The following is a 576,716-nucleotide window of genomic DNA, read 5'->3' on the forward strand; positions in this document are numbered from 1 at the left end:
TACTCCAGCCTGGGTGACAGTGTGAGATCCTGTCTCATAAATAGATAAATAAAAGCTCAAAATGCTGCTAGTTAAGATAGAATTTCCTAAATGTTTTCTTCTGTCTTGGTATGAATACATCTACCTATGAATGTATACATATTTATGATTTCTGCCCAGGGTTTAAGATTCCAACACTAAGCCTCATTACTATTCTTATTTTCCCTAACAGTTATGAAAATTATGTTAGTACATTTCTGAGGAAAACTGGACTTTTAGACCTTAAAGGTGTTAAATTTTGTTTCTCAAACAACACCTCCCACAGTGGTAGACTTTATCACTGTATAAAAATGTACAGTGGTTTTATTGACATGTACATTCCAATATGTTTACAGCTGCAAGATAATGAGGCACACTCAGTATTGCACTTCATTAAAATTTCAGGCTCAAACTTAACCTAGAAGTTTAAATGAAATTGCATTTGTAATTTAGTAATTCTTATACAGGACAAACATTGATATCTTTATATACAGTGTGATACTTATTACATTTATATGCTGTCCTAACACTTTTTTTTTTAAATAACAGTCTAGGAAATAATCCAGAATATTCCTTTTTATCCCCACCTGTGATGCAATTGTACAGGATTACAAAAAGGCAGTATACAATAAACAATGATTATTTTTCTTTTTTTGCTTGAAAGCCAGCATCATTCTTAGTCCATGGGCATGGCGATTCTTTTATATCAATTATCTATAAATGTCCAACGCTTCACAGGCCAATGACAGTAATGGCCACATGCAAACACCTCACAAGTTTGATGTCATCTGTTCAAAAGAAGATAAACCAAAATAATGGGGAAACTTTTCATAGCAAGAATTATGTACATGGTATTTGGCATCCTTCTTGCACTGTGAATGGTTCATTTTCATGGATGTAAAAATGGTCCCGTCCTTATCCTGAGCACAGTTTAAACCTCACCACATCCTCTTGGGGGATGAAGACAACTTTTCTCTCTGTAGACAAAGGATCTGAGTGTTCTAAAAAGTGTGGGCATTTCTGCACACTCCACATCCCAGAGCAAACTCTTCCCCAGTGGGTGGATGAACGACATGGAGTGGACATTCAGTCCCTTCTAACTGCTTGCCTTTGGGACCTGTATAAATTTGAAGGAGGCAAAGAAAAATAATGTTTTAAGTATACACACATATGAACCTCATATAAATATAAATCACTATTCAAAAAAATAACATGACTGTGATTATACAAATATAACATTTAGAAATTTTTCTTCTGATCACAAAAGTAAAAATATTCACTATAAAAAAATTCAACATAACAGACATATGGAAGAAGTGATGGAGTCTCTTACTCACTATTATCCTGCCTAGGGAGAATCATTAGGAATTACAGATCTTTTTCTATCAACAAATGCATCAGATATATCATATTAAAAGAAAGAGCAATGAACAAAAAATGTCACAAAAAACCCTTAATTTAGTCTGGCAGAACATTATTTTTCTGAATAGAAAACGGGGATTTTTGTGTAGAATGTTTTTCTATAAGTAAAAACAAATTTAAGTTTAAAGAAGCTATGTTTCCCTTTTATCTTTACTGATGAAAAAGCACACACTGGTAAAATGGGAAGGCCGATTATTTGTGTAATTTTTAAAAGTACCTGAGGGAGATTAGCAGGAAAATGAAAATTGATCAGCTCAAAAATATGAACAATATTATAAAATACAATGTGGAAGAAACACTTTGGGAAAGATATAAATTTGTTAATAATCAAAGTAGGTCTATAAAATGTACTAAAAACAGCATTTAAAAAAAATGTGTTATATTAATGTGTTTCACATCATGGGTTTCCTATCACTTAAAAAAGATTTTTAGTTTCTTTAGAAACGAGGAGCCTTACTTGATAATATCAGGAAAACACACTAGGCTTATACTTGACAGCAGAGTGCCTATTTAAGGGTAGATGGAGGAATTGGAACTGTGCATTAGTTTTCTACAGCTAGTTTTCAAAATAATAATTTCTGATTTTGCTTGAGAGAAAAACATCATGAGATTGGATGGAATGAGCTTACACTGATCAGTGAGGAATGATGTCTCATTTACCTTACCTTTTCTAGGTTTAAAAATATCTCTGATATAATAGAAGGAAACCATAAGGGATAAAAGGCTAGTATTTGTAAAGCTCTTCACCTGCACATATAAATACCCAATAAATGACTATTACTACTATTACTGAACAACCACAAACTGAGGCCTGATCTAGAGGAATAAAAAGTAAGTTCCATGTAAGAGTAAGGCCAAGGCATAAGAGTAAGTATCAAACTGAAGACTGCTAATCTCAGACAGAAAAGTAAACTTCAGGTTAGAGCTAACAGGCATGAGAGTGGCAATGAGTGCCGCCTCAGGCAAACGCAGGCACAGACCCCAGGATGGGTCAGCACGGGAGGACACCAGAGGTTTCCTAGAAAGTTAATTATTCCTGTCAGAAAGTAGATCAGTAGCTCCCACTCCAAATCACACTGCACACTGCTGCCCACCCCACCAGTGGGTGGGGGAGAGTGGGATTCTGAAAAAAATGGCAGATCTAGTTCAGAAATGCAACATTTCAGTGGTGGTGATACAAACTGTAGTCCTTGGGTTTTTTCCAAGGAAAAAATGAGTCATTTACTCAACAAGTATTTACTGCATGCTTAATGTATGAATAGCATTGTTAGGTACTTGGGATTAAAGATGAAGAGTGCATGGCTCCCGTCTTCAAGGTGTTCGTAATCCAACACAATGGTGAGAAATAAAAATGGTGAAAACCAGACAAAACAAACACACCTGTAAACATCACGAGTGCTTATTACTGAGGCACTCACTGTTTTAGTATATCAACTACTTAATCGTTTAACGGTCATAGGAGGCAGAAACTGTTATCCTCATTTTGGATATACGAAACTGAAGTAAAATTAATTTTTCTGATTGCTAAATTCCTAATCTTTAAAATAGGCACAGCAATACCTAATTCATGGGGTGCTGTGAAGATTAAGTATTCTGGCATGAGAAGGTAGTCAATAAATATTTTAGAAATAAATGGACAGAGGGATTACACTATGGTCTGAATGTTTTTGTGCCCCTCCAAGTTTATACACTGTTGCGTTAATGAAAGGAGTTAGTCAGCTTGCCTTAGGTAGATAGCAAAGGAAGGGTCCCCAGAGAGCCCTGGAGGCCCACAGGTCAGTGCCTCATCCCCACATAATATAAAAAGCAGCCTGGGGAAAAAAAATCAAGCTGTAGGCGCCGATAAGGGAACCAGCCCAGGGTGCTGTGCCTAAAGACATGCCCGCTGCTGCACAGATAGAAAAACCTTCAATGAGATAAAGGACAAGACCTGGCATAGAAATGGCTTTGTCCTTTTTTTTTTTTAAACCAGAAATATGTAAACTTTATTATTACTATTATACTTTAAGTTCTGTGTCCTTTGTATAGTCAGTAGGCTCTCTCTTTTTGTGTGTATAGGCATAGTGGGCTCCACTGGGTTCCAGTGGATTCCTGGACCAAGCTGAGTCATGCTTTCTCCAAGACAGCCTACAGACTAAGCACATTCCATCCCTTTTCCAGTCCATAAAAACCCTGGACCCCAGCCTCATAGTGGGCATCCTGTTCGGGCCCCCCTTTCTGCTGGCAAGAGCTTTCCTCTTTTGCTTATTAAACTTTTGCTCTAACCCCACCTTGGTGTCTGTGCTCCTTAATCTTCTTGGAGGTAGGACAAAGAACTCCAGGAATTATCTCAGACAAAGAGAGACTGTTAACATCTTGGTGCACTGCTTAGACTACAACATTAACACCAATATTACGGTGTTAGGAGGTGAAGCTGTGGGAGGTGATGAGGTCACAGAGTGGAACCCATGAATGGGATACACGCTCTTGCTATCAATGAGACCCAGGAGAGGCCCCCTGCCCTTCCACAACAGCAAGAAGGCACCACCTATGAGCTTGAGAGCGCGCCCTCACCAGACACCTTATCTGCTAGTTCCTAGATTTTAAACTTCCTGGTCCCCAGAACTGTGAGAATAAATTTCCACTGTTTATACCAGTTTATAGTATTTTGTTATAGCAGTCTGACTGGATGAAGACTGATTATCTAAAACGATGAGAATTAGCGGGGTTGAGAGTAGTTACAGAATTGTTTCTTCTGTCCTTCTAAGTAAACTGTATATGGCCATCTTCTCTATTCATATCCCTGTGGGATCTCTTTTATTCTATTCCCATTCTCTAAATGAACAGAGGTTCAAAGGTTGTAGGTTGTAAAAATTGAGAAAATACGTGCAAAAATGCCCAGGACTGAGGTCCTTCCTTCCTTCTGCTGACTCTGACTCCCTCCTGTGATTCCTTTGTGTTGACTGCCTGGTACGTGACTGTACCAAGGGAAGCCTGACCCTCCTCTCTCAGCTACTACCCACCACCGTGTTCTCTGAATGTGGTTCATTGTTAACTTCCTTATTTTTAGCATTCTTGTTTCTTTTTTTTTTTTTTTTTAAACACAGAGGAAAGTTTAAGTAAAATCTAGATTTTCCCTGATGACACCGCTTGCCTTAAATCTTTCTCAACTGGAGGCTGGTTATCTCCCAAGCTCCTCTAGGTCATATGGCTACAACGTGTGACTGATTCTCTCTTGGTTCCTATTTATTTCCAGACAACAACCTACAACTTTCATTCAATAATTGCCCTTCCTCCAAGCTCAAGTCATCTAGAATCATCCAGAATACTGCCCTTTCCATACTCCCTTCACTTGCTGACCTCCAGCACATCACCTCCTCCCTCCAAGCAAGGCCCACATCTCTGTTCTGTCCATTATCCTACAAACCCTCGGCTCACATCATTCTGACCTTGCTTCTTTCAAAGCCTGCTACATCTACTTAAAAAAACAGTTATCGAGAAGAAACAGTAAAAAAAAATTTTATTTGATATGAGCAAATGGTAAAAAGTAGTCATACTTGAAAAAACTCTACTTATCTTTATTTTGAAATGGGTATGTTTCATATGGTTTAAAATCAAAATGTTAGAAATGATATACAATTGGAATCCATCTTCCCCAGTCTTTACCCCCATCTTCTCCTTGTTTTTCCCAATAGTTAATCAATATTATTAGTTTCTTATGTATCTTTCCAGGGGTTTCTTTACGTAAATACAAAGAAATATGACTAGATACTCTCATTTTCCCCCTTTCTTACAAAAGGCAACATACTACATACCCTGTTCTGCAATTTGCTGTTTTGTTTGTTTGTTTCTTTTTTTTTTTTGAAACAGAGTCTTACTCTGTCACCCAGGCTGGAGTGGAGTGCAGTGGTGCAATCTTGTCTTACTGCGACCTTTGTGCCTCCCAGGCTTAAGTGATTATACTACCTCAGCTTCCCGAGCAGCTGGGATTACAGGCACCCATCACCATCCCTGGCTAATTTTTGTACTTTTAGTAAAGATGGGGTTTCACCACGTTGGTCAGGCTGGTTTCGTACTCCTGACCTCAAGTGATCCATCTACCTTGGCCTCCCATAGTGCTGGGATTACAGGCGCCAGCCACCCCACCCGGCTTAATTTGCTTTATTCATCTGATACTATCTTCTAAAGATCTTTCCAAATTAGCACACAGAAACACCATCCTTATTCTTTTTTTTTTTTTTAAGCCTGGTATTCCACCCCACAGTTATTACCAGCCTCCTGTCTTCTTCCAGTATTTTCAGCTGCTTTTTGGTTTCATACTTGTTTTCCCTCAGCCTGATTTCCATAGACAATCATTTCTCCTGTATTCTGAGTGGCTTCTTTAATTTCCTTGGCTTCCTCATTCTCACTACACTGCTGATTCCCAGCCATTCTAGATTAAATCACTTGTTCATTTCATGGCAATGGTTCCAGGCTTCATTAAAAAAAAAAATCACAAAATCCTTTTAAATGGTTCTGTAATATTGAACTTCACATGACTTCTTAGTGCTGAATAGCCATCTTTTTACTAATCCTTAGTAGACTTCATTCTCACACCCCAAGAGATCTACTCCGTCACAGCTAACTCCTCACTCATGATGATGAGCTTGCTTCCTATTTCACCCAGAAAGTCATATTCTTACAAGGGTCAAGGAATTCCTCTTGCTTCGTTAGGCTAGTGTGAGTTGAGTTTCTGACACTTGAAACAAAGAGCTCTCATAGAATGTTTAAATAAAACTATACTATATAGATCAGAATTGTGATTTTAAAATATTAAAAGCATACCTGCAGGACAGTGTGGTAGTTCTTCCTTAGGAATGCTAGTCATTCTTTGAAAATCATCATGACAAGCATTACAAAAATGTGTTGTTCCAAAACAGAAAAAGACAGCCACTGAACAGCAGTAGCGACATTTATATTCCAAAAAGTCTGTGCCATGTTTGGGACACATCTACAGGAAAAGAGAAGAGACAGACACAAGATCATAGAGAGACTATGTTAATTACACTTAAGATAGGCATATACATAGATAGCTCCTTAATTCGTATTTTGAGGTCATACATAACTCCAAAAATTGATTGAAAAACTGATGATACACATGTTTAAAAACTAATGAATAAATATGTGGCTTTGCCCAAAAGGTCTGGACAAAGATCCAAGTTCTAATTCCACTTCCATCATAATCTATCTGACTTAATAAACAAGCTACTTAATTTCCTTATGAATGTTTTATGGCCTGTCAAACGGAAAATTAATAAAATGAACCTCTCTCATAATCTTACAGATGTACTGCGAACATTTCATTAAAGAGGGGAAAACCTAAAGGCTTCACTGCAGGTTTAAGAAACTAAGAAAATAAGTAAATTTATTACATGGTTTAAATATGGTGATCATTTCATGGAAGACGAAATTATATTACCCAAAGAAAATAATATATATGAAATGTGAAAACTTATACAACATTGAACAAATATCAGAAAACACTCAAGAGAAAAGCCTCATTAACATTCTCACCGTATTATTGTTTAAAAAATAATATGTTTCTATTAAAATGTTCTGCATACCTGAGCCCTGGACACATCAGAACAGGCACCACATATGAGCTCTCTAGGATCATAATCATCCCCCTGTCCAGCCTCAGCATCGCAGCGAGCTTCACCACCAAAATATGCCTGTGGTGAGAACACATCTAGATTACAGCAGGAAAAAAGAAAACTCTGGCATGGGAGATACAGTATGGGCATAGTGAAAGTAAGATCAAGGGGTCTCAGAAAATACTATTGTCTACTAGACCATCCCTTGAAATGCCAAGTGTACGTCCATATTGCTGACAGTGGGGTGGATCAGGGTAAGAAATAAAGCTATTTCTTCTTTCTTTTTCTTTCTTCCCCTCCTGTTTTCCTTTCTTCCTTCTTTCCTTTCCTTCCCTCTTTCCCTTCCTTCCCTCCTCTCCCTCCTCTCTCTCTCTCTGTTTCTTTGAGATGGGGTCTTGCTCTGTTGCCCAGGCTGGAGCACTGTGGCATAATCATGGCTAACTGCAGCCTTAACCTCTTGGGCTCAGGTGATCCACCCAACTCAGCCTCTGGAGTAGCTAAGATCGCAGGCACACGCCACCATGCCCGGCTAATTGTTTAATTATTTGTAGAGACAGGGTCTCCCTATGTTGCCCAGGCTGGTCTCAAACTTCTGGGCTCAGGTGATCCTCCTGCCTTGGCCTCTCAAAATGCTGGGATTATTGGCATGAGCCACCATGTCTGGCCTAAAGCTATTTTGATTTTCAAATGGATTCACACTTAAAGTAGGGATGATTTATTTGTATTTGCCCTGGGCAGAGAATAAGTGAGGCCAAGAAATTGGGACAATCTGCATGCACATCATGTCTCATAGTCAAAAAGCTATGTCCAGATTGGGAATAGACACAAACTGAGTCAGCACAAATCTGTTATCTATACTAGAAAAGCAGGTCCAAAGACAGGATCCGTTGATGCAGAGGTTATAAACGGTCGTTCACCAGCTAAACCTAATCCTGGACGTATTTCAGTTTGTCTTGGAGACTGTTTACTCCAGCTGTTTCACTTTTCTATATCCTCTGCTTGGCTTCCTAAATACTTTACTGCTACCCTGTAATAGTACAATATTCATTTATAATGTTTAGTACATGAAACACACAGAAATATTTTATTATTTGTAATTATACAATTTCATAAATGTACGCTATTGGGTGTGCATATATTTATCTGCCTTTCTGGCTATCATCTCTCTACTTAGATATCCATTCATCCTCTGCACCTTTCTCGGGTAGTCATTCTTTCACTCATTTATCCATTCTCCACTTAACTTAGTATCTAATAAGTGCTAAGTATTAGAGATGGAAAAATGAAAAAACATAGTCTTTGTCCTCATGGAACTTATCAAGTGGGGCAGAGAGGTAAGTGATCCAGTAGTCATGATGCAGAATAGGGAATACTATGCTAGATGCCTGCAAGATACTGAAATCATGTGGTGGTGGTACTGATGATGGTAGTGAGATGGGGGCATGTCAGACGAGGTGAAACGAGCTGAAGCCTGAGGTATGACAAGACAAATTAGGCTCTGCATGACAGCATGTGTGTATAGGGATGGGGGTGGCAGGTCAGAGTAAAATGTGCAGGAGGAGGCAGAAAGGAACATTCCTTGAACAGCAATGCCCTGTGCGATGGCATGGGGGTGTCAGTGGGTGAGCAGACATGGCTGAGTTTGGGGAATGCAAGTTATTTGGTATGTTGTAGCTAACGGAGAACAAATGGTAGCATCTTGGGAGATGAGACTGGAGAGGGAGACTGGGCTACAGTATTATAAGTAGATGAATGACACAAATAGATTTTACATCTAGAAGTATAAAAAAAAATTAGCAGCAGTTAAGTGTAAGGGATGCAATGTAGGAATTAGGGTTCTACATCTGTGCTCAGGAAGAAGGCTACTGTAATTACTAAGGAAAATGAGTAGGGTTGCTGGAGATGTAATGGAAAGAAAAAAAGGACTCCAGAAAGATCTGGAGACAGAATTGACAGTATTTTGTCAAAGATCAGAGATTGGTTGTCATTTTTTTTTGTTTTTGAGACAGGGTCTCACTATGTCACCCAGGCTGGACTGCAGTGGCACGAACACAGCTCATTGCAGCCTCAACCTCCTAGACTCAAGCCATTCCCCTGCCTCAGTGCCACCAAATAGCTGGGACTGTAGGCACACACCAACCTACCTGTCTAATTTTTGTATTTTTGGTAGACGGGGTTTCACCATCTTGCCCTGGATGGTCTCAAACTCCTGAGCTCAAGAAATCCACCCACCTTGGCCTCCCAAAGTGCTGGGATTACAGGTGTGAGCCACTGTGCCCAGCCAAGATTGATGAATACAATACCTGACATGTGAACTCTGAAGTATGTGTGGGAGATCCAAATGTCTGCTACACAGTTGGATATTTGTATCTGAATATCAAAAATTTTGGAAGGTCATAAAGGTATACGTGGTAGGTAAAGGTAGAGATGTAAAAGAGGTCACCCAAGGTAGAGATGTAAAAGAGGTCACCATTAGGCAAGAATGAAGCTCTGAGAAAACAAATATGTAAGGGGTAGGTTAAAAAAAAAAAGAGATAGAGAAATCCAATGAAGAAGTTAAAGATAAATGACCAGAAAGGAAGGAGGACAGAAAAAGAGGGTGTTGTCCTGGAAGCCAAGGAGTTAAGAGTTTTAAGGAAGAAATGGTTAGCAGAGTCAAGTAAGAGGAGATTATTCAAGAAGTAATTGCATTGGGCAAACAGCTTATTAAGTAGCTTGTATACAGAAATACTGCATGTTTCAGAAAGTTTGTTCAGGTTAAATAAAGAATCCCCAAACAAGTTAAGTAAACAAATTTTACTGGAAACACTGGGAAACACTGTACCAACCTATCTTATTTTTAACTTCAGGCTTAAGATGGAAGAATACTTAGCTATCATTGTAAATTCGAATTCTTAATCATACAGGTAAGCTCTAGTTTTTAAAACTTCTCAGTATAATTTATAGCATACCTTTCTGCACTTATAGCAGACATAATAGGCATATCTGTTCATTGCATAGCCAGCTGGGTCATTATAAAACCTCACACCAGGAGTTGTGATAGCTTCACTCTTATGTAGACCTTCATATTCCAATCTCATTAAGGCTTTTCTTCTGACATCCTCATAGAGTTCTTTTATTGGATCAAGTAGGTCTTTTAGTACTATGTGATTTATTTTGTTCTGCAATAAAAAATGAACATTCTTTAACAGAATCATTTATTAATCAACTCAAGAAACACTTAGTATGCACCTAAGTGCCAAGCTTTGTGCTAGAAGAAGATAACCAGACAGTACATATATTCTAAATCAAATGTCATTTGAAAAACATCCTGTAAAGTCTTTAGGAGTCCATATTTTCCCAAGAGCAGGGAAAATGGGGCAAATGGGGCACAGAGCATGAAAATTACATTTCATTAGCTTTACATTTCCTGAGTCTGAAATATATCTCCTGTTGCCCTAGCTGTTGTGGAAATAGAGTTACCTTGTTGCCACAAATAAGACATGCTCTGTGTGTGTGTGTGTGTGTGTGTGTGTGTGTGTGATGGTTCCTTGAGGGGAGGGTAGAATGACAGGTGACAGAAGTGAACAGGTAGTATTTGCTATAAAACCTTCATGTATCTATTAATATACGTGGCACCACATGATAGGGGAGAGTAAAATACTATGATCTTTTTGATTATTCCTCAGTCTATCTAGACAATGACTGTGCTAAGGCTTTCCATATTATACCCTTTCTATTAGTCTGCAAATATGAAGATAAGAAAATAGGGAGAGCTTAATAGAACAAAAAAGGAAAGACGAATTGATAGGGAAAGCACTGCCACATTCTTTAAAAAGAGCTTTTTGTCAATCGTTATTAGCTTGCCAAAACAAGTTCCTACAATCATTATTAGCTTGCCAAAACAAGTTCCTACTTGCTGACTACCTTTGTAGAGATGTATCAAAATGCCAAAAATTTTCTCCTTGTTTTAACTGAGCTCTAAAATAATCTGTTCTGGTGGTACTGAAGGTTCTGACTTCACTCTTTAATGGCAGGTATCAGTATCTACAAACACCAGAGGATCATTCTTCTTTTTGGTAGTCATTGCCATGTTATGTCAACTGAGCTCTCTGGTGGTCTGAAAGTAGAGATGCATGCCCTTTAATGCCTCAGGATGTTTAAATGAACTTTCTCATGAAATACGTTTAACAGAATGTAACCAGTTTTAAATTGACAATTACTGTTTTGAGATGCATTATAACAGAGAGATTGTATTCTCAGGTTCCACATGAATGAGAAGGGAAGAAACTGCTGGAGGCTGGTGTATAAAAAGTAAACTGTAGAGGAAACCAAGAGATATTGACACATGTTTATTTTGAAAGATGAAAAGAAAGACCAAAAGAAATAGTACATGATTTCAGATTATTTTCATACCTTGCAAATGGGACAAGATATAAATCCAAATGTTATCCTTGGGCCAAGCCATCGATTTTCTAAAACTCGCCGACAGCACTGTAAGTGGAATACGTGACTACAATCCAGCTTAAATAAACAAAAGAAAAGGATGTAAGCAAATATAATAATGATAAACACTTGAGTGACTGGGAGATTATTTACTGCAAGGTACTACTTAAAGCAGTGAAGAGAAAAATCATGGAATTTACTATAATGAAAATTCATTGGGACACTGAAATTGGGACACTATTACTTACTAAATTTCATTATAGTAAGTTGAGACACTATTAACTAGGCCTTCAGCTTCTACTTTTTACCATTCATGTATTAATGCCACCTATATAAAGTAAGCCAGGTCAGGAAAAATGTAAACTTATTCAATTTTGTATCTCAGGGAAAGAAGAATAAATTACTGATTTATGATCTTGTTTTGGAGAATATTATTATCTTGGAATCATGAGAACTGAAAATGTAAGCAACAGGTAAAGTTAAAAAAACTTATTTAGTGCACAATAACTTCTATTATGCATGTATCATTATGTATAAGTCAATTATATAATGTTATAAAAATATGATTCTGGATTTTGGAAATTAAGAAGAGCCTTAGCTATTGGGGGATAATCTAATTATTTCCCCCCCCTTTCTGAACATTTTATATGTTCTGTTGATTACAGAGGCTCACACAAATCACAAATTAAAGCTGAGCATACAAAATAGGAAGCAGAACATAAAGAGGCAGAATTTGCTCCTCATTAGCCTGGTAGATGCACAGATTAAAAGAACATTTTTGCCTAGTGATATAAAAAAAGATTTCAATCCACTGTTTATTTGACAAGTATATTCCTCATGTTAACATCTGGATACATTTAATACTTTAAAAGCTGAGGCAACCTGAATGGCTGGTGCTGCCGAGAGCGCTTCGGTGAAACATATCATGCACATGTCATCGGCATCTTGCTTCAGGGTTGTGGCACTTTTATCACAGCCATGTAGACAGGGCAGACAGTGCTCTTCGTTTTTAACACCCCCGCATGGATGGCCACAAGGATGCGTCTTACTACAGGCTATCTTAGCATATTCCTGTTAAAGGTGAATTACAATGTTACACAAGTATTTTTAAAAAAACATTTATTTATTGTACTTTAAGTTCTGGGGTACATGTGCAGATTGTGCAGGTTTGTTACATAGGTATACACGTGCCATGGTGGTGGTTTGCTGCATCCATCGCCCCGTCATTTGCATTAGGTAATTCTCCTAATGCTATCCCTTCCTAATCCCCCCACCCCCTGCTATTCCTCCCCTAGTTTCCCACACCCCAGGCCCCAGTGTGTGATGTTCCCCTCCCTGTGTCCATGTGCTCTCATTGTTCAACATCCACTTATGAGTGAGAACATGTGGGTTACAAATATTTAAAAAGACATACATTCTGGTAATTTTCCCTATTATATAAATTTCCAAAGATTATTTTCCCACAGAAAGTATCTATGCAGGCCAAGTAACAACAAAGTAAAGTTATTACTAATCTTTGTTTGAATATAAATTAGGCTTCTTAACAAAGTCTGTTTTTTTTTAAACAAGATTTTAAAGAATACCACTCTCTATAAAGGGAATGCTGGTAAGTGAATTATAATTTCATATTTGTCACCATGCACAGTTATGAAGCAAAAAGTTCCCCAATGTAAAATTTCCCAATTACCATTCCCCGCATCACACCAAAATGGGGATTAAAAAAAAAACAAAACCCAAAACAGGTACCTCTCACTCTCTGAGCATACCCACATTCTTACTAAATGAATTGAGAAACTAAAAACCTTTGGACAACATGGAATATGTTTATATATGTCCAGGACTAAAGAACTCTCAGATACTGAAAATTTATTTTAAGGAAATAAGTGAGTAACATGTGTAAGAGGTAAAGGAAATACAGTTAATAAATTTTTAACTGTTTCTAATACAAAAGTAGCCATTAAATATATATGATCATGGTAACCAAGAAACACTCAAAAAAATTGTGGTTTGGGCTTGCGAGCCTTATTTGACCCATTCTCCAACTTTGGTAAGGCATTTGATGCTTCACACAGGTAATACTCATTTAAAAGGCTGGAGTGACTCTGAGCTATAACTCTTATCTATATGAAGTAAAGGTGTCACAGGGGAATATGGACTATTGCTCAATGGGATGGCCTGACTGTCTCACTATATACTCACCTGGCAATCTGCATCAGAACAAACACTGCCAACAGCAGATAACTCTGTTCCACTCCTGGAACCACAGAAGCGACATGCTTCTGAGCTACTTGTGGTGGGTTTGCCTAGGTTCAAGCAGAAAAATAAAAATCCTTCTTATGGATATGTTTTCTACATATTTTAACAGAACTAAATTTTAAAAAGCAAACTAGGTTTGTATTAGCTGCTGCCTTTGGGAAATTCAGCTTGACAGTTTTAGAACTGAAAGTTTCTAAGTTGTCCTAACTATAAAGTAAATAATGATAAAAAAAAGGAAGAGGAAATTAAAGACCTATCTGAAGACAAATACATTATTGACTAATATATTTTTTCAGTAAAAAAAACCAGACTAGACTTCTAGTCAAGTTACCAGACTGAGCAGATGTGGCCAGCCCCCAACTCCAAATGCACACCACCATAAAAACATAACAACCAAAAATTAAATAAGAATACACAGAAGTTAGGGAAATCTGTAAGTATCTTTATATAACAAAATCATAAGGCTTAGTATAGAGCCTATCATCAGAGTTTGAAACTTGAAAAACAGAATTCCTACCTCAGGAACTCTGCAATTTGAAAAGGAATGTCAATATCTTTCAATATTTAAATTCAACTTAATGAAGAAACAGAATCCATAAAACAAGAACAGAGCAATAAGAAAAAGAACATGAAGATTTGAAAATTACAGACCAAGCTGATTTTTAAACACAGATAGAAAAATCTAACTATAATTAATATATTGAATTCAGCAATATGCATAGAAAAATCTATTTAAAAAGGATAGTTTATATCATGACTACAAGGATGGTCTGACATTAGAACATTTATTAATGTAATATACAGCATTGACAGATTATTGTAGGAAGAAATCAGCTATGAGAAAAAAAGGTCATGCTCTTGTAGCATGAAAAGTCACCCTAGAATTAAATTGATTCAGATTTATACCTAACTCCAACATTGGAAGTTTGTGTCAGTCAAATGGCAGACTGCAGATGTGCTGAAAATCGAGAATTTATAAGATTTAACATAACTTTGAACTAGGACTATACAAGATTTACTTTAGAAAAAAAGCAAAATGAAAACTGTAAAGAGATAAAAATACATTTAACAAACGTAAGTTACTTTTTTTTTCAAGTTATATCTATTCATTTTTGTTAATTATTTTATTGCTATCAATGGAAACAGTACCATTCACAAAACCTTTAGAAGCATTAGGTCTACAAAAGCCTCTAAAAATATCACAAAATCATACAATCTTATAAATAGAGATCTTAGTGATCATCTAATGCAGTAATGTAATTTTTTATTGTGGGGCAACGACTAACAGAACTAGAAGATAATTATCAGTATTAGTATATTTTATCTATGGAGCCCCATTAGTTGTGACCCTCTCACTTTATAAACGGAGTTAATGAGTTCCAGAGAGGTTAAGTGACTTGCTCAAGGCTACAAAGCTCGTTAGTGGAAATCAGGTTTCCTGACTTTTAGTCTGATGCTCTCTCCACTACGAAACACTGTATCTGTTTAGTAAATATAATAATGTAGGCAGTGATCAATGATGTCATAAACATCAGAACATCACTCAAAATTATTCACAGTTTATAGTTATAATGAATTGGCATGGCCGAATCTTTTTTGTCGGTTTTAAGGGCATGGCTCAATCTTTAATTCTTTTACCTGTATGTTCTCGGAATTCTACCATCGCCTTCATTGTCTTAGAATCTGCTAGTGCCATCAACCAGAACAATTTGGTTCTACCACAACCTTCATGTAGGTCAACTTTTATAGCTTCTTCTTCTTCTTTGAAGACCTATTATTTCATTAAAAATAGGAAAAAGTATGTTTATCACTCTGAAAGAGGAAGTATAAAATTTAATTATTCAATAATAATAATGACTTTCATTTAAGCACCCTAAGAACTTTCGAATATTTCCAATCTTCTCTTTAATCCTCCCAGCAGTCCTATTTTTGTAAATGGAGAAATTAAGTGTTTCTAAGGATAAAACAACTTGCTATTTGTAGTTGATGAGGGAGACAGCCGTGAACACAACCAAGGTCTTTGATTTCAAAGTCCACTTTTTTCCCCACGACTACAGCAAGCCTCTTTCACACATTTATTTCAAAATTCACTGAACATATTTTATGCTCCAGAGACAAAAACCTTCACCTGTCTTTGATGAGTTTTGGTTCTTCGATGAAGATGAAGGAATCTGTCACAGTCTGTACATAAATTTCCACAGACGTTGCATAAAATGATTGCTGCAGTTTCACCATCATCATGGTTATCACACATAGGCTAAAATAAGACATTTCCACGTTACATTAGATTAACAAGAACGTCTCAGACTCTCATACAAATTGAAAGTAATTTATTTACAAAAATAAACGGTTATTCTAAAGTCTATTAAGAATTTAGAATTTGAATGTTAAACAGAATTGTTGCACACGTACATAACTATAAAAATCTCTCAAAACTCCAAATCCAGTGATTAATGTGATATGTAGGTTCAATGATTAATACAATGAACAGGTATACTTTGTTACTTAGAGACTTAAGAAATGTCTTCCCCATTATATATCCAAACGTTCTGTATGCCACAGGAATAAACTGTTTATTTTTGAAATTTGAACATTAATAAGAAAATGCTGAAAGGGCCTATATAAAGTTTTCCCTTCTACTGAACTTAAAGATAACACAGGCAACATGACACACCACCTGTTCACATATATACTTAATTAAGTTTCGGAACAAATTTATACTTAATTAAGTTTATATGTGAACAGGTGGTGTGTCATGTTGCCTGTGTTACTGCTTTATTTCCTTCCTGCCATAAGACTGATTACATTTCAGTAAAATATCTAGTCACTGAATTAGACTCTGGCTAAAAATAAATTTTGGTATGATGCAAACATGACTCAGAGAAGAAGAAAGCTCTTTTATAAAAGAGCTTAAATAAAAGCCCCTGAAGTTTCCATATACTATAAGAAGGGACTCTCAGTGAAATAGACTTGGCCAATGGGACCCAATCTTTCAAGAGATCTGCTAACTGTGTATGTTGATATGTGTGTGTGTGTGTGTGTGTGTGTGTGTGTGTGTGTGTGTGTTTTAAGCTAAGCTAAAGCTTACTACAAAGGAAAGCAAGAGAAATGCTTAAAAATTCTGATCTTACCATTTGTTTTTGTTGTCCATCCTTTCCCATCCATCTCCCCGAGGAGAGACGATCTACGTGGTCCTGATCAAGAACACACAGGGATGCTAGAGCAAGCCAGAGCTGTTGAAAGGGAAGGGAAGGCTGTTACACTCCTGAATTTTTAGGAAAGACTTATGAAATGCTGACTGTGACACATCACAACAGCTCCATAAATGCTGGCTGATTTTGAAAATACATAGATACGCAGGGGCATTCAAGTTTTCCTGATGTGGTACCGGGCATACATGATCACTGCCATATGTGCCATGCACACCAGGAGGCACTCAGGTATCTACAGAACAAGTCACTATTTCTTTGATGAACCACCCTGTCTTCTATCTGACAAATAAAATTATCCTTTATTGGTCTATAATGTAAACAACATACGAATAAATGAATTGGCATATTTGATATTTACTGTACTAATGCCTTCTGCATATTTTTCCCTTTAGTATCATCTGACTGAAGTATTAAATGCCAAAGAAGGTGGTAGAGCAACTGCTAAATTGTGTACAGTCCCATGAGTAGTTAGGTACACATTAAATCCTTCTAGATAAAAGTTCCTCAGAAGTCTTTTGTTGTCTCAGAAGCCCTAACACTATACTTGGTGCACTTTGTCAGAAATACATAAATGTCTAACAAGTTTAGAAAACTGTTCACAAAAATAGGTCTGGGTGCAGTGGCGCACGCCTGTAATCCCAGCGCTTTGGGAGGCCGAGACAGGTGAATCACCTGAGGTCAGGAGTTCACAACCAGCCTGACTAACATGGTGAAATGCTGTCTCTACTAAATACAAAAAAAATTATACAGGCGTGGTGGTGCACGGCTGTAATCCGAGCTACTTGGGAGGCTGAGACAGGAGAATTGCTTGTACCTGGGAGGCGGAGGTTGCAGTGAGCTGAGATTGCCGGGCAATAAGAGCAAAAAAAGAAAAGAAAACTGTTTTCAAAAATAGTTAAAAATGTCTGAGGCTTAAAGGGTAAACTTCAGTTTTACATAGAATGATACAGTCCCTCATGAATGAAGAATAGAAAATGATTTAACTAGCTCAACTCTAAGAAGTGCATGTGAGTATCATTGGATACAGAGAGCAAGAGATGTTAAAAGAGGTACAGAAAAATAGAAAAAGACAAACAATGCATGCAAGGAGGAAGGGGAATGCAGACCAAAAGAAAGCAACGCATGAGTGGTGGGAAAGGATTACGGTCAAAAACACCTGCTGCAGGTGTCATGCTCAATAGCAAGATAGCATAAATTGACTTTTTCTGCCCTAGGGAAATATAGTTTACCTTCTTTTTCAGATTTCTGAGGACTAACCTAAGCAATTTTTACCAGCATTCATTTCTTCCTAATATTGTCAGACTGCGCTGCTTCAAGAAAATCTCAAATCTCTTCTGGAAATATATGGGACATGAAATCCAGTAGGTTAAAACTTACCATAAACGTGTCATCTGAAGAATGCAATCTCATTTTCTCAGAGATTTCCACCCTGACCCTTCCCTGGACAAGTACTTTTTGCTTTTTAAAAGTAAGGCCTATAAACCCTCTAAGTAAGTCATAGGGCTCCACATGAGGAACAACCAGGTGTAGGAGGGATGTTGTCTCCAATGGACCTTTGGTCTATCACAGAATAATGCCAGCACTAAACTTAGTGTGATAAGCTACAGGAAATAGATCATTAGAAAGACAACACACAATGTACAATGTAATTAGCTTTTTCTAACCAGTGTATCCTCAGCTTCCTAAACAATCACAAAAACAAGTGACACAGAACACATAACAGTGAGAAGTAATTAGTTCATAATATAAAAGCCCTTTACGCTTTTTCAATAAATACAGCATTTAGTTAAAAAATAATTACATTGACTTAGTGATTAAAATCTAAGTCTACTGCTGAAAACAGCATGCAATAATACAGACCAAATTTAAAACAAAAGAAAACAAAGCAAAACCTACTCTAGTTGTTGCAATACATCTCACTGGAGACCTAAATTCTTCTTCCATCTTGGTCAAGGCAATGATGGTTTCTGCAATAGCATTTTTTGTTACTCGGGACCAAGCTTCTGAGAGATGACCCTATTAGCAGAGCAGAATATTTTAATAAGTAACCAGAAATGTATTCCATAGTAAATTCTTTTTTCTTAAATAACACCTCTCATCAAAAGGAAATATTTATTTTTAGTGAGACATAGAATGTTAGATCATGGACACAGACTTTTAAACTAAAATGTCTTCACAATCCTATGGAAAATTCAACTTCTAATCATTACTTTGATATTTAAAAACAAATAAATAAAAAATTAAGTTCTCAGTACTCTTTTCCTGGAAAGTCAAGGGTAATTCCTCCTATATCTGATAAAAACATAACAGTAGTACTAAGGTTATCTATCTTTGAGAAATTTTGTTACTTAGCATACAATTTACATAGTGAAGCTAACTGCTTTAGATGAGTATTACTGGAACCTAAAATATAAACAGGTTCAAACTGCAACTACCTTTATTTGCTACCTTGATTTGTAAAGAACAAACATTTAACTATCATAGAATTTAGGTGTTCATAAATAATACTCCTAAATATTTTAATCCAGTGAACACCCTGAGAAAGTCTGTGTTTACCACAAAGGTTGAGAATATGTCCATGACGTTGGGAAAAGTGATAGAACTTCATCTTTCCCCCAGAAAATCCTCCCACTTCTCATATCCACGTGATTTAAGGGACAGCTCAATTCCTCCTCCTCTACCTCCTCCTCCTCCTCCTCCTCTAACATGCCTTCTATTCCCTCTGTGTCTCAGGGACCTACATTCCACACACTACCTTGTCCTTCTCAGGATGGCCTCCTAGAAATACAATAGAAGGTGTGGAAAATGACAAGGAGCAACTAATATGAGACAGGTATTCTGTGGAGTAACTCCCTGTTCTCTGCACTCCCAGATCTCCTCTGGAAGCCACCATCTTAAGACAGAGGATATAGGACATTAATAAAGAAGAATAAAAGCTTTAAAAACCATGAGGACTGAGGAGAATGAGAAACTTCAACTTTTGAGAGCTCTCTTCCCCTTTTTTCCCTTTAGGTTTTTGGAATCAGGCTCTTTCTTAGGGTCTGAAAGAGCATATTTTATTTTATTAGATTTTAAAGTCTTGAATGACTTAGGTAACAGTTCCCACACAAATTCACTGGAAAATTTGAAATGAACATGGTTTATATAAATGACAGATTTATCACTCACTGAAAAGACAAACAGCATGATAGTTAAATACTACAAAATAGTCTTTAAGTACAGGTACACTAATGTACATCTCCTATCAATTCAGCAGAGTAAGCTGTTCTGTCAATCAGATTCCTGCTGCATTTCACTGCCAAAACAGTCAGAAGAATGCGAACTTACTGCTGCCATATCCTTAATAAGTTTAATGATGATCTCTGAGATCTGGGTAGGAGTTGAGCCCTTCATCCACCAATGACTTTCACCTCGTCGGAGATAACTACAAAGAAAAATTAGCTCTTATAATAAAGCCAATAAATTATCAGTAGTAGTTACGAATGAAAAAGATGAAAATGTTATTTCAGAATGCAGCATTTTAGACTTTTAAGTGACTGAATCAACTTAAGCATTTAAAAAGAAAATTCATCAAGCTATCACCCCGAATCTAGCTCTTCAATCCCAAAACAGCAGTTAAGGTGATTTGCATTCCCTTTCAAATATTTCTCTCTTTGCACATTACTTGTGTGTGCATCTTTTAGAAGTACAGTCCAGGGACCACACACAACTTACTTCTAGTGCACATGCAGATAATACTGAGCTTGTGCCAGAATATAAATCCACTGTATCACTAAGCATACTACTATTTAGTTCAACTGATTTTTTTCCTAGCAAGATAATATACAGGAAAAAAGTGATACAGTGATTAACATTCTCATGTTATCTGCATATTGTCATGGATTGGCTCTACAAGTAGCACCATTTGAGCTGTCTCTAATTCTCTACTGTTACAATTATAGAACTTCCTTGCATATATATCTTGGTGCAAATGTATGAAAGTTTTAGAAGTAGAATTGATAGGTCAAAGGATATGCATATTTAAAATACAGATATTATTAAACAGATATCCAAAAATGATGCAGCAATTTGTATCAGATGAAAATGCCTATTTCCTCATAATGTTGCCAAAGCATCAAAGATATTTTGCAATGATTTTAATCTATATTTCTCTAATTAGTAGTGAGGTGTTTTCACTTGTTTACTGGCATTTATAAATTTTTTTCTGTGAACTGACTGTTCTTGTCATTTCTTATTCGTATCAGTTGTTTGCCTTTTTAAAACTGTAGTCATTCTAATATTATGCTAGTAAGTCATTGTCTATTATATAGATTTAAATATTTTTCTAAATTAGTTGCCTATATTTTAAAATATTTACATATTATCACCTATCAAGTAATTTTCATTTTTATACAGCCAAATCTATAAATATTTTCCTACATGATTTTGGGTTCTGTGTTTTGCTTAAGATCTTTCCAAATTGAAGATTACAAAAATATTCTTCTATAATTTGTCCTAGTACAGTTTTAAAAAGAAACGTACATAAAGCTTTAATTGACCTGAAGTTTACCTTATTCCCTCGTTTATTTTTTTTAATTGTGGAAAAAACGTATTACCTAAAACTGAAGTTTACTTTTGTATGTGATGAGAGGGAGGTATCTATAATTTTTTTCAACATGGATATCCAAATATTCTGACATCACATATTCAGCCTACTTTCTATTCCCCACAAATTGTAAATGGTACTTTTATAATATATATGACATTCTTTTTATATATGAGCCAACTGTTTATGGATTTTATTTGGTGAGTAAGCTAACAAGGTAAAATTTGAAATTATATCTTAAATTTCTTAACAGTAGCTCACTCTATTCTGTTTTAGTACTAAAATAGAGGTAACAACTAACCTGGAATTGAAAATCATTGGAAGAGTAACTGTTGTAACTCCTTTGCCCACAGTGGTACCAGCTGTTCCTGTGATGGTGGTTCCTTTGGCTTTAAGCTGTACAGTGAGTGCTTTGGCAATGCATCCTAGAAACATGTCCAAGATACCCAGCTTATTCCAGTCTCCTTTCTCTGTTGAGTGAATGATATCACTGATATCTGCTGGGGGAAGGGATTTCACTCCTATGATGCTGGCCAGACGACTAGGGGTTACTTCAGGCAAAACTCTTCTTAGTAAAGAGGTTACCTGGTAAGAATAAAATAAAAGAGTTTCATGTAAAGACTGACGTTCTAAGGTTTTCTTTTCTTTTCTTTTTTAGATAGGGTCTTGTTCTATTGTCCAGGTTGGAGTGCAGTGGAGCGACCACAGTTCACTGCAGCCTTGAACTCCTAGGCTCAAGGGATCCTCCCAGCTTGGCCTCCCAAAGTGCTGGGATTATAGGCATAAGTCCCTGCACCCAGTCCCAGGCTTTATTTTCTAATGTACCTAACTACCATTCTGTAACTTCAAAATCTTTGAGAAGAAAAGAAATATGATTAAAACACTATTTTAAATTTTGTGAAGGAAAGAAATATGATATACATACTATTCAAATGGTAACAGTAGTGGTAATTACTAACCCAAGACAGCAAGAAAAAACAATACTTTTTCTTTCTGGTCAGGACTAAACAACATTATATATTTCATGGTAATATGGTAATCAGTAGCCAGAATACTCTTTATCACAACACATTAATAAAATAAAACATATTTTGCTATTCTATACTCTCATAAACAGTAAAAACAAACAAACAAAAAAGGAGTAAAATATAGGCCCCAAAGAAAATATAACAAAATAAAAAATAAAATCTATACTTAGGGTCCTTAAATAATTCTCTATGCATTGCAATTTTTAACAATGTTTCAAGGAACAAGAGCAATGGAAAGGCTGTGGTGTGATCAGTCACCTGTCTCTGGACTCTAGGTGAGGCTGTGTGAAGCAGCGAGAAGAGATCCTGAAGCAGAGTTAGCTGTTGAGCTAGATACTGCCGGCCAACATTAGAGCCACTCAGAGCTAAAACCATAGAGAGCAGCTCAAAGCAGTAGGCATCAGAGGAGGCATCTTCATCATTTGGCTGAGAATTGGCATTTTCTTTGCTTGATATAGCATGCTCCCATTCTTCACGGACTCGGGTAGCTTCCATGCGAATAGCTTGGACAATATGAGCACACACCTATTTAAAGTTAACACAGGATATATATGTAAGTATAATTCACTACTCCTAGCAAGACAAGCAAACAAAAGAACAAGAATGTAAATTGATACTCAATTTAATACTATTCTCCCAGTTAATTCTCCATCACACATCATTCTCTTATCTGAGAAACAATTAAGTAAAGCTTGGGGAAACACAATAAAAGTGAAAATATTTAAATCAACTACTATGTACAAACTGATTATATGCAAGCTATTAATGCCTATGCCTACAGTTTAGCACATCTAAAACCAATTGCATATCAAAACCTTTTATCACTAAAGGCACTTTTATTCTCATGGTTGACCATTGTGTTCATAAGATGCTTTATAGATGGTAAGATTCACAATGTTATTATACATGACATCTTACAATTGAAAGCAGTTAAGATTCAAGGAAACACTGCTAGAAAGATAAAGCACAAATAAATTCATGTTGTAGTTTATTGAAAAGCATAATTAATAGTGTTGAAAGTCAAAACAATAGGTTAATTTAAAATCAATATTTTATTTGACTTTTGAGCTGCTATTTTTATGCTATCTAGCATCTCATTATATGAACAATATAGTGCTATTTCCTCACCTGATTATATTTAAAAATATTAACACTGGTATAGGTAGCACTGTTAATTGCTCAGCCAACAAACAAAAGAATAGGAGGAAAAGAAATATGGGAAATGCAAATCAAATCTGACATAGCTGGGTCTTTTTGCCACCGAATAATAAATCTACCCATCATAAACGGCAGCAAGGTAAGCAAGTTAACATTCATAAGCAAAATCTTTAAAATAGTTGAAGGTATGCCAAAATACTCATTCCTCTCTAGAAAATGGCAAGCAAATTCTGCAGGACCTATAAAAAAGCAAGCGTAGAAAAGCCTTCATAAATTTTTCAAAACACTTTATACCAAGCTTGTCCAACCTGCAGCCTGGGGACTGCATGTGGCCCAGGATGGCTTTGAATATGGCCCAACACAAATTCATAAACTTTCTTAAACTGTTAGGCGATTTTTTTCTTGCATTTTTTTTAAGTTCATCAGCTATCGTTAGTGTATTTTATGTGTAGCCTAAGACAATTCTTTTTTTCCAATGTGGTCCAGGGAAGCCAAAAGATTGGACACCCCTTCTTTATACCCTAAAAAAAAGCAAACAAGTAAATAAAGAAACACATACATTAAAAACTAATGAAGACAATGAAATGGCTATTAACCAACCTGTTTTTGTAAGTTAGTCAGCTTACTCCTGCTGAATATGATTCCAACCATATGTTCTTTCAGGTCAGCATCTGATGTTGCCTTTATATAGAAAAAGAAAAAAAATGAAGCTGTCTCTTTAAATAAAATTTGTATATTTGATATTTCAAAGTATCTTGAGAAATAATTTTGTGTATATATTTTTAAAGCAAATTTATTTTAAATGGAAGCTTATAATACTAAGACAAGGGATAAAGTTTGAAGAAATCACTATTGGCCCAAGTGACTATAAAAATAACAAAATCTCTGAGCTTAAGAAATCCAGAGAAGTATATTTTCTTTCCATAAATTTCTTTAATGTAGTCAATTTGAGTCACTGATTAAATCTATTTTAAATTGTAAACATTATTAGTTCACACCCCAGATTTAATTGTTTGAAGAACAATCCAGAAAAATCACACTTGTTTAAAAAGAAAGTGTCCTAGCAAAACTCTCTGATGATGGTGGTCTTAAATTAAGCTATGCAAACACCAACAGTCATCAAAGAAATGTATCATAAGAATAAAAATAAAGGCTAAAATTTTATAGGGCTTATTATGTGCATGGTACTCAAGTGCCAGACATGTATACATACATTAATATAATATAGACGTATATGCATGCGCGCACCAGACACACACACACACACACACACACACACACACACACACACACAAAATCTTATTTAATCTTCACAACAACCCCATAAGGTAAACTGTAATATTTTGCCAACTTTACAGGTAAGAAAACTGAGGTAAGAAACTCCTTTGTTTAAAAATCAAAAATGATTCTTGGTTTTACATTTCTTAGGATAGAGAACCACAAGAGAATGTCCCTTTCGCCCTAACAATGAAGAAAAAGTTGATCATCTACAAAACCAAAACTTTTTTTGGAGCCCATCAGAATGTTGAGATCAGCTACCAGGCATAATAAATTTCAAATAAACAAATCCATTTAATTGGATACTTCAAACCTCTTCTTTCAGTACTTAACAACAACAAAAAAACCAAACCAAAACAAAAACCCAAAAACCAGTAAGGCTCTTAATGACTTGAATATTATCGATCAACTTGAACTAACTGATATTTGTAGAACCCCTCAAAGAACAACAGCAGAGTTCACAATCTTTTGAAGTGCACATGGACATTCACTAAAACAGCTATAATAGGCCAGAATCCAAATGTTAACACTTTTAAAAGGACTGAAATTATATGAAGTATACAGTTTGACCACAATGAAATTAAACCATAAATTATTAATAGAAAGCAAACAGGAATACTCCCAAATATTTGGGAATTAAACAAGGTGCTTCTAAATTACCCAAAGGTCAAAGAAGAAATAAAAATGGGAATATGAAAACATTGTGAATTGAATGAAAATTTTAAAAAAACCCAAAATTTGTGAAACAAGCTAACGTAGTACTTAGAAGAAAGTAACAGCATTAAATACTTAGATTTTGAGAAAAGGAAGGTCTTGGAGTCTACGATCTAATCTTAGACCTTAAGGAACCAGAAAAAGATGAACAAATGAAATGAAAAGCAAACGTAGGGAAAGAAATAAAAATGTGAGCTGAAATCATTAAGAAGCAAAAATAGAGGAAAATCAATGAAACAAAAAGCTGGTTCTTTGAAGGGATTGAATTGATGAACCTTTAGCAAAACTATTCCAGAAAAAAAGAATGAAGACACAAATCACCAAGAGACATCACTACAGATTCTACAGATAATAAAAGGACATAAGTGTATGTTATGAACAAATCCAGCAGCTTAGATGAAATGAACAAATTACTTGAGAGTCAGAACCTCTCTGAGGTTGGGGGACTGCCTGCAAAGGAACATGAGAGAAATCTGAGAAGTGATGTGTTTTAAAACTTGGCTGTGGGCTGGGCATGGTGGCTCATGTAATATCAGCACTTTGGGAGGCCAATGCTGGAGGACTGCTTGAACCCAGAAGTTTGAGAATGGTCAACATAGCAAAACCATGTCTCTACAAATATATGAAAATTAGCTGGGCATGGTGACATGCACCTGTAGTCCCAGCTACTTGGGAGGCTGAGGCAGGAGGATCCATTTAGCCCAGGAGGTTGAGGCTGCAGTGAGCCGTGTTCACACCACTGCACTCCACCCAGGGCAACAGAGTGAGACCCTGCCTCAAACAAAACAAAACAAAACAAAACAAAATAAACCAAACCAAACCAAACCAAACCAAACCAAACTTGATTTTGATAATGATTTCACTAGTGTACATGAGTAAAAATTCATTGAATGATTCAGTTTAAAATGAGGAATTTTTGTATGTAAATTATGCTTCAATAATCTAACTTTAAAAAATTATTTTCTTAAAAATCATGTTATTTCATGGGCACCCAACTGATAGTATAACCTTTCCTATATAACCTTAACTCCTCAACATATACTCTCCTACTGTTAGGCCAGCCTCTCTGATCAGTCCTTGCTCCCATTCTCTCTACTAATCTCACTCTGATCCCTTCATTCTCTTTCAGATCTAACTCAAGTCCAATATCCCCTAAAAAGCCTTCTCTGACCACTCCAGGGCACAGTGATATCAATGTACTCTGAAAGTCTATGTCATTTGCAATTTTCCCATACATTTAGTAACTTGCTTATACGTTATTTGGTATCTTGTTGATTTCTTTTTCGGGGGTGAGGGGAATGCAGAGGGTTCATAACCAAGAACAGAATGCAAGTTTTTTGAGGGCTTGCCATTCTCACAATTGTTTAGTACAGAGTTGACATTTGCTAAAATTCAGTTGGTTTAATGGGTAGTTACAGTCTTGTAGTCATTCAAATGAAATCTCCAAAAGATGTTGAAAGAAGTTACCGGCATTTAAGAAATCTTATTTTTTCAGACTTCAAACAAAAATATGGCAATGATTTGGATACTACTGTATTAGGAAACACAGGGTTAGTCTAGGGAAATCCTTGAAATTTATCTTTGAAAGGGCTGCCAAGGTGATTATTTGCAGTATTTAAAGACACTAGAATATTGAGACTAGTCAGAGTTGACTTCTCTTTTTGGAAATGGATGAGGTACAAAACTCTTGGGTACAGTGTTTTAGTAAGGAATGAAAAAGTAAAGCAACTGTATTTTTAGAAGAAATTTCTAGAACAATAATAAAGAGTAGTTATTCTAACAAAAATTTACTGAACATGTATGTGATTATATCAGGATGGACACAAAGACCAATTAGACATGGCCTTGGTCTTTAAGAAGCTATGGTTCAGTAGAAGAGATAAAACATGTATGCAGATAAGCATAAGAGAAAAACAAAGAAGAGACACTTATAGATTTTATGAACTCCAGCAGACAAAACTGCTTTTTGTTTGGGGAAATCATAAATAAGTTTCATGAAGAAGATAAGTCATAAACAAGTTTCATGAAGAAGAGTACTTTTGAGCTGAACTGTGAAGGACAGGGAAAATGGAGGAGGGAAAAGATAAGTGATGGGGTATAGCACAGAAATGATTAAGTTAATTTTATAAATGCTAACAAATGAACATAAAAACCCAAGGTACAGAGCAAATTTTGCTGTTACTTAAAATACTAGCTAGATGATACATGAATAATGAATTTCTTTTAGATAGTTCCTTCATCCTCTAAGAAAAAATATGAACTGCACAAAACTATTATTACATATCCATTAAAATATACAGCAATACATCAATTATTTCACTGAAAAAAGAATAGAAAAGGGAAATAAATATCTTTAGAATACAAATAAATACATTGTATACTTTTTCTTCTCCTTCAGGTGATGACAATAGCGCTTTTTCCTCTTGTTCTGGTGTAGGTTCAGCATCTCCAGATATGAGCTTTCCAAATACCTGATGAGGAAGATATGCAGGTGAGAAGGAATTAATGACAGGCATTAACACTGTAATAGCCAGAGGACTTATTAGCTGATTCTGCAGGTGTTATAATATGCTACTCTTGCTAATATACATCATTACTCTTCTTAATTATAAATGCAACATGAAACTCAGGTGTTTAGGGCTATGAAATGAAAAAATGGGCAACATCTGTAGCCAGAAATTTCTATAACAAGTTTTACAAAATATTTTGTTACACTCTTAAAATATATGACATCAATTTCCCTGTGCTAGAATGAGTTGTACGGACACTCACTTGAGATGTAATAAGTCTGAATACTCGCAGAGTCTCAGCTTCACAGTTCCTCTGTTGGGCCACACTGGCTGAAATCTGGCCAGCTATTTTTGTGCTTTCACCATCTTTCCAGCCCAGGACTTTGACTTGTCGAACTCTCAGTGTATTTTCTGGGCCTTTTAATTCAATTTTGATGATGTGATTATCCCCTCCTGGAAGTTCACTTGTTACCCAGCCAATGTGCCTGGAATCTAGATCAACCTGGTTGAGTAGAAAAGAGGCAGGAACCTGATTCAGCTGGATCATTTTTATCACTGTGCTAGACTTAGCATTAACATCAGCAAGCTCAAATAACAAAGAATTGTACAGAGTAAAGGTTATGATGTCATTTCACACTGATTATCTTACTTCAACCCTGTGAAGATAAGTGACATTATTTATAGTAGCTATTATACAGATGAAGAAACTAAGGTTAACACAGGTTAAGAGATTTTCAGTAAATGGTGGAATTGAGAATTAAAATCGAGGCCTGATTACCATATGGCTTCCGAGCAAAGTTATATGAGTGAATGGATTACAAATAATTTATATGACTGTACTTTACCTATATCGACTGTAAGTAGAAACATCACAAGATCAGAAAAGGGTTCTTTGCTTGTGTATCCTCACAATAAAGCACCATTTAAAGATAATGTACTTTTAATGTATAGTTACTTAATGTTTTATTTTTGAACAAAAATTATGTAATATGTAACATTACACCTGTGATTCCTTATTTCACTAAATTTCATTGAGAATATGACTTTTTTTTTTTCAAGGATTAAATGTTAATACACTGTGGAGTAGTTTTTTGACACTATTCCGTTCATAAAATGAAAACTGTTCTTATTGCATTTAATAACCAAGAAATGGCCTGGGAATATTTATGTGATTTACACAGACATTAAATTGATATTGTTTTAATTAATGTCAATTTTCTAAATGGGGTATTAAGTATAAACAAACACAATTTCATTGAATAGGATTATTTTCCCAAATTCTTTAACAATTTAAAGAAAATTTATTATATGTTTAGTCCAAAATCTTAATTCATTCCCTCAATATGATTTGAAAACAAGCAAGCAAACAGGCAATTGGTCAACTTCTGTGAGATAAAGTAGCCAGTGAGAAACAGTTTTGACAAAGTTTCACTAACACAAGTAAGGGAGCCTGGGCACAGTCTCAGACACATGCCTAGATAAAACTTAACTTGTTTGTAGAGTTGGTTTAAACTGACTTGTAACCTGGATATAGCTGCAGTGTTATAGATTTTTCAGGCCAGAGTACAATAACCTATTTTAACTCAAAGTGTAGGTGAATTAAAGTTTTAAGTGTGAATGAGATCTGTGATAAATTTTAAGATACCCTGAGTCTTTGTTGGGGAATGGGGTACAGGAGACTGTAGGTGCAATATAATCACTCATGACTGGGGAGCATTTAGAACAGTAATAGATAAGATGTGTAGCACAGGGATGGTGGTTACTATTCCGACATATAGACCATTTGTCAACTTAATGTTTTATAAATAATTTCCTATAATACTTTGGTTGTGTGCCAAAGGTGGAACTCAACAGTGAAAGCTGAGAAGAAGAAATTTCTCTCTAGGTAGCAAAACATTTCATGACAAAATTTTAATTACCTGCTTTATTCTGCACAAATCTTCTACTGCTTTGCCAGTTAAGAAGGTCATTGAGGTAACTTTATTCTGAAATAGACAATTCACAATAGTTATAATGCTATATACTACTGCTTCAGAACTTACAGTGGTTTCTCACATTAAGTCTTCTGCCTGTCTCTTACCGTCCTTCCTGATTGACCCCACCGCATCCCTCCAACTAACCATGGTTCCTACAACTTCAGTCTTATTTTCACAAACTCTGTCTTAAATTGTACATTTCAGCCCCTCTCCATGTGCTCTCTCATAGCTTGACATTCCCTCTCCTTATTCAAAGTCTAAATATTCAGATTCCATCCTCATGAAACCTTTCAACAAATATGCTTGTCAGTTATGTCAGACCCTTGTTGTTATATTCTCATTACTTTTGAAGTATAAAAAGGAAAGGTAACTGAACAAATACTTATGAGTGTCACAATGTACCCAGATTCCTTATAGATTTGGAGTAGAATATGCAAGAAGAGGTTCTATCCCCCAAGATACTTGCCAAACTAGGGAAGGCAACATTAACACATTAAATGTCAAACAGCACAAGTTCAATACATGTCCATCCTAGTGCCAAAGACCTTAGGGTTGAGTACATTTTATGCAGAGCACATCAAGAAATAGATTAACATTAGTTCCTCAGAGAGCCACATATTATGAGTGCTGTAGGCGGATACAATTCAAATCAACAAATGCTGTGTACAGGCTCTGTGGTAGGCAGGTTGGGGGACACGGAGGTACATAACTCTAGGAAAACATATGTACAGGTTGAGTTTCCTTTATCAGAAGTATTTGGGACCAGAAGTGTTTGGGACTGGGGATTTTTTAGGATTTTGAAATACTGTACTTGCATTATACTTACTGGCTAGGCATCTGAAATCTGAATATCTAAAACCAGAAATGCTCCAATAAGCATTTCCTTTAAGTGTCACATCTGTGTTCAGCAAGTTTCAGATTCTGTAGCATTTTGGATGTTCAGATTTGGAACGCTCAAGCTATAACATAGAGGAAGCCGCTTAAAAAGGAAAGTAGATGTCAGCTTACATACTGGGAATTTTGAAAATGAATACTATCATGATTATTTCCTCTGAGAAAAGACAGATATGTCAAATTGATTGCAATCACTGTTCTGAGGGAAAGCATGTCCTGGCTTAAATGCACCATGAGCTAGAGGTAACTTTGCACTGAACAGTGAGTTCTAGCCACAGAATGTTTTGCTTTGTTACACCTGACTCTCTAGTAAGATAAAGTAGTTATACCAGTAGAAATTCTTGGGTCTGCGGAGTATAACCTTCCCAAAAGGTTTCTGTGGAGCTAATATCATATGATATTAGCTAAGCCTCTTTTACTTATTCAATATCAGGGAGGAATAGAACCTGCACTGATGTACAGGAGTTGCAGCTTGCTCTGATTGCAGACTGGCCTGCAACCAAATTATCAGAGACCCAACCCTACCACTGAGGCTCTTCTTCAGAAAGGAAATACGCAAATGGCACAGGAGGAGCCAGGCAATGGTTCAAGGGGAGCCATTAATACTGCCTCTGCTGGCCAACCACATCCATTCTGAGGAAAAAAAATTCTACATAGTATCCTTCTTCAAGAATGAGGTAGAAGAAAGGCAGTCTGGAGGTAGTGCTATTTCTTTCTTGGTTGTGAACACACAAATAAATAGGACTCTTTTTTCTTGTTTAGTGCCTTTTATAAAAGAATATTTAATTCAGTTGAAACGTGGGTGAACTAGGCTAGGGAGAATATAAATTATGATTATTTGGGACAGTATAGAAACTTATCTTTTAATTCCATGAGGATTGTGAGAAAGAAGTAGACATTTAAAGATAAGCCAGGTGCAGTGGCTCATGCCTGTTAATCCTAGCACTTTGGGAGGCCGAGGTGGGCAGATCACTTGAGGTCAGGAGTTCGAGACCAGCCTGGACAACATGGTGAAACTCCGTCTCTACTAAAAATACAAAAATTAGCCAGACGTGGTGGCATGTGCCTGTAATCCCAGCTACTTGGAAGGCTGAGGCAGGAGAAAAGCTTGAATCTGGAGGTGGAAGTTGCAGTGAACCGAGATTGAACCACTGCACTCCAGCCTGGGTGATGAAGGGGAGATTCCATTTCAAAAAAAAAAATAAAAAACTAATTACACTATAGATCAAAGATTATTATTAAGTGCCACCAGAGTAATACAAAGAAGTACCCAGCAGAGGGAAAGAATAATTTTTTAGAGGAGTTACTAAGAATTTCTCTGCTGAGTTTGAGAGACCTTAGAGAATCAATCATCAGAGTTTAAGGGGAGGACTTCCAGGTCAAGGGAAAATCTTAACCAAGGGCATGGAAGCAGAAAACTGTACAGCAGACTTTCATTTTGCTTAGCTGTAGCCACAGTGTATTTGTAATCAGACCTCTTTTCAGAACTGGAATTCCATAGTGTTTCCAATCATATTAATTTGTTTTTAGACTTACGGTTTATTTGGAGAATATAGCAATGATGTTTGGTTGGCAACATTCCAGGTGATAAAGCCTTTTGCTAAATTTAGAAATAAGGGTGCATGAATACTAACGGTCTGAAAACAGCTAAAGAGCCGCAAATCAAGTTTGCTTTCTTACCCCAAGATCTCGGGAATTGTCCACGTGAACAGACACATAGCGAGCATTGATTCCTTTTACACAGTTGATGGTGATGTTCTTAGTTTTGTTTTTATCTTCATCTCCAGATTCCCAAAAGGTTTCTGTGGAGCCATCTGTCAAACTGCCAATCATGGCAGGTCGGCTTGAAGTTTTTATGTCAACAATGCTGGTTAAGTCCTTTAAGCACATTACTATGCATAATTCCTATCAGAAACAAATGTAAGTGCTTATGACACTAAAAGGAAATCTTCCATGAAGATAAAACAAACAGATATAAGATAAAACATAATGGAAGATAGGATCAAACTGATCATGAATAACTCAAGAGTTTTTCCTTTGATGTACTAACAAACAGGACAGCCAGGATAATAAGGGTGAAATGACTGACCTGACTCATAGCTTCAAAGCCAGATTGTATACTGATGCTAAAACTCTCTTCACTATCGCCATCATCTGATTTTGACAAAATATTGTTAATGTGATGAAAGACATTGCTCTGATGAAGGAACTGGTGATCAGATTGCTTGAATTTGAGACTCCAGCACCTAAAAAGGTGATATATAAGCAGGATATGAAATAATTATTTTCCAGGAACATCTAAGGAACTCTTAAATGAGCACTCTGTAGCTAATATCTCAAGAAATCTTAATGCTCTAGTAGAATACAGAAATTTTAAAAATTCAGGGAAGAAAATCATTCTTATTTATTTAGTTTTTGAGATGGAGTCTTGCTCTGTCACCCAGGCTGGAGTGCAATGGCACGATCTCGGCTCACTGCAACCTCTGCCTCTAGGGTTTAAGTGATTCTCTTGCCTCAGCCTCCCAAGTAGATGGGATTATAGGCGCCCGTCATCCGCACCCAGCTAATTTTGTATTTTTATTAGAGACGGGGTTTCACCATCTTGGCCAGGCTGGTCTCAAACTCCTGACCTCATGATCCACCTGCCTTGGCCTCCCTAAGTGCTGGGATTACAGGCGTAAGCCACCACGCCTGGCCTGTTTCTGTTTTTGAGAAATAAAGATAACTTCTTCGGAACAAGGTAAGTTCTAAGGAAAGTTGACCCATTTTAAATATAAACAAATTAGACAGATGAAGATCAAAGCTACAGATGCAAAAAGGGTAATGAATCTGTTGTGTAAACAAGTGTTACACAACTGTAACAACCCTTCAAATTTGTTAATCTTACGATGCCATACTAATTCATCAGGGTGTGATGTATCTTGTATTTCAAAAATCTTGTGAGGAGGACAAAGAGAAATCTCTCTTCCACTGGTCTTATCATTAGGAATATGGGAAGCCCAATCATTCCACCAACTTATTTCTTGCATTAGAAATTAGGAGAATTTATTTGTAAGTGTGAGTCCAGTGTGTGAATCTAGTAACAAGGTTCACAGTGGAAAGGCAATGTGAAATTCTGAACACATTTCAAACTGAAATTGGAATCTGCTGAGCATCTGTGATGCTTCTTAAGGTGATTTTAGCCTGCATATAAACCAGGCTGTTTTTCCTAAGATTCTTTTCAAGTCAAAACTATTTTGGTTTTTGTATTTGAGATTTCATTTTCCCATTCTCTTCTTGGAATAGTTAGGTGATTTGAAATAGGCAAGAGGGGAAAGTGAGGGAGATTGTTACAGAGATAATTTAGAGCACTAAGAAGTACATGAGTCACATTTAACAGAAGGGCAAACAACCATTAACTAAGAGGAAGGACCATTCTAAAAATTATGACTGTAAGGAGGGAGGCACCATCTATATAATGTAGGGATTCTTTCTATCTTACTATGTAAAGAGGTTTTTGGAGCATTTCATACTTTGAATATTCTATAAACTCTCTTGTCCAATGTGCCTAGGACACGACGATACAAATTTACCTCAGGGCCATTTGCTGTAATGAGCTGCCGCTGGGGAGAGACATCATAAGGTCTGAGATGGTCTGAAGCAAGCGGTGAAAGGTGTGCGGTAAAGGGTGAGCAGCTTCCCCGGCAATCACTATGTCGGACAGTGGATGTTCACACACTCTTGTGTCTTTCTCCTAAGGCAGAAATCGAAACAAGTTTATTAGTGTATGTGCTAGAAGGGATCTTCTTCACAAAAGACTATTATGTATACTTTAAAATAGCTGTGTAACAGAAATATAAACAACAAAACCAAATTGTACTCAGAACATATGGTAATTTCAATTAATTGTGTATTATTTTAGGGAAAAGCTGTAAGTTTAGTCACAAATAAAATTGGCATGCAAATGAATCATCAATTCTAGTGTGCTCACAAATCTACCTGGAGGGTGAATCCATATGTATATGCATGTGTATGCGTAGCATGCATATACATGTATGTATATGTATATGTACACATATACATATAAGTGGGTATGTTTTGTGTGTATGTTTATGTATAAAAAATAACATATGTTTAGAAGTTGGGGTAGCCACTAACACATACAGCATTTTCCTGTGAATTAGAATAAAAAGCTCCTTTCTGGGCCGATGGATCACAGCTAGGAAAAAGAAGCAGGGATTGAATTTCATTTCTCATTCAAACCCTCAGATGTCTCCATTAAAAATATTATCTATGGAATAAATTTTACAACAGGAAACAGAGTAATCCATATTCCCAAAGAAAGGAGATTTCATAATATCAAGAAACTGATCAAAATCAACTGATAAAGCTGGACCCTCAGAGAGCACTAGGTAGGTATGTTGCAAGCATCGCACAGCTAAGCAGGCACCAGAAGGGGGTGGAGCAGGAGGGGAGGGGAGCAGTGCACAAGCAGGAGAGCAGGGGCCAATGTGCAGCCGCTCCAACAGGACAGCACCTGCCTGCTCAAGCCAAGTGTTCCCACATGGGAATTCCAGCCCCAAGTCGGCCAGATCTCTGTATCTACGACAAGGTATTCATATATTCATGTATCTTTCTAAGGTGGAAATTCAAAGCAAATTTATCAGTTAATTGCGGTGGCAGAAGTAAAATATCTTCATTTAAAAATACGGCCTTAAAAACAAAACAAAACAAAACAAAACAACTGTGCAGGTCAAAAATGTCTGAGGGCTAGAACTGGCTTATAAACTACCAGGTCTCTTCTTGTTTTAATAGGCGTTGGACTTTCTTTTTTGGGGATTTTGGGGAAAAAAATTACCATTCAATGGCTTTTTAAAAAAGTCTTGTTTATATATTGACATGAAATTTCAAGGTCCATTCAAGCAACTTAAAAAATATGCCTTTCTGGCCAGATGCAGTGGCTCACACCTGTAATCCCAGCACTTTGGGAGGCCGAGGCCGGAGGATCCCAAGGTCAAGGGGTCCAGACCATTCTGACCAATATGGTGAAACCCTGTCTCTACTAAAAATACAAAAATTAGCTGGGCATAGTGGCGCATGCCTGCTACTTGGAAGGCTGAGGCAGGAGAATTGCTTGAACCCAGGAGGCGGAGGTTGCAGTGAGCCGAGATTGCACCACTGCACTCCAGCCTGGTGCCTGGCAACGGAATGAGACTCTGTCTCAAAAAAAAAAAAGTCCTTCTTTCCATTAAACACATTTTCAATCAGATGATTTACCTTTCCAGAAGACATCAGTCATGGTGTTTCTTCTGTTTGGGGAATACTGTGTATATTGCAGTCAAAATCTATCCTGTAGTATGTGTTTAGAGTAACTTGCCTCACTCCACCTAATTGAAACTAATTTCTTCCTTCCTTTGTGATTCAAATAAATATTTCTACTAAAGCACTTACTTTTAGAAAGAAAAATATGATGTCATGGTTATATCATAATGCATCATAAAACACCCTTAGTAAGCAGTGACTGTTTTTAGTTATTTCCGATAATTTGCACATAGTATCTAGGACTTGATCTGTTTAATAACAAAAGTTACTACTATTACAGCCTACCTACCATGATCCAAATTTCACATCTGCTTTTTCATTTAATGTTTATTATTTCAAGTAGGTAACATACATCCTAATAAAATATTCAAGAGCTATTAAAAAAGTACCATAAAAACTCTCCTTGTCTCTACAGCCCTGCTACATAGGTGCTCTCCTACTGGCAATTTCTATTACCAGTTTCTTGGACTGTCTATAAATATTGTTCCTTTACACAAATGACATCACTCTAAACAAACTGATCTGTATTCTTCTTTTTAAAACAATTTATCTTTGAGATTATTACTTATTAGATATGTATGTAACGTATGTTATCCTACTGCATAGTATTCTGATGAATAAAAACACCATAGTTTATTTCATGAGTCCACTTCAGAACAGCCATTTTGGTTGCTTTCAATCTTTTGTTTTTATATAACATCTGCAATGAATCAACTTGTATATATTTTCCTTTTCATACATACATCTATGATAAGGAGAAATTCATAAAAGTAGAATTACAGAATTATTTTTAATGTGAATTTTGATAGATCTTACCAGACCATTCTCTAAGAAGCTGCTACTCCACAGCAAAGAATGTGTGTTCTTCCATCTTGCTACCAATGTAAGCCCATCAAACTTTTTAAACTATGTCACTGAGCTAAGTAAAAGATGGTTGCTTTTTGCCTCCTTCATTGTACATCTATTGATTACTGATATAGAAGTTCTGGTTTATTTTGTCTTCTAAAGAATGTAGTTTTGTTCTTACAGGGAGATAGCAGGCCATGTACATTCCATCAAGACTTGGCATTTGACACTGTTAGACTGGGGTTATTTCAGTTTTGCCCTTGATTTTAGGCATTGTCCTTACTCCTAAGGCACGGTCCACATTCCTCGGGTATGGCCTTTCTGGGACCATGGAGTATTCATGCCAGGAGTATTCATCATACTCACCCCACCTCTGGTTGTGCTAGAACTTCAGAACCCAGCTCTAAAGCTAAGACTCTGTTCAGTTCTTAGCTTACAATTCATTTCTACTGCTAGGTCTCCCAGAGAAATTGCATGCCCAGTCTAATAGTGGCCGGAACGCCAGGGGTATTTTTACGTAAAAATTTTAGACTTCTTTCTGCAGCTCTGCACCACTGGTGCCCTGCTTCTCGATCCCAAAGTTACAGTCCTACACTGATCTCTGACCAACACAACTGACGTTCTCTGATTGTGCGGTTTACCTCATGTACTTTCCTTCTCTCAAGGATTGTAGCTCTGTACTGGTCACTGCTCATAGCCTATGAACAATTGTTTTAAATATTTTGCTCAGCTTTTTGTGGTTTACTATGAGAACTAATCCTGACACTGGCTGTTTCATCATAGCTATAAATAGAACTCTGCCAAACAACACGTTTTGAGGTGTACTATTATTGCCATTCCATTTAAAATATTTTCTATTATAGTTCTTTGATGCAACTCATTTGGAAGTATTTCCTAATTCCCATATAAATATTTTTCTTGTTTTGTTATCTAATTCTTATATACTAGCAATAAAGACTGAGGACACGGTAGGAAGAAAACCAATTATTTAAAGTTTGTTGAAACTTGTCTTACATACCCAGTAAATAGTCAATTTTCATAGACATTTGGGTGTATCTGAAAAGAATGTGAACAACTACATGCAATGTTTTGTATATTCTATTATATCAAGACTGTCAATCATTCAAATCTGTGTACTTTCTGATTCTTTTTGTTTGCCTGACCTATCCAGTACTAAGAAGAGTGTTATGGTACTATGCACAAAACAGTCACAAATTCTCTGCTGCTCTTCCCATCAACGGGTGGAGTTTATTTCTCAGTCTTTGAATTTGACCGGTCTTGTGAATTACACTGGCTAACAGAAGGTGGCAGAAGCACGACGTAGGCCTTTAGTCTTGGTCATTTTGGTTTTGCAGCTTCTGTGCTCTCTTTCTTGGGTGCTGCTGGCATCTGAACAAACCCAGGCCAGCATCCTGGAGGATAAAAGAGCTCAGGGAGTACCACTTGAAGCACACTATGTAACTGAAACAGAAAAGAGCCATTCCCCTTAGTGGAGCCTTGCTGCAATTGCCAACCCAGAGACTGTGAGCAAACAAGCAACTGTTTTAGTCCAGTGAGTTTGGGGTGGTTATGCAGGAACAGATAGCTGTTACAGATGTATGACTCACATTGTAACTGCAGACTGTCCTATTTTTCCTTGCAGTCTGTCAATTGTTTCTTAATATTTTTAAGGTTACAGTATTAGGTAGATACATATATAGAATTGATCTTTTATCATTTTGTAGATCACCATGACATATCATTACTTTTTACATAGTCAATATTTTTTAAGATATGTCCTCATATTTACACTTTCTTTTCTCTTCATTCATACTCCATAGCTATTTCTCTCAGTTTTTATTCTGGAAATGTCTTTGGTCTTGTTCTTCAAAGACCCTTCAATTGAATTGACAGGTATTTTCTTTCAGTACATTGAAAAAAACCAACTGACAGCCTTTAAACAAATTCAGTCTTTTAACTTGTAATGTTGCTACTGAAAATTAAGCTATTATTCTCACTGTCCCTCTTTTGAAAGGTAGTATTTTTTCCTGTGGCTGCTTAAAAGATCTCTTTCTTTGTTCTTGGTGTTCAGCTAATTCACTATAATTTGCTCACCATGATTTGTATTTATTCTGGTTGGGGTTTACTGGGCCTCTTGACTCAATGGGTTGTTATCTGTAATCAATTCTGGGAAATTCTCAAGTATTAACTCTTAAATAGTGTCTCTCTTCCATTCCATCTTCTTTCATGACTCCAATTAGGTAAGTGTTATACATCATTTTACCCTTCATTATTCTTAGCAACTTGTATTTTTTTATTTGCTTGTTTTCTGTGCTGAATTCTAGATAATTTCTGCAGGTCTCTTATAATTAACCAATTTCTTCACTGACATGCTATAAAATCTCAAAACTGATTGTTTTTTAAAAAAATATTAATTTTTACATGTTTCTTTAGTTCTTTACCAAATCTGTCATTCTTTATATTTCTTCTTACAATTCTTCTCATAAAGTTTCTCACTTATTTCTTTAAGCATATTAAACACATTATTCTACATTTATATAGTTAATCACAACCACTGAAACTGTTGAGGGTCTATTTCTGCTGCCTATTGCTTTTGGTAGTTCTTGCTCATGGTATCTTGTTTCCTTGTGAGTTTTAAGAATTAGACTATGATATCCTTGGAAATTATCCTAAAATGCCATTCACATAATTTCAGAGTGCTTGGAAATATGATAAATGCCACCTAGATTACTCTTTCATTTTACAGACATGGAAACTGAGGCCTACAAGTCATACAACTACAACAGGGTAGAAATGAGGCTGAACTCAGGCTCCTAGTGCCTTAGTTCAATGCTCTGTCCATTATATAGGGCTGCTTTTTATAAAATCCAGGTCTCTTCAAGCTAAACAAGCATTTTTGAATTGCATGTTCCTAAAGAGTATCATTTTTGCCATCCAATTTTATAATAATGTTGAAAATGAGATTGAATCTCTAGGTAATAATGCAGCTGTTTATCATATATTACATGGTAATAGTATATATCTTCCAGTTGAAGATATATACTTTATGAATGATGTTTAATGAGAAATCAGATGTAACTGTCAGCATTTTTGCTAGAGATAAAACTTTCCCTAACTATTGTTAATACTTTACCCATAGCCCTAAAATATATTTTTTGCTTTCAAGTTAGTTAGATCTGCGAATGATTTCATGCAAATTATTAGACTATATGAAGATATAGTGCCAGTTTCTATAAAAAATATACAATCAAAACAAATCAAAAATCTCATTTACTTGTTCTGAATTTTCTTTGTTTGTTTTGTTTTCTTCATCTTCTTCTTCCTCTGGTTCCACTGGTGCAGGAGTCAATGATGCCACAAAATGCCACAGAATATCATGGAGAGAAGTGGTTTGGATGACATTACACAGAAGCCAGTTGAAAGCCTGAATAAGTAACAGTTAAATGAGTTCAAGATAAAAATAAAATACATGAATTTAAAAAGTACTCAGAAACAAAGTACCTCCATGGATAAAGGGTTCAAAGAAAGATACTAGAAAATTTCTTTTTTTTTAATTAAAAAAAGTAATACCTTAAGTTTTACTTTTTTTTTTTCTTTTTAAGAGAGTGTCTTGCTCTGTCCCCCAGGTTGGAGTACAGTGGTGTGATCATGGCTCACTGCAGCCTCAAATATTCAGGCGCAGTGATCCTCCTACCTCAGCCTCCCAAGTAGCTGGGTCTAAAGGCACATACCACCAAGCACGGCTGATTTTAAAACTTTTTTTTGCAGAAATGAGGTCTCATGATGTTGCCCAGGCTGGTCTCAAACTCTTGGTTTCAAGTGATCCTCCCTCCTTGGCCTCCCAAAGTGCTAGGATTATAAGCATGGGCTACTATGTTTGGCTCCTTAAAAATCTGACCTTTATTTCACTGAAAGCACACAGAACTTGAAAGAGTTAATACTTGGGTATTTTAATTTAAAAAAAAATAAAGAAAATAATTTATAAAATATATTACCAAAATACCTTTTCAAACCACTTTTTACTTCAAAAATTCTTTTTAATATTTATTTATTCAAGCACATTTTTTCCAACTTGCATCTGGATGAACACAAAGTGTATCCCAAGCTCTATATAAGTAAACATTTACTTACAGTAGGTTATTTATCATACTCAATAAAAATAAAGATTTACTATATATAGGCCTCTGATATACAGTAATTATACTATTTCCAGAGACTGAAGGCCCAGAGAAGTTATTACTGGTCAATTTATGATTACTCTGTCATTTCATTCTAATAAAATGAGATTCTGAGTGTAAAAAGCTTTTAAAAAAAGATAGCCTCAAAATTCAAATAGTAAAGCAATATAGAAATAAGAGTGCTTAAATATGAAATTCTAAATTTGTTTATATTCATAAACTTTAGAGTCTAATTTTATATGAACACTTGATGCTTTTAATTAGCTAATGGTTTTTAATTCCACACAATTTCTGTTGGTAAAAAAGTGGCATCATTAAATGAATGAATCAGTAATTTCATTAATGTACTCATACCTCCATAGCAAAAACTCGACAAGCAGATTTCCTTAGGGCCTGTTTCATTGCTATTTCAAGACCTTCTAGATCATGATGTTGTATAACAAAAGCTAAAACTGGCCACTGGAAATTTCGTTCTCCTTTAGAAAGAGAGCTGTGGGCTGAGATTAGCCGAGAAAGCTCAGGAGATGGATGTCTCAAGAGGGAAGAACCAACTTCTATTAAAGAAAAAGAAAATTATTTATTTCATATGCAGTGCATATATACTGAATAATAATATTTAGCATATTCACTTTAGAGCCTTTGTTGTTGCTTTTTGTTTTTTGCACATAACAATAATCATAACAATTTCAACTTCTACTGAGGAAGAAACCAAGGCTCAGAAAGATTAAGTATTTTACCCTCTGAAAATCATACAGCCATTAAGTTGTACAGGTGGGTTTTGAATTCAGAGCTAAATCTAAAGTTTACATTTCTAAAATACTCTAAAAGCTAAGTGATTTGTATTCTCTTTAAATGAAATCTATATCTTATGTGCATCACTTTCTAAAAGATGGCTTTGTAAGAAATATGTCTCAATAGGAAGTAAAAAATATTTATAGAATGAACCTACAAATTTTTGGGCAATTTTCAGTAATGTTTTTCTTAGAAGTCTGCAATAAGATACTTAATAATCTGACTATAATTTTTAGGCCAAAGCTTCCTTTTAGCAAGTGATCTATCTGATAATTTATCACTGTATTATCCTATTTTTCTTGGATTTCTTTAATTATTCTTGAGGTAGAATCCTCAGCCCCAATTTGGGGCTGTTGAAACCAACTGGTCCAGATTAGATTATGTAACTCTCTCTCTCTCTCTCTCTTTTTTCTTTCCTTTTTTTTTTTTTTTTTAACTAAGGGCTATTCATATCCCCAAAGTTTTATCTACTTAGAATTATGACAGCTACAAGAGTTATAAGCTTCTATTGGGGTGGAGAGGTAACAGTGAATGCATACGTCATTGGAACTCCTGGTCCACAAAAGTTTAGTGGAAGGGATGATGGTTGTAACATTTGGCTTAGATACCTAACAAGTAAGATGGTAAAGGTCAATTTATTCTTGAACAATCACTGAATGATCTCCAGATTTCCCTTCAACTGAGATGCAAAATTTAGAGATGTACATTCATAGCTGTGTCATACAAAAGGAATGTCAGTCACACATTAGAAATTATCCTATGCCTTTTCCTTCAAAAATTAAAATTTAAAAATTATCTGCAGATAAAACCATTTTCTTTTTTATCTGTAATAGATCACTCAATATTCTTTTTTGTCCTCAAACTTACCAGTGTCTCCACTGTTAACTCTTCTTCTAGGAATGGCTTTAACTCGTGCAGGTAAAATGGAGTGTTGTTTATCATATTCAGAAGCAACAACTGAGTATGATCTTTGGAAGACAGTTCTCTTTGCAAGATCAGTATCAGTTATGGGACTGGTTTCTAAACTGTAGATGGAACAAGACAACAGATACAAACTCAGAAGAACTGAATGAAATGTAACTATACTTATAATAATGTAGGCAAATATGTGAATCAATATTTCATGTGGAGAAACAAAATGAAAGCCAAATTGACAATCTCTCTTTAAATCATAATTTGATCTTTTCAAATGCAGTACCATTTTGACTGATTTCAGCATTGTATCTTAAAACTTGTGGTTTTCTTAAATTTACTTTGCATTTTAAATGAAAAAGAAGAAAAGGCTTCTAAGATCCTTTTAAAATCAAAAGCATTGGAGCGGAGTTCATGTGTCATAATATTCAGGAAAAACAGGCAAGTATGATCATAAGTGCATCAAATAGAAAGAAAAAGGATATATACACATGAAAACCTAATAAAATAGAAAGTAAAATTTGGTTCCAAAGTTTTCTTTAGGTACTTCAGTGTTCCGTTAGGTTTCCCACTCCTGGGAAATGCTGCCCAAAGCCCGCAGAGAATGGCTGCATCAAGGTGTAATGAGAAGTAATAAACTGATTTTTGGCACAAGTGTTGTATTATACTTACACTCTATAAAAGAACTTAATGGTTTTATTCAGGCTTAAGTAAACTAACAGCTTTTCTATTTATTAAAACAACATAAAAACATGTAAACAGTTATTGAGAGCTATATAATTTCCTTTATTAAGACATTTTATAAAATAGAGAAATCCCTTCACATTTCTCTAAAACAAATTTATAAACTATTCTTTTCATGAGCTCCTTTTTCTGTCACCTCAATTTAAATTGGAATATTTTTGCTCACCTTGGGTTCTGGAGTATTTTCCATTGTTCAAACCATGTCAGAAATTCTGTGTATCTTGGTAAAGTTGTCTATTTTCTAATAGGTGGCTAACTGCCTGGGTGTTTTCTTTGCTCACCACTTCTCTAAGCTTATGTATATTCTTGTTTGAATAGACTATAATACGGTACATAACTGATTGATAGTAAATGTCCCTGGATGTTAGTATAGGCTGTTTGGTTCCAGAATGACTAGAATACAGGGAGACATTAATTTAATTCACTTTATAGATGGTGTTACTATAAAGCACAGATACTGTTGTTTTCAGAGGAAGTTTTCTACTAACTTAAAAAAAAATCATTACACAAATTTAAAAAGTGACTGTTCTTACAAAAATAATAATGCCTGTGAAAGAATTCAAGCAACACGAGAAAATCCAAAGAAGAAAGCAAAAGATGACATCTTTAATTCAATGGCTACCCTGGGCCATTGCTGCGGAGGCTGTCTTGCCTCCTGTACGATGATTAGCAACATCCTTGGCCTCTACTCACTAGGATGTCCACTCAACTAGCCCAGCTGTGACAAACAAAGGTATTTCCAAACATTGCCAGGTGTCAAAAGGGAGGCAAACATCACCCCAAGTTGACAACCACAGATTTAATAAATTCATTTATTCATCAACTTTTTTTTTTTTTTTTTTTTAAACAGATGGGGTCTTGCTCTGTCACCGAGGCCAGAGTGCAGTGGCACAATCATAGCTCACTGTAACCTCAAAACCCTAGGCTGAAGCCATCCTCTTGCTTCAGCCTCCAGAGTAGGTAGGTCTGCAGTTATGTGTCACCACACCTGACTAATTTTTGAATTTTTTTTTTTTTTTGGTAGAGACAGGCTCTTGCTATGTTGCTCAGGCTCATCTCCAACTCCTTGCCTCAAGTAATCCTCCCACCTCAGCCTCCCAAAGAACTGGGATTTATAGGTATGAGGCAATGTGTCTGGTCCTCATCACCTTTTTAAATAACTTGAGTTTGTCAAGATGTTTTTTCAATAACTCAAAAATGCCATATTTCTTGGATTATTGTATGTTTCAGAATGTTTCAACCTAACCGAGTATAAAATCCTTAGGTCACAGTTTCTTTTCTTTAGGATTTTGTAAACACTGTACTTAAGGCTTTGGTTCCACTATATTTTCACTATATACTGCATAGTCTTTAAAACTATGCTTTCCATTAGTCATTTGATTCATCTGACTAACACACACTTAATCATGGATTTTGTGGTAGAGTTGTGCTTTTTAAGAAAATCATAATGTTTTCAAGAGCTTTTATATTTGAGTGTGTCTGACATTGGGTAAAACTTCAAAGGTAATGTTTTCTTTCTTTTGGAGCTCTGGAGACATTGTTTCATTTTTTCTTTAACTCAGAGTTGCTATATAGAAGCTTAAATTCACAACCTAACTGCTTTTGCAAGATGACTTGCTTATCTCTGCTCAGGTACTTGGAAATGCCTTTTTTATTTCTTGGAGTTTTGCTAACTCAAGGTATTTCTTATAGTCACTTATAAAAATTTCCTTCAAATCTGGAAATTCAGTACTTTTTTATTTTGAGGATTTAAAAAAACAGTATAGCTTAAGTAAGGTTTTAATTGTATTTGTTGGTTTTTTTGTTTCAAAGACAGTAGTTACTCTTACTGCCCTGTTTCTCATATCTGTCATCTTTGCTCTCATTGATATAATCTCTGTCCTTTTTTTTTTTGCTCATTGTGATGATCTCAAACCTGACATAAATCTCAAATTTATGTCAATAATTCAATTTGTTGTTTTAAACATTTCTAATTAATTTATTAGTTTTATGATGGTGTTGATTTGGTCTTCACTCTGTCCTTTTAGCTTTTTATGTATCTTACGTTTGAACTTTCATTTGATTAAATTTATACCATTATCAAATTTGCAAGTACTACAGAGTACTCAGGGAATTTTCTTCTCTTCCTTAAGGTGAGTTTTCTTTCATTTTGGGTTTTTTCTCTGACGCTTGCATTACATACTATTTATTTTTATTTTGCTAATACTTAAAGTGGGCAGCTCTGTTTCATTCTGTTGTTTGTTCTGATAAAGTAGGAGCAGATTTCCCTAGATTTCCTTTCTTATCATATTTGACAGGTTTTATTCCCCTCCCAGAGATGAATGGAAATTTATTTAATATTCTATACCAGGGATTATTCTATCTAGTTGGGTGTCATCTCATTTCTGTATTAGCACTCCCTGGAACCTCAGACTTGCTCTAATTCAGTACACAGTTGTAGAGAATAGAATTATCTATAAGATTTCCAATTTCTACTGGAAATAATAATCCAAGAAGTTTAAGATTTATTTTCGGTGCCACTGCTCCCATGAAAACTCAAAGTAACAATTCCCTACTCTGATTTACCACAGCATTAAGTCATATCATATAATGTAATCTTTAATTCCTTCATTAAGCTGATCTCTTCTCTCCAACTAGTCTGCCTTTCCCCTTAAGGACCTTACCTTAGTCATGAACATGTATGCTTTTCCTTACTGCTCCAACAGTTAGCAGAGCTGACTCACAGATGTATTAAAGAACTTCTACAGGCCTCTTTTCTAGTTCAAAGTCTTTCTTCCACCAAACACTAGCTATTCAACAGACAGGAGAGAACTAAAATACCTTGGTGGCATAGACTTCATATTGCTCTCTGGCTCCTCAAATACGTTAGGACTTGCATCAGGAGTTACTGATATATACGGGGCAGGTACAGATGTTGAACGTAGATATCTCATTTCATCCTGGAATAGGTTGTCATCTTGATAGCCCACAAAATTTTCATGATGATGCCTGCATTAAATCAAACCCAATAACTTAAAAGTATGATGGCCATACAGATTCTCTCCATTTTTAATCTCTTTCATGACAGGAAAAGCAGCACATGTAAATCATAATTAAAGGAAAAGTATTAAAATAATTGTAGATGTAGGTAGGTGAAAATAAAAGTCTGATAATTTTATTCATTGATATTCCAGGTACCACAAACATTTCAAATTCAAAATTGAACTAATTTTTCTTCTGAGAACCTTTCCATCTTCCAATGTTTTGGTGAATGATCCCACCAACTATCCAGGTGCTTAAGAAAATATTTCCAGTGCTGTCGTAGGCTTAGCCCTCGACCATCGCCATCATTCAAGCCCATGATATTAGGTCTACTCTCACAGTCATTCTCTCTTCTCATTCCCTATCACCACTGCCTTGGTTCATGCTTATTATTTCTTGCACAGATCACTGAAATATAGGCAGTTACTTTTTGGGTAGGAACACATATAAGATCATATTTGAAAAATATTAGATACATGAAGTCTGTGGTTCAGGGTGGAGTGGGTGACCATTCCCCAGAGAGCTAAAAAAAAAAAAATCTATAATTATGCTAAGTTAGCACTTTTCACATGTTTTACAGTTTGATTCTTTCCTTTTCAAAATGAACAAGTAGTTGCTAACCTAAGTCCACTGAGTGGTGTGACTCACACTAAAGATCTGTTGTATTTGGCACACCTGATGATTTCCACCTCAGTCTCATGTGTACTTAGTCTCATATTTTCATTTTTGTTGCTTATTCATTTTACTGCAACAGTAAGCATAAAATTTTAAAAACCACACAACTCTGCTACACAAAGAGGATACTTTCCAAAATGGAACTGTTGGTTGGCAAGCCATGTCAGCAGGCAATACCTAGATATCTTCATTTGTCAGCTGATGAAAAAAATCTGATTTTGGTATATGAAAGGCTGTTTTGGAGTGTCAGTGCACAATGTGTGAAAGTATAGGCTGCACCATTCAAGTCTAATATTCGAAAATAGAATATTAACAGGTTTCTCTTTATCTCCAGTAATATACTTTTATCTAGTCTCCACATTAGCTTCCATATTCCACAGTGATCTTTTAATTGCAAACCAGTTCATTTATTTCTCTGTTTAAAATCCTTCCACTGCTTCCTCTGCTCATGGGATAAAATGCAATCTTAATCTGGGCTACAGGGCCCAACATTACTTGGGTTAACCACTTTGAAAGGCCTTTCACATATTTCCTTCAGTAGCCAGTGCTTTAACAACCCCATGATTCCTCAAATGTGTAATGAGATTTGTGTCTTTGCTCACCTGGGTTATTCTTCCAAGAGTTGCTTTCTTCCTATCACCTGCCTGATACATTTCTATTTATCCTTTAAGATTCTACTAAAGGGTCAGACCCTCTGGGAAGGCTTTCCTGATTTCCTTGGGAAGATTCAGATACTCTCCATCTTTTATGCTCTAACAGCATCCTACATCATACTTTTTTTTTTCCTTTCCTTTTCTATTTTTTTTAAGAGATAAGTTATTTATTGGGAACATTTGACAGAGCTTTTGTATATCATGGGAAGATTGACCTAGACATGGAAAAAACTAACACATTTAAAAAGTAACACAGTTTGACTCCATGGAAAACAAAAAGTTATATAATACAAAATGTCATCATCAGATACTATTTGGTGTAAGAGTAACAATATTCACATAGTGCAAATAATAAGGAAAATATAAAATTCTGATCAACTGAAGGAAGGGTAAAGGGAAAGGATCCATCTTTCTGAAACTATATGGCTGTCAGATCAATGCCCAACATACACACATCTTCTTCTGTATGATAAACCCTGCCCGGGGTGCTGAGAAACCATGACCCTTAATCTTCCTTCCTTTGGAGTCAGGAATCTCAACTTTCTTCTCTAAGTCTTAGCTGCTGGGTCGTTTCATTAAAACTTTATCTGCATGTTTCTGAGAATGTCTTTACTTCTGTGCGAATGAGGGACTCCTCCTTCCCAGGTCCACGAGGGGCGTGGTTTCAAATGCTGGTATTTCCTTTGAGCACCTCCTCCACGCCTCCATCCGGGAACCAGAGGGGTTTCAAATATAAAGTTGTCTGATTTTCGGGCACCTGGGCCAGGTAGGGAAAGCCAGGAGGGGGTCTTTTGTCCCAAAATCCCGCCAAAAGCTCTGGCAGGAGGGGACTCTAACTCAGAGTTGTGGACCAAGTAGCCAATCTGATGTCAAAGATCCAGAGGAAGTTTGAAAGAACTTCTCTCATTGGACGAGAACATGAATGGGGCGGGAGTAACTCAAGGGTTAAAACTTCAGCTGCTCCTTACCTATAGGGATTTCCCTCTCTGGGGTTCCCTCCTATGACAGCTGGGAGCTGTCTTCTTTCTCTCTCTGTCTAATAAATCACTTTTCAACATAACTCTTTGGGTCCACGATATTTATTTGAAAGGCAAAGTCACTGCGCCTCCGGGCCCCCTTTCTCCATTCTTTGGGGTTAGAGAGGCCAAGAACCTCCCATCCCGGGGAGCTGGCTACGCTCCCCGTGTTACATGAACTTACTTGGAGAAGGGTAGCTACCCTCTATCTTACTTCTGGATGTTAATATATTGCACATTCAAAAAAATTGCTGTTAAATAGATTGACACAGAAACCAATTAAGCTTTTGCTGACCTTACAGGGCTTAGTATTTGTTGCCCAACAGACCTGGAAGGGCACCTCACCAATGTTTCAGAAATGTACCAACTCTCAAGGAGGAAATGGGACAATGGCAGGGAAGGGCAGAGATGCTAAAGGACTGTAAAGAGAAGGGGTTTAAGAAAACAGATCTGGAGGGATGTCACAGGACGCACCCCAAGACACCACAGAGTTAAGGATCCTGTGAACAGACCCTCTCAAAATCCTAACACCCTACATACATGCTTCTATTGTAGCACTCCTTACACGGCATTTCAAATGTTTCACTGACATGCCTGACTTGACATCGGAGTATGAGTACATAGAAGCCAGGATTTTGTTATATTTATTCATTCAGGACCTTTTTTTGTTATACTCATTCATTCATTAGCACAATGCTGGTAGGTACTCAGTTGGTACTCATTTAAATGCTAATAGAATGAATAATTAACAAAATAAAAGACTGCTACAGGAAACATCACTTTCTTTCTACTTCAGCATTTCCCACTAACAGATTGAAGTCAGCTTACCAAAGAGTAAAAGATAGCTACAGTCTTATTTTCTAAGACATATTTTTTATTAATAACAATGCAAATTGATGAAGCATTTTTACAGTTTTTAAAATACCTACTACCATAAAGTCATATGTCAGTCAAGGCAACTCAAAAAACAAATGCCTGGAAGTTTCTTTATAGTACAATATCTAATGAAGTGTAGGTCAAATACTGAAATACCCTAGATATCAGTAAATAATCACTGTTAATCCAAAGGAGATTTAAAAAAAACAAACAAAAAAACCACAAAATTTTATTACCTAGCTAATGTCTGCAGGTAGAGACAAGGCATTTTCACAGGCAGATCCTCAGAAATGCCTTCTTTCACGCTGGGCAACTGAGATTGGAATGGCTTTGCAGGATGGTAACACAGAATGCTTGGTTCTGCTGCACTGCTCAGGGACAGCAGGAAGAGTGCATTGGCTTTAATCACTTGGTGAGCTTCCATGGTGGGCAAGGCACGGGGGGTCTTGACTTGCATTGGTTTCCTCCTAGATTGTTTGACCTGGCAAAGAAAAAAATCAAAGTGATCTTTCCTGACTTACATTAAAATCCTTGGTTTCCTAAGCTAAGTATTTTGAGTTTCCTATTAAAAATTATTAAACACTTGTAAAACTATTTTAAAATAATAAGATTATAAAAGACAACATTTACTTCATATTCATCCTGGGCTGACTGAGACTATTTTGTGTCAAACACAAACTATACTTCCTTACTTTTTCAGAAAAATTTAATACCTAACTAGTTAAATCTAAAAATAATTCATTTTAAAATGAGTAAATCATCTTAGTGTGTTATTCAGCAAAATTTTTTAGTTAGGTGTGCCACTACAGTGAATAAGGAAAAGAGAGAATAGACATGAAATAGCAAATAAAGGAGCCAAAAAAAAGAGGAAGAGAAAAGAGAAGGAAGGTGAAAAGGAACGATCTGTATATGTAGAGAATAATAGACAATAATGAAGAGTTACACAACAAATATTTGTAAATAAGGCATATGTAGCAGACGTTAATTATCTAGTGTTATTCCAATATATAGCTATTTTTTAAACTTAAGAACAGCTGACTTAGTACAAATATTAAATTTGTATATGATTTCCACTGTAAAAGTTGATCTTTAATATCAACTGTGGAATTATCTGATGTAATAATAAGATCATAAAAAGGGATTTTTATAAAGTGTATCCATATCATTAAAAGTATAGCTCCAAATGGAATCAAATACCTTCTCCCTTGCAGCAGCCTGTTTTTCACGGAGGTATTTTTCTCTACAACGATCACATACCAGATACCACGTGCTTCCTCCTATGCCACCATCACCACAGTTACCAGCCCATCCTCCACAAAAATGACCAATGCTATTGTAACCTTGTCCACCAGCATACCGGCCACAACCTTGAAACAATAACAAAAATAAATATTTAACACTTGAAGTGGCCTTAATAGTTTGATCCTTACTATTCGTACATTAATGACAGATTGACCTTCTCAAAGAAAGCAAAATACTCAAGTAGATACCTGATTTTCAGGCTACTAACTATATCAGAAAAATAGGTTACTTGATCAAAAGCAATTGATTAAATGATGCCCAAAATATTAGAGATACTTAGTTTCTATTCAGAATGATTTAAAAAAAGATAGGATATAGGTACATTTAGATACACTTAATTATATCAATAAAATGAGACAAAACAAGTATAACAGTTCTATAACAATGATATATTTTCAGAAATCATATATTCATAAAACATTTGAGGTATAATATGTAGACAAAGAAAAAAATTAACCAAATTTGTACTAGGTGAATTTGGACTATCAGTCAATGTTACAGAAATCCTTACATTTACTGAAAATGCAGTCTTCTTATAAAACAATGTCACTTCCATAGGAAAAAGCCTACAAAAATCAATATAATCTAATTTAGTCTGCAATTCTGAACAGGAAAATACTAAAATCAAAGGAGATGGCCTGTAGGTATGGGCATGCCATTGTTTCTATTGTGTGAGACAGACACCTTAACGGCACCCTTTGTGTAACACGTAAAATTTTTTGAAACATGCTACAGGAAAGTGAAATAGCACTAAGTGACCTGGCCATCATACTATTAGAATTTCTTTATCTGTTTTTCACAAAATCCTGTATGGATAATGTACTTTAAAAATGACATTCTAAGACACTATAAATTTTCTATCCTTTGACATAATTGATAGAACAGCTCAAATGAAGTGATCCGGTTCATTAAAGAAAAAAGTACTTTTATGTACATTTTACAGTATCATTTACCTGGGTGAGCTTGTCTCATGTGATAGGTCACCGGGTATGGATGTGACTCCCCACACAGTTCACAGATGGTATCTTTCTCTGGTCCTCCTACTGCCAGCTGGGCCATCTCTCCAAACAAATTACCCCTGGGCCTAACTTCTGCCTTTTCTTTTTTCTTTTTTTCCTTTTTGGCCTTCTTATTCTCTTTCTCACACTCTTTCTTTTTAAGAACTGCACAGGAACCAGGACTTGGAAAAATCATATTCTGGGAAGCAGCTTTGATAGTAGCCAAAGAGATGTCTTCCCAAAAAGCCACTAAATGTTGCAAAGTTAAGGGAAGAGGAGATTTAGACTTCATTGTATGATGCATGGACATTTCAAAAGTGCTCTCGGTTTTCCCATCCTCACATTTTTCATGCAGAGGTGGTTCCTTAAGCATGGACAACACCTTGTTTTTGTTGATACTACCCATCTTAGATATATCTGGTCCGTGGGGTGCAATATTAAACATATTCAGTGCAGATGATATTTCTAATGAGTGTCTATTTTTTAACTTGGTTTCTTTTTCCTCTGTAGGCTGTTGGCTATTTAAACTACTCCTTATAGGAGCATGCTCTTTGGAAAGTTCAGGATGGAACTTCAGGAAAGAAGAACAAGCCATTGCATCATGTACTATACCTTCATGCCAGAGGAACGAAGCGAACACGGCTCTGGCACATTCGGCCACAGAAGGAGACATAGCTTGCTTCGCTGGTTCTAAAGGCTTGGATCCCTCTCCTTTGAAAAGAAAACTTGATTTTTCTTTTTTCGGTCTGGTGTGTCTATTCGCACATTTTCGACTTATTTTGGGGGATGCTCTCATTTCCTGTTCATCTTTCAGTGGTGCTTTTCCAATGCTAAAATGAACTTTATTTGAACCTTCATCCACACTCTTAAATTCACTGCTGTCATCGCAGGTGCTGTCCGTTAGACTATTTGTTTTTAACGTACTTGAGGTGCAGACTTCGACCACCTCACTGTGGAGGTTTTCCTGTACCACATGGGGAGAGGGAGCTCTATTTTCAGATCCAGGGGAATCTTTAGAATCCTTTGGTACTGATTTTGGTTTTGGTGACGTTGACCGTCCCCTCAAAGGTTCTGTGAGGGGCATTTTCTTCTTGCGGAGGGTATCTGGATCGAGTGTATAAGAGTCTGATTTGGAACGTTCCCGAGGAGGATCAAGTTTTGTCTTAACAGGAGCAGTGCTTTTCTGAGGTAGATTTTTATCATGTGGTGAGGAGGAGCGTGGAGAACTAGCACCCGATGGGCTAGACCTATTGGCTGGGAGAGTCTTTGGCTTAGGAGATGACAACCGAGAACCTGGTCCTGGGGATTCAGCTCTGGAGCTAGAAGACATCCTCCCATCAGATTTCAATGTCTGCAAGGTGTTATGGTTGGGGGACAGTGACCTACTATGGGAATCTGACCTCAACTTTGCAGCATCAGATTTTAAGATGAGGGATTCACTAGCAGATAAACCTTCTGTGCCCCTTGGCTTCTTCTGATCAGCAGTAGTCCGGCTCATACGTCCATCAGGTTTAAGTGATCTGCTGTGTTTAGAGGACAGCTCTGATTTTCCTGATGTAGAGGCTGGTCTAGAAGATGCTGAGATGTTTCCTCGATCACCTGCATGGTCCATTTTATAGTGAAACTTATTAATAAAATTATAACTTACTGATAGCCACTAAACACTGAAATCAAAAACAGAGCTACAAAATTTATATTGTTTGTCATACGTATTAAAATACTTGAAGAATAAAGAAGGGGAAATATTTCTCACAAAATTTCCACACATCATTACACAACTATTACCATCAAAAACTATTTTCATGGATGCAAAACAGACTGAACAAATCCAGTGTGAATTATCAGGGATATCCCAACCTCTGTCCTAGTGGAATAACTCAGGAGAATTTCAATTCAGTGAAGGACTAGAAAGAGATACAAAATAATTTTTTTTGAATAGGAAATTATTTAATATTAAAACTTGTATTTTAAATGTGAAGTAACGCTACATTTCCAGCAGAGTGATACCTTGCATCCTTAGGGCAATGGTATAGGTTTTGCTGAATTAGAGAACTGAATTTATGCATAGACACAATTACAATTTTCAAGTGTATGCATAAATACAATTAGGCTAATAAAGAGCTGCTTAAGAGGCACTCTGTTTTATGATCAGATTAGTTTATAATGAGCACATAAATGCCCTAGAGCAGTTATTTAATTATTTATAAACAGGTTATACTCCAAAAGTTCCGGAAGCTTAGCTGCTTAGAACTCAGAGTTTGTGTCCCTTTGGAAACCAGAGAAACAGTGGATCATCAAATGAGTGTACAAGTCTGAACTGTGGACCCTCAAAAGAAGGAGTCAGGAGATCAGGAGGATAACAGAAAAACAGGATGAAAGGAAGAATCACCTCCCTTTTGTAAGGTGAAGCATTAGATATTACTGCATGGACATTAATTGTTTTTAGCAACCTGTCTTTCATTCAGTGTCTCTCCTTCATTCTATTTTATGCCTTTCTTTGAGGCATTTAGAGTCAGGCTGTCTGTGCCCCAAATAAATAGTACCAACTTCAACATTACCTTTCCTCCTTAAAATAAAAACTTCTACTCTTAGTGTAAGTGATACCAGTTAGTTGTTAGGAGAAAAGCAATCTGACTGCAGGGTTTCAAGTGGCAGAAAAAACTGAAAATCCATAAACCTATCTGGAAGCATTTATATTTTTTAAAAGAGAGTTCCTAGGAAATTAAGATGGATTTGTTAACTGGTTATAACTGCAGGTTTTCATTTTATTATTTAAGAGAAAAGGATGTAAACAAATGCAGGTGACGTAGCAAAACGTTTTTATGCTTGCGTGCATGTGTGAATTGTGTATGGTCACGCTCTAGTTCTCTATGGCTCAGGACAGTAGTGCTGGAGAATCTGCCCCCATCTTTGCCAAGGACAAATTTTTGTCTGTTACTCTTCACTGATGTAATACTAAGAAGGAGTCCTGGAATACAGTAGGTATTCAATAAATATTTGTTGAATGAGTAATCATTCCAATTTTCTTAAATTTTTTCTTCTGCTACTCCCAAGTATTCAGATTCTCCAAGAGTCCACTTTTTACAATTAAGGCTCCCAAGGCCACAGGACAGAGCTGACAGTAGTTATTGATGTGTAAGGGTTAGACACTTGCAAGTTGAGTAATTCCATGGTGAAATAATAGTGTATGGCAAGTACCTTATGTAGAGAACACTGATAAACTAAATGCTTAATTGCAACATGCCAATATTTAGGATACTTATCCCTGTTCTTTGGATAAATAAAAGTGACTAAAACACGATGCTTTTTAGTTTCTTGCAAAACTTCATTATTCAATTATGAACCTCCTTTATCATCTATGTGCTTTTTAAAATAAATATAGTATTAACAGACAGCGCTAAATTTTGAAAAAAAACGGTTGAAAAAATATAGAATTCTAAATATCAATGCTATCTTCGGATAGCACAGATAAACAGATGTGATCTATGAGTAAGTACTCTCAAAATTGTTCAAAAAGTAGTTTAAAAAGTTGCTGCCCACATCTTATTGACCTAGTAATAATAGTATATGGCAAATTTGATAAACAAATTATATTTGGTAGATTAAACATCAGTAGTCAGAGCCATTAATTTTGAGTATGTGATGTTTGGAGTATTTGTTTTTTGTTATTGATCTAACAGCTGGACACATGTTTATCACCTTTATCATCACATTTATTTCAGAAACTGAACCACAAATAATGGGAATCTAGACAAACAGGTAGTAAGTCTTTTATATCTCTCTCGAAAAAAAAATCCATTGTGAACTGAAAGAGGTTTTCTCTCTGATTACTAAAAACAGGACAACTTGTGTAGGATTTCTAATATAATGGGAAGGGTTCATGACAAAGATTACCTATTCCCTGTGTCAGATGTGTCCTAGTGGCTGACCTGCACAACAGCTGCATGCAAAGGAAAGGTGGATACATGCTGATGCTGCCTGTATTCTAGGAAGGCATGCATTCATGATGGTAGGTATTCACTAATCATGAAAACAGCTGCTGTGGTTGCCTGAAAAATGGAATCTGCCAAATATCAAGAACATCACTTGTCATATGTGAGCAAAGAAGTTTATTACAAAGTATTAGAAGAAATAGGCATTTGTATACCTTATTATAGCTCTAATAGTGGTGAATATTTTCTTAAGATCTGTAAGTGGTGACAGCTAAATATCTGTTGAAGTTTAAGCACATAAATAATGGCAGAAATATTTCTTAGATATATTTTTCAAATGATAAATAAATCTTTTTGAAATATTTATTTTTCCAAAATATATGCTATATATTAAAAAAAGACTAAGCTTGTTAAGTGGAGTAAGCTCGTGTGCTAACTAATTTATGTTTATCTACTTCACTTGTGTTTCAAATGTTTTGCAGCATGTTATTAAATATTACTAAAAATTGTTATGGTGTGTCTGTTTAAAATATCAATAAATATAAATAAATAGTTTGCTAAAAAATCTTCAGACGATACATAATACTTTTACATTCATCTCCTAATTTATTTAATGACTGTATTTTTACATTTAAGTGATAATAGGTAAATATTTTTCTAACTTCAAAGGAATCCTAAAGAAATAATGACAGGATAGAAACTTAGGCCAAACAAATGAAATGTTATTAAACATGTTAAATGTATTCATTCACTAATGACTGACATTTTTTCATGCAAAAATCATAAATTATCAGGATCATATTATATCATAATACTATATGTATATATCACATGGCATGATATATAGCATATATCAGGTTACATGATACTATATGCTATTATACACAGTACTATATCCTATACACTATATAGCACAGGTTGTACAATACCATTCACTATATTTCTATATTTCCTATTTATACATTTGTAGTGTCAATTGCATAAATGAGAAACACATAGCTGTTTTATCTATTTCTAAGAAAAAAGAAAATCAGTAATTAGTGGAAAAACTTATACAATATGTTAGCCATTGCTGTACAACTTCATTTTGATAAATTTTTCTTTAAATACAAGATTTTGAAAGTTTAATTAAATAATACTTTAAGACAAAATATTTAAGTAGTCACTTGCAGTGTTTTAAAAGACCAAAAACATATTTTTAAATTGTCTGCGATTTTGTCCACAGTCAATAGTTTAAATATTTCTAAGTTTAAAATATTAAAACTTAGTCACTAAGAAAATAATATTAGAAAAATTCATGCCTCACAGGACAGGTAGGTTTACATATAGATATAAATAGACACGCAAATCCTAATAACTAATTTAAACTTAAAAACTTCAAGTTCATTATCAGTGCTTCTCATAAAGGACTAAAATAGCAAAATTATTTTTATATTACATAAGTTTAAGACTAAAAAATCTGTTCTATGCCTTGCACATACACCATCTTTTTTTTTTTGATAAAAATGATTTTAAAAATTCCCTCGTTAGGTAATTCTTTCTTTCTATATACCTATGATTTTTTTAAAGATCTCATAACCTTTTAAAATTAAATAAGAGTAATACTGTTTAACCTAGAGATGTAATAAACATGTATAGCAATTAGGATAATCTATATCATAATACTGAATAGGAACATCATAAATTACCCAAACATGTACAAATTTAAATAAAATGGTAAGCTTTAATTTAAAAAAATGGAATGGCATGAAAATGACTGAGATGAACGGAAACGCCTTTAATGAAACTCCCTTATATTCATTTAGAATGGCCCATCCATGAGCATGTATACCCACCCTTCAGTTTGTGAGACAGAGATGAGAGAGCAGAGGCAGGCCCAGCTACACCATAATTTTTGTAAATGCGCTCACGAGAAGCAAGGTTTCGAGATGGAGATTCTACAGTGGAAAACATTGGCAAAGAAGCAGCACAGATTCAACGGAAAAAAAATTTAGCAGAGAACACAAGCAAAAACAAAGCATTTCAAATGGTATGCAAGCATAAACTGTTATTTTAAATAGTTTATATTCTGCTAAATTTTTCAACAAGTACATTTCTCTAAAACTGAAACAAAGGTCACATCAATTAATTTAGATTAATATGTGTTAATGTCCAAATTTATTAACTTAAAACTTAGTAAAGCTCATATCTCTGATAAATCAAAACTGAGCATTTCATTTTAGACTTATATTTCTTTAGCTTGGTTTTCTTTAATTTGGTGCTCATTTAAATAAAGATTTATATATATTTTTAATAGTGAAAGATAAAGAAATGTTCATTTTATTACTTACAGCTTAACCTATTTTCTCCTGATTTCCTGAATGAACCCCTTACTATAATTTTCCAGTATGTATCTCAGAATGAACCCAAGGTGACATTGTGTTTGGCTACTTTTCTGGGTCCATCTTCAGTGAAAAAGTTAGTACTAACCCCAGTATTTAGTATTTGTTTTGTAGATCCTACTTCTGATACCAAATTTCATTTACACAATGTCTCACAACACAAACAAAGCAAAGAAAATGTATAGGTCACCGAAAAAATGTCAGGAACATCAATAATTTACTATGCAGGAAATGAAGTACTTAATTTAGCTTTTTTCAAAGAATTAATAAAACCTTTAAAGTGTAGTCTTTTAAAAGCAGTAAGCTAAAAAACAACTCTATCTGAATCTAAAAAAACTTACTGTATTTAAAATTTTTAACTCATAACAATTAAAACAAAATTAATCAGTTGAGCTGAATAAATTCAGGTAATGATATACTCGTCTTAGTATTAGTGAAATAAACTAGACACAACACACACTTTTGTTAAAATAATAGAAGTACTGTTTTTGACTGATTCATTATTATGGTCAAGATGAATGACTCATAAATTAAGAAGTCATTCACTGTAAAGTATTGAGTATGTATTATGTGTCAGATATTGTTCTAGGCATTGCAGACACAATGGTGAACAGAAACGAAGTCCCTGCTCTCATAGAGTTTATATTTAGGAGAAAGGGGATGAACGAATAAGTATACACCATATCAGGAGCTGATAAACTTGGGAGTCATATGTCACAGATGTGTCATTCTCCATGACTGCATAAGACCATTTAGGGAGTGATGCCTAGAAGAGGCCAAAGCCCTGGGACGTTTCTAGATGATGAAATAGATGAGGATATAGAAAGGATACTAGAAGTGAGCAGTAAGTAAGGCAGGAAATTTCCAGCAGGTAAATGAATATGCTTCTAGGAAGAAAGAGAGACCAACTCTGTTAAATACTGCCGACCGATTAAGTAAAATGACATCACTATACTGACAACTGAATTTGGCAACACAAAAATCAAAGAGTGACTATAGCAGCTTCTGAGGATAGGGCCTAAAGCTCGAATGTAGTGAGTTCAAGAGAGAATAGGAGTAGATAGCAACATACATGGCATAAAAACATCTTAATCTAAGTTTTAAAAAGTTAAATTTTTAATATTTTTGCACAACCTTCATTTTGAACAAATCTACAAGCCTCAAAATATGTCAGGTGCTGCAAAAGGAATTCTTATGCTATTTAAGCCTCATATAATAAAGAGTTTGCAGCTACTGCTAAAAGTATCAGTTAGGACGGTGATACAATTCTTCAAGACACAAAGTAGAATGGTGGCAGCCTCTGCATGGAAGAGTTAATTCAAAGGGAATTCAAACTGCCAACATAGGAAGGAATATAATCTCCTGGCCTGGCTGCTAAAAAATCTGTGGAGACCCCATATAGCAAGAAGACACAGGAATAGGAAATCAGAAGAATATCATCCTAATTGGAAGCACTTATAAACAGAAATGTGAAAAACTACAAGGAAACCTGTAAGATAAGATGTTAGAAGTTTAAGGACAAACTCCTGGAAAAAAGTTTGAGAGCAAAATGGCCTTCAAGTCTTTTCAATATATTACAAAGGCTAGAGACTGGATTCCTAGGTATGATTCAGAGTGAAAAAATATTTTCAAAGATGAAAGTCTAAAAAAGGTTAAGTGACTAAAGAAATTAAGCTGTTTCTAGAAACAACACATGTTCCACACATTAAATGTTTACAAAATCTGCTCAAGTTTAAACATACTTTCATAAAGTTATAGTTAATTTTTATAGAGATTTATACTTTTTAATTTCAAAAAGGGAAGCAATCTATAAGAGATACCATTGATATCTACACACAAAAGGAAAAAAGTTGATGTTTTAAAAATCATTTGATAGAAGTAATCATGCTATTAAAAAATCCTATTAATATAGATAAGACAACCAATTATTATACTCATCTTCACAAAATTTTGATTCTTTTTTTGGGTATCACTAAGTTAAAGAGAATAATATTAAAAATAATTTTAAAGAATGAGGATTTTTTTCTCCAGTGCTCATTTGAAGTTAATGTTTGTTTGTTCACTATAGTTTGCCCTTATAAACAACATGATTCTGTTTTTGGAGACAGAGTTTCACTCTTGTTGCCCACACTAGGGTACAGTGGCATGATCTCAGCTAACTGCAACCTCCGCCTCCTGGGTTCTAGCGATTCTTCTGCCTCAGCCTCCCTAGTAGCTGGGATTACAGGCACCCGCCACCACACCCAGTTAATTTTTTGTATTTTTACTAGAGATGGGGTTTCACTATGTTGGCTAGGCTGGTCTTGAACTCCTGACCTCAGGCAATCCACCCGCCTCAGCCTCCCAAAGTGCTGAGATTACATGCATGAGCCACCACGGTTCTTTATAGGTCATTTTGTTTTCTTTGTTTTAGATCCCAAATATCCAATTCCCTGAGTCATATCATTTCCTAGACATAGAAACTTCAAGTTCATTGTAAATTATACTTTTTAAGTCTTCTCTAAGTACTGATAACAATAATAAAGCAGTGTAAACTTTTCTAATAAGGAAAACATTCTCATTTCAGTTTAACAAAGACAAATTGTGGTTTTGCTGTATCAGGACACTGACCTTATCATTGGAACCATAAACTAGAAGAATCGTGGCACCTGTCATCATCTGATGGCAGTATACAAAGCTGGAGGTTTTGGGATTTTAAAAGTAGCATATATCATCTTTGAGTGTTGAGTCAACAATTAAGCAATGATTGGAAATGTTACATTTCACAAGTTAAAATCAGTAATACAATATTTTAAAAAAGGGTACGTTTTAGCATTAAATTCAGTTTGGTGTTCAATTTGTTGATTTCTTACTATGTTCTATAATCAAGCTGTGACATTCAATAACAATTTGTTAAATTACTGGCAGCCAATGTTAAAAGAATTATAAAGAGGCTATTTGCAAGGATAATGTAACGGAACCACATTATATTCAGGAGGCTAGGTGTTTAATCACAATGCACATATCACTGTCACCAATACTCACAGCAGGTGAGATAATATTGATAAAAATTTTTTTCAAAGACATTTGACTGAGATGCTACAAACAACAATAGGCAAAAATAATCTTTGGCATGTAATTGTGCTTCTCATGTTGTTTAGTTCTCAATCTTGAGGAGGAAGTGTAATAGTCATAAAGTTTATAGTCTTAGTAAAACGACTAGATGCAATCTTTTTTCTCCCTCAGTTTCCTTTTTTGTGTTCCAATTTTTTTCCTTCCAACTTTTATTTTAGGTTCAAGGGATAACATGTGTAGGTTTGTTACACGGGTAAATTGTGTGTCATGGGGGTTTGCTGTAAAGATAATTTTGTTACCTAGGTAATCAAGTATTCAATCCTCATCCTCCTCCCACCCTAGATGCAAGCAGTTTTTCAATCCTCATCCTCCTCCCACCTTAGTCGAGATGTAATCTAATAAGATATTAGGAAGAGCTTGAGGAAGTTTTATAAATAAGTCTTATGACAATGTTCAAATAGCACTGTATTCTGTTCATGCTATACATACCAACATTTATGTGTTTATTATTTTTAAATATAAGAAAATTTAATCCTATAGATCTGTCACAAACAGTAAGATTTTGCCACATTTATGGTAGAATGATGGGAACAATGTTGCTGACTTTCCTCACTCAATTTAAATCCCAGTAATTGTGCATTTCTATTTCTCCCTGAATAGAACTTCAGATATTTTTGACAGCAATAGGTACTATAAGAAGCAGTAAATAGCTAGGTCTAACTTTATAGCTAAGAATATTTGGGAAATTAATTTTTAAATTATTTATTTAAAACATATTTAAAAACTAGTTTATTGGTCCTTATAGAGACAATATATAAATTATGCCTTCAACTTGGCCAAAAGATGTGATTAATCAAACAATATGCAGATTAAAAATAAGCATAATTAAGTGTAATTATTATCCCCACTTCTATCAATGCTTCACAGGATTTTTTAGAAAGTGACAGGGGTAGGCACAGTGGCTCAAGGCTGTAATCCCAGCACTTTGGTATGCCAAAGTGACCAAATTGCTTGAGCCCAGGAGTTTGAGATGAGCTTGGACAACATGGTGAAACCCCGTCTCTACAAAAGATATAAAAATTAGGTAGGTGTGAAGACACTTGCCTCTAGTCCTACCTACTGGGGAGGCTGAGGTGGGAGGATTACTTGAGCCTGGGAAGTGGAGGTTGCAGTGAGTCAAAATCATGACACTGCACTCTAGCCTGGGCACCAGAGTGAAATTCTGTCTCAAATAAATACATAAATAAATAAAATTTAAAAAATAAAAATAAAATAAACATAAAATAAAGTGGCAGTGGTGATTAGTATATGCTCTTAGCTATGGCATCTGTTCTTGACTGGCAGCTTTAGATGTAGTATTGCATAATCAATACATCCAATATTATTCTTTGTAGTAAACTTATCAGAAGAAATATGGAATTATGTGAATGGTAAAGGAGCTTAGGACATGGAACGGAAACTAAGATTTATTAACATAAACGTTAATATACTAAAAGTATTAAAGATTTATTTACATAAAATGTTAGTATTTACATAAGATTTATTTACATAAATGTTAGTATACTATCAGAATTATACTAAAAGAATGAAAGAACAACATTTTAAACTTAAGGATAAACTAGAAACAAGCTTTTTACTAGACGATAACATTAATCCACATGATCTGAATGTGGAAAGGAAGATGGGATACATAAAGTGAATACCCCCCCAAAATATACTGTTTCTCTAAATGACATCTACACATAATCGAACTTGAAGAAAACATACTCAAAGCATATTACTGAATATATTCTAAATCTCTAGTAAATATGGTTAAGGAAAATAACACTTAGGAAAAGCATATCATCTCAGGGTTTGAGATAGATGAGACAAAAATTCTGAGCATAATTTGATGGGTATGTATCTTAAGCCTTAGAAAGAATAGCTTCAACATACAAGAAGAGACAGATACTGCTTCCCAAGCATTAACTTGAGACACAAGAAGACTGGATATGCTTTTAAAAGTAAAAATCTTACTTTTCACAAATTGCTTATTAGTTGCAAGGGAAAAAATATTAATTATACATCAAAGAAATTAGACATTTTGATAGCAAGTGATTAGCATTAACCATAACCTTTTTCCTGCCTCCAGAAGGGACATCCTGAGAAAGACACAATGCATACGTGGCACAAAGACAGCTAAAACCCTAAACCAAAAACATAAGTGCTGTTAGGATAAGATACTTTCAAAGTACTATTTGGAGAAAGAAGGAAAAAGCAGGTGCCAGCAACTCATTGCCTCAAAATGGGACTATGTGTTAACTACGGAAACAGAGGAACTGTTCCATTCTTTTCTTTATTCTTATGTGACAGGTGGAGGAGGGTTTCCTTAGTTCTCTAACACAATGGTCTCCAAACTTTTTGGCACCACGGTTTTTTGGAAGACAATTTTTCCACAAACAGTGGGGGTCTGGGGACATAGTTTCAGGATGAAACTTCCACGTCAGATCATCAGGCACTAGATTCGCATGAGGGGCTTGCAATCTAGATCCCTTGCATGCACAGTTCATACTAGGGTTTGCGCTCCTATGAGAATCTAATGCTGCTGCTGATCTGTCAGGAAGCAGAGCTCAGGCAGTAATGCTCTCCTCCTACTGTGCAGCTCAGTTCCTAACAGGTCATGGACCAGTATTGGTCTGCGGCTTGGAGGTTGGAGATCCCTGCTCTAACAAATACTGAGAAATACAAAAAATCAGAACAGCCTTGAGATATTGTTAATTACCCACCTGACAAAAGTTTATCAGGGATGTTGTTGAGGGATTTAAAGTATAAAATAACAAGACTGAATTAAATAACCTCTTGTCTTTCTCACTTCTTTCAGTCTATGTAAGATAACTGAGATGTAGTAGGGAAAAAAAAACCACTGGAATGAGTTAGCAGACTCTCATGTTCAAGTCCTAGATTTGCCAGCTATGACTTTGGGCAAGGCAGCAAGTTCTCTCATCTCAAAATGAGAGCTGGATAACTTCTTAGTCCCCTTGAACACTTGAAATTAATCATGCTATCAAAAGACATAATGGCTGCTGATGATGCAGATTTCGTAAATAAACCAAAGAAGGAAAGAAAATCTAATAATCAGGATAAGAAGCCTGGTTATAAAAAATGAACACTTCGTTTTGTTCAGCTTAAGTAATGAGATATACTTAAGGAAAACAGTACAGAAGTTTGAGAGAATAACAAAGGGCAAACCTAATCCTTTCTAAATTAAGTGCAAAATCACGAGAATGCTTCAATACATCTTTAATAAAAATGTATGTAATATATGAATAATTTTATATTTTCAACTTCTCAGTCAATAATGCCATCCTTAATTATGAGAATGTTAAATATGTTTCTCAATTTCAAGTAATATTACAGCCAACTGGAGCTAAGTTACCCAATTGAACTCATTTTTTCTTAAAAGCTGTTTTTGTTCTTCATTCTTGGTACTAGGTAAGATATGATCTTTCAAAACAGTGCATAAAAGTGGGTGTCATTTGAGACTGGCTCCTCACTTTAATCAGCATGTCATTTCCTTTTTTTTTTAATTTGAGATGGAGTTTTGCTATGTTGCTCAGGCTGGAGTGCAGTGGCGCGATCTCGGCTCAGCGCAACTTCCACTTCCCAGGTTCAAGCCACTGTAACCTCCACCTCCCAGGTTCAAGCAATTCTCCTGCCTCAGCCTCCCAAGTAGCTCGGACTACAGGCATGTGCCACCACACCCAACTAATTTTTTTTTTTTTTTTTTGTATTTTTAGTAAAGACAGGCTTTCACCATGTTAGCCAGGAGGGTCTCAATCTCCTGGCCTCATGATCTGCGACCTTGGCTTCCCAAAGTGCTGGGATTACAGGCGTGAGTCACTGTGCCCAGTTAGGGTCTTGTTCTGTTCACCCAGGATGGATTCTAGCTCACTGCAGCCTTGAACTCCTGGAGTTAATTTTTTGTTTTGTTTTGTTTTTAAGTAGAGACCGGGTCTTGCTTTGTTGTCCATGCTGGTGTTAAGCCTTTTATTGTCTAAATATTTCTTCTACATTCTCCCTGCAATTAATCTTAGCTTAAACCCTACTCAGCTCTTCTCTGCCTCCAACATTCTCCCTTTTTCATAATATTTTCAGTTATCTGTCACAAATGGAAAACCGACCATACTGCTCTTTTTATTTAAAATTCTGCAGAACTATTTCCTCCATGTGCTCCCTCCATTTATTCACTACACATAAAGTCTAAACTAGTATGGCTTACAAGACCCTTCATGATCCAGCCCCATCTTCTCTAGTCTGAGACACTGTCACTACGTCACTTAAAGCTGCACATGCATGAAGTTTCTCAAATGAACTATGTTCTTGGACAGGAATCAAAGTTTATTTGCATGAATGATGCCTGGCATGTGATAAATATTTGACATATGTTAGCTTTTACTATCTCCTATCTTCTCTTTCCTCAAACTATCAATGCAGATTCTCCATGGTAACTCTTAGTTGATAGTTCTTCCTATTTTACTTAGAAAAAAAGAGCTTCCAATAATATACATTTTTTTTCTTGCTTGTTATGATGGATAACTACTTGTGATCCTACTTAGCCAACCTTTCCACTTTGCACTGGACTGCATCCCCTCTTCTTTATCTTACATATATATATATATTTTAGAGACAAGGTGTCACTCTGTTGCTCAGGCTAGAGTACAGTGGCATGCAATTATGGCTCACTGCAGCCTCGAACTCCTGGGCTCAAGTGATTTGCCTGCCTCAGCCTCCCAAATAGCTAGGATTGCAGGTGTGCATCACCATGCCTGGCTATTTTTTTTTTTATTTTTACAGAAACGAGGACTTGCTATGTTGTCTTTGCTGGTCTCAAACTCCTGGCCTCAAGTCATCCTCCTTCTTTGGCCTCCCCAAATGCAGAGAATATAGGTGTGAGCCACTGTGCCTGGTCTGCATCCCCTCTTCTGTACAAGAATATTGTGCCAGTAATTCTCCTCACCCTCCTGCATCATTAATATTTCTACTGAATTATTCTTTTTAGAAAACCACCTTGATATATTTTTTTCTATTAACAAAACAGAAAAAAACCTCTTCAGATCTCATATCCTCTCTCCTAGTATCTTCTCTTTACAGCAAATCTTGATACATTTCTCTATACTCACTGTCTCCAATTTCTCTTTCCCCCTTTTCTCCTGAGCCTATTCTAATCAATCTTTGGAGTTTCATTATTCCAAACTGGCCCTCTGCATGACCAGCACTTAGTACACTGCCTGGCATGTAAGTGGACTCAATAAATACTTTTGTTTCAGTGGATCTCTGTAGTGTAGCTCATGCTATCCTTATAGTTGGAATGCTCCATTAACCGCCTTCCTCATCTCCATTCCTCCTTGCCTGATAAATTCTTACAAGTCCTTCAACACTCTGAGTAGAAGCTGTCTCTTTTTTGAATATTTCTCTTACTTCTCCTAGCTGAGCCAGCTTTCTCTCCTACGCTTCCATTGCATCCTGTGAATACTGCTTCTGTTGCACTTAAAACATGTCATCGTTTTTCTTTAACTAGGTTATCTCTTACAGTATTCTAGAAGCCTGCAAGATCAGTGATCATGTTTTTTTTTTTTTAACCTTGCTCATCACCATAACCTAGCAGAGTAGATACTTAATAAAAGCAGATGAATAAACGGAAGAATGAATAAGTCATCTAAAGAAAGATGGTAATGAAGGGTGAAATAAACGCAGTAGCCAATAAAGAGGTAGGGGAAGAGGAAGAGATAAAAGGTCAGATCAAGTCAGGAGAAAGCAAACAAATACACTAGGACACAATGTCTTGTAAGTAACATCAACGTTCTTTGTGGTTTGAATTCCTAGGATGACATAAAAGGTGGATGAATAAATCGCTGATGAAGCAGCAAAACAAAATACCTGGGTCAAGGCTTTTATGCCACTGAGAAGATGGCTCAGCTCAGTGAACATAAATTCAAGCCCATGCCTAAAATGATTCGTATTTGTATGGATGCTGGAGATGTTAGACCCAAAACTAAAATAAATATGTTGGTTGCTGTGACAGATGTTAAAGGGTCAAGAGGAAAAGCTTTGTTGAACTTCAAAATTTGAACCAACACTGACCCTAATTTCCTAAAACAGGAATTAAGTCCCACAGGTCCTCCTTCCTAAAGCGAGTGCTTCATCTACGTATCTTCAAAGCATGCAAACAACAAACTGACAAATACAGTGCTGAGATTATAATCCAGGGTAGAAATGACCCAGTCTAAGCTTTACAAACAAACCTGGCTTTAATACTAGCATTCACACTAACATCTGAGTGTAGTCTAAATACATTAAGAATTAATCTTAAAACAATAAATCAAATTATGTTGCAAAAATAGACCCAAAAGGAGCTAGGAAAGCTCATTTGTCCCTTTCTAAATTCCTTCCTGCAACTCAAATAAGCTGCTCTCTCTGAGAGAGGGACTTTTTCTATAGTTTCCTCGAAGCATGAGAGATATTAAGTATTTGCATCAAAAGGCAATAATAATATCAAAAGATAACATTTATTGGGGATCCCATTTTATGAAGAGCTGACAAAAATTCAGACCTGTCAAGTCACTTAAAGAGAGCTAGTAAGTAGCTGGAGGTGAAATCTGAGCTAAAAGTCTTTCCACCACTAGGTTTCTACAAGCTAAGTAAACATAGTACTTTAGTGTGTTCGTATTCTCAAATGTAAATAGTCACACAAATATCCAAATGGATTTTGGGGTCACATTTAACAACTTTTTTGTACCAAATAAGAATGTGACTTATCAGTATAATAGAAAAACTCTTTTTGCAAGGTAACCTAGAGCTATCATATCTGTGCTTAAAAGTACTGTGGATTCTGACATATATTGCATATTTCACATTTAAAATTGCTGGGAGATGTCTACTATGTACCCATCAAAATTAAAAATAAAACATTAAAAAATGAAAAAGAATATTAAAAAGTATCTGGGAGAAAAGTAAATTGTCTTCAGTTTTATTTGCCATTTTTCTACCACAAATAAATAAAGAAAAGTTAACTGGACTATTCAGCCTTTTGAGCAGTAGGTAGAAAGTGATAAAATGCTATATTAAATGAAGTCATTTGCAATACAGTTTTTCAGTTGGAGAATCTTGCTTAGAATTCAATCAGTATAAATCCACAATTATCATACATCATATCATCACAGTGTAGCTGGCTTTAATTACTAAGAGAAAGAAATAAATTTTCTTTGAAGATGTCCTCTGAGTAAACACTGGACTATCATAATAGAAAACACAAGATCTTAAATTGATCAACTGCTAATCTTAAATACCTATAGTCAATAAACACTCCTTGAATGCCTATGATGTGTAAGATACTGTCAGAAGGTACAGGACATAAAATGAATCTTTCAAAAGAAATGAGGATAATGAAAATAAGGAATGTAATATTCTTAAAGAAAGGAGCCACATATGTCATGTTTCACTTTGGTCCACTAAAATGTTATCACTAAATTGCTTACCAATTCTAAAACCTATATAACTAGTTTTAAAATAAAAAAGTAAATTAAAGAACGATAAAGAAAAATTCTATATATACACCTTTCATGTCTCAGTACACATACATGATAAATCAAGAGAAATTTGTTAACTTTTAATTCTGTAACATTCTACTTAATTAGAATAACAGTTGAAATAATTTCCATGTATATAAAATCAAATAATTTTGCTAATTTAAAAATTACCAAACATTCTATTTTATAGAATAAAGTGTTGCCTGATTCTAAAGAAAAGTTATCAAATTAACTTAATGAGCCAGATTATTTTTAAATTTCCAAAGATAAGTAAAAAAACTACGATTCAGAAAAAAAATCCCAAAGAATTACAGATAATAATGCTCACAGAAATGCTAGATGAAGTTAAACCATGGAACAGTTTATGTATGTCTTTGTAGAATTTTTCTAGTTAGCCAGGAACTTCAGTTATGACATTAAGGAAATCTTTTTTTTCCATTCAAACTAATGCTACATTAAAAAAAAATCAAACTACAAAAAGAAAAATAATCAATCTGAACAAAGCTAACACTCTAGATGCCAGACCTAGTTTAAATATAAATTGTATATATATGTATAATTATATATATGAGTAGATTTTGCATTATTTACAGAGGTAAGACTGAATATTTAAAACAGCCTTTGTACTCAGCAGAACTGACCTCAAGTTCTGGCTCTGCCATTTTACTATGTATGTTTCTGAGGCAAATCATTTATCCTCTCTAAGCCTCTGTTTCCTTCTCTGTAAAACACAGATAAGAATATCTCAAATGTGGATGTATTAAAGTGCTTAAGTACAGTGCTTAGTATACAGTGGTGACTATCAGTATAAACAAAATTTAGTAAACACTGTCTTCTACATAACAATTTATTTAGTATCACAAAAATATAAGACCAAAATGATTCTCATTTTACTAAATGGCATAGGAAGTTCACTATGAATAAGCCATCTTCTCAAGTATAGGTTGATATGCTAGTGGGATACGTGGCAGTGAGGTTCCGGGAAGAATTTCATGCTTGGGGAGTCTTAACAAATGTTGTCACTCTGCCACATTTACCTTTCCTAACATGATGTAAAAAATACAATTCTGAATTATTTTAAAAAGTTAAAACTATTTTCAGATTCTATACTTTTTGTTATGCTAAAGATTAAGACTTCCATTTTCTGGAATATGGAAGTTAAACTTTAGTGACATGTTGCAAATAAGTTTAAAACAAGACCTAAGTGATTTCCATTACTGGACTACAGGCAAGTAATGATTCTGAAAATTGCTAATTGAAACATAGCTAAGCCATGATTTCAAATTTGTTCCAGGATAGTGGTAAATAAAGTGGTGGTACTGATAACATGTATGCATAAAATTATATTGATACAATGTCACCTGAAAACGGTTATTCCCTGAAAGAGATGAATCAACTTTTATTAGTTTATTTTTTGAAATATTTTATTAAATTTGGTAAAATAAAAATAGCAATTACACTTGTTTTTGTAAAGACTTGCAATGACTCTTTAGATAGAACAAAAAGATTCTCCTTATGCCTTCATTCTTTTTTTTTTAAGACGGGGTTTCACCATGTTGGTCAGGCTGGTTTGTCTGCTACTGCTCTGACATAGGCAATTATTCTTTTAAAACTGAATTTGAATATGAATGAATTAAAATTTTCTAATATAAATTTTCTACCTGACTGATCCTTATGTTTTTCCTTTATGTTCTTTCCCTTGTCCTTACATTTAAAACTTCTTGCACTTTGGGAGGCCGAGGCGGGTGGATCACGAGGTCAAGAGATCGAGACCATCCTGGTCAACATGGTGAAACCCCGTCTCTACTAATACAAAAAAATTAGCTGGGCACGGTGGCGCGTGCCTGTAATCCCAGCTACTCAGGAGGCTGAGGCAGGAGAATTGCCTGAACCCAGGAGGCGGAGGTTGCGGTGAGCCGAGATCGCGCCATTGCACTCCAGCCTGGGTATCAAGAGCGAAACTCCGCCTCAAAAAAAAAAAACAAAAAAAACTTCTTGAAACCTAGGTAGTACATCTAAATGTAAGAAGTCTGATGTACCACAAAATTAATAAACTAACTTCTCACTTCTTTCATTCTTCTGAAATAATATTTATCGTGGAAGGAAAAAACTATCTCACACACAACACTATTTTGTTTCTTTGAAATTATTCTCTTAACAGATATTCAAATGAATATTATACATGAATGAAGATGATAAGCTAGAAATTGATAGTACTTATATTTCCAAACTAAGTAATTTCATTAATTAAACTTTCCTAATGGATAGTGGAAACCCAGAAAAGTTTATACTCAGGTATACCCTTTGCCTAAGGTGGATAAAGTAATGAATAATATCATTTGCTAGCTACATACTATCCTAGTTCTTAACAAAAACTAAACCAGCTAGCATTATTTTACATGACTCTAAAAACACTTATTAAAGTATTTTTGTAGAAAAATAACTTAGACCCAAGTGCAAATGTACTTTACCAAAGCAAGGGGGTTGTGCATTTGAATCTGAACAATGGTATACAAGCTGAGACTTCCATAAACTAGCTCATTCAATTAATGTGTTTATTGTATAGCCAACATGAGAACTGAATGCCAAGAAGAGTACATTGTTGTCATACTGGATAGAGCTTTGAAAAGTTCATGTGGAAGGTTCAGGAGGTTATAAGAAAAAAAGAACACTTGGTTATATATAATTCGATTGGGTCTCCTTTGCAAACCAATGTGAATTACTATCATGGATGAAGGACTAGAGCAATCCTAAAAGGCAGAACTGGAATCAAATGATCAAGTAAACATATTAGAAACAACAACAACAAAATAAAGACAGGAGACAACAATTTGAGAAAACTGGGAAACCTAATTTGCCATACATTTCATAGATATCAAATTCATGTAGAAAAAAACTAACAAACCTCTCCAAACAAGTACAGTCTCTCTTCTACCCAGTGATACAGTGAAATGGCTTTATCCTTTTGGGACATCTTGAAGTAACAAAAATCCAGTGAAAGTTGTCCCTCTAAGTGATGCTTACCATAGTCATGGATATGAACTTTAAATCAACTTTAAACTAAATATGTCTTTCTTGACGTGTCTTCTTGTAGTATGTAATTGCTTATACTGGAATTAAAATGGAACGTGTAATAGTCATATTTTAATAACTACTCAATTTAAAAATCTGTGACTAAAGCAAATGTCTTAGCTGCAGAATGTCTTAGCTCAGAATAGCTTAAATATTTCAAAAATGTGGGAGGGGATAACATCCTAATTAAAAAAACAGTCAGGTGAGTTGATAATTAGTAATTGATAAACAACTCAGAACAAAGCTTCAGAAATGCTTGATGAGGCAGGTAAGGCTGACAGACTTACTCTGAAGCTGAGGCTGCTGGAAGGAAAGGGGCTGTCCGAACACAAATGGGCTGTGTACTAGGGAAGAGGGAGGTTTTGCAGCTTGATCAAAGATGGAAGGAGCTGGGAGATTGGGTCGTGACTGAATGGAATTCAATATGGCACTCAGTTGGTCACCTGCAGTAGGTAAAACAGTCAAAACTACAACTCATTATTCATTAACATCCAAAATGGCAAAGTAAATGGTGCTTTATGACATTCACATCGAGTTAAACACTAAATAAAACCATGCCAATTCAGAAATGAGTGAAAATTGGTGCCTATTAATTGTCTCCAAATTAGGGACCAAAGTTTGCATGCCTTTTTTTTTAAATGGAAGCACCCCACCAAATCTTACATAAAAGCCCACCTACAAAAACAAATCCATTTAAATTCATATATAACATCTCTCATTATTTATGGGAGAACAAAGGCTCTATGAAGAATCTATGATAAATTGCTTCAATATTGTCCATATATAAATGAAGGTCTAAGTAAATGATGCCTTCTCCATAGCTCCCAACTATGACTAATACCACCCTGCCTCATCAGCAGTATATTTCATGCAAAAAATAAGCAAATAAACAGTTTTTCTTTTTTTTTTTTTTTTTTGAGACGGAGTTTCGCTCTTGTTACCCAGGCTGGAGTGCAATGGCGCGATCTCGGCTCACCGCAACCTCTGCCTCCTGGGTTCAGGCAATTCTCCTGCCTCAGCCTCCTGAGTAGCTGGGATTACAGGCATGCGCCACCGTGCCCAGCTAATTTTTGTATTTTTAGTAGAGACGGGGTTTCACCGTGTTGACCAGGATGGTCTTGATCTCTTGACCTCGTGATCCACCCGCCTCGGCCTCCCAAAGTGCTGGGATTACAGGCTTGAGCCACTGCGCCCGGCCCAGTTTTTCTTTAAAAAACAGAATTAAAGGGGCAAAGTATGTTATTAACATAGCAGTATGTTTACATTATAGTTACACATTAATACTTTCTTTTTTAAGTTGTTACTGCCAAAGAAATTCTACTTTAAAAGCATGAAATATTTTGCTTAGATGAATAATTAAAAAATCTATAAATCCTATAAGACAAAAAGGATTATGAGCTACATAATTTGAATAATATATAAAATATGAATTCTAACATTTTTCCTTGTACCAAAAGATTTTACAAAAAAATTTTTTTAAGATAACAAAGTAATTAGGTGGATGATAACTCCTTATTTGTGAGAATATATACATTAAATAGTTTAAATGATGCTGGAGGTCAGGGGAGGGAACTACATCCAGACTAGGCAATGCAGAAACTGGAAAGTAGTATCTTTCTACTCATATTTCCTAAATATAATAAAGTTCCATATGCAAAAATTTCAACTGAAGCACCTACAAGGGAAAGATTTACATGGAAAGAACTGTGTACATGAGTTATATAACTTTTTAAAAAATAATAAATAAATGCTGTGGATTATAGGAAAAAATTTAGAGTCATGAAGGATTTTCTAAAATACTGTTTTAAGGAAAAAAAACTATAAAAAGCAGTTCTTTGATCTTGGGCAATATTAAGAACTAAACTGCTACAGATAGGTTTTTAAATATTTCTCTGCTCCATCTAAATATTTGAAAAGCTTGTTAACAAGAGCATGGTCATTATTAATATTTTTTTTAAAGAAACAGGATCCTGTTCTGTTGGCCAGGCTGGAATGGGTGGTTATAACAGGAACAACTATAGCAGACTACATCCTTAGGCTTCTGACCTCAAGTGATCCTGCTGCCTCAGCCTCCCAAGTAGCTGGGACTATAGGCAGGCACCACAATGCCCAGCAAGGTGCATGCTATTTTTGAACGATATTCACAAAATCATAAGTTTAAAAAGTAATACTTTATTATGTCTACATAATAACAAATTTTCTCGGCAATGCTTGTGGCTCTTAAACATTCGTATTTAATGATATTTTAGTAAATTATATCTTAAAGTCTGATTTACTATGATGGCTATCAGTACAATGACAGACATTTCAAAGACTGAAAGCATACAACTTGTGTTAAACATGGCTTTAAAACATTACTATATAGAGATATAATAGTGGTAAGCAAATGCTGAGATTTTAAGAGTTGACAACAGTAAAGAGAAAGGGACATAAAGAAAACACCACCAAACATTTACACTATGTAAGTATGAAGATCTAGCTTAAATTAATGGAAATCAGATACCCAAAGTAAGTGAGCAGGTAATACCCAATCCTATGGGATAGGCCAATCTAAGGGAGTAAAAAGAAAAATCTTGTGGCTAGGTTTCCTTCATAAAAATACTTTGTGGAAAGTAATGAAGCTATTCAATAGGAAGAAGTTTTATTTTAAATGGAATATTTCTTATACATTGATGTAATTCTGTATTTTGTTCACTATTTTATTTGTTCACTTGTTCTGCAAGTCAAGAACAATGACACTGTATTTGTCCCTTGGAATCAAGTCCCGTGAATTAATTTAAATACAATTTAAAGTACAATTATTTTCACATAGGCTATCTGCTCCCTCTTACCCAGGACTCAGCTGTATGTTACCTGTGGACAATATGGTTGATTTTGAAGGAGTCTAGATCAGGTACACAGGAAAGAACAAGAGTGTGTGAATTCACATAAAAATGCAATTTCTGATGAACCTCCAGGATAAATTGTTCCAAAATTAACAATTGTTTGGATAGTTCATGATGCTGGTCTCTTCCATTAATGAAGTAAAAACAGTTGTATATATTTTATATTCATAGGCTTACAGCTTTTTTCTTTTTACAACTTTCTGGTTTTATTATAGATACTAAAACCAAATGTATCATTTTACATAATTCTAAATTAACTAAGATTATTGGGTTAGAAATTCAAAACCACATAAATTTTATAAAGCTCATGTGTAACATTACTTAATATTATTTAAAAGTAATATTCTGATTTTAAATGGATCATTTGAGAAAGTCCTTTGTTGCTCATTAACATTACCATCCTAATAAGTGGATGATAACACTTTACTAGATTTAGTGAAATAGAATCTTTAGGATAGGAATTCAAAATGAGTGTTTTTTAAATAGAAAAAAATAAGCAAGCACTCTCATAAACGTAAGCCAAAACTGGTTAAAAAAAATACTATGAAGAGAACACCTCTGTAACCATTTTGAGCATTAGCTTTCCAGGAACAAATTTTAATTTAATAAAGATTTCTGGGTGAACACAAATAAAAAGTGCATAAAAGAGAAGGTAACAAAAATAATGAAGTTAGGTAAGTAAAAGACTTACTTTTAAACACCTACCTTTGTTATTTCCGAGTCCATAATCAAATCCTTGGGCACTGCAACTTGCCCCTTTATTAAAAGCTTGCACTGAGAAAGGGCTTGGAGGAGGAGTTTGAGAATTTTGATCCAGAAGAACTTGTTCTACAACAAAAGCCACAGCTGTAACATTAGTTTCTTATAGGCTATTCCCTATTCATACAAGAAAGAAAGAAAATTGTAAAAGATTTTATGATGGTTAGATTTCAAAATAAGCTCATGTCTAGATTAGATAAATCTAAATACCAGTCAGGTCATCTTAACATTGACAAAGCACCTGACAAATCTTTGTTTTTATTTAGCAAATACACAGTGAAATTTAGAGATGTGATATGCTCTTACGAAGCCAATTTACTTTTATTGTGGTGGGACACATTATTGAATGGATACTAATATTTCTGGACCAGGAACTCTATATTTGTAATAAATTTATACAAGAGTATTTTGCAAAACAAAAATGGATAACCTATAAATGAGAAAAATATTTTGTATTAGTATTAGAATAAAGAAAAAAGCTATTTAAGTATCTAGTTCCCAAAGGAATTTTCATTTGTTAACTGTTCTAAATTATGAATGTGAAAATTATGAAAAACTTAACTTTTAACTTATTTTGATTTACTATATAAACATATTTTCCCTAAATAGAAGGACAATAATAAACCATATTACATAATCATAGTCTATAAAAGTATCAGAATTCTTATTTCAAGCAGAAAATGGCAAATGTTTTGCCACTAAGATATTAGAGGGGAACAAAAAGGAACATTATCTTATTAAGTGAGATCAATGTTGAAAAAGGTAAAATAAAATTTAAAGTTGAAAATTTAACAACAGGAAACCGTAAAGAGTCTACGCATTTACTCAATGCTCTTTCCCTAAGACAAAATGCAATCAAATGAAGTTGCCTGGGAGAAGTACTGCAATTGGTAGTTTGAATACTGAACTTTCATTTTATTATATAAGGATAAAATGTTCAGTCCTAGACTGGTACGGAAGGAAGAGGTTTACACATTTATATTAATGAAATAAAAAGGCTGTTTTATAAAGATGAACCTTTATGTTTCAAATTTTCCTCTTTAATGTGCATTAAGTATTCATGTATTTTACAAATCAATTTTAACAGTTGCAAGATTTTTTAACCTTTAGTTTTGCTTTTACATACACAAAAAACTCTTTAAAACAAAAGCAATACAATATGCATTAAACTTCAGTATTTCAAAGCTTAACTGGAATAAATCACAAATGTAAGCCAACTTGCCATCTTCATGTCGGAGGTACTGGTTTCCGCCTCTGTCTCTAGCTAAGGACCATGCCTCTCCTTCATCACTCTCACAGAACTCTACCATGCTGTTCTGATCCAGTTGCACCCATGTCCCTTCAGAATTGGTTACCTGGTACATAACAAAAAGCATGATTGATTGGCTTGATTCTTTCAGGGCACTCAATCTGAAAACCAGTAAAAAGCTTACGTGTCTGAATAGTGTAATCATTCCAATACATTTCTACCATGAAATTAGTTTCTGAAATTAAGGCCACAGCCTGAGGTAAGACAGAAGTCAATAAAAAGTTCTGTAACATACTGCTTATTTATGAATTTGGTTAAAATAATAACTTTGAAAGCAAAAGATAATCCCTAAATAATTTAAGGTGTTACCCAAAAACACACGGCTCATTTTCTTTTTTCTGCATCTAAAATGTCCTAACACAGCCTACGTGCTATTATTTAGGTTGAGAGTACCCATAGTGTAACTTGAAAATGACCCTTACTGAGAAACAGCATGACACACTACATCTTCAAGCTTATCAGCTGAGGCAAATGCCACAGTAGCCTAAAGAGTAATTTTATTTGCTCAGGACTTCAGTGAGACCTATGAATGGGAACAAAGAAGTGAAACCTTTTGCATATGATCACATCTCCAAACCAATCACATAGAATACTTTAAGTGCTGATAATCCATGATGGTATAGTACATTTGTAAAAATGAAAAAATATATGCAAATACCAAACATTTATATATACAATACAAATCATTTGGTAATATATTGTTTTTACAAGGATAATTATGCAAATTATTAGACAGAAGCACAGAAAAATTATGTTAGTATTTGCAATACAAGTAAAGATAAAATACATTAACATATAAAAACCTGAGGTAGAAATGGCAACCTTTAGAAGAGATGCTTTGGTGGTATTATATAAAAAATGAGTATCTTAGAAGTCATGAAGCTACAAGAATCCATACCTCTCCCACTGCTTTGACTTTGTTTCCCAGAACTAACATTCCAATTGGGATACCTCTAAGGTTAGGGCAGCTTCTGATGTTGTGACCTGAAGGTCCCGTCTTCACTACCTTGTACATGCCTGGCCCTCCTCGCAAAAATGGCATATCTTGTTCTTGCATTGTTGCTTCCTGTGGGCAGCAGGAGTTTATGTCTTTGAAAAAGTCATCAGTATTAGTTTTAGATTCCTGAAAATTTGAATAGGAAAAAAAAAATAAACAAAATACAATCTATTATCACTTTCAAAGCCTTCCTATTAATAGCTTTTATACCAAGTCAACAATACTGTCAACATAAAAAAACCCCACATAACTAAAGATAACTGAAGAATTAGTCAATACCGCTAATGAAAGAATCTCAGTTTTTCAACAATAAAAGATATTTAAAATAAAGCTAAAGACAAGAAAATATAGCAGGAAACCGAGCAAATCTCTGGCTTCTGCCCACAACGATTTGAGAAGTATAATCGTCTTTGATTTCACTTTCATCTTTAATGCAATATTTAAATTTAACAGGAGAAATAACAATACTATACTATGTGAACCACAAGGGAATAACTTTGAATCATTATTACTGCATTACTGTATGTTGTTATCAGTTTAAAAAAGTCTAAATATTCATTTATTCACATGTTGAAATAATTATTTATAAATAGAGAAAACAGGTATGAAGAATCTGAAAACTCATCCATAAGCAGAGGTAACGATGAAAAACATGTATTAAAAATATAGCTATAAAAAAATATATATATAGCTATATCTTGATATTTGCTAGTTATGAATGAAATGATGCTTACAAGATTTTAACAACTTATACTTTCTAATATTGTACAAATAAAAATGTCTTGCTAATTTGTTAAGCCATTACTATGCAGTGATGTGTTGATGCTAGTAACAGAAAAACAGACTATATTTTTAGTAGAAAGGAGAGATTAAAAATGCATTTAAATAAACATACTGTAAATTTATATTACTGAAAAGAGTCACTCCTAAAATGAAAGAACCTACTCTAAATTTTCTGGTTAAATTGTAATACTGTGATAAAATTGTTTCCTATGTTAATGTAATAAAGAGAAATAATAACCTTTCCTTTTTCCCAACTAAAGGTAAAGTGTCCACACTGGGTGTTTGCATTGCCATCATTACTCCTTTAAAAGAGATTTAAAACTGCATTTTTAAACATAGTAATATAAACTCTATAATTTATTTTATATTTAAATAGAGTAATAGATAACCATAATGAGACAGACATGCAAACATTAGGTTAAAACTGATATTTAATAATGTTATAAATAGAATAAAAATGTAAAAACTAACGTTACACAAGATAAAATTTTATTAAATAGTTCTATCCCTACCAGTAGCCTCACATGAAGAGATACATATACATGTTCATATAGATAGTAACACAGTAGAATATTAAGAATAAAATCCTCAGGTTTAAAAATGTGTGGATTCAAGAATTCTGTATACCTGTTAATTCCACACATGACTGGCCAGGGAAAATTTTAAAGTCACCATTAACTTTCACATAATATTTTGTGAATCTCACTGTAGTGATGAATAACCAGTTTTTACTTACACAAATATGTCCTATGAACAATTAATTTACATTTTCTATAATTATATTTTATTTACCAATATTCTCGTGTTACATATTGGCAATTTAATGGAAATTAGAATTTTAAACACTCAAAAAGCTTAGATTTGCAACCAAAAATAAACATAAAATACACATTTTACATACCATCACATATATTTATAAGAATTTATATATGTGTGCGCCTATATTAATACACAGAGAGCACTCAAGATAAATATTGAGAGTAAGACAGGGCTAAACTTTACATAGTACTTGCTATTACACTCACAAGATTTTCTGTAAACATTTTAAAAGTCAATTTGTGAATGGTCAATTTTAGTAAATACATCATGCCATTTCATAGCTGGAAGAGGCAAGTTTTAATCCTACTCACAACCGATGCTTAAAAATTACATGGCAACATAAAAAATATCCACGGATTTAGCAAAAAACCTCCAACTGTATTGGTGTTTAATAATATTCCTTGTGAACTTAATTACAACAATAATTCTAACTTTTGATCATTCAGGGTAACACTGGCAGTTAAGTCTTGGCAAAACTAATTATAATTGCAAAGTAGTTAACGAAAGGCAATTATGAAAACCTGTTAAAAATTTTAAATAATTAACATTTGATTGAAAAGGTAATAAAACTATAAGTATAAAACAAAGTGTATCCAATTTTTGTGCTGAACAGTACAAAAAACAGACATAAAGTCCTAGAACTGGCCTATCATTCTCAAGCAATAGGAATAAACATTTTATTCAATACAGAAATGTAAGATCCAGCTACCAGTATATTAAATTGGTGAATTTCAATATTACTTTTTTCTCCCTCCATTCCCATCACATTCTCAGATGAACATTCACAGAGGCAATGTGAAAGAGTTGGCAGTAGAAAAATAAAAGAGCCATAAAGCTAGGATACTGCCACCTAGTAAGTTGTGAAAACAGTAATCTTAGATATAATCATTGGAAAAGCTAGTCATAAAACTAAATATAGCAAATTTGAAGTCACACAGAAGTATCACTTAAACTAATATATTCTTTTTGGCAGGACGGAGGAGAAAACCTAATTGCAGCACTTCACTTAGATCTCTCTTTTGGTAAAAAGGTTTTATTAATCTTAAGCAAAGGTTTCAAAGACACAAAATTTGTTATACATGCTGAAATACCTGAATAAAATATGATTGTTCCTTACAGTTAACTCACCTGAGGGAAAAAAGCTTTGGAAGTCCATGAAAATACGTCCAAATCCCTGACTCCTTGGCTAGCATTAAAGATATTCTGAGCAACAAAGTTTAAGAAAGAAAAATATCAACAAAGAAAGGGAACAGGATATCATCTGCAGAAGATGTGTTCACAGTAACAACATTTTTCTGTACTCTAGCACCAACACGAAAATATTATTTTACTCAAGAGAAACTGAAGCCATCTGAGTAAACCACACACTGAAGACATTCTGTCTGATAAGTTTTTGTCAGAAGCTCTCCATGGATATAGTGTGTCATGCCATTTACTAAAATTAAGAGCCAGACGTTGTTATAAAGCTTAAGTTACTCAGTGCAAGAAAGAAACCTTAAAATTCTTTAAATGAGGATATATTTGTTCTAATACAAGCCAGATTTGTTTTATGAGACACAAACCAGTCTGCTGTTTTATAATAAAAATGCAAATGATATAGACTGTAGAGAAAATGCAATTGTCATTATTAATAATAATGGCATGTAGTTTATGTGAACTTATCACTTTTTGAAGTACAAAAATCAAAAAATAAAACAAAAAAATCCAAGTCATTTTTTTCAATTTTGCTTCTCTCTAAAAATAGGTAAAAATCATTTGGAAATGTTTCTGAATGCTATTAACAAATTTAATAAGAAAAACAGAAATAATACATACAATCAATTTTTTATGAAAAGATAAAAATTTAATCAAATTTATCAAAACACAGGCCTAATTTTCTTCATCTCGAAGTTTAGGAAATGCACAGTGCATTTAGAATCTCTACGTTAAAGTCTAAAAATGTTTTTGCTGAGGAACAATCAATTCACAAAAACATTATTCCAGAAAAATCAACATTTCACAAAATGTTTTACTGATAATTTAATGATATACATTTTACATACTTATCTCATGCTATCAATCTATATTTATCTGTTCTGAAATTAAAACCTTTCCAGTAAGTAGCAACTGCACAAGTGTATTGCTTGTGTAAATATTATAAAAGGTTATTTTGAACCAAAAAAGAGGGCATTCAAAGTGTTAATTAAAAAGATCACCTAAGACTTCAACACAAAAGAAACATCAAAATTCCCTATCAATTATAAGTCATTTTAGATCATGAGAATTTATTTACTATTCTCTAGTTCTATATGTTCCATATCCATATATATGTATGAATGAATGTAGGTACACACCCATGTACATACATATATACTAATTCATAAATGTAAGACATATAAAACCCTAAAAAAATGTATATAATATGCCTACAAATAAATGTAAACCAAAACCAAAGCCAACTCCCCCCTAATTAAAACTGGATAGTGAATAAGGTGCTTTCGCTTTAGGTAAAGTGGAAACATATTGTAAAGCATTTTGAAGTGCTATTTTTTAGGGGAAAAATGTCTGTATCAGTTCATCCATGTATATAAGAATCTGTAGAGTACTTGGTCAACAGTTTTTCTTCTTACAGAGAACAGTGGGGCAGACTTTTTGACATAAAAGAATATCACGGCCGGGCGCGGTGGCTCAAGCCTGTAATCCCAGCACTTTGGGAGGCCGAGGCGGGTGGATCACGAGGTCAAGAGATCGAGACCATCCTGGTCAACATGGTGAAACCCCGTCTCTACTAATACAAAAAAAAATTAGCTGGGCATGGTGGCGCGTGCCTGTAGTCCCAGCTACTCAGGAGGCTGAGGCAGGAGAATTGCCTGAACCCAGGAGGCGGAGGTTGCGGTGAGCCGAGATTGCGCCATTGCGCTCCAGCCTGGGTATCAAGAGCGAAACTCCGTCTCAAAAAAAAAAAAAAAAAAAAAAAAAAAAAAAAAAAGAATATCACTTTTTTTTTTAGCATTTTCCATTTTTTAGCATAAATTAGTATCACAGCATCGTGAAAGGCAACTGTTAAAAGTAATACAGGTAAAGTTAGTGATAAAGAAGCAATGTGATGACTGGTTGATAATAATTAAAGCTTATACCTCTCTTTTATGTCAGTGTGCAAACACAGGTGCTTTCTCAGTCAACAGCATGTACAATGATATTTTAAAATGATGTAACTGCTAACTATGATAATAAATTGCCAATAAAATCAATTTTGCATATGTTTCTATGTAAACAAACTTGATACTGGTTTGCTTTTGTTCTGCAGTTGTAGAAAATTCTTAATTCATACTGGTTTACCATAAGATTATTTTCAAAATACAATGTCCTAATTGTATTTATCAAGAAGCAGAAATTTGTCAAACAGAAATCTGAAGTTTAAAAATAAAATATACTTGAATAACTGAGCACAGTAGTGCATGCCTATACTACCAGCTATTCAGAAGGCTGAGACAGGAGAATTGCTTGAATCCAGGAGTTCTAGACCTGCCTGGGTAAGATGGAGAGACTTCATCTCTACAAAATAATTTAAAAACTTAGCTGGGCATGGTAGTGCACACCTGTAGTGCCAGCTACTTGGGAAGCTCAGAAGGTAGGACTCTATGAGGCCAGAAGTTGGAGTCCAGCTTGGACAACAAGAAGAATTCATCTCACTCACACACACACACACACACACACACACACACACACACACACAGTGTTCTTTGGAAATTTCGGAATGTTTTAGTCTAAAGATACAAAATTTCTCCAAAGACCCAATTTCTCACTATTAAAATATGTTAGCTTTCATCTAGTATAATTTCACAGGTTAATATGAGCATAGCTTGTGTGTGCATGTGTATATATACACACATACATATACAATAACATTTTATTCTCAAATACTATTTTAAAGACAGAAAAGTTCTGTCAAGAAAATTAGAAAATTAAAGCATACTAGGAACCTAACTAAATTAATGAACACCAAATTGCAACCCTAAGCTGATAATCTTTCAAGGCATAGAAGAGATCAAATAAGTGAATAATTATCACAGTGAAAATACGTGAGACCAACCATGCCAAATGCTCATGCAAAGGAAAGAAAAAATCTTTCACTGTATTAGATAAGCACAAAGCTAAAAATTACCACTGTTAAAGCAAAATGATAAAATAATTCAGGAAAATTAAGCATAGCATAGATAAATTAATTATTACAATATTATTTTAACTGTTTTAATCTCATTCTGTTTACAAAACTTCAACATTAAGCTAAAAAATAAAATAAAGCTGTTCTTAACCATCTAAGAAGAGCATATTTACTAATGTTATATTAAGTTAATATTATTAAGATTAAAAAACTGGTTATGTGTACACATACAAACAAAGCTATTAACAAAATCAGCAAATCTGGGGTATGTTAAAGCTGTGATGGCTAGGTGTTATTAAGTAACCCAAAAGAATGAAATTGGATACAAAATGCAAGAAACATTTGCCAATTTTATCAATTAACCCAGGTGATGCTATACAAGATCAACAAATGATACTTTCTCTTCAATTCTACTTCAAATCTTTAAGGTCCCAAATTTTGGAAAATCAGTATACTTTCTATATGTGAACACCCATCAGGATAAAATAAGAAGTAATCTGTATAAATGTATGGAGATATTCAGAGATTCAAGTTGCTTCTGTAAGAATCCAGATTATACAGGAACTATAAAGATATTTTGGAATACTTCCATTTGTCTATCATTTACTTTCCTTGATATAAACTTTCTCTTCCACTCAACTCCCCTCACAATGTTAAAAGATCTCATTTTTGACAAAATACCCAAACATCTGGATGTGTAAATTTTACACTATTAACATCTCCATTCCCCAGGTATGTCATCTCAGAATGACTCACGTCATCTTCAATACATATCATGGTATTCATCCTCATTCAACCATTAAAAGTATTTATCTTTCTGTAGTCTGGCTGTTCTAGCCAAAGTAATAGGATTTTTATAGCTATAGCTGTTTCATCCTTTTATAACTGTATTTATCCTTATCTCTCCACTAGATTAATGCATACTGAACATAAAAGCATGGGCTGGAGAACTGTATCAACTGGGATTCCAATACCAGCTCCACTACCTTCTACTTGTGATCCTGGGTGAGTGGCTATTTTTATTCACCAGAAAAATGAGAATTATAATATGCTTAATATAACAGGGTCACAATGAGGACTAAACAAAATAATTTAAGGCAAGTAGTATATATATATATGTTAGAAATCAGTTTAAATAGAATGAGCATACCAAATGCAAAGAACTAAATTAAGCATCTGCAAATGTGGAAAGCATTAACAAACTCTGAAAACCTACTGTGAGCGAAGAGTAATTTTTAACCCTTAGGAAGAAACAAGTGTGAGTAAGAAGGGATCCTGAATGAGTCCTTACCCTTAAGTAGCTTAAAAACAGAAATAAGAGCTATGTAAACACAAATGGGCTGAAGGCAAGAAAAACAAACATGAGTAGCTGACGAGTTCATGGTTAGGAAGAATCAATATCATGAAAATGGTCATACTGCCCAAAGTAATTTACAGGTTCAACGCTATCCCCATCAAGCTACCAATGACCTTCTTCACAGAACTGGAAAAAACCACCTTAAACTTCATATGGAACCAAAAGAGAGCCCACATAGCCAAGTCAATTCTAAGCAAAAAGAACAAAGCAGGAGGCATCACACTACCGGACTTCAAACTATACTACAAGGCTACAGTAATCAAAACAGCATGGTACTGGTACCAAAACAGAGGCCTCAGAGGCAACACAACATATCTACAATCATCTGATCTTTGACAAACCTGACAAAAACAAGCAATGGGGAAAGGATTCCCTGTTTAATAAATGGTGTTGGGAAAACTGGCTAGCCATGTGCAGAAAGCAGAAACTGGACCCCTTCCTGACACCTTACACTAAAATTAACTCCAGATGGATTAAAGACTTAAACATAAGATCTAACACCATAAGAACCCTAGAAGAAAATCTAGGTAAAACCATTCAGGACATAGGCGTAGGCAAGGACTTCATGACCAAAACACCAAAAGCATTGGCAACAAAAGCCAAAATAGACAAATGGGACCTAATCAAACTCCACAGCTTCTGCACAGCAAAAGAAACAGTCATTAGAGTGAATCGGAAACCAACAGAATGGGAAAAAATTTTTGCAGTTCACCCATCTGACAAAGGGCTAATATCCAAAATTTACCATGAACTAAAGCAGATTCAAAAGCGGGCGAAGGATATGAACAGACACTTCAAAAGAAGATATACATGAGGCCAACAAACATATGAAAAAATGCTCATCATCACTGGTCATTAGAGAAATGCAAATCAAAACTACATTGAGATACCATCTCACGCCAGTTAGAATGGCGATCATTAAAAAATCTGGAGAAAACAGATGCTGGAGAGGATGTGGAGAAATAGGAACACTTTTACACTGTTGGTGGGAGTGTAAATTAGTTCAACCATTGTGGAAGACAGCGTGGCGATACCTCAAGGACCTAGAAATAGAAATTCCATTTGACCCAGCAATCCCATTACTGGGTATATATCCAAAGAATTATAAATCGTTCTACTATAAGGACACATGCACACGAATGTTCATTGCAGCACAGTTTACAATAGCAAAGATCTGGAACCAACCCAAATGCCCATCGATGATAGACTGGACAGGGAAAATGTGACACATATACACCATGGAATATTATGCAGCCATCAAAAACAATGAGTTTATGTCCTTTGTAGGGACATGGATGAACCTGGAAACCATCATTCTCAGCAAACTGACACAAGAACAGAAAATCAAACACCGCATGTTCTCACTCATAGGTGGGTGTTGAACAGTGAGAACACATGAACACAGGGAGGGGAGCATTACACACTGGGGTCTGTTGGAGGAAAATAGGGGAGGGACAGTGGGGGGTGGGGAGTTGGAGAGAGAAAGCATGGGGAGAAATGCCAGATATAGGTGAAAAGGAAGAAGGCAGCAAATCACACTGCCACGTGTGTACCTATGCAACAATCTTGCATGTTCTTCACAGGTACCCCAAAACCTAAAATGCAAATTAAAGATTTAATTTAAAAAATAATAATTAAAAAAAAAAGAAGTAAGCCTTTTTTACTTCTACAGATTAAGCGCTGCCTGAGAGGGAAGCAGGAAACCTAATCTCCCCAGTACATATCTGTTTTCTACCCTCAAATCTCTGCCTTACATGTATCAAGTATTCATCGGTTCATATACATAGCATGCTCCCGTAACTCTGAACATTTGATTCTCTGTCTAGAAATTCTGTCACTTAAATGAAGCCATTCCACAACTTAACACAATGCAACCTAATTATTTGAATATGGTATGCCTACCACATTACATGGCGAATACTCTAAGAATAAGAACTTTACCCCATCTTATTTACTCTGTATCCCTTCCCTCTGCCTCTCCACCCAACACCTACTTTCTAGCTTAGTATTTAATACTAATAAGAATGCAAATAAGAGTTCTATTAATAAGAATGGAAATATTTACTGAATGAGCAATTAATGAATTAATGACTATAGCAATATTGGGAAATAAAGAGAAGAAGATCAACACATTTTTGAGTCTGGATAACTAAAGATTAGAAAAAAAATGGAAGTGAAAGCATTCTAGATAAATTAGGCAACAAAACAAAGACTCTTAAAACGTGAAACTGAAAAGCACGTTTTAGGCTGGGTGCAGTGACTCACAGTCTTTAATCCCAGTCTGTAATCCCAGCAGTGTGGGAGGCTGAGGCGGGTGGATCGCTTGAGGCCAGGAGTTCGAGAGCAGCTTGGCTAACACGGTAAAACTCCTCCTGTCTCTACTAAAAATACAAAAATTAGTTGGGCATGGTGGTGTATGCCTGTAATACCAGCTACTCGGGAGGCTGAGCCACAAGAATAGCTTAAACTCAGGAGACAGAGGTTGCAGTGAGCCAAGATCACGCCACTGAATTCCAGCTTAGGTGACAGGGCAAGGTGCTATTAAAACAACACCACCACCAAAAAATAAACCACACCAAAACAAAACAAAAAGGAAAAGTGTGTTCTAAAAAGAGCAAAAACTGTACATAATTGATAATAAATGCCTCACAAAGGATCTGAACTCTTCATCTATTTAGCTCTATCTTTCCCATGGACTTAAAATTATTTTGGAAACAATATGGCCATTCTACGAATGTCTAATGTTATTTTGTCTCTAAATTAGAGCATTACTAAAGTGCTAACACAGTTAAAGTCAAATTTGAACTAAATTAGGATATCAATATTTTTTAGTCAAATATGGTGTTTAAATAGAATGACTAATAGGCCAAAATTGAGCTAAAGTTCATATTTATGATGAACACAAGAATTCTAAAATATGAGTAAATAAACAAGACAGTGTAACACGATCACTTTAAGGATTATCTAAAATGGGTAATTATAGTAATCTTATTTTTAAAAAATAATTCATCCATATTCAGTGTTCACACTTCCAATCTCTGCCCCCATTCCCCACTATAGTTTAAGTCAGGATCCAAATAAGGTGCACACATTGATGTCAATACAAAATTGTTTTAACTAGAAAAGGCTGAAGAGATAGAAGCAAAGAGTGCTGAAGGCAACTTTTCGGTACTTTCACTTCTTTTTAAGTTAACAGCATTGGTGCTTTATTACTTCTAATTTTATTTCACATCTGCCAGCTTTCATGTTTTTATTGAGTCATGTTTTAAAATTATCAGCCATGATTCAAGTTCGTTTACTCTAAATGAACTGAAGAAGGGAGAAAAGATAAGAGTTTTTTTTTCAGCAGTCAATGTATGAGAGATACTAAGGAAGAGGTAGCAAGATGCAATTATTTAATTCTGTTCTTTCCTTGAAGGGACAAGAGGGAATATTCCCTCTATACCCTATCATGTTTAGCCCTGCACAGTAAGATACTCATAGAACATGTACTGACTGTGTAAGGGGTCTGCTCTAGTCCCTACAGATAAAACCTTGGAAAATCATGCCTGTCCCTGCCTATGTCAGGCCTCTGACTCTGTGTGAGTCCTCATTTAACACCTGTACTTAAGAAACTTTATACCAGATCTGCTTAGAGCCCTACGCCAGTTAATTCTGCCATATTGTACCCCCTCTGTCATCTTTGATCACCACCCAAAACATAAGCCCTTATGTCATCTACTTGCTATTTCATTTTTATAATAAAACTGCTCTGTTTCTTCCTGATCCAATATCAAACTATTCCCATTCCCCTCATGACTTTAAATTGTGTCTTATGGACCCCTTCCTCCAACGGTAAACACGCTTGTTTTTATCTTTAACTTTGTGAGTCTTCAAGTCCACGTAGATGATACTCCACTTGCCTAGCTTCTTAGTTCCTAGACTTAGGCACTTCCAGTGACTTCCACCTGTACTGCAACTGCACTTCAGCCGCCCTCCCACGGCAATGTAATAGAGCATCTCATTCGTTAAAGTGCCTGACCTATAATATCAAATACAAACATTCTAATTTATTGCCTGCATTTTTCCAACTCTTTAGCTCCAGTGCATTCACTATATTGTTCTAGGATTTTTATTAAATCTTCTAAGTCCCTTGGACCTTCCATTTGTCCTTTCACATTTCTAACTTCGGCCTGAGTCCACATTCCCAGAGTTGATGATCATTTTAATTGCTCTTTCTGTCACAGCAGGTCAGCATATTCTAACTAGTGCTATAATTTGCTTTCTTGGCTTTTAATTCTGGACACTTACGGCAATCAGAAACTAAGAGGGGGATCCCAGCTGGTTCTATACAGTGGTCTCATTGAGTCTTTAGTGGCCCAGTAATCCTTTAGCTATTTTTGGTCAGATCTTGCTCTTATTTCTCTCAGAGAATATTCCAAGTATTCCTTGCATTTCTCAACCCTCTAACTTAACTCATTCTTTTCATTCCAAATTGATGGTTTTCCTTTCTTCTATTTTAAGGGAACTTGTGATCTCCCTCAACCTCTTCCCTTTGTCTCTCCCTCCCCCAAAACATAACTACTGCCATGCATATCCCTCTCTCTTTTTTTTTTTTTCCGAGATGGAGTTTCACTTTTGGTACCCAGGCTGGAGTGCAATGGTGCGATCTCGGCTCACCGCAACCTCCGCCTCCTGGGTTCAGGAAATTCTCCTGCCTCAACCTCCTGAGTAGCTGGGATTACAGGCACGCGCCACCATGTCCAGCTAATTTTTTGTATTTTTAGTAGAGACGGGGTTTCACCATGTTGACCAGGATGGTCTCGATTTCTTGACCTCGTGATCCACCCGCCTCGGCCTCCCAAAGTGCTGGGACCCCCTCTCTTTTATAGAGGCAAGCTCTCCAAGGTGCCCTTAATTCCATTTCCTCCTCCTTTTTTGAGTCTTCAGCCTTGTCATCTACATCTTTAATTTCTTCCTTTTCTACTAGTATCTTTCTTTTAACTTATAAAACTCTTAAGTCACTACCATCCTTAAAATGAAGAAACCAGAAAAACCCTAGCTTCCTAACAATACCAGACACTCTTGAGCTGTTTACGTTAATAATGTCCGCACTCACTCCAGTGAAAATCACCCATAAGTATCTGTATGTCTCACTCCACTCCTTACCACTCCTCCAACCTTTGTTACTTCCTTATTTCCCTGACCTTAAGGAGACGGTCTACTACAGACTGTCTCTTGGATGGGGTTCAAAAGCCTCAAGTAACAGAACACAACGCTTTAAGATAAAATCGTGCGATTCAGAACTTTGACAGATGGTGTTTCTTGCTCTTCCCTTTTACCTTTGTTTATTCACTTGCTTTATCTGTGTAAATATCTTCCTTTCCCAAAAGCAGCTCCTCAAATAAGCAATAAAGAAATCAGGGAGAAAACTTGGACTGGGGGAGGCAGAAAAGATAATATAATCTGGTATAATGTTTTATTAGTGACTTAAGAGACTTTCTTAAATAAAACATACAATGGCCAGGTGTGGTAGCTCATGCCTATAATCCCAGCACTTTGTGAGACTGAGGCAAGAGGACTGCTTGAACTCAGGAGTTTAAGACCAATCTAGGCAACACAGTGAGACCCCCATCTCTATATTTTTATTTTTTTTGAAACAGAGTCTTACTCTGTCTCCCAGACTGAAGTGCAGTGGTGCGATCTTGGCTCACTGCAACCTCCACCACACAGCTTCCAGCAATTCTCCTGCTTCAGCCTCCCGAGTAGCTGGGATTACAGGCACCCACCACCACGAATGACTAATTTTTTGTATTTTTAGTAGAGATGGAGTTTCACCATGTTGGCCAGGCTGGTCTCCTAACTTCAGGTGATCCAACAGCCTTGGCCTCCCTAAGTGCTGGGATTACAGGCGTGAGCCACCTTGCCAGGCCCTCCCATCTCTATAAAGAATAAAAACTAACTCCCCCACGCTTAACAAAAAAGTCTACATTAGGAAAAAAACCTCACAAAAATGGTTGTTATAATTACCTCTTTAAAACACACTTTTGTAGAAGGTCGAAATCCTTCTCATTTTTAACTGCTGGTATAAATCTAAGAAAAATTTAATAAGATCTAATTTTTTTAATTTAAAATTTAATATTTTAATTATAGATGTATCATTGTTCAATTTAACCTCCCTTAAAGCAGTAAGCCAACACTTTAAATTTTCTTGACCACATATCTTTCTTCTCTCTTTCTTGTTCTCTCTCTATAAAGTCACCACTGTACTATTATAAAAAATACACAAAAGCATATAAAAAAGAATGAGATCAATACATATAAATACAAATTCTTCACCAAAGGATCGTCTTGTATTATATAAACTACTGCTTGGAGAACATTATTATGGACAATCAAGCAGAAAGTCAGACAGAATATACTGAATGGTTTGATATAATGGGCCAACTTTATAAACTGATTTTTAAGAAATTCAACTGTTTAAAAATACTAAGTTTTTAAATAAAATTTTACCCATACTATTTATTAGCACTGTCCTAAAGAACACACACATTTATTTGATGGTAATGAAAAGAGAAAAATCACTCTTTTCTGGTTAGTTTATAAAATGAAGTGTGGGTTATTATTATACTTCATGAAGCAGCAATTGTGAACACTGGCTCTATTCTACTAATATACTTAACAAAGAGGTACAACAAATTTTCTCTGAGACTAGGATTTAACTTCAACTAGAATGCTACATAGCACGACAAGCCTAAATAATAGTATTATAAGCCGAGAAAGACGAGATTCAAAATTAGACAAAACACACAGGACTAACTGCAAAATGTGAACATAACATACATTTATACATGTTTTTGAATGTATAATTCTGAGTTTATAAACTTTAGTTTGGAATTCCTTCCAAACAGTAGTATAAATAAAAAAGAAAAAAAATGTAACACTCTCACTTTCTGCCTCTTTGAAAGAAATTCAATAGTTTTAATTAAGTAATTAATTAAATTTACTACTTCCTGCCTATCTGGGATGGATCATAATCAGCACTAAGGGCCTTAACCATGCCAAACTTGACTTTCACTACACAGAAGCCCTTAAGAATTCAAGAAATTATCAAGTAAAAGTTACTTAGTTGTGGGTTACCTCAGAACTGAAAAGCCTTAATTAAAGAAAGCCCTGTAAAATAAACAGCGAGTATCTATAATGCTTTTTCAAACCACCTTTTACTTACGTCAACAGGGACCAGAAGACTCTTGCCAAGATGTTGATTAAAAGACAAGCACCAGGCTTCAGTGTAACCATTCATGTTAGGCACATACTTCTTTATTGTCTCATCATTCAGCCTTAGCCACACACCATCATCATTATGGATCTATACAAAAAAAGCAACAGAAACAAGCCAGACCTTCCTGTAACTCCTATGAGGCTAGCAAGGTCTAAAAGTCTGCAAAGCAGGCAAATCATGGTAGACGTAGAGATTAAGCATTTAGCTTTTGTAGAAAGTAAGTCTGAGAGACCCTCCAGGAAAAAAAAGCAGCAAAGAATGCCAACACAATATGATAATTCATGTGGCAAGATTATAAAAACGATTTCACTTAGGAATAAAAGCATAAGGTAACCACATTACATAGTTTAAACAGTAAAATCAGATGGTTCCCAAAGGAATATGAGTCTTCCTTCCCTTATATTTATATTTTAACAATCAGAAGATACTTAGTTGTAGTACCAAAAAATATACTGTCCAAAGTTAAAGCAGTGCAAGAAATACATTTCAAAACAAACAACATTTTAAAATGTCATGAAAAGCTGTACCTATTTTCAGTGAATACTTGCATAGGTTCTGAATACTATATTGAACATTGCTCTTTTCATGTTCACAATATAATTTTAGTTATTTTTTGTTGATAAAATAAATGAAATGTTTGAAACTCAATGAACACATTCTACAAAATAGTTTTAAAATATTTCCCAAACTGCTTAAAACACATTCTGACAAAAAAACTCAGTAACATTATTATGCAAATAATGCAAAAACTTTCCGTCCAAAATTTACTACCAAGAGTTCCTTTATCAATTACCTCATCAATAAAAGTGATAGTTCCATTGACTTTCACTATGCCTATCTGCTCACTTTGAAGGGAAGGGTGACTACGGATACGAAGCCCTGCACTGTCCTTGGCCACAAATTTTCGGACCTGAGAAAGGCAAAGATAAACAGTGAGATAGGAAAAACATGGAACAGGGATCTTATAAGTAGCAAGAAGTAAAATTAAGCAGATTTGAAAGTATCATAATTCTTAACAAGGTTCCAGAATTATTTGTAGTGGGGATCCCTCTGCAAATAACGGTGGTTTATCAACACTAACAACAGAACTTTTAAGAACTGAAATGCATATTACAGAAAATAAAACTTAGAAAATTATTATATGTATTTTTAACTCATTTCTAAATATTGAAGATATGTGTTAAGAAGGATGAAAGCCACTTGTTCCTGTTAGAAAAACATGATACAATTTCAATTACCAATATTTCTTTTTTTAACAAGCAGTTTACCAAAATGCCTGTACTTACTCTTTAGATCTGAGAAATTATTTTTTCTTTTGACAGTACAGGACATTTTCACCTTGCAAACTTTATACTTAATTTCAGCAGACTTTTTGTTCATTGTAAATGTTCCATAGCAGGAAGAATACAACATGTATGAATTACTATAGTGTTACACAAAGAAATAAAAAAAAACAAAAGTATACATTCGATAACTTAGATATGTTACCGTGAAGTACTCATTAAGTTTATTTAGGGATATTTAGAATTCAATTCCTGAAATCAAGTAAAATATTAGATGTTTACTGGCCATTTTGAAGCATCAGTGGAAAATGTATAAAAATTGAATGATTCTAGCTCTGAGTTCATTCTACCCTAACCTTATTAGGCTGAGGTTCAGTCTTTGGTTTGACCAGCTGAGTTCCTGGTGGTATCATCCCTTTTGGTGGGTCTTTTACTTTTACTTCCAGACCAGCATCTGTGAGAAAAATAAGAGAACTATTACATGTGAGAAAAAAAAAGAAGGAAGATCCTTAAACCTAATACTATAAACATCCTCAGGCTATTTTTTTTTTTTTTTTTTTGAGACAGAATCTTGCTCTGTTGCCAGGCGCCAGGCTGGAGTGCAGTGGCGCAATCTCGGCTCATTGCAACCTCCGCCTCCCGGGTTCAAGCAATTCTCCTGCCTCAGCCTCCTGAGTAGCTGGGACTACAGGCACGCACCACCATGCCCTGCTAACTTTTGTATTTTTTAGTAGAGATGGGGTTTCACCATGTTGGCCAGGATGGTCTCGATTTCTTGACCTCATGATCCACCCACCTCTGCCTCCCAAAGTGCTGGGATTACAGGTGTGAGCCACAGCACCCAGCCCCTCAGGCTATTTTTAAAAATTAACACAAATATCTGATTTCTGTTCTTTTAAGGTGATTGATATTTTATAGGCTAAGCAAGAGAAATATTTTTAAAAAGAAACTGAGATGCTAAAAGGGTATCTCAGGATGTCAAGGAAAAAAAGGGGCTTCCTATTTTTAACTAGAACATGTGAAATTGATACAGAAAAAATGGAAAATAATAAAAAAAGGAACCCTTGAGAATTAAATCTTATCTGACAATATCAAATCGGAATACCACTCATCATCTATGCCAGTCATCTCTATGACAATATAGCATGGTTGTGAGAAGCTGAGGTTCATTCTCATGTTAGACCGTATTGGTTACTCCAACATCTGGCACTAACTGTTTGACTCTGCCTTGATTTCTTCATCTATAAAATGGGAAAAATAATAGCATCTCACTTACTGAGCTGTTGTAGGAAATACACGACTTAAAATGTACAAGGGGACAGGTGCAGCCGTTCACACTTGTAATCCCAGCACTTTGGGAGGCCAGGGTGGGCAGATCACCTGAAGTCTGGATGGAGTTCAAGACCAGCCTGGCCACCAGAGTGAAATCCTGTCCCTACTAAAAATACAAAAATTAGCTGAGCATGGTGGCATGCACCTGTAATTCCAGCTACTCAGGAGGCTGAGGCAATGAGAATTACTAGAACCTATGAGGTGGAGGTTACAGTGAATGGAGACTGGCACCACTGCATTTCAGCATGGGCAACAGAGTAAGACCCTGTCTCAAAAAACAAAAAACATGCATGTAGAACAAGGTTGGATGCATATTAAATGCATAATAAATGTTAGTTATTAGAATTGTAATTATTCTAATGAATTATTATCTCTGCTTGTCTGTGGTCAAGTAAGGTACAGCCCACTGATGGTATGGTAGAAAGCTTAGTTAAGGAGAAGAGTAGGGAAGCTGAGTATGGAAGAAAAGGGATTATTTTAAGTAAGCAAGTCTTTTTCTTCAGCCTCATTCCAAAAAACAAATATAAGTGGATTTTTCTTATCTATTTTGCATTAGTTTCCTTCATCCCACTATTAGGTAAGATGATGAAAAAAATTACTGAAATTTTACCAGAATTTTTAGAGACAAAAATATTTACAATGTTATTCTTGGTTATTTCTACTTTTGAGTTCCTACTGTAATTTGTATCGCCTGTGTGTCACTACTTATAATTCATATAATGTTTATTTGCCTGTTTTATTTTGGCAATCCTCAGCAAAGTGTTAACAATTGACAGGAATTGTCTTACCTAGGACAATGTATGCTCAGAACCAAAAAATGTTCGCTGAACTAAAGGCTTTATGGATATGCTGAAATAAAGAGTGCAGCAAAGGCTGCTGATGAAGGTCTCTAGAATGGTACAGGTGAACTGGATATATCTGAGTTTATACAGTTGTATTAATGTATGAGAACACAGAATTACATCAACATAAAGTACCTCTTTACCTCCACTGCCAAAGCAAACTACTTAAAGCAGGGTTTCCCAAATATTGTGGTGAAATATTAATCAGTATTATTGCTATCTCCACATGTTTCTCTCTTCCCTACTTGCAAGGGATCCCATGATAAGGATCAAACAAAGTCAGACAAGTTTCTTGATTTCAGAACTTCTCAGAATCCCTAATATGTTAATGTAGATTGTGTGAATGTCTCAAGTGAGACTACCATATCTAAGCTGAGCATCTCTAATTTGAAAACCCCAAATCTCCAAAATCTAAAACTTTTTGAGTGTCAACATGATGCTCAAAAAAAGTACTCACTGGAACATTCTGAATTTTGAAATTTTGAATTATGGGTTCTCAACTGGAGACTACAATAAAAATATTCCAAAATCTGAAAAAGTTCAAAATCTAGACCACTTCTGGTTCCAAACATTTCAGATAAAAGATACTTATCGCACATCAGGTTTCTGAAATCTGTCTGATCATAGAAACCGCTTTTCTTGAGGAGTATCAGGAAAAATAATGTTACAAGAAATTCACACTGATAGGTACTATTGTTTTCTCCTTGTTATCCTATTATACAGTTTAAAGGTAAAGGAAAGAAAAGATTAATGCCCAAAAGAAAAGTAAAATGTTTTTCAAAGTTAACAGTTGTGATGATCAGTTCCAGGTGTCCACTTGACTGGATTAAAGAATACCTAGAAATCTGGTAAAGCATTACTTTCGGATCTGTGAGGGTGTTTCCAGAGAAGACTGGCGTGTGAGAGTGAGTGAAGTAGGTGGGGAAGATCTGCTTTCAATTTGGGCAGGCATTGCCCCATCAGCTGGAGGCACAGAGCAAACAAAAACAGAGGAGAAGTGAATGTATTTCTATCTTCTGGAGCTTGGACAAACACTTCCTCTCCTGTCCCTCAACATTAGAACTCCAGGGTCCCCAGTATTTAGACTCTGGGACTTATTCCAGTGGCCCCTTCCTGGACTCTCAGGCCTTTGGTCTCAGACTGAGAGTAACATCATCTGCTTCCCTGGTTCTGAGGCCACCTGCATCCCAGGGTCTCCAGCATGCAGGTGCGGCCTGTGAGGCTGCACGGGACTTCTCAGGCTCCATAACTGTGTGAGCCAATTTCCCTAATAAATCCCCTCTCATATATCTAATACAGTCATGCATTACTTAAGGATGGGGAAATGTTCTGAGAAGTGCATCACCAGGCAATTTCATCATTGTGCAAAATCAAAGTGGACTTAACGCAAACCTAGATGGTACAGATTACCAGGTTATATGGTATAGCCTATTGGTCTTAGGCTATAATCCTGTACAGCATGTTACTCTACTGAATACTGTAGGTAACTGTAACACAGTAGTAAGGATTTGCATATCTAAACATATCTAAGCATAGAAAAGGTACAGTAAAAATCTTATAGGACCACCATTATGTACGCCGTTTGTCATTGACCAAAATGTTATGAGTCACATGACTGTATATATATCCTATTGGTTCTGTCTCTCTGGAGAACCCAGACTAATACAATGATAGGTTAAAAAATTCATTCATTCACCCATATTTACTGTCATTATGTGCCAGGCACTGAGCTACACTGGAAGATCCAAACATGAATGCTTTCTGCTCACAGCCAGGGGAGGCAGACAAACACACCCACAAGGAGGGAACAAAGTAATACAGCAGCGTGGAAGACAGCACACCTGAGTAGTCACATCAGGGAATGGAGGGAAGGAGTCGTGAGGGCTACAATGACTGGGTGGACACCATAAATTATTACAAAATGTTAATGCACGAATTAAACACTCATTATGAATGAGAAAAGAAAGCCTCAAGTAAGTTATGAAAACTATCCATATGTAGGATGCAAGTTAAAGGGCAAAACTAGAAGACAAAAATAATTTTGATTCTAGTTATCTGAAGTAAGTAACTCATAGCTTAAAAAAATACCAATTTCAATGCCATCAATGGTAACATGAATAGTGTAGAGTCCAATAGCCCCTGGAGTCCAATTTGCACAATAAGTCCCATCATTATTCACACGGATCAGCATATTCTCACTGGGTCTGAAAAGAGATAAGATGGATATTGGAAATTTTACTTTTGGTTAATCAGCCAACGTCATTATGATAGTTCAGCAAACATTTAATTGGCTTGCATACTGCTTGGCAATCCTACCGCCCTGCCATAGTATCCTTGCCTACCCTCCAGCATGCTTGAATTTCACTTCTTTCTTACCGCAAACTTGCATCACCCCTCTTCCTCACTCTCAGGTGATCATGACCTCACCTCTTTCTTGCATGAGACAATAAACAATCAGATACAAACTCAAGTTGCAATCAGATTAATAAATCTACTTACCTCTGCCTTCTCTCATGGTAGAATGGAGGAAGTGTCTTGGATCTGATACAAAGCTAGCCCCTCCCCTTGTGCTGCGAATCTTACTCCCTCAACATTGTTATGCTGCAATCACTGTTTTCTCTCTCATGCAGCATCAATTACTCTCAATTTACTGAATCATTTCCATTAGCAACAAACTTTGATATTACAGCCCCCTCTAAAAGGTCTTCTATCTCTCCTCCTATTTATATCTCACTTCTACTTCCCTTCCACAATTTATCCTTACTAGGCTTTTGTTTCCAACATTTCATTACAACTGCTGATGTAAAAGTCACTAATGACCACCATGTCCCCAAGTTCAATGGTCACTTCATCCTCAGCGATCTCTAAGTAGCATTTGCTAGCTACAACTCTTTCTATCTTGAAATACCTCCTTCTTTTTGTTTCTGTGATGTTTTCTGGCTTTTTTCTTCTCTCACTGGCCATTCTTTGTCAGTGTGCTGTTGGCTTTCCCTTTTCTGACCACTGTATAATTTAAGGAATGTCCCAGGATTTGGGTCTGGGTCATCTTTTTCTTCTATCTATGCCATCTTTCCTCAGTTTTAAATGCCATCTCTATACAGAAAATAAATTCCCAAATTTATTTTCCCCATGAGTTTCAAATTGGTATTTCCAGCCTATACACAATTCTGCTATCTCAGATTCACTTCAGAGATTTTTGTAAATTCTATGGAGGTGATCTCTCCAAACTATAATGCATCTAATTATTTTTTTTCAACAGACTATTTTAAGAAGTGCTGGTCCTAATAAATAAAATACTAACTCAAAAAAATGTTAATTCTGAAGTTGACAGAATTACTTATGGGCTGAAAAATTAAGACAGTACAATTAAATACAAGTATACCACATGCTGAAATCTCTCCACAATTCATTGGAAGGAGAAGAGGAGTAAGTTTTAAATAACAAACAAACAAAAACAAACTAACCCTAAACAAGTCAATTTAAACATTTTTAGATACTAGATACCTACTTTCACTAGTAGGCAGTATTACATAATATATTGGCAGCATTATAGTTGAATGTAAGCACATTTTTTCCTGCAAATTTACACAGTATTACAAGTGAGAAATCTCTATTGACAATCTAGAAAAATGCTATAAAGTATTCATAGAAAATAAAGTTGAAACACAGGATGATTTTAGTTGCAAGCAGCTTACAACTTATGTTTTGGTTATACTTTGAGAAAATGATCCTTACCTCTTAGGAGTTGGTGATGCAAAACGTAGTTCTTCAAATGAATAATTTTCATAAACCTTTAAGAAAGAGACCAGTAACAACTGTAAAATCATTTAGAAACATTCTCAATTAATAGAGTGGTACATTATTCAATAAATGCTTGTGAGACAACTGATTATTCATATAGGAGTAAAAGATAAAATTCAATGATCTACATTAGACCATTTATTAAAGATAAATTCTATGTGGTTTCAAGATCCAAAAGTAAACACCAAAACTTAAAAGAACAAAAGAAAAAAAACGGGTAACATCTTTCGAGTATATTAAAATTTTAAAGTTCTCCAAAACAAAGATACTATAAAGATAGGAAAAACCTCCACCTCAGAGAAGGAGATGTGTAACTTGTACAACCCAAAGTTGATATGCATCCATAATACACAAAGAATAAATCCATACAAAAGAGATACACAACACAAAAGAAAAGAGAGTCAAGACAATTCTCTGAACAAGAAATCTGAAAGGTCAATAAAGAATAGAAAACTTATTTAACTAAACTTGGAAGAAAATACAAATTAAAACAAAACCAAAATAAATCATATCATGGTCATCAAATTGTGTTGATAAGAACCAGACACTGAGGAGAACATGCAGCACCTGGTACTTTCATACATTGCTTGTGGGAGTGTGAGTTTTGGCAATATTTAATGTAGTTGAAGACATGCATGCCCTACAACTTAGCATATCCACTTCTAGGTATGTATCTTCCAGAGACTCTTGCTCATGTACAAAAGGCGACAAATACAGAATGTTTATTTCAGTACAGTTTATAGTAAGTGTCCATCAATGAGAGAATGGACAGATTATGGAATAGTAACCCAATGGACTAATGTAAAGCAGTTAAAATGAATGAACTATAGCTACATGGCTGAACCTCAAAAACAACATTGAGCAAAATCTGGTAAAATGATATGTACAATATGATACTATTTTATAAACTTCCAGAAAACATATTGAACAATCCAAAATATACTGCTTATGAATAAATTTGTATCCAGCAAGAGCCTAAAAATATATACAGGAATGAGAATCACTACACTCAAGAGAGTGGTTACCTCTAAGGAAGGGTGGTAATGAGTTTGAGGAAGGATTTATGCAGGCTTCAATTGTACCTGAAGAACCTGTTTCTTAATAAAAAATAACAAAATGACCTGAAACAATTATGGTAAAATGTAAAGACAAAAATGGGCTGTAGGTACATGAAACTTGGCACATTATTCCCAATACTTCTCTATGTCTGCTACATTGCCAAAGAAATCATTATCTTTCAAGGTTCAGGTCAAGATGTCCAACTGCTCATCCACTTCTAACTTCTCCTGTACTTATAGTAAAAAGATGCACACTCAAAGCCCCCTTCCTTCTCTCTACCCTTTTTGTTTTCATAAAAATAAATCAGAACTGTTTTAGCTGCCTACCTACTCAAAAGTTACACATAAGAAAAATCCAAGTTAGGGTTGAGTCTTTAGCCATACAAAGGTGTGAAAAGAAGGAAATTCAGATTTCTAGACTTTCAGTACAATGTATCTTCCACTTCATCATTTTCCTTCAAATACATATTATTTTCACACTTAGTAATGAAAGAAGAGACCAGATCTTCTCACTTTTCCAACCTCTACAATACTTGGCTCACTACTGGGTGGGTACATAGTATCTGTGAATGGTTGATAAGGAAAATTTCCTTTCCTGGATCATGAATTAAAATTTCACAGAGACTGTTTGGGAATGGTATTTTATACCTGCTCTAAACCTAGGCTACTCAGAACATGTTAAAAATATTGCATTCCATTGTGGTAACAAAATTTGCAAAAGAAATTATACAAATTGAAGCATGTTCATAGGAAACTAAAAGATTAGGGAGGTAAGGAGACTAGAAACTAAATTTCTTAAATAAGAATGTTTAGCCTTGAATTTTTTAATAGCCAGTGGACAATTCATCTTGAACTCTAACTTTTCATTCCCTGATTTCTTTAACCTCAACAACTTCAACTTTATTTCGGCCACTCACACCAAAAGTCACAGACCCGTGACATTACTCAGAACTGTTCTATCTCTGAAATCAAATAAAATGGCCTGCTCAGTTTTTTACCTCAATAACCACTCCTGTATCTACTCCGACGTCTAGTCCTTCTTACTTCCTTGACTCTCTGAAGTTTCTTCCTTTCTAAACTAAGTTAGGTTCCACTGTCCTCTCTTTAGCTACCATATGCTCAACTTCCTTATTCCCGTTCCTTTGCTGATCTAGCAAAATTTTAATGCTGGATCAATCCAAATGATTATTTTATCCATGCTCATACGACTCACACTGTTATTCACAAATGTTCTTCAATTTCAACTGATTATTCAAAGGCCTCCGATAAATCTTTTCTGATCAGTGCTTTCTTTCAATCTCTATGATAACAATTTCATTTTTTTCCATTTGTTTCAGAACCTTGACCCTAAGATTCATCACTTCCATTTCCAACCCAAACTATATAATTACTGTTTTAAATAATTCCTTTGGCTGCAAAACCTACAAATTTACTAGAATCTGTATTAAGTTTTCTTTTTCTTTTCCTGGTAGAATGAAACATCAGAGTAGATACAGGAGTGGTTATTGAGGTAAAAAACTGAGCAGGTCATTTTATTTTGATTTCAGAGATAGAACAGTTCTGAGTAATGTCACAGGTCTGTGACTTTTGGTGTGAGTGGCCGAAATAAAGTTGAAGTTGTTGAGGTTAAAGAAATCAGGGAATGAACTTCTTTAACCTTAACAACTTCCTGTGATCACTCCTCCTCCTATTTAAGGCCAATGCTACCACTTGAGCTCTAAATCCTATTTTTATATTTCAGAGTATCTTTGTTGTTTTCTTTCTCTCAATTATCTCCTAATCAGCACTCAAATATACAAGTCAGTCTCTATTAAGAAGACCCCATACTCCAAAGCCTTCACTCAATTCCATCTCCTCTGGTTCTTTCTATAGTCAAACATCTTGAGAGGCTTATCTATACTCACTTCAGCCATTCCCTTAACTATGTGTTGCTTCTTTGGCTAGTATTCTTACCAGTGTAGACTGTGTTTTCTTTTCCTTTCTTTTTCTCTTATCTATCTTGTAAATTGATGCTTCTCAAAGTATAGGTTTTAAATTTGAATCACTCTGCATATCTGTTTCAGGCAAACTCCTGAACTTCTCTCCAAACCCACTGAATCTAAATCTTTGGGTGCTTGGAAATCTTTTTTTTAAAGTACACGCTCCAGATACTTCCAATGTAGACAAGAGTCTAAGACTCAGTGACACTGGTGTTTCTTAGGATCCTGTCCTGGAGCTTCTGTCTTCACTCACCATAGACTTCATAAGTAATGTAAGTGCTAATAATATCTGAATCCTTTTCTTGAGGTCAGACTGTGATCACTCAGGTCTGTACATCCAACTTTGTTTTATACATCTTCACATAAGTATTTCAGTATGTAAAGTATTTAAGTATCTAAAACTCATCACATCCAAAACTGACTCTGTTATCTTTCTCAATCAAAACCTGCTCCTCTTCCAGTATCAATTGGACACAAGCTCAAAATGTGAATTTCATCTTTTATTTCCTTTCTTCTCTTTACTCTACCTCCACTAGCTACCAAGTTCTACTGATTCTATTGAATCTATACTGATTGACAACTCACCAGTCTAAGTGATCAGTGTATCTCACCAAATTAAGTCAATAGTCCCCTATAGAGACAAAAATCAAGCCATGTTTCTTGATCATCTGCCCAATTACACTGTCCATATTCCACCATGATCTTTGTAAAACACCAATCTAATCAAGCCATTCCTCTACCCAAAAGCCTTCAATGGCTCACCACTGCACTCTGAAAATGCCAAAAGTACAAACTTCAGCTTTGAATAATGACTATCTTGATAATTTAGACTAACATTGCCTCTGATGATAACTAAAACATCCAAAGTACTTATTTTTAAATGCCCAACATTATTAGATAGCTAAAAAGCCTGAAACATTCTAGGAGGTACATCTGGCATTTGAGAGAACCCAAAATTGAAGGGGGCATAGGTAAACCCTGAAATCCTGAAGAGAAACATTCTAGCAGGAATAGTAAACTGCAAATAGACAAGTACTTAGAAATTTTATTCTATTTTTATTCTTTGTAGAGATGATGTCTCAGTATGTTACTGAGGCTGGTCTCGAACTCTTGGTCTCAAGTGATGCTCCCTTCTTGGCCTTCCAAAGCACTAGGATTATAGGTGCGAGCCACTATTCCTGGTCAAAAGTAAGCAAGTACTTTCACAGGACCTAAAACTCAGCCTAAACCACCTGTATCTCTGATTGGATTAACTTGACCTGTAATTGGTAATCCCCTCTGGACATTTGCCAAAAACCAATGAAAACCCTCTGTGAAGATAGACAAAATCATCTTTAAAGTGTTGCTGCAAATTTAATATCCATCAAACACTCTTTGGACTTATAATTTCATGTCTGCATCTGAATCACTGAAATGTTGGTTAAATAAATGAATGCTGAAAACTAAAATTTTTCTGATAAGTAAAATAAATTACCTTCATCATTGTTATGGCAATATATCGAGCTTCCTTCACTATCATTGGTTCATATGAAACGTCTAGCTTTGGTGATGCCAGCCCTCCAAAAGTCATGTCAGTATTAGCAGGTGCAGTTGTTACTGCAGGACTGCCAGGAATCCTTTGAGGTTTCTTTACTTGATCTTGCTGTAAAGACGTTTTTTTCTGAGAAACAGGGACAGCTTTCACTTCCACCTAAACATGGTATCATAGAAACCAAATACTATTATTATTTAATTGTTGTTGACATCAAAAGAAGCAACTTACAGTTATAAACTCATAATTATGCACACTTTATGTTAGCATTGGTCTTAGGCATTCCCTTCAAAGGCTTATTCAACAGAGTTAGAATGACCTCAAGATGGGCTGAGAATACAAACTATGAACACAGTGTAAAACAAGGCCTCGTATTTTTGGAATACGTATTCAGAGATATCAAAACATAAAAACAAATACACCATTAATAAGTTACGGATAAGATAGCAGAATGAATCTACATCAAACTCTCGCAGGGACTAACACATTATTTTATCAGGTAATCCAAGTGTAAATGCTTTCCCACAATCTCAACACGTTTTAAAGCAGTAATGTCAGTTTCAGCTGCACTGTTCTACAGAAGAAAATGTACTCTATTGATAGAAGTTTTAAAAATTAACAAAATAAAACAAATTTTATACCTAAAGCCCAAAGATATTTCTTTACTCTGGTGAAGAAACAGTATTATTAGACAGCTCTATCACCAGCATAATCATTTAATTTAAGCAATTAAACTTTGCAACTCAATTTTTTCAACAATAAAACGGGACTATCTTTCATCTACTAACTCTACTGTATAGATGAAAGGACAGATTTGTTAAGGGATGTTAATATGTTGAAAATACAAATTGTCTTATAAAAATACTTTTCAGAAATATTTTCCAGGAATTATAAGAAAACATTCTGTTTTCATTAGCTTATGCATTGGCAGAAAAACACTTGAGCCCTAGGCAAGCAGAAATTTACACACAATTTGAATACAACTTTAGCTCTTCAGCAGGTATCACCATTCTGAGTTTTATTCAAAGTTTCTGCTGTTCCTTATAAGACTACAGTTTTGTGGTTGGCAAGAATAGGTAATCCAACAATAGGATTGTTACAGAAATAGAAAAAGTAGCAGAGATAAAAGTGACAGTATTATATAAGTAATTGAGGCCTACCTCAGAACTACAGAATGTCTTTAATGTTTATTGTTCTTAATAACGACATTCTATGGACTCAGTAGTTTGAGACTTTCCCTATTTACATAATGTTAGGCACAGGTGACAAATACGTTCCATTAAGTGACCACCATCTTCAGGTGAGGTTACAAGAGATCAGTATTTGGACTGACATAATCCCCTGGCAATATTAAAAACCCATTCTTATATTTAACAAATAGCAGTTTACAGGTATATGGTAAAAATTTCAACTCAAACATATGTGACAGCATTAAAAGCTTTAAACTTTAAATATAATTTAAAAATGTGAAGATGAAACAGACAGGAGGTAGGGAATTACTGGGTAGAAGGTGGTTCCCCAATAAAGGCCCCACCCTCAGGCCTAGAAACCACGTCCCTAAATGAGAACAGTTATCCTTGTATTCCCGTCCAAATGTTACCTTTTTGACCCACTCTGCCGCCCCCCACCCTGTGCCCATATAAATCCCAGACTTCAGCTGGCACAGAGATAAGTGGCTGGAAATCAAGAGAAGAAGCAACTGACAGATGTGGCTTAACCTCAGGCATGACTTCGGAGAGAAGCCTGGCTAGAGATAGCTGAGATTCAGGGAAATATCACCTTCTCACACTATCCCCTTTCCAGCTCCCCTTCTGCTGAGAGCCACTTTCAACACTGCATTCATCACTTTTCAAACCTTTTGTGTGACCTGATTCTTCTTGGATGCTCTACAAGAATTCAGGACACACTGGGTGCAGAAACGCAAAAAGGCTGTCATGCGGACTCTTCACTGAGCTGTTTAACACAGCCATCCACAGACAACAAAGGTTAAAGAGTGTTAATTGTGACATACCCCTAGATGTGAGGCTGTGGGGCTGGATGGAGACCAAAACCACTCGCTTGGGCCCTGGCACCTGCTTGCCTGCGTGCTCCCCCTCCTGCAAGGGGTTTGAGTGCAGTGGCCAAGTAAATGGACCACAACCCTGTTGCAAGTCCCATGAAGGGGTAAAGGGAAGTCTCCTGCCTCAAACATATTTGATTTTAAATTACACATACTATTTTTATACATACTATTTCAATTTAACCTTTCTGTAAGTAACTATGTTTACCCTAAGTATTTAATAAATTATCATTAGAGTCTATGTGTGTATGCACCATGAACCTTGAAGTAAACCACTGAATAATTTTATACTTTAAGAATACTGAGACACAGAATAACCATTCTGCTTTCTTTTACAAACTATGCTACTTAAAAAAAATTGTTATTCTTTTATTTCTTATGTGACTTTATCTTGTCAATAAATAAGATTGCCTTAAAATAAACTTCTTTTTTTCTTTTGAAACAGAGTTTTGCTCTTGTTGTCCAGGCTGGAGTACAATGACACAATCTTGGCTCACCGCAACCTCTGCCTGATGGGTTCAAGCAATTCTCCTGCTTCAGCCTCCCAAGTAGCTGGGATCACAGGCATGCACCACCACGCCTGGTTAATTTTGTATTTTTAGTAGAGATGGGGTTTCTCCATGTTGGTCAGGCTGGTTTTGAACTCTCAACCTCAGGTGATCTGCCTGCCTCAGGCTCCTAAAGTGCTGGGATTACAGGTGTGAGCCACTGCACCTGGCTAAACATTTCTTTTTAATTCACAGGAAGTTTCAAAATAGATGAAATGTCCTATATGCCTTTCACTCAGGTTTTCCCAATGGTTACATTTTATCCAACACTATCAATTACTGATGGCACAGAACCAAAACCAGGAAATTGACATTGGTACAATATGTATGTTTGTTCTAAGTCACTGTATCATATATAGGAACACTCGTTTTATAAGTAAAAAATTTTAACAATAACATTTGCTACTTTTTAAAGCATTTGGAACTCACTGAAATATTAGCTGCAAATCAATTTTTATGTTTCAAATAATTAGCTATTATTGCATAAAGATTTTAACAATTTCTGAAGAGTCTAAAGTACTCCTAAGACTTTATTCATATACTATCAGGTTGAAAGTAAAATAGATTAATTTTCTTTTCAGCTAATATGATAATGTGATATTTATAAATTAAACATCACTAAGAGCACAAATCATGTAAGCAATGTGCTCTTATTTTTTATTCAGTCAGGTAAGATGTTACATTGGCATTGCATTTCTTCATGCTATAAATGAAAGAATGCATGAAGTAGCTGAAATGGTCCTACTGAAAACAATATTGAGGCAAAATTAGCTACCCTGTGAGCAAAGAGGATTTTTGTGGCTTAATAAACTCTAAGCTTCAAACAACCAATTACTCTATAAGACAAATTTGAAGGAGCAGAGGGCTGAGGACTTCCTATATAAAATTTTATTCAATATAACTTTTTTAAAAAATGAATATTTTAAATGAGATATTCATATTAACAATTATATATAATATGCTCTGGAACATCATTATAATTAATAGTTCAGGTAAGAGGTATCCTAAAAACTATATATTCATCAATATGGTATACAACTATTTCCATTCCTCACTCTTTTACGATCTAAACTCATATATTTCTAACTTATTTAATGAGTATTATTTTCAAAATGTGGTTTCAGTAATACCAAGCACAGAATGTATGTGAGTCTCTCTAAACTACATATAAATTTAAAAATGTATTCTTTCATGAATTTATTCAATCAATATGCATAGAGGGCCTTCCCTCTATGTGCCTAGCACTCTACAGATGGATACTTTCTTATCCCTCCTTTGAATCACCACTAACATGTAGCAAAATGTACAAACAAAAAACCATATGTAACTTGGAAACTTGGGGACTAATTAATATAAACAAGTCATTTAAACAAACTTTTGGCATCACCCATTATATAAAGAAGGAAGAACAAATGAACTCTCAGCACTTGGCGTTTCTAAAGTTTTATCAGTCACTGTAGCCAGTATATAGATGTCTGCTAATTTAATTCAGTTATAATTACCTTCATATTGGGAACATGTACCACATCCCCATACTGGTCTTTTGTTTGAACGGTTATGGTGGTAGGCCAACCACAACGAATATCATCCTTATTCAGGATCAAAGATGTTTTCTGAGGATCAGCATATGAATCTGGCTGAAGCCACCTAACAGTAATGAAAAACAAAACCCCAAACATTGATCAGCATCTTCAATGATTAATATAAGATTAAGTGAAATGAACAAAACTTGTATCAAACAAAATGCTAAAACAGTATCTTCATTTCCAATTCAGTGACAATCACGAGTCTCTCCCTTGGAAACTGTTAAGGACAAATTAATTAAAATAACATGCCAAAGCACAGATCATTTCTGATATTTAAGTATAATACAAAAATACTTTTTAAAACCAGAAAACTTGAAATTTTAACTATGGCTAATTTAAAATCACCAAGAACATGAATGTAGGTTGTGTAAAATTTGAAGTCCTGAGCAGGCTCATTCTCTCTGAAGGAGCTCCGCTTACTCTGCCAGCCTGGAAGCCTGGAAAAAGCACGTCTCTATAAAAGCAGGGGCAGAAATGGTCCTCTGCTTGCCTGAAAGCAGCGAGGTTCAAGGTGTACTGCCAATCTTTTTTTCACAGTTTCTTTAGTATCTTCCTCATTACCTTGCTTTCCACCTAAAGTGCATCAGTGTCCTATAATTTACGATGTCCATTCCTGAATTCATTCTGTGATCTACACTGGAGTTGTCCTGTGAGCTGAGTAGTAATTCTACCATGCATTACATAAAAATGTCTACAGTATATAGTAGTGAGGCTGACTTAAGTGATTTGAGATTCCTCTGCAATCACTATTTTGTGATTTTTAAAAACTAAAGAGTAATTCCTGCAATTTTAAAATTAAAACCAGAAAGAAGTTAGATTTTTTTTTAAATTGTAAAATCATGCAGGCCAGCATATTTTTTTCCTTTTCATCCTAAAAACAAAAAGCAAAAAAAAAAAATCAATGAACAACTATAATATATTTAATTTAATTATTATTATTATTTTTGAGACAGGGTGTTGCTCTGTTGGCCAAGGTGGATTACACTGGCACAATCACAGCAACCTCTGGCTCCAGGGTTTGAGCAATCCTCCCACCTCAGCCTCTAAGTAGCTGGAACTACGGTGCATGCCTCCATGCCTGGCTCATTTTTGTATTTTTTGTAGAGACAAGGTTTCACCATGTTGGCCAGACTGGTCTCGAAATCCTATGCTCAAGCAATCCACTTGCCTCAGCCTCCCAAAATGCTGGGATTTCAGGCATGAGCCATCACACCTGGCCTTATCATGTATTTTAAAACATTTTAAAATGCTTTAAAATATTAACTATTTCAGGCTGGGCAACATGGCAAAACTTTGTTTCTACAAAAATTACAAAAAAGAAAAATAGCCAGCTATGGTGGTATGACTGTAATCCCAGCTACTTGGGAGGCTGAGGCAGAAGAATAGCTTGAGTCCAGGAAGTAGGCCTTACAGCGAGCTAAGATAATGCTAACGCACTCCAGCCTAGCCAACTTTTTTGAGACCCTCTGTGTCAAAACAAACAAACAAAAAACTCCAAAACCATCAAACAAACAAAAATATTAACTATCATTTTGTATTTCAGCAAGTTAATAATGCATAAACCAGATTTTTTAAAATTAGCACTTTAAAATCCTAATGATTCCCCTCTTTCATTTCAGAAATGAAGAAAGATGAAAGGCCTAAAATAGAGTAAGTAACTTAAAGCATATTTACCTTGCAAGCCTTCCACCACTTGATCCTGGGACACAGGCAATAAAATCATCCAGAAAAGACTGTTCATTGCTTTGGATTTGGAGTGGTAAACTTCCCTCAAGTGCTTCTAATATAGTTGGTGAATGAGAAAGAGCTAAACCCTTTCCAAGAATGCCAGAATGGGTTTTGCACACCTGTTAAGAAAGAATATTTATATATTTTTAAAGATAACACCTTAATTACATAAAATTTTTAAACACATGCAGATACTTTTAGATAGGCCTTCATGGAGAAATCACTTTCTCCCCATACCCCACTGTTCCTTCTTTTAACCCACAGAATAGGAAATTTCTAGGAGAGAAAAATGTGAGACAAATTTCCAGTCTCTTTTCTCCCTCAAAAATAAATGCCTTGTCAGAGATCTGCATGCTGGATAAAATGGTGTATCTCCTCTACGCCAGTCCTCTATGTATTATATCCTCATTTTTCAGGACCAGAGCTCCCTCTGTCAGGAGCTGTGGATGTCTCCTACTGTTTTCTTTTTGAGACAGGGTCTCACTCTGCCATCCAGGCTGGAGTACAGTGGTGCCATCATAGCTCATTGCAGCCTCGACCTCCTGGGCTCAAGCAATCCTTCTGCATCAGCCTCCCAAGTAGCTAGGAATACAGGTGTATGCCACCATGCCTGGCTAATTTTTTTAAACTTTTTTGTAGAGATGGGGTGTTGCTATGTTGCCCAGGCTGGTTCTGAACTCCTGGCCTGAAGCAATCCTCCCACCTTGGACTATCAAAGTTCTGGGATTACAAACCCGAGTCACTGTACCTGGCTTCCCTCCTTTTAGGTCCCCTTTACAGGTAGCTATCATGAGTAAGCTATGTCTGTTCTCCTGAGTGGGAGAGTATCAAGGTCTTGACTTGGGTGAAAACTGGGTGGAAGCCTGATTGTGGTGGCACACAAACCTCATTAGCCTGTCTAAGCCTTATTGAAGTTAAGAAAAAGAGGCAGATAAAACAAATTTTAGGTTTAACCTATCTAACAAGCAAGTCTTATGTTTTTGGAAAGACCTGCTTTAAATGCTGAAACTAAAAACTTTTTACTGATTATAAAATAAATTCCAAAAACATTTCTCATAGAAAATAATTATATTTCTAGTACTATCAAATTTATATAACAGTAATTTCTGCCTTCTATAATTATGCAGTTGCAAAAAACATCATCTTTGGAATCAAACAGACTTAGGTTCAAATCCTGGCTTTGGACAAATTATTTGCTGTGTGGTCTTAAGCTAAAAAGTTACCATCCCAGAATCTGTAAAATGTTTAAACTGGTGGTCAAATAATCTCTAACACAGTTATTATACAATTTAAGCTAAATAATGTATATAAAATATACAATATATTGCCAAACAGTGTTTAGTACATGTTAGATTATCACAATAACTACCTTACATGCCAAAAAGATAGGCAATTTGGGACATCATTTTTTTTTCTTGAACAATAACACAATAAAGATCTCTCCATATCGGGCGTAGCATAACAATCCCTGAAGTATAAACAATATATGAGCTCTGATACGGTTTGGCTCTGTGTTCCCACCCAAATCTCAACTCGAATTATAATCTCCACGTGTTAGGGGAGTGACCTGGTGGGAGGTGACTGAATCAATGGGGTGGATGATGGACGTCCCCCTTGCTGTTCTTGTAATAGAGTTCTTACAAGATCTGGTTGTTTGATAAGTGTGTAACCCTTTCCCCTCCTCTCTCTCCTACTGCCAAGTAAGACGTGCCTTGCTTCCCTTTTGCCTTCTGCCATGATTGTAAGGCTTCCCTAGCCATGTAGGAACTGTCAGTCAATTAAATCTCTTTTCTTTATTAATTACCAGCCTCAAGTAGTTCTTTATAGCAGTGTGGAAACGGACTAATGCTGTTTGATAGTTCTCCTTTCACTAAAATGTTGCCTGACACATATTGTTTATTTTTGAATCTTAAGGTACAAAGATTTAACTTTAAAAAAAGAATACACATAAGATGCCAATGGCTTTTTAAAACTCAGAAGTCTCTTAACATTAATGACAACATTACAGCTCCATATGCTTAGAACACAGTGTTCAAAATCATGGACTTTTTGTCACGAAACTGCCAGTGGCCATATCCCAGTGCAGTTGCTCACTAGCTGTGTGATCATGGGTGAACTGCCTAAAGGTTCTACGCCTCAACTGTAAATGGAGATAAAACTTTTTAATTCATAGTGTTGTCATGAGGAGTTAAAAATGCAATTACAAGGTCTGGGTACCAGTCTTTGTTTCCCACCCAAGTCTTCAATAAGTTATATAACTTCTTTGAACTTCAGTTATTATAATCGTAAGATGCAAGACCTAACATTGATTTAAAAGTGTAATTATAGAAACAGAGAGATAATATTAAAGATGCTGAAACCTATGAAATGCTCTACAGCTATTCTTTAAATCACTATTACTAATTGCATATAGCTAGTACAGAAAATAAGTATGATCTAAATCAGTGTTTTCCAAATGTGGGCTCAAAGTTCTGGGATCCATGGTAGAATCAGAAAAACTAGGGATAACAAAGTCTTCCTTTCTAAGACTCTAACTTTCTATTTTTGTCTATTAAAATGTCCTTTATTTTATAAGATACTGCTTATAATATGTAGTACATTTTTAAGGAGGGTTTTCACCTAATAATTTCTGGGGAAAAATAGTTTTGGAAAATTTTACAAATCTATCAAATCCTACGGTCTGAGGAACATGGATCCCAGATGAGTGACTCTCAACTTTTCTTCTGTCTTCATGACACTGCTAGATGCAAAATTTTCCCCATCACTGATGGTCTCAGTATGTGGCTGGCAATGGTTCTCACTTAGCAGTACATCAGAATCTCTAGTTTGACCTAAGTAGGTATTATTACAATTTGAAAAATGCTGCCTACAGATTCTGATATTTCCATCCTATTAGAGATTACTAGCTAGCTAAAGTCAGACTAACGAAGTAAGAAAACAATTTAATTGTCTCTAAGCAATTTTGAGAAATATTAGGTTGACAAAACAGATCCAAAGGGGTACTGCACTGAAATATAGTACTCATGTATTTCCATCCAGTGCCAAATGTGCTAGTTAATGCCTAAACAAGCAAAAACATAAAGCAAACAATAATAAAAACAACAAATGATGGCTCCCAATTGTCTACAGGCAACTGGCCCTAACCACTTAATATGACATAATGGTTTGTCACAGACTAAGCTCACCTCACCAACTGTATACCAACTGTACTACCTCACCTCTTGCTGCTTCCTATCAAAATTGATAACATAACTATACATCCTTTGTGAAATGTCTTTCCCCTTTCTCTAGCTGGAAAAAAAACAATTCTTTGAAGATGCAATTTAAATGGCCACAGCTCTCCAAGCCATCCTCTGTATCCTTGGCACTTAATTTGATCTTTCTCACAGACAATTTTTGTCTAACTCCAGAGTTAATTACCCACTGCATACACGGGGCTCACATGCGTCTCTCCCACCAAAGGGAGCAATTATCAGTTATTTATCTCTATAATACCAATGAATAGAGTGAAGTACTTAATGAATGAACCCAATGGTCAAGAAAAATAGGCTAATATGAGTGATAATACTTTTTAAATTAACATACAAAGTTTATCCTTATAACATTTTGGGACAATACCTGCAATGCAGCCTCCTCGAGAATTTCAAGATCTTCCTCTAATTCATTACCTGTCGTGCAAATAAAAAGTTTTAATAAAATATGTCAATATTTAGTTTAGTTTAATTTTCTAGTCCTTTGTATTCATTACATCTCCCCACCACCTTTTTTTTTTTTTTTTAAACAATTCTGTTATTCTAGATTGAAAAGATTTGTCATTCTGGATAAATCCCAGTGGCATACGTTTTAATATATAACATATTTCCAGTGGGAATATAAGCTACAATTCTCAAGGCAATACTCAAGTAGCTTCCATGGGTGATTTGCCAAAGATATATCCTACATTTATTAATGTAAATATATACTTTCTGAACTTAGTGTATTTGTTTTGTCTAAAAAAACAGGGAACAAATTATTTCAAATCTGAACCTTTATATTTTGGTTGCCTTACAGAAGAGCTATAACTTTAGTAAACAACAGGGAATCCCAGGAAAATGTAAGGCAGTGACTGTATCCCTTAGCCATTTTCTCCTTTATTGCTTAATATAGAATATATTTTATTTATTGATATATATTTTAAATGTTACTAATAAAGTAATACTTGTCCTATGGGAAATACTCAAATTGTACAGAAGTGTAGAACAAAACATTCTACATTCTAACCAGTGCCACGGCCTCTTGAAACTATCCAGTGTCAAAGCTTCTTATGTGTTGTTCTAGAAACTTTGTGTGAAAATCATAAATGTATATGTGTTTCAAGTACACATAAACATGCTTTTTTTTTTTTTTCTTTTGAGACAGAGTCTCGCTCTGTCACCCAGGCTGGATTGCAGTGGCACAGTCTCGGTTCACTGCAACCTCCACCTCCCAGGTTCAAGTGATTCTCCTGCCTCAGCCTCCCAAGTAGCTGGGACTACAGGCACCTGCCACCATGTTCGGCTAATTTTTTGTATTTTTAGTAGAGATGGGGTTTCACTATGTTAGCCAGGATAGTCTTGATCTCCTGGTCTCATGATCCACCCATCTAGGCTTCCCAAAGTGCTGGGATTACAGGCATGAGTCACAACATACTCTTTTGTAACATACAGAATAATGTGTGCAAAAATGGCACCCTCTTCTGCAACTTACTTTTCTCACTTAATATAATTTGGACATCTTTCCGTGTTAGGCCACATAGGTCTACTTTTTCAAAGAGCTGCATAGACTACCATTGAATGGCTATGCCATTACTTATTTAACCAGTTCCCAACTGAAAGACATTTTGGTTGTTTCTAGGTTTTACAATCACAAGAACTGCTATATTAATCCATCCTTCAACACATACTTTTTATTTGTGTAAGTACGTATATAAATTTTCTATGTCTAAAAAAGTATATACATGTAAAATTTAACAGCCATTGACAAAAATAGGTTGCTAGAAATTTTCCTCATGTGGATAGAATACGAGGTCTCATTTCCTCACATATATACCAATATTAAGTAGGAGAAAAGGAACTGAGAAGAATAAAAGGGACCAGGAAGAAAAAAGGCAATAAGGAAAGAAGGAAAGGCTGAGGAAGAGAAGGAAGAAATAACAGAGTGGGAAGGGTAGTCTTAAAGGAAGGAGTAAAGACAGATTTTTGGAAAGGTAAGAATTAGCGAAATACAATAATACCTTTTGGTCCCAAATACTGTGAAAAGAAAACTTTAAACCATGTATAAACATTATAGAATTAGTAAGCATTTTTGTTTTCAACTTTACTCTCTTGATTATAGATATATATCATACAAATTTGCTTCATATAAAAAAGCACCATTTCTGCCATTGCCTCATCTCTGTTCTGCTCCAATGAAAAACTCTTTTAAAGAGCTACCTATATTCAAACGAACTCCCCTTCCTTACTTTCCATTCTCCCTCTCTCTACTCTGAAAGACTTAACAGTTCTCTCATTTTACTAACATATTTCCTATTACATATACAAGCAACCAACAAGTCTTCAAATCCAATGATAGATTTTAATTCACTTCTCAGAGCATGCAAAAATCCCAGGAACATCTCCTCTCCTGGTTTTTCTCCTACTTCATGGCTGTTTCTTCACAGTGTCATTTGCAGCCTCCTCTTCCTGTTCCGTGCATCTTTGAAATTTTGGTAAGTCACAGCTTTAACCCCAAGCTATCTTCTCTTTCTTATCTACATTCTCTGGCTCATCTTTCATACAGTCCCATGTCTTAAATAGCAATCATATTCAATTACATTTATATCGACCTGTCCTTGTATGTAGACAATGAATATCCAGTTGTCTACTTGATATTTCCATTAAGATATTTAAGAAACATCTAGAGCTTTTGGTTTAATACTAGAAATTCAGTGCTTGGCTGAATACACACACTACACTCACTGCCTGGCTCAAAGCATGTATATGTATAAAAAGGGTGCCCATGTGAGTGTGTAAATTAATGAAGACCAGAGGATACCCTTCAGTCTCTAAACAAACTCAAATTACCAGTACATTAAGCAGTTATTGCTCATGAATATATGAGATTATAAAATTCAATTTGTAAATCTATTTCAGACCCTTTATAATAAATACATTCTACTCTTAAAAAAAAACTATCAAAAAATATCTAGTATTGGCACACTTACCAATAGGAAGTGCTAGGTCCTTCTTCATCAGAGCTGCTGCACAAACCCCACCAAGATTGGCTAATTCTTTTTCCAACTGGATGACTCCCTATGGAATTGCATTAAAAAAAAGCTGCTTTACAAATGTTTGAATGATAATATAATTTATCAACAAAATGTGATTTGAGTTCAAGCATTACTTCTGAAATTAGAAGGAAGCACATGGAGCTAATGGCTAAATCACAAGTAGAAGAGATTCAATACTCAATGTTGTAACTCAGGCTGGTTATAAGGTTCAGGTTTACAGGTTCATTGTTCAAATAACTGTTCATTCATTACTTTGGTCAACTTTGTCCTTAGTTTTATTTTATTGTATGATTTAAAACATTTAGACAAGATGATAGTCCCTTTGTGAAAACAGGTTCTATTATTTACTCAGAAAGGTATAGCCAACTGAGCAGGTTCAGGGCAGGTATAACTATACTTCAAAGGCTGGGTCATGTTGCATAAACTCCATCCTCTTCATGTATTAAAGTAGCAAAAGAGATCACTGTACATAATTAAATTACAAAGTATTTAGAATTATACACCCCTAGGTTAAAATTAAATTCTGACTTTTTATTTTTTGTAGAGAAAGGATTTCGATATATTGCCTAGGCTGGTCTCAAACTTGCTTCAAGTGATTCTCTTGCCCACCAAAGTGCTGCAAACATATGTGTGAGCCACTGCACCTGGCCCTGACTTTTTGAATATAGGCAATAGTACAATTTAAGTCAGAAGCACAACTCGCTGGCCCTTAAAAACATAATCTTACTTAAAAGAATAAAAAGATAATACATTCTTACCTCATCAGGTCCAGGGCTAAATTCATATCCAATTGCAAAACACTTAAAACCATAGAAAGAAGCTTTGTCATCTTTCACATAATCTGATGCAGTCTCCAATGAAAAAAGGGCCTCATTTCCTAAAAAAATGCCAGAATTGAGTTCAAAATCAGAAACAACTTTATAAAAATTTTCCTGTCTCTTATGCAATGGACTTTCTCTTTTATCACAAGATAGGTAGAAACACAATCATATACTATGCAACTTAAACAGACTTCTGGCAGGGAGAGTTCCTATATCTATTAGAGAAAATTGTACCAAAAATAACACTAGAAACAACAGGACTATCACAAATGAATTGTTATTTTTCTTCATAATCAAACTCCCTTGCTTAATAAAATATCTTTAAGTTACATGGGCAATCATTTTTTTCATTTATTTGCCAATTACTGAGGTTAGTTAGCCTTTTTATTTTTCGGAGTGGGCAATCCTCTACCCTGGCGTGTAGCTTATTCTGATCTTTTCACAAACAAACAAACAAACAAACAAACAGGCAGGTCAGAGTAGAAAGAAGTGGTTTCTAAATTTAAATTGCCTTAGTTTGAAGGATCACCAGAGTAGTCCTGGTTAACTGGTTAAGAATGTGACAGATCATAAGTTTAAAAATATGGTTTTAAAAACTTACTGAAATAATTTTCATTTACAGAAAAGCACAGTACCAGCAATAACAACTGTGCTTGTGTGCTCCATCTCTCCTGATCACACATACCCTGAAGCCAACTGAAACAGTTTTCACACAACTCAGAAGGTGGTTCACAAATTCCCTTACAAGAAAGGACTTCAGTCCTCACTTAAGTGCTGAAAATTTAGCACTTCCTGGGAAAATAAAAGATCTAATCCATTGTTTTCTATAGTTTGGTCCCAACTACACAGACAGCTAGCTACTCCTCAACATTAATACTCTGCTTTAGTCAAGCTAATCTTTTTTTCACAAAAATCCTTAAAACAATCTCTTCTCCAAAACTTGGATCAGGCTGTGACCCTTGCCCAGGGTACCTTATTTATTCCTCAAATGCAATCCAGATACATAGTAGGTCTTTAATAACTTTTTCTAAAAATTACTTAAACAATTTCAATGATACACCCTTACTAAATATACACAAATGCACACACTTTACCACATAAAACAGAAGTTAAAAAAAAAAAAAAACTTACCTGGCAACACCAAAACCATAGTAGGCCACCCAGAGGATCCTGAAAATTTCTTTAATTCTATCCATGAATTAAGATTTTCATGAACAGATGTCAATTTCGGTCCATATCCTGAATTCTGAACAGTTCTGACAGGAATCAATAAACGAAGGACATCTTCTGACTGTGCAGTGCCACACTGAGGGTCGAATTCGATTGTCATCCACCTTACACATTCTGGGAATGTCACCTGAGGTCAACAGGCAAGAGGACATGAATACAGATACATACACACAAGCACACACATCTGCATCTGTATGTGTGTGTATGTCTATGCCTTTATTAAAAGACACAACAGGATAAACTATAAAATTAAAATAGAACAAAATGTTACCTATGACAGAGAAAGAGGAACAGGGTGAAAAGGACAGAGATAGAAACTATATTTGTTTCACAAATTTGACTTCAAACTATGTAATTATTTAAAGAATTATAAAACAAAATCCAAATTTAGAAAACAACTCCTAAAATCTAAAGTAACCCTCTAAATGTATATCCAGTTAACTCATAATCATGCAGAGAGGGAGCATTCCAACTTACTTTAAACACAGTAATTTGACCATACATCTTAGATGGGATATACCTCCAAGACAAACACACACACACACACACACAGACACACACAGAGAGCAAATGAAATAATTTAATGATTTTCTAATTCTGCTATCCCAGTGTCACTGACAATAGGAATCTTGGATGTAAGAGAAAGGAAACTGTGGTGTGTCTATGGTCCTTATTTTGAATTAGTATCAAGAGTATAAACTCATGAGGTATTTTATCTTTAAAAAACTACATATACACGAAAATGTATCTATACATAATCATATATACATTTAAGTATATGCATATATATAACATGTTTGTGTATGTATAAAAGAAATCAGAACACTTTGAAAAAATGGTTAGTTCCAAGTCTGAGGCATTAAACGTAAGAGGAGCCTGGAACATCTTATACCAGAGAGCAAGGAAACTAGGAATGACTGCAAGGCATGTCTCAGAAAGACCCAGCAGGTAAGCTGAAGAGGCTCCCATCTAAAAATACATAGGATCCAGTTTCTTCAATAAACAGAACTCAAGGGAACAACAACAAAAAAAGAGCGAGACAGACGGAGACTTAGAGATTTAAAGGGACTTAAGATTAAAAGGGACTTAAGAGACATACTAATCACAATGTGTGGATCATATATGGATTCTGACTCAAACTCTTAAATATTTACATGATGTTTGAAGACATTGTTTTTTTCAGTGTGATAATACTATGGTTATTTTTAAGGGTCCTTATATTTTGGAGATATCATATCAATAAATATCATAAATGTGCTTTAAAACAACATTAAGGAAGTTAGGAAGTAGGTTGAGAATAAATGAGACAGGTCAAAGAGTCAAAACTGCTGAATCTGGGATGATGGATACACAAGTGCATTGTACTAGCTTGTTTACTTTTATATGCTTAATAGTTTCTACAATGAAAAGTGCAATATTTTACAAGCACACAAAATATAAATTTATCCTTCTCCTCCTTAATTTGCATGATACAATGTAAAAAACAAAGACTATGGATTTTGAATATTCTCTAATAACATTAAATTATATATGTTTGATACATTTTTTTTTTTAACATTTCATATAGACTACTTTAAATCTACACTGGCGTTGTAAATTTTCAGAGCTCAGGCTGTAGTACCACAATGTCAGTTCAAAAAATAAAGTTTAAAATTGTTAATGCTTACATCTACTACTATTACAAATCACAGCCTGAAGTTTAGCATTATATACCACACTATACTTGTAGGAAGATTTAAGAACAACTCTCATAAACCAATAAAATTTTATAACCTTTGAGATAAAAATTCTGTCTTAAATTATTTTGTATATCCAACAGTGCCTAACCACCTGCTGATTCTCTTTATTTAAATATTATAAAAGAAGCTACACTCATAAATACAGGCAAGGCATTCTTTTATTGTCAGAGAACCTCAAGCCAAGTTTTACATTTGAATCACACTAAAAACTGGTACCTACCTTGTAGTGCATCACACAGGCAGGTTTATATGGGTGCTCACTCTCTATGACAGCATAGTGACTGGAGGTTGTACAAGCAGAGAGGCCCTGTTCAGGCTGGTTTCCTGTGGTGCTATCTGTTGACTGATTTGGGTTGAAGGCAGGGGGTGCATACTTCTGATTCAAAATGGCAACTGATGGAAGCAATTGTTGGACAAGGCCAAAGACTTCTACAGCCACCTAGTACATATAAAAATATGGTTAAATGAGATACATGTGAAAGTGGTTCTAAAATTATAAATTGTAATAATTGTTAGTTATTCTAACTCATAAGAATTTCCATCTAGATTTTCTACTAGTTAAGTTTTTGTTCAAAGAGAAATCTGTTCAATTGATTAAAAAGATTTATCTTACATGTTACATGACTGTCTAAATCTATATTTTTAAGTACTTTTGTTTTTTCACGATCTGAAGTAAATCGGATTTTACTTAATTATGCCAAAGAATTAACAGTTTATTGTTTCTTCCATCTCTTAAATATATCACTGTTTTAAAACACTCTTATCCTTTAACACTGCTATGGTTATTAATGAAGATCATTTGACATCAACGTCACAAATCTGAAAAATCTCAGTTAACATAATCTTTCCTTACATAGAATATTTCTAAAATTTCTAAAATATAAAGCCAATAAATAAGCATAGCAATCCAGTAAACAATACTAAGAACACAGAAGTTTAAGAATTAGCATGTCTATTTCTGCTTGTTACCTATAACCCAGGTGCTCAAAGATGCAAGTTTTTGTAAAGACAAGACACAAAGTCTTTTTTTTAAAAGTATTAAGGAAAAAAACCATTCAAAGTTATAGAACTAAATTACATACCTTGGGAATAGCAGCAGCTACTGGTCCTATGTAGGCTATAATAAGAGGAAGCAGCATGGAAAACAGGCTGGAAGAACTAAGTAGTTCTGGAATGTCATCAGCTAAAAAAGGCATAAAAGGTATTAAAACTATAGTTATAAAGTAATTTCATTGTACTGTATACATGCTATACTAAATCTATATTCTGTTCTTTTGAGCAAAACTATAATTGACACTATTTGGGTGCTTGTCAAGGGCCTGGTACTATTCTAAAGGCTTTTTAGAATACATGCCTTATCTCAACTAATCCTCACAATAGGATACTTTCATTACCCCCAATTTTTAGAAAGGAAAACCAAGGCACACAGTGTTTAAGTATCTTACCCAAAATACTTAATACATAAGTACATGTACCTGAAAAATGACAGAGCTGGAATCAGAATTGAGGGTAATGGAGCCATTATTTTAAATTACTATTCTGGCACCAAACATGGCTGTATTAGTGACATTAGGCAAACTGCTTAATCTGTAACTTAGGATAACAACAGTATTCCCCTCATTTGGATGTTGTGAAGATTAAATGAGGTAATATATGTAAAACACTTAGAACAACACCTGCACATATTCAGCAGTCCAAAAATGTTTACTGTTAGTAAGCTATATTGCTTTCTGTTTCTCCAAGAAAAGCACTTTGCTGATTAACTTTTTAGTCAGTTATCCGTAAATATGGTGCTGGAAAGATAAGCTGAGTCTAGACTGTGAAGAACTTTATTTTATAGGCCAATTATTCTCCCAAATACTGATTCCTAGGTCTGCTGTTACAACAAAACAGGCTGCACACTTATTTAAAAAATAGTTTCTTAGCCTGGCTCCAGCCCCTGGGGATGGACCCAGTATTCTTCATTTTTAGCAAGCATCCCAGGTGGTTCTAAACTAGGTTTAGGAATTAACGTTATACAGTAAGGAGGTGGAGATAACAATATTTTTATGATAACTCTGCTGCCAGTGTGAAGAACAACTAAACAACTAGATGAGGAATGGGGGAAAGGTAGCAGTGAGATTACTGGAATATTATCCCCATATTTAAAAAAAATACATGTACTTGCACCCTGGCAGCCTAAACGCCACAGTGGAAGAACTGAAAGAGAGGAGAATACAAATTAGAGAGTTTCCAGTGGAAAAACTCATAGAGCTCAATTTAGACAACTGCCTCTAAGGAGACGGTTTGGTTAATAGTTTTGGGTGGATAGTGATACATTACTGGAACCAGAACACAAAGGAAGAAAAAGTTTTTTGACTACTAAAAGAAGAATAAACAAAAGACCCAGTTTAATCAAAATACAATTTTTTCTTTCACTAAATTGAGAAAATAAGAATATAAGATAACTCCTTTTGAACATTCTAAATAATTCTGCATTAGAGTATGGAGAGCATGACTTATCTAAAATTAACTGCATGCGTAGATCTATAATAAAGAAAATGCTTAGATTCTATTAAGATTGTATAACAGAAGGTTCCTCTTCAATAATTTTACGTAAAAATTTAGGAAATAGAGAATCTAAAATAATGGCGATTGAGAAAAAAAGTCTTACCATCCACAGCAAGAGCTCTGTGCAGGAGGTCCTTCGAGGCTCGAACCACAGTGCTTACCACAGACAGCGCTCTGCTACAGTTTTTATCTTCTTCATTGGCTTTACTCAGAAGTTGGGATTGTAAATCTCCATCAAATTCACTCCTATAGCATGACCAAACATGACAGTATTTTACAATGGTAAGTAAAACATGATCCAATGCTAGGAATCGTATCCTGATCAGAGATCCTCATTTAATTTACAATTTTTTTAGAAGTTAAAGTTTAAAAAGTAAACATGCAACTATGTAATTATAGGGAATGATAAGGGCTTTGAAGGAAAATAAAGCAGCATACGGCATAAAGTGAAGGGTGTTATTTTAAATAAGATCAGTTCTCCAAGGAACTGATATTTAACAAAGACCTGAATTATTTTATTCATTTATTTATTTATTTATTTTGAGATGGAGTCTTGCTCTGTTGCCCAGGCTGGAATGCAGTGCACGATCTCAGCTTACTGCAACATCCACCCTCCCGGTTCAAGCGATTCTCCTGCCTCAGCCTTCCAAGTAGCTGGGATTACAGGCACGCGCCACCAAAGCTGGCTAATTTTTCTATTTTTAGTAGAGATGGGGTCTCTACTAGTCTAACTCCTGACCTTGTGATCTGCCCACCTCAGTCTCCCAAAGTGCTGGGATTATAGGCATGAGCTACTGTACCTGGCTGACCTGGATTATTAAAAAAAAAAAAAAAAAAAAAAAAAAACGGTCCATGCGAAGAGCTGGGCAAAAGGAACACATTGGTGAATTCAAGGAACAGAATGAAGACATGTCTGGCTGGAAGGAAAGGAGAAAGAATGAAGGGTGATGAGTGGGAAGGGAAACATATAATGATAACTCTGCTGCCTCTGAGGAGAGGCAAATTGTGTGAGGTTTGTGGGCCACATAATGCCTGTACATTTTATACTGGTATGGGAATGGGAGACTATTGGGTTTGGAACAAGAGTGGAACTGGGTATGATATACATTTTTATCAGATCACTCTGGCTGTGCTGTGGAGAACTGAATGCAGGAGGCCAACAGTGAAAGGAGGGAGACAAGTTTAGAGGCTTATTACAGTCAGCAGGTAGAGGTTGCAGTGACTTGGTCTAGACTATTAAATATGGAGGTAGGAGAAAAGGTCAGATTTAGGCCATTTTAAAAGTACAGCTGACAGGATTGATGAACTAGGTGTAAAGTATGAGGGAAAGAGAAGTCAAGAATGACTCCAAGGTGTCTGGCTGTAACTATGGAAGAGAGACGAATATTCTGGCCACATTAAGCTTCAGATGTCTACTAGCCAACTATAGAGAACATCCTTAAAGAGAATGTGCAGCATACTGGTTAAGGGTGTATCACCTGAAATCTGACTTCCTGCCTACAAGTCACAGTAGTATAATTTACCAGAGGTGTGACTCTGGACAACTCAGTGTCTCAGTTCCATCATTTGTGAAATTGGGATAAGATACACCTCCTGGGGTTACTGTGAGGACAAGCTGAGATAACATAGGTAACACACTCAAAGCATGTCCTGGCACAAAGTAACTAACACCATCTCCACTCTTGTCATCCAAATGAAGATGTCAGAGAGAGACTTGGAGTCCAGAGCTCAGAGGTCACGAAGGACAGGGATATAAACTTGGGAGCTAACAGAGTAGGATGGTATTTAAAACTAAAGGACTTTAATATTTTTCAATTTTAAAAAAAATTAAAGCTAAGGGTATTTAAAGCTTAGTAGAAATCATGAAAATATTCAAAAAACTGTACTTTGTATGAGATGTAAAGTTTGGATGGCAGATGCTGCTAGTGGTTCTCCAGCTTTCTGAAATATGTAACTTTTGTGCATAACAGAGCTGTTAATCTATAGTTTGAGAAAGAGAGTAACGTACTAATTATTGTAGTGCTTATGTAACAAAGTTTTTCTTGGCTGGGACAAAAGACTAGACAGCTTTTGTATTTCAGCAGCAACACTGAACTACGTAGGTATTTACTGCCTGCTATTTCTGTTTTATTTCTCATGGAAAGAGGAAGCAGAAAATCTATATCTATGGAAATTATTTTATACTAGGCACCATCCCTAGACTCTTTCGGAAGGAAACAGAGGAAGCAGCAAGCCTCTGAAAGTGATAGGCAAGTTCAGTGATTTAATGTTAAGTCAGGCTGAGGACAAGTGTGGTAAACAGTACTCACGACTACCTAAGATGCCAGCTTTGCTGCTACAAGAAAAGTTCAGACACAATGAGAAACGTGTATTTAAAAGGTTTTTTTTCTTTAATCCAAGGGTTGTTATCATTGTTTTATTTTCCATGGTTTACATAAGGAATGGCTTTTATTAAAAATATAGGAAACACACTATTACATATTCTAGGGCCCAGGGGGCTAGATAGATAGGACAGGTCCAAGATTCACAGACATCAAAATATTCTGTGACTGGATAACAGGATCAAGGCAACACCACTGAGCAAAGTCCATCTGACCGATCACTAGTTTAAGGTATTTTATAAAAAGAAATGGATACCATTTAAATTTGAAATTGCGGACCAGAAATTATAGCATGACAGCAATAGTGCATATGCCCAGTGCGCCAAAATTTCGATAAAGACATAACAGCAAAAAACATTTTAAAACATTCACTTTTGTAGCAAACATCGAAATTATATATTAAAATGAGATTTCTTTATATGAATTTGTACGAGTATGTTCTAAGAAGACACACTGTATAATTTAATTATAATTATCCAGTTAGCAATTTTACCTGATAGTAGACTGTGTATGTTCTACCACTGTAAAGTACTTCCCTTAACTCTATATATTCACCTACCTATAGTAGAGTATCTGTGGGATCTGTCCTCTGGTTTGGTTTGTGCCATTACTGCTCAAGCTGCATGTGCTGAATGTGAACGTCACACCATCAGGGCACTGAACGGTGGTCATTCCCCCATCTCCATTGGCTGTACGGCTTCCATAGTTCCTCAAGCGCACAGCATATTTAACATTTTCCTTCATTATAAAGATGTAAAACATGTTTATATTTATTCACAGTGTGCAGAGGATATACAAAAAGAACTCTAGCAGCAAAACAGGCAAATATTTGAAATTCTTTGTCATATTTACAGATGATATGTTTTTAATAACTCAAATATGATGACAGCTAACATTTACTAAATGTCTATTGCATAAAAGCAAATGTCCTCAGCATTTTAAGGAATTTAATTAATCCTTAAAATGACATTATGAGGTAAGTATCATTACTATCCCTATTTTACAGATGAGGAATCTGAGGTTCAGAGAGGTTAAGTAACTTGTTCAAAGCCACAAAGCTTCTAAGTGATGGAACTAGGTCTGAACCCAAGCAATGTGACTAGTGCCTGCTCTTAATTGTACTGCTAGAATATTAGCCATAATAATTGTTTTCTTGCTGAGACAGGATCTTGCTCTGTCACTCCAGCTGGAGTACAGTGGTACAATTTTGGCTCACTGTGGCCTCTTCCTCCTGGGCTCATGTGATCCTCCCACTGGAGCATTCCATCACTCAGCTGATTTTTTAAGGACTTTACTCTGTAGAGGTAAGTCTGACTATATTGCCCAGACTGGCTTAAACTCCCCAGCTCAAGTGATCCTCCCTCTGTAGTGTCTCAAAAGTGTTGGGATTACAGGTGTGAGCTACTGTGCCCTGAAGTAAGCGATTTTAATTGCATAAGCTGGTATTTTCCTTGATTAGTTTAACTTTTAAACTAATTTTGGATGTGTGAAAAAAGTAATGGTGAGTCCATTATATTTTTAAAAAAATCTCATCGAGACAGAAATACATAGGCAAACAGACATGAGAAAAAAAATCCGTAAGAAAAAGGTTGTCCAAAATATAATGCACTCTACTTTGAAAATGTGAGCTATAGATATTAACACTTTATGACCCATGATATAAACTTCACAATAAAACTTTATGGTTTTCAGTATCTAAATTCTTCTTGATGAAATCTCTTGTGAACTGACCTTATCCAAAATTTTGCTCTATAATGAAATTTATTTCAGTTGAATTCAGAAATACTTTAATGTTACTTTAATAATTACTTTGATGTGGTAAAATTTCTCTATTTTGCAGTTGTTAGAAAATAGGCTGGGCATGATGGCTCATGCCTGTAATCCCAGAACTTTGGGAGGCCGAGGTGGGTGGATTACTTGAGGGCAGGAGTTTGAGACTAGCCTGGTCAACACAGTGAAACTCTGTCTCTACTAAAAATACAAAATTAGCCGGGCATGGTGGCATGTGGCTGTAATTCCACCTACTCAGGAGGCTGAGGCAGGAAAATCACTTGAACCTGGGAGGCAGAGGTTGCAGTAAGCCAAGATCATGCCACTGTACTCCAGCCTGGGTGACAGAGTGAGATTCTGTCTCAAAAAAAAAAAAAAAAAGAAAGAAAGAAAGAAAATTAAGTCATATAAAGTATTAATTTTAACAGTTAATACTTTTTAAGAACATTTGTTTTTTAAATGAGTTATGGCACAATAAGAGAAGACAGAGGCTAATATCTTCCACAATGTGCTAGACACTGAGGCAGGTGTTTTATTTCCATTATTTAATTTAATCTCAACAATTCTGCAATGCAGGTACTATTCTACCCGATCTACAGATAAGTCTTAAAGTGGTTAAATGATGACCTGCCAGTGTGTTAAAGCTAGCTTGTGGAAGAGCAGGTATCCAAAGCTAAGTCTGTTTGACTGCAAAATTTCCTACTGTTCCAGACTTTAAGAAACATTAAGCAAAAATATAATACAATATGGTACAACATCAGATACATAGTAGGTGATCCATAAATATCTGAAGTACCATATAAAAGATAACTTAGAAATAGCTATATCTAACAAATGAAATTCATGGGATACTCTTCACTATTTTAACTATATATTAATACCTCTCATTTACAATAGAAACGTACAATTGAAACTACCTTTAAAGGAACCACTTTGTCAAGTCTGATTTCAGCTATATCACTGGGTGAGTCATCTGTTGTGTAAGTTCCTTTCACTAATTCCAGAGATGTCCATCTGTGGGAATGAGTTGAATCTCCTGCATGTTCACTCTAAAAAAGAGAAACAAAAATATTCCACCAGACTCTTAATTTTATTGTATGAATAATTTTGATTTATAATTATTATTTTTAAAGTTTATTTTCTTGTGTACAAAATTAGCCACTAGTATTTTCCCATACATACTAAAGAAGAAGTTGGGGTACTGTATATATTTTTTTGTGATTTCTTGAGAAGACTACAACATAGATAAGCTTTTCTCATCTGTTGTCTTAAACTATTTCTACTTCTTCACATTTATAAAGCCTAATGAAGTAAGAAATAAATTCAAATTAACTGTTCAAATGAATCAAGTTAGAGATAGAGATGATTGCTATTAGAGAATGATTTACATGCCACCCCTTTCTGTCCCATTTTAGTAAAACTCAGGTGCTTTAAGTTTAGAGAACAATAAATATTGTCTTTACTAAGGATCACCCATTAGTACTCTATGACAAAGTCCAACTGAACATTGTGTTTCTTGAAAAATAACAATATTTAAAAAAAAAAACTACTCAAGATTTGTCATCAGGGACTTAGCTAAATACTTTTCAGTCTTTAATTCCACTTTAAATCTTTCTGAAAGTACAAAAAATATGAAGCAGTAGTGATCCAAGATGGAGAGATGGAACACAAGCAATCAGGTAAAATCAATTCTCTTTCAATTTCTTTTCTTTCTTTGAGACAGGGTCTCACTCTGCTGTCCAGGTTTGAATGCAGTGGCGTGATTACGGCTCACTACAGCCTCGACCTCCTGGGCTCAAGTGATCCTCCTCCAGAGTAGCTGGGATTACAGGCATGAGCCAACACATTCAGCTAGTTTGTATTTTTTGTAGAGATGGGGTTTTGCCGTGTTGCCTAGGTGGGTCTCAAACTCCTGTGCTCAAGTCATCCACCTGCCTCAGCCTCTCAAAGTGCTAAGATTACAGGTGTGAGCCACTGTGGCCAGCCTTTTTCAATTTCTTTAATGTCATTCATCTGTGATTGATCTGCTAAACCTTGAAGGTATGGACCCATCATACTATGACAATGGTAAATCCTGATACACAACTCACTAATCAGGATAGATGCTAAAAGAGTGATACTTACATCATCAACCAACACCTCTAATTCATATTCATGAATTCCACCTCCTCCATAGACAGAGAAACCAACCACAACTATTCCAGGTTTGTCTACTGAAAAACAGATTGCATCAGGGGACCCGTTCCCAGTGTTCCAACTTCTGCCCTGACTTGTTTTTGTAAATCTGTTAGCACTAGCTTTTACAGAGTGAAGAGAATTAAGTCCATCAACCTGTGAACAATAAAAGCAATTGCATCAGTAATTAACAAAACCATCTGAAGGTTTCTAAGAAGTCTAATAAAATAACCTTTATTTAATAAGTGGGTATAAACATTCCTAAAGGTATGTTCTACTGAGAGATTAACTCATAATAAAACCAGATATATCATTCTAAATTCACAAATCAATGTCATTTGACAGTATTTTCTTCCTTTAGCTATATGAAACTATACTTTCCATGTAATTTATAATGTTAGAAGTACAAACTTGTCTTATCAGTCATAATGTATGAATAAATCATCAGACTTTGAAAAGATATGCCAAAAATTTCATCGAAATTCTATACATCAATAGTTTTCAAACTATGAGACACACAGCTCTAGAAATTCTGCAGATAGGTGTCCAAGGAAGAGGTAAATTTATGGTTCCCTTCTTCAAGCAGACTATCCCCTCTCCCCTCACCTGTGAGTTTCCAAGTAGGCCTTCATTTGAAGAAAATGGTCTACACCCTAAGATTGAATACTACAAATATATACAGTGGTATTTTTATAACAGCATTTCAGTATTTGAATACATTTACACACACATGTACAACCATACTAATTACAGACTTTCATTAGAGAGAATTAGAGAACTTATTTTGGTTTGAAACTGCTCTTTTTGTTTACAAAGCCTACTTCTAAGTTAGCTGCAGAATTTTCGGAGACTAAATAGAAAAAAAAAATGGAAGTTGATGATTTTAACAAAAATTGCAAACTGCTGAGAAAGAAATACTCATCTCTAAGCTAGGACCTGTGGGAACTCCCAAAGTTGTATACAAGGCACCCTGTAACTTTCAGTATTCCTTTACATTGGAAAGGTAGGTTCAAAGGGAACTCTTTAGTAAACTTTGGAAGGGGATCTATGCATTATCGACTTTCTTGCATCCTGCAGAGTACTGTACCAAAGCAAAGTATTACAGACTAAATGAATAAATTTTAAAAACTAAAAAATTTCTGACAAGGGCTTCAATGGCCTCTGAGGCCAAACTCAAAGTGAACCAAGAAACTTAGAAAGTGCTTCCCAGGATGAGCGACTAAAATTAGCTCAGCTGTATGCAATGAACCAAAAATTCCAAAGGCTGAACTGTCACGATGAGTCAATAGCAAGTATACCTTGGATAGGTTAATTCAGAATAGGTGCTAAAATAAATTTAAAAGAAAAAGCAAAGATTAGGAATTATAAAAGTAAAACAGAGAAAAGAAGTTCCTTGACAAGAACTTGAGAGCTAGAGCCACTGAATATATGCTGGTTATTAAACATTCATTTGAATGATGTAAGATACTTCACATTAGGATATGATTTTACAAACCAATCTACTGTTTTTTCGGGAGAAAAAAACAGAAACATTCCCCAAATTCAGTCAAAACATTCAGTTAAGTTATAAAAAAGAGTAAAACAGTGAAATGGAATAAAATAATGTTACTTTATAAAATGTAAAGGCACTCTGTGATTTTCTCAAACATAATAATATTTGATACTTTGAAAACTTTGTGATAATGGCTGTACAACAACTAAGTCTAACAAAGTAGATAGATTTAATGCCATTGAACTGAACATAAAAATGACTAGAATGGCAAATTTTATATTATGCATATTTTACTACAATTTCAAAAAACCCTGTGGTAGAGGTGAAATAAAAATTATTATTCTGATTTTCAGTGTTTTTATCTAGGGTCAGTTGAGTGGGCAGAGCCGAAGTCTGAACCTCTTTGCCTTTTCCACACCATGTGTGCACTACGAGTAGTGCTTGACTTTAGCAAGGTTACTCATCTCCCAGCAGTGAGGACTATCTTTGCTTTTCTCGGGGCATGGCAGCGGGCTTGTGCAATGGGATAGATGACAACCTGCTCTGTAAGGAAGATGTATACTTTATATTCCTGTGGATGCTGGGTAAACTGGTGGGGGGAGTAGTAACAAATGAGAGCAAGCAGGAGGTAGAGGGAAGGGCAACAAAGAAACAATGCATTGGGTCTGCTAATCCAATTTGAAATTAGCTTCCACAAAGTCAAAACAGATGTGTAAAAAACTTACACATGAGCTTTTTATCCAGTGTCAAAACATAATGTATTACCTCAGATCCCAGGGCTGATGCTGTCAGTTCACTGACAATGCTGGCCAGCAATCCACAGGTGTTAGAGACAAGATGGGAGGAGAAGAGTTCATTTTCTCTCCTCAGGCTGTTCCTGACTGGTAGCACAACAATGACCAGCATTTTCTCCAGAACTTCACGGAAGCTTGTCATCCCTGAGATATTCTCTTCACTCTGTGATACAGAAGAAAAAGTTCGAAGTATTGCTTTATTTTCCAACTAAGTACTCAGTTGGAAAATCCTTTCTGATACTCTTAAAATTTAGACTTGAATCCATTTCTACAAATCTTTCTGGTTGTATGTGGAGCCACCGTATCTACTTTTCACTTAGAAGTTCTTTTTTGAATTATTAGTCTCTGTGTATCAAAGTGCCACACATTCACAAATGTGTGTTATTATTAGCTTTGACTCATATTTTATTCTCTTCTTTAACTTTCCATTTACAATCCTATATGACAGACGAAAACTATTCTTTCCACTTAAAAAGTTTTTTTGGCTGGGTGTGGTGTCAGTAATCCCAGCACTTTGGGAGGCTGAGATGGGAGGATCACTTGAAGCCAGGAGTTTGAGACCAGCTTGGTCAACATAGTAAGACCTTGTTTCTACAAAATATTTTTTTTGAAATTTAGCTGGGTGTGATGGCATCTGCCTATAGTCCCAGCTACTTGGGAGGCTGAGGTGAGAAGATTGTTTGAGCTCAGGAGACTGAAGTGTCAGTGAGCCACAACAGCTTCACTGCACTGTAGACTGGGTGACAGAATGGGCTTGTCTTAAAAAAACAAAAATAGAGAGAGATCCAAGATGGCTGATCACTAGCAGCTCAGGCTCGTAGTTCCCAGTGAAAGTGCAGAGAACGAGAGGATGCCACACTTTCAGACGAATATTTGTTGCTCACGGACCAGGAGATTCCCAGCAGAGGAGCCCCACGTGTCGCCAGGGCGACTCTTGTGGCCGGCACGGCAGTTTTGCTGGTGCCTTAGCACGCCAGTTTTTGGTGCAGAGTCTGGAGATTCCCGGGCAGAAAAGCACCATCAATCTTAACACCGCTATTTTGGCCGGCGCAGTGGATTGCTCAGATTTCGGCGCTGGGAATCAACAAGTTGGACGTCTGCTCAGAGACCTAGTTAGAAAGTCGGTAATTACAAAGACAACAAAGGGATAAACATATAATGAAGGGAAGAAATCAGCGTAAAAAGGCAGAGAATACTCAAAATCAGAATGCCTCTCCCTCTACAGGGGATTGCAATTCCTCATCAGTAACGGAACAAGGCTTAATAGATTACGAGTGTGTTCCAATAACAGAAGCAGGTTTCAAAACGTGGGTGATAAGAAACTTCTGTGAATTAAAAGAACTTGTTCTAACCCAATGCAAAGAAACTAAGAACCTTGAAAAAAGGTTTGACGAAATGTTAACGAGAATGGACAATTTAGAGAGGAATATAAGTGAATTGATGGAGCTGAAAAGCACAACACGAGAACTTTGCGAAGCATGCACAAGTTTAAACAGTCGAATTGATCAAGTAGAAGAAAGGATATCAGAAGTCGAGAACCAGCTCAGTGAAATGAAACGAGAAGACAAGATTGGAGAAAAAAGGATGAAAAGGAATGAGCGAAGTCTCCAGGAAATATGGGACTATGTGAAAAGACCTAATTTACGTTTGATAGGTGTACCTGAATGTGATGAAGAGAATGAATCCAAGTTGGAAAATACTCTTCAGGATATCATTCAGGAAAACTTTCCCAACCTGGCAAGGCAGAGTAATATTCAACTCCAGGTAATACAGAGAACACCACAAAGATATTCTTCAAGAAGACCAACCCCAAGGCACATAATTGCCAGATTTATTAGGGTTGAAATGAAGGAGAAAATACTAAGGGCAGCCAGAGAGAAAGGTCAGGTTACCCACAAAGGGAAACCTATCAGACTTATGGCAGATCTCTCAGCAGAAACCCTACAAGCCAGAAAAGAGTAGGGACCAATATTTAACATCCTTAAAGAAAAGAACTTTCAACCCAGAATTTCCTATCCAGCCAAACTAAGCTTTATAATTGAAGGAAAAATTAAATCTTTTGCGAACAAACAAGTACTTAGAGAGTTCACCACCACCAGGCCTGCTTTACAAGAGCTTCTGAAAGAAGCACTATACATATAAAGGAACAACCAATATCAGCCTTTCCAAAAATATATCAAAAATAAAAGAACATTAACACAACGAAAAATTTACACTAACTAATGGGCAAAACAGCCAGCTAGCATCAAATGCCAGTATTAAAGTTAAATATATTCTAATCGGATAAAAAGCCAAAACCCATTGGTATGCTGCATCCAGACCCATCTCACATGCAACGATACACAAAGACTCAAAACAAAGAGAAGGAGGAAGATTTATCAACCAATCAGAGAGTAAAATTAAACAAATAAATAAAAAGCAGGAGATGCAATTCTTGCCTCTGATAAAGTAGACTTTAAAGCAACAAAGAGCAAAAGAGGCAAAGAAGGACATTATATAATGGCAAAAGGATCAATGTAACAAGAAGAGCTAACGATTTTATAGATCGACGAGACAGAAAATTAACAAGGACATCCAGGACTTGAACTCAGACCTGGAACAAGTAAACTTAATAAACATTTATAGAACTCTCCACTTCAAATACATAAAACATACATTACCACCTCACACCTATTCCATAAGTGACTACAAAATTGGAAGTAAATCACTCCTTAGTAATCGCATAGCATTTCATAGGTTTAAATGAAATATTGGTTGGCTGCTCGTTTGTTATTTTCTTCCCTTATTCCTTCCTGTTTACATCAAGTATAATTATTGGTATAAAAGAGGTTTTCAATACCCATTACTAAACTGCATTCTAGCCTGGGCAAGAAAGCAATACTCCCATTCTCTCTCTCTCTTTCTCTTCCTTTTTCTTCCTCTTCTTTATTCTTTTTCTTTCTTTCAAAAAAAATAAAAATAAAAATAAAAATCTTTTTCTATAGGTCAAGATCCTAATCTGAGATAGTAATTTGTAGTATATTTAGCTGTAATGTAACTCTAGTCTGTGTAAATCAATTTTTAAAAATAATTCTTTCTGTACACACATGTGATTCTTATGTAGCTTTATAATTTCTACTCTATTTAATTTCCTACATAGAGATAAGAAAATTCCAACCCTTACCAGTAGAAAAATTTCAAGAAGTCACAGATGTTCAATAAAGGAAAAATACTTCATTTTTCAGAAAAAAAGGGAAAAGATGATTAACGTAGCTGATTTCCAGCATGAAAATGATTTATCTGTATGTTTCCTATGCCTATTGTTTACAGTGCTTATTTTAATATACCAAAGTGTTACTCAGAAGATATTTTAAAAATCCTTTATTTTCTTATGATTCCATTTTAGAAATCTAAAATATTACATTAGAATGTAAAAGACTGCTTATGGTATCTGCAACTTACCTTCCAATGGTTCAAGAAAAACAAACATGTAGGTATTCATTGTAGAACTCAATTTTTTTTAAAGGTGAGTAATTATTTAAACCATCAGAGCAAAACATTTCATTTTATAGGTAAATATGAACAATTTTCTAAAATATTATTTCAAATAACAGATGTCATTCATTAAATAATCATTTTATAAATATACTGAAAAACAGCGAATAAGCACCAAGCTAAACACGCTTCCATTGGCAGTTTTATTGCCTCAGTATAAAAGCGATTTCAGAAAAAGACCTACCTGGCTGAGTTTTTCCATATGTGCAACCAAAAGGGGAAAACGATGAACTAATGTTGAGTCATTCTCTGTGCTAACTTGTTTAACAATTGATCGTAGTAGGACTTCTCCATCATACGCAATCGGGAAGATGGAAGTCAGCTTAACAGACGTGTGACACAGAGCTGACATAACAGCTGCAAGGAGTCGGCTACTTGATGTCTTGAAGTTTGCTTCTTGGATATCCTTTTAAAAACAAAAATATGCCCCCCCACCAAAAAATACTGCCATCAGTATAATCTAAGTTTCTGAATATACAAAAGGTAAACAATCTTTTAAATTATACCAAAATTTTCTGTCATTCAGCCATTTAAATTGTCTTGTTATAGAATAATACTAGATCAATACATTAAAAAGCAACTGTTTAAGTTACTATTCAATGAAGATGAAAAATTAAATCTGGTCAAGAAAAATCAGCATCCTGTCCTCTAGTAAATGAGCATTTTTATATTTTCATATCCTCACAATCACAGTACTCTCTAGCATTGCTTCAAAGGGACATGCCAAAAAGGCCCCAATTAGAATGTACCTAAGGCATTTTCAATGAGAACTGAGACTATTTTTCTCAAATAATAAATGATGCAAATTATAATTTCATGCTGCTATAACCACATTTCACTAAGGTCACAAAATTACATTATCACATTCCATAGTTTATCAAAAAAATTAGTAGCATACTTATAAAATTTTATAACAAAGCATTAAAACCACCACCGGATATCCTAATTCACAAAAATTGTATACACATTAGCTAGTTCTTCAAACATCTGTGTTACAAAGTTAAGCATAAAAGCAGAGTAACATTCCACATGTTAAACCAACATTTGCTAAACCTAGCTTGATGTGTTGCAAAGAAGAAAAGAACACATGAGACTGGGAAGGTTCACAGTGAGAGAGTAATTAAGTTGTGCACTAGTCCAGGCAATAATCTTGCCCCTGGAAACTGAGTGGTAAAATACACTACCTGCTACATGAATGCAGAGTTGCCTGGGATGCACTGGTGATGACAATAAATTTTTCACGAGGGAGGGAGGGGAGGCCTAGGACTTCCAGTGTACCGCTGAATAGTAGTAAGAATAGATGCCGTGAGTCTTGTTTCCAAACGTAGGGGCACGTGCAGATTTCACCATTCAAATTTCACCAGTAAGTGGGACGTTGTTAGCTATAGATTTTTTTGTAAATATCTTTTTATCAGATTTAGGAGTTTCCTTATATCCTACTTTCCTGAGAAGTTTTCATCATCGAATAACTGCTAGTTTCATCAACCATTGTTTCTGTAGCTATTGAGGGAATCATCAATTTGCCCTCTTTTTTCAGATAACATGGTAAATTACATCAGCATTTCTAAGATAAATCCCACTTGGTCATGATATATTATTTACATTTTCAATTTGGTCTGGTAATATTTTTAAGAGCTTCTATGTTTCTAAGTGATATTCATCTGTAATTTTTTCTTGTAGTATCTAAGTTAGGTTTTGGTACAGGATAAGGCTAACCTCATAAAATTAGTTGAGAAGTGTTGCCTCCTATATTTTCCAAAAGAGTTTGTAAAAGGTTGACGTTCTTTCTTTCTTAAATGTTTAACAATTCATAAATGACAATATTTGGACTTCAAATTTTCTTTGTAGTAAAGTTTTTGATAATTTTTAAATGGATATGAGGCAATTCAGATTTTTCTATTATTATGTTTTGATAAAGTTTTATTTGTCAAGGAATCTGTCAACTTCCTCTAAGGCTAAAAAATTCACTGGTAATAAGTTGTCTGTAGTGATAGTCCCTATTTCATTTCATTTCATTTCTTTTTTTTTTTGAGCCAGAGTCTCACTCTGTCACCCAGGCTGGAGTGCAGTGGCACAATCTGGCCTCACTGCAACTTTCACCTCCTGTGTTCAAGCGATTCTCATACCTCAGTCTCTTGAGTAGCTAGGATTACAGCTGTGCACCACCATGCCTGGCTAATTTTTCTATTTTTGGTAGGGACAGGGTTTTGCCATGTTGGCCAAGCTGGTGTTGAACTCCTGATCTCAAGTAATCTACCTGCTTTAGACTCCCAAAGTGTTGGGATTACAGGCATGAGCCACCATGCCTGGCCAACTCTATTTCATTTCTGATTACGGTATTTCATGATTTTTTCTTTTGCTCTTCTCTCACAATCAGGTTTGCTAGGAGCTTACCAATTTTTTTTCTTCAAAAAGCCAACTTTTAGCTGTGTTAATTTTCTCTATTTTCTATTTCATTGGTTTCTGCTCTTATCTTTATTATTTCCTTCCTTCCAACTTCGGGTATGATTTGGTTTTCCTTCTAGATTCTTTACATAGAAACTTAGTTCACTGACTTTAAACCTTTCCTTTTCATATAAGCACTTAAGGGTATAAAGGTCTCTTTTAAGCTGGGCTTTAGCTAAATCCCACAAATTCCGATGTTATATTTTTATTTTTCTATGTCAAATATTTTTAAATTTCCTTTATAACATCTTCTTTGATCAACTGCTTACTTAGAAGTGCTGTCATTTTCCAAATATTTGGTGCTTTTCATGGTATCTTTTGCTATTGAGCTTTACTTTAATTCTATATCCTGGTTTATAAATGTCAGTTAGATCAAGGTGGTTGATAGTACTGTTCAAATCTGTATTGCTTATTTTTTGGCCTAGTTCCTCTATTAATTACTAAAAGAGGAGTGCTGAAGTCCCCAGCTGTCAATGTGAATCTATTTCTCCCTGTAGTTCTGTCAGTGTTTGGCCCCAGGTGTTGTGAAACTCTGTGACTTGGTGCATAAACATTTACGAATGTTATAGCTTCCTCATGAATGAATGAACAATGCTAGTATGCCAGTTCCCTAAGCTCTCTCTCTTTCTTCTTACAGATGAGGGTGGCAGGGGTCTTCTGGTGCTATCCTTGCTCTCACCTGGTCACTACTATTCTTTTCCTCTCTCCCTCTCTCAGAATCACTGACTCCAATTCAAAGACCAATCAGCTACTGTACCATGTGCGTACCAATTTTATAACTAAAAGATGATGAGGTAGATTTAAAAAATTTTAAACTTTGCTTATGTAAGTCATATATACCAAATGATTTCCTAATTTATCTTTTATGCAAGTCAAGAAGATAGGGTGGCCAGGCGTGGTGGCTCACACCTGTAATCCCAGCACTTTGGGAGGCTGAGGCAGGTAGATCACGAGGTCAGGAGTTCAAGACCAGCCTGGCTAAGATGGTGAAACCCCATCTCTACTAAAAATACAAAAATTAGGTGGGCGTGGTGGCAGGCGCCTGTAATTCCAACTACTTGGGAGGCTGAGGCAGAGAACTGCTTGTACCCGGGAAGTGGAGGTTGCAGTAAGCCAAGATCATGCCACTGTACTCCAGCCTGGGCGACAGAGTGAGACTCCATCTCAAAAAAAAAAAAAAAAGAAGATAGGGCAACTGCAATTTATTTTCTTGAAGAGTATTAAGCAATATATCAGATTTTCAACTAACATTTTACAAACTTAAATTACCTGATCCAAACAATTCAGCAGATCACAAAGGCAAGCCCACTGTAAGGCAGGAGTTGGGTAGAAAGAATGAAAGCAGGCAGTGAAAGTATTATGACACTCCTGAAGGACAGCTTCTAGGAGACTCAAGGGTTGACTGAGATATCCTTGAGGATCATTATCCAATTTCACCATGCAGTGATCAACTCCTTCTGATAAAATTTTTCTTAACAAAGTTCTGGTTTTTCCAATACACTCTGCTAATTTGCTTGTTTCTTCTACAACCGCCTTTCCTGTAGCTTTGAGGGGGAAAAAAGCAGATTGGTAATTAAGCAAAATATTAAATATGAATGAAAACAACCAATATAATTCAGTAATTCCCTATATAGCTAAATATCACAAGTATGCAAATCTTAGAAATGAAACAACTTAGAGATTAAGTGTAGTCCCAAATTATTTTTTAATCTAAATGCGAGGGGGAAAAAACCTAGTTTCAGCATTTAAGTCCAAATTACTTGTTCAAAATATTTCTATTTTACACAATTTGTTTAAAATTAAACTTTATTAGATTATTTAATTTTGGCCCACGATTACTTTTTGTTATCAGAATGGCATGTAATCTATTTTGTTCTTTATAAGCAAATACATAAGCATCATAGCAAGCTGACTTTGTCCTTTCATGTTAGAAGCAGCTTAAAGTCAGCTGGGGATCATAAACTTTCAGTTATCTCAAAGTAAATCTTCTCAGTGTCTCTAATGTTTTTTTTTCCCTACAATCATCTAAAAGAATACATCATACCTGACACTGGGTAAATTTCACAGGTATAGACACGCAATAACCTCAGACAACAGGTACCCACAAAGCGCAGTCTCTCTAAATCTAGAAGTGTAGCTGTGAACTGGAATCCTTTTAATCCTCTAAGTTCTTCAACTCCTAAGACTAAGGTGGTCCAGCTCCAGTGAAGAATACTCAACAATGACTCAAAACATTCCTAATCCAGAATATGAAAAAACAGACAACAATTAATTCAAATGAGACCATAAACTGAATCAAATGGAAAGGCAATGGTAGACAACTTCAAAACTTTCTCTTGAACTTTTCTACTGAGATTTTACTTGAATTTTTTTACTGAGCCCAAATAATAGACACTTTAATAGTTCATTTATTAAATTACACTTAACAGTAACTTGGAAGTTTGTTACAAAAAAGGTAAAGCAGTTAAGCATTTATAAAAACAACATTCTTCAATATTCATCTATCTAAAAATACATTTTTTCAGTTTTCCTGCTACCAAGCCATCTAGCTTATGTAAACAAGGGAAAAATGAGAAACACTTATAAAAGAATCCATGTTTACTTGAAAGAAAAATTAAGCTCTATACAGACACTGCAGTAAAAAATTAAATAAGAGTTTTCATATTAGTATCAAATAAACATGTCTATATATTAAAATTTACAGTACAAACTATAGTCAATTCTTGATAAACACATTAACAGAAGATAAAAAATTGACTAGAAAATACTAAAAATTCCTATTTTTAAAATTTAAAATTCTAGAATATGAGTTTAAGATGGCAGACTTTCTTTGCAGTTCTAGCTAGTCTTCTGGTTTTATCATGGTTACATAATGACAGATACTCATAAATCTCAAAGCAGAGCACTTACTGCCCCATTCCCACCAAATCCCAGACCACCTGAAAATGAGTGTATAGATTCAATTATTATTATTATTATTTTTTGAGATAGAGTCTTCCTCTGTCATCCAGGCTGGAATGCAATGATGTGATCATGGCTCACTGCAGCCTTAACCTCCTGGGCTCAAGCTATCCTCCCACCACCTCAGCCTCCCAAGCAGCTGGGACTATAGGTGTGCACCACTACCATACCCAGCTAATTTTTAAGTTTTTTGTAGATGGGGGGTCTCATCTTATTGCCCTGGCTGGTCTTGAACTCCTGAGCTCAAGCAATCCTCCTGCCTTGGCCTCCCAAAGTGCTGAGATTATAGGCATGAGCCACTGGGCTCAGCCCTATAGTTTACTTTTTAAAGTAATGCCTGAATATAAAGTCTACAATTACCTAATGGCCACAAAACCACGTAACTACAGAGGGGTTACCAAGCACAGAAAACTGAGATCACTAAAGAAAGTATAACAGAGTTAAAGATCCTTATTTGAATCAAAAGATACCAAACTCAACTTAATACTAAATTAGCAAGAAGCAAGTTCTCTTGGTCTCTTATTCAAAGCATACGCTCTCCAAATTGCCATCGCTCTTTTGGATGGTCAACTTGAGAGACTATATCAAAATTTAAATGGGCACATTTCCAGAAGAAGTATGCACCTGAGTACACAGGTATGTAAAGATACATGTGTATAGATGCTCATGAAGTAAGATGTAATAGTAAAAAATGAGAATCAAAGTGGTTCTTTGATAGAAATCAGGTTGAATAAATTAGAATAATACCATTCTATGGGATTCTACACAAATGGAAAAGATTGAGAGAGCCAAATGTACTGCCAGGAAAGGATATCCATGATATATAATATGAAATTTTCTAAAAAAGATGAAAACTGTTAAGTATCATAAGAAACAAACAAGAATGTTGTAGAGCATACTGTATTTGGTAAATACTAACAAGTTTGTTTGCATATAAAAATGGCCTGGGAAGATATACACCAAAATGTAAATAGTAGGTATATATGGTGATAATGGGAATGTGAGAAAAACTTTCATATACCTTTAGCATACTTTTATTCAGACTTTTATCTCATTCCTACCAGGGATATATATTAACTTGGTAGGTTAAAAAATGTAATTTGAAACGGAAAGAAACATTCTTCCTATGCATTTTACTCATATGAAAGACTAGTAGCTACATTAATAAATCACATTCAGATGGTGCCTTACAGTTCCAAAAACATTTTATACCTCTTATTTCATTAGAAATTCATAATGCAATAATGTAATTTACTTAGATAACATACATAAGAATCCTCAATTAGTAAATGTAAGATCAAGACCTTAATTTATACTCCCTTTCATTTACATCATGTTGAGTATCCATTCTGCACTGTTAACCTCAATGGCCCTGTGCTTCTTCAAGTATACAATGTGGATGGTTAAACAAACTTCCTAGATATGCAACTCTTCCAGCTAGTTCCTCAAGTAGTATTAACACTTTTTTGGGCCAGCACCATCCTTAACTGTTCCTTCATTTTCTAATTCATTCAGCATATGCATTCATATACATGATTTATTAGAAAAGCAACAGTTATTTCAAAAACAGCAAGGCCAATTCATCTGGTCATGTTAAAATCATAGGCAATATCTCCATTATTCTATGATTTAAAGTATACATTATCTATGGTCTAGAATATAAATGCTAATACAAAACCAAATCTGAGTTTATAAATCTACGCTGAGATAAACTTAGAAGAGCAGCTGAACTCTAAAAATCAAAATGTATCTGAGAACTGAAGAGAAAAGCTGAAATTAAAAAAAAATGGCTTACCACTGAGACAGTTCTTGCAAATGACCTCTTTAAAATGTGTACTGGTTCACTGGTTTGCTGTTTGCCTTTTGAAGCACTGCCATCACTGGTTGGAAGTCTAAAGGTAGTAGCCACACATGAAATTATGTTGGAAAGTCCAATGACATTTTTTCCTTTTAAAGTATATTATACATTTTTGAACGGGAAAATATATTACATATTTAAATTTTTTTGCTATGTAGAATGCCAATACAGGGTTTTTTTGAAACATTTTTCCAAGCTAAACAAAGTTTTGAGCATATGGGCATTTCCTTTAAATCCTACCTTTGTAAGACTGAGTAGTAGAGGCTTTTTCCTCTTATTAGAGAACACATATAACTTATATAATATATAACATAACTTATTAGAGAACACATATGACTTATATATATATATATATAATATATAACTTATGTTCTCCAGTAATGCTACTGTTAATGCTATTATTAAAAAGTTATTCAATCAGTAGTACCCAAGAGTAGTCCAGTGCAACTTGTTATGTTCATAAAGCTACATATTACAAGTAGTAACTGTAACAGATTGCACATAGCATAAAAACCAAACAAAAATACCTTTTGGGGAAAAATAAGGTTTGTAACCATCTAGATTCACTAAATGATTACCAGAAAGAAAGACAGGGAGATAGAATCACTGTTCTAGATTACTTTCTTTGATTATTTACTACTTAATGAATGACAACATTTTTTAGCGAGGGTTTATATCCATTTGAATTCTTTATTCTATAAGTATTTCAGCAGTCTAGAAATAGATAAGACACACACATAGGCATATGCCTCTATACATGTCTAAATTATTTTAAGTTAAAATTTTAAAATAATGTTATAAACATAGTAAATATATGAACAAATTATTATTTGGTATTTCAATTAAAGGTGAAAATTTATCAACAGTAGGGGATTTTCCAATTCACTTCATCACCAAATGAACAGGGAACATAAGACTACAATACATCAACCAGGCCTACATCCACAGCCCTGCCCATCTTCCCTGAAATTTCACTTCTCTAAGACAAATTTTATTCTTTTATAAAATTCAAAATTGGTAAGAAAATCAATAGATACATTTGAAATTGGCAAAAAAAAACAATAGATATATATTTTAAAAAGGTCAGTAAAATATTGTTATTGGTATAAAACAGATAATCTGAGTAATCAGGCAAAATTTAAAATTAAGCCTAATGTGGAAAATGTTTAAAAATATGCAAAATATTAACTAAATGTTTTTGTTAAATATATTTATAGTTCTACCAGCATATTATAAATTTACTGAATGCTTCAAATAATTTATCCCTATTATGCCATATATTTTGTAATGATTCTACCTTATTATAGCAAAATAAACCATACTAATTAAGTATAAATATGCTAAATACCTGTATAATAACTGAGGTATCTGACCAGCATTAACATCTGTACCATTATTTGATTTCTTTGAACTCTTGAACTGGAAAACAACTCTAAGAAGAGAAAACAATGATACCAAAACCAACATGACCCAAGAGTCATTACAGGAAATAAGAAATTTAAGAAACATGTTTTAAAATCTTATGTCAATGAAAATGATTCACTCTTTTAAGTAAAGAAAAGCAAAAAGGTATTTTCTAGATATTCATTCTAGCTCTAAATGGGTTAGTCAGTAAAATGAAGGAACTGAACCTGATCAGAACTCCTAATGAGTAGCTGTCCTGTCCCTCCTACCTCTCCAACTCAGCTGTAACCACAGCAGTAAACTTCTACAATTTCTACTTACAAGCAGTAGTAGTATAATATCTGCTTGACTAGCTGCATGATAAGCTTTAGTCTCAGAGTGCCATGACATTCCAAGTTTGAATGAACTGTCTAAGAAAATCATACAGTCCAGGGTCAAAATAGTCTCTCAGTTCTAAATACAAGTTGAAGGGATGCATACAACAACAGATTTGATTTTTCTACAGCAGTATCCTTGAATATTCAGCAACATGAAATTCACCTCACAAATAAGTCAATTTCTTTTTTTTTTTTTTTTTTTTTTTTTTTTTTTTGAGACGGAGTTTCGCTCTTGTTACCCAGGCTGGAGTGCAATGGCGCGATCTCGGCTCACTGCAACCTCCGCCTCCTGGGTTCAGGCAATTCTCCTGCCTCAGCCTCCTGAGTAGCTGGGATTACAGGCACGCGCCACCGTGCCCAGCTAATTTTTTGTATTTTTAGTAGAGACGGGGTTTCACCATGTTGACCAGGATGGTCTCGATCTCCTGACCTCGTGATCCACCCGCCTCGGCCTCCCAAAGTGCTGGGATTACAGGCTTGAGCCACCGCGCCCGGCCGTCAATTTCTTTTTTAGTCAGCTTTGTTATGAATTGACCTGCACTGAAATATATACTGTTACATAGTTTCAACTGATTTCAAATAGTTTATGCTCAGGAGTAATAAAGAATAAATTGAATTTATCTTACAAATGATAGTCCTTTAGAATACATAAATCACAGTAATAGAATATTTAAAACGTTGGATTTAGAGTCAAAATATTCTAGGTATGGATTTGGTTCTGCCACACAGTAACCATATGACTCTCAGCAAATAGCAAATAACTTCACCTTTTTATTTCTCCAGTCCTTGGAGCATAAAATGGGGCTAATAACTGCTTCACAAAGCTACTGAGGACATCAAATCAGATAATACATAAGAAAGTGTTGTATAAACTGAAAAGTACTCTATACATGAAAGTTATTTCAAAACAGCAAAATTTTCTCTACATTTTGCTAAAATAATACACATTGCTGAAGCTCTGAAATTTTAAACTGTTTTCTCATGCACCACCAATTGTAATATCACATATCTACTTCTATTTTATGGTTTCAAACACCTTATTTTCCTTGTCACCTTCCTCTATATAATTTCTAATTTGGTAGTCAAGCTCATAAACAATGTAATACCCAGAAATATATACAAATACCATCTGACAACAGCCAAGTACAGTGGTCTTATTATCTCCTTGTTCTGTCTCAATCTTAATTTGGCATGAGGTTACATGAATTTAATTTTTAGCAGTTATATTATGCTCTAGTCTTCCTAAGATTTTTAATTCTGCTGAAAGTCCTTTGAGCTTTCAAAACACTATTCCACTGACAAAAATAAGAATTGCTTAAGTAACACCTTGGACATTTACTTACCCATCATCTGTGGTAATAGACGCCTGTCCATGAGATCCACAGTCACTGCTGGGTCCTGACACTCGGGCCCATGCTACATACCACCACCCAGCTTGCAGGAGAACAGGCTCATCAAACATCATTGCATATTTTTCTCTGAGAAAAAATTAGTGAGTCAAAGACAATGTTTTTGTATTTCTCTGTTGCATATCAAAATCTCTTATAAACAAAAACATGAAACTAATTGAATTATAAAATTCTTATAAACCAACATAAAAACACTCTATTTTAAGAAGTCTGGAAGAGAACGCAAGCAAATAACAGATTACCTGTGTTATTTCTTTCTCTTCTTCTTGAATTCTACAGTATCCTTAAATCTTGTAAAACTTTCATACTAAAATAAGGTAGAATGTTTTAAACTGATGTTAAAAAACATGCAAATTTTGTCTGGGCACGGTGGCTCACGCCTGTAATCTCAGCACTTTGGGAAGCCAAAACGGGCCGATCATGAGGTCAGGAGATCAAGACCATCCTGGCTAACACGATGAAACCCCGTCTCTACTAAAAATACAAAAAAAAAATTAGCCAAGTGTGGTGGCATGCACCTGTAGTTCCAGCTACTTGGGAGGCTGAGGCAGGAGAATTCGCTTGAACCTGGGAGGTGGAGGTTGCAGTAAGCCGAGATTGCACCACTGCACTCCAGCCTGGGTGACAGAGCGAGACTTCGTTTCAGAAAAAAAAAGCAAATTTTGCTGTAAAATAAAAATCTGAACTTTAGTTTTAAAGCTCATTCATTCAGCTAAATAGTTTTGAGAGGCAGCATGTTAAGAAAATGGCCCTGGAGTCAGGCGGCCTGGGTTCAAGGCCCAGCTTTGTGACTTGCAAGCAGGGCAACTCGGGGCAAGTTACTCTATCCTCTTAGTACCTTAGCTTCTTCACCTGAAAACTGGGGTGAAAATAATGTCTAGCTCACAGGGTTGTCCTGAAGATTGAGTTAAGTCAGATAGGTGTTTGGAGTCTGTCACACAATATCTACATAAAAAAGTTATTAATTTAGAAGGAGAGAAAAAGACAATAAGTAAGGGCATCTTCTAAAGGATATAAGCAAGCTACAAAAAAGTTCTAGGTAACAGAGTGGATGTAATGTTTACTGGTTGTAGCTGGAATTAAGAGAAGAATAAAGGGCATTTAAAGAAGCTGGAGAATATCATGAAAAAATCTGTAGAGGTATCGAAGTACAAAAGAAGTCAGGAAATGGCAAGGTGTTGTATTTCATTAATGCCTTAAGATAGCTAAAGAAGAATAGAAGGTAGAAAGTCAAAAACAATGCTGGGTGTTATGGAAATACTTCAATGCTCCCAATGCCTTAGGAATCTGGGCTTTGTGCATAATCAAATGCAGAAACCCTAGATGATTCTCTATAAATGAAACTGTGCTTTATATTTCCGACTCATAATCGTATGCTCAAAAACAAATGGCGGCCAGGCACAGTGGCTCATGCCTGTAATCCCAGCACTTTGGGAGGCCAAGGCAGGTAGATCACTTGAGGTAAGGAGTTCAAACCAGCCTGGCCAGCATGGTGAAAAAGCCCATCTCTACTAAAAATACAAAAATTAGCTGTGCTTGGTGGCATACACCTGTAGTCTCAGCTACTCGAGAGACTGAGGCATGAGAATTGCTTAAACCTGGGAGGCAGAGGTTGCAATGAGTTGAGATCACACCATTGCACTCCAACCTGGGTGGTGGAATGAGACTCTGTCTCAAAAATAAATAAATAAATACAGCAAATTATAATAATACCTTAAGGCTTTGGTAAAAATTAATCAATTAACTTTCTTGAAATTTTCCCTAATATTCATTTGTATAAAACATTAAAAATTACTAAAAAAAAAATCTTCTGATATTAGTTAATGCCTAAGTGAAGAAACAGTCCAAATTTTCTTTAGACTTACTCTTTTGTTTTCAAAGGTATGTATCTTGTACAAGCAGTCAGTATCTTACAATCATCCTTGTTTCTGAAAATATACATTTTCACTAGCCAAAAACCTACAGGGTTTTCTTAACATAATTATTGCTGGGAAACATAGCATATTATGACTATGAAGCTCAGTTTATAATTTTTCTTATCATAATATTCCCTGCTTCAAACCAGGGAACATTGATCATAAGACAAAATTGAGATAATTCTTAGGATTACATAAAGAGGGCTGATATAAAGTGTAAGTCTCTTACTTGATGAACCTTCATAAATAAATATACTAATTTTGATAAATTACCAAAAAGTTTCAGTAAAGCTGGTCACCTCCCTAAATGTGTTATTATCAAGTATATCCTACTGGCATGATGTCAGGGTACATCTGAATTATGGCCAAATATAACCACTTGACACTAATTATTTATTACCTGTAATGTTAGGAGTAATAAATAACTGTACTATCACTAGAATACAGCAAACTAGGTGTTCTGTAAGAGATTCATGAAAGTAAAGGCGTGTAAAATATATGCATATTTCCATTTTTTATCTTCAAGTTTGAAACAGTTGAATTAACTTACGAAATAAATTTATGAAGTCTATTAGTTTAAATGCAGCATTTTTGAAAGCAGTACTTACATTGCTTAATATATAATGTAATTTCTCAAGCATCTGATATTCATAGCAGATTATTTAAAACTTCCTTTTAAAGTTATGTTTTTTCATTTATAATAAATTTTTAAGTATGCAAGAGTTACAATAAATAATGCACAAATTATTTACCTAGCAGCACAGTCATAAGCCAATACATCAGTCTCTGCAAGAAGGTCACCATCAGTTTCATGATCTCCTCCATCAGGACCCAATTCAAACAGCTAAGGGGAGAGAAAATCATTTACATAAATCAGTTATACAAATCTAAGGAACAATGTGTTCATAATTTCGTGCATGTTCCATGTATGCTGGACCATACCAAATGTATAAATCAGAGTACCTGCTTTTCTAACATTATTAGGTGAAATACATAAACATGTATTTAAATTAGAAAACAAGGTTTTATGGCCTACATTAACCTCTGTTTTCCTAATTTATATATTCATCTATTCATATCAAATGCTCTAAACAGTTCTATACAAGTTTTGAACCTGATATAAGCATCTGAAAAAGGTGAGAGAATGCAACCAAAAATTTTTACCTAAGAGAGTTTCTAAATGAGGTAGAATCTTGTTTCATCACTTACTAGCTCTGAGATCCTAGGACCTACTTTCCTCATCCATAAAAGGTGGGTGGACACTAATAGTTCCCACCTCACCGTACTTTTAAAAATTAAGTGAATACCGTAGAATTCTTAAAAAAAAAAAAAGGATAGAATAATATTAGCTTCAGAGACAAAAAGAAGAGCAGTGTAAGAATCCTTAAAAACAACAGGTAACAAAATATAGTTCAAAGTAATATGGCAAGAAAAAAAGATGAAAAAAGCACGAAAAAAATGGCTCTTAAAAAAGAGGGGAAGGTCCTCTGGGTAAGAAAAAAAATATATATATATCCAATAGGAAAAGGTTACGAAATTAAGAGAAAATAAGAATTATAAGAAAGAGGTCTTTTTTAAAAATGCCTGTTTAAAAAAAACCAAAAACCTTTTCCTCTGGGTAATTACAGCAGATGAATTGCAAGAGAGGCAGATAAAGATTAAAATGAATTAAAATTTACTGGACAGGTACTGTGCTAGGTGTCTAAATTCTTAAATTATATGCTAGTGATTTAGAAATCTTTCTCCAGCTCAGATCTTACTCTCAACAGTAATTGGATTCCCTTCATTCCACTAGTTCTACACCCTCCTCCTGGCTTTTCTTTTCTGGTTAATGGTACTTTTATTCACCTAGTCATTCAGATAAAAAGTCTGAAATAGGCCAGGTCTGGTGGCTCACACCTGTAATTCCAGCACTTTGGGAGACTGAGGCAGGCAAATATATGAGGTCACATGAGACCAGCCTGGCCAACAAGGTGAAACCCTGTCCCTGCTAAAAATACAAAACTGAGCTGGGCATGGTGGCACATGCCTGCAGTCCCAGCTACTCGGGAGGCAGAGGCAGGAGAATCACTTGAATCCAGGAGGTGGAGGTTGCAGTGAGCCAAGATGGCGTCACTGCACTCCAGTGTGGGTGACCAAGAGAGACTCTGTCTCAAAAAAAAAAAAAAAAAAAAGCCTGAAATAATCCTTTTTCCATGTTTATCTGCCATTACTTTATCTATTCTCTTGTTGGTACCAAAGCTTTTCAATTCAACATATTCCCTATTGCTGGCTGGAATATTTCAAAGACAAATTAGTCTTAACTCCATTCTCTTCTTCTTCTAACCCATGTTCTACAAAGTTGAGGGTTTTTGCATTTGTTTCATGATCCTTAGTACCCTTATAAAAATGATTATCTGATCAGAAAACTTTCTTAATCTAAAATTATTCCTTGGATTCTCATCTCCTCCATAGTATGATATGAAGATTCCTAATAATTTTCCCCTAACCTGGCTCCCCTATTTACATTCAACAAATATTTCTGAACACATATTGTATGCCAAGCACAGATCTAGAAACTGGGCATAAAGGGATAAATATTACAAAGAACTGGGGGCTAGTGGGAGTAAGTTTATGGTTGGGAATCAAATTTAGTTTTAAATAGGCTTACCAAGGAATGAAGCCCTGAAGGCAATGAGGAAGTGGGCTATGTAGGTGTTGAAGTGAGGAGAGCTGTAGTTAAGAGGAAACAGTAAGTGAAGAGGTACTGAGATTTGACTGTACCTAGAATGCTCGAGAAACAAGCATGCCAGTGTCATGGGATTAGAGTGAAACAATTAGTAGAACAAAAGGTCGGAGAGGTGATGACAGCCAGTTCTGATGGGGACTTTGCAGGTCCTTCTAAGGCCTTTGATTCTCATTCTAACAGAGGAAGACACTACAGGATTCTGAAGAGACTATGATGCAATCTCTGGTACATTTTAAAAGAATCACTCTGCCACACTGAGAACAGAAAAAATGAGGTGAGGACAGACGCAGCATACAAGTTGGGAGGCTACTTTTACAATCCTGATGAGAATGGCTGTGGCATGGCCCAATCTGATACCAGTGGCAGTTTTCAGAAGTGGTTAGATTCTGGATTTATTTTGAAAGTAGAACCAACAATATTAGCTGCTAAAGCAGATGTGTGTGAAAGAAAGAGTGGAATCAAGGATGACTCCACGACTTTCGGCCTGAGGAAACAGAAGAATGAAGTTAACTCCATGCTGAGTCAGTTAACTGGGATGGGGAAGAACATGAGGACAGCAGGTTTAGTCAGATCATCAGAAGCACAGTATTGAATATGTTACCTCCGAAATGCCTATCAGACATTCACGTAGAAACACAGCATAGGCAGTTGTACATATGGGTTTAAAGTCAGATAAGAGGTCTATACGTTTAAAAGTCATCAGAGATAAAAGTCCATGAGGCTGGACCACTATGGGAAAGAGAATACTTCTAAAAGATGTTAAAACTGAGTTCTTGACACTCCAACATTTAGAGGTCAGGAAGACGATGAGCAACCAGCAGATACTAAGAAAAGCAGTCAGTGGGACAGAAGGAAAATGAATATGTGGTGTCCTGGGGGACAAAGGAAGAAAATATTTCAAAGAGAACTCAGTTGGGTTAAATTCAGCTGACTGGTTAAGGAAGATGAGAGCTGAGGCTTGACCACCAAATTTAGCAATACGAAAGTCAGCAGTGTCCTTAACAAGGGCAGTATCAGTGGTGGGGGCAAAAATCTGGCTGGAGTACGTTCAAGTAGGAATGGTAAGAGAAAGAATGGAGACAGAAAGTATAGAAAGAATGCATACACTAAAGTAAAATAAATAAATTATATAAAAAAAAAAGAAAGAATGTGTATAGAGACTAGCTAGGTGGCTAGTCTAAGACAAATACCTTTGCCTAGGGTAGTGATAGAAGAGTCTTTTTTTTTTTTTTTAATGGGGAAGAAACAGATAAGGAGACCTATCAAAAAAATGTGTAGGTTTCTGGCCTATGTATCAAGCATATGGAGGGTGGTACTAATCACAAAAGAGAGATCAGTGGAACAGCATGAATTCAGGTGAGATATTATGACTGATAACTGATGTGCCTTTAATGTATTTACATGGAAATGCATCAAAGAAGTCTGAGTTGGAGATATAAATTTGGGGATTATGGTATGCTGATGAGTATTAAAACTTTGTGCTTAAAAGAGAATACATATAAGAATATGTGAAGAAAGAGGGCCTAGAGCTGGGTTTTTGAGGAACTCCTACTTTCAATGGCCAGGTGGAAGGTGATGAACCTACAAAGAGATAGAAGAACAACTAGAGGTATGAAAACAAAACAAAAAAATAAAGAAGGGCTTAACAAATGTATACCTTAGAAAGAGGTGAAGGGAGAAAAAAAAAACTGACTACTGTTGAAAGGTCTTAGTCCACTAATTGGGTAATTGAATACAAAAGGCGAGATCATTTCCAGAGGATAGGAGGAGTGAGGTAAAATTTGAGGCTGAAAAAGAAAAACAGGGCTAATATAAAAACTACATACATAGAAGGCCTCTATAATTCTATATAACACAATGTTTGAAGATAAGGTCCACTATGTTATTCACTATTCCAAATATAAAAAATCTCTTAGAGCTAGGAAAAAATATATCTTCCTGATGAGCTTATTAGACATTGTCAAGTACACATTGAGGTTGCTTTTCTAACTTGAGGATGAATCAAGACATCCTAAAATAATTTTGAAGCAGTTGCACTGAAATGAGCCAAAGACAATCTACTGTTTTTCTTATAATCAACATACATGTGCTACAAGAGTCCTTAATCATTATTCTATCACTACACTCCATTTAACTATAGGAGCTTTAAATGTTTATTCATTCTTACATTATCTGTTTTTTTAGCACACATATTCTAACTATAACCAGAAACAAGGAAATATTTCTTTAAATTTGTCAGTTCTGGTTGGGTATCCATGGGGAGTGTCCTTGGAAACCATCATTATAAAGGAGTGTTAACATATTGATATCATTTTTAGATATTATTGAGAGAACTAAGAAAATACCTCCTGAATAGATGACATTTAATTGAATTTTTTTGTGAAGCCTGCTATTGAAATTCAGGCAGAAATTATAGTTTTCTTTTTGATTTTAAGAGCAAAATTAGGTAATTTGAGAAGCAGAACATTCAAACTATTAGTGAATGTTCAAAGAATGAACATATACTTTGCTCAGGATAATTGCTGGCCCTTTTAGACACGAATAGGTGTGGTAAACATATGACTCTCAATGATTTTTAGTTTGTCTACCAGATGGAATTCTCCCCTAACACGATCTCTCATTCATCCCTGGTCTCCATTCCTGGGGTGAAGATGTCTGTTTACACAGTATTTGGAACTAAAAATGCTCAAAACTTTTTAGCTACATCAAAATGTCCCTAAACAGTTGCACCTTCTCTGTCATTAAAATGGCTATAAAAAAGTAGCCACATAAAAAGGCACTGGTATTGCTAGACCTCCAGGAAGTTCCATACAAAAGACTGAAATAATAATAGCCTTTTTTCAGTTGTAAATTATTGAAAAATAATTTTCCTTTCATTTCCTCCCTTCTTAGTGAATTATATTTAATGAGTTTCTTATTTAGTATTATTACAGTCAATTTTAGCAATGTTTCCTTTATCTTTAAAAAGAAGCATTAAAAACAAAATAAACCAAGTTTAAAAGAAAAAAATGAAACATTAAATAAAATAATAAATTAAGACAAAATCAGTATCTTCAAACAAAAAAGGGCAACATTGTTGATGAACTTTACCTTAATTTTAGCAGTGTATTCTCCTCTACCTCCAAACAGACCAAGACCACCAAGTAAAATATCAGTGTCGGCACTAAAACGTATAGCTTCTACTGAATGGGCAGAATAACCCCAGCCTCCTCCATGACCTAGATGATATAAATAATAATCCATGTTTTAAAATATCCATATATATTTCAGTTGTAAGACAATATTTCCTAAACCTAAGTATACATACTTTCAAACCTGTTTACCACACTATAATCTTCTTTAGAATAAACCTTCATTACTGCTTGAGTCTCTTCCTCTGTACTTGCAACACCCATTTTTAAGTCCTGCATAGCTGCCAAGGTATCAAGACAACCTAAATTAACAAATAAACAAAAATTAACTCCTTGAAATTAAAATGTCCTATGGTATTACTGATGACATTAAATGATATAAGGGATATATTAAAATAAATAAACTTGGAATGTTACTCCGAGCTTTAAACATCATTTCATGTAAGAATACTTAAAACCAATACAAATTCTCCCTTGTCTGATTAATGATCATATTTTAACATGCCATATGACAGCCTTTTACACAAAACTGGATCGCTGAAAAGTTGAAATCACTTAGCCTTTGAGTTCTTACAAGGTTCTTCCTTTTATGAAACTCTCCAAATTAGTTTGATTCTGAAAGTACTATTTGAGGAAGACACATTAGCGTCACATAACCGTAATCAACACTAGTTTTGGATGTCTACAATAGATACCAAAATGAAATTTGAGAAAAAAGAAAGAAAGAGTTATATTTATGATCTAGTAATTATACTTAGGAATATGATTTCACAACTGCAAGTGCTAGAGTCTTAAAATGAGTCTTTTTAAGGATCATTTTCAAAAGCAACAAAATACATAGTTATGTAGAGTGATATAAAATTTCCAGCTACAGAATAAATATGTTGCAAAAGTACTATATCTCAAAGTAATTAAATGAGAATAAAGCTGATATGCTGTGGAAAACTGTATTATATAAGAAGAGATGGAAGTAGTATATAAAATTAATTATATTTTATAAAATTTGATATTTAAAATAATATACTTAAACATATACTTGAATATTTTATCATACCTTTAAAAGTTTATACATTCACGTTGAGCAATGAGCAAACACATTATTTTTAAGGGTCTACCTCTGGGAAAATTAACTATTTGGGCATACATAAATCTTTCACGGTGTTGGTACAGGTCTCATGTATTGTTTTCTGTGGAATTAGCCTCTTAGAGGAGTAACTTATTTTGTATATTATTATGTTTAACAAGCAAGATAGAATTACATATAAATTTAAATATTCTAAAAAATAAAAATAAATAAAAAAAACCAGGACAACACACATTAATGTGACTTAATGGTACATCAAATCGCAACCCTACCTAAAATGTGCAAAGCTGCATGAGATCGAGTAGTGAGTGCCCTTGAACCTGTTGGTAAGGCAAGTTCAGGACTTAGAATACTACATCTGGACTGCATGTCTGCTGCAGAGGGAAGTCTGGCATCAGCAACCACTGCATTGTAACACCATAGTTCTCTAGTATTTGGTCGAAACCTTTAAAGAAAAAGAATAATTACAGCACTTCAATGTGGTTTTGTTTTAAAAAACTTCCTAAAACATAACTGATGATACAAAGAGAATAAATAATACAATCAGCTTAAAGAGGACAAATGTAGCTCATTATCTTCTAGATCTAAGCTAAACATATAAAAAAATTATATCACTAAAAATAAAATAATTTGAAAATAGTAATGTAGATTATAATAAATAATACAGCAACTGACGGTATACTTAAAGTTTTGATACATACATATAAATATGACACTCAACAAATGCCCCATTAAAAACTTTAAAGACAAAGGACAAATTGAAGAAAAATGTGAAGTGTATATGTGAGACAAAACTATAATATCCTCAAGAGTTAGAAACAATCAATCCATAGCAAAAATAGGCAAGGACATGGAATGCTATTCTCAGAAAGAAAACACAGATAGAATGGATGTGGCTGTTCGACCATATGAATAAACAGTAAACACCAAAAGAAACTGTTAGGAACCCACAACGTCCTCATCATTCCATTTCTCTTAACTCTTTCGTAACAAAAACTTCAAAAAGCTATCTCCACTTCATGATCTCTTTTAGGGGTTGGGAATTGGGGGATGCAAGCTGTTGTTTAATAAATACAGAGTCTCAGTTTTCCGAGGGAAAAAAGTTCTGATGATCTCTTTTACAGTAACATAAATATACTAAACACTATTGACTGCAGACTTTTAAAATAATTAAGATGGTAAATTTTACACTGTATTTTTACCATAATTTTAAAATTTTATATTATTTTTAAAAAGCAGTTAAAATAGCATTTGGGAGAAAATAAATTATATGATAGTAGCTTCTATAATTAGTAGCATTAATATTATTGTATTATTGCTTTTGAGAAGTCCTGTTGATTTTATTATTTAGGTGATCATTCTTTTCTCTCTGGCTGCTTTTAAGATTTTCCCTTGGTCTTTAGTGTTCAACAGTTTCACTAAGTCTCTTGATGGTATACAGTGGAAACACATGGTTTCTAATTATCTGTGGATTCAAATCTCTTTTTGGTTCCAGAAAATTCCTGGTAAGGGACAAGAAGAGACCAGAAATTATTTGCCCCCCTAGAGGAATGCATATTTGACTGCTTCCTCTACTCTATGTTTACTTTATCTCCAGACAAATACATAATTCACTGTTTCCTCTACCCCTTCCTTTTCATGTGCAACATACGGATTCAAACCCTTACAAGAATGTGACCACATCTTCTTTCCTTCTTTTCCCTTCTTCCTCCTGCTCACTTTTCCTCTTTAAATACTGAAGCCCTCAAACCTCTTCAGAATAAGTACAGGGCACAGATCCTACTGTGGCTTGTCTTTTCTTCCCAGGCATGTTCTCTTCACAAGATAAACACTTCTAAAGTGATGGAGACTTACCTCAGTCATTTCGCAGTTCTGTGAGCCTATCTTTTAACTCAGCAATTCTACATTTTAAAAGCTAGCTTGCAGAAATACTTGCACATGTGTATAACTCTGTGTGTAGATATCTATTTGTTTACTGCAGCATTATAGGTAATACTGTAATATTAAAAAACAACCTAAAATGTCCACTGATGGGCAAACAGTTAAGTATATTTGGTATATCCAGACTATAGAATTCCACAGCTTTAATAATGAAGCTCTTTAAATACTGACTTGGAAAGATCTCTAAATTATTTTTGAGCAAAAACCTAACTTTTAGAATAGGTATGTTTTTATTACATGAAAAGAAAAATACATGCATTTTAAAAGGTGTCAGACAAATATAAACCAAACTTCATACTTGTGATTCACAGAGAAGGTTATTAGGATTTGGTATGGGACAAGAAACAGATATAGAGTATGACCATCCTTTTTCCTCTATGTATTTTTGCTTTGCTTTTTAAAAACTAACACAAATTCACGTATTATTTCTGTAAATTTTTATGTGCAAAATAAAAGAGGTATTCTTAACATTTATCTGTTCCTTATAGATGTTGTTTCAAATTATTCAGGCGAAGCTGGCTTCTAAATAATATAAAAGGAAACCGATGCAGGCCAGAAGGAAAGTCAAAGTAAGCTAATAATGGATGTGCAATGCATATGATAGCTGTAAAATGCAAGTGCCCCACTGAAAAACACAAAAGACACAAGCAACCAGAAGTCAGGATAACAGAAATTCCGATCCTGATTTAAAGAAAAATACCTCTCAGTTGTTTTACCAAAAGATCTCTTAATCTCTGTTTTCCGACAATGGAGAAATTGACTGAGGAGCTGGCAAGGTATTTGAGATCATCTGTCTATTGCTATCACCATAAGTGAAAAGACAAGGTTCAACCAGCTGAATATCATACTTCAGAGTTCTGTTAAGACCTCATGAAAATGGTTCTAGTTCAAGTAAGTTTTTACTGTTAGACTTAGTTACACTGTTATTGCTAAGTTAGTGAACGTATCCAGAAACAGATTCCATACTGCCAATTTTTATTTTTGTTAATGCAAATTTATTTCATTTAAAAATAAAACATATAAAAACTACAAAACAATAAAACATCAATTTACACCTAAATCCAAACCAGAGCCTGCTCTTTGGTAACTAAGACTATTGTACACTGACTTCTAATCAGTAAGTAACTGCAGCCAATTCTATCTTTATATCTGTTCTCCTCTCTATCCCCTTCATTCTGTCCCACTGTGACCACCCTAACTTTGGTTCTTAATACCTCATGTCTCCATAAGAATGACCACAAAAGACCACTTGTCTATAGTCTCTTGTTATTTCATCTACCTGCACAGTGCAGTCAGGGAGATGTAACTGGTTTGAGATGTACACAACCCAATCCTGGCCTGGGAAGTGGAGTAGTCTCTTCACTCCAAATGCAAGCCTCATGATTAATCTCTATTTTGGAACAAGGAAGAAAATTACCAAGGAGTTGGCAAGGCATTCGAGATTATCTATCCCATTGCTACCACATGGCCTCCCAGGACTTAGCTATCTGATGAGAATGCAAGCAGGCATGGGCAGTAGAAGGAAGACAGAAAAAAGCCTCTTCATTCACACCACTTCAACCTTTCAATTTACTGGAATCCTGCCTACTAAGACCCGCCACAAGAGGAAAGAAGTGTTCAGCCCTGTGATCAGCCACTCTGGTGATGGCAGTGTATACCTCCTATTAGTATCCAAAACTAGAAATGCTAGGAAGGGTAACTTCTTTATTTGTTTTGTATATAAAGCAACACAATAAATTTTAAACAAATGCAACATAATTTCTTGAGTCTCTTTTGTACCTATTTATCTCTATGTTTTAATAATTTGCAGAGTGCATATAACCCTGTATATTTCTCTACCACTATTTTTTTTTACTATTCAATAAGCATACTTTTAATGAAAACATTGCATTATTTGTAAACTATTACGTACATACCTAGTAAAATAATCAAGTAATCGAATTTGTTAATATTATTAAAAACAGATTTTAGTATACAAAAAAGAGACAAATATCAAATTAACGAAGTTGAGTAAAAGTTATACAACCTTAAATTTGGATATACCAATATGAAATCTTAATGTATTTTACTCTTTTTTTTAAATTGCATTTTAGGTTTTGGGGTACATGTGAAGAACATGCAAGATTGTTGCATAGGTACACACAATGCAGTATGATGTGCTGCCTTCCTCCCCATCACCTATATCTGGCATTTCTCCCCATGCTATCTCTCCCCAACTCCCCACCCCCTGCTGTCCCTCCCCTATTTCCCCCCGACAGACTCCAGTGTGTGATGCTTCCCTCCCTGTGTCCATTTGTTCTCACTGTTCAACACCCACCTATGAGTGAGAACATGCGGTGTTTGATTTTCTGTTCGTCAGTTTGCTGAGAATGATGGTTTCCAGGTTCATCCATGTTCCTAAAAGGACACAAACTCATCGTTTTTGATGGCTGCATAATATTCCATGGTGTATATGTGCCACATTTTCCCTGTCCAGTCTATCATTGATGGGCATTTGTGTTGGTTCCAGGTCTTTGCTATTGTAAACAGTGCTGCAATGAACATTCGTGTGCATGTGCCCTTATAGTAGAATGATTTATAATCCTTTGGATATATACCCAGTAATGGGATTGCTGGGTCAAATGGAATTTCTATTTCTAGGTCCTTGAGGAATCGCCACACTGTCTTCTACAATGGTTGAACTAATTTACACTCCCACCAACAGTGTAAAAGTGTTCCTATTTCTCCACATCCTCTCCAGCATCTGTTGTCTCCAGATTTTTTAATGATCGCCATTCTAACTGGTGTGAGGTGGTATCTCAATGTAGTTTTGATTTGCATTTCTCTAATGACCAGTGATGATGAGCATTTTTTCATATGTTTGTTGGCCTCATGTATGTCTTCCTTTGTAAAGTGTCTGTTCATGTCCTTTGCCCACTTTTGAATGGGCTTGTTTTTTTCTTGTAAATCTGTTTTAGTTCTTTGTAGATTCTGGATATCAGCCCTTTGTCAGATGGGTAGATTGCAAAAATTTTTTCCCATTCTGTTGGTTGTCAGTTCACTCTAATGACTGTTTCTTTTGCTGTGCAGAAGCTGTGGAGTTTGATTAGGTCCCATTTGTCTATTTTGGCTTTTGTTGCCAATGCTTTTGGTGTTTTGATCATGAAGTCCTTGTCTATGCCTGTGTCCTGAATGGTTTTGCCTCAGTTTTCTTCTAGGGTTTTTATGGTGTCAGGTCTTATGTTTAAGGCTTTAATCCATCTGGAGTTAATTTTAGTGTAAGGTGTCAGGAAGGGGTCCAGTTTCTGCTTTCTGCACATGGCTAGCCAGTTTTCCTAGCACCATTTATTAAACTGGGAATCCTTTCCCCATTGCTTGTTTTTGTCAGGTTTGTCAAAGATCAGATGGTTGTAGATGTATGGCATTGCCTCCAAGACCTCTGTTCTGTTCTATTGATCTATATCTCTGTTTTGGTACCAGTACCATGCTGTTTTGATTACTGTAGCCTTGTCATATAGTTTGAAGTCCAGTAGTGTGATGCCTCCCACTTTTTTTTTTTTTTTTTTTTTTTTTTTTTGCTTAGAATTGACTAGGCTATGTGGGCTCTCTTTTGGTTTCATATGAAGTTTAAGGTGATTTTTTCCAGTTCTGTGAAGAAGGTCATTGGTAGCTTGATGGGAATAGTGTTGAATCTGTAAATTACTTTGGGGAGTATGGGCATTTTCACGATATTGATTCTTCCTAACCATGAACATAGAATGTTTCTCCATCTGTTTGTGTCCTCTCTTATGTCGTTGAGCAGTGGTTTGTAGTTCTCCTTGAAGAGGTCCTTTACATCCTTTGTTAGTTGTATTCCCAGGTATTTTATTCTCTTTGTAGCAATTGTGAATGGCAGTTCGTTCTTGATTTGGCTCTCTTTAAGTCTGTTATTGGTGTATAGGAATGCTTGTGATTTCTGCACATTGATTTTGTATCCTGAGACTTTGCTGAAGTTGCTTATCAGTGTCAGGAGATTTTGGGCTGAGACAATGGGGTCTTCTAGATATACAATCATGTCGTCTGCAAATAGAGACAATTTGACTTCCTCCTTTCCTATTTGAATACCCTTTATTTCTTTTTCTTGCCTGATTGCTCTGCCTAGAACTTCTAATACTATATTGAATAGGAGTGGTGAGAGAGGGCATCCTTGTCTAGTGCCAAATTTTAAAGGGAATGCTTCCAGTTTTTGCCCATTCAGTATGATATTGGCTGTTAGTTTGTCGTAAATAACTTTTATTATTTTGAGACACATTCCATCAATACTTAGTTTATTGAGGGTTTTTAGCATAAAGGGCTGTTGAATTTTGTCAAAGGCCTTCTCTGCATCAATTGAGATAATCATGTGGTTTTTGTCTTTGGTTCTGTTTATGTGGTGAATTACGTTTATAGACTTGTGTATGTTGAACCAGCCTTGCATCCCCGGGATGAAGCCTACTTGATCATGGTGGGTAAGCATTTTGATGTGCTGTTGCAATCAGTTTGCCAGTATTTTATTGAAGATTTTTGCATCTATGTTCATCACGGATATTGGCCTGAAGTTTTCTTTTCTTGCTGAGTCTCTGCTGGGTTTTGGTATCACGATGATGTTGGTCTCATAAAATGATTTGGGAAGGATTCCGTCTTTGGGATTGTTTGGAGTAGTAGAATTCAGCTGTGAACCCATCTGGACCTGGGCTTTTTTTGGGTGGTAGGCTCTTAATTGCTGCCTCAACTTCACAAGTAAATCACTCCTCAGCAAATGCAAAAGAACGGATATCATAACAAACAGTCTCTTAGACCACAGTGCAATCAAGTTAGAACTCAGAATTCAGAAACTAACTCAGAACCGCACAGCTTCATGGAAACTGAACAACTGGCTCTTGAATGTTGACTGGATAAACAATGAAATGAAGGCAGAAATAAAGATGTTCTTTGAAACCAACGAGAATGAAGACACAACATACCAGAATCTCTGGGACACATTTAAAGCAGTGTCTAGAGGAAAATATATGGCAATAAATGCCCACACAAGAAGCAAGGAAAGATTCAAAATCGACACCCTATCGTCAAAATTGAAAGAGCTAGAAGAGCAAGACCAAAAAAACTCAAAACCTAGCAGAAGACAAGAAATAACTAAGATCAGAGCAGAACTGAAGGAGATAGTGACATAAAAAGCCCTTCAAAAAATCATCCAGGAGCTGGTTTTTTGAAAAGATCAACAAAATAGACTGCTAGCCAGATCAATAAAAAAGAAAAGGGAGAATAATCAAATAGTTGGAAAAAATAGGTGATAAAGAGGGTATCACCACAGATTCCACAGAAATACAAACCATCATCAGAGATTATTACAAACAACTCTATGCACATAAACTAGTAAACCTACAAGAAATGGATAAATTCCTGGACGCTTGTATCCTCCCAAGCCTAAACCAGGAAGAAGTCGATACCTGTAATTTTTTAATGCACATTCCTAAAGAGCAAGCTCAATTATCTTCTTTCTTCTTTATTCTATATTGTCTTTGGCATAATTTTCTCCTCATAGTTGATAATAATTACAAGAACAAAAAATAGAGTAAATTCTATACAATAAAAACAGGATTGATGACAGACTAAAAATAATTAACAACAGAACTCTTGACAGTCAAATTAATTATAATAACAAACACTTCTATGGCACCTACTATGAGCCTTTATAGTATTAGTATCCCCATTTCATAAATGAGAAAACTGAGGCACAGAAAGTAACTTCTCCAGGGTGACACAGAAAGCAAGTTATGGAGCTGGGATAAACCTAGGTAGTGTTGCTCAAAATGCATGCTCTTAACCACTATGCTATACTATAAAGGTCCCTGTGAATCACTGAGACAGAATTGCAGTTATTAGATAAACAGAAGAGTATTGATGTGTGAAAAGTCTGCCTGTAAATAAAGTTCATATTACTGTAAGAGTATAATTGCATCAAAACTTATTTACTACTCTGTTTTATAAACTGAGATGCTTACCTCCAAATTACATCATATACAGGATCAAGACACACACCAAATCCTTGCAGATCCTCTTGTTCTGAGTCATTAAAAGTTTTACAACTCCCATCTACTTTATTTATCAGAAGGCATTTAAATGGAGGAGGTTCTGATATAGAAGCAGGTACCAGGCCTTAAGAAAAAGAATATTTATATATAATTTTAATATATATTATGCTTTTATATTCCCCAAAACCCAGATGAATAAGTGGAGAATGAAAGAGGCTAAGGAACTAAAAAATCTTTAAGTGGGAAAATTAGGGCTAAAACCTCAGGATGTCTAAATTGACAACACATGCTCCTAATCTCTTGCTATACCACTCTATTATATAATTATTCACAATATCATGGACACAAGTATAGATTGATATCTCGGTCTTCATGAAACTTCAAAGTTTGATTTATATAACCTCCCATAAAAATCAATTTCTAAAACTTTTTTTGCAAGAAACAATGCAGAAAAATCTCATCTCTTATGGATTTTATTCTACCAGAATTTAGTTTATAGTTTTACCACTGTCTAGCTGCCAAAAACTGTGGTTTCTAGATCTCCCAATTATTCCATTCTTTCAGCACACAGACACATATAAACACAGACGTTTACAGGCTTGTTTAAATTTCTTCGAGCAGAAAGAAAACAAAAAACTATAAAAGTATATTTCATTATAGGGAAAGATAAACCACTTACTACCAATGATGACAAGAGTTTGGAAGGAGCATTTGTTTATTTCTGGTATTACCTATTATGTGTTTACTGGCAAAAATTTCTGATGTCGCAAGTACATGAGAATTAATAAGTGCTTCATCAATTCGTAAGAAAGTCTGGTCCCCACTTGCACCTATCCAAGTAGCTTTTCTTCCATATTTTGATCCAATGTTAGGCATGGGAGCTGGCTTTGCATTCCAATATGGCACATCCAAAATTGGTCTGCCCAGTTGTCCTTTCTAAAAGATTAAATAAACCATATTAACAATATTGCTGTGTAAACAATCTAATTTTCATAAAATTAAGGAGGCAGTAGATAAAAATCACTCTAAGAAACCTTATTTTTCACCACTTGTTAGTTTGGGTTTTTAAAATAAATATAATACCTACGAAATTTGGACCATACATTTATAAAGTAATACAATAATTTCTATTATTCCTGGAAAGTCTTCCCCCAATAAAGTATAAAGTGCATCATTTCAAAAAAAAAAGTTTTAAATATTTTCCAATCAAGAAATACCTCCAAAATACTTTGTCTTCATCTACATTTAAATGAAAAGTATGATAAATACATACAGTATATTAAAATATTAGTATTGCAAATTGTTCATTTAAAAAGTCACTCTGACATTATAGGTTGATAGTATAAAAGAAAGTCACTATTAAACTCATACAATCTGAGAATATTCAAGTGAAAAGACCAAAATAAATACTAAAACTGTGAATACAATTAGAAAAATATGTAATGTTTTCAGATGGTATGTCCATAAGTTATTTCATTTATGCTTTAAAATAAACAGCACAATCAATGGTAAGGTATGATGTTTTAAGTAAATAACTATTAACCACTTTAAAAGTATGGCTATCTATAGGGACCTGGTCAGGTAAATGTTTAATTTTAAAAGTAATAGGAAGTTTCTCACTACTAAGCCAGTAGCTGAAAAAAAATAAAAGAATGTTGACATTGACTCAGTAGATATTCCTCCACTCCTGGCTCAGGAGCTCTCTACTCCCACAGCATTCTGGAACAAGGGAGCTGAGAGCACTGCAAACACTCTGGTCACGTTCTCGGCCAACCACCAGGTAATACAGCAAGAAAACACATCCACAAATTGACTGTGGAATCCCTGGATAGGACCAGGGAAGGAAACATGGCAAGTACATGATAAGAGAAGCAGCCAAAACATTCAACGTTTATTTCTCACCCTCTGTAAAAGGGTTTTTATTTTTGACAAAGAAAATAAGAGAGCACAAAAATGTAAACAATGGTTTGGTGCAGTCGCTCACGCCTGTAATCCCAGTACTTTGGGAGGCCGAGGAGGGCGGATCACCTGAGATCAGGAGTTCGAGGCCAGCCTGGCTAACATGGTTAAACCTCCTCTACTAAAAATACAAAAATTAGCTGGGTGTGGTGGCGAGTGACTGTAGTCCCATCTACTCAGGAGGCTTCAGCATAAGAACTGCTTGAATCCAGGAGGCAGAGGTTGCAGTGAGCTGAGATCATCACACCACTGCACTCTAGCTTGGATGACAGAGCAAGATTCCGTCTCAAAAAAAAAATGTAAATAGTGAGCAAAATATATCATATTCAGGGATATACTCACTTTCAGAGGAAAAATAAATTAGTTACCTTTTTTATCGACTATTGAAATAAATATGTACTCCCTTACTACCAAATAATGTGAAGAAAAGCAGTACAAAAATGTGGTAAGATACCTGGACAACGGACTCAGAATGTGGTTATAAATAGCTAATTTTAAATTCATAAAAGTTCACAACTAGGACTGCTGGGACTGGAAGACAATGACTGTCTGACTTCAAATCTTACCACTCACATAACCCCCTCAAAAGACACAAAAATGTGCTGTGCAAACAAATCTATAAGTAACTCAAACCTTCAGCAGTATAAGGAGACAGCAGGTGTCATGATCTCTATGTTTCCTATAAGCAGAAGAAGCCAAATTCCAAGAGTTCTCTCCACCCACCTGCTACTGCAAACCTGAGTGTGTGCAGAGCACAAAAGAGGAAGCTCTTAAGAAGGAAAACAGAGGCATGTGGGGAAGTTAGAAACAGCACAGGCAAAAGCATCCCCTCAAACGGAAAGTTAACCTTCAATGCCAAAATACTAAATATGGATGCGAACTGTAAGGATCAGAGCACCAACTAAAGGCAAAAGAACTTAAAGTAAGCAGGACTATTCCTCATCTATCAGACTGGCACAAATTAAAGGTACCACAACATATTCTGTTGGCAATTCTGTGGAAAACAGGCAATCTCATACACTGTTACTGTGAATGCAAAATACAAGAGAACTACATAGGCATTAACCTTCAACCCAGTAATCTCACTTTTAGAAATTTGTCTCAAAGATACACTTCTAACAATATTCGTTACTATCATTGCAAAGTAAGTAAATATACAAACATAAGAAATTGAATGAATAAACTACCATATAAACACACAATGGAGTACTAGACTGAGGTTAGAAAACATGAAGAGCTCTATGAACCAATATGGAGTGATTTCTAGGTGATATACTGAAGCAAAAACAGAAAAGTGCAAAAGAGCATATATAGACTATTACCTTAAAAAAATGAGGAAGGGGAAATATATCTATGTATATACATAAGTCACATGTCACTTAATGACAGGGATATGTTCTGAAATATGTGTCATTAGGTGATTCTGTGACTGTACAAACATCAGAGTGGACTTACACAAACCTAGATGGTATAGTCTACTACACACTTAGTGATATGGTGTAGCCTATTGCTCCTAGGCTACTGCCCTGTACAGCATGGTGGTGTACTAAATACTGTAGGCAACTGTAACTCACTAGTATTTGTGTATCTAAACCTAAAAAAGGTATAGCCAAAGTATGAATTATAATCTTATGGGAACACCTTAGCATATGCAGTCCATCACTGACCAAAATACTGTTCATGACAGTATTTTATGCAGTGCATGACTCTGTATGTATACACATAATACATATATAGATATATATTTAATAGTGTGTGTGCATGCTTATTTATTTATCTTCACAAGAAGAAACACGAGAAGGATAAACTGTAAAACAATGACATTCATTACCTACAAGTGTGGAGTGAAAGGTGTGGGGAGGCAGAAATGTCAGGGATATGAGAGGGAGTGACACCTGAGTATACAATATTTGTATAACTTCATTTTTAGCAACATGTAAATGTACTATGTATTTTAAAAATGAAATAAAATTTAATCAAAGTTTAGGGTGAGGGGAATCTTAAACTGAAACAAATGAGCTCCATTCTATTCCAAAGGAACTGTAATTTCCAATGAACAAGAGAGAGAGAGAGAATCCAGGCCACTCATGGACAGTGCTTGACTATATACCTTCAGACTCCGGGAAGGAGCAAGACTGACCTTTCAGTGAGTTTGTTTTTTTGGACTTGAATAGGCAAAGCAAATGTAAAACTATTTTAGATATATTTGGGAACTAAGTGAGAAATAAATAAATTGGCATTGTTGAAAGCAAAGATTCTTACTGAGGAAGAAAGAACATAAATATAGAACAGAACCAGGTAAGAAAGAACCTTGTGGGAATGGATCAGAAGTAGAAGTCACAGTATGGGCTTAATTCTTTTTCTTTCCTTCTTTTCAAGGCAGGATCTTGCTCTGCTGTCCAGGCTGGAGGGCACTGGTGCAATCATGGCTCTCACTACAGCCTGGACCTCCAGGGCTCAAGTGATCCTCCCACCTCCGCCTCCTGAGCAGCTAGGGCCAAAGGCACATGCCACCACACCCAGCTAATTTTTTTATTATAGAGATGAGGTCTCACTATGTTGGCCAGGCTGGTCGAACTCCTGGGCCTGCCAAAGTGCTTGGATTATAGGTATGAACTAGCACGCCTGGCCTATGATTTCTAAAATACAAACATATATGTGGACACATACATAAATGCATACTGGAGATGCAAAGACGTCCTGTAGCAATGAACACATCTAGTGCCCAGTTAGTATCTATTACTATTCCCCACTAAGAAGAATTGGTGTTCTTGGAGAAATGGCTGATTCTAGGACTGATACAGGGCCTGTACAGGATAAACCCTGAACAACTTGTTATGCTGGAAAGAAAGGAAGTGCTCCAAAAAATGAAGGGGCATGCCACAATAATACAAGTCTGAGATAATCTAAGCACCCAAATGATTAAAGATGATAATGAAGAAAATACAAATACCTGAGTCTATACCAATAATAACTAGACAAACAAGTAAACAGGAAAGGAGGGCTCTTGCTTACAGTAAAATGCAAAGTGTCTACTGGGGCTGAAAAAAACTCACCATTTTTTAAACATTAAAGACTAATTCAAGAAAGAATGATCAATAGATGCTAAATCTAGGGGGAAATTTTGATGAGAAGGAGGCATCTTAAAAGTGTCAACCTACAGACTGCTTATAGCTGCAAAGCAGAAACAGTACAGAAACCAGACATTTGATCAGGTGATCAAAATGTACATAATCAATGAGGAACAGATGGACATTCTGTGCCTCCAGATGTGATGCAGCGAGCAAACACAACATCACTTACAGAGTATCTCTGCCTTGGTGCACAACCTGCATCTAAACATGAGGACATATCAGAGAAACAAGAATGAGGAGCATTCTATTTTTTAAAACAGTACTATACTCTTCAAAAGTGTCAGTGTCATAATAGACAATACATAGCTGTGGAAATGTTACAGATTAAAGGAGACTAAAGACACACAACAGGCAAATGTAAGGCCTGATCCTAGATTGGAGGGGAAAGACATGCCAAAAATAATTATTGGGTCAATTCACAAAATACAAACTAAGGTATGTACGAGGTAACAGGCCGTAACGTATACAAGACATTATTAAAGGATTCAAGAAAAAAAAATTGTTTTATATACATACACACACACACACACACACACACTGTGTGTGTGAGAGAGAACAGGCACATGTGCAATAATAAAGCAAATGCTTGATCAGAATGTTAACACTAGGTGAATCTGGTTAAAGACATTAACCATATATTCTATGTACTGTTCTTAGTTGTGCAACCTTTCTGTAAGTTTGAAACCATTTCCAAATAAAATATTTTAAGTATACATTTACATTTTTTAAAAAATCAAAAGCTGTAAATGTCATCCCAGAGACTTAGGTTCTAGAGTTCTTAGTAATTACCCAAGTCAGAAATGGCAGAAGTATATCAGCACAGTCTCACAAAGATTTTTCCTGATATCTGCTATGCTCAAACTACACAAAATTCTTAAAGCATTTTCACTCTCTTTAAGCTTTGGTGAAGAGAGAGAGAGTGTGCACAAGCACCCATGTAACAGGCAGACAGACTCAGAGGGTGGAAAAGGAAAAAAGAAAGTATAATTTTAAACAATTAAAGACAGAATTAGCTCTACTGAATGCTTAAAGGACTTTAATCTGAAATAAACATGCCCAATTCTAACAAAGCTGTTAAATTCAATAAATTCTAATACTACGCTAGAAAGGAAAATTACTTCAAAGAATATCATCAGGTTTTGTGTGTGTTGGGGATGAAGGCATGAAATATTATGTAACAATTATAATACAAGAATTTCACTGGAACCAGAAAAAATAGCTAACAGAGACAAATTATAAGGCAATGGTATAATGCAATATTACAATGTTTTAAAAATTCCTTACAGAAAAACTTCCAAATGTGAAGACCTGTCCATCCATTAAAAGTACTGCCGTATGGTTGCTGCCTGCAGTGACTTGTGTGCTAGGGCCTGGCAATGCTTGAACAAGTGTGGGACATCCCCTAGGTTAAAAAAAAAAAAAAGTAAGTCAATTTCTTACGAGACTCAACTAAAATAAAAACAGTAAGTAAACAATGCAGTAAAGAGTAGAAAAGATATAAGGCACTAATAAGAATATTCAATAAACATTTAAGTGCTAAATGTCTATCTCCATTCCAGGTACTAGATAAACAAAGATGAAAAAGACAATTGCTGGCTTTAAGAAGATCATTAAAAAGATCTTCTAAATTTAATGACTCTAACCATAGACATATAAGTTTTAATATTTCTAAAAACTGGTGCTATATTTATTTTTAATATGGTACTCTGTATACTGACTGACTTGCTAGAGATCTTTATATTTATTGGATGAATAAGAATCACGTAATGCCTTAACAGGAGGAATTCAATCCAGGAACTAGATGAAATAATTAATTTTATGATCCTGTTTTCTAACTCTTATCACTAAGCAATAAGTTTAGATCTTAGAATCATAGTTAATGAGTCAAAACATACATGAGAGGCATTAGAGAAGTGGCTATAAGCTCAGGCCTGAAAGCTATACTGGCTGGGTGTGAATCCTGGCTCCCCAACTTAATAGTAATGTGACCAGGACTTCGAACAAATTTTTCATTCTTTTTGTATTTCCGTTTTCTCTCTATCATGTGGAGAATACTAACAAACGGTGTCTGCCCCCACAGGGTTCCTGTGAAGAATAAAGAGGTCCATTCATATCAAGTGCTTGGATCAGTGTCTGGCACATAGTTTAATGAATGGTAACTATTATGATAAATGACATCCTAGTATCCTTTCCTACTTTTAATAGCCATTTTTAGTAACCATTATTTGTAATTAGAAAAACAACCATCATAGAAATATTCCACACATAATAGGAGAGCTCTGCTTTGGAGACAATGTAATTATGATACTTTAAATTTTTTAAATTATACAAAATATATGTTTTTAGTGATTACTGAGATTGTCATGAAAAGTGAATCGGAAAAGGACAAGACTAGCAGCTGGAAACCTAGTTAAGAAAATTTCATAGTAGTTTGGGTAATTTTTGATGAAGGCCTTAACTAGGAGCACTGCAGAGTGAAAGAGATAGTGACTCTGATAGCTATGTAAGCAACAGAACTGACGAAACTTGGCAGATGATTGATAAGCGGCAAGGAAGATTTTTTTGTTTAAGCGACAGAGTAGACAGTGGTAATGTTCACTTAAGTTATGAGAATGAATGAGATCTAGGAAACCTCTTTGAGAGAGAAAAGAAGAGATCCTAATTTCCCTTATGAGTCTCTTCTAACACTTTAGATATAGACAGAGGAAGAAGAGCTCACAGACATCTAGAATAAACCACACAGGAAGAAAGAACTCAAGGAGACTCATTGGAAGAATAGGTTTCAAGAGTGGAAAATAATGTGCATGCCTAATGCTCTAAGGAGACGTACAAGTAACCACTGGATTTAGCAGAAGGAGGCCTCTGTGGTGGAAGCAGGCAAGGCAGCAGCAGATAAGGAGTCAGAGAATACACAAAGTCTCTAAGTATCCCAGCACTATAGGGAAAAAGAAAGGAGAGCCACCAGCTAAAGGAACAATGAAGCTGAACAAGAGGATTTGTCTTTTTTTTTTAACGATAGAGATTTGAGGAAGTTTAAAAGGTTGACTCAAGATAAAGACGCTAAAGACAAACATCAGAGAGAAACAGGAAACAGAAACAGATCTCTAAGGAAAAGGCAGCTAGGTTTCACAGCATGGACACGACAGGTTCTTCTTTCATTGTAACATGAGGAAAGAAGCAGAGAAGTGGTATGGAAGCAGGCAGGTTTGCAGGGTTGGTGGGCTGAATAATTTCTTATTTTTGTTGCAACGTAAATGGAGGTCCTATGCTGAAAGACAGAAACAGGTGAGTGGAGAGTTTGAAGATTCAAGAAAAGGTATGGTGGTAGATGGAACAGATACATACCGAGAGCAGGAGTTTTCAACCTAAATATAAAGGACTTCTAGGAAGTCCATAAGTGAGCTTCGAAAGATCCCCTAAATTTGCAAGCAAATTTTTAAGTGTATATTCTTGTATTTTTCTGGACTGAGACCACATATCTTTCATCAAACTGTCAAACAGTATTAAGTCAAAGTTCAAAACTACACAACAGGAAGATTAATGACCATTGTAGAGGGACTGGTTGAATCTACAAATTATGTATCAATCTGCATAGGTATGGTATTTATTTCTTTCCAGAAGCTTAAGTGTAGGGTTAGGAAATATAAACAGATTGATCCATGCTTGCAGTTTTATCATGTCCTAGTACCATGTCCAGGAGAGTGGGAAAATTGAAGAAATTGGTAAGAGTATAGGTGAAGAAGTTAAGCAACAGTCTTTAACTTGAGTAGGAAAAAAAGTAAAAAAGGAATGAAAAATAGTGAAAAAGTAGAGAGTTGCGGGGCATAAAGTCAAAGGCAAGTAAAGTAGGGCTGCATCACAGAAGAAGAAAGCATCATCAGATTACAGATATTTAAACTAGAGAATTCAGAGTTAGAGCTATGCTAGATCCAGCATGGGTTCACAGAACATCCTCTGTGAATGCAGAAGCAAGAATGCTCTATGGGACCACTCATGTGGACACTAACATCACTCATGTTTATAACAAGACTCAGGGTAAGGAAATACTCTGAGCCAGATGCTACATTTTCAATGAATAAAAGGCAGTGAATGAAAAAAGGTAGTAGGTAACAACAGCAGAGTAGAACGAAACGGTCGTGCCTCAGAAGAGCAGTAGTTTTTCCACTTGGGGATGTAATAATACAGCTAGGAAAAACAGTGGAAAGGGAAGTGGTTCTCAATTCTGAGTACGGGGAGTTTTTGCAAATGAATAATTGTCATTTCAAAGGGCCATAAGTGGAACTCATGCCCTCACAGAAACATCCAGTCCATTGCAAACAAGAAACTGAAGGGATAATTCCTGTAACTGTTTACTCATCTGTAATTTACAAATCACTTTCACACAGAAAATGTGAAATTGTATCACCACTGTGATAACTGTACCACTGATTATCAAAATAACTCCCTGGGGAGAGCTGAAGAGTTTGAAAGATTTTTCCCAAGAACTGGTGGCGGGTCTTCTAGTACATAGTCTTCAAACTCTTTAGATGATAGCAGAGAGTCTATTCACTAAATTACTTGAAAAACAGAGGAAGAACAGAAAGAAAAACTTTGTGTATGCAGGTGTGCACAATAGGTACTTTACATACATCACATTAATTCTACAACAATCCTATGGGATATGAAAACTAAGGCTTAGAGAAATTAGTCACATTGTTGATAAGAAGTGAAGCAAAAGAGCCGAACCTTGGCTCCAGGTTCATGACTGTGTAGCACATTAGTGCAGAAGGAGGATAGGAGATCAAGAAAAAGATGAAACTGAAACACTATAAGAATTATCAAAATTCTGCTAGAAAAGAGAATAAAAGCAGCTAAACCATACGGTTTTTCCCCCCAATTACTAACCATGGTAAAAGAATTTGAAATGCAGAAACTGAAGAGCACACCAAACAAAATAAACCAAAAAGAGGGTTGGTAGACTCATGTCATGACTGAATGTATAAAAGTCCTCATAAGCCTTTTGACATTCACTTTAAAAAGCAGCAAAAGGAACAGCTAACATTTATTGAGTGCTAACTATGGGCTAGGCTCTGTGCTAAACCATTTGTTCATTTCACTGAATTCTCACACAACCTTGCGAGGGAGAGATGTTTATTTACATTTAATAATCGAAGAAACTAAGACACAAGAAAAGTAACCTGGCCAAGATCACATAGCTACCAAGTGACAGAATCAGGACCCAACACAGACACCAAACTCAGTCATTCTGGCAATACAACACATTAAATAAAGAGAGTATCATAACATTTTTCCATCTTCATTATCACGCACACAATATTTATCTTAACACATTATTGTGTGTTATATAGTACATTCAGTAAATTCCAGTTAATAGCTCTTGATTGCTTCAGACTTTTCAAAGATATTCTCCACAGTAACACTTTATTTCAACTAAGCATCTATAAATGTTTTGCTTTGTTGTAGTTGATACATATGCTATAGAAGCTTTGTTCCTCCCAAGATTGTTCCTCAATTCCTTTCTGAATTAATAAGAGTTCTTGATTACTACTTTCCAAGTCCCACAAAGATCCAGATAGACAAGGTAACTGAGTGCTTAAGACTGAAGCAGTCTTGACGAATTTCTCATATACTAGGCACAGTATATAAGTATGACTACTGTATTATCCATTTTAGCTCTGCTCACACTTCATGTAATCAGTCTTTCAGTTACCACTCAATGGAACCAGGAGTAAAACATTCCATGTTGGAAAAGAACAACTTTGGGCAGTTAAAACAGATTCCACCAGTGTTTAATCTTCTTAAGAAATTAAAGTCACATGGTTGGTAAGAAGTGAAGAGCTGAACCTTGCCTCTACAGTTCCAGGTTTGATGACTATGTAGCATCTACCAGTCACTACACCACTGTGTGGATCCCACCAATGTTTAATCTTCTTAAGAAACCCTGATATTTTGTTTCAACATTAAATGCTATCACATTTCATGAAGATGATAAACTCAAGTTATTTAAAATACTGAGCATATTGCTACAGTAGTATCACCGGAGGAAGTCTGGCCTGAAGCTGCCCTATATCTCTTGAGACTTGCAAATCAAAGAATGGTGTTCACTAGTAGAACCAGGACCACAAAATAATGTTTTTAGGTAACCTCTCCATTTTAAAAGCTGACATGAACACCTTTCCTCTCAGCAGCCATCACACCTCAGTGCAGTGTGGAAGGATGCTGTGCTCATGCTGCTTATTCTTCTGAGGGCCGAGTGCACAGTAAGATAGCATAACATGACCATAACGTGGCCAGGCTTTTCACTATTTCCCTTTCCACTCTGGCAAGACCATGAAATACTGTTATTTGCCAAATATTTTCTGTGATGTGCCCCCTTTGCTGCATACATGACTGAGACCCCATCTTGTCTAACTGCAATGCACCTTTCCCAGTTTCTATGGCTCACAAAATAACCACCAGCTAAATAACAACGGTAACAGCACTACTGATACAAATAAACTCTCTTCTTCTGTGTCCTAACTCTCAAATGAGAAACAGAACAAAAAGTTGCCACACTCTTCCCCACAAAGGTTATACTCATCCCTCAGAATCAATGGGGGATTAGGTGCAGGATCCCCCGCAGCCACTAAACTCCATGGATGCTCAAGTACCTTATATAAATTGGCATGATATTTGCACATAACCTAAGCACATCCTCCTGTATACTTTAAAACATCTCTAGATTACTTACAATACCTAATACAATGCAAACCCCATGTTAATGGTTGTTATACTCTATTGTTTAGGAAATAATGACAAGACAAAAACATCTGTACATGTTCGGTATACATGCAATTATTGTAAGTCTAACTATGTATTCTGTCAAGATTGATTGAATCCATACATGCAGAACCAACAGGTATAGAGGGCCAACTGTAATTGCAACACAGATTCACCCTTGCATCTCAGTAACGTTATTCAATTGCAAAGCAAAATATCTGTTGGCATCTAACACCTGTGACAGTAATTACTCAACACTGTTGATATTATGTCATATCCAACAGACACATTTGATAAGTAATTCTGCCAAAGACATCTTTTGCTCTTTGCAAGCATGATATTTGTCATTAAATATTTGTGATTGTGATAGTTTTACAAACCTTTTGAGAGGAGCATCAATTTTATGTTGCATTTGTGTTTTTAATGAGAAGTTCAACTCAATGATATCTCAATCATCTCTTACTACTAGCAACAAAATTCATAAAAGGAACTCAGGACATTCATTTTCATTGTCACTTTTTATGCAGTGCCCATGGATCTGACCCTGCCTCAGCTCAAGAGGTAGACAGTGGTTCCCATCCTGGATACATATAGAATATGGGGACCTTTTAGAAAAATCTATGATGCTGGCATCCTATCCAGGACCACTCCCCACCCCTGTCCCACCCACAAGCCTTCCAACATACATCTCTCAGAAATGCTAGATGTAGAATCCATGTATGATATTTTTTCAAATTCCCTAAGTAATTCTAATATACAGCCAGGGTTAAGAATCACTAGTCTTTACCATATAAATGGCAGAATTCCATCCCTGCTACAATAGTAGGGTGAGTTCAAGATACAGTGAAAACCTTGGATTTTATGTAATGACTCTGTGAAGAGAAGTTCTCTTTCTTTTACTGTAAGGAAAAACCATAAAAGTCTCCTTGATTCTGGCACATACACTTTGACTACAAGGAAGAATAAGGCAGAGTAGAAGGTCAAAAAGAAGGTGAGTTTTTGCAACAAAGTGGATTGCTGAGTGGAGTCTGGCTTGAAGCTGCTCTATATCTTTCTAGATTTGATAAATACTCCTGTTTCCATGGTGAGACAGCCACAGACACAGACCATTCAGATTTACTTCACGACAATCTGTTACAGAAAGTAGAATTAACTATTGTTACAGCCTCAGGTGCTGTCTCTTTGGATGCATGAGGACATTCGTCCCCTCGGGTGCTACCAGCTGTGCCTGAACATGGTGAAGGTATGAACGCTGATCTATTCCTCCCCAACGCAGGACCCTTCCAAAGGTATCCTCAGCTTTGGGACACGCCACTGTTCTGGCTAAAACTCTCTTAATGCTGTGCTGTAATCTAGACTCCTCCTACCCAATTCCTCCCTTTCTCCTTTCATAGGGATCAAAACTACATCGTATCTGAAGGCCTTCCTTGTCTGTGCTAGTCCTTTTCCCCTTTATCTCTCTCACAGGTGTTTTCTCCTAATACATTCTTTGCGCATCTAATCCTGTCTTGGCATCTGCTTTCTGGAAGACTTGAACTAATAAAGATAAATTTTCTGTTGCTTTTGACCAAAAGTATTCTGACTGCATTACGCAGAATACAAACTAGGCTGCTGTAATGAAAGACAAAGTAAGAGGGACTTCAAGATAGAAGTTTATTTCTCAGGCAAGCAGCATGCAATTGTAAGAAGCTGACGGGGGCAGTTCATGGTGTCAGGGACCCAGGCTATTCCTCTTATACTTCTGCCATTCTCAATATACAGTCTCCAACTAATCATCTCTATGATAACTTCTTTAGTTTCTGCTACCACATATTCATTCCAACCAGCAAGTTGGGAGGGGAGAAGGGAAAATGGAGAGGTACGCCCTTTCCCTTTAACAACAAGATTCCAAAGTAGCACCTATCACTTAGGTTCACATGACCACATCCTGCTGCAATGGAGGCTGAGAAAGGTAATCTTCAGTTGCATGATCATGTCACAAACTAAAACTCCACTACCAAATGAAGTAGGAATATTAGGAAATGACTACCAGTCTCTCTACTACAATTAATTCTTTACTATTTGCAACAAGTCAAAATAGTTCATCAGAGAGACTAACAGGTTCTGTTCAAAAATTATTTAAAAGCTTCAATGACTGCATGTTATTAGATGAAAAATTCAAACAGACATCAGGAACATGATCGAATCCATTGCTGACCTTTTAAAAAACACAATTCACTGTCTTTTCTACTACCATGCACAGCCTTTAAAAAGATAATTGCTAAGAATATAGTAATATTTTGTGATAATCATAATCACTTTCATATTTAAAATATGTATCAACTTTTCTCCTGAAACTACAAAGTCCTTTATCCCCACAAAAGCACTCAACCACAAAATCTGAAACCCACCAATAATTCACGGGCCACACTTTGCAAAGCAGTGGCATAATATTATTTTAATTCTAGAAATGTATATTTAAAAAGACAGAGAGAGAAAAAAAAAGAAATAAGAAGGAAAAGAAAAAAGAGGAAAAAATAACCCAGGATCTTCAAATGAAAAGTTAGCAAGTACCTGGAGTTGACATCTCCATGTCCTAGCTGCCCATGCTGCCCATAACCAAATGTATAGACATCTCCATTTTCCATTAAAACCACTGAAAACAAAACACATAGCTTTATTTTTTCATTATATGCATTTTACATTTCTATTACAACTATACTAAAAGCAGTGTAATTTTTACTATTTAAGATTTATAGCACCATTAAAAATAGGTAACTGGTAGGAAAATTTATATTATATGAGAAATAAATATAATTTTAGTTCTACAAAGTATTTTTGTAGGTCATATAAATGTATACTTTTTTCATAATACATACTTTAAAACTCTTACAAATGATATTTGATAACAATTCTTAGTAACACATACTGGTTCAGGTCAACTGTAAAATCTTAATAATCAGTAACTACATATAAAATATTGTTCTATCTAGGATAGGAGGTCTGCACAATTATGTACAACATCAACGAAATGGCAGAACTTTAATGTCTGTTAATGCCTTATCATCTTCAAGGAAGGAATTTAACATTTTTTATTTTTATAAAGGTTGAATGGTACAGCACAGGATAACCCAAATGCCAATAATTTACTAAGAATTTAATTATTTTCTACCTTGTAAGAAAGTAAATTTATTGACGCACATTTATCACTGTACATTAACAAAATATGAGAACATGTTACAAATATCACAGCATTCTAGAATGGAAAGAGATTTAAGGGATTATTTCATCTTCCCGAATTTCTTGAATTATAAAAGAAGTCCATAGGAAAACAGATTGGAAGTTAGCTCTCTAGACAAGTACCTGTTCCATCATGCCACAGTTGTTTAAAGAGATAGTGTAATAAATACAAAGCTCTCACAGATTTGAGAGATTGCCACACTATAGCTTTTAACACATAGTTAACAGGCTATGTCCGTCAAATCTGAACAAATAAGTTTTTTAGCACAATTGTAAAAATGCAGTTATACCCTAAAGTTCCAGCTGCTACCTGAATGGTGAAATCCACAGCTGACTTGGACTGCCCGGAGCTCACAGTCAAATCGCACAGAGCCTGGAGGGTACGTTGTGATTTTGCTTGCATCCTTTTCTCCTCTTTCTCCACTTCCATCTGTAAGTGTTATAATTTGTGAATTATGAATAATTAAGCCATTACTCAACCTCGAAATAAAAATTTAAATCAGTTTATTATGGAAGAACAAGAGAAAAATGTTAAAAGGAACAAGCAAGAAGAATCTGTAGCTGTTAGAAGTGATAGATCAAGAATCTACCTGCAAAGAAGCAATTTTGAAAAGATAGACTATATACTTCTGTTTGCAAATATCACTAAATTAATAAAAAGAGAGATAAGATCTGGTTATGGATAAAACCTTATATAATAAATGGGTAATTAAGTTATAGAAATATCAAACTTTAAAATATAACAGTTTATATGGAAAAATTTAGTTTGCATAAAAAAATTACTGCATGCAAAGTCATTTAACAATTATTTTAAACTTAGTGATATTGTTAGTACTAGCCGTTTTTAAAATGGATTCACAAGTGACTTAGATTGCCTAAACAGATCTTAGAAAGGCTACACTGTCCATCAGTATTGCGAAACTCAACTGAACTTTTAAAAATGTATAAAGACCAAAGAGCTTTATTCAATATATTATAGTTCAATGGCCTATTCTCATTCATGTTTCCTGTGCCACCATCACCTTCAGCCGTACTGCTTTGTGGTTTTCTCCCTGTCCCCAACCACCAAACCTTTTTTCTGCTTTCATTCCTTCTTTCCTCCTCCCTTCTTATAATTTCTTCCATTTAGCTTGCTTTAAGTCTTTCTCTACCCCTAGTTTTTGCAATCCAACTTTGAATTTTCCAGCAATCTAATCACAGCAACAAAAACCACATTCCAGAATATAAAAATATTTGTTTGGAATGTGTAAATAACAACAACTTACTTTTCCTAATCACAATGTACTCTTCCTATACAATACTAACATGTGACCTTTATATTATCGAGATTCAAATTCCTTGCACACAGAATGAATGTATTATCTGGAAGGAATTTCACAAGTTCAACTAGTCTAAACCACTCTCAAGTGGTATAGAAACTCTAAACAAGTGTGTATTATATGAAGATACGTACGTGAATCTACAGACACACACTTTTAATTCTGTATTTTCATTGTGCATTTTAGAATGTTAAACAGAATAATATTAAATCATTTTGTGTTTATTTTATTCTTTTTTTACCTAACCTTTGGTAACATCCAGGTGAGACAAAACCCACCTACATTATTACTTTCCTTTCCATAACTAAATGACTATGATTTCAAAAATCTTGAAACTCTTTATGACTCTAGGACAGTAAAATCTCACTAATTCGGAATAACATAGAACAGGTAGGCCTGTGTGATTTACTGGAAAAGTCTTAATCATACAGAACACTGAAGTAAAATTCAGTTTTGTTACCTTCAAGCAGTACAGATTACAGATTAAACTAAATGCTACAATAAATAGAGTGTGGCTACCTACATTATATTTCAAAATAGGCCAATATTACATTTAAAATGTACCATAAACATAAAAGTCCTTTAACATACAAGAATTAACTGCCGGACCCAGAGGCTGAAGGCACGCTGAAGGAATCCTTCATTTCTTGAGCCCTTGGTTTGAAAAGCTAGTGATTTTAGACAGGTTTCCCCTTATAAGTATGACCCTGAAAATTCAGAGGAAGAAATTATTTTGAATTTTTTACTCAAAAAAGATCACAAATACTGCATCTCAAGTATCATAAATTCAGAATTAGTGAGAGGTTTTACTATAAAAGGATGAAGAATATGTTTCCTCTTCTGCTAAATTATCTAATGTGGGTTTGCCAAATTAAACCAAAGAATGGATGGACTAAAAAGAAAAAAAAAAAATCACAACATTTAGTTTCACTCCATCCAAAATAAAATATACTCAGTTCAAAGCCTCCTCATGTTGGAAAGATAGTGGAATGTTAAAATATATGCAAAGGCCTACACACACACACACACAAATATGTATCTTTCAAAGGCTATTTAATAAGATTCTAGATGTAAAGAAATTTTACAGCTTTATTTCAATTGGTAAAAATGTCTAATTAAAACCAAATGTGATTTAACATAGAAAACACATTGTGTTCATATGATTCTGCCAGACTTAATCAAACATTTCAAGTATCATTCCACTTTACATAAATGTATTGATACCTAGTTAGAAGGTATTAGCTTTGAATTTAGCATTTTGTCTCCTCCCTTGAGTAGGAGATTAAATATAGGCATAAATCCCACAATAGAGACATAGCATCAGGGAAGGAGATTTTTAAAAAGGTTGGTAATTTACTGAATAAAACCACAATGACTAAAAGAGTAGCAGCTATTATTTAGAGGTCAAAATAATACTAGAAACATTTTGTTCACTGAAACAAACTGCATCTACACAAAACAACTTCTCGATTATTATAGATGGTAAAAATCTTACAAGTAAAAAAATTGAGATGAGGGTCTTAATCATTAGCAGCGCGCACGCGCACACACACACACACACACACACACACACATATAGTATTTGGTATTTTGGCCACTTATTAAGTGCCTTTTTTCTTTGACGAACTTTGATTAATGTCTAAGTTATAGGAATTTAACTCAATAACTTAGACATTAATCAAAGTTCGTCAAAGAAAAAAGGCACTTAATAAGTGGCCAAAAATTTAGTGCAAATTTTAGAACCAGCAAGTGAATTCAGCCAGATTACTTCTGCTCAAGTCGAGCATGATAGTTCACACCTGTAACCTCAGGACTTTGGGAGGTCAAGAAGGGCAGATTGCTTGAGCCTAGGAGTTCAAGACCAGCCTGGGCAAGATGGCAAAACCCTGTTTCTACTAAAAATACAAAAAACTAGCTGGATGTGGTGGTGAATACCTATAGTTCCAGCTACTTGGCGGCTGAGGTGGGAGAATCATCTGAGCCCGGGAGGTCAAGGCTGCACTGATTCTAGCCTAGGTGATAGAGTGAGACCCTGTCACACACACACACACACACACAAAATCTGTTCAAGCTCATTATTCAGTAAAGTGTTAAGAGCAGCAATAAGACCTAAGCTTAGATCTGTATAAAAAATTACACATTATCTGTCAATAAAAAATTGACAGGTGTGAATAATCTTATAATTGGCCATTTAAGTATGAGCACATCTGTACTTTCCCTAAGATAAATGTGGTATGGGTGTGGACCATGTAATATTGAAATTACAATAGCTACAAAGCCTTGGCAACTATGTACTAAAATATTGGATATATATATAAACATTATATATAATTACATACGTATATTTGTATAACAGAGAAAAAAGAGGGTGTAGTATCTAAGGGACTCTAACTTCTAATTTTAATTTTTACTAAAATCTATACTTTCGGAGGGTAATCCTACAGTCATGCATATCACAGAAACTATCACAGGTCACAATGAGTACTTTGAGCAAAATCATTAAAACAAATCAGCAAGGATAAAAGTAGCTGCAATTTACTAAGCACTTGCTGTGTGCCAACTGAACACTGTAAACGATTAAATACCACAGTGGATGAGTGCTTGGGGTATTGGAACCTAAAAACTTGGACTGGAATCTTCGCACTATCATTTGTTAGTTGTTGTAAGACAACTGGAAAATGGACCTTTTGGTCTTAGCTTTCCTATCTATGATATAGCAACAATGGCATGTAACTCATCAGGTTGCTATGAGAAGTAAGTAAAATAATATATGAAAAATGCTCAATCAATATGTACTATTGTTGCTTTCTTTAATGAATACAGCAATCCCATGACATAGGTATTCTTATTCATTCTACAGATGAAAAAAACTAAGGCTTGAAGGGTTAAGGGATTAAGTAACCAGCCCAAAACCATACACAGTAGAACAAATTTGCAGTTTAATCATAAATAAGGCTTATGCATTTTACCACCACCAAATGGTTAAAATCTTAAATCTTTTGTAAAAATAAACTATGCATTTAATAAATTTCAAATAGTGTACCTTTAAGATAATTCTGTAAAAGAAAATAAAAAATCTGATTCAAAATATTAAAGCTAGTATTCATGGAGGATTTGTATGTGGAGAGACTATATATGTGTATGTGCAAAGACTACATACATATATTTTAATCTTCATAGCAACACAATCAGTTAAGAATTACTGTTTTCATTTTTAAAATAAGAAAACTGAAGCCAAAGAGATTAAGATATTTTCCACAGTCATGTAGTTCTAGTAAATGACAAATTTAGAAACAGAATTGAGGCCGAATTCCAAAGGCTAAATATTTTCATCACATCATACCATTTCCAAACAGAAAGTAAGTATAAAATAGACTCAGATGTTTATCAGTGTGCTTTTGGATTTTCACATCAGTCATTGTAAAATAGATATTAGGACTATCTCTGAAACAATTCAGATGTTCCTAACTACATATACTATCTAACATATTTTTCTACGTAAGGTACTGAATAGCTGAAACAAATGCTAATTCAGTTATCTGTTTCAAATATAGCTTATGGAGACATTTTAGAATAATTTACTATATTTAATATGGGATTTTACTTATTGATTCAGTCTATATATTCAAATTTGCCTTTAGTCAATATCTGCCTATATAGGATAAATTCAGTGACCTCCTCTGAATTTTCTCCAATCACCCAGTTCTCTAACTTTCCATTTTAGAACTTACTCCTGGTTAACAATAAATCCACAGTTCTTACTCTCCATACACCCTCCCAAAAAAGTCACAGTCTAAAAAAATTTAATCATCATCCTAAAATTTGTACCAACATAATTAAATGTAAGATAGAACACAGCAATCAATACTATGAACTTCTCAGCAGATAAACTAGAAGATTAACTGGGTAAGGTGAAGAGAAAAAGATACATAGAAAAATACTTAATAAAAGACTATGAAAATATGTACAGTTGAGCATCCTTATTTGAAATGCTTGGGACTAGAAGTGTTTTGGATTTTGAATTTTTTTCAAATTTTGGAATATTTGCATATATGTAATGAGATATCTTGGGGATGGGACCCAAGTCTAAACATGTAATTCACTGATATTTCATATATACATTACTCACATAGCCTAAAGATAATTTTATGCAATATTTTAAATAATTTGGTGCATGAAAATTTGTATACCCAGTAGTATCAGAAATCAAAAGTACCTCAGCCACCCATGTAGACAAACTGTGATTGTTTGGCATCACCATCATGCTGTGCATGGAAAAGTTTTATCACAGCTGAAGGGGGCTGAGAAGTTCATTTTCCTCTCAAGGACACTGAATAAGCTGTGTGCTGGGAGTGCAACCTGTCACAGGAAGTCAGGTGTGGAATTTCCTACTTGGGGGCTTTGTGTTGGTGCTCAAAAAGTTTCAAATCTAGGAGCATTTCAAAATTTCAAATTAGGGATGTTCAATATGTAAGAGTAAAAACAGTGAATGGAGAGATGATTAAATGACAGGACAGTGAGTGTAAATGGTTAGTTGCTGGAGAGAAATTAGTGAGTAGTAAATTAATACTCTTTACAAAAACAGGGAACATTTGATAAATTATTATTTGCACTGTAAGTTTATTTGAGGAGTAAAAAGATAAAACTATCTCACTCTATGAAACCATAAAACCCAATAAAATCTGGTCCTACACTGTGATATTACAAAGTAGGTCCTTAAAAAGTGGTTGCCACAAGTATACAAAGAAACTTGTTATAAAGTAACCCCCTGACAAACAAAATTGAAGGCTATCATTGAATAATTTGCTTTTTCACTGCAACCTCTGCCTCCCAGGTTCAAGTGATTATTGTGCTCCTGCCTCAGCTTCCTAAGTAGCTGCGATTACAGACATGTGCCACTTTGCTGGGCTTATTATTATTACTATTTGTATTTTTAGTAGAGACGGGGTTTCACCATATTAGCCAGGCTGGTCTTGAACTCCTGACCTCAAGTGATCTGCCCCTCTCAGCCTTCCAAAGTGCTGGGATTACAGGCATGAACCACTGTACCCAGCCTCATTGAATAATTTCTATAGCCAATCATTATGTGACAATGGGAAAGGTCTGCTTTACCTTTGCAAGCTTAGTCTTCATTTAACATTTCATTTAAAAATCTGGAAAAGGTAAAGATGCTTTTCCATGAGATACTGACATGGAGCTGAAAAGGTTTTAAACTGTTTGATGAAATGTGAATATTCAACCTCAGGTAAACTATTGGGAAAACTTCACTTTCATATAATTGGGGGAAAAAAGAAACTGAAAAAATATGTTCTAATTGTGACATAGTGGAAATCATAAGAGATCAGACATTCTGGCAATAACAATTTCACTGCATACCCCCCGAAATACTATTCCTTACATATATATCTTATCTTTTTTGGGATCAGCTTTCTCAGGTTGAAAATTCCTTAAATACTTATGGCATTGTTAAAGCACTCAGTAAATAAAACAATCACAAATTTTACTGTGGTTAATTCCATTAGATTTAAAACACTCTATTTTTATTTCTGCAGAATATATCTTAAGTTGTGCTCTATTTATACCTTTACTAAAGATGAGTTTTGTCTATTTTGTTTGGGTTTTTGTTCTGAGTGGCAAACTGACAGACTGAAAGAGGCAAATAAAAATAAAGTTGATTATTATACTGCATATCTATGAAAATTAAAAAAAATTAGACTATGACAGTTTTGTAGCAAAAAAAGAGAAAGATCTAAACATTAATTAGATTAATTTGTCTATATTTTAGGTATTTAGTGTTTGTCTATATTTAGGTATTTAGGTAAACATGTTTTTAAAACTTCCTATTCTGTTTTGCAAGACCTATCTTAGGCATTTAAGAAAATGGCAATTTTAAGCTGTGCTAGCCAAGGAGGAGGACTGGTTCAAAGGCCATGATTCAAGGCAAAATTTTTACATAAATTTATAAATTCCTTGTATTAAATTCTTTCCTGATCTTAGTTGACCCATAATTTGTGGTTTACAAGAAAATAAGCACACTTTAAGAATATATTTAATAATCTAGAACTCTGAGATCTCAAAGAGCAACACTAAACTCGATTGCAACTCTCTCACAGACTAGGATGGCCCTCTGACCACTGCCGGAGACTACAGTCAATCAACATGATTTGTGCTTTGCTTGCCCGTATCTCTACTTAACCCACAAACATCAAATATTTGTATATTCATTTGTTGTATATATAAACTTAATAAACAGTGAAAAAGTGTAATGGCAGTCTTATTACTATTTAACATACTGAATTTAGTAATTTTGTTCATCCTAAAGCATATAAACAGCATTCAAAAAAGAACTGTAAAATGCCAGATTAGTCATTAAAGAGCAAATAATAAAAGACATAAGATAGAAAGCAATAATTATTTTACCTTCCCTTAACTTTTTGAAATTTGAAGAGAAATGGAAAAGAAAAAGATGAAACACTGTAAAATGCCTCCTTTATTAAAGCTAACCAAACCAATGAAACAAGAAGCATGACAGTCACTGACAAATGGTACCACTTTCAGCATGTTCTTTCTCCTCAGGCTGCATCGTAATGATAGAAGCAAAGTAGAAGAATCAGGTTTGTGCATTTTCCCAGAGACAAAATTCAAACGAGTGGAAGAAATTGGGAAAGTATCCCACCTAGGTGATAAGGAAGACCAAATACCTTTGTGCTTGTCCCGTTTATGCTTTAGCTGTGCTGGATGGGATCTGAGTCTGGCTAGAGCCTGTTCTCGATGGTTCATAAAAATAGGACCAGCAAATACAAGGGGGCCTGAGGAGAAACATTTTGTATGTGCATAGAAAAACTCACAAAATGAAAACACTATAATGTACAAAAATAATTCAAACTAAAAAGCATAAGAACTTATTCTTAACAGTTTTGGACATTATACTTTGCTTCCAATTTCCCCACTCCAGCCCCCACCCCCACCCATAACCTAGTCACCATTTCACATAAAAGTTAACATCTTAAATATAGTTTACAAAGTACAAATCCGATCCTTTATACTTATAAAATTATTGAGTAGTTACTAATAGTCTCAAATAATCAGAAGTTCAATTTAAATAAATCATCTTACAAATACTTTTTAATATCATAGATAATCAAAGTCAGTAAACCATGTATTCGTTGAAGACAAATATCTTTCCCACTGAAACATAAAAACCAACTAATTTTTAAATTAGTCATTAAGTTTTAACAAGGTCTTCCAGGTTTAATGTTTGTATTAATCTCGCTACAAAACCAAAATAAAAACATTACAGAGTTTACTACATGCCATAATAGAGGTTAAGAAAACCAAATGATCAAAAACAAAACTAATGTCTATAATCTACATATAGATATATGTATAAACACACACACACACACACACACACACATACACTGGGAGGGGGTGTGGGAGAAACAGAGAGAGAAAGAGAGCCTGGGCTTTATATGATGGCAAAGGGGGCACCTAACCCAAATAACATAATAACATTTTGGAAACATCTTTCACTAAATAACTTATTTCTAAAGTACCACTACGTACATATATATCTAAGTATACAAACACATACCCATACAGATTATAGTTCTTTTCACTAATATGACATTAAAGGAAAAAATCTATAGCCAAATGAATTTTAATAAAATAAATCACTTTTCCCATTAACATTCACCTTGAAAAGAAAAATAAATTTGTTATAACTTAAAATATTAGGTCTTTTCTTACGCATTAGAACTACAGTGTTCTTGAGTTTTAGCAACATCAAAAATGCCTTCAAATGTGAAAACGCTCTAATTTGACAGGTTACCATTAACTGAAACGAGAATTATGACACTAAGCAATGAACATTTTCAATTAAAATAAGTTTTTTCATGATTCTCTACTGATCTTCAGTTTAATTAATTTTTCTAATGATGGGACAAATTGAGGCTATTGCCCTGTAATAAAATTTCATAAATGTCAAATTAAATACCAAAGTACCCTTCATTAAATTTAACAAGTGGGTAAAGAAACCATATTTCAATTATGTTTCTAAATATAAACAAAAATGCAAATAGCTGGAATTGTATGAAAAACCAAGAATAACATATTCTATGACTATGACAGATAGAAACATGCTAATAAGGAGTATTATTTCCCAATAATGCAGTACCAATTATTTACAAGCTAAGGTTATATAAATTGAGTTTCATTTCTTTTTTTGTTTGTTTTTTTCTGAGATGGAGTCTCACTTTGTCGCCAGGCTGGAGTGCAGTGACACAATCTCGCTCACTGCTACCTCCGCCTCCCAAGTTTGAGCAATTCTCCTGCCTCAGCTTCCTGAGTAGCTGGGACCATAGGTGCGCACCACCATGCCCAGATAATTTTTGTTTGTCTGTTTTTTTAGTAAAGATGGGGTTTCACCATGTTGGCCAGGATGGTCTCAATCTCTTGACCTCATGATCTGCCCAACTTGGCCTTCCAAAGTGCTGGGATTACAGGCATTAGCCACCATGCCCAGCCTCAGTTTCTAAAATGTAGTAAAATTGATATTTCAAATATGAACAAAATGCCTTATTTTCTTAGCACACATTATTTCTCAATTGTTACAAAGCAGACATATAAATTACAATAAAAAGTATTTTTCAACTATATAAATTACAGATATTAAGGTAATAATATTAAGCTGTATTATCATTTTCTGATTTCTATGATCTGCCTGCAATATTGTTTCTCCCCATTAAAATACATTACACCCATTTAGTGTCTTGCTAAATTCAATCTTTTTAGAAGCTTTTGATTTATAAATCAAGAAGGCCTGGGGGCAATCATGTTTAAAATTTGAAGTGATTGGGCTCTAAAATACTATTGTATCCCATGAGCTAAAATAATGTTTCTTCAAATATAGTTGAGTTACTAATTTATTCACCAATTGTTTTGATCATCTTTTATCTAGAAGACACTAAGTGAAATGAATATAACGACAAAGATAATGGTCTCACTGGAACTCAGTCCACTAGGGAAAACAGAAATAAAAACAAAAACTATGAAATATTACAATAAATGCTATAAAACAAGTCTCTATACATTATGTCCTGAAAGATGGAAAGATATTAAATAAACTCTAGACAATCAGTGAGGTTTCAAAGAATGACAAAAAGTTTAACAAGAGAAAAGGAAAGGAAGAGAGGTCATTCCAGTTAAAAGGAATCAGATATGAATTAGGATTTTATAAAAGCATAAAGATGATAAACAATATTGTATAGTCATTAAAAACACACACAGCTGACTTTTACAAAGTATATGTGATGGAGCAAAAGTTTAGGGAAATTTGTTTGGAGAGGTATGCAAAAAAAAAAACAAAAACAGATAATTAAAACCTTTTCATACCATAAAACTTCATTCTAAAGATAAGTCCCTAAACTGCTTTCAATTAGCCAACAAAGACATACTACAAATCATGGTACTAACAGGTAAATTATGAAGTCCTGGGAACGTTGATAAACAAGACACAATCTCTGCTTCAAGAAGCTCACATTCTAATAAGGGGAGAGAGGGTTTACACACAACTAAACAACAAATTACGACAGTTTGCTATGATGAAAAAAGCACACACACACTGGAGGAGGAGCTAACAAAACTTGAAGGTGGGAAGGTAGAGAATATAGAGATAGAAGAAAACATCACATAAGATGAGGTCGAATAAAGGAGGTAACAGGTAGTATAAAGGTTCAGAGATATGGAATAAAAAGAGAAGACAGAGAAAAGAAATGAGAATAGAGAGAGATGAGGCTGTAGAGATAAAACTGCATCCTTCATCCTAGGGACTACGAATAGCCTTTTGGTTTTAAACAGAGAAGTGCTACTGATCTGATCTGTATTGCAGATAGAATATTCTGGAAGGTGACTAATGGCTTAAAAGAGGATAAAAGTGGAGGTAAGGCCAATTAAAAGGCTTTTTGCTGTCATTCAGGCAAAGAAGGGAAGAGGCCTCAGCTAAGCAAACACTGGGATTCTCAAAAGCAGACATTCAAAAGCTATTAAAGAATTAAGGGGCTGAATAAATATAAATTGGTGGTTTATTTCTTTCATTGAAAGAGAAGTGAATAAAATAGGGGTATGAGATAACCAGCTTTAGAGATTTAGAAGCTACACAGATGTGTAGACAATGGGTAATTCAGAGTCCATCCATAGGCAGTTAGGCAGAAAGCATGGAATAAGTGGCAGTGTTAAATAGCACAAGCCTTTCAGAAAGTTATTGGTGACATATTTCAAGATCTTAAAAATTATTATCCTTTGGCCTAGTAACTACACTCTAGAAATCTATCCTAAAGAAAACTCTAAAATGTTTTTTAAAAGGGTTTGACCTCAAAGGTGTTTACTACAACTTTATTCATTATAGCAAACATTTAAAAAACACCCAAATGAAAACAATTAATTAAAATTGATAATACACCTACTCAATGGAATATATAGCTATTAAAATGAGATTTATAAAAAATTTTTATACAGAAAATGATTTTGTGTATTTAAATTAATAATGAGATACCATTATTCACCAGGTGTCCAAGAATTAAAAAGAATAACTAAACCCAGGTGTGGTGGCACATGCCTGTATTTCCAGCTACCCAGGAGGCTAAGGCAGGAGGATCACTTAAGCCCTGTAGTTTCATGCCATCCTGGGCAACACAGCAAGACCCTGTCTCTACAAAAAAATTAAAAAATAACTAATACAGGTGATGCTAGAGGAAAACATCACTCTTATGTGTTTGCCTAGAGAGTATAAATTTCTATAACATTTTTAAAACAATGTGAATTATCTGTTAAAATTTAAAACAGATATACTCTCTGCCCCACACAGGCTATTTTGGGAAAGTTCTACTATGTAAACACTAATATGTAGCTCTAAGTTTAAGAATATTTATTATAGTAAAGCCCACAAAATCTAAAATAACCTGAATGCCCACCCATCAACAAAATAATGGTTACATAAACTATGGTATAACCATAGTTTAGGTAGTTACTGTATAGAATGCAGTAAATACACATTTACTGACCTCCTCTAGTGTGTGTTCACCTTGTAAAATGAGAGAAAGATGCTGCAAATGTATACATAATACTACTTTTGTAAAGAAACATATTTCTACACTTTCATATGTGTAGGTATCTGTACATGAGTATATTTTAATAGAGTAAGATGTTAGACTATTAACATCATTTGCTTGGTGGGGGAGTGGAAATGGAAAGGTGGGGATAAAATAACAGCAAAATATAAAAATGTATGTATTATAACACTTCACAAAACAAAATTCAGTCAATGATATAACTGGAAATAAGAAAAACTTGCTTAGAAGATCACAATGAAATAAAAACAATAATTGAATTAAGGAATAGGTTTATGCAAAACCTTGACCTTCCTGTATTATTTTAATATGGTATTTGCAATAAAGCACAAAAAACTTTTGTGATATAATATTAAAGGGAATAAAAATAGGACACTAATATGTATCATAGTATGAAATTATATAAAATAAGCAAAAAGGTATAAGAAATTACACGAAAATTCTACTAATGGTTGTCTTTGTATAAAGAAATATGCTAACCTATTTTTTCTAACTTATATTCTCTAAATGCTTCACATAAGATTTTAATTTAAAAAGAGACTTTCATGTGCCACTGGAATATCAGCTAATATTGGATTTGATGTGTCAAATCAAGAAAACCATAATGGTTTTAGGGGCTCAAAAATTAACAGCAACATCAACTCAATCACTTTGAAATAAGAGGCTTTAATAAATTTGTATCTAACTTGTAACTAATTTTTTCCCATGAAAATTTAATGTTTTATTCTAGAAAAGCTGTTGGGGATTTTTCCCAATAATAATCAAAGTTTTGTGATTAGCATCCCAATGTTGTAAGAAAAGCAATTAAGGCAAGGCCAGACCTGAAAGAGAATCAAGCTTAAAGAGAAGAATGAACTACTAAATAGCCTACTACCACCAAGATGGTCATCACCAAGCAATTATTTAGGGATTATTACATGTTAGGCACTTTCATGCACATCACTTAATCCTCATGAACAGCCTTAAGTAGGTACAGTTATCCCCATTTTGATAGTAAGAAAACTGATGTTTCAAGGTGATTAAATTTCCAAGGTCACACAAAGGTGGTAAAACTTAAGAAGCCAGAATTCGATCCCAAGTCTAATAACTTCAGAAAAGATGCTCTTAACCACCATACTGTATAGTGGGGCTAACCATATAACTTACTACCCAAATGAGACTCTACTGAGAGTAAAAAAGGGAACTATTAAGAAATATGCCTAGACATTTATAAAATGTGACTCTCCCAGGTAAGCCAGGACATGGGTTTAGCCCATCCACAGCTCGTGATTATGAAACTTGGATACTTAGAAGAAAGAAGAAAAAGTTAACGTTATTGGAGTTTAATTTTCCTTACGAAATAGAGTGCTGAAAAGGAATATAAAGATGAAATCACTGATTATATCACTAGTTCTTCCAATAACTTCAAGAGCTCTACTTAAGAATTTCAGGAATAAGTACTTCACTTACACAGTTAAATTAATACATAAATCAATCCAATATAATCTAAAAAAGACAAATTATCACAAACCATTGAACTAAAATCTGTAAATGAATACTATTAATACCTAAAAAGATAAAGTTTTAACTAGAATATTAATAGCACACTGATTTAAAATTAAAGACAAAGTTCAAAATTTATGAAAAAGTTGTAATAACATTGTTTTTTTGGGTTACAATAGCACATTTCATTATAGGAGACTTGGGTGTCATAAAACAGTAACTAAACTACATCAATAGGCCTGAAGCTGACTAAGACTTTAGTACAAGAACCAGGGACCAGGCTGGATGCAGAGGCTCTTGCCTGTAATCCTGGCACTTTTGGAGGCTGAAGCAGCCAGATCACCTGATGTCAGGAGTTTGAGACCAGCCTGGCTAACGTGGTAAAACCCCATCTCTACTAAAAATACAAAAATTAGGCCGGTGTGGTGTTGTGCACCTGTAATCCCAGCTACTGGGGAAGCTGAGGCAGGAGAATCACTTGAAACCAGGAGGCAGAGGTTGCAGTGAGCCAAGATTGTGCCAATGCACTCCAGCCTGGGAAACAGAGTGAGACTATGTCTCCAAAAAAAAAAAAACTAGGGCCCAAAATTCTCATCAACTATGAAAAACTTAACTCAGACTTGGCAAATAAGATGAGACAGAAAAGTCAAGTAAAATAATCTAACACAATCTAATTCTTAAATTCTGAAATGTTAACACAGGTAAAAGCCAATTACCAGTAAGTATAATTGCAAACATATTACTAAATTGCTAGTTTCTAAAAAGTACCAACAGGCCAAAGAAATAAAAGACACGTATGCATGGCAACTGGAACACTAAAATTTTATTTGACATTTCTATTCCTCATGAGAGCAAAGCCAAGACAATTTTTTCTAGCATAGTGCCAGAGAAGAGTCTTAGAACACTGCAAGTGACTCAAATCCTTTTCTAAGGCCCTTGACCCAGAAATTCTGACTCATTAGGTCCAGGTGATATCTGATGCAGAAGGTCAACGGAACAAACTGCAAACAACACTGACCTAGCGCAGTAGGTCTCATACTTTAGGACCATCAGAATCACCTGGAATATCATTAAAGCACCATTTACTGGCTGTATTCTCCCAGTTTTTGTTCAGTAGAGATCTAGAGTGGGGCCTGAGAACTGGCACTTCTAACAAGCACCCAAGTGATGCTGGTCCTTTTGAGACCACTTTGAGAATCATGTCCCTCAACTAATGAAAAACATAGCACCCGAAAGGAATTCCTCCATCCAATTAAAATAAAAATATTTTTTAAAAAGCAAAGGTAAGTAAAGTATAGATGCCTAAAACCTAATTGGTATTTTTTTTTTAATGGCTTAAGTTGTAAAACATAACTCTTACTCTGATTATACAATAATATGCTTATTGGAGAATATTTAGGAAACAAATTGTAAAGAAGAATATAAAAAAGCATCTTTAAACTCACCTGTCAGGAAAAAGCATTGTTAATATTTTGGTATTTATTTTTCTTGTTTTATCCCTATGGGGGTGTGGGTACATCATATTCATCTAATTTTGTTTTCTTCTGAAAATTTGTTTTTCAACAAAATTGCTTAATAAAGTACTAAGAATAATATAAAGATAAAATCATTTAAATGTCATATCAGAAGAGTTTTTAAATTATTCAGTAAAGCATAAGGATTTCCAAAGTCATTGAATGATTCTGAAGTTTAATTTTTTAAAAATGAATACATGGTTAGAATTCTTGTCCAAATGCAAAACTGTTTGTTTAAAATAAAACAGGCCAGGTACAGTGGCTCACACCTGTAATCCCAGAACTTTGGGAGGTCAAGGTGGGTGGATCATTTGAGGTCAGGAGTTCAAGAGCAGCCTGGCCAATATGGTGCAACCCTGCCTCTACTGAAAATACAAACATTAGCCGGGCATGGTGGCGGGCACCTGTAATCCCAGCTACTCAGGAGGCTGAGGCAGGAGAATAGCTTGAACCTGAAGGGGCAGAGGTTGTGGTGAACTGAGATAGTGCCATTGCACTCCAGCCTGGGCAACAAGAGCAAAATTCTGTCTCAAAAAAAAAAAAAGTAAATAAAATAAAAATAAAAAATAAATAAAATATACAAGCAGGCATCACTTTGCATAGTGCTGCGTTAACTGAAAAATAGGCATATGGGAACTCTGTCCTCCTTTTGCATGATTTTAGGTAAGTGTGGTGACTGTGAAAAGGGAGGACATGGTTCCAATGTTCATGGATTTCTGTTAATTTCAGTACAATGGAAAGCAAGGACAGCCATAATTGTGGTCCATAATGAAGATTCCACTCATCAAGAAAAGATATTTATACATATTGTTTCAACAAACATGAAGGAGGGTGATACATGTAAGAAAGAGTTCTACCAAAAAATAAGGACAAGATAAAATGTATGCATACCAACAATATGAACATGGTGTGTCTACTGACGTTCTATATATTTAGGATTGCAGATGAAACCTATTTGTCACAAAATAAACACTAAGTGCCTAGAACCTTGGTCTACCTTTAAAAAGTCAGATACAACAATATAATTTCTTTAAATATTTAACTAGTGGAGGAATTTTTTTTTTAACTTTAAAGGGTTGAGGTGTACAATTAATGTTTCCAGGTTTATGTCAAATTTAAAAAGGAATGGCAAAAGAATATTCTTGCAATCACCAAGTTAAGTCAAATTACCAATGCACAATTCAATGTTCCTTTATTTCCTATATGCAGAAAAACACTATACCCAGAGAAGAATAGCTTTTTTAAGAGGGAAGAGAAAAAGAGTAACAAGATACACAGCATTAGGCAAGTAATTAAATGTGAATAATTAAATATAAGAATGTGCTATATTGTAGTTTAAACATAAGAAATAGCTGCATTCTGTAGGTCCATTCATATCGTTCAACCTAACATTTCTAAAGAAAAACAGGTAGTAAACAGATACACTGATAACTAATCTTAAGCAAATTATATCAACATAAAAAATTATTAATTACTACATGTCAGAAAGACCTATAACTTAATTCTACCCTGTTTTGTAAGAAACCTTTAACATGCAATTTTCCCACATACTTATATAATATAAATACTGACAGTACCTATATTAATCTCATTAAAATATCCTTTAAAGGACATTATGCAAGTAAAACCAAATAGTAAATATTCACCTTTCGATCAACAACATTTATCAGATGCTATGAAGAACACTCTTCATGTGCCAAGCATATGTTTTACAATTTGAGTTTAATAAAACTAGAATTCACTATGTGTACTATACATTTTACTACTTATTCCATATATTAACAAAAAGAAAAGCTAGAAAAAATGTATAATGATGGCTACGTGGTTAAAAGGTTTATCTCACACATCAAATATCAAGCCATTTCTAATAAGTATTTAAAATTTACAATATCAGTAAACATTTCTAATCAAAATTTTGCCTAGTAGAGGAATAAAATCACAGACCTCCATAACAACTTGATTTAATCCTACAAAAAAAAAATTCTACTGAGCAAGAAAATGTTTAGTAATACACATATTTGTCTCTGTGTATCAAATACCAATTATAACCACAGTTAAATGTATTTTTAAGCCAAGAAATTATCATAAACAATGAGGAAAAGACAAAAAATAGACCTTTCTTTGCAAATAAAACCTGCAGACTTGCCATCTTACTCTTCCTGTACATAACTAGAATGAGCTTCTTCCAAAAAAAAAGACACATGAAAGCATAGTTATGCACTGAACTGGAGGACAGCATAGCGGGACTATGCCCAAATGATAATGAAAATAAATGATTAAGAAAACAGAAAAGAAAAGGCTAAACTGAATTTTGTTCCACAGTCAAACAGATGAGTCCAAAGTCTGGGTGAAGGACAAATTGCGAGAATTTCTATTTTTAAAAAGTTGCTGTTTTTGGCAGACAGCACAATTCTTAATATGGTTGACTTATGCCATAAACACCCTACTTAATTAAACTTATGTTATTAGCACAATTATAAATACCTTAAATGTATGTTATTAGCACAATTATGAATACCCTGAATATTTTCACATTATATTCATGAATCATCAGAATATTACTAATTTTAATTTTAATGATTTCTTACCAAATCAGTCTACTGTGTAAACTTTTCAGTGGTTTCAGAATAGGGTAGGAAAGCGGATTTTCATGTTTTTCTCTGTACCTACATCTTACCTCTTCCTTCCTCTAATCTGTGCCTTCTGATTACACGTTGCCGTTTTTCTTCTTGTCGTAACTGAAGGTGTTCTTCAATGTTAACCCCAGGCACTGGGACAGCTAGATGATTGGCCAGAAAAAACATAACAACAACAACATATATGTTATATCATAGCTATGAAAGAACTACATAAAATTCAAGAAAGTAAAAGCTAGCAAAAACATTGCCTAAAACACAAAACATTTTTACTGTAAGAATTTTTAGCCAAAAAGGGAAAAAGAATCTCATTCCGGCTAGGAATGAAGGCCCACACCTGTAATCCTAGCACTTTGGGAGGCCAAGGTCAGGGATCACCTGAGGTCAAGAGTTCAAGACCAGCCTGGCCAACATGGCGAAACCCCGTCTCTACTAAAAACACAAAAATTAGCCAAATGTGCTGGAGGGCACCTGTAATGCCAGCTACTTGGGAGGCTGAGGCAGGACAATCACTTGAACCCAAAAGGCAGAGGTTGCAGTGAGCTGAGATCAAGCCACTGGACTGCAGCCTTGGCAACAGAGCAAGACTCTGTCTCAAAAAAAAAAAAAAAAAAAAAAAAGAAAAGAATATCTCATTCCTTAAATAATGTCATATGTCAGTTAATGTAAGAGAAGTATTACATAAATTAATTATTATCTTAATTTTTTAGCATATATATAAAAGAAACTGTTTAAACTGTCAGACTTACTAAGTTGAGGACAACTCAGTGTAGATAGAATAATCAATCAAAATTACCTAAAAGAAGATCTAAAGGTATCATTTCTTTCACTGCATCAAGAATTCCTCTTTGTCTTGCCTCTTGACCATCCAATTCTCTTGCACAAGCCTTGCAACATCCACACACAGCACAACCAGATTCTCCAGAACCACAACCACAGATCCTAGAAAGAAAAAGACAACTGAGATCTAATTTTTCCTTAAAACTCTTTTCTATAACTTCATTTCTACATTTTTCAAATTGTTAAATAAATAAGTAAATCACTTCTTTAGATCAGGATTGTTCATTTTAAAGGATGGGTACAAATAGCAGAATAATTAAAAACAATAATTAATCTCCCAATATGCATAACTGGTATATTTCTACAAAAAATACAAACAGATTCTGCTATCATTAAAGCCACTATGTTGAAAATAATCTTTTGAAAGTTTTTGCAGTTAGTAACGCATCAGAAGCTTTAGGATTAAGTGACCCAGATGGGTTGGTTGGCTAAAAACAATCAAAGTTGCTGTCCAGCAGGTAAGTGAAGACAGGTGTTGGCAGCCTTCAGCAAGCGTCTAGCTTGCCAGCTTCATGTAATATGTTTCCTTCCCCATCTCTTCTTTACATGCATTCATCTCCCATTCTCTTCTTTCATTCAGTCCAATTACCTGTTCTTTTCCTCCTCTGTCCCTTTTATATCAACTGTGAACCATATGGGGTATTTGTTGACAAGGACGTTCCCAGAAACTGACTTGAGGGTCAGTGAAACTAACTTGTTAGTCACAAATTTTGTAGAAGTCATAGCTTTAATGTTACTCATTGGATCAGTCCTTAACACTTTTGACAGCCTTGCTGAACCCCAGGTTATACACATTTTGGAAGGTACAAGAGGAAGAACATACCTGGCAGCAGTTTAAAAGATACAGCTAAGCACCCTATGAAATGTCTCACTTTTTAAAGCAAGGATTACAATTTGGAGGATCACTTACTACACAGTAAAAACAATGACACAGTAATAGCCCAACTGACATTATTTTTAAGATAGTGTCTTAACTATCATAAATGACACCAATTCTTCTCAAAATTTTCCCCAAAATTAAAGAGAATACTCCCCAATTCATTCCTTGAGAACAGGATTACCCTGATACCAATGCCAGACAAAAGATGAAGAAGAGGAAAGAAGAGAAGAAAGAAGAAGTCAGAAGGAAAAGAAGCAGGAGGAGGAGAAGGAGAAAGAGCAGAAAGGGAGGAAAAGGAGGGGAGGTGGCCAAAAAAGAAAAAAAAAAACCCTACAGACCAATATCCCTTATGAATAATCATGCAAAAATCCTCAACAAAACAATAACAACAAAAAATCAGCAGGATATTAAAAGAATTATACACCATAACCAAGTGGGATTTATTCCTGGAATGCAACAAATAAAAATCAATCCATGTAATATTAACAGAATGAAAGATAAAAAAAACACGTGATCATCTCAATTGATGTAGAAAACTCACTTGACAAAATTCAATGCACTTTCATAGTAAAAACACTTGACAAAATAGGAATAGAAGGAAATGATCTCAACATAAAAAACACATATGAAAAACCCACAGTGAACATCATAGTGGTGAGAGACTGAAGGCTTTTTTCTAAGATCAGGAAGAAGACAAGGATGCCCACTTTGACCACTTCTAAACAGCACTAGAAGTTCTAGCCAGAGCAATTGGACAGGAAAAGAAATAAACGTCATCCAAAGTAGAAAGGAAGAAGTAAAATTATCTATGTTCACAGATAATACAATCACATAAGTAGAAAACCCTAAAGATTCCACTCAAAAAAAACTAATAGAGTAAATGAATTCAGCAAAGTAGGAAGATACAAGTCAACACACAAAAATCAGCTGTATTTCTAGATATTAACAATGAACAATATGAAAATGAAATTACAGAAACAATTCCAAAGCATCAAAAAGAATACACTTGGTAATTAACCAAGGAGGTGAAATGAGAACTGAAAAACACTGCTGAAAGAAATTAAAGATGACATAAATGAATAGAAACACATCTTATGTTCATGAATTAGAAGACAATGTTTTTAAGATGTTCATACTGCCCAAAGCAATCTATAGATTCATTTTAATCCCTATCAAAATCCCAATGATGTTTTTTACAGAATAGAAACACCTATCCTAAAATTCATAGAAAATCTCTAGGGACCTCGAATAGCCAAACAATCTTGAAAAGAAGAACGAAGTACACATAGTTCCTGACTTCAAAACTTACTACAAAGCTACAATAATCAAAACAATGTGGTGCAGCATAAAAACAGTCATACAGACTAGTGGGATAAAACAGACAGCTGAGAAATCTTCCTTCACATATACAGTGAAATTATTTTTGACAAAGGAGGCAAAATGATTCAATAAAGAAAGGATCATCTTTTCAATAAATGTTGCTGGGAGAACTGGATATCCACATGAAAAAGAATGAATTTGAAAACTTCTCTAACACCAAAATTAACAAAAACTAACTCAAAATGAATCAAAGACCTAAATGTAAGACCTAAAATTATTTTTAAAAAAAAAGAAAAGAAAAAACTCTTGGAAGAAAAGATACAGTAAATGCTTCACAACACTAGATTGGGAAATGATTTCTTGGATATGACACCAAAGGCACAGGCAACAAAACTAAAACAACAGACAACTGGACTTCATGAAAATTTTAAAAATCTTGTGCTTGCAAAGACAAAGTCAATAGAGTACAAACACAACCCACAGACAGGACTTTTTATTTTCAAATCATATATCTGATAAGGAGTTAATATTCAAACTATATAGAGAACTCCTAAAACTCATCAACAATAACAAAAGAAACCAACAACCTGATTCAAAAATGAGCAAAGGACTTGAATAGCATTTCTCCAAAGATGATCTCCAAATGGCCAAAAAGCTTATGGAAAGATGCTGAATATCACTAATCACTGGAGAAATTCAAATATAAACTATAATGAGATACTATCTCACACCCATTAGGATGCCACTGCCAAAATAAGAGATCATAAGTGTTGAGAAAGATGTGGAGAAACATCTGTACATTATTGGTGGGAATGTAAAATGGTTGGCTGCTATGGAAAATAGTATGGCAGTTCCTCAAAAGATTAAAAATAAAATTATCATATGGTCTAACGATTCCACTTTTGGGTATATATCCAAAAGAGCTGAAAACACGGCTCAAAGAGCTACTTGTATACCCATCTTCATAGCAGCATTATTCACATTAGCTATAATGTGGAAGCAACCCAAGTGTCCATCAACGTGTGAATGGATAAGCTAAATGCAGTAGATACATACAATGGAATATTAGCCTCAAAAAGCAAAGATGTTCTGACATATACAAGAACCCGGATGAACCCTGAGGATATTATGCTAAGTGAAATAAACCAGTTACAAGAAGACAAATATTCTATGATTCTCCTTATGTGAAAGGTACCTAGAGTAGTCAAAAAGAAAATAGATAGTAGAATGGTGGATGCCAGAGGCAGGGGAGAGGGATGAATGGGGATTCATTGTTAAATCAGTATGGAGTCTCAGTTTTACAAGATGAAGAGTTATGGAGATGGATGGTGGTAACAGTTGCACAACATTATGAATGTATTTAATACCACAGAACTGTCCACGTAAAAATGGTTAAGATGGTCAATTTTATATGTATTTTATCATAATGGGATGTGTAGTCACAATTTTATAGTAATTGAAGTCAGCATTAATAGTCCTTAGTATTCTGATATATTGTTTGCTTCATTAATAAAGCAACTATTATACTTGGTTAGTATTGTCTATGCAGGTATATGAATAATTATTAGAAACTATATAAGTCTCTGGGGGGAAAAACATATGAAGAATAATTAATTTCGAAAAGAATTCATAAATTTTCTTCTTGATATATACTGACTGTTTAAGCTCAGAGAGTGGGAATATTAAATTTTATTTTTATTATTTTTTTTTTGAGATGGGAGTGTTGCTATTTGCTGAGGCTGGTTTCAAACTCCTGGCCTCAAGTGATCCTCTGGCCTTAGCCTCCCAAAGTGTTGGGATTATAGACGTAGGCCACTACACCCAACTAACATTGAATTTTAATAGAAATAGCATTGGAGAGATCCAGGAGAATACATTTCAATTCTAACACTGTTAAAAAATAATCATAAAATCTTTCTGCATCCAAATTAAATTTAAAAATAAACAAGTTAGGTGCTTAAAAACAGAAAACAGAGCCAAACATAAAGCACTACAGAATAAATATTATCCTTTGATAAAGATTACTGTGAATTGCTTCTACTAATAATGTAAAGAAAATTTGTTTTTAAAAAGTTGTATCTCAGCAGCCTTAGAGAAAAGTCCTGTTATATATGACCTATTTAACTATGATAGGCCAAACATAAACTTAGAAATAAACTCCTATTAGATCCAGACAGTATTTGGGAACAAGCAATTATGAGAGTTGCTAAAGAGGAAGGTCAAGATGCAGGGATGGCTGTTTTCCTTCTGGACTTCTCTTCACAAAATTTTCTTTACTCCTCCAAATCAGCCAGTTATCAGAAAGCTCATCTTACAAAGAATAACCCATCATGTTATAGTGGCCGTTAACTAGCAATGTAGAAAACAGAGTTCAAAATTATTCCTAACATCCTAGCAGAAAGGTTGCATTTTTATTCTGCCAAACTTACATATTAAAGTGACAACAATATAGAACCTTGAAAAATGTGGTCCACTGAGAATAAACATAAATATAACAGGTATAATGTAACTTTAGAAGCAAGCATACCCAAAATTTCTAAAATTATAAATGGTAAATTTAATATAAAAGAAAATTATATCTCTAATCAAGTACCCTCTAAGATATTGACAATTTGATTTAGAAAAGATTCATGTTCAACAAAAAGAAATATAATAGATATCCATCATTAAATAGGCTTAGGAAAACAATACAAATATAGGCACAGCCCCAAATCTTGAAAAACTTATGACCTGTTTTTAAATAATGGTTTAAATAAATCAAATTAAAGAAAGGCAACCTTAAAGATGACACTAAATTATAAATTATTATAATAGAAAACAATCACAAGAATGATATTTTCTTGGCCTTTTGGCTAAGATCAAACGAAGATGCCACTGTGTCTTTAAGAAAAAAATATTAATAGTAGCATACACTCTGGAGTGATTTTGCAAAGAAATGTGTTCTGCACATGTTCATTAGTAAGAATCAATCTCTCTTACCCTCCGGGGACTCTGTCTGGACGTCCACTACTGACACAGCTGGCTCCATAACCTGTACAGTCTCCACAGACAGTACAAACCATGCACTGCTCCAGCTTCCATTTGTGCATGCCTGGAGGGCACATCATGGACTTCTCATCTTTTTCATCTAGTTCTTCTTCTAGGTCTTCATCCATTGCTGTCGCCATATTTTCAACTCCAAACCCTATTTAACAGATCAATTTGTAATTTTTATACAGATTACTCTGATGTATAAAAGATGGATGACTATATTCCCCAATTTAAAAAATAATGACAGCATGCTAATCCAAGCAATTATACAAGGAAATGCTTAAATTTGAGTAACAAAAATACATTTTAATTAAGGGACCACTAATAAACACTCTCCCCATTTCATTTCTGCAAAAGAAGGCAAGGAAGGCTACTGTTAAATGTTTCTTGGCTGTTATCTTCTGTCAATCATACTTTTAAATCTTTTCCTTTTTACCATACTCACTACCAACACTTTCATTCAACAGATCAAAGAAAGCCTCCCAACCATGCTCCAAGCCAAGAGTCTGCCACTCTAGATCATCCTCCTACTGGAGGATCCACCAATCATCCTTCCAAAGCACATACTTGATCCCACAACTTCATAGTTTACAAACCTCCATTGACTTTTCAAGGTCTTCAGAAGAACAAAACACAGGAAGAGGCAGTAGGAACAATATGCCTCCTAATTTTCTCCAATCTCATTTCTTTTCCCTCTGCTCTCCAAACACCCTGTGTCCTTCCACATACTCAGGGCCTTTGCTCATTCCTGCTCCCTCTGCCCCTGTTTTCCTCATTTACAAAATGTCTCTGCCTATCTCATCTAGCAGAGAAGCTTAGGCCTTCAAAAATTCAGCTCAGAAGTCATTACCTTTGAAAGTACTTGCTACCTTTTCCAGGCAGTCAGTCACTACCTCCTCAGTGCCTGTTTATACCTCACTTACAACTTTTTAAAACTGTATTACAATTCATTCATCTTTTAAAAAAAACTGAACACCTACTATACTCCAGGGATTCCTTCACGGCAAGAAATCAGCAAACCTTTTATAAAGGACCAGACTGTAAATAATTTAGGCTTTGTGGCCCACACAAACCTTGGTCACATTTTTTACAATCCTTACAATGTAAAATCAATTTTTAGCCTGTAGAGCTATACAAAAAATGATATCAGGTTATACTCTGCAGACCTCTGCTCTAGAAACTGAAGACTACGATACTGAGCTGTTATAAAGCTTGTAATTTAGTGAGAAAGACAGACATTAATCAAATAACCAAATAAAACTGTAAACTACAACTGACAGGATTTTGAAGGAACATAGTACTATAAGACCATATGATGGGAGAATTAATCTGTGGGAGTCTAGACTTTCCAACTAGACTTAAGATACTCAAAGGAGGATCCTCAAAGGAGTATCTAAGTTATGAGGTTATGTTTTGCTCATATTATCTCTTATTCTTAGTCAACTTTATTCTCCTGCACCTATAACACCCACTTAACACAGAGCTACCATTCAATACATGTTTATCTAATTGAGAAATAAACTCATAGCATATATAGCCTTTTTGGGTTTTGCCACTTCTAATCTATGGGCAAGCAGAAAAATTAGATAACCAAACATCAGATAGCTATATCTAGGATTAGAATAAAGTGATCCTAAAGGAAGCCTGAGTGACTATTTTTAATAACCATAGCTAAAATGTACTGAGCACTATTTGTAATTAGCTCTACAAGTATTACTCATTTAATCATTCCAACAGTACTGGAACTATTATCCTCAAATTAATCTTTACATTCAATGGACTCTCAATCACAATGCCAAGCAGATAAAGCTCGTTGTAATTTATATGGGAAATAAAACCTCCAACCAGGCTACATTAATCAAAAATTTACAAAGAAAAAGGCTGGAAATTTTAACATCAAAATTTTAAAATTATATATAACAAATGAAACTGTAAACCACAGGTTAGTCAATGATATATAAAACATAATATAAAAAAAAAGCTCCTACAAATCAATTTTTTAAAGTAAATAAAATAAAGTTTGAAGAGATGTTCAAACTCAGTATTAATAATCAAGGGAATGAAAATTAAAATAAAAATGAGAGACCCACAATTCTACTCCTAGCTATACACCCAAAAGACATGCATAAAGACTTTCACCAAAAGACATTTACTAGAATGTTCACAGCAACATTATTCATAAAAACCAAAACTGGAAACTGTCCAAATGCCCAAATACCAGAAAGAATTTTAAAACTGTAGTATCTATATATAATTTAATAGAAAAAAAAATGAACGATCTATACCTACTTCTAACAATATATATGAACTTCATAAACAATGAAAAGAAACTGGACACAAAAGAGTCCATACTGCATGATTTCATTTATATGAAATATAAGAAGAAAACTAATTCATGGTAATTAACTGGGGGGCAGAGAGGAACATACAATGGGGCTTTCTGGGGTGCTGGTAATATGTGGTTTCTTAATCTGGGTTCTGTTTACATAAATACAATCAATTTGAGAAAATTCATCAAGATGCTATGTATACTTTCCTGCATGCATAATATACTTCAATGTAACAAAAAATTACCATGAGGTATCATTTCATAGTCACCAAATTGACAAAAATCAGTCTGTCAATATCAACTATTTGACGTGATGTGGAAAATCCAACTCTACTGGTGAGAGTATAAACTGGTACAATCTCTTTCAAGAAAAATCCAATAAAACTAAAATCCACAACAGAGCAATTACACCAGAAAAGTCTCACACATGTTTGCCAGTAAACATGTATAAAAGAGATTTCAAACTCATTGATAACAATGAAAAATTGGAAATAAGCCCATCCATCAACAAGAGAATGGATACAGTATGGCATGTTCATTGTGTGGTTTATCACACATTAGTTAACATAAATCATGTAGATCTGTATGCACCAACATGGACATATTTCAAACAGAATGGTGAGAAAAAAACAATTTGTAGAAAAATATAAATAACAGATTAACACCTATAAAAACACATAAAACAGTAGTATATTTTTATGTGTAAAACAGACATGATTATGCAATATTATTTTACACATAAAATATTAAAGAACATGTAAAAATATATAAGAACATGACTGAACGTATACTTATCAAAGTCATGATCGAGGTTAGCTCTGCAGAGAAATGGAATATGATAATAAGCCTTGGAAGGGGAATACAGGGCACTTGAATCTTATCTGTGATTTTTTAAAAACTGAAAAAAAATGACAAGACATGGTAGATACACAATTGTTTAATATTTCAATATTTTCTGTACTTTCCTGATTTAAATAAACTTTTAAAATATCCCTTTACGTTCCTTTTAAATTGACACATAACTGTTGAACCTATTTATGGCAAACATGTCAATTTTCATACATGTATACGATGTCTAATGATCCAATCTGGGTAACTGGGATCAAGTCAGGGTAACTAGGATATTCTAAATCCTCTCTTCTAGCTATTTTGAAATATACAACACGCTGTTGTTAATTATATTCACCCTACTCTGCTCCTGAACATTGTAACTTATTCCTTCTATCTAACTGTATTTTTGTACCTATTAACCAACCCCTCTTCCTCTCCTGCTCCCACTATCCTTACAAGATTCTGGTAATCACTATTCTCTTTACTACCTCCATGAAATCAATTTTTTAGCCCCCCACATATGAATGATATTTGTCTCTCTCGGCCTGGTTTATTTCATTTCAGTTAACATAACATCCTTCAGTTCCATCCATGTTGCTGCAAATAACAAGATTTCATTCTTTTTTAGGCCTGAATTAATATTCTTTTTTTTTTTTTTTTTTAAAGATGAGGTTTCACCATGATGACCAGGCTGGTCTTGAACTCCTGACCTCAGGTGATCCACCCACCTCGACCTCCCAAAGTGCTAGGATTACAGGCGTGAGCCACCGCGCCTGGTCAGGGCTGAATAATATTCTATTGTGTATGTACCACGTTTTCTTTATCCATTCATCTGCTGAGGGATACTTAAGCTGATTTCATATCTTGGCTGTTGTGAAACTGCTGCGATAAACATGAGAATGCAGGCATCTCTCTGACATACAGATTTCCTTTCTTTTGGATACATACACCTAGAAGTGAGATTGCTGGATCAAGTGGCAGTTTTATTTTCAGTTGTTTGAGTCACCTTCATACAAATGAAAAATCTATGTATTCCATAGTTGCTATACTAATTTACATTTCCACCAACCATGTCTGAGCATTCCTCTTTCTCCATGTCCTCTCTAGCATCTGTTATGACTCTGCAATCAGTATGCATTTTATGTGTCTTACTTTAGTCATCTGCTTTCTAATTCATTACTTACCAACAAAGTAGGTATGATTCTTATTAAATTAAAAAATCTTTTAACAATTTTACTTTATTACAAAATTTCATCTAAAAATCTAGAACACAGATGTAAATTTATGCTCAATTTTCACAAGTTTCAGAAAAATAAGGAAACAATGTTGTTCAGGTCAGACTTCTTATAAAATATAATTTGAATATATATTCATATTATAGGTAAAAAAACTAAACTGATTCCTCTTTATCCTAGCAGTTATTATCCAAAACAAGTTTACTAGCAAGAAAACAAAGTATATCCATTGTGAAGTAATCCATTTCTTTTCTTTCTTTTGTAATTTCTTTATTTGCCAATATATTCTAATAACTTGCTCGTTTTTAAAGCTATGCATTTTAAATATAAACACAGACACACAAATAAGGCAAAGACAAAGAATAGGATGGGTTCCTGAGATCGACGAGTCTGACATCAAGGCCTCTAAAGAGAAAAACCTGATTAATTTATACAGCACTTAATCTGCGAAAGTATTGGCACTTTAACCAGAGTTCAATGCTTAGTTCTAATAATATGTATGTATTGTTTTATTCTCTTGCCCATATGAAATTTAAAACAGAAAATCAGAAATTGGAGTGAAAGCTATAAACATAATGACAGCAGCTAGATGTAAAAATTAAGGGCAAGAAGTAGCCATGCTATTTAAAACTACAACAACAAAAGAAGACCACAGCAAACAGGGCAAGCAAAGGATAAAGCCCTGGGTTCTCTTCAATAGTCTGAGGCATTGGAGCAAAGCATATTGTGAAGGAGGTGTGTCTACAATTTAGTCTTTTCTTGGTAAAGGGTCAGATATTCATAAGGATCACTCTTAGTTGTCAAGAACAAGTTAAAATACAGGTAGCATTTGCTGTTAAATGGAAGATAATATTTGCCAGATAGTCTGCTGCCAAAAATGGTTAAAATGTAAAACATGTGGTATAAAAGCAGCTAATAAAAAGTTTGGAATGATGTAGTCACCAAAGATGCTAAGTCAAAGAAGCACTATTTTATGTAGAATTTAGAAGACGATTTGAGTAAGCCACCTCATTTGCTCAAAAATTAAAAATCTAAAGTATATTTATTTTTCCAGTGATATTTTATCAGTAAATATTACCAAATAAATAAGAAATTCAGTGGTCTTCCTAATTCACAAGTATAAAATCAAAGAGCCACTGACATCCAATTAAAAAATATGCAAAAGATCTGAACAGACATTTTTCAAAAGTAGACATACAAATGGCAAACAGGTATATGAAAAGGTGCTCAACATCACTGATCATCAGAGAAATGCAAATCAAAATTACAATCAGGTATCATCTAACCCCAGTTAAAATGGCTTTTATCAAAAAGACAGACAATAACAAATGTTGGAGAGGATGTGGAGAAAAGGGAACCCTCGTACAGTGTTGGCAAGAATGTAAATTAGTACAGCCACTCTGGAGAACAGTATGGAGCTTCTTCAAAAAACTAAAACTAGAACTATCATATGATCCAGCAATACCACTGCTAGGGATATACCCAAAAGAAAGGAAATTAGTACATCAAAGAGATACCTGCACACTCATGTTTACTGCAGCACTATTCACAATAGCCAAGATTTGGAAGCAACCTAAGTGTCCATTAACAGATAAATGGATAAAGAAAATGTGGTATATAAACTAAATGGAGTACTATTTAACCATAAAAAAGACTGAGACGCTATCATTTGCAATAACAAGAATGGAACTGGAGGATACTATGTTAAGTGAAATAAGGTAGGCACCAAAAGACAACTTCACACGTTCTCACTCATTTGTGGGAGCTAAAAATTAAAACAATTGAACTCATGAAGATAGAGAGTAGAATGATGGTTACTAGAGGATGGGAAGGATAGCAGGGGAGAGTTGGGTAGGACATGGCGATGATTATTTGGCACAAAAATATAATTAGATGCAATGAATAAGATCTACTATTTGATAGCACAACAGGGTGACTACAGTTGGTGATAATTTGTTGTTGTACAGAACAACTGAGGGAGTATAATTGGAATGCCCATAACATACAGAAATGATAAACACTTGAGATGACAGAGACCCCATTTACCCTGATATGATTATTACACATTGTATTCCTGTATCAAAATAATTCATGTACCCCATATGCATACCTACTATCTACCCATAAAAATTAAAAAAAAAAAAAGAAACAAAAAGAAAAAGAAGAGTCACTCATTTTGAAAAGAACAAAACTTTTCACTATGATGTTCTGAAAAACTAATGAAAAGACAACACAGATTTTCATATCTAAGAATTAAAGACCTACCTTTCCCACCTTGGTTCATGGCACCAGTGTCTCGTCCACACTGTCCTTTATTATTTACACCAAATGTCCACACTTCTCCATTCTTCATTAAAACACAAGTATGAGCTTTGCCCATAGCTACCTGAGTTACGAAATGGCCCTTCAAATCAGTTACCAAACCTATAAGAAAGATACAAATTTAGTAAAAACAACAAAAAGGCCCTTCTGGACCTAGTAAAAGAACTACCTCAATGCAGAACTTTTTATTTCTGTGGCAAAATAACTCACCAAATAAGTAGCCAAAAGACTGGCAGAGTGTCACTGAATTAACTTTGTAACTTTGTAATGTAGTTTCAATGAATCCTAAAATATTATCATCCAGACTTGGGACATATCTTTACTGTAGCTTTCTCTCAAGCTTATTTCTCTTGAATGCTTCCTCCAAATGGTAACACCTCCCTACAGTACTCAAAAGAGTCAGAAATCTCAAACTTTTCTGGTCTAAGTGCAAAGGAGTCCATAAATAGTTTATTTTACCTGCTTTGACCTGCCTCAGCAAAACCAAGTAAAATTCTTGCTATAGTATACTGACATGATACTATTTATGTAGAAACCAGTAAGACTTTCTAAAACAGCATTTTTCCATCCTTTTCAACCCACAATTATTTCTTGCACAATCCAATACAAAGCTATTTTCTAAACTTCACTTATTCATTTATTACTTTCATTATACCTGTCATATCCAAGTGCTACCCATATCCTATTTAATATATTTTGTATCAACTCTAAATTGACTGAAGCATCTTTAACCTTATCAAGTAGTAATAACATTAAACATCAAAGATTATTGACTATTTTTCCAATACACTTTAAAATAAAAAAACATTTTAAAGTATTTGTTTCATTTAAATTACAAATAATATCAATCTCCTATTATGCTTTGGGAAAACTATTCTACATTATTAGCTCAGATATTACTTCCTCAAAGTGGCCTTCACTTTTACCTTATACTACTTTAGGTCTTTTTGTTAATTACATCTCAAAAATTTCCACCTTTAATATTTAGCACATTTGAAAAAGGTAAGTATGTGTGTGTATATATAAAATGATAGTACTAGCTGACATGTTTTTGAGACCTTACATGATGTGTAAGGCTCTGTGCTAGGCATTTCTTAAGCTCTACCTTCTATAATCTTCCTAACAACCATATGAAGCAGATGCTATCATTATCTACCTTTTGCAGGTAGAAAAGAATAAAAAGAAAACTCTTAAAGATTAAGTAAACTGATACCCAGTTAAAGGTTAAGTAAACTGTTACCCGATTAAAAGTGTTGGTGCCAGGAGTCAGGTGCAGTGGCTCACACCTGTAATCCCAGCACTTTGGGAGGCTGTGGTAGGCGGATCACTTGAGGTCAGGAGTTCGAGACCAGCCTGGCCAACATGGTGAAACCTTGTCTCTACTAAAAATACAAAAAATTATCTGGGCATGGTGAGGCATGCCTGTAATCCCAGCTACATGCCTGTAATCCCAGGCTGAGGTGGGAGAATTGCTGGAACCCAGGAGGCAGAGGTTGCAGTGAGCTGAGATCGTGCCACTACACTCCAGCGTGGGAAACAGAGTGAGACTCAAAAAAAAAAAAAAAAAAGTGTTGGTGCTAGGATCTGAGTCTATGTCCACAGCCATTCAATGACACTTCGCCAATATTTAAGTTCTGTAGTACCCAACTGTCTCTCAGATTCTCCAAAAGGCAGTAACAAGGTCTGTCAGGTCCATCAATCACTAATGTATCATCCATGCTCAATAAAGCTATGTTGAATATACAAGTTTCTATCAGCTCTACCCAGTGGATGTTAGCAAGCAACAATTATACTGAATACTATTTTTAAACTGTACAAGAGCCTACCCACAAATTTTGATTTATTCTCATAGTTGTGGCCAACTGAGAATCTAAATATTACCACATTAAGCCAGTTCACATATCATCTGGGTACACCTTGACTTAATAATTAATTGCTATAAATGTTCTATAGGTGTAATTTCCCCAGCATGAAACAATCACACAAATTTGTAATCATAAACTTCATTAATTCTAGTTTCCTTTTTATCAAGAAACTCGAAGGCTTTACATATTTATAGCATATAAAATCCTTCCAAGTGGGATGCCTCATTCATTATACTCTTTACTAGCTGCTAGAAAGAAAATCTAGTAATCAAATATGACAAGTTTCAGAGATTAGCATTTATAAATATAAAACAATTTAGCTATTTCTACCCCTCATATCCACTTCTTAAACTTTTGTTTTATAAGTCACCCAGACACTTGAAAGTAATTCTTTAGACCCAACACTGTGCTAGGCACTGGGGATAGAACAGTAAATAACACAGATTATCCCAGCCAAACACCCTAATGGGGGAGATAAAACACTTCAACTCTTTTAAACCAGCTTTGTCACGAAAATCACCTCCCCAGGATACCACCACTGTCCCAAGGCCATGTCCCATAAGCACCTGAATCTAGGGAAAGCATTCCACACACATCACAGCGACAGTGAAGCTTCCCTTGCCAAGCTCTATGATTAGCTCTGCATGAAACTAGGAACAGTTCTCCTAGTGACAAGATATGACAGAAAATTTCTCTTTCTAAATTTTAGAAGGAAATGTAAAAAATGTAGAGAAAGCATGCTACAAACATAAATGTTCTAGATATATCTTTGTAATACATAACTAGTATTGAAACTTCTTTGCATAAAAGTAAAACTTTTTTTAAACTTACTTGAACTATCAGAGTAAATGGCATCTTTTCCAAACATGTAGAGTTCTCCATCTTTAGAAATCACAGAACTACTTCCATTATTGCAAGCTGTATATACCACAATCTTTCCTTCCATCTTAATGATCTTTTTAGGTTTATAGGGTTTTGATTGCCGTCTGCTCTTAGCTTTAAAAAATAAATTAGATTAAATCAGTACCTCTAGGTACAAATAATAATGGTTTGTATATAAAGTTCAAAGAAAAAAAAACATGTATTATTTGGATTTATGACACTATTTATTTATTTTCACAAAGGCCTGGGCTTCCCAGCATGTCACTTAAAATTAGTCACCCTGCTAGCCTCAACTGGTTAATTAATATTTAGGCTATCACTGCCAGATCCTCATTCCTTAAAGTACATTCAAATTTTCAGTAAGAACTATCAGTTTCCCATCAAACTCCTGAGGGACTCAATCTCTAAATTAGTTTATTGCATTATTAACACCATTCTACTAACATATATCTAAAATCTCCTTTTTTTCCCGAATTGTAATTCACATGTATTCTTGTTACATCCTAGAAAGTAAAATAAGTTCCTCATTCATTCAACACATTTTTATTAAGCAGTTACATCAAGTCAATGAGATATTATAAGGAAGGGAGATATATATATGGAAGGAGAGTGAATTTTAAATGTGGTGATTCAAGCAACCTCTGCTCTCAAAAGCTAAATCCTTGAGCTAAACAAAATATCGGAAACATCAACCAACCAGCTGTTCCTTCAGTCAACCCCAGTCCCTGCATGTCTTTCAGAATAAAAACATATTGTTTCTGTGCTGGGACTTAAAATACTCTACTTTTCATATGACATGATACACATACACACATACACACACACACACAACACATACATATTTATACACATACATACACTACAACTACTTTACCTGGTGCCCAAAGACGGACAAGGTCCTCCAAATGCCAGAAGGAAAAACTATTCTGAGAGATAATAATATACTTTACAGCTACTTTAAGGGACTTCTCCGAATATTTTTATTTTCACATTATGTGTTGGCTTTACAATCTAATCCCTATAAGACGTTACTCCAATGTGTTAAAATGTATAAAGTACGTGAGAAATTATAAAAAGAGAAAAATGACTTTGAGGGAGACTGAACGGAAACATAAGAAATGTAAGACGTAAACAAAATTATTTTCTTTTTCTTGCTTAGCAATGATTCCATCATAGAGAAATAACACCAAAAACGGTAATCCAGTCCAGGCATAGTGGCTCATGACTGTTATCTCAGCACTTTGGGAGGCCAGCAGATTGCTTGAGTGCAGGAGTCTGAGACTAGCCTGGGAAACATGGCAAAACCCCATCTCTACCAAAAATACAAAAATTAGCTGAGCAGGGTGGCATACGCCTATAGTCCCAGCTACTCGTGAGGCTGAGGTAGGAAGATCACTTGAGCCCAGGGGGTCAAGGCTGCAGTGAGCTGCAATCACACTACTGCACTCCAACCTGGGTCACAGAGTAAGACCCTGTCTCAAAAAACGCAAAAACAATAACCATAATCCATAGCCAACACTATTAAGAAAGATTATATAAAGTTTACCTTCATTCTGAAGTATACATTCCTTCCAAAGTTTTAGGTTTCCTAAAATAATCTATTGCAACAAATAAGTTTTTTAAAATTACTGATATAAAATAAGCATATACTCTCAGATGAATAGCCACGTTCCCATAAAGCATAAAAATTCATAAATATGAACTTTAGAATAAAATTAGCGAGCACTTTTTTTTAATGAACAGTAACCCACTGCCATTAACCAAATATGTCCCAATTTAAAATCCTCTATTAACTCGGTGAGGTTAGTGTTGCCAAAATTAATAAACTGTATGTTAATAAAGTTTTATTTTTACTAAAATAAAGCATTTATTTTTACTAAATGCATAGTTGATCACTCAACTTACTTGATTCTCCATCTTCTCCTTTACTAGCAGATCCCGTAAAGAATATGCTCCCATCTTCTGCAACTAAAAGGGCATGAGAGCCATCGTGTCCAACTGAGAAGTGTACTATCTTTGGAGATTTTGTAATTGGTAGCTCAACCCATTTTCCTGCTGAAGGACCACCTTGTTTGATTCCAAGACTCTGGTATTTGCCAGTGTAATATATCTTACGTATTCAAAAAAAAAAAAAAAAAAAAAAAGAATTACAAGACTTTTTGGAATAGCTCATCAGGTTTCACACGAATTAAAAAAAAGGCCATCCATATTTATTGAAAAACAAAATTCACACACACAAAAAACTTTTTACACTACTCAACTTCCAGGAGCTGAGCAAGAAACACGCGTATTTTGCCAAGAAGACACAGTTCATAATAGTTTTTTCCATATCTACTCAGAATATTCATATCCACAATCCAGAATATTCATATCTATTCAGAATATTTATATTTTTTCAAATTTGTATCTATTTCCATAAATATACTTCCTATTTAGAACAGGAAATTCATAAAATTTTCAATTCATTTTTCTCCATTGTAAAAACTTATATATAAGCATACTGTATTTTCCCAATGCTTTTAAATTGTACAATTCTTTTAATTATCTTACTTTCTCTTCATACCCACTGGAGAAGCTTCCATTGCTATAGACTGAACTCTACAATCTGTAAGTTAATTATACACACTACTTCCTCCAACTTGTAGTCTATACATTTCTATATATTTACAGAAATTTGCAATGAATATCCATCCTACTCATCAAAATAAACATAAAACATAAATTCATCCCTGCTCAAGGAATTAAGAGTTCCATAATTTAAAATCTATAAAACATAACATTTATTAAGTTTTATAGTATTAAATGTCACCATTTTGTTTCATAACACAGACATACCTCAGAGACATTGCAGGTATGCCTGCAATTTCAACCACACTGTAGGTTATTAAGTGTGAAATAACATGTCTGAAGAAACAATATATATACTTTAGTCAAAAAATACTTTATTACTAAGATATGTTAACGATCAAAGAGCCTTCAGTAAGTTGTAATCTTTTTGCCAATGGAGGGTCTGGTCTCAATATTGATGGCTGCTGACTGATTATGGTCATGCTTGCTGTAGGACGGCTGTGGCAATTTCTTAACATAAGACAACAATGAAGTTTGTCACATGAATTGACTTTTCCTTTCATGAAAGGTTTCTCTGTAGCATGTGATCCTGTTTGATAGCATTTTACCTACGGTAGAACTTCTTTCAAAACTGAGGTCAATCCTCTTAAACCTCGCTGCTGCTTTATCAACTTAGTGTGTGTAATATTCTAAATCCTTTGTTGTAATTTTAACAATGTTCACAGTATCTTCACCAGGAGTAGATTCTATGTTAAGAAATCACTTACTTTGCTCATCCATAAGAAGCAACTTCTTTTTTCAAGTTTTGCTGAGATTGTAACAATTCAGTCACACCTTCAGGCTCCATTTCTAATTCTAGTTATCTTTCTATTTCTACCATAGCTGCAGTTACTTGCTCCAATAAAGTCCTGAACCCCTCCCAAGTCATCCATGACGGTTGGAATCAACTTCTTCCAAACTCCTGCTAATGCAGCTATTTTGACCTCCTCACACGAATCATGAATATTCTTAACAGCATCTAGAATGGTACATCTTTCCAGGTTTTCAACTTACTTTGCCAAGATCCATCAGAGCATTCTCTGTCTATGGCAACTCTAGATTTATGAGATATGGTTCTTAAATAATAACACTTGAAAGTTAAATTACTCCTTGATCTATGTATTGCAGAACTGACATTGTGTTAGCAGGCGTAAAGAAACATTAATCTCCTTATACATCTCCAACAGAGCTCTTGGCTAACCAGGTGCATTGTGAATGAGCAGTCATATTTTGAAAGGAATCTTTCTTTCTGAGCAGTAGGTCAGAGAGCTTAAAATAATCAGTAAACCATGCTGTAGATGTGCTGTCATGCAGGCTTTGTTGTTCTATTTATGGAAAACAAGCAGAGTAGATTTAGCAACATTCTTAAAGGCCCTAGGATTTTCAGAATGGTAAATGAGCACTGGATTTAACTTAAAGTCACCAGCTGCATTAGCCCCTAACAGGAAAGTCAGACTGTTCTTTGAAGCTTTGAAGGCAGGCATTGTCTTCTCCTCTCTAGCTATGAAAGTCCTAGATAGCAGCATTTTCTTCCAATAGAAGACTGTTTTATTTACACTGAAGATCTGTTTAGTGTAGCTACCTGTATCAAAACGTGCCACAGCTTTTCCATCAGTACTTGCTGCTACATCTTCCACCTTCACGTTAGGGAAATGGTTTCTTTCTCTAAACCTCATGAATCAATCTCCACTAGCTTCAAACTTTTCTGCTATAGCTTCCTCTCACCTCTTAGCCTTCACAGAACTGAAGGAAGCTAGGGGGCGTTGCTCTGGCTTAGGCTTTGGCTTAAGGGAATGTTGTGGCTGGTTTGATCTATCTAGAGCACTAAAACTTTCTCCATAACAGCGACAAGACTGTTGTGCTTATCATTCGTGTGTTCACTGGAGTAGCAGTTTTTAATTTCCTTCAAGAACTTTTCCTTTGCATTCACAACTTGGTTAACTGTTTAGTGCAAGAGGCTTTTCAGCCTATCTCAGCTTTCAACAGGTCTTCCTCACTAAGCTTAATCATTTGTAGCTTCTGACATAAAGTGAAAGACACGTGACTCTTCCTTTCATTTGAACACTTAGAAGCCATTGTTAAAACTATTAATTGGCCTAATTTCAATACTGTTGTGTCTCAAGGCATGAGGAGAGGCATAGAGATGGAGGACTGGCTGGTCAGTGTAGAAGTTAGAATACACACATTTATCCATTAAGTCTCCTGTCTTCTAAAGGCACAATTCATAGCACCCTAAAGCAATTACAACAGTAACATCAAAGATAATAGATCACTATAACAGATATAATAAAGAAGTTTGAAATATTTGAGAATTACCAAAATATGACACAGAGACACAAAGTGAGCACATGCTGTTAGAAAAATGGTGACAACAGACTTGCTCAACTCAGGATTGCCACAAACCTTCAATTTGTAAAAAGTGCAATTATTTGTGAAGTGCAACAAAACTAAGCACAATAAAATGAGGTATGCCTGTACTGTTTCCAACATGAATGAAATTTTATCTCATAAAAAATAATTTTAAACCAAAAGTTAAAAGATGATTATTAAACATGCAAACTATATAAATGAATCAATAAACTGCAATCTCTTAAATCAGAGAATGCTAATTTTTAATACAAAAATTTACCTTTCCATTTGCTGTTTTCATTAGCGCAAACTCTCGTCCTGCACCAAGAATTGCTGACTCCTCATCAAATCCTGTACCTGAAATACAGCAAGACTAGTAGATACTATTGCATTTCTAATATGAAGAATTCTAAGTACAACATGTACTATTTTGAGTGATTGCAATGTCAATTCAATATCACTAAAAAACAAGGATAATGAAATGTCATATGCTCAAATTTTTAAAAATATTAATAATAGGTATAGTATTCGAAAGAAAGATAAAGTTATCATAATCTATTTTTCTTGTTCCAAGCCAGTACCAAATTAATTTTTTAAATATACAACAAAAATTTTTAAAAATTCAATGTTAGCAATATTCCTTGAATTAGTGTATAAATGCCCATATTTTTATTGAGCATTTATTAGGTGCCAGGCATTATACAGTTCAAAAATTTATCTCATTTGATTCTCACAACTATACCACTTGGTTTACAAATAAGCAAATATAAACATTGGAGAGATTAGATCAGACAGAGTCAATTGAGCTAGGAACAATGCCATGCAGATATCTGAATTAAAGTATTTCAAATTCTCTGCCTATGTCTTTTTCTATAGAACATTACCTATAGCTACTCCATAAATATGTGTATGTGTGTGTGTGTGTATATATATATATATATGCACGTACACACACAGATCCTTACGCATATTTTCAAATTGTAAAACTATGAGTAATTGTAACTTTACATACGGTACATTTTATGATTTTGTCCAGCTATACAAACTACTACTTTATGGGCTTTTAAATTTTTAAATCTATAATTTCAATTGGATATTTTTCTAAGGAAGAATTATAAAAATATCACATAACTAGAATACATTAAGTAAAGCACTAATGCCAAATTTATTAAATGTAATGAGATAACAGTCTAAAAAGGTGGATTTGCAAAGAACCCTACAAGTTATGGAAGGTCATTATTAAACCTGGAGCTGCATGGCAAGCCAAAACTAAAACTCTCATGAGAACTCATGATCCTAATTACTTTTACAGCATTACAAGAGTAAATAATCTCAGCCCAAGAAATACTCTGTGGTTGTCTGTATTGCTCTATTGAAATGAAAGATTGCTGATCCATGTGTAAGGCCAATTACCATTTTCACAATCTATGAGATCATTCTATAGTTACCTTGAAAATCTGTTCAAGTAAAAATTTAAAAATTCCAACGAGAGAACTATGTATATTGTTGTAATAACATTTACAACATAAGTTTTCAAATTTTTAAATAGTTAAATAATGATGGAGCATATAAATTAACAACATTTACCAATACCCATCCATAATTCTCAGTAAAGTTTATTTTCTTTTGCTCTATTCGAAACTAAAATGAGAAATTATTAGTCAATTCCTTAGAATGGTCTTCAAATATCATACTTTGTTTAAAGGCCGTATTTTGTAGTTATTTATTCAAATTCATTCAAAATTGTCCTTTATATTAATAGTAACACACAAAATAGCTGCTAAAATATAAGCTGAACTGGTGAAAACACAATGTTCATTTTTTTTTTTTTTTTTTTTTTTTTTTTTTTTTGAGACGGAGTTTCGCTCTTGATACTCAGGCTGGAGCGCAATGGCGCGATCTCGGCTCACCGCAATCTCCGCCTCCTGGGTTCAGGCAATTCTCCTGTCTCAGCCTCCTGAGTAGCTGGGATTACAGGCACGCGCCACCGTGCCCAGCTAATTTTTTGTATTAGTAGAGACGGGGTTTCACCATGTTGACCAAGATGGTCTCGATCTCTTGACCTCGTGATCCACCCGCCTCGGCCTCCCAAAGTGCTGGGATTACAGGCTTGAGCCACCGCGCCCGGCCAATGTTCATTTTTAAGAGAATTAAAAAACTGAAAATTAAAATACAGGAAAAACCCTTAATTTGTTATCTTACTTATAATATGCAAGTCCTTTTCCAGATCGAATAGTGAGATACCACAGGCATGTAAGCATTTTCTGGCCAGTTTAAGTTGTAATTCTTGTTGCAGAACAGGTTCAGTGCTTGTGGCAAATATTCTGACAACAAAGCCATCCTAAGAAAAATAAAACATCCACAGCATTACATCATATAAAGAGGTTGTTCAAGGCTCTACAGTCTATCTAGTAAAAACTAAATAATTTAAGGAAAAGGAATTCCATTTACAGTAGTTAAGATTCAAGGTACTTACATCCCTTGAAGCAGCTATCTGATTAATATATTCTCCATCAGTGAATAAAATATTTTGACCTTCAGTGTGGCAATCTGTGCGAAAGAAAGAAAAAGTATTTCTATTATAATACAAGCAAACACCTCACAAAATGAATTCACTCCTCTGTTGAAGTCAAAATGAGAGTTCTCCACGCAATAAGGATAAACTTAAACTCAAAAGGAGACTGTGCTTTTTAATAAAGAGTTACAAATTAGCAGAGACTAAAGAATTCAACTAATCACACTTATTACATTTTTGCTTATATCTATAAATCTTCCATAACCAAGGACCTGAGAGCTCACCTAATTTCAAAGTGAATTAGTATTAGATATAATCTGATAGCAAACATGCACCACGATGAACAAACTATAATGTTGGTTACAATCATTTCAATACAATCACATGCAACAGAGGCAACACTCTACTCTCAGACATACATCATAGTCATTAGTGTCACAGAAAAATACAGACCTAAAACTTCTGTATTTAAGGTCTATTGTGTCCAACTACAGATATCCCTTGCTTTATAAAATGGATGATATTCAAAACCAGTTGTACATTTCCCACTTAGAAATTCAATATTTATTCACGGCATTTTTAGCATTTAGTGTGCTCTAAACTTTTTAAATGTTTGTCCGACACAGAGCAGACAAATATATGCTTATGTATTTATTTTTGTCTCAAAGCAGTCATGTATCTTGGCTAGAATACCATATTTCATCAATACTGTATGTATCTCCATAGAATAGTACACCATATACTTTGATCAAAATAATGCACAAGCTCAATTGTAACAAGGGATACCAGTATTACAGAAGGACCACAGGAATATGTGTTAGTGATTACTACTAAATAACACAAAACTACAAGCAAAATCAACATCTAAGTGTAAATTCTATCCTTTTCGAAACACAAATTTTCAGCAAGCAAGTATAAAAGCACGCACACACATACTTCCCAAAATAACTGCAGAGAACTAGGATGAATCTCTCTATTAATCACAATACCAAAACAAAAATTAACATTTCATTTCTAGTTGCACCTGAATCAACAAAACATAAAATTCTGATTTTGGAATGCAGTAATGGAGCCCATCCGAATAAGCTGGATTACTCTATATCTTTGCCCAGAGCTTCATACTAGCATACTTCCTTATCATAAATATGCAAAACACAGGCAGACCCTTACCAAATAGAGAATTCAGGGATCACAAACTGGAAATAGAAACTGGGAGACAAGGCCCACTGGTAGCCCAAGAGACTCGGTAATCAAAGAGAGGAGAAATCAAAAGAAAGAGTTCCTAGTCCACTGTACAGAATACAAAGAGGCGCAAGAAATGCTTCTCAAGCTCTAAGCAGTAAGATTTTAAACTAAAAAGCAAAGAAGAAAAACTCATTATAATTTCAGATAAATGCAGGGTTGAGGAGTGAAGCGGCGCAAGAAGAGTAGCAAAAAGCCTCATGCTCTGAGGCAACCTGTCACCAGACATGGAGAGAAAATGACACAAAGACACAATCTGTAAGGTCAGCCGAGGTTTAAAGAATAAAATGACAATTATTATGGGAAAAAGTATGTTTTAAATTCATCAAAACTAGGTTGAAATACTTTTTAAATAAACTATTCTGTAAGACAAGCTGGAACACGAAGCTCAAGGAATTACCTGATTCATGTCAACTTGAAACACAGTATTCATTACCATCTATAAACCTGACAATTTACTTCTGCTCCTTGATTGGAAAGCTACAGAGCAGAGTTGTCCCTACCCAGGAAAAACAAAAAGTGCTATTTAATGATAATTCAGTCCAGGTCAAAGAAATAAGAAAATGACAAAAGGTTTCTTCAGTCTTGAGGGAGGAGTCTTCTACCAAGTGATTTCAAGATTATCTCTTTATCCTTTCTTTATCCATCATGTAATATTTTAAGATTGTATCTTCAGGAGTATATCAAGCAACATCCACCAGTTCTGAAGACAAACATGGGACTATCTTCCCGAAGTCTGGTTCATTCTTCACCATTGATATAGCACACACTTATAAAACACCGAAAGTCACACTTGTATTGTTCAAAGTTGGATTTCACAAGTTAAATGAAGCAAAGGGATTTAAACTGAATAAAGACATTAATAAGTAATTTTTTATCAAGACAGAATAAACAAAACAGCTTTAGGCATATATTTTCAAATTGTCTTCTCAGTCACAGTCTCTATTAAATGTACAGGGTTTCTCAGAAATAAATCCTTTATATTAATACCCATCTGTTATAGCAGAGGGGATGTGACAATTCAGAATTTTTCTTCTACATCAGTAACCTATAATGACTGGCACAAAGACAGCACAATAGGAATGCTCATTACAGTGTAATTTATATGGCAAAAAACTGGAAGGCTTTCATTCCCAAACATTAACCAATGGAATAAATTTTGTAACATTTAAGTGTCATTGTAGAAGACTATTTAATGACCTAGAAATATTTTCTGGATGCTAAGTGAAAGAGATAGATTTTAAAAAGCAATATATAGAATATGATCATACTTTTTTACAAGTACGGACATATACACACAGGAAAAATATGAGAAGGATATTTACCAATATGTTCATAGTGTTTATATATGGGAAGTGGGATTATAATTATTTCAATTCATTCTTTTTTGTTCATATGATTTTTATATAATAAACATGATTAATTACTTTTAATATATGTATAAATATGTGGCTGAGTGTGTATGTTATTAAAAAGTATTTTTTAATATTATTATTGTCATTATTATTATGACCAAAGACATGGCCCAGGACTTGTAATGAAACAAAACAAAACCCTGCAGACATATCTGATAATAGATGGTTATTTACAAAATGATTTTATTAAGTCCTCTGCTTTCCAAAGCTGCTCCATTTCTGAAATGGACATGAACTGTGGTATTTACTCTAACAGAGTGTCATGCACACTAATTTGTATCTATGTATAGGTAATAAGGTTCAAACAAATGTTTGATGAAGTTATGAAAACTGTATTTAAAAATTAACATGTAGCCTGGGAGCAATCATTCTTTCCAACGCACTCTTCAGAAGTAGCTCTCACTTTCAGATAGTCAAGTACTTACAAGTAATACTGCTTACTATAAAGTTATTGACAGACACATTAGATATTCAAGATTTTAATATGAACAGCTTCAGAAAGTATCAACACTGTAAGCAGATTCAAATACCTTACAAGAAAGAATATGCATTTTTCCAGCATTTGACAAAATTTGAGACCTACTGCCTCAGAATTTAGCAGTCATTTAAGTGAATATATAAAGGCCTCAAAATTAAAGCAAAATAAACTGTGTCCAAAGACCATTATCAAAGCATTATTAAGATGCATTAAAAAGTATAAATGATGAAATAAAAAAAAAAATTCCTGACCCACCCTAAACTCTGTCTCTGAAATCCCTTTAAAATAAATAAAATAAAAATAAGGAGGAAAACCCAATTGCACTGTTGTTAAAGTAAAAATAAACAGAAGTTTCTTTATACTGGGTCATATGAGAGCCAGAGTCCTGATTTTATAAGAACAACACAGTAATATCAACCCACTAATTCAGCAAATTAGAAAATCTTGGTGGGGTGAGATCAGAGATCAGGCCATAGATGGCCAAGTCTAAAAGCAAATATTAAAACTTGTTATACTATATTTCTATGTCTATTGTTTTCATGTGTATTAACTTTATGTAGACTATAAATTGCTTTGTATGTCAAGATTTTTTAAACCCTTTTATAAATAAGCACTATTGCTTGCTAATCATTCTTTATGTGTTTAAATAGTCTAACACGCACATTTCTTAAAATAGCTTGCGGTAAAAAATGACTATTTGAAACGTACCTGGTAACATTACAGTACCATCTTGCTCCAGTGTTTCAGGGCTTATCCTTATGGCTGTCATGCTGTGGTTATTCACATCTCTATATAATAAATAACCCTGATAACAGCAAAAAATTTTCCTGTTAAATATTTTGTATTACTAATTCAGCAGAAACAGCAGCCATACAGTTCCATACTACAGGTTTCTGAAATACAATAATACATCAACATTGATGTCTAAAAGATGTTAAAGACTAAAAATTTAAGAACATTCCTCTCAATTAGAGGAAAATTCATACATTATTAAGAATTGATTTAACATATTCCCAGAAACATAATTAGGTATACTGAACAGGACAGTAACAGGTACAAACATTTTGTTCAAAATGACCTCATCACTTGCCAAGTAAATAATATAAATGATCACTGTTACTTTAACAAATAATTTAAGAAAAATAAGTATTGAGTTTGCTATTTGAAAATGAACAGCATATGGTTTTAGGTGGTACGATATGCCATTGATATATTTTCCACGGCATTATTTCTTAGATAAAACACAGTAGAGTAGCAAATAAAAATTTGATGAGATATTTTAAACTAGGTTAAACTTTTAAGAGACAATTACTGAGAAACTAATTTGTTATTTAAAATTTAATTTCAGGCCGGGTGTGGTGGCTCAAGCCTGTAATCCCAAGACTTTGGGAGGCTGAGGCAGGTGTATCCCCTGAGGTTGGGCATTCGAGACCAGCCTGGCCAACATGGTGAAACCCAGACTCTACTAAAAGTACAAAAATTAGCCGGGCGTGGCAGCGGGCACCTGTAATCCCAGCTACTTGGGAGGCTGAGGCAGGAGAATCGCCTGAACCTGGGAAGTGGAGGTTGCAGTGAGCCAAGACCACGCCATTGCACGCCGGCCTTGGTGACAAGAGCAAAACTACATCCCCCCGCCCCACAAAAAAACAAAAAGTTTTAATTTCAAAATCTCCCCAATAGTTGATACAGTAGAATTATTCTTAATGTAACAATAACAATTTCCATAGTTTTCAAAATGCTTTCAAATATCTTTAATCATTTGATGCTGACAAATCTCATGAACTCAGCAAGGCAGCCATGCAGGGAAATCTTTATTCTCTATCCTTTTACAAGAAAACTTGGGCTTCACTGCTTAGGTGGGTATTGTATAGAAAAAAATATTTCTAGCCCCTCTTGTCTATCCTTCATTTGCTTTTCTCCATAAAAGGAGTAGTAATGTATCCATCTGGCTGCTGACCTCCTAAAAGGCTGACACTCATCTGGCTATGTTGGTCAGGAGATAAGATCACAGCATTAAGAAAGACACACCAGCCCAGGGCTTTTCTCTCTTGTGAGTCTCTGCATATTCTCCATGCAGGTAGCTGTCTACTGACCAGGCCAAACACTGTTTCCTAGAAAGTACTGAATCTAGACTAAAATGAAAGAATTTGTGGTAAGAAACCCTAATTTGGCCTCAGGTCATGTATACATTTCCAATTTAAACGTGCTAATGAGGCTGGGCAGGGTGGCTCAGGCCTATAATCCCAGCACTTTGGGAGGCTCAGGCATGTGGATCACTTGAGGTCAGGGGTTCAAGACCAGTCTGGCCAACACAGTGAAACCCTGTCTCTACTAAAAATACAAAAAATTAGCTAGGCATGGTGGCACGGGCCTGTAGTCCCAGCTTCTCAGGAGGCTGAGGCACAATCACTTGAACCCAGGAGGCAGAGGTTGCAGTGAGCTGAGATTGTGCCACTTGAACCCAGGAGGCAAAGGTTGCAGTGAGCCGAGATTGTGTCACTGGAACCCAGGAGACGGAGGGTGCAGTGAGCTGAGATTGTGCCACTGCACTCTAGCCTTGGTGACAGAACAAGAGTCTGTCTCAATTTTTTAAAAAATGTGCTAATTATAAAGGTCGTCTTCAATTCTTATCTAGAAGCTCATTTAAACAAGAACTCCAAAGAAGGTATGTTTATCCCATCTTAAAGCTAAATAACAGAGGACCAAGTAAGTTAACTGAGTTGTCCAGTCTTACAGCTAGTAAGAAGCAGGGCCAGAACTAAAATGGAACCTCTTGTGAGTTCTAAGTCAGTGTAGTTTACGCTACACTATAAAATTGTTATGGCCTTAATAGTAAAAATATATCATTTCGGTTTAAATAGAAGTTATATTATTGGTTAAACAAGGACAAATCACATTTTTAAAAGATAAGAAAATTTTGGTTAATTGTAGATATTTTCTTACCTGAGCATACCCTAACCAAGACTTTTTTTCTTTTCTGTTTCTGATGCGGGATGTGGAATTGTATATATGGCCCTGAAAAATAATAAAAGTTAGTCTATCAATGGTTTCATAATTAATAGTCAATGAAAAATAATGCAAATGGGTGAATATTTAATGCATGCATTTCAGTTATGGTTTTCAAATAAATATTATTACATCCAAATTAGATCATATTCTAGAAATGAAAATAGAAACACACAGAACAAAATTCATTATGGTTATAACTCTGTATAATTAAAGAACTGTAAAGAATCACTTTACCCTAACTGTTCCACTGTATCCAGAGCCTATTTTATATAATCCATCCTTGCATAACAGATAAAGAAAAAATCCATCATTCTGAAGCAGACATTGGTCATCTTCATCAACAGATATTTCTTTTAATGGCCACTTGTGCATTAAAGCTGCTTTCTTAATGCCATTACTAAACCAGTCTTGAATTTGAATTTTTCCCACCAAAACTGCTTGTACACTTCTCTGTAGCGAATTTAGAATTGTTGGCACCTGGTCAAAAGAGAAGAAAAAAGTGAAAAAACATTTTTAAATGTTACACAAGACAAAGATACTTTGGCAATAAATCATCATTTATAAGACAATAAATTGTTCAGAATGATATCTCGCATGCCAACAAAAAGTACCAACTAAAAGTTCATCTAAAAGATTCAAATTTCAAGCAAGGCAGACTTCCTTACTCTTGGGATCCCATGTCTTCACCAATTCTGTAAAATCTTAGCCATTATTTCAAGTACTCTATCTCCACAAATCTATTATTGGCTTGTGGAACTCAGATTGTATTACATTCGATTTTCTCAGTCTCGATCCATGTTTTTATTTTATCTTCCACATTTCTCTCCTTGTCTCTCTTCTGCACTCTAGATAATTTCTTCCTCTTTATCTTTCAGTTCACCATCTCCATCTTCAATCATATTATACAATAGTTAACCCATTATAAGTTTCTAACTGAAATTATTTTTCATTTCTAGGAATTCAATTTGTTTCTTTTCCTAATGTCTGACTACTTTTATAGTCTCACTTGTTAATCACACTTTCGGTATTTTCTTTTATTCCTTTAACCATACTTTATATATTCATACACATACACATTCTATATCAGATAATTTCAATATCTAAGGATTTGGCAGGATTGATTATACCCTAGTTGTTTCTGCTAACTCTCAATAATGGTGCCTTTTTTATTAATTTGTTTCTGAGCTCAAATGCAATAATGTTTTATCTGCAGAAAGCCTTTGAAGTCGAGAGTTCAACCCTCAAGAAACAATTTCGGTCTCCTTCAACATGGCACCTTGCAGTACTACCATGTCTACCCTGCTTTCAATTCTCTGTTAAGCACTTTGGAATAGACAAGTAATATGCATTTGGGTGCCAAAACAAATTTGAGATGTGAAGAGTTATACACATTGATATGGTTTGGTTGTGTTCCCACTCAAATCTCATCTTGAATTCCCACATGTTATGGAAGGGGCCTAGTGGGAGGTAACTAAATCACATGGGCAAGTCTTTCCTGTGCTGTTCTCGTGATAGTGAATAAGTCTCATGAGATTTGATGGTTTTATGAAGAGGAATTCCCCTGAAAAAGCTATCTTTGCCTGCTGCCATCCATGTAAGATGTGACTTGCTCCTCCTTGCCTTCCACCATGATTGTGAGGCTTCCCCAGTCATGTGGAACTGTAAATCCATTAAACCTCTTTTTTTTTTTTTTTTTTGTAAATTGCCCAATCTCGGGTCCGTCTCTATCAGCAGCATGAAAATGGACTAATACACACACATTCTCAGGGAAAGCTTTTCTCCCTCTACCAATAGTCAGGCCAGGAGAGTTTTGTGTAATGAAGTCGGTATATAAAAGGCCAAATCATGAAGAGCATCATAAGCCATGTTAAGGTAATGGGCTTTAATACTGTGTTTTGGCTACAGTCGAGGATGTAGCGATGTGACAGGTATGTAGAGAACCACAGCTACTGATTCAGAGGATCAAGTAGTTTTGTGTAGTCTAGTTGTTGAATATAATATTGGAGACAGATAAGCCCTTGAGTCCTATCTCTGTTGCCAGCTCTCTATGCCATAGCTATATTTGCCAGCTCTCTATGCTGTAGCTATACAAAACTTGTTTTCAGCTTTCAAATATTCCACTCTTACTCTTACCTCCATCCCTTAGCATGTGGATACCTAGAACATTCTCTCTCTACATCACCAACACCAACAATTTCTCCTGACTAATTTCAACTCATTGTTTAGATCTCAACTCATATCCTCTGGGACACTTTCCATGAACATAGCTCATATAGTCCTGCTATGAGCTCTAATGGCAGTCCTAAGTCTCTATATAAAAACAAATCACATCAAAATTCATAAGTTCATATGTTAGTACTCACTATGCTATTAAAATCTGGTATATGGTATCTGAATACTTGAGCTATTTTATTACAATTTTTAAAATATTTATATATTTTAAAGATATATTTAAACATTTGTCAAACTCTGAAAGCATGCCTACAGAACACAGCTTGAAAACCACTGTATTAGAGCAACTTAAAAATAATTAGGGACTATAAAAAGGGACAAAAGGATTCCATGCAAGGCAGAAAGAAAGGAAAGAGCAGAAAACTAGAGTAAGGGAATGGCTCATGTTTGACCAGGAGAGTTCAAGATCACTGAATAAGACAGAAAATGAACAATATCCTCCTTTTGCTATCTTTGGTCTGCTAATAACAGGATTCAGGCACCCCTTCCATCTGCTCTGGGGTTGCCCAAGGGGCCAGAGAAGAGTAGACAGTCAGGTCTTGAAATCATAACTTCTTTCTCAATTTGCAGAGCCTTCCCAAATAATTATGTCAATTTTGTCTATAAGAAGAATTATTTTTCCCACCACTAAAATGGTGACGAGTTTATTTGTTCTACAATTGAACACTAAAAGCCTAAAACGTTACATACATAGCCGAAGCAACTCAGAAACAAATGAATTCATAAAAAATCAAAACTATGTCAGATTGATATCATATCTTTTTCTTTCAATAGAGAAAAGATATTTAAAACTATGAAGGAATTCCAAGCTAAAAAATTCAGGGAAAGATGGTAAGAGGGGAGAACGCAGAGAGCAAGACAACAGCAAGGAAAGAGAAGGCGACGATGTTAATGCAAAGACCAGCTTAAAGATTTAAGAGGTCTGGACAAAATTCATTTTCTTATATTTAAAGCTTCAGAGTTAAACAAACATATCACTTAACCGAAATACTGTAGATTATTTATATATCAATCTTGGACAGATCAGGCTACTACAATGAGCAAGAAAAAGCAGAATTCCTACTGACAGAAATTGAGATGAAACTGCAACTTGGCATCTTATAAATTTCTAAGCAGATATAAATATGAAATACCTGAATAGTTTGGCAAGCATGGCTTCCATTGTTGGTGAGGATGGCAGAGATGGCCTGAAGTGTCCTTCCTGTTTCTCCCCAAGAAGCCACCAGACTAAAGAGGCAAGCGCAGGAAAGTGCTGTTAAGGACTGTCCTGTGCTGTCATTCATCCCAGTACTTCGAACAGTGATTTCCAAAAGAAGCTGGAAGAGAGACTCTGTGGATAAAATAGAATTCGATTATATTCATCTAACATACAGAACATTATATGTGTATATTTATTTATCTTAACTTTGTCTCATTATAAACAAAATTTAAGGCATCCAGAACAATTAATCTGCATTAGTTTCTCTCTAGTTACTCTTTTTCCCAAAAGTTAAAATATTTACGGAACAAGGGCCTTAAGGAACATTCAGCTCAACTCCTTATTTTTCTAAGTAAAAAAAAGGAAATCTAAGGTCATTTAAAGCAAACTTACTTAGAGGCATTCACACATTCAAGAAACGCATCTTATCAAATAATAGACTATTTATCATACTTACTCTTTTAGATTAGGAGGCTTCTTAAAATGTTAAGTGCCCAGGAAATTACGCATATATTTTCAAAATAATAGAAACATAAAACATATGCCATAATGTGCTTTAATATAAAATTGGCTATATCATTAACATAATAGCAATTCACACTTAAAGAGAGAGGATGTAATTCATTTATACCCTAGAAAAACCTCCAAGTGAATGGGACAGATATTCTCCTCTTTTAATAATGAAATTGAGACATGGACTCATTAAAAATTGTTTTCTAAATCTTAAAGTCAGTTAGTAGCAAAGATGAAACACACACACACACACACACACACACAGAGACACACACAGACACACATTTTACAAGCAGCAGAGGTCTCCACACAAAATTCCCTGAACACCTACATCCAAGATTCAATTAACAGACATCTGGGTATTTCTTCCAGAGAAAGGAGATTTAAAAATCCCTCAAGAGTAAATAACCAGATGGAGAGAGAAAAAGAGAGTCAGAAAAACTGAGAAAGATGGACAGAGGGAAAGGAAAGGGAGAGAGGAAGGAGAGCAAGAGAATGAGGAGTAATGTACTGCAATTCTCTAAAAACTCAAATGCCACCTGTGCGTTACCTGGTAATTCACAGAAACCTAGGTGCCCCTACCAATCCCTCATCTTCCACAGTGAATTCCAAATTAAGTCCTGTTTATTTTACTGCCTAATTGATAATTCCTCTTTTCTCTATCTCATCACCATCTTTCCAATCCATGCTATCATCATCTCTTTGACTAAAAAGTGTTAAGAAATTATCTCTTACCATTCACTTTTGCCCCAATAGCCAGGGAGAATTTCAAACCAAAAATCGAATTCTCTACTAAAAATCCTTTCACTCCTTTGTTAATTCCTTCCTCCCTTCTGTCTTCCTCTTCCTTTTCTTTCTCCCTCCCTCTCTTCACTTGTCTGTACATCCTATAGTTTCACTTTTTCCATCTATCCTTTCCTCTACCTTTTCCTCCAGCTATCCTGCCTTCCCTCTATCCTTTCATCTATCCCTGTTTGTCCATATTTCCATCTACCCCTCCTTCCTCCAATTATTACCCTTCAGAGAGTACATCTGTCGGTTATTCAGCAAATATTTACTGAACTCCCACACATTAGCAACTATTCTACGTTGGGGTATTGGCAAACATGACAAATAACGTCTCTACCCTTTCAAAAAGGTTAGATTCCAGTGAAAGAAAAGAGTCAATAATTTAAACAAATAATTTAATAAGGCTATTTTAAAAAGAATATTCTTAGTGTAACGAAATAGAGAATGACTTTCCATTCCTCCTAGTCCAATAATCAAATTCTTTAACTTGGCCTGTATTATTGCTCTTCTTTTCCTGCATTCTCCTTTCTGTCTCAGAGCCTTATTGCATGCTGTTCTTTCTGTCTGGAACATTTATAATCTAATTCACTCCCTCCTATTCACCCTCTAAATCTCAAATGCCGTTCAGGGAGCCTATTAAAGACTCTCAGAAGGAGCTAGGTGCCGCAGTGTATGCCTATAGTCACAGCTACTTGTGAAGCAGAGAAAGGAGGATCACTTGAGTCCAGGGTTTGAGTCTACCCTGGGCAATATAGTGAGACCCTGTCCCTAAAGATAAATAAATAAAATTTTTTTAAGTTCAAAAAGAAATTTTGGCCAGGCGCAGTGGCTCATGCCTGTAATCCCAGCACTTTGGGAGATCAAGGCAGGTGGATCACCTGAGATCAACATAGTGAAACCCTGTCTCTACTAAAAAAAGAAAAATTAGCCGGGTGTGGTGGCATGCATCTGTAGTCCTGGCTACTTAGGAGGCTGAGGCAGGAGAATTGCTTGAACTCAGGAGGTGGAGGTTGCAGTGAGCCAAGATCCCGCCATTGCATTCCAGCCTGGGCAACAGAGTAAGACTGTCTCAAAAAACAAAAAAGAACTCCTTCTATTTTCCTCCATACAATTTATACACATTTGTAATAATACATGTATCCAACTGTCTGATGCTAAGTTCCATAACAGCAATGGTATCACACATTCTTAGCAGATAACAAAGGTGGCACTATTACATTTTAGTGAATACTTGAGAATATAACACTCTAATTGAACAGAGAGATGGATATAAGGAAATAAATTTTTAAATAGATGACTCAAAATAAAAAACTATTTGCAAAGAGAAGAAGCTTGGTGTATACTAATCATCAAGACATTCCACAGTAAGAGTTATACAAATATACACATATTTTCATGAATAACATGAAAACAACTAAATGGGAAAAAAAGGATAACCAATGAGACTGTGATAGTAGATTAAATAAAGGAGGAGAGGTAAGTTTCAACAGAAATTTAGTATAAAAGAACCAAATTAGTGCTTTTATCTTTAAGCTTATTTAACAAAATAAAAAATATAAAGTGATAATAAATCCCTTACACAGAAAAATAAGTCAAAACAGCAATGAGATCAGAAGTCAACACTGAAAGGATGGAAGACAGACCAAAGGCAGTATAGCAGAATTTGAAACTTTTTATAAGAAAAGAAAAATGAACAAATTAATAAGGTGAAAGGTTTTTGGGTTTTGTGGGGTTTTTTAGTTTTTTGTTGTTGCTTGGTAGAGAGGAGGTCTCACTGTGTCACCCAGGCTAGAGTGCAGTGCGGTGGTATGATCACAGCCCACTGTAGCCTCAGACTCCTGGGCTCTAACAATCCTCCCACCTTAGCCCTCCTGAATAGCACTCGTTGCCATGTCCAGTTTTTTTTTTTTTTTTTTTTTTTTTTTTAGAGACAGGGGTCTTACTAAGTTGCCTAGACTGGTCCCAAACTCCCATCCTTAGGCAATCCTCCTGCCTCAGCCTCCCAAAGTGCTGAAATAACAGGCATGAGCCACCACACCCAGACAATAATGTAAAAGTTTTGATAGAAGATAATAAGGCTAAAGCACACATTATATTTCAAAGCTAGTATTAAGAACAAGTTCTGGTTTTAAAAGAATAAAGGACACTTTGGGAGGCCGAGGCGGGTGGATCACGAGGTCAAGAGATCGAGACCATCTTGGTCAACATGGTGAAACCCCGTCTCTACTAATACAAAAAAAAAATTAGCTGGGCACGGTGGCGCGTGCCTGTAATCCCAGCTACTCAGGAGGCTGAGGCAGGAGAATTGCCTGAACCCAGGAGGCGGAGATTGCGGTGAGCCGAGATCGCGCCATTGCGCTCCAGCCTGGGTATCAAGAGCGAAACTCCGTCTCAAAAAAAAAAAAAAAAAAAAAAAAAAAAGAATAAAGGAAAGAATATACAGAATGGATACAAAGGAAAGTGTATAACAGCTGACATGAGAATGGTAGAAGACTTAGGAGGAAAGAAGTAACATGTTCAAAGTAGGAAATATGACATACAAGTCTCAGTGGATATTTTAACACTCCAAATATTTGCTAACTGACAAACCAAAGCATGTGACAGAGTTTCTGATTCCATAGACCTGGGTGGGGCCCAAGAAAACCCAAATAAAATAAATCAAATTCTTCAGTAAAATGCTGTCAAGCCAAGCAGCACTTCACAATATTAACAAGATTACTGGTGCTATCATAACAATGTGCTTGCTTCTCAACATGACAGCTTTTATTTGGTAATAGCTTTGAATAACTGTGTATGTGAGCGGGGTGGTTTTAAAAATCCTCAGCTTGTTTTAATGACCAGCATCCTCCTTCTCATTAAAACAAACAAACAAAAGTCAAACTCAAAAACTAAATCTCCATATGCAACCAAAAAAAGAAAAATCTGACAAGAAGTTAGGCTCATGCAATTTGGTTCTCACAGGTGGGTCCTACAAAATCTAAATAGCCAAGTAGAAAAAAAGGACCAAGCCTTAAGTCTAAACCAGCAGTGTAGTCCCCAAACCAGCATCTGCATCACCAAGAAACTTATTCCAAATACAAACTTCTGGGCCCCACCCCAAGTCTATGGAATCAGAAACTCCAGAGGGAAGGCCCAGATAACTCTGATACATGCTAACGCTTGAGAACCCCAGCTCTAGTAATTCTGAGAATTTTCCTATAATACTAAAACAATCTAGAAAACTTTAGACAATTTAAAGGCCTATAGTTAGCATCGGAGAAAAAAAGCAATTAACCAGTTAAAACTTTTGCTTCCATCTATATTTCTATTCCTTAATACCTTCTAAGTAAAAGCTCCTCTTATTTAAAGGATTACATGTCAAGCCTAGGTCATTGATAGGAAAGGCAAGAATCCAGACAACCAGAACACACTTTAAGAAAAGCAAACAACTTTCTTTACTTAATGAAAGTTGCTAAGTCAGAAGCTTAATCCATAACACAAATAATTTTTTATTTATGATGAATACAAAACAAATGTCCCCTCAATTTGGAAACAAACTGTACTGTTTCAGGTTTGTGGCATTTATTTCCTTTTCCCTATTTTTTAAAACTATTGAGAGTAACAAGTTAGAGAAAGTGAATGTTTGCTATTTTGGCCAACATAGTGACTTCAAGGTTTGAGGATTATTTCTGGATTCCAGGGATTTATGCTTTATTTGCTCCCCTTCATCACAATAATCAAGAAACGTGTGTGCATGAACTTCAACTCTTAAACCATAACTTCAATAGAACACATGAAAAAATACTTTAAAACTTAAACCCCTGGCGTTTCAGCACCATAATTAAATAAAGACTGCATTATAGGCTGTGCGTGCTTCATAAGAGAAGCTTCTCACTTTTTAAGAACTGTAAATTGACAATTTATAATTGTATAAATTTACAGGGTATAAAGTGATTTATGATTCATGAATAAAATGTGGACTAATTAACATCCATCACTTCAAGTACTAAACATTTTCTGTGGTAAGAACTTTAGATATAGTCTCAACACTTTTGAAGTATACAATACTTTATTATTAATTATATACACTTTTAAATGCTTCACTCAGTGAGCCTTGGCTCTTACCTAGGACCTCGGGTGGCTCAGACTGGAGGCCTTCTGGCTGCTGGCCCTGCAGCACGTTGAGCAGGGCTTGGAGACTCCTGAGACACAGGGATGGATGAGAAAACCGTGTCTCCTTGATCAATTCAAAAACTTCACAAAGGCCAACCTCAATTATCTATTTAAAAGGAAAAAATATGTATACTTTATGACATGTGAGCTAAGAACACTCTAGGCAGTTTAGTCGGTACAAGTTACTTCCACAGCAAATGATAAACTGTTGCAACATTTAAAAAGCAATATGTTAAAAAATAAAATCCAGTGTATTTAACAGGAAGATTTAGAAAACCATCTGGTTACATGGAAGGCTGTAAAACAGTTGCACTGCTTAAAAAGTAGTTTTAGTATAATGGGGCCATAATAAAATATCATGAAAATGGCTTACAACAGTGAACTAGAAACTAGATTGCATTCACTGAGAAGAAAAAAACTGTATTAATTTGCAAAGTTCATTTGGTTGTATTCAAGGAAAACTCAGTACTCTTTTTGTTAAAAGTCATGTTAACTGTTACCTATAACCAGAAATAAAGTCAACATAGCACATATAGTAAAAACATTTTATAAGGAACTTTTCATCTTAGCCTTTTCTATAATGGTATAATCACTATACTATTATTTATAGGTGGTGTCCCTTCTTTTTGTAGCTGATCACAAAAGAATTTAAAACTGCTTAGCTAAAAATATCACTAGTACTTTTCCTTTATTAATCTTAACATTCCTCATGAAGTGCAAGGAAAATCAGACTCAATATCCAGCAAAAGAGATAAATCTGTTACTAAAGATTGAGAGAACAAATTGTAATGAACGATTTTAAGGATATACCTTCATAAGGCTGATAAAACAAAAGACAAATTCCACTTCTCAGGCAATGTCAACATTCTGAGAACCAGATTTATAAGATTTCTTTGGGAAGTATTAAGTAAATTGTTTGGAGAAGTAACAAAAAATTCAAATAAGACTAGGTCGAAACTCCTGAAAGTTTTATTATGGCCCCATTAAACTAAAACTCCTGAAAGCATTAATTCTATTGAATGCAAGAGCAGAAGAATATTCTCTCTGCTATTTTTGTATTAGTTCATATATTATATAAATACCTCCTAAGCACTCATACTGTGCAAACTCACTTTAGGAAATATGAAGGTATACTAGACTCTGTCCTCTAAGAGTTTATAATCTAATAGGGTAAGTTAGTCATGTATATAATTCATATCCTGTCCAGACCTCTGTTACAGCATTCATTACATTACACTGTAACTATTTTTGTTTTCATTTTCCCAACTATACTGTGGTCTTCCAATAGTCAAGGAACATGTCTTAAATAGCTTAATGCCTCCCATGCCTGGCCAATTGCCTAGCATATGGTAGGCACACATTTAATATTTGTTTAATTATTCACTAAGTTGTGTGCTAAAAACCACTGCATCTTAGAAATACATTTTCCAGACAAGAGGCAAATAGGCTGAAGGTAAGTCAACTGTAGTTCTGATTAACATCTGCAAGTTTTCTGGAAACTACAGATATAGCTGAGAAGTTTATCTGACTTCTAGTTATCTGCTAGAAGAACTGTCTTTAGAGAAGTTATCTAAAATCCTAACAGACTTGATTATAGCTAATATTACAAAAAGTTTGCATAGAGTTTCAATTGATTAAACACATTAAGTGATGAAACTTTTTCATTTGATATAGTTTCTTTTCCTGGAATGGACTAGAAAATATAAACATGTTGTCCAAGATTTCCATCTGCTTATGTACTTACAGGAAAGAGAAATCTGAAGTCAAAGATCTCCAGAGTACAAAATGTGGGGCTCTATTGTCAAGCCAATGGAAGACTACTATATTCTGTCATTCTTTCAGATTGTTTACTCTACTACCAACCATGACTTTTCATAATTCCAAGAGGATTCTTTACAGATGACATTTTTGGTTAGGGTTCATTTATTAAAGTTTCCTACAGTGACAAAGGAATTATTGGACCTTGCCAGAAACAGTAAAACTACTTAATGAACAGGTTCTTGATCTGTATCTCTGGAAAGTTTAAGGTGTAATAACAAGTGTATGGCAATAGGCAACTCGAGTAGGCTGTTTGGAAACACAGGTAGCTGGTTTTGGTGGGACAGACCCATAAAACTTTGGTCACAATGATCATGATACAGGACTCCTCATCTGTCTAGGTTAAACACTGTGGGAATCTCACTAACAATCCTTATCTTGGTTCACTGCAGACTTTCATTGTTTAACAAATTGGAAAACATTCATTTTCAGAATAGTAGTATATATTCAACATACAACAAAAATCAACCTCAAGTTCTGCAACAGTTAAAGAATTTTTAATATTTAGCTATGGATTATCGCACAGAGGTACCAAACATGTTCTTAAGTCCTTTTCTGCTGTTTGGCTGAGTACAGAATATTTTACCAAAAGTTTGAACTTTGAAAATAGACTTTAAAATAGTTTATTGAAGTCTTATAGTCAATAAAAACATATATTTCTCCCTTTTTCAGTATCAGGAAGGAAGAGCATAAAGAGAAAAAATACAGTCCTGCCAATATAGAATTATTTCATTTGTGTGTGAAAAACATATTTTAATGTGTACATAGGAAAAATGACAAAATAAATAAAAATGTTTATATTGGGGTATATTTTGGTTAATGGGATTTCAAATATTACTTCTGATTTTTATTTCCTCTTTAGAAAAATGTTCTGATTTTTCAAATTATCTACAATGAATATGAGCTGCTTTTATAATTAGCAAAATAAATTAATGTGACATTTAAGTAAAATAATAACAATAAAAGAACACAAGAAGTTTCAATACTTTCAACAATGAACTATAACTATCTACCCAACACATGGTTTTGCACCTCTCTTCAGAAAATAGGTTTTTGTAAATTTACTGAATTTTACCTTTACTGCTGCTCTCAAATAATTAAATTGTGAAGGTTATCTATTATATTTGAAAGATAAAGGAACACAGTGCCCAAATAATTACCTGATACAGCCAGTCTAATACGCTAGAAAAGTGAGATAAAAATATATTTGTCCAAAGAAAAATGATATACATAATGAGACTTTCAAGGTTTTATTTTGCTCTTTTCAAATCATATATTTCCAAATGTGACTTTATTATTTCATGAATAAGTGTGATCATAAAAGTTTAGTTACATCACATTTGGATTCAATAATAATTAACACTTTACCCTTAAAAATTGTATCTTGTTCAGTTAAAAAGTCCTAAAATCACTTCCAATACGTTTATATTTGAAAAAGCTCAAAAGGAAATCAAAATTATATTTACATGTTACCATAGTTAAAGTATACTGCCTTTTAAAATTGTTTGTATAAAGCAAATATTTGGTACAGAGATAATATCTACAAATAATAAAAAATTTAAAAATCTAGAGACAGAGAAAAAGGGAGGGGGAAGAGGCAGCAGAAGAGGGAGAGGAGAAGGAGGGAAAGGCCAAGAATTCTGCTTCTCAGAAAGTATGAATGTGGGGCCGGGTGTGGTGGTTCACGCCAGCAGTTTGGGAGGCCAAGGTGGGCAGATCACCTGAAGTCAGGAGTTGCATACCAGCCTGACTAATATGGCAAAAACCCATCTCTACTAAAAATACAAAATTAGCCAGGCATGGTGCTGCGTGCCTGTAATCCCAGCCACTTGGGAGGCTAAGGCAGGAGAATCACTTGAACCCAGGAGGCAGAGGTTGCAGTGAGCCAAGATTGTGCCATTGTACTCCAGCCCAGGCACCAAGAGTGAACAAAACTCCATCTTGGGAAAAAATAAAAGAAAGTATGAGTGTGAAGTTTCTAATTTTCTAAGTTCCTAACCTCCAACATACAAATTTATCTACGACTACTACCATCTTCTTCCCTTCTCTTCACACCCAGAGGAAGAGAACTTTTCAAAACTTTTCAACTTTTCAAAGCTGTTTTTTCAAACAATGTTCTTGATTCCACACCCTGCTGTCTCTCATAGAAATGTGTTTCAATTTGTGCCTACATAGTGATAACTCCCAACTCTGTATTTCTAGCTGGCACCTTTCTTTTGAACGTCAGCCCTACATAGTACACACTAGACACTTCACATTTATCTCAAAACAGCATGTGCAGAACTAAACTTGATCATCATCCTCATCCAGTTTTCCCTCTTTCAGAAATGGCCTTACTATGCAAAACCTTTAAAAATATCTTTAGATTCTGTCTTCTTTTTCAGCCTTTATAGCCAATTTATTACCAATTCCTGTCAATTCCGCTTAACATTTCTTATATTCAAAACACTGTCACTACCATAATTCCAACCCTCATTCACACTCTCTAGACAACTGCAACAGCTGTCTAAATGGTTCCTCTGTCTCCAAACTCACTCACCACCCTTTAGTTATGGATATGCCTTACTAACACTAGAGTAACTTTTAAGATTACTTCAGTTAGTGAGGCATATCCATAACTAACTGGATATAACTAACACTGGAGTAACTTTGTAAGGTTACTCCAATTAGTAAGGCATATCCATAACTAAAGGGTGCCAAGTCTGATGCAATCATGCAAGTCTGATGATATTCTTTTGGCTTAAAATCTTTAACATTTCCTAATCACAAGATAACATCTGAATCAATTACATGGCACATAAGGCCTTTCATGATTTAGTTCCCTGCTCTCTCTCTTGCTCTATCTCAGCCAGTGTTGAGTCCTTTCTCCAATGTGTTCCCACTATACCTAGCACTCCCTATCAATCCTTAAGGCACTAGAGAATAATTATTGACCTGCTTCTTATCCCCACAAGACAATGCTTTCTTGAGGGCAGGAATTAAGTCTCACCCTTCTATTCTCAGGACCTAATTCAATGCTGCCTACAAATTCAAAAAGAATATACTGAATTAAGAAATAAATGATCCTATGTAAGTCTAAATCTTTTAGTAATATGGTATGACTGGCTTCAAATGGGTTCGGATGGGAAGTATGAATTCTAAGTGTTACTATTTAAAAATTATACTCCAGGCTGTAATTCCAGTATTTTAGGAGGCTGAGGTGGACAGACTACTTGAGCTCAGGAGTTCAAGATCAGCCTGGGCAACATGGCAAAACCCCATCTCTACTAAAAATACAAAACTTAGCCTGGGGTGTTGGCAAACGCCTGCAGTCCCAGCTACTCGGGATGTTGAGATGGGAGGATTGCTTGAGCCAGGGAGGCAAAAGTTGCAGTGAGCTGAGATTGCACCACTGCACTCCAGCCTCGGCGACAGAGCCAGACCCTGTCTCAAAATAAAAATAAAAATAATACAAATTATGTAGCTATAAAATCTGTAAAGTTTTAGAGGATCTAGATTTTAGTGACAGTTTGAGCTGGGTAAAAAACTTAATATAGAATCATTCAGGAAATAGAAAGCTCCTTTAAATATATCAATGATTACTGATCCGCAAAACACAAAAACAAAAGCAAAAGCAAAAAAAAAAAGATGACAACCAAGGTCTATATAACAATCAAACTCAATTATTAATAACTAAATTTTAAAGCTCAAGAATGGGAAAAATAAAACTGTATTTCAACAACAGATAAAAACTGTTTTAATCATGTAAAAAAAAAAAGAGTAAGAGAGACAGAAACCTCAGGGGAGAAGGAAAGGGACAACCAAATGCTTAGGAGGAGCAACAGAGAAATAAAGAAAAGGATCAAACTAGGATAAAAGACAGCAGCATATGAGGCTGAGGCACAGAGATAGTCAAAAGGAAAAGAAAAATGCCAACATTTCCCACTTGGCTTCAAATCCCATCACCTCAAACTTTAAAAGACTAATTTCATCCTCACTGTCAATCTTTCATGTCATGGAAATAACTGCCAAAAAATATCACCCGGAAGTTTCACTCCCCACCCATAGTATCTGCTTGCCTCTGCACAGAGGCATCTCATCACTTCTTCCTCTCCATCTCTCATTCATCAGGTGATTGCACTGATTCTCTAGAAGTTTCATTTGCTTGCATAATTTTTTTAATAAACTGAAGAGTTCCTTGACAAGTAACTCAAATTCATTTGCACCTACACATTTTCTTGTTTGCACCTAATCTGACACTTATAACTACATATATAATTTACTGAGCACTTCTTTCTGCCAGGTACTGTTCTCTCAAGCACTCAACATCCATTAATTCATTTAAATTGTCACTACAACCCTATAAGGTAGATGCAATCCCAATTTATAGATGACAAAACTGAGGCATGGATATGTCAAATAACTTCCAGTGTCACATAGCTAGTAATTTTAATGGTGTTTGAGCCCCAGCAGTTTGGCTCCATAACCCATGTTAACCCCGTTTGCAGAGAGGTCAGTACTTGGTGGGAAATTCAGTATTAATCACTTGGGCTGTCTTATCTTCTTTTAATTTTCTTTGAAAGATCTCCCTTTGATTCTGTTAATTATGCTACAAAAGGTTATCTTAAGAATGCCTACTCATTTACCCTAATGTTTTAAAACAGCCTAAGAATCCATTGTTCTTGTTTATGCAATTTAATTTGAACTACAGTTTACTATTTAAAATATGCATACCTATGTAAAAACTTTATCCAGGCTTTTGTTTTCTCTCACAATACTGAACTTAAATAGCACAATTACTATAATACAGTGTGACTCAACCATACACAGAATTGGTATTCTAACTAAAAAGTAAATTATACAAGTCCTGCAGCCTTACGTCCTAACTTAACCATGTTTTTTATCTCAATCTCTCCTAGTTAAGCATAAGAAATTACAATTGGAGACTATAATTTTTACCTAGAGGGGCTCCCATAGAAAAAGATAAACATGTTTGTTTTAGATTAAAGAAAGAAGCTATTACAGTAGGTGCAGTTAGGACACTGCAGATAAAGGAAATAAGAAAAAGAAAAGGGTCCCACTCTAAAATAGGAGGAAAAAGGACATCTGAAGATGGCTGATCAAGAAGCTGAGTAAGTTCACAAAACCTTTATTACTCTATGAAATATGAAGCAAGCCATCTGCTAAGAATAAGGTGAGAAGAACCTGACCATATATTAAGGATGGTGGTGCACCTAGGAACAGCCACCACAAAATGTGCAAGAGAACTCGGACCAGGTTCCGTTTATGCTGCTATTTCCAAGTCATAAAAAATATTTATGCAATTCCTTGCACATATGTGTAGTTTTCAAGGCATAATTTTAAGGTATCAGCTTACTAAAAAGGCAATAGCACATAAATCATGTATAATTTAAAAACCATTTTGAATATGTCTCTGTTTAGAAAAAGCAATATGTATAAGTCATATAAAAGCACCACTTTAAAATGTCTATATTTTCACCTATTTTTGTTATAAATATTAACTATGTCTATTATATAGAAAAATTTATAGAAAACAACCTTCTAGTCTTAAATATACCGATTCTTACACAGAAGAGTGTACACTGAGAATAGTTCTATAACACACATTTTTGTTTTTTTTTTTCTGAGACAGTCTCACTCTGTTGCCCAGGCTGCAGTGCAATGGCATGATCTTGGCTCACTGCAATCTCCACCTCCTGGGTTCAAGCAATTCTCCTGCCTCAGCATCTCAGTAGCTGGGACTATAGGTGCCTGCCACCATGCCTGGCTAATTTTTGAATTTTCAGTAGAGATGAGCTTTTACCATGTTGGCCAGGATGGTCTCAAACTTCTGACCTCAGGTGATCCACCCACCTCAGCCTCCCAAAGTGCTGGGATTACAGGTGTGAGCCACCACGCCTGGCCTACAATAACATTTCTATTATAGAAATACCAACTAGCATATATGTTCCCCGTAAATCAGGGAGTAATATCAGAATAATGCAGAAGTTGACTTGGTTTGTATGTGATTTTTTTTTTCCTAATCAAGGGAAGCCACAATATCAAGAGCACAATCCTAAGCTTAGGCAAAAAAGGACAAGGCTCTCAGCCCAGCGACTGCACAGCTGTGAGTCTTTGTACTTCTATTTCAAGAAAAATAAAAATGTATACCTGCATCCCAAGCATGGAGTACCTCCCAGCTTTCCAGGGCTCTTGGCTTTCTCCTGTGCCCACCTTATTCTCAGATCACTGGCTCAGAGCTCTCCTTCCATCGGCCATGGCTCAATGCCTCTACTTACCAGCATTTCTACCCTACTGCTTTTGTACATTTTTAATTGCCTCTGTAACAGACTCCAACGCAATGATCTCCCTTCCTAGGCTTTCCAGTGAATTATCAATTACCGACTTTGTTAGCACCTAGTTATAAAGTTGTATAATTTTCCTTTTCTGCTCCAAATCTACTTTTGCCCATAAGCTGTGTTATTTTTAGTGCACGATTTTACATAAAGCAAGGTATTTTAGCAATACATATATATGTATTGTAGCCAAAACACCTGCAGGTTATACATCTAAATATTAATAGAACTCAGTGGCTTACCTTTGGAAGCTTGATAGGGGGCTCTTTGGATTCCTCTTCTTCATCACTATCTGATTCTCCACTTTGCACAGAGTTCTTAGATGCAGCTGCCAACGATATTTCCTTTTTCTGCCATTCCAGAACGCAATGACGTACATTACAGTAAATATTGAAAGCAGAAGGATTGCTATGTAGTTTGATATCTGGTATGATTACTGTATTCTCCAAGTTTTCAGACTGAAATACGAAATAGAATATTTCAATTTCACGCTTTTTTCCATCATCAATTCCCATTTTAAATAAAAGTAAAGATCAGACAGGCTAACTGACTTGCATAAGACATATTAAGTAAAAAACAGAGACAGTCTAACACTATGGACTCAACTTCTAGTCCCCTTTTCTATACCTTGCTATTTTTTGAGTAACGCAGCAATAACCAACCAATCTGACAAGCACTGAAAAAGGATAGGTAAAAATCTTAGAAATATTCTTGTATGCCCATGACAGGAATAGAGCCAACAAAGCTTAACTGCTAGAGTTCTATAGCAAAGGAAATTCATTTGATGCCCTCCTAAGGGACATCATATATACTGTAGAGTCTCAATGACCTACTACAAATGTTAGATTGCATTCTGAATGCTTTTAAAAGTAGATATAGAAGTTTATACAGAAATTAGGAACACCCCCCAAAAAACTCATTAATTTTCATCAACTCATTTATTCTCATTCAAATAACACTAATGCCAAGTAAACTGTAGACTATGGACATATGCTTCCCTAAGCTCTCTCTCACCTATCAGCATTGACAAAGGCTAAGAATCATATATTTGGTAATTTGTTAAGACTAAACAATTTCTCTTTTATGCCCATTATTTTATTCATCAGACAGCAACTACAATTACACTATCAACATTTTCATTATAAAGAGCTGTTTTAAGATATTTTACAAATACAAGTTCCAATAATTAGAGCATGTCCAGAAAGTATCTAAGATAAACAAAATGATACCTCAAATACTAAAAACACTTGGTCCCAAAATTCAAATCTTCTTCCATAAAGAATTGGAAAAGACAAAACAAAATACTCTAGTTAAATAGAAATATATCAAAGCTAAATTGGCATGATATATACTTATGAGTACATGCATAAGAGATATTACAAATGTATCTTATCCAAATATTCAGAGATATTAGAAATATTACCAATTGAAATCCAACAATATATAAAAAAGTAATACTTTATGAACAACTGAGGTTTAACCCACAGACAATGTTGGTACAACACTGGAAAAGCAATCACTGTAAAAAAAATTCAGAAATTTAAGAGAAAAAATATAAGATACTGCAAACAAACACAGAAAAATCACTTGACAAAAATCGAGTATCAATTCATGATAGGAAAAAAAGGTCTAAGTTAGGAATAGAAGGGAATTTCCTCAACTTGATAAAGGGTAGCTATAAAATAACTGCTGCTAATGTGGTAATAGATTAAATACTTTCCCTCTAAGATTGTGATCCAGGCAAATAGGTCTACTCTCAGCAACTCGGCAACAATGTACCGGATATCCTTTCCAGTGTAATAAGCCAAGAACAAAAGGCAAGAAGTATTTTCTAGAAAAGAAATGCTTTTACTTGTAAAAAAACATGTAGAGAATCTTAATGAATCTGCAAAAAAGCCAGCAGAAATAGTATGCAGATTTAACAAAATCACAAGATATAAGATTACTATACACAAATGAGTAGTATATCCACATACTAGGAATGAACAATTGAAAGATGTAATTTTTAAAATAACAGCATTAAAGTCATAGACTGGGAGAAAATATCTGCAAACCAAATATCCAACAAAGGATGAGTATTCAAAATATATAAAAAAATTTCTCAAAAGTCAACAGTAAAAACAAACAAAGAATCCAATTAGCAAATGGGCAAAAGATAGGAATAAACACATCTGTGAAGATACACAAAGGGCAAATAAGCACATGAAAAGAATTTCACTTTTACACTGTTGGTGGGAGTGTAAATTAGTTCAACCATTGTGGAAGACAGTGTGGTAATTCCTCAAGGACCTGGAAAGAGAAATTCCACTTGGCCCAGCAATCCCATTACTGGGTATATATCCAAAGGATTATAAATCATTCTATTATAAAGACACATGCACACATATGTTCATTGTGGCACTGTTTACAATAGCAAAGACCTAGAACCAACCCAAATGCCCATCGGTGATAGACTGGACAAGGAAAATGTGGCATATATACACCATGGAATACTATGCAGCCATAAAAAATGATGAGTTTGTGTCCTTTGTAGGGTCATGGATGAATCTGGAAACCATCATTCTCAGCAAACTGACAAAAGAACAGAAAATCAAACACTGCATGTTCTCACTCATAGGCAGGTGTTGAACAATGAGGAACACGTGGACACAGGGAGGGGGGCATCACACACTGGGGTCTGTTGTGGGGGACTAGGGGAGGGACAGTGGGGGTTAGGGAGGCTGGAGAGGGATAACATAGGGAGAAATGCCAGATATAGGTTGCGGGGGGAAGGAGACAGCAAGCCACATTGCCATGTGTGTGCCTATGCAGCAGTCCTGCATGAACTAGGAAGCCTATGCCATAACTCCCTATACATCGCAAACACATCTTTTTCCTGCTGCTTGCTCTGTATCGTTTGTTGTAATAAATCTTAGCCATGAGAATAAATTGCTCGTGAGATTTATGAGTCCTTCTGGCAAATCAAAGGAAAAACCACCTAACCACTCCACTCCTTGGTAGTCACCCAAGAAAAATGAACACACACACACACACACACACACACAAGTGTGTGTGTGTGTGTGTGTGTATATATATGTATATGTATATATGTATATGTATATAAAATCAGCATTATGCTGAGGGAAAGACACCAGATTTAAAAAAAAAAAGAGTACTCACCAGATGATCACATTTATTTGAAGGTTTAGAAAATAAAAACTAATCTACAGTGACAAAAAATATATCTGTGGTTGTCTACAGCCAGGGTTACAAGGAGGAATGGAATCAGCAGAGGATAAGAAAACCAGCCAGGCGTGGTGGCTCACGCCTGTAATTCCAGGACTTTGAGAGGCAGAGGTGGGTGGATCACCTGAGGTCAGGAGTTTGAGACCAGCCTGGCCAACATGGTGAAATCTCATCTCTACTAAAAAATACAAAAATTAGCTGGATGTGGTGGCTGGCACCAGGAGGCTGAGGCAGGAGAATTGCTTGAACCCAGGAGGCAGAGGCTGCAGTGAGCCGAGATCACATGCCACTGCACTCCAGCCTGGGTGACAAAGTGAGACTCTGTCTCAAAAAAAAAAAAAAAAAAAAGAAAGGAAAAAACAAATTCCTGGCGATGATGGAAATGTTCTGAACTTGGACTGCAGTAGTGCCTTTATACATGAACGTTAATTCTCAAAACTCACTGAACTGCAAACTTTAAATCTCTATGTCAGGCTCAGCTACTCAGAAGCCTGATCTAAGACGGACACATTGGGGATCAGGATGTTGAGGAAGTTTCTGAGTAATGAATTTTATTTCTCCTGTAAGAAAGTGACATCATATGCTGGAGGGTAGAATTTATCAGAGGTTTGAGGAGCATGGCAAAGGTCTGAAATAATCACAGAAGAAAAGAGAACTATTTGACCAGAAAAAATGATAGTCTGGCTATGGTCTACTTGAGATTGATGATCATGAATGTGTATTGTTATCAATTAAATCTTGTATCACTCTCTTTGGCAGCACATGGAACTCACCTTCAGGGAGGGACAAAACAGCTGGATTCATACAAGATTGAGTTTTGTCAGATTAATGCAACAAATATACAAGGGGGATAAGGTAGATAAAAGCCTCCAAAAACATCTATACCGTAATTCCCCAGAACCCAGGTGAATGCTACCTTACCTGGCAAAAGGGACTCTGCATATGTGATTAAACTAAGGATTTTGAAATGCACACATTATGTGGATGGGCCAATGTAATCACAAGGGTCCTTACAAGTGAAAGAGGAAGGCTGGACAGTGAGAGGAGATAAAACAACAGAAAACTATCAGTGGTGGTTGCTTTTCTCATGCAGCATCACTGATAGTTTTCTTAGCAGCTTCTATTATAGAAACCGGAAAGGCAAAAAAACCAGATTCCCTCTGGAAGCCTCCAGAAGGAATACAGCCTTGCTGACACCTTGATTTTAGCTCAATGAGATCCATTTTGGACTTTAGATTTCCAGAACTGTAAGATAACTAGTGTTATTTTGAACCACGAAGTTTTAATTTGTTACAGATTAAGTAAGTTTTTCTAAAAAGAATGACTGTGGTATCTAATCTGGGAAAAAACGGAAATTAAATAAAAGAGATGACTGATGGATAAGGAGAATAGAGGGGTAGATGACAGCCATACAGGATATAAAGTAGTACAGCTAAATGGTATTTTAAAAATAACTTTTAAAAAGAGGGTATATGAAAAATAATCTGGTAAAAGTGATACAGGTCAAGGAGACTAACGACACCATTTTACTACTTTATATGCTGGTCATGAGCAAAAAAATGCCTCTTACTCATCTTTGTAGCCCAAACATCCAGCATAATGCCTTTACATACTCAGCACGCAATTAATGTTTGAGGAATAAATGAATCAACTTATTTATATCATTGTTATTCTAAGCTACTCCTAAAAAGAAGATATAAAATTGCTGAGGGCAAGAGGAAAAAAACTCAATTACTAAGGGCACAAAGCTAGTTGGAGACCGAATTGAAGGGAACAAAAGACTTGACTTCTTCTCACCTCTTTCTGGATACCATATGCTACCACTTCAGGAAAATCATCAAAGAAACCTTAAAAAAAACTTAAAAGAGGTCCCCGGTGCAGTGGCTCATGCCTGTAATCCCAGCACTTTGGGAGGCCGAGATGGGCAGATCACAAGGTCAGGAGTTCGAGACTTGCCTGACCAATATGGTGAAACCTCTTCTCTGCTAAAAATAGAAAAATTAGCAGCACGTGTAAACCCAGCTACTCAGGAGGCTGAGCCAAGAAAATCTCTTGAATCCAGAAGGTGGAGGCTGCAGGGAGCCAAGACTGCACCACTGTACTCCAGCCTGAGCAACAAAGCAAGACTCTGTCTCAAAACAAGACAAAACAAAACTTAAAAGATTCAAGGCCGGGCGCGGTGGCTCAAGCCTGTAATCCCAGCACTTTGGGAGGCCGAGGCGGGTGGATCACGAGGTCAAGAGATCGAGACCATCCTGGTCAACATGGTGAAACCCTGTCTCTACTAAAAATACAAAAAATTAGCTGGGCATGGTGGCGCGTGCCCGTAATCCCAGCTACTCAGGAGGCTGAGGCAGGAGAATTGCCTGAATCCAGGAGGCGGAGGTTGCAGTGAGCCGAGATCGCGCCATTGCACTCCAACCTGGGTAACAAGAGCGAAACTCCGTTTCAAAAAAAAAAAAAAAAAAAAAAAGATTCAAGATTTCCATACTCTGATTTGCACATAGCACCAAAAAGTTGGAAAGGGATAGAGGTTGGAAATCTGAAATGATTTTATCTGTCAGAGGTTTTCTGTATATTAAGAATACACTCCACTTCCCTCCACTATCCCAGAAACAGAAGTAATGAGAAGAGATATAGTGAACAGACATTACTTTTCTGCTCTCCCAGAAACACTTTCCTTAGGGTAACTACTCTTCTCCCATTCCATGTGGCCTACTCACCAGGGTGCTGACCTACTACCCATTTCAGGGTTTAAAACATAATTCAGTCTAACCAAAGTATCCCATATCTCTGTGGCCAAAGTAAATGATGCAGGTAAACCAAAAATACTACCCAAGACTTTCTGCTATGACTAGTAGAAGAGATTGCCTCTTGCTCAGAGCAAATGGAGTTGGAGCTGCCAGCAGCCTCACCCCTCAGTCACGTGTAATAAGTCCACACGCAGAGGAAGGCAGAAACAAGAGCTGAAAATACGGGTTTGATATTATTATTACTATTATTATTATTTGAGATGGAGTCTTGCTCTGTCGCCAGGGTGGAGTGCAGTGTCGCGATCTCGGCTCACAGCAACCTCCGCCTCCCAGGTTCAAGCAATTCTCCTGCCTCAGCCTCATGAGTAGCTGGGACTACAGCCATGTGCCACCATGTCCAGCTAAGTTTTGTATTTTTAGTAGATATGGGGTTTCACCATGTTGGCTAGGATGGTCTTGATCGCTCAACTTTGATTCCCCCGCCTCAGCCTCTCAAAGTGCTGGGATTACAGGCGTGAGCCACTGTGCCCAGTCGGTGATATTATTTAATCACTGGATCCAGCTGTGTCTCAAGATAGAGCCACCAAATAAATGCCATTCCCCAACCTTTCATTTTATTTTAGGTTTGCTACTTTGAAGTAGACTTCTCTCAGTTACAGCAGCAAGAACACTAACTTAAAAGTGTGGGAAACAATTGCCTCTACAGTTGCTATATAGGTCCAGTGAACCTGTTTCTTTAACTCAAAGTAAAGCTGTTCAGAAATCATAGTTACGACTCTTTTCTTCCTTCTGTCTAGATTTCCAATAGACTGTTATATAAAGTAGGCTCTGGTCACTGAAAATGTTTAATTAAAAAAAGATGGATTTTATAGAGATGTCTGCATTAGGTGAAAAAAGATTCTTGGTTTCTAAGGTCTCAGTTAATTCAAATATTCCATACTGGCTTTTCTTTTGCACAGCTACCAACAGTCAAAAGAAGCTCAGAACAACATAGACACACTGAGCTTCCCTAATTCCTGACAAGAAAGGCATATGATGAACCCAAATCCAAGTCTCAATTCACAAGCTAATTTTACTCAAGTTTCTAGTACCTGTAGTCAGATTGAAAAAAGAAAACAGAAATGGATATGTTCCCCCAAAGGACTGATCAAAGATAACAAATAATTTTCAATATCCAGACATTAACTTCCAGGCTACTGGTCAACAAACACTCAAAAATAGGCCAGGCACAGTGGCTCATGCCTGCAATCCCAGCACTTTGGGAGGCTGAGGCGAGAGGATTGCTTGAGCCCACGAGTTCAAGACCAGCCTGGGCAATACTGTGAGACCCTGTCTCTACCAAAAATTTAACAATTAGCTGGGTGTGGTGGCACGCACTTGTAGCCCCAACTACTCAGGAAGCTGAGATGGAAGGATTACTTGAGCCCAGGAAACTACTGCCCTCCAGCCTGGGTGGCAGAGCTGGACCCTGTTTCAAAAAAGAAAAAAAAAAAAAGGCAAGAAAGAAAGAAATACCCAATAGAAAAATGAAACTAAAAGTAAAACCAAATCATAAAGGGTTTTTACACAATTACTTCAGCACATACAAACAAAATTCTTTGTTAATTATACTTTTTTTAAAAAATCTTGGCATTTTTATTGAAATCACCATATGAAAAAGTCCTTTTCCTTATAAATTACCAGCAGCTTTACCTTGCTTCTTGCCTTCACTTTTGATTTGCTCTTCTGTTTTCTTTTCAACTTCTTCTTATTTAAAATTTTCTTGTTCCTAAAAATTAAAAGAAAAATGGAAAAAAATATGAATGTTCATGTTAAGATATACAAAGCTATCAAAAATAGGTATTTCCAAAACAGACATTTGTATCTTTTTCTTGCAAAGTTTCTTTATATGAAACAATATACTTTACCTACACATATAAGATACTAACATATAAAGTAGCTATTGAGAAGATAACACAGGGCAGCTAAGCAATATATGTTAAATGATAATTAATAAAAATTTGAACTCTGCAAAAACCTATATAAGCTTAAAACATTAAAAAGGCATCAAATGAAGTATTTTATATTTTTTCCATAGTGGGAATGTCATTCATAAAAATAGAGAAGTCAGAAGGAAGAGTTAGTTTGCTGAAAAAAAAGTAATGGATTTGATTTTAAAGATGTTTGACTTCAAAAATACCAAAATGCCAACAAACAGACAAGAGTAACAAGCAGATGAAAATGTTATCCTTGACATTTTCTGCAGTTTCACTCTTGAAATCAAAATAATCATAAAATCTGGTCAATTAGATCTCATAAACAGTTCTTGAATCTGTCCGCACCCTCTTTACTGCTGCAATGCTAATAACACAGGTTACCACCACCTCGTACCCGGACCACTGCAAAAGCTTAACTCATTTCTGCACATCCATACCCTTCAATCCATTCTTCACATAGGAACTAACTCAGCATTTAAAGACACAAGCCTGAGTGGATAATTCTCCAACTTAAAACTCAGTATCTTCTCAATTCTCTTTAGATAAAGTCCAAAAGCACCAACATAGTTTAAAAGGTCCTCTTCCTGCCTCATTTTGCATTCTTTTCCACCTGGTTCTTCATACTCCAGCCAGAAGGGTATTCTTTCAGTTGTCTGAACCTGTTAAACTTCATCACAACTTTCACAAAGGTTTTCCCTCTGCTTGAAATTCTCTCTCACATCTTCTCCTGCTAACTACTACCTATCTTCGAGGTCCCAGCATAAGTGCCACTTAAGTGTAACTCCCCACACTGGATGAGTTTCCCTAATACACACTCTCAGTTCATCTTATATTTGTGTTTCATTGTGCAGCCAGTAACTGTAATCATGTATGGAACTGTTTAACGTATTGCTCTCTTGCCAAGCTATTAGATCCAACAATAATGCAGAGGCCTTGTCTTTCTTGTATGCTATTCTAGCCTCTGTCTAGAAAAGTTCCAAGGATATAGTACTCAGTAAGTATTTTAAGAGAAAGCATAAGAGGAGAGAGGAAGAGGAGAAATGAGGAAGTTCAGAGCTACAGCTACATGCCTGACTCAGAGATTTAAAAAAGCAGAGGACTAAGGTATCTATATCTATGGTTTTGATACGTGAGTGCATTAAAGGATATCTAGCCAGAAAGGCCCACTAAGGAGTTATGCATGGGATTATTTTGCACAGATTTTAGTGCAAAGGAAGTCATGGAAACTACGTATGTGGATAAGATTTCCACAAGATAGTATGCCATAAAAGAGAAAAAGAAACACTAACAGTGCCAAATGCTAAACATAAATACATATACCTGCTTATAGAATTTACTCAACTACCAGCATTGTGAGGGCATGAAGAATGTCTATTTCAACTGTGTACTTTCAGCACCTTCATCAAGGTGAAACATCATGGACGGTCAATAAATATCAGATGAACAAATAAATAAATAAAACACAATAAGTATTCTTCATGTACTGTTTAGGAAAATGACTTTCCTTTATATTAAAGATTAACTGAGTGAAATCAGGTATTTGAGCAACAGGGATACATAACTAGCAAGAGGTTAGCCCCTTCTACATAATTTATAAAAGCATCAAGATTTAGGCCAGGCATGATGGCTCATGCCTGTAATCCCAGCATTTTGGGAGGCTGAGGCGCGCAGATCACAAGGTCAGAGGTTCGAGACCAGCCTGGCCAACATAGTGAAACCCCGTCCCTACTAAAAATTAAAAAAAAATTAGTCGGGCGGTGTGGCAGGCGCCTGTAATCCCAGCCACTTGGGAGGCTGAGGCAAGGAGAATTGCTTGAACCTGGGAGGCCGAGGTTGCAGTGAGCCGAGATCACACCACTGCTCTCCAGCACGGGCAACAGTGCGAGACTCCGTCTCAAAAAAAAAAAAAAAAAAAGGCATCAAGATTTATTCACAATCAATTTTCAGAGAAGTAGAATATATATATCCAAATCCAGATAGATTTCCTAAAGACTGGTTATCACTGACTTAAATTTTTGTGTTTGTTTTATCTAATGGAACTTCTTTAAAGTTCAAATGATTTTACGTACATTCCTAAAATACTTCCTACTAGGCATGATGACATTTAATTGGTTGTAACAATTCTAATGAATCTGAACCCATCAATTCTTAACTATAGACCATCCAAAGAACCAGCTATTCCCAAATTAATTATAAATTACTTTTACTGTGTTTTTGCATTGTTGTTGATTTGGCCTGTAGAGGTAGAGGCAGAGGTTTTCTAAAAGAGCCAATAATAAGTTGAAAATTACATAAACAAAATCTGTATTCGACATTTGAAAATAAAAAAGTACCATTTGCTAGTAATATAACACACCATTATATCTTTATATTTGAGAACTAAGCGTAAACCTTTCATGATATCTGAGGATGGAAATATAAAAGAGAAACTCTAAAAACCAGTCTTACGCATTAAGAATTTACCTCGGAATTTCTGATGATTTAGGGCTTTAAATCCTAAATCAATCAAAGCTTAATGAAGAATGTCTGGAATTGGTCCTGTAAGACTTTTAGTCTTCTCACAAAAATAATTTCATATCTGTGAGATTTGAAAGAATTATGGCTGACAATAAAAGGGAAAGGCTATTAACATGCCTTAAATATTTATTTTAAAACATTTACTTAAAAAATTCCAAAAAGATTTTCTTAAGAGCAATGCTGTTTAAGAAAAACCAAATACTTCTACAATGTAAGAACAAATGAATTTTGCAAATTGTTCAGTGATATAGATGAATAGTTTCTCTATCCGCTTATTACTGAGTATACTTTATACCAAAAATGTACTCATAATTTTAAAATCTCTTTTAATTCAAATCTGCTTCTTCATTTGCAAAATAAAAGAGATGAAGGAGATTGACGTTCCTTCTAAATCCTTTAAAATGCTACAATTTTAATAAATCCAAAGTTACAGAACTTCTGGAATAAAATGGTTTTAATCTTTTGCTTAATTTTTCTTAGTAATAAGAAATAAAAAATTCCTGAGTCTGTGATCTAAAGCAGGAATAGGGGAATTTTTTTTTTTTTTGCAAAGGGCCATATAGCAAATATTTTACACTTCGTGAGCCACAAGATCTTTGTTGCAACTCCTCAATGGTTACAGCATGAAAGCTGCCATTGGCAGCACAGCACATAAAGAGAGGAGTGTGCATATAATACAATTAAACTTTCAAATTTCACATAATTCTCACATGTCTCAAAACATTCGCTTCCTTTTTCTTTTCAACCTTTTAAAAATGTAACCATTTTTAGCTCACAGACTGCATAAAAACAAGAATTGGGCCTCACTGGTCTGTGGGCCATTGTTCGCTCACCCAGATCTGGGACATATTTTGATAAACAGGCTCATATCAGAAAGGAAAAAAAATGCTGTAAAGCTATGAGTATGCAACACAGATAAAATTATTCAAAACATCACTATGCTTATAAAAATAAGCACTCCTAAAATTATCTGTTTTTTCTTTTTATAAAGATAAACTTCTGACTTCCACTTCCCTCAAGTAAGTGATTAGATAGGAGGCAGGCCAATGCACTTGCTTCAAAGACTAGACTAACCAACATAAGAAAGCTGTGGAAGCAATGAGGACTAAAAGAACAAAAAATCCAGAGGTGCAAGAGCGCTTCCAAGGCAGCTAAGACCACTGGCTTGTTCTTCCATGGGGGTAACTGCAGAGTTTGGGCATGAGTAAGGACTGAGCTTGGCTTAAGCAGAGCAACTCTAATAAAGCAAACATGAGACAAGTAGTGTTTTAGATGTTTGCATGGACTGAAATGACATACTAGAATCTAGAGACAGACAGCTTCCCCAGTGATATTTCTCCTCCGAGATGGAACACTGAAGGATGATAGAGAGGCTGGGTAAAGGCTGGGCGCAGTGGGTCATGCCTGTAATCCCAGGACTTTGGGAAGCTGAGGTGGGCGGATTACTGGAGGTCAGGAGTTTGAGAACAGCCTGGCCAACATGGTGAAACCCCATCTCTACTAAAAATGCAAAAAATTAGCTGGGTGTGGTGGCGCACACCTGTAATCCCAGCAACTCGGGAAGCTGAGGCAGGAGAATCACTTGATCCTGGAAGGCAGAGGTGGCGGTGAGCTGAGATAGTGCCACTGCACTTCAACCTGGGCTACAGAGCAAGACTCTGTCTCAAAAAAAAAAAAGAGAGAGGCTGGGTCAAAAGGGAAGAGAAAACTTCCTATAGGTAAGAAGAGAGAATCCTAGTGGTGGGGGGGTGGTCTATGTAATCCCTCACTGCATGGAGATAATCAACTCCTCACTCTGTCTGACACAGCAAAGAGCAAACCTCTCTGGGAGAAAACACATCAACTGAAAGAAAATCATGTTCATTCATACACAATGTTAGTCTAGTTTAGGGACACTAAGTAAATATATTAAGAGATATCAAAAGAAGTAAAATATGTGGCAGACACATAATCAAGAGAAAATCAGTCAGACTCACAGAAAAATCAGATATTAAAGTTAGGAGGCAAATATCTAAGATGCAGAGATTAACAAAATGTATAAAATAATGCAATTGGCAATTTTCAACATAATCTATAAAAAAAGAACCAAGTGGATATTCTGAAACTAAAAAATAAACATCTGAAATTAAGAACTTGCCATATGATTTTTTTTTTTTGAGATAAGAGTCTCGCTCTGTTGCCCAGACTGGAGCGCAGTGGCACAATCTTGGCTTACTGCAACCTCCACCTCCTGGGTTCAAGCGATTCTTCTGCCTCAGCCTTCCGAGTAGCTGGGACTACAGGCGCACATCACCATGCTCAGCTAATTTTTGTATTTTTAATAGAGATGGAGTTTTACCATGTTGGCCAGGATGATCTCAATCTCTTGATCTCGTGATCTGCCAGCCTCAACCTCCCAAAGTGCTGGGATTACAGGCGTGAGCCACCATGCCCAGCCAAGAATTTGTCATATAATTTTAAGAGCTGAGTAAGACACAGGAAAACAGGTTTCACAGACTTGCAGATAGGCCAAAAAATAAAAATAAAAATAAAAATAAAAATGACAGAATTCAATCACAGAGAAACAAAACAGAGAATGAGACATGTGGGACACAGTCAAATGGTGTCATATTCATATAATTGGAATCCCAGAAAGAAAGAAAAAAGAATGGAACAAAAGCAATATATCATGAGATAATTACTGACAATTTCCCAAAAGTGAAGAAAGAAATCAACTGAGAGATTCAAGAAACTCAGGGAATTTTAAGCAGGAAAATGCAAAGAAAAGCATACCTAGGCACAGCATGGTCACACTGCTAAAAGCAAAGCATAAAAGAGAAAATCTTTAAAGCAGCCAGAGAAGAGATACACTTAAAGGAACGATAAAATTGATAGTTTCCATTCTTTGTGTTGAAAAGTGCTCGGGGGTGCGGAGGGGAGGCAGTGATGTGGAGGGGTGGGGGTCAGAAGTTGAAGAAAGCAACCTGGAATCATATAACCATGAAAAGCATCCTTTAAGAATGAAGACAAAAATAAAGATGTTTTTTGATCCATGAAAGCTGACATAATTCAAATAAAGGATTCTAAAAGTATCTTTTAAGAATGAATACAAAAATAAAGATGTTTTTAGATCCATGAAAGCTAACATAATTCACTGTCAAGATACCAATATTACAAGAAATACTGAAGGAAAGTCTTCCTTTAATAACTGTAACGTCATAATTTTAAACAAAAGGATACATGCTAAAAGGATAGGAAAAGATATATCTCAAACACACTCTCCAGTCTCCAAAAAAAAAGTTGCTGTGGCTATTTTAATATTTGACAAAGTAATTTTTAAGGTAACAGTTTACAAGAATGAGAAGAGCATTTCTAAATCATAAAAGGGTCAAATCATTAGGAAATCATAACAATCCTGAATTGGAATGTAACTAGTAACACAGCTTCAAAATATATAAAGCAAAATTGACTGAAGTAAAATGAGAAAATACAAATCCACAATTGAAAGAGTAGATTTTAACCTCTCTGTAACTGATAGAACAAGTAAAGACCAAGAACAGCAGTGACACAGAAAAATTTAAAAACATGATTAATCAACCTGACCTAATTGACATACATACAAAACCATATCCAACAACAGTAGAATGCATATTTTTTTCAAATGCACATAGAACATTTACCAGAATAGATAATATGCCGGACCACAGACCAAGTCTCAACAAATTTCCAAGGACTGAGTCATAAGGTAATTCTTTGGTCATGGAAAAATTAAACCAGGGAAAAAAAAAAAACTAAAAAATTCCCAAATGTTTGGCAATCAAAAAAACGACACTTCTAAATAACTTATGGGTCAAAGAACTAGTCAAAATGAAAATTAAAAAATATTTTCCATAAAATGAAAATGCAATATGACATAACAAAACTAGTAGAACGCCACTAAAGCAGTACTTCAACAAAATGCATAGCTTTTTCCATAAACATAAATGCATATATTGTAAAAATGAAACTCTGAAAGCAAATTATCTAGACTTACAACTCAAGACACTTGAAAGAAAACTGTAAATTAAATGCAAAATATGTAGAAGGGTAATAAAAATAAGAGTAGATACCAATGAAATGGAAAGCAGACATTCAATACAGATTATCAAGGGGCCAAACCTTGGTTCTCTGAAAAGATTAGTATACGTAACAAAAAGACAAAAAATAAATGCTATTGAAGATGTGGAGAAAGTGGAACTCATACACTGTTGATGGAAATATAAATTAGTACAACCATTATGGAAAATAGAAGGGAGGTTCCTGAAAAAACTAAAAACAGAACTACCATATGATCCAGCAATTTCACTACTGGGTATATAGCCAAAGGAAAAAAATCCATATGGTGAAAAGATATCTGCACTCTCATGTTCACTGCTACACTACTGACAATAGCCAAGATATGAGATCAACTTAAGTTTCCATGAGCAGATGAATGGATAAAGAAAATGTGATATATATACACAATGAAATACTATTTAGTGATTAAAAAGAGAGTAAAATTCTGTCATTTGCAGCAACATGGATGAGCTTAGAGGACATTATCTTAAGTTAAATAAGCCAGGCAAAGAAATATGAATATGGCATGTTTTTACTCATATGCGGAAGCTAAAAAAGTTGATCTCATAAAAGTATAGAAGAGTTGGAAAGCAGCCAGAAGTTGGTTAATGGATGCAAAATCAGAGCTAGAAAGTAGGAGTAAGTTCTTGTGTTATATAGCACCACAGGGTGACTATCATAAACAACAATATATTATACAACCTCAAACAGCTGGAAGACAGGATTTTGAATGTTCTAAACACAAAGAAATGATACAATGATAAATGTTTGAGGTGATAAATATGCTAACAGTCCTGATTTGATCATTACACTTTGTAAACATGTATCAAAATATCATATTATACACCATGAATATGTACAATTATTTGTGAATTAAACATATAACAAATTTTTTTTTAATTGCATTTTAGGTTTTGGGGTACATGTGAAAAACATGCAAGGTTGTTGCATAGGTGCATACGTGGCAGTATGATTTGCTGCCTCCCTCCCCTTCACCTATATCTGGCATTTCTCCCCATGCTATCCCTCCCCAACTCCCCACCCCCCCGCTATCCCCCCTCCCCCCCAACAGACCCCCGTGTATACTGCTCCCCTCCCTGTGTCCATGTGTTCTCCTTGTTCAACACCCGCCTATGAGTGAGAATATGTGGTGTTTGATTTTGTGTTCTTGTGTCAGTTTGCTGAGAATGATGGTTTCCAGGTTCATCCATGTCCCTACGAAGGATGTGAACTCCTCGTTTTTAATGGCTGCATAATATTCCATGGTGTATATGTGCCACATTTTTCCTGTCCAGTCTATCATCAATGGGCATTTGGGCTGGTTCCAGGTCTTTGCTATTGTAAACTGTGCTGCAATGAACATTCGTGTGCATGCGTCCTTATAGTAGAATGATTTATAATCCTTTGGATATATGCCCAGTAATGGGATTGCTGGGTCAAATGGAATTTCTATTTCTAGGTCCTTGAGGAATCGCCACACTGTTTTCCACAGTGGTTGAACTAATTTACACTCCCACCAACAGTGTAAAAGTGTTCCTATTTCTCCACATCCTCTCCAGCATCTGTTTTCTCCAGATTTTTTAATGATCGCCATTCTAACTGGCGTGAGATGGTATCTCAATGTAGTTTTGATTTGCATTTCTCTAATGACCAGTGATGATGAGCATTTTTTCATATGTTTGTTGGCCTCATGTATGTCTTCTTTTGTAAAGTATCTGTTCATATCCTTCGCCCATTTTTGAATGGGCTTGTTTGTTTTGTTCTTGTAAATCTTTTTTAGCTCGTTGTAAATTCTGGATATCAGCCCTTTGTCAGACGGGTAGGCTGCAAAAATTTCTTCCCATTCTGTTGGTGGCCGATTCACTCTATTGACTGTTTCTTTTGCCGTGCAGAAGCTGTGGAGTTTGATTAGGTCACATTTGTCTATTTTGGCTTTTGTTGCCAATGCTTTTGGTGTTTTGGTCATAAAGTCCTTGCCTACGCCTATGTCCTGAATGGTTTTGCCTAGGTTTCCTTCTAGTGTTTTTATGGTGTTACGTCTTATGTTTAAGTCTTTAATCCATCTGGAGTCAATTTTAGTGTAAGGTGTCAGGAAGGGGTCGAGTTTCTGCTTTCTGCATATGGCCAGCCAGTTTTCCCAACACCACTTATTGAACAGGGAATCCTTTCCCCTTTGCTCGTTCTTTTCAGGTGTGATGCCTCCCGCTTTGTTCTTTTTGCTTAGAATTGACTTGGCTATGCGGACTCTCTTTTGGTTCCATATGAAGTTCAAGGTGGTTTTTTCCAGTTCTGTGAGGAAGGTCATTGGTAGCTTGATGGGGATAGCATTGAATCTGTAAATTACTTCGGGCAGTATGGCCATTTTCACGATATTAATTCTTCCTAACCATGAACATGGAATGTTTCTCCATCTGTTTGTGTCCTCTCTTATTTCGCTGAGCAGTGATTTGTAGTTCTCCTTGAAGAGGTCTTTTACGTTCCTTGTTAGTTGTATTCCTAGGTATTTTATTCTCTTTGTAGCAATTGTGAATGGCAGTTCGTTCTTGATTTGGCTCTCTTTAAGTCATATAACAAATATTTTTAAATAAAATGAAATAAATATAAAACTAGAGCAAAAATTGTCAGAAAAAAGTAAAAGCACAAATTATCAATATGAGAAATAAGAAAGGAGACATCACTACAAATGATGCCCATAAATTTGACAAATAAAATGGATAAATTCCTTGAAAAAATATAACTTGTCAACATTGAACAAGGGAAGAAATGTAATATATGAATAGTCTGCTATATATTTAAAAAAAAAAAAAAAAAAGGATCCCTAATCAAAACCTATCCACAAAGAAAACTCTAGGTTCAGATGGCGTTGCTGATGAATTCTTCCAAATACTTTAAAAATTCACTGGTAGGTTCTTTCCAACATTATCAATCTCAGACTAACTCTTTCAGATAATACAAAAAGAAGAAACATTTCCCAATTCATTTTATAAGACAGGCATAACTCTGATATCAAAATTTGAAAAAAAAAATTTCAAAATACAAAAATTTCAGACCAGTATTTCCTATGAACACAGAAGCAAAATACTACACAGCCAAAAAGTAGAAACAACCCAAATGCTCACCAACTAATGAATATATAAAATGTGTTTCTTCCAAATAAGAGAACATTGTTTACCTATGAAAAAAGAATGAAGTACTGACTCATGCTACAACATGGACGAACATGCTAAGTGAAAGAAACAATGGCAACAGAAGTTAACAAATTGTATCATTCCATTTAGATGTAATGTCTAGTTAGTCAAATTCATAAAAACAGGAAGTAGTAGTTGCCAGAAACTGACAGAAAGGAGAAAAGAAAGTGATTGCTAATAGCTTTGGGATTTATGGAGTCACAAAAATGTTCCAGTTGTATAAAACTGAAAATTATTAAGTTGTATACTTTAAAAGGGTGAATTTGTGGTATGTGAATTACCTCTTTTATTAAAAAAAAAAAAAAGACAGCCATTTACCTAAAAATAATTTCTATGTCTAACAATATATAGAAAGGATAACTACACAATTAACATAATTCAATAACAGAACAAAACATATGATCCACTTCAACAGAAATAGAAAAAATATTTTTAAAACTCAACAACCATTAGTGATAAAACTCCTTGGTGAACTAGGAACAGATTTTATTTAATCTAATGAAGATTATATACAAAAAAAAAAAAACCCTACTTTAAACAGTGTATTCAAATATATTTTGAATGTTGAAAAATTAAATATTTCCACTAAGTATGGGGGGAAAATGCAAGGATTTATACTATCACTATTTCTATTTACACTATATATGAGGTTAATAAGTGACCAAATGAAATAAAAGTCATAATGGTTGAAAATTAAAAGTAAAGCATTTTTTATTTGTAAATAATTACATTTATAGAAAATACAAAATAATCCACAAATAAAGAATAACAAGTGAATTATCAAGGTCACTGGATACAAGACCAATTTTTAAAAATCAATCTATGAAGCACCTTATGTAAACTCAAGTTTTCTATAGAAGCCCGACTTACTCTCCTGTGTAATTAATGTAATGATACTCCCATCATGTTCAAGCATCAATGAATGAATTAGGGAGGACTAGTTTTCTGATTACTAAGGAGAAAACTTTTATTTACTTAACCTAGACTGCTAATTAGTAATAAGAAAGAGATTTTAACAATTCAACTTGATTTAGGGGAGAAATGCAAATAAATTTCTTATATGTAGCTTCAGTCTCTTGATCTTATTTGGAAGTCTTCACATAGGGGGTGGCTATAAATAAAGCTACTTTGGCAATTGGCAGAGCAGGTTAAGGAAAAAAAAAAAAGAGGGTAGGGGAACATGGAGGGGAACATGAGTGAGGGAAGAATGACAATCTACTCATCCCAGGCCTCAGAGAACCACAAGGGAAAGGAGAGTGAGCAAATAACTAGGCACACAGAGATACAAAGCACCCTGAGTGAGAACAGAAGAACTACGCAACAGAAAGACACCCAAAGAGACTTCAGATGGTGGGATCCTTGGAAAGACTGTAACAAGAATATGTTTATCAAATTTAAAGAAAAGACTCTCTCTAAAATATCTGCAGGAAATGGGAAACAACCAAGCATATTTGAAAAAAAATCAAACTAGACTAAGAGTACAGAATTTAGAGCCAAATGACTTGGGTCCAAATGCAGGCTCTGTCATTTACTAGCACTGTGATCTTGGCAAAGTTACTTTAACCTCTCTGTGCCTCAGTTCTCTCATTTATACAATAGGGTAAAAACAGTACCTCTCCCATTGGATGATGACATACTTAGAATTATGTCTGGTATTTAGTAAGTACTAAACACATTTTTATTATTATTCCCATGCAAATTTCAAATGTCTACATTGGTTTGGGTTTCCCCAGAAGTAGACCTCAATTCAAGAATTCAAGTGCAGCAGTTATTTTGAGAGGTGATCCCAGGAAAAACATCAGTAGGGAAAATCAAAAAGTGAAACAGGGAAGAGAAGGAAGTCAAGAAAGGACATATTATGAAGCCAGTTACCCTGATGGGCAACTAGAGCTTGATCCAGTGAACTCTGGTAGAGAGCAGAAAACGTGGCTCAGCTATCCTAAAGGCAAGTGAGACAAAGGTATTTATCTACCAACTCCCCATCCAGCACTGGTGGAAAATTTTTCTGAAGGCATTAACTGTCTGGTGTGTGTGGGTTGCCCTGCACACAGATCAAGCATGTTTCTTTTCAGGCAGATAGTCATAGATGTTTGCAGAAGACAGTACGCAAATGGATGCCAACGGGATATGACTAGGAAACTAAGAAAATCTGCTACAGGTATCTAATCCAAAAGATAAATTAATTATTTTTCTCCTTCCTTAAGCTAATGCTTTCCAACTTTGCCTTTAAACACCAATTTCTAAATACTCCCATGTCCATCCTCACTTTCCCACTGAAATGTGACTTCTCCCTGCCTCCTGGAAAAAGGAGTGGGTGAGTGTTGGTTCATTATAATTTCTTATTGCCAACCTCAAGAACCCATCTCAGACTTCAGTTTCACTGGCCTACAGGAAAAGAGGCAGTTTGTGAGTGGCAGTAAGTTCATGGGATTGAATATACTGAATATAATGTATCTGAGCAGGACTGAGAGAATCCTAGTAGTAGACTTTTCAAAATACAGGCTAGAGCTTAAGGAAAGAGGTTTTACCTACAAACCACAGACCAGAAAGTCAAATGCATATCTGAAATCATAAGCCTGAGAGAACCAAAGAAGAAAATTCAGAGAGAAGAAAATCAAGAATGGACTCTTGAGAAACTAGCTCTTCCTCCCTTTCTGTCTAGATGAAAACCATCCTTTTCTCGGGGCTGCGCTACCGTCCAATGAGTGCATAGTGAGGGCAGTACTGCTAACGCCTAAACAACACACCCGCGTCAACCAGAGCTTTGCTTTACCTTGGTGCAATTTTTAGAAAAATGAAAACCCATTTTTCCAAGGTAAGAGAAAAAAAAAGAAAGTCATTATTATATTTGTCCTTGAGATCTAGTCACCTGCTAAATATATCATTAAATCCACCTGTTCCGTATATTCCCATTGCCTTTTCTCAGCATTTATTTTACAGAACCACTGCAATGGCCTCTTTAAAGGTAGCCCTGCTTTGGAGATCTGCTCCTTTTCATTCACTCTCTATAATGCTACTAGAGATTATCTTTATAAATTGGAATTTTAACTCTACCATTACATTGCTTGAAAACCTATGATTGGCAAGGTGCAGTGGCTCACGTGTGTAATCCCAGCACTTTGGGAGGCCAAGGCAGGCAGATCACGAGGTCAAGAGATCCAGACCATCCTGGCCAATGTGGTAAAACCCCTTCACTACTAAAAATACAAAAATTAGATGGGCATGGTAGAGAGTGTGCCTGTAGTCCCAGCTACTTGGGAGGCTGAGGCAGGAGAATCACTTTAATCTGGGAGGCGGAGGTTGCAGTGAGCCAAGGTCGTGCCACTGCACTCCAGCCTGGTGACAGACCGAGACTCTGTCTCAAAACAAACAAACAAATGAAAAAAACCTATGATTGTTCCATACTATTTTCAAATAAAGCAATACATTGAAAATAATAACCTAGTCCTAACATACCTTTCTAGTCACATCTCCTACCCCCTCATTCTCATCCACCTAGTCCCCTACATTTTAGTTATTTCCAAGATTTCTGTTCTGAACTTCTTTGACTTTTATCCCTGAATTCACGATGTAGCTCCAGCAACTATTATCACCTACTCAGGAGACAGCAAACTACAGTCTACATGCCAAATATAGCTTCCTACATATCTTTGTAAATAAAGTTTATTGGAACACAGCCATGCTTATCCATTTATATATTGTCTGTGGTTGCTTTCAAACTAAAGAACAGAGATGAATAGTTGCAACAGAGACTCTAAGGCCCATAAAGTCTAAATTATTTACTATCTGGTCAAATAAACATGTCATATATATGATCACAGACACATATGATATCAAAGAATATCACATGTGTATAACTGGATTCCCAGAAGGAAATAAGAAATTGGGTCTGAAATAATATTTGAGGAAATAAAGACCAAAATTTGCAAGTTAAATAAAAATTAACATCACACAGATCTAAGAACCTCAATGAATACCAAGCAGGACACACACACACACACACACACACACACACACACACACACGCTTAGGTACGATACAGTCAAACTGCTAAAAATCAAAGATAAAAAGGAAAAACTTTTTAAAAAGCCAGATAAGAGAGTTCTGGTTCCAGTACGTTGGCATAAACCCAAAAACAGCCTATCTTCCCCACTGTTTATAATCACTTTGGGCAAAATTTTTAAAATGACAAAAAAGTACTTTTGGACTCTGAAAAACAAATAAAAGCAAATTCTGGAGAGGAGTCAAAACTTGGAAAAGTGATCCACAGAAGAGTAAATTTCCCAGTTTGGTTGTTTTTCTCCTTTCACTAACAGCTTTGCCTGAAGGCCAGAAAGCGATCACTGCATGACAGGGCCACAACCCAGAAGTGAAAACTCTAAGTTAAAACTCTGTCTTTCTGGCCAGAGGAACTGAGAAAAGAAACTCATATGATAAAGAAATGTGCAGGAAGTCCTGAAAAAGAGAAAGATACAGAAAGGGATCCCCTAAACAACAAAAAACACAACATTCTCCAGAGAATTATAATAAACCCCCGAGTTTACAAAATATAACATTAACCATATCCAAGATATAATCCAAAATTCTTACAATGCAAAACACAAGAAAAATGTGAACAACTTAAAAGATGCCAACCCTAAGACAATGTACATGTTGTAATTATCCAACAATGACTGGAAAGCAACCACTATAAATAAGCTCCATCGAGGAAAGACAAGGACAACTGAATGGAATGGAAAGAGATTCTCAGCAGAGAAAGAGAAGTTATTTAAAAAAAAAAAACAAATTAAATGTTAAAAAAAAAGTTCACTGGTTGGGCTCAATAAGAAAATGGAGATGAGAGAAAAGAGTCTGTGAACCTGAACACGTATTAATAAAAAATAAGCTTATCTGAAAAACAAAGAGAAAAAAAAAATTGACAGGAGGAGAACTGAACAGTTTGAGGCCTGTGGGACAATTTCAAACATTTTATCATAATTGCCACTAGAATCCCGAAAGGTAAGAAGAAAGACACAATGGTAGAAAACAACGTAAACTTGGTGAAAGTCAAAAATTTACAGATTCGAGAAGGTCAGTACTCTCCAAAGAGGTTAAACTCAAAGAAAATGACTAAACACACATCAAATTAAACTGTTGAAAACCAAAAACAAAGAAAAAATTCTTGAAAGCAGCTAGAGAAAAATGACACACTACATAGAGGGGAATAAGGTTTACATTACAAAGATTTTTCACCAGAAATCAGAGAAGTGAAAAGAGAGTGAAACAGCCTGATTAAGATGCTCAAGGAAACAAGAATCTACTCAGAATTCTACATCCACCTAAAATATCCTTTAGGAAAGAAAGTAAAATAAACACGTTCTCAAAGAAACACAAAGAGAATGTAACCCCAGCAGACTGATCTGCAAGAAAAGCTAAGGCAAACATTAAGCTGAAAGGAAATGCTGCATCTTCAGGAATGAAGAAAGAGCAATAGAAATAATATATAGGAAAGCACAAAACACTACATTTTTCCTTTAAGTTCTATAAAATACATATGACTGCCAACAGCAAAAACTGTAACATTGTTTGGTGAGGTTTGCAAAGTACAGCATGCATGACAACTGTTAAGACAAAGGTCGGGTCACGGGCGGGGAGAGAATAAAAGGATCTGTATGGTTGCAAGGTTTCTGTGTTTTAGGTGAATTAGTAGGCTAATACGTAAGTAGCCTGTAAAAGGTTAGGTAGGCATACTGTAATCCCTAGGGCATTAAAAAAAATACAAAGAGATATCGCTGAAAAGACCAAGAGATCAAGTAAAATGAAATACTAAAAAATAATCCAAAAGAAAGCAGAAAAGGAGGAAGAGAGGAACAAAAAGAGAGGAACATAAGACAATAAAGTGGCAGATCTACCACTATTAATATGGTAGACATGTCAACAATTAATCATATTAAGTGTTAATAATCTAAACACTCCAATTGAAAGGCAAAGATTGACAGTGGATTTCTTTTTTTAAAAGAGCAAGATTCTATACTAATTACCTACAAGGAGAAACTTTAAATATAAAAACATAAACATCCAAACAACACTTATCATTCAACTTTAACTGACATTTATAGAACTTTAAGTCCAAAGATGACCAAACACATTCTTTTCAAGTGTGTATAATACAATCACCAAGACAGAACATATCCTGGGCAATAAAACAAATCTCAATAAATGTAAAGATCAAAATCATACAAACTGCATATTAGAAAGTAGTAACAACATATTAATATGTGAGAAAACACTATATCTGAAAGTTGTAATAATTCTAAACAATCCATAGGTCAAAAATAAAATCACAAAGAAAATTGGAAACTAATTTGAGCTAAATGACAAATATACAGAAATCAAAATTTGTGGGATGTAACTAAAGCACAGCCTAGAAAAAAATTCATAGCTTTGAATATATGTACTGGAAGAGAAATGTAAAATCAACGACCTAAGATTCCACCTTAAGAAATTAGAACAGCAAAGTAAACTTAAACAAAGTAAAAAGAAATAAATTACCATGATGATTGAAAAGCCAATGAAATAGAAAACAGATCAATAATAGAGAAAATTAACAAAGCCAAAAGTTGGTTCTTTGGACTGCATGCAAAGAAATGAATCTAGAAACAAATTTTACACCCTTCACAAAAATTAACTCAAAATGGAAAACGGACTTTATATGTAAAACGCAAAACTATAAAACTCTTAGAAAACAACACAGGAGATAACCTAGATGATTCTGGGTATGGTAATGACTTTTTAGATACAACAACAAGGTACGATCTATAAGAAATCATTAATAAGCTGAACATTAAAATTAAAATCTTCTGCTCTGCAAAAGACAATGCCAAGAGGATAAAAACATAAGGCACGAATTGGAAGAAAATATTTGCAAAAGACACATCTGATGAAGGACTGTTATCCAAAATACCAAGAACTTTCTCCCTTTTTTTCCCATCTCCTCAGTTATATCCTCACAGAATACCAAGAACTCTCAAAACTCTAACAATAAGAGAACAAACAATCCAATTAAAAATGGGTCAAAGACTTTAACAGCTTACTGATCAAGATATATATTGATGGCAAATAAGCATATGAAAAGATGTCCCACATCATATGTCATCAGAGAAACGCAAATTAAAACAACAATGAGATTCTACTACATCTATCAGAATAGCCAAAATCCAGAACACAGACATCAAATGTTGGTGAGGATTTAATGCAACAGGAACTCTCATTTATTGCTGGTGGAAATGAAAAATGATACAGCCACTTTGTAAGACAGTCTGGTGATTTCCTACACAAACTAAACATACGTTTAGCACATGATCCCACAATTACTCTTCTTGGTATTAATCCAAAGGTGTTGCAAATATGTCCACTAAATTTAACCATTCCCCAATATACGTGTACTTCAAAACATCATGCTATGCATTATAAAAACATACAATGTAATTTGTCAATTTCTAAAACAGAAAAAAAAATTTATGTCCACACTAAAACCTGCACACAGATATTTACAGCAGCTTTATTCATAACTGGCAAAACTTGGAAGCAACCAAATTGTCCTCCAAATTTGCCAAATGGTAGGTGAATAGATAAATAAATTGTGGTACATCTAGATGATGGATTGTTCAGTGGTAAGAAATGAGCTATCAAGCCACACACACAAAAAAATAATTAACCTAAATGCATATTACTAAGTCAAAGAAACCAATCCGAAAAGGCCACATACTGTATGATTTCAACTATATGACATTCTGGAAAAGGCAACCCTATGGAGACAGTAAATGATTACTTGAGGTTGAGTGGCAGAGAAACAAGATTAGGTGGAGCACAGATGATATTCAGGGTAGTGAAAATATTCTGCATGACACTACAATGACAAATACATGTCATTATACATTTTTCTGAATTCATAACATGGATAACCTAATGTAAACTCTGGACTTGAGGGTGATTGCGGTATGTCAGTGGAGGTTCAACAATGGCCACAAAAGTGCCACTCTGTTGGAGGATGTTGATATAGATGAGGCTATGCATGGGTCGGGGAAAGGGATATACGGAAAATTTCTGTACCTTCTTCTCAATTTTGCTATAAACTGAAAACAGATCTTTAAAAAAAAATTTTTTTTAAAGGAAGGAGTTATTACCATAGATCCCATAGACTTTAAAGGATAATAAAAGAATGCTATGGATAACTGCATGCTAAAAACTTCAACAACTTAAATGAAATGAATGAATTTCTCCAAAAAAATACAAGTTACCAAAATCGGCATGAGTAATAACAGAAAATCTGAATAACCCTCTATCTATTAAAGAAAGTGAATTTGTCAAAAGCTTCCCTAAAATAAAATTCCAGGACTAGATGGTGCAACTGGTGAATTCTATCAAACATTCAAGAAGAAATAACAACAATCTTATGCAAACATTTTAAAAATTGGGTAGGATTGGGTAGGGCAGGATTACTATGTAACTCACTTTATGAGACAAGGATAACTAATACTAAAACCTGACAGAATTATCAAGAAAAGAAATAAAAAAGATTACAGATCAATTTCCCTCATGAAATAAACCTGAAAATTCTTAGCAAAATATCAGCAAGTCAAATTCAGCAATACATTCCATATACAATGGTTTTATCCCAGGAATGCAAAGCTGATTTAACATTCAAAAATTAATATAATTCAATTTTCCTTTTGTTCTCTTAGTATATGATCATTTTAACAGGTAGAGAAAAAGCATTAGACAAAACTCAATACACATTTATGATTAAAAACTATCAGCAGGCCAAGTGTGATGGCTCACGTCTGTAATCCCAGCATTTTGGGAGTCCAAGGGAGGTAGATCACCTGAGATCAGGAGTTTAAGACCAGACTGGCCAACATGGTGAAACCTCGACTCTACTAAAAATACAAAACTTAGCTGGGCATGGTTGGTGTGTGCCTGTAATCCCAGCTACTCAGGAACCTGAGGCAGGAGAATCGTTGAAACCTGGAAGGTAGAGGCTGAAGTGAGTCAAGATCACACCACTGCACTCCAGCCTGGGTGACAGAGCAAAACTCTGTCTCAATAAAATAAAATAAAAAATAAAACATAAAATATAAAAACTATCAGCAAGGTTGGAATAGTAGGGAATGTCTTCAAATTGCCATTGAAACATCTACAGCTAATTTCATACTTAATGATTTAAAAAAACTGTAAGATTAATTTGTAGTTGTTTTTCTCCCAGATTAGAAACAAGGAAGAATGAGGCTTCTCTAATTGGAATAAAGTAAGGGCTAAGGGATAGGGAACCTAGAGATCAGAAAGAAAGACAATATTTACACAGACCATCCCAAGGAATTTACAAAACTATTAAAATTAATAAATGAGCTTAACAAGATCAGAGATATAAGATTAATATACAAAAGCAACTGTACTGTTATATATTAATATCAAACAACTGAAACTAGGAAAAACTAAACTAGTTACAGTAGCACTAAAAACCATAAAATGCCCAGATCAAGCAGTTCATGCAGTCTGCCCCCAAGAATGATCCATCACCTAGGGAAAGGTGGCTCTCTTCAGCCAAAGGCAATGCTCATAGAGGAACTAGGCAAGAGTCTGTAGCCAACCGATGTTCCCAGCATTTGTGGGGAACTGAGCACATCAGTGCCGGGCAGGGGCTCTGGGTTCCACACTACAGCATTCACTGTATCCGCCTATTATACAATTGGGATTCACTTGCTTCAAATAAGGCATGGAAAAAGTTCCTCCAGAATTATGGTGAGTGTCATTTCCTGGAGAAACTTTCCAGAGGAAGGAAAGTGGGTCAAACCATAGCCCCAGCCACAACATATGGTAAAATTGATACCAACAACTCTTCTCTACTAGCCATTCTAGATTCCTTTAATCTTTGGCTAGTATTTCTGGTGGCTGACTTCAGGCACCAGGCCTTTCTCATGTTCATTTACTACAAACGAGTACCAAGAGACACCCACAGATCACCTGTGTGCCAAACCTCCATGCTCCATTGTGGAACACAGCCCTAGCTCCTCCCCATAAACCAGGACATTAACTCTGCCCAAATGGTACTTTATTTACAAAAGGAGCCCCAAATCCCAGTGGCAGCTGTAGCTTAAAGTATAACAGGATTCTTATATGACACTCTGTTGGAAATGTTTCTCTTCTGAGAACAAGGATCTTTTAACTCCCAGTGATCAGAGCTACAGAGATGGGAAGCACAAACTGCCCGGGTGGATCACAGAGTAAGGCTAAGAGGAGCCACTCCCACTTTCATGTGTTCTTCCTACTAAGGACACTGGAAGATGGGCACCTCACCCTTGCAGGGTATCACACCCAAGCTCCAGGATCACATCATCAGTTGTGCCATCAAAAGACTGTTTTACTGCTCATTTTCAACTCATCAGCTTCTGGATGGTGTGGTGCAAGATGGGACAAATGATTATCCTATGCTATAAAAGTGGGTCCCAGCCAGGCGTGGTGGCTCATGCCAATAACCCCAGCACTTTGGGAGGCCGAGGTGGCTGGATCACAAGGTCAGGAGTTCGAGACCAGCCTGGCCTCAAACTCTGTAAAACCTCATTTCTACTAAAAACACAAAAATTAGCCGGGCATGTTGGCACATGCCTGTAATCCCAGCTACTCAGGAGGCTGAGGCAGGAAAATTCCTTGAACCCGGAAGGCAGAGGTTGCAGTGAGCTGAGATCATGCCTTTGCACTTCAGTCTGGGTAACAGAGCAAGACTTCATCTCAAAAAATAAATAAAATAAAATAAAATAAATAAAAGTGGATCTCTTCGTTCCCTGTGCTAGAGGATCGAACATCCTGCAAGCCCTCAAACAGTAGGGCTGGTGAGACCCTACTGGAAAGACAAATTCATACCCAGAATATGTTTCAAATCCAATCAGAATGAATCATAGTCCTTTCCACAGTATAAGGACTGGTTGGCCTGCTTAAAGGATGGTTGGTCTCTGCTGCTGTCAGGCTGGATATTCAGCAGCAGCAGTTGCTAGATCAGCATTGGTGAATGAAAAGCCTTTTATTGGGCCCCATGCATAGCCACCATCAGTAATTTTTCCATGAACTCATAGGCCAAAAGAAATATCAAATAGTAGTATTTATTAAGTAGTTAGATCCAAATAATGGGAATTTATGTCATAACAAATGAGTAGACATTTGAAAAAATAACACATATAAATGGGAAGAAAAAATATTTGTATTTCATTCTTAAAAACTACAATTACTGGGCCGGGCACAGTGGCCCTCGCCTGTAATCCCAGCACTTTGGGAGGCTGAGGTGAGCAGATCACGAGCTTAGGAGTCCAAGACCAGCATGACCAATATGGTGAAAACCTGCCGCTACTAAAAATACAAAAATTAGCAGGGCACGGTGGCACACACCAGTAATCCCAGCTATTCAGGAGGCTGAGGCAGGTGAATCACTTGAATCCAGGGAGGTTTCGGTGAGCAGAGATCGCGCCACTGCACTCCAGCCTGGGTGACAGAATGAGACTTTGTCTCAAAAAAAAAAAACTACAATTACTTGATAATAGTTCACGTGTGCCTTTTAGATGCAGAACAACTTCTTAAACTTGGAATGAGGCTGAACACGCCACCCTCCTTTCCTGTTTCACACTGATTTTTGCTCAGTGGTTGATCTGTACTGCAACTACTAAAAATCCAACCCTGCAAAAATATGACGTCATTAATGTAGCATGACCTAACGTCAAAACTGTGAACTACCTCAAGCTAGTAGTTTGTGACAGACATTGCTGTGCTTCCTTTAAAATTCTGAAATATCCCACAGTATTCTTGTGTGTCCACGGTGGTGTTTTGGGGTGCCTCGGTGCAGTTTGGGAACGTACGTGTGTTTGTGTGTGTACAGTCCCTTCCTCCCTTAGCAGATCCAGCACTAGGTGTTCTTGTGACTTAACCCTAGTTGTTGGTTTGGTGATAGTCAGCAGCAGAAAGAGGAGGAGCTGGGGGTAAGAGGGACAGCACAGTCTTCAAGCAACTACCCTCTAGCTAGTAGAAGAAGGCCACTTCTGCAGGCCCAGAGGGTTAGAGGAATTTGGGGTTTCAAGGTTTTCAAGTGCCCTTAGATGCCCCATCCTAAGGGTCAAGATTCCTTCCCAACCAGAACACTGACCCCAGCACAGCTGAGAATTCTGCCCACCCTGGCACTCTGCTATCCTTAAAATTAAGTCTTGGGTCTAATCCTTGGAATTTTTCCTTTCACTGTATACATGTTCCTTTACATGCTGCTAAAGAAATTTCCTTTTACATTCTTCTCTCAATTACCTTCCACCTTGCATCATCTTTTTCCAATCTATCAGTGTTATTTACCAAAGCTACCTGATGATTCTCTGAACTTCTCAAAAGCCTAAAATAGTGTACCCACCAGTGAGCGCATTCCCTTCCACAGGAACAACATTCCAATTCACCACCAGTGAAAGTTTTAACAGTTGCATAGCTACAGTACATGTCACGCATTATCAGTATCAGCGCTCCATCTAGCACCAGAATGGGATTCTCATTGCCTGCCAGCCAGCCAGCCAATAATCCAGCTTCAAAACCTCACTTTAAAGGCAACTTTCTGAGAGCACTCCTGGCACCAACTGTTTTGGATAGTAGGGTTCCCAGGAGACAGATTCTGAAATGCAGATGTGCATACCAGACGTTTATTGGGGTGTGCCCTCGGAACCGACAACCTGGGGCAGTGAATGATGTAAGACTGAACAGAGGAAGGAGTTGATCTGCAATGCAGTCACAGGACAGCCTCAGTCAGACCCATGGGGGAGCTCTCTGATGTTGGGACAGACTTCAAGGTTGGCTTGTCTTACAGCAAAAGCACCAGGCATTTATATCCCTACACTAAACAGATATTAGATGTAAACTGCCCCTGAAAAGGAGGCATGACTTTGGGGAGGCAACTCTTGGCTCAGGGGAAGGCCTGGAGTGGGACTCAGCTGCAATCAGTTTTAGCTGCCAATATTCCCAACAGCTAAGAGAACATGTGCCTGAAAGGGGGGATCTGAGTGGTGAACCATAGCACCTGCCACACTACCACTGGACTATTACACCAATTTGGCTAATGAGGGAAGAGAATTAAGCATTTGTGCTGCTTTACTAGGAGGAACTACATTTCATTGACAGTCAGTGAAGGAAAACTCTTCTTTGCAGAAGAGTACCAGCCAATAAATATAGAAGAAATAACAGAATTATTTTATTTATTTATTTATTTATTTAGAGACATAGTCTCATTCTGTTGACCAGGCTGGAGTGCTGTGGCACAATCTCGGTTCACTGTAGCCTCCATCTCCCGGGCTCAAGCAATTCTCCTGCCTCGGCCTCCCAAGTAGCTGGGATTACAGGTGTGTGCCACCACACCTGGCTAATTTTTATATTTTTAGTAGAGAGATGGGGTTTCACCATTTTGGCCAGGCTGGTCTCACTCCTGACCTCATGTAATCCGCCTGTCTTGGCCTCCCAAAGTGCTGGGATTACAGGCATGAGCCACTGCACCCAGCCAGAATTACTTTTTAATTCATCATTTTGAAACCCCTAATAAATTATTGACTCAGATGAGGATTATCAAAGAATGCTGAAAGCATTAGGTAAAAGATATTCACAATATGCTCAAGTTTTTACCCTGTGATTACTTGTTTTTTGCAAATGGAAAAAGCATACATTTACAGAGGTGAAATCTAGTGATTACCTTTCTACCCAAGTAATCAGATTTAACATATTAAAGAGTGAGACAACCTCACAACCTCTGGATGGAATGCAATATGCAATACCCACCACCATATACAGTATTCTTGATAAAGATTTCTAACCAACACCTAATAAACCCTTAAAGTCTAACTTCCACTTACAGGAAATACAGATTGAAGACAGAAAGATGAACAATACCTGGGGTGCCTGCCCTTAAGGAGCTAGATTTATATGACATTCTAGAACAGGTCAAATACTGTGACAGAAAACTGATTTGTGGTGGTCAGGAACCAGAAGTAGGAGGGGTTGAAGAAACATTTTATTTGAAGTGACAGAAACATTCTATACTTGGCTGTGGTGATGGTTTCAGGATTCTTCAAATGATCATTTAAAGAGGATGAAATTTATTGTATGTAAATTAAACCTCAATTAACCTAACCCTGCCTCAGAAAACCTAAATGTTTAATCTGTTTTTTTGAGAAAAAAGTGAGACTATTCTGTTGATTTTTTAAACAAATATTTTAAAGTACAAAAGTATTTTTAGATTGACATTTTTATTTTCCTTTTAAGCACAGAGGCAAGATTTTTCTCTTGAATTGGGAAATAATTCATTTCACATTTCTACCTACCAGTATACCAACAGAGCAGTTTTTGCCTTAACATGTGTTTATATATTATACAGGATTCCACTGATGTAACAATTACATGAAGAAAATTACTATTCACAAATATAGATGTATACATACAGATGCAATCCCACATTACTTCCTGACATACTCCTACAATAAATAACATCTCTTCATAGCTTAAAACCATCAAGGGTGATAGTGTCTACTGAATAAAATCTAATTCTTACCTTGGTCTTCAAAATGCCCCATCCTAGCCAAAGCCTCCATTTCCAGAATGAATTGCACTACCATCCCTCATGACACATCTGCATTCTAGCTCTAACAGAATTCCTACTATTACCCACATGCAAACTGGGCTTTCCCATCTCTGCTCATGCTTTTGAGCCAGCCTAGAATGCCACACCTTTGTCATAATAGGTTATACTTTCTTAGTCATTTCATTTAACACTTCTTTAAGTATTTGCCTTTGTACCTTGCACTCCCAGATAGACAATAAACTCAAATCTAGAATCTGTGTCTTATGAATCTGTGTCTTATAAATTTTTATAGGGCCAATGGTTACTGCCAAGTAATAATCCCTGAACAGGCTGAGCATGGTGGCTCATGCCTGTAATCCCAGCACTTTGGGAGGTGGAGATGGGAGGATCACTTGAACTCAGAAGTTCAAGACCAGCCTAGACAACATGGTGAGACCCAGTTAATTATGTTTTTGTCTACAAAAAGTAAAAAAAGGGCTGGTCGTGGTGGTGCATGCCTGTAGTCCCAGCTACTGGAGAAGACTGAGGTAGGAAGACAGCTTGAGCCCAGGAGGTTGAGGCTGCAGTGAGCCATGTTCATACCACTGCACTCCAGCCTGGGTGACACACTGAGACCCTGTCTCAAAATTAATAAATAAAATGAAATAATCACTGAACTTTTGCTAAAATGACTATTTAACCTCTTACAACCAAAATCCTATGCATCTGAAGAATGGACTCAAATACCATTTTCAGCAAGAAAGAGATAAAGCAGCTAAAAGAACTAAGGGGGTTAAGTTTAGATTCCCCATTTTGGTCGAATCCCCTCTATTGTTTTCACTAACATTGTTCTCCCATGACTCCAGGACCCAGATACCCTGACTCCTCCTTATCTTCCAGTCTATCAGTTCCCTCTTGGCATCACTTTCCTTTTTACCGTATGGTCAAACACTGTCATCAAAACCTTCCATTTCTTTTTTCTTTAACCCCAAATCAACTCAACTAGGTTTTCTCCATTTCTACTTTGTGTGGAAAAACATATAGTGCCGTACTGACTGGAATTTTAAATGTGATTTCAATAATAACAACAGATAACATTTAAGCAGCACTTATCATGTGCCCATTACATATATACATCATGTCCTTTTGATTATGCTATAAAGTTACAAGTAAAGAAACAAAGAAAGTCTAATTAACTTGCCAATGTAACACAAGTAGAAAAAGGCAGATGCGGAATTTGAACTAAGGGAGTCTACCTTCAGAGCTCTAATATTTAGCCACTGTGCTGTGGTGCCTCCCAAGTGCATGGCTATACCACCATTCACATTCAGAACAGATCAAACATTCCTTTATACATTTCCTGTCCAACCTCTTTCCCCAAGAGAATGTTCCGGTTTTGATTGGCCTCATTCATTCAAAAATGTATCTATTCAGTCACTGGGTAAATGAAAGAGTTATTCCCACATTCTACACAGTCATTGAGACCAAAAATAAAAGATAAGACATGATCCTTGCCTTCTCTTCAAGTCCCCAAACCCCTCACTCTCAGAAAAAAAAAAATATTTCAGAGCACTTAACATGCCAAGCACATATATTGATTCATTTAATCTACAAAACAATTCATGTTAGTATAATGATCCCCATTCTACATATTAAAAAACTGAGGCATAGAGGTTATGTAACATACTCAAGATTACACAGCTAACAAACGACAAAACCAGGATGCAAAACCAGTCTAGTTTCCATGTACGAGCTCTTAACCATTTTGTTAGACTATCATCAAAGTCACTGAGTCCATTAAGTTTGAATCTCTCAGCTTCTCAACTTTACACCTAAAGCATAGAGTAATTAATTTATTCAACATTGACTAATAACTCACTCATCATGTTTTTGTTGTTCCTTGAACACAAGTCTGTTCCCATCTCAAGGCCTTTATAATTTTCCAGAACATTCATCCTCTACATCTGCCTCCTCATCATTGCAATTCAATTTAAATGCCAACTCTCAAAGAGACATTTCCTGACCATGTTACCTAAAATAGCCCCACTACAAATTGCCCTATCACATGAAATAGGTTTTATTGCCTTCACAGTTACTTATTACAAACTGAACTTATGAGTTGTCTATTTCTCGCATTGGAGTGGATGTTCCAAGACAAGAGACCTTGTCTATCTTGCTCACGGCTACATCTTCAGCACCTGCAATAGTGCCTAGCACAGAGCAAGCACTTGATGTTTACAGAATTCATGCCAAAAAAATCTGCTAGATATTGGGATTATCAAAATGAATAGGATATGATTCCTATCCTCAATAAACTCCCAGTCTTTATATTAACAAATATGTACCTCCACCTCTTCTATATTAGCTGATCCTAAGTTTTTTGAATGGCTAACCTCTCCACCTGTCACCTTAACTCTGTCTCTGAGATCCCTTTGACTTCTCTCTATCAATTATCCCCTCCTCTCTAACTTCTTCATTCTGTCTCTCCATTTAGCCTCCCATACTTCCATATCCCACCCAACCTCCTCTACTTGAATATCCTTCATTCAGCTTTGAAATCCCCTTGAGTTACCCAAACACATTCCATTTACTTCTCACCACATCCCTCTATTCTGACCACTTCCTCAAAAGTTACCAATGACCTGAAAACTGTTCTCACTTTCTTCAGCATTTACCACTTCTGAGAATTTTCAATCCACTCCCCTGGAGCCACAGAGGCTGCTGTCTTACGGTTCTCTTCTTAATTTTGATTCCGTTTCCTCCACTGTCCCCGTTCTCTCACACCTTTGAACCTGATGCTCACTAGAGCTTCATCCTCTATTCTTGCTCCTTTCAGTCTCTCTAAATGATCTCATCTTCTCCTCTAACTCAACTAGTGTCCCTGTACAAATAATTACATCATTCGTTCAGAGCTGAAACCCCAGTTCTACTTTCCCCATCATCTTTAATAAGAAATGTGATTTAATTCTTAATCAAATCATCAATAAAGAGTAATTGCAGACTACTTTCTATAAAATAATGTGAACTTTAATAAACCAAAATGTTGTGTTGAACAAGCACTAGCATGCAATATCCTAATGTAAAGCTGAACTAATTCTTCATTATTTTTCATCAGTGGCTTGTACAAAAATGGACCAAAGGCTAAAAAAATCATTCACAAATTTGATGTGATTAATCTATATTAATTTTGTCTAAAACTGTTAATATAGTTCTAGATACGCAGAAATCATATTACAATAGTAGTAGAATCAAAACAGGAATATACTAGTCACAAATTATTGCATAAGTCTGGACACCATACACAAAACAAATTTAAATTATTTGGGAGGAGTCTGTAAAGATGTTCTTATGGTGCCATAATTTAGAGATTTACAGATCGAAATTATACCTAATTATCAGGTCAAACTATCTCATGTGGTTTTGGGCTATTTTCAAAAACATTAGCAAGAAACAAACTTGTGCCGCTCTGGCCTTCAGATAACAAAAAGTAATTACACACGTTTACATCCATATGGTAAAACTATTCCTGTGCCCTGTCCTGTAAACAATCACAGACATGAAAAGACTGGTTAACCTAGAGAAAGTGTGAACAAGGCTCCATCTTTTAACTCACTCCAACATATAAGCCATAATATACAGTGATAAACTACAAATACCTGACTTTACAGCCTCGTCGTCCCTTTCACAATGGGAGAAAAAGACATCTAATAGTTGCCTAATAAATTGCACATTCAATAAATAACAGTAAACTCTAACTCATTTTGACAATTTCCTACTATGTTTTCTCCATGTACTCCAAGAAGCTGTGGGAAAAAAGATGAAGCCAACTCCCAATTACCACTGTCAAAGCTGATGAAACAAGTCAGTCACCATCCTTCAGGGTATGCAGCATGTAAGGGCATGGAAAAGAAAACAATAGGAGAGCCTCAGAAAAAAAAAGAAAAAAAAAGCACCCAGATTTTAAGAAAAAGAAAATGAAACTAACTGAACATTTACATCAAGGAAGCTGAAGGTGTAGCCAGCCTAAGTGGAAGAGATAGATCTAGACACTATTCAGATTTTCTAGCTGGTGGCAGTTGAACGCTGTACCAGCTGTCATATTTTGAAGTTCTGCAGTTTTTCCCTTTTCCCTACAAAACCCCCTCTACTCTAAAGCCTGTAAGTAACAGAGGAAATCGAACAGAAGATGAAGAGAAATGGCTGATGGGACATCAGATCACAAGAGCAATTGCAATCTCATTTCCAGAAAGCCAAAAGGCCTGGATATCAAAGTACAGCTCTAAAAATCTCTATCAGACACCTTTCGCACCTACATAGATCTCCATCTGCGTCCCGTATTCATAAATCTTTTCAAACCAAACCTCAGGCCCTCAGGCCTGCTAATCCAAAACTCAACCTATAAATATGACGCTACCCTTAATCTATACCATGACTCCCCTTAGCAAAAGGCAGATTGAAGGGAGGTAGAAAGGGCTGGAAAGGATGTCATGGGAGAGGGGGCACGTGCAAACAACACTGCGGCAGAGACACTGAAAACGCCACTTCCCTTGCCACTCTCTTACCCTCCCTACACATGTCAACTCCTTTCTCAAGGATACACACACGTGTCACAGCCGACCAGCACCATCCGCCTTTTCCAGCATCACAGGCTCCCCTACCACCCCTCACTATCCCCCCAATAGGCAAACACACACACTCGTACACACAGAGCAGAAACCGCAGCCACCGCACCCTCCTATCTCGGTAAGTGCTCCTACCACCCGGCATCCAGAGCGGGCTGGACAATCAGTAAATGCGCAGGTACACACGCATGCACACACACACACGGGTGCACACGCGGCATGGAGAGCAAGGAAGGGCACCCTGGGGACGCACCTGGAGGCTGGGTGTCCAGCGAGGCCGACCCCCTGGTCCCTGTCATTGAGCGCAGCTGTGTAAATCCTCCGATAGCGGTCGGCCAGGGCCCGGCCTGACAGCAGCAGCTGGTAGTGACCCCGGGAGTCCGCGGCGGGCAGCCCCAGCCCCGCAGCAGCCACGGAGCCGTCGGGAACCGTCATGAACAGCGCCCCCGGCGCCGGGGAAGAAGAGAAGGTGGCGGCTGGGTAGAATCCGTCCCCGCCGAGCCCCGAGGAGGCGGCGGCGGGGGAGGCAGTCGCTGCGCACATCATCATCCTCGCCGCCGCCGCCGCCTCGTCCCCGCGGGCCGGGCGGGCAGACACGCGCGCGCACACACAGCCCTTTTCCAAAGACGACGGTTCCAGCGGCGGCCTCCGGCTCCCGCAGCAGGGAGACTACAAAGACAGCGACCTCCTTCTCCTCCTCCTTCTTCTCCTCCTCCCCCCCGCGCCGCCCTCGCCGCTACTGGGGCCGCTCATCTAACCCCGCCACCCCGGGACTGGGAGGAGGAGGCGGTGCCGCCACTGCCGCCGCCACCACCGCTACCACCGCCGGGGCTACCCGCAATGGGAAGTTGCCGGCCGCACTGAGCATGCGCCACTCCTCGCACATGCTCAGTAACTGCAACCTCTTTTCCTCCCCACCCCCTCACCGCACCACTCCCTCCGCCTGGGGCTTTGGGTTTGGGGCGGTTGGGTGGTGCGGAATCTGAAGCAATCCACTCCTCCGGGTTTTACCGACAGCTTGAGGAAGAGTAAGGAAAGTGCTGGGGAAACTGTCAGCTACAGTCGTTGGACTTCAGGTTCCCTTCAGGTGGGAGAACAGGGACCAGAAAGCGAGAGGGAACGTGCTCATCGCCAGAGGAGAAGTGCTCGCACTCCTGCTGCCTCTTCCCCAAGGCTCTGCTGCCAACGGGAAGATTTACTATGAATTGTGATGGTTAATTCAGAGTTTAAGGGAGAGAAGGCTATCCCAATTAGAAATGCCTTTAGCAATCTTATTTTAGATGTTTTTTGTCATTAGCATTTAAGCTTGTTTAAAATAGCTTTTACTTACAAAGACAGGTAGTAATCTGGCACATTCTTTCTTGTGTGTGAAAGTAGAATTAACAGGCCAGTATTCACAAGCCAGAGTCATTCCCAAATTCTTGTTCTAAGCAGAGCTAAATATTAATGCAATAATATTTTTCAAATTATTCTTTTGTTGACTCCTCACTCACCTAAGAGTGCGCTTTTATCTCTTGGCAGTGGTCATTTGATGGTTTTTTTTTTCTGCCCAGACTTACATTTTTAAAGATAATTCTTGAATATGATCTGAAACAATAATTGTGTCTGAGACTGTATAGCATCTGAAAATGTCAGATCCATGATGGATCTTACCATTATTATCATAAAAAAGTAACATTTGCTCAATCCTTTGTTCAAGCTAACCTACGAACCTCATCTAAGTAAATGCTCTAGAAATATACGTGCCAATGCACCTTGATTCCTACTACATTTTATCCTTTGACTCGCAGTTTGAAGAGTTGCCTAATTTATAGTTCTGACCAAATATTTCTAAGTTCTGTCATCCCAGTACTATTATCTTTCATCTACTAGTTCTTATATCTGTGCCTCTTCTTTGAATGGCCTTCTCTTAAAAAAGAAAAAAATCCTTCTTAGTGTTTGAGAAGTGCAAGAAATAGGGAAGAGGAAAGTAAGTTAATTCTAGTTTTAGGGTCGAAGGTTGCTGAAAGCAATGCATTTTTTCTGAAGCTTAAAATAACAGATGGATTTCATTTAGATTTTTTAAAAGATAATTAGCAGTGGGAAAAACATAGGAACAAGGGACAGACATGTGGAATCATAGTATTTTAGTACTGTAATTAGCCCTCTTAAGTTTCTATACTTGTCTTGTTTCCTTACCTATCTTAAGTTCCTTCAGAGCTTGTTGTTTATTTTTGTGTCTTCCTCAGCCCCTAGTTTAGGACTTTGCACACAGTAGGTATCCAAGAAGTATTTATTAGGCTAAATTTCTATCCTAATGCTTCAGCACTGTTAAAGACCTCAATGTTGACCAGGCAGCCCTTCACCCTGGAGTAAGAGCTGAAACAATAGTACAGAGGCAGCTAAATTCTAAGAATTCTAAGGCCTGACAGGTAGGCAATGAAAGGGCCCATTACTATTGCAAGACTCAGCAGGGTAGCTAAAAGGCGCTGAAATCAGACAACCCTGGAATTGGATCCTCACTGTGCTACTTAATACTTGTCTGACTTTGGGCAAATTATCTCCTCTGAATAATTCTCTTTCCTTAAGGAAAGACTTGAAGGATTTAGGATGTCCACCTTGGCACATGACTTCTCACAAATGGTAGCACATACTAAACAAAACACTAAGCTTTTCCATAGGGTAGCAATGGTGTCTGTTCAATTATCACAGGCTCCTAGCACAGAGTCTAGCCCTAAACAGGAGGGAAATAGATATTGGTTGAATGAATGAATGTTGCTTGCACAGAAAAACATTTACAGCGCAGGCTCAGGTGGTAGAATGTGCAGTCACTGCCCATTTAGGGTTTCTAGTGGACATTGACCCGCGCAGCTGCCCTAGTCTCCGGGCTCTTCCCACCATTCATTAATTTCGCTTCAATCCTTACTGTACCGTTCAGTCCCAGACAGGCCCCTTCGGAGCCTCCTGGGTACACTCAAAACCCGGAAACTGGATAACTTCCTAAGAAGCCAGATGTCACTGAGCTGCGCAACTAGGCGTGCGCAGAGCCGCACACGAGCTCACTTAAGTATCCGAGGGTGGTGGTTCTGTTGCGGTTGGCAGCGTTTCCTTCACGGCAGCGGCCGCTCTCCTCTGAATTGATAGCCAGTGCAGCGTTTTTTCTCCTCCTCCTCCTCCTCTTCCTGCCTCCGCACGACGCGCTCCCCGGTGCCTGCAACTGCCACGGCTACCGCCTTGGCAGCTGGGCACCTTGGAAGGCGCCCCTGGGATAGCGGGGGAGTGGGACGCAAACCAGAAAGAAAAAGGCGTTTGGAGTCACCCTTAATTCCACTGTCAAGGGGACGTGAAGTGGAGTATGGTCACAAGTCGCGAGGGTCACCCGAACCGTCGCCGCAGATCGGAGACGTGGGTTTCTGGCAGTATGCAAAGCAAGCGTCCCCTCCCACGGCTCAAGCGAGCTCTACTACTGAATGCCTAACGCAGCCCTTGTGTTTGGGGAAAGAGGGGGACCTATGCAGAATGAAAAAACACAGAGGGCTTTGCTTTTCTCTCCCCACCCCACCGAGCGCGGCCCCCGTGCTTCAGCGCTGCCATCTTAGCTTCCTTCCGCGGCCGGACTGGGCGTGTGTGCATTTGTGTGTGCAGAGAGGGCTGCAACCGGGGGGCGTGGGGGCCGCGCTGGGCGCCTTGGGTGTTGGAATGGGCTAGACAGCAGTTCACCCACGACACATTCGCCCTCAAAGAATAGCGTTGAGCTACAGCAAATTCTGCCTGTGCCCATTTTATTACGGGCGTAGTATTTTTTAGTCTTTGTGGCTGGTATGCTCATTTCGCAAAAGAGATCTCTCTGGTCTGTGCCCAGGTAATAAAACTATGGCTTCATCTTTCACCTTGTGATCACAGATTTAGTCGTTCTTTTCCACTTAACATTGGAAACCTGGGCCGCAGTTCCTCTTACCACATTTACATTTTTTTCTACTCTTAGCTTTAACGATTTTATTTTTAAAGGAAGCTACTGGTGCTGATGTAGTAGTAAATAACAGGGCAGGAACCATAACATGTATATAAGAGGACAGATTAGTGTTGTTTGTTAGTTTCATTTAAAAGGTTAATATTGTACTAAATCTACAAGATTACAAACACAGGAAGTATGTATATTATCAGGTACATCAAGACTGCTGAAAATGCTGTGGTCAAGAGTCTGAGTTTGTTTCCTGGATTTGTACAACAATGTATTGGGGGATTTAAAAACAAAATTGGTAGCTGAGAACATTTTGGAAAAAAAAAAAAGCTCAGGCTTGAAGAGTGAAGAAATGCTTTACTCTTCAGTGACCTTCGCTTTTTAAGGGTAATAGGATGGTGCATTCTTAAAAAATATTGTATTGGACTTTAAAATAAAGTATATTCATATAATATATTTTAATACTCCAAGCTGAAGAAAACATTCAACATGGCAATCCAAATTATTTTAAACGTAAATTATATATTGCATCCGCTGGCTGTCTTAACATCTTGCTCTAAACAACTATATTTTTAGGGCCTTGGGATATTCAGTAATTTGTAAGTATGATTTAATCTTTTTTCTGTTTTATTCAAAGTAGTTTTAAAAGATGTAAATTATATGTCCAAGTTTTTCCATATCCAAAAATTTAGGTTCCAGTTATATATATTGATCTTTTTATCTTTGAAAAATTGTTCTAAAATATACTAGTATACGTTTTCCAAGTATGTGAATTCAATACTATATATTTGAATGCAAATCACATTCTTTCAAAATCTCATTGTTGTGGTGCATTTAGCCCGGAGGATGTATTCACAACTGATACAGAAAGTTATATAAAGTATAACTGTTCTAAAAAGAGAAATTTTAAAACTATAGCATTTCAACCTTGAAAACTTTAGTATCGCTAATAAGTGATTGGATTAATCTATTAAAAATTTTGTTATTTTAAAATTTTTTGTGGGTACATAGTAGGTGTATATATTAATAGGATACATGAGATATTTTGATACGGGTATGCAATCTGAAATAAGCACATGATGGAGAATGAGGTATGTATCCCCTCAAGCATTTATCCTTTGAATTACAAACAATCTAGTTGCATTCTTTCATTTATTTTAAAATATACAATTAAGTTATTATTGACTATAGTCACCCTATTGTGCTATCAAATAGTAGGTCTTAGTCATTCTTTCCAGTTTTTTCTGTACCCATTAACCATCCCCACCTCCCGTCTCTGAGCTCCCCATGACTCTTCTCAGCTTCTGGTAACCATGCTACTCTCTATGTCCGTAAATTCAAAGTTTTGATTCTTAGATCCCACAAGCAAGTGAGAACATGTGATGTTTGTCTTTCTGTGTCTGGCTTATTTCACTTAACATAATGATCTGCAGTTCAATCCATGCTATTGCAAATGACTGTATCTCATTCTTTTTATGGCTGAATAGTACTCCATTGTGTATGTGTACCACGTTTTCTTTATCCATTTATCTGTTGATGGACACTTACATCAATAAGTTTGCGTCCAAATCTTGGCTATTGTAAACAATGCTGCAACAAACAGGAGTGAACAAATCTCTTCTGTATACTGATTTTCTTTGTTTGGGGTATATAGCCAGCAGTGGGATTACTGAATTACATGGTAGCTCAATTTTTAGTTTTTTGAGGAACCTCCAAACTGTTCTTTATAGTGGTTGTACTTATTTATATTCCCACCAACAGTTTTCAAGGGTTCCCTTTTCTCCACATCCTCGCCAGCATTTGTTATTGCCTGCCTTTTGGATAGAAACCATTTTTTGTTTGTTTGTTTGTTTTTTGAGACAGATTCTCGCTCTGTTACCCAGGCTGGAGTACAATGGTGTGATCCCAGCTCACTGCAACCTCCACCTCCCAGGTTCAAGTGATTCTTGTGCCTCAGCCTGCCAAGTAGCTGGGATTACAGACACATGGCACCACACCTGGCTAATTATGTATTTTTAGTAGAGACAGGGTTTCACCATGTTGGCCAGGCTGGTCTAGAACTCCTGACCTCGGGTGATCCACCTGCCTTGGCGTCCCAAAGTGTTAGGATTACAGGTGTGAACCACCACACCTGGCCGTAAGCCATTTTTAACTGTGGTGGTATTAAATTGATCTTTGTTACTAAAATTAAATAGTAATAGGATCATTGAAATTCTCATATAGAATAGCAAATTTGTCATATTAATATTTCCTTTAAATATACTTAATAGGGTTTTTGGTAAATCCAGACAACCAGATATAACTAAATGACTCTAAAATGACTAGATTAGGCATGGTCTTCTTTTTCAAAGACTTTTACCTCTCTCATGCTATGTCTTCTCAACAGTAAAGTAGGTAATAATAGCATCTACTTCATCAGATTGAGGATTACATTAAATAATCTGTATAACTTACTTGCTTAACATACTACCTAGCAAGCAATACCTATTATTATCAATATTATGCTAATATTAATGATCCCTTATTTGAGGGATGTCCCAGTCTTGTGCTAGAAGAAGTAACAAAACACTTATACAATTTGAGTTATATAGACTTGGATTTGAAAGTTGGTTTTGTTGTTGTTTTCTTAACAAAGAGTCCTGTCTACAAATAAAGATTTACTGTATCTTGACATGACAGGAAGAATAGAATCCAAAGACTTGTTTCCCTATTCTTGTATAATTTGTTAACTCACAAAAACACATTGCCTACTTTCATAAATTCAGTGAGTGTTTTGAATTTTTACTGATGGATACATTTTGACATGTAACAGCCAAAACAGACTATAGTTTTTTTTCTCAAAGGCTAGTAACTATGGTATATCTCTAGGTTCAAAAAGCATAAATCATCTGTAATTTACATTTTCTGTTACTTAATCTGAATTTAACATCAAAATCTTAACCTTGCCTAGTTCAGCTATTTTGATGAATATTTTTTCATTTATAATTAGAAAGTAAAAAGGAGCCAATTTACCAGTTCTTCATAAAAAAAAAATTTCTTACGAATACTTTGCCCCTTTTTTGATGTATCAGGTTTGCCTTCAAACTAGACCAGAAGCTATTAAAAAAGTTTTTAGAACATAAAAGTCATGAAAAATATTTCACAGTCTTCCTAAATTAACTTCTGGTGACAGAATTTTCTTGGATACGATATAATTTTATCCATTTAATGCCAAATGTTGTGAACTGAATAAATGACTAATTTTTGTGGTGCAGCAAAGACAACACTGCTTGCAGAGAAGAACTGTGGCATCCCCGCAGGTACTTCTAAAGTCTACCTTGGTGTTGGTGGAGTGGTAGGCCAGGAATCTGCTTATTTGCTTTTGAGTCCGTTCCTGTTCATTCTCCTGCTCTGCTCTGTACAGCAGCGGAATGATCTGCAAATTACATTTGCTAGGCTTCCCTTGCTAGTTTCAAATTAGCTTTAGCCTAGGGGCGAAATAGGTGATTGGAAAGTAGGCAGCAGGAGAATCAATCAATCTCTCTCTCTCTCTCTCTCTTTCTCTGTTTTAGGCACCATCTCCCCTGTGGTCCCAGCTTCTGCTGAACAGCTTCTCTTTCCACGGTCCAGCTGCAATCAGGTAACCTCTTGTAGAGCCAGTTCTCACTGAACAGCTCCAGCTTGTGGACCCTGGTAACAGTGTTTTCTCCTTGGTCTCTCCAGCCCTGGGATTGTAGATGTCTCTGCCCCTTGTTTGGCTTTTTTATTCCTTCAGTAGCATTGCAATTAGTTCCCCATATTCAATTCTCTCTCTTAACGACCTGGCATGCATTTATCTGTTTTCCTGATTGGACCCTGAATGATACAGATGGTCTTCCATCCAAATAATAAACCTGACTTGGTTTCTCAGCCAAATGATGGCATTTTATCATCTTTCATCTGGTCTTGAAAGCTTGCAGATCTGACTTCAGGCAGCAAAACAGAAATCTGCTTTGAAAATATTAGTTGGCACACCCACACCCATTCTAAATCCCCTTCTTCCTTGCCTGCCTCCACTCTGGAGGCTGGAGAAAGTGAAATATTTTCTCTGTGAGTCTGTCCTGCACCTAGAGTTGGCCTTGTGATACAATTCAGAGCAGCTCAATAAAGGAAAATCTGCTGGTACTACTTCTCTCCTTCTCCGTTTCTTTATACCTAAAAGATGGACAGAATGGCTGCTGTTCATAGCTGTGAGAAAAGAGGCATGAGATAAGGCCAAGAGCGTTACAGATATTGACTCTGACATCATAGAAGGTTTGAACAACGTTTCAAACTTTTCTTCTCTTTTGAGACAGAGTCTTGCTCTTCTCACCCAGGCTGGAGTGCAGTGGCGCGATCTTCGCTCACTGCAACCTCTGCCTCCTGGGTTCAAGTGATTCTCCTGCCTCAGCCTCCCGAGTTGCTGGGACTACAGTTGTGTGCCACCATGCCCGGCTAATTTTTTGTATTTTTAGTAGAGAAGGGGTTTCACTGTGTTAGCCAGGATGGTCTCCATCTCCTGACCTCGTGATTTGCCCTCCTTGGCCTCCCTAAGTGCTGGGATTACAGGCATGAGCCACCGCACCCGGCCTCAAACTTATTTTTATGCAAGGTAAAACTCAAACTCCTAATTGTCTCAGCTACTGTTAATGAAGTGTTCTGTTACTTGCAGCCAAAGCATTTCTACCTGATATACCAACTCCAACATCTTCTCAGGATGCGTTCCCTATCTAGAACCTATCAGCAATCTGTCTGGAAAATAAATTAATAAATATATATATATATATATGGAAAATTCTTAAAAGCATAAAAACCCATTCATTCCCCTGAGTCCTAAATTTTCTTCCTTTAATCAAGTCAAAACATCAGAAAGTTCACTGAATTATATTTTATATGATATCTTTGGATTTTATTAAAGATTACTACAGTAGTGTTCCTCTCAGATATCCCTTGAGGTATGAGGCTCTTATTCCCCAGCTGTTGAGAATGTTGACTGCTGGCTGCTCAAAGCTAAACCCCTCCCCATAAGTTGCTCTTAGTCTTAGGGAACTGCTTCATCCCAGGTTACAAACCCTCACCAGGGGTGGCCTGCATCAAATAACTGGTCAAAGTGGTATACAAAGATCAGGCACTCTTACCTTAATTCATAATGATTTTGAAGAGCCATCCCAGCTCCTAGAACTCTTTGTGCAATTAGCTAAGGCCTCCACTGCAGTTACATTACGGTTCCATTTTGCTCTCTTTCTCAACTGATCCTGGTTTTCTCACTCATTGACTAGTAGTGTTGTCAAAAGAACTCCACAATAAACTTCTTGCATGCAAGTCTATGTCTGTTTCCTAGTCTCTTTCCCAGGAAGCCAACTTAATTTAGTTGTAAGGGGAGTAGTCTGAAGAACCAGACTCTAAAATGGAATTTTGGAGCTGGATTTTCCACTGGTTAGGTGGCAATGAGGGCTGTCTGTAATGGACAGTTTCTGAGGTGATCTCATGATCTCTATATGCTAGTATCTCTGTCTTTGTATAAACTTTCCCCCTTGTGTGTGGGTAGGACCTGCAAATTCCTCCTAAACAATAGAATATGGCAAAAGTGACAGAATGCACCTCATTTTACTTATGTAATTAAGTTGCATACTACTATAACTATCTTGCTGAGACCCTTTCTCCCTTAGTGGCTTTGAAAAAGCAAGTTGCCATGTTGTAAGCCATCATACAGAGAGGTTCATATAATAAAGGGGTTAATGGTAGCTTCTGGTCAACAGCCAAAGAGGAACTGAGTCCTCAGCCTGGCAGCCTGCAAGGAATTGAATTCTGCCAAATACCATATGAGTTTGGAAGTAGTTCATTTCCAGTTGAGTCTCAGATGAACTGCAGGCCCAGCTGACATCTTGATTAGAGCTTTGCCAAGGACAGAACTAAGTCATGCAGAGACTCCTGATACACAGAAACCAGAAGATAGTGTCATTTTAAGTTTGTGCTAATATTGTTATGCAGCAACAGAAAACTCATAGGTGATCACTGGTAATGGATAGATAGAATATGGAGCACTGATAGCCTTGACATGTGGTAGGCATAGCTGTGCAATTGCTGAAACTTTCACTGGAGGTGGCTAGGATGGGATACCTGTGAATAGGAATACGCTTGCAGGTGCAGCAGCTCAAGCTTTTGAGAAGTTCAAGGAAGGTGTTGGTTATAAAGTTAGTGCAATTAGAATCCCCTTGTTGAGTGCATAGATGCATGGGAGAAAGGCAAGCAAATGCTGACAATTATGGAACCAATGATCTGAGGCATGCGAAATACCTCCTACAAGGTAAAGGGTAAATTAGCTCATCTTGTTCCTCCTATCTTTTTTCTTTATTTTCTGAAGCATAATATTTACTTGAGAATATTGCTCTGACACATTTTTCTGAATGACACAGATGAGGTGACAGCTTTAAGTGGTACCCAGAGCAGGAAAAATTTCTGCATCATTTCTAGGCTGTGCAACAAGCACTTCTGCTCCTTAGACCATACAACATGAGAGAACCTATGAAATTACAGGCGTCAGTGATAGGAAAAGATGCTTTGGAATTAATGGGAAGTTTCTATGGGAAAATCACAAGAGCCTAAGGATTCTGGAGCAAGACCTTGTGATCTTTAGCAAAAATATTATACACTATTTGAAAAATGGCTCTTGGCATCCTATTTGAGCTCTGAGAGAAACAGAGTATCTCCCCTTAAGATGTCAGGTGATCACAAGATATGTCAAGTGGCTAGAACCACCCACTAGGAGCCACGTTTTGTCAGATCCACCAACTCATAAGGTCCAATGGGCCCAATGTTAACCTATGTTAAGATGGAGGTGATATACCCAGAACTACTCATGGGCAGGCCACAGCATAAGTAAGTTGCATGTGGATGAGGCCAGATGCCTGTGTTATCCCCCACTATTGCACTTGTGCCTGTCTCTAAGCTCAAATATATGGCTGTTTGGGTGGAAGAGGGGAAAAAGTTGAGCTTGGTTCATGCATTGGTTGGCTTGGTAGGTGGGAACAAGCTGAAAATGGACTGCTGTAACACTGTGATCCTGACAGTGCAGGATCACTAGATAGTGATCAGGCAAAATCCTCTCAATGGTTCAGACTTTATGCAGCATACATTCTTATTCATTTTACACATAAGAGAAGTTGTCTGAAGTAAGAATACTCATGGTAGTGGCAGATGGCTTGGTCGAGGGACTGCAAGTAAAAACATTAGAAGATTGAGAAGAAGGTCTGTGAAAGAGGCATGTGAAAGGACTTTTGGAGTGAGCATGAAACATGAATATCTTTGAATCATATGGTGATGCCCATCAGAGAGTATCTCACCTGGAAGAGTCAGTGAACAATCACATAGACAGGATGATTCTACCAGTTGATATCAGTTACTCTCTGTTTCTGTCCACCCAATGGTGGCAGTAGCTCTGATGCAGAGATGGAGGCTCTGTAGGGTGGCAAGGTCAGAGGTTATGCGTGGAACTTGCATCAAGGACTCTCACAGAGCAATGCTGATCTAGCTACTGCTACTGCCAAATGTACAGACTGCCAACAAAAGAGACTAACACTAAGCCCTTAAGACAGCATGATCCCTCAAGGAGACCAGCCAGGCACTAGCTGGATAGTTGATTACGTTCTACCTTGGAAGGGTCAGTGATTCAACTTGGCTGAGATTGAAAACTATTCTAGTATGGGTTTGCCTTCTTTGTCCACAGGACATTCATTGGCCAGCACCACTATCTGAAGACTCACATAGATATGGGATCCTGAAAAGCATTTTCTCAGACCAAGAAGCCCACTTACTTTATGGTATCTGATGGGTGACAGTAGATACATGTCTGTGGTGAGCTGAATAACGCCCCCCTCCCCAAGATGTCCATGTTATAATCCTCAGACCCTGTAAATATGTTACTTTATGTGGCAAAAGGGGCTCTGCAGATGTGATTAAGTTAAGGATCTTCGGATGGAGAGATTATCCTGGCTTATCCAGGTGGGCCCATGTAATTACAAGAGTTCTGATAAGAGGGAGGCAGGCGGGTGAGAGTGAGAGAAAGCGATGTGACTACAGAAGCAGAGTCAGAGAACAAGATGCCGTGATGGAATAGAGGTGCATGAGAAAGAGAAAGATCTGAAGGTGCTACGCTGCTGGCTTTAAAGATGGAGGAAGGCCAGGAGCCAAGAAACGCAGATGGCCTCTAGAAGCTGGAAAAGATCGGGAAACAAATTCTCCCCTAGAACCTGTGAAAGAAATATAGCCTTGTTTACATCTTGATTTTAGGACTTCTGACAACTAGAAATACAAGATAGTTTGTTTTAACCCAGTAAATTTGTTACAGTGGCAACAGGAAACTGATAAAATGTCCAATAGATCCACTTATCCTATAACCTAAAATGCCACCCAAAACGTGCTGTTGATGGAATAGTGCTGTGGTTTTTTTTAAAGGTCTCATTGGGGCACAGCTACACATGATACACTTTAAGTGAACACCTGTTCTATGATGCTGTGTTTCTGATAGAATATATGAGTTCAAGAGTCCAGAGTGGAAGTGGTAGTAGCTCTACTTTCAGTAACCCTTTAGAGAATTTGTGGTTTCTGTTTTTCTCAGGCTCCAAAAGGTGTAACACTTCCACCAGAGGACCCAGTAAGAACCCCACTGAACTTTAAAAATAGGGTTGCTTTCAGTCACTTCAGGCCCTTCAGTCCAAGAGACCAGCAGACAAAGAAAGGAGTCCTAAACTGACAGGTGTAAGTGGCCTCTATTAGCAGGAGTAGATAGGGCTGCTGGTACACATGGCCACAGAGAAGAATATGTCTAGCACTTAGGTGATCCATGACTGTGCCTCTTGGTACCCCTTACATGATTTTGATATTAAATGAACACATACAGTCACCATGGTCTGAGAAGGACATGATGACCAGGGGCTCAGATTGCTGAGATGAGGATGTGGGTGATTCTGTTCATAGGCCCTCTAGACTAGCAGGGGTCCTAGCTGAAGGAGAAAGCAATCTAGGATGCATGTGGAAGAGAGGCATTGTGAGTTTCAGTTGTACCACTGAAACCAGCTACAGCAACAAGGGCTCTAGTTTATACCATATGTCTTCCTCTTTTAGGTTTCAACAGGAAAAAACAAACAACTACCCACAATCCTGGACATAGGATGAACTCTCTAGAGAAGCAAGCGGGTCTGAGCAATGTTGGGGTTGGACGGTAATGGATTTTGCAGTGTACTGCCCAGATTGCTCTCTTGGGAGCGAGTCCCTTATTTCCCAGCTGTCAGAAGTGTTGGCTGCTGACAGCTCACAGCTGAGCCCTTCACTAAGACTTGTCCTCAGCTGACGATTGGTGCCTGGCTTATGGTCATGTCACCTCCCTAAGGTGCAGTTTTCTTCAAGTGACTTACCATTGCAGTGGTGCAAAAACTTAGTCCTGTCCCTCTAATGTAGACACAATTCCAAGGGCCAGCCCAATTCCAGACACCTGTGGGTCTGGCTGACACGTCTCTTTTTAACTGATGCTTGGTTCACTTCTCCCTCTATCTAATTCTGCTTCTCTGACGTCTTTACAGGTTGTGTTCCTGAGTATATTTGCTAGTAACCTTCCTACGTGCAAGTTTTTGTTTCAGAGTTGGTTTCCTGGGGAACTGAAACCAAGACAATTATAATGAGTGAAATACATAATCTGTCATTTCACTGCTTAAAATATTGATGACATTATTTACAACCTCATATCGTGCCGCAAATTTCTCACCTGAGGATTTTGTTTTAGAATTAAGTACTCAGGAAGACATTACTTTCCTGAAAACCTGTTATCTCCCTTTATTAATGAAAAATTAGACAATTGATCATTACTCACTTTATGTTTGGTTACTGAGAGAATAAACTTGATATTTTGTCCTTCCCCAAATTCTGAAAAAAATTGTTAAAACATCTGTAGCAAATGGGAGCAGATATCACTTTTATTACAATAATGGTTAAGTGGGAGAATAGAGCTTAATATAAAGCCAAGAAAGCTCTCTCCTCTAAACCTAAAATACTAGCAGTTTTATCCATCCATTCGCTATAGTACGGGCAGGGCGGTTCTCCCTATGCAACACAGAGGAAATTGCGTGCTCCTTGAAGGCTCCTCCCTCCTAGTTGGATAAAAAGAGGAAGGGGATATAGGCTATCGATGCCTGATTTCTCCTTCCTAACTCAACAATAAAATAAGTTGCCACACCTTCCCACCCATCGTTGCTCTCCCAATGATAGAATGTTGTTGGGCACCATGAACAAATGATACCAGTTAGGCAGTTACTGCTGCAGTTCAACATGGCCCTGTTGAAAGCCTCAAGGAAAACAGCTGGCATAGAGAAAAGAGGGCCCTTTGGGAAGTTTCATGCACAGGAAAAAGTGACTGATCTAATACGGAGTGGGGAGCATGGAGGTTCCTAACGACTCCAGATTCTCGATGGATAATAGTTTCATTGAGATGGGGAGCCCAGGAGAAGGAGGCAATTTTGGGAAGGGAGATGAAGAGGGCTGTTTATCTTCTCTAAGTTGTTTCCTGGTCTGATCAGTATTTGAGAAAATATATTTAGAGAATGTGATCACTCCTCCACTTATACACATTATACACATACCTCCGCCACTGATTTTTGGCTCAATCCAGCCTATTCTCCACACTGTTGTGATCTTTTCAAACTGAACCATATGCAGGGCAATATAATTTGGCAATAAAAAAAGAATGAAATACTGATGCATCTTGCAACATGAATAAACCTTGAAAATAAGCTGCTAAGGTTGAGGCCAATCCCCCCAGTCACTGCAGACCCTGTTGTAGTAGTCTCTATACCTATTGAAGTGCTGCTGAATAAAGTCTTTCTAATCATGCGGGAAAAAAAAAAATATTATGCTAAGTGAAAGAAGCCAGACACAAGAGCCCACATATTGTGTGGGGCCACTTACATGAAACATCCAGAGTCAACAAATCCACTGAAACAGACTGTGTAGACTGGTGGTTCCAGTGGCCAGTGGCTGGGCAGGGAGTGGTGGAGAGGAGCGTGGGTAGTGACAGCTTAATGGGTCGGAGATTTGTGTGTGTAGGTTGGTAGTGGGGGCAGGGTGGTGATGAAAATGTTCTACAACTAGTGTGTATAATTGCACAACTGTGAATATACAGAAACCACTCAATTGCGCTTTAAAAGGATAAATCTTTTGGTGTGTTCATTATATTTCAATAAACCTTATTTTTAAAATCCACTCAAAATCCTTCCACAATTTTTATTAAGGAGGGTAATTAGAGCTATTTGCCACAACAGCCAAACCTGTGAGCTGCTGATTCTCTTCACCCCCTGCCCCAGAGGCATTCTGTTCCCTTCACTGAACAGCTTTGTGCCCCTGGAGGCTGGCCCCTGTGCACTGTGTCACCTGGGCTCCCTCCAGGCTGCCTTCTGATTGAGGTTGGCCAATGGGGAGCCCCTCTCAGGAGATGGAAGGGCAGAAGAAAAGGCAAGTCAGGGTATTTGTTTTCACCTTGCTTCTTCCTGGTTCACAGCCTCTAACAGGGCCTGTGTGCTCCTTTTTTTTTTGTTGTCAACGTCTTGCTCTGTCACCCAGGTTGGAGTGCAGTGGCGCAATCTTGGCTCACTGCAACCTCTGCCTCCCAGGTTCAAGTGATTCTTCTGCCTCAGCCTCCCAAGTAGCTGGGACTATAGGCACCTGCCACCACTCCAGGCAAATTTGTGTATTTGGAGACAGGGTTTCACCATGTTGGCCAGGCTGGTCTCGAACTCCTGACCTCAGGCGATCTACCCGCCTTGACCTCCCAAAGTTCTGGGATCACAGGTGTGAGCCACCGCGCCTAGCCTGTGCTTCTGACTAGAGCTCCTTTGGGTAGCTTCCCTCTTTGGCTCCATTATCAGGGCTCTGATAACTCCACTTCCTCTTTGTGCCCCTTCAGACCCAGAGGTCGAAACAACTTTCCACCTATCATGTTTCTTTCCTTACCCTGCCTCAATTCTGAAAGGAGTTCTTTTATTAAAATCTATTTACTTGAACCATCTGAGGCAACTTGTCTCCTGACAGAATTCTGACCAATACCCCCCAAATTTCAATGGCTTAATACTGGATTAATTCCTGCACATGCCAGTCTCATACAGGTCAGATAGCGCTCTTTATTCTTAGAGCTCTGCCATCTGGAAGACATGGCCTCCAACATGAGGCAGAGGAAGAGTGAAGTGGAAGATTGATTAGGATGCTATGGAGAGCCAGGCCTAGAAGCGGCTTATATCACTTCCACCCTTGTTTCTTGGCCAGAACAAGTCACAAGGCCCCAAGCTAACTGCAGGAAGGTTGGAAGAGTGGTGTAGCAAACATCCAACATTGACTTTGGCTACGAAATTGCCTTTAGGCTTTAATAAACTCTTTAAAAAGGCATAAAAAACACACCACCCTCTGGCCCCAGCCTACCTTGCCATCTTTATTCCTGCCACTACCCCACACTGTGCTTTTGCCTAAACTGTTTTTCTGCCTGATTTTCCATGTTCCTTCTCCTCCACTTGGATAACTCACATAGTTACTTCAAAATTCATCTCAGTAATTAACTCCTCCAGGAAACTTATCCTGACCAGCCCTTCCTAAGCTGGTTCCCTGTGTTACCACAGTCCCAGGAAGACATATCCATCATAACATTTCCTTTTTCTCTCTCTCTCTCTCTCCCTCTTTTTGAAAGAGTCTCAGTCTATCACCTAGGCTGGGGTGTTATGGCATAATCGTAGCTCACTGCAGTCTCGAACTCCCGGACTCAAGTAGTGCTCCCACCTTCAGCCTTGGGAGTAGCTGAGACTACAGGCTCACACCTGTTTTTGTGTCCTTTTTTATTTTTATTTTTGAGATGATGGTCTCACTTTGTTGCCCAGACTGGTCTCGAACTCCTGGCTTCAAATGATTCTCCTGCATCAGTCTCCCATAGTGCTGGGATTACAAGCATGAGCTACTGTGCCCAGCCAGCATTTACTATTTTGTGTTATAGTTTGACATTTCTTTGCATCACCAATTAAATGTTTCTTGAAGACATGGACTATATTTCATTTCTACCTTTCCCACTACCTACCACCATAGTCATTATATAAATAATTATTTTAGTCAGAGTCAGTACCATTGCCTAGAGAGCACTTTAGAAATGTGTAGAGATGTTTTTGGTTGTCATAATAGCCAGGAAACACTACTTACATTTAGGGTAGGTGCCACAGATGATAAACATCCTGCATTAAATGGGATGATCACTCATCATGAAGAACTATCCCCTGTCCTACAAGACTTTCAAGTGTCCCACTGAATTTTCAAATAGATTAAAAGCCTGTTTATATCATTCTGAAACTAGAACCTAATTCCATTTTACATATAAATGCTGTTTTCGTAGTCTATTGGTGTGTAATAAAACAACCCAACAGTTAAAGGTTTAAAACAACAGAAGTTTATTATCTGCTAAGACCCTGTGGAATGACTGGCTCAAATGGGCAGTTCTTCTGTTCCATGTGATATTGACTGGCACTGCAGTCAGCGAGAGGCTCAACATAGCTCACTCCCATGGCTGCCACTTGAGTTTGGAGCTGTCAGTTAGAGCACCTCAGGCCTCCATCACATGGAGGGCTTGGGCTTCTCATAGTGTGGTAGCTGGGTTCCAAGAAGTGGCAAGTAAAACAGCCAGTCTCCTCTTCAGGCTTGGGTTCAGGAGCCCCAAAAGAGAACTTCAGCTGCTTTCTGTTGGTCAAGGCCAGACTCAGGGCTGGACCAGACTTAAGGTGAGGACAAGTCAACTCCACTCTTGATGTGAGAGGCAGCTTGCCGGTACAGGGAGGAGAGGAAGATTGAGGGCCAACTTCAAACACTAGTTACCTCTCAGACACTTAGTGATTTTTTTCCAGTTGCAAGAATTTTCCAGAAATATAACAAAAGTATAAACCAAGGGAAAGGTGGCCTTTGTTTGGTTTGGAATTTCATGTGTTGTATTTGAGTGACTGATATAACACATCTGTGTCAGTCCATCTTTGTAGTTGTCACACTCATGGTGAGTCAACATTTAGATTCAAGTATCCAATTACTTCTTCGCGTCTTCTAGTGAAATCTTGCCAAAGTATTGTATGTATATTTTAAATTTTAGTTTTCCTTTGTATTTTTTTTTTTACTTATATAAACTATATTTTTAAATTTAACATCAGGGTAGTAAAGATGTTATTGCAAAATATTTGTTATAAAGAGGAGGTGTAGTGATAGGGTTGAAAAAAAAATACTGATCACTAGTCTGGCATCCCTGTTTGGTTTCTGTATTTGTCTTCTCCCTGATCTTAATTTTCTGCTTTGATTTATATTTTACTATCCCAGAATGTGTGCTTTGGGTCCAAATCAACTCAAATCTCTCAGCAATAGCACAGAGAATGTAAGTAAATGGATGAATAAGTAAATAGCTAGCTTTGCATTGTTCCTAATTATGAAAATGTGTAATTCTTATAGAATATGTATTATTTATCTTTAAACCTGATTTTTCTCCCATTGAAATAGTTCTTTGTTATTTTCTTGTTTGAACCAGTTTAATAAAATCTAGATATGTGTTATATTGACACTGTTTTGTTTTATTGGTATACCTTAATGTAAATGATTTCTTGATTTATCTACTACATAATCATACTTTTGAATGAAACAAATTATATATAACTATTTTAGATTCCTGACATTGCAATGTGCTTTACCTCATATTAAGATGTTCTCAAGAAAAATACCATTAGACCACCTTTTAGTGAAGCCAACCTATATACAAATATATTTATCATATAGCTTCCCTTAAAATATTAAGTTGAATAAATACTGTACTTAGAATATATTTGCCATCTGAAACTAAATTCTTTAGAGATGTATCTATTAATAATCTGTTTCTATGACTTCCTGCTGCTTTTGTAAGTATAATGTATTAATCTATATTGAAAGATTTGCTTTCTAATATTTATACTTTCATATCAAAATACATAAATGGATCCTTGGTCATTAAATCATCATCATTTTTCACAATATAACCTTTTAAAGCAAGTAGACAAATGCAAAAGCCAAATAAATTCACTTAATGTTGGCTCTGAAAAATGTTACCCTCCTGTACTGATAGACAGAGGCTACCCTCTTGCTTGGGAGAGAGATGTTGACCTCTGGTTCTGGCGGGAAGATATCACATCTCTGGTCTAGTAGACGTGTGCCATTCTCTTGGTCTGACTGGCAAATTCTTCCCTCCTGGCTGTAGACATTTGCTGCTCTCTTTGTGTAGTATATAGGTTTTACTTTCCTGCTGGTAGAGCAGTAGAGAAGCAAGGTCTCTAACGAAAATAGTCTCATAAATCTTCATTCAGCTTCTACTCAGGAAATAGCAAATGATTCTCTGTTAGTCAACACTTGTGTAAGGTATGAATGGCCCCTGAGAAGTATATCATGGAAAGGATATAGAGGCATAATTACTTAACTACTGTTGCTACAATAGTCTCAAGTAAACAGTATCTATTTTCCTTCTTAACCTATTTCAAGAAGGGCAAGGGAAATCTAGCTTCACATCAAGTTTTATTTACATGCTTTATAAAAACAACACTGGTGTGGAAGCCCCTGAATATTCCACCACAGAGAGAAACTCCCTGCCTAAACCAGCCACCATGTCTACTTCAGTTTTAGTTTGAGGAAGTAGATTGGCCTCAATTCTAATGTGGGAAGAGAAAAGTTAGTCTTCGTAAGTGGAAATAGTGACTAATTTAACCCATAATATTTAAAACACAGGAAACAAACAGTATTGAAGTCTATTATAACTTTTTTGACATACTCATCTCTTTTGACAACCCCTTTTTCTTCCCACACAAATAATAAAACCTTTATTTAATAGGTTAAAAAGTTAACGTTATTTAATATTTGTGCCAAGGAAAATATAATGAAAAACCAGATGATGGTAAATTCCTTTTTTTGAGACAGGGTCTAACTCTGTCACCCAGGCTGGAGTGCAGTGGCACAATCTGGGCTCACTGCAACCTCTGCCTCCCAGGTTCAAGTGAGTCTCCTGCCTCAGCCTCCCGAGTAGCTGGGATTACAGACATGTGCCACCAAAATGGTAAATTCTAGAAGTGAAACCACCTAATATGGTTTATAATATTGGAGCATAATATACTTGAATTAATATCAGATCTCTGATATTGTTTATCTTTATTTCAAAGCAATAAAAGACCTCTAAAAATGAACATTGACCTATCATAAAGGTGTTTACAGAATGCAAGAGAAAAGTAATTCTTTTGACAAATGGAAACAATGCCTCAAAGTGTGTGTGTGTATGTATACAGTATCTTGCCCATTAATCCATTTTCTAGCCACCGTTACAGAACTGAGGACCACCCCTAAATTTCTTTCTTTACCTTGACATAAAATCATACAAAGGAAATCATCAATGTCCTGTTCTTTTCAAGAAAAGTGCATCCTCCAATTCAAGATTTGAAAATAATAAACATATTAGTCGGTAGAATTATTACAATTTCAAAATTCAGAATATCAGGGTTATTTTGTAGATTTTTTTTTTACTTATTAAAGTTGTTGCTTTTTCATAATTGCACATATATAACTATTGAATAAACTGTTATAAACGATGTAAATCCCACTGCAATGGTTTTATACTTTATGTAATTGGTGATAGAACAATAACTCTGTAGACTACCACAGAAACAGTGTGTCCTATATGACATGGATATGTTACCATATGGTCTTACGGGGTAGCCTTATTAATAAATAAATAAAGTCAAATACTTCTGGGGCCATTGTATTTTTTAGTTTATTTGACCATGTCAGTACAACTAACATTTAGAAAGAAAATCCATAAAGGGAAATAATTGGATTGGAGAGGGAAAATGTGAGTGGACAGAGCATTAAAGTAATTAGAGGTTTAGCAGAATTTTATAGAATCAATGAGAACATTTCATTCTGGTTCTTTCCATTTCATTCTGCACAGAAATCATCACTGTTGCATCTTGTGCTTTATGATTTTTGACAAATTTTTTATCAAAAAAAGAACCTCAGTAAATGAATTCATTGTTAATTCTCAAGAGAGTTAACTTGAAAGGTAGTGATATTTAAACTTTGTTACTATCAGCTCTGCAAAAATAAATACCTGCTTACAGATCTTTAGTAATGCAGTAGTGCATGTATGCCTGAATACATAGCCGCATAGCTGAGGAAGAATAAAAATAATTGGCTAAAGTAAATTTTCAGTTGATATTTGGCTTTATTATATGCCTTCAAATTTAGGATTTTCTAAGTTGTGTGCTATCCTCTTTTTAAAAATTCAATTTCTTTAGCACATAAACTGATATTAATATCTCATACTTACATAGCATGCTATAGATTTAAACATAATTTCCAAAATGTGACTGTCAATAGAAAGTATTGGTTAGGTATGGTGGCTTATGCCTATAATCCTAGTGCTATGAGAGGCTGAGGTGGGAGGATTGCTTGAGACCAGGAGTTCAAGACCAGCCTGGGCAACATAGCAAGACTCCAACTGTACACAAAATATGAAACTAACCAGGCGTGGTGGCACACACCTGTAGTCCCATTCACTCAGAAGACTGAGGCAGGAATATCACTTGAGCCCAGGAGGCAGAGTTTGCAGTGAGCTATGATTGTACCATTGCACTCCAGCCTGGGTAACAGAGTGAGATCCTGCCTTAGAATTTAAAAAGCACCATCCTTATGTTCTAGATGAGGAAACTGAGCCCCAGGAAGGTTAAAGAAAATGTGCCCAATATCGCAAAATCAAAATGTGGCTGAATGCTATATTTCTTCGTATTTTCATTTCCCATCATATTTTTAAGTAGCATTTAGAATAGAGTCTCTAAACCATGTATGTATGCAACCTTTTAAACAGAACTTGAGTTGGTTCTTTTTTAAACAACTTGGACACATTAGCTAATCTTGAGAGGTTATAGTAGTACCTGTGTTTGTTCATGGAGACACAGAACAGAACTCAACACATAGTAAGAGCTCAGTAAACATAGACGATTATGATTACCAGGACTGATCTTTATAGCCCTTTCCTTGGTCCATGAAGAACCCCACTCTTTTCAATGGGGATTACTTTTCTGAATTCTAATTCAATTTTCTTTCCTCCAACGGGTCCTCAGTTTCATATATTGATGTAGATTTTTTTCAACCCACCTTTCATCCTTTATTTATGTGTTGTATGTGTAGCTATGTATACCTAATTTGGGCTTGGGTTTTGTTTTTTATTAATTACCTGTGGAATTTTTTTTTTTTTGAGTTGGAGTCCCATTCTGTCTTCTAGGCTGGTGTGATCTTGGCTCACTGCAATCTCTGCCTCCCAGGTTCATTCAATTCTCCTTCCTCAGCCTCTCAAGTAGCTGGGACTACAGGCAGGCGCCACCACGCCTGGCTAATTTTTTGTATTTTTAGTAGAGACGGGGTTTCACCGTATTAGCCAGGATGGTCTCAATCTCCTGACCTCATGATCCACTCGCCTCGGCCTCCCAAAGTGCTGGGATTACAGGGGTGAGCCACCATGTCCGTCCAATTTTTGTATTATTATTATTATTTTTAGTAGAGATGGGGTTTCATCATTTTGGCCAGGCTGGTCCCAAATTCCTGACCTCAAGTTATCTGCTGGCCTCAGCCTCCCAAAGTGCTGGGATGACAGGTGTGAGCCACCCCACCTGGCCCTGTTCAAATATTTTGCTCTCTTTTATTCAGTTCCTGTGTCAGTTTGAGTCCTCTAGGAAGCAGAAGCAAAGATAGACATCTACAGAGACATTGGATATGGGGAATACCTGTGAAGGAGAAAAGTGATTGGGGTAGATAAGAAAAACCTCCAGGCCTCAGTGCAGATTTGACACCTGTGAAAAGAGAAGGAAGCGTTTCAGAGTGAAAGTCTCTCACTGCAATGCAGCTCTTGTAACTGTTTTGTTTTGTTTTGTTTTGTTTTTTTTGATGCCGGTGATCGTTGCGGGTTCTTGGCCTCCAACCTCTTGAGGAATAAGTGGTGGGGCCACTGCAGGTGGACTGTATGCTTGTAAAGTGAATATCGGACCCAAAAAAATGTTGCAGAAAGGTGATTTTATTTAGGTAGAGAAAAGAGAAAGAAAGAAGAGAAAGGCTTCCAGGAAGAGTGCGGAAGGGGATTCCAGAGGGAAAATCCCAGAGAGAGCTCCCACTGTGTGGGAGGGGATACTAGAAAGCTGGAAATCCTGCGAAGGTAAGGGAGCACGGACTTTTATCCTGGGAGAAACCCCCACCTTCTCTACGACCCTGGGCTAATGAAAGGAGTTCCTTAGAACTTCCGCTGGAGTGATTGACTTTTAGTTTCTTCCCCCGCCCGCGAAATTCAAACATAAACCGTTGAATCTCCTGGATGGAGAGAGATGGGAGGGGGGCATGGCGCTAGGAAATTCTTGCCCTTAAAACCACGCCCCCTCATGGACCCGGAAAGAGAACACATTCCCTCATTTCCCACTTTGAACGGGAAAATTTAGCGCATTCCCTCACTCTGAGAAAGTCTCAGCTGGGCAGAATAAGGAACACCTGCCTCTTTATTCTCTCACTGCAATGTAGCTCAGAGAAAGTCTCAGCTGGGCAGAATAAAGAACACTTGTCAGAGTGGTCCTGAATCAGGTGGGCGACGCCTGCTATGTTCAGTTGCTCTCCGAGAACTGACCTGGAGAACCTGGCCTTGGTATGAACGCTACAGTGGACCCAGAGGCGCTGCAGCTATCTGCAACTACTCTTCCTGTAGCAGTTTCTCTTGAAGGGAGATCTGGGTAATGTATTTCCATGGCCATCACAGTTGTCCACTGTTTCTCATAGGTATGAAGGAATCTCTGATATATTTTGAATATTAATCTTTTATTGGTTGAAATGTTGCAAATATCTATGGCTTGCCTGTTAACTTTGAGATGTCATTCATAAAAAGGGTATTTATCATTGGCTAAGTCTAAGTGTTTTTTGCCTCATAGGTTGCATATTATGTGGAATATGGAATAGTCTAAAAAGAACTATACGTAAAATTGCTGCAAGATTTATTCATATGTCATTTGCTGCCAAGTTCCAATAGTACACAACTATAATGTAGATCGAAATTTGAGCATCTCTGCGTTTTTGTCAAATATCTGCTGGCCGATTGCAATATTTCTTAAGTCAATCTGTTGTCCACACACTTATTGAGCAATATGGTCCGTTTGTAACAGAACAGGGACTTTTCCTGTTAACTGAGAATTAGGCTGGGATTGCTTAGAGACCACAGATCTGGTTCTGCAGTGACTGGTGCCCATCATCCTTTTTTGGTCTATATAAGAAGCCTGAAAATCAAGAGAATGAGAAAGAGTTGGGAGTTGTCAGCCTAGTGGAAGTGGTGGGAGAAGGGAGGAACTCAGAGAATCTCTTCTAAAAATTGGGAATCATTGACTAGAAGAACAGACCGTCATTCTGTTTCCTGGTTAAGAGAAAACTCTTCATACCCACATTCTCTCACATATCTACATGTCCTGCACGTGAAGCATGGACCACCCTTCTTGGTCTTTTCCAGGATGTTTGTCTGGCACACAGTCTTGAAAGTTAGAGATGGTATATCCCTCTAGAGCAAAGGGCATGAATGCTTGCTATCTAGTATCATAAAGACAACTGCCTCTAAGCAAAAGTTAGGCTCCCTGAGTGCCTGTCTTAAAAGATTTGGGTTCCCTAAGCTCAAAGTTTCTTGAAATGCAGCTCACTTCATGTGTAGGTGTCATCTGCCCCTCTTCATGACTCCTTGTGGAAACTGGGGCTTGAGGAGCCAGCACAAAATTGATGATTCTCTGGCTATTGCTCTTGCTGTGAGTAAACTGTTCTTCTTTGACCCAGGAGTCTTGTGTTTCTTACCAACATCCTTGGAGCTATGGCATGCTAACTGCTTAGCTTGCAAGTAAGTTTTAGACCCTTCACAGTTCTTGACAATTTGCTTACTCAGTCAACGTGAGCCCTTCCCTTGTGTTTATCTGATCATAGGAAAAGGGAATCAGGGAAAGATGGCTAGACAGAAAGAAGACATTGAATGGACCAGCCTGTATAACTACCATTGGATGGAGTAAACAAATTGTCTATTGCCACAATAATGTCCCATAACAAACAAGATGAAATGTTGGTGGCTACAACAAACACTTATTGCACTCTAGAGTTTCAGCTGATCCGGGCTAGGTTCACTCATTTTTCTGAGGGGTGATGGCTGTTGAGTGACTTAGAAATCTATCAACTAGGATAGCTTTGGTGTTTCTGATCTTGGATCTGTGGGTCAACACAAACACGGCCTTCTCATGGTGATGGCAGTGAGCAAGAGCATGCAAGGCCAATTGCATCAACACTTTTCAAGTTCCTGCTTGTGTCCTGTTTGCTAATGACCCATTGGCCAAAGAAATCTCTGAACTCCAAAACAGCATTGATTAAAGAAAATAAAATTATCTTGGAACAAAGAAATCCAAAGGCAAGTCTAGAGTTGAGGAACAGGGTAGTAAACTCCAAGTCTTTACTGAAAGAATCTGCAAGGTCATGTTAAAGGGTGTGGACAAGGGAGGGTAAAGAACTGGAACTCTTAATGCAACCTGTCTTTCAACAGGACAGGATATGTGAGTTTCTGTGAGTCCAGTGAGAAGGAAGGAATAGAGCTGGATTTGAGCCATCTATTTAGAATACTACTTAGGATCACTTCCTGCCGGGAAAGGGGACTCCAACAGCTGGACACTATGGTTATCCCACAGATGGTGGGAGCTTTTGAGTAAAAGAGACTTAAAGGGGTTGAATTGGAGGCAGGTCTCCCATGGTTTAGGGAACTATGTGGTGAGGAAGTCCTTAACCATTGCTAAAGAACTCACATAGGCACCACATTAGAGAGCCAGTGTTTTGGATGCCTGGGACAGTGGGTGTTCATGACCAGTCCAAAAACAAGAACTAATGTACAGAGAACTACCTTCCCACCTGGTCAATTTCCCTGAGTCCCTCTTTCTTCGCCCCTGTCCCTATTGAACCTATACTTTAAAGAAGAAGGAAAAAGGGAGCTAAGTGAGCAGACTGCACCTCTCTTTACAATTTAGTGTCTTTGCCTACTGGTCAAATGTGTACTAGGGGAAAGAGGGAAAAGAAACTGAGAAAAAAGTGACTGCATCCTATGGAATCTGAAATCTGCTTAAGAGGTTGTTAACAAAGTGTGTTTGATTAAAGAAAACTAAACCATCTTATATTTATGCCTCTCCTGAATTAGAACTCCTTAATCAACCAGGTACATGATAAAATACACTGATTGTTTAATTTTAGTTGACCAATCAGCATGTAAGGAATATGATGCTTATTTGTCCCCAATATTTAAACCCAAAAGAAATGTAAAACGTTGGCTGTGGACAAATAGATTTTAAAAATAAAAGAATTCAAGGATTGATACTATATTTCTTATAGGAAACATCATTACCAGTACATCAATAAAAGGTGACTAAATCTTGTCATTTAAAAATCAGGCTTGTAGCCTTTTTATTATAAAATTAATATGTGCTCATTTATAGACAATTTTGGCAATTCAGTGCAAAAACTTCATCCATAATCCCACAACCCAGAAATAACATCTGTTAATATTTTGATGCATTTCATTTAATAGTTCTCTATGTGTGTGTTTATTTCTGAAGATATTTTAGATTATACTGTATATCCAATATTGTATCTTGGTTTTTTAACTCAAAATTATCATTTTTATATAACATAATTATTTGAGAAATTAATTTTAATGCCTATATAAGTAACATATGAAAGTACCGTATTTTATTCAACAATTTCCCCTTTGTTGTTCAATTGTTTCTGTTCTTTCACCTTTATAGTGTCAGGATGTATAACATTCTCCACAAAATTTTGACATGACTTCCAATTCTATTTCTGTTGGGCTAGAAATGGAAATTTCACATGAACAGGTTTTCTATTTAAAGAAAGAAACCCTTAAAAAAGAAAGGAAAGAAAATGCATTTGGCAAACTGAATTGCAAAAATTGTAAGTGAGCACATATCAATTTTATGTCTACTGTAATGCCAATGAACAATTATAGAAGCATCTGTGTCATAGCATTCTGCTAGCATAAATATAAGTTGCCAAGGTTAAAGGCAAAATTTTTTTTTTCAAATGACAAGTTCAAATTTATTAACATATCTCACAAATGTGGCTCTGAAATGCAATAAGATTAATTATCCAAAGTTCAAAAAATGAAAAGCAAACCATTTACATCTGTTCAAGAGAAGCAATCTTTCATGCTGACATGACAAAAATGTCTTTTTGTATTTTTTAAAAATAATTTTTAAAAATTGACACAATTATATCTATTGTGTAAAAATGAAACATATATATATATATTTCATGGAATTTTTAAATCTAACTAATTATATGCATTACCTCACATGGTTATATTTTTGTGGCAAGAACATTTAACATCCACTCAGCCTTTGTCAAGGTTGCAATTATTTCTAAGACCAAAAATATATTTTGTGATTTTGTATACGTATTTTTCAACATTATACTTCAAGCATGTATGAAATGAGCTTTATTGCACTCTTTTTTTTTTTTAAGTTTGAAAGTGAATATTTATTTAGAACGAAAAAAATTACAACAAATTGTGAATTTTAAGAAGTGGCTACATATAACAAGTATTATAGAATCCAGGGGAAAAGCATATTTTTTAAAAAAATTAACTCCCTGACACACCTTCATAAAGCTTTTTCTTCTATATTTTTGGCTGTCTACTCTTTGCTTGCCTCTTCATGTGTAGTATTTTCTTTAAGAGAAAAGCAATCCAATCCATCTTACATTACCAATCAATTGTGTGTACTTGCTTTTGTCATTTTTTTGTTTACCAAATGCATGTTTTAAATATATATAAAATGTACATTTAATAAAAAGGAACAAAATCTTGTCATTCGTGGCAACATGGATGAACCTGGAGAACATTATGTCAAATAAGCCAGGCACAGAAAGACAAATACCACATGATCTCACTCATATGTGGAATCTAAAAAAGTTGACCTCATAGAAGTAGAGTAAATGGTGGCTACTAGAGGCTATAGGGTTAAGTGGATAGAGGGGGCTATGAGATATTGGTCAAAGAATATATTAATTACAGTTAGATAGGAGTAAGTTCAAGAGATCTATCGTATAGCATGATGACTGTAGTTAATCATGATATATTCCTGAAAAATGCAGAGAGGATGTTAAATGTTCTTATCACACACAGACACACACACATACACACACAAAAGGTGTGTGTGTATGCTTATTGTACTATATCTTCTGGGAACTGTTTATTTTTTCCTTTTCTAACTACCACTGGCAATTTTTAAAAGCTCATTATATTAAGATTTACTTTTCAGATGGATTAGTAAAATCAAATTATGTAATCTTACATTTATTAAGAGCTCAGAAACTCTAGTTTTATGAAAGTTGTTTTAACTTACACATTTATTTAGGCTATTGAGGTAGTTTAGCCTTGTAAATAAAAGGCATTAAACTGGAGCCAGAGAAATCAGATTTCAAAAGTTATCTTTACCCTTACTGCTTCTGTCATCTGTATTTGTACTTGACTTCTCTGAGCCCAAATTAACTTCAGTCATAAAATAGAGAGGACAATCCTTGTCTTCCAGGCTTTTTGTGAGACTTAAATGAGGTTACGCTTAAGAGAATCCAGCACATAAAAGAGGTACAACATTTTATCTTTCTTTAAAATCAAACCATGAGAGAGCATCTAGATACACAAAGGCAAACTGATTAATGTGAAAAGCATAACTACTTTATGCCTTAACAGTGTCTTCCCATAATATATTAGTTTTTCTTTTGTTTGTTTGTTTTGTTTTTTTTGACACAGGGTCTTGCTGGAGTGCAGTGGCATGATCCTAGCTCAGTGTAACCTTGAACTCCTGGGATGATAGTTGTGCCACCATGCCCGACTAATTTTTGTGTGTGTGTAGAGATGGGGTTTCACTATGTTGCCCTAGTTGTCTTAAACTCCTAGCCTCAAATGATCCTCCCACCTTGGCCTCCCAAAGCCCTGAAATTAAAGGCCAGAGCCACTGCTCCCAGCCCAGCTCTTCTCTTTTCTCTTCTCTTCTCTCCTCCCCTCCCCTCCCCTCCCCTCCCCTCCCCTCCCCTCCCCTCTCCTCTCCTCTCCTCTCCTCTTCTTTTTAATGGGCACCATTATGTTTCCTGTCCATGGAGGTAAAAAATCTCAAGTTAATATATAGAAACTCTTACCCTATAAACCACTTCCTCTTCTTATTTCCTCTTTAATAGGACTCCAAGTTTTGACTCAAGTTTTTCTTTTTTTTTTTCAATGCTTCTTGTTCTTAGTCATTCAATGTTCTACCTAGTTCATTTTATTTGCTAACTAGAATTCTTTCTTTATCCTCAGCTAACTGCTACTTTACTCATTAAACTCCAAGAATATCCATCTCCTGAATGGCATACTTGAATTCCGCTCAACTGGTCCTCAGAACAGAGAACTATGTTGCATTTCTGTTTTACAAAGCAATTACAGTAGCAATGAATTAACTGAATGAAGCAGGAGGACAGGGTCTCCAGGTGATGATAGTCATAAGATATTTTCTGCATTTCATATTAAAATCAATTTGTTTTTGTACAGAAAGAAACATTGTATTCAAAACTACGCCTTTTTTTTTAAAACTGACCCTAACTGAAATAAGAGTGTATATTTATTCACAGAAAGGTTAAAAATCACATGAAGGATTTCCACTTCTGAAATGATGTTGGTCTAAATATCTCTGAGAGGCTCTTCCTTTACAGAATACTTATTAATATACCTTGGAGCCATTGCTGGTTTTGCAAATAATAAAGGAATTCTCTAAGGATAACATACAACACACAACAACATAAATACAATAAAAGAAACTTCAGAGCTGAGGTTAGAGCTTTTTGTATATGCTTGAAAATGTCTATAATAAATTTTATAGATATCAAGATAGTTGGGGAGAAGTTAGAGGGTTAGTATGAGGAAGAGCATATATACAGATTTAATGATATTGTTCATGTTCTGGATCTTAGATCAGATGATGAGAATAATTTTTATAACTTACATATTTATCGCATATCTTATATACTAGTATTATGTATTTTTATTTTATTTTTTGAGATAGAGTGTCACTCTGTTGTCCAGGCTGGGGTACAGTGGTGTGATCACAGCTCCCTGCAGCCTCGACCTCCCAGGCTCAAGCAATCATCCCACCTCAGCCTCACAAGTAACTGTGATTACAGGCATGCACCACAATGCCCGGCTAATTTTTTCTATTTTTTGTAGAGATGGAGTATTTGCCATGTTGTGCAGGCTGGTCTTGAACTCCTGGGCTCGAGGGGTCCACCTTTCTCAGCCTCCCAAAGTACTGGGATTACAGTGAGCCACTGTGACTGGTTGTATCACCTATTCTTAAATAAATTTTTTTTAAAAAAGTTTAAATGTACTTTTTGACTTTTTATTTTAAAATTTTAAATATAGAGAAAAGTTGAAAGAATGATACAAAGAATATTTATGTACCTTCCACTAACTTCAAAAATTGACATCTTGGCAAATGTTTAAATATTTCTGTATATATATATACATGCATAAAATAATTTTTATACTGAAATATTTGAAAGTCATTTGCAGGCATATGAAACTTCACTCCTAAATATACCACTATAAAACTTCTAAGAATAAGAATATTTTACTTAATCACAATGTTATTATGCTCAAGAAACTTGCCAATAATTTCATATTATTTTATATCCAGTCTATAGTCAAATTCTTCTTCTTGTCTCCAAATTCCTTTTACAGATGTATATTTGAATGTATGGAATTTGATTATTAAGTTTGATCACCCTTTTTTCTCTTTTAATCTAGAACAGTCCTCCACTGGCTGGGCATGGTGGCTTATGCCTTTAATCCCAGTGGTTTGGGAGGCTGAGGGACGAGACTCATTTGTGCCCAGAAGTTTGAGGCTGCAGTGAGCCGTGATCACATCACTGTACTCCAGCCTGGGAAACAGAATGAGACTCTGCCTCTAGAAAAAGGAAAAAGGAAGGAAAAAAAGAAAAATTATCTACCCAAATATTTTTTCAAGACATTGACTATTAGAAGAGGTTGAGCCAGTTTTCTTATATGGTATGTCCCATCTCCTGTTTCCCATGATGTTGTTCAACCTGTTTTTCTATCATCTTTATTTCATGTATTTAGGTCTAGACTTGATTAAATTCAGGTTTAACCTATTTTTCAAGAATGTTTAATTTCATTCTCAAGATAAGTAATATTATGACTTCATATGTTATCAGGTGACACGTCAGGTCGTCCTATTACTGGTGATACTAAGTTTAGATGGCAACTGCCAGATCACCATGTTGTAAAGGTACATTTTAGTCTTTGGAATTGATAAATAATCTTAGAGGTGATCCTAGGGCACTGCAGGAATATCCTGTTCTCCCAACAGTGTTCCATGCTATGGTTTCAGCAACCATTTACTAGGTATCGCAAAACCATGATTTTCTAATCCTGTCATACCAAACAGAAATTTTTTCAGTAACTTTTTTATTTTTAAAGTATTACAGTAGAGTGCTAGAGTTTTAGCTTATGTATGTGAGTTAAATTTAGTATGGTTTTTATTTATTAGTATTATTATATAGTTAAGTTGACATAGAAACATTATTATTATTATTATTTTAGACAGAGTCTCACTCTGTTGACCAGGCTGGATTGCAGTGGCGCGTTCTCAGCTCACTGCAACCTCCACCTCCCGGGCTTAAGCATTTCTTCTGCCTCAGCCTCCCAAGTAGCTGGGATTATAGACAGGCACCATCATGCCCAGCTAATTATTGTATTTTTAGTAGAGATGGGGTTTCACCATGTTGGCCAGGCTGATCTTGAACTCCTGACCTTGTGATCCACCCGCCTTGGCCTCCCAAAGTGCTGGAATTTTAGGCGTGAGCCACCACGCCTGGCCAGAAACATTATTTTTTAAATATAGCACTATGGACTGAATTGTTTCAAATTCGTATGTTGAAACCCTAACCTCCAATGCGTTGGAATTTGGAGACGGGGTCTTTGGGAGATAATCAGGTTTAGGTGAGGTCATGATGGTGGGACCCTCATGATGAGATTAGTGCACTTAAAAGAAGAGACACCAGAGAGCTCGCTCGCTCTCCCTGTGCCCCCGCTCTCTGAATGTGACGCTATGGCTCAAAGGTGGCCATTTAAGCCAGGAAAGAGGGCCCTCATTGGAACCTGACCATGCTGGCAACCTCACCTTTAGCTTCCACAACTGTCACAAAGTAAGTTTCTGTAGTTAAAAGCCACCCAGTCTATGGTATTTTGTTATGGCAGCCCAAGCTGACTAACCCATAGAGTTTTCTAGGTATTATAGAACCCACTGTCCCACCTTCATTCCTAACACATTTCTCGCAAATTGCCAGACATTTTCTTAGAATAAATGACCCTCCACTATGAATTATATAAGCTGAGAAACATCAAGCAGCATATGTGTTGCTGTTTCTGTGTAGTCATTGCAGTGCAGACAAATGTGATACTAAGCAAAGGTTCTCATGGTTACCTTCTCCAAGGAGCCCAATGTAACTAACTTTTCACTATTATTAATAATGCACATCATTGAATCTAGGTTTTTCTCCAAGCTTTTAATTCCTTAGGATAAACTCTTAAAGACTGAAAAACTTGATTGTAGTTATAAGCCTTTTTAAAGGCTTATGATTTGAATCACTATTTACTTTCCATAAATATTGTAGAAGTTCCACTTATACCAGCTGTTTGCAAGTGTTCTTTTAAATACCACAATCCTCAATGCTAATCATTAGAATTTAAAATATTTTAAAAATATGATAGGAAACATTTAATTTGTATTTCTTTGATAACATATTTTTAAGTTTTCATTTGACATTTGTGTTTTTCTATAGCTTGTTTTTGTCATACCATTATCAATTTTTCTACGGCAGTTTCAACATTTTCTTAATGATGAATGTTGAATGACTATCAACCAGGTTATATTTGATTGAAAATTAGTTTTAACACTTTGACTTTTGAAGAAAGCTGTTTTATCAGATGCCATGGTCCTAACAGTGTTAGAGGGTCACTAGGAAATGTGGAAAGAGTTTCTTTGTATCTTGTTCCAGAAAGTTTATTTAACACATACACGTGAGAATCAGGTAGGCTAAGTGTGTTTTAAGTCAATACCATTTCTAAGAGGATATCTGATTTTAATAAACATTTTAGTAATGAATCTGAATGCATTTACAAAGTGCCCAAAGCATAGCAATATTCAGAGAGCTAGTTTTAAAACAATTCTTCCTTTGCTATTCAGCTTCTTCATCAGGTTTTACTTATGGTGTTTTTATATGGTCATGCTATCAATTACCAGAGATACAAATACATGCTCATACTGTAGAAATTTTAAAATGAAAATTTATTTGTGCCTATTCTGAATTAGAATTTATGAAATTGAAATATTCTCTAAGTAAGTTTTCTGCTTTTTGCAAGCTTTGCTAACTTGAAACCTCCCTTCTCCTTACATACTTCCTCAAATGTGAGATAAGAAAGTCAGTAATGCTCAGCCTTGGCTACCAACAGTGCTAGATGATACAGCTGCACACCATAGCCAAATGGCAGCTTCTTTTAATTTTCTGTAGTGACTCTTCTGGTCATTCAGCCAAGGTGAAGCTTCACTTTGAGGAGCAAACATAGTTCTAAGGGCTGACACATCTGAATCACAGTTTTTGCTACTAATAACATAGCCTGATACATTACCTTTACATGACTTGGAGAAATATAGGATTTTGCTTTGATATTTGTCAGTTAAACTTTATATATTTTATTTTATTTTATTTTATTTTTATTTCTGAGAGACAGAATCTTACTCTGTTGTCCAGGCTGGAGTGCAGTGGCACGATGTCAGCTCACTGCAACTTCCACCTCCTGGGTTCAAGCGATTCTTCTGCCTCAGCCTCCCAGGTGGCTGGGACTACAGGCATGAGCCAGCATGTCTGGCTAATTTTTGTATTTTTAGTAAAGACTGGGTTTCACTATGTCAGCCAGACTGGCCTCAAGTGATCCTCCCGCCTCAGCCTCTCAAAGTGCTGTGATTTCAGGTGTGAGCTACCACGCCTGGCAGTTACACTTTATTTTGCAGTTATTTTTTATTTGGCTAATTCTGCTCACCATCCTTCCAACATTGTAACTCTCAGAGGGCAGAGATGCGTCTCACTTGTCACTCTATTCCTGCAAAGAGTTGATGTGAATATTTGTTTTACGAAATTGAGTTGAGTCATCCTGTTTTTAGTCTGAATTAGAGTTATTTGAAAATAACTAATAACTCTATTTTGTTTTCTAAAAACTAACTTTATAATAATGTGGAAATATAGACCCATGTTTTACAATCCTTAGAGTTCTTCTAATGTCTGGTTTATATTCTCTCTGCTGTAATTTCTGTCTGCCACATGGGACTGAGAATAATTGTTTTCTTTCTTTCTTTTTTTTGAGATGGAGTCTCACTCCATCACCCAGGCTGGAGTGCAATGGTGTGATCTCAGCTCACTGTGACCCCCACCTCCTGGGCTCAAGCAATTCTCCTACCTCAGCCTCCTGAGTAATTGGGATTACAGGTGCCCACCACCGTGCCTGCCTAATTTTTGTATTTTAGGTAACGATGGGGTTTCCCCATGTTGGTCAGGCTGGTCTTGAACTCCTGATCTCGTGATCCGCCCATCTCGGCCTCCCAAAGTGCTGGGACAACAGGTGTGAGCCACTGCGCCTGGCCGAGAATAATTGTTTTCTATTACTTATGTACAATCTTTTTAATACTCAAAAACAAGACTCAGTCCTTCTTAAAACTTCTTTATTTCAGTTTATATAAATTCAGTTCCTGTACTCACTCTTTACTACCAAATTTTAAATTATATCTGTCCCTTTATGATAAGTTTCCTCCAGGTTCCCATGCAGAACTTCTGTAAGTTATGGCTAATGCACAGTTGTTTGCACAGTGGTAAGTCACTTGTATACTTGTAAAATCCAGAGGTCAATAGAATCATGAAAACAAGAACAAACTTTGGACATGAAAGAAATCAGTAAAGTCCTAATAACTTCCCATGTCGCCCCTCTGGGTGGAAAATTGGGTAGCAGAGGGTTTGTTTAATATGATGCCTTTTTGTTAGTCATTTTGTGAACCTAATAGAGGGAACTGTTTCTGTTCTTCTAGTGTATTGATATAAGTAGCAAGAAAGTAAGTGCCAATTCAAATTTTGTGAAATAAATGAAATTTTCTACCAGATTAGGTTTTGAAGGACAGATTTAGTCAACAAGTTCAGTTTAATATATATGAAGATATTGGAATTGATTCACTGAACCATGCACTTAGAAGTGATCCAAATATAAGTTTACTCTGGGATTACAGGATACCACTCAACACCTCTGTGCCCTAATCAATGATGTGTGACTAAACTACAACAAAACCATTGATTTATCTTTTTGGCCACTGAAATGGCCAAAAAGGTATTCATGGCCTCATTAGTTCCAAGCTCTAATAAACTACCCAGAAATAACTGACAAAAGGTAAAATCTTTAATATGACCTTCCAGTATTTTCTCTCTGGCATGGCAAAAGGAAATCCAAACTTCTTTTGAGTCTGTTGATTCTGGGACTTTATTGTGAAGCAGCAACCCTATTTTTCGTTAGTACCAGTCATTCCCGCTAAGTTTACCTAGGGGATGTGAAGAGCCCCAAATCACTGGTGGTAATTGAGTCAAACTGTATTAGTAACCACGGTGTTAGTCTGCAGTGAGAAGAAATTCCACTCACAGTGGCGTACATATGTAGAGACTGAGGCGTCTCATGCAAAAAGGCATCCACAGTAGGTGAGGATTTGGAGTAGCAGCTCAGCATTTTCCTTTGTATTTGTCTACCATTCTTACATTATTTTTATTCCCTTGCTCATGTTTGCCTTATTGTCACCTGATGGTGGCTACACTGTAAGCCCCGTAGTCACATACCATTCACGATGAAGAAATGGGAAGAAGGAAGAAGCACCAGAAGTTATCTTCACTTTCTTTTCCTTTTCTTCTTCATACATACACAAAAGTAGGAATACCGATATTGTAAATCTCCCCATTCAACCACTATTAACATTTTGCCAATCTAGTTTCATCAGTTCCCTTCTGGCTTTAACAGGTATATAATAAAGCAAATCCCAGATGTCATATCATTTTACCCATAAATATTTTAGAGTGGATCTCTAACATTTTAAGATAATCACAATATCATTATATCACATAAAATCAACAATAATTTCTTAATATCACCTTGTACCTAAAACATAATCAAATTCTCCTAATTTTCTCAAGTGTTTGAATCAGGAGCCAAACAATGTTGGTTGCTAAGTCTTTTGTAATTTATTGAAATATAGATACCTCTTATTTTTATGTCATTTACTTGTTCAATAATAACTGAGTTCGTTTTTCTAAAAAGAATTTCCCACATCCTGGAAATGGCTTTATGTTTTATTTCACATGTTCCTCTAGGGACTTGGCTAAATTGAGACATGACCAAATTCAGTTTCATTTTGGGGGTTAAAAGTATTTCGGAGATGGTGCTGATCCTATTGTCTTATATCAGGAGGCTCATACTGGCCAATGGTCTCATTTTTCCAATGCCAGGACTGATCAGTGAGTTCATGTGTGATCAGCCTGATCCATCCACTGTAAATTCCCCATCCATATTTTCACCTAATAGTTTTGGCACTAATTTTTTAATTTTCTTTCCTCTTTTTCTTCTTCCTCCTCCTCCTCCCTCTCCTCCTCCTCCTCCTCCTCCTCCTCCTCCTCCTCCTCCTCCTCCTCCTCCTCCTCCTCCTCCAGGGTCTCACTCTGTCACCCAGGATGGAGTGCAGTGGCACAATAATAGCTCACTGCAACCTCAAACTCAGGGGCTCAAGAAATCCTCCTGTCTCAGCCTCCCAACTAGATGGGACTATAGGCCCGTGCCACCATGCCTGACTAATAGAAAACATATATATATGTATGTTGGTAGAGATGGGGGCCTATGTTGCCCAGGCTGGTCTCGAATTCCTGGATTCAAGTGATCCTCCTGTCTCAGGCTCCCAAAAGTCTGGAATTACAGGCATAAGCCACTATGCCTGGCCAATTTCAGCACTTAATGATCAAGTCTTAGGTCTCTTTTTTCATTTTGGAATTGAAATGTGATGGTGCTCTAATTCTTTCATTCTTTCTGTATTTATTAAAACTCTTCTATAAACAAGAGCTCTTTATCAATCATTTGTTTACCAGAAAAACAAAACACATACAAGAAAATGTTTTATGTGTCCCTTTATCTGTTTTTCACTGAAATAAGTTATGTCCTAGCCACTTCTAATGATAGGCCATGGGATGATTTTCTTCTAACATTATCATTGAAGATTTTATTTTTATATACCTGTTGTGTTTTTAGTAGTTAGAGTCATTCTTTTTGATGCTCAAATGGTCCAACCTTTGGCCAATGAGAGACCATCAAGTTGGCTCCTGTGTCCTTCTGGCATCCCATTAGTCTTTGGCAGATTCCTTGCTTCCTGATACAAGGAAGGATGTGCATTTTGTACATTTCTTTACTCAGCTGTAGAATTGGTCATTTCTCCAAGATGCCCTTGTTCATTTTAGTGGGTACTAGGGTGTTCATTGCTACTGGGTTTGCTGTTGTTCCTGGGTCTTTTCAGTGGACAGAATTAGGAACATGTACTTTTTTTCAAGAAAAAATACATCGTGAATTTTATCATACAGTTGTCTTGATAAATTTCCATCTGTCCTTTTGAAAAAGGCTAATAGAAAGATTTGAGTGTGTACTTTTGATGTTGTATTAATTAGAATTAACTTTTGCTTCACAGAAGAGATATGCTTGTAATACTTACCAAGTAAGATCAAAGCTTTTATTCCTCTTGCAAATGCAATATGATGATGCTCGTGTGGCAGCTCTGTGTTGTCATCAGTGACCCAGGCTCCCATCTTTCCTGCCATCTTTAGTATCTCAGCTTCATTAGCATGGGTCAGCATTCAATCTATGCATTCGTCAACCAATTAAACCAAGAAGTGGAAGACTCCAAGCTGCCTGTTTTCACAATGAATCCAGAATAACTGGTAAGCACACCCATATCCACAAATTAAGCTTGACTAAGTTTGAATCCCTTTTTCTTTGGCATCACATACTCAGAATCTGTTTACATCTATATTCTCCAGATTTTTGCCAACCATATTGGTGTGTACACTATTATCTTCCCAGGTATGACTTTTAAATTGTTCGTCTGAGGAATTGTGGGATCTGACTCTAGGCATACATCTAGAGATAATGTGATGATAATTCAAGGGCATGAGAAAGAATTAAATTTCTCCTTCAGGGTAACTCCTTTATACAGGGATGTTATAAGGTTTTACAGCAAGGCAGGAACCATGTCGTCAGACAGGAGAGGTTGGGATGCTTCAGCTGACAGCACGGAGGTTTAATGGAGGCTTTCAAGTTTGGAGCCGTCTGAGACCTCTAAAGTCTCCCCTATCTCTTCCTTCTCATTCTTGAACTTCTGCTCTTTCCCACTAAATACCCTTCCTTTCACATAGGAGACCTGATACAAACAACAAAGTGTAATTTTGAGCTTGTTGTTCATTGTTAAATATATCTATCCGTGATTGTTAAAATTAACCATCTGATTAACCCAGTCTTTGATTTCCTCATGCCCTTCATACTGTTCTATGGCAGTCCCCAAAGCTTTCTTTTTCTTTTTAAATTTTCTTTTTTTTCCCCCATAATCCCAAAGCTTTTGATGGACTCTTTTAACTAGCTATTTTTGCCATCTGCCATGGACTTCTAAGAGTCCCAAGTCTTAAAATTGGATGTACTTATTGGATGTACTTCCATTATATTCAGCCACAGCCAGGCAAGAATCCTGGATTCTCTCCGACCTTCTTTTTCCTGAGGGATTGTTGATGCAACCTCCACAAACTAATTTCAGAATTAGTCAGGATTCTTAGCTGCAACTAACAGAAGAGGCTTTTAGCTGATACAAGCAGAAAAGAAGTATACTGAAAGGATATTGAAAAGAATCATATAGGGGGCTAGAGAGGTAGGCTCAGAAAATGGGCATGAAAAGAAGAAACTCAGCAAGGAAAATGGCTAAAATCCTACTGCAAAACTGATGTGGGTAGGACATTTCTACCACTGTCACCACACCCTGAGCACAACAACTGACAGCTGTAATACCACTAGCACCACCAGCATGTTTGCAGTTGCTGCTGCTGCTGGCACTGCTACCACCATGCCCTTGAATGCCGCATGCTACTGCAGTACTGAATACTGATACCACTGTGGTCCTTTGCCCTGCCCTCCTGCTGATAAATCCAAACCTTTCCTGTATCTATTTTTTTTTTTAGACAAAGTCTCACTCTGTCACCCAGGCTGGAGTGCAATGGCACCATTTCAGCTCACTGCAACCTCTGCATCCTGGGTTCAAGTGATTCTCCAGCCTCAGCCTCCCAAGTAGCTGGGATTACAGGCACACCCCACCATGCCCAGCTAATTTTTGTATTGTTAGTAGAGACCAGGTTTCTCCATGTTGGCCAGGCTGGTCTCAAGCTCCTGACCTCAGGTGATCCACCCGCCTCGGTCTCCCTAAGTGCTAGGAACTACAAGCGTGAGCCACCATGGCCGGGCCTAAGAGGCTAATTCTAATGACTGGCTAAGCCTTGATTATGCGCTGATGCCCTAACTAACACAATTCCGGGAAAGCAGGTGTCTGTCTTCTACTTCTTTAGGGGGAGATAGGCTCTGCCATCTGTAGAGACTCAAAAGGTAGAGAGGTGCCCCAAACATTAAAAGGGGGTTTCAGACAAATATCTACGATGAGTTGGGAAATGCTATGTATGTTCTGAGGTTGGAAATTATGAAGAAAGAGTGGAAAAAACAAGGCGAGCCCTGGCAATCAAACAAAGGCAGTTCGACTTTATTTGATAGACAGGAAAAGTCACTAGAAATTTCAAAGAAAATTTGTACAAATAAATAAAAGGGGGATTTAGGAATATTAATCTGCAACAGTTAGTGTAGAAGCACATTTGGATAAAGGAGATTTTAGAGGCAGAACAACCAAAGAACATTTCAGAGAACTCTCTAAATAGAACACGACACATGCCTGAACTTAGATATCGTCTGCAGCAATGAAGATGAAAAAATAGAAGATGGTATTTTAGAGATTAAATTCTAGAGCTCCCTAATAGAACATAGAACCCACATCTCACCAAAGTATTATCATATTCAATTTTCTGGATAATAAAAGTTCTAAGGGCTCATTCAGAAATGTTCTATTCCCAAGTGAACTCAGTGGCTGCCTCAGGCAGCAGTTCTCAGAGTATGGACAGCTGGGGTTCCTGAGACCCTTGTAGAGGTTCTGCAAGGTTAAAACTATCTTCATGGTAATACCAAAGTGTTATTTGCCTTTTTCCATTGTCTTGAAATTTATACTGATGATACTAAAGCAATAATTTCTAAAACTGCTCCTTAGCATGACTCAAGGCAGTAGTACTAAACTGTGGTAGGCATCTTTCATTGTATTCTTCACCCACATACTTGTAGCACACACCCACACAAAGAGAAACTAAAAATGGGCTGGGCAAGTTGGCTCACACCTGTAATCCCAGCACTTTGGGAAGCTGATGTGGGCGGATCATAAGGTCAAGAGATCAACATCATCCCATCCTGGCCAACATGGTGAAACTCCATCTCTACTAAAAATACAAAAATTAACTGGGTGTGGTGGTGCACACCTGTTGTCCCAGTTATTTGGGAGGCTGAGGCAGGAGAATTGCTTGAACCCGGGAGGTGGAGGTTGCATTGAGCCGAGATCGTGCTTTTGTACTCCATTCTGGCGACAGAGTGAGACTCTTGTCTCAAAAAACAAAAAAAAAATTAAGCCAGTTTCACTTAAGAATATCATTGATGATATGGTAAAGCGCATTAATTTTTATTAAATCTTGATTCATGAATACATAGCTTTTTAATAATGTATTTGATAAAATGGGAAGTGTGTGTGTGTGTGTATGTGTGTGTGTGTGTGTGTACAAAAACCATGCCATCAGACAGGAGAGGTAGGGGTGCTTCAACTGATAGCAAGGAGGTTTAGTGGAGGCTTCTGGGTTTGGAGCTATCTGAGACCTCTGAATTCTCCCATATATCTTCCTTCTAATTCTTGAAGTTCTGCTCTTTCCCACCAAATGCACTACCTTTCAACAGGAGACCTGACAGAGGCAACAAAGTGTAATTTTGATCTTGTCATTCTTTGTTTAAGGCATCCAAGATTATTAAAATTAACCATCTGATTAACCCACAGTCTTTAATTTCCTAATATCCTTCATACTGTTCTATGGCAGTCCCCCAAAGCTTTTAATGGACTCTTTTATTTAGCTATTTTCCCATCTGCCATGGACTTCTTAGAGTCCCATGTCTTACTATTGGACATATTTTCATTATGTTCAGCCATAGCCAGGTAAGAATCCTGGATTCTCAAGGACACACACACACACACACACACACAGACACACGCATATTGAGATAGGGTCTCCCTCTGTCACCCAGGCTGGAGTGCAGTGGTGCAGTCATGGCTCACTGCAACCTTGACTTCCGAGACTCCAGTGATCCTCCCACCTCAGCCTCCTGAGTAGCTGGGAACACAGGTGTGCGCCATCACGCCTAGCTAATTTTTGTCTTTTTGGTAGGGACAGGGTTTCACCATGTTTCCCAGGCTGGTCTCAAGCTCCTGAGCTCAAGCAATTCACCTACCTTGGCCTCCCAAAGTGCTTGGTTTATAGGACTGAGCCACCACACCCAGCTGGGAAGTATATATAAACACTTCTACTGCATATCAAAAAATATATAGTTATTTTGAGGAAAACACGTATCATTGTTTGAACTGCAAACTGAATTAGCCTCCCCTCTACATTGAAACATAATTTTTTTTCCTGAAAGAATGATTGACAGACACAAAATTTAAACAACTTGCTCCTGAATGACTCTTGGGTAAGTGAAATTAAGGCAGAAATCAAAAAATTATTTCACATAAATAAAAACAGACATAATAAAACAAAATCTCTGAGAGGCAGCAAAAGCAAAGAGGAAAGTTTATAGAGCTGAATGCCTACCTCAAATGTTAGATTTCAAATTAATGGTATAGCATCACACCTAGAGGAACCAGAAAAACAAGAACAAACTAACCCCAAATCTAGCAGCAGAAAAGAAATAACTAAAATCAGAGCAGAACTGAACAGAATTGAGACCGAAAAATCCATAGAAAGGATGAACAAAACTAAAATTGGTTCTTTCAAAGGATAGACAAGATCAGTAGGTGATAGCTAGATTAAAGGAAAAAAGAGAGAAGATCCAAACAAGCACAATCTGAAACGACAAAGGTGACATTACAACCAATTCTGCAGAAATACAAAATATCCCCAGAGACTATTACGAACACCTTTATACACACAAACTAGAAGATCCGAAGGAAATGGATAAGTTCCTGGAAGCATACAACCTCCCAGCATTGAATCAAGAAGAAATTGAAACCTCGAACAGATCAATGTCATCTTCCAAAATTGAATCCGTAGTAAAAACCCTACCAACCAAAAGAAAAAAAATGCCTTGGACCAGATGGATTCATAGCCAAATTTTAATAGATGTACAAAGAAGAGCTGGCACCAACCCTACTGAAATTATTTCAAAAAATTGAGGAGAAGGGACTCCTCTTAACTCATTTTACAAAACCAGCATCACTCTGACACCAACACCTGGCAAAGACATAGCAAAAAGAAAGTACAGGCCAATATCCCTGATGAACATAGACATAGAATTTCCCAGCAGAATACTAGCAAACTGAATTAAACAGCACATCAAAAAGCTAATGCACCATGTTAAGGCAGGCTTCATTCCTAGGATGCAAGGTTGTTTCAACATATGCAAACCAATAAATGTGATTCACCACATAAACAAAATTAAAAACAAAGAGCATATGATCATATCAATAGACACAGGAAAAGCCTTCAATAAAATCCAATATCCCTCATGACAAAGACCCTCAGCAAACTAGGCATGAAGGAGCACACCTCCAAGTAAGAGCTCTCTATGACAAAGCCACAGTCAGTGACATACTGAATGGGCAAAAGCTGGAACCATTCTCCTTGATAACTGGAAAAAGACAAGGATGCCCATTCTCGCCACTCTTATTCAACATAGTAACTACAAGTCCTAGCCGAGCAATCAGACAAGAGTAAGAAATAAAAGGCAACCAAATAGGAAAAGAAGTCAAACTATCCCTCTTTGCTGACAATATGGTACTGTACCTAGAAAACTCTAAAGTCCTACCAAAAGGCTCCTGGAACTGATCAACAACTTTAGTTTCAGGATACAAAATCAATGTATAAAAATCAGTAGCAAACAGCTCAGAAATGGCCTCTTCTTTCTCTTTAAAAATCCACTTGTAACACCTGCAAATTAGAGTAATATTCAAGGCAACTGGAATTCATGATTCTGGGTTGCAATCTTCAAGCTTGGAAATAAATTCTTCACTTATATTAATATTGCCTCAGCTTCTTCCTTTTAGGTCAAAAAGATCAACTACAGAGACCAGATGATATTGTTGAGCATAAAGAAAATGCTTCAGTTTTACGGGTTACAGAGTCGCAATTTTGCCCTATGTACAGAGCTTAGAGTTAGAACTAACTCTGGATCCAGTCAGCTGCGATTAAAGTACAAAAAAAAGTCCTAGACTTACATGTTGGTTTGGGAGGAATTTCTAAAAGTGTGAAATGCTTATTTGTCTTGCACTGTGGACTTCCATTTGCTTTTTGTACAAGTTTTAACAAATGATGAGGATATTTACTATTAATGAAAATCAAAATTATTTAATTGCTGAATATTACTGAATGGCAAAAAGGAAAAAAAATCAACCAATACAAATTGTGGAAACATCGTATACTAATAACACAGAAAATGGGGTCACTGAAAAGTGTGAATTATAGGAAAGCACATTTTGCAGTTTTGTTCAGTTTTATTGTCTATTTTTTAATTGGTTTAATTTCCGTTTTTAGGGATAAAAACTTTCTCCTTTTCTGCTGAGAACAAGACCCAATTAACAGAAACATAAATAGTGATTTACATAACAATAACACTTTTGGCATTAGAAAAGCTGGGCATTTGGTCTTCTTTAAAGGAAACGTTTGTTCTCTGTAGGCTACATCAATATTTTTATCTTAATATCTTATAATCTATGCATTATTTTCTGAAATCTGAATTTGAATATAAAATATATTATCACATTCCTTTTCAGCATGGCTAAAAAGGTCTCTTGATTTTTATAATTTAACCCAACCTAACTTTGCAGTGGCACCATCTGCTACTTCCTGGTATTTGCCAGCCACAGAGACTGGGCTTCTCAATATTCCCCAAATTAGCCTTGTTTTTCAATGTTTGTGTTCATACCACTTTTCTTCCTTTCCGGAGTGTTCCTTTCCACTTCTTAGCCTGCTCCATTTCTGTCAGTTTTCTCTATGAACACCAGCTTGGCTCCACCACACAGAAGCAGTCACTCTTTGTTCCTACCGTGCTCTGCTCTCCCACACATAGTGTCTGACAGTGACTTTTTACTCTGCACACACTCTGAGGAGACCTATGACTTCTACACAGGTGCCTCAGTAGTCTCTGCACGTGATGTGTGTGTGCGTGTGGTAAGTGGCATTTGGGTAAGCTGACTTCTTGGCCTTCCAACCCAAGTGTTAAATAATGACAGGGCTCAGAAAGTGCTGCCCTTGGCTTCTGAGAAAACAGCAGAAGCAGGAAGGTCTCTCTGACTCTTCCCTGCTCCTCTCCCATGAAGCAAGCCCTAAAAGAATTATCCGACCTTCTGCTGAAGAGGTCCTCATTCAAAATGTCCCTTCCTTAGACCCTGAGAAAAGGAATGTCCTTATCATACTTCACAACTGTTCCTGTTTGATCAAACCAAAGAATAAATATATGTAGGTTTCCCTGTTTTATTGGGTCTTCATTATTGAAATCTCCTGTATCATGTAAAATGTACATTAAATAAACGTGTGCATTTCTCTTGTTAACCTGTCTTTTGCTATAGGAGCATCAGCTTGAACCTAGTGATGAGTGAGAAAATATGTTTTGGTCCCTACAACAGAGTAAATCTACTTTATTTGTTTTTTTCTACACAGGGTTTCCATAGAAAACTATTATGTTTAAATAAAGAGTGGCCGGGCGCGGTGGCTCAAGCCTGTAATCCCAGCACTTTGGGAGGCCGAGGCGGGTGGATCACGAGGTCAAGAGATCGAGACCATCCTGGTCAACATGGTGAAACCCCGTCTCTACTAATACAAAAAAATTAGCTGGGCATGGTGGCGCGTGCCTGTAATCCCAGCTACTCAGGAAGCTGAGGTAGGAGAATCGCCTGAACCCAGGAGGCGGAGGTTGCGGTGAGCCGAGATCGTGCCATTGCACTCCAGCCTGGGTAACGAGAGTGAAACTCCGTCTCAAAAAAAAAAAAAAAAAAATTAAGAGTTCATTTTTTTAAAAGCCTAAAACCACTTTTTTAGAGAAAAGAGAATGAACTCTGGAGTCAAAGAAATCTTGGTTGGCATTTAAGCCTCACCACTCATTAGTGGGGTAACCTTGGTAACTCACTGAGTCTCTCTGACCTTAGTTTTCCATTTGGAATATTGGATGAATAATACCTAGTGGACAGGATCATTGTTAAGATTAAATAGAATTCTGTGTATAATGCGTCTGGCCTGTTAATGAATGCTAACTCCTTGCTTCCCCTTTCGGCATACAACATGTATAATTTTAACAATGTGTTTATATCCCCCAGTAGAATATACAGGAAGGGAGGGACACAAAGCACAGTGTCTGGCCTAGGCCAGGCCTTCAATAAATGTTTGATAAATGAATAAGTAGCTCTGATTTTTTTCCAAACTGCTTTGGAAGTTATGGTGGCTTTTTACCTGCTTTATGTGAACCAATCTGTGTTCAACTAGACACACAGGTAATTCAAATGGAAAACTGAAGGAAGTTGTAGTCATTCAACATCTCTCACTGCCAACTTAGTTTAGGTTCCAAATGATCATAGTTTCTAGAATTCTAAATGGAGACTTGAGGTGAAAAAGGTATTATTTCTTCATATTTGTATCCATTTGATTTATATGTTCATTCCATTTAGATTATTTTGCTCTTTGAAGTTCCAGGACACATTCTCCTTGGTTTCATCACGGTTAGTTTTCAAATAAAAAGGTATTTGTTGAGCATCTCTCTATAGGTACTTCTGTTCTCCATCTCTCAAAGTTAATCAGGCTCAATGGTGACTTGCTAAGTTATGAAGTCATTAGATGCTATGGGTATGCTTAGAAAACCAACGAACAAAAAATACAATCTTAGTGACTGCTATGGAAAATCTATGAAAAATAAATAAATTATGATTGGATAATAGCTTTTTATTCCATAAAGAATGAGATATTTGATGAAAGAGGAGAGTTTTTCTTTCATTTCTAGATTAAAAGTTTCCATATTTTCAAATATAGTTATTGTCCCAGAAGATACAATAGTTATTGCAAGTTCTTGTTTTTCCCATTTAGAGACTTTTATTAGCCATGAAAAGTTCTCTCTGGGCAATGCTTTTGATTCTGCACAAAGATAGTCATATGTATATTTTTTGACATTTTTATGCTGAGATAAAGAAGTGAAAGAAGATATAATGTAACTGCTTCAGAAGTAATTATGTAAAAGAGGGTATCACTGAAAAGTAACCCTTTACATCATTTTGGCGGTTAAAGTTCAGGGGAGGATCTGGCTTTGCCTGGAATATTCATTAAAAACTATAGAATTCTTGTTTAAGTGGAATCTTGAAGAGTTAGTAGGAATTTGCAGGATGAGGAAGTTGTGAAAGTGTTTTAGGTAGGGGGATAGCTTCCACCAGTTGATGTTGGGTTTGGCTTTGATGTGACAGCCTTACAATATTGAAAATAGATGCTGTGGTGATGGTCAGTCTTTGCTCTTTGCAGAAAAGTACACGTGAAGAGAGTGAAAAGAATTGGCAATTTCTCCTTCCTTCCCCTTCTTTCTTATCCTGGAACAGGTTATCCAGCAAAACAGGCTGGGCAAAGTTCCAGGTTGCTACTAGAATACTTCTAAAGATGTTACGTGACTGCCACTCTTAAAGAACATCTTTGCTCTGCAACTTCCTTTTCCTGAATTACCTATAAAAATAGAAAAACTGCAATTTACACACCAGACTTTCTAAAAAATGTTTTGGAGGAGACACTTGGCCTTGCCTAAACCCAAATCTTCAGTCCTTTTTAGGATCTACAACTTGTTATTTATCTTACTCCTATTTATGCCACGTCTTTATCTTACCCTCCAAACTAATGTAAAGACTATGGGAGCAGAGTCCACATCTTATACTGCTTTATGTTTTTCTTTTCTTTTCTTTTCTTTTTTTATTGCATTTTAGGTTTTGCATGTGAAGAACATGCAAGACTGTTGCATGAGCACACATGTGGTAGTGTGATTTGCTGCCTTCCTCCCCTTCACCTATATCTAGCATTTCTCCCCATGCTATCTCTCCCCAACTCCCCACCCCCGCTGTCCCTCCCCTATTTCCCCCCAACAGACCCCAATGTATAGTGCTTCCCTCCCTGTGTCCATGTGTTCTCATTGTTCAACAGCCGCCTATGAGTGAGAACATGCGGTGTTTGATTTTCTGCTCTTGTGTCAGTTTGCTGAGAATGATGGTTTCCAGGTTCATCCATGTCCCTACAAAGGACACGAACTCATTGTTTTTGATGGCTCCATAGTATTCCATGGTGTATATGTGCCACATTTTCCCTGTCCAGTCTATCATCGATGGGCATTTGGGTTGGTTCCAGGTCTTTGCTATTGTAAACTGTGCTGCAATGAACATTCATGTGCATGTGTCCTTATAGTAGAATGATTTATAATCCTTTGGATATATACCCAGTAATGGGATTGCTGGGTCAAATGGAATCTATTTCTAGGTCCTTGAGGAATCGCCACACTGTCTTCCACAATGATTGAATTAATTTACACTCCCACCAACAGTGTAAAAGTGTTCCTATTTCTCCACATCCTCTCCAGCATCTGTTGTCTCCAGATTTTTTAATGATCGCCATTCTAACTGGCGTGAGATGGTATCTCAATGTAGTTTTGATTTGCATTTCTCTAATGACTAGTGACGATGAACATTTTTTCATATGTTTGTTGGCCTCATGTATGTCTTCTTCTGTAAAGTGTCCATGCTTTATATTTTTCTATAACAGTTTCCTATAATATAGCACTAAAATCTGGATAGAGCCTCCTAAATACTTACTAGATTGCTTCTTTGATTTGGCCTCATGGGATGAGAGAAACAGCTGAAAAATATGTATAAGGCTAATAAAACTGGAGTTATAATGGTGGAAGTTGGTATGTGTTGAATATTTCTCATTGGTTTCCAGACCCACTCTCCACTCTTCTCTATCCTGCTTTGACTAACCTTTGTGAACTATATCAAATGGCTCCCTTGCCTTCTGGCTTCCATTTGGGTTCAGCCAATATGAGGCATTGGAAAGAGACAGGAGGGGGAGGAGAGTGAGGTTAGGGCATTTACTTCCCCAGCTCTCTCTCTGCAGAGCCTCCTGGCTGCTTTGCTCTACCTGCATCCACAAGTTCTTCTCAGCGTTTTTCTTCTCACCTATGGCTACAGCCCTCTTCAGGTTCTAGTGATTGTTTGCTACCCTTGCCCCTTAAGATATGGAGAAGGGAATGGCTTGCAGTTATTTTAACTTTGGAATGGTTCACTATCACTTGCTGATTTCCTGAACACAGCTCATAGTATTCTAAACAGTCCCTCCATTAACCTCCCTTCTTACTCATCTATATCCAGCTGGGATTCTAACTGATGCAGGTGGTAGCCATAACTTTCTGTGTAACTCTTGGAATAACACTTTGCATTTTTATTTTTGTTATTGTAAAGTGAAAATGTAGTCTAATTTAATGTGGATGTTTACCTCTCGGACAAAAACAGATACGCAACCTTCTGAAGTGGGTGCCTGAAAAGACTACATGTAGTTTTAAATTACTACCTTTGGTAATTTGTGAACCAAATGAAAGTTCTTACTCAGCACTGTACTTTAATAAACTTGTTTATGTAACAAAGATGTTACCTGCCCAATAATTTAATGATCTGTTATTAACCAGCTGTGCTTATTCTAACATACTGTGTTAGGAGCTTAATTGACTTAGCCCTCCCATACAAGATAAAACTTGCTCAGGAACAGGTTTGACTATTACAGTCTTTATGTAAATGAGAGTGTGAATTAAATGTTTGTGTAAGAAACTAATGATAGTCACACTGACTCCACATTTTTTCCCATTAGTGGAAGAGTAATAAGAAAAATCACAATACTATTAGAAATGACAGAAATATATGATCCCTAGGTAACTCTTGTTTTAGGAAAGAATAAAGTAATCTTAAGATATTACTGCTTTATGATTTTTAAGAAGGAATTTTCTTTTTCAGCTAAGAACATTCATTCATCAGATATTTTCTGTTAAGATGTATTTTTACATTCATGTTTCTGCAAGTAAAAGTATCTATTGAGTTGGTGCAAAGGTAATTGTGGTTTTTGCTATTATTTTCAATGACAAAAACCTCAATTACTTTTGTACCAACCCAATAATTGACAGCCATGTTAATTTGACAGAAGTCTTGAGTTTCTTTTTTAAGATTGTTCTCTGATTATCACTAGGCAGTGTATACTTTTTGAGGCATATTGAGAAAAATATTTTTCTAAAATTTTCTTTCTTCATTTTTCTCTTAGAGTTGATTTATTCTTACATTAATGAGGAAATCTGTCACCACAACTGGAAAATATTATAATAGGAGCTTTAAAAACTAAGGTAAATGAATAAGAGAATTTTCTATACAGTTTTAAAAATAGCATAACAAACTGTCTGAACAATCATATGAAATTCATGCACCAATATGTTCTATCAGAGTATATTTGAATGTCCTCTCTGTTTCAGGCCCTGACTTAAGCCCTAGGAATACCTCTGAGTAAAAGTCAAAGTTATGGCAATGTCATGTGTAATCAGTAGTAATGTTCAAATATTTAACAACTCATGCAACATAGTCCCCTACAATCCAAAGGGAAGCCAGCAGTAAACAACAGATTCAGCTGGGCCAGTGTATCCCAGCGGAGGGTCCTCAATTCCTAACCCTTCTTTATTTCATCACTTGGGCCATTCACTGGGGATTTTTGTTTGCCCCTTGGTTGAGACCAGGATAGCTAGTTCTCCTTTCCTTGTCTCTATGTTCTCTGTTCCTGTGATTCTGAGTTGTGCCAAGCCCTTTCACCAGGTGCTGGTCTAAATTTTGGGTCCTCAGCTTCCTCAGTGTCAGGATATCACCGTGATTTCTTGGTCACGTATCTGATTCGGGGCTCTGATTTTTTTGTAGTGCTGAAGTCTCCATTTCCATCTCCCTCCTCTGATCTTACACAGCAATTTTTCTACTTTTCTTATGATGTTTGCTTCCCTTGGTTATTTAAATAAAGCTCTTATCAAGCCTTTAGAGCGTAAGCTCTTTGATAACAAGAAACAATATTTTTTGAGACGAAGTCTCACTCTGTCGCTCAGGCCGAAGTGCGGTGGCGCAATCTCAGCTTCTTTCTACATTGTCTGTATCCACAACAATTCATATAAAGCCTCGTACATATTAGATACTCAATAATTTTTTAAATGAATGCATATACATGGCTCTGTTCTTGCTCTATGGCATTCAACCTTTTTATCAGCAACTTAGAAAAAAGTAGAAAGACTTGCTTTATCAAGCCAGGTGCAGTGGTGTGCCTGTATTCCCAGCTATTCCAGGGGTTAAGATGGGAGGATCCCTTGAACCCAGAAGTTTAAATTCAGCTTGGGAAATACGAGGAGAACTTGTTTCTTTTAAAAAAAGAAATAAAAGAAAGACATGCCTATCACATTTGTAGATGACATGAAGTTAGACAATTGCTGCTAATTTAAATTGAATATACAGTGTGTTGATGTGAGGTTGTGAAGTGCTGGAATAAAACTATTTTTCAGAGATAAAGGTAAAACGTAAAACTTACGTAAAAATATCCACTATAAAAAATCCTAGTTTAGCAGCAATTCATGAGTTAAAGGACCTAGGAATTCCAATTATAGACTCTGGTGGCTAAACTAGGTAACCTGATTAATAGAGATATAATTTCCAGACAGTGATGCCACATATTCTGCTGGGTTTAACACACAGTTTGAACAGGAATGCTTGTGTTGGTTATTTGATCATCTTAACATTTTTTTAAACCTTACTTCCAATTTATTGTTTTTCAAAGAACTGTGCAAACTGTTGTGTTCACTGGACAGAAATTTCTGTTGTTGCAGGCAACCTAAGTGAAAAAATGAAATAGTAGTCAGCCAGCTGATTATTGAGTGAGGATAAAACAGTAGTTATCTTTGATGACATTAGACTATGATAGCCTAGCTGTCCTCTCCACCCCAGAGATGTTTCTATGGAGGGGATAATTTTCGAAGGCTTTACCTCTCACTGGGCTTGGGCTTAGGGGTGGTAATGTCTTTCTTCTCCTTTGGGGGACTCAACATCCCTCGTTGGGTTTCCCAAAGCTGTCCTCATTTCTATAAAGAGCCTTGTCATCAAGTTCTTTTCAAAATCCCAATTTCTTTTAGGACATGAATCGATACCATAACTTTTGGGATTCATCAGGCTATAAAATTGTAGAAGGGAATAAGTTGGTGTTTCTTAATTATTATGCACATATCCGTTATTGAAGTATTTGTAATAATAATCTTTTAAGTATTTATGTGTACCAGACATTTTGCATTCTTTATTCCTAATGATCAAACTGTAAGACAAGCTAAGTGTTATATTTTGCATTTTATAGATGAGAAACTTGAAGCTCAGAGAGGTTAGGTAATATGGTCCAGGAAAATAATTTGTAAATGACAGAGACTGAATTGAATCTAATTCCAAGGTCCACATTGCTGTTCCACTACACGTACCATCTCTCTTATCTCTAGCATGCATATTGGATTCTCTTTTGCTTGTCTGAGTACTTAGCTGGAATCTGGTAAGTTTTTCGAAGGTAAGGACTATCTTGTATTCTTTTACCTCCACTGCCTAGCATGGTGCCTGGTTAATGGCAGACATATGATGCATTTTTGAATGAATGAATAGAGGCAAAATCCCACTTAGTCTTTAACTTGTATTTCTATTCTTTCTGAATATCTGTAGCAGGTCTTTGATTTTATATTTCTTTCTCCATTGAATTCTTTTATGCTCCTTTTCCCTCTTAATCACTGACTCTCATTTTTATGCTCTTGTTTTTTTCCCTATATGCATTCCTTACTGAAAATACAGACGTGTCAGGCATCAGAGTCAAAGTTGCATCTGCCAACTAGGAAATGGTGGTACACTAAATAATATGAATAATGATACTATCTGTTTTGTGGGACTGGGGTTAAGGGTAAAGGAAAGACAGTGTTAAAAGCTTATATTCACTCACACTCTCTCTTAACACCTATTGTTTTATTTGGATACGCTACAATTCTGTCTTTGCCACTAGTAAAATGAAGAGATTCTTCTTCATATATTTTAGCATATATACAGCAAAGGCATTGAGTTTAGTGGTTATAGGTTATTAACTATAAAGAGGAGCTGGTACCACTCCTCCTGAAACTATTCCAAACAATACAAATAGAGAGAATTCTTCCCAAATCATTTTATGAGACCAACATCATCCTGATACCAAAACCCAGCAGAGACTCAACAAGAAAAGAAAACTTCAGGCCAATATCCATGATGAACATCAATGCAAAAATCTTCAATGAAATACTGGCAAACCGATTGCAACAGCACATCAAAAAGCTTATCCATCATGATCAAGTAGGCTTCATCCCGGGGATGCAAGGCTGGTTCAACATACACAAGTCTGTAAATGTAATTCAACACATAAACAGAACCAAACAGAAAAACCACATGATTATCTCAATAGATGCAGAGAAGACCTTTGACAAAATTCAGCAGTGCTTTATGCTAAAAACTCTCAATAAACTAGGTATTAACAGAGCGTATCTCAAAAAAAATAAAAGCTATTTATGACAAACCCACAGCCAATATCATACTGAATGGGCAAAAACTGGAAGAATTCCCTTTGAAATCTGGCACTAGACGAGGATGCCCTCTCTCACCACTCCTATTCAACATATATTAGAAGTTCTAGCCAGAGCAATCAGCCAAGAAAAAGAAATAAAAGGGTATTCAGTTAGGAAAGGAGGAAGTCAAATTGTCTCTATCTGCAGACGACATGATTGTATATTTAGAAGACCCCATCGTCTCAGCCCAAAATCTTCTGAAACTGATAAGCAACTTCAGCAAAGTCTCAGGACACAAAATCAATGTGAAAAAATCACAAGCATTCCTATGCACCAATAACAGACTTAAAGAGAGCCAAATTAAGAGTGAATTGCCATTCACAGTTGCCACAAAGAGAATAAAATACCTAGGAATACAACTAACAAAGGATGTAAAGGACCTCCTGAAGGAGAACTACAAACCACTGCTGAGGGAAATAAGAGAGCACACAAAGAGATGGAAAAACATTCCATGCTCATGGTTAGGAAGAATCAATATTGTGAAAATGGCCATAGTGCTCAAAGTAATTTATAGATTGAACACTATCCCCATCAAGCTACCTATGACCCTCTTCACAGAACTGGAAAAAACCACCTTAAACTTTATATGGAAACAAAAGAGAGCCCACATAGCCAAGTCAATTCTAAGCAAAAAGAACAAAGCTGGAGGCATCACGCTACCTGACTTCAGACTATACTACAAGGCTACAGTAATCAAAACAGCATGGTACTAGTACCAAAACAGAGATATAGACCAATGGAACAGAACAGAGGCCTTGGAGGCAACGCCACACATCTACAACCATCTGATCTTTGACAAACCTGACAAAAACAAGCAATGGGGAAAAGATTCCCTGTTTAATAAATGGTGTTGGGAAAACTGGGTAGCCATGTGCAGAAAGCAGAAACTGGACCCCTTCCTGGAACCTTACACTAAAATTAACTCCAAATGGATTAAAGACTTAATCATAAGACCTAACACCATAAAAACCCTAGAAGAAAACCTAGGCAAAACCATTCAGGGCATAGGCATAGGCAAGGACTTCATGACTAAAACACCAAAAGCATTGGCAACAAAAGTCAAAATAGACAAATGGGATCTAATTAAACTCCAGAGCTTCTGTACAGCAAAAGAAACAATCATTAGAGTGAACTGACAACCAACAGAATGGGAAAAAATTTTTGTAATCTACCCATCTGACAAAGGGTTAATATCCAGAATCTACAAAGAACTAAAACAGATTTATAGGAAAAAAACAAACAAACCCATTCAAAAGTGGGTGAAGGACATGAACAGACACTTTTCAAAAGAAGACATATATGAGGCCGACAAACATGAAAAAATGCTCATCATCACTGGTCATTAGAGAAATGCAAATCAAAACCACATTGAGATACCATCTCACGCCAGTTAGAATGGTGATCATTGAAAATCTGGAGACAACTGATGCTGGAGAGGATGTAAAGAAATAGGAACACTTTTACACTGTTGGTGGGAGTGTAAATTAGTTCAGCCACTGTGGAAGACAGTGTGGCAATTCCTCAAGGACCTAGAAAGAGAAATTCCATTTGACCCAGCAATCCCATTACTGTGTATATATCCAAAGGATTATAAATTGTTCTATTATAAGGACACATGCACACATATGTTCATTGCAGCACTGTTTACAATAGCAAAGACCTAGAACCAACACAAATGCCCATCAATGATAGACTGGACAAGAAAAATGTGGCACATATACACCATGGAATACTATATGTAGCCATAAAAAAGATGAGTTCGTGTCTTTTGTAGGGACATGGATGAATCTGGAAACCATCATTCTCAGTAAGCTGACATAAGAACAGAAAATCAAGCACTGCATGTTCTTACACATAGGTGGATGTTGAACAATGAGAACACATGGACACAGGGAGGGGAGCATCACACACTGGGGTCTGTTGGTGGGGAATAGAGGAGGGACAGCGGTGGGTAGGGAGGTTGAGGAGGGATAACATGGGGAGAAATGCCAGATATAGGTGATGGGGAGATGGAGGCAGCAAACCACATTGCCATGTATGTACCTATGCAATAAGCCTGCATGTTCTGCTCATGTACCCCAGAACCTAAAGTGCAATAATATATATATGTAAAGATAATGGCTTAAGAAATGTCTAATGAATGGCAACAAGTAGCATGTTTGAACATTGTAATTCTCTTTATCTACTTAGCCACAGACTGAATATGCCGACATATTTTATAGAACATTTTACAGAAACTCTGGCCAAATTCAAAAAGCACAGTGTTCACTTGCAGCAGGGTATTCTTTGGTAGAGAAAATGCAATCCCAGTTTACTTTCATTTGTACGGTAATGTTTTGCCTTCTGTCTTTGAGATTCTGGTATGAAAACAACAATCAGAAGACATGGAACCTCAAAATGTTACAACTAAGTAAAGAGGTATTAGATTACAGAAAAATTTTGATTTTTTAAAAAATTTTTGACTTTATTTTTAAATCTTTCCCTCACCTTCTTATTTTGAAAAATTTCAAATCAACAGAACAATTGAAAGAATTGTAAAGTGAATATTCATATGCCATTTTCTAGATTTAATTATTAACATTTGTCATCGATGTTTTATCTCCATTTAAAATAGTAACTTTTGTTTTTAAGAATTTAGGGCACATAGCTAATAAAAATGTCACATTTGTTTTGTTGTCTGTAGCTACAGCTAGATTTATAAGTTCAAGGAGAGGAGGAACTAGCACTGTCCTGTTCATTGCTGCTTCTCCAGCATCTAACACAATGATTGGCTGTAGTTGGAGCTCAATAAATTCTCATTGACTGATGGACTGAGTTGTTCTTTATACACTTGGCCCTTGCAAGATGCAGAAATCACTCAAAGCTTGAAAGAAACTTGATTTGATCTAAAGTAGAATGTTTAAAAGTGTACTCAAGTATTGAGGGGAACGTCTGAATCCTTCTATTTCTCTCAGTACTTATTACAATGCCTTGCCTCAGGTAGCTGCTCATTAAATATTCCTTGGATGTCAGAACAAATAAACTTGGTAGGAATATTCAAGACAATCCCAAAGCTGATCAAGCTTTGGAAAATAAGCCAAAATAATAAAAATGTGAAGATTTGAAGAGTGAGCTTATTCAGACTGGGATAATTCATAAACGGACTTTGTATCTTAGCTCATCTCTGAAGAAAAAAACAATGAATACCGAAAAGAAAAAAAGGAAAATTCACTTAAAAACAACTTTATGGGAATTCTTAGACATAAAGGAGACTTTTTAAAGAGTGAAGGCTGTTAAATTTTGAAACTGGGTTGTTTAGAGAGGTAATTCTCTTCTGTGGGTCGACTTCTCTGGCATAATTATTGCAAACTAGAAAGTTTTTGGGATCTTTTAATAGGCTTCTATCTAGAATGACTACATCTAATTGTGCCAAATAGATAAAAAGAATGTTAAAAGAATATTTTACCATTGCCTACATAATAAAGTATTTTAGCATATAATTCAAGGTCCTTTGCAAAGCTAACTCCCAGCTGACTTCATAACTTTACCATTCCTTTCCCACATCTAGACTAGGTTGTGGTCCAGAGTTTTTGGACTGGTTTCTATGAAACTCTAGTGTTCCTTAGCATAAAGCATCTAATGTTAAAATTTTTTCATGGTGAAACAAGTTTGGGAAATGTTTAATACCATGTCCCTAACATCCCACTGGATTTTTTTTTTTTTTTTTTTTTTTTTTGGTCAGAGTCTTGCTCTGTTGCCCAGGTTGGAGTGCAGTGGCATGATCTCAGTTCACTGCAACCTCTACCTCCCAGGTACAAGCTATTCTTGTGCTTCATCCTCCTGAGTAGCTGGGATTACAGGCATACACCACCACACCTGGCTACTTTTTGTATTTTTAGTAGAGATGAGGTTTTGCCATGTTGACCAGGCTGGTCTCAAACTCATGACCTCAAGTGATCCTCCTGCCTTGGCCTCCCAAAGTGCTGGGATTTCAGGCTTAAGCCACCACACTCAGCCCCTTATTGGATATTCACGAGATACATTAATCCAATTAGAGTCTGAAAAATTCTACAGCAAGTAGCCATTCTAATCATTTACCAAACTTACTTGACCAAGAAATTTTTGGAGTGGCAGAATTACGAGGGACATTTGTACTCCCCAGAATACAGTTTGCAGAGTGCTGCCGAACCATCATAATGCTTAGAATCCCTTGAATGTTGCTTATGCCATTTCTGCCAGGAATAATTTCATTTACTCAGAAAAAGCTGCTGCACCCAAAAATACATTTGTAAAAAAGTCACACAAGATGGGGAGAACTTATGGAATGAATTCAGTAATTTAAACCCATGTCTACCTGCTCTATGAGATGTGTAATAAACTCTACTTTGTAGTTGGAAGCATAATCTGAATGTATAGGTGTTCTGTATACTTTCTTTATTTTTGAATAAATTAAATCTCAGGATTTTGTGTCATTTACATTTTAGTCTTCTGCATAGAAATTTTCAGAATCAAGAGACATGTGCAAACAATTTATGTGTGGAGTGATGGAATGTTATTTGAAAAAAATCATATCCATGAAGTAGATAGTATTTGGTATGTTCTAAAGTCTCACTTGCTAAGTTTTGCAGTTTTGCAACATTTATTCAAATGAGTGCCAATGATTGAAAGAGCAACATACATTTAAATTAATAAAACAAAATGAAAATCTTTCTTGGTGAACAGAAATGACCTTTGTTGACATATGCTTGTGTGCTTATTTAGAAAAGTAGCAAATGGATGAATAATTTGTATTGAGTACTCATTACTTTGTCTTTTTCTCTAAGATGTCATAAATTGTCTCATTCATTCATTCACTAGCCTTTTCAACTTACTGTTAGGAGTCATTTCCACAGGTTTCTAATGTTTCTGCCCATCTTGTGAGCAGAGGCACTGACAGCTTTTTTTCCTGAATAATCTTTTAATTAAAAGATATTTGATAGTGAACACAAGATAGAGATAGTATCTACTTCTGGACACAAACTTCTGGAGCAGATGTGGCCCAGCGTACTATAAATAATGTATTTCTTCACAGCAAAAGTTGGACAGGTTTTCTTGCAGCCTAATTGTTTATAATAAAAGATTAGGGTTTCATAAGCTCTGGCTTTCTCAGCTCAAATTCATGGTGTGAGTAGCATCTACCTAGGGTGCTCCATATAACCCTCACGGGACTTGAGGGGTAGTGGGAGCAACATGAAAATGGAGCTCAGAGTACTGACTACATCATGAGTAACTCTTTGTCTCTGACCCAGGAGACTAGTGTCTTCTGCCAGTATTCAAGAAACAATGGCAGGCTAACTTGTTGGCTTGCAAAACTTGGTAAAAGAGCCTTAACAGTTCTTTGTCCATGTTTTTTTTTGGATGCCATCAGGCTTGCCTTGGATCAGGACCCCTGGTGCAAATTATTGCTGGATGGCAAACATGAGGCCAAGGTCAAATCTGGAGGGAAAGGCAGTACTGACCTAAGGCAAATAAGAGACATTATCAAGGGGCCTGGTGCCGTGACTCACATCTGTAATCCCAGCACTTTGGGAGGCTGAGGCAGGTGGATCACCTGACGTCAGAAGTTCGAGACCAGCCTGGTCAACATAGTGAAGCCATGTCTCTACTGTAAATACAAAAATCAGCTGGACTTGGTGGCATGTGCCTGTAATCCTAGCTACTGAGGGGGCTGAGGCAGGAGAATCACTTGAATCCCAGAGGCAGAGATTGCAGTGAGCTGAGATTGTGCCATTGCACTCCAGCCTGGGTGAAAAAGCGAGACTCAGTCTCACAAAAAAAAAAAAAAAAAAAAAAAAAAAAAAAAAGACATTATTAAGGGAACAAAATTGACCTGATGTTATCTAAGGAAAGCTACCTAACCTGGGCTCAGAGTAGAGCTGAATGAATAGAAATGAGTAGGCATCTCAAGTTAGGATGGCTTGTATCCCAGAGAAAGTTGGTTAGAAATAGGTTCATAGAAACTAACCCTTGGTTCTTTACTGCTCTAGGGCACGGCTATTCACACAGATTGGACTTTTTTTCTCCCTCTAAAAGTGACCCTTAGGTAAGCCTTTGAGTTCTTAAGTTGTCAAGTCCTTAGGCTGTTTTAGCCCAATGCCAGGCCCTAGTCATTATCACTACCAGTATTTAAGGGAAGGTGATGTTCTTGACCTGTTGGGGAATACTGGCTGAACCCTAAGACTTAGTGTTGGGGAACACTGGCTCAGCCATTTTTAGAGTGTGTTGGTTCTTGGTGTCTGATTGTCTAGGTTCTTTACAGAATAGTTTTTTGCTCCTGGATCAAGTCACCTTATGGGTAGGGTTGGAGGTATTGGACTCTGGGCCTTAAGAAATCACTCTGGACAAATTTTTAAAAGTCAAGTTGATAGTGGTGTAAATAGTAACAAATTTCTAAATGATGTGTCATTCAGTTTTCTCAGCACAAACAGTTACAGTTCCCCTAGGAATTTGGAACTGGCAGCCGTGCTCTTTCTAAAGGGGGAAGTGGTTAAAATAGCAGCAATTAGTCCAAGCTGGCGAGCTAAGGCAGTGGTGGCTATCTCTTTGTACTCATAAGCAGACTTATAAAAATAAATATGCCACAAAACACAAATGGCTATGGTGTGATGACATGAAAGTTTATAGAGAAAACTCTCCAGCTATTTCAGACTCTTAATTTGGACTTGATTTGTAGTGCCCTTCTAAATGATTGGTCAGCTAGTCCATCAATAGCTTATTGGCAGGATCTATAAGAAAGAATTTTTAATGACTCTTAGGAGAACAGGTAGGAGTAGTTTAATTTTCTTCAAGATGTACAATGTCATATGTCGCCTTTCAGTTCAATTATTCCTACCTTCAGTGGGAAATACGCTTCTGAAAGTTGAATTTGGAATAAATGGCAAACTGAGTGAATGCGGGCTGGAAAACCCTCTTAAGCAAAGTACAAGCCCCAGCTTGAGGGCAGAACAGGCTGTCCTAAACCAAGTTCAGAAGGAGGTGTGGAAATTGAAGGGCAGAGTTGGAAAGCAATCCGGGAGAAGCAGGTAGCACCATGTGGAATCTCTAATGCTGACCACGTAGATTTCAAGGACAGCTGGTTAATAGGGAAGGCCACCTGATTTGAAGTGCTAGAATGCGAAAGAAGAATTCAGCTTGTTGGCAGAGAGACTGAGAAAAGCTATTGTGAGTAAAAGGGATTCAGGCATATTGGCAGCTCAGGGAAGGTAGGATAACTATGGCAAAAACAAAAGCAGCAGACAGGGAGTGTCTCTTCAGACTATTTTAACACAGCAAACCAGGGGAGAGAGAGCTACTAATAACCTGCTAAATTATGATCCAGTTTATTCTGGGATTGGGCAGGACTGTGCTTGGTAATGGCAGTGAGGTTAGAAGTAACTGGAGCAAGAATGGGGCTGTTTGTATCCCCTTCCTTTGGCTGAAGGACAAAATTCCCTTTACTTGTAGGGTCGCACTAGGCTTGTGTTGGTCAAGAGCCTCTCAGCCATCCCCAAGGAGCCTCTGAGCAACAGTAGAACTAAGAGGTAAATCCAGTGATTCAGAGATGAGGTTCAGGTATCCTACCAAATGGAAGGGCCAGAAGTATCAGAAGTTCTGGATGGAATCAGGGTAAGACTTCCTTCCTTCCCTCACTCATTCAATGTATATTATGTAGAGGTTCTAGGCTAAGTTTTTGCGACTACCAAGATGCTAAGACATACCTCCTGTCCTCCAATCATTTAGCCTTTTAGGTAAGCTAGATAAGAGGATGACAATCCAGTGTGGTGAGAACCATGATAAAGATAAATACAGGGCCCTACAAGAGCATGCAAGCTGCTGGTGGGGAGCATAGATCATGAAAGATGATTTTCTGGAGGAGGTGATGATTGAGCTATATCAAAAAGGATGAGTAGGAGGTAGGTAGGTAATGGTGGGGCTTATTCTGAGCTGAGGTTTGTGCAAATCTGGAAATTTGGGAGAGCATGATGCATTAAGGAACCTTCAGCATTTCAGGGCTGCTGAGGCTAGAGAGTCATAAGGAGCATCTTGTATATCATGATTTTTTCTGCCTTGGTGAGAAATTCAACCACTCACTTTTAGGTCGCTCAGATCAGCTCCAATAATGAGCAACGGTGGCTCTCTTAATTGCCCTTCCCTGGGCAAGCTTCCCTTCATTGGAATTCCTGTCTTCTTACCAAGAGACAGAGTCTAAGTGCTCTCTGGATTGGTGGGGGTGGAGTGGTGAGGGAGAGTCTAAATTACCTCTTTCTTGCACATAGCCTTATGTGCTGAGATTCTCGTACTCCTCCCACTTGGGTTTTTGGAATTGGGTCACAAACTGGCATACCTTGGTAAGCTCATGAAGACTCTTTCCTTAAGCCCTCCCCTTAGCAGAAAGAGATGGACACACACCTGTTTAACTAAATAGCAGACTCTGGGGCATGCACTTAGAACAATCTTTGGGTACTTTCACCCCTGGAGGATATATCCCTTAGGTCCTGCAGTTTGGGGGTTAAATTTATATTTGGCATCTCATTTTCTGGCTAAAAGATGTTATAGAAAATGAAAATGTCATGTTTTTAGTGCTACTTAGATATTATCTATGGTGATGGATTGTTGCTATGAATATTTGAGTTGCTATGAATGCTTGAAGAGGCAAAGTGTGTCATAGTGAAAGTGCCAGAATGCTGTGTTAGTTACCTGACTGATGGTTCTGGTGGTAAAATGCAAGTAATGAGGCTTGCCTTGCCCACTTCATGTGGTTATTTGAAAGATTAAATTATTGAAGCTATGTGAAAATGAAGTGTCAGTAGAATGCTATCCAAACAGAAGATGTTATTATTTGAGTTGCTTCTAGGGGGAAAAAAAGCACATTTTTCTTCTGAAATGTATCTTTTAAGTAGGAATGAGTTACCATGGTATTAGAGACATTTCAAAAAAACTGAAAAATAAATGAAAAAAATGGATAAAATATCATTTAAAGCTGTTTTTAATAGTGTCTCAATGCATTGAATAGCATTTAAAAGGCTCTTTTTTCTATCTGTATTTAAGGGCTCTAGTTGTAAATTGATAGATATTTGATTCTGTAATTCCAGATATTTTGAACACTGAAACAGGTAGCACTTTTGTGAAAGATAATTACCCTGAAAGAAAGTTTTAGCTTTGACTGAGAGAAAGGTATTGGTAATTTCCAAGAGCACTTTAAAAAGTGGCTGCAGAATTCAGACAGAAAGCCATCAAGATCAGGAATAGTGGGAGCAGAAGGCGTGAGCAACAGGAGTACAGCGTCTGTTCTAAGAGTTTAAATGTGCAAGGGAGATGAGAAGTGAAGAAATAGAAGGAAATGGGGAGAGATTTGCAAGATGCTTATTATCTTTCAACAAAGGGTGGTACCTGATGCGTCTGTATTACAGAAAGGGCATGAACCTTCCTTTCAACAATTATCACGGTCTGGGATTAAATATCTGCTCCAAGATCCTCCTTTCCAGCCATCCTCCCTCCTTCCCCGCTTGCAAGGCTGTTGCCAACTTCCATAAGGAGTCCCTGGGTGTGTTTTGCAGGAAGAAGGAATAGCCTCCTCTCAAAATAACTCAGAGAGCAGTGAGACATTGACTTGGGACTTGGGAACATTCAAGAAGAAATGACTAGGGCAGAGACGTTTATTTTTTCCTGAGTTTCATGTCCTGACTAGAGAAAGAGAGCTGATTATAATGCTTATAGAGGTGACCTGCTGCCACAGAACCTAGGTGTAGGGTGGGGCGAAGGTTCTTTGTCCCTCCATGCTTAAGGTGATGCATTGCTTACACACAGTGGGAAGCAATGGACTCTTGGTTTCTCAAGAGTATTATTTCCAACAATATTTCTATAAACAGGAAGATGCTAGAAATGAAGTTAATCATTTCACTGAAGAAGCATTTTCTTTTTTTTTTTTTTTTGAGACGGAGTTTCGCTCATTACCCAGGCTGGAGTGCAATGGCGCGATCTCGGCTCACCGCAACCTCCACCTCCTGGATTGAGGCAATTCTCCTGCCTCAGCCTCCTGAGTAGCTGGGATTACAGGCACACGCCACCGTGCTCAGCTAATTTTTTGTATTAGTAGAGACGGGGTTTCACCATGTTGACCAGGATGGTCTCGATCTCTTGACCTCGTGATCCACCCGCCTCGGCCTCCCAAAGTGCTGGGATTACAGGCTTGAGCCACCGCGCCGGGCCTAAGAAGCATTTTCTTACATTTTTGTTTAACGAAACGGTATAAAAGTACTAGTGTCATACCGGTGCTACAAAATAAAGCAAGACAATTGTATGGCTCTTGAATATTTAATGTGGCTGGGATAGATCACATTGATATTATGTTAATCTGATGTCTTCAATTACACCTTCCTAATTAGTGCTCATAGATAATCTAATTATATTTTTATGGGGAATAAATTTGAATACTTTCTACTATTACACTCATGTCCAAAATACTTTTTCCAGTGAAAAGTCACATGGACATTATGAAAATTCTCTTTCAGATACATTAGTTATTAAATTCTAGAAGTAAAATACTGAATTGATTGCTTTCTCAAAACAGTAGTTAGTTTTATGAATAAGGTACAGTAGTGGTGTCAATTGTAGTACATTGCAGTAATGAAACACCTTCTGCTCAAATAATCTAAAATATGCAACTAATAACTTTTACCTTTCCATTTACTGTTAAGAAAGGAGGTCAAGTATTGCCTATGTAATTTCATAATTAGCAAAGCTTGTTTTGAGGCTAGTGTGATAATATATATGCTAAATAGATATTTCTTGCTATGTGGGTGTGGTGAGATGAATGCCTGGAGAGTAACTGGTTTTTTCTGTTGGCCCAGAGGCTTGTGTCTGCCTGTTCTGGAAGGGTGAGTCTGAAGCATTGAGTGTTTTTGTATTCTTTCCTGCTGCAGAGTGGTTCTGAAACAGCTAATCCAACTTCAGAATATATACTAAATCAAAAAAACAAACAAGCAAATAAAAACCCTTGGGAGATTAGGGTGTGCACAGCATTTTAAATACATGTTAAGGAGGAGCAAGGGCTGACTGTGGTTTATCAAGCACATTAACAAACTTTGAGATCCTTTCAATCATTATAGAATCCGAGACTGGACTTTGTGGAGCTTCTTTTTCTTAAAAACTTTTAAAAAGTAAGCTTTAAAAAATTGAAGTAGAACCTACATACTAAAAATCAAAAGCACATGTTTATTTACTGAGATGGACACTTTTACCATTGGATTGTAGCCTTTGTTTCCCTAATAGCAGCATTTCAGGCTCTAAATTTTGCTCAGAGCACATATTTTCTGTTATAATTGAGCTCAAAATTTTTATTGTGAGGAATTCTTTGGCCAATGGGTTATTTAAAAGTGTACTGCTTTTTATCCAAACATCTAGGCCTTTTTAAATTATTTTTATTATTGATTTTTAGCCAATTTTCATAAGATTAATGATTTCAGTATTTTGAAATTTGTTTAGACTTGATTTATGGCCCAACACTTTGTCAACTTTGGCAAATGCTTAATATGCACATAAGAAAGTGTGTATTTTTTTTTTCTGCTTCTCTTCTTTGCTGAGATAGATGTATTCAAATCTAATTGGGATGACCCACTTATCCTTTGATTCTGTCAATTTTTGCTTCAAGTATTTTGAGGCTGTTATTATTATTCATTAGATACATACAAATTTATAATCATTAAACCATTTTAGTGGATTGACACTTTTATCATTATAAAATATTCACCACCTTCAGTAATACTTCTTTTTTTCTGATATTAGTATAATAGCAACTTTCTCTTGTTTTTGCATTGAATATGCCTTTCCAGTATTTTAAAAAAATTTCTCTATGTCCTTATGTTTAAGGTGTGTCTCTTATAAGCAAAACTGAGTTTTATTTTTTAATCCAGCATGATGGTTTTCTTCAATTGGAAAATTGCATCTAAATTGCTAATATATTTAGATTTAAATTTATCATCTTATTATCTGTTTCTGTTTGTTCTTTGTTTTTAAAATTTCTTCCCTTTCTTACCTCTTTTAAATTATTTTTATGTCTATTTTCTCTTCTCTTAATAGTTGTTTATGTATTATTTTACAATATTTTCCAATGGTTGTCATCAACATTACAACAGGAATTTCTGACTTAATAGAATCTACAAAATAATACTTTTACCATGTCCTGAACAATAGCAAGACATCAGAACACTTTGACTTCATATACGATACTTCTGCATATTTTCTTTTATTTTCATATATGTGTATATTTTGTGTATGTGTGTGTATTTTAGTCCTTCTCCCTTAAGAATATTATTTTCTACAGTTATAATTATTTATAGTTATGCTTCATGTTGCTTTTCATTCTGCCTTGTGTTTCTGTATTTCTAACTGGAATTATTTTCTTTGTCTCTGAAGAATTATTTCTTTTAATGCTGGTTTGCTAATGATGTCTGTTAGTTTTTGTTTGTTTAAAAATCTTTTTGTTTCTTCTTCACTTCTTTTAAAAGAGCTTTACAATTTTCTTACCACAAAAGTCTCTTTCTCCCTCACTTTATTTTTTCCTCTTTCTTTCACTTTAAAAAAATTACGATAAAATATACAACATAAAATTTACCATTGCAACCATTTTTAAGTGTATAATTCAGAAGTGTTAAATATAGTTACATTGTTGTGCAACCAATCTCCAGAATGTTTCCATCTTGCAAAACTTCTCCTTTACTTTTGATGATTATTTTTTCTGGGCATAGAAATACAGCTTAAAAGTTATTTTCTTTCATCATTTGTGGTGAGAAGTTAGCTGTATGATTGTTATTTGGAGGAAATATTTCATGTTTCTTGGACATAAATAATAACTCTATTATGTGATTGTTTGTGAATTCATTTCTTTTCTTTCTTTCTTTTTTTCTTTCATTTTTCTCTTTTTTAAGATTTGGGGACTTCTGTTGCTCAGGCTGGAGTGCAGTGGTATGATCATAGCTCACTGTACCCTAGAATTCCTGGGTTCAAGGGATCCTCCCACTTCAGCCTCCTGAGTAGCTGGGACAACAGGCATGGTCACTGTACCTGGCTGTGAATCCATTTCCATTGCCTTCTTTTTGTTGTCATTGTATTGGTTTTTGGTTTTCAGTAATTTGGCCCTGTCCCCTGGCATGCTTAGTAATTTTTGATTGAATGTTGAATATTAGGTATATAAAATTGTTGACATTTGGATGATTTTATATTTCTTCCAGAGAGGATTTTCTTTTCTGTTGGTAGGCAGTTAGTATAAAGGTAGATTACCTTGATTTAATCAACAATTAAGATGATTTGTGATAGAATTTAGGTCCATGTAAGGTCTGGCATATTTTGGTTTGTTCTTAATCCTAAGGCATAGCCTTTCTGGGGGTCTAACTTTAAGCCAAGACATTTACCTTGATGGTCCTTAAACATCAGTTTTAATTTTTCATCCTTGTGATCTTGCTGAAAGCTCTGAACTTGAAATTTGAAAGCTCTGCTTGGCCACTAGACCCTGTGGTGCTTAAGAGTTGGCAAATTTATCAAGGGGCAATGTGGAGGAGAATGGTGAAATGACATTTCTGTACTTTTCTTCTCTCTATGATCTTGGCCCTTTAAGTATTTACTACCTGAGTTGCTTCCTAGTGGGTTTGAGTAACTGATTTTTTTTTTTGAGACAGAGTCTCACTTTGTCGCCAGGTGCTAGGCTGCAGTGCAGTGGCACAATCTTGGCTCACTGCAACCTCCACCTCCCGGGTTCAAGCAATTCTCCTGCCTCAGCCTCCCGAGTAGCTGGGACTACAGGCGCGTGCCACCACTTATTTTTAGTAGAGACGGGGTTTCACCATCTTGACCAGGATGGTCTCAATCTCTTGACCTCGTGATCCACCTGCCTCAGCCTCCCAAAGTGCTGGGATTACAGGCTTGAGCCACCTCACCTGGCCGTAACTGATGTTTTAACATAGAATTTTATCCAGCTTCTTGGAGAGAGTGACTGTCTGATATATACCTGTAAATGGATGTCCTCTTGTATTTCCTTAGGACAGATTAAAACTAAAGTATGCAGATTCCCCACCTAGAAATTTAGGTATGATCAGGACTTGTGGGTGACTGTTCACCTCTCTGGAATCTACCATCACTAAGTTTATATTTCAGTGGGAAAATGGGGAAAGGACACTAATTAACACTTCACAGTAATAATATGCAGGCAGCCAGGACGTCTATAGACAAATATTCACCCTTAATAAGTGGTAAGAATATTACACTTGAAGCAAGGAGATGATTTTCCTTCATCAGATTAGGTTAAAAAGATTGATTTTCTTATTGGTGGGAATATAAATTTACCTAAGCTGTGTTAACAATAATGATCACTGACATTTACTGAGCACTCACTCTGTGTGTCATAAGCTGTTCTGAACTCTTTATATGTATCATTTATTCTCATAACATCACAAAGTAAATGTGATTGTTATTAATCTCATTTTAGGAAGAAAAAACTGATGTCGAGACAGTTAAACAATGTGCCTAAAATCACTCAGATTGTCAGAAACTGCACTGAAATTAGGATCCAGACAGCCTGAATGTAGTGTCCACATCCTTGTCCACTAACTTAGCCTCTCAATTCTATTTCTTCAGCTTCATCCTACAGACATGGTCACACCCATGTGCAAATAGGCATGTACAGAAAGGTTCCCTGTAATGCTGCCTACAATAGTTGAAGGCTGGGAACAGACTCAATATTCATTCATATGGAGATGTAAAAATGAAAGCATCCATGTAAAATATCCAATCTGTGGAATACACTGTATCAGTTACTAAGAATACATAAAATTGGTAAAATTTCCCAAATTTACTAATATGGAAAAATGTTCAAGATATAGCTTTAATTTCAAAAAGGTTAAGGCTGGGCATGGTGGCTCACACCATAATCTTAGCACTTTGGGAGGGTGAGGGGACAGATTGCTTGAGCCCAGATGTTGGAGATCAGCCTGGGCAACATGATGAGATGTCATTTCTACAAAAAAATATACAAAAATTACCCAGGTGTGATAGCATATGCCTGCATCCCAGCTACTTGGGAAGCTGAGCTGAGAGGATCATCTGAGCCCAGGAGGTTGAGGCTGCAGTGGGCCATGTTCATGTCACTGTACTCCAGTCTGGGTGACAGAGTGAGACCTTGTCTCAAAAAAATTTTTTTGAAAAGGTTAAAAAACATATTAGTAAAAAAGTGTGTAATAGGTATATATAGATATAGAAATGTCCTTATTGAGATATACAAAGAATTGTTAGTAGTGATTTCCTCCTGGGAGTAGGATTTGTGGATGGTAGGAGGGAGAACTTTGTATTTTAACTTACACTTGCCTTGTATGATTTGTACTTTTGTGTATTGAGTACATATTACTTTTGTATTATTTAAAAATATTTTATTGTACAAGTTTTAAGCATACACAAAAGAAGAAAATAGCATTATGAATCTTTATATATGCTCCATCTAGTACAGCCAAAATCATCAGTTTTAACTCACTACTTCACATATAATTACCTCTCTATTAATGCTTTACTGCCCCTAAAGTGCTTTGAAGCACATCCCAGACAGTGTATCATTTCACTCCTAACTCAGTACGCCTCTATAAGTGTTATAGAACTTTTACTATATGACCACAGGACCATCATCATACCTTACAAATTGATAGTAGTTTTGGTATCACGTAATAGTCCATAATCAAATTGTCCCAGTTGCCTAAAAAATATCTTTTTACAGGTAATTCAAATAAAATTCTCACATTGTGCTTGTTAGAGCTCTTTTGTCTCTTTTAGTCTAGAACAATTCCCTTCACTGATTTTTTCTTACCATTGACTTATTGTAAGTTGTTATTTATCAAAAGAAATGTTTCAGACAGATTCCTATAGATAAATTATATGGCAACCGATGTTACACATTAAATCTTATGGAATGAAGGCATTCTAATCCTACTTGGATTTATTTACCCCCTCATCATCAATACTGTACTTGTCAATTCATCAGTATTTTTTGAGTGCCTAAGATGGTTTGAACAAAAGACTTTTTGAGGGAATATTAGCAGAGGAGAGGAAAAATACAAAAGAAAATAGAGTCACTAAACTTCTAGGCTCATTAAGTGTAAGCACTGGACTACTTTTAAAGTTACAATATTTTACTCTAAAATTCAGTTTATAAATCTCATAGTTAAAATGGTTATAAATGTATTTTTGTGTGGAATTCTGCATCTAATTTTTTTGGTAAACCATCTTCCCTTCCTTTCTTCCTTTCCCTCCCTCTCCCCCTCCCCTTCTCCTCCCCTCCCCTCCCCTCCTCTCTCCTTCCCTTCCCTTCCTCACCTACCTCTCTGTTCCTTCCTCTCTTTCTCTTCCTTCCTTCCTTCTTCTTTCTTTCTTTTCTTTCTTTCTCTTCTCTTTCTTCTTTCTTTTTTTTCTTTTCTTCCTTTCTTTCTTTCCCTCCCTCTCTCCCTTCCTTCCTGTTTCTTCTTCTTTTTTTTGGTTAAATTTTAACTACAGTTAGAAGTCATTGATATGGAATTCAGCATTATTTCTAATGTATTATAATACATTTAAAATATTTTATCTTAGAAAAGATTAGATAGTTTAAGAACTTTTGAAGAAAGGCAAGTTGACATAATTACAGTCCACCCAGAATTACTGAGGATAATTTAAATATATTCAATGCATAATAAATAAAGCTGTGCACCATTGTTTACCGCATTTGAGAGGGAATGCCAAGATGGAACAGCATTATTCTTCCCCATCCAAGGGGACCTAATTAGCACTAATGGGGGGAAAATAGCAAATGAGAGCAGAAACTTAATATGGTATCAGGGAAAATATCCTAATGGATAGATTGATCAGTTAACAGGAAATTCCCAAGAGAAGTAATGTTAATGCAATTGAATGATGTAATTGAGGAGGCAGAAAACACTGGAGGAGGCATAAATGTACTGTTTGTAATTCTCTACACAGCCCCATGCAGGTTGGTTCCTCATTAGAAAATTTCATCTTTATTCTAACTATAGATAAAAACTAGCATTGATAGATATATTCTTAATGAAGGAAGGTCTAGAAAAAGAACAGAACCATTAAAGCTAAGCTTTGTTTTCATTTCTCTTGCTGATGTTAGAATGTGCATTCTAGAAATTCCCAAAGGAGGCTCATATTTCAGTGATTCACATTCATTCACTTCAATATTATGAAATTTGTTTCATTACAATATTATGACGATAATACAAATGTTTCTATAACAAGGTGCATTGAGTGTATTAGCAAGTTGGAAATAGTATATGATTAAGAAAACAGTAGCCGATGTGGATAAAGCACAACTACAGGCAACAACAGAGATCAATTTCACAATGTTGAGTAAAATAAGATGACTAAGAATGAGAACTTATTGTTTTAATCTATTTATTTAAAGTTCAAAAACAGGCAAATCTTATTTATTGTATAAAAAGTCAGGCCAGGTGTGGTGGCTCATGCCTGTGATCTCAGCACTTTGAGAAGCCGAGGCTGGCGGATCACCTGAAGTCAGGAGTTTGGGACCAGCCTGGCCAATATGGTGAAACCCCATCTCTCCTGAAATAATACAAAAATTAGCTGGGCATAGTGGTGGGCACCTGTGATCCCAGCTGGTTGGGAGGCTGAGACAGGAGAATCACTTGAATCCGGGAGGTGGAGGTTGCAGTGAGCTGGGATTGCACCACTGCACTCCAGCCTGGGTGACAGGGCGAGACTCTGTCTCAAATAAAATAAAATAAAATAATTAAAAGCCAGGATATAAGTCACTCTTGGGAATAGTGACTGAAAGGGAGAATTAAAAAAAGAGAGTGTCCAGGTTGTTCCCACTCTTCCATCACTGGGCCCTGGATTCATAGCATATGCATTTTGTAAAAATGTTCCGAGCTGTTTTTAATGATATATGTGTGTAAAATTAAAAACAAGATTTCTCATCCAAGAAAAAAGAAAAAGAAAAAGAAAACAGTAGCCACGTTGATAGCTATTTATACTAAGAATGTATTCCAGTAAGCTATATCAATATGTATTAATTTAATTTTGGCTATTGCTGGTAGAAATAAGTTTGTCCAGCAACACAATGCTTTCTATGATTGATGTTGACTGAGAAGGAGAGAATTTAGACACGCTCTTAAAGAGCTTTCTATTAGTATAGTAATCAAGTTGCTTGTTCAGCCAATTATGGTCTACAAAACAACAGGTTATCTTTTATTACTAAGCACAGTCAATTTTTCTATTGACTCACTTCTTATATCATTTGGTGGAAAATTTTAAGCTATAGAGAGAGATGAAACACCTCCATAACTTCACCAAAGCCCTTTCAATTAAGCTTGGACATTTCAACCAGGGGTACAATGCATGATTATTTCTAGTTTGTATTGAATCAAATGTTTTACTTAGTAAAAGAGATAAATTTAGGACTGAATAGTTATTTAGCTTTCATAGGTCAGCAATACACATTTGATTTACTAAGATTTGCAGCAGCCAAGTTAACTTGCGAAGATCTTTAGTTTGCTTTGTGTTGCATTGATATGACCAAAGCATTTAGAATTTAAACCAAGTTTCCAAGGCAGGGTTAAATGAAAACCTATAATGAGTTTTTTAATAGGAGTGAGGGTTATTGTGGAAGGTGACAAACTAATTATAGGGAACTGCCTACCTAAGGACACTCATTATATGGGCACTACAATCATCAGAAGATGCATTTGTTGGTTTAAACTTGTGACCATAATCTAGGACACATCTATATGAATGATGCAAGATACTTTCTTATTTGAGAAATGAACATAGCAAGCAGTTGATCTTGGTCCTGGAATTTATTTGTGAAGAAATCCTGGAAATAGGATTCTAAGTCTATAACCAAGGTAAATGAATCAACTTGGAAACGTTCTGCAGATGTCAGAAAGTCTATGATATGAAACAGCAATCTTCATCTATGGAAAATAAATTCAAATGAGAGGCAACTTAGTGAACAGGTAATTTGCTACACAGTGTCAGGGTTTCCCTCTTTCTCTGTACCATCCATGCACAGTGCATAATCTCTTTTAGGTCAGAATGTCTGATTCACAGGATGTTCACAAATCAAAATGATAGTCGCATCCAGAACACTTTTTTCTCTCTGGGCATAAAGCCATATTACCTACAGATTTCAAAGCAAATATTTCTACAGTTATAGAGTTACATCATTTTCTTTAGCAATATGTCTACTAAATTATACTTGTGATACAATAGCACTGAAATAAGAGGCAAAACTCAACTCTGGAGGCGGGGCTTGGACAGCAGAACAAATTGAGGACTAGCTAAAATGGGTCCAGGGCAGAAGCACCACCCCATAAGACATGCCCACCAGGGGCATAACTGCCCCTTAATTTGCATATAATTATAAGTGGGTATAAATGTGAGTGCAGGTCTGTTTCTGAGCTGCTACTCTGGGCACACTGCCTGTAGGGTAGCTTTGATCCACAAGGAACAGTACCTCTGCTGCTGCTGTACACTGTTGCTTCAATAATAGTTGCTGTTTAACACCAAGGGCTTGCCCTTGAATTCTTTCCAAGGGCAAAGCCGGGGACCCTCTGAGCTAAGGACCTTCCTGGGCTGAGCCTCAGTTTTGAGGCTTACCTTTACTGCACCACTTTTAAGCTAAAACTTCAGGGAGAGTGGACTCCTCCTTCAGGATCCCTATATCAAGTCCCTCTCAAATTAGTTCAAGATGCTCCTGTTAAAGAATAGAAATTTAACATTTCACTGCCTCAAAAACTATGGTAATGGCACAGCATGGTGGCTCATGCCTGCGTTCCCAGCACTTTGGAAAGCAGAAGCTGGTGGATCACTTGAGGCCAGGAGTTCAAGACCAGCCTGGCCAACATGGCAAAAACCCATCTCTACTAAAAACACAAAAATTAGCAGAGTGTAGTGGCACACACCTGTAGTTCCAGCTACTCAGGAGGCTGAGCATTGCTTGAACCCAGGAGGCAGAGGTTGCAGTGAGCTGGGATCGAGGAACTGCACTCTAGCCTGGGCAACAGAGCAAGACTCCATCTCAGAACAAGGCAAGACAAAACAAAACACAACACTGTGGTAATTTAACATTTTACTAAAGTGCAAAATGAGACTGATAGTGACTTGATAAGGTGTTTTCAGAGATAGCTTGTTTCTGGTTTTTAGGGCTGGATATTTGTATGTTCCTGTAAGGACTCAATAGGTTTGGAAGTGTCACTTCTTAGATTCTACAAAGAGTGTCATTCCATGTCTTCATTTACTTTAGGTTTTGCCGACTGTTTAGAAGTTAGGAAGTGGATATGAATGTTAATAATTCTTAATATTAGTGCCAACTAAATTTAAAACTTCAAGTGGTATTTTCCATATGTAGTTTGGGAAAACTTTTTGTGTGTATATTTCAGTTTGCTTTTAATAGCATTACTGAGGTATAATTGACATATGACAAACTTCATGTATTAAGCGTACAATGTGATGTTTCAGCTTATTTATATACCCATGAAACCATTACCACAATCATAATAGTGAGCATACCTGTCACATTTCAAAATTTCCTTATGCTACTTTGTAATTCCTCTTCTCTCCCCTCTTTCCCATATCCCAAGGAAATCACTGATCTGTTTTCTGTGACTGTTAGTTGGTTTGCCTTCACATTTAAGATAAAGGAATTCAGCTAGTATGCACTCTCTTTTGTCTGGCTTCTTTCAGGCAACATCGTTATTTTTGCATGAACCTAGGTTGTGTGTCTCAATGAGTCATACTCCATGATATGGAATTATTCTCCATGATATGGACACACTACATTCTGTTTGTCTTTTGGGGGTTGTTTTCAGCTTGGGCTATTATAATAAAGCTGCCATGAACGTTCTTACATAAATATTTGTGTGGACATGTACTTTCATTTCTCTAGGGTAAATATTTAGAAATAGAATGGTTTATTTCCTACAGTTTAAGTTTAATTTTTCAAAAGCTGCCAACTTGTTTTCCAAAGGGATTGTACCATTTTACATTCTTATTAGTAGTAGTAGAGTTGCATTTGCTCCGTATCTTCGCCAGCATTTGATGTGGTCAGTTTTGTTAGCTTTAGCCATCTAGGAGTCGCATAGTGGTAACTTACTGTGGTTTTAATTTGCATTTCCCTAATGATTAAAGATGTTGAACATCTTTTAATATGCTTATTTGCCATTCATCCAGCTTCTTTGCTGAAATGTCTGTTCAAATAATCTGACTGTTTTAAAGTAATTATATTGCTTGAGGCTTATTTCCTGTCAAGTTTTGAGAATTTAAAAATATATATTCTTTATATTTTCTCTAAGTATGTGGCTTTCCTTTTATTTCCCTCTTAGCAGTGGCACAAGTTTTAAAATTTGACAAAGCCAATTATCTTAGTCCACTGGGGCTTCTATAACAAAATACCATAAGTTGGGTAGCTTATAAACAACATGACTGCATTTATCACAGTCCTGGAGGTTGGAAAGTCCAAGATCAAGGCACCAGAAGGTTGGATATCTGGTGAGAGCCTGTTTTCAGGTTCATAGATGGTGCTCTCTTACTGTGTTCTTACATGGTGAAAGGGGCAAGCTAGCTGTCTAGGGACTCTTTCATAAGGGCATTGATCCCAGTCATGAAGTCTCTGCCATCATGGCCTAATCACCCCTCAAAGGCCCTATCTCCTAATATTATTATCTTAGAGGTTAAAATTCCAACAGATGAATTTTGGGAGGACACAGCACCAATTTATCAATTTTTTAAGAGTTTTAAATTGTGTTTCTGGTGGCATAGCACCTTGTGAGCTTCTCAGTGCTGTCCTTAGTCCAGTGCCACACAGGACTTACAGGGAATAGACATGGAGAATAGGTATATTTAAGACATGAGGACATTAAGCATCTTTACTTTGGTCTCTCAGAACAAAGCCAAAAAGGAAAAGATGCATTCTCCCCTTTGAGGAGGAAGCACACCATGGCTTTGGCACAATGTAGTTTCCAGAGATTTCTCCACATTTAGCATCATGACAATTCAGTATCATGAGGTATGGCTGCTGCAGGTGCAGGGTTTCTGTGGTGGCTTTTTTGCAGGTAGTGGAAGCAGAATAGATTTGCTCCTGAGGACTCCCAGGTAGAAGAAGAGAGGTTTCCGGAGAATCTGGGGATTCCAAAATTGTGACTGAGGGGACAAAGTCAGAAGAAATACAAGTTGTTACTACGAATGTGCCTTAATTCTTTTCCCTAGGTGGGTATTATATGGTAAAATATGGGCAACATATTGTGATTAGGTTAATTTGAAATATTATATTTTAAATCCAATTTAATGAGGTATGAGAAAGAGAAAAAAGATGGTAAAATCAACTACTCATCAACATATCTTTATTTTTAAAAAGGCTTTTGTTTTGCACAAAAATTATTTCCTTGCTGCTTAACTATTTTTAGATGATGAAAACTTTGCTGTGACTTCTAAGTGCAAATTAATTCCAAAGCTCTTGCATGTCTGTAAATGGTAAAGAATGCAGAGGACCAGATTTAAAAAAATAGTGTCTACCTTTAAGTTCATGTTGGTGTTTAATGGATTATCTTTCTATTGCTATGCTTTCCTTAATTTTTTTTTTTTTTGAGAAAACAGAGTCACTGACGTGAAAATGTTAAACTAAAGAGATTTTATGTCAGCGTATACTCTCAAGGGGTGATGGGTTGTAAATGCTACTACCCACTTATTTGTGAATGGGTGCAATTTAACTGTCATAAACATTGATGGCAATGCTGCAAACATGGGCCACCTGGATCAAGCATTGCTTTAGTGATAAATACAGAAGTTGGCTTCACATATCTTCATTCTGGTGACTCTCACAGTGGCCTTTAGTGCCTATAGCCTGTCAGAGTAATTAAAGAGGAAGATGGCTGCATAGAGTCTCAGGGTTGGCTAAGGAGGACACAATCTCCAGGTATCATGACCCCTCTATAAGATAAGATTGGCCAGGCGCGGTGGCTCAAGCCTGTAATCCCAGCACTTTGGGAGGCCGAGGCGGGTAGATCACGAGGTCAAGAGATCGAGACCATCCTGGTCAACATGGTGAAACCCCGTCTCTACTAATACAAAAAATTAGCTGGGCATGCTGGCGCATGTCTGTAATCCCAGCTACTCAGGAGGCTGAGGCAGGAGAATTGCCTGAACCCAGGAGGCGGAGGTTGCGGTGAGCCGAGATCGCTCCATTGCACTCCAGCCTGGGTAACGAGCGAAACTCCGTCTCAAAAAAAAAAAAAAAGAAAAGATAAGATTTTATGTTGTTTGAAAACATGAATATTTCTCAAATGGGTATAGCATCATATGCAAATAATAATAATAATAAACGTATTAAAGTAATGCCTTCTTAGAAACTTTGGGCACTATTTTCCCTTCCCGGGGGTACTTCATTGATTACTCTGATATCAATGGCTATTTTCTCAAAACAGGTTTATTTTTTATTTTCATTATTTTTCTAACAGCCTTTGGATTTTTAAACTTTTCACTGGCAGCTTTAACTTAATTTTCACTGTTGAAAATGAAAGATATTATCTTTCCTTCTAAGCTATTACATTTTCCCCCTCTGTCTTCTTACTCCCCTTCTCTTGACAATACACTTCTTTGCATATACCATGGAAGAAAGGCAGAAGAGGCCCAGTCTGGAATAGAGAGCATATGAAGATTCCAGCAGGTAGAAAAGGGCCTAGGGAAGTATTTAGGATTTAGGAACTTGTTGTTTGTTTGTTGTATACATTTCAACATGTCGATTTTCCTGGAAACTACACTTAGGAAAATCAGCATGTTGAAATATAAACAAGAATGACAACAACAACCCCCTTTCAGTCCCTCCTAGCTTATTGTAAGTTATCCTAAACTATGAGACTACTGTTCTTCTCAGGAAAGGATTATGAATAATTATGATGTATCTAAGATTTCACCCTAATTGCAAGCTAACAAGTGAGCCTGCCACAGTTTGATGGAGGCTGGCAAAAGACACTGGAATTCTGGGGCATAGGGTGACATAAATACTCGTAGCACAGCAAGCTGTGTGAGCATCAGCAGACTTGGGTATATTCCCTTTGCCCCAAGTTCCCCTGAGGTGACAGATGGGCCCAGGTAGATTCCTTCACAGGCAGTGGGTTGAGTTATAGGACAGGAATGCTGTGTTTAGGGAACTTGAATCTTTTTTTTTTTTTTTTTTTGAGACAGAGTCTCACTCTGTTGCCCAGGCTGGAGTGCAGTGGTGTGATCTTGGCTCACTGGAACCTCTGCTTCCTGTTTCAAGTGATTCTCCTGCCTCAGCATCCCAAGTAACTGGGATTACAGGCACCTGCCACCACACCTGGCTAATTTTTGTACTTTTATTTCTTTTAGTATAGATGGGGTTTTGCTATGTTGACCAGGCTGGGCTTGAACTCCTGGACCTTAAGTGATCTGCCCACCTCAGCCTCCCAAAGTGCTGGGATTACAGGTGTGAGCCACTGCACACAGCTGGGAACTCAAATCTTTTATAATAGATAACATGCATGCCTGCTTGTGCTCTGCATAAAGACATTATAACTTTCAAGTTTTGTATAACTATACAAAAATCATTGAAAACATAGTTCAATATAAATGCTGTTAAGTGCCTTGTTTTGTGATAGGTGTGGAAACAGGAGAGACTCATGGAGAATTATCTCCCAGCAGGGTTAAAAAGACTATCTCCTTTCCAAAGCCAAGTAGTCAGAATTATGTCTTTCTGAAAGCAAACAGAAGACCAGTACTCAGTGGTGTGCTGACAAACCTTTAACAACTGGTTATGTATAAAACAGAAAAGAAAAGAAAAAGCTCTGATTTGCAATATTTGCTTATTTCTATGGTGTAAATCTTCATCAGAGCTGATTACAAGCCACCAATAAAACATCAATGAACTTGGAGTTGGGGAGAGAGTCACAGTAGTACACCATTGTATGGTATTTCTGCTATATACATATTATAGACATAAATAATCTAAAGAGAATAGGAAATACTAAAATTTAATAAAATAAGTAAGAAGTAATGAGTTAAGAGTATTTATTGCCTTTCTTCCTGTTTGATTAATGGACTTCATTGGTCTCAGATTTCAAAACCAAGTCCCTTCTGAAGCAATGTTCTTGTTGCTCTACTACCTCATTAAAAAACCCTTTCTCTTATTTAAGGCTAACGTAATATTTATACCTCAACACAATCTGATTAACATAAATAAATATGATCTACTGTGTCCAACTTAGATCATGTTACAAATAACGTAAGATAGATAATTCCTTGGGTTCTCTTTCTATTGATTGTCTTCAGTACTATGAGTAAGTGTGAGTAGAAGACACTTGATATTTTCTGAGAATTTGATATGATTTTTCCAGATTTTTTGAGAATTATATAGAACTACCTCTGTAAAGTCTGTCACAAATCCTTGGGAGATTTCATGGGCTTCAAGCTTCAAACCAAAAATAGTGCTAGGTTTCCTGAAAGTGGCTAATTCAGATTCAAATACAGCAAACACTTATTGAATACCTATTATGTGCTACATACAAGGCTAACTAAATGATTGCACATATGTATCTTGTTTAATCTTTAAAGCTATAAAGTGTGTACTAATACCATTTTACAGAAGGGGAAACTGAGGTTAGTCTTGAGTTCTTTATATTTTGGTAAGCAAATGTGATTATTATGTGTCCCTATCATGATCAGTATATAGACATTAATTATCAAAAACACTCAGAGCATTTCTCAGTAGGGAACTCTTGACTTAGATAAATGAGGTTGCCCTAAGGGCTCCAAGAGAAGAATTCTGTGTGACTTGGTTGTACATTTATACTATAACAATAATTTAGAATGACATTGGGGGCCACACATCATCAAAAATATACAAGAAGATTTCAAATGAAAGTAATCAAATAGTACATTCATCATAAAGAATCTGCAACTCAATTTCAGGAAAAGTCACTATCAGTATCATGATTAAAAATAGTGCATGGATCCATGTAAGTGCATCGTTGATTTTTTTTTCAGGTGATTTAAACTCAGACTGTATGAAAAAAAATCAAAGTTTTTTATAGGTGATTATTTCATCTTGACACAATATCTTCTCTCTCAAGAAAGAGTAAAAGGCTATAAGAAAACACTAGTAAGGACTAAGTTAAGTATAGCTGCCATGAGTTGTTCAAGATAAAATAATAGACTGACAACTTCATTAGAGAATCCTAAAATTGATGGAAAAATCAGAATTATTCACATAATTTGGTTCATTGTACTGCTATCACCTACCTTATCAAGCAGAAAATAAATTGCTCTTTTTCCACAATTAATAAAAATGCTGCATGTTCTTCACATGTACCCCAAAACCTAAAATGCAATTAAAAAAATTGAAAAATAAATAAATAAATAAATAAAATAAAAATGCTACGGTTGCATGGTAGGAGTCTGGGCATAGATTAACAAGGTTATGTTTAATTTGTGGGCATATGGAAATCACCATTTCAGTGAGTATCTTTCACATTCATTTATATCCATCATTTCTGTGGATATATTTTTAATGATAGATATCATCTGTCATCTAAAAGACTGTAAAGGCAATAGAAAATCTGGTATATACAATTATTAATTATATTAATTAAAATTTATTTCAAGTTAAATATGTGTCAGGCATAATGCTAAGTAGATTCAATGCATTTTGTTGTTATAATTTGGGTTCATATGATCATTGTTTTATATATGTATATATGTATATATATAAAGTTCATTGAGTCTCCATATCAGAGATATTTTGACCTCATATAGATATGGAATCTTTGAGAATTTGTTTAAAGATTAAGGAAAGATGCAACTATGTACATTAACATTTAGGGGATCCATGAAATCCCTGATGCCCATCCCTGAATTCCAACCTTACGAATTCCTGTTCTGTGTGTCTTAGAATAGTGCTTATAGAATATAATTGCAATAACATTTGTGTTTCCAAACCCTACTTATTTTAATTAATATTGACAGCTTAGAACTTAAAGGATAGGGTTTTGATAAACCTATTAAGTTAATTATATTATATGAAGAGTGTGTATTTTTATCATGAGGAAACAGCTGGAAAATATAGTACATGCCAAGAGTGTCAAATGAAGACTAATTTATAGTCAAGTAGAACTGGAAACGATTTAGATGTGAGGAGTATAGGATAAACAGTTTATGCTATAACAAAATGTCATGAAGCCATTTGCATTGGAGACGCACTTTAATATTTAATATCTACAGCATATCACTGTGTCAAAAAGCAGGCTTCTAAGCAGCACATGTACTATGTTTTGAAGTACATATATATACACATATATATAATATTTAAATATATATATATTTTCCCATAGGTATATGGAAAAAGTCTGGGATAATCCTTAGTTTTGTTCTTAAAATAGTCATGCTTGCTTGAGTAAAGAGATCTCATCGATGGGCTATGTAAGAAATTTTAAGAGAAATCTCCTAGGAATCCAGGAGTTGAAGGCATTATACAGCTGACATCATGAAGTTTGGAGTTAGAGGGAGTTCTGGATTTAAGGAGGCTCCAGGGGATCAGAATTTAGAGCCTTCCCTCTAATAGTCCTGTTTAATGTGACTCAGTCACGCTGTGGCTGTGACTCCCATCTTCTTTCTGTTCTGCTTTCAACTCATGTGCATAATGCCTGTTCCTTATAAATTCAACTTGCCTGTAGGACAGTGTGGTTTCATCAATTCATAACCTTTTGGTTTCAGAACTTATTGCTGTTTTTTATTTTAAATTCTCAAGGCAGAAATTGTTACTTGGAATCTTATTGATCTGAGTTTATCAGTTGATTAGTTTTCCAAGGAGAGGCCTACCTACAGCTGGAGTGATGGGAGAAGACTAAGGTGTAAGTTTCACATGGTAGAAGCTATGAGTAGGATAATTTCATTTAGAAAAGACTTAGGCAGGTAGGCAATATAAAGTAAGCTTAATGAAGAGTATCATGCACCAGAAAATTCATAGTAGCAATCTCCGGATGGTGGAATCATACAGCAAGTCCTCACTTAACAGTGTGGATAGGTTCTTGGAAACTGTGACTTAAATGAAACAAGATATAAGAAAATCAATTTTACCAAAGACTAATTGATATAAACAAGAATTAAATTCCTATGGCATATCACTGGTCATGAAACATCAGTAAACTTCTAAATAAAGACCCCGTAAAAGAAAAAAGAAAGGAAAACAAGCATTTGTATTTCAACCAATCTGAGCCAGTACTGGGTACCATTTTTAGTTGCTTAGCTTTATTTAGCAAGTGCTGGAGCTGGGGATATTCAGAGATAGATACTCCAAGACAGGGCCTCTGACCTTAAGTTCAGTCCACTAAATCTTTCCTGAGTACTTTAACGTACAACAGATATCCAGAGGTGATAAAATACAATCACTGCATTCTCAAGGAGCTAGGAATATAGTTTATTATAGGAACAGGAAAATAAAATTAATAATACAAGATAATATATGTGAAGGTCAAATGAGTGACCTGAGAGTTCAGAGGAGTGAGAAATCATTTCAAGTTGGAATGAATAAAAAAGACTTCATGGAGATGTGGAATTTGAATGAGTCTTATTGGATGGGGAATGCTTGAGTAAATGGTATGATAGAGGGCATTATTTGACAGGGGGAATAGCTAACAAAAGGTATATAGATAGGAAGGCACAAGGCATATTTGGGTGACATGCATGAACGTGTTTAGTGGGTTCAAGTTGTAGAGTGGTGGCAGATAACACTGGAATGGTGTCTTAGTCCCCTTTGCATTGCTATGAAGGAATACCTGAGGCTGAGTAATTTATAAAGCAAAGAGGTTTATTAATACTTGGCTCATGGTTCTGCCTACTGTACATGGCATCAGCATTTGCTTCGCTGGTGAGAGACCTCAGGAAGCTTCTACTCATGGCAAAAGGCAAGGGAGAGTCAGCGTCACATGGTTAGAGAGGAGTAAAGTGGGTGGAGGAGGTGCCAGGCTTTAACCAATCAGTGCTCATGAACTCAGAGTGTGAGCTCACTCATTGCTGCGAGGAGGGCACCCAGACATTCATGAGGGACCTGTCCCCATGACCCAAATGCCTCCCACTGTCCCTTGCTCCAACACTGCCAATCACATTTCAACGTGATAGTTGAGATTTGGAGGGGGCACAGAGCCAAGCCATCTCACTATGGAAGCTTTCTTGGGCTGCAAAGCTAGGCTGTCTCATAAGGAGATAGTAACGTGTTGTGCTATACCTGCCTCTCAGCTGTCCCTCACCCATGAACCCCATTCTAAGTGGTGCTTAGAATCCTCTGCCATGAATGAGAGCCAAAAGACCCTCTTCACTTGTCTTATGTTGTCCTGGCATTTTGATCTAGAACTTTGAATCTAGCTTTGCCCCTCCAGCTATTTTCCACACTGTCTACTACTCTCTTCACTTCGTTGGATGCCTTCATTCAGGTTATCGGCCTTGGCCCAGGGCATTATATACCATGATACTAATTTTTGATTCCCAATTCCAAGGTCTTCCTTCCAGATCCCAATCTGTGGTACTCAGTTAGGATCCCTAATGTAGAGGAATTGGGCCTAGCATGGAGTCTTCTTTGTTTTATCGCTGAAAATTTATTGGCTGAAATACAAAATGTGGTTTATATGTGTTTAAATAAATTAGCTCTCTGGAAGGCAATTTCATAGCATAGTCCCCAAGGACAGTGTTATGCTGATGGCCATTTCATACACTGGTTCATAAATTTGATGCACATTGTATCCTGGTAGCAATTAAACCCCCAAGTCTGTTTTACAAATGTTTTAAAATGTTTTTCTTTTTCACCTACTCTCCTTGTTTGTCCTTCTCAAATCCTACCTTCTGCAAAAGACAAAATAAATATTTTTATAAAGTAGCATACTTGAGCTGTGTTCATAAAATACTCAATTATTCTGATAGATGGTCACCGGATATGAGTGAGTTAGTGGGAAAGGCCCATTAACGAATGTAATTGGTGAGTTTCCACCTCACTTGGCCCCACTCAGCTGCAGATACAGAAGCTCTTCCCTGCAGCAGGCTCCTCTCCTGCCCAACTCTAAACTCATGTTGCCCAAGGCAACAGTCTGTTAGTGGGCTCAGATGTAGCTATTGGTGGTCTGGCATAAGTTCACACTGAGTATCCCTAAGCATCTTCCCACTTCTCCCATGTCATGTTTTCCTAAGCCTTATGACAGCATTCTTCGCACGATTTCCTTTTCTGTACTCTAGTTTTACCTTCAGGATGGATGTTATGCTTCATTTTCTTTGTAGATGGAGTCTCCCTCTGTTGCCAGACTGGAGTGCATGGCATGATCTCAGCTCACTGCAAACTCTGCCTTCTGCCTCCCGGGTTCAAACAATTCTCCTGCCTCAGCCTCCAGAGTAGCTGGGACTAAGGTGCATGCTACCATGCCTAGCTAGTTTTTGTATTTTTAGTAGAGATGGGGTTTCACCAATGTTGGCCAGGATAGTCTTGATCTCTTGCCCTCGTGATCCACCCGCCTTAGCCTCCCAAAGTGCTGGGATTACACGTGTAAGCCACCGTGTCCAGCTGGATGTTATGCTTCTAACCCCAGCCCTCTTGGCTAGACCTTACACTCTTCCTATACCTCGTCAACACCTTTCATGTGAATTCTCCTTAGAACCTGTTTAAGAGCAAAAGGACAGCGCAGAACCACAAAATTGATATGGCTCTGGTTCTTAGGAGGGCCACCTGAGGATCCATATCAGAGTAATTGACCCACGGTTTGTCACCTCTCTTTGGGGTGTTTGAAGTGTTGCTTCCTGCTCAGTCCTGAAAGGTGTATAAGGAAATATGCATAAGAACACGTTTAGTTTAGCAACCACTTATTTAATTCTTTTTTTTTTTTGAAACGGAGTTTCGCTCGTTACCCAGGCTGAAGTGCAATGGCACGATCTCGGCTCACTGCAACCTCTGCCTCCTGGGTTCAGGCAATCCTCCTGCCTCAGCCTCCTGAGTAGCTGGGATTACAGGCACGCACCACCATGCCCAGCTAATTTTCTGTATTTTTTTTAGTAGAGACGGGGTTTCACCATGTTGACCAGGATGGTCTCGATCTCTTGACCTCGTGATCCACCCACCTCGGCCTCCCAAAGTGCTGGGATTACAAGTGTGAGCCACCGCGCCTGGCCATTTAATTCTTAATATGTAGAACAAACAAGGTAAATGTTTAGGAAGTTAGGTGTGCATTGCCTTCTTTTGGTGTGTAAAATAAGAATTATTATTTATCCGAAAGAATGTGAGACTTAACTATTTAGCAATTTATAGCTACACATCTTTTTTTCTGTACAGTAGCTTTAAAATTTCTAATGACTATATCCTTAAACCTTTATCTTTAAAATTAAAATTGCATTTTCAAATGAGTGCTGAGTTTTTATATAGTAATATTAGACTAGATATTCATAAATGATGCTATTCCAGAAAATATTTGATGCTTCATATAATACACCTACTATATTTACTGAGTACCTACTAAGTGCAAGGAACTGTATGTTCTATGCTGTAAAGCATATAAAAATGAGTAAAGCTTGATCCTTGCCCTCTAATATGGAGGGATTAGGACAATTACACATCGACATAGAGCATGGTAGGTAATACAATCTTTAAAAGAAAGTAGTTTTATTAATAATGGCATGATCTTAGCTCTTGGCCAAGATTCAAATTATGCCTGGCTTAATTGTCTCCATCAATTTGAAGGAGCAGATGCTCAGGTGTATAGACAGATTCGGAGATTCCCTTGGGGGCACTTAATCTGTGCCTTCTTATGGACATGGGGGATGCCTGCTGATTTCAATTGACGTGAGTTTCATTGAGAACAGTGTGGCAGACCTTTTCTCAAGTTGTATTCAGCTACATATGACCTGTGCTTGGACATTCTTCAGCAGCTACAAAGGCAGCCTGGTGGATGACAAAATCCACATCTTCATGTCAAGCTAATTTGGGGAACATTTCATCACTTATTTTCACAATGTGAAGAACATTAATAATTCAGTGGTGTGTATGCATTTCTATCCATGCCCTTTGTGAATATGTTTACACTGCATAAAAATGAAGAGCAGGGTCCTGGAGTGGGGTCATGTTTTTATGTTCCTTTGACACCCTGTCCCTGTGCCTCCCTTCCTTCCAGAATGTCTGTGGCTGCAGCGACAGTGAACACCTGGCTGGAGGAGTGGTGGAGTTTATTGGCACCTCTGCTCCTCGCTGGTGATATCCTTCATGCTAACACTGTCTGGGTTATTCAGGAATCTTTTTAAGAAAAGTTTCTTTTCTATACTTTTGGTGCCATTAAGAATAAGGGTTGGTGTAAAACTGTTTCTTCTGGGTTGGAACAAAGAATTTTTTAAATGCAGATTTTGTGAGGGAAGATTCCAGACATTAGATCTCTCAGGAACTTCCCATCTGTGAAAAAATTATATTCCTGTTGGACTAGAGTCTTGGCAATTGCAAAATGGACTGCTACTGCAAGCCATTTATTCTGTCTCACTGGACAGAGTAAATCGTTTCCTAATTGAAGCTATGTCATGACATGAACTGTAAAATGTGGTAGCAATAACTTACTCTCAGTGTAAAGAAATGACAGAAAATAGTTTGCTTTCATAGAAAGCATTTCTTTTTCAACCAGACTGTGAGATAATATTAAAAAAAGAAAAACTTTTCTGCAACACTATTTTATACGTTAATTTACAATAGTTTTTTTGGCAATATTTGAAAAGAACTAATTAAAACATATTTTTTCTATATGTGCTTAAAAATGAATAACATTTTAAATAAGTAAATCAGTTTTTTGAATATAATCTCATTGATCATTTTATGTCCTATAGATCATAGACATAATTGCTATTTTTTTGATGAAATCTGTGGTATAGGAAACTTGCCTGCCAGATATTAAAACATATGTATGTATGTAACAAATACACACACACACACACACACACGCACATACACTATGTCTGTATTCAGAACATCCGTTAACAAATTAAGGTCTTTACTATATGACAATTGTGAAATTTAAGAAATAATAGACAAAAGGATTATTCTAAATGATGTTAAGATAATTGGCTAATTAGATCTCCATGTAGCATCTTTCACAAACTCCAAATTGATTTAAGACCTAGACATTAAAAAAAAACCTGAAACTACAAAAGTGCTAGAAGAAAAGGAATAAAATATATTTTAATAATTTGGGGTGATGAAGGACTTTCTCAGCATATAGAAAACCCAGAAATCATAGAAGAAAATATCAATATATTATAACCTTATATTATCTTTTATTTGAAAAATAATAACTATATTTTTATATAATTATATTATATTTGTAATTATAAATATAATTATAATAATAATTATATTATTTTTCAAATGATTTATATTATCCTTTATTTGAAAAGATAATATAAAGTTAAAAGATAAGTGAGAGGTTGAGAGAAAATATGTGCAACATATTTAAAGGCAAAGATTAATATCTAGAATATTTTACTAATAATCTACTAAGAAGAATAAAAAAGACAATTAGCCACATAAAAATTGACAAAGAATATAAACAAGAAATTCATGAAAGAGCAGATATAAATGTCCAATAAGCTTAAAAAAGGATTCATTGGCTGGGTGCAGTGGCCCACACCTGTAGTCCAGCACTTTGGGAGGCCAAGATGGGAGGATCACTCGAGGTCAGAAGTCCAAGACCAGCCTGGCCAACATGGGGAAACCCTGTCTCTACTAAAAATACAAAAAAAAAAAAAAGAAAAGTTATCGGGGGTAGTGGTGTGTACCTGTAATTTAGGCTACTCGGGAGGCTGAGGCAGGAGAATCACTTGAACCTGGTAGGTGGAGATTGCCGCGAGCTGAGATCGTGCCACGGCACTCTAGCCCAGGTGACAGAGTGAGACTCTGTCTCAAAAAAAAAAAAAAAGATTCATTTATAAAAGGAGAATTAAATAGTAACAAGATACCATATTCCCCACTTGATTTGCAACATTTCAATTGATTAATAACATCCACACCAGGTGAGGAAAAATGGACACTCTTACATTGCATTGATGAGAGTAAATACAGGTATAGCTTTTACATACTAAAAGCTGTATCTGTAAATTGACATCATCTATCAAAATAAAAAATATGCATGACTTTTGACCTAGCAGTTTCACAAGGAATTCTACTTCTAGAGTTCTATTAGACAGAAATGTTAGCTAATTATATATAATAAAAGTCCCAAGATGCTCACTGCAGTGTTGTTAACTAGTCAAAAATTGGAGAAAAATTCTCAATCTTTGGGAAAATGTTTGCATCAATTACAGAATATTTATCAAAGGAATTCCAGGTAGCCATTAAGAAGAAAGAAGCAGATTCATATGTACTGACTTGGAAAACTATTCAAAGTAAAAGAAAAAGCACACTGCAAAACCACATCCATAGCCTGATTCTATTTTCATTTTGGAAAAGAGTAACAACAAAAATATATGTTCCTAGAAACACAGAATAAAGTCTGGAAGAATATAAAACAGTCTCTTGATGGTGGCTACAGGGACGGGGGCTGAAGTGGCAGGAGAGAAGGAAAGGAGGAGTTTCCCTTTTCATTTCATATACACAAAAAGTGAGATTATGAGTGATTTTGGCTTTTTTGCTTTGTGGATTTAACATTCTTTTTATTATTATATACACACATTTCTTCTGTATTCAAAAAACAAAGATAACTTTGGAAAGATAATTCTTGAAGGACAGATCGAAAAGATGAGTGACTGGAGACAGGAAAACAATTTAGGAGACTTTATAAGACATTGGGGAGGGCTGTGAGGGGCGGACCCAGGGCAGAGAGGAAGGGATTGTGAAGGAGGGACTGAGGTGAGACTCTGGGAAGTGAAACTGAAGAGGAGAGACCAGCTGTGACACACAGAGTATGACTAATCTGAGGTTCCAGCCTCAACTCCTAGTCCAGTGCTTTCCCACTATCTCCCTAAAGGCCTCATGTAAGAGGTACCATCAGCCCATCACACAGCTCCACACAGACCCTTAGGGCCTGGGGCTTGGGCGTGGATGCACACAGAGCACACTCGCAGCAGATAACAAAACCCATGTTGGCTGGTTCCTGTGTAGGCAACAATTTCAGTTCTGATTTCCCACTTACATGTTGTCACATGAGACCAGGTAAAAGCAACATCATCTTTTCCAAGGGTTCCTTGGGCTGTTCCGAGCAGCGTGGTGACCTGAGGATTATAGCATCATTACATCAGCCTTATCAGGCACAACCAAGCATCTCTCTGACTGACTCCATGGGAACCCAGGGTTCTTTCCTGCGCTCCACTTGCAGCCTGACTGTAATATGTAGCCTGCACAACCCATGCTCAAATCTTTTGGTTCCTGTTTACTAAGATCGGCTCATAAGCATGAGACAACGCACAGAGTCTGCTCTGAAGCCAGCTTCGTCATTGCTGTAAACAGTCATTCGGAAAACCCTTGTTTGTGGCCAAGTCACATCTCACCCTTGAGCTCCTTCCAGGCCTCTGGGCACACCAGCTAATGTGCATAACCAACAGCTCAACATAGGGTAGGCAGTGTCACTCAAAGGATATTAATTTCATGTGGGATACCTTTCTATAGGGCCTGCTCACTTTTTATTTGTTTACACAGAAACAATTGTTTAAACATCTGCTTAAAATACTGTGAAATCTTTTTGAAAATTGGATCTTTTGGTCTAGCAGCATAACTGGGAAAGCTCATGTTTACCAAAGTAGAGGTAAATTGTATGTTGACAAAATGAATTCAGTGGAATATCTGTTATCACATTTCATGAGAGCAAGTACAATATCAGCCAAAGCTTTCCTGCATTGAATAGGAAATACCTTTGGCTGTTTGAAGCTTTAAAGCTCATTAGTATACTATAAACTTGACTTTTAAAAATAGTACGAATCTTTCATATAGAATATTCCATATAAAGCTTTTGTGGAAAACAATCTTAAATAAAATTCAAAATATATCTGAGGATTGACCTGGTATGGCAGAGAAGAAATGTTCAAATGTCATCCCCTTTTCTTCTCCATTGGACAACTTTATTGATTTTAAAGTTATTACATGCTCACATCAGCATCCCTAAGGAGCTGCATATTGACCTATGAACATACAAAAGCAACAGTCTTGCTGTTGTGCTTCTAAAATGCAACAGAAAAACATTTGGCTTATACAATTAAGAAAATCTGATTATATCACAGACCTGTCTTTTTCTGAGTTTGAGTGATTTCTGTCTTGTGTCAGATGGAAGAAAATAGAATTTTCCCATCTTTTAGCATCAGATAATTTATAGATCTTGTTGCTGAATCGCTTATCTTTAGAAAGAATTTTAAAATTGCAACGTGAGTACCATTTTTCACATGAGATAATTGATCTGATTTGCTGGTAGCTTTTTTAAGCAGAAGCCTGAGTCAGGTGGAAAGTGAAAATTCAGTCTGTTTCTTGTTTACTCTTCTTGATATCAATCACTGATTTTAAATGGTTTGTCTAGTTGCTTAGGTATCTTGTAGAGAAATTTTAGAATGAAGAAACTCCAGTATATCTATGTCAATCTGCTACCTTGCTAATCAAGACCCTTGCTTTTGCTGGGCTCAATTTGCTTCATTTCTCTCTCTCTCTTTCTCTCTTGCGCGCGCGTGCACACACACGCACACACACACACAATCAGAATGAAATGACATAACACAGACATTTTAATCTACTTTAGAGAAAAATAAAAAGTATAGTATCATTTAAACTACTTTAGAGAAAAATAAAAATGTAGCATTATTAGGGTGCTGTCTTTTCTGTTTAAGTAATACGCTGTGCCAAGATCGTAATGCTTAACTGGTAGCTTGAGACCTGAGCTCACAATGACAGAGCTTTACTGCTCCCTTCATGCAAATGTCTAGTAACCATGAGTCCTAGTTTAGCTCTTCAACACTCTTAGAAAATAATCATTAGTTTCAATGGATTTGAAAGCCTATTGATCTGCTATAAGTTAGACACATAGAGTAGCCACACTCAGGTTTCTTACCTTAAAATTTTTACCCTGAAGATCCTACTAGTCAATAATTTTCAAAAACTCCATTTAGAGGAACAAAATGAATAAATTTGACTATTTAATATTTAAAACTCGGCCTAAAGAAATAATAACATTTATGGGTGTCTAATATTCATAGATATGTATATTATAGCTTTGCCATTGGGGTAAGTCAGACCATGAGAAATCTACAACCCATATTGTATGCATTTGCTTTCTGCTTCACATTTGGGTGTTATGACATCAACTGCCCTCCCAGGCCCAATGTTCTAGGATACAGAAGAACTCAAAGTGTTTGGGCCACTTGGACTTCCACCTGTCCACTTGCTTGCCTTAAGCAGATTCTGAGGAGCTGCATTCAAGATTGATTCCCTGTGTTCTTTTGGTCTCATATTCTCCAGCCTTCCTTGTAACAGGCATACCAGATCCAGGGAGGGACATCCGTTCATTCTCAAGCAAGCCAACCTCATCCCTGAGGTCAGCAATAAAGTGCTGAGTAATGACCTGGAAAAGCAAATAAATAAAGGAGTTAGGAAGGACATTTTCTTATTTGGAGCTCACTAGAGAATGTGATTTTTCCTGAAAAATTGCATACTTCCTACTATGCCTTATGGGAAACTACCCAGATTTTCCACAGTATGTACCTGATATGGAGAGGAAAAAAAGCACACCATGGTGGTCTAAGCAGCTTAGATTTATTTAAAAAAAGGTAATTGCATACATTTTGCTTTTGTTTTGTTTCTAAAACCATTGTCTTTCTCATGGGTCAAACTGGACTAGTCGGCAGGGGATATTTTGCTTTTGAAAGCGTTTTAATAGCATCTCTGACCAAATTTGCTTTACTTAAAACATTCTTTAATGAAACAAGATATCTCCTCCGACCTCAATGCCCTACAACCCAGTTCATTAACTATGAGATCTAATGAAATTCTCAGCTGTTCCCAGAAAACAGAAAACAGCATACTCCGTTTACTAGCTTATTTTAATCAACAGGATTAATACATGTAGCTTCCAGTTATGCATACAAAAGGAGAAATGGTGATGTTTTTGCTTTGTCTGAACAGAGTGGTTCCTTCAGTTCATTTTCCAAACCCTTCTGCCAGAACAAGCTGGTTCTTCTGGGAAGACAGAACTGCCTACGACCATATACACCCATCTGTTCTCTACGAAAATGCCTTAGCCTTTTCCACACTGAGCCAGTGGGTGGTGGGGGTGACCACTGCAGGTGGACAGGCCAGGTAAGCCTCAGTCAGGTAAGGGAACACTCATGGCTAAATGTGCAAGTATAAGAAAACCATTAAAAAAAGAAGAGTTTGCTATAACAAAGTTATTTCTCTGCCTCTGCTGTGGGCCATTAGTTATTTTCTCTGCAGAGAAATAACTTTGTTTCAGCAAACTCTTCTTTGTAATGGTTTTCTTATTGGCCCACAGCCCTCTGCTAGCTCTATACTCTGAATCTTCTTACAGAAATGCTCGTCTTTACTAGACATTGTCAAACAGCTTGTTTATGTGCTGTTTGCATTGCAGCTCTGAGATCACACCTGTATGTAATTCTGTAATTCTCTTGCCAAGGACAACTAGCTTCTGCTTTTTGGTTTCTTGCTTCATTTATATTTCAACAACTCCTTCTGGAAAATACACTTGAATTTGCAACCTGCACAACAGGATCACCCAGGCAGCATCTAGGAGCTTGTGGAAGGATGGGTTGGGAGAAGGAAATTAATGTTCTTTTTAAATTTATTTTATTTTTAAGGATAAAATTATTATGGTTACTATTGTTTTTAATTTTATTATTTCCATAGAGTTTTGGAGAACAGGTGGTATTTGGTTACATGAGTAAGTTCTTTAATTGTGATTTGTGAGATTTTGGTGCACCCGTCACCCAAGCAGTATACACTGAACCCAATTTGTAGTCTTTTATTCCTCACCGCCTTTCCACCCTATCCCCTTTTCCCCCCGAAGTCCATTGTGTCATTTTATGCCTTTGCATCCTCATAGCTCAGCTCCCTCCCACTTATGAGTGAGAATATGCAATGTTTGGTTTTCCATTCTTGAGTTACTTCACTTAGAATAGTAGCTTTCAATCCCATCCAGGTTGCTGCAAATGCCATTAATTCATTCCTTTTTATGGCTGAGTGGTATTCCATTGTGTGTGTGTGTGTGTCTGTGTGTATATACATATAGATATATATGTGTATATATATGTATATATATCTATATGTATATACACATGCACACAGAAATGGTGTTATATAGATATATATGTATATATACATAGATGTACATATATGTATACATGTATATGTACTTATATAGATATATATGTATACACATACATATGTGTACACACGCATACACGTATACATATGTGCACACACATGTACACATATACATGTGTGTGCACATATGTGTACATATGTGCACACATATGTACACATATATATCTATATAACACCATTTCTTTATCCACTTGTTGACTGGTGGGTATTTGGGTTGGTTCCACATTTTTGCAATTGAAAATTATGCTGCTATAAACATGCGTGTGCAAGTATCTTTTTCATATAATGACTTATTTTCCTCCAGTTAGATACCCAGTAGTGGGATTGCTGTATCAAATGGTAGTTCTATTTTTAGTTCTTTAAGGAGTCTACACACTGTTTTCCATAGTGGTTGTACTAGTTTACATTCCCACCAACAGTGTAGATGTGTTTGCTTTTCACCACATCCCCACCAACATCTGTTATTTTTTGATTATGACCATTCTTGCAGGGGTAAGGTGGTATTGTATTGTGGCTTTCACTTGCATTTCCTCGATCATTAGTGCTGTGGAGCATCTTTTCATATGTTTGTTGGCTATTTGTATATCTTCTCATGAGAATTGTCTATTCATATCCTTAACCCACTTTTTGATGGGATTTTTTTTTCCTTGCTAATTTGTTTGTATTCATTGTAGATTCTGGATATTAGTCCTTTGTCAGATGTTTAGATTGTGAAGATTTTCTCTCACCCTATGGGTTGTCTGTGTAGTCTGCTGACTGTTCCTTTTGCTGTACAAAAGCTCTTTAGCTTAATTAAGTCCCACCTATTTATCTTTGTTTTTATTGCATTTGCTTTTGGGTTCTTAGTCATGAAATCCTTGCCTAAGCCAATGCCTAGAAGGGTTTTTCCAATGTTATCTTCTAGAATTTCTGTAGTTTCAGGTCTTAGATTTAAGTCCTTGATCCATCTTCAGTTGATTTTTATATAAGGTGAAAGTGAGGATCTAGTTTTATTCTCCTACATGTGGCTTGCCAATTATCCCAGCACCATTTGTTTAGTAGGGTGTCTTTTCCCCACTTTATGTTTTTGTTTGCTTTGTCAAAGATCAGTTGGCTGTAAGTATTTGGGTTTCTTTCTTGTTTCTCTCCTCTGTTCCATAGGTCTCTGCCTATTTTTTTTTTTTTTTTTTTTTTTTACCAGTACCATGCTGTTTTGGTGACTATGGCCTTATAGTATAGTTTGAAATCAGGTAATGTAATGTCACCAGATTTGTTCTTTTTGCTTAGTCTTGCTTTGGTTATGCAGGCTCTGTTTTTGGTTCCACATGAATTTTAGGATGGTTTTTCTAGTTCTATGACAGATGAGGGCGCTAATTTGATGGGAATTGCATTAAATTTGTAGATTGCTTTTGGCAGTGTGGTCATCTTCACAATATTGATTCTACTCATTTATGAGCATGAGATGTTTCCATTTGTTTGTGTCATCTATGGTTTCTTTCAGCAGTGTTTTATAGTTTTCCTTGTAGACAGATCTTTCACCTCCTTGGTTAGGTATACATCTAAGTATTTTATTGTATTTTATTTTTTGCAACTATTGTAAAAGGGGTTGAGTTCTTTTTTGATTCTCAGCTTGGTTGCTGCTGGAGTATAGCAGAGCTACTGATTTGTGTACATTAATTTTGCATGCTGAAAACTTTGCTGAATTCATTGATCAGTTCTAGGAGCTTTTTGGAGGAGTCTTTAGGGTTTTCTAGGTATACAATCATATCATTAGCAAACAGTGACAGTTTGACATCCTCTTTACTAATTTGGATGCCCTTTATTTCTTTCTCTCGTCTGATTGCTCTGGTTAGGACTTCCACTACTACGTTGAATAGAAGTGATGAGTGTGGGCATTCTTATCTTGTTCTACCTTGTCTTGTTCCACTTCTCAGGGGGAATGCTTTCAACTTTTCTCCATTCAGTATTATGTTGGCTGTGGTTTTGTCATAGATGGCTTTTATTACATTGATGTGTGGATGTTCCTTTTTTTAAAAAAATTATTTGATTCAGCAATCCCAGTACTGTGTATCTACCCAGAGGAAAATTAGTTATTAAACAAAAAAGATACTTGCACACACATGCTTATAGCAGCACAATTCTCATTTGCAAAAGTACGGAACCAGCCCAAATGCCCATCAATCAATGAGTGGATAACGAAATTGTGGTATATATACACTATGGAATACTGCTTGGCTTTAAGGAGAAATGAAATAACGGCATTCACATTAACCTGGATGGGATTGGAGACTATTATTCTAAGTGAAGTAACATAGGAATAGACAACCAAGCATCATATGTTCTCACTTATAAGTGGGAGCTAAGCTGTGAGGATGCAAAGGCATAAGAATGATACAGTGGACTTTGAGGACTCGGGGGAAAGGGTGGGAGAGGGTGAGGGATAAAAGACTACACTGTACATTGTGTACACTGCTCGGGTGACAGGCACGCCAAAATCACAGAAATCACCACTAAAGAACTTATTCATGTAACTGAACACCACCTGTTCCCCAAAAACCTATTAAAACAAAAAAAGTGAAAGAAATTTACATGCACTATGGCTTTTTTTTTTCTTAATCTCTCACACTCGGCTGTTTTATTTCTAGGTTCTATTGAAATAATATGTGAATTCTAATTCTAATAATATGTGACTTTCTAACATTTTATTTGACTAAAAATTATAAAGCTGATCTGAAATTCACCATAATGGGGTTTTACTATGTGGGTAAACAGGACCCACAGACTTAAAAATCATAGAATCTGAGAATAGGAAGCAACTTATGCAATCCTCTAATTTAGTTCTTTCATTTTTCAGAGAAGGAAACTGAGGATAAGAGAAGTTATGTGATTTGCCTATAGTTACACAGCTACTACTCTACGCAGTGACAGAGAATACTGAATGCATCTGTTTACTCAGACATGTGAACTATGGTGGCTAAAAACAGTTCTGGTGATGTGGAATGTACATTGTTGAGGGTCAGAAAATAATACACCAAAATGAAGGTCCCAAAGCAGCTTTGGAACCAAAAGGTTTTCTCCGACTTTCTCTGGTCCTTCTGTCTCTGGCCCCCTCATTCTCCCTTGAGGCTAGCCATGGAGACTAGAATCCCTCCTCAGGTGGGTCATAGAAAACAGAACCCTTTTTCCCAAAGCCAGCCATAAACCCCTGAAAATATTACTTTAACTTTACCTCCATCTTTCTGTGTAAAAACTGGTTATAAAGAAATTATCTGACCTACTCTTTTTTATTGTAGATGGTAAGCGCCCCCATTCCCGAGAGGGTCCTGTCCCATATCCAGAAGTAAGAAATGCTGCACAGAGGCCAGGAAGAATCTAGACAGACAGGCCTTGCTGAGTTTCCCCACTCAGTCTATTTGTATTAGACTATGCGTTTTTTTGCCCAGTTATATTTCTACAAGGCTGTCCATATTTTGCTGAACCTAAGCATAAACAGGGACAGTTTCCCCTATATCTTTGGGTCTTCATCCTGAAGGCTCCTGTGTCACATAGAAAACTATCATCAAAAATATCTGTATGCCTTGCTCCTATTATTCTGCCTTTTGTCAGCTGATTTTAAGTGAACCTTTGGAAAGATAAGGGAAGTTTTCTCTAGGCCCCTGTAACATGTTATGTTTTAGAGATTTCAAAATTATTCAGATGCTTTTGTACGTTTTGAATATTTTCATGGCATCACACATGTTCGTGTGTGTGTGTGTGTGCGTATAAAACTTGGCATAATTTTAGTATTTTAACTTTCACTAGGTCATAAAAATGATTTAGCTTTATATTTAGAAAAAATCTTAAAACTCTGTAGTTAGTTAGTACATAGTGATAAAAGAAAAACTTCAGCCAAATTAAAGGAGTTTACTGAAAATGAACGATTCATGAATCAGGTAGCCCCCAGAATCACAGCAGATTCAGAGACTCCAGTGTAGCCACGTGGTAGAAGAAGATTTACAGAACAAAAAGAGGGAAATGACGTAGAGAAATCAGCAGTGAGGCTGGCTTGGTTACAGGGTGGCATTTACCTTATTTGAACACAGTCTGAACACTTAGCAGTCTATGAGGGGTTGAAGTATGGCTGGGATTGGCCACAGCTATTACTACAGGCACATACTCCTAAATCAGGTTTTCAATCTTGTCTGACTATTAAGCTACGTTACAGTTCATCTACAAGGACTCAGATATAGAAGTATGGAGTCCTTCTCAGGTCATATTTAGTTTGCTTTAACAACAGATACGGGTAGAAAGATTAAAGAGAGTCATAAAGTATGTTCACTTCATGCAGCTATAAGGTTGGACTAATTGGGCAAAGTAGATAATACATCTGGAAAATTCTGGCAAAAAAAAAAGAACAAAACAACCAAATTCACCATTTATTTTCCAAACCAAAATTGCTTTAGTTTTTGCTTATTTTTGTTTAGTTTATATTTGTGTAAAATTCCTACCCAGAATACCTAGTTGATCATAGTGTCAGAATAAGTTATTAAACTTTATAGTCTGTACTTCCTATGGAGATATAATCATTCTCTATATATTGCTGTCTGAAATTTAATGGTGTCACTTTCTCAAGCGTGTGATTAAGCTATTATATATCAAATTATGTTTTTTGATATAAAAAAAAGATTTTGTAGAGATGGGAGCAGTTCTCATTATGTTGTCTAGGCTGGTCTTGAACTCCTGGACTCAAGTAAACCTCCCACCTTGGCCTCCCAAAGTGCTGAGATTGCAGATGTGAGCCATCATGCTCAGCATTTTTTTTTTTTTTTTTACATTTTAAAATTAATACACAATATTGGTACATATTTATGGGGGTAGATGTGATATTTTGTTATGTGCATAGACTGTATAATGATCAAGTCAGGGTGATTGGGGTGTTTGTCACCTCCTGTGTTTATCATTTCCAAGTGCTAGGAATATTTGAAGTGCTCTCTTCTAGTTATTTTGAAATATACAATATGTCGTTAAGTATAGTCACAGTACTCTGCTGTAGAACATTAGAACTTATTCTATCTAGCTGTATGTTTGTACCTGTTAACCAACCTGTCTTTGTTGGTGTATCTGTGGTGAATGTCTCTGTGGTGGAAAGGTCCACCACAGACACATTCTTCCCAGCCTCCGGTAACCATTGTTCTACTCTCTCTCTCTCTTATGTGATCAACTTTTTTAGCTCCCACATGTGTGTGAGAACATGTGACGTGTCTTTCTGTGCCTGGCTCATTTCACTTAACATAATGACCTCTATTTCCACCCATGTTGCTGCAAATGACATGATTTCATTCTTTTCATGGCTGAATAGTATTCCATTGTATATATATACCATATTTCCCATATCTATTTGTCCACTGATGGACACTTAGGTTGATTCCATGTCTTTGCTGTTGTAAATAGAGCTTTGATAAACATGCAAGTGGAGATATCCCTTGGATATACTAATATTTCTTTTCCTTTGGATGAATATCCAATGGTGGGTTTGCTGGATTGTATGGTAGTACTGTTTTTTGCTTCTCTCTTTTTTAGAAATATCCATACTGTTTTCCATAATGGCTATACTAATTTACTAATATTTAATATCTCATTGTGGTTTTGATTTGCATTTCCCTGATGATTAGTGATGTTGTGAACTTTTCATATACCTGTTGGCCATTAAATCACGTTTTAATATGATATCTCTGTAAGGGTTAAGTACTTTTTAGGACATGGACCTGGAATGATTGCCAGAAATCATAGTTTGAATTGAACTAATTTTCAAATTTAGCAGGCATATACTTTCCATTTCTCCATCCTGCTAAATAAATTAAAAGTTAATTTACCGTGGTGGTGGGCTTGACAGGAACTGGGAACAGCTTTTACTTTCATTTTCTGGGACCACTCTCCTGAGCGTGATAAACACTCCTGAGCCTTTTAAACAATCACCCTCCACCTGCCTATCATAAACAATCACCCTCCACCTGCCTATCAACCTTTATTTACACTCAACTTGGAGCAGGCTCTCTTCTCTACTTCCTTTTCTGGGCAGTCCCCAGGGCTTGCTTTAGCTTCTTCGCTTGCTTCTATTACAGCATGACTAGCCCAGAGCCTGCCCAAATATGTGGTAGGCTGATGAATGGTCCTCCAAAGATGTCCATGGTCCTAATCACTGGGATCTGTGAGTATATTACTTTTTATGGTGAATGGGATTTTGCAGAAATGATCAAGTTAAGTATTTAGAGATGAGGACATTATCCAGATGGGCTTAATGTCATCACAAGTTTCTTTATAAGTGGGAGGCAGGAGGATCAAAGTCAAAAAAAGAAGATGTGATGACAAAACCAGAGGTTGGAGGGATGCCCTTTGAAGATGGGGAAAGGCGCCAGGAGCTGCGGAATGTAGGCAGCTTCTACCAGCTCAAAAAGGGAAGGAAACATTCTTCCCTGAGCCTCTGGGAGGCAGCAGTCCTGACAAGACCTGGCTTTTAAATTTCTGACTTCCGCGACTGTAAGAGAATAATTTGTGTTGTTTCAAGTTACTCGATTTATGGTAACTTGTTATAGTAGCAGTAGGGAACTAATCCAATTACCATATATGTTAAAGCCCTTTCAAGATCATAATACCATGTTAGGTATTATTCATAGTAGCACATCATAATATTTGCAAATCCTTTTCCTTAATATTGTGTTTAAAAATTAAATGTATTTTTTAGAAATGTATTTCAAAGCTTGCTTTAAAATATTCTTGTAGAAAAATCTTGTACTATTTCTGTATTTTAAAATTAATTTATTCAGTTCATACTTATTAAACATCTATTATGCACAAAAGAGTATGTTCTAGAGGACACAGAAATGTTTAGGACCTGGACTTTAATTCCAAGAATCTCATAAGGTTGACCTCTAGAAGCTAAAATATATGCATAAATAACTGTTGCCCAGGTTGGCGTACTGTATTAGCTAGCTAGGGCTGCATAAATAAAGTATTACAGACTGGGGGGCTTAGACAACAGAAATTTATTTTCTCACAATTTTGGAAGCTAGAAGTCCAAGATAAAGGTATTGTGAAAGGAAAATAAATCCTAGGACCCCCAAAATCACCAAGCCGAGGGAAAAGTTAAGCTGGGAACTACATTAGGCAAACCTGCCTCCCATTTTATTCCTAGATAAGATAGCTAAAAAGATAAAAGAGCTACATACTTCCCTCACAATTTTCCCATAAGGAAATTGCTTGTGGGACTCAAGATCTTTGCCCTAACACAGTTCTGTTGAATTTTACCCTGGCAACGTAAATGGATCCCTTATCTCCACAGGTGCAGAACATAAAGTTATCCCTCTGCTTACCTGAAACAAATGCACATCTGATTGCTTCCTCTGCCCTATTGTTAATGTAAAAATGCAGAATCACTGAGCCAGACTAAGTGGTGTATTCAGTGGAAGGCTGATCAAGGACTCAAAAGAATGCAGTCTTTTCTCTCTGATCTACCTATGACCTGGAGGCTCCTGCTTCGAGTTGTTATACCTCATGGAACTGACCAATATACATCTTACGCATATTGATTGATGTCTCATGTCTCTCTAAAATATGTAAAAGCAAGCTGTACGTAACCACCTTGGCACATCGTCAGGACCTCCGGAGGTTGTGTCACATGCGTGTCCTTAACTTTGGCAAAATAAACTTTCTAAATTGATACCTGTCTCAATATTTTGGGTTCACAGAATTGATTGCTTCTAAGTCCTTTGCTTATAATGTGTCTCCTCCTTTGTTTTTACGTGATCTTACTTTGTGTCTGTGTCCTATTCTCCTCTTCTTATAAGGATACCAGCCATATTGGGTTATAGCCCACCCTCCTGACCTCATTTGAACTTAATTGCCTCTGTGGAGACCGCATCTCCAACTACAATCAAATTCCAAGGTAAGCGAGTTTAGATTTCAATATAAAAATTTGTGAAGAACACAGTTCAACCCATAACACATACTAAGGGTATGCTTTGGGAAAATTCAGAGAAGAGTGTGATACTCTAGATATTGCTAATAGTAGAATTCACTTACAAATCAGTTGATTAACAATGAAATCCTTACCGTGTGTGGTTACTGATACTCCCAGAATGAGCTATCCTTCCCAGAATGCACAGTGACAAAATGGAGGAATCTTGATGAAGATATACAGAAACAGTAAGTAAAATGATGGAACACATTTATATCTTCACCAAAAGCACTTAGAACCAAGTACAGAAATCCTTCGATGCATTTGCTCAATTCTGTTCTCAGGTGACAAAGCCAACAGCTTTGAGTCCTCTGATGATTCTGCCTTTTGAAGTAACTAAATTTGCACAATGACGTTTACTATACTTTCAGGAACTGCTATGCCTAGGCTTAATGCATCTTTGTTGAGACAAAAAAAGAAGTTATTGTTTCCATAAGAGAACCTGTTCCAGGTAAAAGAGAATGACATATTGGATATGTTAGATAAGCAAAATATGCTAAGTTCCTTGGGGAACTAATTAACATATTCTAGAGGAAAGTCCACCCCAAAGTTTAGATTCAATTATCGAGGTCAAATGTAATTCTGTTAGAAAATCAGACAACGTTCACAGCAATCCTTTCATGTCCTTATAAACAAAGATGAAAATGCTCAAGTTAGTGGGAACTCATTGGAGTTGGTAATTTAATCAACATAATTTAGTGCTCTAATGGTGTAGATGGAAATATGTGGACAAAAAACTGGGCAAGATAAGATGGTCATTTACGATAACTCACTCATTATAAGAAAATATAAAAGTAATGAAGCACCATGTAAGAGAGTCTGAAGAAAAGATGAATATGATCTTCTTTGATTTTCTAGGCACAGAAAAAATAATGAAGAAATTCCAGTTTTAGGTTATTCATTTTTTTGTGCAAGTATCTGCTAATTATGTACCCTATGCATTTCTCACTAGCTATCATTCAGATAAGTTGTGCCTCTAGAAAATTTCAACAATAGTTTAGTTCTCACAAAATAAATGTTTTCATACAAAGAAATAAAATGGGAGAATGGGAGGATGTCTAGTAATGACAGTTAAAATGCTGTCTTTTCCAAAACAGTACTGTTTCCTTTGTAGAGTGATTGAATATAATTGTCTAAACTGTGTGTTTTTGTTAGTAACATGTGAACTTATTTAATGATAGTGTGCAATTTTTAGTAGGAGTTACTGGAATTTTTCTAAGAATGTTGATTCACCTCAGATCACATGGTTTTTCAGATACAGTGTGTTGGGTTTTAACAAAAACACCATAGCAAAATCACAGGTGAAAATAATGATAACTATTTTCATTGATGGTATTGGTTTTGTCTTAGATCTAGCACAACAATGTGTTTCTTAGGAAACCCTTCCTGTATTCAAGGAGACATTGTCACACACTTAGTCTAACGGATGAAAATGACTGTGTAGGATTATCCTTAAGGTACAGAAGGGATGCTTGCAGACCAGTAACCAACTTATACTTTAATTAAATTCAAAGAAATTTATATTATAACTTAAATGACTGAGGTTAGAAAAAAAAGTTTTTGATAATGAAGATGCTTAAACTTAAATAGGGGAGATTTTACACAGACAGGATGAGTAACCCAGAGTCTCAAGGCCCAGATATATTTAGCAGATAGAGCCAATTCTATTATTCTGTGCCAGAGAGATGGGAAGGCTTTCTAAAGGGGGTCTTAAGTGAAGTCAAGAGATAAAGAAACAAGGGAAGAGACACCTGAAGGGCAGTTTCTTATCACTTTAGTTGTATTTGTCCATTTTCATGCTGCTGATAAAGACATACCTGAGACTGGGCAATGTACAAAATAAACAGGTTTAATGGACTCACAGTTCCACGTGTCTGGGGAGGCCTCACAATCATGGCGGAAGGTGAAAGGCATGTCTCACATGGTGGCAGACAAGAAAAGAGAGCTTATAAACTCCCCTTCATAAAACCATCAGATCTCATGAGACTTAGTCACTATCATAAGAATAGCATGGGGAAGACCTGTCCCCAAGATTCAATTACCTCCCACGACACAGAATTGTGGGATCTACAATTCAAAATGAGATTTAGGTAGGGATACAGCCAAACCACATCATTACTCATATGTCCAGTAATCACATAAAAGCACCCAAGAAATGTTTGTGGATCTTCCCTGCTCTGTGCAAAGCCAACAGAAGAGCATATAAAACAAAAACAACACTAACCTTCTGTGTTTACCTAATTGCAGAGGAGCTTCAAGGAAAGCTACTCAATTTACTTTTTTATATTGTAGTACAGGGGTTAGCAAACCACAGCCTGTGGGCCAAATCTGGTCTGATGACTATTTTTGTACAGCTCATGAATGGTTTTTACAGCTGAACATGTCCAATTTATTTGATGATGGGGCACACTAATTTGGAACCCCAATTAAACTAAATGCTATCACCCCCAAAAGAATTTCATTCTTCTCATTAGTAGACATGTATCACAAAATATTATACTCTATTTTTTATATATATATGTATGTATGTATGTATGTATATGCCTCTTGACCTATAAAGCCTAAAGTATATCCTATCTGTGACCTTGCAGAAAATGTTTGCCAACCCTTGTTCTAGTGAACTAAATAGATAGGAGATGCTGTGTAATTTCAGCAGTTTGTGATACCACAGATCCTCTTTCATTAATCTAAAAATGATTGGTAACATTTGTCACCCCATACCATTTAAATACACGATGCCCTTGACTTTTCAGCAACAGCTACGCTAATAATGAGCATAACCCTGGCAAATTCTGGGGTTTCATATGGTATGAAGAGAGTTCACTTTGAGGTATTCAGCTGACGGATGGCTTCTCTTACATGTCCTCTTGGTGGGGATCACTAAAAGGCTGGCTCAGCTGGGGCTATTCACCATGGTAGATACATATGGCTTCTCTGGTAGGGTGGTCTCAGGTTAATTGAATTTTTACATTATAGCTCAAAACTAGCAGACAGTGTTTTAAGAAGCTTGAGTGGAAGCTTCCAGACTTCTTATGACCAAGATTAGAAGTCCTAGAATATCACTTCTACCATTTTCTACTGGTTAAGAAAGTCACTAAGAACAGCTCAAATCCAAGGAGAGAGAAATTAGATTTCACCTGTCAATGGGAGAAGTGCCATACTAAAGAGAATATGACCATCTTTGGGAAGGTATAATCTATGATGCCTTCTATTCTTGGTTTTCAAACTTTTTATAGGCCATATATGAGAATGTTAGATCTTTTCATCCTATCCTGTACACTTTTTACTGTGACTTTTATCATTTTTTTCTCTAAATGCATTAGTGGATATATTCCATGAAACTTCCTTCTAGTTTCTAAGCTTTTCTTCTGCTATGTCTAAATTGGAGTTAATCTCATCTATTGGGTTTTATTTTTTTTGTTATTGTAGTGTCTATTAATAGACTTTTTATTTAAATGTAATTTTAATAGATTTTATTTCTCTAGTGAAATTTTCCATCTTGTCATTTGTTTTCTTGGATATATTTATAATAATTACAAAGACCACAAGTAATAACTATAATATCTGGATTACCTATAGGTCTACTTCCATTGTCTTTTTTTTCTATTATATGCCAGATATTTTGTCTTTTCAAGGCATACCTTGTAGTTTTTAAATTGAGTACCAGACATTGTGTTTGAAAAATTATATAAATAATTGAGGCTTTCATAGATGTTACCCTTCTTCCAGGGAGGATTTTCCTCCCTTTCTAATTAGCAATTAGATTAGGAGAAGTTCACCGCAGTTCTACCTGAGGTTGAGTTGGCTCAGAGATGCTTTCAGTACTTGGTAAAATGAAGTCTAATTGTAGTTCACATTTATTCTTAGGATATAGTCCTTCTGAAGTCTTGACTGGAAGTATAAGAAATTTATTAGTAGTTTTCCTCCTGGGAGGGCCCTGAACTCTAATTTTTCAGTAATAAGATTGTTGAACACTGTTAGGATTCCAGCCTTTGGACATTACCTTCTTGCGTTCTTAGTCTCTCAGTCCTGCGTAGCTGTAGCTTGGAAATCATTCAATGCATCAGACTTCCACAGATTGTTGAGGTCATGTCACCAAGCTGCCTTTCTCTCTGGAATCATGGCTCCTGAAGTATTGACTGCTTTGGTAGCTGCCTGATTTATCCAAAGAGATTTTTGTTTAACTTTTGTTTAGCTGCTCTGATCATATTTGAATAGGAATGCAGTAAGCTCTTTTACTATCCCTGAAAATGACCAGTTTTCTTTTATCACAATTAATTTTTCTCCTATGTTCAAGATACTTTTTGGTTTAATGACTTGACATTCAGTCATTAGCCTTCTATACTCATAACTTGGCTTTCTTTGCAACTTTCTATTTCCATTCTTCTGTTGTGTACCGTGGCATGTGTCACTTCATGTTACTTTAAAAAAATACTTCATTTAAAATTCATCTATTACTCTGCTCTTGTTACATTTCCTTTGGATTTGCTATAAATTCTACGTATTGATTGCTGTATAACTACTTTGAAAATTAGTGGCTTATGATTTGTTATTTCTTTTACAAGTTGACTGGCAGCTCTTTTGCTCCATGCCGTATCAACTGGGGTAACACAAGTATAACTAATTGATGGCTGGGCTGGGTCTGGAAGATTGAAAAAGGCCCCCCCTACCCTTACACATCTGGTGGCTCAACTGGCATGGTTTGAGTGGCTGGAGCACCTCAGTCTTCTTCCAGGTAGATCTCTTCCTGGAGCAGTCCAAGCTGGCTTCCTTCAAGCATGACAACTGGTTTCCAAAAGACAGAGAAAATAGATGCTGCCAGAGTTCTTAAAGCCTCAGCTCAGAACTGGCACAGTGTCCCTCACTTCTGCTACATCGTCTTGGTCAAAATAAGTCACAAGTCCAGGTCAGAGCTGAGAAGAGGGGAAATAGATTCCCCTTCTTAAAGAGAAGATTGGCATACACTTCTGGAGATAAGAATAGTTGTTGGCTACCTGTGTAGGAGCACATTCCTTTTTTGGGTAAAATTTACAAAGACTACACTGACTTGTTTGACTTCTGCCTAGAATTTTTCCCCAAGCAACTGCTAAGTTCAGTTGATTTCCACAGTACGCTCAGGCAAAGCATAAGTGCTCTGTTCAGTATCAATATCAGAAAGAATTTTATTTGGGCCTTTTCTAATTACTTGCCACAGTTTTAATAATTATCAGTCTGTCGTCTTCTCCAACCCCTCTAAGCCAAATCTGCCTTTGATTTATTCCTATCATCACTTTTTAAATTATTTGAACTTCACTACTTTCTGGGACCACAACATCTTGTCTTTCTTCTTCAGAACATCTTTGCTTTACATCTTCAGAATATTGTCATCTTCTAGTAGCCTCTTTCCAGTATTTTGGAAAATAGTTGCATTGCTTCCGATGGGAGGGTTGTTGTAGGCTCTGCTCTTCTGGTTCTAATGGAATTAATCCCTTTATATCCAAAATAAATGGATCAATCCAAATCAATTTTAAATAGAGTAAAACTTGGGTAGACTTGGATTCATAGGCTATAAGAGGCCTGTGTATATAGAAAGTTTTAGTCATTTTGATAGTTCCCATTATATATTTTGAAAATAAAAACTTGTTCTTGAATAGAATCAAATTTGGCCAGATTTTCTTAACAATCTGGCAGCAATATTATGCTACTGGCATATTTATTTTGGTTTGTTCCAAGCTTTAATAAGAATAAAGTAGGTTAGATCCAAATGTTTTGACACATCTATATTTCATTGAAATAATCTTAGAACTAATTTATTATTCTGTAAGTTGCTTGAGACACTGTAAAACTTACCTAATGTCTAAGCATCTAAGCAATTAGAGGACCAAATTATATGTTACCAAATCAAATGTAAACATTCACCTCTAAACAATATCAATAAGCAAGTTAAATTTGTCTTTTGTAATTCAGAATGTTTCTGTTAATGAAAAAAGTTGAAAATTACATAAATGCATTTATTATGGTATGTCTCTCAAAAAACGTATTATGCCTGTATTACTTTGCTGTGTAAAAATAGGCATAAATACATCTTTTTCTTTTAAGAGATGGGGTCTCTCTATGTTGCCCAGGCTGGAGTGCTGTGGCTATTCACAGGTGTGAGAATAGTGCACTACAATCTCAAACTCCTGGCCTGAAGAAATTGTCCTGCCTTAGCCTCCCCAGGAGCTCAGACTATAGGTGCAAGTACCTTGGTGTCCTTATTGGGAAGTCAGGACTTCTCTGAGAGAGCTTTAAACATTGTCAGGATTTTAGAATAGAAAAGTCTGTATTGGTAGTGACGAAGGTTAAGAGCTGTCTTAGGAACAGATAACTCTTACATAGTTGTCTACATTTTAGCTATGAGAATGAAGAAATCTTTGTTAGAATCATATATTAATATACTTGTTAACAATGCCTATCTCATATAGATATTATGAGATTGTCCTGTTAAGAAATTATCCTTTTAAGATTTGTCATGCTTTTCAACTCAAATAACTCCCATAGCCAAAATGCAACTGAGATCTGAAATTTTAAATTTTTGCAGTCTCTGTTTTGTCAGATTTCTAGTTGCTCTCTGGGCTTTGACAGACTTCACTGGCAAAGCAAAACTGATGACTTGCTTGTATTTCTGATTCCAGTTCTATCAATTCAAAAAGATTCTTTTTGAAGAATCAAAAAGTATTCTCAGCAGACTTACGCAAATCATTACTAGTTACTGCTCTGTGTACTTTTATTAAAAGTAAAATTGAAAAACATTAAAAACTTCCTGGGGTAGTCATAAATTATGTAGTTCTAGTTTTTCTTAAAGTGTGCTCTTTATTAAGTTTATTTTTGACAATTCCCATCACCAAATCTATGGTACAACATTCTTTTCCTAAGTTAAAAAACTAATTTCAAAAACGATTTAAGGAATACTGTGGGAAAACAATGCTTAACAATCTATAATCATTCAGCATAAAAACTTAAGTGGTTAAAAAAATGGAAATTTTAAAATATTGCTGATTTTGTTCATGGCAAGTCATAATTGAAGTCTCCAAAATATGGTTTAAAATTTATCTTTTTTAAAATTAATACAATATTTCATATTTATCAGTGATGTCAAAGCTTTCGATTTCCAAGTAAATATTGGAAAATTTTTAGTTTTCATGTGTCTTCATTAGCTTCTTTTTTCCTTTCTTATAAAATTCATTTACATCTTATTTATTTATTTATTTATTTTTGAGATGGAGTTTCACTCTGTCGCCCAGGCTGGAATGCAGTGGCACGATCTTGGCTCACTGCAACCTCCACCTCCCAGGTTCAAGCGATTCTCCTGCTTCAGCTTCCCGAGCAGCTGGGACTACAGGCAAGCATGCACCACCACACCTGGCTAATTTTTGTATTTTCAGTAGAGGCGGGATTTTGCCATTTTGGCAAGGATGGTCTTGAAATCCTGACCTCAGGTTGTCCACCCGCATTGGCCTCCCAAAGTTCCTGGATTACAGGCTTGAGCCACGGCACCCAGACTACATCTTGCATTTAAAGAACTTTTTTTTTTTCACACCACATTTCTCCTCTATATTGTGTAATCCCAGCCACACCTATTATTATCCCTCCTTATTTCACTCATGCCTGTTCCTTTTATTTACTCTGCTCCTCCAGCTTGGAGCTTTTGTGCGTTTATGACTATGTTTGTAGCAATTGTCTTGCAATAGTAAGCAGACCTTCCACTGAGTCAGCAAAGATTTATTGAGCACCTATTATGTGCCAATGAGTGTGCTAAATTTGGGAGGTAAGATAATGATAATTCTGCTGAGCTCTTTGAGGATGGGTTATGTCTTCCTCCTGGTATTCCCTAGAGCTGAGCACACACCTGAACCATGATAGATCTTCCATAAATCATTATTAAAAGTATAGTCAAACAATCCTAAGCAAAAATAACAAAGCTAGAGGCCTTACGCTACCTGACTTCAAACTATATACAAGGCTACAGTAACCAAAACAGCATGATATTGGTACCAAAACAGCATGATGTTGGTACCAAAACAGATATATAGACCAATAGAACAGAACAGAGGCCTCAGAAATAATGCCATACATCTACAACCATCTGATCTTTGACAAACCTGACAAAAACAAGCGACGGGGAAAGGATTCCCTGTTAAATAAATGGTGTTGGGAAAACTGGCTAGCCATATGCAGAAAATTGAAACTGGATCCCTTCCTGACACCTTACACTAAAATTAACTCCAGATGGATTAAAGACTTAAATGTAAGACCTAAAACCATAAAAACCCTAGAAGAAAACCTAGGCAATACCATTCAGGACATAGGCATGGGCAAAGACTTCATGACGAAAACACCAAAAGCAGTAACAACAAAAGCCAAAATTGACAAATGGGATCTAATTAAACTTAAGAGCTTCTACACAGCAAAAGAAACTGCCATCAGAGTGAACAGACAACCTACAGAATGGGAGAATATTTTTGCAATCTATTCATCTGACAAAGGGCTAATATCCAGAATCTACAAAGAACTTAAACAAATTTACAAGAAAAAAAAAACCCCATCAAAAAGTGGGCAAAGGATATGAACAGACACTTCTCAAAAGAAGACATTTATGTAGCTAACAAACATATAAAAAAAAAAAAAGCTCATCACTGGTCATTAGAGAAATGCAAATCAAAACCACAATGAGATACCATCTCACGCCAGTTAGAATGGTGATCATTAAAAAGTCAGGAAACAACAGATGCTGGAGAGGATGTGGAGAAATAGGAGCACCTTTCCACTGTTGGTGGGAGTGTAAATTAGTTCAACCATTGTGGAAGACAATGTGGTGATTCCTCAAGGATCTAGAACGAGAAATACCATTTGACCCAGCAATCCTATTACTGGGTATATACCCAAAGGATTATAAATCATTCTACTATAAAGACATGCATATGTATGTTTATTGCAGCACTATTCACAATAGCAAAGACTTGGAACCAACCCAAATGCCTATCAATGATAGACTGGATAAAGAAAATGTGGCACATATACACCATAGAATACTATGCAGCCATAAAAAAGGATGAGTTCATGTCCTTTTCAGGGACATCAGTGAAGCAGGAAACCATCATTCTCAGCAAACTAACACAAGAAAAGAAAATGAAGCACCACATGTTCTCACTCACAAGTGGAAGTTGAACAATGAGAACACATGGACACAGGGAGGGAAACATCACACACTATGGCCTGTTGGAGGTTGGGGGGCTAGGGGAGGGATAGGATTAGGAGAAATACCAAATGTAGATGATGGGTTGATGGGTGCAGCAAACCACCATGGCACATGTATACCTATGTAACAAACCTGCACATTCTGCACATGTATCCCGGAACCTAAAGTGTATATATATATATATATATATATATATATATGTGTGTGTGTGTGTGTGTGTGTGTGTGTGTGTGTGTGTGTATCCTCAAAAGCCCATCTGCCTTGTGAAGCATTCCATCTGTATTGACTGTTTCCTCTTAGCTCCTGTAATGTTTATCTAAATTTTGGGGCCATTCCATGTGCCAATAAGTAAAATATAGGGGAGCAAATATTGTTCTTAGATCGTCAGATGAAATTTACTACTAGGGCAACAAACTGCTTGACTACAAGGAAGACGTACTGTGCAAACATGGCTTTAAGTGCCTCACTGCTGTGTTGAGCCAGGTTGTAGTGCAACATTTGCTTGACCTGTGGACTTTCTGGTTAGGATGTCCGTTGTAGATAAAAACCAATCTGTGGCAGTGATAACCTCATGGGGCAGCACCTGAAATATGCCTTTTATTTTGTGACCCAGAGACCAAAAAGTTGAAGAATATAGAATGCATAACAAAATTAGGTTGTGTATTTTAAAAATAGACAGTGTAATTATTTGTATTCATATCACAAATGAAGTTAATAAAATGTAAGATATGTAAAATCAAGGCATTTGTAAAGTTAAATTAATTTAATTTTTATTTATAATTAAAATAATACATAAGCTTTTTTTTTTTTTTTTTTTTTTGAGACAGAGTCTCACTCTGTCACCAGGTGCCAGGCTGGAGTGCAATGGCGCGACCTCGGCTCACTGCAACCTCCGCCTCCTGGGTTCAAGTAATTCTCCTGCCTCAGCCTTCCAAGTAGCTGGGACTACAGGCGCGCACCACCACGCCCAGCTAATTTTTTAGTATTTTTAGTAGAGTCGGGGTTTCACTATGTTGGCCAGGATGGTCTCGATCTCTTGACCTTGTGATCCGCCTGCCTCGGCCTCCTAAAGTGCTGGGATTACAGGCATGAGCCACCATGCCTGGCCAATACACAAGTATTTTTAAGCTGGAAATACATTCCAGAAAAATCTTATGACTATTCACCAACCCTTCTGTAGGTAGTTGAAATGAAATTGAACTGAGGTGAAATGTGTACATTAAATTATTCAATTATTGACTGATCTTGCCGACTTAGCTTAATATAACTTCTGTTCAGTCAGACTAGCTTCTAGAACAGTGAAAACTACAATCACGTTTATACTTGACATAGTCAGTTTGTGTATTGTATGGCATTGAGTCACACGTGCTTTTGAAATCTCTGCAGCATCATTCTTTAGTTTGCCCAACTTTCTTGTGAAGAGTGAAGATCCATGCCGGCTAATTTTAATAAGCTTTCATTTTAAAAAATGTGTGATATACTAGTTTTCATGCTATAAGGAATTTTGCCTTTTTCATGATCAGATTTGTTCAATGCCATTTCCTCCCTTTCATTTGTTTCTTTTGTGGAGAAATTACCCCTTTCAGGAGCAAAAGAGTTGATGAAAGAAAACACTCTCAAAGTCAAGTTTGCTTTAGGCTGCATACCTGAAAAGGGTGGGCTTAAGAGGCTGGGAGGAGAAAGAAGAGGGACACTAGCAAACTAAACAGCACAAGACTTGGAACTTGAAATTAAAAAGATATGCACCTATCTATGTATTTCTGATGTATGTGTCATAACTTCAACCAAAGTTCATGATCCATAGAAGTTTGCATAAATAAATATAATTAGGTAGTTTTGACTCTCCTTGAAAATAAATTTTGTCAACCATCTTCTTATTAAAATGTTTTAAAATTAACCACACAACACAATTATATATATCTCCACAAAATACCATTAGGTTTTCTAACAGAGCGTCAACCTACTTAGATTATAAGCTCATCTTTTTTATGTATGTGTTTACATATTACATAGATGTTTTTTTTTCTACAGGCAGCATGATATAGTGAAAAGAATATGAGGTTCTGGAATTAGAAGAACTGGGCATGAGTCCCAGACTGCATTACCTGTTATGTGACCTTGGGTAAGTCACTTAATCTGTCTGAAGCTTGTTTTTCTTGCCTGTCAAATGAAAAATAAATGACAGCCATAGTTCAGATTTGGTGTGTGGATCGTATAAATAATATATGTGAATGTGCTTAGAAAATTGTGAAGCATCATGCAAAGGATAGTTATTTTATTTTGGATTAACTAAAATTTTATTCTAAATTGGTGCATCCCTAAATAAGAGAAATGACTGCTAATGACTATAGTAGCCCTAATTTTATCTAGAAAATGTTTTTGAACTTTGAATTAGTGAACTTGCAATGGGTTTAGAATTTTTTTTAACAAAAAGAATCACTATATACTTCAAGTAATTCAATTAGGAAAAAATATAAGCCTCCGTCTGCATCCATTTTGTGTTGCTATAACAGAATACCTGAGATTGGATAATTTATAAGGGAAAGAAGTTTATTAAGCTCACAGTTCTGCAGGCTGGGAAGCTCAAGGGCATGGTCCTGGCTTCTGGTGAGGGCATTTGTGCTGCGTGATAACATGGTGGAAAAGATCAAAGGGAAAGCCGACATATGTGAAGAAACAAAATCTGAGAGGCATCTTGGCTTTACAAAAATGCACTGTCAGCCGGGTGCGGTGGCTCACACCTGTAATCCCAGCACTTTGGGAGGCCAAGGCAGGTGGATCATGAGGTCAAGAAATCAAAACTATCCTGGCCAACATGGTGACACCCCATTTCTACTAAAAATACAAAAAAATTAGCTGGGTGTGGTGGTGGGTGCCTGTAATCCCAGCTACTCGGGGGCAGAGGGCGGGCAGGGGATGCTGAGGCAGGAGAATTGCTTGAACCCAAGAGGTGGAGGTTGCAATGAGCCGAGATGGTGCTACTACATTCCAGCCTGGCAGCAGAGTGAGACATCGTCTCAAAAAACTTAAAAACAAACAAACAAAAAACAAAATAAACCTGCACTCTCATAAGAACAAATCCATTTCCCTGAGAACTATTTCAGTCTTGCCTGAGCAAGAACTCACCCAGTACCTTGAAAATGACACCAAGTCATTGATGATGGATCTGCCCCCCTGACCCAAACAACTCCTCCTGGGCCCCACCTCCCAGTATCACCACAATGGGGATCAAACTTCAACCTGCTCTTTGGTGGAGATAAACTCAAACCTCCTTTAAGAGCATCCCCTGAAAGCTGAATCACCTGATCCTTATGCTAAGTTTGTCTTATTACCAGATGAGAACCAATTTTTTCCTCCTGCATAGAAGCCCCTTTAAGCTATGGACTGATAAATGAGAACAATGTCTAGGTCAGGGCACATGCAGGCAGGGATAACTTACCCACTAGATGTAGCAGGCACAGGGCCAAGGATCCACTATACCTTTAAATGTCCATAAAAATGTTTTAATTTCTTTTGAAATAGGAAGAAAAAGTGAACTCTTAGGTCAGAGTCAATGTTTTAATATATAATATTAATATATTCATCCTTATACCAATGAGTCATAAAATATAACTTTTAATATTTGCTGTAGCTCTGGGCGACCCAAGATGAATCCTCTGAGAAGCTCAGTTACCTGCAGTCCAAGGCATTGTTCCAAAAGCAGTGGTGTTGCCAGGAATCACAGATGTGGAGTGATTAGTTCTGTCTTGAAAAATAGGGAAGACTTTGCAGAGCTGATATTTAAATCAGTGTTTTAAGGATAAGTATGCTTTCTACTGGTGGAGATATTAGACAGGGCATTTCAGGGAGAAAAAGCAGCATGAACTAAGAAATGGGGCTGTGTGGGAGATAGAGCCTTGAAACTTAGCAGTGATCAGTAACCAACAATAGCCTCTTCACTATAAAGCCATGGGGGAAAGTCTGTTACTTACATTGTCAAATCTTGCTAAGTTTTCTCCATTAATCTTGCATTAAATAATTTTAAAACAATACCTCAAAATTACCTGAACATCTGCAGAAACACCTAATGAATAAGTAGTAGGTTGCTCAAACAGCTAATGAGATTAGATTGGATTAATTGAATGTGTCAAGAACAAGGCAAAGTATTTGATATATTAGTTATTCTCTGGTTCCAAGCAACAGAAACTCTAGATAATTCAGACAGAAAAGAAAGAAACAGACGGAAAGAAGAAAGGAAGCTGGTCCTGCTAACACATGATATTGTTTTCAAGGTCAGAAGTGGTTTTCTTGTTTTTGCACAACGAAATCAGCTAGAATCTCCACCTAGAGGTTCTATTTTGTTCTGAAAGCCACTAGGCCAATTCCATCATTTGTTAGGTCCTCTAAGTCAGTACTCAGATTATTCAGCACCAAATATACAAGCTGATCCGTGTTCCATATTCTTAGTAACCCTTGTGGCTTGCTACAAGACTGATATGAGTTTTGTGGTTAAATTCTAGAAACTATACTTTAGCCTGTTCCTAAACCAAGTCCTCTCATTGTAGCCTAGTTCTATGGTCCTCTTTCCTTTGATCTATTTTTCTCTGCTCCTCAAGAACCATGTCTCTGTTCCTCATCTCCAAGGACCTGTGAGCAGGGCTGATATTTATGCCCTACATTGTGCATTGGACTGGTTATTTACATGGATATCTGTTCTGATGTATTGGGGCATCTTTTTGGTGGACCATGGCATCTGTTCTGACTAGTTGGTGCCTATATATACCAGTGGTTAGATATTTCTCCAATAAAATACACTTAAGAGTATCACAATACTTTTGGACAAAAAGGGTATGTTCTTCTGCTAATGGACTGAGTAGGGAAACTTAGAATCTGTTCAGATTCTTCTTGGCATCCCTGTGCAGCATCCCTTCCTTGTGGATATGAGGCAGGACACTCTCTGGAATGGAGGTTTTATGACCTACAATCAAACAAGGTAGGTCAGATAATTTTTTGATTACCAATTTTTACACGGAAAGGTGGAAGGAAAGTTAGAGTAAGATTTTTAGGTTTCATGACTGTTTAGAGGAAACAGGTTCTGATTTGTATGATCTGTCTTGGGGAAAAGGGATTCTAGCTTCTGTGGCTTGCCTTGGGAAAGAATGAGGGGCCGGAAACAGAAGGTTAGAGAAAATAAGAGCGAGCTGCTTCTGAGGCCTTCATTTTGGGTTATCATTTTCTGAGCCTCAACAGTGTATGATGTCACTTGCCTGACCATAATATATGCCCATTATTTTAGCTACCTTCTCTCTGTCTCCCTGCTTCCCTTTCATTCATTTCTGGGCTTTGGTTTCCTTATCTCAAAAAAGAAAGAGTTTAATTTGATTTCTGGGTTAGGAATCTAAAGGTCTATGTTTTAGAAACAATTTTCCTAAGCTTGAAAGACATTCATTCTTTACTTATGGTCAAATATGCAATATTCTGTAAATATGGTAAATCATAATTTAATAACATTGATTGGTGTCTCTAACACACCAAGCTCTTTCTCACCTTGAGGACTTGGTGCATCTTGTTCCCTTGCTTGCAGATTTCCTTCCCCTTTGCTTACCTGGCTGGCTCCTGCTTATCCTCCAGGTTTCAGTCTAGAAGTCATTTCCTGCTAGCTCGGATGTTTGTACTACCAAACCTTATGTTGAAATTTGATCCCTGATGTTGGAAGTGGGGCATAATGTGTTTTGGTCATGGGGCTGGATCCCTCTTGAATGACTTGGTGACATTCTTGTGGTAATGAGTGAGTTCTTGTTCTGTTAGTTCCAGTGGGAGCTGATTGTTGAGAAGAGCCTGGCCCCTCCCCACTTGGTTTCTTGCTTTTCCTTTCACCATGTGATCTCTGTCCACACCAGCTCCCTTTCACCACCTGCCATGAGTAGACACAGCCTGAGGCTTTCACCAGATGCCCACTCTTCTAGCTGGCAGAATTGGGAGCCAACTAAACCTATTTTCTTTACAAATTACCCAGTCTTCTGTATTCCTTTATAGTAACACAAACAGACTAAGAGACTTCCCCAAGGATGCTTTCCACAGATAATTTGCAGTGGGCTAATCTGTGAATTTTCTTGGGTCTCTACACTCAGCCTGTCAAAATAGCCACCATACATAGCCATCCGCCGTTTATATATAAACACCCAACATTTAAGATCTGTAATATTCTAATGCATTTCCCTTTAAAAAAGGTGGTGATAATGACTCCTCCAACCATAGACCCTTATGGGTTTCAGTTTATGGTCTACTGAAGAGAAAGGGGACCTAGCTATATTTCTTTTTTTTAAATTATATTTTAAGTTCTGGGGTACATGTGCAGCTTGTGCAGGATTGTTACATAGGTATACACATGCCATGGTGGTTTGCTGCATCCATCCCCCCGTCATCTACATTAGGTATTTCTCCTAATGTTATACCTCCCCAATACCCCCACCCCTTGCTATCCCTCCCCTAGCCCCCTCCACCCTCCAACAGGCCCTTATGTATGATGTTCCCCTCCCTGTGTCCATGCGTTCTCATTGTTCAGCACCCACTTATGAGTGAGAACATTCGGAGTTTGGTTTTCTGTTCTTGTGTCAGTTTGCTGAGAATGATGGTTTCCAGATTCATCCATGTCCCTGCAAAGGACATGAACTCATCCTTTTTATGGCTGTATAGTATTCCATTGTGTATATGTGTTACATTTTCTTTATCCAGTCTATCATTGATGGACATTTGGGTTGGCTCCAATTCTTTGCTATTACAAACAGTGATGTAATGAACATATGTGTGCATGTGTCTTTATAATAGAATGATTTATAGTCCTTTGGGTACATACCCAGTAATGGGATTGCTGGGTCAAATGTCATTTCCATTTCTAGATCCTTGAGGAATTGCCACAATGTCTTCCGCAATGGTTGAACTAATTTACACTCCCAAACTGTGGGAGTGTAAATTAGTTCATTTTTTGTTGCGACTGTTTGGTTTTTTTTCTTGTAAATTTGTTAAGTTCATTGTAGATTCTGGATATTAGTCCTTTGTCAGATGGGTAGATTGCGACATTTTTTCCTATTCTGTTGGTTGCCAATTCACTCTAATGATAGTTTCTTTTGCTGTGCAGAAGCTCTTAAGTTTAATTAGATCCCATTTGTCTATTTTGGCTTTTGTTGCCATTGCTTTTGGTGTTTTAGTCATCAAGTCCTTGCCTATGCTTATGTCCAGAATGGTACTGCCTAGGTTTTCTTCTAGTGTTATTATGGTGTTTTGTCTTATGTTTAAATCTTTAATCCATCTGGAGTTAATTTTTGTATAAGGTGTAAAGAAGGGGTCCAGTTTCAGCTTTCTGCATATGGCTAGCCAGTTTTCCCAACACCATTTATTAAATAGGGAATCCTTTCCCCATTGCCTGTTTTCATCATGTTTGTCAAATATCAGATGGTTGTAGATGTGTGACGTTATTCCAAGGCCTTTGTTCTGTTCCATTGGTCTACATCTCTGTTTTGGTACCAGTACCATGCTGTTTTGATTACAGTAGCCTTGTAGAATAGTTTGAAGCCAGGTAGCATGATGCCTCCAGCTTTTTTTTTTTTTTTTTTTTTTGGCTTAGGGTTGTCTTTGCTATATTTCAACATCTAAATGCAAAATGCAGATACAAATTATTAATGACTAACATGTATAAATCATTTACTACATGCCTGGCACTATGCTAAGCATTATATAAGCATTATTTTACTTATTCTTTATATCAAGTTTAAGAAACAAGTTTATGTGTAACATAGATTTATAACTGAAGAAACAGTGACTTACAGAGTTTAAATAAATTGTTTATTTAAACAGAAATAGTACTTTGTTTCCTAAATATGAAGATCATCAAAATAAAACAAAACAAGGCAAAAACCCACCAAAAATTCAAAACAACAACCAAAACATTATAGGTTTAACAACAGCTTTACAGAGAGAGAAGGAAACATGACCTTATATATGCACATTGTAAGACTGACCCTGATGTCAGAGGCATTAGAATTGAAAAACAGCAGAGGCCAGTTTAAACTAAGCACTGTCTGACTTCAGAACCAATATTTGTAAAATATTACTCTGTACTTTTCAGATTCAGAAAATCAGCTCTAAATTTAAGGATAGTTGAGAGGCTGTGAGAGGCTTTACCTCAGAAGGTAAAGAAAATTTTTTTGAGAACTTTGACAATGTGAAAATAAATGAAGGGAGAATCTAAGTGCAAAAACAAACAATGACAAACCCCAAACAACCCAAAGCCACTAAATTCAAACTTACCAGCAACAAGAGATTTGCAATTAAAAAAAAAAAAGGGGGGGATCAGAAAGTAGAGAATATGTGTTAATGTATATCACTTTTTAATGATTTATTTCATTTAATCATGATAAGAATTTCATAAGGTAAATGTATTATGATAACCCATAGCTAACAGATGAGAAACGGAGGCACAGAACCTGCCCTAGGTCATATATTAATAAAAGGTAGAGTTTGTATTAGACCTAGGGAAACTAATTATAGAGTCCACAAATTGTGAAATTGGTAGGAAATTCTATTATTTCCCAGATCCCAGGGATGCAACAATGTTTTCTAAATCATTAAATAAAATTCATCAAGAGAAATGTTTACTGTTGGTGCAGGTTTTTAACACGGGAGAATCTGGTCTGTTGTGGAAGCGAGATCTCTCCAGATCCCTTATTTTCTACCAGATCTTAATTTTGCCAGCTTTAGTTTTGATAGACCCAGCAGTTTTAGGAACAGAGCCCCACAAAGGGCTAAAGGTAATTGCATCTGGTTACAGGCTCCCTGGTTCTTCGACCAAAATCTCTTTGTGGTCAGGTGCTATGTTTTGTTTCTGATTGTATCAGTGTTTGGCATAGCCAAAGGACTCTATAAATAATTGCTGAATGAATGAAACATGTAAGAGATTAAGCATAAGACATTTTACATTTAAACAAGGAAAATGCATGTCATGAAGAATGTGATATTTTTATCAGGCCACAGCCAGCCTCTACAGGACTTTAAAAAAGTGCTCCATCTGGCTGGATAAATTAGAAGACACACCCTGGTCAGATGTACTCTTTCTGACTTGGCTTAACCCACACTAGAGACCCATAATGTCCAGCTAGGCAACTAGAACTTACATTTCCAACCTCATTTGCCCCTTTCGTCAGGCATGTACAAAATATACAACTTTGATTTTTTTTTTTTTTTTTTGTAGGGTGAGGGCAAATGTCCTCTTGTCTTTCTTAATCAAGACAGTACCAGTTCTGCCCAGCTTAAAAAGATATAAAATGTTTGCATTCTATTGATTTATACCTTACTCAACATCCATGCCAGTCTTTATTTTTCAAGGAGAGTACCTTAGGTAGATTAGTTCCTTTCTTCTTTATATAGTAAGCTATAAATAACTTTTACAGGATTTTTTAAATTTCGGAAACCAAAAAAAAAAAAAAAAAAAAAATTGAGCTCTGAACCTGTACATTTTAGTTTCTGGAACATTCTGTAAATTTTTCTACTGGCTTTCTTGTGTCATACTTTTCAGTTTGTGTTAGGTGAGCCACTAGAAAAAGCAGGAGGCGGAGGTTGCAGTGAGCAGAAATCACACCATTGCACTCCAGCCTGGGTGGCAAGAGCGAGACTCAGTCTTAAAAAAAAAAAAAAGAAAAGAAAAAAGAGAAACAAAAATTACTTAAACCCTAGGTCTAAAAAAATGTGAATTCCCTTTCTCCTTCAGATACTTGCAGGAGTGTGTACACGTGAACACACACAAACACATACACACATACACAAACTCAAACATATATGCATACATATACAAACACACACATATGCATACATACATATATTGCTTTTCTGTGCTAAGTGGGAATTTAGGGGCAACCTGATTCATATCAAGAGGTGAAGGAATTCTATTGGACTTAGTGACTGTCTGAACAGCTCTGACTAACTGCAAATGATTATCATCATAATAATTTCCCAGGAAGTTTATTAAATCTTAAAACTCCATTACATGTCACTTAGACACACACACACTCCAAAAATTTAGGAATTAAATCAGCATGCCTTTCTTAAAACAGAAGCCCAATTAGAAACCTTTTTGCCTCGATCATAGCTCTGCTACAGCATGCCTTTTAGGAGTGATAGAGTGACATTTTTATTTATTTTTAATCAGGACCACAGAACCATTCTCAAAAAAATTTTAGTCATTTTGGGGGAAAGAGAATGTTTCCAGTCAGTTTACAAATCCTCAGATTAGAACGTTGGCTGCTTGTCCTCAAATGCATTTAAAAATATGGTCTCTGCAATGGATCTCAATATCTGCTGATGTTCCCTGTAGTCCTGAAGTTTCTCACTCATTAACATGGAGCAACAAAATGGAAAGAATTCTGATGACAAAGCAGAGAACCTGTCCCTTTGATGGCTCTGAGGATGACTGACTCTGTTGTGTGGGCGAGGTCTGTGTAGAAGCCGGCTCTGCTCTCTCCATTGGTAAACGTGGGTGGGAGCAGGGGAAATGCCAACAGGCGAACTCTTGTGAGTATTAGTGAAAAACAGCAGAGTGTTAGGAAGAAAAGTGAATCCTATTCAGAATTGCAAATGCCCACAAATATTGGTTGTCCCCTGCTTTATTAGACATTTTCATTTGTAGGTTTCATACCTTTAAAGGTTACCATTTCCTGATGTCATGGCACTTTATTTTCTGGTTCATGTTGACTTTGTGGTTAAGCAGGTGGAAACATTAAATTGGGCAGGTGAGCAGCCAGGAGGACTGGAACACAAAGGGTTTGGATCATCTGGAGAACAGGACTGAGTGGAAATTAATGGGCAAGGATTTCGGAGATGGGATTTTGAATCCCAGCTTTACATTTTACTGTATGAGTTTGAGCAAGTCCTTTAACCTCTGAAAGGCTTTGTTTTCTTCATTTGCAATAGTCCCTATCTTAAATGCTTGTTACAAAGATTAAGTTAGATAATGCATAAAAATCAATTAGCACCAGTGCCCAGCAAATTTCTGTTGTTAAGATGTGGTCCTGCAGATTTTATTTTTATTTATTTTTATTTTTTTTGGTCTGAAATTCCCTTCTCATAGGGTTGTTTATTCCTTAGGAATAGCTGGAATGAATCAAACTTTGGAGACTTGAATTAGGGTAAAACAGAATATATTGCCAGGGATATCTCCAAAATCAGCCTTAACATACCCTAAATTGTTTCCAATGAATTTATCACTTAGCTAGAGGTGTACTATGAATAATAATAATGGTGATTACAGAAATAAAAATACTTATTATTTCCATTCATTCAATGCAGACAACTTGCTGGGTGCTTTATATACATACTTTTAAAATACTTATAACAATGGCACATTTTAAGTCCCATTATTCACATTTAATAGATAAAGCAGAGGCAAGAGATTAAGGAACATCTTTGAGGCTGCACCACTAGGAAACAGAGGACCTATGATTCAAAATCAGGTTTGCTTTATTCCAGAGCCTTTGTTTTTTCTATTACACCCTGCCATATGCTAAGATGGGCTAGGAAATTTGTCCTAGGAATAAGTGCAGTGAATATCAACAGGTTCTTTTGTCTTTTTAGTGAATTCTAAATATTTTGCTGCTAATTTCACCACTTCTGAGGGAATTCTTCAAACTCTTCTTTGCTGGAATTCAGAATCCCTTTCGTTGATTAAATTATTTCCATTGACTTGGTTTTGAATTCAATCTAACAGCAACAAGGCACTGTCTTAACAAAGGATGTGCTGTTGTTGGGGCTTTTTCTGAGAGGGGGTACTTTAATAACTTTTCAGTTAGGTGAATTTGGAGAATAGAGTTATTAACATCAGTCCAGTCCATGCAGGGAAAAAGTCCTATTCTGGGAAATGGTCTTCTTCTAGTGAATCTTATGAGAGTTTAAAAAACAGATTCTAGAAAAAGAATCAATTATAATGTTAGAAGAATTGATCACAGCCTTAGGAGGACAGATCAAAGCCGAACATGACATAAACAATGGGGAAGAAGACCCCTAACAATAAAGTTAGAGGTACCAGGAGAAATCACTGCAGAGGATTTAGTAGGGGAAGCAAAGAAGGAAGTGGTCAGATCCATTGATGGGAATTCAGAAAGTCCTTTGAAGAACAAAAATACGATTGCAAATAATGGAGTAGAGAAATGGAGTACACAGTGGAGTTAGAGCTTATGTAACAAAGGAAAGTGTCGGACAACCTGGAGATAGATCATTAGCAATTATTCAAGAGGGACACAAAACAGAAAATTATCAAAATAGTAGACCTATTGTATGATATTTTCTTACGCCATCCAATTCTCCAAGTCTCCCATGCTAATCAGACACAATTCAATTCTGACACTATCTATCCAGAATTAGCATCAGATCCCATAAGTTAAAGGGCTCAGTCCCACAAGACTGCCCTGATTTCAGTTACCAGCTGTAAATGGAGTCTCCAGGATACCCACACTTCTTCCTGGTCAACTACAAATTAAAGCATTTCCATGACCCTCTACTCAGGTTTGATAGACCCTTTTCTGAGTTCTGGAATGACTCACAGAACTCAGAAAAGCATTTTCCTGATGATTACTGATTTATTATAGAGGATACAGCTCAGGACCATTCAAATGGAAAAGGTGCCTAGGACAAGGTGTAGCAGGTGGGTGGTGATGGTGATGCAAAACTACTCTCCCAGTGCACTGATGTGCTCGCCAGCTGGAAGCTCTGTGAACTCTGTTGTTTAGGGATTTTTATCAGTTTCATTACATAGGCGTGATTGATTAAATCATTGGTATTAGTAATCAAACTCCCTTTTCAGCCCCTCTCCACTCCCTTGAGGTTGAAATTTTTGGCCTTCTAACCAAGGAGGTATTTTTTTTTTAAATGACCAGCCCCCAAACTGAAGCTCCCTCTTCTCCTTCAGTCATCTTATTAGCATAGAAAAAACACTCATCACTCAGAAAATTTCAAGAGTTTTAGGACCTCTATGCCAGGAACCAGAGAAAAAGATCAAATAGATAGATATTTTTTATTGTACCACACCTATATCCAACCATATCAACAATTAAGTCAAATGTTAAAAAATGTAGCCTGCCACTGCCAGATGTGGCAGTTTGAATTTAGGCTAATTAAATGTAAATATAGTAACTAAAACAGCATTTCTTTAGTCACACTAAACACGTTTCAAGTACTCAACAGCCACATGTGGATTGTGGTATAGTATTGGATATTGCAGATATAGAAGATTTTATCACAGAAAGTTGTACTGGACAATGTTGGAAACAAAATGTCAAAACAGATTTTAAAAAACAAGACTCAATTATGTATTGTATACAAGAGATACACTTTAACTACAAAGACCTAGAAATATGTACCATACAAGCAGCATAAGAATGCTGGAAAGACTATATTAATGTCAGATAAAACAGACTTCAAGACAAAGAGTATAATTGGAGATAAATAGGAATATTTCATAATGATAAAAGAATCAATTCAACAGGAAATCATAATAATTATAAATGTTCATACATCTAATATCAGAGCCTCCAAGTACATGAAGCAAAACTGAGAGAATTAAAGGTAAACACAAACAATTCCACAATCATATTTGGAGATTTTGACGCCACTCTCTCACTAATCCATAGAGCAAGTAGATAAAGAAATCAGCGAGAACATACGTTATGTGAGCAACACTATCAACCGTCATAGCGTAACTGGTACTTACAGAACACTATACCCAACAATTGAAAAATATATATGGTTTTAAAATGTACACAGTAGTTTTATTATGCTGGGCTATAATATGAGCCTCAGTAGATTTGAAAGGATTAAGATCATACAGAGTGTCTTTTCTGATTATAACAGAATTAAATTAGGAATCAGTAACAATAACATATCTAAAACTCCTAATTTTAGAAATTAAATAAGAATTCTAAATCATCCACGGATCAAAGGAGTAACAGGGAAATTAGAAAATATTTCAGATCGAATGATAATAAAAAAATAACATATCAAAATTTGTGGGATGCAGTAGAGGGCAGTACTTAACAGGGAAACTTAAACCTTTAAATGCTTGTATGAGGCAAAAAGTGAGGTCTACAGTCAATGATCTACGGTTCCATTTTCAAAAGCTAGAAAATGAAAAGTGAAGTGAAAATACATAGATGAAAGGAAATAAATCCAAGGGCACAAACCAATAAAATTAAAGAAAAACAATAGGGAAATTCAATAAAGCCAAGGGTCAGGAAAGAAGCTGAGTGGATTGGGGCTGTGAACTGTGAGGACTTTGGACCACTGGTCTGAGGGGAAAGAACACTGGACAACGTCACCATATCTTTGTAAAAAACACTGGGGCATGTGAGGGGTCTTGTTCACACTGTCTTTCTGTCTGTGTACAAATGGTGTTACAAAATTGAAAATATTTGCCTAATCTTATTTGTTTAAAATAGGGGAGTTCTCTCCTTTCTTCCTTCCTGTCTTCCCTCTTTCCTTTCTGCCTTCCTTCCTTCTTGTCTTCTTTCCTTCCTTCCTTCCTTCCTTCCTTCCTTCCTTCCTTCCTTCCTTCCTTCCTTCCTTCCTTCCCTCTTTCCTGTTTGTATTTTTGTAGACAGGTCCTGCTCTATTGCCCAGGGAGTGGCACAATCATAGCTCACTGCAGCCTCAAACTCTCAGGCTCAAGTGATCCTCCTGTCTCAGCCTCCCAAGAAGCTGGGGCTATAGATGTGTGCCTCTAAGCCTGGCTAATTTTTAAATTTTTTTGTAAAGATGGGATCTTGTTGCGTTGCTCAGGCTGTTCTCAAACTCCTGGCCTCAAGCAGTTTTCCCACTTCAGCCTCCCAAAGAGTTGGGATTATAGCTGTGAGCCACCATGCCTGTCCTCTCACTGCCTTTCTATGCTTCCAGTTTCTCTTTGCCATTCACTGTTGACAAGAACCTCTACTTGATTTCTCACTGCCATTACCTTCACTGGTTCCCAGCAGTATACTAATCCATGTAGACTCTATTCAAGATTCATTGCTTTTAGGTCTGCATTTTTTTTTAATACAGGGTCTCAGGGTGAATACTGTCTAGACGAGAGGTTTACTTGTTTTTGTATCAGTTTAACATAATGTTGAAATTTGCAAATGCCATGAATTTGTAGAATGAAAGAGATGTTGGTTAAAGGGTAAAAAGTTTCAGTTATGCGCAGTGACTAAATTGTGGATATCTAACAAATGTCATGGTGACTAGTAATACTGTATTGTACACTTAAAATTTGCTAAGAGAGTAAATCTTAAATGTTCTCATCACATACACAAAAAGGTAACTATGTGAGGTGAGAGATGTGTTAATTAGCTTAATTGTGGCAATAATTTCACTATATATATATGTATACATCAAAACTCACATTGTGCAACTTAATTACAATTTTTATTTCTAAATTATGCCCTAAAGCTGGAAAGAAAGAAAGTTACAATTTGGTCTGTAGAAAATGGCAATTTGATCAATGAATTATTTGGTGTTAGTTTCCATTTAAATTTGAATTTTTAGTTTAGTTTTTTTCCTCTTAAGTGACATTGAAAGAGACTCAGTAAAAGTTTAGATAGGGTACAAATAAACATAGTATTTTATTCTTATGCCATTTGGCCATAGCATTCTTTTGGTCCATTGTGCTTTATCTTTTTTTAAAAAAATGCCAAATATGCCCAAGATGGCCGAATAGGAACAGCTCTGGAGTGCAGTTCCCAGTGAGAATGCAGAGGGTGAGTGATTACTGCATTTCGAAACAAACAAACCGACCCATTCAAAAGTGGATGAAAGACATGGGCACTTTTCAAAAGAAGACATATATGAGGCCAACAAACATATGACAAAATGCTCATCATCACTGGTCTTTTGAGAAATGCAAATCAAAACCATACTGAGATAACCATCTCATGCCAGTTAGAATGGCGATCATTTAAAAAAATCTGGAGACAACAGATGCTGGGGAGGATGTGGAGAAATAGGAACACTTTTACACTGTTGATGGGAGTGTAAATTAGTTCAACCATTGTTCAAGACAGTGTGATGATTCATTGAGGACCTAGAAATAGAAATTCCATTTGACCCAGCAATTGCATTACTGGGTATATATCCAAAGGATTATAAATTATTCTATTATAAAGACACATGCACATGTATATTCATTGTGGCGCTGTTTACAATAGCAAAGACCTGGAACCAACCCAAATGCCCATTAATGGTAGACTGGACAGGGAAAATGTGGCATATATACACCATGGAATATTATGCAGCCGTAAAAAATGATGAGTTCATGTCTTTTGTAGGGACATGGATGAATCTGGAAACCATCATTCTCAGCAAACTGACATAAGAACAGAAAATCAAACACTGCATGTTCTCAGTCATAGGTGGGTGTTGAACAATGAGAACACCTGGGCACAGGGAGGGGACCATCACACACTGGGGTCTGTTGGCGGGGAATAGAGGAGGGACAGCAGTGGGTAGGGAGGTTGGGGAGAGAGAACATGGAGAGAAATGCTAGATATAGATGATGGGGGATGGAGGCAGCAAACCATATTTCCATGTATGTACCTATGCAACAATCCTACATGTTCTGCACATTTACCCCAGAACCTAAAGTGCAATAAAATATATATTAAAAAAAATAAAAAGCCAAATATAATTTTTAAAAAATTAATGGAGATTTGTGGTTTCCAATAAAAACTAGAAGAGGTAATTTTGTTATACAGCAATTTGTGATGTTATATGGATTTGCCTATGCCATAGGTCAAATATTATCCTCTGAAACCTAGCCACATTCAACAACAAAGGTTCATCTGAGATAATCTTTGTTCAATCCACCAATATCACCATTATCTAAAGGCTCTACTTTGTGGGAGGTGGGATAAGGGAGTAGAAAGGACATGTGTTTGAGTCAGACAGATCTGGTTTCAAATGCCAGCTCTGCCACCTCATATTTCTGTAATATTCATGAAGTCCCTTAATGGGTTTGGACATCAATATTCTAAATACCTCCTTCACAAGGTCACAGTGTGCTTTTGAGGAGATAATATATGTAAAGTGCCTGGAAAATAGAAGACCCTCCTTCACCCTATTTTATAAGATACTATGAATGATTGATAGCTTTCTCTGTTTTCAGGGAACCAGTGTGGCAGAGTGAAAAATATTAGGGTGGTGCAAAAGTAATTGCCGGGTTTGCCATTAAAAGTAGTAGCAAGGTCTTTGAAGTTGTGCAAAAGCAGGTTTCACCACTCCCTTGCCATTTTTCGGTGGTCTGACTTTAGGCAAATTACTTAACCTCTTCGAGTTTCTGTTCCCCCATGAAGACAAAAAGAAAAGCTCTTCTATCTGCAGACACATGAGGATTCAAGTGAGTTAAGATATATAAACATCTAGCACAATGCCTGGCATAGTAAATGCTCAGTTAAGAGTAGCCTCAGTTATACTATTTCATTATTGTGGGATTAAGATTTATTTATTAAGATTTTTTTCAAAGTTCCTTTTATTTCCCCTATGTTCAAATGATCAAAGCCTCCAGGATCACAATCAGCAACGCGATGGCTCAGATCAATTTCTCAGATGAGTACTGAGTATTTAATTTCATTTCTGCTCCTGTTTATTAAGGACCAGAAAAGTGAATCTCACAGTTCCACATGCTGCAGAGCAGAAAGATGCTCATCAGCTCCATGGAGGTGATTTTTCATGTCTCCAACAACCTCATCTTTGTGATTGATGATTGTTGTTTTAAGATTTTTAATAGTTCCTTCCAAAAGAATTTGTATTTCAGGTTATTGATTTCAAGTGAATTCCCCTGCTTTTCAATGCAACAGAATATATGATCAGTGAGGTACAGAGCAGTATCTATTTGATTAAAATTTCTTTAGCTTAATTTTCTTGTTGCTAGTAGCAACCAACAAAAGAAGAGATCTAAAAGGACAGACAACAGCTACAATGATTGCAGTCCATGTTTTTATCTTTCCCCAGTTGTGATTTTAAAATAGCCTCTCTAGTGTTTGTCGTCATAAAAATGACTGCTGTATATGCCACTTTAGACATATCGACAAACCATCCACCTAAATAACCCCATCTGATTAATGAACTTCTTTACAGGGCTTGGGCAGTCAGCCTCAGGTCACATAAGCCATTGCTACACTAAAGACTACAAGGAAGATGATACCGTTTATATCATAGAAATTATTTCCCAAATTAAATTTGCTATTAACTGGTATGTCTTGGATCAGCATAATATTGTGTGTAGCAATAGCATTTACAGTTTTCATTAAAAAACTAGTTAGTGTCACTTGTTTAAAAAAACTGCATGTAGTCTGTTAAATAGTTTGGTGGTTATTTAACAGATTATGTGCAGTTCAGAGATATACTGGTATAGAGATATATGGAAATCACTAAAGGAGACTAAAAATATGCCCTTGGCAGAGCTGTTCACAATACAGTGAAATTCTACTAGAGTGCTTTCCAAGGGCAAAAGAAGAACATCTCTGCAAGCAGGGAAATAGTAACTTTACAGGAGCATAAACCACCTTTGGGATGTTTGTTAGGTCTTTGAAAATTGAGCCTGATTTGCAGAAAAAAAACCCCTCTGGATCAGCACATTGCATGATAGTTTCTCCTTCCTCTGACACCTTGCTCATTTGCAAGTCAATAGAGAGAACCTCCTAGTACATGATTGATCTCTGCATGCTATGATGCTGTTTATCTGACTCCTGGGAATATCACATTTGCATGGACAGGATTTCCAGAGGGGTGGCCATTATCAAACTTACAATAAGACTCCTGCTGGTTGAGAAGCCTTTTTGGTGAGAATCATAGGTGCTCAATTATATTTCCTGAGGCTAAGAAAAGGCCTCCATCCACTCCATGTTAAAGGACAGGATTCCTTAGGAGGAACACTTTAGGCTGCTAACAATTATGGCACAATTGCTGATCAGAATGTTTTCTAATCAGCTGGGGATTCATGGAGCCTGTGCTTCCAATGAGAGGAAGCCCTTAGCAGCAAGATTTGACACAAGAAGCGTGATGCAGGGACAGCCTCTGAGCTGGGTGAGGGGCCAGGGCAGGGGAGGAAGCCAAGAAGAGATCCTGAGAGGATCAAAAATATTTTGTCCACTTCATACATTTTCCTGAGGCTGACACTCAAGACTTTTTCTAATTTTAAAAAATGGGCTCTTAAATTTGGTCTAGCCAAAGTCACTAGACACTAAAAGGAACAATTCCCCTTTTGCCTTCCTTCTAAATCTGTACAGGGTTGCAACACCCTGCTTGGCTCTTTGCTTACATTGGCCACAGGCGGGGAAGATCAGAACTCCCCAGCGATGTGTACTGGCCAGTGAGTGCTGCCAGGGCAAAGTTGATAAACTAAAGAAATGATGACTCAAGAAATTATTAACCAAGTCCTAATCTCTGCTTGCCTCCTCCATCATTAGAACCAGAAGATTAGAGTCCTGCGTGTCTCTAGGGGTACACTGGGTATGCTATTTATTAAATAAGGAAAGTGATTTGTTTCTGGGAAGAAAAATTTGGCTCAGGCACTGATCATGAGGCATTTGTTCATTTATTGAGCGTGCACCTTTTTCAGCACTGCTCACTGTACCCTGTGAATGTCACAAGATCCCTGTCCTATTAGAGGCCTAGGAGGTTATGTGCTCTTGCTCGGTTATTCCCACCCATGATGGTTAATAAAATTCAATCACACTTCTTTCATTAATTTGAAGTCCTTTCCATTTTCTCTTTGCATTTGGTATACCTACGTTCACTGTATTTCTTGGATTTTCTCGACTTGTCTCAGCTACTTGGGAGTGATGGAAACTCTGGATCTAGAGGCAGGGGATTCCCTTCAAGGATAAATTGCTTTCAGACTGGAACATTTATTTATTTATTTATTTAGAGACAGAGTCTCGCTCTTGTCACCCAGGCTGGAGTACAGTGACACAATCTTGGCTCACTGCAACCTCCACCTCCCGGGTTCAAGTAATTCTCCTACCTCAGCCTCCTGAGCTGGGATTACAGGCACCCACCATCATACCTGGCTAATTTTTGTACTTTAGTGGAGACAGGTTTTCGCCATGTTGGCCAGGCTGGTCTCAGGTAATCCACCCGCCTCAGCCTCCCAAAGTGCTGGAATTACAGATGTGCACCACTGTGCCCGGCCTATTTATTCATTTTTAATTGAGTCTGAAAAATGTCATTAAAAATAGCTTCATCAGCATAGGTGAGAAATAAGAAAATCCTGGCCTCAAATAATTTGGTCTTGAGAATGTACAAACTTGATACAATGAAATAGTAATTTATGAAATTAAAGCTGTACCTTCTGGAATAGAGATGTTCAAAGACACTTAATGACTGGAAGATACTTGAGGGCTGAGGAATTTTTGATGCTTCATGACAGCAGGAACAGTATTTTTCTTATTACTCTATCATCTGGCACAAAATTATCACTCAATATATATTTTCTGAAAGAATGAATGAATCATCTTTAATTTTGAGGTACTATCTTCTACTCTAGAGCTTACTTCTCTAGATCCTATATTTATTTATGCATCAAATACTTATTAAAAATACTTTATGCTAGGTACTCTCCTGGGTCATGCATATAGAAAAAAATGAATAAAATTTGTTACATGCCCACAAAGAGATTTCAGTCTGATATTTGCAATACTTAGATCTATAGAGTGAGGCTGTTTGTCTGTAGCCTTTTTTCAATTCATTCCTGGTAATATTAAAAACAATTTTTTTCTTTATTTTTAAAAATTTGAATGACTAGTCTTCATAACATTTCTCCTCACAATAGTCCCATTTCTACAAAATCTTCACAAGCCTTGAATTTGGAGAAACTCCAGTATTTGTGTGAACTTGCTGAATTAGATTCACCCACAGCCGCCTTCCTTCCCTCCCCAACTTCTTCTTTTCTTATATGTTGACTATCTTCTAGATATGAATTGTGTGGTAATTCTTCCAATGTGATTATCATGATGTTATTATCGAGTATTGGGTGAGGGGTGGGGGCTATTATTCTGCTTATCATAGACCTAGTGGGTTCTTAAAAAATAATTTCTTTGTTTCTTTCCAGTTGAAATGGATTCTGACTCTCCAAATCTTGACCAAAATACTGAGATGATCTTTCCTGCCCTAATTCCAGTAGTAATGGTATCTGATGCAATACTTTTGTGGAAGAGTACATCACATAGTATATCAGAATGAATTCTTTATGTGTGTATTTGGGCAGGTAATATATATTTTAGTGAACTAAAAATGAACTTGGTTTTGCAAAATATCACCTTATATTTTGGCACTTTTACTAGTAGTGTCACACTGGGTGATTTTAGTAATGGTGTATGAATGTTATATAGTACAGTGTATTATTTTCTAATTTTTGTCCTTATCTTTTTGTTCTTTTACATTTTTTCCAGAGAAACTAGAGAAAAGCTTTATAACATTCTATTGGAATAGAAGGTGTGGGTTGCAATCACTGAGGTGATGTAATTACCATTATTCTTTTGAAGTTACTTTTAGACCAGGATAGTTTATAAGGTATAGCAAATCATCAATAAACATTTAGTATGCCAGTCACTGTGAGTCTATAGGAATAAAATGTGCTTCTGCCCTTGAGGAATCCACAGTTTACTAAAAGCAAAAGGGCATGCACAGAAGAGATAATTAGCAGCCGGTGAGAGCAAGAATCATGCGAGAAAATTAAATAATGGGGATTCAAATCTTATTGGTAGATGACATTCAGACTTTAAACATTCAAGCAAAGATATTTCCTTGAGAACTGGAGGTGAATGTCACTTGCTTAAGTCCATATTTGGAACAAAGGAAATTCACAATTATACATGTTTAAATAAAATTTAGGATGTGGAAAATCTTTAAATTTACTTATATATTTCTTCATAAGGTCATATTTAGAGATTTGGTGGTGTTAGTGAATAGGAAACAATGTACAGAACATGTATATAGTTATTTCAGAAGTTAGAAAAGAAGTAAAAGCAATTAAAATATGTTTTCGTTGTTGGGATTTTTGTTTATATAAGATCATTGAGTGAACATGTCTGGTGAGTGTGAGGGCATAAGTCTGTGGGAAAGAAATAGCAGGATAGTTCTTGCTGTTTTACAGACAGGGTTTTGCTCTGTCGCCCAGGCTGCAGTGCAGTGGCACAGTCACAGCTCACTGCCAGCCTTGACCTCCTGGGCTCGAGTGATCCTCTTGTTTCAGCCTCCCAAGTAGCCAGGACTACAGGCGAACACCACCACGCTTGGTTAATTTAAAATTTTATTTTTTTTAGAAACGGGGTCTCACTATGCTGCAGTGAATGATAATTGCACTATTGTACTCCAGCCTGGTTGACAGAGCAAGACTTTGTCTCAAAAGAACAAAAAAGCTCCCTGTGTGGATATGGCCAAAGTTGGGGCCACATTAAATGTGGTTACAATTACTGGAGCCAAAGCAGGAATGAAGCTATTTAAGAACTATCACCTTGGGTCATGAAGTCTGCATTCATTACCACCTTCACCTAAGTCACATTTTATGACACTTGGAAGCAGGGTTGGTAGTTTCTGGTGGGCCATAAAATTCAATGACAGAAATTCCAATCTAATAAATAGATGGCCATCCAGCCTTTAAAGTCATACCTACATAACACCAAAATAACTTGCCCTATATCTGTTTAGCTTGCTAGGATTTATTATTCTGGCTACATATGGTCTTTGTAGTCAAACTCATGCTGCAAATTCGCCAACAGTAAGTGCTGAAAAAAATCTTAAAGGAAACTTAGATCAACCTTTTTATTTTAGAAATGAAAACTGTAGAGATGAACTAGAGAGACAATGGAATACTCTTCCGTGGCTGAGTCCTGCTGAAGCCCAGTGGTGACACGTAGAAGCAGGTAGTGATGAATGTGCATAACTAGATCTTTGATTTGCTTAGGACATAAATTTCTGAATGACATGAACCCAGTGATATCAAATGCTATTCCCTATGAAGAAAGATAAGCTAAGTCTTTTGAAATTTGGGTAGTAGACTAGTGCTTGGACAAGCTGAGTCAAAGATTCCAAAAGTTTTATACTTAAATTAGTTTTGGGTTGCTGTCCTTTCAAGCAAGAAACAATTTTTGACTTTAAAAATGGCTTCAATTGTTTATTAAGCTGTTTTGCTTTTCATGTCAGAAACTTATTTTCAAGGCAAGGGCTCTTATTTAATATTGCACATGGCTTCAAAAAAGAACGCTTCGAAGGAAACTAAAGCTGGGTGCATATAACTGACATAAGAAGTCAGTTGAAGCCCCACATCATTCCTGCTTATGAAAAGTAGGTGGATTTGTTTTGTTTTGTTTTGTTTTGAGATGGAGTCTTGCTCTGTCTCCAGGCTGGAGTGCAGTGGCACGATCTTGGCTCACTGCAACCTGCACCTCCCGGGTTCAAGTGATTCCCCAGCCTCAGCCTCCCGAGTAGCTGGGACTACAGGCGTACACCACCACACCTAGCTAATTTTTGTATTTTTAGTAGAGACGGGGTTTCACCATGTTGGCCAGGATGGTCTCGATCTCTTAACCTTGTGATCTGCCTGCCTTGGCCTCCCAAAGTGCTGGTATTACAGGTGTGATCCACTGTGCCCAGCCAAACAAGTAGTTTTGGCTTAAATTTTCCAAATTAGTTGTCCTATTTACCAGGTTATTGTCCAATTTCCTACTTGCATTGCCTGGGTCCATTCTCAGTATGGCAGAAGTATAGTGATGGAAAATTTGGTCAGTGATTTGCTGTGGCCAGTCTATAAATTCGGTGAAAGGCAGGAACCTGGGAGTGTTAGTACCTATACCATACAAGGTGAGCTTTATGTTTTGCAATGGCTGAGGCCTATGAACTCTGGTCGTAACACATTAATTCCTTGCTAACAGAGAGACACTCTTTGACATCAGAGTTTCCTTGAAAGTGATTATATAGTCATAGATTCTTAATTAACTTGGAGCTTTGATGTGTATGGTATCAAAAACTTAGTGTATAATATTGTCTATCGTTAAGAAGAATTGGCTTATTAGAAAGCACAAATGAATGCTAATTTAGACCTACCTTTGAAGTGTAACAAAATATCAGTGCAGGATTTTTATAGAAATGTTATATTTTTGCCTTTTAAAAAGAACCTGGGCAACTTACCTGCTTCAGCAACCTTTGGTTTTATGAATACCCTCCTTTACCCAACCCTCCCTCTCCCCATTCTTTTAGCACTTACGTACTCAAGTGAACTTGTGGATCTGTTACTTGTAATATACTTTTTTTCTTTTTTTTGAGACAGAGTTTCACTCTCGTTCCCCACGCTGGAGTGCAGTTGCATGATCTCGGCTCACTGCAGCTTCCGTCTTTCAGGTTCAAGTGATTCTCCTGTCTCAGCCTCCCTAGTAGCTGTGATTACAGGCATCTGCCACCATGCCCAGCTAATTTTTAGTAGAGATGGGGTTTCACCATGTTGGCCAGTCTGGTCTCGAACTCCTGACCTCAGGTGATCTGCCTGCCTTGGCCTCCCAAAGTGCTGGGATTACAGGTGTGAGCCACAGCACCTAGACCTTGTAATATATTTCTGCCTCAACAGTGGTTATATTGGAGCTTGAGTTTTGCAAGATATTTAATTTTTCCTTAAATTATTTTGGTGAAACAAGGATAATACTATTCACTTTGCATATTTATTTTACTGATGTACATAAAATGCATGTAAAGTTTCTGCTGCTTAATAAGTGCTCAGGAAACTAATGAGGATGTGTGTTCATCCAGAGACATGATGGTGGTTTCTCTTTAGGGTGAATATTCAAGAAATATTGTTAAATCACAAACCACTCAGATGCAAACACAAGAGTGCATGCTGGAACTGACTTATAAAATGCAAGCCAGCTGGCTGCCCTAGAAAAAATGTGAGGAAAAAGCCTTCTTCATCTAATTCATAAATGGGAAATTGAATTTCCAGGCTTAGCTGGCTTATTTTTATCTTCTTTTGTTTGTTTGAACTGTGTATTGCTGAATAACTGTGACAACATTGAAAAGAGGGTTCATGAGTAAAGCAAGAGTTGATCTTTCACAAAGCAGTGCTATAATCATTTCTATGGGAGAGGTTATAGATGATTCCATGCAGGGAGCACTCTGTATGAATGATGTGGGCTCAGGCTAGAACACTTGAAAAGCAGCAAAGGAAAACCCTCTGCCCAACTTATTAGAGGTGTGTGTGTATCTCACATGACTATATTATATATATATGTGTGTGTAATACATATTCACTCATACCACTGGTATTTATTTTCACATGCTTTTTAATTTTTATTTTATTTCATTTTTTAAATAGAGATGGGGTCTTTCTCCGTCACCCAGGATGGAATGCAGTGGTGTAATCATGGCTCAATGAAGCCTCAAACTTGAACTCCTGGGCTTAAACAATCCTCTTGCCTCAGCCTCTTGGGTAGCTGGAACTACAGGCACATACTACTGGGTACAACTAATTTTTAATTTTTTTTTTTGTAGAGATGGTGGGGGGACGTCTCTCTATGTTTCCCAGGTTGGTCTTGAACTCCTGGCCTCCAGAAATCCTTCTGCCTTGGCCTCCCAAAGTGCTGGGATCATAGGCATGAGCCACCATACCCAGCCTATTTTTACACTTTTATATACTCTCTCAAGTATCATAGGGCTGGAAGCACTTTGCTCTTGGTGTATTGGGTGTAATTTATGTTCTGTCAATGACATGCAATCATGCAATAATCCAAAGGCAGAATAGAGGCTTAGAGAAACCCTGTGTTAAAAAAAAAATAATTCCTTTGACATATAAATAATACTTTTCCTAATTTATTGATTTTGCAAATTCGGAATTGTGAAAAATCCCCCCTTCCCAAGAAAAACCTTCTTGTTCAGCACTCCTTGCCATGATTGAGTCCTTTACCAGACAAACAGGATGAATGAATTATCTTTTCTTCTTTTCCTTTGGCTTACTTTTTATGTGACATTGTTTGAGAGACTGAGCACAGTATTTTAAAACAGATGACAGGGTTGTCACCTTTGACTGGCACAAATTTAGTAGCAACAGTAGGGCGTTTTATGACAATTTCTTTACAGTATGAAATCCCAAAGTTATTCTCTGTGCTTTCATGATGAAATGACATTGAGTGGCAATATTTAAGGTGGTGATTGGGAGGAAAGGCGAGTGTGAGAAGGGCAGCCTGATTTTCATGAAATGAAACAGCCCGAGACTTGCAGAATGGTAATCGTATTACTGAACAATGTGATGATTCTCTCACATGAATAGATCACTTCCAGGAGGCATTCAATCAGGCAAGCTATCAAGAAGATCTGGCCTTTGATAAACACATCCACTTTAATAGCAGTTTCTGAGATGAAATGTTTGGATTTATGGAACCCAATCACTGCAGCTTGAAAATACAAAATAACTTCCTAGTGAACTACCGTGAAAACCATTACATTATGCTAGAATCTTCCTTTCGGTAAGACATGGGATGTTATTAATTGATTAATCCCCCTCTTTATTCTTAAAAATGATTTAAGAAGGCCAGCCATTTGCTACAGTGGAAAAGTCCTGCTTCTTAGCCTGATATAAAATGAGAAATTGCCCGAGATGAGCTCTAAGGTATCTTTTATATAACATCTTTTATGATACAATTTTTGGGAGTCTGTCCTTCAAAACTTCATTACAAGGGGTCACATTAAGATGAACTCTTAATAATAAGCCTCCTTATGTGGAGCTCACACAGACCTAGATTCATCCTAGAATCTACTGGGTATTTGAACTGTTGTGATTCTGAAGCTTACATTACATGTATCCACAGAGTTGATGTCAACTTAATTCCTTGGACAATTAGGAGACAAAGATTTGTTCTCTGATCTTATTCCTAACTTGGTGAGTTCAGTTAGTGGTTGTTACCTTTCAGTGGCACAAACTTTGTAACAACAGGGGATGGTGTTCGATTTCTATGTTACACAAGTTCTAAAATTAAATTTAGTGATTGAGAGGGCAGATGATTGACAGGAGTATAATTGTCACCTAATGAAATAGCATTTGACTTCTGAGAAGGTACTTGTAGTATTACTTAACAATGTGGAGTTTCATCCCAGACTGAATAGATTTCAAGGCAAAGGGTGTCAGTTATAATCTTGTTGAGAAATTTTTCTGGCCAATGTTTTATAAGAAATTGTTTTGTTAAAGAGAGTTTAAGCAGCATGATTCACAATAGTCAAAAGGTGGAAGCAGTGCGAATGTCCATAGACAGATAAATGAATAAACAAACTATGTAATACTCATAAGACGAAATATTTTTCAGCCTTAAAAGAAGGAAATTCTGACACATGTTGAAATGCTACAACATGAATGAAACTTGAAGACATGCAAAGTGAAATAAACCAGTCACAAAAGGACAAATATCGTATAATTTCACTTATTTGAGATACTTAGAACAGTCAAATTCATAGAGACAGAAAGTAGAATGGAGGTGGCCGGGGTTTAGGGAGTGGGGAATGGGGAATTATTGCTTATAGTGCTGCAGTTGGGAAAGATGAAAAAGTTCTTCCCAAAGTTTTGGGTGGATGGTGGATAATGGCGATGATTGCATAACAAAATGAATGTAGTAAAAGCCACAAAACCACACACTTACAAAGGCTTAAAATGGCAAATTGTATGTTACACGTATTTTACCACAAGTATAATAATAAATCTGAAAAGAACAAAGTGAAGTTAAAATGACTTCAACTACATCTTCATATTTTTTCCTTTTCTTAAGTGGGAAATAATTTCAGTTCCCCAGAGTTCTGTGTTTCTGCCATTTTAATGTGGAATAAAATGCCACCCACTTGTTTTTGCTTCTGTTAAGATCTTGCTGTTGGTAGGCCATTGGCTTTGAGACACATCTTGTGTCTTTGAATTCAGATAAAATAGAGTTATAGCTAAGTTACATCTTGGATTTGTTTTACAATTACAAATATAGAAGACAGTTTAAGAAAAATAATGTTCCAATCTTTGAAAGCTGCTTTTTGGAAGATGGTCTACATGATCGTTTACATTAAAGACACAATATTAGCATGGATTTTTATTACTAAATATATTTTAAAATATACATCTGGGCATTAACTTTAAGATACTTATAAAATATTTGCTCAAGTGACTCCCATTTATTTGTTATATGCTTCTTGTCCCTTTAAGAATATTTAATGAAACCTTACTGTTCCTTTGCTTTTTAATGGTGTATAAAATTGATTGATTGTTGGGCCGGGAGTGGTGGCTGACGCCTATAATCCCAGCACTTTGGGAGGCTGAGATGGGTGAATCACAAGGTCAGGAGTTCAAGACCAGCCTGGCCAGTATGGCAAAACCCCGTCTCTACTAAAAATACAAAAATTATCCGGGCGTGGTGGTGCGTGCCTGTAGATCCAGCTACTGGAGAGGCTGAGGCAGAAGAATCAACTGAACCCAGGAGGCGTAGGTTGCAGTGAGCCAAGATTGCACTACTGCACTCCAACCTGGGCAACAGAGTGAGACTCTGTCTCAAAAGGAAACAAAATTGATATTGTCTCAAAAGTTTTTTATTTTTCCATTATCTGTTATAATAATCATCATGAATACCTTTATTAGTCAGAATTTCAAGCTAGTACTACTAAAGTGAGAATAGTTTTTCAACTTTTTACAAGTCACAATCATCTGTCAAATGTTTTAAAATTCAGGTTCTCATTCAAAAATTTGCATGAGATTTATTTTAAAACAGTTTTTTTTCTTCCCAGAATGATAGTAAAAAATAGGAGAGAAAAGGTGGTAAAAGATGATTGTAGAAGACACGGCTTCAAGCACCTGACACACTTTGATAGAATACAGAGAACCTTAATTTTTTTCCCTTATTGATCCCCTTTTTATGATGAATCTGTTATTATGTAAAATTTGAGACAAATTTTCATAAATGCTTAATTTTCATAAATAAAATGATAATTCTTACAAAGAACTAAGTTCTGGGATACATGTACAGAACATGCAGGTTTGTTACATAGGCATACATGTGCCATGGTGGTCTGCTGCACCCATCAACCCATAATCTACATTAGGTATTTCTCTTAATGTTATCCCTTCCCTAGCCCCCCATCCCCCACCAGGCCCCGATGTGTGATGTTCTCCTCCCTGTGTCCATGTTTTCTCATTAGAACAATAAGTATTTTAACATTGTGTTCAGGTCAAAGGAGAAGGTATATACAACACAAGCGCACACTCATATGGAAGCTTCAGGAAAGTTATAAGCAGGGAAGTCCTGTAAGTCATGAGTTGGGACAGGGGCGGGGATTGGAGAGGCTGAACTTTTATTGTTAACTCTATCTTGGGCAGTAGTGACCTGAGCTTTGGGCAAGATTCCTTAATTTTATTTTATTCCCAAATCTGTTGCAAAATGGAGTTTCAGGTATTTGCAGAAGGGATTATTTCGGTGAGAATGAATTTCATGGCGGAACAGTCATGTAACTAGAGTCCATCAGGGGTCAATTGTTTCCTTGTGAGTGGTTTGACTTCACTTTGGGCCGGCCTGAGTGAATGTCAGGGGCTTTTTCACATGGTGAAAGTGAGCTCTTCTGCAGCCACCTTTGAGGAGAGCTGGCCACTATGGGGCGGGGGCGGGGAAGGGGTAAAGAGCTCCTCAATTCTTTGCGGTCAAGTCCCAAATCCAAACTCCTCTGAAAACGCAAAGACTTTGTTTTTGTGACTTCATTGGTGACAATATTGGACCCAACCTCATGTGGGGCTATTTGTAGTGAAAATATTAATATTAGTGTTTGATTGCAGGTGCCACCCAGGCCCTATTTGCCATCCCATGTGGATTTTTCACCATATTATTCCAAAAGTCAGAATGCTCCTGAATTCCCAAACACCTTTGGTTAGGAAAGATCTCAGTATTATCCTAAAAGACTCCCTCCATTGACGATGAGGATACAAACAAAGACAATCTGTCTTCACCTACTGGATAGGATGAAATTAGTCAAAAGAGTGAAGGAGAAGGGAGACTTGTCTAGCTACCCTACTCCAAGGTTGACGATAAAGATCCCGAGGGCACAGGCCCCTCGCCTGCTCAAGGCCTTGTGACTCAAAAAAGATAAAAGTAGGATTCTAGTCTGTCTAGTTATCCCTTGAACAAAAGCATCAGTTGTAGGCCTGCAATATTCCCTGGCAATATTTGCTATAAGACTGTTAGCAAACTGAGGTCTCAGGGTTAGGTGATCTATGTGCAGGAAGACTGTGAATCTTTTAGAGACCGTGGCTGCTGTTAAATCAAAATGTTCATTGCCACAGTATTTTATCATTGTGAAATGTCATTTTCTTAGACAATTAGGTCTCAAAATTTGGCCAAAGGTCACTTAGTCTTTCCTTTCTCTTCTAGGAAGGAATGTGGCTAAATTTTCCCAGAATAATGGGTGTTTCCTTCAGAGAAACAGATTGCTCAACATTGCTCAGTGGCAGCCAAATCCAGAAAATAACAAAAATTAGAACAGGAACTTTTTTTTTTTCGTATCATACCAAGAATGCTGTATAGAAATTCAAGGTACTGCGTGATGCTCTGTGTTTAACCACGACAAAAAAGGGATTTGGAGCCACATGTGGTGGCTCACACCTGTAATCCCAACAGTTTGGGAGGCTGAGCGGTGGGGATCACGAGGTCAGGAGTTCGAGATCAGCTTGGCCATCATGGTGAAACCCCATCTATACTAAAAATGCAAAATTAGCCGGGTGTGGTGGCACACACCTATAGTCCCAGCTACTCGGGAGGCTGAGGCAGGAGAATTGCTTATACCCAGGAGGCGGAGGTTTCAGTGAGCCGAGATTGTGCCACTGCACTCCAGCCTGGGCAACAGGGTGAAACTCCATCTCAAAAAAAGAGAAGGAATTTGGAAGTTGCTGTTGCTTAGTTACAATGGTGAGAAGCCCCTTAAGACTTCAATCAGACACCTAGGTTGTAACTTGGGGCATGACTGTGGAGCATGGCCTGGGAAAGAATGGGAAAGTGCTCCCCTGACCAGGCTTTTAGCTTGTTTCCAGTTTAGGGGACTATCATCCAAATTATCTATGAAAAACCAGAAAATAACCTAGCTATTTTAAGAGAGAGCTGAGGGAATGAAATACTTAAATGATTAGATAATTAATGATTTAATGCTGTTGGATCCAAGTTTGGTGCTTTCTACTATTTCCTCCTCATTCCTGGGCAGGACCTGACAGTCCCACGCAAAACCTCCAGGTTGCCTTAAAGAATCTCTCCAAGCCCTGCTGCATTCCATACCTCCTTCTTCTCCTGCCCCTGGCTCTTTCCTCCCGTTTCTTTATACCTGGTTTGTTTCTCCCTGCTCAGCCCTTTAGTTAGTTGTCTTATTAAGCTGTGTTGTTTTCTGGGTCTCTTACTCGTTTGTCAAGAGTGGTTGGTTGATCACCCTCAGTAGCGACTGACTAGAGGAACACTCTCCGTGTTGGTTTCTGGCTCAGAGTTTGTGCTCACTGAATGTGTTTCAAATTGAATATTCATAGTATCTTTGCCACAGCTCTCTCTTTTGAGTCTGGCATTTCATGGACAAGTGATGAGGAGAAACCAGCAGGTTTCTATATTCGCACCAATTCTCAGCCACTTGGTTTTTCTCTTCCAGCTTTAATCATGAAGATCTTTAGAATAACATCAGTTTTCTCAGACTGATGGATTAACTGGGACAGAACAACTACTATTGCAGAGAATTTCAAAATTTAAAATTTGAATTAAAAATCCAAAATAAAAGTTAATTTGTCACGTGTATTACAGCCCTAGCCTAGATGGCTGACCAGTGGACAGCTTTCCTTCAGGCAGCAATTTAGCCTCTAGATGCTTTTCTTGATCCTTAGACTTCTCCATTCATTGGGTGCAAAGGGAAATAAGAGAGAAAGAATTGTGGGCAAGGGGATGTCATAGACCAGGCCTGGAAGTAGTACCCACCACTTCTATTCAGGTTCCGTTGACCAACACCCAGTCACAGGCCCCATCCAACTGGAAAGGCAACTATGACATGTTGTCCACCAGTATACTTGGAAGAAAGGCAAAGTGGTTTGGTGAACCACTAACTGGTTGCTGGCACAGATGTCATGGGCGAAACTCTTGTTTTTAGTAATCCAATGATTACTAAAAATCAGCTGTTAAGAAAAAGCATAGTAGCCTTAAAGAGTGTATACAAAGTCCTCAAAGATTCTTACAGTTGGGAAGCCATTACACTTTGATAAATTAAGTTATAGAAATGAAGTTGAATATGTAAAAGTATATTAAAGCTTAAAATATACATGTTGATATACCCAGAATTATGTCTGCCAATGTTATATGTTAAATTTTTCCCATGACAAAAATAATCAATGGTATTACAGTATACACTGAAGACAGTTCAGTTACACTTCTGCCATTTCTGCAGGATGTTTGACTCCTTCCTATGTCTCTGCTTTTCGTCTTTCAAAAGAAGAAAAGCCTCTTTATTTTATATGCTTACATGTATAATCATGAAAAAGCAAATGCAGAAATGAAAGATAAAGAAGGAAGCAGTAAAGGAAGGAAGAAAAGAAAGAAGAAAGGAAAAACCACACTAAGCACCCCCATACTTATTTTTATAACCATTTTAATGTTCTTTTGTAGTAATTGATTACATTAAATTTTGAGGGTTTTCTTTTTTCCCCAACTGTGAAGAAATAAACAAGCAGAATTGTATTTCATTGTTTGTTTTGGCATCAAGATTAATTGTTTTCCTTTTCTTTTAGTTATATTAGTTTATCCCTCCATTCATCAACATTTGCTGCAGGCAGGATTCACTCCTAGTACAGGAGTACTATGGGTTTCTAATGAAATGCACATTAAGAATAATTAAAGTGCAAGCAATTTCACAAACACTAACATGGGGGAGTTTCTGAAGAATGGCAGAGCGTGGGGAGAATGAGTAGAAACATAGCTATAAACCAGACAAGAGATCAAAGAAATAAGCTTCTTCCTAAAACATCCAACTTTACAAAGTTATCAACATGGGAGCTACGTGAACAATTCAAATGGCATTATTGAGTGTGAAGATGGAAGAGACAGAAAGGGCTCAAAATGGAACAACAAATGGCCTGCATTAGCAGTCTGCCTATATTCAGGAAACTAAGTTTAATGTTTTTCCATCTAGTCCTCCCTCCCTCCCTCCCTCTTTCCCTCCCTTCCTCCCTCCCTCCCTCCCCCACTTCCTCCCTCCCTCCCTCCCCCACTTCTTTCCTCCCTCCCTCCCTCCCCCACTTCCTTCCTGTTGCATATAGCACCTTCAACGTGAGAGATGCCTTGTTGAGGAATATCAGTTAACATTGTCCAGTGGTGTTCCAGAACCTCAGGGTTGACTATCACTGGCAAAGAGGCTGAGCAGCTGGCACATCAGGCAGGGGTAGCCTGTGTCAGCACAGACACCGTGAGTGAGTGGAAGCCCAGGGTTTTGCCTCTGGATCGTAGATTGAAGTGCATTATAAGCAAAGTGCTCAGGTAAGAGTACTGGGCGAGCCCCATCTGTTGCTTACCTTCCACACTGCAATGTCATTCATTCAGCCCACTTTTATTCAGTTATTATTGAGCAAGATAGTCTTGGTCAATTGAGAAATGTGTGAGACATGACTGTGACCGGCAGTGAATCCATATGGGTCTCTAACAACCCCAGTTCTTGCCTCCTCAGAAGACAGAATTCGACTGAGGGGCATAAGGCAAAAGGAGCAACTGAGGTATGTTTTAGAGCAGGAGTGAAAGTTTATTAAAAAGCTTTAGAACAGAAACAAAAGAAGGTAAAGTATACTTGGAAGAGAGCCAAGTGGGCGACGTGAGAGATCAAGTGTGCGGTTGACTTTTGATTTAGGGTTTTATATGTTGGCACACTTTCAGGGTCTTGTGTCCCTTCTCACATGATTCTGCCCCTAGGGAGGGCTGTTGGCATGCACAGCAGCCCGCTAGTGCTTGGGAGGTGAGCATGCGTGGTGTGTTTACTGGAGTTATATGCATGCTTACTTGAGGCGTTCTTCCCTTAGCAGTTGATTGCCCCTAGAAGGTCATATACCAGTTAAACTCCACCATTTCATCTCTTAATGCACATGCTTGGGCCCACCTGCCCAAATCCTGAGATCTTATTGAAACGCTGCTGATCACCAGTTCCAGGTGTCTTCTATATATTGGAAGACTGCCTTTCCCTGGCACTGGCTGCAACCAATTATTTTAGAGAGATAGTTAACAACTGCCTGACCATCACCTGATGGTTACCTGACACTCCTGGTGGTAGGTGGGGAGCCCTCTCCTGCCCTGTTCATGCCTGACTAGCTACCTACTGTAACGTGACCACAGTCTTTAGGAATGTACAATAATTATAATATGAAATGGTCAGGACCGTCTGAAAGATAGAAACCATGAGGCTACACATCTCTCTTCTGGAAAGACTAAGGAAGCTTCAGAGAGAAATTCCTAGAATCTATTCCACTGCCCATTTTGACAGGGCCCCAAAGCATCTCAAACTTGCAGGCACTTTAGGATCAGAACTTTTACCCTTGCATATGACTGATGTGTTTTACAATGTGTCCTGGAAGTAACATAGTATAGTCTAGGTTCTTTGCCTGCAGTAGGACCAGGTATACAAAAACCCTTTGGTACTCAGAACCATAGCTTATGAAGACTTCTTCAGGATTATTATAATTGCTAATTCAGGTTCTTTTGTTCCTTGCAGTAAATAGAATGACTCCAGTGAATCATAGTGGCCGAATATTTTAGGCTTTTCTGATTCTACTGCTTCCATGCAAATCTTGTATGGAAGGGGGGAAAAAAGCCAAATCCAAGGTCACACAGATTTTTAGAAAAGAGCTTAGAATAAAATGTGGTCAGAAAAATCCTTATGGATCACATAGTTTGCTTTTCTGTGTGCTTATATGAAAAATATGTACTTTTTGACAAAAATATATGAGTAAATATGTTCAACAAATCAATCGCAGCTATGTTTTAGATAGATCACTGAAGAAACTGTCCTCAACCTAAGAGTCACACTTTTTCTCTTTACTATCAACAAGTTAGGATGAATCATTTTACTCTGAAGAATAAGGATATGGTTATTTCTCATCATCATTCAAGCTTGAGTGTGTCTAAGAGCCTTTTCCTTCAAGGAGCCAGCATGCTGTCCATGGAACTCACATCACTGGTTGCCAGAGCTCTCTGCTTTAGAAAATAAAAGTGCGTAGGTAGTGACTTCTGTGCTTATTCATTACACCTATGCCTAGAGTCCCTGAAGATTCTTGGGTTGCTTTTGACACTTGCAACTTGTATCTACAGCCACATTTCCATAGTCAGGTCAGTGGTAGCTGATTTGAGAAGTGCTTCTTGATGTACTAGCACAGTGTATAGATTTTTCTACTTTGAAATGGCTAACAGCAAAATTATAGGCTGGACATATGGAAAATATTGTATGATGCGGAGGACCTTAAAATACTTTTTAGCTTTTAAGGTCTAAGATTCTATAGAGTGCTTAGAATTAATGCTTGATTGTACCCTCCCTTCCTCCAGCCCAATTCTCTTTTTGGAAGGATTTTTAAAGAATCAGAGCTGAATGTTTCAGTGTCTGTCACCATTTTATCTGCATTTTAGCGATCATGTGAGTCATTTCTTTCTCACCTCCCACAAATAGCATGGTTTAAATAGAGCTGTGGGAATTTTTTTTAAAAAGTAATAATTCTGACTTCACAATCTTTTAAAAAGATATTGCTTGCATTACACACCCACCCACCCACCCACCCACACACACACCCACACACACACACACACACACACACACCCACACTCAGAGCAAACAACCTACCAATACAGCGGCTTTTGAATGTTCTGTAAGGTCGAATGCCAAGGATTTGTGTTTTGTTGTGTTACGGTTGCCCAGCCTCCTTGATCTATTGTAGGCAGGGTTAAATTACAGAGTGAATTGGGGGACTGACCTCATTACATCATCTGTGCTGAATCACTGTCCTACAATTGTCGTGAAGGCACAGGGCGGACGTGGTAGTGCTGTCTCCCATTAACGTTGCATTAATGTGATCAAGAAGATACTTTCTTCTCTTGCCTCTACCCCACCCCACCCCTCATGTCTCTCTTTTGCTAAACAATCAGATGCTTTTAAAATCCTGCAAAACAGCTTTCGTTTTAAGGTTCTGATCAAAGGACTTACAGTGCAACATCCCCAGTATGTTCACTGCCCTCTAGTGGCTGATTTCAATCACATTTTGTTTTACAAAGAGAATTTTATCTTTTTGTTTCTTTACCGTGCGGGTCTCAAATAAAAACCTCTGTATCGCAAGTCATCTTTTAAGAATGAGACGCTGTCGTGTTTGAAAAGAACAAGAGAGGAATGAGGGATTTTCATCTCGATTTGGCCTCATCTTTGCTACAGTTTGAAAACTCCAAACCTCTGAGGTGTTAAGTAAATTAGCCCACATCTTCATAGCCCCCGTTGGTGAATGCAATAGTTTAAGAATACTCGGTCTCTGAAGACCAAACTGCTTTTGTCTGCAACACTCCATTTAAGGGAAAACTACTGGAATCCTGTCCAAGCTTATAGAATTCTGAATGATTTCTACCGCCACTCTAATTATCATCCAGAAGTATTATTTGTAATCATCAGCTTTCAATAATTTAAATAGGTAGTTGTTTGGCCAACTATTTTTATTCAAAATGCCACAAAAGCTAAAATTCCGTGTTGAATTGTATCCAGATGCTGTCTTGTTTTTGGACATGCCAGCTGACGCAGAGCAGTTGCTCATTTTTTTAAAATAACATGTCAGAAGCACATTTTTACTTCATGAATCCAACTGCAATCTAAAACAAAGACTACAAGTTTATGCCTCCATTCAGTTCAGTTGCTTGCCAAAACCAGAGGCAGGAGATTTTTTTAAGAATTAATTTGGTGGCCAAGTGCAGTGGCTCACACCTGTAATCCCAGCGCTTTGGGAAGCCAAGGCAGGAAAATCACATGAGCCCAGGAGTTCCAGACTAGCCTAGGCAACCTAGTAAGACCCTAATCTCAAAAAAAAAAAAAAAAAAGTTGTCAGGCATGATGGTGCATGTGCCTGTAATCCCAGCTACTCACTGGGCAGATCATTTGAGCTCAGGAGTTCAAGGTTGCAGTGAGCTGTGATGGTGCTACTGCACTTCAGCCTGGGCAACAGAGAGATATCCTGTCTCAAAAAAGAAAAGAAAAATTATTAATTCAGCAAGCTAAATCACCAAACATAACCACACCAAAGTCATGTTATTCCTCAGATACTATGGAGATGAGCTTTTCATTGTCCTTATGAATTCTAGCAAGAACAGTTTTGGTGGTTCCTTTTTTTTTTTAACCAATTACAATCAAGCCCACTATAAGTAAATGTTTTCATGTGAGTATCACTACTTAAGACTTCCATAAGGGTTCTAAATGCCTTCTGTCTAAGTTTTCTTTAATATTTTTCTATATAAAGTGGATCAACCTCTTAATGTCAGAAAGAACTGAATTAGACAAACTCCAGATTCCTTAGGAACAAATTTCTATTGTCTCAACCTTTTTTTAGTTCAATAATTTTTTCCTTCTGGGCCAGCAAAGGAAATCCCTCTGAAACATTCCCAGAGCTGTAAAATTGCAAAATTGAAAAGCTAGGTTAAAGGTTCTTCTGTGAAAGTTGCTAGAGTTTGCAAGTCCCTGATATTTTTCACTGAACAATTTCAGGGAAGGTTTGTGTCTCCCTTTGTCTGAGTCTTTGTTCAAAAAGTGGCTAATTGCTATTAGCAAATGCAAATAAAAGACAGTTGCTTCAGTGCAGCTTGATTGCCAGGTCCCAGTAGGCTCTCCCCTGTTTCTAATTGTGGCTTTTCCAAGTTTTCATCCATCTCTGGCAGTCCTCCCCGCTCCCCCTCCTGACTCCCTACATTCACTGTCAGCAGATGCCTTTGGCTCTTACCTCGTGGAGGAAGCAGATCTATTTACAATAACTCAAGTTCCTTCTATTCAATAAGCATATGCACCTTTTCAATCTTGCCTTTACCTCCTTTCTCAGGAGTGGGTGGGGTAGGGCAAAAAGGCTCCTCTTTTATTTTTTCCTCTTATTTTCTGAGGCCAGTCTCTCCACCTCCCTCCCATTTCCTCAGAGCCCTTGCTGCATCCTTGTCTTTTTTCTCTCATGTATCTTTCACCTCCCATTGGTCACTGGCTTAATCCCCTCGGCATATAAACATGCCTCAGTCTCTCGCAGCGTATTGATTTAAGTTCCATGAGAGTCCAGATAACAGCCCCCAGTTCCCTCCAGAATACAGAGGCCACAAGCGGCCCCTTGAACAGAAGCTGCCATGATTTTGGTCATGTGGTCCTGCTACCTTGGTCTCATTGGATTGGATTATGGATAAAGGTCAGCTCAGAGATGAGAACCACAATGACATTAATGGCTGAGTTCTGTTTGGGCTCCTGTTTGCAAGCAGTAGAAATAATTCTGATAAATTTAACCTCAACAGGTGATTCCCTGGAAGGATATCTGTGTCTCACATATGTACAGGAGCTTGGATGACCTTGCTTAGAAGACAGGCAGAAAGCAAAGTGCTCTGGGGCTTGCATGGGGGCATCGCAAAAGTTACATCTGAGGAGCAGCAGGTTCAGCTTGATGCTGCTGCTGCAGCTTCTTCAAGGGGGTGGCCCAGAGCTGTCTCTACACTTGTCTGATGGAGGACAAGTGACATGTGTGTTCCACAGCTGGGCTAGGCAGGAAGAGAGAGCATCGGCTTGCTGGCCACTGCATGGAATGTGGGTTCCATTTCTACATCTACACAGTTGGAGATTCCTTCAAAAGAAAGTTGAAGAGTCAACAGGAGTTGGGTGCTGGACAACCCAAACCCATGAGTGGTGGCTACAGATGGTTACTCTAACACAATGAGGTGCTCTGTCGGAGAGCATGAATGTGAGACACAGAGAGGGAGGAGTAGAAAGGAGGAGGAAGAGAGACACAATAGCAGAGAGAAGCAAAGATGAGATAGATTAAAAGAGCAGCTGGGAGATGGGGAAGTCATGTCATGAATATGGTAGAGTCATGTGAGTAGAAAGGACAGACGGATATCCACTCAGGAGTGGTGAAACCGTGGGTGACCATAGGTATTGGGTTGTTTGCGACACTGGAGCTGGCTTGATTCTGGAGGAGAATGTAGCATGACCTAGTTCACAAGCTCTTGAGTCAGAGAATCATGGGTGTCCCTGGGATTCAAATCGTCGCTTCATCACTTACCTGTCCTGTGACTTTATTTCTTAACCACTGTATGCTCCAGTTTCTTCATCTGTGAAAACCGTAATTACAACATATGGTTGGTGTAAGAATGAAAGGAAAATCGTTTAAGTGCTGAGCATGATTCCTGACATATTAAATGTTAGCTGCTATTACTGCTATTATTTCACGTCTCCCAAAGTTTTGCAAATCCTATTCTATTCCTTTATCTTCATAAAATATTTCAATTCATCTTTAATTTTTAAATTACATTAATTAATTCATTTTTTAACTTTCGTTTTAGGTTCGGGGGTATGTGTGCATCTTTGTTCTATGGGCAAACTGCATGCCACAGGGGTTTGGTGTACAGATTATTTCATCATTTAGGTAATAAGCGTAGTACCTGATAGGAAGCTTTTCTATCCTTACCCTTACTCCACCCTCAAGTAGGCCCCAGTGTCTATAGTTCCCTTTTTGTGTCCACGTGTGTTGAATGTTTACCTCCCACTTGTAAGTGGGAACATGCGGTAGGTATTTGGCTTTCCGTTCCTGTGTTCTGCGTTAGTTTGCTTAGGATAATGGCCTCTAACTCCATCCATGTTGCTGCAAATGACATGGTCTCATTCTTTTTTATGACTGTGTAGTATTCCATGGTGTATATGTATCATATTTTCTTTAGCCATTCTATTGTTCGGGGGCATTTAAGTTGATTCCATGTGTTTGCTATTGTGAATAGTGCTGTGATGAATAGTGTGCCTGTGTCTTTATGGTAGAATAATTTACTTTTGGGTATATACCCAGTAATGGGATTGCTGGGTCAAATTATAGTTTTGTTTCAAATTCTTTGATAAATCACCTAAATGCTTTCCACAATGACTGAAATAATTTACATTCCCACCAGCATATGTGTATGTGTGCCCTTTTCTTCACAACTTGGCCAGCATGTTATTTTTTGAATTTTTAATAATAGCCATTCTGACTGGTGTGAGATGGTATGTCGCTGTGGATTTTATTTGCATTTCTCTAATGATTAGTGATGTTGAGCATTTCTTCATATGCTTGTTGGCCATGTGTATGTCTTCTTTTGAAAAGTGTATGTTTATGTCCTTTGCCCACTTTTTAATGGATCATTTGTTTTTTGCTTGTTAATTTGTTTAAGTTCCTTATAATTCTGGATATTAGACCTTTGTCAGTTATGTAGTTTGCAAATATTTTCTCCTATTCTGTAGGTTGGCTGTTTACTCTGTTGATAGTTGCTTTTGCTGTGCCGTTAGGTTCCATTTGCCAATTTTAGTTTAATTAGGTCCCATGTGTCAATTTTTGTTTTTGTTTTAATTGCTTTTGGCATCTTTGTCATGAAATCTTTGCAGGGCCTATGTTCAAAATGGCATTTCCTAGATTTTCTTCTAGGGTTTTTATAGTTTTAGGTTTTACGTTAAAGTTTTTAATCCATCTTGAGCTGATTTTTGTATGTGGTGTAAGGAAGGGGTCCAGTTTCAATCTTCTGCATATGGCTAGCCAGTTATGCCCAAACCGTTTATTGAACAGGGTGCCCTTTCCCCATTGCTTATTTCTGTAGACTTTGTTGAAGATCAGATGGTCACAGGTGTTCAGCTTTATTTCTAGGCTCTCTATTCTGTTCCATTGGTCCATGTGTCTGCTTTTGTAACAGTTTCTTGCTGTTTTGGTTACTGTAGCTTTGTTCTCTTTATTAGAATTGCTTAGGCTGTTTGGGCTCTTTTTTGATTCCATATAAATTTTACAATAGTTTTTTTCCAATTCTGTGAACAATGTGATTGGTACTTTAGTAGGAACTGCATTGAATCTGTCAATTGCTTTGAACAGTATGGCCATTTTAACCATGTTAATTCTTCCTATCCATGAGCATAGAATGTTTTTCCATTTGTTTGTGTTGTCTGTGATTTCTTTTTGAGCAGTGTTTTGTAATTTTTGTTGTAAAGATCTTTCATCTTCCTGATGAACTGTATTCCTAAGTATTTTATTTATTTATTTATTTTTGTGGCTATTGTGAATGAGATTACCTTCTTGATTTGCCTTTTGGCTTGGATGTTATTTGTATATAGAAATGCTGCTAATTTTTGTATATCAATTCTGTATGGTGAAACCTTGCTGAAGTTGTTTATCAAATGATCTAGCAGCTTTTGGGCAGAGACTATGGAGTTTTCTAGGTATAAAATTATATAGTCTGCAAAGAGAGGTAGTTTGACTCCCTCTCTTTCTCTTTGGATATCTTTTATTCCTTTCTCTTGTGGGGTTGCTCTGGCTAGGATTTTCAGTACTATCCAATTTATCTTTTAAGATCCAGCTCAGATGTTATCACTTTTGAAAATCCATCCATGAATCTTCCCTCTATCTTAGGCAGAACTAACAATGCAGTTCATTTTCCATTCAGGTCAACACTTATTGAGTGATTACTATATGCAAGGCATAATATTTTCTAGAGGCTGGAGATATCAAAAATGTCACAGACATGGGTTGGTTTCTCAAAAGCCTATAATCTAAAGGGAGAAATACAGATGCAAACCATAATTTTAATATCTCACAGTAAATACCATGCACAGTGGAGCTATGCTAGAGAAGCACCTTGTTTTGTATTTTCTTCCACTTAAATCATGCCTCTACTTCAGCAACTATTTCATCATCATTTAGTTTCTTACACATCTACCTCTCTTTGTAGGCTATATACTTTTTGAGCTTAAAAATATGTCTTTTCCATCTTTTCACGTCCAGGACATATGAGGCACTCGATATCTGTTGAATAAAGCATGATTTCATTATATTTTCATTGAAAAACTTAATTATTAATTTTCAGAAGTGTCAACCCTAGTAGGTTACTATTATTTAAGATAAAAAGTTTTATTTAAAAATTCCACACATTATTTCCTTACCCTAAATTAAGATGTGGTCACTGCCCAATAGTGTCACTTTTAATCTGGTTCATATTTTTTTAATTTTTAATTTTAGTTTTGGTGGGTACATAGTAGGTGTATATATTTATGGGGTACATGAGATGTTTTGATACAGGCATGCAATGTGTAATAATCACATCATGGAAAATGGGATAGCCATCTCCTCAAGCATTTATCCTTTGTGTTACAACAATCAATTATACTTTTAGTTATTTTAAAATCTACAATGAAATTATTACTGACTATAGTCACTGTACATTTGTCCTATATTATAGTACAATGAAATTATTACTATTAGCCACCCTGTTGTGCTATCAAATACTAGGCTTATTCATTCCTTTTTACTATTATTTTTATACCCATTAACAATTCCCATCCCCCCTTCCCCACTTACCCTTCCTAGGCTTCGGTAACCACCCTTCTATTCTCTATCTCCATAAGTGCAATTGTTTTGATTTTTAGATCCCACAAATAAGTCAGAAGTTGCGATGTTTGTCTTTCTGTGCCTGGCTCCTTTCACTTAATGTAGTTATCTTCAGTTCCATCCATGTTGTTGCAAATGACAGCATCTCATTTTTTAATATGAATAGTCCTTTGTTGTGTATAAGTACCACATTTTCTTTATCCATTCATCTGTTGATGGACACTTAGGTTGCTTCCAAATCTTAGCTATTGTAAACAGTGCTGCAACAAATATGGCAGCGCAGATATCTCTTTGATAAACTGATTTCCTTTCTTTTGGTTATATCCCCAGCAGTGGGATGGCTAGATTATATTGTAATTCTAGTTTTCGGTTTTTAGGAACCTCCAAACTGTTCTCCAGAGTGGTTGTACTAATTTACATTCCCACCAACAGTGTATGAAGAAGCCCTTTTCTCCACATCCTCGCAAGCATTTGTTATTGCCTGTTCCTTGGATAAAAGCCATTTTAACTGGGGTGAGATGATCTCTTACTGTAGTTTTGATTTGCAGCTGCTAGAGTATGGTGGAGAGATGGTGTTGGTGATTCAAGGCTGTTTATCCTACCTCTTTAGTGCCTTTTTCAGTGATACGATGTTAAAACTAGGTACTATAAGTGCTCATCTGAGGTTTGGTTCTTATGAAGGTACTTTTTTTGTGTGTAGATAGTTGATAAGTTGGTGTCCTTCCTTGAGGAGGGGTGACAATCGTTGAAGGCTTCTATTCTGCCATCTTGCTCTGTTCCCCCTGGTTGAGATTTTAATAAAAAGAGGGAAGTGGGTGTGGGGGATGCCAGGCCAAAGCCACTGGGTTGCTGCTATGAGATCCTGAGGGAGTCCCACATAGTAAGATAAAGCACCAGGTTCGGGGAAGGCTGAGCCATGATGAGGGCCACTAGGGCTAGAGGAGCGAGTAGTGACAGAGGTGGAGCTGGCAGACACACAAGGCATGGCAGACTCTAAGGAGGAGCAGAGGAGGGAGAGAGGATGCTCTGAGGCATCCACCATGTGTGAGGGGGAAGAGAGGCTGTGTGCCTGGAGCAGAACAAGGAAGAGCTGAGGCTAGATAGGCAATGGCAGCAGGGGAGATGGCTGTCGGCGGGGGGCATTGAGTTACTTACTTATTTGAGGTGATGTGAAACATCGGCATGGATAACAAATGCTCAGGGGAGGGTGAATGAATTATTTAATTGTAAAAAGGAGGGATGTGTGGGAGGGTCAGAATAGTAGTTCCTGGCTGTCAGGTAGAAAAGTGACAGTCATCATCCTCTCAGCTCCAGGTAAGCCAGTGTGAGCAGGGAAGAGAGGAGAAGAGCACCCCATGAGAAGGGTCTAATCCACATTGTGATGTCCTTGTGTTATCTGAGTGTTATGTTATACAACTCTGTACCAAAAATGTGTGTGGCTCACACAGTATGATCATTCGCTCACAATGTTAACATGTAATTTTCTCTGCTTTTGGCCTGTTGGGTGAGTTTTGTCAATATTAATTTCACTGGTCTCTGTGTCTTCTTTGATGGTTTATGACTATGGTTTGTGTTGATTGATGGCCAAACATTGTTTGAAAATATAATAAAACACTATGGAAATGCTGAGTAACTGGAGTATTTTTGCTTATATGACTCAGAATTGGCAGCTTTACAATTTATGTTTTATTTCCTTTGGCTGATTACCTTGATTGATCAAGGTAAATGGAAATGGAGCCCACTTTAGGTGGGGGTGGAGCATGGAGTCAGTGGACATTAGCAAAGTAGAGTTGACAGCCTTTCAGAGCTGGAAAGGATGGTGTCCAATTTCTTCATTTTGCAGTGTAGGAACTGAACTTGGAGATGTCAGGTGACTTGCCAAGGTCATACTGTGAGAGGAGAACTCGAGAACTCCTTTCAAGGTCATGCTGTGGGAGGAGAATTGTTTGAATTATATTTTCAAACCATGTTTGGCCATCAATCAATACTGTGGGAGGAGAGCATTTTTCTTTCTTTCATGTGAAGATAGAATCTTTAATATTTGCTAGTGACAGTAGAAAAAAACCACTGTTTTCAAGCACCAATTAAGTATAAAATAAATTTAAAAAAATTTAAATCAGGTTTCATTTACCTCTGTTTCGTGTAAACTCTCCATTCTCAAAGGTCTAGGGGTCTATTTTGGGAATCAGTGGAGAATCTGAGGAAGACAGTGAAATGATCAGATTTATACTTTAGGAAGTTAATCATCTAGTGGGTGTATTCCTCATTACTGTGAATGAGTAAAGAGAAAATTATATATACTTTAAAATATTTCATACTGCATTACTATTAACTCAGAGCTAATGTTAGTGGGATGATTTTTTTTTATGCATACAAGAAATACTTACTCTTGTTACTATTTTATTCTTTCCAGATACTGCCACTTGTTTTTCCTTGGGTTGACTTAGTTCAGATAGTTGAAACGTTTATTGAGTTGTTTAATAGTGATGCAAACTTGGGGTAATTCACCCTTGGCGGTCTTTTAGAGTCCAATATAATGCAGAATATGACACCTGTCATTTTGTAATTGTCTCAGTTCTTTCAGGCTGCTATACAAACTGCATTAAACTGGGTGGCTCATAAACAACAGAAATTTATTTCTCACAGTTCTGGAGGCTGGGAAGTCCAAGGTCAAGACACTGGCAGATTTGTTGTCTAGTGAGAGTCTGCTTCCGGGTTCATAGATGGCCGTCTAGAAATAAATTATATGCATAAGCAGCAAGAGAATATTTGATTTATAAAATAATACAAACACCAACCAAAACCCAAAAGCTCTAGGTATGATCATCAGGGACCTAACTTCAATTACCACATAAGAAAGTGTTGGCCTCTTACCCAATTTCCAAACTTAAATTTCAGATACTAAAAGGAAGGCTAGGTACTCTTGAGAAAGAATTCTGTTTTCAAATCACATAAGCATATTTTTTCCAGCCTTCTGCAAAGGGACCTTCAGCTATTGGGATGACTGTGCCTTGGGAAAGAGAAATGTCTAGACCTTTCAGGGGTAATACAATAGTTGCTCAGAGTTAAACTAGAGTTAAGCTAGTTCCTGGAGGAACCATTCATTCATCCATTCATTCATTTAAACAAATTTTATTGATTGTCTACTATGTGTCAGACATTGGGGTCTGGTAATGTGTTAGTGAGCCAACCAACCAAAAATTTCTGCCTTAGTGGAGTGAAAATTTTAGAGGAACACAAATTAATAAGGGAAGTATATGGTGTGTCAGGTGGTGATTTAATGCCCTGGAAAAAATAAATTAGGGGTGGGATGAGGAGTGAGGAATTCTTCATTTCTCCTGGAGCAAATTGGGATTAGAATAGAGGGAAGTAGGGCTGAGATTCTTGTGGTGACCAGTGTAAACACAGGTTGAAGAAATAATGTAGAAATCACAACACCAAATACAGAAAGTAGTAAATGAAAAACAATTTTACTTGGCTGAAGGAATGAAAATTTTATCAGTAGGGACTTAAGAGATGCAAGGGTCTCCATTTAACTTGCCCATATGACAGATGCAGGAGACAGATGCGTGTCAGAGAAAGAAGTATTTGTACTTCTAATATAGAAGCTTAAATCCTAAAAAATCCTAATATAGGATTTAAGTTAAGCTTACATTGTAGAGAAATTAGCTCCTCATGGATGATCAGTAAATACTGCATTATATCCTTGAGTCCTCATCCCCACTGACACCGTGAACCCTTGCACTGATCATTTGGATATTAATTTTAAACCGCTTAGCTGCTCAGCAGGTCTCCATGGAGTGGTGCTAGAGAGTCAAGTACTATTCAGTATCTGAATATTATCAGCTGTGAGCTTGATTGATGGTTATATTGTTTGTTTCATGAATGACTTCCCTTTCTGCTCAGTTTTATTATCATTAATCAGTGGGTAGCCTGCTGAGTGTTGGAGTCTAAACCAAAATTAAAATCTGTTTATTTGGGATGGTTTCAGTGACACTTACTATAGCAAGAGAAGAATGGCTGGTGCAAAGGCTTATCTTTCAGTACATTTGTTTCAGAACCCACTAGTTCAATTATATGGAGTGTGTTCACTTTTGCCCTTGAGCGGGATAACTTTGGATTTGAACCAGAGCATTAAAGTACAAAGAGAAGATTTCCTCTTATTTAATGCAGTTCTTCATTAATAACATTAAGAACAATGATGTCAGTTCTCTTTTCTGGAATACATAGGTTGAATTATCCACATTAATTCTCTTTAATTTTTTTTATAAAAAGTTTTTTCCTTTATTACAGATAATCTAAAAAATTCAGAAAAGTGAAAAGAAAATGTGTTAGTTTTCTATTGATGTATGGCCAATCACCACAGACTTATTAGCTTAAAGCAATGTACATTTGTTATCTCACAGCTTCTGTGCATTGGGAATTTTGTCATGGCTCAGATGGGTCCCCTGCTCAGAGTTTCTCAAGGCTATGCTAAAGGTGTTGTCCAGGGCTATGGTCTCATTGGAGGCTTGGGGTCCCATTCCAAGCTAAGGTTGTGGTGACAGAATTCATTTCCTGCAGCTGTAGAACTCATGGTGGCTTGTTTGCGCTAGGTCACAGAAGTTTCTTTTTTCAGGGAAGGTTTTGGCCCCTGTCAAAGGACACACCTGTGTAGGTCAGACCCACTCTGGGTAATCTTATTGATGAACTTGAAGTCAATTGTAGGGACTTTGATAACCTCTGTGAAATTCCTTCACTTTTACCATATAACAAAACATAAGCACAGGAATGATATTCCATAATATTTACAGGACCAGCCGACACTCAAGTTGAGGGGGGGAGAATGATATATAGTTGTGGGTCCTTAGAATTCTGTCGATCACAGGAAAGATACTCAAATGTATAATAATAACAACCTCAAAATTTTAAGGTATTTTTCCTATGTTTTTTTCCTACATAGAGTGTTCTTAACATAGTTGGAATTACATTTAATTTTGCGTAAGATTTGTTCTTTTATTTTTTATTATGGAAAGTTTCAAATGTACACAAAAGTAGAAAGAAGACTGGAGCACACTCCTCTGAATCCACCACCTGGCTTCAAAAATATTAATCATTCTGTTCTTGGCACAAGATTTATGATTTTTAAAAGCATGTCAGAAAATACTACTCCTCTGTACAAACCTGACAGTAATTTTCATTGTCCTTTGGAATAAAAGCAGAAAAAGAATGCTTTACTTAATTAGTCTCCATTGTTGAAATAATAATGTTATAGTACGTATCTTTGCTTACAAACCTTATCCATCTGAAGTATTATTCCGTAGGTTAAAATTTCAGAAGTGGAATAATTAGGCCACAAATATGAATATTTAAAAATTTTTTGATGCATATCTCAACTGGGGTTAAGTCAGAAAACAAAGCCATGGAGAATAATAAAAAATATTTATTATAAGATATTAAAAACCTTACAGAATCCTGGAAGAAAGGCTAGATTGAACTTCCAGGAATAATTCTCTATGCCTTCCTCTGAATTGGGCCGGCAAGGGTATTGATGCTTCTTTTATGAATGGTTGAAAAGCCACCTGCTGAATTGAAAAGTGACCACCAGCACTGTAGGATCCAGAACCACATCATGCTGGCTGAAACTCATGCCAGCAAATCGATCCCTCAGATTTGACATGTGTAAATAAAGTGAAGGGACACTGTAGTTCTCTTAACTCTGTCATCATAAACCCAAATGCCTCTACCTTTATGCTTGCCAAAAGCAATGCCAGGCAGCCAAGAAAGGCCTCTGTCTCATGTCTCCTCCCAAATCTCCCTAAGAGGCATTGACTTGTACCAACTCAAACCATGTCAGAATTGCAACTACCAGGGAGTCCGGAAAATGGAGTTTCAGCTTTCCGGATTTTGCAGTTTAGCAGGTTAGGAAGCTATTTTAGTCTAATTATTTTAGACTAAGAGAAATGGCTGTTGAGTAACAATCCAACACACCCATGGTAATATCTTCTAAAGTATGTCAATTGCTTCTAAAGACGTTCTGACAGGTTGTGGTCCCATCAGGAAGGGATCTATATCGGAATGTACCCATTTTACAACACCACACCCTATAGTTGGGTTTAGTTCCTTGAAAACCTTTGCTGAGATACATTTCTGATAGATCACCATAGTACTATACTGCTTTTGACAGTAATTATCCATGAGGTTGATCACTTTCCCAAATGTTTGACAAGTGATGTTTTATTTTTGAAGTAACTAGCCATCTCTTTCCCATGAATATATTAGGTTCCTAGTTTTTTCCTAGTGAATTTGCAAATGTATATATTTTTATTGTGATTAAAATATAAACATAAATCATGAAATATACCATTTTAACCATTTTTAAACGTGCAGTTCTGGGCATTAAGTGTCTTCACGTTTTTGTGCAGTTCTATCTGTATCTGTTTTGAATGAATTAACTCTTTATTGAAATGCTGCAAATGTTTTTTCAAGTTTCTCATTTAATTGTTTGACATAGTGTTCAAAAGATTTTATGTCAGTTTTTCCAATACTTCAAACTTTTTCCTTTTTCTAAAGAAGGTTTGGACTTAAAATTTTAATCTTTTAACTTTGAAAGTTTAAATCCATGATATGGTCAAGGTTTTGTTTGTTTATATTTATATTTTTTCAGCAAATATGAATATATTACATATTATAGCTTTATAATATACTGAAATATCTTATGACATTGATCTTTGTTTTTAATTTTTTCTTTGGCCTGCTCATCTGTACTGAAATCATAAAGTTTCCAAGAGGTACTTAATGGTTCACTTAGCTTTGTAAAAATTGCATGTGCTAATGCTCATTTGTCAATGCATAAATCTTTATTTATTCCTATAATTTTCATCCTGAATGTCTTCTTTTGCAGTTGGAATATATTAGCAGACATGAAGAGAGTATAAATCCCCTGAGAAAAAGTAAAACAGAAGCTTTCTTCTGTAGGTTTACGATACAGGTCCTTGACACACCAAAGAGGACTCTAAATTTTATCTTCTGACAATCGCCTTTAGAGTGGGTAGTTATAACTTATTATTATTTTCTTTTTACATTACTGGTGTTTTTAGTTTGTATATTTGGTATTATAGCTTTTCAAATCACATTTGGAATTTATAGGTTAGATAGCACAGGGTTGTTATTTGGAATCTCTGTGCAAAAATAGCATTGTTGACACTTTATTTAGGGCAAAAACTAATCTGCTTAAATAACTAAAAATTTATATTGTAACATCTCTTTTGTGATTATAAAAGCTCACAATTCAACGTGAATAGATAGTCTGGTGAGAAGGCAGAAAGCAGGTTGACAAGAGCAAAGAATTTTACGACTTCTTAAGACATGACACTGGACAGCTCATTAAAAAAATTGTGTATGGGATTCTAAATTTGATAGATATGATATCACATTTGAATGAGGAGATAACCCTAATGTTTATTCAGTTCACATGCATTTATTGTTGAATGCTTAGTATGTGTTTGCATATCGGACAGCAAGGAAGGCATACTATGGCTAGAAGACACTGAGTAAGAAGGCATTTGACTTCAGTCTGCTTGATTATTTCATTAAAAGTCACAAAATGGGCTGGGCAAGGTGGCTCATGCCTGTAATCCCAGCACTTTGGGAGGCCGAGGGGGTGGATCACCTGAGGTCAGGAGTTTGAGACCAGCTTGGCCAATATGTTGAAACCCTGTTTCTACTAACAATATAAAAATTAGTCGGGTGTAGTGGTGGGCGCCTGCAATCCCAGCTACTTGGGAGGCTGAGGTAGGAGAATCACTTGAACCCAGGAGGTAGAGGTTGCAGTGAGCTGAGATTGCACCACTACACTCCAGTGTGGGTGACAAGAGTGAAACTCCATCTAAAAAAAAAAAGTCACAAAATGGGAATTTAATGGTGGTTTTATAAACATAAAATATTGTATTTGTTTTAAATACTATTACTAAAGCATCAGCCAAAAATATATCAGATTTTTAGAAGACCATAGAAATTCATCATCCTGGACTGGGTTCTTGTGTGGGTTCAACATCTGAACCTCATACTAGGTAAAACACCTGATTTTTTTTAAATTTTCTGCTCTCATTTTATTCCTGTACATTCTGGTAGCTGGTGTGTGCAGTCACACACATGCACACACACACACACACACACACACACATACACACACACTCTCATCCAACCTTCTGAATGCCTTTTCCTCCTCTCTATTGAGGCAAAATGTATTCCACTCACTGTGTTCAAACTGTATTTTAAACAAACATATTCCTATCTTCTGTTACATCCCAGCTCATGCCTTATTTTTTCAGGAGGTTCTCATGATTTATGCTCAACAGTTTTGAGTTTATTCAGTTTCTTTAACTCCTATCTACATCATAATATCATTGCACTCTTGCAATATAAATGTTTCTCTTGTGTCCATATTTGTCTATCTTATCTGTCCTATTGGATCATAAATCTAGAAGAGATCCAATCTTTACCTCAGACAAGAAATATACAGTGATAGAACTTTAGCACCTTTGAGTATTATATTTACAAAATATCAAAATTAATCATATTATTTTATTTAGGAATCTCTTATCTACAAGGAACAGAGGCACTTAAGCTGTCCTATGTGAGGAAGTAATCAGGGATTTCATGGGAATCTGAGAGGAGCTACAGTGTAGCCGAGAACTGCAGGCCTCTTGGGGTACTGCGTGCTGTGTCACTCTCTGCATCTTTTTCTCTGGAGACTTTCTGCTTTTCTTTGTGTGTGTCATTTACTATCTTCTCTATGTCTATATACTAGGCTGTGTTTATATGAAATTAAATTTGGCAGTGAAGCCTCAGGGCCTGGCTTTTGATCTTGTGCTCCCAAGCTGTGTGACCTTGGATGAGTTTCTTAATTCCTTTGGGCCTCTGTGTTCTCATCAGTAAAATGGTGGCAGGTGGGGAGCTGTTAATAACAGCAATTTCTTCACAGGGTCAATAAATTAAGAATGTGAAGCACATAGTAAGTACCATATAAATAGTAGCTCTTATGACTTACATGGTTGATTTTTATTTCCTCATAACTTCAGCTTCCCTGTGGACCATCATGCTTCTCCTAATACTTTCTACAAGATGATGCTGACCCTGCTGCTAACTCAGTCCCACCCTCTCAGGACAGGAATTTCTTTGGTACCGTTCATCTTTTTAAGCTGGGCCACATTGGTGTTGGTTTCTGGAAGGCCAGTGGATTGGCTGCCCCTTAGAGAATTGCCTTCCTTTGGTACAATCCTGCTCATTGGGGTGGGAGGTGAAATCACCACGTGACTGCTGTCTCTCATCAAGTGTGGTCAGGTGGTTTCCCAGTTACCTACAGATGCAGGGATGGGCAGTTGATACCAAAAAAACCTGTATTGGCCAGAGATGGCAGAGAATATAATGTGTTTAAGAAACACCGATTTTTTTAAGGTGAATTTTCATATATGGAATTGTGATTTTCATTGACTTTAAAATCTCAAAGATATAATTCATGGACCTCTTCTTACTCTGACTACCATGGTGCCATTAAATCCAGCAAAGACATGGCTCTGCAGCATTATGGAAAGAGTACAAAGTTGCAGTTGGGTGATTTGGGTGAGTTCTGATTCCTGCTCTCACCCACTGGTTAATCCTGGATGATATATGAAAACTCACTGAGCATCACTTTCCTCATCTGCAAACAGAGAAAAAAATCCATCTCATGGAATATAAAATATTAGTTCTTGTTATAAATATATTACTTTACAAGGAGTACCTTCCCTGGATATATCTGTACTGCGTAACTCAGCGTGAGAAATCAGAAACTGAGTATGTCATGATTATAATAAATAAAAAGCCTTTTTTTTTCCCCTTTTTGGAGATGGGGGTCTCTCTGTGTTGCCTAGACTGGGCTCTAATGATCCTCCCACCTCAGCCTCTCAAGTAGCTGGGATTACAGGCATGTGGTACTTGGCTAGCTTAAAAAGCCTTTTTAATGTTTGTATTGCCAGATTCAAAAGGCTTGCTATACAGAGAAAAAAAATAATCAATGGTGGAGTGAAAATGACAAGGAAGTATAAATGGTATTAAGAACAGCAGTTCAGTACTAAGCTGGAAATAATAAAATTCCAGCAATTTCTTAAAATCAGGGACTTGGGCTTTGTAAAAGGGCAAATGAAATCCATTTGAAAGTTTGACTATATTAGGCTCAAGTAGAGCAGAATTTATTCTTATTAATCTCAATTTTTAAAAATGTTAAAATTAACTTACTTTCTAACATCCGTATTGTATACCAATATCTGAAGCATAGTTACACATACAATTCTAATTGAAGCTCAGCTTGTACTGCTTGGTTGACTACCTAAAGAATGTGATTTTTTGAGGGGTACAGAACATCCTTGTCCCCCCAAATTCCTCCATTAGCCTGCTCAGTTCTATATTATTGATCCTCCTTGAAAAGACACATTTTAGCTAGGCTTAGAAGTTGTGTTTCTTGGCAGATGTTATCTGGTAACTAACACCTGCCATCTTTATATTGCAAATATTCTTAAGGGAATGGGATATATCTGCAGAACAAACTCCCTTTGAACCAAACTGCCTGCATTTGAACTCTAGCTCCGCAATTTACTAGTTCTGTGGCTCACATTCTTATCTTTGAAGTGGGGATAATAAGAACACCTCATAGTCATGTATTCATAGGGTCGAATGAGCTAATAGATAGACTGTGTCAGCTCCTATTGTGTTAAGGAGATGAGATGAAAGATCTGGAGAATGGAATCATATCATGCGTGTGTGTGTGTGTGTGTGTGTGTGTGTGTGTGTGTGTAGGGGGCAGCCAAGGGACACCATAAAGACATTAGTGCTGAGAACTGTTGCGTTTGCTAGAAAATAATACAAAGAGTCTACCCAGAAGGGTGGTGTGTATCAATTACTAATTTACTTTTTCCACAATTTTGCAGAGAATCATCTAACCACTGATTAAAGCATCGTTATTCTTTAACTGTGGCTACAAGAAAAAGATTAATGTAACCTTTCTCATTTTATGGTCCACAAACGCTTTTCTTTTTCAGTAGGAGAGTTTCCTGGCTTCCTACTTACTTATATTTCCCACTTCAGTTCCACTCATTTATCACAATGATACATGATAAATTTATCACAATGATAAATGAGTGGAACTGAAGGGGGAAGTACAAAATACTCTTTGTACTAAGCAAGAAGTATTGAGATTGTTCAATGTCTACGTCTAGATAAGACAATTTGGGGACTGTGACAAACATTTTAAAGAAACAGTGATGAAGGTAAATACGCTTTATTTTGAGAATGTTAATATTGCTGCCTAACTTGTGTGTTGCATTTTCTCATCTTTATTTTTTAAATTAATTGTTATTATTATTATTATTATTTGAGACAGAGTCTTACCCTGTCTCTCACCCAGGCTGGAGTGCAGTGGTGCAATCTCAGCTCACTGCAACCTCCTCCTCCTGGGTTCAAGCGATTCTCCTGCTTCAGCCTTCCAAGTAGCTGGGGTTATAGGCATGTGCCACCACACCTAGCTGATTTTTGTATTTTTAGTAGAGATAGGGTTTTATCATGTTGGCCAGGCTGGTCTTGAACTCCTGACCTCAAATGATCCACCCGCCTTGGCCTCCCAAAGTGCTAGGATTACAGGCATGAGCCACCATACCCGGCCAGTTTTCTCATCTTTAAAATGGAAAAAAATAGTAGTAGTTACTGCATAGGGCTATTGAGAGGAGAGTAAAACAGTTTAAACACTTAGTATGCAGTTTGACACATTGTATGCCCTTAATAAATTCTGCTTAAAGAATAAGGAAAATGCTAATGTAACTACAACTGAATTGCTGTCTTTAAAAGGAGCCAGGTGGGGAATCACACATCAGAAAAAAAATATGGTGTGTTCCTTCATAGTGGAACCCAAAATGAAACGGAAAAATAATGATTCGTAGCGCTTTCTACCATTATGCTGTAATAAATTCCATTACCGTGGCATTTATATTCTAGTTTTGTGAATGGTGAGAATTTGAGGGAGCAAGCCAGGTTAAAAAAAGGAAATCAAAAGGGAGGTGTGCTAGAATATTTGCGTAATTATCACTCCACCTAAACGCCATTTCTTTGTTTGTTTGTTTGTTTTTTGAGATGGAGTGTTGCTCTGTCGCCCAGGCTGGAGTGCAATGGCATGGTCTCAGCTCACTGCGACCTCTGCCCCCGAGTTCAAGCAATTCTCCTGCCTCAGGCCCCCAAGTAGCTGGAAATACAGGTGTCCGCCACCATGCCTGGCTAATTTTTGTATTTTTAGTAGAGACTGGGTTTCACCATGTTGACCAGGCCAGTCTCTAACTCCTGACCTCGCGATCTACCCGCCTTGGCCTCCCAAAGTGCTGGGATTACAGGCATGAGCCACCGTGCCTGGCCATGCCATTTCTTATCTCCAAAGTTTCGCTTTAGGGCCGTTGTGATTAACTGGATTTCAGGGACAACTGGCTATTGCCCTACCTGCTTCAAACTGCTAAAACCTGAAAAGCTTCAGGTACCAAACCTTCATTCTGCAAAGGAGAGGGATGTAGTTCTTACCTGATATTTCAAACAAGAATCAGGTAAGGCTTCACCACTCAAAGATTGGTCTGTGGACCAATAGATTGGCACCATCCAGGAGCTTATAAGAAATGTGGAATCTTGCTCTGTGACCCCGCTACCCCTGCCAATTTTAGCTGAATTAGAATCTTCTTTATGACAAAAACCTTAGAAAAACATTGAAGGAAGACATATTTAACATCATGTATTTCATTTGCATTTTAGATGTAGGTAGGTCAGGGTAATGCTCTCACTATCTGTTCCAACCAACTTGCTAAAAATCACGTTTCCTAATTCTGTCTTCACTATTTCATTACTTTTGGCACTTGTTCTGGGCTTCATTGAGAAAATAAAACGCCATCACGGTTTAAGTTACTACGTCCCATATATTGCTCCCAACCTTGGCTTAAATGCTCTTGATCTACGGGCAGTTCAGTCCACAAATTTTGGGTTCAGAAAGATGGAGATCAAATTCCATCTCTGCCAGTTAACTCTGTGAAAATTAGAGCAAATCCATTTTCTTATCTACAAAATTAGAGTAAATTCAGTTTATATCCAAAATGGGATTTAATCATATTAAATTTTAATATGATTAAAGATCATATTAACAATCTTTCCTACTGAATTTTTCAATGACTCCCATGCCGTCTCCCATAGGGTCAGATATGAGGCTTTCAGTGATCAGTCCATTTTCCAGGGTACCCTCACTGGCCAGTTCAGACTAGCCTATTAAGAGAGTCATCCAGAATTTATGCAATTTAAACTTCTCTGTTGATTTTCTTTAGTTGTTAGGGAGGATTTCTGTTTCAAAGTGAGGACAAATCTTCTATTTTCCATTGGTCAAACCTTACTGACATTTATTCAGCCAAAATTGAGTGCCCCGCCATGTGCTCAGCGCTATCCTTGTGATCGTAATGCAATCAAAGCTGCCATGCTCGCTCGCGGAGCTTACATTCCAGTAATAACTGTATACACTGTTAAGTGTGTTTGCAATATGTTCTTACAACATCTTTTTCTCTGTTTAAGACAAATTTCTATAGGCCATGACTTGCTGCATTTCTGTGACTATTTTTAGTATCTCAAACACAAAACCTGAAAATGAAAAGGTAAAATGCTGCTATTATTATTATTGTTGCTATTTTAATTCTAATAACCCATAGAATTGATAAGAGCTGTTAAGTTTTGAAACATGCAAATAGATAAAAAGTAAGCACAATATTATTTTTTCAGAGTCATTACTATTACTCAGGATTGCTTTTTCAGAATCTATTGCTGTATAGAAATTTTAGGGGCACCAAACACCACTGAATTTGTAAACCTCCAGATTTAAAGACTCAGAAAGGATGAAGGACTAGGTTTATACTCATTCAGCTTTGCAAATAAATACCAAATTTACAGAGGTACTCAAAATACATATATTTTCATTTTATAATAACAATGCACATAAGAAAAAAATTTACTCCTTTGTTTTTCTGTTCTAACAATATCTGGCTCTAAAAAATAATTTATAACACACACATACATATACACATTGCATATATACATTCTAAAATCAAGTATTACTTCAACAATGCTTTGAATAAATTAATAGGAAGCCAGTGGGGTTTCTTCCTCTCAGTAAGATTTGAAAATTGATTGGATTGAGGGGTATGACAAGCTCAAGTTCAAACATTATCGTCATCTCAGTATTACTAACCATAAAAATAGTTCACATTTATAAATAATCACTGGTATAGTAGTTAGAAAATAAGACTTCCCTCACCTGAAATTTTGGTCCATCTGAAGAGGGAAATGGACCATAGATGGGAGAGGTGAAGACTGGAAGCTCCCCAAAGAGCTCTTTGATATTTATTATCATCAGCAACAGAAATCCCAGAACACTTTTTCCTTATGAGAAGATGGCAATGAAAGATGTGTACTAAATTATAGTTCTGCTTTTTCTTCCATGGCTGAAAGCAGTGACGTCCCTTTTGGTGCACTTTAAAAAGGAAGCTAAAGTCAGAAGTGGATTGCTGCCTCCTGCTCTTTTTTAAAAAAAAATTTGAACTTTTATTTTAGGTCCAGGGGTTCATGTGCAGGTCTGTTTATTTCGTTACCCAGTACTAAGCGTAGTACCCACACCCACTACTGAGCGTAGTACCCACACCCGCTACTGAATGTAGTACCCACACCCACTACTGAGCATAGTACCCAACTGCTTTTTGTTTGTTTGTTTGTTTTCTAAACCTCTCCCTCTTCCCATTCTCATAACATTGAAAAATGTGTTCCTACATGTCATTGGGAAAATAATTTCCTAAAAAGAATTTAAATAAGGCTTAAATAATAGGCTTGTGTCACCCACACCCTTCTCAAACCTGACTTACTCCTTCACTTTTTTTTTCTGACTTAACCAAAGAAAATGGAGCTTCTGAGGTTCTGGCTGTAGGTTTGTTCCTGTGAAGTGGGCTTGAAGTATTGTGAAATCAAATCCAAACTGGTATTTTTTGAAACTAGGCTACCGTTTGAATACTGTTTCCCACCTAAAGTAACAGAAGAACAGAAGAATTCATTAAAATGAAAAAAAAAAATGTGTTCTTTTAACAGCTTCATACATGAGGCTTCATTATTTTTCTTACTTTGTTTCCCTCTAGTGCCCCAAAGTGAAAAGTGCATGAGTATTTTATATAGAGACGTCCAATTCAATGAATTTGTTCATTAAAAAGAAATTGGGAAGATTAATTCTTATTGTCCCTTTCAGAACTTGGGCACTACTGGTCCTTTTTAGGACATAAAGTCCTGAATTCCCTCTACTTCCCTATCCCAACACCACTAAACACCTCTTTCTGGTCATACTCAGACTTCCAGAACCAAGGGGATGATTGTGTTTCTTTCCATGTCTTCTGCCTAGTTCTTTTTTTTGGGGGTGGGGTGGGGGGAGAGGGGTCCTGAATTTAATAGGGCTACAAACTATAATGATAGGCAGGTATTAGGCTCAAGTTGGAACCATTTTTAACTAAAATGACTTAATATAATGACTTAATTTATTATACTATAACCTAAAGTAATTTTTAGGATGGGGGAAACGGACTAATATTTGGATTTCAGGTGTCACGTACTCCATTTTTGACCTAGAGACATCATCCTTTGTCACATGTACAGTTACTCTTAAGCATTTGTCTCTCCCCTAGTTTTTTAAAAAAGAACAACGATCAGGGCTTGCTACCACAGCAAGTGTTATTACCAGGGAGAATTACTCTCTTGCTGCTTTTCTTGGTGAGACTGCATATGCTTTGTGGTCACTGTGGGCTGGTGCTCTTGAAGAGTGATTCAGAGGCACTTACAGTTTCTTTTGGCAGGATGCTGGGTATACATAGTGAAATGATATTTTTATGGCTTTTCTAGGGTTTGATGATCTCACATTTCAGGCTGGACAAACTCCCACAGTGACAGATCTATTAATCAGAGAATAGAGGTGTGACGACCAGTAAGGGATGCCTTTGTCTTTTTCTCAAAGAAGAAGGCACTCAATGGATCATCTGGGGGAACACGTGACATGCTGTGAGATTGTCCCACCCTGATCTTTTGTGGTCTCAAATATGTGACCAGACGCCTTATATTCCATTCTTGATTGTTCTCCATCAGATAAGAATCAGGCGATGCAGTAAACAGTGCTTTGATTTCAGGCAATAAGTTCTTTAATACCTTTTTAAAGCTCAAAGTAGAATTGTTGAGCGGGAAGTGACACCCTGTCTATTTAGAGTTAGAATGAGCGAGTTTTAGATAAAGTAAACCTGGATGGGACGCTTTCTTTGGCATTATTTTAAAGACACTTGGCAATAATCTTTAAAGGAGGGTGTGTGTTTATCTTGGCGTGGCTTTTGTTTTACTCACTCTGAAGCCCCACCTTTTCTTTCAGGTAATTTTTTTTTCTTCAGTATATCTGGCAGCTGTGCTGAAGCTGTCCGCAGTGCCAAATTATCTGGGTAATTTGGGGAAAAAATTGAATATGCATTTTTGCCATCAAGTTGAAGAAGAATATCCACGATTGCTTTGCAGTTCAGAGTGTTGCTTGCTATGTCAAGACAATCATAGAGCAATCTGAGAACTCCAAAATTTTGATAACTTATTTATATAGAACTCAGTGATGTGAGCCTTTAGAATAAGATAAAATAAGTATCAATGAATATTGTGTTTTACTTAAAAAAGTTATTCCAGTTCTATTACCATTACCACCAACTTCACTTTTCAATGGAAATCACAAGTACTGAATACAACAATTTAGGATTTTTAGCTCTCGAGACCCAAACTTTAAGATGGAAATATACAAGAAGGAGTAATTTTTACTCCAAAAATACAGTGGGCAAGTGTGTGGGCTTTTGCTTCATGGCCTTTTGGTTAAGATCAAGTGAAGTGCATGGGTTTTAAAGGTAGACATTCTGGAGGCTGAACACATGCTCTACCACTTACTGCTGGAAGAACTCTGTGAGGCTAAAGACTCCATAAAATTAAGGGTCTTTCTTTTCTTTTATACCATTCTGCCTCTGCCATCTGGCAAACTGCCTGACACATAGTGAAGCACAACTACAGAGTGTTGAGGGTTTTTTTTCTTCCTGTGGATGAAAATTCTTTTTCAGTTAAGTGTTCTCACGTAGAAAGACTGACCTTTTGCTCCTTTCGGAAGATCAGTTGGGTTCTGCCATGAATCGTATGCTTGAAAAGATGAAACATCACTTAGAAATCTAACATCTTTGTTTCCTGTTTCCTGTTATGTTGCTCGTTGTTGAAAATGCCATTTAAATTGTTCCTGAACCAACTTCCTTATAGATTGGTTACATGAGGTTAGATATCACCTGACATTAAATGTTTTAATATTGAAATGAAGGAACTCTCAGCATTTAGAGCCAAAAGAGTGAAGAGTCATTGAGGCTAAGGAAAAAGAATTATATTTTGTTCTTAAAAACTTCTTTTGTATAATATCTTCTATAGTCTATGACCTGTAATCATCAGTGAATTTTGTCAACACTAAAATTAACTCAGATTTTATAACCAAATTAAACTTTGAGAAGTTAGTTCTCAAAGTCTTCCCATAACTGAATGATGCTTGTGTGAAATGTAAATTGTACTCATTTGGAATGCCTCTAATGGCTGCCTATCAGTACACTTAATTTTCTTAACCTTGCATGAGCAATTACCATGTGACAGGTCTGCGTTAAGTGTGTGTGTGTCTGTATGTGTGTCTGTGTGCTGGGTGTGTGTGTGTCTGTGTATGTATCTCTGTGTGTGTGCATGTCTGTGTGCTAGGTATGTGTGTGTCTGTGTATGGTTACTGGTATGTGTGTATTAGGGTCCACCAGAGGGACAGAACAAATAGGATGTATGTATATATGAAAGGGAGTTTATTAGGAAGAATTGGCTCACATGATTACAAAGTGAAGTCCCATGATAGGCCATCTGCAAACTGGGGAAGTGAGAAGCCAGTAGTAGCTCAATCAGAGTTGAAAGCCTCAAAACCGGTAAAGCCGACAGTGCAGCCTTCAGTCTGGCAGAAGGCCCAAGAGCTCCTAGCAAGCCACTGGTGCAAGTTCCAGAGTCCAGAGGACGAAGATCCTGGAGTCTGATGTCCAAGGGCAGGAGGAGCGGAAGCAAGCATCCAAGACAAGAAGAGGAAGGAAGCCAGGAAAAGTCAGCAAGCGAAGTACCCACCTTCTTCCTCCTGCTTTTGTTGTAATCACGCTGGCGGCTGATTGGATGGTGCCCACCCACATTGAAGGTGGGTCTTCCTCTCCTAGTCCACTGACTCAAGTATCAATCTCCTCTGGCAACATCCTCACAGACACACCCACAAACAATACTTTACCAGCTATCTAGGCATCCTTCAATCCAATCAAATTGACACCAAATATTAACTGTCACATGGGATATCTTTACTTCTTGACCCTTTCAGTGGACACAGCTAGGAAATGTGTGTGTGTATACTCATGCACACAGACACACACTCATATACACACAAACGTAGAGGTATATGCATATACAGGTGCACACGCACATACATATACACATACCAACATATTTTAGAAATTGTGAGTTCAGAGCTATACTTCCAGTTTCAGTCCACTCCCATGGGCTTCCTTCTTGCCATCCTCATTGTATAGCTTATGACCTGTCTTCCTCAGTGAGAACTCTGGCTCTCAGCAACATAAATACATTAACTCATTGTGCAATCCTGTAATACATCTAAATCAGGGGCATCCAATCTTTGGGCTTCCCTAGGCCACATTGGAAGAAGAAGAATTATCTTGGGTCACACATAAAATACACTAATAACAGCTGATGAGCTAAAAAAAAAAATTGCAAAAAAATTTCACAATCTTTTAAGAAAGTTTATGAATTTGCATTAGGCCACATTCAAAGCTGTCCTGGGCTGCAGGTTGAACAAGCTTGACCTAAATTGTTTCAGAATCACTTTACTTACACCACTTTAATAAATAAACCTTTTAAAAAGACTTCTGGATTTATTTGCAGTTCTCCATTCCCACTCCTTGCATAATTATAAATATTTTAATGAGAGAATAACTTTCAAAGTCACCATCATGGGACTTCTATCTACTGTTGGCCTAAGACTATACCTTTAGCATGAGAATGGGAATAGTCTTTATTCCAAAATTCATTGTTTCTTGTGTTTGACACATTCACATTGTGAAGTGAAAATCCTAAGTTGTGTGTGTGTGTGTCTGTAATAACTATCACTAAAGCACCAAGAGCATTTCTTTTAAAATTTGCTGCCTTTATACTTTTTTCACTACTCACTAAATAAAAATGGAACATTGCATCATTGCACCTTAAATGTATATTGCTAAGTGAAAGAAGCCAGTCCGAAAAAGGCTATATATAGTTTGATTCCAAACATATGACAATTTGGAAGAGGCAAAACTATAGAGACAATGAAAAGATCAGTTGTTGCCAAGTGTTAAGGGGGAGAAGAGAGAGAGAGATTAGAAGGTGGAGCACAGGGGATTTTTAGGGCAGTGTGACTATTCTGTATGATACTGTAATGGTGGGTGTGTGATATGCATCTGTCAAAACTCTTTGAACTGTATCACACCAAGAGTGAACCTAATGTGAATGATGAACTTTAATCAATAACAGGGTATCAATATTGGTTTACCAATTCTAACAAATTGACCACATTAAGTCAGATATTAATAATGGGGCAGCTGAGGGTGGGGGCAAGGGTGTATTTGGGAACTCTGTTCTTTCCACCTAATAGTTTCTGTAAACTAAACACTGCTCTAAAAAATAATACCTTTTAATTAAAACAAAATAACAAGTTGCAGTTCCAGAAAAACTCAGGTGGAGAAACAGAATTCCTGTTTGATATGGTGAGTATTTAAAACACACCCAGCAAAGCCATTAACTAATACATCATCTATGGAGCTGGACTGAATATCTGCAAAGTTTGTCTTGTTGTGATAGTTGGTTTAGCTGCTTGATTGCTTTTTAAGAACTATTGACAGAATTGGATATTTTTAAATCATCTTTTGAAAAATTATGGTTTAAATTCTGGGGTACATGTGCAGAACGTGCAGGTATACACGTGACATGGTGGTTTGCTGCATCCATCACCCTGTCATCTACATTAGATATTTCCCCTAATGATATTCCTCCCCAATCACCCCACCTCCTCTATCACTCCCCTAGCCCCCCACCCTGCAACAGGCCCCGGTGTATGATGTTCCCCTCCCTGTGTCCATGTTTTCTCATTGTTCAACTCCCACTTATGAGTAAGAACATGTGGTGTTTGGTTTTCTGTTCTTGTGTCAGTTTGCTGAGAATGATGGTTTTCAGCTTCATCCATATTCTTGCAAAGGACATGAACTCATCTTTTTTATGGCTGCATAGTATTCCATGGTATATATGTGCCATATTTTCTTTATTCAGTCTATCATTGATGGGCATTTGGGTTTGTTCCAAGTCTTTGCTATTGTGAACAGTGCCGAAATAAACATAGTTGTGCATGTGTCTTTATAGTAGAATGATTTATAATCCTTTGAGTATATACTCAGTAATGGATTGCTCAGTCAAAGGGTATTTCTAGTTCTAGATCATTGAGGAATTGCCACACTGTCTTCCACAATGGTTGAACTAATTTACACTCTCACCAACAGTGTAAAAGCATTCCTATTTCTCCACATCCTCCCAAGCATCTGTTGTCTCCTGACTTTTTGATGATCACCATTCTAACTGGCGTGAGATGGTATCTCACTGTGGTTTTGATTTGCATTTCTCTAAAGACCAATGATGATGAGATTTTTTTCATATGTTTGTTGGCCTCATAAATGTCTCCTTTTGAGAAGTGTCTGTTCATATCCTTCACCCACTTTTTGATGGGGTTGTTTTTTTCTTGTAAATTTATTTAAGTTCTTTGTAGATTCTGGATATTAGCCCTTTGTCAGATGGATAGATTGCAAAAATTTTCTCACATTCTGTAGGCTGTCTGTTCACTCTCATGACAGTTCTTTTGCTGTGCAGAAGCTCTTCAGTTTAATTAGGTCTTATTTGTCTATTTTGCCTTTTGGTGTTTTGGTCATGAAGTCCTTGCCCATGCCTATGTCCTGAATAGTATTGCATAAGTTTTCTTCTAGGGTTTTTATAGTTTTAGGTCTTATGTTTAAGTCCTTAATTCATCTTGAGTTAATTTTAGTGTAAGGTGTAAGGAAGCGATGCATATGGCTAGCCAGTTTTCCCAACACCATTTATTAAATAGGGAGTTCTTTCCCCATTGCTTATTTTTGTCAGGTTTGTCAAAGATCAGATGACTGTAGATGTGTGGCATTATTTCTGAGGCCTCTGTTCTGTTCCATTGGTTTGTATATCTGTTTTGGTACCAGTACCATGCTGTTTTGATTACTGTAGCCTTGTAGTATAGTTTGAAGTCAGGTAGCATGATGCCTCCAGCTTTGTTCTTTTTGCTTAGAATTGTCTTGGCTATGCAGGCTCTTTTTAGTTCCATATGAAATTTAAAGTAGTTTTTTCCCCCCACAGAATTGGATATTTTTAAAGACAGAAGACAAATATATTTTATTTGCCTTTCAATGACTCATCTTTTTCAGCTCTTTACAATACACTCTCATAGAATTGCTAAGACAGACCCTATTGGCATTACCTAGTCTCTTGCATCGTGCATCTCTGACAGCTACTATACTGAGATTTCCTGGATTGTGCTCAATGGCCAATCTGCTGAAACTGAGTGCAAATGCTAATATGCAATAATCACCAAAAAGTAGAACAATTCAGGATTGATATACACACTAGCTGCAATTCTGCAACCTGCTGAAACTGAGTGTTTCAAGTGCAAACTCTGCTTTTTCTTGAGCCTCCTGGTCCTCTAGTTGTAGAGTAACGGCATGCTCTTGGGACTGATTTTAGGAAGACAATCTTTTTAGCTTTCCTTGGCAATGAAAAACACTGCTAGGGGAACAAACTCATGTGGCTCTGATAGGTGGGTCATGTTATGTTTATGTTTAAGGGCCATTATTAGTAAGAACAAATAATTCTCTGCCTTTGCATCTTCTTTCAGTACAGTGATCTCTATCAGCTACATTAGACTGAGTCCATTTCCTCCAAAATCCTCAGCAAAACTCTCGAGCCAGTTCCTTATTACTTGGGGAATGGCTTCCCTGATTGAGCACAGCTTTGGTGCAGCTGTGTTCTGGGTCTTTGTGTCCTTGTTGCTTAACGCCTAGATGCTCTGTTAATTTCCCTTGGCTTTGAAGGGAAGAAAGAATAGTAGCCTGCAGGGAGCTGGCTTCGATGGGAAGTGTGAGTTTCAGGTGGATTCTACCATCTCATGCAGTCGTGTAATTTTGTGTCATTTCCCTAGTAATGATTTCTGGTGACAGCAGAGTCACTTCTTCATGCTAGCCATTTATAGATTTTATGAATGCAAAGGGATGTTATTTAGCTATTTATAGTAACAAGCATGTGGGTTATCATCAATTTAAAAAATGCTAATATGCAATAATCACCAAAAAGGAGAACAACTCAGGATTGATATATACACCAGCTGCAATTCTGCAAAAATTTAATTTTTAATCATAAGATCAGAAGAGAATTTGGTGAGACAGTTTAGAATCTAATAATGTTCATCCATTTCCTTTTTTTCATAGAAGGCTCTGGTGTGTTTCAGGCTCTGCTTCATTTCCATGTTAACCTGGATATGGAGGAGGAGTGGCTCTTGGAAATTCTGACTTGGAAACTCTCAGGCTTATTTTCCAAATAAATGTGAAAAGCAGCTGGAGATTCCTTCCTCAGGCCAGACCCATACTTTCCGGGCTACCTTGTTCATTTTGTTTAAGTAGATCTAGAACACTGGAAATCTTTCTCTAAGCTTCCGTCTCCCTCACCTCTCACTTCCAAATTTATCACCATCCACCACCCCAGATCCTGTGGATTTTAACTCCTTTAACATATTTCAAATCATTTACCTTCTTCATCTCCTCAAGTCATCACCCTAGTTCATGCTAATATTATCTCTCACCCAAAATGCTGTACCACTCTCCTAAACGATTGTGCTAAACTCAGGCTTAGCCTCTTCTGCCGTCAAGTTAATGTTTTGTAAAACTTGCTATAATGGAGATAGAACATAAGCATATTAACATGTTCAAATTTTAGTTTTATAGCTCAATCAAATTTTACATGCGTGCATATCTATAATTACCATTTAGATCATACACAACGTAGAGAGAGCCTGCAATACCCAGAAACTCCCAGTGTGGCCCCTGTTAGGCTGTTGCAATTCGCTGACTCCAGCCAATGGGAAGAGGGAAGGGTCTGATAATGTAAAGTCCAGCATGGTCTCAGTCTATGTTCTGTGGGAGGAAAGTTAATGACATGGACACACCCAACTAATATGGCTAGGAAATTTACTTCTAGCTGGATAACCATGCACCCAACACACTCTAGCACCATGGAAGAAAGAGAAAATAGATTGTGATGGACAACTACTAGCCTCAGCCACAATATTATTACAATATTAGTTTTTCCAATCTGTCAGACATTTCATATCTTGCTATATATTTAGCACTTCTTTACTTTCTTCCAACAAAGTTAAATAATTTTCTCCACAGAATTCTTGCATGATTTTTGTTAGATTTCTTTCTTGATGTTTCATAATTTTAATGCTATTCTAAGCACTATTTTTGTTTCCTTTTCTATTGTGACTTATATATAGAAATGCAGATTTTTGTATGTTTATTTTATGCATATATTTTTAAAACCTGACAACTCTCTTTTAAATTGTAAACAATTTTCTGGATTTTTTGGGCTTTCTATATACACAATTATATCATCTATGAGAAATGATAATTTTGTTTCTTTCTTTGTAATCTCTTTTTTGTGGGGTTCTGACTATACCAGCTGAAACTGCCAGTAAAATGGTGACTGGAAGAGGCATAGTTATCATCCTCATCTTATTTTTAATCTTAAAAGGAAAGGCGTGAACTTTAAATACTGTGATTGATGTAGGATTTTGTAGGTACTTTTAATCAAATTGAGGAATGTTCTATCCACTCATAGTTTTTTCAGTCTTTATTGTGAATGGATGCCAAAGTTCGTCCAATGCTTTTTCCACATTCACTGAGATAATCGTGTAATTTTCCCGCTCATTTACTCTGTTAATGAAAACCACATTAATTGATTTTGTAATGTTAAATCAATCTTGTATTCCTAGGATAAGCCCAACTTTTCTATGAAATCATCTAGACCTAGACTTTTCTTTGTGAAAAGATTTTTGATTATTGACTTTATTTTTGTTTTTAATAATAGTAACAGAATTATTCAGATATATGATTTTGTTATTGTTGATCTGTTTGGGTAAGCTATATTGATTTAGAAATTTTTCCATTTTGTTTAAATTTTCAAATTTGTTGGCATGAAGTTTTTATTTTATTCTTTTACAGGTTTACTCCTGAGGCTGAGGCATGAATACAAATGATGGCCCACATACCATATGTCTAAATGTTTATAAGTTATGAATCAAGCTAATGAACTGTTAAAGAAAATGTGTCCTAGCCTCCTAACTGGACAAATATACCTTTATAATAATCTAAAAGGACAGATTCAAGTTTAGAATGCCTTCACTTTTCAAACACCACTTTTTTCTAACCTCCTATGTTACTGTTTGTAATTTTCTGTTCTCTGTTGAAATGGTCTAACTTTGTTTTTATTTCTTTGGACATCCTATGCAAACTTATCTTAGGATCTATATTGATACTTCCAATCACAGACCTGTGTGTACTTATTTTGGTTAGCTGTTTGTTTCTGCTGGTTCTTGCTCCTGGTGACACTTTTGTATGCCTAGTTATTTTTTGACATTGCTGAACATTTTAACTAAAATTTTAATTATAGGAATAATTATGACTAAGGTGACAGAATCTCAGAGAGAACTTTTGTGTTTGTTTCTGTCAGGCATCTGGGGTGTTCTCAATCTGGGACCATCTTTTTTATTTTTAATTTTTTTAGAAACAGTCTTGCTCTGTCACCCAGGCTAAAGAGCAGTGGTGCCATCATAGCTCATTACAGCCTCCAATTCCTGCACTCAAGGGATCCTCCCTCCTCAGCCTTCTGAGTATCTGGGACCATAGGTATGTGCCACTGTGCTTAGCTAAGTTTCTTTTTTTTTTTCTGTTGATATGGGGTTTCATTGATGTCGCTCAGGCTGGTCTCAATCTCCTGGCCTCAGGCCACTCTCTTGCCTTGGACTCTCAAAGTGTTGGGATTATGGGCATGAGCCACCATGCCTGACCCAGCATTTCTTTCTTTCTTTTTTTTTTAAGAGATAGGGTCTTGCTCTGTCACCCAGACTGAAGTGCAGTGGTATTATCATAGCTCATTTCAGTCTCAAATTCCTGGGCTGAAGCCATCCTCCCTCCTTAGCCTTTTGAGTAGCTGAGACTACAGGCCTGTGACACAGTCTCTGGCCATTCTTTAAAATTTTATGTAGAGATGGGGTGCTGCAATGTTGCCCAGGCTGGTCTCAAACTCCTGGCCTCAGGTAATCGTCCCACCTTGGCCTCCCAAAGTGCTGGATTGTAATTGCAGCCATTCTGGGACCATCTTAATTCAGATTCCATTTCTGAGGTTCCATCCAGATGTTGTGAACTGGGTTTCCAGTGCTGTTTTCTTTTCGGTTCTCCATTACCATAAAGCTATAGTTCTTTAGTATCCCAACCCGTGGAGTGGAGGGTATATGAAAGTCACCCTAGCCTTTTTGAAGCCAAAGTCTGGGCTCAGTATCAGTCACCTCTTCTTAATTGGTGGGTCCTTTTCACAGATAAAACTCTTTCTCACTGCGTTAGAAAGTGTTGGGCTTATACCTCTGGGTTCTCATTCTCTCCTAAACTTGTAGGAACACTCGAAAGCCTAATATTAATACATTTTTTTTTTTTCCTGGAGAGAATGTGTATTTGCTTCTGCCAGGAATCTTGGGCTCCCAGTATAAAGTCTGGACTATTTCATAATAATATCCTAATTTGAAATTTAATGGATAGTACAAGTTATGTGAATTTCGGCTGCAAATTCAGGTATCTCAGGAACCATCTCCTTTCTGTTTATCAGCAGGAAATTTCCTTTGCAGTTTTCCGGAAGCACATGCCTGTGTGTGTGTTTATGTGATTTACATTTGGGCTAAAGGTATATCCTTTTAGGGTGCCAGCTTTATGTGGCAACGATTTCCCAATGGCATCATCATTTTGACATTGGAGATCATTTCAGGAAAGTTTGTTCTTCAGTATCTATTAAGTGGAATGATGATGAAATCAAGACAAATATCAAATCTAATCTAAACAAGCCCCCGAGACCTGCATAGGAGCTCTACATATATAAGAAAGTAGTTACTAGTCATTTTAACTCATTCTACAGATTGTTCTCAAGATATAAGACAGAGAGCTGATTGTGTATCTATATCAGATGTGTAGAAATTGTACATAAAGTAACAGCATAAGCCAAACTTTGCATGTACCTTGCATATGCTGAACCTTCAACAACTATTTAAGGAAAAAAAGAGTTAACTTTATAAAACAATAAAAATCACCTGTAATAAAAAGGAAAAAGGATTTCGTCTCTTCCTGTAAATGTATTTCCATCTTTATAGCTTTATTCAAACTATAATTTCTTACTTTATCCTCTGTATTTTCACAAAATGCCCTTTGTTTTATATTATCACCCATTCAAAAGGCCATAGACAACATCCTCATATAAATTCTATAAATAACAATCTGAGATATAGTTCTACATTAGGATAATTTATATTTAATCTAAACAGATAAAAACTAAAATAAAAAACTTGGACTAAATGACACTTCAATTTTAATCCTAGTGTTTAAAGCTATGGCATATAGCCTTGATAAAATTGAATTAAATGATAATTTTAACAGGTAGAGTAAATACCAAGACATAGTTTGATGCGCCAGATTCATATGTCACAAATCTACTCTTTCAGTACCTAGATGTTTCTTTTCTTCTCTCTCTGTTTTTTCCCTCTCTATGTATCTTGTCTCTTTGTGGTAGGTTTTTAATGAGTCAAGGTGTCAACATTATTTTCTCTGTCTTTCTTCCAATTAGTTATTTTTTTAAAACTTTCTTTAAAGTAGGTATTTTTTAACCCCTTCTCCTCTTCTTTCTTTGCTTAGCCACGTATAACATGAAACAGAAATATATTTTTAGTACATGTTTTCTTTTTTGAAAAAAGTCTATTAACAGAACGTTTCTTTCTTACAATGTTTAGATTAAGTTGCATTTAACCTATATGTGGTTGTAAAAAGTACACTCACATTTGAGAAAGGAGACTTGGGCAAACCACTTCACATCCCCAAGCCTTAGTTTATCCATTTGTAAAATGAAGGGGCTGGGCATAGTGACTCATGCCTGTAATCCTGACACTTTGGGAGGCTAAGGTGGGTGGATCACATGAGGTTAGGAGTTCAAGACCAGCCTGGCCAATATGGTGAAACCCTGTCTCTACTAAAAAAAAAAAAAAATACAAAAATTAGCTGGGCATGGTGGTGGGCGCCTTTAATCCTAGCTACTCAGGAGGCTGAGGCAGGAGAATTGCTTGAATCCAGGAGGTGGAGGTTACAGTGAGCCGAGATCATACCATTGCATTCCAGCCTGGGTGACAGAGTAAGACTCTGTCTCAAAAAGCAAAACAAAATAAAAACAACAAAAAAAATCAAATAAAATAAAATGAAGGTATTATTTGAGACACTCTCTCATGAGTTCCTCCTGTATGACTCTTGTTGTCACCTATGACTCTAAAACAAAAATATTGACAACAGCAATACATTCCTCCCGTCTGCGTGGAGAAGATTAATTCACGGGCACAGTTCAGGTCTTACAGCAGCTATGAGTGGCATATGATTCCAGGACTTTTCAAATTAAGCCAAAAAGACAGTTGCTTTTAAATTAGTTTAGGTCTTGCTTTATTTTTGGTCAAGTTCTTATTTCCCCTTATTAAGTATCTCTTATGAACACAGAGGAGTTATAGACACTGGTAGAGTTACCAAACTTACATTCTTTGGTTCATCTGCTTAAGGGTTTGTAAGTTAGGGACATCAAGATAAAATATGAAAGAAATAATAAATGACCAAAGAGAAACCTAAGATTTGCTGATAGAGCTGAATCTCGTATTAAAGGGGAAGACTTCTCAGGGTGGAAAGAGCTACGGCCCCAGGGGTCCTTTGGGGATCCCAGCCAGCCGAAGTGATGCAGATTTAGTTACACCAATAGTTGAATGGGACTAATGCACCAGGCCCACAGAAATTAGGGAGCAGTTCTGGAACTTATGGGAGTGGCAGAGGTGGATGTTGGAGGGTGGAACACTGAGTACTAGAGCAGGGTTGTAAATTAAAATATCAGGAGTATGAATTCCCAAGGACCCAATAGTGTAAATGTACCCAATTAACCAAATGGTAGAAATAGGCTACTGTGGCTCCCTGTAGCATCTCTGGCATTTAAAATTTATATATTTTTAATACTTTTTAAAGTTGTGACATAAGACAATCCATTGCTGTACAGGAAAAATATTAAAATATATTATAAAATATCCTATATATAATATAATTCATATGAATTATAAAATGTATATTATAAGTAGCATTATGCTATAATATATAAAATATTAAAATTTTTACATGTATGTTAAATCTAGATAAGTAAAGATGACATAGAACTTTACTAGCATTTACTATATAAGCTGACATTGGTGTACTTGCTTGGTACACTTGTGGGATAATCATGGGTCACATTCGGTATGCCAGGTGGTGACAGTACTGGGGTCGGCAGCAAAAGCTTCACCTTCACTAACCTTCAGCCTGTGGTGCTGTGACCTCTGCTTCCATCATCACATTGCCTTGTCTCACTATGACCCTCCTGCCTCCCTGTAAATGAACCCTTGTGATGACATTGGGCCCACTAGATAATCTCTTCATCTCAGGGTCCTCAACCATATCTGCAAAATCCCTTTTTCCATGGAAGGCAAAATATTCACAGGTTCTAGAGGTTAGAATGTGGACATTCTGGGGGCCATTATTCAGCCTACCACAAATAAATATTAAATGGCACTGTCTTAGTCTATTTTGTGTAGCTATAACAGAATACCTGAGGCTGGGTAACCTATAAAGAAAATAGGTTGGTTTGGCTCACAATTCTGGTGACTAAAAAGTCCAAGATTGGGCAGCTGCATCTGGTGAGGGCTCAGGCTGCTACAATTTGTGGTGAAAAGCAGAAAGTGAGTGGGCATGTGCAAAGAGATCACATGGTAAGAGAGGAACCAAGAGAGAAAGCTGGGAAGTCAGTCTCTTTAATAACTTGTTCTTTTGGGAAATATTCTATTCCTGTGAGAGCAAGAACTCACTCACCCCAGCAGAGGTGAGAGGGCATTAACCTATTTATAAAGGATCTGTCCCCATGACCCAAACACCTCCCACTGGGCCCCACCTCCCAACACTGCCACATTGGGGGTCAAATTTCAACATGAGTTTTTGGAGTGACAAATTTCATCCAAACCACAGCAGGCACCTTGTTAAGTATGGTCTTGATTTGCATTTTCTTGATTACTAGTGAATTTAGACATTTCCTCCTATGTTTATTTGCCGTATGTGTTTCCTTGTCTTTGAAATACCTGTTCATGCTTTTTTCCCTTTTCTCTATCGGGCTATAATTTTCCTGTTGAATCATAGGAATTCTTTGAATATACTAGAAGCCTACCCTTTTGGTTGTGTTGTATTGCATGGTTTATTATACTGAACACATCTTTTCTTACTCCGTAGCTTGACTTTCCACTTTTTAAATAATACATATTATGAATAGATATTCTAAATTTAATGCTGTGAAATTTATCATTAGTTTTTCCTGTAGTTGCCTTTCTTCTCCACCCTGAGGTTAGAGTAATATTCAATTATATTTTCTTACAAATTTCAAAGTTTTGTTTTTGACATGTATGTTTTTAGTCAGTCTGGAGGTGATTTTTGTGTTTGGTTTGAGTTAGAGATTTGTTTTCCTTTTCAGATGGAAAACTTTGGCTATATTTACAGTCATGTGTCATTTAACAATGGGAATACATTCTGAGAAATACTTCATCAGGTGATTTTGTCATTGTGTGAACATTGTAGGGTGTACTTATAGAAACCTGAAGTTTGGGCAAGGAGGGACTCTTTGTCACTAATGAGGCATACATTCCATTTTAATCTACACACTTTTGTGAAATATCTTTTTTTAACCTCTTATAGCTGTTAAAAGTAAATATTGAAATAAATTGAATTTAGAATCATTCAATTTGTATGCTAATTAATTTCAAAAAACAAATTGCAAACTAACATTTTTATTGAGAAAAAGTTCTTATGTTATTTGTAAAATAATATAATTAAAATAGTATTTATGTTTTTCTTTTTCATTTATAATTGTGTATTATGCTTTATAAGATCACATCAGATTTCTGCCAAGGAAACAAAAAGGCCAGAGGAATGAAGGTTAAACAGAGCTGTTGATGCCTTTCATAAAGTGGGGAGTTTCAGGAGCTACAGGAAATGGTTCACCATGATTCAGTTGACTGTTCACCACTAAAATGAAATAATTCACAGGAAGATGCCAGGAAGTTTCCAGAAATACCTTAGATCTACTGTCTGCCAAAACACATGATCTATCTACTGCCAGTAGCTCAGGAATAATATTATGGTTTCTACTTCTCTCCTACCTTCCAAAGCTTGTGTGAGTGTCTCTCACACAGAACATAACCAAAACCTTTGCTGGCAGGCATTCTGAGATATATAGTTCCTAATCTTGTAGCCATTGCAGTTCAAAGATCTTGGGAAGTGGATAATGCTGGGTTTTCCACAGATAATCTGCACAACAGAAAATACACCAAAGTGCAGATATTTAATTAAAAACAACTAAAAATATCTATAGGTGGTACGTGCTTAAAATGTTTTTATGCTGGTGCAATCTAAACTTCTTTGGATAATACTTATCTCGTGCCCAGCAGCCCTCTTGCTTTTTAAGCAGCTCCTTCCTCACCATCCAGTAGACTTTAAGGACACATCAATTTCCTTCTCCTCCATTTTGTGTAGGTCTTATGCTGTGTAGTTGATCCTCCTACAATCGACCTGGGAAATGCAGGTGGTAGAGGATAAAGATGAATGGGCAATGCTCAAATGCTCTAATATGGGCTAGAGAGAGGGAAAAGCTGCAAACCACTATTCACTAATAAAATTGTCTCCAGCACACACACAAATGATTACAGACAGAATAGGTTTCTGTCCCTGAGGTAACTATAATCTAGTCCCAAAGGGCTAGATATTTTGTATGACTTATTTCTCCAGCATCCATCTTGTTTTTCAGCTTGCCTTTTTGGCCTCCAGGAACTGGCCTATTTCATCTACCCCAACCCGTGGACAAGTCAGAGAGCCTTCCTTGTTAAACAAACAAAATAACAACCAAAAAAATTATTCAATGCTCCACCCACTCAACTCTGGCATCCATGAGGGTCATGTGTAGTTCACAGATGATTCATGGGACCATGACAATGGACTCCCATTAGGAATCAAGAAACACTCAGCCCTTCCCCCAGGGTGACAGGCAGCTCACCTCTGCAGTTTTACATGATTCACTCAGGGCAATAGCACCTTCATCACCCAATGGCAGAGTCTGCTCAAAGTAAGCAGATCACACATCAAAACAGAAAGGTAGTGACCTCAGCTTGGGTCTACTAGGATCCTGGTGATAAAAGATAGAGGCTGGAACCAAATATCTCTTACACCTTCGACTTTTCTTATGACCAATATTGCCTGTGGAAACATGGTTAGAGTGAAAAGGACAGTGACTTGCAGGATTGAGAAAGAACCCTACTGGAAGCTCTGTTCTGGGCTGAGGCCTATCATCCCTCCTAGCATTAGGGCGATACTTGAATCATTCTTGCTAGGTTCCCAGGCTGCATTGTGAATGCCAGCATCTGCTCCATGAGTGAGGAAGGAAGAAAAGAGAGATGACAGAAAAGATATTTATGCAAAGTATCCTGTATTAGTTCCATCCTTTACTTGGTTCAGTATTGAGTAAATTTTTTTTTTAATATTTTAAAGTAGGAGAGGAAGGCTACAGGTATTTAATGTAAATGTGGATTTCTGGGTAAATACAATTGAATAGTGGTTTCTTCTTTGTGGATGATCCTGTACCCCTAACTGAAGAACCTGTTCTTCATGCCACACCTGGTGGGGAAGACACAGCTGCCAAATTCCTTTGCACAATCCCTAAAGAATGTCTTTGCCTTGAGAGTATTTGCTCAGCCTTGTCAGGTTTGGCTGTGAAGGGTGCGTCAGCCCACTGGGCGTGTTGCATACCTTCCTGGGGAGACCCAGGAAGCTGCCCAGCTACGCAAAGGGCAGTCGAATCTTTAGGTGGAACATTAGAATTTGTTTACTATGGTTAGGAATTTGCCCAGAGATATCTAAAGTGCTTTAGTGAGGTTCTCTGTATGTTAATTTTTTGTTGCAGTTTTTAAATGTTTTAAATGCAGTTTTAAAATGACTTCACTAACATAAGTTGTTTTTTTTTATTTGAGACGGAGTCTTGCTCTGTCACCCATGCTAGAGTTTAGTGGCTCAGTCTCGACTCACTGCAACTTCTGCCTTCCAGGTTCAAGTGATTCTCCTGCCTCAGCCTCCTGAGTAACTGGGACTACAGGCACCTGCCATCATGCCCAACTAATTTACGTGTGTGTGTGTGTGTGTGTGTGTGTGTATATATATTTTTTTATTTTTTATTTTTTATTTTATTTTTTTGTAGAGGTGGGGTTTCACCATATTGGCCAGGCTGGTCTTGAACTCCTGACCTCGGGTGATCTGCTCACTTTAGCCTCCCCAAGTGCTGGGATTACAGGCATGAGGCACTATGCCCAGACCATAATTTTTAACCTCTCTTAATTTACTTCTGTGAAATCAGTGAAATATATTGGTGCTGTTTCTAGAAATCTCTGCAGTGAGCTCAGGTTGCCCCTGAAAAAGTCCCACAGCTTGTCTGCCAGTACATGTGCAGGATGTGGAGGTTTGTTAACTAGGTAAACATGTGCCATGGTGGTTTACTGCACAGATTTTCCCATCACCCAGGTATTAAGCCTGGCATCCACTAGCTACTCTTCCCAATCCTCTTCCTCCTCCCACCCCAACCCTCTGACAGGCACCTATGTGTGATGTTCCCCAACATGTGTCCATGTTTTCTCATTGTTCAGCTCCCACTTATAAGTGAAAACATGCAGTATTTGGTTTTCTGTTCCTGTGTTAGTTTGCTAAGGATAATGGCCTCCAGCTCCATCCGTGTCCCTGCAAAGAACATATCTCCTTCATTTTTATGGCTACATAGTAGTCCATGGTGTATATGTATCACATTTTCTTTATCCAGTCTATCATTGATGGGCATTTAGGTTGATTCCGTGTCTTGGCTATTGTGAATAGTAAAGCGCTGTTTTGACTGTCCCATCGCTTCGCTGATTGAACCTTGTCTTACTTCAGTGGAGACTCATATGGGCATTCTTACCCAACTGAACTCCAGATTTTTCATTTCATTTTCATTCCATTACTGCTGGGAGAAATAAAGACTTGGAAGAAAGAGTAAAGGATGATAGATCTTATAAAGTCGCTTCATCAGAAAACTACTGGGGATTACTTTTGCTGTAAGACAGAAGTTTGCTCTCAATTATTTTTTTATTTGAAACTCATTTATTTCAACAGATGTAAAATAGACCTTGGTTGGAAAAGGAAAGGCAGAGAGGGAATATCTGCTTATGGGTATTAGTGATCTGAGGATAATGCACTTCATGTATACCCTTTTCTAGAGTTGAAGATGGAGATAATAGTATGTAGACAACGCAACCTTTCCTTGAGTAAATGCGCATGTAAAAGTGGCTTACATTCCTGTGTAGGATACAGGAAGAATAATGTTAGATTCTGTGACATGAGTGCATCAACTTAGAAAACATGCGTTTTCAGCTCTTAATTTGCCATTTTGCATGTGATGTCTTTTTCCTTTAATAGTGAGGCTTTGGTTGTGACACTTGCCAAGTTCATAAGGAAATACATGAATTTACAAAAGTAGCATGTACTGCATGTGTCTGTATTGCTTTCTATATTTCGATATCTACTCGTTTCACAGAGATTATGGAAGGAGGGTGAAATGTGGGGAGGCTTATGTAGTGCAATGTTAGGGGTGCTGGGAAGGCCCAGTTTTCTAATAGAGTTACACATTTTGGCTGGAAGGAAATTTCAGTCTTTTTTTTTCTGAAGACCTGCACTGGAATGAATCACAGAGCTTCTCCAAGAGTCTGACAGTATAGGAGGGGGCATCAAGTCAACCGGCTTTCCTTATGCCCTGTGGTTGTGGGTCTTCTCAGATTAGTGTAGTCGCACAAGCAAAGATCAAACAATTCAATTTCTCAGCCTTTCTACATGGGGTTGGCCATGGGTGTGTAAAGTCAAGGACTACTCCCTGTTTCTGGGTTGCAGAATTATGGTTAGACTGGCTAAACAAGTCAGGTTTTGTGAGTGCTTCTGAGAGGAAAAAATTCTACCCATGACAGCGTAGGGCAGATAAAATGGTGAGAACTCCAGAGGACTCCTCTAAACACAGAGGAGAAAACACATGCTGCCACGATAAGGCTTCTCAAGAGGACCATGGAATAGCATCCAGTGGAAAGTGACTGGCGAGAGTGTTGCAACAGAAGCACCAGCAGCAGTGGAAGCGGCAAGATGCAGAGGGTTCAAAGCCCTGACCTCTTCCTGTACCATTTGCCTGCTGTGAAACTGACATGTTGCTTAACCTTTCTCAATCTCAGTTTCTTCATCGGTGAAATGAAGATGATAGCAGTACTTTAGAAAGTTGTTATGAGAATAAACTTGGATAAGGTATAAGTGCTTAGATGCTTATCAGACAGAGTACATGGTCGAGAAATGTTCTATAATTTTGAATGAACTCTGATCTTACTTCTACGAGAATTAATTTATTGGATCTTTGCCAAGTCACCCAAAGGAGTCAAAATCTCAGTATTATGGTGTGGAAAATGAGGTTTCAATTACAGGTTTATGACTCCTTTCTCACTGAGCATTCCCTCCTCCATAGGGAGAGGGTAAAAAGGGAGAGGCATGGTTTTCCAATGGGGCTGGTTAGCATAGACCAGAGGTTGGCCAAGTGTTGCCTGCTGCAGCCACTGTAGACCATTCTCTCACACCCATTCCTTTCCCGTAGTGGCTATGGCCGCTTTCTGCTATGACACGGCAGAGTGGAGTTTTTGTATATGGCCTAGAAACCCTAAAATACAATATTGACTATCAGGCTCTTTAAGAAAACAACTGCTGATGTCTGGCTATAGACAAAGAACAAAAACGATTGATTCTGAGTTGCATCAGTCGTGTTAAAAGTAAGAGCTGCCATAACATTTTATTCTGTTTGATGCTTTCATATCAACTTTTGTCTCTATTTGTGCTTAAACACAAATCTTTTCTTTGCTAGGATTGGATTTGTAGGCAAGAATCTTGATGGTTTCTTGGAAATTTGTTCTGATTGGGAGGCAGTGCGCTGTAAGATGTACCTTGTTTGGTAACTGTCATATTCTAAACAGACAATGACTTTTGAATCATAGGGTTGTGCCTCTTGTGTATAAAAAAATTTAATCAGGCCTTTACAGTTCTTTTTAGGCAACCTTGGGAATGTGATTGGTTTGTTAGTTTAACTTTTCCTCATTTTCTTTATATTAGGCACTTAGTAGAAGTGGTAAAAGTCAAAATTTGTTTTTATAGAAGATATCTGAATGTATCAGCATATGTCATTTTATTCTTCCTGAAGGAACTGAATATTAAGTAAAGAAGTGGAAAACAAAATACAAATCAACAGTAAAGTTAAAAATATAAAAAGTTTATAAAGAGCAAATTACCTCATAGTATTCTCAATAACCTCAAAGTTTCTCTCTCTCTCTCTCTCACACACACACACACACACACACACTCCCACTCCCAAATTATTGAGGCCAACTATTTTTTAATAATTTTTAGTTAGGAGAGGAATATTGTAAAATTAAGGCAATAATAAAGTATACCAATTCCAAAGTATTCAAAAATCCCTGTTTTCTAGGGATCCATTAAAATTATCACAAATTTTGTTCCAATAGAGGATAGTCCACTAATTTACAATAAGGCTTGAAAATTAAGATGTTCTAGAATTCTCCTCTTTCCTCTGGAGGGTTTGTTTTTTGATTATATAAAGTAAAGGAATGGGAGACAATTTGAGGATGAGAGGAGGTGGAAGTTCTACTTCCATTCTACTGGAAGCCAGAACTTTTGACCTCCAGGACTCTAAGATAATAAATTGTGTTGCTATAAACCACTAAGTTTGTGGCAATGTATTAGAGGAGCAATAGAAAACTAATACAACCATGGATTATTAGGGGAGAGATAAAACAGATTTCAAGAGAGAAATAAAACTCTGCTCTGATGGATATGGGAGCACTGAGGAAAGAGAAGAAAGGTTGGATCTAAGAAGAGAAAAATGCCGTGCCAATTAAAGAGAGGAGAATATGAAAAGCAACAAGTTCTCATCTAGGAGAAATGAATTATGCAGTACTACAGTAAACCCTGCACTCCACATGGACACCTCTCATTCTATTCCTTGAAATAATTTTTTCTCAGAGGTTCCTGCATTCTTTACCTTTTAGAAAGCCATCAATAATTTCCAGGGACTGACTCTTGAGAAGATTTTCATACACCTTCTAAAACCTGCATTTAGTCGTAGACAACAAATGATGTTCATGAACAACATTGTGTGTTAAAGAGCTTGACCACTGGACACAGTAAGTGTATCTGAGAAGCGTGGAATTATTAATTGTGCTGATGGTCTTGTTCTGCTTAGATATACTTCATGTATGAATAAATAAAATGCAGTAATAGTTTACTAAGAGTTAACTTTTAGGTAGCACCTTACAAAGTTGCAGGCCCTGTTCTAAGTTCTTTTTCTGTGTTAACACAGTTGATCCTCACAATGACCCTGTGAGAAAGGTACTGTTTTATTATTCCCATTTTACAGTTGAGAAAACTGAGACAAGAGGAGTTAAACGACTGGCAAAGGTTTCTCAGGTAGTCATTGGCAGAGGCCGTCTGGTGCCTGAATTTGTGCTCTTAAGCCCTAGTTATACTGCCTCCGCTATTAAGTTTTTCTAGAATGGCATATGGTATGCTGGGTACAACTAGATGATCATATAATACAGTTAGGTACTATAATAAAATAATATACAGAGTTCCCTTGGAGCAGAGAGAAAGGGGGAAGCTAGCTGTGTTTGGGGTCTGAAATGGTGAGAAAATCTCCACAGATCAGGTTATGTGTTTGCAGGGACTGGGAAAGAGAGTAAGAGATCACCAAAGTGCACAAGAAATTGATATCTCAAGTCACAGGAATGGCATTAAGACAGATATTAAAAGCCTAAAATATAGTATGTTTGGGCAACAGCAAGGATTTTTGATGTGGTTGAAGCTTAGGGCACATAGAGGGAAGCGATGGGAGATAAGCCTGGAATAGTTGAAAGTGACTTAAGAAGACATCGTAGACAAGCTTTCTGTATTTTCTATCTTCTCCATCCAATATGGTATTGGAAATGTGGCCAGTGTAACTGAAGAGCTGAATTGTAAATTTACTTAATTTTAATTAGTATACAAATTTTAAACAGACACATGTAGAACAATAGCTGCTACATTAGACAGCAGAGTTGTGTATGAATCTAAAATGTTTGAATTTTATGGGACACAGGGCACTTATGATGGGTTGGAAGATGGGGAGTGACATGATTGTACCTGTATTTTGGAAAAATAGCATTAGGGAATGGGCTGTCTTTACTGGAGAGAATTTGCATACAACTGGATGCAAGGCCATGCCTGTAGCCCACTTTTTAGCAGTTCTGAGGCTCAGGGGAACCATGCATTGAACCATTGGTGTGTTGCCTTAGTTATAGTGAATTGAGATGGGGTAGGTGTCTGTCCTTTTATGGCTAGCTGGAGACCCAAGAGATGGCCCTGTGCAAGAGCTCTTCCCACAGAAACCCAGTGTGGGTTGGTGGCTGACTGACGTGAGCGGATCTCTCTCAGGGATTTAAACTGAAACATATAGAGACTATGACAAACTGGTAGCATGGCAGAAAGAAGCAGGTAGAGAATCAAGGTTAGAGAACTGAGTCATGAGCATACGAGACTCAGAGCTGTTCTTAGGTCCCTAGATTTGTGCCAGACAACTAGTGTTGGTTTTGCAAAGTAACCAGCAGCACATGTATTTAAGATCTAAGAAAGGCTGCTGAGACTATATCCTGTTTTCCTAACACCCCTAAATCTTTATACTAAACCCTCTGGGCTGTGACGGTTAATTCTAGCGGCCTGAAACTAGCCTGAGTTGTTCCGCTGAAATGTGAAATGAGCCTGCACAGCCCTGATCTGAAATATACTGATTGGTCGCATGGCTTTGTAACCAAGCACCCTGTTTCAGGCTGATTTTTACCAGCTAGTCAATATTGTTTACTGATAATAGTGAGATTGACAATTCGTGTCTGCTGAAACCCCAGAAGGCATGGTGACGTAGCAGGATATGTCTGTGGGAACAGCCGGGCACAAGATGCTGCAGCTGAAACTCCATTTGGGTGTTCCATTCACAGGTCTGTGGTTCTTGGCCTGAGGGAGAAAGTGAATCCTAAGAAGCACCTAGTGGAGAAAGGATAATTGGAGCTTGCCCTTGGCTCCTTTGACCTTTTGTTATGAGACAGCCCTTAGCTGTGATGCTTATATCTACTTGAATGCAGTTGTTACATTTTCTCTTTTTCTTGTGATAAACTATAGACATCTAAGTATCATCATTGTGGATGCTTTGGGTCTGCTCTGCTTCACTGTGCTTCCATTAGCTGAGGTTTCCAGAGCTTATCGCTGATCTGTACCACCTGAAAGAGCCTAACTAACTGAGCAGGGGCTAGAGTTGAACTGGGAAGAGACCAGTTAGCAAGTGATGAAAGTAGTGTTTTCTCAAGATGATGAGGGCCTGAATCAGGGAGCAGTGGCAGTCAAGTGGAAGGGAGACTGAATTAGGAGGTAGAATTGATAGTAATGGTTGAGTGACCAACAAATTGGATGTAGCTTAGAGCAGTGGGAAGAGGGTGAGGCAGGAGGCAACGATGGAGGTTCCAACCTTGGGCAATAAGTTTATCTATGATAATTATTATTTGGGCAATCTCTAAAATGCAGAGATATCTTCCCTTGTTTTAAGAAAGCAGTGAGAGGGGTGGGCGCGGTGGCTCACGTCTATAGTCCCAGCATTTTGGGAGGCCCAGACAGGCGGATCACCTGAGGTCAGGAGTTTCAGACCAGCCTGGCCAACATGGTGAAACCCCATCTGTACTAAAAATACAAAAAAATTAGCGAGGTGTAGTGGCAGGTGTCTGTAATCCCAGCTACTCGGGAGACTGAGACTGGAGAATCACTTTAACCTGGCAGGTGGAGGTTGCAGTGAGCCAAGATTGTGCCACTACACTCCAGCCTGGGCAACGAGAGCGAGACTCCATCTCAAAAAAAAAGAAGAAAAAAAGCAGTGAGTGTTCCTGGTGAATTGAAGAGAATACTGTAGTTTTTCAAGAAAATCAGATTTGTACACCAGATAATCCAGACTTTAGGTAAGCAATGAATACCCCTTATGCATGCACGCTTGTTGTTTATGATTATTATTCCTTCATTTAACCAACAAATGTTGAATATTGCTATATGGATCATATATGAGTAAATATCTATGTGAGTCAAGAACTGTGCTATGTTTTAGCATAAAGACAAATGGGAAGGCCTGGCCTCTGATCTCAAGGGGCTTATGATATAATACCATTAAATATTTGGTGATGAAGAGACATGAATAGTGGGATAATTAACTAAATTGAGGAAAATTATGAAATAATCTGAGTTTAACAGTAAAATTTTAATTACAAAAATCGGTCATTCTTAGTTTTTCAGCGGGAGAAAAAACAATTATTGCTTCTAATCCCCTTGGAATTGTTTATTTCAGCCTGCAGCCAGGAGTTACACTATATTTGCAGTATGGCTTGTGGTTGTCTCCAGAAGACCATGAGAACAGAAAAATGTGGACACATGGGAGGAGCTGGGGCTGCTGGGGCTGCCAAGTTGCTCTTTTGGTAGAGGAAATGAGGCAGGAAAATTGCAAAATGGTTCATTATTACGCAGAAATGTGGAAGATGTTAAGAAGGTGACAGAGTGGATGAATGGTTCTTCTTCCCCTTGACCTTCTAATCCTTGTCCACTCAGACCTTAAAAGTCTGCATCAAAATCACCTTCCAGGTTCTTCTTCTCTCTACTATGTGGTGCCTGGCATTGAAAATTTCTGTGTGTGACTTTATCGTGGTGTGTTATAGTTATTTAATTCAATGTCTGTCCTTCCAAACAAATTGTAAATTCTTGGTGAGCAAGATTGTGTCTCATTGATTTTCCTTTCCCTTGGAACAGAAACAATAGTAGGAGCATTATGGGTACTTAATGTTTGTTAAATGAAGAAATCATTGAAAGAAGACAAATGAGAATAAGAAGGATAAGTTGATAAATCCATTCCCGAGGGCAATTTGGCAAGATTTGATCTACCGAAGTTAAAATGTGCAAACGCCTGGGCCCAGCAATTACATTTTTAAGAATTTATCTTACAGATTCACATGTGCTAGTTGATTTATGTACAATGTTATTGATGGCAGCATTGTTAGCAGAAATTTGGAAATAATGGAGATGCCAATTGACAGTGGATTGATGACATAGATTATGGACTATTCATACCATGGAATACCAAGCAGCTGTGAAAAATCATATAGAAAGGTCTTCAGAATATAATCTTAGAGGAAATAAGCAAGATTCCAAACAGTAAAATATATCCATATTTTGCTTGTATATGCATTAGTGTCTCTGGAAAGACCTAGAAGAAGCTAGTAACTGCTTTTTTTGTTGGAGAGAAAGGTTTGAAGGAAAAGGAAGAGTTTGCATTGTATTCCATTTTATACTTCTTAGTTTCCAAACAATGTTGGTTCAAAATGTAGTATAAATATTCAAAAAAGAAAAACTGCACACACATGTTTATACCAGGTTTATTTATAATTGCCAAAACTTGGAAGCAACCAAGATGTCTTTCAGTAGGTGAAGCCGATGAATAAATAAACTGCGGTATATCCAGAAAATGGAATATTGTTATTATAGTTATTTTATTTTATTTTTTTGAGTCAGGGTCTTAGTATGTTGCCCAAGCTGGTCTTGAACTTCTGGCCTCAAGCAATCCTACCACCTCAGCTTCCCAAAGTGCTGGGATTATGGGTGTGAGCCACCATGCCTGGCCTTGGAATATTATTTAACATTAAAAAGAAATGACTATCAAGCCATGGAGAAAATTTAAATGGAAAGACATGAAGAAAACTTAAATGTATATTACTAAGTAAAAGAAGCCAGTCTGAAAAATGCCACATACTACATAAGTCCAATTGTATGACATTCTGCAAAAGGCAAAACTATGGAGACAGTAAAAAGATCAGTGGTTAACAGAGGTTGGGGGGAGCGGGATATGAATAGGCAACATACGAAGGATATTTTAGGGCAGTGAAACTACTCTGTATGGTACTATAATGGTGGATACATGTCATTATGCATTTGTCCAAACTCAAAGAATATGCAAAACCAAGAGTGAACTCTACATAAGGTATGGACTGTGGGTGTTAGTGATGCATCAGTGCAGGTTCATCAGTTGTAACAAATGTACCACTGTGATGTGGGATGTTGGTAGTGGTAACGCTGAGCGTAGGCATGATCTCTTTGTAGTTTATTCTCAATTTTGCTATGAACCTAAAACTAAAAAAAAAAAAAAAAAAAAGTCTATTTACGAGAAAAAAAGAAAACCAATAAGCTGTATCTGCACTATCATTAAAAGACCCTGATTCTGAAGCAAATCCTGGTCATTCTCTGGTTCTGGCATTGTGTGTTAATGTCTGTGGGCTGTGGTATAATATTTTTGATACTATCCACAATATACATATATGCATTTATACATATGTTTTCTGCTAAAAGCCATTGTATTTTTCTGTTACCTATTAGCCTGGACTCAGGGCTGCTGTAACTTTAGCTCACCTTGTGACCAGAATGTAGCTGGTCTCTGGGTTAAAGTGCCCATTCTCCTTTCTGGTATTTTAGAGGAGTGGAGCTTCATACCGGGAACGTGGGCTCTACCGTCAGCATGCCTGGATTGGGATTCCGGACATCTCTATAATTTCTAGTTGTGTGATCTGGGGCTTTTGTGATAAGAACATAACAACAGTTCCTATAGTGTGCGATTTTATGAGGATCAATGATAGAAGAGGTGTAAAGCACTTAGGAATGATTGGCACATACTTGGCACATGCTGCTGATGCGCTTTAGTTACCTGTTGGGAGCTTGAAAAAGAATCAGAAAGCCTCAGGAACTCAGGAATGAGTTTTCCTGATTCCTTCTAATGTTGTCTAGAACACAGATTTGGAGTGCTGGTTTTAAAAGTCTGCTATCATCATTGTGATCTGTCCAGCTGGTAAAATGAGTTACCATCAACCTCACTGCAGCAAGAAGGACATAGGCATAATTTGCCCATAGTGAACAGTGAGTCTCTACAGCAAATTCAACTCAGGTCACAATGGGTTCTGTGTTGTGTTCGCCATTGGTCTGTACCATGCTTGTGCCATCGAAGTGTATTAAGCAATGCACCAGCTCTGGAAGCACTGATGGTAATTCATTAATTCTACCTACTCTAAGACAAGAGAAATTGCCACTGTAATTACCACCCTAATGATATCTCTTTTGTTTTAATAGGCATATAACATTTATTTCCCCCACCTGGAAGGAAAACAGGGAACCCTCTATCTTTCAAACTCTCAAAGTCCAGGAGCGATAGAATAGAGTTTTGAGATGCTGATTTGTCATTCTTGTATTATTTGCATTTTCAGTATTGGTTTTAGAATCTCTTTGGGGCGAGGAGGTGACAATCATTTAATAACAATGTATGAAAGCATCCTAGAACAATGCCTCACACGTTAAAAGCGCTCTATAAGTGTTTGCTATTTTTGTTATTATGTAACATTAAGTGCTCATTTTGGCTGGTTGTTTCTTTGGATATAACACATAGACAAAGCAATGTGATGTTGCAATGTCTAATTTTATGAGACAGGATCAGCAAACATTCCCCCATCCAAGACCTGTGCTGGATATTGCTAATTAACCATAACACTCCCCTGTTGAGTCCCAGCTTGCTTACAAACTTCAACATACTCCTCAGGAAGCCATCACCAATCAATTGGCTTTTGTACCTGAGATAAAAACCATTTGGCATTTCAGCTTCTGAGTTTACAGTTCTAGAGAGATCTCAAGAACTCTGACACTGAAAGTGAATAGGTGTGGTGAAGCCAAGTTATTCCAAGCATTCCCAAGGCTTCCCAGTTCAAGACCTGAGTGAAACTAATGCCCAGCCTATTTGGCTACCTCCACACCCCAAAATGTTCCTGATTCAACCTCTTCACATTTGAGATTTTAAATTTTAGGCACTCATGTCTGCTTAGCATGAAGAGGTCTGAATTTTGCTCAACGGTTTAGAATTAGTTCCTTTTTTTACTAGAGATTTGGTTCTAAATGAAAAGACACTGGCTTGGCTTAGCAATGTGGATGGTCTGGCGCATAAAGTAAGAGAAACTCTTAACTGCATGCAGAAATAACTGCTTGGAAGCTCAAAACCCATAATTCGGGCAGCTGTACTTTAATTCATTGTAAGATAAAAACCTATTTTTCTGGTTCTGTGTTTTATGAAGTAATATCTTTCAACATTCTCTAATGTAAATTACAACTTATCCCTACAAGAGATCTCTTACACCGTGTTTGCCCTTCATTTTGGCTAAGTTCTAGGGCTAAAGATCGCTTCTAGTTTCTCTTTTGAGTTAAGTCACATCTTTGTTTTTCACCTTCATCTGTAATATTAACATTTAACCAAGATTTTTGGGCATCACAGAAATTTAAAGCATGTTTTAAAAATATTTTGCATATATAAAATTCTATAAAAAGGTCAAGTAGACACGTATATATATTTTACTTTGAAAGAAAATTTTCTGTTTTAGATTTTCAAATTCCTCAGCCCAGAATGAGGGAACATTAGCGAACATGAAGGAAGTAGTCTCCCAGTTCGCAGTGACCACATACTGCAATTGCCTTGCTCTCCACTCTGGGTTTCTGCTTCATGCTGTGTTCATTTCCATGGGCATTGTTCAGCTGCACTGTAGTTTTCAGGAGCAGTTGTATGGGGAGATTTGGTTCCCCTGTACATTCATTGCTGGTGTGGCCTATGAATGCCGATGACCCAGGAAGTTCTGATGACCTGGCTTCTCTCAGCAGTGTTCCAGATTGGCTAAGCTTTTTTAAAGCCTCTTTGGCTCTTATGGAAGGTGCATTTCAAAACCTATAACAGCAGTCCCCACCTAGGATGGATCTTCAGTGTTACTCCCTCCCAGCAGAAGCAGCCTTGGTGGTGGTTTTGTTTTGTTGTTTTTTGAGATAGGGTCTCACTCTGTCACCCAGACTGGAATGTGGCGGCGTGGTCATATCTTACTGTGGCTTGGTCCTCCCATGCTCAAGGGACTCTCCTCTCTCCGCCTCCTGAGTAGCTGGGTCCATAGACATGCACTACCACACCCAGCTGGTTTTTAATTTTATTTTTTACTTTGAGATGGAGTTTCACTCTTGTTGCCCAGGCTGGAGTGCAATGGCTCCATCTTGGCTCACCGCAACCTCTACCTCCTGGGTTCAAGTGATTCTCCTGCCTCAACCTCTCAAGTAGCTGAGATTACAGGCATGTACCACCATGCCCGGATAATTTTGTATTTTTAGTAGAGATGGAGTTTCTCCATGTTGGTCAGGCTAGTCGTGAACTCCTGACCTCAGGTGATCCGCCCACCTCGGCCTCCCAAAGTGCTGGGATTACAGGCGTGAGCCACCGCACCTGGCCCTGATTTTTTATTTTTAGTAGAGATGAGATCTCTCTCACTGTGTTGCCCAGTTTGTCTCGAACTTCTTGGCTCAAGTGATCCTCCCACCTTGGCTTCCCAAAGTGCAGGTGAAAGGCACAGCAGCTGGCCAGAAGCAGCCTTTGACATTGAGTCTACTGCTGCCCTCAGCTATGAAAGAAGTGTAACCATCCTTTTAACTTTTTTTTTCCAGGCTGGAGTGCAGTGGCACGATCTTGGCTCACCATAACCTCTACCTCCCTGGTTCAAGTGATTCTCCTGCCTCAGCTTCCCCTGTAGCTGGAACTACAGGCATGCACCATTACACCAGCTAATATTTGTATTTTTAGTAGAGATGGGTTTTACCATGTTGGCAAGGCTGATCTTGAACTCCTGACCTCAAGCGATCTGCTCGCCTCAGCCTCCCAAAGTGCTGGGGTTACAGGTGTGAGCCACCACGCCTGGCCCCTTTTCATATTTTTTATACATGGAGAAATAATATAGAGATTAAAATTCTTATGTGCCAGGTTATAATCCCTCTGATAGTTTTACAAAATATTCCAGGTGTAGAATGTGTGCAACAGATTTCTTTTGTGTTTTCTGATCCTAGGGTTCCTGGGTTTCTGAGAACTTGTTTGTCTTGAAGCTTCCTTTAAGCCATGTCCTCCTTGCATGCTTGTCTGTTCCCCTACCTTTCAGGTACTATGGGTATATAGGGATTCCTTCAATCTTGAGTTTTCAGTTCTATTTTTTGAAGGAGAATACAAAATAGGTTGGGTCCTGTGCCACCTTCTCAGTGATATGGTTGTGTATATTGTTGTCATCAGTTAAAAGGGTGATCACAGGAGCTTTTTTTTTTTTTTTTTTTTTGCATAACAAGGCCATAAATTAAACAAAGAATTCACCAAACAAAGACAGACAGTAGGTCCATGAGTGAGACTGCTTTAATGGAATTGGTATTTGTACAAGGTGACACCCTGTTGCATACCACACACCTCCTCCCTAAGTGACTCAGCTGCTGAGTGAGAAACCTCTGAACTGTTCATTAATACAGTCAGGTAGAGGTTGAGACTCCACTGAATAAACTCCAGGTTCCCATTTGTTTCAGACAGATCCTCCCAGGGAATCACTACAGGCTGGTTAGCCAAAAAGTCCTGGTTTTCTGCTTGATAGAGGTAAGTTGAATCATACTTGCAAACAGAAATACATCTGCTGTATGTGCACAGCTTTCTCTGTGTTCCTTCCAAATGATTAAAATTAGAACTTACTGTATTATCTTTGTCTTTTCTTTCTGTAAATTTTGACAGCCTCCAGCGGGCTGTTAGTTCTGCTCTTCCTTGCCGTGCTTTTAGGTCACATTGCATTGAACTTCCTGGCAATTTTACACATTACGGGCATCACAGAGAAGAGCACCTATTTGATTTTCTGAGTGGGAGCTGTCAGCTGGTGAATCCTGTTACAGAAAGGATAATACGTTCTTTAAGTGAAAGGACCAGCACCTGCTGGTTTATTTTCTCAAGTGACTACACAAACTCTTTTTTTTAAAGATCTTTCTGTTTTCATAAATGATGCTTTTAGTGAAATGGTGAACTCAAATAGTGCTTTATAGATAAGAAGTCATATTTATTTTTTTCTCTACTGCTAAAAGCATTGCAAGTTGCTGAGCTGTGAGAGAGAGAGGTTTATATTTATGAGGTTTTTGTTTCCACCCTGTCTTCCCCAGATAAGAAAATTACCTTTTCTTACTTGAATGTACCAAGGAGTAAAGTCAGAGTGTGGGGGCGGAATAGGGGTACATGGTTCCCCACAGGGATCTGTGGGCATCTGGCCAACTTCTCTATGGTATATTCTGCCTTCTAACCTAAGGAGTGATTAATGTATGGGGGCAACTTTCAAACTCTATTCATAGCCTAGTCCTGAAAAACCAGTTTTGGGAGACTTTTGGTGAGGATAGAAGAGTTCTTTAAACAGAGCTTTCTTTTATAATTGATAGCTAAGCTGACTTGTCTGACTTGTTTTTTCTGATGGTTTCTATCTGTGATACAGAGATGTGCAATTCAAATGCAGGGTCCACTCACAGCTTGAAAATTGCAGCTCTGTGTCCTGCAGAGAGGCGTCCTCACAGCATACCTTTACTACTTGAGTTTTCATGGCTTCCTATTGCTGACCAGGTCACCTGCAGTCTCAGAGGGGTTTAGACACACTGGTGCTCAATTCCCAAAGGTATACTGGAGAACTTTATAACTTGGCTTTCAAGTGTTTTTTAACTTGGCTTTTTCTGTTTTCAACCAGAAAATTAAAGTATAGCATTTGTGGATACTTCCATTTTTTCACAAAATGTGATTACTTTTCAAACTGTCTTTCACTTCCACAGTTTATAATGTAGATACAGCCTTTCTAATATTTGTGGTACTCTCGTATTTAAAGTATTGGAAACATCAATTTGAGAAAACTGAGAAATGACAACAGTAAAACTTTTAGTAAAACATTCAAATGACCCTAAAGGTCAGGATATGCAGAGAATGCCAACAGCAGGTCAGAATTTTTATTGAAATGTTAGCCTCATGTAAATCTTAGATCTAATTGACAGACTATTTCAATTGAAATGAAGCATAGGCCCACCTTATCTAATGCCTGAATTTTCTAGATGAGAAAGACAAGCATAAATGTTAAGCAACTTGTGAAGAGCAGAGCAGCAAAACCAGAACATGAAGCCAGATTGCTTGTCTTTTGTCTTACTGAATTTTCTCAATATTTTTTCAAATACTTTTGTCATACACTACAAAGTAGCAATAACTGAGCCACACTCCATCGTGGACTGTGGTTACTCAGCAATATGTGGCAATGTTATAGTGTGTATGGTATGACTAAGACATTATGAGGTACCATTCCAACTTGTGGCTTGTGGAGTCAGTGTTGCTATTTATTATATTTATGAAGTTTTCATCTCAGGAGCCTGTAGCCCCTCAGCAGGGAGGGGATCTGATGTGTGTGTGTTAGTTGTGGTCTGTATAATCAGAACACCCTCGCCTTGACTGCCATTCTGTAGGTGCTGCTTACCCAACTGCTTTCTCTGACTACCAGAACTATGATGAAATACCTGAGAGGTTCATATTCCTGGGGACTATGTAAACAAAACAAATAATATGTTTTGAATGACTGAGCTCATACTGTGGGATAAACTGAACACAGTTCAATAAGCAGTCAGTTTAAGCAAACACTGTTTAACTGAGAGCATCCTATATGGTTCAGGCATCAACTCCCAGCATTTCTTAAGAGCGAGGGGATCAAATCTTTGGCCCTGAAGTCCAAGGGAAATGTTTATTGGTTCCACATGGCTTCACTTTCTGTCCTTATTGATCATTTGTTGATCATTTTCCATTTTTTTTTTGCTGGGGACTTTGAAATAAGTATTTTATGTATTAATTGCTGCATACCTGCCTGCAGTTGTTTAAAGTTCACTTCTTAATCAAAAATCTTTTTTTTTTTTTTTGAGATGGAATCTCGCTCTGTCGCCCAGCCTGGGGTGCAATGGCGGGATCTCCGCTCACTGCAACCTCCCAAGTTCAAGCAATTCTCCTGCTTCAGCTTCCCGAGTAGCTGGAACTACACGTGTGTGCCACCACACCTGGCTAATTTTTCTATTTTTAGTAGAGATGGGGTTTCACCATGTTGACCAGGCTGGTCTCAAATTCCTGACCTCAGGTGATATACCTGCCCAGCCTCCCAAAATGCTGGGATTACAGGCATAGCCAACGGGCCCAGCCTTAATCAAAAGTCTTTATCAGTTATATTCCTTAAGTGTTTCCAGGTTACCATTGTACAAATGGTAAACTGATTTTTCCACAAACTTGTGCTTTTGGGGCTCAGAAGAAGCTCTTCCTCCCATGGATGCTTTGCCAAATAACAGCTACATTTACTAAATTTGCATTTTATGTTGATTACTATACTTTTTAAGGACATGAGTCATCCTTTTATTGTGATCCTTTATTGGAAGAGTGAATTTTATAGCTATCTTTTCAATGACAACTGGTTTACTTATAGATACAAGAACTGATCATCCTGAATCCTCATTTTAACAGCATACTTGACAGCTCTAAGAATCTAAATAATTTGTTCTTTGTCTGTAGATCCAAGCTTCCCTGGCTCTAAAATGTTATTACGTCTCCATCATATGAAACCTGCTGGGGAAAGGCAGTGAACTATAGGCCATATTTTTCAAACTGAAATATATGCATCCTAGGAGGCTGTGTCAATGTTCTAGAAAATGCACTAAAATTACAAAATAAGCATGGCACATGTCTGTATGGAGAGCTAATTGTAGTTTAAAAGCTTTGGAGAAAACTATCTTTATGGCCCTGTCCTCTCCTCACTTCTCCCCTGGATTCCCTCTTTTGTCATTAGAAATACCGTGTGTAAAAGTTTTTTTAAAAATTGTATACAAATGCATGCAGGGAGCTGAAATCCAGATAGACTTGAATTTGAACAATGATTCCATGTGGACCAATGGTGACATGTATGAGTATGCCTAACTCACAGCAACTGCCAATAAAAAGGAAAATTAGGATTCTTGCTGAATAATAGATATATAAAATTATATAATTACATATATGCATATTTTATAATAAACAGCATATTAAATAATGGAACATGTATATATAATATGACTCTCAATAGCACAAAAATATAAAAATCTAGAAAAAAATCTCTACAAGAAAAATTTAAAATCCAGATTTAAAAAATAACATTTTATAGTAAGACATAAAAGTAAATGCTGATCTTAAATGTCAATTTTTCCCAAACTTTTATAGAATCTGTGCCATTACAGTCAAAAGTTCATATAGGATATTTATAATTTTGGAACCTTAGTAATTTTAAAGTTATCTGAAAGAAATGAATAAATGAGAGTAGCTGATAGAATTTCTAAAAAGGAAATTAATGAAGGGTGCTGTGCTACTAGATATTACAAATATATATATAATAAAAGACAATCATAGAAATAGTTTGTTTTTATTGTAATCAACTGAAGACAGATTTCTTGAGAAGAACAGCAACAAAGCACATTTGAGAATATATAAGAATTTAAAGTGTGACAAAGGACAAATCATATATCAATGAGAAAGGATTTATTCTCCCATTACCAAAGTAAATCCATATGGATTAGAGAGATTACATAAAATAACAGAATATATAATAAAAATTAAAAGTAATGGTTAACCTCATGTTTGTTCAACAAATATCCTTCTAGAACTGATTATGTACCAGGTACTGTGATAAGTTTTGAAAACCAACTGTTGGAAAGATGGGCTTGGCCACTGCTCTTAAAATGTCCAATGTGTGAGTGTGTGCGGGCATGTGTGTGAGTGTGTGCGTATATATGCATGTTGGGGGTGAGGGAAGATTATTCAGCCATACACAGAGACAGTCTTAAGTGATGATATGGAAAGAACTCTTTGCTATTTGAACACAGTAGAACTCGTAACTCAGCCCGGGGAGGAAGGAGTGAGGTGAGTGGCGATGGTATCACAAAATGCTTCCTGGAGGATACAGAATGTGTGATCTGGAAGGTGAATGGAAGTGTTTCCTGAAGGAAAATGAAGGGTTGAGGGAAGCTCAGGAAGAAGAGTGTTTTCAGGCACAGAGAGAGTAAGCAATACCTCACTCTATTGAGTGAGCAAGGGGTGGGGAGAAATAAGGCTGGAGGGTATGGCCTTGTCAGCCTTGTTAACAATTCGATTTTATCCTGACAGAAACGGAACACCCTTGAAAAGCTTTATGCAAGGTGATGACTACTTTGGCACCAGTGAGGAGCATGGATTAAAAGTGAGGAAGTCTAGAGTTTGAGAATATAGCTGGGAAGCCGCTGGAATAGTCAGGAGATCATAGTAGTTTGAATTGGTGTCTTGGGAATAGAAACATACACAACAAGAGATGTTGAGCTGTAGAACTTGACGATTGCTTGGATTTCAAGGTCAGAAACAAGCTTCATGGATGGTCCACGAAGATGAATTTTAAAGAGTGAAAGTGGAAGAAATTATAAAGGCAAAAATAGGGATTGCAAAATCGAAAGCTTCTGATACAAAATGTGTAATAGAAGCTAAATGAAAAACTGGGAAAATAAAGATGAATGTTTCTGACATATAAAAAAGTAAGAAATCAGTAAGAAATATATGATAATCATTATTTTATTTAAATTATCCATTGATAAATGGATAATTTATAAGAAAGAAAATGTCCTGTAAAGTGAAGAAAAATATGCAATTAAAATGATTCTATTTTATCTATTATATTATTAAAATATTAATGAATTATAATTCTAAATGCTGGCAAATGCATGGATACTCATATGGTACTGTGGATAATAAACTACTATAAGGTTTATGGAAAGAAACTCAACAATAGGGATCAAGAATATTTTAGAAATTACACCTCTTGGCAAGTAATTTCACTTCTAGGATCCAGTCAAGAAAATGATCAGATACTTGGTGAAACACTTTTACATGTTTTTTCTTAGCAACAACAGAAAATAATGTTACATTAATAGATAAAATGAGATATTTTATAGCTACAAAAGAAATATTTAAATATTCCTAAATGGCATTGGAAAATGCATATCAGTAGGCTCTAATAGGCAAAGAAAAACCTTGGAAGAAAATTACAATGTTTGATTAAAGGTGTCTGATTTTTTTCTCTCATTATACTTTCTTGTATTTCCCATATTTTATATATGCTTTCTTATATTTTCACATGTATTCTTAATATGATGAGAAAGATTGATGTTGTGTAAAATTGGGATAGAGAATAATTACATGACCAAGCTTTTGTGAATATGAAATGCAGTAAAATATTTAAGGGAACTAACAGGGTTTTGGCTCATAGTCTGTGATCAGAATTTGAGTTTTTACTCATTTATCTCGTATTTTCAGCTAGAACCGAAAATAGGCCCTGGTGGGGCTCAGGTGATAGATAACTTTTATTGGATTGCTTTTTTATTAATGAATATTAGACCAGTGTTATTTGTAAAATGAAATAGATCATTATAGGCCACTATTCACATTAAAGCTTGTTTTATCATTATGCAGAAAAGACGGGCTATTAAAAAAAAGAGCTGGTGAAGGTTGTGTATTAAAAAGTAGAATCGAGAGTGGGGAAATGTTATGGTAGGTGCTTTCATTTGTGCTACATTCTGGACTCTTCACTATCAGTCAGCAAGTTTTCCAGAGCTAAGCTTAGATTGTGAGGTTGTGTGACTGAAGAAATAGCCGCTTTCTAACCACTGCAGCAGGCTAAATGAATCTTTCCCAGCCTGATGATTTTCGGATTTCATTTTAGTCTGTGTATTCGGGATAAACACAGTTGTTTATTTCTAATAGACCATTAAAAAATTGATTGAAGTAGACTGGCTAATATTTACACTTCATGAAGCACTGTTTGTTTTCTCCTTACATATATTTCTCATACTTTTAGGTGGTAATTAGTTGTTTATTGGTTTGTTTTATTTATCTTCCAAAAGATAATGCTTCCATTTATTGATCTGTAATTATAGAGCCCTGATTATTCTTTTTTTTTTCATTGTACTTTAAGTTCTGTGGTACATGTGCAGATCTTGCAGGATTGTTGCATACGTACACACATGCCATGGTGGTTTGCTGCCGCCATCCCCCTGTCACCTACATCAGGCATTTCTCCCAATGTTATCCCTCCCCCACCTCCCCATTCCCTGCCGTCCCTCCCCTATCCCCCACCTCCCAACAAACCCCAGTGTGTGATGTTCCCCTCCCTGTGCCCATGTGTTCTCATTGTTCAACGCCTGTCTATGAGTGAGAACATGTGGTGTTTGGTTTTCTGTTCTTGTGTCAGTTTGCTGAGAATGATGGTTTCCAGATTCATCCAGTTCATATCCCTACAAAGGACATGAACTCATCCTTTTTTCTGGCTGCATAGTATTCCATGGTGTATATGTGCCACATTTTCTTTATCCAGTCTATCATTAATGGGCATTTGGGTTGGTTCCAGGTCTTTGCTATTGTAAACAATGCTGCAATGAACATATTTGTGTATGTGTCTTTATAATAGAATGATTTATAATCCTCTGGGTATATACCCAGTAATGGGATTACTGGGTCAAATGGAATTTCTATTTCTAGGTCCTTGAGGAATCACCACAGTCTTCCACAATGGTTGAACTAATTTACACTCCCCCCAGCAGTGTAAAAGTGTTCCTATTTCTCCACATCCTCTCCAGCATCTGTTGTCTCCAGATTTTTTTTTTTTTTTTTTTTTTTTGAGTTGGAGTCTCACTCTGTAGCCCAGGCTGGGGTGCAGTGGCACAATCTCGGCTCACTGCAACCTCTGCCTCCTGGGTCCCAGTTCAAGCAATTCTCCTACCACAGTCTCCCAAGTAGCTAGAATTACAGGCACAAGCCACCATGCCCAGCTAATATTTGTATTTTTTAGTAGAGATGGGGTTTCACCATGTTGGCCAGTCTGGTCTTGAACTCCTGACCTTGTGATCTTCCTGCCTCAGCCTCCCAAAGTGCTAAGATTACAGGTGTGAGCCACCTCGCCTGGCCTGTTGTCTCCAGATTTTTTAATGATTGCCATTCTAACAGGTATGAGATGGTATATCAATGTGGTTTTGATTTGCATTTCTCTAATGACCAGTGATGTTGAGCACTTTTTCATATGTTTGTTGGCCTCATAAATGTCTTCTTTTGAAAATTGTCTGTTCATATCCTTTGTCCACTTTTGAATGGGTTTGTTTTTTTCTTGTGGATCTGCTTTAGTTCTTGGTAGACTCTGGATATTAGCCCTTTGTCAGATGGGTAGATTGGAAAAATTTTTTCCCATTCTGTTGGTTGCTAGTTCACGCTAATGATAGTTTCTTTTGCTGTGCAGAAGCTCTTAAGTTTAATTAGATCCCATTTGTCTATTTTGGCTTTTGCTGCCATTGCTTTTGGTGTTTTAGTCATGAAGTCCTTGCCTATGAGTAAGTCCTGAATGGTATCGCCTATGTTTTCTTCTGGTGTTTTTATGGTGTTAGGTCTTATACTTAAATCTTTAATTCATCTGGAGTTAATTTTAGTGTAAGATGTAAGAAAGGAGTCCAGTTTCAGCTTTCTGCACATGGCTAGCCAGTTTTCCCAACACCATTTATTAAACAGGGAATCTTTTTCCCATTGCTTGTTTTTTTGTCAGGTTTGTCAAAGATCAGATGGTTGTAGATGTGTGGCATTGCCTCCAAGGCCTCTGTTCTGTCCCATTGGTCTATATCTCTGTTTTGGTAGCAGTACCATGCTGTTTTGATTACTGTAGCCTTGTAGTATAGTTTGAAGTCAGGTAGTGTGATGCCTGCAGCTTTGTTCTTTTTGCTTAGGATTGTCTTGGCTATGTGGGCTCTCTTTTGGTTCCATATGAAGTTTAAAGTGTTTTTTACCAGTTCTATGAAGAAGGTAAGTGGTAGCTTGATGGGGATAACGTTGAATCTATAAATTACTTTGGGCAGTATGGCCATTTTCACAATATTGATTATTCCTAACAATGAGCATGGAATATTTTTCCATCTATTTGTGTCCTTTCTTATTTTCTTGAGCTGTGGTTTGTAGTTCTCCTTGAAAAGGTCCTTCACATTCTTTGTTAGTTGTATTCCTAGGTATTTTATTCTCTTTGTAGCAATTGTGAATGGGAGGTCACTCATGATTTGGCTCTCCGTTTGTCTGTTATTGGTGTATAGGAATCCTTGTGATTTCTGCACATTGATTTTGTATCCTGAGACTTTGCTGAAATAGCTTATTAGCATAAGGTGATTTTGGGCTGAGACGATGGGGTCTTCTAAATATACAATCATGTCATCTGCAAATAGAGACAATTTGACTTCCTCCTTTCCTGATTGAATATCCTTTATTTCTTTTTCTTTCCTGATTGCTCTGGCTAGAACTTCCAATACTGTATTGAACTGGAGTGGTGAGAAAGGGCATCCTTGTCTAGTGCCAGTTTTCAAAGGGAATGCTTCCAGTTTTTGCCCATTCAGTATGCTGTTGGCTTGGGTTTGTCATAAATACCTTTTATTATTTTGAGATACATTCCATCGATACCTAGTTTTTTGAGAGTTTTTAGCATAAAGGGCTGTAGAATTTTGTCAAAGTCCTTCTCTGCATCTATTGAGATGATCATGTGGTTTTTGTCTTTGGTTCTGTTTATGTGATGGATTACATTTATAGATTTGCGTATATTGAACCAGCCTTGCTTTCCTGGGATGAAACCTACTTGATCATGATGGATAAGCTTTTTGAAGTGCTGTTGCATTTGGTTTGCCAGTATTTTATTGAAGATTTTTACACTGATGTTCATTATGGACATTGGCCTGAAATTTTCTTTTTTAGTTGAGTCTCTGCCAGGTTTTGGTATCAGGATGATGTTGGTCTCATAAAATGAGTTAGGGAGGATTCTCTCTTTTTGAATTGTTTGGAATAGTTTCAGAAGGAATGGTACCAGCTCCTCTTCATATGTCTGGTAGAATTCGGCTATGAACCCGTCTGGTGCTGGACTTTTTTTGGTTGGTAGGCTATTGATTACTGCTTCAACTTCAGAACTTGTTATTGGTTTATTCAGGCATTCAACTTCTTCCTGGTTTAGTCTTGGGAGAGTGTAAGTGTCCAGGTAAATTCACTCATAACAATATTAATGATAAATGTAAATGGCCTAAATGTACCAATCAAAAGACACAGACTGACAAACTGGACAAAAAGTCAAGATCCATTGGTGTGCTGTATTCAGGAGATTTATCTCATGTGCAATGACCCACATAGACTCAAAATAAAGGGATGGAGGAAGATTTACCAAGCAAATGGAGAGCAAAAACAAAAACAAACAAACAAACAAACAAAAAACAAAAATAAAAACGCAGGGGTTGCAATCCTAGTCTCTGATAACACTGACTTTAAATCAACAAATATCCAAAGAGACAAAGAAGGGCATTACATAATGGTAAAAGGATCAATGCAACAAGAAGAGCTAATGATCCTAAATATATACGCATCCAATAGAGGAGCACCCAAATACATAAAGTAAGTTCTTAACAACTTACAAAGAGACTTAGACTCCCACACAGTAATAGTGGGAGACTTTAACACTCCACTGTCAATATTAGACAGATCAACAAGACAAAATCAACAAGGATATCCAGGACTTGAATGCAGATCTGTACCAAGCAAACCTAATAGACATCTAAAGCACTCTCCACCCCAAATCCACAGAATATATATTATTCTCAGCACCACATCACACTTAATCTAAAATTGACACATTAATTGGAAGTAAATCACTCCTCAGCAAATGCAAAAGAATGGAAATCATAACAAACAGTCTGTCAGACCACAGTACAATCAAATTATAACTCAGGATTAAGAAACTCACTCAAAACTGCACAACTACTTAGAAACTGAACAACTTTCTCCTGAATGATTACTGGATAAACAATGAAATGAAGGCAGAAATAAAGATGTGCTTTGAAACCAATGAGAATCAAGACATAACGTACCAGAATCTCTGGGACACATTTAAAGCAGTGTCCAGAGGGAAATTTACAGTAATTTATGCCCACATGAGAAGTGAGGAAAGATCTCAAATCGACACCCTATCATCAAAATTGAAAGAGCTAGAGGAGCAAGATCAAACAAACTCAAAATCTAGCAGAAGGCAAGAAATAACTAAGATCCGAGCAGAACTGAAGGAGATAGAGACACAAAAAACCCTTCAAAAAATCAATAAATCCAGGAATTTGATTTTTTAATAGATCAACAAAATAGACTGCTAGCCAGACTAATAAAAAAGAAGAGAGAAGAGTTGAATAGACGCAATAAAGAACTCCTCTTATTCTTCAATTGAAAATGGTTTTATGGCATTTGTCCTTTTCCAGTTCCTAGGGATTCTCCCTGTTTCATTGATTTCTGGGAAATAAGTAGCAGTGGGTTTGGACTGTTACTGGGCCCTGTAACCCTCAGGAGTTTTTCATAAGCAAAAGTGAATATCACCCGGGCCAATTGCCACTCTGTGTCATTTTCTAGACCCCTTTTCTGTATTTGCTTACTTATTCTACTTTGTCTTTTTTATATTCTCTATGGTTAAAGAGATTTGCCCTGGGCAACTATTGACATTTGGTCTTTCAAAAGATAGTAATTTATGAAAGTATATTAGAAGCTTGATAAACTGATTGAAACATTTTGGAGCAGTTAAAATGTCCACATGTCACTCTACATAGATGTCATGATACTTTGGTAACATGATCAAAGAAAGTCTACTCCAATTCTCCGTTGAGCTCCATCATGAATCTCTATTGTTGCCACCTTTATGTCCATAAGTACCCAATGTTTGGCTCCTACTTAGAAGGGGAGACATTTGGTATTTGGTTTTCTGTTTCTGCATTAATTCACTTAGGATAATGACCTCCAGCTGTATCTGTGTTGCTGCAAAGAACATGATTTCGTTCTTTTTTGTTTACCACTTTTTAGTCCAGTAAATTTCCTCCTGTTTACTCCTCTTTGTTTCCCGGGCTTCCGAGATGGGTACTTTGGTGTCAGGCTGACTTGAGTTTGAATTCCAACTGAATGATTCACTAGCTATGTAACTTCAGTCAAACTACTCATCTTGAGACTCCTTCCAGAAAAACAATCTGCCCACATTGCACCCACTGCCCACATTTCCAACTCCTGCCTTATCCTTCTGCAAAAAGACTCTGACTTCACTGAAACTATTAATCATGAAGTTTCATTTAGGTAAAGAATGAGTATAATAATAGTAACAACCTAAAAGCATGTAAGGCTTAAATGAGATAACACCTACAAACTATAAGTTCAAAGTAGTTATTATTATCGTGAGACCCCAAATCTCAGCAGTCAGAATTGAAATTCTTGTTTTTTTCTCTTTTTTCATCATCCTTTATTTTGTTAATTTACTTTCTGCTGTGCATTTTTTTTCTCTTCTACCTTCTTTCTTCTATTCTCTTTCCTCTATGAGCCTTCTTTAAAATTTTAATTTCTTTGTTCACACAATCTTTTTTAAGAGAAAGCTATCAGGGAGTGGTAAAGACTTCATCAGGTAAGCCAAGAGACATTATGTCCTCAGGTGGGAAGGGAAGAGTGAGATTTTAAAAGTCTTTATGCGGAGAGGATCCAAAAGATGACGAAGATTGTAGCTGAGCTGGGAACTGGCCCAGGAAATTCTTGGCACTGGGACAGGAAGAGCTGAGGCTGACATTGGGCTAGGGGGGCTGAAGTGAAAGTTGGCTCAGGGAATTCTTGGCATTGGGACAAGAGGAGCTGAGGCTCAGACTAGGCTGTGGGGGTGAGGGGTGGGGATTGGGTCACCTAATGGACCTAAATGCTCCCAGAGGAAGTGCTATTATTAAAAATAGAAAATACTGAAGAAAATTGAATAAGGGCATGGGGAGATGAAGAGAAGCTGAAAAGAAGACAAATGGAAGAAATAGGAGATGCTGATAGTTTCAAATACATACAAAAAGATCTAAGAAAGTTGATTGATTTCATTATTCATAACTTTAGCAGAATGATTTCATGTAAAACCTAAGGACACATGTCCTTGGGCAGAGGTAGTAGGCAGTAGATAAAAACTAGCTCTTTCTGGTGTTTGGCCACAAAAAGGAAATAAAAGATGGCCAATAATTGAAAATATATTTGCCTCTCTCCTCACAGACTTTAACATTATGATTTCACATCATAATTTTCGATGCATGCATTACGTGCTTTATAGGTAAAGGTTTTTCTAGTTCCCAGCATGAGAGATACAGCATTCACACATCTTCTCCCATAATATTACACTTCTAAAACACAGTTGCTGGTGTGTGTAATCAGTAGGCATATGTACTGGCAACAGCCGTGTGAGAAGCCAAGATTAGAGTTTCATCTTTTTTTGTGAGAAGCTAAAAACTTAATTGGAATGAAACTGAAATATGGCATTGATAAATAAGTCCAATTAGCTGAACTGCGGCTACTGAAGTGTCAATATGTGGGTATTGAGTAGATTGGAAGCTCAGGATAACCTCAGTACCTGAAATAAGTAATTTCTTTAAAGAACTACAAAACAATAAGGTTTGGCTGCTGTTTTTTATTTTTTTTTAATACAACCAGTTTGAGAGACTAGTAGTCTCTAATCCATTCCACAAAAGGGCATTTTTAACAAGTATATTATTCACAGAAACTTACATTGTTGAACCATTTCTTCTTTGAGACAGAATTTTGCTCTTGTTGCCCAGGCTGGAGTGCAATGGCGCGATCTTAGCTCACTGCAACCTCTACCTCCTGGGTTCAAGCGATTCTCCTGCCTCAGCCTCCCAAGTAGCTGGGATTATAGGTGCACACCACCACACCAGACTAATTTTTGTATTTTTACCAGAGCTGGGTTTTCGCCATGTTGGCCAGGCTGATTGAGTTGAGTTGTTTCTAACAGGAAATATCCATGTATATATAAAGCACGTTTTATATCCTGCACAAGATGGAAAGAGCTCTACTGCAGTAAAATGCCTGTGGAAGTAGAGGTTGATGAGACAGGGATATTTGCACCTTAGAGGCTTTATCTGGAAGCTTCTAGAAATGGCACTGGAGCCACTCAATGAAGTGGCATGAGGAGATGATTCAGGTGACATGGACAATGGGTCCTAAGGGAAGAAGAGGGAAGCGGGGCTGAAAGAGGTTGTGTGAAAGATGTAGGAGAGACGCCAAAAGGGAGAGAAAAACAGACTGAAGAGCAGATCTTCCCTGGCTTGGGATATCCAGCAGGGGCCCCCACTGTTTCAGCAACTTGTACATTTGATGAGAACAATTTAATTTTCCACAATATTACAAATTTCTATTTCAGAAGAAAAACCTAGCATCCTTATGAAACTATATCACATGTAAATAGAATATGTTATAGTTTCCTTTCTCAGTTAGCTTGGATCAATGGCCAGCATGGGGCTATGAGAGAGAATGAAACGTTATCAAGCTATCTAGTATGAGACAGATTCCGGGAAGGAGTTCAGTCAGGAACTGTGTCAGGCCACTTCTGGCTGCAGTGTGATAGCTGGGGAGTGAGTTTTGAGGCTGAGCTATCTGGAGATGTTGGGGCAGCCATTCATTCCTGCTGCTCCTCTCACCTGCTCTCCCATGATCATCCATCAGTTGGGGCTCCAGGTGTTTCTCTGAGTGCGTAGTATGCATCATATCACATGGCACTTTGAGTTCCATATAGTATCACTTACTGAAAAGAGCCCTGACTTTGCAACCACATAGACCTAACTACAGCTCCTGATTCTTCCTCTAACTGTGCACTTTGGGCAGGTTATTTAACCTCTCTGAGGTTTGGACTCCCATACTTACAGATAATAGTACTCGCCTGAAGGAATAAATAAGATAAGGTGCATAAAACACGTGATACAGCAGGTGGTACATAGTAGGGGCTTAACAAGTGACCTTTCTTGCTAGGGACATTGAACACATATGTTTCACTGATAAAAGAATCACACGTATCTTTTGTAGACTCCCATCGACTTTTGGACCTTCTATTTGCTGCACAATGGCTTAGTAACATGGAGGAAGAGCATTAGGCTTGAGTAACCAAAAAAATGGAAAAATTCTTAAACAAATGAAGAGGTTAATTTTTTTCTTGGAAGAAGAAGTTCAGAGATAGATAATATGGGGGCTATTATGGCAACTCTATGATACTGTCAAGGAACTTCCTGCTCTGCTATTTTTCATGAGTGAATTTAGTCCCTGTGGTTGCCCAAGAGGACTGCTCCTCCCTCCTACAAGCCACCTTAGTTTCAGACAAGAGACGGGGAGCATAAAAGGACATGTTTCTCCCAGGGACTTCAACTTCAGTCAGAGTACTAGAGTATTGTGGTGATGGTTGCATAACCTTGCATATATATATATATATATATATATCTCACCACTATCTAATTTCAGAGTATTTTAATTTTACCCCAAAAAGAAACCCCATTCCCTTTAGCAGTCACTCTCTATTCAACTCTTCCCTTAACCCCTGGAAAACACTAATCTACTTTCTGTTCTATGGATGTGACTGTTCTGTACATTTCATATCAATGGAACCATACAACGTGTCCTCTTCTGTGCCTGGCTGCTTTCATTTAGCTTAATGTTTCAAGTTTCATCCACGTTGTGGGATGAATCAGTATTTCATTCCTTTTTATGCCGAATGATACCCTATTGTACAGAGATGCCATGCTGTGTATCCATTCAGCCATTGATGGACATTTGGGTTGTTTCTACTTTTTGGTTGTTCTATGTGCTACCATGACCATTCATGTACAAGTTTTTGTGTGGACTTGTTTTATAACCAAAGGAATGTCGGGGAATACACAGAGAAGGCTGTCAGGTGAAGGTTCGTTTGCTGCAACGGTTCCTTGAGAGGCTTCCCTTCCCTGATACCAAGCACTTGCCAGAGCTCATGGGACTTCCAAGGAGTGAGATGCTCAGGGCCAGGCAAGCCCCTGTATCCACGTTCCCCCTCTCTCTCTAACACCAGGGCAGCAGCCTAGTCTTGCAGTTACTCCTAATGGGAATAACTGCTGTTTGCTGAGGAGGGCATGGGTTGGTTTAGAAGCCCGATGCAGCCTCTTAACACCTTGGACATGTTGCATCCTCTGTCTGAGCTCCAGTAGTCTCATCTAGCAGTTGGAGATACCAACAGCATCCAGCAGAGTTTCTGTGAGGATGAGAGACAATGCCTGGGTGGGCACCTGTTCAGAGCAGGGGCTCAAACAGTGCGAATAATGTTCCTATGTTACCTCATTATACAAACAAGAGACCCGAGCTAATAACATACCCAAGGTGATACAGTCAATAAACAGTATCACCTAGATGCAGGTCTTTCTAACTCCACTAAGACCAATGGATCTTTATTCTGTTAGCAATTGCCCTGTAGAATAGACCATTTGAAGACACAAAGGGCACAGATTGGGGGCAGTGTGGCCCAAAGGTCTTTGAATGACTTGGCAATTTTATAACTCTTCAAATTACTTTTTTCACAAGGACTCCATAGTTTCCTTAGGCTGTTATAAAAAAACGCCATAGAGAGACGACTTAAATAACAGAAAATCATTGCCTCACAGTTGTGGAGGCTAAGCGTCCAAGATCCAGGTATCAGCAGACTTGGATTTCTCCTGAGGCGTCTCTCCTCGGCCTGCAGATGGCCACCTTCTTGCTGTGTCTTCACATGGCCTTTCCTCTGGTGTCTCTTTGTGTTTCTAGATTTTCTCTTCTTACAAGGTCACCAGTCAGATTGGATTAGTGCCCACCCTAAGGGCCTCATTTTAGCTTAACCACCTCTTTAAAGGCCCTATGTCCAAATATAATCACCTTCTGAGATACTAGAGGTGGAAACTTCAACATAGGAACTTTGGAGGAACTTGACTTGGCCAATAACAAGCACCCAGGGAGCACCGACCCTCTCCCAGATGCTGGGAACGGGAGGAAAAGATTTCGGCCTTGCCCACTGGACATGCAGTCTCTTGGGAGGGACAGACAAATACTCAGATAATTGTGAAATACCCTTTCTCCACGTACCCTGCCTTTTGTCTCACGGTTGCGTTTGCCGTCTTTGCAGATGTATCATCAATTATGCATTCAGCGTTTTGACCACCTGAGAATTCCAGTTCAATCAGCTGAGAACTCTCCAGGTCTTTATCAGCTAAGAGGAAAAAAAACATACTAGAGCCCATTTAGAAACAGGAAAGAGGTTAGCCGAGAGTCCTGAGACACACTCTCAGACAGAGGCAAAATTAGTCACTAGCTGAGCTTTAAGTTTGCCTTTAGGTGCTTCTTTACCTTCATTTCTGCCAGTTTACTTATGCAGCCTCCAAACACAGCCAGCCAGGGGATCCCTGACACTCCTGGCATGCCCGGCTGCCCAAGTTCAAGTCTGTTCCATCCCTTCCCACATCCTCTCCTATATCTTTGCTCTCTGCTTGCCAAGGTGATAGAGTAGAGGCATGAAGTTAAAAAATTATAGGCCAGTTGCACTGGCTCACGCCTGTAATCCCAGCACTTTGGGAGACTGAGAGGCAGGTGGATCACAAGGTCAGGAGTTCGAGACCAGCCTGGCCAATATGCTGAAACCCTGTCACTACCAAAAATACAAAAATTAGCCAGGTGTGGTGGTAAGTGCCTGTAGTCCCAGCTACTCGGGAGGCTGAGGCAGGAGAATTGCTTGAACCTGGAAGGTGGAGGTTGCAGTGAGCTGAGATCGTGCCACTGTACTCCAGCCTGGGTGGCAGAGTGAGACACTATCTCAACAACAACAAAAAAATTATCAAGCACCTACTGTGTGCTGGGCAATAATTAGACACTTTACATATGTTATCTAGTAATATTTGAACCTCATAATATTCCTATTTCACCTCATTATACAAATAAGAGACCTGAGCTAATAACATACCCAAGGTGACACAGTCAGTAAACAGCATCACTTAGATGTAGGTCTAACTCCACTAAGACATTCAAACCTTCAGCTATTCCTGCAGTGAACAGCTGCTGGTCCCTGTGAAGGTAATGGTCATCATGGATACATTGGTTGTTAATCCTCATCTTAGGTCAGGTTTCCCTGAAGCAGTTTCTGAGAGGCATTCGGGTGCTTGTGACTTACTGAGGGTATGCTTTCAGAAGAAGGGAGAGAGGCAGGGGGAGGCAGGGGAATGAAGTGAGCAAGGATGTGCTCTCTACTGGTTGAGCTACAGCCGGATCCCAGCTCTGAAGTGCAAGTCACGGCACAGAATTGATTCTACTTTGAGGCAAGGGACTGACCTTTTTTATCCTCGGCTCCAGGCTGTAGTGAGTGGGGAGGTTGTGTAACCAGGCAGCCCTACTAGCGAAGGACAAATCCTCAGGGGAGGTGAAGTCATGAGCCTGTAGCTGCCGAGCTTCAGACTGGTGAGGGGGACCCGGGCTGGACACTTACAACCTCTAGCTCTGATCTTCTGCAGTGCTGCTAACATTCTGAAAGGAGACCCCAAGGAAAATAATACCTTGACCCAAAGAAGGGTGTCTTTCCCGCTTCAGGTCTTAGAAGTTGCAAGAAATACTTTTGCATTAGAAGATAGGACGTGGGGGCTTTTGCTGTCCAATAATACTGCCTTAAGTCCAATAGCATTTTTAGTTTAACAAAGTGGCTTTTTGTGTACATGATTCATTTGATGATCACAGCGACTTAGGAAATAGATGGCGGGTTTCAATAACCTCATTTTGCAGGGAGGTTAAGTGGCTCATTCTCGACATTGAATGTGATAAAATGGACCTAAAACTTGCTTCTGACTTGAGCTTGAATGCTACTCCTATGTTTCATGCACAGTCTGGGTGAGATGGACACTGGAAAGGACATAATACCCGACCTAGGGCGTCCAGCCATCCAGGTTTGCCCAGGACTTTTCCAGTTTGAAAACTGAAAGTCCCACTTTCAGGAAGACCCAGAGCTAACTAAGGTGCACAAAGCCCCACAATACATCTGTGATCCACGAAAGCATTCTAATTTTAATTTCTTTCAATAACAGTAGTAAAATATTTCTATAATAATAATAATGAAGACAGCCAGGATTATATTCATACAAACATAGTCATAAGATACAATTTTAAATTTGTGTATGTATATGTCTATGTGAGTAAGAAGAGACCCTGAAATCAAAAGTGCCTAGGACCCACAGAGTCATAATTCAGCTCCGGGGAACTGGATCGGTGCTGGGCAGACTGATCTGTGGGTTACCTTAACCCCTTAACACCAGAACAGTAGTTCAGGAACTTTGAGTTTTCCATATGGCAGTTGCCTAAAATCACCAGTGTTGGCCGGGTGCAGTGGCTCACACCTGTAATCCCAGCAGTTTGGGAGGCCGAGGCGGGCGGATCACCTGAGGTTAGAAGTTCAAGACCAGCCTGACCAACATGGAAAAACCCCGTCTCTACTAAAAATACAAAATTAGTCAGGTGTGGTGGTGCATGCCTGTAATCCCAGGTACATGGGAGGCTGAGACAGGAGAATCGCTTGAACCTGGGAGGTGGAGGTTGCAGTGAGCGGAGATCATGCCGTTGCACTCCCGCCTGGGCAACAGGAGTAAAACTGTCTCCAAAAAAAAAAAAAAAAAAATCACCAATGTTTCTCCAAGTCTGTGATTTCCATGTGCCTGGCTGCTTTCCTTCTAATCACACAGCAGTTTCCTGAGTTTGCTTTGGCTTTATTTCAGGAAGGAGCTGAGGAGCCCTTCTTTGGGCATTCACAGTGTGCTGTGCGTTCCAGCACAATCTCTCTCTCTCCCTCTTGATCATGATCAGACCTCTTGACCATGATCAGACACTTGGGGACATTTTTCTGTCCGCAACACCAGCCTCACTGCCAGGCACACTGTAAACACCCAATGCATAATTGTTGATTGAATAATTGAATTAATTGATGGCCTAATTCAAACAATTGCTTATGATATAACGCACTGGATACACAAACTCCCTGGGTCTCATTTTCTCCATCTATAAAAGAAATATGTTGGAAGAGATGAGGTCTCAGGTTCTGAGGGGCACTTTATGTCATGCATTTGTTATGACAGATCATGTGACTATGTCACTGTCATTGAAAAGTGAATCTCAGTCATGGCAGAGTCACAGGTTCTTAGAGTCATTGTTGTGCTTTCTCTATTTCCCATTTTTCTTTTAGGTCCTTACTGGAAGGCAGTATGTCCAATGTTACTTTGAGAAAAACGTCTCCCACAGGAAATGGTAATGTACATGATATTTCTTTTATGCAGAAAATGTTAACATTTCAGAAAACTCACAGTTCTCAATTCTTTAATACAGATATTGAATGCTTAGAAACAACAATCTAATTTAATTAGCATTGCAAAGTTAGACTTAAGAAAAAGTATAAATGCCACAGCTTTTAGTTATGTAGTTGAAATTCAGGATTTTTTTTTTAAAAAAATCAATAAACACCAATAAAAATATCTTTTTAAAAATATGACCTTCTTTGTGTTTGGCTCTCACAGGATAAAATGATTAAGTTACTTAGAATCAAATGAGCCAGGACTTATTGACTATTACTTACTAGATATTATAAAAACAGTCCTCTGTTAGCTTCCAAGGTATATTTCTTATGGGGTAAAATGGCCAACCCACTAAATCCTGGCTCGGTTTATCCCAGGCTGGGAGTTCTGCTTTCCCAGGAGCTGGATGGGGCCTCATGAGTGGCACTGGGAGTTTCAGTTGGCACCTGAGTAACTTTATATGTTATCTTTGGTGATGGGGTGTGGGATCTGTTCTTTCTTGCTGGTGCATCCTATTTTGAAACAGTGCCTAGAAGATTGATGCTGGCCAATCAGATGTGTGTCTCAGGATTTTCAGGTTAACAAGCCCACACTCAATTCCAGTCTTTCATGTTTCTGTTGATAGAGATGAAGAGCAGCACTCAGGGAGCCACATGCAAGCAACAGGATTTTCACGAGGTGAACAAAAGAAGAACTTTCTTACAGGATAACAGTTGGATAAAGAAACGTCCTGAAGAAGAAATGTAAGCTGACTTGGAGCGTGGTGGGTGGAGGGAGGAGCAGAGAGAGGCATTCTCTGTTTGGGAAGCTAATCTGAAAAGCGAATACTTTTATCCTGAAATATTTTGTTGCATGTTCTAATTTTTGGTAAGACGTAGTAACCACAAATAGGTTACATCAGAGTCTCAAGAATATCTTTGCCATTTTAAATATCCATAAGAGAATGTGAGTCATTACCCTGGTTGTTACCTAGGATAGATGTTTGTGCTTACTTGGTAAACTGAAAAGAAAACATGACTTTCATGTTTCCAAAAGGGTAACAGTTAATCCATGATCAGGCAATTGCTGCTATGTTGATCACGTCAGCTGAAACAAATAAAAATAGTATAATTTCAAATTTAATATCTAAAATTTTGATATGTACAAGAGAAATTTTTAAAAACTCCCAACTTATTTTAGTGCCGTCTACTTCTAGATACTGGGAAGGTGAGATATATGGCATTACTTTGTAAGTACTTACCACCAACAAAGTTTTGTTTTGAGCATTGCTTCTACTAGCTGAGAGGTTTAAAGATTTGCAAACTATGGCCATAGGCATATAGCTTTATTGCCAATATAGATTTGCGATAGGTATTTGTCCAGCCTGGATATATATTATGTTATGTGTATATTATAAATTATGTAGACATTTTCTGACTTCTTTGTTATTAAGCTTGGTTATTAAGCTAGATACTTTACATATAAAGCGCCACTAATTTTACAATAAAACACAAGGTAGGTGTTATATCTCCTTATTTTACAAAAGAGGAATCTGAGCTCAGAGAAGCTATGTAACTTGTCTAATGGCTCATAGCTATTCAGTGATAGAGCTGAGATTTTAACACGGCCCATTGTTTTTCCATTACACAAATGTTTCTCAACCAGGGGCAATTTTACCTCCAGGAGACATTTGACAAGGTTGGGAGACACATTTTTGTTGTCAGAATTGGGGAGTGCTTCTGGTATTTAGTGCGTAGAGAACAGGGATGCCACTAAATATCCTATAATTCACAGGACAGCTCCTACAACAAGAAAGTATCAAACCCAAAGTGTCAATAGTCCTGAAGTTGGGAAATCCTGCATTGTAGGATGCTTACGGTAGACTATCTACAAACTCTGCTGATATGGTTATTTGAGGGGCATCCTTGTGATAAATCTAAAATATCTATTAATTTCTGTTATCGAATATTATTATTTCAAGGAAATATAGGGGTGTTTAGAGATTTGGAGACTCATACTAAATTTTGGAGTTAGCACTATTGGACAACAATCATTTCCTTCCATGAAACAGCATTTACTGGTCTTCTGTCAGAGCGTTTCCATTTTTCTGTAGTGATAGTGTGATGTCAAATGTAGACCATACATTTTGGATTGCAAATATTTACACAGACGAGTGAAGATAGAACGTATAAGACAAATCACAGTTGGGAGAAATGTTGCTTTTATGCCAGGCATGCCTCCCTAAGAAAACCCAGGAAAGCCAGCTTGGATGGCATGGGAACTGCTGAATGAAGGGAAAATTGGCTTTGATGCTTCCCTGATTCCCTCTGGCCCAGTTCTGCGCTGTGTGTTATAATGCTTTCTCAGATAAAAACATGCCTGGTATCTGCTATTCTTTCAAATGGTTCAGGAACCGACATGAAGGAAGATAGGAAAATTCTCTTGGGATCTTTGAGGGTGTATATTTCCTGGCATTGTTTCAGTTTTACTGTTCCTCTTTCTATTTAATTGTCTATTACAGTTCTTTTATAGCTTCATTAAAAATGGTGCAAGTGTGTTGAGTAATGTTAGTGGAGTATAACCAGGAATAATGTGGTATTTCAGGTTTGGTTGGGTTGACATGGAAAAGGTTCAAGTACTTTCTGCCTTGGCTCAAATCCAAAGACTTCACTACATGTTTTGACATTTCCTAAAAGTGTCCGTATTGTCAATTCCACTGTACAAAATAAGAATGATATTACTTTGAGATTTTTACATATGAAAGTCTATTGCAGGGTTGACCAGTAGGAAAAGCAATGGTTTGGAATAAAAAGATCTAGGTCATAGACCCACCACTGTTACTTGCCAACCTTGTGGTCTTAGAAAAGCCTCAAAATCCCCCACCAATGTTCTTGTCTATGAATTGGATATGACAGTGTCTTCCCTGCCTACTTCGTAAGATTATTTTTAAGACTAACTAGTGCAAACTGTATGTTTTCATGGTTCAAAAGTGAGCTAGGTCACCTGTGAATTATTAATCTCCTTAACCACAACTATTGGTACTGGGTTTCCCACATTTTATGAAGGAGGACTGTCAATTCCACCAACATATCCAGACATAATGGGCTTACGTAAATGTAAACAAAATTGTGGAAAGGTTTTGTATTTGCCTTCATGCCAAAAAGGACTCTTAGAATACATGTAAAGTAAATGGGCTTATATTCTCACACTCTGATAAAACAAAACAAAACAAAACCACACTCATTCATTGTTGAATCATGTGGAAATCTCATGGGATAAAGGATCATTTGTACTGACAAACTTGTTTCTTTTCTCATGTTCTGTCAAGTGGTGACTGGTTAAAATAGATACATAATTCTGTGTTCTCACAACTGAAATAAAATGAATTAACCTTGCCAAAAATTGTGAGCTCGCCCGCATGTCTCTCTCATTTAGCGTTTAGCCAATATTGTGGTAACTTTCTATGTGACATACTTTGGTTCTTTCTTTGCAGAGATGAAAATTATGGCAGGGTGGTGCTCAGCCGACATAATTCCCATGATGCATTGGACAGGTGGGTGTTGAGACATGTTACATCATGGGCAGAAACACAAAGTTGGTCGTTTTCAGGGAAGACTTGTTCAAGACAGCTGAATATTTGCGGCATGCCTTGGGCTTTCCCTAATGTTCTGGGCATGTGAAGGAGAATCTGTGATATCATCAGAGGTTTCCACAGGGAAACTCTGCCTCTCCAGAATGATGACTTGGAGGCAGAACACAACCAACCCTCTGCGCATCCCACTGAGGCAGTCCTCCTAACAGGCAGGGAAAGGCTCTCATAGAAACATGACCAGATCAGGCTGGGTGCGGTGGCTCATGCCTGTAATTCCAACACTTTGGGAGGCTGAGGTGGGAGGATTACTTGAGCCCAGGAGTTCGAGATCTGCCTGGGCAACATGGCAAAACCTCGTCTCTACAAAAAAAAAAAAAAAAAAAAAAATTTTTTTTTTAAATTAGCCAGGTGTGGTGGTACACACCTGTAGTCCCAGCTACTCGAGAGGCTGAGGTGGGAAGATTGCTTGAGCTTGGGACATTGAGGCTGCAGTGAGCAGTGATGCCTCACTGCACTCCAGCCTGGGTGACAGAAGGAGACTCTGTTTCTCAAACAAACAAAAACAACAACAGCAACATGACCAGATCAGATATCTCTGAATCTTAGGGAAAGGCATCCTAAAATACAGAAATAACTCCAGAGTTCATTTGCTTTATGGGACAGTACCTTTCTTTTTGGAAACTCCTGGGCTATTGGGAAAACATGTCATTAAAATGTACTTAGAAAGGGAGTGTGAATGTCTTCTATGGTGTGGATCTTAAAAAGTTAAGCAGACACCTGGGACATGTCTATTTTGGAAATGTTTGTTTATGAATTTCTTTCAACCCTTTTAAACCTTTTCATAATTTTGACCTGCTTTAAGGGTGCTGAGCTGATAACCCTCTACCTAGAGTTGCTGTTTTGTTTTCCTGATGCAGCTTTGGTTCATCTGATTTACTATTCTGTGATCTGGCAGACTCTGCCGAGGCCCTGTCCTTAGTCTCTGTGATTTTGAAGCTCACAGCCTGGTTGTCAGCTGGCCCTCATCTCACCAACAAAGGAGAGGCTCATCATTTGAGTCCAGCCACCAATGGAAATTGCTGCCTCCGTGTTATTCGCCTTTCTCTGGAACGATTAAAGAACACAGATACTTGTGTTTTTTAAGTGTGAAATATGCTTCATGTTCTTAGTGTACGTACAGTGTGTTTTAGGTTAACAGGAGCTTAATGCATTTCATGCTTATTTCATATTTTAAATTGCATGGGTTTCCTGAACCCTTCCTTGTGGTGGCCAGCATTGTGGCTGAAGTAGCATATCAGTATTTGAAGGAACAAAAATCTGTAAGCCCTAGACATTTCCCCCTTGACTTATAACTAACAACACAGAATCAATCTCCCTAAAAGAGTAAGGTAGATTGTTTTTCTCCTGGTACTTGCTAAGAGGATATCACTTGTCATATTTTCTGCTCTGCAGAGGCTGTCTTTACTTTGATGCCCACTCAACAGCCACTTTGGAGCACCCTCTATGTGTCAGCACTGTGCCAGGTGCCAGGCATAGGACATAATCTTTGACCTTAGGAGCTCTTGTATTCATGAGAAAAGATCCACAAATGAAAATACTAAAGTTTGCCATGGAAAGTGCTATGGTAGAGTTGTGTGAGTGCACTACAGGAATAGAAAGGAGGGGAGACTAACTCTGCCTAAATAATCAGAGTCCTCACCAAGGAAGTGGTCTGGTGTTGGCGATGCTTGAAGGATTATGAGGAAAAATTTCCCAAATGGGCAAGGCTGGCTGGTGGGCATACAGCAAGGAAAGAAGCACTTCCAGCAGAGATGACAACGTGTGCAGGGAGCTGGAATGAGTGGTGACTGAAAATAAAGGAAAATAAATACTATGCTGTCATCACCTTAGATAATACCTTCACATTATCCACAATTGGAACGTGTGACTGTGCACATGTTCTGGTCGATCTTTTAAACGTCAAATAAGGATGATAGTCAAATAGCACCTGTGGGAGGCCTCCAGTGCACCAGTAGCTGTGTTAAGAGCTGCAAACAAAACCAAGTCCCTGCTTCCACAGAGCTTGCATCCTAGTTGAAAGTGAGGGAGAGGAGAGAATGAAAATAACATGTAATAGCATGTCTTATTGTGATAAGCAGTAGGAGGACAATAGTCACCTGGAGACATAGTGATGGTTCTGGGGAGGGGCTGTTTTCTGGAAGGGGTCAGATGGCCCTCCAGCACCTGTTTGCATTGACACATTACACACGATGGTGAACCACACAATGATTTCACTCTGAGGTTGTATTAAACGTTGGGGGAGTTGTCTTAGGCAATTTTCTTCACTTTTTTCTTGCCTTAACTGATACTGTTCCCTCTACCTCTATTTGAAAATGTTCACATCTATTTCTCCTCCAAGGCCCAGCTCAAGTGGCGCTGCATTCCATAAAGCCTTCTCTGGTTTGTACACCTAGAAATCAGCTTTCTCAGCTTAGAACTTCCTTACATGTTAACTAAACCTCTTTTATGGCACTGACTACCTTCTGCCTTTGGATGTACATATATGATTTGCCCCTCTTGCTCTGTGTGGATAGCAGCTATAGTTATTTTATTCTAGATTTCCTTATACTTATCAGTACAACAGTGTTGATTAATATAGCAAATATTACGTTCTGCACTATTAATATAGCAAATATACTTTTTGCACTCTTCCTAGTACTTTATCTGTTGAGTACATCCAAATAGTTGCTTAGTGAAACTACGCCATATCAAGTTTAAAATTAAATCTTTAGTATCTAGCCTTAGTACTTATTCTAATGCAATACTTTGAATATGCTGGCTTTAAATTACATTTGGAAATACAAACACATTAAATAATGGACAACTCTCTAAAGAGCTTGCTTGCTTTATATCATAGGGTTATATGAGGCATTAAACAAGCTTTTTAGTTTGATCAATCTGATCAAGATCTTTCCTCCGCGTCCATGATTCCCTCTATTGAGCCTTCTGTCCTCCTTTCTGTTATTTTCTAAATTGCCCCGCCCCTGCATTTTTGCTCATCTGTCTTGCTCTCCTCTTTCCCGTCTCTCCTTTCCTTCTTCCTATCACTCTTCTCTCTTCCTCTTTTCCTCCTATCCTTCCTTTCTCTCATTTCCCACTTGTCCTTTTCATCTTCTCCAGCTTTTCTTGTTTCCTTCCTTTCCTTTCTTTCCTGTCTTTCCCCTCCTTCTGCCTGTAAGTTCCCTTCTTTCAACCCTGTCCACGGTGCTGAATATTAAAGAAAGTATTTATGGATTTAGTCTGTGGTGCTAGCTAATGGCACTGCTGAAACTCTGCAAACAAAAACATAGTCGAGTATAAAAGATTGAGTTCCTATTATGTATAAATAAACAACATTGACAAGAGTACATATTAGTTATTAACCATTTTGCGTGTTGTGTTGTTTGTTGTGTTGTATGTTTTATGTATCCTTATTCCCAATCTGAATATGTTACATTGTTGTTAGAAGCAATTGAAGCCAGAGAAGAATCTTTTATTAGCATAGGAAATTAGATTTTCCATAATTTATTCTATCCAAGTTGCAAGAGTTGGGTACTCCAAATCTATCTTTCCTTGGTAACATGTAAATTTCCTAATAGGTCAAAATATTGCCATATGTATGATAGATTTTATAAACTATTTTTTGTAATTTATTTAATTTTTTGGTAATTATTTTTGCTACAGGAAAATAAATGAGAGAAATGTGCCAAAAGCTACAATCAGTCGGTATAGTTCTGATGACACTTTAGACAGGTGAGGTGCTTTTGAACCATGTAAGTGGAATGCATAACATACTAAATTCCTTTTCTCATAAAGTTATGAAGTATTTAAAAGTTTACCAAAATAAGGTTTGAACCACTGGTATTTTATTCCAAGGGATGGAGGGCTCTAAGAATTGAATTACCTACTTGAAATCTCACTAAATCTCGACTAGATGCATTTCTAAAATTTTGCTAATAGTAGATTGATATGAAAAATTCTTAGAGACACTGATTTGAGTACAGCTATGGTGGGTACTATGCGGAATCTGTTAGTTCAATTTAAAATGGAGAATATAGAGCTTTTTGGGTGTGAATATGTGTAATCCTTGTTCCAACATTTGGTTCTTCCACATGGATGGTAGAAAAACATCAGTCTGTGCAACTGCTTTATGGAGAGACTGTAAATTTTAATAGTACAATAGTTTCAATCTACTCCAGGACAGAGATATTAGCTCTTTACTTTCACTTTAGAAAGTAAAAATACTCTTTCAGCCCTGGAGTCCCCATAGGGTGGACAGAATGAGTCCAACGTATATGCCTGTTAGATCCTTCTTACATGGAGGGAAAGGGCTCTCTACAGGGAAAATAGAGCAACTTTTATTAAGGTTGAAGTATAAATGCCACAAATCACATTTTTGTTTTTGATTTTTGTTTGTTTGTTTTTTGAGACAGAGTCTCGCTCTCTCTCCAGGCTGGAGCGCAGTGGCGTGATCGCTGCTCACTGCAACCTCCACCTTCCGGGTTCAAGTGATTCTCCTGTCTCAGCCTCTGGAGCAGCTGGGACTACAAGCATGCGCCACCACGCCCAGCTAATTTTTGTATTTTTAGTAGAGATGGGGTTTCATCATGTTGGCCAGGATGGTCTCAGTCTCTTGACCTAGTGATCCGCTTGCCATGGTCTCCCAACACAAATCACATTTTTAGTTTAGATTTGGTAGAGATGCTTAGTAAGCATAAGTAAAGGACAAAGTTCGCATCTTTAATAGGAGTCTAGGCACCATGAATACCCAAAGCCAGTGCTAGTTGAGTTTACTCTCTGCAGCTAAAGATGTGCTGCAATTGTAGGCAAAAATGGCACCTGCTGAGTTTTAAGCAAATATCTGGTAACTTGCAGCATCCAATAGACTCTAAACTCAGAGTATGCCAGTGTTGATTCATACAGCAAAGGTATATAGCTTCTGCACTTTTCCTAGGCTTTCACATCAGTCATCCTAATAGAGGATAGTCAAGGCTGGGATCCTAAAGAGTTGGTCTTTCTCTTTTAAAAATTATCATCCTTGTCAAAAATGAATTTGTAGTATATATGCAAGATCTCATCTCTACAGCGGTGCATAGAGAAGAGGCAGATAAAATACTTCTGTTCATTCATCCTGGTCTTGCAGATGGTTAATTGCAGAAGGAAACCCTATTTCTAGGAATGAATTTTTAAGTGAGATAATTGAACCTCAAGTAAGGGGGAAGACCTAAGATTTTGTAGGCTGTGTGTCTGAACATTTATGTTAGGCCAGCCAAGATACAGCCTAGGAATGTTGGAAATAGACTAGACCTCACAGGCAATGTAGTTAGGTCATTCTCAGCCTCAGTGATAAATTAGAACCACTGAGGGTGCTCTTAAACTTTATTTGTGCCTTGGTCCTACTACCCCTCACTCCCCTAAATCTGATTTTGTTAGCCAGAGGTGAAACTCCAGAATTTTTTTCAAGCTTATAAGGTAATTCTTATGTGCAGCTGAGATTTAGAACCACCGCTATAGCCCAAGCCCTTCACTTTATACCCTAGAAACAGGCCCAGAGATTACATGATTTATTTACACAATTTAGTGGTATGTTTGGGAACAGTACCCTGGCAGCTCATTCCCAAGGCACTAAATGTGGAAATGGACTTGAGGAAGGGAACACAGGGGTCATTAAAGAAAGGCAAGTCCTGTTAGCAGGAGCTGAACTTCTGTAATACAGACCATTCCAAAATCTAAGACGTGACATAATTTTAGGAGGAAGATGATCAAATATATCTGGTATGTGTGCATTTGCATTTTAATAATGATACACTTGTTTTGATGAATATGAGAAAAGTACTGAGTTTACATTTGGAAAGTTCCCTTTAAAATATGCTTATGTGGGTAAAAGATGAGGTGTGCAAAAGAAACGTAAATGTGTATGTAGCATGCAGAGATGGTGGGGTATAAACTAACTTGGAAAACCTAGGTTAGGAGGCCCCCTAGTGCTCTGTTGTGAAAGTATAACTTTTCCTTTGGCTCTTCTGATCATGTTGCTAATTACATTGTTTGGTATTTCAAGTTTCCAAGACCGATTTTTATTAAAACCACTTATTTTACATCACAAGGTGACAGAAAATTTAATTTCCAGGATAAATACAAAATTAATCTCCCCCAGCAACAAGAAATCAACATATGTATTGGAATGGTTGTTTAGAGTTCTCTCTATTACCATTGATAGACTTTTCCCCTGGGTGGCATGAAAGAGATTGTGAGAGGTGAAGAACAAAGACTAAGGGAAGGCGTGTTAACCTAATATATGAGTTTGGGGAACAATCATACTACAGAATCAGCTATATGACATTGGATCCCAGTGAACAACTTGGGAGATAGACTACTTTCTACTTGTGTGGCCAAGAGAAAACCACACAAATGATTCTGAGACTCCATTTCTTTACCTATAAAATGAAAATCATTACACCCACCTTGTAGGGATGGTCTGGAGAGTAGAGAAAAGGATATCAAATGACCAGCAAAAAGTAGTAGGTAAGAGACAAGGAAAGAAGGAACAGAGACTGAAGTTATGAGACCCCACCATTGGTATAGAATGATAACCTTCCTTATTTGTGCTTTCTGACACAAAAAGCAAATAAACACACCTTTTCTAGATCTATGAGATTAGAATGATTAAAATTTCTAATGACAATTTAGACTCATTACATGTATTAGTCAAAGTAAACTAATTTGTCAAGGTAGAGTAACTTTTTAACAAGTCCCCTTCCTCTTCTAGATGGTTTAACACACTGTAAGGTATTGCTTGACTCATCAGAGCCGAATATGATTTGCTGGAGTCCATGAAGTGACTCAAGGGCCTAAGTTCTTTCTGTATTTGAATGCTGCCATCTTTAACCCATGCATACCAAAGCCATAGTAGAAGAGGGGAGAAAGAACATGGAAGATCACCAGGAGGTTTTACAATGGGTTCAGAAGTGGCAGATAACACGTCTGCCCACACTCTTTAGTCTAGAGCTCAATCACATGGTCCCAACTTAATTGCAATGAAGGTTAGGAAATGTGGTCTCCCTGATTGCTCAGAAAGAAAAGAAAATGTGTTTGGCAAACACATAATATTGTCTATGCCACAAACCATTAAAAAAAATTTAAGTATTTTGTTGATGCCTTTCACTGACATAGGAAGTAGTCATTGACAAGATATATCATTAGACAATAATGAAAATGAAAATAGTTAATGAGTTAAATGCTCAATGAGTCAGAAAGACAGATAGGCAAAAGGCATAACACTTTTAATATTTCAGGTCAGGTGCAGTGGCTCATGCCTGTAATCTCAGCACTTTGGGAGGGGGAGGCAGGTAGGTCACCTGAGGTCAGGAGTTCGAGACCAGTGTGACCAACATGGTGAAACCCTGTCTCTACTAAAACTATAAAAATTAGCTGGGAATCAGGGCACATGCCTGTAGTTCCAGCTACTCAGGAGGCTGAGGCAGGAGAATAGCTTGAACCCTGTGGGTGGAGGTTGCAGTGAGCTGAAATCATGCTACTGCACTCCAGCCTGGGCAACAGAGCAAGACTCCAGCTCACAAAAACAAAACAAAACAAAATAACAAACTATATTAAAACAACCTTATAAGTAGATTTTGTTATAAGTAGTTTCCTTGTATTTTAAAATTTTCTAAAATGTAACACATGAACAATGGTTCTGTTTACTAGAGAAAGACTATGTTGTTAAGTTATTCTAGCATGAAAAAGGTCTGAAAGGAGTTTGATAACTTAAATGTTTATCCAGACTTTTGTTTTGTTTCTTTATAAAGGATCTCAGACAGAAAGGACGCTGCTAAAACATATAAGGCCAATACCTTGGATAACCAACTAACCAATAGGTACCAGTATCTACTAACTATGGGAAAGGCTCAAGTATAATATTTTTCTAAGTGTTACCTATGTACTTGCAAGTCTTCAAACCTATGTGATATCTTTCTGTAAATTCTTAGTCTCGATATTTTTATTGCAGAAATTCAGGAGTAAAAATCATCACTCCTGTACATGGCTAGAATGAAACCTTGTTGTTTAGCTTAAAAATCAAGAGCACTTGTAGCTCCAAATCACCATTCTTACCACATTTATGTTTCTGTTTAAGTTGTCCTGGTGGCAAAATTATGAAATAGGTGCAAATGCAAATTTTACATTATTATTGTTAAGGAAAATTACTGACCCCAACAAATAAAAACACTGGGCTTAAAAGGCGCTGAATTTTCAGAAGAAAAAAAATTTCGTTGGAATCTAGTACAAGAAACAAAATCATGAAATCATCTCATTGAATTTATTCAAATATGATGCTTTCTATTTCTCTCAACCAATGTCTAACTTTTAATAACTCTAAATTCAAGAATAATTCCAAATAGATGCAAATGTCCATTCTTCATTGTTAAAACTTTGCTTTCTTTCTCTCTTACCAGGAGCATGTCCACGTTTAGATCATCGGGAGTAACAAAGTTGTATGTATTCTTTATAATTGTAGTATATTTCTTTGTATGTGTTCAAGAAAAACCCAGGGTATACCACCTGCAGGCCAATTTTACTGGAACACAGCCATGCCCCTATTGTCCTGGCAGAGTTGAGTAGTAGACGAGAGATGCCAAAATGGTCTGCAAAGGTTCAATTGTGACTCTCTGGACTTTTGCAGAAAAAAGGTTCGCCAATCATTACTCTAACCAAACCAAAGCTTAGGTCATCCTTTCTTTCTTCTTCTTTATTAAAATCTAGACTCCTGATTTTCCCCCCACAGGACTTTTCTTCCCTCTACCCCCACAATAATTAACCCTTCCTCCACACCTCACCTCCTTCCCCACCTACCCTTCACATTTACACCTCCTCCTTCAGAGAAAATTAAATTGAGAAATCATAGGGTGAGCTAAAAATCTGTTTAAGTGAAATACATTTTCTCTTGAATGTACTACTGGTGGTTATAAGCAGCCCAAATCGGACAGATTTATAAACTTATTTTGTTTTTGAATTCTTATTTATGTATAAAGTAATGTATACACTGGATCATACATCTCAGAACTTGAAACGGGCCTGGGTCACTTCCATTTTTTGAGGATCTGCATATATGAATAAATGCTAGGTAGAGACTTAAGATTGTATGATTTAAAATGTTTTCCTAAGCAATAATGCTTCTAATGCAAAAAACTGCAACATAATTAGTCACAATATAATCACAGGAATAAAATAAATGTGAATCTGTAGCACATCAGAATGGATTGGTCAGAATTTCTGACAGTTAATGTCATTTTATGAATCACTTCTTTATTCTATTCCTTTAGTTTTAGCTAGTTATATGAGAACCTGACAACTTCTAAACTAAGGAAGTCAACTCAGGAAGAAGATTTTTGGCTGTTTTTCCATCCTGAAGTGAAACATTTTGTGATGAACAGAGAGCAGGCAGGAATATGAGTAGATGTTAAGACTCTTCAAAGGTGGGGTGAAATGGTAAAGTTTGAGAGTGTGATTAATTGTTGTTCTTGTCATTAAATAGGCAACCTGGCAGTTCGTTGAATGCAAACACCTCCAACATCATGGCATCCACTTCTGCTACTACTCCTGTAAAGAAAAAAAGGTACAATGAGTTCATTGTAACTACCTCTTGCTGATACACTATGAAAGACTGTTCTTTAACTTCTGAACCAGGTCATCCACCAAACTCCCAGACAGCATTAGAAAGCTTCCTCCTCTCTTTCCCAGGGATCCAGCATCTACATTCTGCTGTTCCCAAACTTCAGCTCTTTCCCCCAACAATCTCTTTCTCAAATATAGAGTCTTATTTTCAGTTCCTTTAGGGGCTTGAATTTCCAGGAAATGTTTTAGATGATAGAGCTCGCATGTTAAATGGCAGACTACTTGAGGTAGCATGTTTCATGGAGTCCTGCTGCTGGGAATGCCTTAACCTGAAACAATGATGGATGTAGGGCCACATACTTCCACGCTTCTGAAACCAGCCTGTATCTGGAGCTGATACCTCTGCTCTGTGGATTGGGCTGAACTTGCTTCCAAACACAGAGTCAAAGACCCTTTCTGGAGACATCCATGTGTTTGTGTGATTCTTGCCTCCTCCTCTGACCTCCCCTGCATGGTCTCCCACATTCTGCTGCTGCTGAGTCCTATGCCATTAGCAGGCACAGAGGAGTAGTTGGACCAGTGGTGACCAAATAATCTTCATGAGACAGAACATGATGGTGGAAGAGATTTTTCCATGTTGAAAAAACCCCAGGGCTATGAATTGTGATGCAAATGGAAAACAAGCATTTATAAATGTCAGTGCTTTTAAATTTTCTCAATTTCCCTGTTTGCACCTGGGTCCATGCTCCATATAGGATAGGTGCTCAATGTTTGTTGATGGACTGGCTGACTTTGCCATGATGCGGCCAGAGAAAAATGACTGATTCTATTTTTTCCTTCAACAAGGTTTTGTTGTAGCTGCAAAGTCTCAGAAAATGTGGCTCATCCTTCCCTGGAACCTACATTTCATGCCCCTTGACACTTTGCTGGTAAAAACAGATTCCTAAGTTTGAAAGAGAAATTTTAGGTCACTTAGTTCAATCTCCCACCTAGTGCAAGAATCTTTCCTCTGACATTTTAGGCATAATTCAGGGCCACTGAAGCCAGCAATAGGACTCTCACTATTTTGGGACACATCTTCGACTTGCTTATCTGGGTAGCATCTATTCTTTACATTGAGCTGGAATCTGCCTTGATTGACTCCTATCTTGTCTTAGTTCAATTCTGTGGTGACTCAAAGAATAGACCTACTTAAAGAATTTAAAGCCCCATTTCCTGTATGCCTTTCCTTCTGTAGTGTGTATCATTCTCATCTGAATATCTTCAGTTTTCATCCATATCTTGGTCTTTCTGCTTAGCTATTATTACCAATTAAAATTATGTCCTAGTGATATCAGGACATCTTCCTAATTGAAGTTAGAACTGAAGGTAGTGCTGCTATGATATTCACTTATGCTTTCAATGTTCTTACTTGTCAGAGTTTTCTATCACAGTTTGTAAAAAATTATATTTTGAGTTAGAGTATAAGATTGTTATTTCTGTTATAAAATAGTTCAGACATACAGAAAACTAGGAAGAATAACATGATAAACATATGAATTTGCTCTCTAGATTTAACAATTGTCATTATTTTCCAGGCTTGCTTTAGATTTCTTTTTAAAAGAGGTGTCCACATTACTTAGTGCCAAAGGAAATGAGAAAAGAAGTTTACTTGGAGGAACAGATAGCCTAGAATACAGGACAGTTACATCCTACTTCATTTATGAAATAGTGTTCATTTTACTTCCAAGGCTTGGTATAATCTCATTGCCTTTTTAACTGTCAAATTATTTTCAGACACGTGGGTGTGATCAACCTTTCAAGCACCATGTTTATTATTGTGTCATTTCTTAACAGGCAGTCCTGGTTTCCACCGCCCCCTCCAGGTTACAATGCCTCTTCAAGCACAGAAGCCAGGAGACGGTAAGGGAAAGGTGTCAGGTGTAATTACTGTGCTATTGAATGGAAGAACATGTCAGGCATTGACAACATATCATTGTGGATGCTTTGGGATAAATGGGAGGCAATCTCGGGAACTCTCAGCCCTGTACAAGAGAGTGTCCAGTGGGAATAAGGTCAGGGCTACAAATAACCTGGCAGGACATCTGACAAACTGCTAGGAGTAAGTTGGTGGCTGTATTAGATTGCTAGGGTTGCTTACAGCCAGAAGAAATGAGTGCCACAAGCTGGGTGCCACGAACTGCCATGAAGTGCCACTAGGTGGCTTAAACAACAGGAATTTATTGCCTCACAGTTTCAGAGGCCAGAAGTCCAAAGTCAAGGGTTCAGCAGGGGTGGTTCCTTCTGAGGGCTGTGAGGGGGCCCCTAACTTCTGGTGGTTTCCTGGTATTCACGGACATTGCCCAGCTGGTACAAGCATTGCCCTGATCGCTGTCTTCATCTTCGCATGACCTTCTCCCTGTGTGCATGTCTGAATCCAAATTTCCCTCTCTTATAAAGCAGCTAATCATACATCTATCCTACTCCAGTATGACCTAATCCTAACTTAACTAATGACATCTGCAATCACCCTATTTCTAAGTAAGGTCACATTCTGAGAGATTGTGGATTAGGACTTCAACATATGAATTTTTGGGGCAGAGGGACATAGCTTAACCCTTAACAGTGACAGCAGCTAAGAACAGAGTCAGGCATCAGAAGGGGTTGCAATGTGGGCTCCTGGTGCCCACCTGCCTCCAGGCTGTGCAGAACCCGGAGAACTGGATGAGGATACGTGTGGCAAGTTGTTCCTAAATGTTAAGTGACAAATGAGTGTTTTCTACTTTTATCTTTTGTTGAGAGTAATAGTTAAAACTAAATGATAGATCAGGTGGAGGACACCTTATTCTACAATTTTCATACTATGAATGCCAGTAACAATTCAATTTAATAAATAATAAACACTGCCATGTGCCAGATATTATTCTATGATCTTGGGATATATCAGTGAACAAAACATGGAGCCTGCACTCTGGTCTTTAAAGAAACATGCTCTCTAATCTATATCATCACTAACTCAGAAACAAAAACAGGCCTCCTATTTAGTTTACTTTTCAGGTATCCAGAGATGTTTTTATGTCTTCTGGAACATTTTCATGTTTCAGTGGGATCTGTTTTTTTAATTCTGACTATTGGAAAAGAGAATATTATTAAACTATGTGCCTATTTAATATTAGATTGGTTTATTTTCTAAAATTGTCATCTACCGTGCAGACTTCTAACATCTGTTTCATTTCTAAGTAATGGATATATTTAGAAATACATTTTTTTTTGCGATAATTTGTGTGAGCTCTATCAGGATGTAAAGAAACTCTAGTTGGTCAATAGACGCAAAGAGCTTGAGTTGCTTTTATTTATACCTGTCATTACATTATCTATCTATCTATCTATCTATTATCTATATATCTATCTATCATCCGTATCTGTCTGTCTGTCTACCTATCTATGACTAAATCAAATTACTGAGCATGTTGAGCAGTCACAACTTGGAATCACATTCACCTGCTGTTACAGTGTTTTATTTTAGAACCTGCTCATCTATAGATGACTTCCAATTACGTGGACTGCCGTGTATGAATTACATTTAGAGTTTAAAACAGTCTTTCCCCTGAGGCTGTTATTAGATACTTCCGTATGGGTGATACCTTTGATATAAGGAGCTATGTAAGTGGGAAAATGTTAAGTAGGAGTTCTCCTAGTTATTATCTTTTTCTGAGTGTTGTTAAGAGCCATCCAATTTTGTCTTGATGAAGAACAACTGGTACTTTTCTTAGATATATTTACTACTTATTTTTAAAATAACTTCATATTTTTGTCCTCAACTCATCATTGCAATTATTAATTATTCCAATGTCATTATAAAAAGCAACTGGTTATATAACAGTGTAAAAACATGGAAGGATTATTCATGAATTAACATCTCATGCTATCAATGCCTGTTGAGCTTGTGGATCTGTTTGCACAGAGCTGATGGGGTCTGGCTCTATGCCCTCCCTCACAATTTATGCATTGCTGGATATGATTTACATGGAAGATGAAATGAGTTACAATGCTCCTATTTCTGATTCTTGGCTCAGATCCATAGCTCTGGAACTAAGGGAAAGAGGAGATTACTAGGCTAGGTTGATCAATTTCTATGTCCATTGCTTTTTTAGAGTCACAGATTATTAGTATAATGGCTAAATGAGAAGACTTCTCTTTGAGGATCGGAAATAATGTCATGCCAAGCCTTCAGGGAAAGGAGAGAATGAATAGTAACAATATAGCAATGTCTTTGATTTCTGAAGTGCTTTTTGGAAGAGTTCAAAGTACAGCTTCTGTTTGTCACCTTTAATGTCAGTGCATTCCCAGGGCTGAGAAACAGCCTTTTTAGTAAATGCTGAAAAATAGAAGCAATTATTAAATGATAAAAGGGAGTAGAGGCATCAAAAAGATATCTTTGTTCCCAGAAGAGCCCAAAGAAAATGAAAATAGGTCAAAAGCAGATAAAAATTGGGGACTATGATTGATAACACTAGCTAATAGCTCAATGTTAAACATTTTCCTTTATCTTTCACTAATACACTGGTATTTATCTCTCCCCCTTGTCTCTTCCCTCCCATCTTCTCCAAAAGAATTTTGCCTTAGTACTAATATCCTCATGTTTTCTGTTCTTAATTTTGCAAACCTTTTCTTTTTCACCACCTAATCTTTCCCTGAAATGTCATTTTCTCCCATATATCTTATTCTGTGCAACACACTTGAAAAGACCACCAAACTTCCCTGTCATCCAGGAATGAGTCCTTTCCCTGGAATTTCCTCCCTTGACTTCTCTGTAGCCTTTAATACCATGGGTTATCTTATCTCTCATTTGTTCCTTTCTTAATTTATACACTATGGAAGAAATCAAGTTCAGATGAAAAACTTGCGTTTCATTGTGTTTCGATTAAATCTATTACAAGCACAATGTAAACCATACCCAAAGGACCTTACACCTTTTTTATCACCAGAAGAGCTCATAATATCATACCTTTATTTAAATGTGTATGTACATCTATGCCTATGACCATGTTGGTCTATTTTTAAAATTAATATATCTATTCCTACATCTACATCTATATTTATATTTACATGTAATTATGTGTTTATAATTAACACAAGGCTGGTGAGGTTAGCTAGAGCTGAAATGAGAAAATAGAGTTTTAAAAATAGTCATATTTTATAGCTGAAGAAAAAATGAAATTTCCTGAGAAGTGTCATTTTATGTATGATATACACTAGTCATGCAATGAGAGAGTTCAGACCTGGGTGATCAAACAAAATTTTGGAGTTAAGACTTGAATATCTTTGAAAACCTCTTGTCCTATTTTTGTAAATATTCAAGAAAGAAGCTGTAATTCATGACAGCAAGACATATGTAAAGCTTTTAACTTAAATAAAACCTTTGACCCTTCTAGCTGATTTCTGAGCTTGCTTCTTGGTCACTGTGATTTCAGTCATTGGGATATAAATGTTATCTGTCTTCTTTCTTCTCTTGCTAAAAATGGAAATAACCAATACAGTGTTTTGAATTTTCAAGATATGCCAAGCAGATTATCCTTTGAAGTTGTCTTATCAGAACGTGTTTTCTTTTAATTTTAATCAAGACTGAATCAAAATTTAACTTTATAACTGTTGTTCCTCGTTATATTCCTCTGTCTCTCCTCCTACCTCTCTGATCAAAGTCCTGCTCACTGGTTTCCCCATTTTCCAAGTTCAAACTTCTTTCATCTTAAAAATATAGCTCCGAAGAACTTGATAGCCTAATCTTACAAACCCACTCAGCTGACACCCTTCCTCTCTTTCCATCTCAGCTGACATTTTCGGAAGAGTTGATGATGGCTTTTCATCTCCATTTTCTGGTTCCTGTCACCATTAGTTCATGAAAACAGCTCTCCCTAAGTAACTGATGACCTTGCTTATACCAGTCTGTATGACCATGTGACCATTCAAAGGGCACCACTGACTCTTTATGCCCTTATGAAGTCTTTCTCGTTGTGAGAACCGGCACACTCCCCCAACACATTCTTCTGGATTTTCTTTCTTTTTGAATTTCTCAGCCATTCTTCTTTAGTGTCCTCAGCTACCTCATCATTTTCTACCAAGCCATTAAAGGTTGATGTTCCTAAAGGCTCCAAGTCCCTCTTCTCTTCTCCTCCCATTCTGTGCTCTGCCTTTCAACAGTAGGATTCAGATCCAGGGTTTCAGTGGCCATTTGTGTGCTCTCCACCTCTTCATTTATATCCACTCCAGACCTCTTCTCTGAGTTGCCTTTGGATAGCCCACTGCCCACTTGTCTCAAAGACACTGCAAACTCAACGTGTTCAAAATGAAATCCATACTCCTTCATCCTAATCTGGTCCCCTATCTCAGTTAAGAATATTCTCCTGTAATGGTAGTTTAATGGGACTAGCATTGAATCTATAAATTACTTTGGGCAGTATGGCCATTTTCACAGTATTGAGTCTTCCTATTCATAAGCATGGAATGTTTTTCCATTTGTCTGTCACCTCTCTGGTTTCTTTGAGCAGTGGTTTGTAGTTCTCCTTGAAGAAGTCCTTCACTTCCCTTGTTGTATTCCTAGGTATTTTATTCTCTTTGTAGCAATTGTGAATGGGAGTTCATTTATGATTTGGCTCTCTGCTTGCCTGTTGTTGGTGTACAGGAGTGCTAGCAATTTTTGCACATTGATTTTGTATCCTGAGACTTTGTTGAAGTTGCTTATCAGCTTAAGAAGCTTTTGGGCTGAGACAATGGGGTTTTCTAGTTATAGGATCATTTCATCTGCAAACAAAATAATTTGACTTCCTCTCTTCCTATTTGAATATGCTGTATTTCCTTCTCTTACTTGATTGCCCTGGCCAGAACTTCCAATACTCTCTTGAATAGAACTGGTGAGAGAGGGCATGGCCATGTGTATTAGTCTGTTTTCACACTGCTATGAAGAAATACCTGATATTGGGTAATTCATAAAGGAAAGAGATTTAATTGACTCACAGTTCTGCATTGCTGGGGAGGTCTCAGGAAACTTATAATCAGGAAGGAAGGCAAAGGAGAAGCAGGCACCTTCTTCACAGGGTGGCAGCATGGAGTGAGTGCAGCAGGGGAAGACGCCAGACACTTAGAAAACCATCAAATCTCTTGAGACTCACTCACTATCACTAGAACAGCATGGTGGAAACTGTCCCCATGATCCAATTACCTCCACCTGGTCCTGCCCTTGACACATGGGGCTTATGGGGGCTACAATTCGAGGTGAAATTTAGGTGGGGACACCCATATGATCAAACCATATCACCACATTTTGATCTGATTTCCCTTCAATATTTTACCTCTGACTTAGCTCTGTCCTGTTCTGTCAGCTCCACCCTAAACAAGCTATAATTTCCCTGATGTGTCCAAATGCCACTTGCATGAGGTCTTGTAAAGATATGGGATGGTGGGAGTGGTAGCAATATATTGCAGAAGCTCACCCCAAACTACATAAAATGAAATGTTGAAATTCCCTGTTCATAAATTCTTTGGCCATCCCTGTTATCGGGCATTTCCTGTTGGCTAATATTTCTCTGCAGCCCTTAACCTGCTGCCGTTTTGCTCAGCAGCCTCTGACTCCTTTCTTCTGCCTTCCCTCTCCAGCCCCCCAGTTCCTGTTAACTATTTGATGGTTTTATAAGTGCCAAGGAGTTTAGTTCTTTTTTTTTTTCCTGTGGTAGCCTATCCTTAGAGAATCTTATCCTCGTAACAAAACACAATGACATATTCATCTTTTGAGAGGCATTCTATGCAACATTTTAAAATGAAATTTTTCTTGTGTTATCATAAGTTGAACATCCAGCCACACCCACACTTAACACATCAGAGCTATCATGGACCTCTTGGTCTTCCTTCCTGTTTTTATTTAGTCAGCATTGCAGCAAGTTCCAGGGATTAGGGTGCTGATGGAGAAAAAAGATACGACCATGAGGTGGCAGAGGTATGCCACAAGCTTAATTTGGGTGGTGCTTTCACAGGTTTTGCAGCTGAGGGAGTCACTCACCACATGAGAACCTCCAAAGAAAACTGCAAAGAGACCACCGCCTAGAAAGGGAGGAGGGTGAAGGGCCTCCTGGGGGAAGAGGGATCAGAGAAAGGGCTTTCATGTCTAGGTGACGTAGCTCAGCATCATGACGGGAGTCCCAGAGCAGAGAACTCTGAAAAGTGGCAGCAGCTCTGAGTCCTTTATAGCCCCTAAAGTTGGAGAATATGAATGTACAAAAAAACCACATATAAGATCCACTGTAGGGGCATGAGAAGAACTTCAGTCTTCTCTGGGAGATCTGATGTTGTAGGAAGAGCTTCTAGCAGGGAACTCAGAGATCAGGTCCCCAAAGAGGTGTGGGATTTGGAGGAAAGAGAGAAATTATGCAATGCTAGGTTTTCAAGCCTAGGGTGATTTTAAGCATAGTAATGCCACTAATCAATGTGGGAAGAAATAAGAGCTGAATGGGGAGTACACAGTTGGTTGTAAGCAGCTGACACTGTGTTTTCTTTTGAGCAGGTAGGGTCTGGGACACTGGAAGGATGTATTTGTAGCAGTGATTTCCAAGCAAAGGTAAACAGCCAGACAGGAGGAGGGAGTGTGCTCAGGTAAAAGGCAGGTTCCAAAGATCCAGATTTGGGAATGAACCCAGGGATTTAAAATGTAGTATCTTTGGAATGAAGATACCTGTTGAGAAAAGATTAAACGAGAAGAGAATGAAAGTTGAACCTTGATGTGTGTCTATACATCAGGTGTGATGGGAGTCATCTTTCAAAAAATCTGGCATGAATTTTACTTCCTCCCCAAAGTCTTCACACCCCAGGGTGTTACTTTTGTCAACTGGACTCGGAAGGCTTATGATCTTCGATGCTCATTTAGCAATTAATTGCGCATTACCTTGACACATCACTTACTAGTGCAGTGTACTCACCAACTAGATGGCATCATCTTATAACTCTTTGTATCATGAAGTAAATTTATCCATAGTAGTTTGTCAATAAGTGCATATTGATTGATTGATTGATTTTAATGTTTCTTAGTATCTACTAGACAATGAATTTCCCTCAACCTGTTATTTTATTTGTCTTTTTGTAGTTGTGCTGTATTCTATGGGCTAAGTAACACCTCTGTCTCTCCCTTTCTCACTCTGTTTCTCCCTCTCTCTATCTCTTTCTCTTTCCAAAACAATTATCAAGCTCTGGCTATGTGCTAAAAAAACACTTTGCTTGATGCCAGGAGTACAAAAAGGAGTACAGAGAGAAAACTCAGCTTCTACCAGGGAGTCATTTTGAGCCAAGAAGGCTGGCCCTCACCAAGGGAGGGTCCTTGGGAATATGATAGGCACAAAGGTCAAGGCAGCCACAAAATATGTAGAGTACACAGAAGGAGGCAGTAGACGTTGTATCTCGGGTAGAGTAGGCTCAAAGGAGGCAATGCCAGAGGTGAGCCTTAAAGAATGAGCAAGAGTAAGCCAGATGCAGAGGGTAGGTGTAGATGGAGGTGTTCCAGGCAGAAAGGAGAGGAGGAGCAAAGTTCCAATGCCAGAGAGTACAGTATGTGCAGGCGTGTATATGTGAGTGTATTTTTAAGTGTAGAACCATGGGCTTCCCATCCAGGGACATTCTCTGCATTTATCCTTTATCAATCATATTTAGTGGTAGCAGAAAATCCAGTAATTGCAAATCTGATGTCATGTGGGAAAATGTCTTTTAATATAATACACTATGGGCAGATATCCACTCATAATTTGCGGTAAGCCTAAGTACCTTTTGAGAATATCATGTTTCTATTTTAAGAGTGAATGCTGTGCCATTATGTAATTTGAGCTCTGACCATATGCTGTAGATTTGGAGTGTGTACAAAAGAAAGTGCAAGTGTCATCAGTGCAGAAAATCACTAGAAGTTCAGAGCCACATTTCCGTCTTCCCATTTCTTATGTTTTGTGATCTGCCCGAAAGCCTAACACAAAGCAATGTGTCAGCAATCACTTGTATATGTCTTCATTTTTGAAGTTCTTAAACACTTTCTTATCTTTGGGACTTTTGAAAGAGTGGAAACATTTGCCAGATGTGAGCCAATTGGGAGAATAATAGGTGCTATCTGAAGAAATATTCAGGTGCATCATAAGGAACTAGAGAAATAACAGTTCTGGAAAGTTGAATTTCTTTCTGGTATCAGAACCCACCATTCAATTTTTGTATTCTGTTTATGACAAATTCAACTGATTCTGACTGTGTATTTAGGTGACTTGGCAATTCAGTGGTTAAATGGCATGTAAAGCTCATTTAAGGATCTCACGGAAGCCAAACTGAAGTACTTGCTTAACAGACAGTATGAATATTTATGAATGTTGTTCATTATTCTCATTTAGGAGCAATAATGAAGCCACCATTAGAAATGAATGTGCTTTTTTTCTGGAATCGTTTTTAAAGATAGAAAAAATAAATAATATTTGATAAAATTAAATAGTGGAAGCACATCTAGGAAAATTACCATATAAATATCTTCTACATACATTCATAATTTCTCATCCTTATTTGTTTCGGCCTCTTCTCCTTCAGTGGTTATTTCATTTTCTGTTAGCTGATTGGTAGACTTGGAGGAGGAAAAAAATATCCTGATTGAGAAGTGAGTTGCCATGGCAACCTTGCACTGCAGTTCTATTTTTCTGTCTGTAACTATAAATGGTAAAATATAACCTTTCTAATTATGCTGCAACATTTTTAACTCTATTGGTACCAAATCCTCTACAAAGTTTGATGTCATGCTAAATAAAAGCGACACATCTCATTTTTATCTCAACAAAAAAATCTTTATATTAAGTGGAATCTTTTTTGTAGCAATTAAGATTCTATAACACACAATAAAATATCAAAATGCAGAGACTGAAAAATCTTACCTGAATGCCTAGATTGCTCTTTCTAAACATTCAGAATAATTAAAATATTAGCCTGAGTTTAAGTTTATTATTTTTGAAATGTGTTACTTGAACAGAACAAGGAGAAACCTAATTCAAAATGTGTAAATGAAGGTCTTCACCTTTAGCAATGAATTATTTTTTCTTCAGTCCAATGGTAACCACCTAGACAGTCCCTGATTTCCTAGCACTAGTTTTAAGGAACTCAAACATTCAAACAGCAAATACAAAGCATCCCTGCTTTGCCCAACCCAGATTCCCACCTCCCCTCCCTCTCTTGAAGCTCCTGTTGCCTCCACCCCTGCCAGGGGAGCTGCTGGAAATATGAGAAAGCAGGGAAGCTCCAGGTTCACAAGTAGGATGGAGAAAGAAGCTATGAGAATCAGGATACCTAGGGTCAAGCACTCTGTCAAAACTTCACCATGCTCCAATCATAAAAAACAAATTATTTGATTTTTTAAAAAATTATTTCACAATTTAGTAGTATTGCTGGAAGTTCTATCAACTGGAGATTGTACATTTCACATCAGTTAGAAGCATGACAGATTAAAGGGGCTATCGCTGGTGATTCAAATCTTAGTGTCAGTTACATAAATCAGATTTCTTTCCTGCTAAAGCTGGGCAGAATTAGAGCATGTTGAGGGAATGGAGTCTTGCATTGTGTGGAGGGGAGTGGAAGATGGCTTTGAAAGAAGGAGGCTGGGAGGCAGGGAGGCCTGAGTATGGTGAAGTATAGGTGATTGGGACATGCTGTGGCATAGGATTTGCGGGGAGGACAATGGAAGTGGGAGACGGGGTGAAAGGACCAACATCTTACCTGGGACTTTCTTCATACTTGGCAACCCATCTTTGTCCTCTCATCCCTCTGTCTCCTCTCTTAGCTATATGCAGAACATCTTATAAATGGAATCACACATGATATACAGCCTTTTCATATTTTTACTTGTGTTTGTTTGTCATCTGTGTGTCTTCCTTGGTGAAGTATCTGTTAAATCTTTTTTTTGTTTGTTTGTTTGAGATGGAGTTTCATTCTGTTGCCCAGGCTGGAGTGCAGTGGTGTAATCTTGGCTCACTGCAACCTCCACCTCCCGGGTTCAAGTGATTCTTGTGCCCCCTGAGTAGCTGGGACTATAGGTGTGTACCACCACGCCCAGCTAATTTTTTGTGTTTTTAGTAGAGACAGAGTTTCATCATGTTGGCCAGGCTGCTCTGGAACTCCTGACTTCAGGTGATCTGTCCGCCTTGGGCTCCCAAAGTGCTGGGATTACAGGCATGAATCACCCTGCCTGGCCCAAATATCTTAAATCTTTTGACAATTTTATTTCTGCTGGTTTGTTTACTTATTGTTGAGTTTTGAGAGTTTTTAAAAACATACTGTGCTTGGGAGCCCTTTGTCAGATATGAGAATAGCAAATATTTTTTCCAGTGTGTGCCTTTTCAGTTCTCTTAACAATGCATTTTTCAGAGCAAAAGTGTTTTTTTTTTAATTTAATGAAATCCAATTTATCAAATTTTGTTAAATAAATTGAGCTTTTGGTATCATATTTAAGAACTCTTTGCCTAACTAATGATCACTAAAGTTTCTTCTGTTTTCTTCTAAAAGTTTTGTGTTTTGTGTTTGATGTACAGATCTGTGATCCATTTTGAGTAGACTCTTTTTTGATGCTAGCATTTTGTTAGTACCACTTGATAACAGTTGGAATATTTTTATGTCTTTGAGAAAACATCTAAGGACAAAAGCTGCTATGACTTAAGCAATATTTAAATTTGTGTGTCTTTGTATCTACTGACCAATATAAGTTGACTCATGTTCTTATAGAGCCAACTTAAATTTAAATTTTGTTAACCACAACAGCATCTACATACATTTGAAAAGCACAGTACATGAATGTCAAGGTACTTGTGGAGTTGAGGATTCCTTGCACCACCCCCTCTCGGTCATGTAGTTGCTTACCATCCACAGATCTGGGCCAGTCTCTTCCTTTTACAGACAAATAAGCAGAGTTTCAGAATGAATCGGAGTGTTTTCCAGAGTCAAAGAGAAAGTTGGTGGAAAAGCTAGTTTAAAATCTAGAATCTAGATCCCTAGAATTCTGGTCCAGTGCATGGTCCATTACTTGGTTATGGTTTACTGAAATGGCCACTGGCCACCAGAAAGCGAGGCATCATCACAGTAACCATTCTTTTGAACATGTGCCTTGCATTCTCCAAATTCTTCGAAGGCATGGATTGCATCTTTTCTAGTCTTTGACTGCCCAATTACATCTCACACACTGTTATGTGTCCTAATATTATAACTGGGGCACTTGTGGAATTTTTGAGCAAATGGGTCCTTCCTTAGGCAAGGCAATATTTCAGATCAACCAATTTTTAATAGATTTGCCTTGAAAATACCTGGATGAGTATTGGTTGCCTACAGTATGATATAGAGAAAAAAGCAAGGAATTTAACATCAGAAAGACCAGTTTGAAACCCTGGCTGCCCCACTTACTGGCAGTGTGACCCAAGGCAAAATTTTTCAACTTTTTGAGCCTCAGCAAATAATAATAATAATAATAACAACAATAACATTGATAATATACATTCCACAAGTTAGAATGTATAGATTGAATAACATCCTGTATGTGAGAGCCTGGCATGTTACTGAGACTCAATAAACATAAAAGTTTCATCTTCTTTGCCATTGTTGGTATAAAAATTCTATTTGTTAGATACAAAAGCTAAGCACAATAGACAGTGAAAACAAAAGTCACAGTTAAATATTAGAGACAATCATTCCTTGTTCTACCTAGACTTCTGCTGCAGTAATAGACATGTTCATACAGCCAGACTCCAACAGAAGTCACAGAGCCATGCATGTTATAGAAAAAAGCCATGAGGAGAGATGTGATCTTTGCAGCAGCACATGGAAATGAAGTGATATAGACAGCTTTCTTTACAGCATTATTTCTTTCAGCATTGGCCTTTGAGCTACAGCTGCAAGTGTTCACATGTTTCTTGTGAAATCTGCCTTTTTTATTTCTGAAAGCTCATCATGATAGCCACTTGTGTGGTGGCATAGATCCTGCAGGAGCCTTGAGGGGTCTGGGGAAGGGTGAAGGAGAGGCCCAGGGTCAACTTACCAGAGCTTGAACATCGCATCTCAAAGCAGAATTCAATGAGAATCATTCCCATGAATGTCTCTTGTTTCCTTCTCTTCAAAACATTCTGGCCGCAGCTTCCTGCCTCACTCTTGCATTTGAATCCCCCTGCTTGGCATCACATCATGCTCCTGGCATGACATGAATGGCTCTTCTCATTGCCCGCCCCACCCCAGGGCTTGAGTTCTGTCATCTGTGGCTGTCATTGCAGAGATGCAAATGAAAGCTCCTTTGAGGTAAATGGAAATCAACATGGCATCGCCTGGCTCCTGGCCCAGCAGGGGTGTAAATGCATCACCCTCGGAAATAAACATGCTTCCCTGCTTTTCTTGGCCTTCATAACCACACATTCATCTTTCTCTTTCCTGTGTATTCTCCAGACCATCTCAGATCTACTTCTACTCATCTCTACTCTCTGATCCACCCAATCCATATTTACCTACCTCTTTGAGGCCCTAGACATTCCAAAATTGAAGAAATTCAGTATGTCATTAACATGATTCTAACATAAGTAAAGCTTGGCACCATCCCATTTCTACTTTTTGTAATCCTCCTTTTCACCTTGTTACTTCTTTCTCGCCTGTCCTCAGACATCTAGGGTTCTGCACAGCTTCATTATTATCCAGGACCAACCACCTCCTTCTCCCTTTCCTCTGCCTCTGGAAGGAACGCATGTAACCAATGAATCCACAGAGATACACTAAAGACTCTATCATGTGATACATACACCCAACACAAGGATAGTTTCTGAGAAAAGAAGACAGTGGCAATACAAACAAAATCCTGTAGAATATGCCACTAAGCCAGGATGGGGAGACTATTTTGATGTAAATTGCTCTTCTAGAAATATCACACAACACAATGACTCAGCCAAGTACCTGGCACCTAGTAGGTGTTCTGTAATGGGATTAACAGTGGATTTCTCCTATAAGGAAGCTAAGCTTGCACAGATTTTGAAAATTGCAAATCCCTCTTTGGTACCCATTTCCTCCCTGCCAAAGAGAAATTCAGCCAATCACTTCCTCCTTCATTCTTATGTCATACACAATCCTAGTACTTGGGATATAGCTGTCCTTTTAGGAACTTTCAGTCCAGTGTGGGAACAGAATATCATGTGTAGTCCAGAATAGTGTGATATGTGCTGTGAATAGGGTTGTTATGGGGGAGTGTAGGGATGTACCTAGCACGGCTTTGGGATCACTGAAGGTAGTTACTCCTAAGCCAAAGTCTGAAGGGTAAGGAGAGAATTTCCAGGTGAAGAGATGAAGGAGGTGCTCCATAGCAGGGAGAGAATATGGTGGGGTGTGTTAGGAAGGGCAAGAGTTTGTCACATCTGCAGCCCTGGGGTCATGTGGGGTGAAAACAGCAACCACTACAGCAAAAGACACTATTTCCTGTGGGGAAGCCAGGCAGTGCACACCCTCTTCTGGCTTCAATGTCACCATCAGCATAAGAGCCAAGAGACCCACCATGCTTGGTACTCCACTGCCCATCACCCAGGGCCTCACCACCACTCTGCTGAGAGGTCTTCAGGACTCATTCCATCATGTCCTCCATCCCTATGTCCATAGACTGTCATTGAAACCCTAGTCAGGTAATTTCTTATAGCCTGGACCATCCTCACAGAGCTCTGTACCTCCCTGAATCTGACCCAAACTAATATCACACTGAACTCTCAAATTCTTCCACTCCACCTTGATGAGTGTGTCATTTGTCATTGCCAAAATCCTCCACTCCTCAGCATCCCCTCTGAATGACCTCCCACCTTTTTGTTAGGCTCTTCCAGAGGACCCTGCTTCCACAGCCTTTCTCTCAGCAAGTGCTGTTTTCCCCCTAAACTGACATATCACAGGGTCTGGAGGAAGGCAGGGGTCTCATTTGCTTCTCATCACCACTTCCTGTTAATTTTAACTCTCTTCTCCCTGAAACTCCCCATCTCCTTTGAAGTCATGCCCTCGTGAGCTTCTCTTCTTCGTTGGAGTCATCTGAACGTCTCTGAGACACTCACACTCATTCTTTGAAGACTTCAGGACCAGACTCACTGTCTTTTACAAACCCTCCTCCTGTCATAATGCTTGGTGATTTCAAAATCCATGCAGAGGATCCTTCCTCTCCCTGGTCTCTCACTTTCATGACCTTCTCCCCGATGATCTTGTCCTTCCCGCTACTGCAGCCATTGATAGATCTTGCCCTGTAATTAACCATATACCCTACAATATCACAAAACTTCTATTTCAAAGCTTTCCCTCTTTGGCTCCTGCTTTCTATCTGTCCAGCTCGCTCCCTTTAGTCCTTTGATTCCAGGAATTCCTCAGCCCCACCACTATCACCAGCCCATTAATTCTACCAGTTTTTTCACAGTCCCCACCACTCATATTCTCGTTTCCCTCCATGCCCATCTCAAACTCCACAGCCCCCATGACAACCCCTTCCTTGCAGACCCCATCCACTCCCTTGCCATCATTCTCTTTGTTGCACTCACTTGGCTGAATTGTAAACGTGGCTAATGGTAAATCCAACTCTCAGTCTATTCTGTTCCTTCTCCCCAAACAGCTAAATATGGCAGGAGAAAACAATGCCAGATAACCTGACTTTAAGCCCATGAATACTAACCTGAACTGAGCCATTCGTATGGCCCAAGGATCTTCAAGAGGCAGCAGAGCATGTGGAGGGTTTTTGCAGCCTGATTCCCAGTTCAGATTCCCAGCTCTGCCCCTTATAGGCTGTACCATCATGAGATATTTACTTTTATGTTATTCGCTTCAGTGTTTTAATCTGTAAAGTGGGAAGAATAATAATAATTATCTGGGATTGCAGTGAGGATTACATTAGTTAATATCTGTAAAGTGCTCACAAAAGTTCCTGGCACACAATGATCTCGTATAATGGCACATCATCATCATCATCATCATCCTCTTATTACATTTCCTGGTCCACTTACTCTTCTGCTTTCCTAGAAAACCATTTCACACATTTTCTCTCCCTCAGCCCTAACCCCTGTTCAACCTCCTCGCTTTGACTCAATTATCTTGATTATTATTTTACTGGGAAAATAGAAGTAAACAAAAGAGAACTTTCTCGGCTCTGAGTAATGAACACACCCCAGCTATACCCATCAGTTCTTTCCCTTTGCTGCTGTGAATGAGCCCTCTGTACTTCCATCTAAGATTGACCACCCACCGTGCCTTAGGTCCCAACAATTCTCAAAGACATCTGTCTAGTGATTTTCCCCTCATTCTCCTGCATCAATGATTCACTGGATCATTCCCGTCATCATATCTACATGCTGTAGTAACCTTCCTCAATCCATCAGCCTCGAAGTAGCTACCCATTTCTCTCTTCCTTCTTCACTGCCAAACTGCCTCAAAGCCTCTACTTCCTTGCTTCCCATTTTTTTCCTAAATCCACTCCTATAATTTTTTCCCCACATTGTCCCACTAAAACTGCTCTTATCAGGGTTACCAAAGACCACTCTGTTGCCTAAACCATGGTAATTTCCCAGTCCTTGCTTTTATTTGATTAACGGTAGCATTTGAAATGGCCAATTACTCCTTCCTTGAAACTTTCCTCACTTGGCTTCTGAGGTACCACGCCCTCCTAATACTCTTGTTTTCTCCTTGGCCACTCCTCCTGATTCTTTTGCTGTTTTCACCTCATATTCTTGACCTCTAAATATTGCAGGGCCTGAGGGTCCAACCCCTGGCCCTCTTTTTGTCTCTACTTACATTGACTCCCTTAGTGATCTCTACCAGTTTCAAGCATTAAATACCATATCTAAGCTAATGATGCCTGTATTTATATGCTTTTTCTCCAGATCACCTTATGGCTTACTCTATTACTTCCTACAGGTTTGGGTTCAAATTTCACCTGACAGAGAGGCCTTCCCAGGCCATTCTAAATAAATAGTGTCCCCACCCCATCAGTCTATATCTCTTTATTCTGTTTTATTATTATTATTATTTGTTCAGCAGTTTTCTTCTTCTGGCATATATTTATTTGTATATTGGAAGCCTTTGAGAACAAGGACAGTATCCAGCTCACAGAAAGCCTTGCATATAGAAAGCTACAAATAAATGTTTGTTGAATAAAAGCACAATCTCATTCAGTCCTGACAATACCCCAACAATCGTGTTAGAAGGATTATTACAGATGGAGAAACAGAATCAGGTTAACCCATTACCACACAGCTGGCAATTCAGGCAGCCTGACTCCAGCCCACATGCCTACCTACCTTCCTACAGAAGCCAGAAGGGTACACAAGATTGCAGGGTTCTTTCACTAGGTACAGAGTTTCTGTTGAGGACACACAGAGAACTGCTGGGGTGCTGGTGGTGGGGAGCATAGGGGAGTGACATTCCCCTAGTAAGGTGCTGACTCCATCCAAAATATGCACATAATTGCCCATCTCCAGTTCCTGGGTCACGAAGTCCTGCCAACTCAGAGGCTCCTTTGGTGCTTCATTGGAAAGTTTAGGCTGACAGTAGATTATATACATGCTTTGTCAGCATCAAACTGGCCTGTGCTGACAATATTTAAGTCAGATTTAGTTAAGAGCTTCAAATCAATGCTACCTTGAGGTCCCTAAAATTAAAACCTTTTCTTGCTGTTTCCCTAGCAGCCTGATAGTTGACATAATCCCCAAAGAAGCTTATATGTTAATACCTAAGAACCGTTTACAGTTCTCATGCACTGCTGACCCAAAATGCCATGACTTGAGCTAGACATACTAGCAAAATATTGAGCTATTTAAAGAACATAGTGTAGTTCAAACTATAGTGAAAGGATAGGGTTTTCAAGAATCTGATTAAATAAAAGCATTTAAAATACACATATTTTAAATATTTGACTGCTTAGTGCTCCATGGATTCTGACCTTTCAGGTACCTCACTCATGGGGATTGTAAAACGCAAAGAATATTTCTATGTAGGCAATAAATGCATTCAGTTCATAGATGCTCACATTTACCATGTTTCCATGGTGAAATGAACTGCTGTTTTCTGTTTTAAAGGGAACCAAGTTTTCACCCTCCAATACCTCCAAAGCCCAGTTCTCCTATTTCTTCTCCTAACCAGCCGAGAGGGGATAATAGGTAAGACCTAGTACTCCAGAATTTCTTGCCAAAATGAAGTTCAAGGGAAATGAAAATAAATGGACTGTGACCTGCTCTGTGCAAAGCATGGATGCTTTGTGTGCACATTCCCTAAAGAAGCGCCTGTAGAACTTTTTCTAACTCATAGGTGTATTTATGTTTGCCTTTGAATACTAATGGCTAACTTGTGTGAAGGAAATATGCCTTCAACATAAAAATGAAACAATATTCATGTTCAGAAAGTGTTTGTGCACAGGCTTTTTATTTATTAGCTCCTAATATACAAATATAAATATATATACATATTTGGCATATATTATATATAATATAAATATAAACCATATTAAAACTATATTTTTTGTTCATGTTTGTTCCAAGTTAAGTTTCCCACTAAGAGGTACCTATTCTGATGAAAGATGTTCTTAAAACTTTGTGTTACCATTCAAATCCTTGCTTATGTTAGAAATACTTTGGGTAGTTCTTTAATCTTTTTAAGCAAAGGGATTTGTAATTTATTTCAAAACTGTCACATAACTTGTCTCTGAATCCAGAAAAATTGACTTTCTTCTCAGCTTTGAATCTCTGTCACTCTATAATTAATACTTGGAAATAAATTCAGAGACTGAACCTCTTCCCATGTGTTACATTTAAACTGTTTAATATATCTGGAACAATTTTTCAAGATATACATCCACATTTCCATTATTATTGCAAGATTAAAAAATGGTAACTCAATGAAGATTGACTACATTAGATCTGCTTGATTGCCTGCCATTGCTTCTTTTGTATTTTTGCTCTTTGATGGTGATTTTTTTGACACCATGTAAGACACAATTATGGAACTATTCTTTAATAAGACACAACTATAGAACTATTCTTCAGTAGACACAATTATAGAAATATTCTTCAGCAAGAGGGTAAACTTCAGTTAGAATGTTCTGACAGGGAAGCAGGACTGTGTAGCAATAGGTGTTAAAACTCCAGGTTTGAATTTCTGTTCAGTGAAACTGCACTGGATCTTTGAAATTCTATCCTTAGGATGAGAGCATTTTAAAAAATTGAGTCAAAAGAATATTTCTTCACTGAACTAATTAAAAGTATAGATCAGATTTATAACTTTTTATTTGTACGATGGTTATAATTATCTCTTAAAAATATCTTCTCATGCTTTTAAATCTTGTGTTATTTTTCCTTTAACTCTTCTAGTATTGAGCAATTAAATTTCAATTTGAATAGAGTTTTTTAAGGGGCTAACACTGATTGGCCTTAGTACCACCGACATTCTAATCTAAAATCGGTGTCACTAGAGCTACAAGCTTGTTTAAATTTAAAGGAAGCTAAATTTCACAGGACTTACTACTCAAATTTCTTTATTCCACCAATGATCTAAAAGATAAAATTGGGACAACTTGCATGTTTTTTTAAACATCCTGACTACTTTAATCACAGCAAGATGATTTTAATGAAAGAATCTGAAAGGGAAGTGTTTCCTATATAATTAACACATGTCCTCAGGAGTGCAAAAAATAGTTGAATATAGCTTCTTGAGAACAAGTAGGAATGTACTTGTATCTGGGTCAACCAGATACTTTAAAAAAGAGTAAAGTCTTAACTTGTGACAGAACCTAACATAATAAAGTTTAATTCTGTCAGCTTAGCATGGTCATTCCCAATGTGGTAGGTGCACTTGAAATGTAGACTTTTTTCCCACCTTATATGAGCAAATATATTTCTGGATAGTATTCAAGTGGGATAACTCTTCAAGAAAAAGTATACCTTTGATGCCCATAACAAAAATTAATATTTAAAATATTTTATTGTTATCTAATAGAGATAAATATGAAAATGCTTTATTGATGGAGAACAAAGAAATCAACATGAACGTATTTAGAACTTATAAGTCTAGAAATATCCAGTGGTTTACAAATGTGCAATAAAGATAGACTTAATTACTAATTTCGTATACTAGAGTTTCTGCCAACCTAAAGAAAGTGTTTAAGTTTGTTATCTAAAGTAGTGGTATGGTTCCAACAAGCACTGATAATTTTAAATTTATCAAAAAAAGTGTTTTCTTTTCTGACTGATATTATCTTTAACTTTGAAAATATAGGCAGATGTATCCACCTAAACCGGGTGTGTATACAGAAACCAAAAGATCTGCTGAAAGACATATAAGGTACACTGATTTCTATCTATATCCATGTAACTGTAGCAATGATAAAGTATGCTTTCTCAGCACATTTAAAAATACAAGGCGATTAATAATAAGTTAGACAAAATCAGTTTTCCAACTGACTCCAACATAGTGATAATCGTTTTTATAGGCACTTACAGAATTTTGTTCCTTTTAATTCTATCCCGAGCTTTCCATTAAGAAAACTACCAGGCCGGGCGTGGTGGCTCATGCCTGTAATCACAGCACTTTGGGAGGCCAAAGCAGATGGATCACGAGGTCAGATCGAGACCATCCTGGCCGTGGTGAAACCCTGTCTCTACTAAAATACAAAAAATTAGCCTGGTGTGGTGGCGAGCTCCTGTAGTCCCAGCTACTTGGGAGGCTGAGGCAGGGGAATTGCTTGAAACTAGGAGACAGAGGTTGCAGTGAGCTGAGATCACGCCACTGTACTGCTCTCCAGCCTGTCTAAAAAAACAAAATGAAACAAATCAAAACAAAAACTACCAAAATGGTGTGAACAAGATAACAAGATAAGATCAAACCCACTAAAGGCAGAGAGCTTGCTCCCTCTTTATTCCTAGCCCCTGCTCTGAGGTCCATGCTATAGTTGATGTGGATGTATAAAGAGGTGGAAATACAGTTGTGCAGTTGAACCTGTGCTAAAAAAAATTTGTCTAGTATTGACTGAACATAGGCATGTCCAGCCTCTCCTGCAGCATCAGGAAGAAGCACATTGATGCCATTTGGTAAAGGGACATTCTCCAAATATCTTGGGGGTAAGGTGGTAATCCCCAAATGTGGCGTTTCCCCATGAGAGTCCTGATTTATGCTTGTTGTTTTGCACATCCTATTTTGTCTGGCATTTGTTCTGGATGTATCTTGTTTTTCTCACTTTTTTAAAAAAGAAAAAATACTATTTTTTGAAAGTAGATTTAAATAGTGCTATTTTATAGGTCTATCAATATGATAAACTAATTTTTAAGTCAAAAGATTTTTATGACCAAAAAAATTATTTTGAAGTTTAAAACTTATATGCTTTTCATTTTTTGTATTGTCCCCATTTGACTATCAGAAGAGTCTCATTCCAAAAGACAGGTGACATGGGTTCTTTTCTTTGGAGAAAGTCATGTTTCTCTTGTCCTGAGGAACTTACAACACCACTCTTGCCATTCCCCAACTTGTGTTCCATGTGCCACAAGATGTCAATACATGTTCTGGAATAGAATAGTTCAGTGTTTCACTACATTTAGAAAACACAATTAAATAGAGTTTTCTGCCACGTTCTTTTCAGAACCTTAGTGTGCTTATGTGTATTCCAAATCGCAAAAGTATGTTACATTTCCTAAATATTTGGCTACAAAATCCATTCTTCATGGAGCTGTATTAACCTTCTATGAGATGCTAAGTTCTTTTTTTTTTTTTTGGACGGGATCTTGCTCTGTCACCCAGGCTGGAGTACAGCAGAGAAATCATAGTCCACTGCAACCTCAAAATCCTGGGCTCAGGAGATCCTCCCGCCTCAGCCTCCTGAGTAGCTGGGACTATGGGAATAGGCCACCACACCCAGCTAATTTAAAAGAAAATTTGTTTGTAGAGATAAGGATCTCCCTTTGTTGCCCAGGCTAATTTTGAACCTCTGGCCTCAAGGGATTCTCCCTCCTAGGCCTCCCAAGGTTTTGGGATTACAGGTGTGAACCACCATGCCCAGCTCACAGTTCTTAATTACTATGAGAATTTTCCTAATTATCCCTTTTGTGATCAGGGGATATCAGCATTGATCTGAGCCCTCTACGTCTCAGATGCTTCCACCTATTCTAGAGTCTAAGAAGACAAATATTTTCACCCCTTTAGGGTGAAAAGGAATAATTAATTGTATCTGTTGCTTAATGCTGCTTGGCTCTGGTAGAAAACCTTTGGGATTCACTTCTGTGTTTACCTGTTAGTTAAATAGATTTTGTTTTTTTATGTCCTTTTTGTAACTTAGAACCTGGGAGCTGACAATACAAGTCCTCAGGAGAAAATGTAGTTATTTCAGTGAGCACTAGATGGCACAGCCAACACCCAGGTGGAATAACAGAGTGGAGTGTGTGTGTGTGTGTGTGTGTGTGTGTGTGTGTGTGTGAGAGAGAGAGAGAAAGGGATGTGGGGATGTGCCTGTCCCTGTGTGCCATGAGCTGACACAATAGAATCATTTTGTCATTCTGTTGAACTAATTCCTGAACACCACCTACACTGTTTATTTATTTACTGAAAACAAATGAGAAATGTTAGCTCCTTCAAAAATAGCTCTACAACATTGACCTGTATTTATTTTTCATTGTTTGAAGGAGTCAGGATCTTGATAACATCCTCAAAGCGGCCACTTCACTTCAGAGAACTGACAAAGGGTGAGCTCTCAGAGCTTTTGAGCTTGGTTTTATCTTCTCTTATGTTTCAAAAATGCTTAACCATACCTTTAAAAGTTCCAAATGTGAACAAAATCCTAGTGCTGTGTATTTATATAATTTAAAATAAGAAAGCATCAGTTTCTCTAGACGAGTACTCCTGAGTGGTAGATAGTGCCGACATTTATGGACAGTCTTTCAACACTGCCGCTTGTTCTGGCGATTTTACCCACCCAGTGACCTCAGCTGTCAAGCCTCATTCCAAATATCCAGTCCTGTATTTATGTTGCTGGTCCAGATCTCTACTTATCTCCGAGCACCCCTGCTCAGGATGTCCAAGGTCATATCCAAATTCTTTCCCAAATGTGCTATTCCTGACTTCTCTGTTCTTGCATTCCTGCAGTCTCACTTTTCTGGAACAATTCTTGATTCTTCCTTCTAGATAGTATCGTGCGTGCATGAATCAAACATCTAAAATGTCCCTCATGTGTACACAGACTCCCCCTAGTTTGAACCCTCATTGACTCCTGCACAGATTATTAGAGTAGCTACCCAGCTTTACTGGCACTCTTCAGGATTTTCTTCCACTAAACTATTATTACCCATCGATACCATAATTTTTCCCAAGATTCTGCTCAATCACTGAACCAGATCGTCATTGTCCATTCAAGGGCCTGTGACCTCATTTAAAGCCCTTGCTAACCTGGCTGTGGCCTCACATTCCAGCAATTTCTGTTTTCACACCTATATTTGTCCTACATTCATATCAAGAAAAACCATTTTCTCTCTGCAGTTTCTAGATACTCTGCCTTTGTTTATACCACACGGTGGCCTTTTTCAGCCCCAAGCCACCATGCCAATCCATCCAAGTCCTGCCAATTGTTCAAAATCCAGATCAAGTGGCACCTCCTCTGTTGTCTTCCCTGAGTGATCCAGGGAGATGTGACTTCTGCCTCTGTAAGCAGTTAGAATTGCACTATTCATATTTTATAAGTCTGAATCATACTCTGCTGTGTTTCTTGTTATTTGTATAAGTGTGTTAACTTCTCTATCATCTCTGTAATCTATCAGGGCAGATATTTTGTCTTATTTACCATTTACAGTGTATGACATGATGCTTTGTACAACGTAGGTGTTTAATAGATTATGGTAAAATCATAATATTCCATTGTTTAAATCCAAAGCTCTCAAAAATATTCCTTGTTTAATAGATTTTAGTAATGCTAAGAATGTTGCTAGAGATTATAGTCGCTGTCAAAAGAACTTAAGAGAAAAAAATGTGACACTTGGCTTTTCTGGGCAAATTCATAAACAAAATAGCTCTGAATCCAGACGGAGTCTATAGAAATTGTCCTGAAGGTTTCATTTCCATGTCTTCTCTCATTGAAGTGTCTAGGTCTCTAATTTTATTGATTTATTTTTGTTGCAGGTAATATATTTTGTTTCCAATAGAGATTAGACAGTGGTTTGGTCGGTGATGGGGATGTCTGAGAAACAGATACATGAGCGACTCTGAAGGGAAATTATGGTTTGGTGTAAATCAAATAAAAACCATGAGAGAGGCAGTTAGTTTAACTTTCCTGTCCCTGCTCTCTAGCCATAATTCACAAATTCCACAGCCAGTTACATTCATCACAGAGAGAAGTTGCTGCTTGACCGGGATCAGGAAAAATGTTCATGGTTGTCCTCATAGAGTATCATTACTTTGGGCCATCCACAGGGAGTAGAAATGGCGTTAGTTATCTGAGCTGCTCTTTGTGAAATGGAATGTTACTGCTTCTGATTAAGAGCATTTCATTTGTTACAAATGCAGTGGAGAAACTTAATATTGAAAGCTTTCATCAATGTGAAATCATTTTGAAAGCTCAAGATTTTTATTTGGAACACAGTATCTATTTTATTTAATTTGCCACAGAGTGTCTTCTCATGATGTATGCCAATTTTCTTTGGATAAAGCAACTCCAGATCCTGATTGTGACTCATGCCAGTCAGAAAAGTCTGGGACTAAAATTTATAGGACTCGTGGGTTTGCTCTTTTCCTTGGGGACACGAACAGATTGTTAGTCTCAGAGTTAGGAGGTAGAATTTCCAGCAAGAAACAATAATAGGGTCACTGTATTGAGGGACTGGGGAGTGTTTGTCACACACAGGGATAGAGCATTTGTCATTTTTCTTTTTTTATTTTTTTTTTGGTCAAAGATAGCAACTTTTGTATTTCAGTATTTATTCTCAGGCATCAATTCTACCACTGATATCTAAAACTGCTTAAAAGGATTAATCTATGTACTGGCTGTTAATTTAGGGTTTCTAAGAGGACTGTCCTCAGCAGCTATTCTTGTCATAGTATCATCGTGCTGGGCATCTTCCAGCACGTAAGTGACACAGCAACTGCATCTCTTTAAAGCCTAAGTCGAAGTCTTGTTGTTTCTGAGTGCAATAAAAAATGAGTATAGCAAGCATTTATTAGGCTGAGCGTGGCGACTCACACTTGTAATCCCAGCACTTTGGGAGGCTAAGGTGAGCAGATCACCTGAGGTATGGAGTTTGACACCAGTTTGGCCAACATGGTAGAACTCCGTCTCTACTAAAAATACAAAAATTAGCTGGGTGTGCTGGCACGCACCTGTAATCCCAGCTACTTGGAGGAGGCTGGGGCAGGAGAATCACTTGAACCTGGGAGGTGGAGGTTGCAGTGAGCCAAGATGACACCATTGCACTCCAGCTTGGGCAACAAGAGTGAAAAAACTTTCTTTTTTCTTGAATAAAAAAGTATAGCAAGTATTGACAGGGCATTAATTATTAAATGGCCCAAATTAATCGAGAATTTGTGACTCGCCAGGCATCGTGCTAAGTCCTTTATATTCGTGAGCTTATTGAATCTTTTCTAAGGTGGATACAATTAGTATTCTCATATTACGAATGGGAAAATTGAGTCCACAGAAGGTTAGGTAACTCATCCATGTTTAACCAATGAATAAGTGATAAATCCTGGATCGTACTCCATGTGTTCTTAACTAGGAAGGTTGAATGCATAACTACTGAGTTACTGGGTCTTACAGCCCCTTGGTCAACACCAGAAATGACTCAAGAAGAAAGAGAAAGATTAGGAAAGCTTGGCAGAGTGTGATTTTAGAACAGGAAGAAGGGAGAACCAAGATTTGTGAATAGAAAAACTTGCTGAGGAAGGCAAGAGCGGTGGGGCAAGGTGTGTGTATGGGGAGCGGGTCATGAATAGGAAAGTTAGAGAAAGGACATGCTGTGACAGGGAACTAGAGGAAGAAAACAATAGCACTGTGGTGAAACCCTCATCCCACCTCACCTAGGCTGCCCAATTCGGGAAGAAAATTGAGCCCATGTGTTTAAATAGAATTCCTGAACCTAAGCATTTAGTTTAAATAGGTTGCTCCTGAAGCAGCAGCCAGAAAGGGTTTTGCAGTTATCAAATGTGGAAGTAGGATAGCAAATTTAGCTGACCTGGAAATGAAGTCTCAGAACTCAAGAAGGAAGCCAGACTTACTGATGAACAAATGTTTTCTAGAAGCTAAGTGTGGAAGTACATTGTGCAATGCTATGATTAATCAATGTACCTATATGTGGATTCAGTTAAAAGTGGGTATTAAGCATCTAGTGCATGAAAGATGCTGCATTAAACACGAAAGTGTGTCTGATGTAAAATACAGTTCTAAATTTTTTTTTTTAGTTCTAAATTTTTTTTTTTTTTTTTTTTTTTTGAGATAGCATCTTGCTCTGTTGCCCAGGATGGAGTGCAGTGGCAAAATCTCAGCTCACTGCAACCTCCACTTCCCGGGTTCAAGCAATTCTCCTGCCTCAGCCTCCTGAGTAGCTGGGACTACAGGCGTGTGCCACCACACACAGCTAATTTTTCTATTTTTAGTAGAGATGGGGTTTCACCATGTTGGCCAGGATAGTCTTGATCTCTTGACCTCATGATCTGCCCGTCTTGGACTCCCAAAGTGCTGGGATTACAGGCATGAGCCACTGCACCCAGCCAGCAGTTCTAAATTTTAAGTGGTGTGCATATGTGTGCCTGTGCAGAGGTAGGGGCATTAACATGAGACCAGTGTGCAATGGCTGTAACTCAAAGTATAGCAACAGAATTGCCATAAAGGAGGTGCAGAAAAACAAATGCTGCAAGGGCTCAAAAAATGTAGAAGACTCTATTCAGTTAGAGGACTAGGAAAGGCTTTCTGGAGAAAGTGGTGTTGGAGGAGAGCTTTCAGGATCATCAGGATTTTTGCAGATGGTAAAAGTGAGATGTGTTGTATTTCAGAGAACTCAGTTATTTTAAAGCAAATTTACCCTGGGACCCTGGGCAAGCTTTTTGCTATCGTTAAACATTTTTTCTCTTCCAAAAGTGAAGAATTGGATAATCTCATCAAAATGAACAAAAGCTTGAATAGGTAAGATTTTTAAATGTTTATTTTTTATTACTGAATTGCATATCATGACTTTTTATGCCTTTTCATCTTTAAGCGTGAGGACCCACATACCAGGGTAGTCAAAAATATCCTACAAATCTTGAATAAAAGCTTGCAGCAATCATCATCATTTCATTGTTATGATGAGTGGTTATTAAATTCTAAAGATACTAATATGAATGTGTTTTTGATTTTCGTACTCCATTTGTTTATTAAGGCAGTTATATAAATAATCACTTTTCCTGAAATATTAATTCACTAGAATGTAAACAGAGTTTGCTTTGATTCTGGAATAATTTTAGTTTAACCATTACAAAAAACATTTTATTATCATAGTTAAAGTTATATTGTTTATTATTATTTTTTGAGACAGGGTGTCACTCTCTTACCCAGGCTGGAATGCAGTGGTGCAATCATAATTCACTGCAGCCTGGGACTCCTGGGCTCCAGCATCCTCTTGCCTCAGCCTCCCAAGTAGCTGGGACTACAGGCATGTGCCACCATACGTGGCTAATTTTTAATTTTTTTGTAGAGATGAGGTCTCACTATGTCACCCAGTCTGTATCTTCTTGTTTTGAATCATTTATAATTGTATAACTTGAAATACGTCAAGAGAGAAAAACGAATAGTCAAGGCTTGTGTTTGAGGTATGTATGACGGTAAGCCAGCTCTCTGCTACTTTGCATACTAATGCACTAAACAGTGACCAAAGAAAAGGAGAAAACAGGGCAAATGCCAAATGAATTAACTGATCTGAGGATCATGAGATGTGTTTTTCATATCCTGTTCTGGCAACAATGATCACTTAAATCTGCCACTTTTCAGGTTCCTCATTTACAAGGAGAGGAGGTTTTAGATCAGGAGTCACAGACTCCACGGCCCACTGAGGCCAGATAGGTGTGAGTGAGGAGACTGTATGAATCACAGGCAGTGAGAGAACTGGGGCCAAAAGGAGAGCAAGTGCCCTGTCTAAGCACACAGCTGCTTCTCAGCTCAGCTCCAGCTGGGGGTCTCCACTGAGTCTAGTGTTATAGGACAGCAGGACATTTTCAGGAGATCCTGAAAATCTACTTTTGTGGTTTGTATTAGAGATAGGGTCTTGCTCTGTCACTCAGGCTGGAGTGCAGTGGTACAATCCTAACTCACTGCAGCCTCCATCTCCTGGGCTCAAGCAATCCTCCCATCTCAGTCTCCTGAGTAGCTGGGACTACAGGCACCACCACCATGCTTGGCTAAGTTTTAACTTTTTTGAGATGGGGTCGGACCATGTTGCCTAGGCTGGTCTTGAACTCCTGGCATCAGGTGATCCTTCCACCTTGGCCTCCCAAAGTGCTGGGATTACAGGCATGAGCCACCACACCCAGTCTGAAAATCCAGGTTTCTGTGTATCGTCGCCTTCATTGTAAACATGGGCTTACTTTAAAGCCCATGCTTTAAAGCTAAAAGGATAGAAATACTCCATGAACCCAAGCAACACCTCTATGGACCTATTGTGGCTGGCAGATCCCCAGTTTATATCTTTTATTTTATTTTCTCTAAGTCCCACTACAATTTAAAATTTGAGTCTATGAAAATACCTATTTCAACAATTATAGCTCATCTTCCTCAACAAGCTTTTATTTCCTATCTTAGATGTAAACTGATCTATGTTCTTATAGAGTTACGCATTGGTCATTACCACTGATGAGGTTTTTTTAAATCAATACATTTAAAGGAATCAAGGTCTCGATGGTCTCTTCAGAACAAATCCAAAGGTAGATGAAAGAGAGAAAAGGTAAGTGCATCTGTCTCAAATCTGAAAATCTTATCTTGCAGATTGCTCCTCTTATTCCTTCAGACATTAACTGCAAGGGGGTTGTATCCTCTGGCATGGAAATGTACTAGCAGATGGAGTAGTGCTCTCAGCATTGTACATTTAGTTCAGACATAATTACCCAGAAGGATTTCTGCTCTTCCATTCACAAGAGTAAATGAGCAATTCATGGAGAATGTTTATTGCATCTGACCTTTCAAGATACCACACAATTTCATTTCAATATGCAGTCTTTTATGTGAATTTATTTGTGTTTTCAGAGCCAAAAGCCTTGAAAGTCTCATCTATGTGAGCACCCGGACAGATAAAGATGGCAAAGGGTAAGATTTTATGAAGACAGACCATTTTGATTGAATGCCAGACAATATACTATTTTCTGGAGGAGACTTCCTGCTTAAGACAAGGGTCAGGCAGGCTGGTGGAATAGGCCTCAGACTGGCATCCAGAGATAGTGTATGTCTTGGTGCTGGCTCTGTCCCCAACATCAATCTGGGTGACCCTGGGCCAGTTGTATAATTTCTGGAGATCGCTGTTTCCTCATTCTATAAAATGAAGGCTATGACCTAGATGATCTCCCAGTTCTCCTTTATATCTAACATGGAAAGAAACACAACTAGCTATTACAGGTAGTGGAAAATAGGTTGGTTTATTAACTAAATACATTTATAATATGGCATTTAGGTTCTGGGAGCATAGCCCCTCACCACTGAAGTCTTTCTTTAAAGACAGAGTCTTGCTCTGAGGCCCTACTTCAGCTCACTGCAGCCTCTGTCGCCCAGGTTCAAACAATTCTCTTGCCCGAGACTTCCTAGTAGCTGGGATTACAGGTGCCTGCCAAGATGCACAGCTAATTTTTGTATTTTTAGTAGAGATGGAGTTTTACCATGTTGGCCAGGCTGGTCTTGAACTCCTGACCTCAAATGATTTGCCCACCTTGGCCTCCCAAAGTGCTAGGATTACAGTGTGAGCCACCATGTCCAGCCACCACTGAAGTCTTTAGAGTGTATCAAGGCACTTCTCAGTTGAAATCTTGGTTGAGTCATTTCATATGTGTATTTCTTCATACATATTTATAAATATCTTAAAATGAAAAGCTATGCTTTTATTTATTTTAAATCATACAATAGGTTAATTAATGATTAATAACTGAACTGATAACATTTAAAAGGTTACCTTATAGTTGTAGCCTGACTGATATATTTCATAATTGACTTACATGACTGATACTATTTTTCTTGTTGAAAGAAACCAAAGCTGTGACAGTTTCATTAGAGAAAATCCCAGAATAGCCAAGAATGACAAAGGGCAAGGATTTATGAGATCTCTACAATTTTTGCCTTCCATTTTGGCTGTTTACTTTGTATTTAGTTAGTCATGAAATTTGCCTTTCTAACGTGAGAATTATTTCTATTGTCACAGTTAGACCATTTATCTGTGCCAATCCATGCCCAGAATGGCATTCTAGCTTTCCAAGTCAATCTTGGCAGATGCGTTCTCAACTCTTTCTGATGCAGAACACTTAACAAAGTCTCTATGATGAAGGGTGTTGGCAGTAACCGTCACAGAGCCATTGAATGCTTATTAGCAGCATATTATTATAATGTAAACATGCCCACATATTATAGGCAATTTTTTTTTCAAATGTGGAATAGATGAAGTTGAAAAACAGTCTTTTTTTTTTTTTTTTTTTTTTTTTGCACATGGGTATATGAGCTTTCTAGGAATAGATGAGATTCCAGATATTTTTTAAAAACAGTTTGTAGAGTTGTGCAGTAGTGGAAGACAATAGGAAAAGTAGGATACGCATCACAAGTAGATAATTTTGTGGGTTAGGAAAAAGATGTGTAACCTAGGATAATTTGATAACAACTGAGTTTTGGTGCAGGAATAACTGATCTTGTCTGCACAGTAGGGAAAAAGTCCTAGTTCTTTTTCCTTCTTCCCTTCCTCCCTTCCTTCTTTCTCACGCTGAAATAACATAAAATGTCGACAGTCTTATCACAGTGAAATCAGAGACAGATGAAAATGGCAAAGCATAACACTTGGAAACTTGGGGGAATTTAAAGAGATTAGCTTTCATATTCTATAATACTTTTTAGTCACTGGCATGTGAAAGTTTTATTTCATTTATATAAAGCGCTGGGACCATAACAGTTATGTTGACTTTACCAAGGTGACTTCAGACCCTTTAAACACATCCGCTAACTTTTTAGGAGCAATGACTTGTCTGAATTCTCAAAGTATTTAGACTTAAAATATTGATCAATTGATTTCCACCCCTGATGTAATGATTTCATGCTAAAATAAGACAATATCTCAATATATGTATTGAAATCAGCCTCCCACCAACCCACCTTCAAGAAGCAAAAGCCAAGACCTTGGTTAAAACTTTTAAGTTGACTCTATCATAACTGAGTAATCGTTGGTATCTTAGTCTCAGGCTGCCACATGTATTTGCATGATGGATAGAGCCATTTGAATTCTGATCCTTTAGGCACTGATTGCATCTTACTTCTCTTGTGGAAAATCTGCTGTTGTCATTATGAGTTTCTGAATATATCATTGAGTTGCTCTTGTCTCAGTCTCTCTTTCTCTTTTTATCCCCCAATGTTCTAAAGAACCCAAGGCCTTGGAAATCCAATTAAAGTTAATCAAAAGACTGACAAAAATGAGAAAGGGTAAGTAAATCTTATACCTTGATGGGGTTTTTTTTCAGATTAGCTTTTTATACCTCATTAAGAGTGGGAGTGTAGTATAAAAATTGAATTGTATTGAAGTAGGTGCAGGAAAACCTGCTACATAATCTCTTATTCCATATTTTCTTAAATAATTAAGAGATGTGTCAAATTTTATTTTAAATTAAGAAATATAAAGGATAAAATTGCACAATGAGATCCACATTGAGAAGCTTTTCTAAACTGATTTAGACTAGTTTAAATGAAATGCTATTTTGGAAATTAATAAAAGTAAGTTAAGGATAATTACATCAAAGGGCTTTCTGGTCATTTGGTCCTTAAAACACTTGACACCATATTCGGGGACATTCTTGATTATACAGATTTCGGAAAAAAATTGTACTCTAACCTAACTGACGAGTTTTGGTATTTTTTTCCAAAGAAGACAAGATCTCGAATCTGTTGTTAAAGTGAATGCCAGGATGGATAAAACAAGCAGAAGGTGAGAACTGATCAGATGTCTCTAACTGTTGGTTATTTTCTCTCATATTAATTATGCGATATTGAGGGCATTGAGTCTTTGTGTTTGGCTTCTCTCTTCTGTGTCTAACCCCTGGTGCCCTGATTTTCACTTCAAAGAGTCTACAGTGTATTCCATCTAAATATACATTTACATATAGCACAATAAAATCCTAAGGATTAATTAAACTATATTATTGATAGGCAATTTTTATACTAAAAGCGAATTTAATGTCAGTATAATAATTGTCTCCAGAAGCTTGAATTAATCAGTGGGAATATGGAAGAAGTATGTGTCTAATATTATAGGAATGTTTTGAAACTGATAAACTTTTTTGTTTTTAAAGAAGTGAAAACCTTGATAATGCTATCAAAGTGAATCCCAAAGGAAATGAAAATACCACTGGGTAAGAATAATTAATGTCTTTGATTATGATTTCTTTAAGTGTCGATCCATCAGAAGATAAAATAATTTGGCTTTTTAGCTTCATAACCATATTTTATTAGCATGGAATTAGACAATAAATATAACATCCCTCCTTGCCCTCAATAAAACCGTGAACTTTTGAAGCGTTGTCTTAATGTTTGATAGTAAACAAACTTTTCTCCCAGATTTTGGGCTTTGATTTCTCTTCAGGTGTAAGTGACCGAATTGAATTTCTTTGTGCCTATAAGAATGCACAGTTTTGACAAAATTTTCAAAGTGTATTTCCAAAATGACAAAGATGGCCAAGAGTGAGCCATCATTGAAGCTCTGGTAATTCAAATTCTCTAAGGGTGGTGGTCTCAGGAGGTAGTCCAGGCAGGGCTGAGGCAGCACACACAGGTGGAGTGAGGACCTCCCACCACTTTGTCCCCTGTTCAGAGCTGTGTGGACGTGGCGCTGGCACCCAATCACAGTGCTTCTGTTGTCCTCTCCTGTCCCTTTTACATTCTGCTTCTGCCTTTTTTGATATCAGAGTATTTTAATGGGGTGGCCTGTGTCCCACTGGGGGGTGAATCAGTAATTTTTGGTATGTGGTATTAAATGAAATGCTGTTGTGGAAATTAATAAAGGTAAGTTAAGGATAATCACATCAAAGATCTTTCTGATCATTTGGTCCTGAAAACACCTGACACATGGTAATGTGAGCTGTTTTTTTCTTGCCCTTTTTTGCTCACCATAATCTATTTTAAAGAAAATGATATTTAAAACAGGTTGGGTTAGGTAGATAGCTGAGTTTATATGAAAACATACATTCTTATTCTCTTTATTAATATTGTTAAATGATTTTTACTATTAAATTATGATTCTCAACATTATTCCTAATACTTAAAAACAGAATAGGCAATTGTATTCAATTTGTTGAGTAGACATTTACACTGTCTGGGTCCAGTGTAGAACTTAATCTAACTTAATGTTATTTCAATGCTGCCTGCTTGGAGTGTTCTAACAAGATGTATCTGAAGGCAAAGTCGATTTTGTTAAATAACAAGTTTCATATATACTTATGCATTCTGAGAACAAAACAAAAAATCACATTTATTACTAACAGATAAGCAACCTTAAATGGTCTTCAGCTCAAGATATAAGAGAATAATTTTCATGTGCATTTAGAGCCTTAAAACTTTACATTGATATATAAAACTTGTATATTTACTGCTTCTTAATTTTTTTAGCCATTATTCATCTGATTATTGCTTTATTTTTAACATCATTCATTAAAATTCATTTCCTTATTCAAAGAAAACAAGACCTGGATGGGCTTATTAAAGTGGATCCTGAAACAAATAAAAATATTAGGAGGTAAGGCATTTAAAGTTCCCCCTTCCCTTTGTTTGGCATTTACAAGCTCATTAGAATTCTGAGTGTTGATATTCAGGGCAGTAAATTGGAATTCAAGCCAAAACAAACTGAACTCTTTTCTCTAAGCACTTTATATTAAGTAATTCTGCACAAGTGATACACCTAAATCTCCTTCATTTTATTCTTGGGTGAAGTTTGTTATCAATAATTTTAAGAAACTAAATGGGAATTTTGGCTGGCCTTCTCTACTGAATTAAATGTATTTGTTTCTTTGTATGCTAGTGTGAGTACATGTGTGTATAAATGTATGTGTGTAAATATATAAGTAGTGTGTTTATATATAAATGCATGTGTGTATGTGTAAGTGTATAATAAATACATGTATGTAGATATAAGTAGTGTTTGTGTTTGAGTGTATGTGTGTATGTATCTGGTATGTGGGTTTAAGTACATGTGTGTATGTATAAGTGTGTGTGCAGGTGTGTATATGTATGAACTACACGTGCATATGTGGTATATTTGTGTGTAGTGTGTGTATGTACATGTAGTGTGTGTGTATTTAAAGATGAAGAGCTTAACAAAGTGTGCTTTGTTCTTACCCATGAGTTGTCAAGTCTGGAGAACTTATGTCTTCTTCTTTTTTATGTTTTATAAGGCAGATGGAATATTTTTGAAACTGAGTTTGTTGGCATGTTGCTGGAAACAGTGTACCATATAATTCCACGTGGTTTCCCTTGAATTCTTTTCCATTTCGTTAGCTCAGTACATGATATTATTTGTCGATTCTAAAATGTGTCATGGATGCCTGCAGGCCCAGTTGGCAGGGGAAGGACTCAGCTAGTTGAAAAGGTGTTGTACCTACTGTCACACCTGCCCTGTTTGTGTAGGTGTGGCATGGTCAGAGGCACAGCAACCCAGTGAACTGGAGGCTTGCACAAGCTTGCAACCAGTAGACGGAGAAGAAAGCATTGATGTCCTTCAGTTCCTGGGTGGTTCAGGGAGGTAACCTGAGGTAGTGAATGTGAGCAGGGAATCCAAAAAAACCTAAGTTCATATTCTGGCTCTGTCACTTGCTAACTGTGTCTCTGTGCCTCAAAGTACTCATTTACAAAAGAGGAATCATAGGATTTTCATGCCTGGCACATAGTAGATACAAGTAATTATTGCAATAATGAAGATTCAGGTGAGTTATATTTTCTTCATAATTTAGTGTTCAAATATTAAATTTTGACTTTCCAAGAAAAATCATGTTTTCTTTTCTAATTTTTATTAAAAATAATATTTCCTATCAGGACTTACTTTTCTTCATATGTTCGTGTGTGTATATGTGGGCATCCCTGTGCTCATGTGTATATGCATGCATACAGATGTTTTTGTGCTCTCATGTGCATGTATGCTTATGTGTTCATGAGTGCATGTATACATGCACGTGTCTATATGCAGGTGATTGCACATGTATATGAGTGTGTGCATTGCTTGTGTGTACATTGTATGTGTGCGATTGCATACATATGCATGATGCTTGTGTTTTCATGAGTATATGTATAAATATACACATATGCTTTTGTATGTATATGAGTGCATATGTACATGGGTGTGTATGTACCTGTGTGTGAGCATATGTGCAGCACATATGTCTACATTTGTATGTGTGTACTTCCTGTGGGCTTTTGAGGATAGTAGTTGTCATTTTCTTTTTCTGAACATGGTGAAGTCTGTGGGTCTTTTAAAAATAAAGCAAAGGCCATTTAATTTCTCAGTAAAGCCTAGCCAAGCTGATATTTTTCTATTCCAGGCTCATTCTTTTTTTTTTTTTTTTTTTTTTTTTTTTTGAGACGGAGTCTCGCTCTTGTTACCCAGGCTGGAGTGCAATGGCGCGATCTCGGCTCACCGCAACCTCCGCCTCCTGGGTTCAGGCAATTCTCCTGCCTCAGCCTCCTGAGTAGCTGGGATTACAGGCACGCGCCACCGTGCCCAGCTTTTTTTTTTGTATTAGTAGAGACGGGGTTTCACAATGTTGACCAGGATGGTCTCGATCTCTTGACCTCGTGATCCACCCGCCTCGGCCTCCCAAAGTGCTGGGATTACAGGCTTGAGCCACCGCGCCCGGCCTCCAGGCTCATTCTTGCCTTAAGTCTTCAGCATATGCTGTTCCCACTTCCCGGAATGCTCTATCCCCATATCATTACCTTCTCAAACAGGTCATTTCTGACCACAGAATATAATTAAGTCACTGTCCCCTTCCTCAACCCCAGCACTGCAGGCACCAACCACTCTTTTTAAATTTCCTCATAACATATATTGTTATTTGGAATTGTGATAGTCATTTATTTGTTTAATTGTATTTTGCCTGCCTCTTCCTAAGTTGGAATAGAAGTCTCATGAGGTCTAATCCTGTGTCTGTGTTGTTCACATTTATCCCGAGCTTGGGGCAGGGTCTGGCCCATGGTAGGCTTTCCAAAACTGTTTGTGGATTGAAGTAACCCATAACACTGAAGATATATACAGTATGAGGTATTGCTTTACATAGTTAAACTCACGTATTACTTTACATTATTATGTTAATTAGTACATTAATCATCCCACTCTTCTTTATGGACTTAATGAACTATGAAATTTAAATATCCTTATTTTATTATGTACTTTATTTAATGTTTAAAGAGATCAAGTCCTAACAATATAGTCAAAGCAAACTCCACAATGAACACAAAGGGAGGAGTTATAATGCTTACTGTTCTGTTATTTTTTTGAATACACAAGTCTGGAAATAGCATTCCGGGAATTTTTTTTTCTCAGTCACTGGTCTTCAAATCCTACATACTTCATTTAGGCAGAAATCAACAAGGGGTAATCTGAAGTAGAGTGATTGCTTCTGTGGGGCTAATTGTTTCATTATTTGCATAACAAAGGTTCAAATTAATTATTGCTTCTTTGAGTCTGCATATCACATTCTCAGACATCTGGATACAAATAAAGGACTTGAATTGACATCTAGTTGCTTCCAAATATCTGTATCCTTGATATTGTATAGACAAAACCTTTGGGCCTCTGGATATAGCTTTTTTTTTAATTGCATTTTAGGTTTTGGGGTACATGTGAAGAACATGCAAGATTGTTGCATAGGTGCATATGTGGCAGTGTGATTTGCTGCCTTCCTCCCCTTCAGCTTTATGTGGCATTTCTCCCCAACTCCCCACCCCCCTCTGTCCCTCCCCTATTTCCCCCCAACAGACCCCAGTGTGTAGTGCTCCCTCCCTGTGTCCATGTGTTCTGATTGTTCAACACCTGCCTATGAGTGAGAACAGCAGTGTTTGATTTTGTGTTCTTGTGTCAGTTTGCTGAGAATGATGGTTTCCAGGTTCATCCATGTCCCTACAAAGGACGCGAACTCATTGTTTTTGATGGCTGCATAATATAGCTTTAGTAGAATCACAGAGTGCGGAGAAGCACTGCAAAAGGGCCTTCCTGTGGATGTTCTTTTCCCTACATGGCATCCTCTGTAGATCAGAGCAGCATTTATTCCTGCTACTGGTATGCAGAAAACACATGTAAATGCAGGGAGAAATGCAAAATTCCATTAAGATCAGAAACCAAGGTCTACTAAAGAGTAACAAGAAACTACTAAAATGTTTTCGATAACTGGGTGGAAATTTTTATTTTATTTTATTTTGTTTTATTTTATTTCTGAGACAGGGCCTTGCTCTGTCCCAGGCTGGAGTACAGTACTGCAATCACGATTCACTGCAGCCTCAAATGCCTGGGCTCAAGGGGATCTTCTCACCTCAGCCACTTGAGTAGCTGGAGCCACAGGTGTGCATTACCATGCCAGGCTAATTTTTAAAAAAATTTTTTATGGAGGCAGGATTTTGCTATGTTGCCCAGTCTGGCCTGGACCTCCTGGGCTCAAGCAGCCCTCCTGCCTTGGTCTCCCAAAATGCTGGGATTACAGGAATGAACCACCATGCCCAGCCAGAGTGTTGCGCTTTATATTACACTTGACATATCTTACATTTCAGAATGTTTCAGAACTCTGTCGATTTTAACGTTCCTATTGTTTGTTGCCAAAAACAACTAGTCAAAATTCATAATTCTAACACACAGTTTTAAGTACCAGAAGCAATCCCTGGGTTGCATATCATAGATTTTTAACAAATTTGTATATTAATCTTAATACAGTTTTCTGATAGAAAATTGGCTAATGAATGCCAATTTTACAAAATATGGATTCTCCAAAGTTGGTTTTAAAGTTCCACGTGTTGGAGGATGATAAAGAGTATCCCTTCTGGAACATTTCACGAAACAAGTATATAGACTAAGTTACAAAAATGTTTCGTGCACCTGGCAAAAGTTAAAATTATAGCATTTAGTGCAGATAAGTAGAGAGAATCCTAGTGCAATACTTGCTAGTGGCCAAATGGCTCTGAGACTAAAATACTGTCTCCCTGAGTCTCAATGAATTTCAGAGGTGTATAAATCCCTACATACTTCTGCATAGCCTCCTTTCACAATCTTCAACTCCTTGACACGATCTCAATGAGTGTTTACACTGCTTCTGAGTTTTAATGAATAGTTTTATCTTCTTGTTGTCAGTCTACCATTGCTGCATGTTGTCAATCTCACCTATTTCTTCAATGTTTTAAAGGGGCCAGAGCCTCGACAATCTCATCAAACTGACTCCTGAAGTAAACAGAAGTAACCAAGGGTGAGGATTATGTCTTACCTTTCTTCCTTCCTGTTCCCCATCCATTTGTGGCACTCAGGAAAGAAGATGTATTGGAAAGCCTTTGGATTGGGATCAGAAAGTCTGAACTCCATTACTTAGCAGCTTAGTGTCTTTGAACACATCCCTTGAATGCTGAGCTGCAGCCTCCTTAGTTATAAAATGAGGATCATAATGTTTGTTTGGCTGGGTACGGAGGTTTATGCCTGCAATCCCAGTAATCCCAGCACTCTGGAAGGCCATGGTGGGCAGATTACTTGAGGTCGGGAGTTCAGATCCAACCTGGCCAACATAGTGAAACCCCATCTCTACAAAAAATACAAAAATTAGCCGGGCGTAGTGGAGTGCACCTGTAGTCCCTGCTACTTGGGAGGCTGAGACAGGAGAATTGCTTGAACCCGGGAGGTGGAAGTTACAGTGAGCCGAGATCCAGCCACTGCACTCCAGCCTGGGTGATGGAGCCAGACACTGTGTCAAATAATAATAATAATGTTTGTTCTTTGTCACTTGATAGGTGTTAGGAACTAATGAAATAATGGGTATCAAATCATTTAAAATAAAAGGATATTACAAATGGAAATTATTAACAAAACAGTTTAGTTATAGCTGTAGCATTAGATGGAATGCTTAGGGGAACCAGGTGAGAGGTTTTAGCAAATTATTATGTCATTTTTTAATTGATTGTTTTTTTTTAAAAAAAAATGGAGTCTTGCCCTAATTATATGGTTTTATTTGGGGATAAATGAGAAACTACATCAGTGTACCAACGATTGGTAAGCAGGTCACAAATTTTAGTATTTTAAATTAAGAGCATAGACTGGTATCAATTTCTCTCAAAACTTAATAGTAAAATTTATCTTAAGTACAAATATCCTTGAAATCAAAACAGCCAATTGATTTAATTCCATTTTTATTTATCATGTTTTTTGTTTTTTTGTTTGAAGTTCCAAAGACCTTAATAACTTCATCAAAGTGAATCCAGGAACAGAAAAAAGTTTCCAAGGGTAAGATTTAGTAATCTTCCTTTTTTTTCATAGTAACCAATGACTAGAAGTATAAATAAAGCATCATTTCAGCTTTAATTGAAATGATTAAATGACTGATGGTGAGCCCAACGATCCTTCAAGAAAAGCCATGTAACCCTGCCTACCTCACATCTGAAATGTTAAAAATTTTAGTCAACCAATTTCTGATACAATGAAGGTACTCTTTGACTAATCAGGAATATAGTTGTTTTCCCAGAATGGACAGGGCATTTTTGTTTATTGATTTATGATTTTTCTTAAGCAGAGGAGATGACACAGTAGAGGGGAACGAGAACTAGACTGGACCCCATAGTTGTGGGTCTAGGCATGTGTCTGTTTCTCTTACCTGTGTGTGTTTGAACTAGTCACTTCTGTTTAGGCTTCAGTTTCTCATCCTCAAAGTGAGGAAATGCACCAGGAGCTCTCTCAACTCTCCTAAGGCTAATTCAGTTACTAAGTTCCAATAAGATGTTTGGTGTCATGGTAAGGCACAGGCATTCTGCAGCGAGATTACCTAGCTTTAAACCGCAGCTCTGCTACCACTAGCCATGTGGGAAAATTACTTAAGCTTTCTGCGTCTCAGTCATTCCTGCTATGAAACTGGAATAATAATACTTCCTATGTCATAGGACTGGTGTGAGGATTAAATGAGACCAATCATGTAAATCACTAAGAAGTGTGCCTGGTCTGGCACATCAAATATTTTCTAAAAGTTCTTATTCATTATTTCTCTCTAGTTTTAGTTAGGGCCCTATATGTATATTCATAGTCAACACTGAAAACCCCCAGCCCTATGAGATGATCTCTAATTTTATTATTTTAATAAATATTTTTAATAAAAGTATTTCTCAGTTTTAACAAATACTTGAAACCATTTGATGTAAATCTACCACTAATCTGGTTTTTTATGTTTTTAAGGGACCAGAGTCTTGACAGCCTCATCAAAGTGCCTCCTGAAAGAAACAGAACTAAGCAAGGGTAAGGTTTATGGAATGCTCTATTTCTCCCCTTTTTTTCCTAATCAACTTTAAAATATGATAAATTGCATTGTCCCACCATAGAGACAACCAATGATGGGACCCAAATCAACAACTCCTGTGTCAGAAATCTGCCGTTCAAGCACTTGCTCAAGGTTCTCTGGCCATGGGAGAGAGAATTCCTTGAAATACAGGAATGATCTCTTACCAGTATGAGATTTGTGCTCCATGCTTAGAATTTCCTTAAAAATTAATAGGGATTCCCCATGAGACAAAACATAATCCCCAAACAATTTCCCAGATCTCAGTAGCCTAAAGAAAGGTCTTCATATGATAAAAAAGTTCTTCCTCCTTCTTCCTCCATCATGCATTCCCTCTCTTCTTACTGCCTACCACCCAAACAATTCTTAAAGTTGGGAAGTCATTTAAAAAAATCATTTGCAGTTCATTGATAAAAGAATGACATTTGTCCTTTATAGAAAGAATTTTCTCTAAGACATATCATGTTAAGTAAATAAAGAGGCATAAAGGAACCATCAACTTGTAAATGTATATTGTTATATGAATTGGAACATGAGTTAGACATAAAAGATACCAAGGTAATTTCCTATCTTACTTTGCTTATTGGAATATGGTCTATTTTACAGTATGTGGCTATTGAACAGAGCTTATTTAGACTAGATTAGAGGTCAGCAACTTTTTCTTAAAGGGCTAATAGTAAATAGTTCTGGTTTCAGGGACCAAAACTGTTTCTGTTTTTAACTAGTCATCTCTGCCAACAGTGTGAAAGCAGCCATAAGTACCTTGTTAACAAAAGGGCATGGCTGTGTTCCAATAAAACTTTATTTACGAAACCAGGCTGCAAGTTGGATTTAGCTTGAGGGCCATAGTTTGCTGACCCCTAGAGTATATCGTATTTTGTCTGGGCAGGCAAAGAGAGTCCAATTTGAGTGTAGTTGAGGTGGATTCTGAACTATAGCCTACTCCTCCCACTGATTTAGCATATATTAATACAACTTTATTTTTACTATTGAGGGACAGACACTAAATCTAGAGACCATATAATTACATTACAGATTAAGAGTCAGTGAAAGACAATTGTCTTTTCCCTCTCTCAAGATGACTTAGTTTCTAAAGGTGTAGATGGCCTGATTATTCATGATCTTTCCTTTATAATGTTTGAGGTCGTATTTTGGTAGCCACATGCTGCCATGTATTTGGTTGTGTGTCTGTTTCTCTTATTTGGTGCTAAGATTTTTGAGTTCAGAGAACCTTTTGGTAGCTGTGTAGTCTTGGGCAAATTACTTAACCGCCTTTAAGCCTCAGCTTTTTTATACGTAAAATCAGAATTGTAAGAGTTAATTTCTTCATGAGTTACTAAAAAAATTAAATGTGATTATGCTCATAAAACACTTAGTGTTCAAGTGCTTATTACACACTATTAGTATTATTATTACTCTTACGATTTTTTCTTCATTGTTAAATCCTCATAGCACTACTCAATGTGAAGAAGATAGCAAATTCATTTTCCTGGGAGGTTGAATCTTATGAAATTACTGACATTCAACTATTTTTGACCAAGAAAATGGCAATTTTAAACAGTTCAATGTAATAGAATCTAATAATTTATATGGAAGAATACTCGCATGATAAAATGAACCCATAGATTAGTCAAGATATAAGTCTGCAATTATTTTCTCTCCAGGATATATAACATATTGTCCAGTAATAAAGTATATCAAATTAGGCTTCCTATTCAGGTCTTTTGGTGTTAGGGTTGGTATCATTACTATGATAACAGCAGCATATCTTTAGAGCTATGAATGCCTATTTGAGTATTTAGGATAAAAACACAAATTATATAAACTGAAGTCTTGCTTGCTCTAATCTAGCTTTGCATAAAGTGTGATTCTGAAGTGATTTAATATCTTGGGGTAGTGTGATATTATATATTTACATTATATATATTACCTTTATAACTTAGAATTAGAAAATAACTGTTTTTTTTTTTCTTTTTTCTTTTCTTTTCTTTTTTTTTTTTTTTTGAGACAGAGTTTCGCTCTTGTTACCCAGGCTGGAGTGCAATGGTGCGATCTCGACTCACCGCAACCTCCGCCTCCTGGGTTCAGGCAATTCTCCTGCCTCAGCCTCCTGAGTAGCTGTTTCTTTTTGTTTTGTTTTTTTAAACAAATAATGTCAGTTTTTGTTTGTTTGGTTTGGAAGAAGGGAAGCAGGAACATATGGAAATAATGAATAATTTTATATTTTCTCTCACTTATAACCTCCAGAAAATATTCCAAATGGTCTAATTCTATCATACTTTATGTAAAATAAAGAGTTTAGGAATAATTCTGCTTTGAAGTTGACTTGAAAGAAACAAGAATGAAATGAAATTAAATTATCATTTATACAAATGTATGCAGGAAATGAATTGACAGTAGCTACCTGTTTTTACATAAGGCTAAAAATTCAAGTAAAGATAAAGTTTTAAATTAGCAATAGTCATTTGATTAATATTAAGGTTAAAAAAATATACAAATTATTGATTTTAGTTGACTTAGCTATTGAAACTTACATTTTTTTTAGGAAGCAAGACTTAGACAATCTTGTCAAAGTGATCCCTTCAGCAAACAAAAGGTAAATGTATTAAGATTATTGAAGACTTCTAAGCAAGTCTCCAATTTATACCCCCAAATAAGGTTAATTATTTGGCTAAAGACATTTTGAAAGGGTGCATAAAAAAATGAGAACATGTTGTGTAATAATGCTGGATAGATTTTTCTATTGTTGCTTTTATTAATTTCATTATATTATTGTTGAAAATGATAATATGGAAGCCAATTCTGTGTAATTGCTACTTGAGTAATTCCTTTGACACAATAATAGCATAACTAGATTATAACCATAAATTTATAATTAATAAATTACAATTTCATAAAACTGAATAAATGGGTAAATATTGACTTTCTATTCTCTCACAAACCCAGGGATTAATATTTAAATGACTTGTGAGAAAACTGACAACATAATGTTCTTATGCTTGATTAGAATATTTTTGCATGACACTGAATTTACTTCTGTTCTTGAGAAATTAAGATCCATTATACATTGGACAAAAGTTAATAAAAGTGTGGCAGAGAAACCCCAAGCTATCACTCATTGAATAATTGTGAAGATAATCTTGGTGAAAAGCATTGTGTGGGTGTAAGAGATTGTTATTAACATGAGATGGAGGGTGTTGGGAGAAGGAGAGTGGAGTTTGGGGTCCAGTTGCTATGGTTGGAATTTTGGTTCAACCTCAGCTACTTCTTAGGTATCTGGCCCCAGGGAGTGCCTTTAATCTGTCTGAAGTGCAATATCTTTGTTTATAAGTGGGGAGGGGGTGATAATATTGAGGTCATAGAGTTGTTTTGAGGATTAAAAAAATGATAACTAATATATATAAATTAGAAACTCAGTAAACTTATTACTTTTTACACTAGGATTCTAGTGACTGATTTACAACTGTCAAAACAAAAAATAAATGCCGGTATAAAATTTGCTGATTTCCTCTAATTTTGTTTTAGCAGTGAAAAAGGTCTTGATGAACATACTGTCAGCCCCAAAGCTGTCAAAAACACTGAAGGGTAAGAGATGGATGTGATTTTTGTTTTGCTTCTCCTTAAGTAAACCCAATATTAATATAAACGATTTAGAATTATTCTATGGGCAAGTTGAATATAAATCTCAAACTATCATCACAGATGAAAACCTAGATGTCTCAATATTTGTTAATTGCAAGAAAGAGAGGCAGCTGGAAACAATGTATGGCGTGCCTTCACTTCTCTAAGCCTCCAGTAAAGCAATTGAACAGAGCAATGCGAGAAATGGGCAGGAAGGAACATAGTCTAGGAGCTGTTGATGTTTTGTTGTTTTGTTTGTGTGGTATTGAAATTAATACTTTTGTCTTTGAAATTGATAACAACGTATTGATAGTTATTAAAAAGACCTAGGCACTTCCATTAGACTAATCATTAGCAATATCATTTACCTCATTTTAGAAGAGTTTTCTGGTAGTCAGTGGAAGTTTTATGAGGTTCATTACTCTTTAGAGGTTTACTGTGCTCAGCAAGGTTATGGACCTAAAATTTAATAATTCTTGAAGTAATGTCAGTAAGATAATGAAACTCACTTTTTGACTACTGTTAAAGGAAGATTACTGTTTTATATATAATTGTATCTTAAGAATGGTTTCGTGATTTCCCCTTTTGAGTTTTGTTGGCACGTACAAATTGTAAAATTTTAGAGATGGAGGGAAGGAACCTTAGGATATCTTGGCCCAGTAGTTTGAATAATTTTGAAAACCAATGTTCCAGATGAATCTACTCATTTTGCAGAAGAGGAAATTAAGACTCAGAAAGGTTAAGTGATTTGACCAGGGTCACAGAAAAAATAGTGGAAGACTGATAGTAGTTCTGTGATCTCTTAGGCAGTGAATACTTACTGAGCACCTGCTGGATTCACAGCTTAGCACTAGGTGTCTTTACTTATACTCTAGGTATAATTACAGGCTATAGAAGCCAAAAAGAGAATTCAGTAGACAAACTCCATCTTATTAACAACAGGCAATTAACATAGATTAAAGCTAATTATGTACCAGGGGCACAGAGATGTTACTCCAAGACAATAATAGGTTGTCAGTTTAATATATAACATTTTGGAGCATTCATGTACTGCTTGCTGAATATGGAATGTATTGTCAATGAGTTGCATTCGAAAAAAGGAGTGATATTGAAGAGCTAATTAATAAACACAGAGGCAGTAAAATTCATATTCATGGAATCCTAGGAGGAGATGTTTGGAGATGGACAGAGCCTTGGAGATTATCCAATCTAATCTCATTTACAGAGGAGAATACTGGGACCAGGGGCAAAAATCTCATAGTCATCTGTGAGATCTTCTAACTCCCAGTCCAATGCCTAGTCTTTACAACACAGCACACAGACTTAGATCTTAAAATATATAAAAATTAATTAAGCACCTTGGGAAATAGCAGAGGCTGTAAAAATAGGATTGTTGCTCTTGTGGGATGGCCAGGAGGTATTTTTTACTGTTCTCACAGGGTCACTTGAAACGGTACTTCATAGATTAACAATCGCACAAATGTGCAAATGATTGCAAAACACTTCACAGCTTTTAAACTGCATGAAAGTAATAATAACCTGAATATCCTAATGTATCCCTACAACATTCTTAAAGCTAAATAAATAAAAACAGTAACTTGAGAGAAAAAGTGTTGCATTTTCCTGGATAAAATTTAGATATGATTGCTTTGCAGGATCTAGGGCCTGAAAAAAATCTGCGTATTTGTTGTTTTCAAAAATTGCATGTTGTGATCAATCAAAGCAATTCAGGACTGTTCCTGAGATTTTTGTTTTCCTGACACACAGTGTTGCCTTTATAGGAATGGTGGTAGAATATAGCATGTATTTATGTTTTCTAAGCTAGTGTTTCTCAAATGTGGGTTGCAACCAATTAAAGGGTCTTGTAATTAACTTAGTTCAGGGCAATCAGCATTTTTCCATTAATTAAATAGAATGAACTGAACAGAAAATATGAGAGTTCTTATGTAGTAAGGATATTATTTTATAAACTTTATGTCTTTGTGTTTGTGAGTGTGTCTGTCTGTCTGTAAAAGACAGTATTAGGCTGGGATGTAAAATGTATTTCTTACTGGGTTTTATGTAACAGTGGTTGGAATATCATTGTTCTAATTATTAGGTAAATCAAATTTGTATGCTCAGTAGGACAGTGAAAATGTAAGTTCTTGAGTTTTTTTTGTTTTTTATGTTACTTTTAATTATGCTGACACATAAATACTGTCTGTAGTTACACTAATCAATATTGTGATTAATTTTATGTATTTTTTTTTAAAGTGTGGCTTTTGAACATACTGTCTACAAAGTTTTATCTTTGTATTTTTTCAAATAATATGTGAAAGTAACCTCATTTTAAAGACTGTTGTAATTCTGACACAGTTTAGTTTTATGACAGATTTTGCTATCAATTTACATGAGGAAATTATGTTGTGGGTAGTTAGTTCTCATATGTCAATCATTATTTTAATAGTATTTATAGATATCAATTTCTTATGTTCAATTGAGAATATTATCATTGAAGAAAGCTCAAAACAGTGAAAATTCAGTTAGAGCCTTCCCATAGACTATGGAGAGGTGAGAACCATGAGGAATAAATCAAACTAAATGAAGCCTGAACATTCTATGGAAATCTTGAGGGCTGGGGAAGAAAAGGCAGACCTTTTCTCAGACCTTCTGATGATTCATCTCTAAATGATGCTCTTTCAGTCCCTAACCTTGCATCATTTTTTTGATGAATAAAATGTATTTTATTTTAATATAAGGAAAAAGCACCGTTGCGGGGAGAAGTACATGTCTATTATGTCCCAGATGGTACTGAAAGCAGGTGCTGTCAGTTCTGCAGTCTCTTGCCATGGTAACTGCCATGTATTTCTCTGAATAAGTATTAAAGTGGGTTCAGAGGAACACTTTGAATAATCGCTACTTTCTGACCCTTAAAACAAGGTGTTATGCTGAGGCAGTGAATTATAGCAAACTATATGGGAAGAAATACTGTTCTGTGGCTGAGAAGAGAATCAGGAAGAGTTTCAAATGAGAGTGGATAGTTTTCAGAGTATGTAACTCATTTTACTATGAACAGCTGAGTTTAAATCAGTTTTTCAGTCATCAGAGAGGAAAAAACCCCACAATTTTGGTAGATTGTTGGAATTCTCTTTGCTAAACCTTATATTAAGAATAATCCCCATTTTAGAGTTTATTTTTTTAAAAAATTGATATCCTTAGTTGGTGAACCTGATTTTGAAAATAAGGATATTAAAATCAGTTGGTATCTTCATAATGTTAATACATTCCGGAATGAACAATTGTCAGTTACCAGATGTGTGCTATGGTGACTTAACCAGCATATCCTTGTAGACAGGCTCTGACAATAAAATGTATAAGATTAAAGTAAGTTTTCGTCTGATAAGGTGTAACTCTTCATCCTCTAAATTGATGGTTAGTCAATACCAAAACAATATGTCTCATACTATTATCCTTTCTTTCCGTTTCCAATTATCTTAAACCTGTGATTATTTCTAACCCATGTTGCTTTAATATTTTTTCCACTTAAAGAAAACAAGATCTTGATAAACTCATCAAAGTGAATCCTGAAAATTTCACAAACAACCAAAGGTAATAAAACTATGTTGTTTTAATGTGCTTTGGTCAGAAAGAATATTGTTTCATTATTACTTCAAGCAGATTTATAGCCTTAAGGATATTACCAAAAGAACTTCATAATTAACTCGCTCTCTTTTTATTTTTTGATTTAAAGAAACCAAGATCTTGATAACCTCATCAAAGTAAATCCTGCAGTAACCAGAAACAATCAGAGGTAATCAAACAGAAGCAGTCAGTTCATGTTTTTATTTGTCTGTTGCCTTGGATGGAGTTGATTTATAATGTTGCTTTATTGACCTAGCACAACCGTAAAACCTATTACTAATCTGAACTTTTTTTCTCTTTTTCTTTTAAACAGCCAAGACTTGGACAATCTTATTAAAGTGAAACCTTCAGCTCTCAGAAACAATAATCGGTAAATGACCTTGTCTATCTTGACACGTTTCCAAGGTTCTAGGGTAGGAACTTTTCTCTCCCTCCTTGCCTCCCTTCCTCCCTCCCTCTCTTTCTCCCTCCCTCCCTTCCTTCCTTCCTTCTTTCTTTCCTTACTTTCATTTCACTGTATCACCCAAGCTGACATGCAGTAGCACAATCATAGTTCACTGCAGCCTAAAAATCCTGAATTCAGGTGGTCCTCCTGCCTCAGCCTCCTGAGTAACTGGGACCACAGTGTACACCATCATGCCCAGCAAATTAAAAAAAATTTTTTTTAGAGATAGGGTCTTGCTAGTTGCCCAGGGTGGTCTCAAATTTCTGGGCTCAGGCAATCTCCCTGCCTCAGCCTCCTAAATTGCTGGGATTACAGGTGTGAGCCACTCCTTCCTATCCTTTTTTGCTTTTCATCTTTTCTCCTTTCTTCCTTCCCGCCTTTCTTTGAAGGGTTTTAGTTTTCTTTGATGTGTTAGGTGAGGGTACATTTGCAATCCATCTCATGTGACTCCTGTCAACAAGGAAACATATTGCACTTTTCTGGAATCAATTGCACTATTTTGGAAATAATTCCAGTTTTCTTATTTGCACTAAAACAACTTAGTGTTTGTTGTCTACAGAAAATAGGGTTTTAGGACTGAAATGAAAGAAAGGAATGCAATTAAATAAGGAAAAAAGATATTTTGAAGAGGTTGAACCAAACTAATGATTTATATGTGGATGTTTATAAAACATTAGAATACATGACGATAGAACAATGGAAAGAATATTCATGATCTTCAAAATCCTAGATCCACAGATAGTGTGGGCCCACAAAATATTACAGATTTTAACCATAAACTTCCATTTTACATTCTTAAAATATCTTATGATTTGCTATGTGATATCTTTCACAAAACTGCTTTATTAATGGATAATAAAGTAACAGATAACGTAAAAGAGTGCACTGCATCAGAAGTCCAAATTGCTCTGCTGACCTGAAATTGTGTTATAATAAATACATTGCTGAAAATAGCAGTCCAATATTCTGAAATGACAAAAAGAAATTAACATGAAAAAATACTTTGAACCCATTAGGAGAAAGGGGAAAGAGTAATACATGAATTGGCCTAACTCTTACGTCTCCTAGCTTGTTTTCTATCTGAGTATCCTATTTTGTTCTTACTGTTTTGTTACTTCTTAAGCACCTAGGATGTGACTGGCAATTTGTATACATTTAATCTTCACAACAATCCCATGAGAAATCTGTTGATGTGCCCTATTTTATAGAAGAGGAAACTATAGCTCAAAGGTACTAAATAACTTTCAAGAAAGAAAACACACCATGTATTTAAACTCAGGGACTTCTGATGTCACTACATTCCTCAAATTCTCTATGCTCCTCTCCTGCCCATGCACAGTTTAAGGATTGTGATCAGACATATTTATTCTAGAGGATTATTGTGAAAATGACAGGGAGGAAAGAAAACCCTTGCTGTATGGGGATTTTTCTAATAGCTGAAATAACGGTGAACCCTGCTGCTGATAATCGTATGGAAATATCTTTGTCAAGTACAACCCTTTATAGTGGTATTTGTTGGGTGGATTTTTCTTATCAGTAACAGTTTTAGGAAGTTCCCAATGATGTTGAAAGTGGTTAGGTTTAATAATCACGTTATGTAATAACGGACAGTGAAAAATGGAGTCTCTCACTTTCTCTCTCACATCCCCTCCCCCACCTCTTTCCTCCCTCAATCCCTCTGACAATTGTGCTTTGTTGACAATGGTAACTTTCTCAGAAGAGTTTTGCCTTTTGTTTTATTGGAAGAGGCCAATTTTGTAAAAAGGCAGTTTGTATTTCAGTAGCTTCTAATCAAATATCCATAGAAAAGACATTTTCCATATACAGATATGATTACTGTAAAAAAAATTAAAAATATTGGCTATCATTTGTTGTTTTAAGATGATGGCTTGATTCACAATTCTAACCTAACCTAATTATTCTTTAGTAGTATGCCAGATTTGATGAGAATCAGCTGGGATGTTCAAGAATTATCACAAAAAGCAGACAAACAGGAAAGACTGAACCATCTATTTGAAAAAAGTGACTTCATTCTATAATGAAGTGATCTGTATCTATAATGTATCCACGCTGCCCTCCTGATTTTAATGTAGGTAAAAAGGAGAGTATTTTAAAAGTGCTCCCAGTAGGAAGAACAGTCACAAGGCACTTTTACATCAATTCAATGTGACACGAGCACTGATTATTTAATAGTATAACAGCAGTGAATCAGAGTTCTTTCATCTGACTTTGCTGACATTTCCAGCAGCTGTATATTTAATTCACAGTTGGGGCTGAATAAACTACAGTCATTGATCAGAATGTAAGCAGGCATCCTTGAGCATCTCCCAGGAACAAATACAGATGTGCACACGATTTTCCTTTATTCAGTAAGAATTTGCATGACTTTTAGCAGTAACACTTTCACATTTTCATCAACCAATGTCAAAGAGAGATATTCGGTTATCTGTAGCCTATCAACTGTTGTTAGACTGATGATTAAAACTCTAAATTTCTGCTCCTGAATGAATATTGCAAAGCATCTAGTGACGCTAAGGTCTTTACAGTTAGAAAAGACATCCTTTATCTAAGGTAGAAAAAAAATACTCTTAACTATTTGTGGCATTATACTTCTGTCTTCTTAAGGACTTCCTATTTGTTAAGACACCTTCAAGTTTTTAGTATTCCAAACTGAGAACAGTTCCTTTCTAACTACCTATTGCATATTTTTCATATCTCTGTTAACATAAATCTAGGGACAAGCTTGACTCTTTCTGTTGCTTCATTCCCCATAATCAATCAATCACTTTGGATGCATCGCCTAATAATCTCAGGAAGTGGTCCAAGACACTTCATCATACTCACTGGTACTGTAGTCCAGATTATCGTTCGGCCTCCTTGCCTGCCCCTCTGCTACCAGTCTCCCCTTCTGCCCTTCAATCCATTTGCCAACCCTGTAGAGTGATTTTCCTAAGACACAAATCTGATCACGTCATTCTGATTAAACTCCTTCTGTGCCTCCCCATTGACATTACATAATGGCCATGCTCCTCCTTAACCTGGCCTCCAAGCCCACCGTGATCTGGCATCCATGGGCCTCCCCACTCCGTCTGTTATCACTCTTGACCCAAAAGCAGACCCTACCCACACACCTCTAACTTGCATACTCCTCACTCCTCCTTCATCGCTATTGCTTGGCTAACTTCTACTTATCCTTTACGTATCAGCTTAGGTATCTCTCACTCAGGCTCTGGGAAGCCCCACTGATCCACCAAGTCTGCATCGGATACTTCTTCTAGATGTTCTCAAGCTGTCTTTTCTGTCCCACAGCACTGGTTTCTTTAAAAGAGTTATTATTAATCATCCTTTTTTGACTATAAGGTCTTTAAGGGTTACTACTGGGTCTGTCTTGTTTATTTCTTTGCCTATAGTGCATAGTGCAATGCCTGGCACATGTTAGATATTTAGCAAATATTCTATGAATTAGAGGATAAATCTCAAACTCATCAATGCCTTATGATAGCCTACTTAGATAAAGTCTAGCCCTCCAGCTGTGACATTCTGAGCCCCTATGAGTGAAACCAGATGAAAAGAATCAGGTTTCTTATGACTGGTCTCCTTGCTTGAGCCAATGACTACCTTTTGCTCATGGCATAATCTCAGTGAACTATAGTGAATTGGAGCCACTGAAGTTCTTGGTCACATCTTATATTTAAAGTGCCTGAATTGCCTAACGTTTCTATGGACCTGTTAATTTCTTTAATGCAAAATCTTTAAGACTCCCTCACTGAAAAGAATTAAAAATACGCAAAAATATAGAGTTGGGCCCATTTTGCGATGTCAATAAGTTGAAGAATTATACCAGTTCTCTTACTGTATTCTCTATTTCTTTCAGAAAGACAGATACTCCTTTTGAATGCCTTAGGCATTAGCCCAATGCCTGAGATTTAGTTCCTGGCATAAAAGGAATACCATAGTAAATTTTTTATATGAAGACACTTAATTTTGTAAATATGTTTGATACTCTACAAAAGCAATTGAAATGAGCTGTATGGTGAGAAACATATTGCTGCCTATTTATAAATACCTCCCACACCCACAGGAGGAAGGAAGAACAGTTAAGAGTGAGCTAATAATGTTCTCATATGCAGAGTTTCTCCTAGGAAAAGTTGTATAGTAAAAGATGTAATTCCTGGGTACCCAGAATTTCTATTTTTTTCCCCTTCACCTGTGTTGTGAGAGAGTGTTACAATCTTTGATGTGATAGTAAAAATTAAATGACACTATTATAACATGGATAAATTCTTATACTCAAAAATTGTCTTGTGGCTTTATCTTATAGATAACTCATATTTCTCCCCAAATATTCTGAAATATACATTAAAAAAAGTTATTAGTCCAGGTACCTGTAATCCCAGTTATTTGAGAGGCTGAGGTGAGAGGATGGCTTGAGGCCAGGAGTTTGAGACCAGCCTGGACAACATGGCGAGAACCTGTCTCTACAAAAATTAAAAAAAAAAAAATTAGCTGGGTGTGATGGCATGCACCTGTGGTCCCAGTTACTTGGGAAGCTAAGACTGGAAGATTGCCTGAGCTCAGGAATTGGAGGCTGCAGTGAGCTATGACAGCACTATTATACTAGAGCCTGGGAGACAGAGCTAGACCCTGGTCTCTAAAAAACAAACAAAAGACATTATTGGTTGTAATGGTTAGTAACAATTTGCTCTCCAACAATTTTCTGTAACTACAGAAAGTTGATGATTTTCTTAGAATTAATTCCACCTGTCCATAAATGTATAAAATTGTAAGGTCTGCCTGTTTTCCACGCCACTGCCATGAAAGGGGTTTAGAATCAAGCCTCTGCTTAACCCTGCAGCATTTGGCTTCATTTCTATAAAAATCTGTTTTTCACATTTGACTCACAGTTCTTCATCTTACACTACAGTGTAAAAGTCACTATGCAATTAATGTGGTCTTAATTAAAGAACAAAAAATTTATTTTTATCTCCTTTCACTTGGAAAGTTATGAGCAGTCTGTGCTTCTTTTATTGGGTCTTCAAATACAGCTGATGACATCAATCAGAGTGAATTGCCAAAGCAAATGCACATTTTCTACTTTTCTTAATCTGCAACTTTCTATTTTACATTAAATATCAGTATAGATTATTCAGATTAAAATCTTGGCTGCTCTGAGTGCAGTGGTGTTTACTACTAATTGATTACAACCAGTTATAGATTTCTTTGTTCTTTTTCCACTTCCATTGCTTCACTTGACTAGCCTTAAAATAATAAGTAAATACATAAATAAATAAAATCTGACTCTACCAAACCTGCTATGTGGCACTGTTTAATCAAATAAGAAAAATTTTATGAAACAATTAATAATGTGGTTTATTTGGTGACTTGCAACTCTGCCACTTTGGAAAGGTGTTTCTTTGAAGGCATGCATAGGTTGCAATTTTGAGTTATCTATCTGTAGTTGTTGGATTTTTAAGATTCTGGCTTCTCCTTTCTCAGCTCCAAACCCATTCTTTCTCCTCTCATGCAAGCTAAGGCACAAAAGAGCTTGAGTGGCAGGTGAGCAGAGCAAAGACGCAGTGTCTACAGCAACCAGGAGTTGAAAGCCAGGAGGAGTTGAAGATGTTCACCGTAAAGCTGAGAAAATAAATGTAATCACATTGTGAGGGTAGAAGCAGACCCGTATTTATTTGTTAGAGCTGCATAAGAAACTACCACAGAATGGGTGGCTTAAAGACAATTATTTTTGTTTCACAGCTATGGAGGCTAGAAGTCTAAGATCAAGCTGTCAGCAGGGTTGGGTTGGTTCCTTCTGAGGCCGAAAGGGAAGTATCTGTGTCAGGCTTCTCTCCTTGGCTTGTAGAAAACCATCTTCAAATCATTAATGTAGCCCAAGATTTAATAATCTGATCACTCCATTTATCCTCCACATAATGAATTGTTCATTCAAATTTTGAGTTGATTTCCCTTGTGTGATCCCAAAGGCCTAAATAAGGTCTCCGGGTAAACATTCAAGAATTGATTTCAGGTGGGCAGATGGCATCGTCTCAAATCTTGACTCTTCTGTAAATTAGTGAATTGGCCTTGGAAAATTGACTTTGCCTTTCTGAGCGCCAGATGCTGTCCTGCAGGACTTTTATGAGATCTGAATGAGATAATCCATGTAAAAACACAATTAGTACTCAATGACACAAAATTAGTACTCATTAAATGTTAGCCAAAAAGAAGTTGATTAATGGGTACAAATATACAGTTTGATAAAATAAATAAGACCTAGTATTAGATCAGTAGGATGACTGTAGTTTATAATTATCGATTGTGCATTTCCAAATAGATTGTGCATTTCCAATAGCTAGAAGAGAAGACTTTAAGTGATTCTAGCATAAAGAAAAGATAAATATTTAAGGTGATAGATAGCCCAAGTACACTGATTTGATCTTTACAGATTATATGAATGTATGAAATCATCACATGTACCCTGAAACGATGTACATCTATTATACATCAATATAAAAAGAAAAAGAAGATGAATGAGAATAAAAATTAGTGATTTCTTTTCAGACCAGATTTCCAAATCTTCCAAAAAGTTAGTTCTTTATTTCTCTTTCACAATGGAATCCATGCTTCCGTGTTTGATCCATGAGTTGTAAGGATCAAATAGCTCAGTGTCAGGTATCCACTCTCCCATAGCCTGATGGGCCACAAATGACCATGTTTAAGGTTATGTACTGATTTTTGAATGTTTTAGTATTTTCTTATCTCCTGTCATTTCATTATAACTACATATATATATATATATATATGCTATATTTATAAAATACATATTTTTTTCTTTAGAGACCAGGACTTGGAAAATTTAATTGAAGTAAAATCTCGTGTATCTGAAAATAAGAATGGAAGGTAAAACTTATTATAATTCACTTTCTTTCTTATGAGTTCCATATGCATCTGCAAATATTGTATAGCCTTAGAAGATTATATATGTATTTTATAAAGATTATATATGTAACATATAATTTGTATAGTGTGTTTATATATATATATGTGTGTGTGTTTGTGTGTGTGTGTGTGTATTCCAAATATAAAAATTAATAGGGTGCTTAATAGCTAATAGGGAAAAAATTAACATAATTCTAATTCTGACTCAAGGCCTGCTGTTCTATTGCTTGGTGTAAATGGCATCATGGAAATTCAAAGCTCTTTGGGGCTGTGAAGATTTATTTTTATATACTGTTGCTTGGTGAGCTTTCAGCAGTGCAGAAAGCACTCTGAGAATCTCTTCCTTGGATTCCTAGTGCTAAAAGAATGCACAAATTTATTACAGCCACAAAACAGGACCTAATTTTGAAATTTCTTTACACTGTAGGGTATAATAGCTTTAAAACTGTGATACCTTTTTGGCCATTACAAGAAAGTTTAGGACAGAAGCTATATTTTGTTTTTGTCACAGACTGTATACTTTAGAAAGAAATAACTTTTCCATGTTTAGCAATTCTTACCCCTACATATTAGGGAATACTAAATACAATTGGTTACTATTTTCACCTTCATAAGGTGCAGCTGCCATTTCTATTAATTTTTTTATGTAAATAAATGATATTTTTGATATTGTCTAAGAGAATTGAAAAGCTAAAAGAGCTGGCTCACTTTTCTTTTTCATCTTGTCTATAAAAGTTTCTTAAAACCAACTGGTAGATAGTTCTTTTTTTTTTTATTTCTTTAATTCTCCAAATCATCTTCTTCCTTCTGTTTGTGACCTGGAGAAAGTCTTTGAGAGAATATGGGAGGATAAATTTCCAGTAGGATTTGTTTATCCTGGAAACACATGTACTATTTTGGGAATAGGACTGGGCTTACAATGAACTAATCTCATTCAAGTATTATTTGGATGTGATTGAGGTAAAAAAATTACAAGTAAATTATTAAGTATAATTAAGGAATTTCCCGTTTGATTTGAGAAGCATTCCAGTTCCATTGGACCTGTTCATGAAATGGGATTTTATCAGATGGATTAATGAGGAAATGAAATTTCATGGAAGTTCAAGAGCAGGAATGGCGGCATTGCCAGGCCTCAGAGAGATTTCGCTTGGGAGATTGTTCATTCTTGACCTGAAGAAGTTTGGAACCCTTGGACATTAACTAGAGTTCTTTGTCATTAATGGAACTCAGCTAGTCACTGCGTATTGGCGTTTGTCCATCTTTTTCCTGCTCTTCCCTCTACCTATTCACTTCCTTATTCTCTGCTCTTCTGTTTGATAACCAAGAATTTGTGTTGCCTCTCAGTTTGGGCTTTTTTGTAACTTCAGCTTACTCAAGCTCTTAGGTTCTTTAAAGAATCAAATTAAAAATATAAATTAGAGTCCTGGAACAATCTGCTAAACTGAGACATGAACATATTCACTTTATATTGTAATTGGATGCCCAAGCAAATATATGTTTTCTAATTTGATTAAGAAGGTAGGAGCCAAGGGGAAGGTTCCACTTTGCCCTCTAAAACTTCGCTGAAAAACCGACTTCCAAAAGGCAGAGTCATTAGAGAGAAAGCATATAAATTTATTTAACCTGTGATGGGAGCCTTCAGAAGGAAGAACCCAAGATACAGGGAAAATTGTCCATTTAGTACTTAGGTTCAATAAAGTATAGAGAGCCAGGTAGAAATATGATTGGACAAAAAGAATATGACCCTAATGGCAAGAGACTGAGTGGGGAAACCAAGCAAGGCCTGTGTCCCTAGATTCTTCTTAGCCTCTTGAGCATGCCTTCCTTCCTTCTGGGTATGGGGCAGGATTCTTCTGGAATGGAGGTCTTATGATCTACAGTCAAACAAGGGAGGTCAGATAATTTCTATATGGCCAGTTTTTACATAGAAAGAAAGATGAAGGGTTAGGTAGAGTAATAATTTTAGGTTCTATGGCTGGCTTTGGGGAAAACGGGTTCTGGTTTGTATGACTTGCTTTGGGAAAGAGGATAGTTTATTTGGCTCTCCTTGAGGGAGAATGAGACTGAGACAGGAGGGCAGGAGGGCAGAGAAAAACTTTTGCTTCTGAGCCTACTTCTGAGGTTTTCATTTTGGGGTATTGTTTTCTAAGACTCAACAGGAGTAAGTTTAAATGTTTTTATTTCAATTCTAAATGACAGAGTCTTTCCCTAAACTAAATGGTTTGTGACTATGAGTGAAATTAATTTCATAGATCCATTTCACAGATTTTAAGTACTGCAGTACTTTTGAAATCATATAAAGATAAGGTGGCCAGACAATTTTGTTTATTTATTTGCAAGTTGATGGCATTTGGATTGTTTCCACTGTTGGGTTTTAGTTCACTACTATGAATAATGTTACTATGAACATTCATATATGAGTTTTTGTGTGAAAATGTGTTTTCATTTCTCTTAGGTATATACCAGGAGTGAAATTGCTGGATTGTAGAATAATTCTGTTTAACCATTTGAGGAACTGATAGAGTGTTTTCAAAGGAGCCATACCATTTTATATTCTCATACACAGTGTATGAGGGTTTTAGGTAAATCCTTCTTTCTTTTTTTTGAGACGGAGTTTCGCTCTTGTTGCCCAGACTGGAGTGCAATGGTGCCATCTCAGCTCACCACAACCTCCGCCTCCTGGGTTCAAGCAAATTCTCCTGCCCCAGCCTCCAAGTAGCTGGGATTGCAGGCATGTGCTACCATGCCCGGCTAATTTTGTATTTTTGGTAGAGACAGGGTTTCTCCACATTGGTCAGGCTGGTCTTGAGCTCCTGACCTCAGGTGATCCACCTGCCTTGGCCTCCCAATGTGCTGAGATTACAGGTGTGAGCCACTGAGCTCTGCCAGTTTTAGGTAAATTTTCAAGGTGAATTTCTACTGCAGGGAACATTTTCTCAAGTGTAACTCCATTTGGAATTCTATAAGATTCAATACAATATTTGGATTTGGATTTGTGGAGTCATTGTTTGATTAAGAAACAAAACTGTGACCATTGATTGGAAATTACAATTCAGCAATTTGTTTTAATGGAGGATAACTTCCTAACAATTAAGCTGTCAAGTTACATATGTTATGAGTCATGAGTTCTCCTTTACAAGGATTATTCAAGGCATTTGAGAGGAATACTTTGGCAGAGGTTCTTCTATGACACTGGTTCCCAAACTTCTGGGTACATCAGAATCACCTGCTATTCCAGGGACTACACTTCGAGAATCAGTGCTCTTTTGAGTAAGATGTTGGACTTCCCAATTCTAAGGCAGTGATTCTCAACCTTGACTGTATATGAGACTCACTAGAGAGCTTTAAATATTCCCAGTGCCCAACCTGTACCCCAAACCAGTTAAATTAGAATATCTGGATATGGGGCCCAGTACCATTTTAAAAGGCACTGTGGACTGTTTCATTGGTTGCCAAAGTGTTGTCTGCCCAACTCTATTTCTATGGCTCTAAATAAGGAAAAATTAGTCTTACAACTTATTAAGATAAAATTTTTGTTGTAAAATTTATCACTATCCCATGAAAAACAAAGACTTGGCAGACTATCAGAGACCCTAGGAAACCAAAGAGACACAATGATTATATACATATGGCATCCTGGATTGGATTCTGGAACAGAAAATAGTTGCCAATGGAAAAACCAGAGAAATATGAATAGAATCTGTAGTTTAGTTCATAGTACGGTACAAATATTAATTCTGTTGGTGTGACAACTCTGTTATAATTACGTAAGCTATTAGCCTTAAAGGAATCTGGGCGAAGGGTATACAGGGACTCTGTAGTATCTTTGCAATTTTTCTGTGCATTTAAAAATTACTCCAAAATAATGGTTTATTTTTTTAAATTATCATCCTCAAAGTCTACATGAGGTGCAAAAATCCATCAGTTTGTTGTCCCACATTCCAAACCTATCATTTGGTTTTTGTTCACAATTATAAAATTCAATATGCCATGAAGGCATTGTCGTTAATCACATTATAAACACAACTGAGAAAAAATACCTGTATTAGTCATCTTGGGCTGCTATAACAAAATACCACATAATGGGTGGCTTAAACAATGAACAGTTATTTTCTTACAGCTCTGGAGGCTGTAAGCCCAAATGCAAGGCCCTACCCGGATTGGTTTCTGGTGAGGCCTTTCATTCTGGCTTGCAGATGGCCACCTTCTTCACTGTGTCCTCACGTGGCCTTTCCTCTGTACGCGGAAGGAAAGATATCTCTGGTAGCTCTTCCTTTTCTTATGAGGATTCCAGTTCTATGGGGTTAAGGCCCCACTCCCATGACCTCAGATGACCTTTTTACCTCCTTATCAACCCTGTCTCCAAATATAATCATGTTGAAGGTTAGGGCTTAAACATATAAATTTTGGTGGAATACATCTCAGCCAATAACAGTACTGTTTGCGAATTACTTCTCTCTCCTGTTTGTGGATTTCGCAAACTGGTGATTTTTGATATTATATTGCTGAGGACAATGCAAATGCAGTGCAAACTCACTGATAATCTTTGTCCTTTGAAGCTCTCTACTTGTTAAAGTTGGGTTTTGTATTGTATATTATATGATTTTAATATTTTCAAATGATTCTTAGGTAGATTTGTTATTCTTGGGATGGTATATTCTAAAAATCATGTTAGAAAACCTAATAATATTAATTCCACTTTCTCATCACTTAGTAGAATGTTAACTCAGCTGTATGTTTTGTGAAACATCTGCCTTAAAACCAGATGGTTTTCTGTATGCCAGAGGTAATATGTGAACAAATGCTTTCCTCTTCTTTAAGAGCTATCTGGAAGTCAGCCTGTTTGAGAATCACAAGGCTTGATTAAGATTTATATTCTCATTTAGGTTTTCATGTATCTTCTATGTCAGAGTTTACTAACATGGAGGAGGAAAAGGAGTTAAAGTTTTCTCTATTCTTGCATTAAGAATCTCCTCTCTTCCATAGGAAAAAGCAAATATGCCTACATTTTGTTAAGTATCATGACATTTTTAGATTAGCAGAAATCTAGGTCAGAGTTCTGCCATCTTCAAAATATTGCCTTCCACTAAAACCAAAATGAAGACTGGAATTTCTCAAAGCAACATTTGGATCATTTTCATTCAATTAAAAAACTCTTAGATATATTGTACATGGGAAGCTTTCTATAATGGCACTGCTGGTGTGAAAATGTTACAGGAACCAATTTCAGATGGTTTCTGATCTTGATAAAAAAGGCAATGTGGCATATACCTATAGATTATTCTTAAAGGCAAAGCAGAGGTTTCTGTAGAGGAAGTAAAATAGTACATGCATTCTATTTGTGTTATCTGTGCAGAAGCCAGGCAAATACAAAGAGATTCACATTGTAAAATAATGTTAATTGAGAAGAATTTCAATTAAAAAAAACTTCTAGTGACCTTGATTTGAAGTGCCAAATACTTGTGTTTGCTTTCTCAGGCTAGATGGCCAAGTCAATGGGTTCACCAATGCTCTACACAACCAGTCCACAAGAATCCCTTCCAATTCTTATGAAGCCAGAAACAATCTCAGGTACAGTGGCCAACTGCAGAGTAAACAACAGGACTATTCTCCTTTTGTTTTTTTGAAAATATCCCACATCCAACTGACCCTTCCTTTGAAATGCAGAAATTTCTGATTTTATGTGGGGGTTACCTGTATAAACAGCCTTACATAAAAGTGTTGAGTTAATGACTCTGTCATTGTGTGACATCTGGATAGGAAAGTATCAAACGTGATTTTCCCCTAAAAAGTCTATAATTTAAAAAAGCGTGCTTGTGACATTAGTGTGACGTTCTTTAGGTATGTCTAAAGGCTTTGTTAAATCAGGTATTGTCAAGATAGCTAATTTAACTTTACTTTTGATTTGAGGTTTATGAAGAAAGTTATGGTTTGGAAATATAAATGGGACATCAGAGAAAGAGACACTATAACATATACAAATATTGAAAAATAATCTTCATGTTCTACAAAAGAATTACCTTACCTAGTGCCCAAGTTTTGTGACAATACTCTGGAAGTAAACCAAGACAATGGAAGTTAAAAACAAAATGGGAGACAAAAAAACGTTTGTAGTGGTGTGTTAATACCACTCTAACATTCATGTTTCAACAATTATAGTTCAGAAGGAACATATGTGCATTACATGTTGCATTGAATTAGAAAATTGCCTTGTTTTTATTATCCCTGCAAATAAGCTTTAAACATGAAGTAAAATGATTTGTTTTGCAGCTCTAACACTGGACCCAAGCAGGAAGGACCAAAGGATACTGTTGTGTACACAAGAACATATGTGGAGAATAGGTATTCAAAGTTTATTTAAAACATTCTGCTTCATTTTGTAATTTTGAAAGGATCTATGCTTAATAAGAGATGCTATTTTTTTAGGGTGTGCTTCTTTCAAATAGAAGACCATTTATAAGTATATTGAGTTCTACATATATAATTCTCTATAATGTTTCTAATATTATATACTTGGGCTATAAATAATTATAGCCATTAGATGAACTCAATAATATTTTAATATAACAGATATAACATAATAGAATTGGCATTTGAAAGTTCTTACATAAATGTATATAACTATATGGTTAAAATAAGCTTTATAAAATTGCACAACTATTCCTATACTAATTTGGAGTTCCACTTGAATTAAATGATTCTATCTACTGCTGTTTACCTCCAATCTAAAATAAGGGGTATAACTTTGAGTAGTGTATCCTAGCCCAAGTTATAGGATATTGACGTCTCAGTTGAAATCTGCTGCTTGGAGTGATGGATATTGAGGAAAGTGTAAACCAAGGTCAAGGCTCAGTAATTCATTTGGTTTCAAGGAATATAAAACAAGAATTGCCCCAGTTGTGGAGTGCAATAATGGTGGGGCACACAAATTCTGGTATACACAACCCATATGTTAATCCAAGCCCATTGCAAAGATATCTCAGAGCAGAGTATTCAGGGAGGCTTCTATGTGGAAGGCAGTTGTGACAGGGATCCAGGAAATTCAATACATGTCAGAAGGTGAGCAGTCTTCCAAAAAAGGTTTCTCAAACCCATGCATAATTTACCTTGTAAAATGCAACATCAACATTGATTTTTTTCTTAATCCAATTCTCACTCTCTGGTGTATTCAAGTTAGTGATTTTTGCTGTCTTTCAATTAAACTAAAAGTTAAAAATTTCAGAGTAAATTTTAAAGTAGCAAGTAGTTACTAAATCTGAAATAGATTGATAAAAAGATACATAATATCAAATAGTATCATAGTAAAGGCAAGGCATGAAATATTGGGGAACAATAGCATAGGCATTTTCTTCTGTATTTACATAGTAATCTCTCATATTTGTATCTTTATAAAATGTCACATCAATACATTTTGATTTTTAAAGAAATGTCTTATGGGAGCTAATGCCAAACAACTACAATATTGATTTTTGAATAATGAATGATTTTTTTTTAAGAATTAGGAAAATTCTGCTAAATATCATACTCTGGATTTTTTAATTAATTGAATAGATGGATAAAATAATATTAACTTAATTCATAGAAGTACCAAGACTAAAACATACTTATTTTATTGTAATGACTACAGTTTATTTTTTAACTGCATGCTGTATACCATGTACATATGTATATGTGTATCATGTTCACATATAGAACAGTAATTCTCAAAGCATAGTCTCTGGGCCAACATCATGAGCATGACCTGGGAACTTTTTAGAAATAAAAATTATTCGGCCTCACTCCTGCCTGCTTAATCAGAAACTCTGCAGCTCCAGCCCAGCAACTTGTGTTTTAACAAACTCTTCAGATGTTCCTGATGTGAATCTGAGTTTGAGCCCCATTATTATAAACAGAAAATATGAATAGTGTGGCATATCAGGCTAATAGTCTGTTGACCAGATACCTCTGGAAGGATTGGCTTCCTCCTGTACCTTAACCTAGCAAGGATGGTGATGTACCTCAGACATCCTTAAGTTCCCTAAAATCTACATTGACAGGCAGTGTGGTACAATACAGAGTCCCTAGAGTCACATTTGAGGTTAAATCCTTCTTTGTCATTTCCTAATCATGTAGCCTTAGTGATGTTACTCTGCTAGTCTCAGTTTCCTCATCAATAAAATGGGAATCATGGTATGTGCATCCTGCATAAATAATATGCAAATTCTTATTTACCATTGTGGGATTATATGATTCATAAAGTAGATTTTAGTTCTGACAGCAGTCTGCCTACAGGAAATTTGGAGAGAGAGGGTCATGAAGTTATCACTCATTGTATGAAATCAAAGAAATATATTGCTCCTATTCTTAATATATTTCCAGGTGGCATAAGTACTTGGGAAGCAATTATGGGAGCCAGCTGGTTAGGACATTACAGATTTTATTTGTCTTCAGGAAAGAGTGGTGTTTAAAAACTGGGACAATCTACATAATAGAAAAGAAAAAACTTAAAGAAATTATACGTCTCTTGCTTTCATTCTAAGTTATTTTGCTTGGATATATTCAAGTAAAAATAAAAATCTCTGGTGCTCTCTCTAAAAGTTCAAGAATCTCAGTTTCTCCCTGGGAATGGTGTATGTGTCTATGTGCTTGCACTGTTTGTGCTTTGTGATTTCCTTTATCTACCTTACATTCTGTGTGGCTTTCTTTAGTAAACAGATGAGGTGCCAGTATACATTTCATGAAAGATGTGGACTTTCTTTTCTTGCTCATACTTGTTCCTGTACACCTTACCCTACTCTATTTTGATATATATGTCACTTTGGGGGTGACTTGTGTGTCAATATTTCTATAGATTAAAAATAGGTGTCAGTACATCATCCTGGCTTGTAACATACACAAAAATAAAATATTATGAGGTTTCATGAGACAGTGTGAGTGTATTTTCTTATCTGCATAAGGAAAATTGCCTGATTCTCACATATGCATATATGTTTGTTCCTAGTAAATCACCCAAGGATAGCTATCAGGAGAATGTCTCTGGAAAATACATACAAACTGTTTATTCAACTTCTGATAGGTGAGTACGTCTTTATTTCCATACATAAAAAGTACATATACATGCATACACATTTATATATACATCTTGCTGTCCTTTGTACTTAGAGATTGTTCCACTTATGTTTCTTGTCATGAATGTGCATGGACAGAACAAAGTGCCACTCAATAATGACAACTTCTGCATCCAGGAATTTGTTTCTTGGCTTCCTGGCTATTGCTGCTGTCTGGTTTTGATGCGCATTATCAAAAGGCCTTTCTGTGCCTTACAGCTGCCTCCCAGGCCAGCCCCTCTGCTGCTAGGGATCCCCAGGAGGCCCCAGGACTGCCACATTATTAGCGTTTAGGCTTCATTGCATCCATAGACTGTGCCTTCAGCCCTCCCTCCTTGTGTTTTTTTTTTTTTTTTTTTGCAGCCTTCTTGGCTTACAAACAGTCATGCAGATATGCTGCTGTGACCCACTCGGGGCCCAAGCTCAGTTCCCAGGAGTGGAGTATTATGCATATTGATTGAGTGCTGGTGAACTGGCCCTGTTCCAGGTTTTTGCTGTTAGTGATCCTCTTTTACCATTTAATGTTAGTGGGTCACCTAGATGACATTCATGAGAGTATGACCTGCAGATTTTCAATGGAGTAAATGAATCATTTCAACCCAAGCACTGGAAACAAGTCATCATAGAAATGTCTGATATTCCACTGATGATGTTTCTTTATAGCAGGGTCTATAGATCCTCTTTTACCATTTAATGTTAGTGGGTCACCTAGATGACATTCATGAGCGTATGACCTGCAGATTTTCAATGGAGTAAATGAATCATTTCAACCCAAGCACTGGAAACAAGTCATCATAGAAATGTCTGATATTCCACTGATGATGTTTCTTTATAGCAGGG

General features: G+C 36.8%; 3 protein-coding genes and 1 non-coding gene across 10 annotated transcripts in view; 2 read left to right on the top strand and 2 right to left on the bottom strand.

Moving 5' to 3' along the window:
- Positions 1 to 307: 307 nt before the first annotated feature.
- Positions 308 to 279,658, bottom strand: MYCBP2 (MYC binding protein 2). 7 transcript variants are annotated; one of them, XM_012472002.2, is made up of 85 exons: positions 279,064 to 279,359; positions 249,527 to 249,602; positions 242,099 to 242,314; positions 233,656 to 233,809; positions 228,185 to 228,381; positions 225,054 to 225,296; positions 224,754 to 224,825; positions 222,519 to 222,615; positions 218,637 to 218,710; positions 218,363 to 218,501; positions 216,441 to 216,517; positions 213,110 to 213,314; positions 211,154 to 211,318; positions 208,401 to 208,559; positions 201,690 to 201,894; positions 196,467 to 196,612; positions 195,712 to 195,813; positions 185,614 to 185,721; positions 177,904 to 178,023; positions 176,928 to 177,009; positions 168,900 to 169,017; positions 163,254 to 163,458; positions 162,493 to 162,646; positions 154,825 to 154,997; positions 153,645 to 153,770; positions 153,428 to 153,555; positions 148,362 to 148,453; positions 145,628 to 145,762; positions 143,852 to 143,935; positions 142,441 to 142,537; positions 139,729 to 139,921; positions 138,954 to 139,228; positions 135,424 to 135,645; positions 131,677 to 131,868; positions 129,369 to 129,575; positions 128,162 to 128,293; positions 126,034 to 126,212; positions 123,197 to 123,339; positions 121,626 to 121,726; positions 120,764 to 120,982; positions 118,706 to 118,931; positions 117,512 to 117,630; positions 116,688 to 116,775; positions 114,086 to 114,135; positions 110,414 to 110,586; positions 108,656 to 108,800; positions 104,490 to 104,705; positions 99,913 to 99,968; positions 98,266 to 98,381; positions 94,360 to 94,457; positions 93,514 to 93,630; positions 92,667 to 92,807; positions 81,087 to 81,161; positions 78,258 to 78,482; positions 77,273 to 77,405; positions 75,997 to 76,119; positions 72,694 to 72,849; positions 52,358 to 54,001; positions 51,300 to 51,469; positions 50,339 to 50,583; positions 46,682 to 46,849; positions 43,073 to 43,230; positions 41,768 to 41,967; positions 40,510 to 40,659; positions 34,661 to 34,821; positions 33,178 to 33,334; positions 32,769 to 32,993; positions 30,138 to 30,203; positions 28,481 to 28,720; positions 28,090 to 28,179; positions 24,317 to 24,397; positions 22,817 to 23,083; positions 21,832 to 22,115; positions 20,273 to 20,369; positions 18,842 to 18,961; positions 16,865 to 16,966; positions 15,862 to 15,990; positions 15,372 to 15,504; positions 13,677 to 13,780; positions 12,360 to 12,548; positions 11,448 to 11,555; positions 10,004 to 10,213; positions 7,023 to 7,130; positions 6,244 to 6,409; positions 308 to 1,135 (listed from the first exon to the last, which is right to left on the bottom strand). In XM_012472002.2, exons 1-85 carry the CDS (start codon positions 279,357 to 279,359, stop codon positions 1,020 to 1,022), a joined length of 14,253 nt encoding a protein of 4,750 aa, XP_012327425.1. In that variant the 3' UTR covers positions 308 to 1,019. The 7 variants fall into 7 exon arrangements, with proteins under 7 accessions (XP_012327425.1, XP_012327424.1, XP_012327428.1 ...); XM_012472001.2 differs by having other exon boundaries at positions 28,081 to 28,179; XM_012472005.2 differs by lacking the exon at positions 279,064 to 279,359 and adding an exon at positions 58,170 to 58,271 and having other exon boundaries at positions 28,081 to 28,179; positions 72,694 to 72,873.
- Positions 262,258 to 262,383, top strand: LOC135271641 (U4atac minor spliceosomal RNA). Its single transcript, XR_010339765.1, has one exon. It is a non-coding gene; the product is annotated as a U4atac minor spliceosomal RNA (small nuclear RNA).
- Positions 279,480 to 279,563, bottom strand: LOC135271615 (uncharacterized). The gene has a single exon (XM_064369119.1). It carries the CDS (start codon positions 279,561 to 279,563, stop codon positions 279,480 to 279,482), a length of 84 nt encoding a protein of 27 aa, XP_064225189.1.
- Positions 279,659 to 379,325: 99,667 nt separating the features above from the next.
- SCEL (sciellin) overlaps positions 379,326 to 576,716 on the top strand; it is a 204,534-nt gene continuing 7,143 nt past the window's right edge. The window contains exons 1-32 of the mRNA XM_064369135.1: positions 379,326 to 379,371; positions 390,692 to 390,782; positions 497,149 to 497,210; positions 497,880 to 497,997; positions 500,727 to 500,786; positions 504,528 to 504,596; positions 508,649 to 508,717; positions 509,294 to 509,332; positions 510,373 to 510,453; positions 512,289 to 512,354; positions 529,532 to 529,612; positions 531,723 to 531,788; positions 534,116 to 534,175; positions 538,549 to 538,593; positions 540,326 to 540,385; positions 540,685 to 540,744; positions 543,043 to 543,102; positions 543,542 to 543,601; positions 543,966 to 544,025; positions 545,345 to 545,404; positions 550,047 to 550,106; positions 551,069 to 551,128; positions 552,068 to 552,127; positions 554,713 to 554,763; positions 555,693 to 555,752; positions 559,317 to 559,376; positions 559,519 to 559,578; positions 559,723 to 559,779; positions 566,689 to 566,751; positions 572,269 to 572,361; positions 573,061 to 573,132; positions 575,771 to 575,845. Coding sequence (XP_064225205.1) covers positions 390,745 to 390,782; positions 497,149 to 497,210; positions 497,880 to 497,997; positions 500,727 to 500,786; positions 504,528 to 504,596; positions 508,649 to 508,717; positions 509,294 to 509,332; positions 510,373 to 510,453; positions 512,289 to 512,354; positions 529,532 to 529,612; positions 531,723 to 531,788; positions 534,116 to 534,175; positions 538,549 to 538,593; positions 540,326 to 540,385; positions 540,685 to 540,744; positions 543,043 to 543,102; positions 543,542 to 543,601; positions 543,966 to 544,025; positions 545,345 to 545,404; positions 550,047 to 550,106; positions 551,069 to 551,128; positions 552,068 to 552,127; positions 554,713 to 554,763; positions 555,693 to 555,752; positions 559,317 to 559,376; positions 559,519 to 559,578; positions 559,723 to 559,779; positions 566,689 to 566,751; positions 572,269 to 572,361; positions 573,061 to 573,132; positions 575,771 to 575,845 — 1,985 coding nt within the window. The 5' untranslated portion in view covers positions 379,326 to 379,371; positions 390,692 to 390,744. The remainder of the gene's footprint in view (positions 379,372 to 390,691; positions 390,783 to 497,148; positions 497,211 to 497,879; positions 497,998 to 500,726; positions 500,787 to 504,527; positions 504,597 to 508,648; positions 508,718 to 509,293; positions 509,333 to 510,372; positions 510,454 to 512,288; positions 512,355 to 529,531; positions 529,613 to 531,722; positions 531,789 to 534,115; positions 534,176 to 538,548; positions 538,594 to 540,325; positions 540,386 to 540,684; positions 540,745 to 543,042; positions 543,103 to 543,541; positions 543,602 to 543,965; positions 544,026 to 545,344; positions 545,405 to 550,046; positions 550,107 to 551,068; positions 551,129 to 552,067; positions 552,128 to 554,712; positions 554,764 to 555,692; positions 555,753 to 559,316; positions 559,377 to 559,518; positions 559,579 to 559,722; positions 559,780 to 566,688; positions 566,752 to 572,268; positions 572,362 to 573,060; positions 573,133 to 575,770; positions 575,846 to 576,716) is intronic.

This window comes from Aotus nancymaae, unplaced genomic scaffold (genome assembly GCF_030222135.1).
Source record: "Aotus nancymaae isolate 86718 unplaced genomic scaffold, 86718_ANA_hifiasm-v0.15.2.pri h1tg000088l, whole genome shotgun sequence".
NCBI classification, from domain to species: Eukaryota; Metazoa; Chordata; class Mammalia; order Primates; family Aotidae; genus Aotus; species Aotus nancymaae.

Coding starts and splice junctions, on each gene's coding strand:
- LOC135271615 (XM_064369119.1), bottom strand. CDS start 279,563: ATGAGCGGCCCCAGTAGCGGCGAGGGCGGCGCGGGGGGGAGGAGGAGA.
- MYCBP2 (XM_012472001.2), bottom strand. CDS start 279,359: ATGATGATGTGCGCAGCGACTGCCTCCCCCGCCGCCGCCTCCTCGGGG. Junction 41,968..43,072: donor AGTTAACAGTGGAGACACTG/GTAAGTTTGAGG, acceptor TTTCTTTAATAG/AAGTTGGTTCTTCCCTCTTG. Junction 6,410..7,022: donor CTGATGTGTCCAGGGCTCAG/GTATGCAGAACA, acceptor CTTTTCCTGTAG/ATGTGTCCCAAACATGGCAC.